At 44.1% G+C, this 569994-nt stretch overlaps 5 protein-coding genes and 1 long non-coding RNA gene across 17 annotated transcripts; 2 read left to right on the top strand and 4 right to left on the bottom strand.

Annotated features, from left to right (window-relative positions):
- Nucleotides 1-142543: 142543 nt before the first annotated feature.
- Nucleotides 142544-156285, bottom strand: FAM76B (family with sequence similarity 76 member B). 4 transcript variants are annotated; one of them, XR_014184195.1, is made up of 11 exons: nt 155968-156285; nt 155740-155804; nt 155388-155442; nt 153787-153942; nt 152656-152852; nt 149942-149989; nt 149672-149752; nt 148863-148998; nt 147669-147740; nt 145729-145830; nt 145046-145081 (listed from the first exon to the last, which is right to left on the bottom strand). XR_014184195.1 is itself a non-coding variant. In XM_082054047.1 (10 exons), exons 1-10 carry the CDS (start codon nt 156070-156072, stop codon nt 144992-144994), a joined length of 1035 nt encoding a protein of 344 aa, XP_081910173.1. In that variant the 5' UTR covers nt 156073-156285; the 3' UTR covers nt 142544-144991. The 4 variants fall into 4 exon arrangements, 3 of the variants coding, with proteins under 3 accessions (XP_081910173.1, XP_081910174.1, XP_081910175.1); XM_082054047.1 differs by lacking the exon at nt 147669-147740 and having other exon boundaries at nt 142544-145081; XM_082054048.1 differs by lacking the exon at nt 147669-147740 and having other exon boundaries at nt 142544-145081; nt 148863-148995.
- Nucleotides 156286-156841: 556 nt separating this feature from the next.
- Nucleotides 156842-179848, top strand: CEP57 (centrosomal protein 57). Of its 4 annotated transcripts, none has more exons than XM_082043634.1 (11): nt 156842-156971; nt 162219-162375; nt 165964-166143; nt 166461-166582; nt 167244-167360; nt 172493-172570; nt 173727-173831; nt 173991-174071; nt 174422-174666; nt 175356-175500; nt 177324-179848. In XM_082043634.1, exons 1-11 carry the CDS (start codon nt 156942-156944, stop codon nt 177558-177560), a joined length of 1497 nt encoding a protein of 498 aa, XP_081899760.1. In that variant the 5' UTR covers nt 156842-156941; the 3' UTR covers nt 177561-179848. The 4 variants fall into 4 exon arrangements, with proteins under 4 accessions (XP_081899760.1, XP_081899762.1, XP_081899761.1 ...); XM_082043636.1 differs by lacking the exon at nt 156842-156971 and adding an exon at nt 157364-157419; XM_082043635.1 differs by lacking the exon at nt 156842-156971 and adding an exon at nt 160195-160227.
- A 1116-nt stretch (nt 179849-180964) lies between these two features.
- On the bottom strand, nt 180965-243963 carry MTMR2 (myotubularin related protein 2). 5 transcript variants are annotated; one of them, XM_082043630.1, is made up of 16 exons: nt 243768-243840; nt 238543-238613; nt 222131-222236; nt 205530-205605; nt 201906-202000; nt 201618-201728; nt 199529-199630; nt 198809-198892; nt 190094-190243; nt 189108-189296; nt 188012-188197; nt 186930-187136; nt 185268-185360; nt 183595-183708; nt 182051-182227; nt 180965-181132 (listed from the first exon to the last, which is right to left on the bottom strand). In XM_082043630.1, exons 2-16 carry the CDS (start codon nt 238545-238547, stop codon nt 180971-180973), a joined length of 1857 nt encoding a protein of 618 aa, XP_081899756.1. In that variant the 5' UTR covers nt 238548-238613; nt 243768-243840; the 3' UTR covers nt 180965-180970. The 5 variants fall into 5 exon arrangements, with proteins under 5 accessions (XP_081899756.1, XP_081899757.1, XP_081899755.1 ...); XM_082043631.1 differs by lacking the exon at nt 243768-243840 and adding an exon at nt 239500-239568; XM_082043629.1 differs by lacking the exon at nt 238543-238613 and having other exon boundaries at nt 243768-243963.
- An 18229-nt stretch (nt 243964-262192) lies between these two features.
- MAML2 (mastermind like transcriptional coactivator 2) lies at nt 262193-484452 on the bottom strand. Its single transcript, XM_082054091.1, is given in 7 exon segments — nt 262193-266916; nt 271960-272104; nt 275726-275929; nt 333318-334000; nt 334003-334021; nt 334023-334772; nt 481713-484452. Coding segments are annotated over 7 exon segments (3183 nt in total). The 5' UTR covers nt 482112-484452; the 3' UTR covers nt 262193-265933.
- LOC309440438 lies at nt 481777-490400 on the top strand. Its single transcript, XR_014184200.1, has 3 exons — nt 481777-481911; nt 484892-485138; nt 485255-490400. It is a non-coding gene; the product is annotated as an uncharacterized lncRNA (long non-coding RNA).
- Nucleotides 490401-490547: 147 nt separating this feature from the next.
- CCDC82 (coiled-coil domain containing 82) lies at nt 490548-505042 on the bottom strand. Of its 2 annotated transcripts, none has more exons than XM_082054026.1 (8): nt 504935-505042; nt 503832-504381; nt 502966-503188; nt 501976-502068; nt 498947-499071; nt 497951-498121; nt 491377-491562; nt 490548-490813 (listed from the first exon to the last, which is right to left on the bottom strand). In XM_082054026.1, exons 2-8 carry the CDS (start codon nt 504372-504374, stop codon nt 490748-490750), a joined length of 1407 nt encoding a protein of 468 aa, XP_081910152.1. In that variant the 5' UTR covers nt 504375-504381; nt 504935-505042; the 3' UTR covers nt 490548-490747. The 2 variants fall into 2 exon arrangements, with proteins under 2 accessions (XP_081910152.1, XP_081910153.1); XM_082054027.1 differs by having other exon boundaries at nt 504941-505040.
- Nucleotides 505043-569994: the final 64952 nt, after the last annotated feature.

The raw sequence follows: 569994 nt of genomic DNA, 5'->3' as shown, positions 1-569994 counted from the left end.
AATGCTAAAATGTAAGCAAGCAACATGAATGATACAGATTTTTTTTGTTTGTTGCTGAACTCCATGATAATGTTATCTGAAATGAGAAGTTTTAAAGCAAACAGAAGAGGTTTAGAGTTATTATAGCCACAAGCGTTGGAGAGTTGACTCTTCAGCTCGGGTAAGATCGCTTTGAATCAGTTGCTGTCAAAGTGCCTGGTTCAAAACTGAAATCCATTGGCAAGGGTGGTAGCGGGCAAGTCTGAAACACGGGTAAGAAAATTATTTAGATTGAGATACTCTTAATATTTAAAATTGGACCATCGGCAAATATTCAGATTTCAATAATAGCATCCATTCATTTATTTCCACAGTGGCAAGTACACATGTTGGGACATCCTCAGAAATGTGGTTGTGTCCCATTTCTCTCCACTGAAATTATTCCCACCTTGAGTGACAACTTCCAACCTTTAGCAAATCTCACTGGAAACAGAGAAGTTTTCCATTAGCTGAGTGTGAAAGTTAGGCTGACTTGTATGGAAGTTTAAAATTTGGGAAACTTGGTATCTAGTCTCTTCTGCCACAAACTTCATGTGAAAGGGGGCTGGACATGTATGCCCAGTTGCTTGAAGTATTTGATTGACTAACCCTTACTCAAACCATAAGCACTTGAGTACCTTCGTGGTACAGTCTTGCCTTTCAGTACTTTGGTATCTGAGAAATGTCAGGAGAAGCATAAACTTTGAAAGTGTTTAATTGTTTTTGGAAACAATACAGCAAATGGAAGTTGCCTAAAATCCTTTCCTGCGCCCAACAAAAATGCTCTTGCATATCTTTTCTGAGGTTCTTTTTTTCCTCTGCATTTTCTTTTTACAAAGAGTTTTAATGCCTAACAGAGATCACAAGTGTACCTAGCAGGGCCAGATGCAGTGCTAATCCAGTATCATATAATTAGTGTGTAGACTAGAAACAATATCTAAGTTTTCAAAGCACCTGAGCTCTGTCTAGATGCAGTGTTTGGAAATAAATTGTTGGGATCCCCATGGCACCGATCCTGTGAAACGCCATGTGTGTGCTCAGCTTACGCCATCTGCAGAGTCCTGCCTGTGAAGACTTGTGCATGTCCGCCTAATTTTAAGCTCTTGGCTTGTTCCATTTTGAGTTAAACATGTGCATAAGTTCTGTAGAATAAAAGCGTCTCTTTGTACAAGCTGGCTTCTTGAAAGTTCTCCTTGTAAACTTATTTCTCAAAAGAAGTATTGCAAAAAATATTTAGGGTGCTCTTCACAATTGCCTGGCAGTTTTTATGATCCAACTGTACCACACCTGCCATGCTGCTGTGGATTTCCTTCAGTTTTTGCCTGGTTACTGAGTCGTAAAGGAAAGTAGAATAATGAAATTAAGAGGTAATTAAGTTACAAACAGCATCACATCTTGACCCGTCTGGAAGTTTTAAGGCAGCAGTCAATTCTATAAACACAACCAGTCCTCTCTGCTGAGGTCACTTAAAGAGGCTGCAAATTATTGCCATGTATGGGAAAGGTAGAGATTTTTTTTCTTGATAATATGAACCATAATGACTTGAGCCATCACATCTTTTCAGAGAGGTTACTGACCTGCTGAGATAGAGTTGCACAAGTGGTTACTGGCTTAAACAGATTTTTATCATCAATGATTGCAACTTTTGCCAAGTTTAGAAAACAAACACTATGATGAAACAACAAAGCAGGAACAAACTCCCAAAGGAAGCAGAGATTTCTCTGCCTCCTGAAATCATCAGGTGCGTTTTTGGCCGACATGTTGCAGCCAGGCATGGACTGCTGCCTTCACCATAGGATTGGGTGAGGTGTGACAGCTTATGCTAGAAGGTCAAAATTCTCCGAATGTCCTGTGCAGCCTTCAAGCTACCATGATTGAAATGGATCACCTGAGAGATGTAGCACATCCAAACATCAAGCTGCTTTTATCCCCTAGAATGAGCGCTCAACCACAGTTCAGCAGTGATACCAGCTTTGAGCTCCTGCTGGGGCTGCGATATTTATGCCTGGACTTTGCCGAAGAGAAGGTTAAAAACTGGACACAGTGCATCTCCCCTCCCTTCCAGAAAGCATCGCACCCAACAACCATCCACTGTACAACCAGCTTTTTAGAGAGCATGGAGCCGTAAGCATCTTCTCACTGCAAGAGCAATTAGAGGGTGCTCTGTCAATCGACTATAGGGTATTGACCATGCTGCACGTCCCTCGCTGCAGCGTGCTGTGCAGGTGCTACAGGAGTGCTCATTCAGTCCGCATGATGCTTCCCCAAGATGTGCACCTTCTATACAAGCATGCAGTGCTTCTGTTGTTCATACATTAATGCAACAGCTTGATGCTTCCTGAAAAGGTTGGATTGACAGGATCAGTGCTGTAAAATTGAACTTGTTATGTGGTGAATACGTTTGTGATTCACAGACCTCCAGCAGCTTGGAGAGAGAGGAAGGGAGGGGGCAGCTGCCACGCAACAGCTCTGACTGGATTGCTGCAAGACTAGAAATCCTGCATGAAATTAAAAGATCCTCAAGTTTTGCTTGGGAGCAGGAAAAGAGGGCATGCCTTAGCACTCAGCTCTGGAGTCTTACCTGCTCTCCCTGTCTGACTGCCACGATAAAGTGCCGTGTGCATGGCTAGGCGAGGTGATTGACATGTGTCATGTGCCTTATATTTCATGAGTCCATGAATCATTCAGTAAAGCCATACCAAACATGGGTGCGTGGGAAAATGGATGGGGTTGCTCAAGGCCAAAAATCCAGGCCATTGCCATTATGTTAAACGACTGATAGTCCTGCCTTCATTATGATTTTTGTTGCCCCATTTTAATATCACTTGCACAGAATTTATATTACGTTGTTAGGGGAAGGAAGAGCAGCAGATAAAGTTTGTGCCCTGAGTGATGTTACGCACACTTTGGAACTACAAAATGATTTCCCATCCTTAACTATTACAAATCCTAATTTGCAAAATGAGTGTTCAGATAATTACATGAGACAGCAAGATGTGATAGTTGGTGGAATTCTTCCTTGAGGGTGGGGGTACACACCTTTTCATTGGCAGCGTTTAAACCCTGACTAGATAAAGTATGTTTATCGTAACAAACAACTATGGCCTGGCCCAGGGGAGGTGAGCTCACTGACCTAATAGGCCTTTTTAATACCTAATGTCTTTGACAGTTATACAACTCTAAAAAGCACTAAATCACTACCCAACCTAGAATCCTCTTCTCTGTGTACTTCTGTGGTTTCCATGATGATTTGCTAAAGATATTTCAACATGTTGTTTACTTCAATTCAGCCTTCTGAGACCATACTGGCCAACACTGCAAGCCTGTAAATAGGGATCATATGGAAAAAAACAGGTTATGCTTTGAGTTAACTTTGAAACTATTTTGTTCTGTAGCATTTTGGAGAATGATATAGCGAGGAAATGCATTAATTGAAAAAAAATCTGAAAGTCAGGACAAAGGTAGCCTGGTCATTACAAGTAATCCCTTGCAGTGTAGTCATATTAATATTGAAGATAGCCATACCAAGCACATTTAATGACAGCAGCTGGACTGTCTTCAGTGACAGAAGCACCTCTCCCCTCCAGGATTGGAGGTGGGGTTCACAGGGTGGACATGGATGCCTGTGGTTGTACAGACGAAACCAGGACAAGTCTGAGTCTCAACACTAGTCACATCACTGGGAAGGATGCACCCAAATTTTTGTCCCTCTCCTAGTCATGGTTGCCTGCATCAAGCTGCAGTTATGACATCTCTGTGAGATGTAGATGCCCACCAGTGCCTTGGGCCTGGGTCCAGGTGGCTAGATTTCCTTGAGAAGACAGAGAAGTCTGCTGGCCATTGCCTGGGAAGTGGGGGTCCTGCCTTGGCTCCCAGCCACATTGCACGTCACTGGAGAGTGCAGCCCAGCCATGACACTGTAGGCCAGGCTCTGCCCTTGTTTTGCAGCCAGGCTCCCATGAAGCCAGGAGTTCAAAAGCCAAGGAACCAAAAGAGGGCAAGCAGGAGGTAGCTGGCTCAGAGGAGATGAACTGGAACCTCGGGTTTTGCTGCCTGTTTCCTTCCAATGCTCTGGCTCAGTTATGTGCCCGGCCACTGCGAGGCACACAGATGTCTTTGTCTGGATGAAAAAACCTACAATTTCTCAAGCAGCAGAACTTGTCTGTTCTTATTTTGCAAATGAAACACACGGTGTGGCATGATGCCACATTAAGGATGGGCCTGATCAGTGAAATTAGCTTCCTGTATTCACTGGCAGTGTTATGACTTTCATTATTTTCACAACAAATACAAAACTCAACAGCTTTTGGGATATGGCACATAATTTAGCTCCATTTGCCATTGAAGACCCCAAGATATGAACGTAAGTATGTTGGAAGATGAGGCTGAATTACAACAGAGGTTTGTTCTTTGTTTCTAGACAAAGAAGAGCTGAAGTGCTGAAAGATCTGAAAGATCTGCATCTGTTCTGGACTTGACTTATTTTCATTTAAAAATGTTTTTACCCTGTTTGATTATTCTTCTGATGGTTACACCCTGAAAAACCCAAGTGTCAGTGTAAGCGGGATTTTCTCAGAAGGTACCACACTTAGAAGCAATTAGGTGCCGTTAGCACATGGCATCTTACCCAGCAAAATCGGCTAGGCACTGAAGGCTTGTTTGTGCGGCGTGTTTCTCCTTTCACCGATTGCCATTCAGATGCTGGGGACATCCTTGGAACAGGAGAAGTCCCAAATGTTAAGATTCAGCCTTAAAGAAAGACACTTTCTGGTGATCCAGCTGCCTGTATCGGGAGCTCCGTGTGCCTGTATGGAGCCACGCGACCCGCTAACCTTGTCACTTGTGCCTCCCTCCCTCCCGTGCGGCCTGGCCATGCCCACTGTGATATTCAAAAATGCGGTGGGCAGGATGGGCCCAGCCATGTGGTGCTGTAGGGGAAAAGAGCAGCAGCTTCCCCAGACCAACATCGGCCAACTCCTTTCAGCTCCCGTCTCCTCCAGCCTGCTGGTTTGTCTGCCGCCCGATTGAAATGTGTGGCTCCCTTTGAAGACTCTCTGACCTATTTCAGCCTGGCTTTGCAGTAGGCATGAGCTCTGTTTATGATGCTGGGAGAAGGGGAAAGGGAGGGTCAGTCTGGAAGGGAAAAAAATAGAAGGTGTCAGCAATGCATCTTGCTCGGCTGGTGAAGCCCTGGCAGTCACAGCTCCAGCGCTGGAGGCCCTGACCTGGAAATGGCAGAACCCAGCTCCTATTTGGGCAAATAAATGGATAATAAGAGGGGCTGTTGCATCTTGCTCTGCTAACTGCCAGATCCATCTCATATAACTGAACCTCAGGCACACAGACCTGACTATTTGCTATCACCACTGAAGCATTTGTATTGAAAATTCAGGAGAATGCTGGACAGGAGAAGCAGATAAATGATTATTTTATAGGTAGAGCAATGCCTTTGTACAGCACAGGAGCATGAGCTGAGATGGAAAGCATAAAAGAATTGTAGTTCCACAGCAAAGTCATGTCTTAAGGATTTTATATGTCCTCATTTCTGTTAAAAAGTGCTTTTACAGGGAGAAATAGCTTCTTTTAGTCATGTTCTATTGCTCTTGAAACTTAACCTTTCTCTAGCTGAGCTCTATAAATCACTAGAAATCATGGATTTTCTTATAAACAGTCTACAGATCAGCTTACATTGTTGTATTATTTGGCTCCTTCATTTCAGAAACGGTATGGGCCAAATTCTTCCCTGGCATATCTCCAGTCCTAGTACTCCTATTTTGAGAATGCTGGGCCGAATTCCTGCTCCCTCTTTGTCAATATGTGTCCAGAGCTACTCTGCTGTAATCACTGGGGTCACATACCATTAACACTAATGAACTGCTGAGCAGAATGTAGCCCTCTCTATAAATATCACTTTGGTCAAGGGAAGTAAGGATATATAATGTTGAATGTTGCCTTAAGCATATTACTTATTCTGTTGAAAGGTCATTCGCTCTTGGCTTAACTTATTTCAAGCATGACAGTCTGGGAAAAAAGTGTATCTGTGAGTGAGATGAGACTCAGATTCAATGAGACCCGATGTATTGCGTTATTAATAAATGTATATTTGTGCTGAAGCACGCTAAACCTCAAAGGCTGGGTATAAATACCAATGTCTATTGAATTTCAGGAAGAGATGGCTGGCAGTAGCCATGCTCAGTGTTGTTCTGCAATATGTAATCCGTGTTTACACGAGGGCCATTCATAGGCATGTTCCTGATGGCAGGCAGAGAATTTGTTTCTTCCCAGTCAGCTTATGAAAAATTAATTTCTCCGCTTACTTCCTTGGCAGGGTCATTAGGTATCCTTTGAGTAGAGTAGCAGTGATGTGCTACCATGCAAGTAAAGTGTTAGCTGACAGCACTGGAGGAAGAGCGCCGAGAAGCCCACTGTGGGATGGGGGCAGTGCTTGTTGAGAGGGAAAGGGCATCCTGGTGCCTCGAGCAAGTTTCTGCAGCCAGTGGGCAAAGCATCCTCCATGCAGACTGGGGATCCTCTGAACCTCCGCAGCAACTTCTCCCCATGATAAAATAAGCATGCACACATTTATTCAGAAAATGTATCATAAGCAGTGGGGACAAGTCATACCGCAACAGGAGGATGTGGTTTATAAGCGGTGTCTGTAATATGACTAAGCTTGTGGGGGGCAAAAGAAAGTGACTGGTAACAGTCAGTGTGCTGAACAACTTGCGACCGTGCCAGGTAATTTTTGTCAGTTGTGTTCTGAGCTGCCACGTGCAGCTGTTGTTAAAACATCGCCAACTTGTTTGGCTATGGGTGGGAAAGAGGGGCTTAAGCGAATAAATCACATCTTTGTGTTTGCAGACCTGTAGCTATTTGCGCCAAAGCAGGGAACCTGACTTTTAATCAGAAAAGTGCTGGACAGACTAGTTGGTGTCTGGTAAAAATAATAATAAAATTGAGTCGTGTCCTTTCTGCAGCATGTTTTCCTTTTGCCCAATGGGATGATGGACATGAGACATAATTCAGAAACAAGGAGGGGTGCTGGTCTGCTGCTGTGGAGGTACCTGCCCTGGGCGGGCATCTTGGCAGCAATGAAACTCCTCAATACAAAAACCACCACCATCTTCCCAAGGTGCCTGGTATCTAAGCTTAAGTCTCCGCTGCCTCTGTGTGCTAAGGCTTACTCTTAAAACAAGGTGCTGGGAGCCAGGACAGCTGACTGCTGCCTTATGGGGCTGCCACAGATGTCTTGTGTCTTCTGTAACATGAGAGTTATTCTCTAGAGACATGGAAGTTCACCAACATCCAGGTTCATCATGAAAAGCAGCCAGAAACTGCAATTCTTTCAAAGTGGATTCTCCTTTCTCACACCTGCAATTGCTTTGGAGGTGTTAGAGCTTTATGTAGTTATTAAGGACAACATGAAATACTGGAGAATCAGACCCTGTCTGCTCCTGATACTCTTTTTCTGGATTTCCTAAAGTACATGGAGATCCACTCATGCAAGGTGCTGAATGCTTAAAATAAAAGTCCAGAAAGACCTGTTCTCTGTGGAGGTATCAGACGACATTGTCTGTACTTGATAAGCTGCAGAGAAAGTAAAACAGGAAAATGCTCAAACTGAAGACAAAGCCGATGTGGCTGCTGAGTACTTGATAGTGGCATCAATGGGAAGAGCTCAACGGATCATGCACAGTGTGGCTGAAGTTATCCAAGTGACAAATGGAAATAAATTTTATTCTTCTCACCAAGAAGGGGAGTGTGACGGTTTTAGCGTGATCTCATTTTCTTCTATCAACACTTCCCTGCAGTTCATGCTAAAGTGATGAGCCAAGGCAGGGTTTCCTAGGAGAGCTGCAGGGCCGGGCGGGACATCAGCCATCTAATTAGCTGCCGCTGGTTAGCGCAGGGGAGAAGTTGAGTGGCAGATTTTCCCTCCCCTCAGTACCCTGGGTGCATCCATCCGTGAAAGCTCTTGTGTCATCAGAAGAGAATACTTCTTGCCTTGTGTAAACTAAGGCATGGCCATAGCCGGCGCTGGAGCATGGTGCCCAGACCTCTGAGCTGGTGTTTCCTAGAGCTTGTGCTGACACACAGGACAGGCATGTGCTGGAGCTGGTCCATGAGCAGAGCCAGTTCGCTTCCCTGGCGCTGGGCTGAGTGGCCGTGCGGCTTGCAGCCCCCGAGCAGAGCTGGTGAGCAGCAGCATGGGCCTCCAGCCCATTGTGTGGAACTGCTGTGCCATCCGGCAGCCTTTTGCAGGAGGACAAAATGCTGTCTGAGAAGAGAAAGGCAGGCAAGCGGGTCCTGGGACTCTGAGTTATCCTAAATGTCTTGCCTTATTGCTGCAAAATTTCCAGGGGCCTTGGAGATAGGGTAATCTATTCTGATGGCAGGCTTCCCACAGGCACTGCACCTGGACATGCGCTTCTGAGTGCTTTACTGATCTGCAAAGTTCACTTCTGGACCTGAACTCACCCACGGTGCGGTGATGGTGTGATGGGGGTTTCCAGCCCAGACTCGTATGTGCTGCAGCTGAAATGTGATAGCTGAAATAAAAAATGCACACACTTGGTGCAACAGCATGTGGTGGGCTCACCGTTGTTCCACTCAGTCTGTTGCGGATGTATTAAAATGCTTTGCTCTTCATCTTCTAAGAGGATGGTAGAACTGCATGCTGTGGGCTCTTTATGCCGCTGAAGGCATTGGCAGATGTGTGAGGTTTGCTGAAGAGCTGTTAAAAGCTGCTGGCTGAAGTTACGTGGATGTTCACGGTATAATGAAAACCAAAGGTGGCCTGCATCTAGCAGAATATCCTGAGCAGCACTAAGAGACATAAATATGCATTGGATGAGGGAAATCCCTGAACAGTTGTGTTTAATGCTTTCCCTTGCACTTCTGTTATGCCTCTTGCCCATGAAGATCCACAGGAGGCTTGCTGTCTAGAGTGGCTGGTGACTTTTAGATTAAGAAGCAAAAAAGTAGAAAACAATTAGACCCTCCAGAGGTGAGGACAGGCTCTTTACCGTCACTGGCAGTATTCAAATGACACCGCAATCAAAATCGTACTTCACAGAAAGTGAGGTCACAGCAGTGAGTCTGAATGAAACTGCAGCAAGAGCCGGACATTTTAAACAATCTCTCCGCCATTTCTAGGTCTGCCGTGACTTATCTGTGTGGCCTCTGCTCCAAAGTTTCCCCATGGCCAGAGGCTGCAGTGCCATGGAGCAAGAGTCCTGCTGGTAATTGCAGAGGTCAGGCAAGTGCAAGGGTTTCAGCTTCTGGTTGGTGAAAATGGGGCTCTCAAGCCGCAGATGAGAAACAATGATACTGAAACTTCATCTGAGACAATCGCTACCAGGAAGATGAAACCAGCAGTTAAGGGTGTCCGTATGAAATGAAGCAGCCAAAGAGGCCCGTCGGCTTCGGGCACCTATGAACAAAAGGCCGTTTCATCAAGATGATGCCCTGGGAACAGTGCTGATGGGGGGTGGAGGCCAGCAACCAAAGAGCAGGCAAAAAATAAGGTGGCTGGATATCAGTGGACCGGGTGACTCTAAAGGCTGACAGTCCTCCCAGCTGAGATGAATGGTTTCTTTTTATTTACATAGATCCGTATGCAGAAAAACATTATGAGTATGATCTAAGCAGAGTCACAGACATTTTGGCGCCTGGGCTGGTTCCCTCCTCCCACTCCAACAGGCAGGGCTTGACCGGGGCAGTGAAACGCATCCCGCCAGCCCTGCACGTTGCACCCCGTGCCACGCCGAGCCCCGTGCGCAGCACGGACTGCCCTTCACCCGCCATTTCGCACCCGGACTCCTCCGGAGAGACTGCCTGCAATGGGGTGACCCCATCAGTCACAGGGAGCGTATGTGGGCAACGCATCCCCCCTGCTCTACCAGTGCTACAGACCTTGACTGTGTCCCGCACCTTTTACCACGCATCTGCACATTCATTTTGCTTTGAATTGAACAAAGCCAGCAGAGCCTCAGCTGCCGTCCCAAGTTGAGCATGTGCCGAATTGCTCTGCGAGCAGCCAGCTGAGTCATAAGCCGATCCAGCAATTCCTATTCAAAGGCTGCTGTCTCTGCCCTTGTGGAAAATGCATTTATTGTTTTGGTTTTTTTGCTTCTTTGTGCTAAGGTTCATGCAGCACTTTACTTGTTATTGCATGTAATGGTTTGTACGTGGCGCACCAGCACAGCGAGATCTGATGCCAAGATACAAGGCAGCGCTGGACCGCACAGGTACCCTCCCAGCTCAGCACAGCGGCTGCTGGCACAGGGAGATGCGCTCTGTGCCCCCCGTGCCAGATAAACTGCGAAACTCTTAAATTACCAAGATAGGATGGATCTGAGTGTAAAGCTACCAAAGTGAGGAATTTGACTGGCTTAACTCAAGGCTGAATTTATTGAATTATTTGAAAGGTAACAAGCAATTTTTCCCTGGTGCAGTCTTAAGTTGTCCCGTGCAGATGGGTGAGGTCAGTGGAGGGTCTCAGCTCCTCTCCCTTCACAAATCTGGCTGCAGGCTGGACTTTGCTGCAGGCTCTCGCAGTGACCTTGGGGCAGGTCATTTTACCTCCCACCGTGGGAGGGCTGATGTGATAAACCTGCTTTTGTATTTTATTCATGCAAGTGAATACAATGAGAGCGCCTGGCTGCCGCCTGGAGCCCTGCCCCTGGGCTTTCCACCTCTCTCCAGCACACGGCACTGTGCCCAGCTCCCTGGGGCGGTGATCCTCTCCACAGCATCTCCCAAAAAGGTCCATGGGTGAGGTGGCTGTTGGGTGCTGTCGCCTGGACAGTGTGGCATTTGTACGACCTCCCCAGGCACCCCGCGCTCACCCTGGCTGCTTGGCAGTCACTCCCTGTCACCCAACCTGGGCCATCTCCATCACCTGCTGGCACCCAGTGTGCCGGGAGGAGAACTAAATGAAGATATGTATTATTATTGGCAGAATAATGTCTCATTATTGCCCTTTTAGCAGCAGGCTACCAGGCCATCACACACCATAACGAGCCAGCCAACAAAAAAATGGAAAGTCCAGGTTTCCTCCTTGCCATCCCCTTTTCTTACTCCCTGGAGGGCTACCCCATGCAGCACATGGGGAGCAGGCAAATATTGGCTTGGCAGTGCTGTTTGGAGGAGGGCAGGAGTGTAGGGCCACCGGCGTCATGTGCAGCAGAGTGCAGAGGAGCGTGGGTCTGGCCTGATAAGTCGGGTAAAAAAACCCCACAGACAACCCAACAGCCTTTGAATGGCAGCATCTTCCTTTGTAAAGAAAATATGCAGACACATTATGCAACCCCTGGTAAATTAGCTGGGTTTCCGTACTCTGAAAACACAGTAATTAGATGTTTGCTCATCTAGTATCTTTGCAACAGGACCATTTTGACTCTCTGCTAATTTTACTATTGTGGGTATGCCATTTGTACACTTTGTGTGTTACTGCCACACTGCTAGGACCAAGTGTTTAAAATAATGATTAGCACACCCAAAATAACACAATCTCATCTCCGTGTTATTTCCATTCTCAGGTATGAACCTCTAGCACTTGCCTTTTCAAGCTGGCCTAAAAATGTACTTTCCTTTTAAATGAAAAATTAATTCAATGCGTCATCCCAGGAGAGGAGACTTCATGAGAGCCGCTGAACATGCAGACATGCAGTAAATCCCCAAGAACTGGTGATGCTGGCAGCTCCAAGAGGCACAAATCAGGCTGACAGCTCTGGTTTAGTATGTATTGTACAAACACAATGAAACTCATCTGCCCAGCTCACAAGCCGTGGAGATAAATGCGAAAATGTTGGAGCGGAAACAGAGGCACAAGGAGATGAAGTGACTTGGTGCAGGTCAGGGGCACAGCTGAGAACTGAACTTTTGAAGCTGCCTTTCCACAGCGGCACACTGCAGAAACCATTTGATTTGACTGTACTCTTACTCAGGTTGTACTGCGAGCTCTCCCCCATCAGCAGAAAAATCAGCTGGCACCAGAAATGCTCTTTAGCAAAGGGCATTGCACGGGACATCCCGGTGATATTGCAAAATCATGGTTTAAAGGAATAGTATGCAACAAGTGAGATGGAGATTTTGACTAATAGCACTTTTATAACAGGCACTGTTACGAGAAATCCTTCTTATTCATATTTCTACTTTGTTGTTGCAAATAAAGCAGATCCTTGGATGTAAACATTATTTGAAAAAATCCACAAATTATTTTTTGTTGAATATGTGCAACAGGCAGCACTTTGCTATGAGCTTCTCTAGAAGGCATCTGGTCCCTTCTGCTGTAGTTGCTGAAGCATAGAACGTGGTGAGGGACACAAATGGGTTCAAGAAGTATTTAGAGGGTCCTGCAGTTCCCCTGTGTATACTCTACATTTGTCCATTGTGTAGGAGTGAGGTAGGAAAAAAGAAAAGGTGCTCGGGCAACTTCAAAACTCAATTTATATTAGAAAGAAGGGCTCAGGCTTTCTTTCAAAAGCTTCTTTCTTTTTGGTTGATACCCTTTTGCAATCTGTTTCAAAATGCCACTACATCAAGAGCCCCTGTTTGGCACACGAAGCTAATCTCTGTTCCTAGTCCATCACTATTCTTCAGCCAGATTCCTTGGTCTGTTTTAGCATTTGCAGTGGACCAGATAAGGGATCAAGGAATGAACAAACATTTTCCTCCCAGGAGTTCAGTGCATGTTTGAACAGTTTCATGAACAACTGTGGGGCATTATTCAGCTCACCTAAGTTATGTGCAGAGCAGAGGTGTTTAAGTTACGACCACAGGTAGGCCTGACTCGCTTTGCAGTGAGGTGGAAGGGATGGACCTTTCCAAAGGGTAAATCAGCCTGTTGGACACCTGAAGCATCACTGGAAATTCCTTTAAGTGTGAGTGATACAGGATGAGTCTAAGCCTTACGGTATATTGGTATTTCAGGGTTTACTTGCGTCTGACCGTGACCTTTGTGTTCCCTTCTTAGCCTAGGTGCGAGTATCCCTGCTAATACTGTAGATGTGTCCTGTGCATATAGCCATGCCCTCCTAGTACTGCAGTCAGCATGGCCTGGGGACACCCCATGGTTCCTGGGTTGTTCCATGGCCATGTCCTGATGCCCAGCTCTGTACACCATGAGAGAGATGGCTGAGTCTTCCCAGGGCTCTGGGCAGATCAGCCCCTAAGGCTTTAGCTCACTTGAGGCCAGCTTTGGTAGCCACTCTCCAGCCATGGGTCCAGGGCAGGAAGAAAACCCAAGTCTTGGTGTTGGTGAGTCTTGTCTTGGTATAGGCAGGAGAAATCAGGAGCCACAGTGCAGTGGAGACTGTTTTGGCAGACATTTAGTGTTCCGAGCCTTGGTGATGCTGCTGCAGTAAGGAGGTTATGCTGACTGGTAAAGTGGAGGTGATTGGTATGGGTTTTAATAGACATAAATAGGATAGTAGCACAGGATGAGTAGCAATGAGTCCCAAACCCGTGTGTATCAAAAGGGCAGCTGAAATCCTCCATCCATGTACCGAGTGGAAGATGATCAGCACCTGGCCTGGCTGCCAGCGTTGCAGGAGGTGATGAGGATTCAGGGTGCTGCAGAGGCTTAAAGGATGCCCCAGACAGCTTGCCTGGGAAAAACACTGCTGTGTCAAGTCTGTCCTCCCGTTTCCAGCTCTGAGTACTGGAACTTGCTCAAAAATTAATTCCAGTTCCCATCCCTTTCGTGATCCTGGAATGGCCCTTTGTCAACTGCAGCAGTTATTTATACAGACAAATGAAGTTAGGAAAGAGCTTGATATCTTTTAAATTGCATCTGATGAAATCTGCCCGCAAGGGACACATTGGCGAGAAAGCCCCAGGGAACCCTTTGGCTCTCAGCGCTGGGCTCATCCATTACAGCTGCTCCACCAGCCCCAGCTCAGGGCCCTCAGAACTTTGTGTGGAAAAGTCCCTGCCCTCTCAGTACTCATGAACCTGGCTTGTCCCATGTTCGCCACGAAGCTGGTGCTTTGACCACCGCAACATGCAGTGACTAACTGATGATTCAGGGCCAATGCTCATAATTTGCCTTTTTTTTTTTTTTCTTACATGCACAAAGTATCTAGCATTCTTCTGAAGTCACTAAAAGACTTTCAGGTGACCTTCACTTGCCTTGGTTCAGACTCTAGACATGGAATTAATTTTTGAGCAAGTTCCAGTAGCATCCAGTGAATGACATGCTTCCTACAAGCTGATCATCCTCAGCACAAATAAGCATATGCAAACCTGAGGGGAGGAAAAAGGAGCAGAGTGAATATAACAGAAGCAAGAGCAATATGGAAAAATAAAGATTTGGTCTTAACTTCAGACATCACTAGAAATGGCCTAACATGGAGAGGTGAAACTATTTTCCTTGCAGGCAGCCTGCAGGCAACCTAAGATGACCAGTTTGTGCTCTTCCTGTTAAACTCTTTCGTATTCTATTAATACCAAAGCAGCTCAAATGAAAATGAAGCCCGATTTCCTTATGTGCTTTTCAAACTCCGAGCTTTCCCTGCACTGTCTCCTTGCAGCGTGTTTCCACGGTGGTGTGCTGTAACCCAAGGTGCCCATGCCACTAGGTGGATGTTCCTGCCCTCCTTTGGTGCCAGTTTGGGCACGTGTCTGCACCCACGATGACCTGAGCCGGCAGGAGACAAACCTCTCTCCTGGATCTCTGCCTTGCTGCATCTTGGCTAATTTGAGTGAAATTCTTGTGTATTATTGTACCTAATCCCCTAGTTGCTCCAACCTGCAAAAATTCCTGCAAAGCTTGAGGCATGGCTGAGACCTGACTTTCTGAAGTGACAGGTACCAGCAAGTTTCATCACTGCTTGGTGGATTTGGGAATGCAGGATGTCTGGGAAATTATGAGTGCAGATGCTATGTATAGGTAGGGGGTAGGATTCATGGCACCTAGCTTTGGTCATGTGAAAGTGAAGTGAGATGTTTTGGTGGCTCATCTTCTCCGGTCACCTGCAGAGGCAGGAGCCCTCAGCAGATGGTTTGTCTCTCCTGTTTAGGATGCTCAGGACCACACAAGTCACCATTTCGCTCTGTTGACTTGGGGGGCTCATGGCAGATTACTCCTCCTGCAGCACTGTCACTGTCCCCTCTCACAGAGGGACATTATGTGACTCTCAGGACGGCTGGTTATCTTTCGGCCAGGCCACACCAGGAGGGACAGCAACGATGTGGAGCTGTGCTGACCACAGCTCCCAGTGACCTTGCAGACCTGGGAAGCTGGGCTGATTTTGTGCTGACGTGAAGGGAAAATCTGCTCTGTTGTCCTGTCCAGGGCTGGGAGCGATGGCACAGGCTGTGTGCTGCCTGCCCCTGCCGAGCAGATGCAAGGTCTCCATGTTCTGATCACCTTACAGCAGTGCTAAAGATAAACATCTGCAGTTTTCTGGGCTGAGAGTGCTAAAAGTGAATGCCACCACTGCTTAGCTTTTCAGATGGTTGACGAAGCACTTTAAAGGTCCAAGTTATATTTGGACATGAAAAGGTCTTTGTACGAAACAGAATATAGCCTGTGCACTGTTGAGACCAACAGTCACTAAAAGTAAGCACATCTGCTGATGCAACCTAATTGCTGTTTTGATTGCCCAGCCATGACGGGGCATAAAAATATTGTCTGCCTACAAAAAAAGAATGAAACCTCACTTGACCATTTTGTGCCCAAATACCTTGGCACCCAGCCCTGCCGAGCTATAGTTGGGCAATCAGAATTCAAAAATTCCCCAGTGGAACCAGCTCCTAACAATACAAAGCTGTGCCTGTCCGACCGGGTGGACTATTTTCATGACTTTGAATAAAAATCATCTCTAGAGCACTGCACGTTTCTGTGGGGGCTGTGCGAGCAGGCAGGCATGCTGGCCTGTGCCCAGGAGCTTTCTGAATGAAGGAGGCAGAGGATGGGCCGCTGCTGAAGGCCAGCCTCTTGAGACTCTTGGGCTTTCTGCTTGCCTGTGGACAGGTACAGGATCCTTGCAAAATGCTAATAGGAACATTTCTGAAGCAACATGGCAGGGCTGAAGCTAATCTCCCATTAGGAGAGACCACATCTGTTTACTGAAGAGGTTCTGGACCCATCTGGTGAAGTTTCCAGCATTGCTCTCTGTGGGGAACAGGAGAGTGACCTTCTCGGCTGCAGGTATAAATCACAAGGATGTCTCGCCTTCACTTGACTCTGATCAAACCCATGTGTTGTACCTGATTCTGTTGTTTGTCAGTATGAGTTGTTACCAGTATGACTGTCACTAACTTCCCACCTCCCTGCAGTGTGGCCATTGTGCAGCCCCAGGTCCTGTGTGAGGGGCAGGTGATTACCAACTGGCCAGACCAGGATGGAGTGGGGACCCCTGCCACAGCCAGCACAACCCAGCAGGGTCCTGCTCTGGTGCGAGCTTTCTGGGCCAAATCCAGCCTCCCACAGTCCAACTTGTCTGAATTTGCCTGGCTATAAGAAATGAATACAGGGAAACAGGGGTAGCAGTAAGCCATGCAAGGAAAGAGATAAGATTGATCTTTCCCTCCTATTAAAAGAGCTATTGATTTATCTGTCTATTTAATAGGCTTCAGCTGCTAAACCCCAGTTTGCAGCTTGTCTCTGTTCCTTCAGCCAGCTCCTCATACCAATGCTCTTGTGTTTTCCTTCCCCCATGGTGGAGCCTTTAAGTCTTTCTTTAAAGAGTGAACCAAGTGCTGCCAGCCCAGCCCTGTACTGCCGAGAGGCTCCCGGCTGCTCCCTGGCCATGCTTGGCACTGCAGCGTATGAAATCCTCAAGATCCACCCCTCCCTCAACACAATGACCCCAGACTGGCTTAGAAAACACCAGACTTTTTTAACATTTATTTTGGGTTGTCTTAAATTCCCCTTGGGAACCAGTGGGTTTCATGGTACTCAGTGAGATGTTGCTGTGCATGGCTCTGACTGCAGCATCCATCGAACGCACCGAGGCATTGCAGCCTCGGGGTGGAAAAGTTGGGCTTTCCCTTTTCACAGCCTGCTGGGCAGACCCAGGCTCTGCAAAGCTAGCTCTGTCACTGCACTCCTCAAACCACCAGGGAACAAGCTGGGAGTCTAAAATCTATTCTGAATTGCAGATTTTTCCTGAACTGTGGGAATGTGTAATAATGGAGTTAAAAGAGCTGGTGTGGCTTCCACCGTATCTCCAGGCTTCCATAATCACCCTCATCTCACCTGCATGGGGTTCCCTTTAGGTTGTCCTTGGTGCTGCTCCAGTCCCTTGCGGAGGCTGACCCGTGTCCTCCAGCCCAGAGGAAACAGAGACATGCCTTTGACCAATGTAGACCCCATAAAAAGAAGAGAGAGCTGCATCTTGTTGAATAGCCTTTCCTCATGGCCACAAGGAAAAAGAAGGGTTGACAGGATTAACACCGTCTGGTGCCCCACATTTGAGAGCCCTTTGGGGGGATGTGTGGGGAGTAGGACCATCTGTGGAGATCTCCCAGGGCGAAAGAATGAAGCTGCTGAGTAGAGGTCATGTCTACTCCCAGGAGTGTTTGCAGGCAGTGCAGCAACACCTCACTATTGACAGAGTCAGAGGTAATCGGTAGCTTGAGCAGCTGGATCTACATTTTATTCCATGTTCAGTACCACAGATGGGACCAAAAAAAAACAACCTCCAAAACCAAAAAAACCTTTGAAATGGCAAAGTTCCAAATGTCACGTGAGAAAACCTTAAGATGGTATTTTGTGTGTCAAGCATTTATCAGCATTCCCAAGACTTCCAGAGGGAAGACTCAAGGGCTGATTGCTTTCTTAGCACTGCAGCCCTGAGATGTCACCTTTGCTGGGTTTCTTCAGTGCAGCAGCGGGAAGCTCTGGGAACTTGCTGTACCCATGAGCCTTGTGCCTGGGATTCAGCGGGGCCGCCTGCCAGGGGTGCTGTGCCTGAGCCAACAAGAAACAAGGAGGGTTTGGAAACCCACCTGACAAGTGGGGCTGCACTGGAAACTTGCCTGGTTTCTGTCAGAGTATTGTCAAAGTCATCCCATTCCCAAAGTATGTTCTTTTTGTGTCAGATCAGCATTTTCAGGGAAGAAAAAAAAGCTCATTTGGAAAGTTTGCACCCAGCAGTCAGCCCAATGGCAGTATGTCCCTGGTGACCATTCTTATCCAAAAGGAGGTTTCTAAGCGAACTCTAAATTTTAGGCAAGGCCATCATGAGGAGGATGATGGAGAGCAAAGGCACTTGGCTCCTGTAAGAGCTGGCTTTCCACAATCTGATCCCAAAAGAAAATGCTGTAGCTGAGAGTAACCATGATTGCCAATATTCATCAATGACTTCTTGAGCAAAAAACACTTTATTGACTCCTTCAAAGCAAAATGAGCCCACCTTCTTCAAAAGCAGTGCTGACCATCTCTTAAGTCAAGGACCTGATAGCTCTCCACCAGCTTTCATGCACCAAAGAGGACACATATGCAGGATAAATTCTGTTCTTCCAACATCTGCAAGATCTTAGGAGTACATATAGTCCATGCTCCACAAGAGAAGACAAGGACTGTCTTGTGAGTTTGTTCTGCCCCCAGATCAAACTTATCCACAAAAAAGCAATTCCTTCCTGATTACAGGCACCTGGCTCTGCTGTGAGATCAAGACCATCCAGACTTACTGGTCTGTCTAAAACCAGAAGAAACTTTGGGCAGGATTTAGGATAGCAAAAAAGACACAGCTTTAGCATGAACGGAGAGCAGGTGGTTTCTGGAGGATGTGCCTCCACTCTGAAATGCTGAGGTAGTGGTTGATGCATGAGGTGAGATCTAGTTTCCTGTACTCCACTCCCACCTCAAAAATGAGATCCGAACACTCAGCTGCTGGTAATCGCTGAGACATAGCTGCTTTGATGACCAGAAAATTCCCAGCTGCCTCCTCAGTTCCATCATCTCCAGGCAGACTGACACGTTCAGGAGTGACCATGTCCAATGTCACTGCACTGAAGAATTCCTTTAAGTTGTAAAGTGATATGAACTGATCTGATGGTGCACCTGGGGAAATGACACACTAAACCCAGTGTCATTTCCTGCTGAAGCCAGACTTTTTCATCTCCAAAGAGAATCTCCTCTCAGTGATCAGTGCAGCCTCCTCTTCTCCCTAAGGGCCTTAAGTCATGGTGTTCTGCTGAATGACAGCTGTGTTCCATAGTATTCTCCTGCATAGGGAACACACTGAATTTATTTCTTGGATTGCAGGTGGCTGATTTCCCTACCAACAGAACATTTATTGTAGTTAACCAGGATCTTTGGGTGGCATTTATCTCACCCAACTTTAATGTCTACAGAGTAATATATCTGAGCTGTTTACTCTGGGCTCTTTATGTAGTTGTTGGAAGAATCAGGCACCCTCAGCATGCCCTCCACCTGATTTATTTTAGACCTCTTACTTAGGATGACAAGACTTGAAACATCCAAAGTGATCTGGGTCACTAGGTGAATCTCACCCTTGTGTCCCAAGAATCTGAGATCCTGAGAGGTTCAACTATGAAGGATCAAAACTAAACTCTTGTCCAGGATCTGTATTGTTTCTGTGGTTTACCATTACCTAATTTCAAGGTGGCACAGGGACTGAAGACACCAGACTCCACTGCTGATGTTCATTTTGGGTCCCTGTTATTGCATTGATGGTGGCAGCCACTGAGGAGATGCAGCCATCAAGCAGAGAAGTGGGTAATGAGTGACTTCTTAACGCCAGACCAGAAAAGCACTCATATTTCCTGCCCAGTTCCTGCTCCATGTCTCACACTGTAGGGTTTTCCCAGTATTATTCTACAGCCCCTCTTAAGTCCTTTTTAAATCTCCTTTTCGCACTATGGCCATGTTAACACAGTCACTCCCAAGCTGGTGTCCGCCCAACCCCTAAGTCCCACTGTGAGAGTCCCAGCACTGGGGAGAAACCCAAAACTGTTTCTTCTCACATGGCCAAGGGTTTAACCTGTTTGCAGTACAAAGCCCTTCATCTATCCTCTCCACATGATAAGATCACCTTTAAAGAGTCTTGTCACTGAAAGGCTCCCTATGGTTACCACTACAGGTTGCCACAATTTCTGATGTTGCTCTTTCTCTCCCAGAAGCCAGACTATATGGATCACATTAAGAGATTCAGCACTTAATGGCATCTTACACCTCCTTCTTGCTTGCACAGCAGAGCCATCACACTCTATCCGACAGCCAAATCTGTCAACATAACCAGTACGTGAGGAATGGGGGAAAGGAAGTTTCACAGCCAGAGGGGTATGCAGGTAAGTCCTCATCCTGGATCTGAGTTCTCACTGACTGAGAAACACCCTGTCCACAAGAATGGAGGTAGGTGGAGAGCAAACAACAGCAAGAGCAGGTTCTGAGTCCCCATCGTCTGGGAACGGTCCCTCTTGCAGGCCAGGTCCCGTTACTAGTAACCTCTGTTAACAACAGGGTGGATCTGCTGTGTAAGGTGAAATGAATTTAAAAATCCCAACTGGTATTGATGCAAATGAAAAGCAGGGCATTTTTCTTTTCTCCACAGCTGTCACCTATTTGAATTCTTGCAAAAGTCTTACTGAGTATCAGAGCTGAGTCATTCCTATGGTGTATGGCCAAACTAACATTTTGTAGGGATATGTTTGGGGAGGGTAGTGGGAGTAGAGGGGAGGGGGCTAATCATACTTCATAATTTCTGTTCTTCCAAAATAATCTGTTTTCTAAATGCATTGCTAAATCCTTGTGCTAGCAATCTACCATCTGCTCCTTCTTTCAACACACCCACTATGTAGTCTGCTGTCTTGTTATACTGCCAAAATTCTATATACTGCAAGTAGAAGAGAGTCTGTACTTTCAAATGCTTTTCTTAGGTCACAGGGAAAATAAGCCTTTGTGATTAGCACCAAGGATAAGTGAGTGCATTGCCATGCAGCTTGCTCTTATCCTGCAATCTGTGATGTAATCTCAGCAGCAAACAGGCAACTAAATTTTATCCCTCTAATTCCAGGCAGGGGCTCTGGTAACACCCTCCAGCATCGAGTGGAGCTGGAATGTTTTGGGTAATCTCCAGAATGCTTCAATAGAATTATAAATCCATAAATCAAAGCAGTCATTATGCATTTGAATAATATGTGGATCAAAGTCTCAGATTGAGGGTCCCTTTGTTCCCATGCTCTTTTTGTATCTTACTCAGTGAGCATCTATTCAATGAGAAACAATTACAGTGAATTTAGAGCAAAAACATACAGCGCTAATGGATCTCTGAAGACCTCATCTGGCAAAGTATTTAAGCATATCCTTAATTTTAAGCACATGAGTGGTAAGAGTGGAATTGCACACAAAAGAGCAGCATTTGGTTCAGCAATATGCTGAATCAATATCTAAATTTAGGTTATCGACCACTCCAAATAGAGCCTTTTTGAAAGTAAGTTGCCTTTACTCTCCACCCAAACACTTTCTTAGCAGTATTTTATACTGGAGGTTTGTGCAAATACAGCATTAAATCCTGTTTGTCCTACTCTGGAGATGGGTCTATCTTCAGTAGGAGCAATTACGGAAAGAAGGGCTGCTGTCTCATTAAACAGTGCAATTATCCTGGAATATGTGGCTACTGGGGATTTTTTACCAAAGGGTTACTGAGGCAGAACAACCAAGGGAGTTACGTGTGTGGTGAATCGGTCAATGCATGGCAGACCATTGGATCACCAAATGTCAGCCAAAAGCCTCCTGCCTCCAGCCTAGGATAATGTCTGCAAGTCCAGGGCTCCATTCTCATCTGGAAGGACATTTCTTGGGATGAAAGGTGGGGTTTACGACACTGTGCTGGTAAGCCTCTGAAAAGCGGTACGAACAAATACAGGTATGACTGCACCTCTGATAAAGGAAAGAGGAGCACTGATGGATCTGGAGGGTTCTTCACACCATTGTGCTAATGCTCACTGGGCAGTAACAAGGCCAGCGGGAGAGGAACTAGAGATACGTTTTGTTTATGCACTGGGAAGCAGGAAAACCCTTTGACTTTGATCTAACTGTGCCAAACTCCTGGCAAAAAAAAATCTGACATCTCTGCTGCACCACAGAGGGGCTCCGTGGGATGTCTTCTGATGGTGGGATGCAGCAGGGCCTTGGGCTGGCTTGCTCAGCTGGATAGGAAATATGCAGTGGGTTGTCCTCCAGCATGGCCCCTGCTCCAGAGCCCGAGCTGCTGCCTGGGGACACTTCCAGCTGCCCAGGGCCACCTCCCCAGCTGGTGTGGGTGGCCAGGCTGGGTCTCTAGCTGGAAGCCTACCCCTGTGACTCACCCTTTCACACCAGCGAAAGCAGGAATTGTGAAACACTTGTCAAGGTGATCAGGACCACAACCGAGGTCTGCTCACAAAGGTGAAAATAAAACATTATTTTAAAATATAAATATTGCGAGAGACTGCAAAAGATCGCCTGACTGTGTAAAGAGCAGTGAGAGAAGGTCACGTCACTGAGAAAATGAACCAGGTTTTTGCCCCATGATTTGATGGGTAAAGGGGGGAGGGCTGACTGGAGCAGAAACCTTTCCAAAGGCAGGGGGGAAGAGATGGAGAATGTTTTTCACTGAAGAGCAGGACGGTTTTGCTCCTGCTTCAGCACACACTGGCTCACATATATAACTTTAAGCATATTCTTAACCCTTACTGACTTGCAAAGCTGCCAAATCCTAGATTTTCTGATCCTATTTAAAAGAAATTAAAAAAAAAAAATCAAACCAATTGTCTATGTATCAGCATAAAATCTCTTACCACACTTGTTACAGAAAGGCCAGACCAAATACGAGCCTGAAACTGGGCAGCAAAGAAGAAAAGCTTTCTAGGTTTGTGGTTAATGAATATACTGGAGACTGCCATGTTAGTCTTAGAGAGAGACTCCATGCGCAGATGCTGCTATGCACCTTTCCTGGTGGACATAATTAAACTCTGATGAAAATAATGGCGAAGACTTATTCAGGTCAGCTACTGTAATTTGAGAAAATGTTTATGTCAAAGCTCTTTTTCCTTTGTACGCGTTTCCCCCTCTTTAAATGCTCTTCAGTTTGGCCCCAACTTGAGTCACAGATCAAAGCATTTCAGCTTTTGAGGCCAAATTGCAATTTATAATGTCTGTGGTTTTAGCTAATCTGTCTCTGTGTCATCTCATTTTAAATCAACAGAAAGCAGCACAAAATAACTCATTTCAGTATGCCCTGCTGAACTAGGGTTTTTAACTTTGGTATCCTGTTACCAGTTCTCCCCGCAGGTAAACGGGGTTTTCTTGCTCTATCTGAGGGCGCTTTGTTCCTATTGTAAACATCAATTTTGTAAACAACTTGTGCTCCACCAAGGTGAAACAACTACATCTCCAAACCCGAGCTAAGATTCTGGTTTGTCTCCCTTCTTACAGTTTTAACTGTATCAAAGGGTAGCTTAATGCACTAAAAAGCCTTTCATTTTTAATTAACTAAAGAAGGTAAAGAAGGTCCTAATTTCAAACCCACTTGAACGGCCTGGGTTTAAAAGTTCAATTCATGCCATAGCCTTATTTGTTCTTCACAGCAAAGACCCTGGCAAACAGAGGCTGATTCTAGTGGAAACACCACTCCCCAGCTCCCTAAATCACTGCTGCATGATTCCTTCTTTTGTGCTGATGCTGCTGCCCTGACAACAAAGGGGATCCACCAAAGTAGCATAAGGATGAGTCAGCCCCAGGGTGCATCTCACACATCAGCACACCACAGGAAGAGCTTAGCCCATCTCCAGTGGCTCCATGGGCTCTGTACTGGACTATCCCCTTCTGCTCTGCATCCCTGCAAGTCTTGCTGTGTACCACTGTATGCAAGGAGAAAATCCAATCTAACATATCCCATTTCCTATTTGGATTTCACTCATCCATCTCATCTTCCTCTCCTTTTTCTTGCAGCCTAGCACAGGCTTTCATGCCACGCACAGACTACCTGCCTCGCTACTCCTGCATCCCTCTTTGAGCCCATGGGGAGGTGGGTGCACGCTGGGTGGTGGCTGCAGTGGCCACCAGTGACTCCAGTGTCACCATGCCCTGGGAAAGCTGGAGCTGTGGACTCCTGGTGTTGAGGCTACCAGTTAGCGCTGTTGGACCAGATCTCCTTGAAGAATGAGTAGCACATGAAACTCCCACTTATGCCAACCTGGCTTTTGTTTGGGATTGCCTAACTCTGATGAATAATGCAAGAGTCCAGCCTGCACCTCTTTTTATTTAACCTCATCACTCTGCAAAACAAAACCAACCAAAAGCCAACCAAACAAATACCCTTCCAGAACATGAAATGTCTGACCTTATAGGGTGGCTCTACAGGATCAGGTGCACTGGAGAAAAAAAGCTCTATGTTCACAGCAGAAAGGCCACGCACGGAGAGAAGAACCAGAGCAAAAATCTACCCAGCCCACTCCTGGCTCAATCTGGTCAGAAACAGGAGCTCAAGGAAAGAGAGGAATCTTCTCACAGTTTGCAGTCTGAGATCTTTCCAGCCTGGAAGTTATGTCTTGAAAATTACTTTCAGCAGCGCTTGGTAGATCTGTCCTCTATGAACTTGTCTAAACTATTGGCCTCCACAACATTTCATGCCACCTAGTCCCACAATTTAATTATGTGTTGGGTGAAAAAGTACATCTACTTGTTTGTTTTAAAGGTCAGTCTGGGAGCTGGACTACTACAGATCAAACATAGCAAAAGCTAAAAAAATAAATGGAATTTTGAGAGCTATTATTTGCACACACATCTTATTCTCCTCAAAATATGACCCAATTTATTTTCACTTCACTTGAGTAAGTTAATACTGAGGCTGTGTGACCAAAAATTACTCTTGTATATTTGAGTGTCCAGAGACTGAATCCTGCGCAAGGCATCATAAATCCAGGTGCTGCAGTCCTGTTCTTGGGGAGGTTTGGATGCAGTGGACAAGGGCGAGGGCAAAGCAGGGTTCTCATCAGTTCCTGATGGGAAAAGAGACAGGTGCTGTGGAGCAGCTTGTCTTTGCTCCCTGTAATCTCCATATTTAAGTTTGAATCAGTTGGTTCTTACATGAATGGAGACCAACCATCTTCTCCCAATCAAAGGCACCAAACCCATATTGAAAGTATGTGGGCCACCCCTGCTGCTACAGTAATTTCCAGACCCCATCTTCCTCTGACGCGTCCTAAACCACTTGTGATTCTGATGGAAAATATGAGTATAAAAGATGAACATGATTGACAGACCAAATGGGCTTCCCACGGGGACCACACAAGCCCACAGCCAGGACAGCACTGCCTCCAGCTCTGCTGTGCGACGTCCGTCCTCCTGGCAGATGGTGAGAGTTTGTGTCATTGTACATGGAGGAGCTGAACGGAGACGTGAATTCGACCATGTCAGCAGTACGGCGCTTTGAAAGTTGGGGTGTATCTTGGGAAGATATCCAGTTCGTCCAGTTTGGCAGGGGTGAGGGGGAGCGTGGAGGAGGAAGGCTCGTATGCTGTCAGGACAGGATAGCTTACATCTGAGAGCCTTTTGCTCAAAAAAAAAAGGCAGCAAGTGGCACTCACCTTGTCAGACAGAAAACAAAATAAGCTCAGCAAGGTGGAGGGATTCCTGGCATTGCTGTGCTGTGCAGGAGCACGTACGCTGATCATCTCTCCAGATCCGTTGTCATAGGTTTACAGCCAGAATATAGGATTGACTGAAAAGTGACATTCCAAGAAAACATAGTTAAAACAGCACAAATTTGACATGCCTAGTCCTGCCCTATGGAAGGCAGTGGTAAAAATACTTCTTGCTTTTTTCTTTGTGGCTTTCATATTACAATGTCCTGTTTTGCCCTCCAATATTGTGTTTGTGTCCCCTGTAAGGAATGGGGAGCAGCGGCCAGTGCCTGTGCAAGGAAAGGCACAGGCACAGTGAGCCAGGGAGGTTTCCCAGTGTGCCCAGTACCCCACCGCTGGAGGGGCTGGTGCGAGCTGGGTTCAAGCACTGGGCTGGGTAGCAGGAGATGGTAACATCCAAGAGAGGCAGGATGGGGAGTGTGAGCTGAAGTGATGGTTAAGGCTGGGGGGGGGGGCAGTTGCAGGAACGTGTGGATGGGTAAGTGAGAAGGTGCCTGGAGAGGGTTGGAAGAGCCAGGGAGTGCAGCAGGGGCAGAGCTGGATGGTGGCAGCTTCTGATGAGGCTGGTATGGGACATTTTCATATGTGTATGTTTGGAGTTAGATATTCTGTTTCAAATGAGGTGTTGATTTGAATTATATTTTTTGGCTTTCAAGATCTTCAGCTGTTGGTTGACAAAGCATAGCTAACCACTGTGTGCTAGGAACAGGAACAGAAGAGATAGCCCACCTATCTTTAGGCACTCACAAAGGTGACATCTGTGTATGGGCAGTCAGCAGAGCCCATTTCACATCAGTGGGGAGAAAAAGACAGGTGAGGGTGCAGCTCATCCGGGTAGGTGGGATACATTGCCTTTTAGGGAGGCCTGGATGTATGAAGTTTAATGGGATCTAAACAGATAGATCTGATGTAAACAGATATTTGTTGCATTCAAATCAAGCTAAGGAGAGGAATTGCACTTCAAGCATCCTAAATATTTGGGTCTAAATTGAGTTTGGACATCCTTTTCCAAGTTGATTTGCCAAGGTGTATACTGAAGTTAATTTGTTTTTTGTAGCTGAGTCCAGTCCATGGAACATATTCTGTATTGTTTAGTACAGTCCCATCAAATCTTTTCACCATACAGAGGGAAGATGCCCTTATACTACTACACTTCAGCACATAAATATAATTATGATCAATATTAAATAAATCACTTTTCAGAGTGCTTTGACTCAATTTTTTCCATTAAGGTAGTATGAAAAAGTTCTTCAAATGTGTATATATATTTGAGATTTGGGTTTTTTGTCCTGATCTGGGATAAAATAATTTTATAATGTTTTAGACACTTCTGTCGGAAAAGAAATAATGTTATCCCCAAGTCTACCTGAGCTTGGCTGCAATATCCTGAAGTGGAGGCTGTTTGTGCTTGTTAGTAATTGCAGTTCTGCTAATGGCAGATGGTGCATTTATCAATAAAATGGCTTTGTGACTTTTAATTCTGCTAAGTTTGTTGACATAATGCTCTCTCTAATTTCCACAGGATGCTTAGCCACTGTACAAATAAATTCCTTTGAAAAATATCCGTTTCTGTATTTCGACAAACTTCCATTGCTGCTTGAGTTGTGAGAGTGGTATGTTATCTAACCGGCCCAGCAAAACCCAGCATGTTGCTCTGGTCCCACTGGAAGTACATAACCCATTTCAGAGCGATATCTGGTCTATCAGAACGCAGGAACCATTCACTTTGACAATATATGGGAAGGAACATTTGGGAATCTGTGCTCTAGACCACTCATTACAGACCAAACTACCTAGGATTCATCCTCTCCTGTTCTGAAAGACTCGCTTTACCTCCGAGCTTCCCCTCTTTATTTTCTTCCTGACATGTCCTTGTACAGGATACTTTAAAGGACACCAGACAAAACTGGATGGTACAATAACTGCAGCCTGACTCAGAGTTTCTAAACAACCCATCCTTGCATCTGTGTGTGTGACTGGCACCGTACCCTGATGGGTGGTTGCATTTTGGTAGGACTTTGAGCTTTTCCCTGGGTGGCTACAGGTAACCCTGATGCCCAAGGGAGCCTGGGCAGTTCATGCTGTTCCTGCCAGCAACTCTTTTATTTTATTGATGTGGACTCTGTAGCTAATGTCTTTAGAAAAGGAATATTTCCTTTCTGTGCAGGAAATTTTCTACAATGAGGTTGGTGCAACACTGGCCCAGGTTGCCCAGAGAGGTGGTAGATGCCCCATCCCTGGAGACATTCAAGGCCAGGCTGGATGGGGCTCTGAGCAACCTGATCTGCGTGAAGATGTCCCTGCTCATTGCAGGGGGTTGGACTAGGTGAGCTTTGAAGGTCTCTTCCAACACCAACTCTTCTACGATTCCTTTGTCTCTGTTCCTCCATGCAGTCACCAAGGTGTCCATACACCTCAGAAGCTGCTGATGGGATTTGAGATGCTTTGTGGTGCCACCCGGACCCTGCCACTGGTCCATACGTGGATGACTGCTCCAAACCAGACACCGAGGGAAGGCCGCGGTGCTGAGGCTGGGAGAATGCCTTTGAGCGACGATCGCTGCATGTGATGCCCTGCAAAGTGACATGTGCCCAGCTTGTCCCTGGCCTGCGCTGAGACAGCAGATTGGTCACACATCCAGGCCATGCCTGGCGTGTGTCACAGGGCAGGAGGGAAGCCTCCAGAAGCAGCAAGGGAACACAACAGAAGAAGTAGTCAGGTCTGTTGTTTGGATTTCCACTGCTGGGTCACCATCTAGACATTTGACAGGCTCAGCAGCAGGTCAAAGACCAAATGACTGTAGCAGGATGAGGTGGTTGTGCCTCCTTCCCAGGCAGAAATTAGAGCACAGCTGCTGATCTTGTGAGAAGAAACATGAGACAGATCCCAGATGCAAGATATGGGAATGAGAAGCAAGAGATTTAAGGTCTGATACCTTCTAAATCACCAAGGGCAGCTAGAACCAGTTGCTATGCCCAGGCACGGTGCAGGATTTTGAATGATGTTTAGCTTTGTGGTCCTCAATGATCCAGGAGCCATTACCACTTGGGCAAATACATAGACCACTTTGAGGGGCTCAGCTAGTCCTGGTACACCTGAGTGGTCCCTTCAGGCACAGCAATGTATCAAAATGAACTTAATTATAAAGTCAATGGCATCCTGGGGTGTATTAGAAGGGGGGTGGTTAGTAGGTCCAGAGAGGTTCTCCTTCCCCTCTACTCTGCCCTGGTGAGACCACACCTGGAATATTGTGTCCAGTTCTGGGCCCCTCAGTTCAAGAAGGACAGGGAACTGCTGGAGAGAGTCCAGCACAGGGCAACGAAGATGATGAAGGGAGTGGAGCATCTCCCTTATGAGGAAAGGCTGAGGGAGCTGGGTCTCTTCAGCCTGGAGGAGACTGAGGGGTGACCTCATTAATGTTTATAAATATATAAAGGGTGAGTGTCACGAGGATGAAGCCAGGCTCTTCTTAGTTCAATCAATGGTAAGAAAAGGGGTGATGGGTTCAAACTGGAACACAAGAGGTTCCACTTAAATTTGAGAAGAAACTTCTTCTCAGTGAGGGTGACAGACACTGGAACAGGCTGCCCAGGGAGGGTGTGGAGTCTCCTTCTCTGGAGACATTCAAAACCTGCCTAGACACATTCCTGTGTAACCTCATCTTTGTGTTCCTGCTCTGGCAGGGGGATTGGACTGGATGATCTTTGAGGTCTCTTCCAATCCCTAACATTCTGTGATTCTGTGATAAGAGCAGTCTTGCAGCCTTTGTTCCAACCGCAGCACTGCTGGTGCTCCTCAGTAGATGGAAGTCCCAGTCCAAAGGTCAGTGAAATCAGTAGAAGGATTTCCAAGGGTTCTGGGAGACTTCATACTCAAAAGGGGTGTTTCCTGGTCCCTTTTCTGTCCCCCTATGGCACGTCTTGTCCCTCAGTAACACTGATAGCATGGTTTTGGCAGCTGTTGACTGACCAGATTCCCAGTGTTACAAAGAAGCATCCAACGCCAGGTGCCTGGAGTCCCTCTAAGCTTACTTTGCATCTCTTCAGCCTCCTTTTTGTTCTACTTCTTCCTGCCTCTTCTCCCCGGTACCCAGTACTTTTTATATCTTGTGTAGGCACGTTGGCCCTAAGCACACGCAAAATGTAGCAGCAGGCACATTCAGCCCATACCTTCACACAGCAAGGCTGCAGGAGAGCGGAGAGAGCAGGAACCGAAAGAGAAAGGAGAAAAGCAATCCAGATATGTGGGCTGAGTTTTGTGCTTTGAAGGTGTTGTTTTTGTTTCTTTTCTTTTCCCCACTTTTTTGTTTTGTAGCTTTCCAGATCTTTTTCTGGCAGCTTGTCACACGAGGTGCAGTTTGCTCTTGGCAGCACAGTAGCAGGCTGTGTGGACTAATTTATGCTAAATGCCCAAGAAGCGCTCAAACTCAGTCCCTGTGCCCGCAAATGGACGTACAGACCATTTTATGCACAATGAAAGAAGCTGCATCAAGAACTACAATGCCTAACCTAGTTTTTATTCATCCCATTTCTATCAAGGCCTCTGGAAGGTCACCGGCTCTTTTAAAAGTAAGGAAAACGTGGATAGACGCCCAGCTGCTATCCTGCTGACAGTGCACTTCTCCGACACATGTACAGTGCACGGCTGAAACACTGATAGTGGTTTTTCACAGAGGTCTGCAATCTATTATACAGCACTTACTGGGACGTTTCAATGTAACAGCCGCTCCAAGGCTAAGCAGACCATAAAAAATTATGAAATATTTGGCTAGATGGCAATGATCCTTTCAACCAACAATGTGAATGTATTACATTACATATCCACGCAAATACGCACGTATACACACACAAAACCCGTGGCAGTGATCCTGATAAATTGATCGTGCACCTTTGATCACCTCCGCCGCGCTCAGCCGCACTAATCCATCTCCTAAGGGCGTTTCTCTCGGTCCAAAACCTCCCCAAGGCCGCCAGCAGCCGCCGGCCCTTGAAGTGAGATCAACCTGCCACAAAACTGCTTCCCTTCTTCCTCTCTGTTGGGAAATGCCTTTCCTACCCACCCCATATAATTACCCGTAGAAATGCAGGCTAGACAATACTGAGTCCTGGACCAAAAATGGGTTTGAAGTCCAATTATTGCATGACCATGCAGGATTGAAAAAAGGGAATTTTATGTGACTGGAAAAGATAAATTCTCAGCCTTCTTCAGGGACCACCAGCATTTTCTTTGACTGACAAGTTGAGACATAGCAGACCTTGAAGTCAAGATGTTTTTAGCTCCAGAAAACTTACTTTACATGATTTGTAGAGGTGTTGAAAAGTCATTATTTTTTTTTTTTTCTTGTGTTTAGTCCTGTGCACTTGAACTTATGGAAATGAAGATTTAGGTTAATGCAAAAGTGTCTATAAGAATTGTTTGATGTTATTATTACCCCCTCCAGCTGAGTAGCTGAAGAGATTTGTGGATGGAAGATGCACAAAATTCATGTTGGAGTTGAGGGGCATAGAGTGGTATTGGCCCCTTTTAGGGTGCTTTGCACAATTTAGTTATTGTCTTAACCAAGAATTTCCACAGACTTATAGAGACTTTGGAACCAAACATCACTCAGCCATTTATGGTACGTGGCATCAAGTATTTGTGTCAATAAAATCTTTATGCTGTGCTGCTAGTTGAGTGCATTGCAAGTAGAGTCTAGCATACATTTTTAGGGCTCCTCAGAGCTATGTTAGCACAATCACCCACTTTTAAACCCTTTAATTTAGAAAGCAGTTTGTCTAACCACCAAGAAGACTCCTGAGCAAAGAGCCATGAAGCTCAGCAGACCCTTCTGGCTTGTTTTTCCTTAGAAGTGTACTTGCAAGGATTAAGATGATGTCAGTCTGATAATGGCCTTTCCTATTTGTACCAGCACTCAGACAGGACTGCAGAATTGACATTAATATTGTGTCTGCTTCATTAGTTCACCTACTGGCAGTTGCCTTGCTGAGATCACTGTTTTTTCCCGTTCTGTATTTATAGCTTTGTATTCTGCTTTCAGCATGCAGATTATCAGAGTCCTGATCGCTGCATTTTGTAGTTTATCAAGACCTTGTTTTGCTGGTCATGAAAAACTAGTCTCAACCAACTGAGCAGGAGGGAAATCTATTTTCTCTCTTTCTCTTTCATAAATATGGGTATGTGTTTCAGGCACTTAGGCACGCACATAATAGTTCAGAAAACAACTGGTGCAAATGTTGCCATTTCTAATGGGAGGCTGCTAGCATGCAAGGTCTTTAGAAATGTCTGAAGTCAAACCAGGTTCAACACATCATTAGCTCAGGAGGTAAAAGAGGACGAGAGATTTGCAGTTCGCACACGAGCCCGTGTCTGGGTTTAGGACTGTGGGCCCACTTCCCTTCATCCCTCCTCCACATTGACACACCTGTGGGTTCCTGGCAGACACAGCTCAAGCGTTTGCTGGTTAATCTTGTATTATCTGCCATCTTAGAGCTCCAGCTTCTGGAGCCAAGTGATTTCGCTTTATTATCAAGGATTGTCTTTCAAGGGAACGTCTAATTTTTAAAGTTGAAGAGAAAGCTTCCAAACAAAGTGAGGAGCTCTAAAAGCTTGGACGCCAGCAAGCAAATGAAGAAAGACATACATTTCCTATTAAAAAGAACTGAATGATATAATTCTTGGCTGAGGGCCATGGAAGTGCTGTCAGCATTATTTCCATCTGCCAGGGCCAGGACTGAAGGCACAGGGCACGTCTGCGCTCTGAAGTTTGCTAGCCAAGGCTTCGGCAGTGAGTCCACCCTGCCCACACCTCACTGGGGGGCCCAGAGGAGGACTAGTTGGGCTAACGGGCTGGATGGCTTCTGGGCCAACACGGCATTGCTGTGGCTGTATCTTGCCCTCTCCCTTTTTCAAGCTGATGCTGGGCATGACTCAGCTGCAGCTGAAATGAAATGGATATTTCCCCAAATGCTTGCCTTTTGTTGAGTAGTTTCCTTTTTTCGTACCTCCTTTGTAAGATGCCTGGAGCCATTTGCCTTTTCTCAGCAATATATTCCCATCCCACTGAAAGGAAAAAAAAATAGTAAGTCACAAATATAAACTCATATTTGACTGATTTGGCCAATTGCTGGACCACAGGAAATAGTTCTGCCAATGTGAGGCAGGTTCTCAGATGAGAAGATGTGGAAAGAAAGTGAGCAAAATAGAGTTATACAAAAGGTTTCGCATGTAATGTCTAAGATTAGATTAAACCAATAGCACATTGTGATGCTGTTGTGCTGTAAGACAAGCGATCCTAAAAGAGCTGCCTAAAACAGATGGGATTGATCACTTTCTGAATGTACTTCTTGTTCTTCATCAGTGATCTAGACAACCTAGACAGCTACCTTATGGGGACTACTAAGTCGTGATTAGGTTGCCTGAGAACAGTATTTTGTGCCATTTGAGACTCTTTAGGGCATGTGAAACACCTGCATGAGGCTGGTGGACATGAGCGCCCTGATGAGTGATGGCTGGAAGGCAGGACAGTCAAGGACACATCATGTAGCGCAAGAAGTTTATGATGGGCAATCAAACCAAACCAAACTGAACCTCAAAGGTGCGGGGCAGCTGCAGACTCAGACATCTGCTTTTAGAAATTGACTACATATGAGTTGGGCATCCAAACTGTAATCAGGGGAGATCTAATCAGTGCAATCAATGGATCCTGGAGGGAGATTCAGGTGGGCACATACAGATACACTTTAAGGTGATGTGAATCAGTCTCTAGATTCCATTGGCTGCACTAAGATTTGGTTGCCACACATGACACAAAGTGCCATTTGTGATGATTTACAACAGCAATATATCCACACAGGCTGGGTAGATAGGAGGCTGAGCTGAGACCTTCTGGAAAAGCAGCTGCAGGACAGGCAGCATATCCTGGGATGTCTCAAATACTTGTTCATGTGAATAAAGACTCTACATCTCAATGGAGTGTGGAAGAACGTGGACAACCAGTTCACATGTGCATCTTACATGCAGACACCCTCATAAAGGGGTCTCAATCTGCAACTGAATCTTACTACTAACTTTTGGATGGTGAAAGAAGAAATGTATACCACTTTTAAAATAGATCTTTACCCTAAAAAGCCCAAGATAGTGCACAGAATCCAATGAATTTCTACCTTTCCGTGCTTTTTAGTGCTTTGAGAAGGAATGGAGTTATTACTTATTAGCCGCATCTTACCTTGAGAGTTAGCTGCAATTCAGGATACACCTACAAACCCCGGTGCTCACGTAACTGGAGAACAGTCATCTGCTGGGTTTCTCAGTTGAGAGACTGTAAAGCTTAGAAGTTACATCAAGTGTCTGATCTCCTGCATAACACAGGTTTATTACAACTTCTGGTCACTCACTGAAGGCAGAATCTATGCAGCTGTGACTCCTGTGAATCAACCACAAGTAGGACATGACTTTTACAAAAAAAAAAAAGGCAAACAACAAAACACATGAGTCCTGATTTTAAATTTTCTTTTGACAGAGAATTCTCCATAGCAATTAGTGAGTCGTTCCAGTTATTAACCCTTTCACTATTAAAATTAATCTTTCTATTCTGAATGTGTCAAATGTCAGCTTAAAGACATTGGATCGTGTTGCAGGTTTCTCCGTGAGAGTAGTGAACTCTTTTTTGTTCCAATTGCTGCATGGAAGAAACTTATAAGGTATCATCAAGGCACCATTTAATCTCTTTTTTCCTAGCCGAAGAGACTGATCTCTTTAAGTATTCCAACCATATTTCTAGTCCTCTGATTGTTCCCAGAGCTTTTATCTGAACTCTATCCATTTTTTTGAAATTCCTCTTAAAATGTTGCCACCAAAGCCGGACAGTCATGCCAGAGATGCTATAACCTCTGGACTCCTACTCAGCATTTCTATGCTCATTCAATCCTTTTGGCTTCATTTGCTTTTGGCTACAACTTTTTATTTATCCATGCATGGCCTTAGTAGTTGTTTTCCGTAGCATCCCCCAGCTTGCATATAAAACCAATTGTTGTTGTTAGATATTTACTTTGTCAGTGGTGTGCTGTCCTCATTAGTTGTTATTACACCTATATTTATTATATCAACATTATTAAATATCTTTTATTTCCATATCATATTTTAAAATGTTAAATCATAGAATACTGGGTTGGAAGGGACCACAAGGATCATCTGGCCCAACCTTTCTTGTCAAGAGCACAGTCTAGACAAGATGGCCCAGCAGCCTGTCCAGCTGAATCTTAAAAGTGTCCAATGTTGGGAAATCTACCACTTCTCTGGGGAGATTATTCCCATGGCTTATTGTTCTCATTGTGAAAAATTTCCCTCTTATGTCCAACTGGAATCTTCCCAGGAGTAACTTGTACCCATTGCCCCTCATCTTTTCTGTGTGATTCCTTGTGAAAAGGGAATCTCCGTCTTCTGCATGGCCACCCTTAAATACTGGAACAAATAACAGAAAGTAAGAAGTCTCATGGGATCCTGTTTGAGGATGCTTCCCTGGTTACCCTTACATTTGAACCTTGCCATTGGTCATGCTCAACCCTGTGCTCTGCTGTTTCTCCCATTGTTAGAGAAAGTTACATCTTGTCATAATATTTTATATACTAGTATCTTGACAGAATAAATCCCTTCTCTATCCAGTGGCTTTTCTTTTCAATAAGCACAGTCTCCTTCTTTGTCTTCTGGAGGGTGGGCACACAGAAGATACAAGTGGCCCAACACCATCATGCAGCAGTTGTGTTGGGTGGCAATGGAAACCTGCATCATCGCAGGGCTTTGCTTGGGCTGCTTGCCCTGTTTATTTCCCAGGAAGCGCTGCTGAAGCTCGGCTCAGGAACATGGTAGGACCAGATCTTGCACCTGGGATCCTGCTACAGCTCGCTGAGCCTCACTGATGAGCTTTCCCCTTCTGTTGGGCAGCCACAGCAAATACCGACCCACCTGCTTTACACCAACACCCATGCTGAGTTAATTATTGCTTAAACAGTCCTTTGGAAATGCAGAGCATTGTGAGAACATGAAGTGTTACCATGATTAAATCAGTGTTAGTCCAGAGCGCTGCTTAAATTTACAGTTCTGTGCTAAAACATGTGAAAAGGGCAATAACAAAAGAAGTTGGACTTTAGGAGTATGCTCAGTCTTTAGGAGGACAAGAGGCATCGTAGCACTTTGGTAATGTAGTTTGAATAATATGTAGGATTACGGAAGTTGGGTGACCAAAAGAGTACAAAATATTGACATTATTCTGCTACCTGTCTACATCAGCTCAGCTCACAGACATCAAATTGCTGAAGTCAAGGGAGTGATATCAAGCTTAATTTGACAAGAACATTAGTTAAAAAACCAGCATTTACTATATGTACAGTAAATTAATAAAAGGACATGCAAGCAGGAAGGCAAAAAAAAAAAGGCATTATTAGTGAAATTGAGTATAATATGTAGGGAAAACAACAAAAAAAATGTAAAAGTATTGTAGAAAAGTCATAGTTAGTTTTAAAATCCTGAAATTATATTTTTTTGAGTATTTTCAGTTCTGTGAGCCATCTGGGCAACTGGCTATTTTACAAATCGTAGCTCAAATGTGCGAAAATAGTATAGCGATGCGGTGCTGTTACAGTCATCTGCTTCTGCTCACATGGTTTGTCATAAGGCTCCTGCTATATTGCAAATCCTCGCTGGATCGGCAGTGAACATTTCTATCTTCAGACTGTTTACTGCAGCTTCTGAATATTGTAAACTCTGCCTGCTTACAGGAATGGTGCCAGAGGCTCTCGGAGTCTGGGCTTGGGTAAAATTTGTGGTGAAAGGAAGGGAGAAAGGGGGGGGAAAGAGAGATCTCCATCTGGGGTGAATTAGGATAGTGCTACACCAATCTGTGGCAGTTGGAGATCGCTTTAAGGAAAAAGATTATGCTGAGAGCTCATGGAGGTTGTTAGCTCAGGGTGCCTCTGCTGAATAGCCAGCCAGGTGATGTTTTCATCCTTTTGTTCTGTTTGGCAGAGAAACCTGAGTTAAGTTCATGGGTTTATTCTGGTTTTGTTTCTAGCTCCCCACGTGTACTGATAGAGCAGTGGCAAGGAAAAAAAAAAAAGTACTTGTAAACCAGTTACTTGCTTTATTCCAGATATAAGTTTAGACTGTCCCATTTGGGGTGGGGCAGGAAGAGAAAGGGTGAGTTTGAGGCTGGCGATTTATTTCCTGGCTCTAGAAGGAAAGAATGAATTGGCAAAGTTTTCAGGAATTTCAAATATTGCAAACTCTGGGATGTTCTTACCTAGATTTTGGGTTTCAGCCTCTGTGTCCTTTAAAAAAATCATGAAAATGTTGAAGTGGGTGGAACCCCATGTTCTGCCCCTCTTCTGGCTTCTTTTCAAGTACATTCACCATAACCTTCATGTTATGAAGGGCGGCTTCATAACTTTAAGACAGTTTTGGGGAATGTCTGAGTTCTGGTACTACAGGATGTCAGCCTTCAACTCCCACATGGGGGGAGGCAGTGCTTAGGTGATTACAGGTTGGGAAGAATTTGCTATTTAATTAATTTCATGCATTTTATGAACAGCTGGTCACCTCACCTCCTCTGCCACCATGAAGACACTTCCACAGAAGTGGTGCACCAGGTGGGATAGTTCTGCTGTCCAGAACTGGTCATTCAGGAGTCCGCTGGTTGTCTCTGAAAGTCTGCTGCAGTGGCCAACCATCACATCTGATGAGAGTGTACAGGTCAGGAGATCTCCATGCAGTATGATCTGAGAGTTTCTGTATTAAAGGGTTGCTAGAGGGCAACTGCTACATCTGATAGGTAAGGAATGGAAATTGATCATGCAGCACAGGACAGCAAACAAGTCCAGTCTGCTAAATCGACTGAGTGGGAAACATCTCTGAGGAAGAAAACCGAGTGTCACAAATTCACATGAAAGGATGTAGAGACCCTCCTGAGTTTCTATGCCCTGCAAATACTACAAAAGAAGTATTGCCCTGCTTAATACACGGTGGGGACATTTTGAGAAAGCAGATAAGCATTTACAGGTGTTTTCAATTATTTCCATTTTGTCTGGGGGAATCCGTGGCCATTCAAGACCTACAGAATCTAATCCCACTCATAGCAGTCAGTCTGGGTTGCACCAAGGGAATTGCAGAGATATTCCAGATTTACAGCAACACAACTGAGAACAAAGCATTGCTGCAATTTGCAGCCAATTTAGTCTTGTACCTACTGCCCCTTGGACTGGAGTGGTCTCTTTAGGTAGCTAAGCTCAATGGGTACGCAAAGTTGAGTTTACTGGACAGTGTTCACAAACCCTCCGCTTATTGAGAATGAGGCCAGGTTCGGTCCATCATCCCAAAAGGACACAGACTCGGCAAGACTGCCAAATACCTTAAGCCATTGCAGTAAGTATTTTATTGTGGTCAGAAATGGCTTCTCTGAAAAGGAGAAAGGAATTTTAAGATTACAAGTAGAATGCTTCAAATAGGATGGGCAGAAATGCATTCCTCAGTTTCCTGAGGTGTTATCCCAATTAATATGACAAACCTGGAGTGATTTGCTGAGCAGGTATCTCAAACTTCTCTGAGCTTCTAAGCACTGAACTGGGCATCTGTGTTTGAGACTATTTACTGTCAGAGTGGCTTTCCACTAGGTTGTTGTGTCTAAGACCTGATGCTGGTTTCAGCGGTCAGCAAAACCCACCTTTGTCAGAGTTCTGTTACTGGTGTCGCGTGCACTTATAGAACAGAGATTTAGTTTACTCCTTTATTTTTTTCTTTTTATTTTTTACTATTGAAATACCCTATTAGGCATTTCTAAATGTAGAGCTTTTATATATCATCATGGACACATTAACAAGTTTGCGCATCTGGCCTAAATTAGACCACCTATGAAGGTGGCCTACAAAATCTAGATATTACCAGAGGAAACATTGGAAAAGGCAGTTTACTACCAAGAAGAGAAACATTTTAAAGCCAGCCCACCAGCGAAGAGACCCTGGCAGCCCATAAAGAATTATTCAAGAGAGTGGAAAGTGCATATGAATGACAGATATTGATCCCAGTTCTACCAAAAGTAATTAACTGTGTTGACCTTAGAGTATTTACCATAGCATTACAGTAGTGGAGCTGAATGAGATATGGACAGAAGGTAAGATGCAGTTCAGAGACAGTGTGAAGACATTGCAAATATGTGCTGAAATTTTACCTGCAGGAAGAGAAAACCATTAGAAAACCAAAATACTTAAGAAACTTTTGGAGAGCATTGAAAGCCTGGGCCTCTGCTAGAAGTGGTAGGCTATAACAAATGTAAAAAATTGTGGCTACACATAATAACCCCCAAAATAAAGGAAATGAAAGTAAAAATACATACATTTAAAATATTTCTTATTTCCTCTCTACAGAGCTGAGAAGTCTTGATGCTTACCTCACATACCAGAGCAGAAGGACCACATGCTGTCCTATATAAACACTACTGGTCCAAGTCTGATTTTCTAGAGTTCAGGTATGGCTCAAGAAATTAAGACTGCCTGAAGCCCTATGCATTCTCGCTTGGCAGCATCACCAATGCGCAAAGCTAAATAGGAATAACAACTCCCACAAACACAGTTTATCTCTGTGCTACTGAAAAAAAAAAAAAAAAAAGGAGTATATGATATTGTGGCAACCTGAGAACATAAACTGAAGATCTTGGCATGTGCTGCCAATGTTTTTGCAGACTGCAAAACTTAGAGATCCCGTTACATGTCTGGTATTCCTTCAGCTAAATCATCACAAAGAATCTGGTGCTTGGTGCTTAGCTGTTGCTATTCCTTTTAAAACTATTTAAGTGGTGGAATGCTTGGAATACAGTTTGGGGTCAGTACATTCTTCCACCTTGCAGGATGAACACAGAGTGATCCAGGGGGAGTTGGGGAGAGCACAATAAACCTCAGATCTTTGGGGAATCCTTACTTTACTCTTCTTCCAAGGGTGCCTTGAGTGGGTGCCTCATCCTACAGACTCAGGTGACTGTGGTGCCCTTGGGTCCTCCACTCCCCCTCTGCTCTCTGCCAGTCCATCAGGACAGAGGTGAGGTGACAGTAGTCAACAGGCAGTAGTCACTGACGTGGCAGTTTGCTAAATGTAGCCCAGGCAGTCACTAAGGTGAGAAAGGGCTGTAGGTCATTAGCACCACCCATTTTGAATGGCCACTCTTATCATCTGCATGAATACCTTGACATTCCCACTTCGGGATTTTGGCACAGATGAGGGAACACCAGTGAGGACCAACTTAAGATACTTCAGAAGAAGGTGTAAGAAACGCTGTTAGGGAGAATCTACTGTGAGAAAAGTTTATTTCTAAACCTTCTCAGCCAGTAGTTTGTTTATACCAACTGCCTGATCAGTCAAAGGGATATCCCAAGCCTAGCAGGCTCATGAGTTAATGTGGTGGAGACATGCTGGCACCTGAAGAGTTGTTACCATCTTGTCCAGCCACTTCAGACTGTCCAGGCTCTGTGGTGCAACTGCTTGAGGTGACCTTCAGCATAGACCAAGGTGAAAAGGTGTGAAAGTGTATGGATTACACTGACTGACTCGTTGCCTTCTGCTGGTGCACTCCCCTGTACAAGAGGCACTTCACCTTGTGCTCCTCCAAACTCCTCTGGTGAAGAAGGCACCATGCAAGCAGGCTCCTACTTCATTCCTCACACAACCATCCTTGTCTCTGCTCCAGCCAGAGCACTGTGTCTGTTTGCCATAAATAGTGGATAATGCAGAGGCAGCTGGGCCAAAGACAGCACTAGAAAGGACATTCATTTTGCCAGTTCTGCTTTGGTGGATACTGGTGCTTAGTGGTGAATATGAAACAAGAAGTAGCCAAGTGCTTTCACTTCAGCGATCACCATGCTGTTGCCAGACTTGCCTCTAACACCCATCTGTAGCAAATTCTGTCTCTGGTTTTAGTTCGCTGAAGACACAAGGTGAAGGGTGTGAGATCACTGAGATCTGCACATCAATAAACTACACAGGTCAGCCTGTAGACAGCCCTAGCAAAAAGGAAATAGGTGAGTTCCCATACCCACAGGGTAACAGGACACCTCTTCACACTGAGTCACTTGGTGAGGAAGGGTCTGCAGAGTGGGACATTGGCTGGGCAAAGGTGCGAGAATACCACATGGTCTTCCATCTCCTGTTTCCCTCATAGCTCACCACAGCTCCCATCTTGCTTCTTAAGCCTAACAGATGGTGTCAAGGAACTAGAGGCAAGCAGGGAAGATACAAATAGGACCACATCACTGTTGTGATCTGTTAAGAAAGCTGAAATCTCCTAAGCCCACCCACTGAATCTGCCCCTGCTTCATGCTCTTGGAGGTTGTGACAGGATCTTGAGGAACAGACCAAGTAGATATCACCAGTGCCAACATCATCTAGTTTAAGTAAGGTCTCAGTGCAGATTGACCCCAGCTAAGCCTGGGCAAAAATCCAGGTTGAAGGAAAAAAAGTGAATCTGGGGCCCTGTTTTGTGGTCATTCAGCCATATGATCCCTTCCAGGGCTTAGCGAGCGAGAAGCCCACCTCTGTCTGCAGATGGCTCACAGAAAGAAAATACATATGAATCCTAGTCTGCAGTATTGCCTGTGGTTAATGTTGACTGTGCCCCCCACCTGAATTGGTTTCCTGTGAGTTACAGCAGCAAAATTTTTGCTGCCCCCTGAATACCAGCTGGCTCCAGGTTCATGGGGAAGGAGAAGGCCCAGCAGTGATCCTACTCTGTGGCAGACACAAGGAATTGAACTCTAACAGGAGAGGAAAAGGAAACCACATACTAAGGTAAATATGGTAAAAAATGCCTAGGAAAGGGGTAGCAGCCACAGGGGGGATCAGCATGTGCTGGAGGCAGGATCTTTAAGAAGCATGAAGGAAATGTCACTAATTTTACCAGCCAATTTAACTAGTGTAGACCCAGCTCTGCAGGACAGAGCTGTGGGAGGGAGGCAGAGGTGAGGACAGCTAGATTCTGTCCCATAGGACATACAGGGATTTTTGTAGGATGCAGGATGGCCATGTAACATTCTCATCAAAGCTGATTGCAGTAGTTCTGATGAATGTTAGTACTTCTTGACCTAACTGACATGCATGCATGATGATCTTTGAAGGAAACCATTGTTTTCTTGTGGGATGTAGGACTAACTTGTGTATCCTTCAAGCATTTGTCTCATTCCTATAGAGGTGCAGACTCAATGGCGTGGTGTTACCAGTGAAGCCTGGGCACCTGACCCTAATGTCTTCTTAGCTCCAAACCACCCAGCTTTTAAAGATGAAATTCAACCATCTGTGGTGGAGGGTCAGTTGCTGAGCTCTGACCAGCTCCTGAGACCCTCAGATGAAGCAGCATGGGGAAAAGACATCCCCAGCTGGAGCAAGAGCACCTGGTTATTCATGTGCTGGCAGCTTAGATCCAGAGCCCCAAAACTGCAGCGTATAAGAGAGAAGGGCAGTTGCTGTCCTCACCAACAGCTTGGGGAAAGTAGGGAGAATGTTATTTTCACTGCTCTGAGTTTGTGAACTTAGTCCTAGATTTTTCTTTAACTGTTGTCCTCCTAAACCTTCACAGCAAAACATACTCTGCCTATTGCCATCAGCTTCAGGCAAACAGGGGTTTACTTGGTTGATTGTACTGGCAGGAAAAATCACCATCAGCGTAGCTGTTTCAGGCATTTTACTGGCCTGCACTGGCAAACGAGGGAAGCAAGTCTTGTTGGAGAGCTTGGGCATTTTTCAGGTTGATTGTATGAAGTAATACACAGGAGCGCACAGCAAAATCTTGGCTTAAATGGCACAAAAGCTCCTCAAGCTGTTATCAGTGCTGCATTTGCCCTTGGGTTATAACCACCCATCAGGGATGCATGGCACCAGCTCAGTGTCACCTTAGGTACCTAGTTTTGCTTGAGTGAAGGGCCCCCTAAGCTCCTGTTTGTACCACTTAGGTCACACTGACAGACCCATCTATGCTTCAGAGGTTGGCTAATATGAGACAACGCTGGAAGTGATACAGAAGAGCAGCATGGGGCATACCAGATAAACTGGGGTCCTCTCCATCGTAGCCAGAAGAAACCCCCTCTTCTGCTCCCACTGCTGAGGACCCATTACACCACAGCATGAGAAACACAGCCCCTTGCCAGGTAAGTGACATCTTCAACTCATTGATATAAAATGTATTCATTACTATTTTGCAAGGACAAAAAAAAAAGAAAACAACCCACCAAACCAACATTGCTAGTTGCTTTGCCATTTGCGTTTGCAAGAGCAGGAAGACTGATGCTGTGGGGCTTCTCTTCTGTAAGCCCTGTCCAGACACTGCTCTGTGCCCTCTCCTCACTGCCCGCAGGCTGCAGCAGCACCTATCACTGCATGGAGCAATCCCCAACATTGAGTTTGGAGGTGAAGGTCAGATAATTAGGCTTAAAGGTTGTCTAGCATTTTTTGAAATAGTCTGGTCTGTCACGCATCCCAGGCCACTGAGGAATCACCTCACTACCTCCATTTCAAGGCCAGTGCATCAGGATAAAGCACACCTCATCTGTTTTTATTCCTTTTTCATTTATCCAAGCAGAGGTTTCCAGCTTTTCATGTATTTCCTGTCGAGCACAATAACCAGCCACGACCCTCCATTTCTGTTGGCAAGGGTCCTTACCCACCCAATCAGAGCTGCCTCTCAGTTTTCTTCCTGATAAACTGAACAGCCCAGGAATCACATAATTCTCATGGCAGGAATTTCTCCTTACCCTCACATCATTTGTGGGAGTATTTTCTGCCACCTCTACAATTTTTTCAAAAGCCCTTTAAAAATGCTGACATTTAACTTGAATACAATTTTATGGTACTGATCTCATCACGTCTCTATGAAGAGGTAAAATCACCTTCCTTGTTGTAATCATCATTCTCTTGTTTAAATATCCAAAGGTCATTTAACCCCTCTTACTATGTGCTTTGGAGAGATGCTCCTCAGCTCTGGCTGTAGATCATCTGAGCTTTGCTCCATGTACAGGCAGATACAAATCAGGCTTTATTAAAGTGCATTTCGTTCAAATGGATCCTGATTGCTTTGTATAATGGTCTCATTATTTACTATTCTGCCCATGTTGGGCCACCCACATACCTTATCAACCATGGCTTTGCGTTTCATTCCAGATGGCTGATGGCCCTAACAGCCCACCAGCAAAACATCCATCCCAATTTTTGAGTGGTGGCCATCAGCTGCTGGCAGACCCATACAAAGCAGACTGCTGCCATGTGCCGAGACACAGCGTGGCCATTGAGGCTACTGACAGAGCAGTCTCACTAACGAACCCCACCAAATTAATCCAGAGGCTGTTTCTCTTTGGGAAGGTCTGCAAAGCTTCCCACATCCACAAGACCTTTCCATCCTTACAGTGGACCCTCTTGCTTCATAAAAACAAAACTTCGCCCTGTGTTGAATTTCCACCCTAAAAACCTTGGAAACATCAGGTAGAAACATTGGAAATACTAACTGCGTTGATTGCTTTTATTGATTTCAAATGAAAGATGATTGGAAAAGACACACGTGGCCACGGCTTAAAGCCCTAAATACAAAGAGACCAAATCTAACCTACGTTTTGGGAAGAAAGGCACTTTTCACTGCTGATTGCAGTAGTGGAGCTTGTGCACCATGCATGGGAAACCCCCTGGCAGCCCCAAGTAGCACCAACACATGTGCAGGAACCTTGGTTGGTTGCTTGGCAGAGCTGTGGAGCACAGAAACTCGGCATGGAGAGACCTTATCTCAGCCCTCTCTTGCTGGTGGGCAGAGGAGGAGCCCAGCAGGCAGCTGGAAATGCTCTGTGCCTCAAGGAGCCTCCTGCGTTAAGCCGGCAACAAAGTGAAGGCATCAGGGATACAGGAGACCCCTCAAGGATAATGGGAGGCGATGTCTGAGCAACGTGGGTGCAATTATCAGCTGCCTCAGTATGGCTGATGTTCTGTGTGTTGGATCAGAGAAAAAAGAAGACTCTAAGGAACACCTGGGACAAGGAGGATTTTGCTAAGCAGCGATTATTTTTACAGTAAAAGAGTAGTTTCTGGAAGCTCCTCTTTGCAGAAAGCAGCTCTCCTTCCTCTCTCTCTCTTTGCTGATCGCTGCTCCTGTGTGCCGGGGAGTGGGCAGGTGAGAGTGGGCGGCTGGTGTGCAGAGCTGCGTGCATCTTTGCAAATTATCTGCAGGCTTCAGGTAAAATGTAGATCAGAGAATATTGCAGAGCAGGAGCTCTTTTTCATATTTAGATAAGCAGGGCTTGATGTGGGATTTTATGAGGTTTCCATACTGTTATTGGAAGACCTGGTTCCCACTAAGGAAACACTGTAAGAACCAAAAGTAAGACCTACCCAATGGGGTTTTAAAGTGTTTATATCAGGGTGGTACTGTTTTGTTCCTTCCAAAATCCCACAGCTTTCAGCAAACATTGTGTCAAGTCGTATTAGACCTAAAACTTACTCATGGGAAAAGTATGGCTTGCTTTCTCCTTCATCCAAAAGTTAGTTAGCTTTATTCTCTCTTCTGTTGCATGGGAAACTTAAGTCAACAATGTTAGCAGATAGTAATGTGTGCCATTCCGTACACTCTGGGTAAAGCACTATGTCTCAGAAATCCCAGAAATCTCCATAATACGGAGAGGCAACTTTTGGCCTTTGTGAATTTGTATGTCAGTCTATTTTAGACAGAGATCTCTGGTAACCGAGGACTTCAGGTTGTCCATAGGAAAGGACCATATCACCTTTATGGTATTTTCGGTTTGCAAGAGGGAAGACTTGCTGATTAAACGTTTTGAAGGATGACATTATTCCCAGATCTCGAATGCCTTGCTCTCAGCATCACAAGCAACTGTGCCCCAAAGCACAGCTCACTACAATAAAAGGAAATAAGCGTGATTTATGAAATTGAGAGAATACCTAGGATTTCAAAGCAAGGCCCAAGGAAGGAGAAGGAAAACAGAACACACGCAAAGCAAGGCATGAAGCCGTGGGTTCTCGGTGAGATGTGGCACTGTCTAGAGTGTGGGGGCTGGGTTGGGACCCAAAGGTCTCTGGATCTGCCGCAGATTGTCTGGATGACCTTGGGCAGGTCCCTGCCCCTCCGCTTCCCTTCCTTGTTCAAAGAACCAGAGCTATCTTTTACAAATATTTGCCTAGGTAGTGCCTACCACCTGGAATCAAACATCGAACTTGCCCCTTATTCTTCTCCCTGTTTAAAGTCTGTAGGTGCTATTTCCTCTTCCCAAGGGTGGTGCGCAGGGCTCGTTGTCTTACATGCAGCATCAGGGGACACTAAAAGGCATCATGCTTAATCAATGACCGAGCAGGCTACATTTCACAATTCTTTCTGACCTTGTCTCAGTGCTATCAGAGTGCCGCCTCAGTAAAAGTGGGAGGTCAGACAAGCCTTCTCCGGTGGCTGGGTCTGGGTGGGAGCTGCCTCTCACAGAATCACAAGCTCCTTTGGGGTATGTGGAGTTGTGCTTGCTCTGCCAGCCAGCCTGGGAAGTTACACCCGGCATTCACTCCTCAGCACTTGTCACCTTGTGCCAAAGCATTCCCTTTCCTCTTATGAGCCCCAGCGCTGTGGAGTATCCATCAGTGGCATTTTGCCTGAGCAAAGCTAGCGGGATCATGCCACATGACACCAACATGAAGGAACAGCTTTCCTGTGATCTAGGAAACTGATCTGGTGATGCCACTGACCAAAATGCTTCTCTGACTGGGAGAGAGTATCACATGTCCTCTTAGGAAGGATATAAACATTGTCCAGTTGTCAATCAGCTGAGATGGATAATTTATGAATTCTAGTGTAACTTACCCTGTGAAAGACAGAAACCAAATGGTGTGCAGAAGCACGGTGAAAAAGAGGGCTGAGACTCATTTGTGTGTAGTGTCCACAAGTAAAATCTTTTTGTGAGAGCTACTGCTGACCTTCAGGAATCCTACCCATCAGATGAGAACTCCAGAAAAGGTCCCACTAAAGAGGGTCTTGAATCTTATGATTTGAATGGTCTGATTTTCTCGTGGACCAAGTACCCAGTGACCTTCTGGTAGATAGTCAGCACTTCTGAGAAATCAGGCCGCTTAGCCAAGTGGGCTTCCATTTTAGGAATATATTAAAAATCACAGTCTACCTTGTTCAGAAATTAGCACAGCTCTCCAGTTTATTGACCTAATAACAGGTAAGGTCTTGAGTTAGCTGTGATCTGTGGAGGCCAGTGTCTGTGTCATCTGTGAGGGCAAACTGGAAATCTGTATCTTTACACCAGCTGGCGACAATGAAAGATCTGCCTTTTGCTTCTCATCTAGAGCTGATACGTCATTACACACCTTTCTTTAAAATTCAGCTTCCAAACTGCATCACATCATCCATCTCAAACTGTAACTTTGACATCTGATTTGAATAGCTGCAGATGGTTCGGGACACACTCCAGGCAGTGTTACAGCAGATGCTAGTTACCTCCTGTGTTTAAGCCATCCTTCCTACACGTACAGAGATAATTTACTTCTCCTAAGATGTGTTTCTAAGTTATAAGGCTGCTCAGTGGTGAGGAACAGTCTCTCTGATCCTTGTAGTGTCAGGCAATGCAGAAGGCACCCAGATGAACTTAGCACTTGAAGCCTGATCCTCCTCTTGTTTTATACCAGACTTGCCCCATTATAAATCCACATGGGGTTAATCTAGATTTATAGCTGAACAAATGGTATCAAAGTTAAGCTCCTGCTCTGTCTTGCTTGTGGTTATAAGATTTGGTTTTGTATCCCCTTGTGAACTTTAATCTCTGAAGATTTACTTATCCCTCATTTTTTTTTCTTGTGCATTTCCCCCCGCCACAAATTACTCCAATGGGTTGTCATTTTCTTCTAAATGCTGAAAATGACCTGGCTTGTTTTGATGAGCTCTGAACAATAGCACTCGCTGTCTTGCACTCATTCGCCATCCTGGGGCTGTGAGTCATTATGGTTACGAAAGACAGAACATTGAGTCACTGGTTGTCAGACATCTCTGCTGTGAGGGATGGAGCCTTTCAAGAACCTCTCTCCTGGTAATCATTACTCTTCTGTATTTACACAGCAGCAAGACCCTGATCCCAAGTCGGAGCTGAGACTCTAACCAGTAAATGCAGTGCAAACACACTTGTCTTACCATAGTCTTTGCCCAGACGAGTAAGTATGGGATCAATTTGGAATTATCTACATATAGAGAAACTTCCATCCAAGGGTCTTCAAAGATATTGATTAATTAAACCTTGGAACAGTTGTGTCTGTTAGCAGAGAGTCAGTGGTTTGGTTCATCATTACAACACTGACCTGGGGCTTGGCTGGTGCTGCTCCAAGTCCCCACCTGTGTCACACCACATGTTTCCTATGGGACCTTGCATGAGTCTTCCGCAAAACATGGGTCTTGGCTTAGGTGTGCATCACTGTCATCTCTGTTGGGGGTGTGAACAGTGCCCCTTTCACATTCACAAACAGCAGAACCTGACACGCTCAATGGTAGGGAAAGCCTGAAAGTGAAGGTGTGTCTGGCAAATGGAGACTTACCCACACACCAGGGTGCCGGGCACACAAATGGCTTTGGCTCCTGCCAGTCAGGCCCTGATGCCACTCATCCAAATGAGCTCTTTGGTGGAAACACAACCCGTGAGGTGACGTGATTTACCAGTCGGGCTTAGGTCTGCTCTCCCTGTGCGTGGGTTACCATCGCCATGCAACTTTCCTAAAGCAAGGCACCTCATTGCTCAGTCTGGGCTGCAGTGGCCTTAGGACCTTGCCCAAACTTCATGAAGAACCTTCTCTTCTCCTATCCCAGACCCCAGAACCCAGATGGTTTCTGGCTGGAGCATGGCTCCGCAAGGGTACAAGTGCCCCTCCTCCAAGCCCTTCTGCATGTTCCAGCAGTGACACCAGCTGCAGTTTCTTACAAAGACATGTCATATCGCTTACAGCACTTTCCAACCCAACCGCTCCATGGCCAAACTGAGGTTTACATTACTGCTTGCTGGATCCAGTTCTGTGCTTGATCCTTCCTATGCTGCTCCTTGTCCCAACAGGCCAAGCACAAGCTTTGGTGACACCCGCTTCGAGGTTTATCCAGGTGTCACTGGCAGTACAGACTCGAGGTCTGAAGCACTAAGCTGTATGAATTTCCCCATATGGGTTTTGCATTTCATTAAGTCAGTTTTGCATTCGTGCCCTGGGAGCTGCTGATGCAGAGAGGAACAAAGCCCCTTAGCAACTGCCTCACGGCACGGGTCTTTGGCAGCCAAGCAGCCAGAGGCCAATTTCTCATCTTTGCCATGACACTGCCGACACTGGTGTCAAACAGCAGAAGTTCCCCTTGTGCTGGTGGAAATTCGGTTTTCTGTATGGGGTATCATTGTTGAGAGTCCATCAGCTTCTTTAAGACACTGCATTCCAGCCCTATTGTTCCTTAACGACTTAAGCAAATACTAGTAATCTTTTTGGTAGAGTGAAATGCCATTTTAACAAATTATGTCAGATAAGTTTGAGTCAGATAAGTGATCTCTAATGATTCCTGGAGTGACCCAATAAGTGAACACAGCAGCCACATGTTAATTTGATCTATTTCTTTTTTAATATCCTCCTGATGGCTGTTTTCTTTCAGTTAACACAAATAGCTGTGCTGCAGCGACTAACGTTCACATCTCAGCGATGAAAGTGTCGCCCCATTACACCGAACTCAAGCCTTTGCTAACATCCACTTATGAAACGTTGCTCAGTCGAAGTCCATGGTGATTTGAAGATTATGATGCAAATACACATTGCTCTGTCACTGAAGGATGGCTTGAAATATCCCTGGCCAGTAGAGTTTGTCTGAACTATCTGCAATTAAAAATCAGAGGGGCTGGGAAGAGAAGTCCTGCTATGGTCATGGTGGGCATGGGGACTTCTTCCAGGAATGTGGGTTTCATTGATTAGCTCTTCCATGACTACCTTGGATTTACTCCCTGTTTTCAGATGATCGTGAATTGAGAGCAAAGTGCCCAGGTTGAAATGTCCAGAGCTCCTTGATCACAACCCAGCCTTGAGAAACAGATCCTCTGACAGGGTCTTGGGTTGCGCACCTGGAAGCAAAGTCAAGTGAGAAGTGCCAGTCACTTTTGGAAATACCAACTGCATTTAATGGAGATGACAGGCAACTGTTTAACCTTCTGTGCATTTCTCTCTGTTCAGAGTTCAGGATACAGAAAAGCTATTTCTTGTGCTTTTGATAAGGGTGCAGGATGAAGTGCCGTAAAATAAACCTGCTCACAGTGTCTCACAGTGCTAAAGAAATGCTCATTTTGGAAGTTTATAGTTAAGATGGTAGAAGTTGCAGGTGGTAGGCGTGTTACGGCAAGGATTTCTTCAGACTGTAACTGGGCAGAAAATTAAATTAAAAAACAGTGACTAGAGGTGCTAGGCCTGTAATTAAGTGAATGAATGAATGCATGGCTTATCTGCTCACATAAGAACATTAAAGAATCCCCTGAAACCACATTAAAAAGTTTATATGGTTGAACTTAATTGCTCTCCTTCTTGTCTTGTAGTTGGCAAAATTAAAGGAAATTTTGTCCTTACGAAAAACATAAAGAGGGTAATTCAGGAAGAGAACCATCTGGCAGTGCTCTGAAGTTTTATTGCAAAACATATAAGAAATATTCATCACTAGTTGAATAAATAGATTATTCTAATACAGGACAAAAAATATATGAATGTTAGGCAATAAGTATGGTCTAGTTCTGCATAATGTAATTCACATGAGTAATTGCAGTGAGACCACTGGCTCTGTCAGGGCTTCTGACACGAATATTATTTTGCATCAACTTGTGTCATTCTGAATAATTTTATCCAAGCTGGCCTATTTGTAATTATTCACCTGGCCTGCTGAACCTCAGCATTTGATTTACCAGACTGATATTCCCTGCTTGTTCTCTCCCGTCACACGCAGGGGCAGGGTGGGCCGTGGCTGTGCTGCAGCACAGGGTGTGATGTGCGGGTGATACGTGGGGCCGATGATGTGCCTGGAAGTTTTAGGCTGAGCCAAAAGCAGAAGGCAGCTGTTGACAAGCCCAGCGAGGAGCTGCTGGTTTATGAGCCTGGGGATTTGAAATTAAGCCCTAAGCTTCAGGAAGTGTCATGTGCTTACTTACAGCGCAGTGCACCGTAAAAATCACAAGAGCCACAAAGAAAATAGGAAAAAAATCAAGTGAGCCACAGGGTGGTTGTTCCTCACTTTCCCCATCCTGTCTGAATAAAAGACACTTCTCCTATTTGTTCTTTTTTTTTGGCTCAATTTCTTCTCCCATAGAAAAGACCTATTAACCCTTTCTTGAGTAGATTACTTTTAACATCTCATAGAGACTCACTACCGTCTGACTTTATTACCTTTTCCACATACTATCCCTCCATCTGCTGGAAATGTATAATTACGAACCATAAAAATGCATCAAAAATAATTGCACCTTTAGTGCTGTGTTTAAGCTAGCCTTTAGGAACCAGGAAGGAGCATCACACAGAAGGCTGCCCAAGATTTTTCTCCATGTTGTAACACAGGAAAACAACCTCCCATGCTGCAAGGGGCATTTGAAATGCATGCTTCCCTCTTCTACTTTTTATTGCTCACCGTTTAAGAGTCCTGAGCCTGCGTCAAATTCTCTGTGACCCAGCTCTAAGCATTCCACTTAGTTAGCCTAAACCTCTTTACATTCCTGAACTCCGATCTGCTAATCCCCCATAAATCACCACCGTTTCTCAACAAACTCAAGCCAGTGTTAAGATTTATGTGGAAAGGATTTGTCATTTCCCACCAGCCTCAACTTGAATCAAGACGAGTGGGTGCTGGGGAGGAGCTGCAACACAACGGGGACAGGTTTGATGCGAGAGAGAGCGAACTATTTGTTTCGCAGATGATCAAGGACTTGGGGCTGCAAATGGGAATGTTTCCAGTGCTGTGTCCATCAGGACAATCCCAGCAGGGAAGGGCCTGGAGGAGTTGAACTACATTTCATCAAGTTGTATGCTCTGCCTTTGCTGGACCCCTGTGCCAGAGCAGTGGCTGGTGCCACCAGCTTGTGGCTGTTGGTGGCCCAGACCCCCATGGGCACCCACAACCTGCAGGGTCTGCAGAGAGCATGAGGAGCTCAGTCCTTCTGTGCCTGGCCCCATGGTTGTGCAAAGGGGAGGAAGCACATTCGTGCTCCTTGGAGGAATTAAACAAGCAGCAACAAACCCTTCAGTCTTCTTCCATTGGGGCTGTCTTGTTTTTCTTGGTTTAGGTGGTCACACTTCAAGGTATTGCCTGTGCTGCCAACTTAGACACTGAGGTTTTGTTCTGGGCTGGTACAGGTTGTTTTCCCTGCCTCTTCCCCGGAGTTGCCATGTTATCTTTACACATCCCGTGGGCAGGTGTGCAGTCCCTAACCATGACCCTTGGGTGGGACTGAGACCTCATCCAATTCCCACCAGGTTTTTTTTTACTCTCCCCATGCTTCTGTCACAGGGCAGAGCATTTATAGCTGTATTCCCTCCCTTCAAATCCAAGTTTTTTCTTCGTTATGAAATATAATCTCTGCTCTCATTCTTCGCACCCAAACCATCACCCCTTCCTGGAGGCTGGGAGTCACCCTCCCCATGGCCACCAAGTCACTGTAGCTGGGGAGCTCAACCAGCCCTGACCCCAGCAGCATCTGCTCTGGGGACTAGTGCCCACACCCCTCCTGGGTCCCAAACCCTCCCTTGGTCTCTGACCTCCTCTCCTGAGTCTGCACTGGGACTCAGCTGGGCTTCCCCATGAGGTCTTCGGGACCTGGTCCAGCACAGCTCCACAGAGTTTCTGCTGCTCTTTGCACTCACCCCTCTCTTACCTGCAGTTCTCATGAAGATCAGCTTCATGGACAGAGCTGTAATCAGAGTGTTACGTGGGCATCAAGATTAGGCAAGGTGTCCTAAGCAGGGCCATCTCTGTCATACTACATTCACATGGATGTCAGCAGTTACACTCCTGCAAACTAGTGCTCCCAGTAACCACATGGTTTGGTGAGTGATAAATGTCATTTTTTGGATGAACATTTATCATTTGTGGAAACTCAATGGGGCTATTCTGGGCCTACCTGCACAGGCATATGGAGCTTCCCTGGGGAAAGGACTTGGATGCTGACTTAAGTTGCATTTACATGGTGGGAGTCAAGCTGGCTGGGTTGGAGTTGAAAAGATGTGGTAGTGGAGATGCAGCATTAAGCAATGCATCAGTAACCACCAGCTGCTCCCAAGGTGTGCATCTTCATCTTATCCCACAAAGGGTATAAATAATTATAATCATAATACCACTTTCACATTAACCACTTGGGTTGAATCTGTGGTTCCTTTTGGCAGCATGTGTTGTGCTGTGTCCTTGGCCTGACCTGGGGTCTCATTCAGGCTCACCTTTACATCTGGAGGAAACTAAATGGTGGATTTTACTCAAGGTTTTTGTTGGTGTGACTGACTGGTTTGAAGGAATACCCAGGCATGTTCCTCTACAAGTTTTGTGACTTTATAATTTTGAACTTGACCCACAACAGGTGTCAAAAGACTCATGCAGGTGAAAGGGAAGAAAGGGCACCTGTAAGGCAGGTTTTCCCTGTCTCTTTGTTAGTTTTCAGGATCATGTTTCCCTTGTTTCTTTGTGTGTCAGCTCTTCTCCACTCTTCCTCCATTCTTCTCTTTTTTTATTTCTCTCTTTCCTTGTGTTTGATATTTTCCTTCCTCCCTTATACTCCTTGTTTGTCCTCTCCCTTTCTGCTTTTGGAGAGCACCGGTCCAGCATCAGTGTGTTTGTACCTGCTGGACTTGCATGTGCCCAGGTGGCCAGTGAGAAGCCAGGACACTACGCTGCTGCCTGGTATGGCCCTGGCACCTCACGAACAGCCCCAGTGAGGTCTGACCCTCCCGAGGGTGCCACCGAGGGAGACCAGTGACCCTGACCTCCATGGAGCCACACTGTAGCACCCCATCTCCCATCTTGTAGCACGTCCTTAAATGGTTTCTGCTTTGGCTCAAATTCTTGAGAGAGGAGCCTAGTTTTGTAACTCCAGCCTCTCTGCTACTGCTCACCCTTCCCCAGCTGTCAGAGGCCATGCAGCTTTCTCCACACTTGGGGTCTTGGAGGAAGAGCTGAATTGAGAAAGACAAGGTCCTGGCTTTTTCCCAGCATGGAACTCCAGGTTGCTCTCATTCACCCCTCAACTATGAATGGGGTCACTCTCTGCAGTTAAAAAGTGGCAATAGTTGTCCAAAGCAGGCTATGGACAGCACAGCAGTGGGGGTTGAGCCAGGGTGCGTGGCAAGGCTGCTGGGGTCCAGTGCTAATGTAGTTTATTTTAGCAATGTAGCAGTTATGGCTTTTCTACTCCTTGTATAGCAAACCAGCTCTAGTTCTGCCAGAGTTCTTACCTGAAAACTGAATTTCACATCCAGGTCTAGAATTTTAGTTGCTTCTAACGAAATACCCAGAACTGTTCTGTCTTTGAGCTGTAAGCTGATGACAGAACATTTCAGAAATGCATGAGCATTCAGCATTTGTTCTGCTTGGCAAGCTGCTTTCCTGGCTCTTTGCTAGATCAGCTTAGAAAAATACAGCTTAGCTACCCTTTCCATACCACTCTTGCCCTGTTCTTGCTGCTTTGGTGGGTCGACCTTTCAGCTGAAGTCCTGTTCTAGTTCTGCCAAATCACTTTATTCTCATTCTAATTCCCATGAATGAAATCTCATTTTTTTTTTGTTTCTAGTGCTTGTTAACAAGGACAATATTGACAGGGTTTAAGTGAAAATGCTTTGTTGGATCAGGCTGGATGCAGGGCAGTGAGAAGGAGCAGAAACACCAGTGAGAAGGCCATCAAGGCAGCGAGGAGGAGCTGGAGAAGCACTCCTAAGGAAGTGTTTTTGGGCTCATGGCTGGCCAGACCAAGGCTGGGAACCCTGAGCACAGAAACTTATTCTGTTCACTCTGTGTGTTGGGAAATAGGAGCCTTTTGTGTTCCTGGTAAATAAGCAGTGTGTGTCACATATTGTGTAACTCCATCATGTATTTGTTCTAAAAGGAAAAAAAAAAAAAAAAAACACACACCAAAAAAAACAAAAAACCAAACAAAAAGACAATAGCCAGAAAAATCACAAGTTGCATTGTTTGTAGGGTAAAATAAATTTATGGTACACCAGGCTAACAAGCCTCTTAAAATATCACAGGTTTCAAACCTGTTTTGCAGTGGGCAAGGACCTCTGTATATGAAAGAAGCATCCGGATTTTGGTCCAGGTTAATTCATTCTGCATCCAGGGTGATGCCCTGCACTGTGCTGTGCACTGCAGCCTGGACATGGTGCACACTGAGGTGCAGTGGGACTTATGGGAGGCAGCGTTATTGTTCACACCATGTCCATCCTGTTTTCACCCACTTGGCTGTTCAAAGGCCGTGGTGGGGACAGCATGTCACCCATGAGTTACACAGTACCTGCAGGAATATCAGATGAATCCAGAAACTTGTTGTTTGGGAGCAATCAGAGTATGAACTTTTCTGGAAACCATGTCCCTAAGGATTTCTAAAGGAGGACCAAGCCACCTTACTCTTTTCGAGGCTAAATGACGCCAGAGTGGAGCCAGCTGAGCACCTTTTCCCCACCTCTTTAATAGTAAAGATGTCAAAGTTCTATTATATGTATTACTGTAGCTTCTTTAGATTTAATTTAAGCTGCGTGACCTTGCATTTAGAGAGCCTGCCTTTGTATATAATCTAATCAGCTCAGTCAAGAGGAATAGTTGGACAAGGATGAATGTGGGCCCAGGAGCCAGAAATTAGATTGTATGTGATTGTGTCTGTGGATTTATAGTAGAAATTTACAGAAGAAAGAGGGGATTTTTATCTTTTCAGGTGCCCAACAAGAGGCAAAGTTAACGGCTGCTGCATTTATTGCGTGAAATCTGCGAAGACCCATGGAGTTTTGTCATTAGATGGATGGAACAGGCATCTGTGAGTCAATCAATTCGTTAATGCACAAGTGGAAGAAACATCTTGCTAAAGCCATTCTATCTTGGTCGGTGGGACACTGTTGAGATGAAAGTCATAAACAAGAATGTAGGAAAATGTGAGGGATGTTTTTGTACCCTCTGGGGCACTGAAATGAAGTTTTCCAAAACGCAGTTTGCACTCTGCTGCTGACGTTGCTCAAAACAATTTCAGTTCCTTCAGCCCGGCTGGGGATGTCAGGCTGCTCAGATCCCACCTTGGGCCCTGCTCCTCCCTCTGCATTATTGGTGGTATGCAGGGTTCTGTTTTCTGTGTGGCAGAAATTATGCATCAGCCCTGGCATGGGCCATGGGGAACACACACGTGCCTGTCATGGTCTCAAATGGCGACTTCATGGTGGTTTACTTTCCTTTCCCATTGTGCTAGGTACTGTACAAATCACCCAAAAAAGACATTTAGGTCTGTGTATGAGCTGCATGAGAAGTTTGTTTGTGCTGGCATAGGAACACCAAACCATTACATTAACATTTCCAGTGCTGGGTAGTAAGATTTTGAATATAAAATTAAGCAAATGTTTTACTTCAAATTACAAAACCCAAGTCTATTCACACTGGGTTTTGGGAAACATTTATAAAAACAACATAACACAAGATTGCATCTAAACTGTTTGGCAGCCTGCTTCTAATGGCAACCAGGTTTATTGCTGTGAATTAGTTATTTAGTAGAAGCTGAAAGTGTGACAAAATAACCACAAAAGGTATTTTTATTTGTAGAAAGTCAAAGCTGATAGTGCTCAGCAGAAACACACTGTACAATGTTAGAGCAGAAACTGCACCAAGAAAGATGCAAACATAGGAACCTGACTGATGAGAAGTGAGAACAAGGAGGAAGAACATGTAACCAGAGGTTTGTGGTGATAAGGGATTTCTTTATGCTGTTCCACAAAAATCTTTCCTCCTACCTTGAAATTGCATGATGAAGAAAACATAGACAACTGAAGAAATGGATGAAGAAAAAGACCTCCTCTGTTCCGGGTACACTGAAACATGGTTTTGCTTGCAGACCCTGAGGGCATTGTTAGTTCTGGGGACGGAAACAAAGCTCAAGAAATAATGAGCTAGAATGAAGGGGCTGTTGGCACAATATTATGCTTATTTGAGGAAATAATGTGATATGAAGATTAGCACATAGGATAATAGCCATTGCATATAGCAGTGTTTTATGGTCCATTCTGTGTTGCTTAACATTGTTACTCGTTCTGTGTCAGGCACTATTAAACTGAATTTTAAAAGCAGGCCCTTTGCGTTGCTCTAGTGCTGGCAGCTTTGGTGTATTGTTAAGCTTTACAGTCTATGTGTCTCTGTGCATAATGTAACACTTACTGATTTGAACTGTAATTCAGTTTTATAATCTTTCACTACTGTGAGACATTGTCCCTGACAGAATTCCCATAACCTCAAACTTTATTTTCTCATAAAAACAAACCAAAACCATTGTTCCCTGTGCTTTATAATTTAGGATATAGCCTATTGCCTATCTGCAGAGGGCATGGACATCTCAGCATCATTTTCTTTCTGCAAATTAAGAAGTTACGTTTTCCTTTGGTGTCTGGGATAGGAGGGAAACCACCTGTGAGCCACCAGCAGCAGTACTGGGCAACATTGGTCCTTGCCCAGGTCTATGGGATCCTGCACAGCTGACATGACTGACTCTTGTTGCCCACTCTCCTCTGCAAGGACTCAAATGGGACCTGGTGCTGAGATCTGCCTCATGAGATGGCTCTACTCTATCACAGAGCTCGTCCCCTTGTACTCAGTGCTGGTGAGGCCGCACCTCGAATCCTCTCAGTTTTGGGCCCCTCACTATAAGAAAGACATTGAGGTACTGGAGAGAGTGCAGAGGAGGTGATTGAGCTGGTGAGGGGTCTGGAGCACAAGTCTGATGAGGAGCAGCTGAGGGAACTGGGGCTGTTCAGCCTGGAGAAAAGGAGGCTGAGGGGAGACCTTATTGCTGTCTGCAACTACCTGAAAGGAGGTTGTAGCATGGAGGGGGTTGGTCTCTTCTCCTGAGTAGCAAGTGATAGGATGAGAGGAAATGGCCTCAAGTTGCACCAGGGGAGGTTCAGATTGGATGCTAGGACACATTTCTTCACAGAAGTGGTTGTGAGGCATTGGAACAGGCTGCCCAGGGAAGTGTCAGAGTCACCATCCCTGGAGGTGTTTAAAAGATGTTTAGATGAGGCTCTTAGGGACATGGTTTAAAGCTAGATTTAGGTTATGGTTGAACTCGATGATCTTAAGGGTCTCCTCCAACCAAAATGATTCTGTGATTCTACATGATGTGGCCAGACAGGATTTTAACCCTGTGCAATGGCAGGACAGATACTTGGAAGGTATAAAATTTGGTTAGAAATTCGTATTAATCTTTGCCACATAGGTAGGAAGATCTTTCCAATATAGAGATACCCCCCATTTAAAAATGAAGACTTCTATGAAAAAAAAAAAACAAACCAAAACAAATACCACACACACAAAACCAAACAAACAACAAACTAAAATAGCAGGTTGAGTCCTTTTCAGCTGCAGATGAGGACCTCTGGGAAATGTTTCATCTTAAAATAGCACAAGGTTGAGTTAAACACGTTAAACTAATACTTGTTCCTGCCTTTCTAACATCCTTGGTGTGGGGTGCTCTCTGGGAAGTGTGGTGTCTCTGGTCCCACTCCAGAACTGCTGTGGGCCACATCCTGAAGTTGTCATGTCTCCTGTGAGGAGAGGTATCTGTGCTCTCTGAGCCAGCCCTGGTGGCACTTGTAGGTCTCTCTTCTCACGAGGAGTTCTGGACCACCATTTTGTCAGAGGTGGGTGTGATCTGGAGCTCTAGACCCTGATCTGGTCACCGGGGAGTCCTACTTTGCAGATTCAGGGTGGTTCCCGCAGTGCCTGAGCTCAGTCCTGGACCAAATGCTCCTGGGGCTGTAGGAAAACTGCAAAATGGGGCTGCCTTAACTGCAAAATGACAGATCAACCTCTATGCAACTATTCCTTTGTTCAAGTCCAGCTGCAATTGCATATGCTTGAATGTGACTGTGGTGGGGATTTAAATCTGCTGCCACAGACGGCCTGAAAACTACAGTTTAGGTTTCAGGTTGATTTTGTAAGCTAAGGGCCAAGGCACGAGCATTCAAGATGCACTCTTCCCTTAGGCTGTCAGGGTTCACATGAGCCCCAGTTCAAGCGGAACTGGCGTCTCCTGTGACTGCAAATCACTGGCATTATTTTGCTCCAGCATCCCGAGGGGATGGCGATGAAAATGTACATTTGTGGGAGGCTGTCCAGAGAGAATTTGTCCCTGTTTTCAGTACTCAGCAGGTAGCTGTTTCCTGCCACTTCCCAAAGGACAATGTGGCATAGTCCCGTTTGCTGCCACCCTCATTGTCGCCTGTAGTCCCATGCTTCTGGGAATATGTCCACACAGAACCAAGCTCAAAATGCACTGCTTTCTCCACCATTGCTCTGGGATGAGGTGCAAGGCATTCCTAATGTCCAGTGAGCCACGAGCTAAGTTTGGCTCCATTGCGCCTTGCAAAATCCGTGCCAACGAAAGAATTTTTTTAACACATCAAATTTTATTAGGCTTAAAAAAAATGTAAAGAGATGGGCTATTGATGTTTGTGAGTTCCACCAACAGGCACCATGTGAATTCCTTGTTTACCTTCTCTGCTGGGGCACCATATTCTCAGTCTCCATATCACAGCTGGCAAGAGTCTGGTGGGGGCAGGACATGCCTTATGGTGCACAAGTCTCAGCACCGTGAACACGGCTGTGGGTCCCAGCTCATCCCACAGCTCCCCACGCTACTGCAAGGCAGCCTGACACTCCAGCTGGGTCTGCAGAGGGAGCAGGGGCAGAGACAGTTTTATTTGTTTGGGAAGCACTCAAGCACCATGGAGATGAAGGCCACATAAGCACCTAGGTAAACAGAAAAGACTTTGCTAACAGCCAGCAGTAATGCCTGATGAGTCATGCTGCTGCCCTGCAGTGCTGTTATCGCTTTTGCATTGTGCAATCAAAAGCTATGAAGTTGGCAATAAAAGTAATGAGCGATGAGATGCATCAATCTCTGCCTGGTTATGCAGAGGGCAGTTTTCTTTATAGATACTCAAAGAAACGTAGAGGGTTGCTTTCAAAGTGAAATTCCAGATTATCAAATTTCTTTGAGCTTCGAGGAGGCTCAGATCTTGATTGGGATGCCTCAGTATGGACCTCTCTAATTAAAACTGTACCCAGTATCTAACTAAATAGTCTCTCCTGTTTCTTCATGACAATATACCTCTAAGGGTTAATAAGTCACAGGAAGAGACCACCTAATTCATTCATCACTACAGCATGAATAACCTGAAACTGCCGTAGGCCAGCAGCTCCTCTCTTCTGCATAATGAGCTGTAACTCAATACATGTAAGCAGCCATAGGGCATGTTCTTCCCTTATCTAACTGTGAAAATATATAATGTAAGGTAGGTATTAAATAATAAAACCTTTAGCTAAAATAGAAACCCTCTTCCTCTACTCTTCCACCATCTTTGGTACTAACTCTGAGATTAACTTCATTTAGAAGAGTCTCTGCCTATATCCATTTGTCTCTACATATTGGGATTTTTGGTGGCATTCATGATGAGAGAGCCCATTTCTGTCGAAGGAGCTGTGCTTCCTGCACATTTCTGGTTCTTACTAAGTTTTCTTTTCCTGTGGGATTTCTTGAGCTATTGTGGTGTGTTGACCCTGGCTGGACGCCAGGTGCTCACCAAAGCCTCTCTATCACTCTCCTCAGCTGGACAGGGGAGAGAAAATATATTGAAAGGCTCATGAATTGAAATAAGGACAGGGAGAGATCACTGAGCAATTACCATCATGGGCAAAACTGGCTTGACTTGGGTAAATTAACTTAATTCATTGCCAGTCAAATGAAAGTAGGGTAATAAGAAATAAAAATTAAATCTTAAAACACCCTTCCCCAACCCGTCCCTTCCTCTTGGGCTGAACTTCACTCCTGATTTTCTCTATCTGCCTCCCCCCTGTCCAGATGGACCATGGGGACAGGGAATGGGGGTTGTGGTCAGTTCATCACACATTGTCTCTGCCACTCCTTCCTCCTCATGGGACAACTCCTCACACTCTGCCCCTGCTCTAGTGTGGGGTCCCTCCCGTGGGAGACAGTTCTCCATGAACTCTCCAATGTGAGTCCTTCTCACAGACTGCAGTTCTTCATGAACTGCTCCAGTGTGGGTCCCTTCCACAGGGTGCAGTCCTTCAGGAACAGACTGCTCCAGCGTGGGCTTCTCTCTCCACAGGGCCACAGGTCCTGCCAGGAATCTCCACCAGCATGGGCTTCCCATGGGGTCACAGACCCTGTGGGCATCCACCTGCTCCGGCATGGACCTCCATGTGCTGCAGGGGACAGCCGGCCTCACCATGGGCTGCACCATGGGCTGCAGGGGAATGTCTGCTCCAGTGCCTGGAGCACCTCCTGCCCTCCTTCTGCACTGACCTTGGTGTCTGTAGAGTTGTTTCTCTCACATGTTCTCACTTCTCTCTCTGGCCACAATTGCTGTTGTGCAGCAGTTTTTTTCCCTTCTTAAATATATTATCCCAGAGGCACTAACACTGTCGCTGATAGGCTCAGCATTGGTCAGCAGCGAATCCATCTTGGAGCCAGCTGGAATTGGCTCTGTCAGACATGGGGGAAGCTTCTAGCAGCTTCTCACATCAGCCACCCCTGTAGCCCCCTTGCTACCAAAACCTTGCCGTGCAAACGCAAAACAGTTGTGCTCCAAATTCAGGTATTCAGCTTTGTTCAAGGTAAACATACCAGCAAGTGGGAACAGACTTCAGCTTCAAGCTTTTGGAGATTCAGCCATCATTTATTTTAATAAAGGTAATTTTCAGTAAACAGAAGCCAAACCCAAATCTCTGGGTTGAAACTTTGGAAGATCTCGTCTGTTCAGTCCTGCTCTTGTATGCCCTGGCTCTTGTTGCCACTGCACTTAGAGAGATCCAGTTCTGAATCCAGGCCTAAAGTTTGTGGTTTGGACCCATCTCATGTTATTAGTCATATCCCCATCATATCACTACTTCTGGTCAGTCACCCCCATTTGGAGAATGGATTTCTCATATCAGACTCCATCTCATCCCAGTTTGTAATGACTCTGCCCTGGCAATGGCTCCAACTTAAATTATTTCTAAATGTACATATCTATTCACATCCCTTTGAGCTGGTCTTTTTTAAAGATCCTATCCTCTTCTCTATGATCCATCTTCAGTTGTCTTTAGCAGGGTAAGTCTGGATGTGTCTAAGAACATGGTGAGTCTCAGCTCCTTTTCTCTAGCTCAAGTCACTCTGTCATTATGGACGGAGATATTCTTATGTCTCTATCCAGCCAGGGTCCCACTCTTTCATTCCTTTTTACGCATGCTTTTTATGCTACCTCTATGAGGTATGTCCATTTGCTGCTCCACATCTCCACACTGCACAGGAGCTTGCTTCTTTCCTCCTCCATACCCACCATTCCCCTAACTGGTGGTGGTTAGCTGAGGAGCAGATCATTTCTTGATCTGTCTTTTGGAATTGAAAAATATATGAGAAATAGTTAGTCAGCCACAGAAGATCTCTCTGCAGACTGGTGGAATTACATATTGGATGTGAAATGAGTCTCAGTTCATGAAGGAAAGGTTTTATGTGTCCATTAAAAAAAACAGACGTTCCTCCAGCAAAGCTTGGCATCACTGGGCTCTTTATCAGCAGATAGAAAACACATGTGCCTTTCTATTGGCAGGAAGTCACAAGATCCTTTTTCTAATTCTTTTTTTTTTTTTTTTGTCTCTAGTAGCTGAAAGAGCAGCAGTTCTTTGTGTTTACAGCCCCCTAACACAACCTATAACTGGCTCCAGGACCCTAACCCAGCAAGAGGGTGAGGGGAGCTCATTACTTATCACAGAGCACTCAGTGAATCCTTTCAACAGCACAGAAGGATCAGAAGATACTTTAGTAAACTCTACCTTGACTTCATGTAAGTTGGGTGGAACAACCATAATGTCCTTCCTTTTTTATTTTGGTCCTTGCTATCCATTTACGTTTTCCTTTGGCTTAAATTAAAATCAACAATAAAACATAAAAAGGCTCCCAGAAATAGACCTTCTAAGATAATGGGAGATGATTGCAACAAGAAAGCCAATTGCAAAGAAGTTGTCTTTAACCTCAGACAGACAAAATTAACTGCACAAGAGAGACTATATAGTTCAGGGAGTGGATAGCTGAACTTTCCACCTTTCATTGGGCTCTACCAGACGCTACTGGAAGTCAATGGAATTCATTTTGTCTACCTTTGCCTATTTAAAAATTAGCAGTCTGGCCTAAGATTTCTAAGACACTTAGGTTTCCGCTCTAGGCAATAGAGAAAGGCACCTTCAAAGGACAATTCAGCCTAGATGTCTCAGAGCCTACCTAAGCTGCTCTCTGAAGTTAACCACAAATTGTCTATAGAGGAACATAAAATTACTAGTCTAGCCTTGATCTCTAGCTTGTAGATGGCTTAAATTTAGAGTAATAAATCCTATTCATATTGCCCAGACCTGTGGTGACCAAAGGTTTCTGCTGCCTGTCCTGGTTTCAGCTGGGATACAGATAATTTTCTTCCTAGCTGCTAGTTTAGAGCTGTGTTTTGGATTTAGTATGAGAATAATGCTGATAACACACTGATGTTTTAGTTGTTGCTAAGCAGTCAAGGACTTTTCAGCTGCTTGTACTGGCCTGACAATGAGGAGTACACAACAGGCTGGGAGGGGACACAGCTGTGGCAGCTGACCCCAGCTGACCAAAGGGATGTCCCATACCATATGGCATCATGCTCAGCATATAAAGCTAAGGGAAAAAGAAGGACGTGGGGTACATTTGGAGTGAGGGTGTTTGTCTTCCCAAGTCACCATTACATGTGATGGAGCCCAGCTTTCCTGGAGGCAGCTGAACGCTTGCCAGCTGATGGGAAGTAGTGAATGAATCCCTTGTTTTGCTTTGCTTGTGTGCATGGCTTTTGCTTTACTTATTAAACCATCATTATGTCAATCCACAAGTTTTCTCACTTTCACTCTTCTGATACTCTCCCCCATCCTACTGTGAGGGAAGTGAGCGAGCGGCTGTGTGGTGCTTAGTTGATGGCTGGAGTTAAACCACGACACTGTCTTACAGATGTGTTGGCAACTTTGAATTGGCAAGTGTTGCAGTGGATCACACGGTAACAGTCCTTCCTTGCTGCTGGTCCCAGCCGAGCTGCACGGACAGTGAACTAGGTCTTTCTCTACAAACAGGAGAGTTTGGTCCAGGGAGTATAGATGCAAACTGGGGCACACAGCTGGTCAGTGGTCGGGGTTAGTTACATGGTGTGGACCTTCAGGATTGAGCAGATATGACCACAGTGTCTGCACAGTTCAGTGGTGTTCAGATTCTGGAACATGATGGGTTAATTTACATCAGTTGCCAGATCTGTGTACCTTGTATCACCCCTGAAGAAAGGGAGGTGCTATAGTCTAGTGGCTTTTGTAAGGATTATATGCAGGCTGGATGCCATGAACAGTCTGCTATATCCTCTATAACCACAATCACAAGGTGCTTGTGGCAGATCTATGAACTGTGCAGTGGTCCCCCAAGTCTGAATTTTGAAGCCTAAATGACTGCCATGATCTCTTGTATGCCATTGCATGGTCTGCCTTGGTGAGGTACCACGGGCAATATGTGAGACCTATGGGGAAGTGACAACTATAGATGTGTACAAACAAAAGAAGTAAAAATAACTCCTCCCAAAGATGTAGAGAAACTTTTTCCCTAGACACTTCAGCACTTTGAGGAATATCCGCCCTCAGTTTTGCTCTCACATCTCACAGGAGGCTAAACGGGATGCCCCCAGTGTCATCGTCCCTCCTGCAGCCAGCTGTGCCTCAGCCATGGCACAGAGTCCTGCAGCCAGGCAGCCAGCGCAGGTGTCCTGCAGCTGCCTGGGTCTGGCAGAGCAGGGGCAGGTTATGGGTCTGCTCTGCAGCCAAAGGAAATGTTGCTTGCAGGGATCCAAGGTGCTGCAAGCACGCTGCTCAGTTGCAGACTTATTCCCACCCCTACAGTATCCTCCAATACTCCTGCCTATACCCCATATGCTGAGGACACAAATACATCTCCCTTTGCATGGCCTTGCACCATGCTGTTTCTCTTCCTGTAGAAGAAGCTATTTCAGAAACCTTCTGAGTAAGCATCATAGCTGGCATGGTCACCCCAGACACCAGAGCAAGGGGTAGAAAACTGTTAATGGGAAGATACCACCAGCTCTTCCCATATTACAGATTCTCAGTGGCATGTTCACCGTGCAGGGTGGGCTGAAGGAGAACCCTTTCATTGGCCAATAGGTCCTTGGCAGTCAATATGCACAGGCTTTGGCATCTGTGAGGCTGTTCATCGCTGGATTTTGCAGCTGCCCTTCTCTGGCATGAAGCCTACACCCTCCTCAAATAAACAGCTTTTTAAAGAAAGCTGGAACAAAAATACCAGAGAGAAGCATCAAGAGAAGCAGCAAGTAGCAACAGAAGCTGTAGAGAGACAAACCCGCTAACCACTATAAGGAGATAAAAGGAGATGCTTTCTTCATAGTGTCAACTGAGTAAATAGCTCCATTGTCACTTTGGTATTATTTGTGTAATCCCTTGGAGTGAATACTGTTTCAAATCTGCTTGTTTTCACATGCAACCACACTTCCTGCTGCTGCTCTCAGCCCTGCAGTGCACAGGCCTGCCAGCAGCCCCATTTCAAAAGTGATAAGTTCTCCCAAATTCTGCTTTTTCCCCTTGAGTTCAGGCTCAGACAGGCAGGAGAGGGTTATCTATGAAGATCTGGCCAGTTTGGCCACCCTCTTGCAGCACCATGTGTCCAAGATGGGCCAGCAGAAGCCACTGGGGATGTGGCACACGGGAGGTCCTTGTCGCCCGGCAGCAGAGAGCACATCCTGGAAACTGTCACATTTGTCCCCGTCGCCCAGTGCTGCTTGGCACTGCCCTGTAGCAGGCAGAGGTTCAGAGGAAAACCCAGCGCTGCCAAAGGGTTCTGGTCCAGCTTGAGGTGTCCCCCATTGCTCTTTCAAGTAATGTCGCCTCTTCCTGCATCCCTCCCACAGAAAAGGGGATCCCATCTGTGATGAATCTGGCCCATTCGTGTAACACACCTACTCCATACCATGGGGCTCGGTGCTGGAGGACAGAGAAGATCTTTAATGCTGAGCTGTGATGTTGCAGTGAAGATTGCTGTCTTAGTTGCAGATGCACAAATCTGAATGGAAGCCTCTGACTTGAGCATCAGATTGCACCTTTTTGCAGTCAATCTGATGTCAATAAAAGAGACACAAGAAAATTTGCACAAATTTGATAAAGGATCTTTCTAATTATATGGTGTTAAGCCAGAGTAGACACCCTGTGCAAGTAAGACTTAGTTTATATTGACTGACCAGAACTTACTGAGGATACAAACACCTGCATACTGTTGCTTGATAGAAACCAATTTCAGAAAAACACGAAGTTTAGGCAGTGTAAAGAAACATTAAAAACAAACAAATCAAACCAAAACAAATGAACAAACCAAAACAAAACAACCCCCCATAAAACAAACCAGCAAACCATTGCACATATTTGTGTGGAGGTGAAGTGAATAGGTACGAAGGTGACATATCAGTACTCACCCCATTAAATTTGCACAGGGATAATGGGATTTGTCCATCTATCTTCAGACTGAGGGACAGCAGCAGATGTCACCTCCTATGAGGAGAGATGGGATTTACAGGTTGCATGAAAGGGAATTAAGGACATTGTGGGAAAGACTTGGGATATCTGTGTCTTTCCAGCTCCCTGGCAGGACACAGCCCTGGCTCCAGGTTGGCATGGGGGCTCTGGCAGCAGCACACTCCCCAGGTCTGGGGACCCAGAATGGGGACTTCACCCTCGCGGGGCAGCGGCTGCTCCCTGTGTGTCCTGCCCAGGACAGACACCTCCTCCCACGGCTGGGAACGACCCAAGGCAATCGCCACAGTGGGTAGCTAACGTGGTGCTCGTTAAGACAGAAGTTCTGGTGCTGTCTTCGGGAAAGCGTGTGTGCTCTGCAATACCCCACATCACACTGTGGGTAATAGTTGGCATCCTGCTCCCAAAGGAGGCATCTTTCCTGCCATGTCTGAGTGACCTTGGAACGGGTTCCTAATTGAATCCATGCATGTGCTCCCCCAAGGCACTCTGACACTCCTCAAACCCATTCACTCGCCTCGTGGATCATTAAAATCCTTTGCTACTGACAGTGCTACTCCCAGAAGGTTTCTTTGATGTCTATTTGGATATAAGTCCTAAATTATTTTATAAATAAACATCTGGATGGAATTAAAAATAAATCTCATAAAAATGAATCCTGTTTGCAGACACAAAACTGCTTTTGAGCAAAATTTTACAGTTTTCTTCCCCACAAAACCAGAGGTGGAAAAAAAGAACCCTTCACCCGTCTCTGTTTTCCATTTAATGCTCAGCTACAAACTCAGAAGAGTCAGGTTCATCCACCACACAGACATGTTGAGAAGGCTTATTGCTCTGTGCCATTGCTCTGTGTCAAGCTTGGAGCTTGACTGCTCCAAGCAACAAATCTGAGTCCTTTTCACCATCTGATCCACATTAAGCAACCCAGGATGCTTGTGTGGGTTGGAGATGGGCTCCCGAGCCTCTCCCCATCTGCAGTGGAAGTAGTCAGCTCCAGGTCTGGAGCAAATGTCCGCCATCCTACCCTTCAATGACTAGACCCATGCAGTCTCATGAACTGAGTGTGAGATGCGTGCTGTCTCCCTCCACACTGTCGTCTCTTGCGTTTGCAGCACAGGGCTGGTGTTTCTGTCTTGCTCTGCAGCTCCATATGCTCCACAGCTGGTTGGCAGATGACAAGGGGCATCTGGTATGTGGGCTTTCAGAGCAAAAGAAAGTGGTTGGTAAGGACAAGCTACATTAAAGGTCGTTAGGCTTAAAAGGAGCCCTGAGAGGGGGCCTTTCTTTGGCCAAGTGCTGTGGCTACATATAGCCCACCAGGCTGAATATATCCCTCTGGATATATCTACTCTGGAAAATAATTTGCTTCAGAGGTTTGTACATTCTCTGTGGAGTCCTTGTGATGACATGCCCAAGACAGAAATCTCTCCTGAAGGCACAAACACCTTGAGATCCACAGAGTTGCCTGGCAAAGGAAAGGGAAGGGAAAATGGAGACTGATGAAAACATAACTTTCTACATGTCTGATTGTCTCTGCCTCACTTCTAAAAGTGTCAAACCCAGGCTTGCAGGTAAAACAAGGAAGGATGCTTCATTGCCAATGGCTGACTGCCTGTCTCCCAGCTCCACACAGCTCCTCTTCAACGCCCGCTCCCTTGGGAGAGCAGCGACCACCAGTGCTGCCTCTCCACTGGCGTGATATCAGTCTGCTGACCTGCTCCAAAGACGGCTGTCATGTTTGCTTGCACTCTGCATCTCACACGTCCGGGCACATCATCTTCTTGACAGCGTTTGTTGTCCCGCCTCTGTTATTTTAATCTGGAAAGAAGGAGATCAAGCTGTATCCATTTACCAGCTTTTCTACAGAGCGTAAGCATTCCTTGGGTTTTCCTTGGGGACGCATTATTCCAGAACACTGTAGCGGTTTCCGTCTATTCCCTCAAATCCTCTTGAAAGAGTGTCTGAGTTAACAGTGTTGCCAATATCAAGCTTTCAGGAATAATAAGCCAGGCCTCCAAAGTCATGAGATTAGCTTTAAAATAGAGAGTGGTTTAGGGTTTTTTTATAAAAACAAGCATTAAAATTTGGCATTCATTTTATTTACTTTTTGTTTCTAAGTCTTTGGCACATGCTCAAGTCACACTTTCAAGCTTTTCCCCCATAACTGTTAAAAACAGAAGCTGACACTCTCAGGAGCTGATTACCAAGACTCAGGGAGCTGGGACATGTGAAGCTGGAATTTGGGGATAATCATGATAAAATTGGAGAGCTGGGAGCACTGAGTTAATCATGGTAAAACCTGATTGCTAGGAATATCATGTTTTTTACATTGGTTTGCATTTAAGCCTCTTTAATCAATCTGTGGGTTCAGTCCACCTCTGAATATTACCAGACCTATTTTAATAGGCATAACCCTCTTTAGTAAGAGTCTTCTTCTGGCCATATGCACTTTTACAAGCTTTATTTCTCTCTCCAAAGTTGTCGTGGTTTAACCCCAGCCAGCAACTAACCCCCTTAAAGCTACCCGCTCACTCCCCTCACAGTGGGATGGGGGCGAGAATCAGAGGAGTAAAGTGAGAAAACTTGTAGGTTGAGATAAAGACAGTTTAATAGGTAAAGCAAAAGCCATGCACTCAAGCAATGCAGAATAGAGTTAATTCACCACTTCCCATGGGCAGGCAGGTGTTCAGCCATCTCCAGGACAGCAGGGCTCCATCACATGTGTCATATGGTGTGGATTATCCCTTTGGTCAGTTGGGATCAGTTGTCCCAACTGTGTCCCATCCCAACTTCTTGTGCACCCCAGCCTGCTCACTGGTGTGGTGGTGTGAGGAACAGAAAAGTCCTTGACTCTGTGTAAGCACTGCTCAGCTATAATGAAAACATCCCTGTGGTATCAACACCATTTCCAGCACAAATCAAAACATAGCCCCATACTCGCTATTATGAAGAAAATTAACTCTATCCCAGCCAAAACCAGCACAAAAGCCCATGGACACATACCTGTCTTTGTCTGCTCTGCATAGCAATATTTTGGGTAGGTGTCAGATTCAGATTGTTGGACAAACAAATTTAAGTGAAGACAGTTAGACCCCTTCTAACTGAAGGTGCCTATATACAAGGTGGATCTTTAAGCTCCCGGTGCCCAATTAAATCAGTACCAGTAATGCCTGTGATCCTTTCTTATGTCTAATTACACTTCTTTTGCCTCACCTTTGCAATGACATTTCTGGTGACACGAATTTTGGGGAAAAACCACTCAGCCAGCTCTTGACAATGCCTTTTGCAACACTTTTTGGCAGTTATTTGGAACAAATTTTTGCGAGAAGCTTTTTTGCAAGAAACCTGAAGTTGAAATCCCCCTGCTGCTTAGGATCAGAGATGACAGACAAACACAGAGGAGCACATTTACTCTGTCAACACACACACTCAGTAAAGCTCTTTACCTGTGCACCCCATTGCTATGGGGCACAGCTACGCCTTGCTGGAACAGAGCTGGTTTTGCTGTAACTGTTGTGTTGCCAACAAGTTCTGCTGTAGCAGCGCAGGGTTGCTGGCTAACCAAATCTAACCCCCGCCCCCTCTGCCCCTGCCCTCAGGACCAGCCATGTCATGTAACCCCTTTCAGAGACTGGACTAACTCCATCTTGAAAGCAGTTGAGTTTTTGAACTCAGTCCTCCTCCTGGAAGGCTGTTTCAAAATTTCGTGCCTCTGAAGAGAAACCTCATTTCCAGCTCTGTGGTCAGTTTATTCCCATTTGTTCTTATGCCAAACTTCTCCTTTAAATTTAGTAGATCTTTTTGTCCCCATCCTACATTCACCTCAAGTGAATCTATAGGGAGTTTTTGTAACGCTAGTCAGGCTGAATAAGGTTACCTTTTTGATTTCACCTCATTAAAAAGGGTCTCCCCTCCCTCTGGCTTCCCAGAAGCCTTCCTCTACACCTCCACATATTTGATTTCATTTTCTTAAACACGACTTGCCAGAAGCCTACACCTTTTCCCAGTTTATAGTAATCCTTCTCCCTTTCTACTGGAAGTGTCCTAGCAGTAGCATTCTGTTCTTATTTCTCCTGTTCATAACCTTGTAATGGTTATGATCTTTTCTAGTTGATCAGTACACCCATGTTTTTCTCCTAGTACATGATTTTCAGTTGATTCAGAGACATTTGTAGAAGTCTGCAGAGATCCTTCCTTTCTCTGAGTGTAGGACCTTGAATTCTGTACAATCACATTTCTGTCTCTTCTTGAACCTGTTCTCATGGTGATTTTAATCTTCCTGAATGATACTCATCACCTTCTATTGATCAACACACTCCTCTGACATTGTGACATCAGGGTATTTCATCAACACTGTCCTTGACTTTTTTTGAGATTATTAATGAAATATTCAGTAAGAGCAGTTCAAAGGCTCCTCTGTGAGGAACCCTCTTAAGGACCTTCCTCCCTGCAGATGTTGCATCTTACAGGACTGCCCTCTGCAAACTCCTCTTCTATCAGCACTCCCCCCACTTTACTGTTCTTTACCTAATCCCCATTTTCCCCAGTTCAAATAATGAATTATCTTGCGGCATCATACCAAAAAGTAGACCCACTGCAGATCCTTGTGTAGAAAGTCATTGCATGAGAGAAAGATATCAAGTTCATCTGGCACGACTTTTACGAATTTGAATGCTTTTTAATCCATTTTCCATTTATGTCCCTTTTCTTGATTTTTTTTTTTTTTTTTTTTTTTTAATGATTCTTTCCATGCAGTTTATTCTCCTGCCTAATATACTATCACTGGGAGGCAAAAAGATTGCGGTTGCCTTTATTACTTTGCTTTTCCCTCTTGAGTGTAGGTACCACATTTTGCTTTTACTCCCAGCTTGACTAACTTACAAGGCTCTTTTGCTCTGCCCCTGCAGTTTCAAATGCTAGCTCTTCCCACCTAGAGATACAGAGAATGTACCATGGATTTTGAGTACCTGCTAGGTTTTTAAAGCTTTTTCTAGATCAGATACGATCACTCGTGTTCTCACATCTCCTGTGTTACCTTTTTTCCTTCCTGTATTCAACATTATGATTTTTTAAACTACAGCAAAGTATTAATTTCATTATGTACCTTCAATATTTGTTGCACACAGATCCATTTCTTTCAATTGTCTATTCATTTTAAGAACTTGACTGTTAGTTTTAATGACCTCTGCAAGGTCTATATAAACTTTTTTCTTGTAATTTCCCCTTTAGCCTTTCTGTCTGTAATGCCTGTTCTCTATGCTCCAGTGAATTGTCTTGTACCTTTTAGGTAAAGAAATTTCAGGCTTTGTTGATGTTCAAGTCCTTGAGCTAACTTCATTTGTTCCCTTTGAAATTAATTTGCCCTTTTGAAATTGCAATTTTTTATATCCTTTATTGTTATTTACTTTCACATGTAATTCAAACAAGGCCTATTTGTTTTTACTCTTTTCGAGGGTGTGTTTATGGACTGTGATTTTTGTGATTATTTAGCAAGAAAAAGGTTAAAGTAGCACTGTCTTTGGTTGATTCGATCATTATGTCATCAAAACCCCCCTACCAGCTCAAACTGCCAGGAATACCCAGATGCCACTATTAATGGTAGCATTTGTTCTTCCATCTACATGTAAAAAATTAAAATTTCACATAACACTATCTATTCTGGTAGTTTTTATCTCTCCAATGATTTCAAAAAATCTTTGTCTGTAACTATACTGTTACCAGACAATTGGAAACTGATTAATATTACCAGTGGGAAATATTTTGTTGTGTTCTTGTAAAACTGCAGATAGATGTTTAGACCATTTGATGGATTTCTAGGTCATTTGAAACGAATAACGGGCAAAAAGCAGTATTACTTATGTCTGTATTGTCAAGGTAGAGGCTGGAGGGGAGAAAGTCAGAAAATCTGTGCTTGAGAGTGAGTGGGTGGTAAATTAAAAGGACTCTCTGCAGGATAGGTTAGACTAGTAAGCACCTACAGATGATGTCCCTTAGTGTTTTGATGATATAAAACCACTGCTGCTTCTGCTCTTCAGCATTCCAGGTGCTCTGGACTGCTCTGATGAGGTTTACCTGAGGCAGCCCTGCAGCACTGAGCCATGCTGCATCTAAACGTGTCATCGTTCAACTTGTTTAAGATATGAGAGGTCTGAAACAGGCTGGGGCATATGGAACCAAGGCACGGATTTACATCAGCTCACTCTGCTGAGTGTGAACCTACCTTCACTTTGAGTGTGTCACCTCGCTGAAATAATGTAATAGAAAAATGACATATTCAGGAAATTAATCCCCCAAACTGAAAAACTCTCTCAAAAAACTGCCACAGAGGTCTCCTGGTGCCTGAAGGATCAGTTTATTTCCAATGGGAGTGAGACAGCCCCACGAACGTCGTGCCTTGGGACATTTCTGTCCGGTTCTGGGCTCCCCAGTTTAAGAAGGACAAGGAATTACTGGAGGGAGTCCAGCGGAGGGCTGTGAAGATGATTAGGGGTCTGGAGCATCTTTCTTATGAGGAGAGACTGAGAGAGCTGGGTCTGTTCAGCCTGGAGAAGAGAAGCTGAGAGGGAATCTCATAATTGTTTATAAATATCTCAAGGGTGGGTGTCAAGAGAATGGGACCAGACTGCTTTCAGTGCTACCCAGCGATAGGGGCAACAGGCACAGACTGAAGCACAGGAGGTTCCATCTAAACATGAGGAGAAACTTCTTTACTTTGAGGTGCCAGAGCCCTGGAACAGGCTGCCCAGAGAGGTTGTGGAGTCTCCTTCTCTGGAGACATTCAAAATCTGTCTGGACACATTCCTGTGTGATCTGCTCTAGGTGAACCTACCTTAGTAGGTGTTTTGGATTGGATGATCTCCAGAGGTCCCTTCCAACCCCAACCATTCTGTGATTCTGTGACTTCCCCCTTCAGGCTTTCCTGCCTGAAGCAGCAGTGGACCATGTGTTGTGTCACCACATCAGCAGAGATGTCCCAAGGGCTGTTTTCCCAGCTGCCTGTGCCTGGGCAGCAGCTGCTGGGCTCAGCGTGGTGTCCCTCACCCTGTCCCCGAGGTCCCGCTGCCTCCCTGCTCGTCCCGTGGGCTGCCCAGGACCTCCTGGGTGGAGACAGAGAGACGATGCAAAGTAAGTAGGTCTCGTGTGTGATGGCACCTGCATCAGCTGCAGTGACCACCAGTGCTTGGGCTCGGACACGCCGTGTCCCCTGTCTCAGGTGGGGCTTTGCTTCAGCCTCTCTCATTGCCACCATTCCTGCCTGTGCCTGCTGAGGTCTGGCTGCTCCCTCTCCCCAGTTTTCAGCCCATGGCCAGGGATTAGACATTTTTAAAAGCCTATGGACTAATAAACCTCCTGCTACTTCCATTTCATCAGTGTGATGGAGTAAATTGTTTTCCACTGAAAAACGCTTCCTACACAGTACAGGAGCAGGACTGCACAAACCAGAGCCCTCAGCCACAAATAGTGTCAGATCTTTCACTCCAAAATGGGCTCTTCTGTGACATTGAAATATGCACATGTATAAAAAAGAATAAATGAATCCTGGTGTAATGAGTGACTGAAGCACAAAATCAGCAAAAAGACAATACAGGCTTTTGATTTGCATCAATAGGAAACACAGAGAAAGTTGTACGCAGTGGGCAGATCATAACTCACGCTGAAGTAAATAACACAGATATTGTTCTGACCTTGTGTGGAGTTTTGCTGCTTCAGTAAAAAATCTTATTGTTGCTGACCATTTGTTTCAAAGGGGAATATGATGTGTAGAAGGACGCTTTTAGGAGTAGAGGATAAATTCATGAAATAGTTTCTGCATTCTTAATGTTGTGGGCAGCATTATATTTAAAGACCTGAAATAAAATCCTTGTTACCTCCACTCTACAGCAGATGAAGGACAGAAACACACAGAGAAGCACTGAAAAAGTGACTATTCTGCTCAGCCATATATCAGTGGCCATCAAAACCTTCAATACATTGGAGAAAACCATCTCCCTTTTTGAAGTTCTCTCCCAAATGAATTTAATGTTTTAGGACAGAATGGTCTAATGACAATCCTGGGCCCGACAGAGAGATTTGAGATCGCCCAGAGATCTCACAAGTGCACTCATGTCCTGGGACTTCTTCATCACTTTGTCATTGAGGACATTAACAACCCAGCCCAGCACCCATCCTGCCTTGGGAAGCGGGGATGTCAGCAGTTATCTGACAGTAGTCTGGGATCTGGGATCTGCTGATCTGTGGGAGAAGGAATGATGCCACTGAAAACTGTCATCAGCTGCTGTCCATGGCTGAGGACACAGCCACAGTGATGTTCGCAACAAGATCACAGCATCATTTGCTGGGATTGAGCTCTCCATGGGACATGAACCAACGTACCACACTGAGAGGTGGAAAACAAGGACATAGCAATGACACTGCCAGGGCAGGGGCAGATCCAATCCTCCTCCTGTCCTGGAGGCACCAACAGAATTATGGAATAGTTTTGGTTGGAAAAGACCTTTTGGATCATCAAGTCCAACAGTTAACCCCGCACTGCCAAATCCACCACTAAACCACGTCCCTAAGAACCTCATCTGCACATCTTTTAAAGGCTTCCAGGGATGGTGACTCCATCACTTCTCTGGGCAGCCTGTTCCAATGCCTGACAACTCTTTCCATGAAGAATATTTTCTGATATCCAATCTAAACCTCTCCTGGTGCAACTTGAGGCCATTTCCTCTCATAGTATAGCTTGTTACTTATGACAGCCCGAGACAGAAAATCATAAGGGGACAAGCAAGTCAGATTCATCTTCAAAATACTGATGGAAGAAGAGACAACATCCATTAGCCAGAATAAGCCAGAGCTATTTGTTGTTGTTCAAAAAAGATGGATTCTGCTGTGAAGCCCCAGAAAACGACTAAAGGTAGACCAATTAAGCCACCAGTCTGAACTTGCAGAGTTATTCCTGTGTTACCTATTGATGGTGCAAGAAAATAAGACCAACATCTCATTCTACTTGGACTTCTGAACAACTGAAGAGTTATATATCCTTGCCATTATTGACTTAGGCTCATTTCCACTAAATGTTTTAGGTCTCTGAAAATCTTGGGGAGGAGTCAAAAATGAGGAGAAAATTCAAAAATCATTTGGTAGGTAGAATTTGTGGATGAAAACTCAAAGTTTTTAGGTCAGTGGGAAATCAGATTACTCAAGCTCCTACTCTCTTCTCAGTTGCCTCCCTCAACCTACATTACCATGGAGGCAACAAAGTTTTTCCTATCACTGTACCACAACATACACTCAAAGTACTTCTTGAGAGCTCAGGTTATAGAGAAAACCAATGGCAATTCGGCTGTCAAATTGAAACGATCCTAATGCGTCAAGTCATCATTTCCAAATTAAAATCATTAGCCTTTTTATTGGAATATTTTGTTTTTCAGGCACTGTGTTTTTAAGGAAAAAAACCACATTTTTTAAGCAGATGCTATCTGTAAAAGCTTCTGCTTAGCCAAAAACTTGAATTTTCTTTGGAAAATACATTTCATTAAAACAAGAAGTGACATCTCATCCTAAACCCTTAGTCCACAGCGTATGTTCTGAGCAAGCCAATTTTACTGACTTGGTCCATCCATGAAAAATTCTACCTCTTCTTCATTATTTCTGAAGGCATGGTCTTTATTAGGTCAGCTGGAAATTAGCCCTTTCCCAGTTCAGTTGTATTGGCTTTCTACGGTGGAATACAATTTAGGATGGATTTCTGGTTTGAGGAGGTACCTGTAACAACAGATACACCGTTCACAAAGAAACAGACTGTCCCCCATAGCCGTGCTAAGGGGTTTATGAAACATCCAGCATCATAAAGTGCCCAAGCACCATAAGTTGGGTGATTCCCCCAGTTTCATCCTGTTGCTTAGAGAAACACCCAAGGGGAGGTGCTGCATGTGGCACAAGCAAGTTTGCTGTTCTGGCAGGTAGGGCTGCCTGGAGAAGGTGACATGAGCCAGCAGAAGGTGACAGGAGGGGCTGACATGTGGACAAAGACAGTTGTGTCGCTTATGCAAGAAGTTAAACCCCCCCCAGCCATCAGCTGTTGGGGTCCAGGGAGCTGTGATGGGGTCTCTGCCTATATTTATACTATTCTTAGCTCTTTTTGCAGCACAGAATGCAGTACCTCAGGAAGTCCCAGGCACCAGAGGTAAAAGGACAGGGGGGAGCAAGGGAGCAGAAGTCAGAGGGATGCAGTGAGTGTTAAAAAATGAGGGTACAAGGGATGGTATGAGACAGGGAAATAACAGTCCCCAAGTGGAAAGTCACAACAAAATCACCCCACCAAAGACCTGAAAGTCTCTGTGCCCCACACACTGCCTGCTTTTTAACCTAAACCCCTGCTCCTGGTGCAGCATGGCACGGTGATGTAAGCTCCTTAGACATAAGCTCTTTGGTGACTCCTAAGGAGCCTGGTCCCAGGCACTGTGGTGGGATGGGGTGCCAGAGGCACAAATCTGCCAGACCTGTGTGTGTCCACCAGCAGTTTTAGGGTTTGTTTTGTAAAAGCACTGTTTTTTTGGTGTTAGCATGTTTTGCTCCATGAGGACAGGAAGGCAGATGGAGGTGCAGGAGGTGCTGCCCACCGAGGAAAAGCATCTGCCTTGTTCCAGCAGAGACCCGTGCTCAAAGCCCAGCGCTGAGGCTCCATCAGTCCTGGGCAAGTCTGCACCCTTTGCTGCTTCAAACAAGCAAATTCAATGTCCTTCATGCAAATTTGATATTTATACTCAGTGAATCCCATCAAGGCAAGCAGAGATAACTGTGTCTCAAAAAAAGAGTGCAACAACAAAAAGTATATTACAACGCCTAATCTCTTTTTTCTTTTCTGGGATATTTCCCCGTCACCTCCAGTTGAACTCACCCTCCGTTTGCAAGCAGGGAGATCTGGCTAATCAGCAATGTTTGGAAAGCTTTCCCAGCTCTCACCAACACTGTTTCTTTGCTGTGTTTGTCAGAGTGGCGGAGCGATTACTGCCGAGATCTGAGACGTGATTGCCCGTTTTGTGGAGGAGGGGTAGAGAGCCGGCGAGATAATGTAATAATGAAAGCCATTGTCATGAATAAATCCGTGGGAGCATTTAGATGTTTCCCCCCTTTTCTGACCCACTTGGTCCTCACGTGTCCAACTGTGCTGAGAGGACTATTGACCCTGCGGGAGGGTAACATGCAGATGGTGAGCAGACCACTCTTTAGGTTAAGCAAGTGGGATGAATCTTGCCTATTCCCAGTAAAATGACATAAAAATAAAAATGTATTCTGTTTAGTGCCAGTGTGCAAGAAATGCTTTCAGTGGAAAAAACAAACCCTGCCTGCCGGCCTCCCACAGGGTGACCTGCGCACCTCCGCACTGGCAGCAACAGAATTTTTATGGAGCAGCTTCTGCTTTCAGAGACCAGCCACAGGGTGAGAGGAGGAAAGTATTTGGCCCTTGATCCTCATACAGAGCCCCAGACGATCTGAGGCAGCCTGGGCACGCAGTCCTGGTGCGCTGTGTCCGCAATGCCTGCTTTGCAGCAGCAAACACTTCCCAACGCAGCGCCAGATTTCCACCTGCTTAAAGAAAATGGACTTCTTTCTGTGCTGAATCATGTCACTTCTGCCCTTATTTTTTCCAGATTGCTTTTATTTTAGGTACTTCTCCTATCCCATGCTTGCTTCCCCAGTGTGTCACACTTCTTACTTCATGTTTACTCTGCTTTGTATTTTTAGGCTGGTTTTCTAAGGAAATGACGCACAAGCCTTCATGCTGCCTGTGGCTCCATCTATGTCCTATTTCTCCCCCAGCACCAAAAAACCCCAGAATATTGGTCCACCCTAACTGCATCTGATGAAGAAGGAAAGATTTCCAAGAAATTTCATCAGACAGGATCCCTGAGCCACTGAAGGAGAGCACAGGGACCTTCATCATCTCTCTCTACTTTCCCATCAAAGTGCTGCTCAGCTGCGGCTGCAGGAGGAGAAAGGGGGGAGACTACCTTGCTCCTGGACCTGGATCTACCACTTTCTCCAGCCAGCATCAACCACATGAGATCCACAGCAAGGACCAGCTTTAGGTGCCCCCTGGTTGCTCAAGAGCAACTCAAGTTAGCTGGGGCTATGGCATCTCAGCATCCTCATCCCACTGGTCTCAGGGATCCATCCAAAAACCAAAGGGCTTATGTTTTTGTAGGCAAGCCCTGAGCATGTAGAAAGGAAAGAGAACATTTAGGAAAGAGCATTCATGGTACCGGAGCGGCAGCAGCCGCTGTTTTCCTGGGGGCGGCTGGTGGGTGGAGGAGCAGAAAGGAACAAACAAGGCTTCCAGATGAGTTCATCTCCTCTCAAATCATGCTCATTGAAACACATCTGTGTTTCCAGGGCTGCGAGCAGCTAAAACTGCCTTAGTCAGCTCTTGTTTTCGGTTTTGTGCGTTGGCTATTTGTATGGTTCCTTTTTTTCCCCCCTTCAAATCAGATCCTCTGGTGTATAAGAGCTCAGTTCAGCCAGAGCTTTATCCAGAAAGCTGCTCCCAACTCCTCCTAATCCCATAAACAAGAAAGAAATTACTTAATACTCCAAAACAGAAACTGTTTTGTCCGAGTGCAGCAGTGGCACTATCAAAGAGACACCTTGCGCTGTGGGTGCCTATCAAGGGGCTGCAGACAGCTGACAGCAGAATGGTGTTTTCTAATCCAGGTGAATTATATTTTATTGCAAAATGGTGCACAGAAGTAATTACTGTATTTGTGTAGTACCACAGGACGCCCAGCCAGCATTTGTCAGGGAGCTGATTAAATCACCGAGGTGTAATTGAAGGGTTTGATTGCATTCTACCTCCAGCCATCAGCATCCGCTGTGTTTGTCTTGTCGGGTGGTTTAAAGGCTGGCACACCCCTGTGGTCCAGCAGCTGCTGGTGCTGCTCACAGGTCATTGCAGGTCAGGCTGTAGCAATCTGCATCTTGTCAGCCTGGAGATGCCCAGGCTGAAGAACATCTCATTGCCTACACAACACAGCTGCAAGTTTCATGGCAAGACTCATGATAGCACATGCTGATCTTAAGGGGATGGCTATATGCATGTATGAGGATCTCAGGCTTTGCTTTCCAGACCCTCTAGTTACCGACTTGTCAAGGAAAGCTGCAAAATGTCTTGCACCTTAAAAGCTCAAAGTCCCAAGAACAAACACAGGAATGACATTTTCCACATTAAGTTCATGTATTTTTTATCTCCAGAGCTTTCAGCTGATCATATACATTTTTGAAATATTTCACTTGCAACAAGAACGCTAATGCTTTCCCAAGGATTGCCGATGGAATGCTTCAAAATTAACAGCACCAGTGCTGCCTTCACTAAACTGAAACCATTGGCTTTGATCAGGATGGTTGCCAAAGCTATTTAGGTACCAAATTGCTACAGCAGTCAGTTTTCTCTGATTTCTCTGTGCCATCAGGGTAGTCCTGTGCCCCTACTGGTGGCCATCAGGCCAAGATGGTATCCTGGAGATGTTGCTCATGATAGTAACCAGGGAAAGTAGAACTCTTTTGGCAGAGCAGGAGCTGCAGAGCACAAAGCAGGAGCATTTCCCTGCAGACTTTCATTAACATTCAAAAAACAAATGTTGACTCAGTCATGTTTGTGAGCTTTTCTTTTTACCCTCTCCAAACATCCCAGCTGTACAGCAGAGTGTGTGTGAATACTTGAGGAAAATTATCTCTAACCACAACTAGCCCCCTAGATAAGATGTATTCTGGTATTACTCAATATTGGAAAGCTTGCATGGCCATCCAGCAAAGAAACTGACCGGGGCAGAAATAGCTGCCCAGAGTGAGCACTGGCATGTTGACTCTCCAGCCTCCCACCAGACTGTCCACAGACTGTGCTTGCAGCTGAAGCCACCTGTGATGAGAGACAGCCCTGGCCCGCACATGCTTAGCACCACGTTGGCTGCATCCACAGGACAGCACATATGGTGACCATGAGCGAGCTGTAGAACATCACTTCAGCTACATGGAAAAAAACCAAACCAAACCAAAACAAAGTGAAGAAATACTTCACTTCTCCAGTAGTGCCTGCATTTGAGAGTTTCACACCATGTCCAGCCACTGGGAGTGAATCCTACCCATGTGAAGCAGTTATAAATGATTTATCCCAGTCACCGGTGTTTTTGAAGTGCCAGGCAATTTTCTGTTGTGCTACCAGTCTATTATCTAAGTCTAGAAATAACAGTTTACTTGTTAGAGATTTCAGATTTTAAAAATCATACCCTGGGAGTCTGACCTGCATACTCGCTTATTTAAAAATACATATTTAAAAATCCGTATTAAAAAATACACCACTCAGCACACTGCTGGAGAGAGCTGCCCCAGAAGAGAAAGCCTTTCAGCACCCACAGACCTTCCAGCATGCCCTGAGAGCAACCCAGTCAGGCTGTACAATAAAATCCTAAAAAATAGGGTTGGAACAGATCTTGGGACTTTGGCTGCTACATTGCCTTGCCCACAGGCAGGATTGTCTCCCAGGCCATCCCTGACAGGGGTTTGCCCAATCCGTCTGCACAGCCTCTAGCGATGGAAAATCCTCAGCCTCACCAGGCAATCCGTTACCAGGCTTATCTGCACCAGTAGAAATGCCTAAACTAAAACTTCTCTGCAATTTCATCCAATCACTGTGTGTCTGTCTTCTGTGGACACAGTAAAGACTTTGGTACATCCCCCACTGCAGTGTGAGGCTGCAATCCCTTCAGATTTCTCTTCTCCAAATGAAATAAACTCAGCAGTAGCATTTTTGGGGTGAGCTTGAGGGAAGCTTTCATGCACAGACATCGTTCAATATGGAGACAAGGAAGCCCAGGGTAACATTTCCAGCAAGTTCCCGCAGAAGAAAAAAGAATATTCTCTTATAGAAGCAGAGGAACCCCATTTTTTGGCTACTCAGAAGAAATGTTGCATCCAGGAGCTTTTAATAACTCTTCTTATTAGCTGCTCATGCATGTCCTGCATAAACAGGAATAAATGCAATGGGAACTTAAAAAAACTAGTCGTCGCTTATTACCTTTTCTAGGGTAACTGTGAAGCTAAGGGGCAATCAAATCCAACAGGAATATTCTACCAGCAGACTGAAAAATTCCATGAGAATAATACCAAAATCATGCAATCACAGAACCATAAAAAAAATTGGGTTGGAAGAGACCTTTAGGGATCATCTAGTCCAAGCCCCTGCCATGGGCAGGGACATCTTTCACTAGATTAGGTTGCTCAAAGCCTTGTTTAACATGACATTGAACACTTACAGTGATGGTGCATTCACAAATGACATACCGGATATTATCAGAAATGGAGTGTCCTGACAGTCAACCTGGGCAAATACTTGACATGGCAAGAACTAGAAGAAAAACAGTAAACATGGTGTTGTTGAGGGAAAAGGGGAGATCTCTACAAGATGGATTTTAGTATTAACATCAACAAGAGTTGCCTGGTGGAATGCTTTTGAGATAGGATTGAGGACCTCCTATAAGAAGAAAATAAAGAAATACTAGTTGAAAGAAAGTGAAGAAGACAAAATATTTTTTCATACACTACAAGGGATTATACAGCTCCCAGCCACACAGGTTATTGGCCTGGTTCTTAACAAGAGGGGCTTCCCTGGGAAGAGATGGAGGGAAACTTCACTGATCCTCTGTCTAAAAATGAAATGGACATCGTATAAAGAAGAAAATTGCAATAACTTGACTATGGGTGCGCAGTTGTGGGTCTGGGCTACAAGATCAACCTGGCAGCAGCTCCACACACAGAGTCAGTGAACTTCCTTTGACACTGGCGGGTGTTTTCCATGACTAAGGACAGTTGGCATCGACACAGGCTGTTCATCTCCTGGGAGTGGGCCCTGCCAGCCCTATCCCAAGTGCACCTTATGTCTCACACACTTCTGTTCCCAGCGCCGATGCCCTGACCCCAGGAGGGAAAGGACCCTTTGCACATTCTGCATGATAGGGAGCCCTCCCAGCTCTGCTTCTCTGGCAGCCCCGGGGCTCCAGGCTGGGTCTGCCAAACACCCTGGCTTGGGATGCTGTGTGGGACTTGGGATGCAGGACTTGGGATGCAGTGCTGGTCTGCGCATTTGGAAAGGGGTGGGAGTCCCCAGCAGGATCAGAGGATGGGTTGGCCTCTGTCCCACATGCGCTGGGAACAAAACAATGGCAGAGTCTGCCACAGCAGCGTCTGCAGAGACACAGTTTGGGCCAGAAGTCCCCGGCAAAGCCTGCAAACCCTGCCTGGAGCAGCTGAAACCGCGAACAGACTGTTTGTGGATCAGCACCCTCCTTCCCACACAGACATATGCTGGAGGAGAAAAACAAGCTGCCTCTTTCCAAGTCCTCATACAGCCTCCAGCTCTCTTGCCATTGAACTGTCATATGGAAGCTGAGATCTTAAAGGTGTTCTCTGCTGTCCCCTCCACAGGTTGGCTTTACTCCTAGTGCAGAAGAGACTGTATTTTGCAAAGGGCTGTTGGGTGGGTGCTACCAAGCTGAGGAACAGGGTGAGTGGAAAAAGCAAGAGCTGTGGAGGGTGTTATACAGACAGAAGGAGTTTCTAGGAGAGAAAACACGCAGAAAAGAGGGAAAAGGCTCAAAGAGAACTCACAGCAGCTAACAGAGCTCTGCAGGGGGGGTGAGGGCACCTCCTCCACAGGGTCATCATGTCCTCACCCACTTCTTCAGGGATTCACACTCCTGCGCCTTGGCAGAACAAAAATACTTTCATTGATTGAATTTTTTTCTGTCTTGTGTATCAGCTGGATATGCTACATTTTGGGTAACAGGATTTTCACTGTCCTATAGTTCCTTCCAGGCAAGACTTCTGTCTCCCCAAAAAAATAACAACAAAATCTGGATAACAAGTTGTGTTTGACACCCATTTAATCCCTACCACCCTAAAACTGGAGTGGAGTGTGAACACGAGGCAGGGGGAGGCTGGAAAGAAGTACAGAGATAGAAATAAATGAGCCCATTGCTGCCCTTTCCCTGGGTGAGCAGGAATCTTGCAACTGGAGTCAGCAGGAGACCTGAGTTTGACATACTTGTCCAACATGCAGCAGATCATGGCTTTGTCCAGCACTAGACGGTCTTTGGGGACTTACACAGCTCCTGTGCCAAGCTGAGCACCATCTTTAATTCCTAGGAGTAGCATTGCCCCTGGAGAAGACCAAAAAATGAAACACAGAGGGCCTAAATGGCACTGGAACAGTGTGATTTTAGCTCTCCAAATCCAAAGTTAGAACTTTCCCCGTCAAACTATCCTTTCTCTCTTGGGTTTCTTGCAGAGGTGCTTTAAATTCTCGCCAAGTTCTCACCCAGTCCCACAACTGGAGAAAACCCTGGAGGAATGGTAACCAAGCAGCTCCTTCCAGCCAGCCTGACCTCAGTCCTTCCCCAGGCCAGCTCATCTGCTTCTGCAGGGGCTGCCAGCTGGCGAGCGCTGGGCTCCCTCACACGAGCTGGCACAACTCGAGGGGTGAATCAGCCCGCTGAGGAGCTCACAGCGAGGATAAACAGCTCTGGGGCTGGAGAAAATGAAATAGTTGGGAAATTAATGGGAAAGGAATTGCAGGAGAAAAGCCTTACAGCTCTACTGTACATCTGCTAAGCCTCAGACATGTAATGCAGTGATCACTGCAAGCACTGTGTCTGATAATAATGTTATTGTGGATGATAAAGGCCAGATAAAATAGAAGAGGATAGAGCAGAAAACATCCAGCTTGTTTGAAAAGGGTATTTTAACAGAGCTAAGGGACTGTCAGAGGAGGATGGGCCAAAGACCAAGACCTTCTCCATCACTGGTTTCTGTCTGAGTAGCTCTCTGGGCAAGATAAAATAGCATAAGACCACTGAAACATACACAAGCAACAAAGCAGTTCCTTGTTCTCAGGCAATTGGAGATCAGGGGTTTGAATCAAATAAATTTTTAGCTTTTAGTATTTTTTATTGTCTTTCCTTTTGGGAATGTAAGGTCAAGGAAGGTGTCCTGGAGTTGTATGGGACATACATTTATTTGTACATAACAAAAAAAAAAAAAAAGAAAATGGAAAATGGAAAAAAAGAACACAAAACAAATTAATGAAAAAAAAAAGAAAAAGAAAGGATGGTGGTGTGAAGGATGCCAGTTAGCTGCCACTAGGTCCTGCCTTCTGGTCTAATTTCTGAATTGTTGCACGATTATTAGGATAGTTATGTTAGGTATTAGGAAAGTCTTCACCAAAGGAGTTGTCAGGCATTGGAACAGGCTGCCCAGGGAAGTGGTTGGGTCACCATCCCTGGAGGTGTTTGTTTAAAAGATTCCTAGGTTCCTAGGGACACGGTTTAGTGCCAGTCCTAGATTAATGGTTGGACTTGCCGATCCTGAGGGTCTCTTCCAACTGAAGTGATTCTAGGTCTGCCAGAGCCACCAGCATCAGCAAGCATCAGGCAACCTGACCCGCGCATTTTCTCCAGCCACACATGAGCAGCTAAAAGAGCAAGGACAGTGTCAACTGCTCCAGCTCAGCCTGGGCACCATTCTCCAGCATGTGCTGCTGCTGCTTTTATTGATAAACTGCTTCCCTTCCACAGCTCATCATCTGCATGGCGGAGGACACCACTGAAGGCCGTTTTTCATACAAACCACCAAGCCTAGCCTCAGCCGGGCTTGTACTGGGTGCTGTGCACCGGATACCCAACATGGAGACAACTCAGCACAGCCACAGCAGTCCCTGAAAAAGCCCTTGCTACTGAGATTATGCTCCTCAGAAAGCACATGCAAAGGAAATGCAAGAAACACAAGCCCCGTTTCCCTCACTACTGAATCACATCAGCAGCTGTCCTTCCTCTCTGCTTCACAATTTTATATAGCTTCCCCAAGAAGAGCAAAACAAAATACCAGCAGCCCATAACTAAAGGGAAGCTCAAGAGGAGACACAAACAGCTGAGGGTTGGCTGTCTCCCCTTGGGGACACTTGTTACTCAGTCGTAGCAGGGACGGTTCCCGTGACACCTCCCAAGTGGTTTTGCCGAGAGCACCAGGATGGACAGAGCTACCTCCGGCACCCTTCATGTCTGTGGGAAACAGACATCTGGACAAGGACCACTTGCAGGCAGAAGCACGGGACACATGAGCGGGGACAGAGCAGGGTCAGTGGCCTGTCACCTGACACCAGCAAGCTGTTTGTGCAACTCTTCACTGTCTCCTGGGTGGCTTTGCCTGACACCTGTTAGGCTGCAGACTTGGCTAGTGTTAAGGTCTTTTCTAACCTGAGAAGCTTCAAGAAATCAGTGGGAGCTTTTTTCTTACTCTTATGTGCAGCAAAATCAACACTTCACTCTGTGACTGTGAGAATGGGTTGGGGGGCAAGGAGATAGGACTTTAACCAGGAGCATTGCGGCACTGAATCACCTTTGCTTTCCAAACATCTAAGTGCATCTACTCCGATGTCCGGTATGCCCAGTGGAGAATCAGATATAAGCCAGGGAAGAGGAGAAAAGGGGCTGACTTTACAGTCTCAAAACCAGATTTGCCTGGGCCATGCAGTGGCATCCTAACATAACATGTTTCTACATCCTCCCCTTTGCTATAATTAATTTTTAATCGTTCAAGCAAGTTCCCACATATCCTGTAAGTCTCTTTTCACAAATTTTGCTTTTAATGAAACCCTCTCTTGCTTTCAAAAGAAAGTTGGCTTAGGGTGTGTCAGAGTTTGTTCATAATGCATTTTGTTCACAGTAAACAGGCATTTCCTTTAATTCCCATCCAGGAATGGTATTCAGACATCTGCACTCACAGACAACAGCAACTCCGATGAGTTGCAGTGAAGTCACTAAGTTTGCTTTTCTCCCACTGGTGCAGGTTTTAGCCCTTTAAATGCATTAACTCCTTCTTGTTGTGAATTTCATCCTTCCTCCAGTCTCCATCTGAATTCGGTAAGTGATTTTATTTAAATTGCAGAAGTACTTTGTCAGCATCAGCACCTTTGTAGCTCTCTTGGGATGGCATCTGCTGGAAGGTAATGAGGGCAACACTCCCTCCCCAGTCCTACATCATGGCTGTGCCCTGCACTGGCCCTGCACCCTGGAGACTCATCACCTGCCTCAAACAAATTCATCTATCCTCATCTCAGCTTTGTGGCAGAAACCCACAGAAAATATTTTTCTTTTTGTTACTTCTTGGCATGGGGTTTTGTATTTATTTCAGGCCAGGATAGTGAAGTGAAGCACTGCAAAATCCAAGTCTCAAATTCTCCTTTCCAGAAATTAACCACATCAAAGGTTCTGGAGGCAGAGACAGTCTTTTAGCCAATACTTTTTCTTATTCAACAGCAAAAGATTTAATTTGAATTAAAGGCAAACTTGAACTTTGCTGCAAAACTAAAACAGAACCTCCCTGGTTCCATATTTTTCTGGAGCTCTGGGCTTGTTTTTATTTTAATTTAGAAAAAAATATAAACCCACATTGCCCAGCCATGATCACATTTCATGGCTGTAGATCGTGCCTGTGAAATATTAACTTCTCCCTGTCCTGCCTTCTCTGCTCTGTTCATACCCACTTCTGCCGGTAGCTTGGACTTTTCTTTGAAAACTTTGCTGGGGGGCTTGAATCACCTGAATAAGGATTTTTAATGGCACCTTCACAGCTCTGAGAGACTGCAACGGCCGTGACTCTTCCCTGTGCAGGTAGTTAAAATGGTGCAAAGTTGACTCTCAACAACCTGAGCCTGATGGGGTTCCGCAAAGGGATGATGAGGATGATGCCGACATTAGTCATGTACCCAGTGCTTCTCTTCTGCAAATCTCAACGTGTTCGGCAAAGGCAGATAAGCATGGTTATCTCCAGCATGCAGAAAGGAGAAATTAAGAGATAAAGGCCAAAGGTCATATTTTCCCAAGGGCTTCAGACACCCAGGTGGTTTTACCTCTCGTGAGGTCTGATGAAGTAAGGCTGTGAATGTGTGATGAAGTCCCTACAATCAGTATGAGCCTGTTCCAGGAGTCTCTCTCCATAGCTGGTGGTCGCACCTCCTTCAGAATCACCTATGTAACATGTCTGGTCCCCAAGCCAGCAGATGAACTACCCCAGCTTTTGAGAATGAAGGGTAGAGGGTGTCTGGGATGAGGTCTCACTGCAACAAAAGACATTTCTTGGCAGGAAGATGTGCCAGAGGAGGTTTAGTTTGGACATTAGGGAAAGGTTCTTCACCCCGAGGGTGCTGGACACTGGAACAGGCTCCCCAGGGAGGTGTCAGGGCCCCAAGCCTGACAGTGTTCAAGAAGAGACTGGACAACACCCTCAGACACACGGTGTGAACTGTGGGGTTGTCCTGTGCAGGGACAGGAGCTGGACTTGATGATCCTTGTGGGTCCCTTTCAACTCAAGATATTCTATGATTCTAGGATTCTTCTCGAGGAGGATACAAAATCCTGCTTCTCTGTAGTGATTTCCAAAAGGTCACCCTGTAATGATTTGCCGTGGGCTTCCTGCCCATGTAACCCACCCCAATGAGGCTTCAGTGGATGGGAGAGGTCTTCTCAGATGGACAACGGTCATCTGGCTACAAACAAACAGCACAGCAAAGAAAAAAACCTGTCATCCCCCTCACCCCTGCTCTGAACCGTGCAATCCCCCAGTTACAGGTCAAATTGCTCACATGCTAGTCTTCCCCAGGAGTTTGTGATATCCCTTTTTGCTCCTGCAGTTTTTCCTGTTTTCTCTTCAATGCCATGTTTCTATCCATTTTTTGTTCTCTGCTCTCTGTTCTGTGTATGCCAGTGTTTATTTTGTTACCCTCTGCTGCCATACGACTTCCAGCAGGGTCTTTCCCCCTGCTAGCAGGGGTTTGCAGGAAGAAGGAGGGTGGCCAGGGGCAATGTGAGCTGCACAGCAGGGTTTAGAGGCAGATCCAAAGCTACCCTGAGCTGTCATCCCTCCCCATGGAGCTGCTCACGTTCTGACTGGTAGCTCATACCCTGTGCTCCAATGTGATATTTTCTGCCTCTTTCTCTAAAAGAGGGTCTGGAGTGGGATCCGCATGGCCCCATCCCTGCTGGAGGCACAGCCTCAGGATTCACCTGCAAATGAGCTACACAGATCCACTTGCTCTGGGGAAAGTGTCTGTCCCAAGGCTGTTATCCACAGCATGATGAAGTGAAGTGAAAATAAGTTATCTCATCTCACACGTGTGAGCTGCAGATGCGAGGTAACCTTCTGAACCCATCCTGCTGGCACACCAGAGGTGCTGAGCTCCCTGCTCAAGGGGTAAACTCCTTGACCCATCCTTTCTCTTTTCTCTCAGCACTGTTCTGGAAATGCTCCAACACTTTGGCCCTCTATAATCTGTCCTCACTATCACTTTTCCACCTCACGCCCCAGATTCCGAGCTCAGAACAGGGCATATCTGTTTCCCCCAGACCTTCTCTATTCCAAGACCTCCCACATCCTTTTGTTCTAACAGCCCATAGCAAGAATTGCAATATGGTCACAGCTCTGTGCTCCTTGCCAGAGTTTTTTGCCAAAAATGAAAAAAATAACCCAACCAAACCACTATGTATGATAAGTCTAATTTATTTAAAACCCTGAGAAGCCTGACTGAAATATTTCCACCATCTTTTCCAGCCTCCTCCTGGAAGCCTCCTCCTGTTCTCTCTGTTGGACTGTGTCACTTGCCCTAAGTAAGGAAAAGAGATGCTACTGCTGCCCCATGGTGCCGGCAGCCCAGCACAGCTACCCAGATCCATGCTCTTCTCATTCGTAAGCTGGGAGGACACCATGATCCTGACCCTTATGTTTCTTCCACCAGGGCTCCCCTGGGGATTTTAAAATCACCAAACAATTACTTGAGAGCTCTGATCTGATCTCCAAGAAGCTGGAAGGGAACTGGGAAGAGATCCTCAGAGGTGACCACTGACACAGCTCAGGTCCAGCGTGGTGGTCAAGTCACTGCTGCTGGAGCACAGACAGGGCTTTGCATCTGAGACAGCAGCAGGTCATACTTGCAATCAGTTTCAAATACAGCTCCATAGCTTTAGTCTGTCTTGTTTGGGAGATGATTCAGCTCCCTGTCAGCTCCCGAGGGCTGGTGTCGGTGTGTGTCCCCTGTCTCTCAACAGGTTCTGCAGATAAGTGGGTTTTATAGTCCTGGGAGGGGACAGGGCTTGGGTGCTCCTCTCCTCCTTGGACTTGTATAGTCTGCAGGACCTGTACCACACTGATGCTGACTTTCAGACCTTTAAAGAGTGATCGTCCCTAAGGAAGCTCTGGCTAAACCTGTAAACATTCGGAGGTCTTTTGAGACACCTGTAACTGGTCCATGTGGCTGCAGGCTCACTAGTGAATTGAAACAGTCCCAGAGCATGTCCCAGTGATTGCACAGTGTGGGCAGAGACTACCAGATGATTGGTTTGGTTGGTCACATTTACTGGTTTTTAAACACTGAGAACTGTGTATGAATCCTGCTGGAATGTCCCATCCAGCTGCTCCACCACCATCCCCTGCAGCAGCTCATCACTGCAGTGATGCCCAGCTCTCTGGCCACAGCAGCAAATGTGTGGAGACATTCCTCTAGACCCCTACAAGCAATTGGCATCAAGTCACCACTACAGAAGTGGGGGCTTTCTCCTGAGGTGTGGGGGGACCTGTGTCCAAGCAGCAGAAGGTCCCACCAAGGTGTGGATCAGGAGCACTGGCTTTAGCAGACTGCTCTGTTGGTGTGGGTCTCTAAAGCCTGGTCTCCTGTGCTCAGTGTGAATCAAATTTCCAGCAGCTTCATTAATACCTCACTGATGGGAAGCCTTTAGAGTAAGCGTATCGCAGTCTCCTGACATTTTCATTCTTCTATCTTGACATTTCTGAAGGACATAACAGGCCTAAAAAAAGCAACAGACACTCCCAGGGCACCATATGTTTTCAACTCCATCCTGCAGTGGTGTAATAGATTGTCTTATTATACCTAGATTTCAGCAGATTTCCAGATGAGCCTCCCCCTCCCCTTTAAAATGACTGGCACAACTGCACAGAGTGGAGGTGTCTGGGAGAGGGAAGGAGAAGGAATACAGGTGGGAAGAGCCTTGGGAGCTTTTAGAGACCTGCTTAGAAGGTGCTGATGTACTACTGTTAATATTCAAGTTACCAACTCGGGCCCTGATGCTGCAAATATTTAAAGAAAAACCACTTGACTCAGACAAGCAGTTGCACAGCAATGCTTGGCAGACATTTCCAGCCCCCGTACACCGTTCCCCCCACTCCTCCGTCCCTCCTGCTGCTTTTTCTGAGGTGCTCTCCTGACTTCTTAAAATCTTTCTGTGGATGATCACTTCTGTACAAGGCAGCACGTGGGTTGAGCAATTGCTCTCAGCAACTGTTATTTATCAGGAGTTTTTCATATGGCTCCCTCTGCAAGGGACCGAGGCTCTTGTGAGAGACTTTGTTCTTCTTCTAAACAGCCAAACAATTCCTAATATGATTAATATAATATAATAAAATAAAATATAATGTAATATAGTAAAATGCCCTCATTGGTTAGAATAACTGCGGTCTATAAACCAGTGCAGCTGTAGCAAGCTGCAGAGTTGTTCTGCTGTTTCAGAGGTTGCTGGGTTCTTGTCTATCATCTGGCTGTTTTGAGGATCGTTATTACAACAATTGCCTTACATATCCCTCTTTGAGGTTATTTATACAACGATCCAAGTTTAACTGTTTGGATTTTCTGTTCTGCGTGTCTATTCTGGCCTGATTTCTACACCTGTGCAGGGGTTAATTTCAGCCAGAATGGCTGAGAGAAGAAAAATACATTTCTTGTGGCTGTTTTATTAGAAAAAAAACACCCACATGTACTCATGTGTTGGAGTGGGGACTTAAAATCTGTCAATGAGAATGGTCTGTACATCAGGATGTGCCCTTGGCCTCATGCATGGAAATCCACCCTCATGGGGTTGTCCAAATTGTGTATTTTGAATTGCAGCTGTACAAGTGAAGGAGAGACGTGGTGGAGCACAGCTGAGATCCCCGCAGGGTTTCTCCACGTTGGCCAAGCTGCAGCCTCCCGCAGCAGTTACAGCAACCAGCTGGGTCAGCCCTGGACTCCAAACCTGGAGGAGGCAGGACCAGTTTCACTCCAACGCAGAGGGCGAGGAGTGAGATGAAGCAATGGAGAGGTTGAGAAAACAGAAAAGCAGCCTTTAATTTGATGGACCTTTGCCCTGAGTACACTTACAAAAATCACAGCAGGTTTTCTTTTTCCAGGAGAAGTTTTTTGGAGGGTGTTTGGTTAGTTACATCACCATGTGCAATTCCTTGAGCGTGGCAATCTGCACCTGGGCATGTATGGCGTGGAGCCGGAAACCTCATCCACACACAAAAAAACCCCAGAGCTTCACCAGCTCTGGGCCCTGACTTGTGCAGCAGGGTTCACAAGCAAACTGATGAGTGGAATAAGAGATGGAAAAAGAGAAATCTCCTTAAGGGGGCCATGGAGCTGTAACCAGCTTCAGCAAAGCAGCAGTCCCTAACGAGCAAGGAGATCTGTGGATAGATTTGGTTCCATAATAGTGTGTTTTGCACTTACAGAGCAACTTGCATACCAAAGGCTGAAGATGCCTGTTGATATTTGATGAAATGAAGCACAGAGAGACTGTAAGTCTCTCACGGGGCCCTGAGCTTGTCAATGACAGCAGCAGGGAAAGGCCCAAAAACTCGTCCCATCCCACCCTTCAGACAAGCATTTTAGGTTGCCTTACACACGAGGAAACCAGCAACACCAATGAGCATCCAGAGGGTACAGTACCTGCCTGAGCATGATGCTCTGCAGATGTATATGTGGGTACATTGGTGGAACTGGTCGGGGTTCCCTCCAGGAGCCTCTGTGACTCAGTGCTGATAAGTGGTCACTTCTGGTGTGTAAGTCAGCTCACCCTTGTGTCTGACATAGGGCAGATGAGTCTTACTCTGAAAGTGTGGGTTTCTCTTAAAAAATTCTGTCAGCAACACATTTTTTCTCTCTTAGCAATTCCTGCACCAATTACCTGTTAATGTGTTTATCTTTGCTATGGCCAAAGTCTAAATTGTTTGGATTATATCTGTCAAAAGCTTATTGAGTTTGACCAAAATTTAGGATGGAGAAGAGGAAAAAGCAAGGGCAAGGAAAATTTCTGCAAGTGAAATATCTGATATGAAATGGTTCAGGGGAAGGAGGTGGAGGAGCAGGATGCAGATGAGCCACGTACACCAGTGCAGTGATGAGTGCATCTGGAGTACAGAACTTCAACATGAAATGGTCATTACATTTTGAGATCAGAAGAGACTACTTCCATGGCTTAGATTGACTGCTTAGCACTTGCTTCTCAGTTAACATCTGTTCCAGGTCCAGAATCTATGCTTAACCTAGCACATATCCCATTTTGAAATATTAGTGCTGGTTTTAAAGAGACTAGTAGCTAAGCAATTTCCTATCAGAAACCTCAATAAGTGAATTCAGTGTCTAATATATCTCAGCATTGACATGTCATGACTTACTTCAAATATGGATTTCTCCAGCTGCAACTTGCAGACATTGGATCTGGTTATGCCTGTGTCTATGAAGGTATAAAATCTCTTTGTTGTCAAATTATTGTTCCTTATGAAAACTCTTATGGAGAGTGACAAAAGTCTCTCCTTGAACTCAAGGTAAATAGATGAACATCTCTGAATTCCACTGAAAGGGATGCTCTCCAGACCTCTGATCATGCTTGTAGTTCTTTGAGTTCTCTCAAACTTTTAATGTTACAAGATAAAAGAAGGACCCAAGGTCTGACATGCACTACCAGGAGTAATCAGATGCCTACAGATACAGAAGGAATGTAACCTCCCTAATCTTAGCTGAGACCACTTAGTTTCTTCAGCCAAACACTCATGAGGGCTGGCTGGCCATCTCATGGAAGTAGGACATCAGCTGGTCACCCTTGCCATGGCTTCCCCCGGTTTTGTGCATGTCTTGGTTTCTCAGAAAGGAAACTACACATTCTAAGTGTGACTGAACTATTGGCCACCTACAGACAGAAGCCCTTACCTTCAGCTATCTTGGATGTACCATTTATTTACACCTAGCTTACATACAGTTTGGGTCACTAGGGATCATCTTTATCCAGATTGTCATGCCCTCTCCATTTCTCACCTCTCCCACTTTCTGTGTCACCCGGGAATGTTATCAGCAATCATCTGATTTCTTCTAGACCAGTGTCAAAAATGTCCATCAGGACTGGGCAAATGGAAGATTTTTGCAAGACTTCTTTAGGAAAGTACCTATTCAACAGTGAGTCTCTATTTACCTTGTGTTTTGTTTTGAGACTTAACACTTCGCTGTTTTTTACCTTTTCAATGTGTCTCTTAAGGGTTTTCTATCACTGTAGCTTCTTTGTCAGGAAGCGTATGGTAAACCAAGTATTTTGTGGGAGTATATACTATATTTATGCAGTTATCCTTATCAGTCACCTCTGTAAATTCCTAAAAATATGACACTGGATACCCCAGGCCTATTATTCATAAATAATTGATTGACATATTTTGTATTAAACTTCATTAATTCCTCACAATAAAGTCCTATAGCAGTAGTCTTCTATTTCCATTTAGTCAAAGTCGTGGCAACAGACTCAGTCTTCACCAGCTAGTTCCACTTACTCCTTTCAGAGTGAAATAAATATAAATTGAATATTTCAGCAACTTTGTTGTCCAAAGACCTCGAAGGAATTAAAATTGCATATGCTGTAATAGAAAATAAAGCAGCATAATATTATTTGTCTAGCATAATTCTGGGTGAGTTAATTTTCTGCATAAGTTATTATCTAAACAAACACAATCCAAGAAGAGTGCTAAAAGATTGTGTATTGGCTTTTCAGCTTAGCAACAGTGTTTCCAGTTTTGTCAGTGTGTTATCTTTCCACCTATTTAAATATATTTTACGACAGTTTATGTGTGTAGTCATTTAGTCCAGGTGAAAACTAAGTATCCTTAAATAAATTTAAGAAATAGCAGCATGGATCATTCAAAGGACAAAGAGTGAATACCTGTGATGGACAGACAGGACTGGTGCAACCACATAGCCATCCATCGAAGCAAATAAGGGGAACATCTTTCAAAAAGGGGAGCATGCCTGTTAAACCTCCACCAAGGTCTATCTCACAAAAACAGAACTTCTGCAGCCAGTAACTCCAGCTTTCCTTTGTTTTGGCACTGGAAGAAGGAAATATCTTCACAAGGATGAACTTTTCCTGCACAAAGAATCCAATGTTGTTGGACTGTTGTATGCTTGCTTTCCAAGCTTACTGGTCTCCCTGACTTGTGCTTGCTCCTTTTGAAGACTTGTTTGCAACTCTCTGCATGGTTTCTTCTGCTTTTTTGGTGCTCATCTTCCAATGTAACTCAAAACTGTAAGAATATTTTGTCAAATGAGTCCAACCCAGAAAACCTTTGACTTGTCTAGCCCATGTGTAAGACAACTCTGTGAATACAAAGCAGACAATATCTTATCTCATTGTGTAGATAATCTGCAGATTTAGTTGATGTTTGCTCCAGCATCACAGACAAGCAAACTTTTTGCTGATGTAGCCTGTGACGTCTTCACAAAAATGGATCTTGCAATATCAGTGTCAACTTCCCTCTAGGCAAGGGACTTCTCCCTTGGCACGGAACTCTAGGCTTCACTTATTTCTCTCACAGACGTTCACAGATGCATCCTGTGCTAGATGTAGACTCCAAACAGCTTATATTTTGTACAGGAAAAAAGGGGGAAAGGGAAAAAAACACACACCTAGGTGAAGCAGATTCCTCCAGGACACTCAGTAATTCATGGATAGAGCTGTCAAAAATGTGTATCATTGATCCTTGCTTTTGAGCTAAGCTGGCATCCTTTCAGGACCCAACCCTCTTGGCTGCAGAACAGGGCCCATTGACCTGTTCTACTGAATTTAGCTGGTCCTGACCTGTGTGTTAGCTATTACGTGTCTTTGTCTCAGGAACAATGCATACCTCTCGACTGGGAGGGAGTTCCCAAGCATGTCCCATGGGTCAAGTGGCAAGAACTGTGACTTGTGTCATTTCTTACTTTCTCCAGTAGTGAAGAGCAGTTGGTTGTGCTGCAGTGACCACTAATAAATTACACTGCATTTCTCTTGTCACCAGACATGCTGACAAACACACACATTTCTAATTTCTAAGCCTGGGTGGCATTTATTAGCAAGTGCTGATGTGTCAAATACCACACCTCCTCCTTGGGTCTATGTGTAATTTTTTCTTGCTTTTATCCTGTGAAGAACCAGGACATAACCAATCTTGACTCCGTTTTCTCTGTTAATGCCTTCAGGCAGAAGCTTTTACGCCTGCAGAACTAGAAGCATCAGCACAAAACTGCCTGGGATTAGACCCTTTGCCTTTTATGGCAAAACAAACAGGTCTTCTTGAGGTCATATTCAAAATAACTGTGAAAAATGTGATGGGGGAAAGTTCTGGCTGCTTGCCAGTAGCTGTTCACATGTCTTTGATCCTGTTGATGAAAACCATACTGATTGTGAGGCTGACATCCCTGTGGACTAGCCGCATATTCACACAGAAACCGTGCAGATGCGAGCTGTCTGGGGCAGCAGAGCTGAGCAGATTTTGCACATTTTCTCACCAGCGCTCTCCTGGGGGAGGGAAGGTGGCACTGGTGGCTCAGTCCTTTGCTCAGATTGTTTTGACACCATATTTGAGACACATACTGAGCCCCCTTGCACAGCTGCTTTGTTTTTCCCTCACCCAGTTTATCACAGGTCCCCAAAATTTGAAGGCGCAGCTCTGATTTCTAATGCATTAACAAGACCTGCTGATGCAATGTTAGTTCAGTGGGATGTAATTAACAGATGTGTGGGGCTTAGAAATTCGTTATTAAGGCACTCTGCTGGCTTGCAATTCATTCCTCTGGACTGCAAGGGCCTGCCCCTCTGCTTTGTGTAGCTCTTTTTGATCTTTTCTCTGTGACTGATAATGGTCCCTCCTCCCCTTAGGAAGAAAAATCCTTTTATCCCCTTTTCTCCCTCTAGGTGTTTGGCTCTGTTCTCCAGCCTCAGAGGGGTGAAGGGGGATGAAGCTAAAAGATCTCTCCAAAAATAGTTCTGATGATTAGGACTCTTCCTGCCCTTGGAAGGTCTGGGTGTATTATCTTCTGCCTAGCTCTGGCTTCACTCCTGCTTCACAGAAGGATGGGCACAGCTCAGGGAGGCTGGTATTGAGGTCCATCTTAACCACAGCGAAAGACCCCTCTTCCCTGTGCCAGGGATGGATGCTCCTGAGAAATCAACAGGAAATCATACCAGCAGCACGGATAGAGCCACGTTCAAAGGTGCCTCTTACACAGACAGTGTTCAAATGTGGCCTGTTCCCTCTCTTTGCTGCCAGATGCAGAGGGATTGGGGGTGCCTGGGTGGGCTGGCAGTCTTTGCCCTCCCTCAGAACCTTCTCATTCTCCTCCAGCATTGCTCTCCTCACAGGGAGCAGAGATCGAAGGAGCTGCTTGCCTGCCTCCTTCCCTAAGCACGGGAGTGTGGGTGGATGCCAGATGCCCTCTCTTTGGGGTGGTGTCTGGATCTCACCTGCTCAGAGCTGACCCCTGCATCCTTGTTTGTTGTTTTACCCCCTAAAGGCAGCTCCCCAAACTGCGTCAAAGGAGAGTGGTTTTCAGAACAATTTCAGCCTGACGGAGACACGAGGACAAGCCATGTCCTGCCATCGAGCTCCTCCACAAAGCCACAGGCAGGGTGAGGACAGCCCTTACCTTGCACCTTTGGAGTTCTCCAGATGTTGTACACTCTGTGAAGCTGCAAGGCCAATGAGCACTGCAGGTCGCTCAGCAGGGAATCAGGGTTGGGAGGAAACCCCCCAAAAGAGAAACCTGACCTGTTTGTGGGCGTTACACAGAGCTGAATTATTCATTGGAAATGTGTAAGCAAATCTTTGGTGTTTTTTCTCAGCAGAAGCTCAGTAGCTTGGAGGTCCACGGGAAAGTGCTTTCTACTGTGCAAGCACTTTTAAGCAAGCCTGAAGTGATGTTGGTGTAGAAGCTTAGAGCTGCCATGGGGCAGGACCTGGGTCTGCAGGCAAAGAAATGAGCGCTTGGGTATTTTTTTTTTCAGTTTCAGCTTATAGCTGAGGAACATGGGGAGCAGAGCTCACACCTGTGAGCATCATGGGAAATAAAGGTCTGTGCAGCAGTGTGCCAGCTAGAGTAAAAAATAGTAGTGCACTGAAAGTTTGATGTGATCAAATTGAAACAGATCACTGTGCCACTCAGACTATGAGTGAAGTAAAATAATTAAAAGTTTGAACAAAGCACTTTCCAGCTCCCTTCTGCTCTTTTCCCTTAGGCATTCAAGACATTGCTTCATCTTAACAAGGGAAGCCATACTTAATTTGAGCCTGGACTCAAATCACCTGAGCCCTGATCGAAAAGTAAATGCAAAGTCAAATCAATTTCATGTAAAGCTGAGTACAGAGAGCTACTGGGAATAGCAGCCACTGCCAGCAATTATCACAGTTGTGATGGTTGTTTCCAGAGACATTTTATGTTTTGTTTTTTGCAGGCTGCACTTCATAACACATAAACTCACAAATTACCTTTTATGCTTCACCACAGAAATGTTTTTATTACACTCAAAAAAATTAAAGATCAATAAATACCTTGGAAGCTTAGAACTTGTCCAATATCCTTCATTTACATTAAACATATTTCTATGTGAAAGGTGCCTCCAATTTAATTGAGTTTCAGAAGCGTCTTATAGGCTTCTTCTCATTGTCTGCAGGTCACACAAGTCAATAGTCCTCTCTTTCATTTCTGTAGCCACTGTCTCTGTTTTGGGAGACAAGGTCTGGGGCAGAAACTCCTCCTGCACTGATGAGATGACTTTGCTGACTGGGTCATGGCTAACTGGGAAGGTTTTGCATAAACTGCCAGTGAAATGGACCTTACTTTGTAAAGGAAAGCTGGAATATCTGTGAAGAGGCATCTTTCCTACTTAGTTCAGTGCTTGAACTATCTAAGTCCAAAATCAGGCCAAATTTCAGGGGACCAGGAAATCTGAAAATAAGTTCCTATTTATAATAGTCTCTACCATTACCTGTAGATTTTCTGGTTTTGAACATCTAAGTTAGACAGTCCGGCTTGCTTTCTCAGGTTCAGAGCTGCATCAAATTTAGATCCAGATGAGCTACGTCTGGTAATCCCAAGAGTGTGCAGGTGAGAAATAGTATCAGCTTTATCTTTTTAAGAATCTATTTATTATAAGTACGTATTGCTTTCTTGTAATGTGATATATATGCTGACCTTGTCTATATTAAACTGAAGACAGTAAAAGTTTTGATGAAAGATCTATTCTGCTTCTAAAGCATGGTCCTTCTGAGCCTGTCTGATTGCAACTGTGCCCAGAAGACAAAGTCCACCCAGCCTCTTCTTTAACTTTCTGTGTTCCAGAAAACACCTGCCCTTCAGAGAAGTATTTATAGCTGAAGAGACTCATCAGAGAGTCCACAGCACGATACTGGTGGGGAAAAGGCAAATCTTGCATTGATTATGCTCACTGTCTCTCGCTTGCCTGCAGAAGGGATGTCCAGTCCAGCCACGCTGATGTCTCTTGGATGGAGCTGCCTCTCCATCCTGTTGGAAGGCTGGTTCCTCCTCTGCAGGCTGATCCTGTGCAAGACTATGAGGCTGTGAGAAGGGTTCGGGTTTGATCCCTCCTGAGCAAATTAGGAAGGAGACACTCATTTTGCTCATTCCTGGTCCATAGAATTGGAACCTCAGATGACAGGCAGGGAAGGAATTAGGGACCAGCAGCTTTGGAGGGCTCTGGGCAGCTCCAAGGAGAAGCTGGCTGCCTGCCTTGCATCAAATTTTTATTTGTGTATTAATGAAGATACTTTGTACAGAAGTTAGAATATTTAACATATTTCAGACTTATGAAAAGTGTAAGGCTGAGAATCAGAGAAGCAATAACTAGTGACTAGGGTGACCTGTCGTATGCTGGGAGAAGCAAATACCATCCAATGCTGAATATGAGGGTTTTGCAATAATCAAGATCAGATTAAAGAATCTGTGGTCCAAGAAACAGCTTGATGTACTAGATCATATATTCATGCTGAATATTTCAACCAGCTCTTACTGCAATTATACATTTACCATTCTAAATATTCTTTTCCTAGTGAGTGGCAATGAAAGACATGTCAATAGCTTGCTTGGAAGGGTGCTGTGCTTTGGTTTATAGTGGAGATGCAGCTACAGACAACTGTTTACATCTAGCTATGTTATTCAGGTACATTTCTTAGATAGGCATCTTTGTAATAAATGGCACCCCAAGTTTTCTTAACTGGGGATATTGTCTTGAAAATAACAGCTTGTGATTTCATTCAAATTACTTACTGCAGCAACACAAAATTTGGCCCAAGCTGTTTATGAATTGGGGCAGATCCAGGACTACAGAGGTCAGAAAGAGTTCAAATTCATACATAATGTATGGTGTGTTTTAATAAGGCCCTTTTTCATACTTCAGTTTGTGTGCCCGCCTTTGCATGAAGCTGTAAAGCCACAGGCAGCACTGCTTAAAATTTAAAAGGCACAACTAGAACCCCTCACCCCCTGCACTTTTAAAGTTAGGTCTATTTTCCAGGTTGCTCCATCGAGCCCCATTGCAGCTGCACAGGGCAGATACCCTGTGCAGTGCGGGAACGCCTCCCCTCCGAGCTAATTATCTGGCACTTCGTTTCAGCTCCTCTGTTTGCTCAGGGCATGTCAGCCGTGGGAAATTCCTGCCTTTGATGGGAAGTTGCTGATGGTGGAGCGAAAACATTTTTTACACAGATTAGGCCTGTAAAAGTGGTTATTAATACCCAGTAATATGGATGGACACTTTCTGCTATACATTGTTTTGCTCTCTTTCCCAGCTATTAAGGAATGCAGCATCATGAGAGCCAGTTCTGCAAGATGCTGAACCTTTGGCTGTCAGCCAGCAAAAACTTAAATATAGGGATAGTCCCATTGACTTCAGCTGGTTGGAATGAGCCCTTAGGCCCAGACCCTCAAAGGCATCTGGGCAACTGGCTCCTGAGGTCTGGACTTAGGGTCTGTTTGCACGTGTGATATATTTGGTGCTTGCGACAGGGGCTGTTTAATCAAACAGCTCTTCCCTTTGGCTGTACTCTTTTTGCTAGACAGAGATTCACAGTTCTCACAGTCAGGATCGGGGGACTATAGAACTGGATGTGCCGATTTGAGTTTCTCACTCATAGAATTGTGTCCTAAAATACTCTTTACGAATGTATCAAGCAACATATTGTGCATGAGTCTGTGTTTCAGCAGAAGTTTCAGCTTTACAACCCTCTCCCCATGTACAAGGTAGGTATTATCATCTATTTTTTGAAGTGAGAGAATAAGTGCTGAAGCACCTATATAGCTCACCAAAGGTCATACAGGGGGTCAGGAGTTCTGCCAGAAAGGGAAAAATCAGATTTCCAGAGCCACGAGACAGCACAGCTCCTCCTGCGGGTGACAAGAGGGGGCTGAGTACCAGCCTGTTTTGCAGCCAGGCAGCACCCATACCCAGCAGACGGGAATACGGTCACCCCATGGATGCAGCCACAGTGCAGGTGCCAGCCTCAAAATGTTTGTGCAGGTGCACTTTTCTGGACTAATTGAAATTTAATTTGAAGATGGGAACACTTTTAAACTCCTGGATCTGAATTCTTTCCCTAGTTTTGTTCTGAAATCGTATCAAGATGATAATTCCCCTTCTCTCTCCACTTATTTTCACCAAGGACACCCACATTTTTGGGCTACAGCGCTGTGGTCAGGCTCAGACCCTGCAGACCAGGACTCCAGCACGTGTCACAGCTCACATCACAGAGCAGCTTTAACACGGCCTTCCTCTGCCATCCGCTCGGAGAGGAAATATTGCAGAAGAGTGTCTGGCTGTGCTGGGTAAACACAGGCTGCAGTAGACGAGCAAGTATTTGTTTCACTTCCTCAAGATGCAACTGAATGCCAAATATATGTATTTACATCAATATACCAGAAGTGTGCCAAATTCAAACACTTTGAGTTTATTTTACACCAATTACACAATTTCTTTTATATCAGAGAATACTCCAGTCTTGCTTGGCAGAAGGTGCTTCCAGCATGCAGCAGTGAGTGCCTGTACAAATATCAGAGGCAGATTATGGATAAGGTCCTAAACGTGTTTATGCCATTTACGGTGGGATTTAGCTTTACCTTCAGGTACTTCAAGCCTCTACCATATGACTGTTTGTTTGTAATCTGGATATCGAGTCCCTGATTCTAGTTGCTGGAGGTCAGGGACTCCTTTGCCTACAGGTAGGCTTCTAAACTCACTTGAGATGCCCCAGGGCATCCCCTCCTCACCTCTAGCTGTCTCTCCAGAAGTGCACAGCTGTCCCTTAGCTCCTGTGCTGCATCTGCCAGCCTTTTGAGGGTGTCCCAGACAGTCCTGCTTGCCTGTGTGTGGCTGATTTTGTATTTCATACATGCTCATTTTGTCTTTGCTCTCCTTACAGATCCTGTCATTGCACATTCCCTGTGAAACTGCTGTTTTCACACCACACACCTTCTTCCATGCATCCTTGGCCAGCAAATGTACTCTAGGGACAGATTCAACATAACTGGGGATTATACATAAAGATATGAGGGGGATAAAAAACAGAAATGATACTTCATCTTTGCAGTTTTGACAGCAAAACCAGGAAGCAAAAATGTTAAGTCTTTACAAGGGAGATCCATTGGCAATTCATTGCGTACCCAGAGCCTTTCGAAACACTGTTCCATCTGGAGGGTCTTACCAATGCTGGACTGCTCGCTCCTTTCCTTGGGAGGCTACAGATGAAGAGCAAAAAGCCAGAAACAAACTGCTCACCCCAGCAGGTGGCTGCAGGGAGTCTCAGGACATGCTGCAGCCGGGAGGGCAGGAGCAGGGACACAGCCCGATGGCTTCCACTGCCTCCGGGGTCAGATGCCTCCCCACACCACCCCACGGAATGAGCTTTTCAGCGATGCTCTCAGGGGCAGCTGCAAGGCCCCAGTGAAACCCAGGATACCAGTGGCCTGGCCAACAACCTCTTGGAGAGGAGCAAAGGGGGTGTAATGCTTTGCCTCCCTCCATGTGCATAGAGTGGGGAGCTGTGCTTACAGGTCCCCTGTGCAAGCCCATGGGGACATTTTCAGCCCAGCCCCAGGGAAATCCAATAAGCCCTTGGCAAGAGTTGCTTGTGCCGAGGTGCCTCTGAGACATGAAAAGAGCTGGAGATGTTTGAGGCAGTAAATGAAGCCTGATGGACAGGATTACTCTCTAAAAGATCACCAGGATGAAACCTGGAAAGGAGAAAAACTGTTTAAGCTGGAGACAATATTATCCCAACAACAAGTAGATATAAACCAGCAGTGAGTTTAGTCTGTTCACTGGTACAGGAGGGGTGTTTCAGCAGGAGCAGGACACTGTAGTTGCTTAAAACCAGATGCTCACCAGGGTATGGCAGGCAGTGTTTGACATTTCGGCTGTAGAAAGGAACCAGGCTCACTGATCCCACAGGTCTCTTTCAGCCAGTGCTTCTGGAGCTTGAATGTCAAGGAGGCAACTCAAGACACACCACATGCATCTTTAAAGTAAACTCCTCAGATTGCATTAGATAGCAGCTCCCTGTCCAACACAAGGATGTGTGACCAGAGTGAGACCTCACTCCGCCAGTCCTCAGAGACATTGAACACTAAACCGCCCAGAGCACAAAGCTCAGTCAACTCTCCTCTACCAGATCATGTGATTTAATGACACTTTTCCATTTCTGATTTATAATGTCGAAAGATCAGCACAGCACAGACATTGGCTTGCTTAATGTACCATAGAGAAGGCGTCTTAGTTCCTGCTGATGATTCAACAAATACTGACACCAAACCTTCCTTGCTTAAAACAGCTGAGCCCTTCCAGCTGAGCATCATGCTTGTTAAAAGCTGTGGATGTTGAAACTACTTCCATAAGCAAAAAACAGTTTCATTTAGGCTTTCAGTTAAAGAGAAAATAAAAAAGATTAAATGCTGCACAACATTTCCATACCTTTATTTAGTTACTGCTTCCCCGCTGCCCATCCCCCTGTTGGCTTGTTCCTGACAGCCTGGAGAAGAGGGTGTGGGGCCAGAAAAGGGCCAGAGACAAGTTAATGGAGACCTTCTGAAATCTGTGCTGATGTGGGAGAGATTGACTACAATCTTAGATGGCTGTTAAGTGTCAGTGTGACAAGAAGTTGCAGACACCTCAGTCAACATTGGACTGATGCTTCATGGCTTCATTTACTGAACCAGCCCCAAATGAACATGATCAGCAGCCAGGGAGGAGCAGAACAGTGTAAGGAAGATTGCCTTTTGTAGCTTCTGAGTGCTTAAAAGTTCTCAGACTCTGAATCCTGTTTAATTCATCCTGTTCAATTTCCTTGCACTTGTCTTCAAAATCTCCTCTGCAGGTTGTTGGACGCATGGCAAGTTGTGCTAATCCCAAATCCAATATTTGCAGCAGGTGCTTGATTTTGGCTCTAGGCTTCCCCTTTAGTCCTGAAGTGAAAACCTGACTGTTTCCCTTATGTAACCCTCCCTGCAGCAAAGAGGCACCAGCACAGATGAAAGAAGTACTGAAATTTTGAGGAAATTATGTTATGAGCTTCCTTCTGTGCTGATGCTTGAATTGCTGGGCACCCTCTGAAATACCCTCTCACAAACTTGTGCTTCTTGAAAGGGGTCAGTGATTGGTGCTGAAAAACAGCCTGTTTGTTCCTGTCACTCTGAAGAAATTCTGCAAGACAGCTTGAGGACAGAGGGTTCATCTGAGTGAGGTGGCACTTCCTTTCAAACTGTAAGCATCAGCAAGTGAAAAACATCAGTTTCGGTTCTGGTCATACACATTGTAGTTCATTGGGTTCCATGTCTATGTTAATGAATTTCCTTTCTTGGTAAAGAAGGCTTGTCCCTGTGCAGAGCTGGTTCTGATCATCCCCATATGCAGACACTCTTATTCCAGGAGAAGTACCTTAACGGGCTTACAAATGGGCAAGGTTCTCCTCTCTGGGGCCAAACTGTATCTCCTTATACCACTACATTCATTAAGCAGGCCAGGAAAGGGTCTGGACACTTGAGCTAGGTGGCAGGGTACAGTCTGTATCTGTGCTACCAGGGAGGGCTATCAGCCTCCAAAACAAGACAACAGCTTATTGGGAATTATGAGAAGAAAGGTGAATGATAAAATGGTCTGTGCATTAGCACAGGGCTCAGGATACACACCAGGACCACTCTGTTGGAACAGTCTCACTCCTGTCTCCGCGGCCCTTGTTGCTGTTGGAGGATGCAGGGTGTTTACCCTCATCCATCCCAGCAGGTCCCAGCTGCTTTCCTGACTTACTGTCTTTCCAGTCTGGGCACATGACACCTTCCCAACATGCCTGTCACCCGACTGAGGGGTGGGTGACAAAACATGTGGACACACTGTGCTTTTGCTGTAGCCCATTTAATGGGCTCGGTAGTGCCTGGGGTTAATCTCAGGTGAGGGGAAGGTAGAGACCACAGTGAAGAAGACCTGCTCTCACATCAAACCTGACGAGATGCCACCAGTGATGTGACACAGCTCCCTAGCAAGGCCTAATTGCAGAGTTACATCTCTTCTGTGCTGTTTTTTCCAGTGCAATCCTCTTCATAAAACATTCCTATGGAAAGGACTTCTACTAGGGCTTCTTCAACATTTTTAAACACAAGGCACTGCTTTGATACGGCTACCTTGGTGTGAGCCCCTAGACGGCCTGAAGACTTGTGACAATTTTGTAGCTTGACTTATTCTTTTTCTGATGTTCTGCAAAACAGGCTTTTGGTGACCCTCACAGAGGCTGTGACTAACACTGCATGGGCAGGACTTTTATAGAGTATAATGGATAACGCTCTGAATGGGAACGGGCAGAGCTGGGGAAGGATAAACCCAACCCCTCATGTAACTTACGTATCTGTCTGCAGAAATCCCTTAGAAGAGGATTCTCAAAAAACACGGGTGTGACCCAAGGGCACAAGTCCCACTGAAACAAGGGAAGCTCTGCTCTATAACTTTCAAGTGCAAATCCCACTCTAAATTTCCTTGAATGTCTGCCTTGTAGAATATAAACTATGAGATGACTTTTGCTCAACATCTAGATGAGGCCCCTAGAACCACTGGATATGCTGCGTTATAAATTATGTTTAAAAAAAAGGATCACAGCCTTGTCTCTGTTATGTTGTTTTGTTTGGAATTTTCCTCTGATTCTTCTGAAAAGAGCATGTTTCACAGATGCTTCTACCCACAGTGTCATATTGATCAATTCCTGCAATTAGATAGTTTGCCCAGTGATCTTCCTGATTCTCTCTTCCCAGAACCCTCATCCAGGTGGATGGAAGGCTCTCAAGAAATATCTGGTTGCACTGAAGTCAGGTAGTAGGAGGTAATCTCCTTTCTGAGTCAGCTTTCATCTCATGTCCCACTGTGGTGCCAGTAAACATCACACGTTCATTGACACTGCAGCCTGAGAGGGTTGGATGAGATTTTCAAGGTCACTTTGTGACAGTTGAGCATTCGCATTGCTTCAAAGCTTGGTGGGAATTGGGAAGCAGACAGCCATGGGCACCTTCAAATACCCAACCCATAATCGACATGTAGGATAAGAGTAAAATGTAAGTAAGATTTGACACTGCTGTTACCCACGGAGCAAAGGCAAGCAGCTCTGTCCCTCTCCAGATACCTATGTCCGCTTTCCCCCTGGTGTTCTGAAACTCTAATTCAGGCTTGAGTCTTGACTTGGTTGACTCTTCCTTTTCTTGTGTTTCAAACAGTCGTGTCACATTCAGATCCTGCTTTTCTCCAGAGGACATCTAAACATGTGCGTTGCCTTCAGCCAGCACAGCCAAATCCTGGCCAGGCTCTCTTCAGCTCAAGCTTTCATGACCACTGGCTCTTCCTAGTTGGCTTGCCCGATGACCCCTTTGGTCTTTAACAGATGTCTTTCAAAATTTAACTGTTATAGTAATTTTCCAGTGCCTACTCTTTCTGAGCAAAATAACTCCTACACTCCATTTGTGAAAACATCTTCAAAGTAAACAGAGGAACATGTTCAATCATTTATTTTTTTCCCTTCCCACATTGCCGAGGATTTGAGTGCTAAAACTTGAACAGCAGCATTGTAACATTATACCTGGAACTGTCACATTGTCAACTGAGGATTTTGAGTGATGATGCCCTAAGCAAAGCCAGTCTGGTTCTACAGAGCTTTGAAAGACAAGCTGTTTGGTATGGGAGCAGAGGGAGCAGCAGGAGGATGTCTTCTTCTGAAAGAAGCAAAGAAAAATATGGAAACACTCAGGATATGTACAGAAACAGTGTGAACATCCATCCTCCAGCTACCTGGTGCTGTTTGAGGCTGCTCTTTTTTTTCTCTCTGCTTTGCCAAGGGACTTGGAGAAACATTCACAGAATGGCTCATGGCAGAGGGTGTCACTTATGATTTGAGGAGTAGCATCACATCAGGCAAAGTTCAGGCTGCAGGGAGGAACAGCCTGACAGAGGAATGTGTCCATGCAGTGCCCATGACTTCCAGGAGTGGAGGGGAAGCCCCTGCATTTAAAACCAGTGCAGATAAATGGAGAAAAATCTCCTGGAGGCAGGAGGAGGCCTGGTGTTGGGACCTAGCACTGCCCTGTGCCCCAGGTGGGCGCCATGTCCCAAAGCACCATCACTGGTGTCCCCTCACCTGTTTGGTGAGTCCCAAAGCCTCTCAGGCACAGCTTCCCGAAGATACTGGAGCATCCCCTGGCTTCCCAGCGGGCAGCTTGGGCACACCAGGGTGCGGGTGGAAATCTGCAGCCCCAAACATGTGCCTCGCACCTGCGGGGTCAATGTTTTGATCCTGGTTCAGCAGCAGAGAGATGTAGTCCAACCCCAGGCCAATCAACACAAAGGTGGGGTCCAGCCCCAGGCCAACTACAGTGATGGGGTCCAGCCTCTCCACCCCGACTCTTCTGGAAGGAATGGCACAGGAGACGAGCTGCAAGGACTAACGTGAAAGGATGTGTGTACCTGGAGCACATCTAGAGGTTCAGGTTTCACAGAGGACTCAGGTAAGGGAATGTTTCACTTGACAGTCTTAATGAAGTAACAAATTCCTTGATCTCCAACTGAGGAGTATCCTACATGTGAACAAAAGCCCTGTGCAGGTGCATGAATTATATTTTCTCTTTCAATCTGGCCTTTAATCCTAGAACATTTAAGGATACAGACTACACACCAAGTTGGACATTATATTCTGGAGAAGGATTAGAAATCCGAAACAGGACTCAGGGTCCATCTAGCCCCTATTTTTCCAAAAACAAAGGTTAGCTGTAAGCAGCTGCTGTCAGTTGGCCCAATTCTGCTTACTTCATGTTGTATCATAGAATCATAAAATGTCCTGAGTTGGAAGAGACCCACAAGGATCATCGAGTCCAACTCCTGTCCCTGCACAGGAAAACCCCACAGTTCACACCGTGTGTCTGAGGGTGTTGTCCAGTCTCTTCTTGAACACTGTCAGGCTTGGGGCCGTGACACCTCCCTGGGGAGCCTGTTCCAGTGTCCAGCACCCTCTGGGTGAAGAACCTTTTCCTAATGTCCAACCTAAACCTCCCCTGGCACATCTTCCTGCCATTCCCTCGGGTTCTGTCACTGGCCACCAGAGAGAAGAGCTCAGCCCTGCCCCTCCTCCTCCCCTTGTGAGGAAGCTGTAGCCGCCATGAGCTCTCCCCTCAGTCTCCTCCAGGCTGAACAAACCAAGTGACTTCAGCTGCTCCTCATACGGCTTCCTCTCTAGACCTTCCAACAGCTTTGTAGCCCTGTTCTATCAGCAGGAGATGACAGTCTTTACCTCATGAGGACATGAACTCTGCACATAAGAGCATGAGGCGATTCTCCTGCTCCTTGCAGGGGACAGCCAAACTCACTACAAAGTGGTTACTCTCTCCAGCACACTTGTAGAAATATGAGGATGAGGAAAACCAAAACATACCCTATAAAGGCACAGCACTATCAGCCCTAAGACATAATCCAGGTACCACTTTCCTGCACTTACAAGGCTTAGTACCCAAAGACTTACACTTACATGGGGTGGGAGCTGAACCAGCTTCTCCTTCCCATTGCTGATGCCAAGGTAGCTCTCCTGGGCCTTTAGTATACCTGCCTGCCTGCCTGATGAGAAGAGGATCATCATGATGGAGGCAGGGTGAGGCAATGGGCAGACACGTCTTCACAGCCCGATCAGAGCACTCTGGAATTCAATAAACACTTAATTTTAAGTGTTCTGCTTTGCATTCTGCTTTTGGTTCAGCTATTGTGTTGGTAAAGTAATTACTGTGTTACCTCACCCTTGGCTCCCAGCCCTGTGTTATCATGCTAAGCAAGTCTTCGGGAACGTCTTTAGCAGGCTGTTTATGGCTTCACTAGAATCACCAGCTGGAGCAGTCTATGAAAGCTCATTTCTCTACTCTGAGACCATCCCTTACTTCTATGCTTCTTGCTGTAGAGCCAGAAAGCTCTTATGGAGACTTCTTTGGAGGGAGAGGGAAGAAGGTGCACAGTGGCTAGAAGCTGAAGAGAAAGAAACATAAGAAGAACAGATGCCAAAGACAAACTGGTGCCCAGTTGCTTGTAGGAACACAGGAACCATACAGTTACAGTCCAGCCAGAAGGAAGGTAGCATGTACATACATAAAAAACATTAAAACATTTTCATGCTGTTTTTTTGCTTTTTAGCACACACTGTAATGGTTTGCAAAACTTGGCTTTCCTGTTTGTTCAAAAACATCTCTTTCCTGTTTGTTCAAAAACATCTCTTTGTTCAAAAACAACTCTACAACTTGCCTCCTTGTGCTCCTCCAAGGAACGTTGCCAGGTGACCTGTTTGCTCTGCCCGCTGCTGCCATAGGGACCACAATCCTGGCTCTTGCTCAGCGCAGCATTGGAATTGCACCTCCAGTAGATGGTAGCATCCCATGAGCCTGCCAGAGAGGATTTTGCAATGGGGAAGAACTCCAGGCTCTTGACTGTTTCATATTCTACCATAGTTTTCCTGCTTACCAGTGGTATAACATAACAGTCATCTTTCACTTACACAGCTATGAGGTCATGCTGTCAAAAACAGACAGGCATCTGTAATCGGTACAAAACAGCACTTGCTCGTAAATCAGAGCTGCATGGTGACCACACATGAAAGCATGCCCCAGGCTCTTGGCTGCCTGTCCAGCTCACAAGAGGATGGTGTTTCAAGGCATGGTTGTTAATCTATAAATCTTGAAATGGCTGAAGGGGTGGCATCTCCCCATGCCATCCTGCTGCACTTTGACAAATAAGGATATGCGAGCAAGTGCTGCTCGACAGACACGTGTGACTCTGGCAGGTGTTTCCCAGGGAGCAGCAGGGCAAGCTAAGTTTGGTGCTCTCTTTCTTCTTTCAAAGGGTCCACATCAGCAATTTTGCAAAAAAAAAGTTTATTTTCCAATCTTTTGTGTGTGCCACAGATTCTCTAACTGCAGTGATTTTTTTGTTTTGTTTTTCTGCAGGTTTTGATTACAAATGGCTAAAAAATAAAAGAAAATTTTGGGTTTTTTTTTCGTTGTATGACAGATAACCCAGCCGAGTCATTATAAATATACTGACATATGCAGAATAAGTCCATGGAAATCAATACTTGAGTGGAAGTTGAGCATTTCCTTATCAGTTGTGCCTTTGTAACTTTTTAATCAGTGATAATACCGATCTCCTCCTATATAGCAGCACTTGTCTGACAGGGCTCTCAGGGGGGTTTGTAACAATAAGGTATTACATGAGACTTAAAATGAGAAGTTGGATCCTCATCTCAGAAGCACAGACAAAATCTGGGCTTGGCTTCGACATTACAATACACCTCACAGTCTGGCCCCAGCATCATTTCTGCACCTAAATCAGCCTACAGGCTTCATAGATTAGAGGGAAAAAAGTAGGTTGGAAGGGACCCCAGGAGATCTTCTGGCCGCACCTCCTGCCTGAAGCAGCGCTGGCTTCAGAGTTTGGACTGTACTGTGCTCACATGGCAACCACGGAGATGGTTTAGGTGGACTCCAGGGAAGAGATCACCACTGTTTAGGAGGAACCTAGGGGCAGACAAAATATTTTATTTTCTCTGGCGGTGAGGAGACAGGCTGATGAGGAGGGAGCTGGGACTGGGGACAGGTCTCTGTTTGTACTTCATGTATAAATCATTCAAGAGTTGCCCATGGTACTAAAGCTTTAAGCATCCAAGTGATGTCCAGGGCTGATATAGGCACTCCAGTATATGGATGTATATTCATGTCTCTTCTCTGTGCATGGGAGGGAAATGTTAAAACTGAGCATCTCCAAACAAGATTGAGCAGGGATTCAGACAAGCAGCTATTGCTGAGAAGTGGGTGTCTCCAAAATATCACCTTTCTCTTGGGTTTAAGTTTGTTGGTGAGACTGAGGCTCTTCATTTCCTACAGCCTCTGTGTAGGCATGGAGACAGGCACCTTCCATAGCACGGGGTACAAAACATGCCCAGGAAGCAGGAGACACAAACTCTAGGCTGCCTGGAGACTTTGAACCCACAGCTCCCACATCACATCTGACTGCTGGGCAGAGGCAACCCGCGGTGCTGGGGCCAGACCGGGATTTAACAAGAGGGAACCCGAGACTGCAGACCAGCCACAAAATGGAGAGAGGTGGGATTTCTCAGGAGGGGAGAGTCCAGGAACTGCTTCTTGGCTCTAGAACATGGTAGCCCATATGTAGATAGTGGGGGTATTTCCAGGACATTGCAGGAAATAAAGCCAAGTGAAACTTATCCTACCTGTCAAAACCAGGTAGGTAAGTGGAAAAGATTTATGTGAGAGCTAATAGGAGAACTGTTGAGCAAGTGATGAAACATGCTGACAGATATAGCGAATTTATCTGTAACATCTGTGATGAGAGCATCTCCATCCTAGGGCGAGCTGGGTCACCCTTCACGTTATGTTCACTTTTAATGAGCTGTTACTGTTTTTTGATGTTTTTTTTTTTTTTTTCCACAAAGACTAACAGATCAATAGGTTACCTGCAGTAATGACTTGCATCTATCTATAACACTATCTCTAATATGTGTAACACATTTAACACACCCATACATGTTTATAACAGACATTAATCATCAGATAAGGCTCTATAGACTATCCGTGCACAGAGCCTTAATATAAAGCATGATGGCAAACTGTTTGAGTACAGCCTAACTTGGAATGCCATCATCAAATTAAGTCATGTTCACACTTCTCATGTGTTTCATCCATATTAGAGATCAGGTCTTCAGGGCTTCAGTCCTCAGAAGGCAAAAGAAATGTCTAATTTTTTTGAGGTTTTTAAAGATAATATAAAGAGTCACCTTGGCTTCTCTGCAGAGACCTGTATCCCATTATTCCTGAGTCTGTTCTGAATTACTTTTCTTGTACTGTAGGGAGGATCTCACACAAAGAAAAATAGGATTTTATAAAATATCTATGCAGTGAAATATGGGAGCATTTATTGATAATGTTGTTGCAGCCTTGATAGTTTAAGGACCTAGACAAGACATGCTTTATAGGTAAAAGTAATATTTTTTTTTATTAGATCAACTTCCCAGTCTTTACAGCTAGTTCCGCAGTTGGAAAAGTGGATAAGTTTGCAGGCATGGGAGCCTTTCTTCAGGCTGTGTTTGCACTGCTCCTCTGGGGCAGGATCCCATGCTGGGGTGTGCTGCCGAGTGCCCGGTGCACGCTGCAGCCATGTCTGAGCGTGGTGCGGCACAGCGTCGCTTTTCACCCATTCCTGCTCAGCAACCTCACAGGGAACAATCCTTGTGTTTTAAAAAAAGGATCTGGGAGAGTGTGCCCACCAAACTGCACCTTGACAGCGAGGGCAGGTGAGCTAGGGGCTGAGTGTGACAGCAAGGGACAGGGAAGTGTCCCCCCTGAAACAGCACCGTCCCACACTGCTCAGCCAGAAGAGCAGAGCAGAGACAAGGATGGTGACCAAGTCTGCCACAGCCCAGTAACGTGTGTCCCCAGCTGTGTGCTGCTGTTGGGAATACAACCGTGACTCCTGTTCCTGGTGCTCCAGCAGCCCTGAGAGCGTTGATGTCTCCTGGACTGGACCTGCACCAGTTCTGCAGGCTCAGTACACACCGGCAGGACCCAGCATTGCCCATGCCCAAGAGAAGGGCTTTGCGCTAGTTTTATTCTGCAATGTGGCAGCAGTAAGTGGCCCATCTACAAATGTGAGTTACAGCACAACTCTAGCATTTTACTTATGTTTATGAAAAGACATGGTCTGCGACAGACCTTGCAAATGCTGTTCCATCCCTGAGCTTGCCATTTTTTGGCAGCAGAAAGAGGTGACCATTTACCACCCTGGAGAGAATGGGCTAGTCAAAAATAAATGTCAAGTGTTGTTTGCAGCACCACCACCATGCACATGGTGCAGCTCGAGTGGCCTCAGCCCAGACCGGGTGTTATTGCGGTGGGAAACTGAGCACCCTGCCCTACACCCCATGCAGCAGCCCCAACCAGCATCTCCTGGCCGGGATGGAGGGCCTGCGCTGGGCACATCCTGTCCCTCGTAGGCCACAGCTTGCACATAACCCAGGTCATGGCTGTCATTGTGGAGATCAAAGCCAAAAAGGCTCCAGAAGCACTTCCGATGGTTTACAGATAAGCCATTCTCAAAGAGGACTCAGTGAGACAATTGTCACTTGTATTATCCAAGCCAGGAGCTGACTTGGTTTGGAAACATTTATCAGTGGGTAACTTCCCACCACGAGCTGCTGTCAGCTCATGTAAAATTGACTCTGATCATGCAGAGGTGCCTTGACAGGTCTGTGCAATGTTATTTTTCAACTCATTACTCAATGCTGCAGCTAAATCCATCAAACCAAAGGTGATTTTACTGCCTTTTGGATAAGCGAGGATATTCGAAAGGCAGGCTTTTCAGTGTGGCTGCTATCAGCTTTTTCACTGAGTCAGACTCAAAAATAAAACATTTCTTCTCAGCAAAATGAAAAGACCAGAATCTGTATTTCCCCTGAGGACCCAGAGCTCAGCTCCAGGCAGCTGCAAGCAACTTCCAAGGCATGTGTGTCCATGTGTGCATGCCTGTGTGCCCACACACACAGAGCAAATTTTGCTTTCACCCTTCCAATGCACTTGATAAACAAAATGAGTATTTAGGAAACAATTCTTCAATACTTTCTGAAAATTTTATCCGAGGTATACAAAGCAACCAGCAAGTCAAAATACCTACCTGTTCTCACCTCTCCATTATATTAAGTGTTAAGTGCTCTCTTTGCCAGGCTGTCAGAAGTAGCGCTAATAATAATCTGCTGCCTCATGGTCTAAGTTGAGTGTAGGCTTTTGTTATACTAGTTTGTAAGAAAATGGCTTGAACAGTTGATGATTTGAAAAGAGGAAATAGGAATGAAAGGTATCCTATATTCCAGATGATCAGCTGTGGTTTAGATATAATACATAGAAAACAAAATCCTATCCGTGCAGAAGTCAATGATGAAGCCTTAGTAGGACTTCAGGTTTTATTCCAGTTGCTTAAATAAAGCATTAAATTATCTTGAGAAATTTTAAACTACCTCCTGCAAAAAGTTTGAAGGAAATATGCACAGAGGCAGACACTCAACATGTTTCTCAGGTCCCACGTTTCTATCTTAAATCCCCGAGTACCTTTTAGTTGTTAACTCCCAATGCTAAAAAATATAAGGAGAAAAAAAAGACTCGCCGTGATATTGGGCTGAGCAGTGAAATGAAAAAAAGCTTGGTCGTTGGGTCTTTGATAAACTGCTCTAAGCAGGGAACAAATGCCTGGTCTTTATGAAGCTCTGCTGTGATGAAGTGTTTGCAAGCCCTGTGCTGTTCCATGGCTTTCAATACCCTTTTCCATGAATCCACCACTTTCAGAGTGCTGAGGCTGGTGTCCTCTCTCTCCTGTCTCCAGATGGCTGCGGGAGAGATGTTTGCACAGGAGTCAGTTGTTTCAGCTTCCTTGAGAGGTGACGCAGAATGACGGGCACTTCAGAGACACAGCGCATCTCATCCTAACGTTGACAGCTAAAGTGATGTGATAATATGACAGCAAGCGGTCAGAAGAACATAGGGCTGACAGTTTGAAATTAAATAGAAGGAAGGGAGGGACAGGATGCGGATGTTGGGGAAGGACTTGACTAAGCCTTGACAAGATTTTGGCCCTTCAGGGGCTTATAAGAAAGACAGGGACAGACTTTTTAGCAAGGACTATTGTGACAGTACAAGGGGTAATGATTTTAAGCTAAAAGAGGGGAGATTCAGGCTAGACGAGAGGAAGAAATTTTTTACAATGAGGGTGGTGAAACCCTGGCCCAGGTTGCCCAGAGAGGTGGTAGATTCCCCATCCCTGGAGACATTCCAGGCCAGGCTGGACGGGGCTCTGAGCAACCTGATCTGGGTGAAGATGTCCCTGCTCATGGCAGTGGGCTGGACTAGATGAGCTTTGAAGGTGTTTTCTAAGCCAAACTTCTCTAAGATTTTAAGACGCACAAGGCACAAACTGGACCCCTTCCAGCTCCTGTTCTCTACTCATGAAGAGAGCTGTATAAACCATCTTGCACACACTTAATGAATGCTCCTTCATATAAACCAGCTGCAAATTTCTTGCCCGCGTTTGGACTGTATTTTGAGGGCTGTTTTAAAAGAAGGCTGTTTGTGAAAGAGGATGATTGGAAATGGTTTGACATTTCAGCAGAGCCCAGCCCCAGCGCAGTTGGAAAGGACTGCCGTTTGATGGCTGTCTAATTGTTTTCAGGAGATGTAATGAGAAAAAATATGTCCGCAGTAAAAAAAAAAAAGAGAGAGAGAAAAGCAGAGGTGAAGGTGCTTGCCAGCTGGACTAGACAGAGGCAGCTGTTGGTTGCAAAATGGCTGCTTTGGGTCTGCAACCGTTTCATCTTGCCAAACTTGGAGACAAATTGAAGAGCGTGCAGGGAAAACAGTCTCATACTTCTCACAACGAAGTAGAAAGTACTCTTGGGTTATGATCCATAAAGTGTGCTTTCTGAAAATTTACAACCCAGATACGCTACTTACACATAGAAAGGTAAAGTTAAAACTTTCTCCAAAATGATCCACAGTTGCTGATTTTTGGTTGCATTAGCTTCAACACTGAAGCTAAGTGGTGAGTTGATACAGATAAATCCATCACAGTCCATCAACAAGATTAATCTCAACCCAGATAGGTCTGTTCTCAATCAGTCTCTTCAGTTTCCTGAGTGCAAGTCTGGACTCCCAGTTTTAAGATCTATTACGAACTGATATCCTGCCTCCTGCAGGTTTCTAGTTTAATGAAGCTCCAGGTGATTCCAGCAGTTTCAGCAATATTCTCAATTCTAACTTCAAGATAAATCCAAAAGCCTCACTAAAAACCCAAACTGCAATTTAATCTAAAAAAAAAATCTTAAAAGTCCAGTTCAGGTCCTAGTGTAGAATGTGTCAAAGCCCCAAATAATATCCTGTTTCCAAAATTAAAATAACCAAACCAAACCAAAACAAAACAAAATCAAACAGGATCATTTCATTTTTTCATATGATATTCACTGCTGGAGAAAATTTTTGTTAGCAAATCTGTGGTATCCTGAATTTATTTTCACCACTCAAGTCCATAGCTTTTTATTACATATGACATGCTGAGTCAAGACATCTCACTGTGCAACATAAAGCTTGCTCTGTCTTACTCGTTACCCAGCCCATAGGAAAAGCATTCAGTGTGATGGACACCATGTGGGCCAGAAATGTCTCAAATGAACAGAAACATCAGGAGGTGCATTCTTCTGCTCAGAATGAGTCTTAACAACAGCTGTTCACAGTTTCATGATAAACTTCTTCCAGTTTTGGGTGATTATAACACTCCTCCCCACGCACACACACTGTTGTTGTGTTATCTGTTGCTGTCTACTCAGAAGCTGAGAGTAGTGATCTTAAAACAGCTTGTCTTTAAAATATATATTTGGGGGGAGCATGTATCAAATTTGCATAATGTGACCTAGTTATTGATTTTTTTAAAGGTACTCTGCTTGCATACATCTTCTTATCAGCAGATCAACCATGGGCAACCAAATCAAAATTTGACAGAAGTCAGAATGCCTTCACATCAGGGTTATGAAAAGAAAACAATACCAAAAATGTGGATATTATCTTTTGATCTTGGAGAGAAAAAAAAAATAAAATGTGATATCTGCATTAGGGGTCTTGGATACTGTGTATTCCAGTAAGAAAGAATTATTTGCAATGAAGTCTTAGTGAAAGACAGCTCAGCCTCCACCATTATCAGCCCTTGGACTCGATTAACATGCTGAGATAAGGCACTTTTGCTCCAGGGGCTGCTACCTCATTATACGCAAGCCAAAGAACACTTGTTGACTCTGTCAGTGTAGACTTTAGCAAGAAAGGTGCTATTAGTTTTTGTGGCTCTCTACAATATTGTTAATTCTTCTGTCCTTGCATCAGTTCACTAATATACATATGGATTTGAGATATGTGCACTGAATGTGAAAGCAACATTATTTTCACTTGAAGTACAGTAGTGGAGATACTTAAACAATAACAGGCTGCCATAAATAGAATACATACTGGAAGAATCAGATCTAAAACTAATATAAGGCAGAAAAGTGTATCTTCATATAAAGAGACATTGTTTGCAATTTGTGTGGCTAAAAGGAGAATGCAGAGCACCATCTGTGTCCTCTTTGCTAATTTTGTTTTACAAATGCACTCCAGCAGCTCACACCACAAAAGTGCCTTATGGAATATGAACTGGTACAGATTTAATAAAAATAAACAAACACCTCTGTATGACTGCAAGGTATAAGGAAGGTAAACGGGCAAGTTCTTCCCTATAATTATCCCCAAAGCTTTGTGTCATTTCAACAACATTATTTGTTGTTGATGGACAATATTGTGTTATTTACACAGTCAAAAAATCATCTTATGATATCAGATATGTTTTACAAGTGACAGTAAAGGCTGATTTGGATCTTACTGACATTGCTTCGGAGCAGCAGCACCTCCATTTAAACGTGTGGAGCTGCGTGGCAGGGTTCAGGACTTATCCCCAGGATGCTGGCATGGGACCACCCTGCTCGGAAAGATCAGGGAATGTGGTGGTAGGGACCCAAGCTGCTCCATACTAGTTGGTATCAGACTGTGCTTAATATACTAATAAAGACATACTCCTACAAAGTCCTAGTGGCATACATGGGGGGTTTATCTAGTCAAGCTTCCTGACCTTGAGAGAGCTGAGCAGCAAACAGTCACTGTCTCAGTCACAGCCTCCCCATGCCTGGCACTCAAACCAGGCATGGCCTTGGCAAGAAGTGCTTGGGATCATCCTACATCCCCAGATGGGCAAGGATCACAAAACAAGCAAGGAGAGAGCTTCAGGTGAGGATGCATTGCTGGAAACTAGACAACCTCTCGTGGCCTGTTTTTGGTGCTGAGTAGCTCCCACAGAGCCACCCACATGGGCAGCCAGTGGCAGATCCAGCAGGGACTCCGGTTCCCTCTTGGGGTTGCCTGGCTTGATCCCACTGCTTCATGCTGATGGTTTGGCACATGAGCACGGGATAGGCAGAAAGAGAAAATTCAGATTAAATGGGATGATGGCAGAGTTAAGATGCCCAGCCCTGTTATCTAACCACCTAAGCCTAATCAGACACACCTACTCCACAATTAAACAAAAGGTGATTCCCATGTCTGACAACGGCCTTCAACTCAGTGCTGTGATGTTGCATGGTTCAACAAGAACTTAAACATGGAGCCTCACATTGTTCTTGATCTTGTCCTTTTCTTCTTGTATCAAATCCAATCTCCATTACAGTCAGTCTTAATTATCTTCCAAACCTGGAACAGCTACCTGCTGGCCTCTGCTTCTTCTTTATGGATCTCATAAGAGCAGGTAGCAAACTTTTACTTTTTTTGCCTCTTTGTCTCAAACCTTCGCCCTAACCCAGTACAGAGCACCAGATCTCCACCACAACTGCCAGAAGCAGTTTTTGTTTACCAACACAAGCTCTATTTTAGCCCTTTGAATTACAGAATCATAGAATGATTTGGTTGGAAGAGACCCTCAAGATCATTGAGGCCAATCATTGACCTAACACTGGCACCAAACCATGTCCCTAAGAACCTCTTCTACATGGCTTTTAAACAAACACCTCCAGGGATAGTGATTCAACCACTTCCCTGGGCAGCCTGTTCCAGTGCCCTTTCTGTGATTCAATTTTTCCTAATGAAACTCAGGAAACTGAGACTTGGGGAACCCCTCTATAATAGTGGATTTCCACCCTTCCTCTCCCAAACCCCAGCCCTTCTCTCTGCCTCAGCCACAACACCACCACACCTCATCAGGACCCTGCAACCAACACAGACCCCAAGAAACCCACCCCTTCAGCTCTACCAGTGCCATGCCTTCACCCTTCACTGTGACATGCTCCAGAAACAAACATCTCCAGACATCCTAGTCCAGCAACTCATCGGCCCTTCCAGCTGCAGCCACCAGCCACAGACCCAGCCCAGCACGAAGCCCGAGCCAGTGGCTCTGCCGTGGCTCTGTGTGGTGACCTGGGCTGTGTGACGGATGGGTATCACCATCTGCACAGAGACATCTCCTGCTCCCTGCAGTGCAGGGAAGCTGAGCGCCGTGTCTGCCCGAGTGTGCAAGCTCTGCGAGCACAGAAGGGAGATTTGAACACCGTGATCCCCTCTATTGACTTCTCTTTATGCTTAAGACACTTTAGTAATGTGCTTAAGTAAAAGCCAAAGAACTTCTCACTCCCTACTCCCTACTATCAACAAATAGCTCATGGCATTGAAGTTAAACAAAAGCTTTGCATTTGCTTTCTCTGTTATTGCAGTAAATCATGCTGTCACGTTTCCATGGAAACAGCAGCTATCACAAACATCACTACATCACGGCATCGGACCAGATTCAACAGCCAGGTCTTCTGTTTTCATTCTGGGTCCAGTCCTCCTTTCCCTCACCCTGCCTCATGTTTCCAACTCCTCTGCAACACACTTCAATTTTTTGATTAAAAAATTAAAATTAAAGTTTTATTCTTGTGAGCGGTAGATTTATCAAAGAGAATTAATTATAAAAAACACACTTTTGTCAGCTCTGAAATACCTAGGCACAGCTGTACAGCTTACTGTGGAAAGTCAAAACTTCGGTGATATAAATTGTTAAGTTTAGTCACATGTGAAAAAGACATTAAAGAGCAAACAAATTAATCATGGGTTGGTTTAAAATAATCCGTAAACAGTTTTGGCAGGGAGAATATTTTTTTATTGCTCAAATATTCATGAACCTAAAGATACAGATGGGTAGTGGGTGAGATATTTAAGAGCCATGCTATGCTAATTTATATTCACCAAGGATGTTGTTCAGTTTTCTATAGCAGAATTGGAAAGCATGAGAATCTTCCTCTCCAATACTCCAGTCCTCCCTTAGACAACTGTTCCATTAATTTCACTGAAAACCTGACGTAACATCAGTAATGTCCAAACAAAGGGCATGGGGACAGCGGTTTAACTAAAATGAGCAGGCTGCTCTTCTCTAGTGTAATGATGAATATCTGATGAGATGAGCTTTGTAGCCACATCAGAATGTGTTTCACGCCATAAGTAGAAAAGATAATTTTAACTGGTTTAAATTTATTTTTTTTTCCCCACGGTGCAGTAACATGAGTTTTCAAAGACACTGCTTTTTTTTTTTTTATTAAAATGCCTGTCTTTTATTTCATTTATTCTGCTTTTGCTAGTCACATGGCTAAAGTTAGGAAAACAAACAGCAGATACTTTCCAGTGAGGAGTGTTTACTTTAGGTCTGGCTTATCTGTGCAAAGAATAATCTACGAACTCTCTCTGGCCTTTTGGATAAGCAAACATAAACCTCATTTCCCTTTATTGTCCACTCCATGTAATAACTAGCCTTTGCAAAGGTCTTCACAGAGGTTATTCAGTCCAGGATGGCTCCTAGGGATTTCCTTTAATTACCAAAGGGATCACTGCATGAATTATTGAGTAGTAATATTGGAGCTGTGATTGTCTAAGGATAAAGCAGGAAAGTTTGCGGGGAGAGGTATCAGCTTGTATCAGACTAATCGATATAGCTGGAAATAGAGAAGCCTTCAAGAACGAGTCCTTTCTCACATCTCTGAAGGCAAACTGATATGCTCCGCAAGTTCATGTGTGCAACCACACGGCCCCACCTCTTTCTTGTGAGCATTTGTACAAACCCTCTGTGAGCTAATTCACCTCAGTGAACTAGTAAAGGACTAATCCAGCAAACACCAGTGGATGTTTTAGTGTGGGTCAACAAGCTGATTCAGCCCCTTGCAGGGTCACACTCAGTGCCACAGATGCCAGGAGCAAGGGAGAAGACGAAAAGGAGAGGCAAGCTGCCCTTTTTGGCTACCATAAGATGTATTATTGTTGCAGTTGTCCTATCTCATGGTGGACAGGCTCTGGTTTGGAGATTTTAAAAGGTTTCTTTAATTCTGCTCACATGAAATGCTCCAAAAACCAGCCATCAGCCTAATCATCATAAGGGTACACTTAAACTTTCAATAGCAATCAAGAGGTGGACAATGCTGTAAACGAGGGCTTTCATTAGAGGGCTTTGCAGGACTTCCCCTGACCCCTTGCTCTTTTTGACAGGTAGGTGCTGAGACTGCAACTTTCTCAAGGTCCTCAAGTAGCTGGTCCCATCATTAGGTTAAGATTCCTTGTCTTCACCAAGTATTGAACAATTTATTAATCAGGTGTGTGTGTGTTAATGAAGGCTAAGGTATAGTTCTTAATTTGCTTAAGTGCAGTGCCATTGAGGGAGGTGATTTTGCCCCTCTGCTCCACTCTGGTGAGACCCCACCTGGAGTCCTGTGTCCAGCTCTGGAGGCCTCAGTGCAGGAAAGACATGGACCTGTTGGAGAGGGGCCAGAGGAGCCACAGAAACGATCAGAGGCTGGAACAGCTCTGCTGGGAGGACAGGCTGAGAGAGCTGGGGTTGTTCAGCCTGGAGAAGAGAAGGCTCTGGGGAGACCTTATTGCGGCCTTTCAGTGCTTAAAAAGGGGCTTATGAAAAAGATGGGGACAGACTTTTTAGCAGAACCTGTTACAATAGGACAAGGGGTAATAGTTTTAAACTAAAGGAGGGGAAATTCAGGCCAGACATAAGGAAGAAATTTTTTACACTCAGGGTGGTGAAATGCTGGCCCAGGTTGCCCAGAGAGGTGGTGGATGCCCCAACCCTGGAGACATTCCAGGCCAGGCTGAACGGGGCTCTGAGCAACCTGATCTGGTTGAAGATGTCCCTGCTCATGGCAGGGGGTTGGACTAGATGAGCTTTGAAGGTCCCTTCCAACCCCAACTGTTCTGTGATTCTATGCCCTTAGAAAGAGAATATGAAATAGCCTGAAAAACATACATTTTAAGGACCTCTTTCCTAGCACTCTGAGATTTGATCTAGTCTCACACAGCTTAATTCAAAGCCTGCTGAGGAATATTGTCCTGCTGTAGAGAATGCAGGATTTAAAAGATGAGGCAAAGCTACAAAGTCGGAGCTGCAGGCTAACACATGGCAAAGGGCTTTATCTGTAGAGATTGTCATATAAATTTTCATTGGAGTAATTAGATAATTCCTTTTAAGGAGATATCCAATTCTGATGCAAAGATACAAGGATGAAGACTCTGCCACACTTCTTCATGTTGTTAGTGACCCCAACTGCAAAAAATGCAGTATATTGTTTGCTTACATTTGTGTAGACTAGTAATGTATGTTTTGACAAAGCCACTTAATAACCATATGCTTTTAAGAAGAAATATATTTGAAGGGAAGATAAAAGGGTGAGCTGAGAGACTTAGAGTCCATGTGTAGTTCTAAAGGCTCCTGGATTTTTCATTCCATAAAATCCCACCATATTTTACGATCTCCCAAATGAACACAATATGTGCACGAGCTGACTGGACTGAAGTTGCTGACTGGGTTATGAACAAGAAATGCCTCACCCTTATCTCATTTTTTGGCTGCTTTCACCTGCAGCAAACTGCATGGCGGTTCCTTTGAAATCTATTCTTTTCTACTGACTCACTTGGAAATTATGGGTTTTCATGCCTAAGTCCTTTGTTATGAAATAGAGAAAAATAAAGATGCGTCACTATTCCCTCACTCAAATAGATTTACACAGTCACTATCAGCAGTCAAGATTGTTTTCCAGTAAAGTCATGACTCCAGGGCTTTGCTTTAATCTTTCTCCTTCAGAAATCTTCCAGAGAAATCTCTTACCTAGGAAATCTTTTAGTTGTTGTTGTTCACTCAGGTTTTCCATATGAGCCCTGTACTGCAGAAATTGTGCAAGACATGCAAGGCTGCTGTACTCCTGGGCAAGCAGAAGCTACCAAGGAGTTCAGGAATAAATGGCAGCAGCCTGAGTTTCTCTCATAGCCTGTGAAAGGATAAGCCACAGAGCCGAATACTGAGCTCAGCCCTGTGTGACGGCTCTTGCATCACCATAACCACACTCAGACCCGACAGACCCATCCATCACGTATGCTGCGTGCTGCCACACTGCCAGCCGTAGGACCTCTAACAAACCTCAGTCCCAGCGGAAGATCAAAAGCTGCCACTGTAACAACCATAGGGAGGCAGCACAAGAAATGAACAGCATGATCAACATGCTCTGTCCCTCCAAAAGCAGGGGTTTGTTACACAAAAATCAGGCTAACCCTACAAAGTGAACCATGCCCCATACTAGAGAGGAAGGCAACTCTTCACCTCCCATTCATTGCCAAGCTGAGGCAAGAGGAAATACCCGATCCCAAATCATAGTAATGGGGAATTAGCTAAATAAGCAAAACCAGGTATCTGAGCTAACAGCAAAATACCTGCACTGAAACACTGCGCCGAAGTGTCACCAACCCCCAGGGGAGGAAAACTCTCCTCCCTACCATTCCTGCAGTCAAGTTTTGTAATAGCAGAGTGAAAATACTCTCCTTGATCCTGCAAATGATAAAGCAGAGGATGTATATTATTTTTTTGGATTTGAGAACACACTGCTGATCAAATCAAAGGATCAACAAAGAGCAGACATGTCTGTGAAGACAAGACTTTAAGTACGTTCTTCACTTTGTGTTAATTGGCACTTAAAGTCAATAAAGTTTTTCTCAGGGACTGAGCGATTGGGCCAGGAAAGTCAGATCTCTATCATCTTCAGTAGGCTTCTTTCACCTCTTGGCATTATCCTTCCTGCCACCACATAGCTATGCTCATGAGCAAAGATGTTTTTTTCTCCCAAGACACTTTTTCTTTGGAAGAAATCTGATGTCTTTCTCCTAATGGTTCCACCTTGGGGAACCACAGCAGAATCATAGAATGGTTTGGGTCACAATTCTTCTGATGCAGCCCAATCTTGTTTCTGCCAGCATCCATTCTGCCACTCAGATTTCTATCTCATTTATTGAATGAACTGCTGAGGAACCTACTTTAGCTTCTGGGGTTCACATCTTGGTTTCAAGACTTGTAGGCCACCCATAAGAAACCCAGTGCCCCAAAGAGTCTGGCTTATGCCAGGTCCTTGCAGTGCAGCAAAGTGCCTCAAGTCTTGAACAACTCACTTAGAAGAGGGTTTTCGTGCTTTCCACTCTTCAATGGGAAACATCTTCTTGCATTCTCTGGGTCTTCTACTATTACCCTCCTCATTAGCACATGCCTTCAACAGGCCCTTCAGAAAGAGCTCAGAGCCATACTTATTGCTAGGAAGAGAAAAGATGTTCTCTGGAAGTCTTACTCTACATGAGCACAAACCTTTGCCATAAACAGCAACAATTGGGATGGAGCCTTACAGATGCAGAGTCAAAACAGCTTAATCAGCGATGCAGAATCAAAACAGCTTAATCAGCAATGCAAACTGCTTAGCCTGCCTTGGCCCAAACGCATTATCATACTCAGCTTTTCAGACCTCTCAGATTTCTTCTGAACCAGCCTGGGAGACTGAACAATGTCATATCTGGGGGAAGGTCTGTGTTGGGTCAGTGTTTTGGAGAGGGATCATAGCACTAGGGTGCTCCGTGCCTCCTAATGAAAAGTATGTGCTTTTCCATCTTCAGTGAATCTCTGATATACGCTTCTCCAGCACTCCTAAATCTGAACATGTAGGAGATTTAATGTCACTTCACAGGACCTCAAAGAATTAGCACTCATCCTAGAAAATTTTAAAAATGTAATGTTCCTAGTTTAATGCTAAATACTGTACCTCTGCTGAATTTTACCATTTAACCTTCCTTTGCATATCTTTTTCACCATTCCTGAGACTGTAAGCTGCTTAGTTACCTCTGTTGCAAGACCTTTTGCACCTAATTTCCTCATATTTTCTATCAAAATGTAATTTAAAGAACTCCAGGGGAAAGCGATGCTTTCTACGTAATAGAATATAGAAATCCAGTGGTTTATTTTTTTGCTCAGAGATTCCATTTAGAGTCTGCAGGTGCTCATAATACCAAGAGACTCGTTGTATTGCCTTTCATAAAGTGGTCACCCAGCACCGCCACCACTCCTACCACACCACTACATATTGCCCTAGGTAGCCACCACCATGGAAAACTCTCCCTAGAAGAGTAGCTGCTGGGATTTGGAGACTGTGTCATGATGACACAGTTTCTTCTTTTTTTCCTCCTGCATTTAATGTTTGTGTTTGCTTGCCTTAGTTTGTGTGCTCAAGGGATTCCCATTTCAATCCACTATTCTGGGGGAAATTAAATATTCTCAGTGACACTGAGCTACGTTCCTTCTGTTGACTTCTTGCCCACGTACTGGGGAGAACATAATATCAGGACGAGCATTTTGCATATGGCATTCATTTAGACCATTGATTGTTGGAGTGAGGATCAATGATGCACAAAAATAACCATGTTCCTCCACAGGGCACTGAAACATGTAGCCTGAGCTGTACCAACTCAGGAATGGAACCGGGAACAGCTGTGGCACGAGACTCTCCATGTGGCCACAATTAATTCTTGCTTCTCCCATCCTATGACAATAGCAAGTAGCAGCCAGTCTGGACTGAAAGCAATTAGAGACCCGCTCATTATCGCAGCTTTGCTCTGTGGACTGATTCACAGGAGCAAGGGAAGAAGCATCACTAGGACGATGCAGAATTGAATTTAGCAGGAGCAGGGCCCAAGTCGGGATGCAGCTTCCTATTCATGTGATACTTGCATTAGCTTAGTCCCATAGGTAACCCATGCAAAGGAAAGAAGGAAAAATTTATCTTGCTTTCTTCCGCTCTGTGAGTAGATAAATTTCATTTCTCTCTTTCCCTGCAGCCTTACAATCTCTCTTCTGATTGAAATACTAGCATTCTAACAATCTTTGCTGGAACAAAACTTGTGCCTTAACTCATCTTGGACTGCAAACTTCTAAATAACGTTAGTCAGATTCTCCCTGTTTACATTAGTTTGGCACTGGCTGTACTGGAGCGATGTCCATAAAAAAGGAAAAGTCATCTCACTTGCTATATTATTGCTCTATACTTGATTCTTTTTCTCTCCGGTTTATCCTTTTGCAATAATAAAGAGATTTTTCGCATGATTACTAGCTAGCATAACTAAACTGCATAGCTATTCATCACTTAAATAACTCATTCTCGGCTATGAAATTCCATATACAAAAAGAAGGCATAGTGAAAGGCTATTTGGCCTATTTGGCAAAGCAAATATTCCATGTCGGCATGTTCATTAATGATGGTCTCATAATAATTTCAAATTCTTGGCATATTATCCTTACATTTCTTCCCAGGAAGACACAGAAATTGCTTGGCAAAGCATTCATCAAATCACATAAGCATATGTCTTAAATAGATGCTTCAAGTTAGTCATATGGTCAAGTACTTTGCTAAACTGGGACTTGTATGTTACACAGTGGCTGCTGCTAGAGACCTGGCCCACTAAAAAAGAGTAGACAGGCAAGGAAGTGTAGGGTTGACAAAAGGAAAAGCAAACTTAAGTTATATGATGACTACCTCTGCTCCAGATAACACAGTTTTAGGAACATGATGAAGTGTGAATATAAATTTAAAAAAAAAAATACCAGTCATGACTTACCTACGGTCTTGTCATTGTCAGCCTGTAAGCGTGGAAGGACATAAGTGAAAAATAGGCAGAGGCCACATGCATAGAAAGACTGTAGGGAAAGACAAAGGTGATTTGGGGAAGATGAGGACAAATGACATGTCAAAGCTCATGCCACTGGCAAACCATAAGTGACAGCTGCAGTGAGAAGATGAGAGGCATGGATGAAGCACAAATACAATACTGGAAAAAAGGGAAGGTTTAAGTGGCACTGAATGAAATAGTAAAGCAAATAAGAACAGGTAACCACATGCAACACTTCTAATTTGACTTCCTGTAAGTATGGCTCAATGTACATATGCTGTCAAACTAGCAGTGAATGAGAGAAATCTGTCTCCAGCCTATTCCACAGCTCATCACCTCGACATAATCATCTCCATATCTCTTGTGAATATCAATAGATACGAATTTCACTCCATTTCCATACATGCATTTATTTTAAAATTGTGTTATTCTATCAATTTTTCAAAAGTGATTATTTGGCCTACCAGCCTGGCCTGACGTGCTATTATCACAACAGTTTTTGAAGTGTTTTCCAAATAAAAGATAGGCACAGACATGTATTATAAAACCACTTTAAGGACTGTAGTTCAATTAAACCAGAAGTGTCATAATAACCCCTGTACCTTTTGATAAGGAATATTAAGAAAAAAATAAATTAGCTGCAAACTAGCTTTAAATTTCAAAGTACTTTTCCAAGGGAAGGGACATATTGTCCTCTACACAAAGTTCAGTGTGTACAGGTTTGTACTGGAAGTCAACTGTTTATTAACAAGCAAAGTCCTCAGTAAATATCAGCATCTAATCATGCTATTATAGAGTAACAAAGTCCCTGCTTCTATGGCTTTCCTAATAGAGATGTGCTACGAGAAATAAATGAATTTAAGACAAATTATCACCTCTACAAAATGTAGTAGCAAGAGCTAGGATTGCTTTTACTCATATCTGTTTTCTGCTTTGAGATGCATGAGTTATTAATCATCACTGTACAGGGAAGTGACTTCTTCTACTCCAAGAAATGAAGAATAAAGTTAAAAGAAGCTGGGCCCAAATTCTTATTCAAAACATATTATTTTAACAGGAGGCTGTCTCCTCTGCCTTGAGCATAGTCTTCCTGGATTTAAACAGATATAAATGAGATCAGCATATGATAACCTTTCAGATACCTACAAGGAAAATACTCAAATAGCAAAACATCATTTCCAGGCAGTTCCAGTAAGTGCATTATGCTTGTAATTTAATGACTAATTACAAAATCTATTATCTTGGAGATGAAAAGATTTTGGAATATTTAAGATCAGATTTCAAGTTCAAGAGAAGCAGGAAACAAAAAAGAACAATAAACTGTATACTGGAAAACGCATGCATGACTCAAAGTCCTGCAATAGAAACTGCTGTAAGCTCTCATACACATTAATATGATTAAAAACAATTACCAGATACGTGGGAAAAGTTGAGCTCTGTATCAGATGTGAATTAGAAACCACTGAGAATGAAAAGGAAAGGACAAAGAAGCATGAACTTGCTTTGCCAAAACTGAACAGCAAATGACCGAAAGGCCAAAGTGGTATCGTTTACCAGGCAAGACAGTAACATCTGGAGAAGGCTTTGGAGGCCACCATGTCCAAAGGCCAACCATAGTAATTGCCAGTTGTACAAAGCAACTAAGACACTGAAACATCTAAGGCAACTTGTTCAGCCGCATACAGCTAACAGAGCAGGGGGAAAACTACCCAGGAGAACCTGGAGAACAAACTGTCATGTTAGATGTGAAAGGGCTTTTAAATACTGTTCCAGGGACCTGGCTGTGTGTGAAACCGGTGGTTACACAGGGAGGCAAAGCACTAGCTCTCAGTGGGTAAAACTAGTTTCTGTAGCAAAGGCTAGCTTTGAAGATTCAGGTGGGACAAAAACAATGCAGAAGCCTCATGATGGGTCCTCTCAATTGACTGAATTTAGCCTACCGTGCTTACCATAATGACTAGAAGGAGAAAGATAATATTACGGGCAAGAAAAATAGGGCTGAGATAATCAAGAGTTGTTATGTTTTTTCAAATAAGCTCCTGGGCCAGAGGTTTCATGAACATTTTGGTAGGTTTCGGATTATTTTCCCTGTGTTCTATCTCAGTCTCTGAAATGAAAATAATCTTTAATTTTCCAGACTGTACATAAGAACTTCAAGTGCCCAGGAGGCACACAAACACACAAATCCTTGGCTTATCTGGGAAAAAAAAAGAGAGTCCTGAGACTACTCACTGAAATGCTGGAAGCTATGAGCCACTAGTGGTGTTGGAGTAGATACAGATGAAGTAAATTGATAGCACAGACTCAAAACATTACTACCCAAGAAAAATGAACTCTGCACACTTGTTTGTGCAAGGAAATGTCGAGTGACTGCTTTGCAAAGAATAGTAAAAAGTGGTGCAGAGGAGAAAAGCAAGTAATAAACCCTTTAAAGGAAAGAAAAGTTATGAGATGAACCTGTTGATGTCTCCGTTTTCTTCTGACTTTGCTGACAGGCTTCTAGAGACGTAGCATTGCAAGACACAAAAGCACAGCTTATCCCTTGCAATATATAGGTGCGTTAACTTAAATAACATCAGTGCTTTGGCATCAGGAAATCAAGGAAGACAGCAAATCAGTTATGGAATAATGATAGGCAAATGAAGGTTACACACCAGGTAATTCAAGAAGATCACAGAGGACTGGCACAAAGAAAGTACATCTGATTTGAAGTGAAGTTAGCAAACCCTTCTCCACCAGGAGATGAAGATTCCTGAACTACTCTTACTTACATCACCACCAGAGGGTGACAAACTTCAACTAATACCATAATCTACACATACACACACACACAAACATACAGACATAATAAGAACAGGAAGGTTCTTCTGCAAAAACAAATCTTAGTCTCTATTATAGACTCCATGGTATGATGTTAGCCATCCCTGCAGTGAACTCTAATCACTCAGGGCACTAATTAGAGGAGCAGACAAAGGTGGGCCAACTATGCCTTTTAAGAAAATGAAACTGGGAAAGAAAACCATGGACCAAATTTCTCAGCCATTCAGGTCAGCCAGAGCCAGGGTGAGATACAGTGGGGAGGGCAGGAGTGAGGCTGAAGGACAGAGGTACACTGAGAAATCTGTGTGTAGAAAAAGAGAATCATAGAATAGTTTGTGTTGGAAGGGACCTTAGAGATCATCTAGTTTTGACAACCCTACCATGGGTAGGGCCATCTTCCACTAGACCAGGTTGCTCAAAGCCCCATCCAACCTGGCCTTGAACGCTTCCAGGGATGGGGCATGGATGACTTTTCTGGAAAGCCTGTTCCAGTGTGTTACCACCCTCATAGTGAATAATTTCTTCTTTATATCTTATCTAAATCTACCCTCTTTCAGTTCGAAGCCATTACCTCTTGTCCTATCATTAAATGCACTTGTAAAGAAGTCCCTCTCCCGCTCTCTTGTAGAGGGCATTTTGGCCTTTATCAGCAGCAATTAAGGCTAATCAGCACACTCAACTGATTTAATTTGAGCTTTGAAAATTCTTTTTTCCTCCAAATATAATGCTGGTGTTAAATGTCAAAGTTATTTGTTTTCCTCCGTCCTTGTTGAATGTTTTTTCACCATTGTAATGAAAAGAGAGCAAAGTCAGATATTTACTGAGATCTATTTCTTTTGCTTCCTGTGCTTCACAGTCCATATATCAATCTGGTCTAAGGACCCGTACTTTACTAAAATAGCTGTAGTTACCACTCTTTTTCCGATATCTTCTGTTCTCTTTATCTTATCCATGTGCTTTTCTAGTCTCCCCGTGTGAAAGCAAAAACAAAATTAGTGTCTGCCGACAAAATTCACAGTGGTGCAATTCATTAATACAAACCTAGAGCAGGATAACCAGGAACTCCCTGTGGTGTTGTCCTGCATGGCATTCATTCCTCCCTTAATGCGTCTCATTCCCTTAGGACTGCTTTGTCCACTAAGTATTTCTCAAAACAGCTCATTACTTGAGCCAGCTAATTATATTTTTGCTTTATAAAAAGCATTTACTCTTCATCATCTTAATAATTATTTCTACAGCCTCAGTGTAGAGATGTTTTGCTCTTGTTCTTTTTGAAAGGTTTGTATTTCAATCAAGTCACAACATAATTACAGTGTTTTACATTAAAATCAACATAAAATTTGGATCTTAACTACAACATCCTCTATTTAGCCATTTAGGTACTTCTGTGTTCCCCATTACTTTGGTGTTTGACCATCTCATGTTACTTAATGTATTTTCACAGGGCAGAGCTATTTGCCTGGATAGAGAACTGAAGCAAGGATGGAGAGTTTGTGAGCATGGCTTCACCAAAAGAATAAACAGATCCAGGTTTGCAAGACTGATGGAGAGGATGAGCTCCTCTCCCCCCATTCCCTGTGCAGATACCAGCTCGGACATGGCGGTGCCATCAGCCCAGCTCACCAGCTCCAGAATTACACGGTTGCGCTGCCTCTGGGCATCAGGACCACATACTTCCATCTGATAAAATCTTTTGTTGCATAAAACAGTTTCCAAAATACTCTCTTATGAAGTGGTTGTAATTTGATAGAGAGCTATTTTTCCATAGAATTTAATCCAACCTGCAGGATGTAGCACGTGGTAATATTCCTCCTCTAGAAGTCTGCAGGGTGCTCCTGAGGAAGCCTGCCAACTCTTTTTGGATACTGGCGACAAGCTGAACCTTCCTCACAAAGCCAGGATGTGGATCCAACAGGAGCAGCAAGCAACAATGGGCTTCCTCTTTGTCATGAGCAGGTCCTGCAAATCCTTAACCAAGCTACTAAACCTTTTTTGCACTATTTGACATAACCTATTGTGGACTTTACTGTTTCTTTTTCTTTTGCCAGAAGGGGGAAAGAAGGGCAAGGTTACCCAGCAGTGATTTCATGGAGTTCCCTCAGGAGACCCCAGGAGAGTGGTTCTGCCTGTGTAGCTGGCACACCAACCCTCTGCAAGCTCAGCCCTCCAGGAACGGGGCTGGGGGAGTTTATGCAGCAGCATGGACTGAAATGCCAATAGTGGTTTGACTACATGTACTCCCAAAGGCTTTTCTCAGACCACTATAACATCGCACAGATTGGAAGAAAACAGAAGTGATAAAGAACTAATTTAGGGGGAAAGGAAATTCTCTTAAAAAGCTCTGTGCTAGCAAACTGTGAGGGAGAAAAGAGCCTTAAATCCTTAAGATGGTCTGCAGCCTGATATTCTTCACTACTCTGAGATTTCCAAATGGCTGTCAACATGGAAAGAACACCTTGGCTATCAGCATCTGGTTCCTCTTCCAGGATCCTGTCTTGGCTAGAAGTGAGCCCAGTTTCCAAGACATGTTCTCCCTCCCCAAATACAACTGATTTTTGTTAGAAGGCTAACAGCATCCCCATTTCATCCCTGTTTGAGGATGAAACTGCTTCCCAAAGTATACCAACCTGGCATTTAGCTCCATCCCACCATGTCCTGAAGGTGGATCTTCGGAGGAGACCAGGGAGAGGTGGTTCCTCAGCTTCAAGGCCCTGGAGACCACTGACCCAAACAACACCTCCCTAAGTTACAGTGACTGCCACAAAGAGCTGTGTTCTAGCTAAATGATCAAATTTTGGTAGGAGGAGGCAGACTTCTTTGGAGAGTAGACTTGCCAATAAACTTGAAATGTCATAATCAGAAGAAATCCAGGTAGTTGTGACTCTCATGCCTTCAGAGGCAGGCAAACCGTCCCCCCAAACATTGAGTTTGGAAAAAACAGACTCATAGACAAGATAACAACAGGCAACGAATTTGGGTTCCAGCTGGTGACTGGAGGGGAGAGGTAAGTACACCTTTGAGTATTCCATGATTTTGATAAGTATTAACCTAGCGATACTATGGGGGATCATATAAGACCTATATTAAAAAAACAGGGGAAGTAAAAGAGTTACTAAATTGTGTTATTTTAGAGTATTCCTGTGATTTTGGCTCTACTGCTGTTAAAGTCATTGCTTTTTTTTCAAACTAGCATGTTTTCATTTACTTGGCAAAACTGATGACAACAACAAAACTATCAAAATGTCAGCGGATCACATGAGAAAGTAAGTACTTTCAATAATGGTTTGGTTAAATTATCTCCTCTGGCCTCCTTGGAGGTAAGTCTGGATTACTGGGCTCTAATGTTGTCAAAAGAGGCTTTGCAGAATACCATACAGCTGAAGACATAATGAGCTTTACTAGAGGGGAGCATAATTCTAAAGTTCAGCAGAAGGTGTATGTTTGTATGCAGTGACTAAGCATATGCAAGTAGGAGGCAATTACAGATGGCTGGAAATATGCTACTACTGCAAAACACAGATGATGTTTTGCATCCCAGAGCAGAAAGCAGAAATGCTCTCAAGTACACAACTCGGCTACTACCTGATACAGTGACGCTGAATCTGTGTTATTTAGGGCCGCAGCATCGCACTCAGCAGCTACAGTTCAGCACCTTTTTTGTTGTTGTTTTATTAATTGAAAGAAGTTAATATGATCATGGAGAATTTGCAGAGATAAGCGGAATGTACCAAGTGGAGAACAGTTCAGTAAGTTACATCCAGTAAAAGTTCCATTTGAAAAAAGGTATGAGGCAGTATGCTTGGGGCATATAGGAAATGAAATCTCTTAACTACATTTGACAGGGTTGCTAACCTGCTCCATTTGGGGTTGCCTTATCTATTTTTTTGCTATACTACAGTTCTGAGATTGGTTTGGGCCTAATAAATACTGCTGATGATGGTAAAATATTAATTTAAGGTGTATTAACTCTCTCAGATATACTTTACATGTGTATTTTTCACTTTTTTCTAAGCAGTTGCCTGTGCATTGAGAGATGAGCCCTCACAGAAGTCACCAATTTGCATCTTCACTGGGAGGTGTCCTGGAGGAGGCTTATCAAGGGATTGTGCTGGAAGTGTTGAGTGGGAGCTGTCATTAACGTGAGGTTTGTTGGAGAGAATAGGGAAATAAACAGGTCCCAGTCCCTCCCTGCCTATAAGGAGGAACAGAGACTTCACACTGGATGACAGGTTCGTATTTGGAAAAGAGATGTTTAAAAACAACCAACCAACCAAAGCCAAAAACAAACAAAACCAAAAACACACAAACAAACCACCCCCCACCAAACCGAAAACAAACCCCCACAGCTTTGAAACCAAGTCTCTTTCTACTCCTTATTCCACCCATTGTAGGTTTCAAACCAAAGAACAACCCTACTGATGTCTATCAACCGATCAGAGGTGAGCTGAATAGAAGGAGCCACTCTGATATTAAAAGAAAACAAGTCTATGAAGGATAGAATGCATGATCATGCTGTTCATCCCAGCAGCTTTGCATTGAGTGAGAGAAATGACAGGTAACCAGACATTTTATATAGATACAAAAATTATATAGATTTTGTGATATATAACAATAGTATATTATTATATATTATATATAATCTCATTTTTATATAGTTGATACATAAATTAGAGCCACTAATTTATTCTTTTTTTTTTTCTTTTTCTCTAAGATCTGTTCGGCAGCCTTATTATAGGGTCAGCAGGGCACAGAATTCTGCCTTTTTAGCCTGGAAATAGCATCAGTGAGTGCAGTTGCATCTTGAAATGCTGGAAAGATGAGAAGAGACAAAGATCTCCTGCACAAATACAGGAAGTAATATAGATTAGCATACTCCAACCAAAATTAAATGTGCAGCAAAGCTCTAAGAAATAAGTCAAACTGAGTCCTCTTTTGGATAAGTTACTCTAAGAGCATTCACTCTTCCTCTGTTACAAAATTAAGACCCATAAACAATGATGCAAAATAGACTCATCCAGAGGGCAATGTGAAAACTCATTTTTTCATTCAAAATCGCGTACTAGAGGAATTGGGTGACTTGGTAGGAAGCCCAGACTGACCGTCCTCCTAATCTGGGCAGCATGAAAGACCTTGAGAATGTGCTAGAGATGTTTGGTCTATTTTGGTAAACTGGTCAATGAAAACATCTCAGCTTGATCTTAAACTAGCTAACGAAGGCATAATTTGAACGAAGTCTGCTCTCCCCGTCAGGGGTCAGCCATCTCTTTTGCCTTTTCCTTCTCCCACCAGCCTCAAGTAGTTGCTCCCTCACAGCTTCCACCTTCTGACTGCCCATCAGTAAGTGGCTTTTGTCAGGTTGACAGCAACAGCTTTCAACACCCTTTCAAGGTACAAAGGGACCGAGAGAGAAAATCCTCAAAAGGAAGAGTGCCCAGCAACTCTACTCTCTATCCCATACTTCAAAAAAATGAGCTCTTCCTGAAGCAGCACTTCTGATTTTTCTGGATTTTGCAATACTGTCAATCATCAAGACTTCGCGCACTCCGTTACATACACTCACTAACAAATGCATAACCAGAAACGTGGCAAAGGCACTACGCTTTTGCAGATTAGCTCCAAACTACGGAATTATGACCAGGAACCACCACTGCAGAGCATCTTCTCATCACCAAGCAAGCATGGGGACATGGATCTGTTCACCCGTCCTTCATTACAGCAGGTTCCCTCTTCACCCTCTCTCTCTCATGCTCCACCATGAAGTAACACGTGGTGGCTTGACATGTACAACCTCTCCCAGCCTCTTGGAGAACGACTGTAGGTGGCCATGGGCTGGATCCCAGCCAGCCCAGTGGGTGGGATGAGCTGGAGAGCAGAGTCACCCCAGGGAGGGCCAGAACGGCTCTTTCACAAGCTCCAGCACGCAAAACTGGGCATTTTTATTGTTGCTGAAACATAGCACTAGAACAAGAGTCAAGAAGATGGAAGCGTATCTTACATTAAGGTGCTGATGGCCCTTTCCTTTTTTTTTCCATACACATGGTGACTAACCTATTGACTCCTGGAAGAACAAATCTTACAGCAAAGAGGAAAAGTCAGTGGTGCTAATTAGCCACAAAGTAGTTTAATCGAACAAAAATACTGGGAGAATCGCTAAACATGCTGATCCTGGACAGCAGAGTTACGGGCTTTAAATTTTAAGCCAATAAATATATTAACTAAGAAAGAACCATCACAGAAATAGTGATTAAATTGGTTAATTTATGGAACTTTTTGCCACCAAATGCAACAGAGATTACAATGGTAGTAAGATTTAAGCAACAGAAATTAGGCTACAGAAAAACTTCCAATGGTGTTAAAAAGAAGACTTACCTGTCAAGAGGTTGTTTTGTATCACCTACTACTTTCTACTGAAGTAGCAGATATTTTTAGACTAGATAAATTACTGTTTTTATAAGCTCTCTATGATTCTGGTAAATAATGTATCAATATCTCTGTTCTTAACTACAGTCCAAGAATGAAAAAACATGTTGTTCTGCCTTTTTGTAAAACACACTCATTTTTTGTTTTTATGAGATAAAATGTGTTTATCAGCCTGATAGCAATCTTGACAGTAGAACCAAGTTTATGAGTGCACTCTGAATCACCATTTCTATTTACTGCTTTTCAAAATGATCTGGATTAATTATCTTTTTTTTTTTTTTTTTTCCCACTATCACCTAGTTTACTCAAAATGTTAAGTATGACAGCATTATAAAGGGATTAAGATGCTATCTGATTTTTGTTATGATTTCTTTTTGCCTGTATTTTCACTCAGGAATAATGTTCCATGAGTTGTTGCAAAGATACTTTTCAGAAAAAAATGAACGCATTTGTTCATGCCACAGCAACAAAATATAGGGAAAAATTACATTCCTCATTCAACAGCAGGACTTTATTCTCCCAACACAAGGAAAGAAGTGAGGAACTACTCCATACTTTGAGTTTTCTTTTTTAACTGAATCCATAGAATAAAAATACATGGTTGTATGAATATTGTGTATAAATACATAATAAACCCCAAGAGTTCCAAAATACTGCTTTTCTCACTCACATGACTTATGATTTGGATGCACATGCAAAATAAGTTTAAATAATAAGTCCAAAATCTCTTTTAAGAAAACTGAAGTTGTTTTAAAAGCACAGCACTTGGGGCTTTACTGAAAACAGGGGATACATACGGAATGTGATACAGAACTCTACTTCAACCACACACATTTTAAGACATATGGCTGGGGATAAAGGGAAAGCACCACAAAACTGTACACATACATCCTACATGCTTCATACTAAACTTATTTAGAATGCTTTTACTAAACATAAAGAAAATAATGCAAAAAGGCTTTAAAGGTTTGGACAGCCAGATAAGTACTCTTGGGACATTTACTATTTTCAAACATACTTCTTCAGACTGTGCATAGTCTAAGAATTATATCATGCTGGCAACAGACTAATGGGAAAGAAATAGATGGGAAGTAGCTGCTCCCTGCTCTGTTTACTTAAAAAATGCTACCAAAAATAGCCTATAGACATGCTTCTTCATGCAAGAAGTGTTTATTTTACAAGCTCAGCAAACTATCTTGATGATTATGTAACAATCATCCACATAATTTAATAAATTTCACTAATGCAGCACTCTGTGTAACAGGTGATCTGCCAGGAGAGAAACTGATGGGCTTTTTTCTGTTCTATTGAAATGAACTGAAAACACCAAATCATTGTTTACCTATTTTTTCACAACAAAATACTGTATTTTAACAGATGAAGGAGAAGACTTTTGCCCTGTTTAGGTGTCAGAGTCACAGGTCCGTTGAGGTCATCTGGTCCAATGCCCCTGCTCAAGCAGGGCTACCTGGAGCTGGTCACCCAGGACCAGATGGCTTTTGAGTATCTCCAAGGATGGAAACTCCTCTGCATGGGCAACCTGTGTCAGTGCTTGGTCACCCTCACAGTAAAAAAAGTGTTTCCTGATGTTCAGGGGGAACCTCCCGTGTTTCAGTTTGTGCCCATTGCCTCTGGTCCTGGCGTTGGACACCACTGAGATGAGCTTGGATCTGTTGTCTTTGCACCCTCCCCTCAGGTGTTTATGGACATTTATGGGATCCCCCAGAGCCTTCCCTTCTCCAGGCTGATGAGACCCAGCTCTCTCAGCCTTTCCTCACAGGAGAGATGCTCCAGTCCCTTCATCATCCTTGTGGCCCTTTGCTGGACTGTGTCCAGTATGTCCATGTCTCTCTTGCACTGAGGAGCTGATTGGCCTGTGGTTCCCTGGGTCTTCCTCCTGAAGATGGCTCATAGAATATATAAATGCAATACACAAAATGCCTATGGAGTATATGAAGGAAAACACTTTTCCCCTCTACGACAATTACACCTTGGTTAACCCAAGACTTGTTAAAAACAGCCTGAATTTTTAAATGGTGATGAGAACTCTCCCTTTCACTAGAAAGTCACAAGACTTCAAATTCATCTACTAACAGAATCAGACTGGCAAAAATCTGTATCAGAAGTGCATCAGACTCCAAGAAAGAGGAAAACAGTAAGTCTAAAACCTTATTGTTCCAAGTCAACAGTATATTCTTCTTACCTTTGTATTGCTATCTATTCTATGAATAAGTCAGTTGCATTTAATAATGGTTTCTAAGGTTCAGATGCTAAGTCAGCTAACTAATGCTACAGATTTATTACATATCTATGGTGACTAAGACTTCAGCTTATCTGTAGCAGCTCCTCAAAGAAAAATGACACTCAGTCTTGTGTGACAGCAGCCAAGCTGCATTATTCCATGGATCAGCCTCCTGGCCTACAAAATAGGGATTTTGCTTTCTTAAGGTAAAGTGATCAGAGAAAACACAATATAGTTCCAGATATATTTTTTAATATTTAACTATACTAAACATGCTTAATATCGCTCTGCTTAATTTTCCAAATATATTTCCAATTTTCTAAGATATATTCTAAAGTAAAACTATTTCAGTATTTAGGATATTCTCATTCTCAGTGCTGTATTTGAACAGGAACAGCTATCCACTGTGGATGCCAGATGGTGGGCAGAAAGCATTTGCAACCATATATTTGTGAGAAATGGTGAAGTTTAAGCAGCATCTAGTGGCTAAACATATGTAGGCAGCCATTCCTATTCAGCTCTATGTTCTCTTACTGAATGTTGCACTCAGAAAGAGAAGAGGTTCATTCCATCACTTTTGATAAACAAGATCCAAAGGTGCATTTGCTTTTTTAAAAAATCTTCACGTATCATTACCTCTAATGCAAAACAAGAGGAAAAAATGGACTAATAATCACACTATAAAAACTGTAATGGATTTATTACAGGAGAAAGTATCTTCAACCCAGGAATGCAGGAATTAAGCTTCAACTGCATCTTGCAAGGCAATTTGTTTTTCTACACAAGATAATCTCATGCCCTTCCAGTAAGAGGAAGATTCAAGCTCTCGCTCCGCTTTTGTTGATATTATTGTTATAAGAGATAAAAGATATTCTGGATAACATTAATGAATGCTGCACCCCCAGTCAGGTAAGTGACCAGCAAGCATTGCTTGAAGGCATAATTGAAATTACTGCTCCCGGCTGCATTTGGTAACATGCTGTGCAACTACAGCACTACAACAGGTTGTATGAGTGCTACTAGACTGCTTCAGGGCAGTCAGCTGGATTAACGTATTAGTCTCTCCGCAGTGATTTAAGCTATTCCAGCAAATACAGCCTTACAACTCTTCCCCTTTTGGGAAGGTTTTGTATATTCTACTACATCATACCTGTAAACACGCTAATTTAAATAGCACTGCTCTCATCCTTAAATGAAGGAAAATGCTCGCTTTACATTCATATCCAACAAAAGGAATAATCTCTAACTGAAAAAGGCACTTTTCTGTTAGTAAATTGGTTCAACACGTTTTTATCAATTAATAATAATTTTTTATAAGTTGAATCCTAACCAATATAGTCACTAAATATTTTCAACAGCAGACCACAGCTGGACAAAAACATTCCAGCACATCATTCTGTCATTTATGCTGCAGGGGAATCTTGAGCACACAAATGTAAGGGAAAATTAACACAAGTGATTCTGCAAAAGGTAAACTGCTATGCAAAAAGTTATCTAAGAAAGTTTAAAAAGTGTCCCAAGGAATATCTGTAAATACAACTGACCTTCAAGATTTCCATAAAATGAAAAGACTTGAAGCAAAACACATTTTGATTCAAATAAGGGAAAGCAGCTTCAGGTTTTCAACATTCAGTTCAAAATAAATTGCTGTAAGTAACTAAAAAGGCAGGGGCAGTACAACCAGAGGTAAAAATCAACTTAGGCTGCAAATTCTAATACCTGCAGGAGCCATAGCAGGAATACATCACATTCCTGTGACCTGATCTGTAATATTTAATCACCATGGTCCAAAGCAGCTCTGACCTACTTGCTGGTCCAATTTATTTTTGTTTGTCCACAAGTGTTCCGCAGTCAAAGCACGTCACTAAAAGAGCTGTCTTCTGCTTAGGCCTCTAAGACTGATCTTTTGTGTGCAAAGATGATGCAGGTTTATCTTCAGCCCCTTGTATTCTTCAGAAGCTGGAATGCCTATTTTCCAATTGACAATTAAAAATAAATGAACTTGTGCAGATACTGCGAGAGTCAGGAAGCCCTAGCAGAAGGAAAATCTACACTCTACAAACAAATCTCTACCTTCACCTGGCTTGTTTAGCCCATCAGCATCCTCCACCGTACCTAATCCCCCTTCAATGAAAATGCAAAATTGCCTTTAACCACCAGGAGAGATACTGAAGAGAAATTGCCAGGAGCAAGAAGGTCAGTTAGAACAGTGCTAGCTTACTATAATGAACATTTTAAAAGGTAAACGGGCAAATCCAGACTTGTTTTCTTTGGGTCAGAGCAAGGGAAAACAGCAACGATTCATATGCTGGTGAGTAACATATATTCAAGGATAATTTCTGTCTAATGTGTAAGGACAGACGGAAGGTTCAGGTCATATGTTGAAACTTGCACCATTACCCAGCCACGGCAATGGTACCCAGCCCTCTGTTACCGTTTTACCGACTTTTGCTAGGCCTAGACACCATGACTGCTGTTTGTAAGATGGATTTTACATTGTAGATTGTAACATTTCAATTTAATCAAGCTGTTTATCCTGTTCATTTCTCAAATCTGGACTCCAGTACCATTAAAAGAAAAACATCTCCCTTAATGCTGCATTTTACCTTAAAGCGTTGCCATTTTTGAACACAGATAACGTGCCTTGGAAGAAATCCAGCCGTGTGATTCAATACATCACTTAAGTGAATAACGTGGTATCCCATTAGCCCTTACACCTCCCTTACCCCCTCCTTTCCCCAGGAGCACCTCAAACATCTCCCTTTTCCCCCTCAACAATCCCCTTGCTTGATTCCCCCTATTTCTTCTGTGGCATTCAACAGATTTTATACATATCTGTTTTCTGTGAAGAAGCTAAAGGAATTGCGCATAATACAGGAGAAAATATCTTTTCTGTTGCAGTATTTTCAACAGAACCTATGTTTTAGTAACTCATTTGAAGGAAAGAAAAAGACGTGAACAGCTTTTACTCCACTTAAAGTTATTTACGATTATAGTTCGCAATCATAAACTTCAGTGTTTTCAAAAAATCAGTGTGGATTCAGAGCTTCTGAAGCTACTGAAGACCATGAAGAACTGCCCAAGTGTCTGTACACAGGTTATATGCATTTAAATTTTCTTTAAGGAAATTTGATTCAAGTGATGCAAATCTCTTTTAGGGACTCAGTCTATTACGTGGCCAGTTAAACAAGTTTTGCATATGTCACATGGAAGCCGTATCTAAATGAGGTTACCACACACGGTTTTGACTTGCTGTCAGCTTTAAAAATAAATGGCTTCAACAAAGCCATTGCAAATTTGCATTAAAATGAGGCCAAGAACAATTCTATATCAGAATAGAACTTTATTCATTGCTATACCTAATATAAAATATACACTGTTTGAAGAGTGGGGCTCTGAAACTCAAAGATCGCCTCTTTCTAGATAATTGTTGCGACCAGAAATTATTGTGACTACAAATTGCAGCCCAGGTGCTCTAAGCACAAGGAATAGGTTGGGCATTAGGAAAAGGTTCTTCACCCAGAGGGTGCTGGACACTGGAACAGGCTCCCCAGGGAGGTGTCACGGCCCCAAGCCTGACAGTGTTCAACAAGAGACTGGACAACACCCTCAGACACACGGTGTGAACTGTGGGGTGTCCTGTGCAGGGACAGGAGTTGGACTCGATAACCCTTGTGGGTCCCTTCCAACTCAGGACATTCCATGAATCCCCGTGACCAGGAGCTGGCAGCAGGTTGGTGTGGGAGCCCAACTCCTCCTGAGACAAAAAAGGGAACGGATACAGAAGTTCTTGATCTTGGAATCACCTATAACTTGTACACAATGTGTGTAAAGGAAGAACAACCTTACGGTTAACAAAACAAGACCGAAATTCAGTTACTTTTAAACACGAGTGCTGATGTTAATGAAAATATAAAAAGCCTGTTGAAGGCTTTATTAAGCTAGAATTGTGAAACCTTAAGTTTTTTTTCTTCTTTTCTAGAAGAAAATATTTCTATGTATTATAATCCTACTGTAGAAAACCATAATACTTAGAGATAAATGAATCTGAAGCTCCAATTTGTTACAATTTGTAGACAGCCCAAGGCGTCTAATCCGCCCAGAAATCTAAATACTAAATATAAATATTAAATTCTGCCTTTTTTTTGGCCACAGACTTCCAGCGAGTGACATAGCGTGAAGCTTTAACATGAACTATGAATTTATGAATGATTTTAAAAGGACAGATTCGTGTTTTGACAAGATTTTATTGTGAAACATTGGATTTAGAAAAGGTACAAAATGTCAACGGTCGGATGTGTGCCAGTACAGTATTTCAACAGTCTATACATGTGGACAGCTGAACAGCTTTGCTGCGGAATGCGTATTTAGACACACTATCTAAAAGGGGGGTGCAAAATTTACAGGCTTAAAATACATAAATAACTTGAGCCAAAATGGCCATTACTGGTCAATGCTAATCAATCAACATCTGAAACAGCCTAAAAAGCACAATACAGTACAACAATCTCCTTGCAGATCCACGTTTAAAGAACATCAGTTTATTACGTCAGTAACCTACAGCTCCAGGACACTCCTTTCAGGATGGGGATTCAGTTGGCTAGTTTACAACTTCAAAAAATTCATTACAAAAATGAGATGATGGAAGAAAACCCACAGGTATTTAATTAGAACTAAATGCTGGAAAGCCCCTAAAAATTGATTGCGATTTATAAAGTCAATCATTTCTAATCTAGAACTTCATTTTTTCCTTTAAAATGTCCTTACTGCATCTTGATCAGATATCGCTAAGTGAGCTTTATTCAAACATTTCAGTTTGCTATGCATTTCTGTGTTTTAAAATCAATTTCAACACACATGGGTTGCCATTCAAATGGAAAAAAAATACAAAAATACTGACCTTGAATTAATTAAAGTCATAAATTTGTATATTAAAAAAAAATAACAACATCTCCAAAGGATAGCAGCATTCTCTACCCCATTTTAACAAGTTTAAAGAAGATAATTTATAAACATACAAAGTTGATTTTAGGGTATGAAAATACATGAAATACGACAGCTTTTTTCTTTCCAATTATTCAGTTGTCTGTCACTGCTGGAACTGAAACTGTTCATAGTTCAGTACATGGGTGGACAACCAAGAAGCTTTAGATTTTTGTTCTTTAATTGAAAGGTGTGTAGCTCATGCTACACAACTAACATTACTGAAATATAAGCAGTTACCCTGTTACCAATTAGTAGCCAGAGCTGAACTAATGTTTATTTATGTAAATGCACTTTGCTTTATGCCGGTCCGTAACTCACCTTCCTGAACAGAGACCTCGGGCTAGAGTGAATAGAAATTTCTGAATATGATTGAAGTCCATTAGGAGCAGAGCTAAAAAACTGATGTAATTTAGAATCAAAATCTACCCAAAACATTAAAACAACCCACCAACACAACCAAAACAACCCACCCTTTGACATCCACTCCCTTAATTAATATCAAGACCATTAGTTTTGGCAACTCTCTTCTCATTGTGTATCTTTACTGGGGGATGAGAATCTCGCAATTAATTCAGAAGAATCACCATAAGTTACAACTAAGTACATTAAATCAGACCATGGGGATTTGTTTTTTTTCAACTTTGAGTGTATAACACTAATTAAGGATGTAACATTGGGAATACAATATCTGCTATGGAATTAAAATCAGCGCTGTGCCAAATGGGAAAAATATATAAACGAACCACTGAACTCCAGTGGGGCAAAACACATTCAGTTTTTTGTTCGGGAAGTGTTTGGCACGAGCAGCACTAACAAAATTCTACACCTCACAGACACAAGCTACAAGGTTATCTAAAGCCAATACTCACTGTCCATCAATTAGCTCTTAATGCTGCTTCAAGCACCGCACCAGCCACTTTGATCTTTGTTTCAGATTCCTCTGTACACACATTTATATTTACATAAAACATTTATTAAACATGATTTTAAAACATAAAAACCTTATGTACAAAATACCAACATTCCTATAAATAAACAGTTGGAGAAAGGCACTTGCAAGAAAAATCTACAGTAAATCTTACAAAAACCACACTGCCTCTGTTACTGTACAATAGATAATCTTTCAGTAAATCCCTATCACAAGAATGTAAAACACTAATTACTTGTTATAACTAAGAATATAACCGTTACAGTTGTATTTACACATACATATATGCCTTTTTTTTTTTTAGTTTCACTTGAGAGCACCATGATTTCCATTCTAAATTCATATTTTGATACAAAGTAAAAGAACAGTTGCCAGAAACCAGTGTTCGGTGTCACTGCAGTCATAAACTTTTGGCTGACATCAGTGTAGTTTAAAAGACTTGGTTGATGTAAAAAGTACGCCTAGTTTGTTATTGCATGTTGTCCTTTTAGAGAGAGCACTGCTATGTTCTCTATGCAATTGTTTCATACTATTGCTGGCAAAAAGTTTCCAATATCAAAAAAATAAAAACACTCTTCAAGCCAGTTGAAGGATTTCATCTGAACAGTAACTAAAAAAAGCTGCATATTAATTATAAAAACGTGTAGGAAACATGCCAACTAATCTGGTGTGCAAAAATATTTTTTCCCCTACATAGGATTTTAAGGGCTTCACAGAATTACTCAAATTTACATTGAGTAGCAAACCCCATGAATAACCAGTTCCTCAAGGAGACGTTAGTATACTCCCACTTTTATCGAACTTTTTACCCTTTGACAACGCTGCAACCTGTTTGAGCAGTTCTCTGTTTTTAGCCTGCAAAACAAGATAAAAAAAGCTTTATGAATTAACGTCTTAGATAGCACTAATTTCCCACCACATTTAAGAAACAAGTCTCAAAATGTACATGCTGAGAACATCCAAAGAACTTAATGATCGCTTTTCAAAGATTTGTATGTGCTTTTTGATATGCATATTCCACCTTCAACAGAAAAGGTAACCACATTTCCTGTATTGCAAAAGTTAGTATCTGAGGTATCACACTGAGTATCTGTTCCGTCTGTGATTCAGATGGCAACTAATTCAGGTTTTCTTCTTGATAATGCAGATATGTGCTTTAATAAGAAACATTTAACTGTCCAATGTATTGCGCTGATCCATTAAATCAGATCAATAGCACACTGACAACTGATTAAATATCAGAGAACAGACACAAAAAATAACAAAACCTTTGAGAAAGTGTGTGAGGTAAGCCTCTATTTATCAAAGTTAGAAAGCAATTCTTACAGTAAGTTTAATTTATATGGAGGTTGTCTGACTGCAGAACTGCTGTACAATGCATCCAAATTTAAATGTGGTAATGATCATTCAATAACTTGGCCTATGTCATTGCTGGGACTGAACAGACTGAATACATAATTCCAGCTGGAGGATTTCTCAAGTATTCATGAGCAACTACTCACCTGCAACTGTTCTACAGTTTCCTTGTGAGCTTTCTCCATACTGTTCATCTTTGTCCTCAAGTTAGACTCCTGGTACTGGAAGTCTGCCTTCAGTTCTGTCAACTGAAAACCCAAATTGTGTGAACATTCCTCGGACTGCTACAGAAACCTCTTCTAATCAATCTGTGAAATCTTCGCGGAAGCCTCGGGAAACACTGTATTTATTTCCTATTGCAGTATTGACAGCTCAGCACTTAAGAAGTAGCTTGAAAATTAAGTATATCTATTTTATACAAAGAAAACAAGTATACTTATATAACCATACTGCTTGCTCAGGATTTGATATAAAGAAGGTTAATCCTCAAAAAAAAAAAAATCAAATACAAGACTAATGTTTTATAATCTTAGCTGCTCTTTCAGCTGTGTGATACTCATCACAATCTTCGGTTATGTCTCTTCGGTTACAAGGTACCATAACACATAAAAAATCATCCCTACAAAGACAACAGAAATTATTTGTTTGTGTCCTTTTATGCTATGACTTGTCCTAAACAGAAGCCTACATTCCAAAGTTTCACAGCTTCTCAATCCACAATAGTGAATTGAAATGTGTTGTAAGAAATGTATAATTAAAAACTAGTTCTGAGCGTATGGTGCAGTCTGGCTGTCACTGGCTTCCTCCTGAGGCCGGCAGAGATACAGATGACATACACTAAACCAGCTGTTTCTAAATTGTGATATATGCTCCTATGTAAGCAGCTGAATGCCTCTTCTGGAAGCACGTGCAACTGGGTGAACTACTATCAGTTTGTTGTATTGGGAACCACTTCTTTAAAAAGTTTAGTTCCACCAAGCATCCCAGATTCACCTGACTATTTTGAACCTCTCTGGCCAATTTGGATTTATCAGGAAGCGAAGGCTCTTTGCTGGCAGAGAAGCCCGCTATAGCAAACCAGAGCACATGGTCCTGAAGTGACTACCTGGACTGTTATTGCCAACCTTAGTACGCGCCAAGTCACAAGTTGTGACACGAGGTATTCAAAAGAACTGTCAAACGGTCCTAAATAAAGCACAGGTATCTTGATACAAGGATATATACCTCCTTGTACACAGACTGCTCAAGGTATTTACTTATGGGTGTTGTAAATTCCAGGGGATCTGGTACAAAACCACATACCACAAACTAAATATCAAAGAATCTAGTGACAGTGTTGTGTCATAGTGAAGTATAGAGCTAGATGAGCAAACACACTGTGCAAACATCCAGCAAATTGTGGTTCCTTCCTAACGATCAAGTGTCAGGGCCTCACAGCAACGTCTCAGTGTCTCACTAACATTTTTTCCAGGAAGTGGAACAAAGCCAGTACTGCGCACAGCAAGCACTGGTGACATGGCTGAGATCCTGACTCATAACAAAAAATGATGAATGAGGATTGTCTGTAAACTGGTGTACTGAGCTGCTTTTGTTGCTGTACATTATACATTTCAGAGGTTTTTCCTTTGGAGTGCTTCAAACTGCTCCAATGCTCTCCCTACGCCAATCCTGGGACAAGATCTTAACAGGGATCTCCCACAGGTCTGGCTCACACTTTTATCCCGGGACAGGTCTTTACATTTACTATCTCACCAAAAAAATCTGCAGTGCATTCATTTGTAAATTTTCCAGCTATGCAAACATTGTACAATGTGTTCAGCTTTTCTCCACCCCGCAGCAGCTGAAGAAGGTGACATTCTGAAAGTAATTCATGCCTGAAGGAGTCTTTAGGTTCAAAGAACTTTGAGGTCAAATAAACAGCTTTAGCAGTGGGGATATTAAAATTATTAGATGATTTTCCTAAAGAAACGGCACAAAACAAGTTACTGCAGTGGTCACACAGAAGTAGGTGACATTTCCTTACCTAACCCTTTTGTTAGCTTTGCCCAGTCAATCAAATATAAAAAGAGATAAATGACTTTCTTACTGACTCATGATCTTCTACTGGCTTTATATGGCAGAGATCTGGGCCTTAATGTCTGTCCTTGGAAGAAAATACCTACAGAGAATCCATGACAGACTGTTCAGCTCTTTCACATTGAACACTCGAAGGCTTCAAATAGCAAGTATTCCAACACTAGGTATACTATAACACTGACATAAAAAAAGGTTTAAATATCCTTTACACAAAACATTTAAGTAGAAATGAAGATATTGAACTATGATTTAAAAGTGGAAGCATTTTCCTGTCACAATCAATGAGCCTTTCTTAATAATCAATATTTTGACAGGCCACCACGCATCTATAGTCAAAATTTTACTTGAAAATGCATTAAATTTGTTTTTAATACAATTCCATAACCTACTCAATCCTAGACACTCTAGAGCCATCGTTACACACACTGTCTTAAAAGCATCTAGCTAATCAGATGGCAGAGAAATAAGCTCTAATAAAGGCAAAGTATATATCTGTAGTTATTCCTCTTTCCTTGTCAGTCATTACGTTGGTTGAAGGGTGAATCTCTTATATGAGTTTCACTGCAGCCATTTGGGCCTATTTCGCTTCACTTTGGTTGGCTGCCAGGCATCTAATCCAACTTTTCTTCTAGTCTCCGATAACTGGATAACCTACAGCACACATATGCCACCAATCTTTTAAAATCAAAACACTTAATTTCCATACACTGTACATGTAAATTTGGACACCGACTCCTTAATTACAGCTACAGTTGCTTTAGTTTAAACAAAAACTATGCTAAACTGGGAACGGTTAACTACTCTTAATCCTCCTCTTATCTTCTATGCCCATCAGCCTTCATAGGTCCCCAGTACAGTTGCCATGACTCAGTTTAGAATATGTAGAACATACAAATCACTGCCTGGCATTTTATACATCACCTGTGGCACACGGCCTGAGTAACAGCAAAGTGGATGGCTAGTTTCTAGATGGCTGAAGCAAGGGAAGATTAATTCCTCTTTGAGTTAGAGCCGAAATACATTAATGATACAAAAGTTGCAAACTTTTCCTTTAAATGGTAACATTTGATTAGTTGCTATATAAAAAAAAAAAAACAAAAAAACTATCTGATTTCTGGTTTATCTCACCATTTTGACATTGTTAGGAGTCTACAAAATAGAAAACAAAATGATAAAGTTCTTATTAAGCAGGTGCAACTTTTACCTTTTTATCTTTTTCTAAAATAGTCTGATCTCTTTGCTGCAGAAGACGTTTAAGTGACATTACTTCTTCTTTCAGCTGACTTATGAGGACAAAGTTGTCAGTTCCTCCACTGTCTGCTGACTGATTTATAGAGCTACTAAAAATGAAAAACCAATAGTTAGTTACAGCATCAACAGAAAAAAAACAGTATGCTTTTTTAAATTTCAAATTGGATAATTAATAATTCCACAAACATCCTTAAGGACTAATGCAAAAAAAGTATGTACCTGACAGAAATGGATGCAACTGGCAAATTACCTTACTAATGGCACACATTACATACACCTGCAGAAATATAATTAAGTATTAGCTTGGAGGGGGACAAACACCTTTTGACTGAAGCAGCCACTTTTACTTTTATTCCAACTGTTTGGCCAGAGGCAGAATAAAGATTAAGTCTCACACATGAAGGTCCAAAAGACCTCTTTAGATACAAGGTCAACTTAAAGCAGCAGGTTCAACCCTGCATCTAATCAACGAAACACCAATGATAGGGAACACTGTTTCATTGATAACTGTTGCCTCGTACATAAGTTTTATTTAATTTTGCCCCAAACAGCTTACAAGCAGGAAAACAGTGCCAGTTTTCTGCTAATAAAGTCATTTAGTTGACTGACAGCACTCAGATGCCACCCAATAACCTGTCTGGCTGGACAACAGTTTCACTTCCCTCATTCTTCAGACCTCCCCCGATAAAAAGAAAAGCAACGGCCCACAAATCAGTGCTCTATTTGGTTGAAACGGCTCAGCTTTAAAAAATATGACTTTACCTATCTCCATTTGATGGCTTGGATTCCAGTTTGGGTTTTTTCTTTGGAATTTCATTCTGAATAGCTGCAGAGGATTTATGGCTGAAATCAAACAAAATGTAAACCTAAAGCCTCATACTATATAACTCTCTAATATACCATTTGGTACACGTAAAATAACTAACTCATGCTCTAGCTCCTAGAGACTAGCCAGAAATGCAAGAAAAAAGTCCTTTAAATGAAAAGTGCAAGATAAATGAGAAAGAAATGGATAAATAACATCACATTTACCTCTGTTTCCATAGTCCCTGATCTTGTTCTGGACTCAGACTGCAGATTCTGAAATACATGAGATGTATTTGGTAACTGACCAAATGCCATTATTTCTAAGTTTATGTAAATTATAGCTGTACTTTAGAAAAATCCACCCTTTTTTTAATAAAAATATGACCAATTACGAACTTTCAGTTGGACAATCATATTACCTGTCATATTCATGATCACTTTTTATTATGTCAAGATGCTATAAAATATTTATTAGCTCAATCTTTACACTATTGTAAAACAAGGGGTAAACTTCCAGACTGACAATTACAACTTCTTTCGGTATCTCCCAATGTTTGTGCACGTTATATTGCTAATCTTGCACTCAGCAAGCTGGTCTAAAAGAGCATTCCCGGGATTCCCACGCGGCAATACGAACATTGCCTAAAGTGGTGCTTTTGTGATGGAATAAGCACAAAGCCAAGTTTTGGATCCCTGAAAATAACCGCTTTTCAGGTCTAAAGATTTGTTTTCAATTTCTTCAAAACCAATTTTAATAAACACCATTGATATAGGAATAGTAAAATGTAGAAGATTGTGCCAAATGAAATAGTTCAATAAACCTGGATTTCTAGCTCACTGTCTCTACTGTGTCATCTTAATACCCCCTGACATGGACAGGGAAAAATAGTCGTATTTACTGGACCAGAAGCAATGGACCCATGGCAGCCTGTGGGAAAAAGGCACCAAACTGTGAACACTACGATCTATATAGAAATACGCTTACTTTTATAACTCTTGAGTATATCAGAAGCTCTAATTGTGGTAAAGAGCTAACTTTTTTTTCATTTAATCCCTACTATATCTCTGCCACATGCCTTAAGTAAGATTTAGCTTGTTTTAACTTGATTTCAGCAGAGATTTGAGAGAGCAGGAACAGTAAAATGACTCCAAGCATGACAAGAATAATTTTCTTCTTCAAATTCCTAAAAAAATACCCCAACTTTTTTTTTTTAAAGTGAAAGTATGTATGGAGTATTCTCCTCATTCTCAATATCATTCCAGCTTATTTTATTTCTGTGTTTAAGTCACACTTAGGCAAGTTTCAGTCAAAATTGAAAATCACAAGCACTGGAACAGGGAAGCTTAGAATGAAAGTGTTTGTGTGTCTGGGGTCAGGGTCATTACCATTGCAGAACTACATAATTCAGAAATAAAAATAATGTAAGTAGTTCTAAAGTTACACTGCCATAAGCTTACCAATGCAGATAACTATAATGACTACTATTATACTAGCATAAAAAAAATGAGTCCCAGGATTTATAACTAACTAAACTAGTATATACATGAAAGTTGCTATACTGCTTACCCCATGGCCAGAGATGGCACGCTGAGAAAAGCTGCAGAAGATGGGACAAAACTGTAAAATGTTATCAGACTGCCACTATCTGAACCGACAGTGTGACCTTCCTGAGTCTGTATGACAGCCACTCACAAACTGCCTACCAAAGCAGGATTTGGGTATAAAAACTAGCAGAGATACAAACTGGTCCTAGACTAAGGTGGTCCCACACTGTTGGTTCTGCTTCTCCATTTAGAGAAAAATGTAGGGGAAAGGGACCTGGGGGTCCTGGTGGACAGCAGGATGACCATGAGGCAGCATTGTGCCCTTGTGGCCAGGAAGGCCAATGGCATCCTGGGGTGTATTAGAAGGGGGGTGGTTAGTAGGTCCAGAGAGGTTCTCCTGCCCCTCTACTCTGCCCTGGTGAGACCACACCTGGAATATTGTGTCCAGTTCTGGGCCCCTCAGTTCAAGAAGGACAGAGAACTGCTGGAGAGAGTCCAGCGCAGGGCAACAAAGATGACTAAGGGAGTGGAGCATCTCCCTTATGAGGAAAGGCTGAGGGAGCTGGGGCTCTTTAGTTTGGAGGAGACTGATTGGTGACCTCATTCATGTTTATAAATATGTAAAGGGTGAGTGTCACGAGGATGAAGCCAGGCTCTTCTCGGTGACAACCAATGACAGGACAAGGGGCAATGGATACAAACTGGAACACAAGAGGTTCCGCTTAAATTTCAGAGGAAACTTCTTCTCAGTGAGGGTGACAGACACTGGAACAGGCTGCCCAGGGAGGTTGTGGAGTCTCCTACTCCGGAGACATTCAAAACCCAGCTGGACACCTTCCTGTGTAACCTCATCTGGGTGTTCCTGCTCCGGCAGGGGGATTGGACTGGATGAGCTTTTGAGGTCCCTTCCAATCCCTGACATTCTGTGATTCTGTGATTTAGCTGCAAGTCTGTGCAGACAAACACGTCAGGATGAAGTTGGGGTGAGGATTCTGAATGAAGTAGCTGTTCTGTGCTCACTACTAATACACACCTTTTAGCCCATGGTAAATGCATGTAAAATAGCAGTTATTGCTTAGAAAGCCAAAGTCGAGTTTATCCCTAAGTAATTTGCTCTGTAGCCATTCTGTGGGCTTCTCCTTTAGACTTGCTACTGATTTTAACATTGACTTCTTTGATGATCATCAAGAATTGCTACTTTTTGCTGACCTCCCTTCATCCAAACTGTGAGCATACAAGGACTTTGACACACCATGGAAGAACAACAATCTGCTGCTGGTTTTGATGCCGTATTTTAAATGGCATTTCTTATTTCCTTTGATTTGATCTCAGTACCAACAGAACACAGAAGAGGAAGAGGTACCAACGGCTACTTTGATTTTTGACATACTTACTTATGATGACTGCTGCTGTGACGATGATGATGGTGGTGATGGTGGTGGTGTTTTGAATGATGCTGGTCTTTCTCAGTGAGAGATGAAGATGAGGAGTTAGAGTGTGAAGATCCTAGGCTCTTCCGCTGTTCTTTTGTCTTCTGTAGCACTCTCTTGTAGGACAGTGTGCAGAGCCAACACAACAACTTTCCGTCAACCTTTTGGGAAACAATTCATAGCAGGTTTTTTTTTTCCAAGTATACTTGCACTAGAAAGATGTACTTCAATGTTTGAAAGAAAAATCTGTTTCACTTCTTCTGTTATCTTTAGGAAAAATCCAGACATCTCTTCAGTATGAAACAGCACTACCATATCTCCAATGCGTGCACGTTATCAGTAGTGAGTCTTATTTTATTCTTTTTGTCATTTAAAGTGAAGCTAGAATTCAGTCTTAACAAACATTGGACTCGCTCTATATCACAGAAGTGACAATCGCTTTTTAAAGGGACAAACCATTTTTAGTTTAGACACCATGTACCCTCTCTCAACCCATCGTATTCCAGGCAGAATCAAGATGTCCAGCCAATGTGTTACTTGTACCAAGTAAATTCTTCTGTAAAAACAGCTTTATTCTTGTGTTCAGGCAAGAGGCTTTTGAGGTCATTTCCTCAGCACCTTCTGGAATGAGAAAGTGGCACTCACCAAAGCTATTTAAGAGAACAGAACACAAAGGGCTGCTCAGAGCAGCCTGCCTCTCCGGTGCAGTGCTTTAAGGCAAGGCAGGCAAATCAGAAGAGCTAAAGTGACGGATTGGAGTTATGGACATGCAAAAGATTCAATAGATGGGAAAATAAAATTAAATAAATTAAAAAAAAAAAATCAAAGCACCAGGAACTGTTCAGCTGCTTAACCTTTGTTCCCCAGCTACAACTGTCAGCTTACACTTAAGCTTATTCTTAGAGTGATTTAAAGTAAGTTAGGTCAGTAGCAAACATAACAACTGTAAGTTGCAAAACTTAATTCAAATATTGTAAAGCACAGCAACTTTAATCTCAGTGAACATAAGATACATTCCAGTTAATCCTTCTCTTATGAGGGAGGAACGCTGTCTGTGGTCAGCCTAAGCCACCACAGCTGTGGAACAAAGCCTACCTTCCTTCTTCCCTCCTCTTTTCGATCAAAAGCGCACTGCTGTTTGCACTGCTCACATGTCTGAGGCGGGCCGTACTTCTTCTCCGAGTTGGTGCAACGCTGACATTTGGTGCCAATAAATGCTGCAATAATGTTACAGTACTGACAAGGCTTGGGCTGGAAAACAGAGAAGTTGAACTGAAGTTAATACATGACAGTTTCTGTAATGAAGGAAGGTATTTCAAATCACATAATGATGCTTCTAAACTATAAGGGCTTTGGACAATATAAAGAACCTTTTTCCTACCATTTCTCTCTTCAGTACTAAACTTTTCCCCTAAAATGATGCTCCTTCAATGGTCAAAACCAGCCTGGATTTTCCAGGAAAACCCTGGTAGATATTCAACGAAAGAAACACACACAGTGTGACACAAACGCCATAAGTGTCTGAAACACACCCTGATTTTTTTTTTTAAGATCACATTTTCCCTCTGTTTTATTACATTACTAAAGAAATTACTTAAAACCTTTAAAATAATAATGAAATAACTTTTTAGACTGAAAGGTTCTGAGAACATCCCTCTCCCTTGCACTGCTCAGGGATTTCATGAACCTACAACTCCAAGATTAGTATCCAGATCCCTGCAGTTCTGCAGGAAACTTAAAAAAAACCCAACCACCTTCAGATACCATCAGGTCAGGTTAGTAACTTTTATATCATAAACTCAACTAGAATAATCCCCTGCTGGAAATAAAACTGCTGTCTGTTTTCATAGCCTAGAAATGGCTAATTATCTCCAATGCAGTTCCTTTTTTTTTTATGAACTATTGGTTAAAAAACATTCTCGGATCTGTTTTTCACTACACTTTGGTACCTTTCAGGCTTTTGAAACAATGTTTTTTGTTCAGTTTACATTTACACTCATAAAATGCCTGACTACACACACATACCTCCAATAAGCTGAATTTAATCTAATATGGTTTATGTCAAGATATGCACTGTTGTTTCACAACCAGATTATCTTGATACCTTCCATAAACTAGTACCTGCAGGGCACTCAGACACAGTGTGTCTGTTAATATATTAAGAAATTAATTTTTCTAACAGAACTGAAGCTGAATTCAAGATGAGAAAATGGAAAGTAACATGCATACAAGTTAATACTCATAACATTTTTCTGCTTAATAGCTTACCATGATTAACAGGCATTTACATTTTTTAAGACTTACATAATGTAAAGTATGTGGTATTATTAGATTTTCACATTTATCACTCATTAAAAACACAGACAGCTAATGGTTTGTTGTCAAGCGTGTGTTTGAGAATATGCAAAGAACTAGTTTACATGCATAAAGTGAAATAAAGTTGTTTTTACTATGAATAGATATAGCGCAGTTATTCGTAGCTCTTCAGCTACTTATAATCACAATGGATTTCGATTTGAAAAAAGAAACTGTCACCTATGAAGGGAATGAAGAGTTGTCCATAATTTTCATCACCTTTCTGAAGGGTAATCTTCGTTTGTTTTCCCCAAAATGCAACAAGAAGTTTAGCTGCACGAGAACTTTTTAAATTTAAAACGTGACCGAACTTCAATATTCAGAACCAAGAGCCTACTCACCGTTCCAAACTGCTTCACGTTTTGGGCACATTTCTTGCATATTGTATTGGTTTTGCTAAAGAAAAAAAAAAGGCACAATGTTGAATTCGGCGACAAACACACCCCTTGAGACGCTTCCCCGTGCGGTTACCGAACACACACACACACACACGCCGGGGGAGCAGGTGCGGGAACAAACGCTGCGGTGAGCAGGTGAGGGGACCAATCTAAGGCTGTGCCGCGTCAGGCGACGCGCCGGGGTTGCCGGGCGGGTTATTTTACTGCGGTTCTGTTCGCTTAGCGTCTCCGCGGGTGTGAATTTCGGCGCTACCGGCGCCGTGGCCCGCGGAGCGGCTGCCGGATCCCCCCGTACCTCTCCTGCTGGAACTCGGAGCGGCAGTAGGTGCACTTCACGATGGGGTGGGCGATCCGGCACTCCTGCGGGGACAAGAGCCGCGTTACCGGACGCTCCACCCGCCTCAGCCGCTCCCCCGCCGGGCGCTGCCCGAGGGCTGTCCCGCCGGGCCGGGCCGGCTCCGCCCGCTCCTCCCCGGGCTGCCCGAGCCCCAGCGGCCCGTCCCGGTGCGCGCCGCCCCCGCACCTTGCAGAGCTGCTGGCCCTGGGAGAGCTCCTCGAAGGGGTAGCGCTGGTTGCACTTGGTGCAGGCATAAAGAGCCGGGGCCGCCGCCGTGGCCGCCGCCGCCATCCGCGCCGCAGCCGGCGGGGCGGACACGGGCGGGCCGAGGGAGGGGAAGAGGGAGGTGCCGGGGCGCGGGCCGGAGCGGCCGCCTGGGAGCCGCCCCGCTCCCGCTCCCGCTCCGCCGCCGCGCCTGGGGAGCGCGCCCGCCGCCGCCCTAGGCCCCGCGCGCAGCCCGCGCCGCGTCCCCTTGTGTCGGTGTCGGCAGCGGCGTCACCCCGCGCCCCCCGCCCTTCCCTCCGCCCCGGGCTCGGGCTCCGGCGGCAGCCAATCACCGCCTCGCGCCAAACCTGCCTTCAAAACTCGCCGCCCAATCGCCGCCCCCGCGGGCCCCGCCGCCGCCAATCCTGCCGGGGGCGCCCTGCTCTGCGCTGGGCGCTGATTGGGTGGCCTCACGGCAGCGGTGCTGATTGGTCCGATCCGCGCGATTTCTGCTTTACGATTGGTAGAAGTGCGGGGGCTCACTTTGACAAAGACCATCCTCTTCCGCCGTCCGCTCTCCGCGCGTGCGCGGCAGGCGCTGTGCACCGCACACGGATCCCGCGGCCGCTCGCTCCTCCCGCACGTCTCCGCCCCGCCCAAGCGATTGGCCACGGGAGGCTGCGCCTCCTCTGTCGGCCTGTCCTCTTCGATTGGCTGAGAAGCGCCGTTTTTCTTGTTTTATTGGGTGTCTCACCTGTCACTCAAACCTGACGCTATGACGAGGGCTCCTGCTCCTTCGAGGTGGGGCTTACCTCTTGCTCTTTCCTTTCCATTGGTCAGCTGAGGTGTCAGTTAACCGGGCCTCGCTCGGCTCGAACGGTACTGCGGCCGCACGGCTGTCGGGCCTTAAAGGAACACGCACCAGCGCGGGGCACCAGCGCGGGGCCCCGGCGGACATGGCGGCGGCGCGCGGGCAGCAGCGCACGGTGAGCGCCGGGGCGAGGAAGGCGGGCCGGGCCTGCGCCTCGCTGCACCGGGGCTGTGCGAGGGGACGGGCGGGCAGCGCGGGAGGGGGGCAGCGGCCGGGCGGCGCGGGGCTGGGGCCTGCCCGTGCCGGGAGCCGCGGGGGCGGTGGGAGCCGTCCTTAAGCGCCGTCTGTATACATCTGTGTGAGAACCCTTCGTATACACACGTGTATTTTCTAAAAGAGACCGGAAAAGAGAAAGGTACTCTGCCATTTATACCTCTTACCGAGCCTCGGGACGGGGCTGGTGCGTGTCCCTGTCCTGGGGGGCGTGAGCGGGGCTGCGGGACACGCGTGTTAAAAACAGTTCAACACGCAGAATTGCTTGACTGGTTGCTTATGGTGCCTCTGCAGAGCTAATCTAGCCAAGGCAGAAGATTATTCATTTCATCCGAGCAGATAAGCATAAGGTAATAAAACCAGAAAGCTCTGCTAGCAGGCTACTTAACATTTCTCCCCTGAAGCACTGAAACCACTATTAAATTTCTGTACTAAGAGACTTAAGATGCTTAGATTTAAAGAGAGGGTTTTTTTTCTTATGATTAGCTGGTGATCGCTAGAGAAGGCACTGCAAAATCATCACCTGCACAGCACAGGGAGGTTTTAACAAACAAGTAAAAGAAACCTACAGCAAGAGTGACCACATTTAGTCAAGATCTCTACTCACAGGCAAAGGTCAAACACTGTTTCCTGCTATACCCTTCACACAATAACAATGGTTTTTTAGGATGCCGTTGCTCTCTTGTAAAGCACAATAACCTTGACCGAAGGCCTCATTTGTTTAACGTGTGCAATTCTTGTAGGAAAGGCTGTCTCCCTCAGTGAGCCATCTTGTGCAGCATTATTTCACTATTACTGTTTAAGGTGCTGCTCACAGACAAGAGGAGTTGGTGGAGGGTGTAAACTAGCAGGGCACTGGAATTCTCTCCTCCACCTAAGAATTTCCTCCCATGCACCTAAGAAGTGATGAGGCTTGTGTCTCTGCTGGTGAGCGATGGACCGAAGAACCAGTGGCTTGTTGGGCACAGGCACCACAGCCTCTGCAGAGCTGGGCAGACAGAGGCTCCTGTCTGTGCTGTCTCATCGCCTGGAACAGAGATTTCCAGCTGGGTTTCTTATTTGACAGTTTGACATTTGCAGCTATCCAAAGACAAATGGGGTTTTTCTTGGTTGCTTTGTTTTTCTTTGTAAGTGACCATGACTTATGTAATACTGATAAATGTGCAACGTATGTCTTGTGAGGATTTGTGGTTTGGGGTCCCAATAGCTGCTTGGTGAGCACCCAGCTCTGTGTCTCCTCCCCTGCAGCATGGTCCTGTGTTTACACCTGCACCAGCAAGAGGGGTGACAGATTTGAGGACTCCTAAACCCTTCCTGACTGGTATTTCTTCTAGTATGCATAGAAAAAGATGTCAAGAAACTAGTTTTAGTCTCAAGTAGATGCACGTAGGCTGTTTAATTAATTGAGTTAGTAGAACAAAACTTGAAGGAAAAAAGCAAACTTTACGCTTTCTGAACTTTGAAAATAGTTGCTTTTAATGCATCTGGCATGCTACAGCAGAAACTTTACCAAAAAATACTGTATTGTGCCAACAATTTTTTTTTTTTTTCCCTGATTTGATTTAATAGCTTGGCTAAGTTAAGTTTTTAATGTCTGCTTTTAGCTAGAGGTGTTATTTAAATTTGGAGCACTCCTGACTCAGGTCTGTATCAGGCAGACACAGCGCTTGTGTTGGTCCCTGGGTGATAGGGGCTGTTCTTCCCCCCCTCCCAGTAATGCGGTACTTGAGGGCCGAGGGCAGGCTGGTAATTGAGATTGTCCCTCCAAAATGGGTGTTTTGAAAGTTTCAGTAACTGGCTACTTGGATATTTTATGCTGAGTGAACTCAGTACCTGATTATTCTGTTTTTGTTTGTTTGTTTTTTTCCCAGTCTCTAGATAATTTTATCTTATTTCAGCTTTTTTTTTTTTTTCCTCTTAATGGAGAATAAGGGCAACTGAGTGTCATTGAAAGCATTACCAAGCTTCAAATTTTTTCCTGTTCTTATTTTTTTCTGTTCTGAGCACCCATATAAAAACTTGCAACATATCCACTCTAATTTAGTCCCTTTTCCCAGTGCCAAAGTGCTGGTACCAAAGGTATTGACTTGGTGCCTTCATTGCTTTTTTTTCTGCAGTTATTGCCTGAGAGCTTTTCTGCACTTTTCTGCCTCTTTAGTTCTACAGTTTGTTTATAAATTATCATTATTTTTACTACCCAGGAATCTAGCTGAATTCTGTATGCTAATGAGAAAAACAAAGCTTTTTTTCCTTTTCCTTACTGAAAACATTTGGTACACCACCGAGTTCAATAACCTTGGGGAGGGCTTTCCATGGTGTGCAACACAGAAGTAACAATGTTATGGTGGGTTGTTTCTACTACCTACACAAGTTGCTTGGTTTGAAAAGTGAACCTCTGCCCCAAGCTGCTGATTCTTGTTTGAAAACTTTCCATATGAGGTTGTGTATTTTTTCCCCTGCTGTGTTCAGTCTTCAGGAGCTTCAGGAGGTCACTGGGTGCTGCCGGTGTGTCAGGCTGTCGCTGCTGTGTGGTTTTCATCTTCCCATTTGCATGCTTGAGTAGGCAGGTGATGAGCAATGGTAGCAGCAGTGAGTTTTGGAAGGTAACATCCTCAGAAGGCTGAATGTGCTCCGCTTGCTCCCATTGCACAATGCAGGTGTGCTCAGCTTCTTGTGGGACCGCTAAGCTGCTTTGTTTACAATAATGAGGCTTTAGTGTGGCTTAAGGAAGGAAAGGCTACAGGGAATACCCAGAAAGAGGAGATTTAGTTAGCAAATGTGGCCTAGCTGAGATTCAGAATGAATGTATAGATTTCCCTGATTTTTCATATGTATTTTTTTACGTTTCAAGATTTTCCTGAGCATCACAGTGTGATGCTCCCCGTGAGACCTTCTGTGAGCAGAAACAGACTTCAATGACTTGTAATGACTTGAGAGAAAGTGAAGAGCCAAGAATTGGTGTGGTATTTGAGTTGGAGATTTGTGATGGGAAATTCCTTGAAGCTGCTTCATACGCTTTCTCAATTTTTCACTCAGGTGCATTTGGAAGTCACTGTTTGTGAAACACAATTAAAACCAGTATTTTTCTTAAATAGGAAAATATACCTGGTAGCCAGTGATTGTTTAGACTGAAGCAAAGAATGATCGCCTGTACAGAGGTAATATTTCAGCACAAATTTTTCAGTATTTATTTCAAACAGATATCTATACTAACTGTTACACTCTTCAAATCTGTGCCTGTACCCTACATCCCGGTGAAATTCAGAAGACATGTGATTAGGTGAAAGCCTGGGTTTGTTTTGCTGTATGTAACTTGGTGTTGAAGCATTGGAGCATGCTGTCATAGCTTTTTTGTTCGCTTCGTCTGCAGTTGCTTAGATAAGTGTTACTTACACCTGATGTGGGGTTGGAGTAGCCTGACTTTGATTTCATACTCGTTCCCCTTTTCTTTTGGCTGATTCATTGGGTACCTTTGATTTGAATCCATATCAGATAAAAATAGGAGGTTGATATTTGAATCAATAGTTTCTGCTGTTTGGGCTGCTGAGGTTTGTGTTGCTCTGTTGCCTAAAGTACTTTTGTTTGATCATTTCATTTTTACTCTGTTATTTGGTCTTCTCAATTATTCTGTGTTCAGCAATTCAGTATCCCATAGCGCTGATGGTATTTTTTTCAAGACTAAGGTTTAGGTCTTAACGTTAGCACCTAGCAGGCTTTCATCAGGTTTTAACGTTACATATTCTACTAAGCTATACCAGTATGGTTGCTGAGCATAAAATGGTATGTATACGCATGCAGACAAAAATCTGTTCAAAATATTTTTATTAATATATTCTTAATTAGGGATTAGTGTTGTAATTGACTTTCTGTGGTGGCAAAAGTTCTTGTGCAACTGCAGCTTTTCCAAGAAAAGCACTTATGTTGTGTAGGAAAATGTTGTAAACACAAACTGCAAAGCATTCATAACACTGTGCATAGAAACACTGATCAATACATTCAGGGTACTTCGGGTCCTAATTTTCTTGTCTTTAGTGAATCACTTTGTTTATAAGAGGAAATTAGCTGTATATAGACTTTAAATAACTTACACACTTTTTTTTCCCCTGTATTATTTTTGTTCCTCATAACGCATTTTGGGCTATTACCTAATTTGCTATGAGATACACAAGTACTTTCTGTATTTTAATCTAGGTCACGGTATGCTCCCAATAATTGGTATTTGCAAAGCTTAAAAAACCACTGCCGTTGCTTAGTTGTCAAATTGGTGAAGTAAATACTCTGTGGGAAGCTGTAGGAGCATTGGATCTGCTGTCAGCTCTTGGGTTACTTTCAGATTCTGTTACTGCATTGTTTAGTGATGGGTACAGTTGAGAGAAATGACTCTAGCATGTTAAAAATAAGCATTCATTTTTTTCTTAATACATATACACCAATTGGAAAGTTTTTGAAACAAAACCATAAATGCAATATATGGGTGCTCTGGCCCTTTTTGCTTAGGAGAATCCTGTTAAAAAGCGCATGGTTTCATGGTATCCAGGCTGCCCAGCTCAGCTAGATGGTCCCCTCTGGTCACTGCAGCACCCAGGACACAGCAAGCATCTGGGAGGGTGACACAGGCTGCGGGGAGAAATGTGGTGTGGGTGACCCTGCTTCTGAGAGCTGTCTGGAGCTGTGGGTGATGGGAAGGGAAGGGTGGGAAATACGACTTGAAGCCAGTGGAAAAGAGGGGTTGGGACTGCGCAGTTGGGAGGGGAGGAGAGAGTGTGTCCCCTGCCCCATCTACAGCCAGCGAGCTGATAATGTGGGATGAGTGGATATGGAACTGTGGTCCTGGATGTGCTTTATCAGGCTGGGCCACCTTAATGTGGTGTCTTATGTGCAGTAAGTATAATCAGGAGTTAAGAATGCAGCTGTTTTCCAACTGACTGCTGTGTTACCTTCTCACAATAAGAGACACTATAAATACAAAACAAGAGTGGTAATTGTTAAACTAGTATGGAAAAAATATGTAAAAATAAATACAGCTTTTGAGGTATTAGAGTCTCCTATAACAATACTTCTGCACATCATATAATTGGATTCTACTTTCTTATATTGTAACAGAGAAACAAATGTGCTGAAAAACAGCTTTGTTTTGTTTTCTTTTCAGGATGATCTGCATAAAACTCTCAATTCTACAGCAGCCACAGATGGACTCTCTGCAACTTCATTTATAGAATATCCGAAGTACAAGCCATTTATTAATTCAGACTTGATGCGCTCTCCAGGGAAACCGGTAGTTCCATATCCTGAAAGCAACAGCAGAGGTAATAGTCCAGCAAAGTTGTTTTCTTGCCTGTTTCCAAATCTTGTTTTGAATACTGTATGTCCCCATCTACAAAGGTTGCAGTATTTTATCCTTTTATCACTTCCCAGTAATGTGCAGGTCACTCGTTTTGTAGGTCCTTTGCACTTACCTTTCTGAAGAATACCTAATGAAAAAGGTCATGTTGCAGCTGGAGAAAGATGCTCCCCTTCAGAAGTAGAGAGCTATAAAATTGGCTGAGTACTTTGTGAAATTGTCCTGACAGGTTTTCTTTGTCCCTTCTTCAGTCCTCTTCTCCCTCAAACTTTCCTCTCCTGACTGAGTTTGAAATAAGGAGACTTTAGTCCCCAGAATGGTTTGGAGCAAAGGAAGAGGTTTGGCCATGTTGAAATGGGAAAGTTTGCAGTGGACAAAGGGTGTGGCAAGAATATTTATGGTGTCAGTGGAGACTTACAGGATGCAGAAAAGAATTCAGTGCAGTGCTGAACTCAGAGCTTACAACATCATGGTGGGGGAGGGTTTACTCGCATTTGTTCTTCCTTGTTTCTGGGTCATTCCTTCTCCCATCTTTCCCACTCTGATTCTGCTGTTCTTCTCCAGATAAACAGATTTGTCTTGCCTGTCGTGACACGAACAAAACCAGTCTTGGTTAGTTACTGTACTTGGAACTGTTGAGGCCCCACCTTCAGTACTGTGTTCAGTTTTGGGCCCCTCATCATAAGAAGAACATTGAGGTACTAGAGAGAGTTCAGAGAAGGCGGTGAAGCTGGTGAGGGGCCTGGAGCACAAGTCTGATGAGGAGCAGTTAAGGGGACTGGGGCTGTTCAGCCTGGAGAAAAGGAGGCTGAGGGGAGACCTTGTCACTGTCTACCACTACCTGAAAGGAGGTTGTAGCATGGAGGGTGTTGGTCTCTTCTCCCAAGTAACAAGTGATAGGACAAGAGGAAATGGCCTCATGTTGCACCAGGGAAGGTTCAGATTGGATATTAGGAAAAAATTATTCCTGGAAAGGGTTGTCAGGCATTGGAACAGGCTGCCCAGGGAAGTGGTGGAGTCACCATCCTTGGAGGTGTTTAAAAGGCGTTTAGATGGGGTTCTTGGGGACAGGTTTAGTGCTAGAGTTAGGTTAGGTTGTGGTTGGACTCGATGATCCTGAGGGTCTCTTCCAACTGAAATGATTCTGTTATGTTAGTGAATAGTCTGGTCATGTCTGCTCCGGAGCTGCCTTGGGGTATGTAGAGGAGGCAGCACAGGGAGCTGGGAGGTGAGAGCAGGGCTGATCCTCTGGTGTGAGCGGTTTGCTCAGGGTCACTGCAGAAATACTCCCTTTAAGACTGGGGTTGCTTGGACGCTTAAGAGTGTGAAAAACTCTATTTTCTCCTTCTAGGGAGAAACATGAGAAAGATATAGGATGAATCCTAGTATTACTCAAACTAAATAAAATAATCAGTATGATAGGCTGAAGTCCCTGTTCCAATAACATAATTTATGTCTGAAGTATTAGAAACTTCTATGTTAATGACATGGTAGATGAAATCTGAATTATTCAAGCGCCATTTAAAATGGAGGTATATGTTCTCATATGCTCAATGCCATCAGTTTTGAGAGTGCCATTGACAGAAAACTAAAGGAGCCTTGTGACAAACAAAAAAATTGGATGTGCAGAAAAGGACATCCTTATGAATTGTTGATGCAGGTGTATTTGTGTAGTTGTGTTGCTTGTTGTATTACTGACAAATTTTTGACTTCTGAGTTTTCACTCGACAGCTTTTTTTCAAGCAGAGAGTCTGCCAACTCTGAAATAGGTACAGGTGGAGGAGACAATCTGGTAACTTATATTCCTTTTTAAAAATGATGGAATGTCTTTATTTAAAAAAAATGTTTAAATATGAACACATACTGAAAATTAAATTCAACTGGCAGATGATCCAATTTCTTAATCTTCTTGCATAGGTTTTTAAAATGCAAAAGTGTTCTGGAGTGTATATTTTGGTAAGGTTAAGGATATGGGAATTAACTTCAGATGGGAAAGTAGATTTGATTGTTCCTGGGGGTCCTTACTGCGCCTCCTTTCCCCTAATTTTATTTATATATATATATATATATATATATATATATATATAAAAATCCTGAAATGGAGTATAGAAAGTTCTGCTTATTTTGGTTTGAAATTCTTTGTGTTATGTGTGGGTGTGTCTCAGCATACATAGTCGGGTTTAATATTCTAATAAGGCTGACTGACTGGTACTTGTCATTATGTTTGGTTTCACCTTTATCTGTTCATCGTTTGAATTGATTCATTGCTCTATTTTGTTAGTCATCATTATAAATATACAGAGACTTCAATTTATCTCTCAGGATAACAGTACAAAGCTGTTTATAGTCTCAGATATGCCCATTTCAGCTGCATCCTGATAACAGCAACTAAGTAAAGAGAAGAGGATGCAGTTGGTGACTGATCCTGCAAACAGGGCCAAGATCTATAACTTCTTAACTGTGACTGCTGTCACCCTCTTCTCATTTACTTAACAGTTACCTTAAAGCAGGTAGTTTTATTGATGTGATACCCTAATGTGCTATTGTGCATTTCAAGATTTGATGAGTTTTTACTCTGGGAAACTCATTCTGAGAATTATGCTCAAACAAACACACAGTCCCAGCTTCTCTGTGCTCATGTGTTCGGTAACGAAAGTGGTGCGTTCCTTCTCTAGAGTGTGCTTAAGCACAAAGGAGTGGGGCCTTGCAGATTAGATTAGTCGGCTACATGAGCTGTCTGTACAGATGTTCCTGTGGTTTACTTTAGCAGGACTGTACGGAGGGAAGGGTGGTTCCCTTCGCAGAATTAAACAATACAGCTAAGAGATGTAATACATCAGATTACCAGCAGATGGTCTAATTGCAAGGTGATGCAAGTTCTATTACAACTGCTTTTCTTTTTGTGGTGAGGAATATATAAAGGCTTTGTTGAGTAATTATTAAAGCAGAGAATGGAACAGAAAGAGGGAAAGTTGTTCAGCACAAAGGAGATGCATGTCTTGCGGGGGGAGGAGGGGAACACAAGTGCAAACCAGAAGAATCAAAAAAGAGCTGCCACTTGGAGAAATAAACACTTTATAGCCCTTCTGAGAGGTAACCTTTCTTCTGCTCTGTGACCATGCACATGGGAACGTTGTGTTTGTGTGTTTGTTGTGCTAGCATGCACTTGTAGAGGAATAATAATATAGAGAACTGCCACTGCTTTATCTAGATGTTACCTTTCATTTCCTTTTGATAAAGAGTCAGAAGATGCATCGTTTGCATTTAATCTACAGAATACTTATGTGCCGTGTTCTGGGAAATGGATGCATCTTTCCCAGATGTGTCATATGAAGTTGTGCACCAAGGGCATCTACTGATTTGAGAGTAGTGTTAGAATCAGTTATGGTTTAAAGGGAAGCAGGTCTTAATTCCTGGAAGGAGTTTTGGCTGCTGGTAAGGAACACTCTGACTTTCTCATATCACAAGCTTTTATAAGAAACATTTCAAATTCAGTGTTATCTTGAAGTGGTGATTTAATGGTATCTAACAAAAGGTACTTGTTCAATTACAGCAATATTTTCTGCTCTGAAGAATCTCCAGGAAAAAATTCGTCGGCTGGAGTTGGAACGGCTTCAGGCGGAGGAGAATGTAAAACACCTCAGCAGGGAAACAGCAGACTATAAAAAAGTACTAAGTGAACAAATGCGACACAAAGAACACGACAAGACTGAAGTGTCAAAGAAAAATCAAGGTTGTTTGCAAACTTTTATAAATACTACAGAACACTGATATGGATGAAACTTGATTTTTATTAATGCATAAAACTGTTTTAATTTACTTTGTTCAGCATTTTCTACTTTGCAGTGACACACGAAGTTATGAAGAAATAATTTTAAAAGCCTACTTTGTTTCAGGGATTTGCATGCATACAGAAGTTCATTAGGCTTAATCTGCGAGTTTCTTTAGATGGTCCTATTCTTGTTTGTTTCGGGATGGTCCCGAAAACAGGAAAAAAAAAATCCCAGGGACAAAGCAGTGCGTGATTTCACTTTTCTGCCCTCTGTTCAGAACTGGCTGCTCAGCTGGCAGCTGCTGAGTCTCGCTGCAGCCTTTTGGAGAAGCAGCTGGACTACATGAGAAAAATGATCCAGCACACAGAAAATGAGAAGTCACAGCTCTTGGAGAAACAGGTGTGTTCTCAAGGTTTATCGCAGGGTTGAATTATAAAAATCATGAACTGTGTCATGATTTTTCCCACTTACTGTAATTTTAATATCTTTAAGTGTGGATTTGTATTTCAGCTGGCCTTTATATACTTTGGGGTGGATAATTCCCCTGCTTAAAATTCCCAGTCTTATCAGGGCCCTGGTATTTTCTGTTGTGCGTCTGTCTATAAGACAATATCAGGCTCTGATGTTAATAAATTGTTTTTCTGCATGGTTGACTTACTACAGTAGCTTATCCTTGTGCTTCAGTGTTATACCCCTGTGCCACTGGAAAAGAAAACAACCTCCCTTTTGTGTTTATGCTCTTCTTCTGAATAAAAAAAAAAAAATAAGAAAGCTCTCTCTAATAGTGGAGTAATGAGGTTTTTTACTGCATCCGGTTTGGAGGGAGGAAAGACTCTGCAGAATTCCCTCTTATCTGAATCTGGTAGTGTGTGAGGTTCCCAACAGCGATGGGTGGTGCACTTGCTCCCTAATTGTAGCACCATCGAAAATTGCACAGAAGCAGCAGTAGTTCCTTTGGAGTGTTTATGGGGCTCCTTTGTGCTGCAGACACAAGGCTTACTACAGATGGTCTTGGTTTATTGTGCTTATAATTGTTTTGCTTTTTACTTTTTCCTTCAAGGGTTCGTTGGAGAGAGATCGTCTTCTTGATCAATCACATGTTCAGTCCAAATTGGAAAAGCTGGATATGCTGGAAAAAGAGTACAGCAGACTTACTACAATGCAGTCCGTAGCAGAGGTCTGTCTTTTGTACCAGATACGATATCAGATTTATCTTTTTTCTTGTAATCAGCACTTTATAGCTCTACATCAATGACAGAGCTGAGCTAAGTCTTATTCTGTAGAGAAAGACAGCAACTAAACACCTTTTTGAAGCTGAGGTCTTGTAAAAACTTGCAGTTATTGTTGAAAGTCTGCATGGCCAGGTAGGCTTTTGGTCACTACACTTTGTGTAGCCTTAATGGTATCAGTTATTGTTCCTCTTTTGTGGTTAGTTGATGCATAGGCATAGAATAATAGAATGGTTTAGGTTGGAAAAGACCCTTAAGATCAGAGTCCAAATGTAAACCTGGCACTGCCAAATCCACCATTAAACTGTGTCCCTAAGAACCTCGTCTAAACGCCTTTTAAACACCTCCAGGGATGCTGACTCCACCACTGCCCTGGGCAGCCTGTTCCAATACCTGACAACCCTTTCCAGGAAGAATTTTTTCCTAATATCCAATCTGAACCTCCCCCGGTGTTACTTGAGGCCATTTCCTCTTGTCCTATCACTTGTTACTTGGGAGAAGAGACCAACCCCCTCCATGCTACAACCTCCTTTCAGGTAGTTGTAGACAGTGATAAGGTCTCCCCTCAGCCTCCTTCAGGCATGTAGGATTGTGTGTGTTCCTAAGCTCCCAACCTCTGAGTTTCCTTGCATGCTACTGAATGCAGTTATATTCTGTTATGACCCAGATTTGACTTGTGTGGGTTTGATATGTTTGTTTTTTCTTGTAGCCACATGCCCTCCTCCTTAAGAAACACAATTGTTACAAGTTACATTGTGTGCAGAATTTTGGAGCCCAGCATTGCTGGGCCTCTAGCACTGCCCGGCTGCCAGTGGGTTTGAACCAGTCTGCATATTTAGGATTCCTCTTGATTCAGTAGCTTTTACAAGTCCAACATGACTGTCTTTGGTCATTCTTTCTGTGTACTATCTGTGGTGTTGGCTTCTGAAGTCTGGTCCACATTCTACCTCTTTCTGCTGTTGTAGAGAGACTCCCAAGCATGGAAGTACAGAACACTCACCAGGGAGAGGCTTCCACCTGCAAATTGCCTCTGTCTCAAAGGGGCGGACAGTACATTATCAGATGGTGGTATTGAGGGCACCTCTGGGCCCTATCAAAACTGTAGGGTGGGCACCCTGCACACCAGCCCTTGCCAGGTACTGAAGTAGGTGGTATTTTCCCAGGAGTACATAAGGAGGTGTTTGATGGTAAATCTTTAGCTAGTTGGTGTGCTGGCAGACCTTTAGACACTACAGCTGTTCTTGGGTGTCCCTGACCCAAGGCAGCTGGGACAAGCTGTTTCAGATCTTGACACCTCATTTGGGAAGTGGCATTTGTGGAATAAAAGTGCCTGAGTTGTTTACCTGGGCTGAGCTTTCAAAGCGAGACAAGTGTCTCCTGGGCCTTGTTCACTGAAAGTAGCAGCAGGTTCCTCCGTGGTTCCCCTCCAGGGTTGAAATAACTGGCTCAGTAACATGAGTTCCTTTCTCAAGGGCTTTTACCAAGTTTTTCACTGCTAACAGCTGGAGTTTGGTGGGGCTGGGTTGTTTGTCTTTTTGTGCCTGGCTGTAATTTCAGCATAACATTTCTTTTTTGTTGTGGTTGGTTTTTTTGGTTTTGTTCTATTTTTTTTCCTGAGTCCAACTAGATTTCTATTATTCTTTGATATCCTTAGGAATTAGTAGCTGTCACAGCTACATCTGTTTTGGGGGAACTGGGTGTTAAACTCACACAATTTTGAATCAATTCTAGGAACTGGGGGAAATCTGGATTTAACTCTCAACAAAAGGTCTTCTTCCTTGTGATCATTTTGCTGTCATGAGACATTTTTTGATCAACAGGGCCATCTGCCTCTGCTTGCAGGCTGTGTTTCTACATGAACATCCATGGGCAACTTGCCAATGTTAATATTGCCTGTGAAAAGGAAATGCCGATACTCTTATTCATGTGAGGGACTCATAACTAGAGTACTTGCCTCAAAAGTGTTTTCTGGTGTATGTTTGTGACAACTGTACTCCCGCAGTTCAGTCTCTGGACAGCTGACTGAGAGTCTGAACGAGTCTGTGTCTGAGGATGGAGTAAAAGGATGGGGTTATTCCCTAAAAGCACAGTTGGGTGAGTTGGGCCTAGAATTTGAATGTGTGTGTAGATGATATGTTTGAATAACTGTAGTTGGTAGTAATTGATCTTAATGTTAAGAATAAGAATTACTAAAACCCCATCATTCCATGAACAGCAAAAGTAACAAATCCTTGCATTCAGTTGTGGCTGTACATGACCTACCTCTCTGGTTTTTCCTCCATCCTCTAATTGCCAGGTGGTGAGAAGCAACACTTGCCCTGCTCCAGCTGGGGATATCCTGACTGCCCAGCTGCTCAGCAGGTGGTAATTTGCAAGGTAGTGAAGCACAGAGATAAGAGCTGTCTTCACACTGCAGACATTTCCTCTCTGGTGGAACTAATTTGGATGCTTAACTCAGCAGCCAGTTTTTATGAAATGTCGGTGCTCTGTATCTTTGAGGTGTCATACCTTTCTGTCTGCTTTGGTTAAAGTTGTTTGAGGGGCAGGATGCCATCCAGAGGGACCTGGACAAGCTGGAGAAATGTGGCCATATGAATCTCATGACATTCAACAAGGCCAAGTGCAAGGTCCTGCACCTGGGTCAGGGCAACCCCTGGTATCAATACAGGCTGGGGCATGAAGGGATTGAGAGCAGCCCTGCTGAGAAGGACTTGGTGGTACTGGTGGATGAAAGATTGGACATGAGCTGGCAATGTGCACTTGCAGCCCAGAAGACAAATTGTATCTTGGGCTGCATCAGAAGGAGCGTGGCCAGCAGGTGGAGGGAGGTGATTCTGCCCCTCTGCTCCGCTCTGGTGAGACCCCACCTGGAGTCCTGTGTCCAGCTCTGGAGCCCTCAGTGCAGGAAAGACATGGACCTGTTGGAGAGGGGCCAGAGGAGCCACAGAAATGATCAGAGGCTGGAACAGCTCTGCTGGGAGGACAGGCTGAGAGAGCTGGGGTTGTTCAGCCTGGAGAAGAGAAGGCTGCAGGGAGACCTCATTGTGACCTTTTAGTACTTAAAAGGGGCCTGTAAGAAATATGGGGACAGACTTTTAGCAGGGCATGTTGTGATAAGACAAGACAATAATTTTAAACTAAAGGAGGAGAGATTCAGGTTAGACATCAGGAAGAAATTTTTTACAGTGAGGGTGGTGAAACCCTGGTCTGGGTTGCCCAGGGAGGTGGTAGATGCCCTATTCCTGGAGACATTCAAGGCCAGGCTGGATGGGACGCTGAGCAGCCTGATCTGGGTGAATGTGTCCCTGCTCATGGCAGGGGGTTGGACTAGATGAGCTTTGAATGTCCCTTCCAGCCCAAACTGTTCTATGATTCTGTGAGTGAGGTGATTGCACGAAACTTAATTTCCTTTAGAAAACAGGCAAAAATAGACAATAAAATATTTCTGTTTTTTCAGTTACATTTTTTTGCAGTGGCTACTGGCGACTGAGCAGAGTGTTTTAAGCAGCTCGGTGCTGACCTGCAGTGCCCTTTCCGTGCCGTGTTGTACTTGGTGACGGGCAGCGTGGCTGCAGAGTGTTTGCCTTTGCTGTTAGGTGGCCCTCTGGGCTCTTGCTCCCAGTAATGGACCAGTAATCTGAGTAATACTTTATTCTGTAAGCAAGGAAACAATTTATTTTGGGAATGTAACTTGTGTAGATAATTTCTAGCAGGGTCTGTCACTGATGATGCAGTAAGAGAGTGTTGCTGTGCAGTTTGAGCTGCGCACTGCAGCTGAACAGCTGGCCGAGGGAATACTCATTCAGTTCAGTGTGAAAGCGTTGGCCCAGCTTCATGTTGTCTTCAGTTCAAGCAGAAGATTTGTTGCAGTATTTTCATATTAAAATTTTTGTCATACTTAAAAAGGTCAAACAGAGATCTTTGTGAGACTTACCACATGGAAATCAAGAGTTGTGTCACATGCTGTAAAGTGCAGATGCTGATTTTAAGTTACCTGGAATGTGTTTGATTTGAATGAATAAGGTGAAAAACGAAAGGGTTCCTTTATTCAATAGCAAAAGTTGGCTCCTATTATATAGTGCCTTTGTACTCAGTGTTTATCCAGGGTTTTGCCTTTTAACACCTTTGTATAACAGCTGGTTACATTAAGCAGTTAATGCTGAAGTGAAGCAGAATGGAAATGTTTAGTACTTCAGAGTAGTGGGTTCATAAACAAACAGAAGTGCACAAATATAGTTGTTACTTCGAGTTTTGTGCTTTTCTGCCTTAAGTTTGATTAGTGGGTTTGTGAATTCTCAGTCTATGGGGGAAGAGGAGGGAAGTTGGTTTGTGTCCTGGAGCTCTGAATTGTTTTTTTCACTCTCCTGTCTAAAATCAGAAAGTTATTTGAAAACTTTCACATTGGGAGTTTAAGTAAGTGTTATCCTGCTTAAACAAGGTTTTCATCTTGTTGGAGAGTTTACAAAGAACTATGTGCCTTTCCCTTGACTCTTCCCTTTAAAAGGACTTTTGAAAGAGTTCTTATGTGGTTTTAACCGTAAAAATATGGAATTGCTTAAAGATATTTCAGAGGCATCCTATAAACTTTTCTCCCTCTTCTTTATTAAGAAGGTGGTTAGATGTTCAAAAATTCCTCATTTCCAAGCATTTAAGTTACAGATACTAGCAAAAATACATTTAGTGCTCTAAATAAATCTTCTCTCAGCTTACAACGATATATGATATACCTTTGTTGGCCCTTTTGTAGCACAAAATCTTTAATGACAATGTACACGAAACTACATTCTGGGTTTATTTTTAAACCGAATACAGGCTTATGGATCGCTCTGCCTGTAGGCTGCGACTTAACCAATTGCAGAAGTAAAAATAAAAAGTCAATTAAGTTTTAAATATAAGCACTTGACTGCTGTATTTATGCCTACGCAGACAAACCATCAGCAATCATTCTAATGCTGAAGTCTTCTCTTAGCTTGAGGTCGTAAGTTGAACTGATAGACTTATGCTCAAGCTCTTAGTATTGCTACATGGAAAAAAAATTGTTTCACTAATAATGCTATTATGTTTTTTCAACTTTGACTAGAAAAAGATGAAAGAGCTGGAACAGAAGCTTCAGGAGGAAGAACACGCGAGGAAGCTTGTTCAGGAAAAAGCAGCTGAGGTAACCAACAGGAAATTTCTTTTGTACTGGTGTGTGCTGTAATTAACTCTTCCTTTCCATCAGCTTTTCAGCCTAACTTGCTGAAAGTGCATCCCATATACAGAATAATGAAGACCTTGTTTTAGTGGTGTGGTTCTTTGCTTTTTTTTTTTTTTTTTTAACCTCTCCTGTCTGAGTTGCCAAATTTTCTGGAGTTCTCAGAGCTTTTTGGGAACCTTTTCCTACCAGCACCTATGCACTAAAGCTTGATTTCTTCAATAAAAGAAGCTAGTTGGGAAAGAGTAGAAATTCAAACTAATTCATAGTTGAGGATGTATGAGGATCTTTGCTTTAAATAGATAAAGGTCAGCAAGGGTGCTCCCTAATTGCAACTAGAAATATTGTAGATGGAGGTAAACAAAGAGGTGATATACTACTGGTTATAAGCCCATGAAAACACCGGTCTCCTCCTAACCTTGGAGTGTTGCGTGCATGACACATGCACTGTATGCTGAATAAGTTATTTAGTAACGTATTAGGCTCTAGTATTAATCTTTACCTGAGTTTGGAGGGGCAGAGTGTCTTGAATTAATCATTAATAACTGTTCTGTGAGTGCTTCTAGTTGAGATTGGTTAAGAGGTGATTTCTAAAGCCAAGCCTTAGCTTCCTCTTAGAAGGAAGCGGATTGAGCTCGCTGTTGATAGTGAGAATGCTAACCTTAACTCTTCCAAGAAGTGGGGGTTTGTTGTTGTGTTTGGGGTTTTTTTGTTGTTTTGGTTTGGTTTTTACTGTCAAATTTAATCGATCAGAAGGAATAGTTGTCTGTTAACTCTGTGCTACAGGATCAATTAAACAGGGTTGGGTGGCTTGACTTCCCTAATATTTTGTCAAGCATAAAGCCCAGCTGATGTTTTGGCACTTGTCTGTGTCGCAGTAATGCAGTAAGACTAATTCTCTGACTTAATAGGATTAGTGATGAGTAGTGCTATCACAAGAGTATTCTTATTTAACGTTTAAATTGACCTTGAACTGCAGAAACATCCTAAAAACTTGCAGCCCTTGCTTACAGAGAGCCTGTATTTTAAAAACTGTTGTTTTGCAATTGTCAGCTTATTCTGTCTCTGATTAGTCCTGTAAATATAATTCCAATAATTCCCTTTGTTCCCTCAACTAAAGCTTCAGACAGGCCTGGAAACCAACAGACTGCTGATTCAAGCAGCGTCACCACTGCTTTCTCCAAAGGCAAGAAAACCCAGGAAGAAAACTAAACAGCCAGAGAAGGTAACATGGGGGGAAGAGAAGGACAATTACTGAGCAGTTAAATAAGGGTGTGTGCATGCAGTCATGGAGATAGGTTGCCTGTTTTATTACAAAGCAATGGGAAAATGGGTTTGCTGTAGTGTCATCTTTGAGAAACATTTCTCTCTGTTTTCCTTCCAGAAATGCGGCCTCACAAGCCATCCTGCCGCGCAGCCCCATTACAGACTGTGTCTGGGCGATGTTCCCTTTGTAGCGGGGAAGGTGAGCTGCTGCCTCCAAAGACTCATTATTGCTCGATAGCTGCAGCTCCTGAAGTGGCTTTGGCTTTGTGCGCTCCTGACGCCCAGCGGTCGGAGCTTTTCTTTGTCTTTGACTCTTCCCGTTTGTCTTCAAAAGGCTTGTTGAATATTGATAACTTGCTGAAGTGGTGCTTCCATAAATGGTCTTCTCTGTGCCGCTAGTGAGCTGTTCTTCTTAGTGTATATTCAGGCAAACAGAATATACATTCTTGGCCTCAAATCAAAAATGTTATTTTTTTTAAATGTTCCCCATTGTTATCAAGTAGGTCACTGACAATGCCACTCAGAAGTCTCTTTCTGTTTTCTTTCCAGTCTACCAGTCCCAGTCATTCAGTAGGCGCCAACGTGCAGCACGTCCTACACCTGATGAAACAACACACGAAAGCTTTGTGTAACAGTCGTGTGGTCAATGATACTCCACTAGCAAAATCCGTCAGTACTGGTCATCCTGCCAGCAAAAGCAGAAGGTCCTCTCTGCCGAAGGAATACTCCTCATCCCAGGAAGAGCTCTCGGAAGTGCTGCTGACTTTACAAGATGAATTTGGGCAGATGAGTTTGTGAGTTGGGCATATTCTCTATTGCAGATTATCAATGTAGATGCTATATATTTTTTAGCCTTTGCTTTAAAGTTGGAAGGTTTTTCCTGAGAAAAGACTTAGTTTTGGGAAGTCTCTGGTGTATAATCTCTCTGTTCTGCTGGCTGCGAAGGTTGTCATTTATTTTTGCAGTTAAAAATAAATTCTGATAAACAGTTTAAACTGCATACCAGTTTTTATATGCAGCAGTATCAAATTTGTGAGGTTGGGGAGAAGTGTAGTGGCAGCCCCTGGTGCAATGGACAAATATTCTGTTGAAGGATGGCTTTCCGAGTCATTTTGCTTGTCCTGCTTAATAGAACATGAATTGTTATCCCGCTGCACAACTGCGGTAGATAGAGATACACAAAACAGTAACGGGATGAGTGCTGGGATTGTGCCCTCAGGGGGGGGTTATTTGGTCATTTTGAATGTGTGAAGCTCCTTACGTTATCAAGACTTAATGCTGCAGCAGTCTGCCACCAGGATGTGCTGCTCTAATAGTGCTGCTAACCAGCAAAACAGTTCTTGCTGGTTCATGATGGCGTGTTGAACATGTCTGGCTGCTGATGCTATGGTTTCCCAGAAGTGTTGTTTATGAACTGGGGGTACAAGCACTAGAAGCCAAGGGAGCCTGATGTGTGCTTTGTTCTGTCTGAATTCCGTGCCAGTGATCACCAGCAGCTCTCAAAGCTGGTCCAGGAAGCCCCGACTGTGGCAGTGAGGGAAGATCTGGAGAGGGAGCTTGAGGCACTGGTGGAAAAGATGGAAGCCAAGGCAGACCAGATCAGCAAAGTCCAGAGGCATCGCGTGCAGGTGAGGTACTTTTGATTATGTTCATGCTTCTGTAGAATTGCTGTCTTAAGTGGGGGTTGTTTGTTTGTTTTTGCACTGTATCCTTATCTAGCAGCAATGGAATAAAGCAGAAATGACTCCTGCAGAGCAGCAGTGCTTAGCTTTAGCTTGCATGTCCCCAGGTTAGTCTGTGTGCCTCCATCTTTCTCTGCCAGTATTTCTGCAGGAATATCCTTTCTGTCTTACCATGTCGCCCTTGTGCCCACTGTTCATTCTGTCCTGGGCAGAGCTTGCACATCTGTGTTTGCTTTGCCTCTTGAACTCATCCCCAAAACAGGGAAAGGATCGTCCACTGTACAATAGCAAATCCCACGGCTGTTAATTCTGTAGACACAGCATGAGCTGCTTGGGCAAGGCACAGGATGAGAAAGAGCCTGTGGGGCTGAAAGGCAGAGCTGCCTGGGCCCCCAGGGCTCTGCCCGGGAGAGGTTCCTGGTGGGATGTCCGATGTGCTCAGAGATACCCGTGTCCTGATCAGTCACGCTCCCTCCTGGCCTGTGTCAGACAGCTGTGCTGAACCAAAGCATCCGCTTTGCGGGAGGTCCCTGGTGACAACCGGCTGCCCAGGTCAAGTGGGAAAGCCCTTGTGCAATGCTGTTCCTCACACTGAGCTTACAGTATCCTGACCTGTGTTCAGAGAGAGACCTCGATTCTCAGGGCTTCCATGGTTGAGCTGAATCTTGTAGCAGTTCTCCTTTGCTTCGAGTAGATGGCCTGTTTGTTTCGATTTGCATTTTACGCAACCTGGTATGTTTCAGTTTAAAACAACTTTCAAAGTGTTTTGCATTAGTGTAGCCTGTTCATTCAAAGCTATAAAACCTATTTATTCGCTGTTTTCGCTAATCATCATTCATTTTAACTAAAATTCTTCTAAAGAGTTTAACCCCACGTGTTTAATCTGGTTCGGTTCATATGAACTGAGATTCACCCTCATCTGACGTGACTTACACACAAAATACGTACTGAGAGCACTGCTGCTGACATCCAGAATGGGCACGTTACATGTTCTCAGACAGAAGCATTACTCACCTTTGATCTCTTACGAACGTCAGAGGAACTGTTGCAGAGAAACAGATGTGCAGGAGCTCCCCGTAGTAAGGGTTCTGCAGATACTGCAGGCCGCTGGCTGTCGACAGCAGTTCTAGGGAAATTGCTGCATGCTGTAACAGGGAGGAGGGAGTGCCAGCCCTGGAGAGAGGGAAACTGTAAAAGCCCCTGTTTTGGAGTTTGAGAGCACAAATGTGTCTGCACCCAAAGACTCTGTCCCACTCCCCACTCCAGCTCAGTCTTTGTTGCCAAGTTCCGAGTTGTACAGCTGTGATTTGTAGTGCTGTGTGTGGGTACCAGCTCTGCACCTCCTCGGAGTTTCGCTGTTCTTTGTAAAGCTACATCTCTGAGAGTGACCACCTATTAAAATCACTAGTATGTGTGTAGAAAAAATTTGTTTTTATTTTAATCAGTGGATTGTAACAGTGACAAAACAACTTCATATCATATATAACTTTTTCTATTATGTTTGTGATGGAGACATTCCCCATAATCAACTTGTCAGTTTTTAAAGAAATAACCTAGTTCAGCCTATAAGCTGAACGCAGTTCTGAAAATGCAAATATAAATGCTCTGTAAGAAGAACAAAGTATTTATTTTTCAGGGTGACTTGGGGGCATCCATTTGCTTAGCTGGGTGAGGCGAGTGGGGGGATAATTCAGCTGTCTGGAAGCATTGTCCAACATAAGCAGTGACCTTGTTTCAGTTTAATGTTTTTCTTTGGCTTTCTCTTTCAGCTAGAGAGGCTAAAGAGAGAATGCAAGTCCAGAAAGACTTCTGCTAAACAAATAAAAGACAGCAGGTTCCCTGTTAATGAAGTTAGAGTAACAACTACAGTAACCACAAAGGGAAAGAACGCTGGTCCCATCAAAGTGAGACCTGGAGAGAAGAGTCGGAAGAACCTTCAGTTGTTGCGAGACATGCAGACCATACAGACTTCACTGCAGAAAGACGATATCAGCTGGGACTACTGACTGTGCTGCAGGAGATGTGCTTGACACTGTCCCGCTCAGACTTCTCACATCTGGATATAAAGCAGCTGCTGGTCTTGCTGTGTGAGACTACTGTATGCCAAGTGCACTTTTTGAAATATGGGCCCTGAATTCTCCATCATTGCGTTTGATTGTATGTATATTATGGTCTGGCTTAAAACACATTCCATTTCTAAGGTATCCAGACACCAAATCTAACCATAGGTCTCCACCAGTTCATGTTATGGCTCCAGCAGTCCCTCTTTTCTTTCAGCAGCCCAAGCACCGTGTTTCTGTGGGTTGGTGTGCGGATGTGCCAGCGCCGTTCCGCACTGGTTAACTGTGTGGAGGCTTCTCAAGATGCGCCTCGTTGAAAATGATGCTGCGACCCTGAGTCTGAAGGGCTTTTGTCAGCTCTGCTCTGTGTGCAGTTGCAGTTACTCGGTGTTGAAGGGAGAAGAGGTAAACCCTCCTATGGAGCTCAAAAAGCTTTTCCTATCTGCTACATTGCATTAGTCAGCATTACTGGCAACAGTCGAGTACTCAAAAAAGGAGCAAAATAACTTTTCCAAGTTACTTTGCTTAGTTATTGATTGAATTATTTACAAGTTGGAAGAGTGACATTTTTCTACAGGAATCCTACTTTATGAAAAAGCTATAGGATAAGGGATAATATGTGTCCTAGTCCACAGCTTTGGGTGGTGAAGGAGTGAGAGAAACCAGAGGTGTTTTAAACTGCAAGTGCCTCAATCATGCCTTTCAGTCCTGGCATCTTGCTTTTAACTTGAAATACGTGCTTTGATGAGCTATCTACTTTGGTAGTGGTGCAGTTCATTTTGCACTCTTGACTTGCACAGCTGAGTAAATGTTATTTATTATGTTAATAATGTAAAGAATTTCCTATTAACAGAATGTATAGAAGGACCCACATTATCTGTTTATAGTTGAAAAATAATAAAGCCAGCTTGCCTGTTGAATGAATTGTAGGGAAGCTGCACTTGCTCTAAACTAAGGTGGTGTTTGCAGCAGCGCTGTGCCCCATGCAGGGCGCTTTTTGTGGTGACAGCTCCCTGGTCTGGGTGATGATGAGGGGCCAGCAGGTGAGGTGGGGGGCAGAGCTGCCCCCGACTGCAGGGTCAGCACAGGCAGAAGGGATGTGAGGTTTCAGCCTAGAAATTTGGGCTTAACATGAGTTACATTCAAAAATGTGAATCCTCCTTTTACACAGACGTTACTGTGCTAATGCACTGTAAAGTGCAGAAATTGATTATTTTTTTAATTGTATTTTTGTAATATTGAGCAGCCAAGCACTGTATCTGTATTGCCACTGGTCTGTATAGGATAACAGAAACTTGTGCAAAGATTAAGTTAGTTTTTCTGTCATTCTAAATTTCGGAGTTTGAACATTAGCACCTTATAAGACCATCTGCAGAAGAATGAGATTTGGATTTGACATACTAAATCTTCAGTACTATTTTTATATCCTGCACATCCTTTGGAGAACCATATAGTAGAAAAGAAGAGCACAGAACTTTAACCATTTGTCCATTTTTATTAGTGTTAAGGAAACCAAACAGCCTTCATCAAGAAACAAAATATACACACATACTCAATTTGCTAATAGAGAAAAATGCTATGAACCATCTTATATAGTGATTGTACGTAAGAGCAGCTCTGCCCTTCAACCTTAAAGCAAATCCAAGTCCTTCAGCAGGTGTTTTGTGTGGATTCTTTGCTCTATTGGACCATAACATCTCAGGCCACCCTATAACAAGTAGTGATGCTGTAGAGCCTGTTGCTTATCCTGTCAGAAGGTGGCTGTGGGTTTCTCTGTACAGACAGAGACGCTGTTTGCAGCAGAGCAGGTGGAAAGGGAGACTGCAGGGGAAATTACTCTTCCTGCCTCGGAAGGAATGTGGCTTTAGAAAGGCAGCTGCTTATGTGTAAATTGGTCCACTCTTGTACCCACTCAGAACATACTTCTCTGTGGTGGAAGAGCGGCTGAGTGAAGCAGCAAGCCGAGGGGTGCACCAACAGGCGACCAGAGGATGGGATCCTACCACAAAAGAGCAACGCGGGTCCCCAGAGCAGGCAGGGCCCTCAGCCTGAGCACGGAGATGAGCAGCAGCCCCAACCAAAGAGCCCTGCACGTATGTCGCTTCCTTCGCTGGAAGCCTGACTTCTACAATTTGTACTTGCCTGTTTGGAAGTCATGGTTTCACTAAGTGTGTTTCTTATCTCTGGTTCTAGAGTAAAATTTTGTATTCAAATTCAATTTGGACCCAAGTTCAGTAAGATGACACTAATTCTTGAAGTGTGCTATGAGGAATAAGACCTAAATGTGGGGCTCAGAACCTGGTGAAGCTGTTTAGTGTACCAAAAGTAGTTGCAACGCGGCAGAAAGGCTTCTTTGGCTGATATACAGTTGCTTCCATTAGTTAACAGAAAACTGCAATACCTTAAATATGCCACTATCATCCTGCACAGACGCTTCAAACTCACTAATTATTCTTACCCAAGCAGGATGAAATGACCGATCCCAGCAGTTCACACGTGCCCCTTGGTGTTCCGCTCCCTTTCCCCTGATGAGTAGAGGCACTGGCGGACAGAAGAGCTGCAGAATGCCTGGGGGGGGCCATGCTCTGCTTCCCTCCCCAGAAATAAAGGTGCTTTAAGTTGCATCCTGGCACACCCCATGTAAACCATAAGCGAGACTCTAAAGCCACAGAGATGGGAGTAAACTTTGTCCTACAACGTCAAGTCCTGTAGGTTTGTTCCTCTATCACCGTGTGTGATGGGTAGAGGGTGCCCTTTCTGTAGATAAGGCATCGTTTACATGGCTTCCTATGATCTAGATCAAAGTGGAAACAGGAGAAACAAGAGCAACAGTGATATGTTCCAGACTCTATCGCTGTTTGTCTCTGAGGATGTTGGCAAATGCTCTCATTAACACTGCTATGTAGACATAAATAGCGGAGGGTTCCATGACTTTACAGCTGTATTCTGGGCTCTGCTGTAAAGTCACTATTATTTCCTTTTAGGAAAGGGGACATTTTTCAGACATCGGAGTAGATGTTTTTCCTCCACAGTACTTCTTCATTCTAGCGCATGGTCTTTAAAGCCAAATGATTTCCAGCACATAGGTGAACAAAGAGCGAGCTCTAGGTTTCTTTTAGGTGGCAAGTGCAATTAGCTTGTGTGATAATCTAGCCACTGAGAAGGTTAATTGCATAGGGGGCCTTGTTTGTTTGTTTTTGCCTAAGCTTCCTCTAGTGCTACAGTACTAATAAATTACCCTGGAGAGAAATAAATAAATAGGTTGGCATCTCCCAGACACCGCACTGGAAATCCAGAGGGTTTCAGAAAAGCTACCCTGATGGTCCTGGGAAGGTACTCAGCAAAAAAAGTCCGTATTATACAACTGTCTGTACAGGAGCGACGCACTGTGCGGGAGAGCCAGCTCTCTCCGAGGACGACGTGGAGCGGTTGGTGATTTCTCTCTGCAGCTCCTCCACTTTCTTCTGCAGCTCAGCCCGCTTGGCAAGGAGCTCCTTGTAGCGGTTGTGCACAGGTTCCTGCAAGAGAAGGGGAAGCTGAGCGCTGTGAGGGGAAACCGAACCACAAAGCGTTGCCTTGGCCTAGGGATGCTCATTTTTATCCATCATGCACAGTGCAATGGTGGCTACACAAAACTTTGTGCATATTTTGAAAGATGATCATTACAGAACTCTAATCTCTGACATTTCTGGTCGACACTGGCATTTCAGCCTGGCCATAATTTCAGGGCTTTGGGGGGAAAAAAAATACAACACAGATTTATCTAAATATTTTCACCTACTTCTGACTGTTAAACAGTTAGTACTGGAAAGCATTTGTTTGGTTCCTGTACCTAATGCCCCGGATTTACACAACTCTGTTAACTGCAGTTGGACACGGAAGCAATCCAGGAATTTTTGTCCCTTTCTATTAAAAAGTGATTTCAGCATTTAGAGCCATGTTCAAAGCGCTTGCCCTGGGCAAGTCAGCGTGTCCCTGCTGCCAGCGGGCAAGAGCGGAACGAGGGCTGCGGGCAGAGCCCTGCGGGCAGAGCGCTGCGCCGCAGGCAGCCACAGCCATTGCTGGGCATCTAAATACAAAACTCACATGTAAAATCCCACATCTGAAGAAGTCTTAGGTTTTTAGGCTCTTTTATAAAGAAGAGAGTATTCAGATTATTCTTCCCATATTCTTCCCAATATCTTCCCATATTCTGAGTGAAAAATTGTCCTAACTGCTGAGTATCTTCAGCTCCTGCAGATGTCACAAGGTGGCGACCTCCGGCTGAGCACCCACAGCAGCCAGCTGTCGATGCTGCTCTTCCATTGCTTCTATTGGAGTTTAGGCTTTCGGTTTTAGATTTAAGCAGCGGCAGTTTAAGTTTGCACATGACTTCTTGTGTTTCAAAAGGCTTGAGCTCCAAAATGACAGTGCTAGCAGGGCAGGAAGAGACGTACCTGCGGTTTCATCCGGGGGTTCCAGCGGATGTAGTAGCCGACCCACAGCTCGAGGTGCCGCATGCTGGCCACAGGGTACAGGACGTGGTTGGAGTAGCTCACGTACAAGGGGTTGGTGAAGTCTTCCAGTTGGCTGTTGATGTAAGACCAAAGCGACACGGTCTTTTTTGGAAGGCTCTGTAAAGGAAGGGGGTGGAGGAGGCTTTATTTCCCATGTGAATCCCAGCAGTTATCTACAAAGTCTAACAACATCTACATACGTTTGTCATTAATGCAGACCTGGCTGCCTTTTTGTAGCTTAAAAAAACCCCAACCACATTCTTTTGGTGTAGGGGAAGCAGCTGGGCGCTGGCAGGGACACGGGCAGCCTGGCACAGACACGGCTCCTCCTGCCCACCCAGCTGCCAACGCAGACCGGGAATCGCCATCGGCGCAGTGAGGGGGCACCGGCCTGTGAACTCTGTGCTTCAGTCAAACTTCGCCTCTTTGAAGTGCTCCTGGAGGACTTGCTGGAGTATTTAATTGCAAAAAATCATTTGACTTAGGCCCTGATCTAGTGGAATAATTAGGCCTGTGAATAGTCCCAGTGAAACCAGCGTTGAAGTGCTTTCTAGATTAAGTGCTTCACCAGGCCTTTAAAAAAACCCTCCAAACCCACGTGCAAACAGCAGGCAGGTTTTCTTCTTTGGAAATAACAATTATTCAATCACTGTGGACTCTAGGAGAACAGGGACCCTGATTTCACTACAGTACAATGCTATCAGTTCTGTATTAAATTTCTTTTATTATTATTTTTCACTGATGTGCTGTCAAATGTGATCACATCAAGTCCACACAGCACTGTCCTCAATGTACCTCTGTGATGTTAAGCTGCAACCTTTTGGTGCCAAAACGCTTCATCTTCAGGTAGGTGAGACAGAGGGAGTGTCACCGCTTTTCCTTCTGATTCCAGACCAGGTCTGAACAGGGCAGTGTCTGAATGGTCTGAATGTACACATCTATATGTTCCTCCCTCAGCAAACCAACCCCGACCTGACTGTGGGGTAGAGCTGGCTGCTGGCAGGACCCAGAGGCACGTCCTTCCCCATACCAGCAGCTCTGTCCTCTCCCGGAAAAATGCAAGCACAGCAACAACACACATTGACACCAGTTGCTGTCACCTACGTGTGCAGAATGACAGTACACGCTTGGTAGTTAAAATCAACCTAAAAGCACCACTGTGAGGAAAAGGGAGGGCAAAAAGGTAGCAGTTTCCACAGAACAGGTTGCATTAAACTGGAGTTCAAAGAAAAAATGCACTTCAACTACTCGGGAGACACCAGGAGCTATTGAGCCACCAGTGAGTAGCTGAAAGCCATGCTGACAGCAGGGGGTCTGTCCATTTCATTGCTCTGAAATGTGAAGTCTCCAACAGGCAGCAGTTTAAGCTGTCAAGAAAAGGGGCTTAGCATTACCCAGACCCGCATCTACCGCTGAGCGCTGACAAGACACCTCCCGCAGTCCCTGGCCAGCTGAAGCAGTGCCGGCCCCGTGCCTCCCCTTACCTCCTTCACCCTCTGCTGCTCACTGCTGCACAGGAACGTCCCGAACAAACAACTGTACAGGTGATCCAGGATGGTTATCAGGAAGTACTCGTTGAACTCAAATGCTGTAGGAAACTTCAGACAGAACCAGAAAATTAGGTTGGGATTTTAAGACAGGAACTGCAAGTAAACTTCCTCCAGCTTTGTGGTCTTGGTGAGGAGCTGGCCTCACTTCTTTGTTTCAAAAGCAGGATCTGTCTCTGTTCCTTCCCTGGCAGAATACTCAGGATCATATATTTTCATTCCAGGAGAAAGAGTTTCTCTCTTGGAAAGCTGCTTCACATGTGCAGAGAGGAATTTTGAGCAAAAGCCAGAAGTCGGAAGGGTTTGAGCGCTGTGTTTATACACACTGGGTGCTGCTCCAAGTGGAAGCTTGCTCTGCTCTGCCTGCCCCTCACACCGGACCACGCAAGGAGAAGGCAAACAAAAGGCTGAAGCACATGTGAAACAATGCATAAAACAAAATGGGAAATTTCCTGGGGCCAAAAGTAAAGGTTCTGTGTGTGTGACACAGCAGGGAGGCACCACAAAACACAGCTCAGCGGGAGGAGCAGGTGTGTGGGCAGGGGCTGTGTTTGCTGTTGATATTCCAGCCAGAAACAACCAGACCCAAGACAGGGAGAACTGAAGCTCCACCAAGGGACACTAAGAACATGTGCAGTGAACTGCCAAGACATGCTGGGGCTCTGGAGAGGAGAGCAGGAACTGCAAACTGCCCTTCTCTTCCCAGGCTGCCCCAGCTGGGACATCCCAGCCTCACCAGCTGTGGGTCAGTGTGCCTGGACAGCACCATGAAAGTGACTTTACTGATGGTAAAGCCTCCCTCTTTCTCTGCTTGGACACAGCGCAGCTTCATGTATAGTGACAGCTTTTCCATTTCACCTGTTTTAATCCACGATGAGCCCCACTTTTTCAGTAAACTGCCCGACCACAGCTGACATTTGCCATGTGACACTTTCTGTGTCACAGCACACACACAAAAAACCTTCCAGGTGCTGCATACCTGGGGAGAAGCCTCCCAACCATAGGGGATTTCTCCCAAACTGTGCCTCTGCCATGCCTGGTCTGAAGTGAGGCACTCGGCTCTGTACGCCATGTACGAATCAGGAGCAGATTGGTTGCCTTCAGAAGTTACAACGGATCAAATGTACACCTTGCTGTGGGTTGGTTATAGGATCAGCTGGAGCGCAGGAAACAGGGATCTGCCTGCATGCACCGTGCTACAGACTGACGTGAGCAGCTCACGTCACTCGTGCTTCTGAAGGCAGAGTGGGCTGCTGAGGGTGGCTGGGGTGCCTGTTCCTGGCTGTGACAAATGCAAGGCAGCTGTCCCCTGCGTCACGGTGGGGCAAGCAGCTTCTCACAAGCTCACATTTATCACAGCAGCACACAGGTAAGCAGCACCCGCTAACCAGCTGATCTGACTCAAGCTGACGTTGTGGCCTTCCTGTACACGTGCATGTTGAGGGTCTTTGCTAAACAGACTCCCAAGAAACTTGTTGCCAGACTGAAAATGAGCAGAAGCCCAGGATGGTGAGCCCATGCAGGTCAGCTTGGAAATTACTCCTGTGGCCGGACACCATGCCATGTCATGGTACAGTGGCTTTGTGGACACGTGTCACGCGGCAATTTACCTGTCTTGTCATTTGCCAGACACAGTCGATGAACTGGAGGAAGACAGGAGAGCGATCCGCATCTGCATGATTCTTATCTCCATGGCCAACCCTCTGAAACAGAGCAGGACAAAGAACAAGTCACATGGGGCTTCGTGGGGAAACTGCCGGGGTCACCGCTCAGTCACTCCTCAGTCACCCCAGCCATTACCAAGAGCTTTAAGAAGGCTGAAATGAGTCCTGGTTTTGCTTTGTTCACATCAGCGAGTAAAAGAGCAAAGGACAGCTACTCCCTTTGTCTTTGAAGTGAAATTTCTTTATGGGGATATTTTCATGCTAAATTAAAAGAAAAGTTGTTGGAGTAGAAGCTCCAGATGCTATGCTGGCATGGATTTCAGCTAATAGCTAAAGTTCAGAAGAAAAAAAAATGAGAATGCTTTTTGCTTTGGTTGCAGCTGTCGTCCTGGCTACTTCAGTAGTACAGCGTGTTAGCTCCGAGCAGTACCTACAGGCACAGCACGCGGCGATAACCGTCACACAACACCTCGCAGCCTCCAAGCGCTGAACAAACACTGTCCCAGCCCATCTCCCGCCACCTCCGGAGAGGCAGCGATGGAAGTGTCCCCAGAAACGGCCTCCAACCCCGACCGTGCTGTGTGGCCAAGATACGTGAGGCTTGATTCCTTATAACTATATAGTACATTAGTGGCTATATATCACGCAGGAGCTCTAAATACTGTACACAGACAGAACAAGAACATATAAGTCACAAAGATCCCTACCTCTTCCATAATACTGTTCTCCCCTCACCAAAGGAAACCAGTATCATTATCTTCTTTGTATAGACAGGGAACCTAAAATACTCATAATTCACACACCAGATAACAGTTTTGCTGCAGCAGAAGGTCAGTTGCTTAGTGCCTCTGTTTCCCACCTTCCTCAGTGCATTTGACGACACAGCCCACCAGTGCACGTGCTGTAAACAGACCTTGTTCTAGCCCTTGCCAAAATCAAACAGCCACAAAAGAAGAGCTACAAGCAAACCAAAACTGGAGCAGAGACTGAAAGAATACTACTGAAGGACCAAACCATAACAAACTGCTGTGTCACGAGTCCCCAGAGCTGCCTCTCTGCCACCTCTAGGGACATAATCACGAGCTACTCTTGGTCCAGTCTCAAAGTGTTGATCTTTTGCCTGAACAATTAAAAGGCTCCCCAAAAATAAAATGGGCCTGAAGAAAATGTGAGGTCAAGGCCATAACCAAATTCCCCAGCCTCTTCAGCACTAAGGCATTTGTTAGATTATGGTATCCAAGCAGTCTCAGAAAATGGACTGAACTGGAAAGACCAAAAATACCCTATTGGTCTCTGCCAGCTCACAGCAGAAATGCCTGTCCTGAACCCAAAGCACACTGCTAGCTCAAGCCTGAGCAGGGGAACACGACATATCAGTCAGGCACCTGAGAGATTTAATACCACCTGTTCCTCATATGTAACCAATACCACTTCCAGGGAAGTTAAGAGATTACTAAAATTATAGGCAGAAAACAGTAGCAGCAGCATTCACCTTTCTTTTGTGAGTTCAACTGGGAGACTTCTCACAGCAAAAGCTAAACGCCTTTGAAATCCTTCAAGGTGGACAACAACTTTCTGCTCAGTGCCTTCCAAGGGCTAGTGACTCACCAGCTGGAATCTGTGGCCAAAGCTCAGCCACTCCTTCTCCACCAGCACCTCAAAGCCCCTGATGGTTCGGTAGTAGCCATCCAACATGAGCAGTGACAGGGAGGTGAGCTGGGCTGTTCGGTCCCAGCCGTCACTGCAGTGCACAACCACAGACGTCTTCCCCGATTCCACCTTGTCGGCGATGCGAAGGGCTCCAGCCAGAATGAGCTGGGGCAAGAAAACAAAACAAAACACCAACAAGTTACAAAATCTCTCTGGAACACAAACTACAAATGAAAAATGGCTTGTGACAACACAGGACAAACCAAGGGCTCCATCTGCCTCGAGGAGAATGGTAAATCAGTTCCAACTACTTTATAACTAGGACAGCAAATTGGTGAACACATTTTTTTGTTCCAGCAAGATGACAACACATCTAAACTGTAGCATAGGCACAACTCTAGAAGAGCCCCTGCATTAAGCTCAGTCCTTGGACAGACCAGGATTTAAATGCAGGAGTGTTCCATGTCTGAATACGAACACAAAATGGCCATCAGCTTGCAATGGGCCCTTTCTGTATTAGCAGGAAGGCAATGTAAGCTGGATGTTTTTAGGAAAGAAAAAGCTTAATTTGAAAACCAATAGTTGTAGAAGCTGAAGCATTTTGCCCTGCTCATTCTAGTTCTGCTTGGATTCCTGACAGGCTGATGGGGCACAAACTCCCAACATCTGCTGGTCTGGACCAGGCAGTGATGACAGGACATCGAGGATCCCTGAGCCGAGAGCTTGGCAACTCTGGGACTCCTGTGCTCTGACCAAAGCTTTCACACTTATACATTCCCCAGGAACATGCTTCACTTCCAAAACACCATCTTTCAGTATTTCGACGCCCTCTCTTGTCCTTCTTCCCAGCTCCTCAAAATTGCCCATTCCAAGAAATTGTGGTTTAGTTGTTTTCAAATTAAAAACAAATATTAAGCCTTTAAATTTCTCACTAATTGAAAATCCAGCACTGGAGTCAGCTCTTGATACATCTCCCAGTGAACAGACTGGTAGGGACTTGTGGTTACTCAGCCACATGCAGTGGGTGCAGACATACCCACCTTGATATGCTCCAGCCAGTGAGTGGACTCTAAGTTAGACAGCCAGTGAGTCTCCTCGATGTTGGGATACACAATTTCTTTCAGTTTTCTCAGTGATTCTCTCATAACATGAATATTGTGAATGTCCAGGAACACTAATTCTGCATTCTGATAGGCATCCTCACTCTCATAGCCACCTCCTTTAGCCTGAAGAACAAAATCCACATAAAGATCATTAAGCAAGAACCTATTTTATATGTTATCACAATCGTTTGTCCTGAGTAAATATCAGGTGACAAAATACCAGTCATTGTGCTATCTAAAGCAGGCAGAAAACATTAGATTTATCTTACAATTGGGAACAAACATGTACATCCACACACTTTGTGTCTCTTTCCTGCAACAGTAATGAATGCTATAATTTTTACCAAAGAATATCACATTACAAGCCTTCTTTTTCTCTGTAATTATCATTTATCCCCATTCAAGCTGCTGGCTCATTAGATTCACTATTCTGTCATTTACAAATTTACCATACTATTATAGAGGAGTATATCCCACACAATAATTGCCTCTCCTAAGTAGCACAGAAGACAGATTAGAAAAAAAAAAAAAAAAGAAAAAAGAAATCAGCTTTAGTGCAACAAAGCAGTTCTGCCATTAAAATGGAGTGATGGAAGAGGACATAACAGCAGGAAGAACACAGCAACACTCCTAGACATTAAAGATGCCCAGCATTTTGAAATAAAAGATCATGATGCCTGATTTTTGAAGTGCTGAGCAACTGCTGTCCCATCGGGGTTAACTGGGACAGTTCTTTCAGCCATGTGAAGTGAAAAACGGTGATGCACAGGACCCAGAGTGCTAGAGTCTGACCTCAGTACTACTCTGATTTTTCCCTTCCGATCTCATTTCACGTCATGGATTGATCCAAATGGACCTTCCATAGTCACGCTGATATCTACTGATAACAGTGCAGGTGTAAAAGTCTTCTAGAGAATCAGATCATTGCATATGAATCTCGTCATAGCAGAAAAGGAATACTTTGAAATGGGGGTGGGAAATCTGCTCTAAATGATTACGTTCCTGACTCTTGACAGAGGGAAAAGCACCTGACCTTATTGGCTACAGCATTCACACTGGGCCTTGCATCAAAGATGAAGATTTTATGGGACTGGGCATTAGAATCCATGATGGCTTGAAGGTACTTTTCATCTTCCTTGCTCCGTTTGCCGCTCACTCCCACCATTGGCTGGCTACAGCGAGTTATCGTCGCTTGACTTTCTGGGTGAATCCATGACAAAACCTTCAGAAACAGATGAAACAGAAGAGAAGGAAAAGTGAGATTCATTAAACCAGTGAAGTGTTTTACCTGTAATTGCTTGTGCTGGAATCCTGACATGTATTAGCTGGTTCCAGAAAGCTGGATTCTATTACATCATGATTAAATGAAAAAAACTCTTCTGTCCTTACTCATTCACTCTGGTGGCATTCCCAAAGTTTGAACAAACACGAGGTGACCGACTAGGTTTAAATCTGACTTCTAAATATGATGCAGACTGTTTACTCACTGTTGTGTGAGTCACAAACACACCTTCTCGCTCTGCAGTCATTTGGCTCTGCCTCACTCTACATTACACCATGTAAAAATGAAGCACTACAGGAAAAGACTGAATTTTCTATAGGCTTATTTTTCAGTTAGCACTGAACTAATCATAACAATGTGTTTTGTCTTAATTTAATAACAATTTCCACCAAGAATATCACTAAGTACTCCTCTGTCCTGAAAGTCAGAGTAGGCCAGACGATTGTAAACAATCTAATAGGGTTTGTTTGTGTTTCCTGAAAACCAAACTAAGATTCGGCCTGGGTAGCGCTAAGTTATCTTATCTTCTCATTTTGGTTTAGTCTACATCTCTTTCACAACAGTAGTTTCAGCAGATAATGCTGCTTTCTAACTCCTCAGACATGTTGCTGTCACTTTTATTATCCATTGACCATTTATTTGCTCCCTGGAATCCACTCAGCCTGATCTCGGCATTATTTATGGCCCAAAGGTATGTAACAACTCCACATCAAAGTGGCTTCTTTTGTCACACTCACTGGTATGCGTCCTCTTGATCTGAAAGATGCTACTCTCTTTAATTCTTCATCGGGAATGTTTACGGGCACAGCTAGAATGGCAGGGTATGTATCACACAGCTCATAGCGCTCATTCATCTTGGTCAGCCTCCAGCTTTCATTGGGAATCCCCTGAAGAGGAAACCACAGCAGGTTAGCAAATGACTTACTCTGAGACCTCAGCACAGTTAAACCTCCAGACCTGAAATTCAAGACAACTTCTGTTAATGAAGGACATTTAGGGCTGGAACTGCATTATCTTGGTAACTTGCATTTCACACCTCTACCCAGAGAGGCAGATGTTTTGCTCAGGTCACTGAAGAACAGGAAAACTAGAAGTCTGCAGGCAGGCTCACCTACGGCAAAGGAACTGCGGAGGCTACAGATGTCGCAAACACGTTAGAGATGCTCTCATGGGAATCACCTGTACGTCCTGGCCCCATCACAGTGCTTACAGGAGAGCCGGGAGCAGGACAGAACAGGTGACCCACAGCCCTCACTCCTCTCTCAGCACTTGGCTCAGAAGTGGTGGGTGGAAACTGACTATGGAAAGCAAAGTTACCAGATGGGATGGAGGGGAAGACAGAAGGGAGAACTGGCAGTAAAACACCCCCAAAAAAATAAATCTGTTTCGAGCCTTGTTTAGTGTTTGTGGCACAGCTGTGCAATCTTCTAAAAACACCAGAAACCTAGTAAGTGTTATGTCTCTAGCTGTGTGACTGATTGTGATATGGACAGTGATGTGTAACTCCCATGTTCCTCTCAGACCAAGCTCTATGGCTGTACTGGTCTGACTTGGGCTGGAAGAGCAGGGAAGGAACCTCCACATGCACATCACCACGCTCAGCGTGCCCTGATTGGGAAGCAACTCAACAGCTTCCCAGAGAAAAACCTCCAGGTAACACCAGAAGCACAATGGAGGTGGTCCTGCCAACCTGCAGACTTAATCTGGCTGACGCTGGGAGTCAACAGATGAGAACAGTGCTGCCACATGCCTGCAAGGAGAAGTTTGAACACTTGGTGCAGCCGGGGGCAGACACCAACACAAAGCATCTCTGAGGGGAAGGCAGATCTACTACAGCTCCTGTGAGCAGTGAACATGGCCAGACTGTTAAGCACAGAGTCTGATTTAGAGGAACATCAATCAGTTCTTAAAGCAATACATGATTTTGTTCTTGCCCTTCTTTTTAAGGAGGGTGGTGGGACACTGATTACTGCTGTCGCAGCTCCCTCGGGAAACAAATAATGACTCTAAACGCAAGTCAGACGAGCTACGGCAATGAGGGTTGACCCACACAGACTGCAGCCAGCTCCCGGTCACAGCAGTGAGTCACGCTGCCAGAACAGGCCATGGTTAGAAATAAGAGGGGAGGACACACCTGTCTAACACCAGTCACACCCTGCTTGTGAACCACCCCAGGGCCCTCCCTGGGATGGAAATGTTACAACAAGGAATCAGCAGAGCTGCCAGGATCACGAGTACCCAAAGGAGAACTATTTTCAGCACTGCTTGGAGCCAAAGAAGTGGCAGAAACAGGCGTCAAAGAGTGTGTATCCACAGTCCAAGCTTACTGACGGGTAAAACATGCTCAGAGGCCTACCTGCTGTACACAGCAAGGATGGAATCTCCTGCATCCACCAGCTCTGCTGTCAACCAGGGAACAGCAAGACTCATGCTCTTAGGTGTCCACCAGCTGTGATCAAACTGGTTACTACCTGGAAGTGAACTAAATTGACTAAATGACTAAATTGTTCTCAGTGCTGTCTTAGTAAGTACTGCAGTGTATTCAGCAGCAATGCTTGGAGACCTCACCTCTCCCAAATCTGAATTAGAGCTCTGCTGTTGGCACACTCATGGCAAGGAAAGTGGGAGCTCAGAAGCAGCTACATGGAAGAAGAGCTCCTTTTGTTCGACCCTACAGCTCTGCTAGCACTCACTAAGAAGATTAAGCAGTCACTGTCACTGGAAATCATCCTCGTCACTGCATGGGGCAGAACAGGTTAAGAACATGCTGCTCGGTCCAGAACCAGTATCTCCGAAGTTCCAAGTCTGATACCCTGACAAATTCAAATGAAATCTTTCCTCCACAACAGCCCAGACCAGGAAAATCCATGACGATTCCTCAAAGAAAGAAAAGATGCTGCTTATCAGCATTCAAATTTCCTTTGAATCACAGGGAATGTCTGCTTTCCCCAGCACAGGAGCCCTGAATCACAGCACCATCCAGAGGGCCTTGGATTCAGTTCCTAAGGACTCACAGCAGGCAGAAATAAGCGAAGCAGGCTAGAAAAGGAGCTGAATTTGCATCTTCCCAGGACATTTGCCATGATGAAGTGTATCTTGTGCATTTATTCATGCTCCTTCGGATTTGCGCTCTCTGCAGCTGGAATCAATAGGAAAAGCTAAACATGATATAAAGCACATTGGTATTTCCTCATGTAAGATACATTTCACTGCTTCCTGGAAAACTGTAAGCACCCAACAGCCCACTATCAGACCAACGCAGGTGTTACAGATGTAACCCAAGAAGCCTCTGCAGGCTCAGGAGCAGCTCGGGGAGCCCCTGCCCACGCACCTGCAGCACGAACGCTGGCTTGTCTCGCTACCAACAGGGGTGATGGTCCTGAACCTGCCAGGGAACGTGACTGCTGGTGTCCAAGTTAGTGACCAGAGCATGCAGCCCCAACCAGTGCACAAGGTCTGTCTTCTCCAGATACACTAACACCATCAGTAGACCCCGATTTCAGGGGAACTCACATGTTTGATTGCTGGCAGAGGGCAAAGTCATAGACTCACAGAATCATTGTGGTTGGAAGAGACCCTGAGGACATCATGTCCAACCATAACCCAACTCTAGCACTAAACCATGTGCCTAGGAGCCTCATCTATACATCTTTTAAACACCTCCAGGGATGGTGACTCCACCACTGTCCTGGGCAGCCTGTTCCAATGCCTGACAACCCTTTCCAGGAAGAAATGCTTCCTGATATCCAATCTAAAACTCCCCAATGCAACTTGAAGCCATTTCCTCTTGTCCTATCACTTGCTACCTGAGAAGAGACCAAAACCCTCCATGCTACAACCTCCTTTCAGGCAGTTGCAGACAGTGATAAGGTCTCCCCTCAGCCTTCTTTTCTCCAGGCTGAACAGCCCCAGTTCCCTCAGCTGCTCCTCATCAGACTTGTGCTCCAGGCCCCTCACCAGCCTCATCATGCTCCTCTGAACACTCTCCAGTGAGGAAGGCAACATGGCCACATCTACAGTTGTAAATCAAATGTGGCCATGACCGCTCTCACCGAGACCAGCTGGCACAGGCCACCTCACATCCATACTATTAAATTCCTTTATCCTCAAAATGGCAGTTTGTCCAGACTGCCCACTGGTGATCAGATTCTGAAATGTGCCCAACTTTGCGATGTTTGGCCAGCTGTCCTTGCAGCCCTCTCTCCTCTCTGCTCCAGAAGGGCCCGACTCTCTCTTCCAGGTCCCGCCTCTGATGTGGCCCAGGTGCACAACCATGGCTCAGACCGCCAAGGATGCTGCAGAGCCATGAGAAACAGCTGTGTGAAAATACATGGAGAGACAAGAAATGTAAAATTGCAGATAGAAGAAGAGGATCGTTGAGATGGGGATCACTGGTAGCTCAAGATTTCAAGGGAAAACAACATCATGAAATAGAATGAAGTCCAAAAGGAAAAAACTGTGAGTCTAGTAGGCAGTCACTGGTGAGGGCCAACAGCCGGGTCACCTGTGTGTTGGTGTTGACATGACCGGTGGGGAACAGCAACAACAACCCAATGGAGGGAGATGCAGATGCTGATCCTTCTCAGACCAGTGCCTGCCTGGCCAGAAAAGTCTCTTCAGATGCCTTCTCAGAGATGGTGAGTACCAATGCTCAGCCTAGTAGCTAGTTAAGTCCCTGTCATCTTTTTTGTCTGTTAGCCAGTAAATAACTGCTTTATACTTCACCCTGCATGCAGCCTGCTGGCAGAGTGTGTTTGTGCACAGCCGAAGATGCCCAGACACACTCAGGAGAGGGGCAGTAACCGCCTGCACTGAAGCTATGCCCGGAACTTGCAATAAAGGTGCCTCAGTGCTTGAGAACATTCCTTACGACTGGATTATCTAACCATGGAGACGCAGCCTTCGTGTTGCCTCCACACACAAACCAGACTTGGTTTCCCTCTGGACAGTCATTCATGCCTTATTTCAATGACCTGTGCTCAGTTATCACTTGACCTACGCACATTGTAGGTACATACAAAATGTGGGTAAATTTAGCAACTGTGCATTAAACTGATATTGGCAAGAGAGTGGCAGAGGAGTGATGCTGTCCCACTCTCCCTTCACAGCTTTGCCAACACACCAAGTGCTGCCTTGTGGCTCCTGCCATTTGCAAACTGGGCATCATGCAGCATCTTTCTTTTGAGGAGAGACTGAGAGCTGGGTCTGTTCAGCCCACGGAAGAGAAGGATGAGAGGGGACCTTATTTATGGTTACAAATACCTCAAGGGTGGGTGTCAAGAGGATGGGACCAGACTCTTTTCGGTGGTGTCTGTTCATGGGCAACGGGCACAGACTGAAGCATATGAGGTTCCATGTAAACATGAGGAGAAAGTTCTTTACCTTGAGGGTTCCAGAGCCCTGGAACAGGCTGCCCAGAGAGGTTGTGGAATCTCCTCCTCTGGAGACATTCAAACCCACCTGGACACATCCCTGTGTGATCTGCTCTGGTGAACCTGCTTTAGCATGTGAATTGGACTACATGATCTCCAGAGGTCCCTTCCAACCCCAAACATTCTGCGATAGACAAAGGAGTTTCTTTGTTTGCAGGGAAAAGCTGTTGAAGACACAGCAGTGTGGCACTGAAGCCACCACCTTACAAAGCACATGTTTAAGCTAAAGCACATGAGGATCTTTCACTGACAGGAAAAAAATAATTTCCTTGCTGGAATTACACAGAGTCAGATCTCTCTCAGGGATCCAGTGGACCAATTCTGAGCTCAGCCATGCGGGTGCACCCTCAGCTGCCATGGACATGGCAGGAGGGTCCAGAGGTACCACCAGCTGTGCCTCTCAAACTCGGTTTGAGCCATGAGATACCAAGAGGCTGAGCACATGAGCTCTGGCGCATCCCTGCACCAACACCGGACACAGCTGCCAGAGCCGAGCTGGTCCCTCTGCCATTTGCTCAGCCCAGGCTGTGTCCCCTCAGCACAAGAGAGCTGGGATCCGCGTTGCAGTAGAGAGGTACCTACTATAAGCAGGACCTCAATTAAACCATGGAGCATCTAGCAGTTCAGTTCTCATTTTAATCCCCTCAGTTACACCCAACAATCCACTGCAGGATGCTGTTCTCACGCTCTGTCTTTCCCACTCTGCTTGTATGCTAATGCTGGGCACTTCTTTTATCCTCAAAACAGGTCAGCCCCTCTTCTGAATTATTAATTTCGGTATGTTTTCTCTGAGCCTATACTGTGGCTCCCTTGTACATATGACCAGAGCACAGGATTAGACAAGAATGACATCTGCAGGGAAACATCACACATTTCCAGCTTCACAACGCCTTGTAATATTTCCCAAATGTTCCCCACCTTGTCAAGGAAAATGAAAACTTCAAGTTACTCCAAAGGCATCTCAAGGCCCTTTGGTTTCAACTGAGTCTTATTCACTTTGCAACTCCGTTTCATACTCTGCCAGTCTGTGTGTAATAAAAATCAGAGAGTAATTTCAGTTTTAAATTTCATTTGCCACATGTGATTCCATTTACTGACTAAATCCCAAATCTCTCTGCGTTCCTTTTGTTCTCTACAGGTTGTTTATTACTCCCCATAGCTTTACAGAAACACAGATTTTTAATAAGTTACATATTTCCATATTTCCCAAGCACACTAACACAGAAGTCAGAGGTTTACTGGATATCTTTCCTAACTGCTACAATCTCTATCATATCAACACACTTATATTAATCTGAAAAAATATTATAATAAATAAATCACACCACAGGCAAACTTCCCATATATACCAGCGTAGACATAGATCTTCCCATGGATCTTACTCTAAAGGTCTTTTCTGGATGCCTGGTAGTTGGCTTCTACTTCTGCTTCGCTCCCCTCTCTCCATGTTCCTGCTCCCTCAGGGCAATGACTGACCTGGCCTAAGATGCACCAAGTTAGTGTCTGGCCATATGGAGCTGCTTATGCCCTAGGCCAGATCTTCTCTAACAGTTTTTAAACCGATTCCAAGAGGTCTTGCAGATAGTGCATATGTCCTGCTTTTCTGTTTCTGATCACAAATCACACCGTCAATGACAGGTAATCTCATTATCTGATTCAATGATGCCAGTTTTGTTTCACTGTTAACGAATCCCTGTTGCCATTTCAGGACATAATCCTGATTTACTGTAGTATTTGTTACTGCTTTAACAGAACCTGGTTGGATTAAGAAAAAAGGCTACGACATTCACACAGATAAACCGAACATCTATAGTTATAAATGCTGAAATTAAATAAACAGACTGAAATACCTATAAGTTTTGGAGGGGACATAAAGCTTCATCCTGCAGGACCTAAATCAACTCTAATGAAAGGGATGAAGTTCTCTTCCTGGCCAGATCACAAAATAAACATCTACTGTAGTATGGTTTGCCTCTTCTTCAGCAGCTGGCATTGGTCACTTCTGCAGATAAGCTACTGGAACAGATGGATTGTGTGATCTGGAATGGGAATGACTGTGTCCCATCATGGGTAAAATTCAGATAGGCCATGGCTGCAAAAAGTCCTGGTTTTGATTGATTTTTGCAGTTACCAATGTAAGCAAATGACTGGGGGCTTCCACATATGGACATGAGTGTGGTTTCTTGACATAAAAGCAGTCGGGCTAAGTTTTTCCTGAGTGCTCAAAAATGATACAAAAGCAGGTAATGACAAAAGAAGTACACGCTGCAGCAATGTCTCAATCATGATATGCTTTACACACAACGGTGCTACCTCATGTGACCGCAAGCAAACACATCATGGCCCAGAGTCCCATTTTCTTTACAGAAAGGCCAAGGAGAGCTGCAAATCACATGCATGTAAATATATGTAAGCTTTCACTGTGTAACCAAGCTCCTACCAACTTTAAGGTACAACCAATTACAATATAAAAAGTAATATGGATAGAAAAGCTTGTATTCTAAAAACAGACATGCCAGCATTAAGAAATTGCAATAATTTACCTTGAAATTCTCAAGGGTCACCCTTCCTTCTTTCCAGGTATTGTAAAAAAGCCTTGTGTACTTAGCCTTTTTTAAGTGAGGATTGGCTAAGTGAATGCTGTGCTTTTCAATGGAGTTTATTTTGACAGCACAGGTATTCTTTAGTCTTTACTCCGAAGTTCTCAGTCCTGTAAAGAAACATCTTTCCTACACATCTTGGGTTGCAGATTCTTCTTTATAAACAGATGATTCCTTTAATTTAACTACCAAGAGAGAGGTAAATTCTAAACAAAGCAATGAGCGCTGCATTATCTGGTCTTATTAGCCAAAGTTGTCCTTAGATACAATGTGTGTCGTTGATTACAAATGACTGGAGTTTGTCACTAATAGGAGACATACACGTTTTTGCAATGAAGACAGCGGAGGGAAGATACATCTCACTTTCAATTAGCAGCCTGGAAGCCTGCAATATATCTCAGGCAGCTATTTTTGGAGGGAGCAAATCACCCCCAACGGTGAAGCAGTCTCTCCCCATCTGTTAATGACAGGCCTAGAAAACCAATTTAGAAGGCATGCCCAGCTTTTAGAAGACTAAAGCTAGGAAAATTAATCCCTTCCTTAGGTTTTGGATGTCAGGAATTAGATGAACAACTAGGCTAGGACAGATGTCTTGTTTTGGTCTGTTTTATGGGTAAGACCCAAATAAATCTTTAAATTACATGCCTGTAAATTTCTTGATTTTACAAAGGAAAATTTGTTTTATCCAGGCAGACCTGAATGAGACAAAAGTTTATTGTGTCCAGAGCAAAACTGTCACCAAATTGTGCTGTTTCCTCAACTTGAGAATATTATGACAAGAATGATTTAATTATAAAAACCAAAATTCCTCCATCTTCTCCACTAGGGAGGACCACTCAAGATTTTATTGCAGTATTCCTAATTGTCAGCCTCCCACTTAACATCTTTGACTGGCTTATTCCAGACATGCTACAACTGTCTGTTCCAAGCTATGGTTAATCACAACACCCTCTAGGTTGACCCCTATGCTGATTCCCCGAGAAAATGAAAGCATTCTACATGTATTTTTTTTTCCTTCCAAGTTCCTGTTTGAGATATCTCACAGAAAACTGTGAAGCATTAAAACTGATACAAACAAAAGCTGAGGTGTGAAGCTCAACAATGGGATGTCTGTACCCACAAATGCATCCTCTGTTCCTCACTGCCAGCAGCGGCTGATGAAGCCAGAGCACTAATTTTTTCCACCAAAGCCTAAAATCAGCTCTCTGCAGCCTGAGTGATCTCCATCAGTGGATGTTACTGTCTCTGAAACTGTACTGTCATCAATCACTGCAATGTGAGAACGATGTCCTAACCCAATCTGCACAACATTTGTAAGCGGGATCATTCTCTGTTCCATACAACCTGTAATTATATCGCTGCACAAAGCCTCACTTCTGAAGAGCAGAATGGACGAGGAAGGACATGGCACAGTACCTACCTGTCTCTTGTACTCCCAAGTGGGGTCATACACCTTCCATCCATTTTCTGGGAAAACCTCTTTGTACTCAAATGCAAAAAGTGGCTGAAAGAAAGAAAATTTACCATTAAGAGCCCACTTAGAGCCCATTTCCAGGATGTTTGAGATCTCAAATAGTACGTCATGACTCGTTCTTCTTTTTTTCCCACTATACTGCTTTTCTTCTAGGGCTTTGTGAAAAAAATTAACATGCTTGCATACCCCTGATCTTGTCTATTACCTGGTACTTCATGGACAAAAGAGTCTCTTATTAAAGAGAGAAATAAAAGACTATTTGGGCAAGAATGCTTTTACATATTAAGCACTGAATCCTTTCAAGCAGTATTTGAAGCAACAACTGGAGTGTCATAACACCACAGAGACGATGAACTGCAATCCAGATTTGGGGCAGTGCTGTCACCATTAGCTGTAAACCTCCGATGGATGTCACTGTGTTTTGAATACCTTCCCTCTGTTACATGGATGTAGCGGTAAGTCATTCTCCACGCATCTCTCACAAAGCAGACCTTTCCTGCTTTCTATACAATCTAAAATCCCACAGAATTAATTCTAAAACCGATTTTAGAAAAACAGCATTTCTCCCCCTTCAACTAAATGCACCCCATGTGAATACTGTACCAGGTAGATGAGACTAAACAAAACTTTGTGTCTTTTGGTGAAAACTGAAAAGAAAATACTTACCAGATTATTTGAAACTGGGAAAGCATATTTCATTAGGTTCTCAAATATGGACCGTCTAGTTCTCCCTTCAGGTTTATGAGCAAACCGCAAGTTTCGAATATCCTAAGAAAAAAAGAGGGAGATCAAACTTCAGATTTCCGAACCAATTCAAAATCCAAAGACAATCCAAAAGTCAGCATTCAAAACAGGGTCACATCTCAATGCTCTTTCTAGTACTGACTTAATATTGTACTTTGAACACTGTTGTAGCACAACTCAAGGTTTCAGTGGTTGTCTGCAGCCCCCAACAAAGCCTGTCACAACTGCAGAGGATGTGCACAAGCGCACCTGACGCAGCATCTTCCCTTCACGTGAAGCCTTCTACCTGCTGAAAGTCTAAGGGAGAGCATCACTCAGGGACAAACCACCGCTGATCAGCAGCTGGAAGGGACCTGTCTCACCAAGTAGAGCTCCATAGGGCTACTGCACACAGGGAGCCCAAGTCCCGCCAGTTTGGTGCAAAGCAACTACTGCCATCTCTGTATAAAACTTTCATCTCTCAGAGCACTCAAAAGGATGTCTTGAAACTGAGAACTCCGCCACTTTGCACAGCAGCACAGTTTCCACAAAGAGTGGTAACCCATGACCTCCTTTCCATACTCATCTACAAAATCAAATTCAGAAACTAAATAAAGCACCTCTAAGGTGCCAAGATTTTCCAGCCAAGCCTACAACTCAAACACTTCTAGTAAACAGTTTAAAAGGCACCAGCAGGAAATAAACTATCAAGTTCAAGCATATGAAGATGGTACAGCAAGTGACAGAATGAAACAAACAGCTACAGACTTCACCGTCTCGCAAGACTGAGAGAAGGTAACTGGTCTCAGAGAACATTTCAGGATGCATAAGCTGTATCTGTACCGCTCTGTTACCACACTAAACTGTTGTGCATATCCTAGGCCAAGCAGGCTGGCATATATATATATATATGCTGTATAAGGGCAAGATACCTATTGTATAGTTTGTCCCTGGGTTTCCCGCCCAGGGAAACAATGTAGTTCACTCCAAACCTGACCGCGTATGCAAATTTGTATATAGGCAAAATGGCTGAGGACTAGGAATCCAGATCAAAACATGCAACAAATCCGCCTGCCAGCAGAAGCACCCCTGCATTAGCCAGGGAGATCACAACTGCAGCAGGAGGAGGGAGCAGCTGGATGATTTGGTACAGATTTTACCAACAGCTCTTGACTCAGCACGCCCACAGCTTGAGAGTCTGAGTAGCTTCCCAGTGCCTCAAGATCACAGCGGCAACCAGAGTAGTTTGGGACTCATTTTCATTCCAACTGCCCTTATCCAGAAAACAGCATCCTCTCAGCCCCGAGAGGCTCTGACGAGAGCTGTGAGCAGTCCAAGACCTACAAGGTTCAGAATCCAGCTCTCCCCACACAGCCACCACGAGAAGAAGAAGGGCTGTGCCCTGGTCAACAGCATAGGTGTGCATTTAGGACTGGAGACGGTGGCGTTATCTACCCTGTGGGTCTACAGTAAGCAGACATGAGGAGGTGAGTGGTTAATTTTTACTGAAGTTTGCACTTCCGATGTTCCCAAGGGCTCTCAAGAGGCACATGTGAAATATGAACTGCCTTGAAAGAACACCCTCTAGGGGGACTGAAGGCTACTTGCTAGTCCCTTACCACCAAGCACAGCAGCACATGAACACCAGCTAACGATTTAGGGGGAAACGTGCCCCTTTCTTGCTCTTGAAACATGAGTGAAAGGCATCCTGTGAAATGGATGTGTGAAAGGCACAATGACTGGAGTCTTCCTGTGACAGCCCAGTGTGCAGCCCCGAGAACTGCAGGCCTAGGCTTCCACTGTAAGGAAAAGACATTACATAGCAGAAAGCCTGAATAAAGGTTTGGATCTTGCCTTGAACCAGTGGAGCTGGAGAATCCTGAAAATTACTTCTAAAATCAGACGTTTTTTGAAGCGTGTGAAGCCAGACTGACTGGAATGTTTTGCAGAATTTCCTACAGTACTACAGAGAAAACCTTTTAAAATCTATGTTCCCTTTCCCCTATTGTAAAAAACACAGATAAAAGTTTACCTTGCATACAATCTCCAGCCCGTACGAATTCTCACCACGACTGGAAGCACCTCCAATTTTCTCCACTCTGTTGATCACACCTAAAGATGCATCTAGGACAAAAGGAGGGTCCTGTAGACAGTTGAAATTTGTGAGTTTAAAAAGGGGAGGGGGAAAAGTCCCCAGCTCCTGCTCCCTTATGCTTATATTCCCAAATATATAACTGTGATTCACACAGAATTACTCTCAAACACCATCCAGGTCTAAAGATTGAATAGCCAACGAAAGCAGATGATTTCAAAAGCTTACCCGTTCCATGCTTTTAAAATACAGTCTATAATTGGTAACAGTAAGGGTTCCTCTGATTGCTCCAGTGAAGGGGCAGATGTAAGTAACATCCTTAGCTTAAAAAAAAAAAAAGAAAAGAAAGGTTGTTAATTTATGGGAGTAAAATTATGACAACGACAACATTTGGGGCTTCTACTTTTAAGGTTATGAAATGAAAACAAGTTTAATCCGAGTTTCTAGCCTAGAGCTAACATCAAAGTTTCAGTTCTGTGGAAAAGGTAAGAGCTTGGGTATAAACTAAACTCCAGGCAAGTACCATCACCTAGAATCCTGTATTTGTGCAGAACTGTTACCCCTGCAAAAATGCCAGGATTTGGCTGCAAACTCTTTACTCTTGCTGAGTAATGCATTGCCAGTAGCTGAAAACACCATGCAAAAAAAGGAGGAGATGACTCCTGCCTGGATGCACAGACTTGAAGCTGATAACAATCTGCATAAAAACTAAGGATCTTCATTAAGCTGGTTTGCATCACCAAGGACAGGAGAAGGCTGTTCTACATGTGGCTTTTAGGATACCCAGGTCCCTGTGCACACCCTTGCACACAGAGTCAGCCCCAGGATGCAGGTCCTCATGCTAAAAGCCAGCGGAGCTACAGCAATTTCATAGAATCATAGAACACTTTGGGTTGGGAGGACCTTCAAAGGTCATCTAGTCCAAGCCTCTGCAATAAGCAGGGACATCTTCATCCACATCAGGTTGCTTAGAGCCCCATCCAGCCTGGCCTGGGATGTCTCCAGGGATGGGGCATCTACCACCCCTCTGGGCAACCTGGGCCAGGGTTTCACCATTCAGTGTAAAAAATTTCTTCCTCATGTCTGGCCTGAATCTCCCCTCCTTTAGTTTAAAACCATTGCCCCTTGTTCTATGACAACAGGCCCTGCTTCCAGCAGCCAGGAATCTGCGTAGCACCCAGCTGCCACTGATTTTAAGTCTGAAGTCAGCGATCAAGTTACTCTGCAACGGTGCAATTATTTTCGAGCCTGAGTGATGGTGACTCAAAACAGTCCCCTTCTTAAAAGTCCTCAGACATTTCTCACTTGTTCCAGCAAAAGGCAAGAGGTGCTGCTGGTTTTCCACACCAAACACCTCCTCTAACTGCCCTTCTGTTTTACCTCAATTAAAAATGCCAACATCTAAGTAATTCCCCTGCCCTCTGTCGCCAGGCAGTGACCCATCACGTCTTCTGCCACTGAAGCAGTCGGCTGGCTGTGCAGGGCAATGGTTTACGCTACCACCGTCAAGTAACAAGACCCCTCAGACACACAGAGGTGCTTTCAGGAGGACATCCTCTGACCAGAGCTGCCAGACCCATGAAAGAATCTTCTGGAGCATCTTAACCTCAAGCCTCCAAACCCAACGGGATCCATTTTGTGAGGGCTGTGTGAAGCTAGGAGGACAGGTGGCCTCCGAGCCAGGTGACAGTCACCACACACAAGAGGCATGAGGCTACGGGGATGTCAGGATGAAGACCTGGACTTTTTCTACCTTTATTGCATGAGATTTAGCCCGAAGCGAGGGAAGAAGAGAGGCTGCCTTACTGCAGGGCACTGGCAGCTCATATAATGAAATCATCCTCACGTTAGCTCTGCTTCTGCATAGTCTGCACTGATTCTTGAGATTCAGATATGGAGAGGGATCCTTAAAATATCAGGACTGACTAATTCAGAGCAAAATATGAAGCACAGAATTTTTAGTTAAAAATAGCTAAATAAAAATATATAGCTACTCACTAGCAATTTCATTATTTATTTATTTTAATTTACATGTGTTCATTGGAAGAATAATTAAACACAGAATGCTTCTAGCCAGTTCTAATTAAAACAAGTGTTTCATTACTGGCTGGTCATTAACCACTTCTTTTCAAAGACCGGTTTGACAGAGGTTTGAAAGCAGACTAATGAAGCACAACAAGGTAAGGGCAGCCTGCCTGGTTCTTCCATGAGAGTTCCCATTATTCAAAATGTAATTTCAAAATGTTTAAAAAAACCCTCAGAATCTACTAATAAGAGAAGTGTGCATTTACATCTGCAAAGGAACAGGATTTCTAGGTAAAGAAGAAAGGTGCTAGAAAAATGTTTTCCAGGTAAGGAATCCCAGGCATGATCTCAAACACTGGCCTTGCCAGCTTGTAAGGCACATCACCTTTACATTTGCATTTTATTAGCTTGGTTTCCTAAGGAAACAATTCTACTTAATTACACTGCACATGTACCCACATGCATGACTTACGTGACCTTAACCCTACCACGGCAGTATGATTACAGCAGTCTCTATCCAATAAATAGGGATTGTCAAGGCATTACAATGCTTCATTGTTTGTGAGAACTGACGCCAGGTATAACAGAGAGGTGCTACTAGTGCTGCTACTACGGGAAAGTCTAATAAGCTCAGTCTTTGGTAGATATAAGAGAATCCATATGGGAAAAGCTTACTGGAAACCAAGATTTACTAATTCCCCTGCTTATGGAATTCCTGTTTTTTATAGGGCCAATCTTACCCTAGATTATTGGGTTGGCTGAAATAATTTTTCTTCCTTTACTTGTAAAATACAAAGAGAATTACATTTGCCTTTCTTGACACTTTTAACAGGAAATAATTATTGCTGATGAATGATAAAGATTTCCTTTTTGCTACCTTTAACTTCTTGTTGGACCAGAGACCTGCTGCCTGGCCTAATCCAAAAGCCACCCAGTCTTACTGACTTATGTGGCTCAGCACGTCACTGCCAGCAGACAAAATACTGATAACTCTGATCTTTAAACCATTCCCAGGAAGCCTTTAAAATACAGTATTGCTGTCAGAGCTAACTGTGTTAGATGCCTGTCTGCAGTGCATGGCTGGAGTACAAGTTCGGAGTCCTTAGGAAAGGCGCAGAAAAAAGGACTGAGTACCAAGATGGGATTTTTTTTCTAGGGTGTTTTTTTTTTGTTGTTGTTGTTGGGTTTTTTTGGTGAGGTATTTTCAGGGTTTGATTGATTGATTGACTTTATTTTTAGGACAGAAATTGCACTCTTTCATACCATTTTAAGAGGAAGGCAACATGTTAAACTAGTGAATGCAAAATCTTCCATAGAAAATTAATCAAGGTTACTCAGACTTTCAGACTGGAGGGCATTGGCAAACCTGATACATGTCAGTGTGTCTGAATAGAAAAAAAGAAAAAAGCCCCATCCCCATATCCCAGCATGTTCTCTGCAACAGCACTGTACCCTCTCCTGCAGCCTGTGACAGAGATGCAACACACAATGGTGCTGTGTCAGCCTAATAAACTACCCTGTGGCAAGCACAACTGGAAAGTCCATCCCTGTCCTCCCAGGAGGCAGCAAATGCAAAGCTGTAAAACCGATCTCAACAGTCATGCTAAGATATGTTGAATTGCCTTGTATTTGCTACATGCTAAGAGGAGATGTATAGTTACCATGGCTCATGTGGTATGTAATAACTTGATTAATGAAACAGCCTGATCATGGTTCTCAAAACATCAGTAATTTGCTGGTAATTGTTGGTTAATGACCGCCAAGATGTTTTGCTCTACGGATATTTTATTTGGTCAGCAAACAATAAAGAATTTCCTTTTCACATACCCATGTCTTTAATGGTTTCTCCTGGCAGCAAAGGTGGCTCTTCCATTTCAGCCAATTTATTAGTCTCCCTCAGGACCTAGGCAAAAGACAGAGGGAGAAAAAAAAATCTTTAAATTTTCACAAACCAAGAAGTTGACACTCACCTGCAATGGGTCAGCAATATCAGGGACAACAAATATTCAAAGCTCCTCAGGTACTGCCTAGTGCCTCAGCTCCTGAAAGCTCAACACAAAGTGCAGCCCTCCCGCACACCTCTGGGCCAGGCAGGAGAGTTCAATCAAACTCCCCCAGTTACATACGGAACTCAAGGGACTTGTTCCTTTCCCAGCTGACGTGATCAACTATTACCATGATGCTACCAGCTGTCAAGTAGAACAATCTCTAGTTTACACAGAGGAAAAAGGACACCATGTCACATCACTGTCTTCAATGAGCGTCCAACAACCGCAAAGCTCCTGGTTCAGCTCAGTATAAGCGACTCGTTACAAGGCTGCGTTTTGATAGGTATGTATAGGAGGTACAGTTTCTTTTTTTTTGGCTACCAAATGACCCCTCCTCCACTTTCCCTTGGGTTAAAGTTATACCACAGGGCATTACTTTTCACAGATACAATTCCATTTACTCAAAGGTTTTCACAAGAACGGCTGCTACCACGAGCAGATGGACATTTTAGGAAAGCACAGCTCTAACTATGGAAGCCTATCCTGAGGTCTAAACCTATAGTACAAATTAGAAGAGAAGAGCACATGTGGCCAAGATTAAGACCAAGTCTACATGGCCAAAGACAGATGGATTTAATCATATTGCCCATGCTTCGAACCTGCCAAATGGCCACAACCACAGCAACACACTGGTTGCTCAACCAAACAACACAGAGAGCAGGTAAGTTAGTCTGAACTACGTCTCATGCTATGGTAACCACAAGACTTTGGGTTTAAAGCTGGCGTGCATCCCACCTGGTGGACACAGAGAGAGCTCATGTCTGCCCACTACTGAACATGCAGAGTCGCCCAAAATGCTTCCTTTATCTTAACGTGAGGAAAGAGAAATAGTTGTTTTAATTTGATATCAGGAAATCCCTGCAAAGAAAATTCAAGACATGGCCTAAAGTGGTACCTGACATGTCTGTAGTTGACTTTCATGTAGGATCAAGCCAGAGGGAGAGCCTCGGGGAAGAAAAATTCTCTAAACTACGCAGAAAAAATGAAGACAAAAAACAAAGAAACCCCATGCCACAATAAAAGCACGTTCCAGCATTTCCACACAACAGATTGATGTATAGATGAAAAGATTAACAAGATCAAAGCCTGCTTGAGAACAAGACATAGATTTTAAAAAATGCACTCAAAAGACTCTAGAAAAAAAAAAAATAAAAGCAAGCACAGTCCTGGCTTCTTAACAGGAGCCTCACAACTGCACCACTTAGGCCAGCTCTTAGCAGGGAGGCTGCCAGAGCAGCTGACTGGGGTCTGCAGGAGGGTAAAGGGGCATCCCCACTGACAGGGCTCACGCTGAACTTGCAGGAAAGCTTCTCCTCCCCCACCTCAGCCATGCTAGTAAAAACAAAGTTTTGCTGGTATAACTAGCAGAAGTCTGTGCTGAGGACTTCTTGTCAGCACAGCTGTGTTGGCCACAGATCACACATCCCATCAAAGCCCTGACTGACAGCCTCCCCAACAAAAGCCTGTGACGTATACCCGCTCTCAACTCCAGTGTATCAAGTTTTGCGCTTGAGTAACAGCCTTGAAATTAGCAGGATAACATCTGGATTATGATAAATGAGACGGAGGCTTCTGGCTCTTTAGTTCTTAAGTGGTGGTCGTCTCTGCAGCCTTTTATCTTGGAAGGGCATTAGTAAAAATACAGTCTGTGTTCAGGACGTGATCACAACTTCTTTGAGAAGGTCCGTACCCCAAAGGGGCAGCAGCTGCTGTAAGGATCACTTTGGTCAGCAGCTGGACTCGGGGCTCTCCTGCAGATGTCTGCAGGAGCAGGTCCAGCAGTAAACATTTGGGGGACTGGGCTGAGTTCTAAGCCAAAACAAATATGAGGTAAGATACACAGAAAGCACTTGGTATGACAAAGAGCTGCCCTGATCACTAGTGCTCAGGTGGGTTTTAAACACCATACTGCAGATGGGGGAAAGAAGGAGGGAAGAGGCGCACAGTGCGAAAGACAAAGATCTCCATGTCAACACCATTCTGCTAAAGACAAGGTTGAAAGCCTTTTCGGTTTAAATACTGGCTCTTCTAAGCTTAATAAAATCCATCTGCTCACTCATATTCCCTGAAATGTGGAGTCCACAAGGTCAAAGGAAAGGATCCAAACCTGTGCTCACTTCAACACAGGGCAGCAGACAGATGGCCTGCTGGAAACCAAGCACTTGCAGGTAAAAAGCTTCTGCCACATCCCCCCCCCTTTTTTTTTTGTACAGAGTTAAGGACCAAACTGTCATTTTCTCCATTCCCCAACTGACCTCAGCCACACAACCTACCTCAGGTAAGGCAGCACCGACTGCTTTCACAGTGATTTTGAAGTCAGCACAAGCACATCCCCTGTATACAGCCGCCCTTCCCAAGAGGCTGAGACGGACACGGCCAGAAAGCCCAGGGCAAACACTGCTCTGGTGTGCCGGTCTTTGCAGCATCTGCCCAGCTCTAGACCTCGAACAAGCATCCTAGTTGGAATGCGAACACTCGAAAACTGTCCTGCCAGGAACCAAGAAATGAACAGCAGCCATTTTCCTGAAATCCACCTCTATCAGCGGCTCCTTAAAATTGCTTGAGGGAAATACAATCAGTGTGCAGCTGACAGTGCCGCAGAAGACATCTGGGGCAGCACTAAAGCACGGGGTGGCAGGAGGGAGGAAAAGTGGGTGGATAAGGAAATGGGAGTTTTGGAAACAGATCAAGGGAGAATGGGACAGACAACACACATGGAACTCTGGGAGGACACTGACACCACAGAGACACCATGTGCCTCTTACAGGACTAAGGAGATGCCATGAAAAGCCTCTCCATCTTACTGTCATCCTTCCCTCCCCGCTCAAAATCCAAAAATGGTTCACTAAACCGTGAGAAAAATCTTTTCCTGTACATCAGCCTATTTTCAAGACTCTAAAAATAACACTGCTGCGCCCAGATTTATCCCTCTGCAAGTCTTGCAAAATGAAACTGAGAGCTCCAGTGAGGCAAGGAAGCAGGTAAGGGAGCTGGGGACACGACTGCGGCAGCCCGGCTGAGCAGTGACGGCTGCCTGCTCTGCCGCTCAGACTAACAAGGTCTTCCGTACCTTTTCCCCACAAAACTGTTACGCTTGTAACTGAATCTCCAGGGGAATTAAGAGTTTAGTGACACACCAGAATAACCTTTATTTCTGTTGTCTTTTACTGAGTAATATGATCTACCCATTCCACCCATCAGCAGCTCTCCCCCTGGATAAAACAGCTCTCTGGGATGCTGAGCATGGGGGCACCTCAGCACCTGAACACAGTGCTGCCTCGGCTCTGGGAGGGTGTGAGGACTTCATGCCACCACCTACCTTTGTTCTCTGCTCAAGCAGCGACTTGGCAGAACAAACCCACACTTGCTACATTTAACAGCTGCTTCTCTTACTCCAAGTTTCTACCTTGTGTTATCTCCAGCCCACTTACCCATGGCTGAAGGTGCAGAGCTGTCTCAAGCCCTCCCGCCTATAGCACCCAAGGCAGCAAAACCCCAACGCTGTATTGAAGACACAACCTCCAGATCTCAGCAACAAAGCAATCAGCTCCTTTGTTTGCGTCTGTGGGGCCAGGGAAAGAGGTTTAGGCCCTGCTAAAAAGGTAAGACTGCTCCTTGCCTCATCCCTTACCTCGTCATGCTGCGATTACCAGCTGGATCGTTGGGCTGAGGCCAATTGTATGAGGTTTAACAAGGTCAAGTGCCGGGTCCTGCACTTGGGTCACAACAACACCAGGCAGCGCTACAGGCTCGGGAAAGAGTGGCTGGAAAGTGTCTGGCAGAGAGGAACCTGGGGGTGTTGATTGACAGCGGCTGAACATGAGGCAGCAATGTGCCCAGGTGGCCAAAAAGGCCAACAGTATCCTGGCTTGTATCAGGAATAGTGTGGCCAGCAGGACTAGAGGAGTGATTGTGCCAGTGTACTGTGCCAGTGTACTGTGCCATTGGTGAGGACCCACCTTGAATCCTGTGTTCAGTTTTGGGCCCCTCACCATAAGAAGGACATTGAAGTACTGAAGGGATTGCAGAGGAGGATGATGAAGCTGGTGAGGGGTCTGGAGCACAAGTCTGATGAGGAGCAGCTGAGGGAACTGGAGCTGTTTAACCTGGAGAAAAGGAGGCTGAGGGGAGACCTTATCACTGTCTACAACTACCTGAAAGGAGGTTGTAGCATGGAGGGGGTTGGTCTCTTCTCCCAAGTAGCAAGTGGTAGGACAAGAGGAAATGGCCTCAAGTTGCACCAGGGGAGGTTTAGATTGAATATCAGGAAAAAATTATTCACAGAAAGGGTTGTCAGATGTTGGAACAGGCTGCCCGGGGAAGTGGTGGAGTCACCATCCCTGGAGGCATTTAAAAGGTGTTTAGATGAGGTTCTTAGGGACATGGTTTAGTGCTAGAGTTAGGTTAGGTTATGGTGGAACTTGATGATCCTGAGGGCTTCTTCCAACTGAAGTGATTCTGTGATTCAGGGCACTGTGTACTGCTGAGCCTCTCCAGCCACGTGTTCACGTGCCTCCTGACACAGCGGCCAGCGTGCTGCTCCAAAAATCCCTCTCCTGGCTGACGTCCCTGCAGGACTCATGCACACACACAGCTCACCCCTACACCGCTACAGCGTCTACAGAGACACGTTGTGCTGTAACTCTCACTACAGGGTCTGAGAGGCCTGTGCATCACTGAACACTGCTCCAGAAGGACCAAGAGGGTGCATGACGCTCAACAGTCAAGGGAGACATTCAAGACCCGCCTGGACATGTTCCTGTGCGACCTCACCTAGGCGTTCCTGCTCCAGCAGGGGGATTGGACTAGATGATCTTTTGAGGTCCCTTCCAATCCCAAACACACTGTGATACTGTGATACTGTGTTTGCTTTTGTCTGTGAACAAAACAACTGATATGTTTGGCTCTTGCACTGCCTGAGGCATTTGCCGACCAGTGGAGCAGCACAGCCAGGACGACAACACGTCTCTGGTGCCAGCGCGGCCTGCTCCTGCCCGCTCTGCCATCTCTCCCCCATCTTGTTCAGTCAAGATGCCTGAGTTCACTTAATGGCTTTTTTAACGGATGCTTTCCCATAACATGGATCACTTTGCCAGGGCTGGCTTGGGGCATGACCATACGAGCAACTCTAGTGTAAACCCAGAGCAAGAGAGAGAGAACAGCCAGATGGGCAAGGGTCAGTAACCTTATCGCTGGACACCAACACCTGCAGCAAAAGCCTACAGATAACAAAGGTGCATGAAGAGAGCACCTGAGGTCTCTCTATGACACTTTCCAGTTATTCTCTTCTGCTCTTTCTCCTGAATACTTGAGTCCTGAAACACATGAAGTTCAGGTATTTTTGGCTTCGTGCAACTTAAGGGGAGTCTACAGGTCTGCATTACCAAATTGCTGTGTAACAGTTTTCCCAAGTCTGCATAGATTCTTCTCTCCTGAATCACAATCAGAATGAATAAAAAAAAAAAAGAATCTTTTTTTGTTTAGACAAAATTAAAATGTAGCCTTTTTGTGATTTCCCCCCCTCTGAGTTAATTTACCCTTGGTAACCTCCTACACACTTCAAATCATTTGCACATGTTGAACAGATTTGTTACACATAAAGCCACAGCGCTGGTGTGACATGTCTGACCTGACAGCGTGACCACCTTGCTCCTGCATTATTCCTTACCCCAAAACCACGGCTGCCCCATCTATTCAAAAGATAAGCTTCCCAGGTCGGAGCTGCTTTTGTTGCAGCTACACATGGTCCTATTCTCTGATTCCTACAGCAGGACCCAGTCTCTTAACTGGACCCTTGACATAAACACATATAACCTGTCTGTACAGACAAACATTATATAGAGACACACAAAATCCCTTTGCACCTGCAGCCGCCAAACTCACAGGTTTGCAAGTCTACCTCTACATCTACCCTGGTCAGCAGCGACAGGCAGGATATACACTGCATGGCCAAGAATGAGCTCTTATACACGTGTGTGCAAGAATTATACACATAGAACTAGAAGATTTTAAAAATATGTAACTTTTCAAATCATGGGTGAAATATGGATTTGAAACTCAACAGCCAAGTGAAAGGTTCTACCTCCTACAGGAAAATATTTGTAGGTAACACACCTAAACTTTCCTCTCCCTCCCACCTTTTTTTTTTTTTTTAAATGTCTTTCTCTCAAGGGCTGGCACAGGATTAAATGCCCTCCTGAATCAGCACTCTTGCCGCTCCGCAGGCAAGGTAGTCAGTAAACTGCAGGAATATCCATTTCATCTAAAACTGGAGATCTACATCTGACCTAATCACCCCAGGAGCTCTGTGGAGTCGGTGGAAAGCCGGACACCTCAGGGATTCACCTTTAGAATGAGCGTCTGTCTTCCTACCAAAGGCTGAGAACTAGGGTGAGTAACTTCAGCGCAGATCTCGTAGGGCGAATCCCATCTCTGGTGCTTCACTGTGGCCAGCATAGCAACGCCCAATCTCCTGCACATCCCCGTACAACTGAGTAGTCATAACCTGTACTTTGCAGAGAGGTCCTAAGCAGGAGACAAGCCAGGCCAGATCCAAAAAATGATGCACCCATTAAAACAGACAGTTACTGGGTCAGAGCCAGCTCCTTTCTGCTCTCTCAGAGAACCACATGAGGGAAGTCACCCCTCCTGCAAAGGCTTAGCCGCAAGGTTATTTTTATATACTTTATTTTTATTTATTTTCTTTGTAAATTAAGAGCAAAAATATGCACTTAAATAACCAATGCTTTTCTCCTTTCAAATGCCTTTTGGTGGTCTCAGACCATGTTCACCTATTCCTTCCCCCCAATCCCTCTCCTCTTTCATGGCTGTTGCTACGACAGTCAGTCAACAAAGGCGAGTGCCACTTCGGCAGGTGTTTCAAGATTTATCATCACCCCAATGATGATTGTAAAAACCTCTGAAACAAAACAGATACAGAAGCTCTTTCTATTCACCTCAGAAAAAACACAGAGGTATAATTCTGTCCAGCTGACGTTGACAGAAGCTGCAGAACTGACACGAATATACACAGAATCAAGACCCATATGCCTATTTACGATAATTTTTCATAGGTTCATTGGTTTTTTCTCTAAATCAAGCATTTCTTAAAACAAAAAGTGCACATTTTTTTCTAGCATTTTGATGCTTGGATACTTCTGTCTTCTCAGTGCTTAATTAGGACTGCAGAACAGTAGCCGTGCTTACTTGAGAAATCCTCCTGTAGCGTGCAAACACTGCACTACTTTGGAGAGATTTTCAGCTGCCATTTATGGCTATTTCAAGTGTACTTGGAGAAGATTCATGTGCTATGTATCCTACTGGAAATGTAATAAAACATTAATCTGTTGATTATTTTTGAATCATTAAGAATACCACAGCAGAATGACTATGGGAAAGAACAGCAGCATCTCTGCATGACTGAGGCACATGGACTTTTCTGAGGATTATGACCGGATGGTTTGAAAAACTACGGTAGGGACATTCAGACCAGCCAGATATTAATTGCAGGGAAATGCTTTGTGTCTTATTCTTTTGGGATATTAGAAGTTGAAAAGGGAAAAGGACAAAACACCTGGATCATTTCAGCATAGTACACAGGGAACCAAATATACTGTCCAAAGACCACATCCAGCCCATTGAGCTCCTAAGAGAGCACTTGGCCAAAAAAAGGTTTCCTAGCTTGGTTAAAAAATAACACGAGAGGCATTTAAATTATTGATAAAATGTTCTGACAACAGATCATCTATTACACTACTCTAAAGACAATAATCACACACAATGTACACTGCAACTGCCTTTTAACTATGCTTCCCTGACACAAATGAAAATAAAACAAATCTCAAACTGTGATCTCTACCTACCATGTATATTTTGAGAAAGTATACAAAGTCTTAAGAAAACACTTGCTTACTTACCACTGTCTTGAAAATCTTTAAAAAGAAATTGAAGATCAGTCTACTTGAAAAAAGAAAAGTAATACACAGTCACCAGAGTAATTTAAAAGGGCTCCTCTGAGAAGGAAGCGGCCACCACGCAGTGTTTGCTTCCTTGGGGTTTTCTGCTTTGTTTTTTCCACAATGCACTTCACCCAGACCTGAGTGTCTGGGGATGAAAACAGTCTCTCCAGGCTGGTGAATGTCCTGGGCCCCCGCTGCACAAGGCGAGACTGAGAAACTCAAAGGAACACATCGTTGAGGGCCACTCGTTCCAATAGGGTTGGCTTGTCTCTTCCCGTTTGCATGGCCTGGTGCCTCCAGACAATTCCCTCGTTGGGCTCTGACAGAAAGTCATCACTGATTCAACCCGGCAACACTCCCTGGCACAGAAGCTTGCAGATATTATCTATACAGACAAGTCCAACATTTTTTAATACAGAACCTTCTTTGGTGCCAAGGGTTCCACCTACATCTCAAATGACAAAAGCTCTGTTCTTCGCTGGCCACTCAAAAACTTGGGACAGCGCTGACTCTATCCTTTATTTTTACTGTATTTCATTTAGCAAGCAACTTTATATAGGAAAAACAGATGAAAATTTTCAAGGAAAGCATTAAACTAGTTCAGTGAGGTTCATATCATCAATCTTCAGAAAAACACTGACCAAAGAGAGTAGTAAATTCTACCAACTAGTCACAGAAAACTGTCTCTGTTACCAAGAATTTCACTTTGTAATTTAGCGATATAAGGATTCAAGATACAAGTAATTATGTATTTGAGTAAACAATCACACAGAGAGGAACGAAGATGTTTCGGTGCAAAAAGATCTACAGAAAATTAAATTTTGGCAGGTACTGCATGCAGTCACAAATCCGCCTGCTCCTTTTAAATACCATGCTTGTTCATTCCTGCCTGATTTGTGCTTCAGTCTACAAAATTATAAACATAAGGGAGAAAAAAATGGGGGGGGAAAGCCACTTCTTACCCAGTTTACTCAGCAAAAGGAGAATTCTTGCACTTCGTAGCTAGGAGAAATACTGCAGTCCATTAGAAAGAGCTGAAAATATTTTTGAGGAACACATGAGGGCCATTTTCTCATTCTCCTTAGTTTTCCAGTCCTAATAGGCAGCAATCATAAATGCTTCCAGAGATTTTTTTCACTGAGCATTACTTCATATTCAAACATTCAGATACCTCTATATAAGAAAAATTAGCAGCACTTGCTGTCTTTGCTCTCTCCTAACTAGATGAGCACTTAGGGAGTATTATTTCCATGTAAAGGAGACAGAAAACTGACTGCATCTGGCTCTTCCCCCATCCAATTTGCATGCAATCAATATTTTGCAACCCAGAGGTTGGCTACTCTGCGGTTTTGTTTCCTTGAAAGGGAGAGGTGCAGAAAAGGACTTACTGGTGAGCAATGTAGGGAGGGGACCAAGATTTTCCATCTCTTAGGACAGTTTAAAAAGAAAAATATTTTAATTCTTGTGAAATATATAGCATTTACAGTCATGGAAACTGGAGTCCTAAAAAAACATGGCAATGGCAGGGGCTAAATTCTAGTCACTCATGGGGCTGTCCTGGAATGACCACACTTATGGACAAGAGCGTCATTCATTCTCCAGAAACAGTCCTTTGTGTGCATGTTCATCAACAGCTTAGTGCTCCAAAGAAGAAAGGAAAAGCCCGTTTCCCACGGACACACACACACACGCAACTCGTACAGCCAAAATCAGAAATTTGGGACAGTCAAAATATTTTTTTCCCCATAAGATTTTCCTACTTTCTCCTCTACTGCTCTGTAAGTCCCTCTACTTGATACCTCTGGTAGTGCAAAGCATCGCTTGTTCTTGGATTTGGCCTTGATTTCATCCTTGTGTGCGAAGGGACCTGTGGAAATACTACATGCAGGTCAGGTAGGGAAGAGTTCTGCCTGCACAGATTCTCCTCCTGGACACCCACAAAACCTCGAGGTACACTTCTGTGTGAGAATATGACTGAGCCCAATGTGATGACAGAGAGAAACACCTATGGTCTTCACACAGTGACAGTAAAAAGATGAACTGTTTACTTCATTTCACTGCTCTAACACCAGTTCACATCCAGCTAAGTCTTTTGTGGCCACAGGTCAATTACCTTCACCATCTGGTGGCTTTTGCAATATGGTCTGGAATTTAATAGCAGTCACAATCTGGTGCGCTGGGAACGAGAGCTCATATCACTGAAGACATCTTCGCATTTGCTATGAAGTAGGCTCCTTATGAGCAGTCCCATGCAAAGAGCCAAGGGCCAGTCCAAACCAGGAACACTTATCCCCATACATCGCAAAACAAAGATGGAGCTGACTGGCAGGGCAGAGTCTTCAACTACCCTGGAGGTCCTTAGGCAGTGTTTTTTTCATGATTTAGTGCTTCCAAACTAGCATCAGTCACTAACTGAAAAGTCCCTTAAAAGCAAAAATAAAAAACATTGCTTAAATGAGTGCTTAAAGTTTAAAAAGTTGTGCCGGTCTCTAAACCCAGCTCTTGTTGAACATGTGTTACACATAACCCAGGCCTGACACGCTTCCTGCGTTGGCAAGGAGATAGAGATGGAAAAGCTCAGCGAGGCGAGTTATAGTGATTTATAGCAAAGGATTGGGGAGGGGGGAAATCACATCTTTCTTCAATATGTTTTTCTACGAACAATATACATATTCTACATAAAACTAGCCTAAGCCACTTTGCACTGAAGCTAGAATAAACTAACGCAAAGGCGGGAAAGTCAGTGAGTGGCATTTCGGTTAATCCTGCCCAACATCACCTGAGGGACAGGATTTACCTCGCCTTTAGAGGTCCACATCTGGAGTAATGACCATGAACTCTCTTCATAGTCAGGCAAGGAACACAGTAGGTTTTCAAATGAGACAAAACTGCACCTCTGCTGGAGCACAGCTAAAGGAGAGATCTACCCTGAACCATCAGTTGCTGCCCCTCAAATGACATCCACAACATCCTGCAGCAGGGACTCCTGGAGCTCAGGTACATGACATTCTCACCTAGTGTGGGCATTTCTGTAAAGCCCAGATAAACCAGATCATAAATTATCTATTTCTTTCTGTTGACTACAAAGGAACTGTGGTTGCCTAGCTTGAGCGCAGACTTGCTCAAACTGATTTCACCCAAGAAACCTAAGGAGATAGCGATGGTACGGAGACTCCTTCATATACCTTTTGTCAATCATCAATTATGTATCTTACAAAAAAAAAAAATCACACTGGCTTCTCCATCCATACACACAATGGATAACAAATTAAGGTTACACAAGCAACTCTGTGTCTTCCCTTTTCTAACCTTGGAGTCCTGGGCATGCTACGATAATGCTCTTGCATCTCATATGTAAACCCATTGCTAATCCACTGATTTCTCATATATTAAAGGAGAAAACTATTATGGAGGGAGCAAACAATCAGGGAGGATGGGACACACACCTGTACAGTATTTTACTGGACCTCACAGGAATATAAGGAATTGTGGATCTTACTGTTGCCCTCAAAGGGGAGAATGGTTTAGTGGCCACAAGCAGCAACAGCAAGAACAAATATTTGAACTCACTCTCTGAAGCTCGCAGAATTAAGCAGGTCTGATGTACTGCCTTCCTCTGTCCACAGAAGGGATTAGAAGCAAGAAGCAACATAAGAAAGCCAACATATGAGCTTCCATCCTCTGGTTCAGGCTTTCACTACATACAATCCAAAACCAAACACAATGGACTGCAAATTTTCAGGCAAAGGTGCTGTTCTTAAGGGAAGTGGCAGCAGGAGTCACTGGCCATACCCAACACTTCCCAACTCCAGATGGAAAGGACCCAACCCTTTTATGCGAGCTATTCCAAAGCTTTGAATATGGTAAACTTTGGGCATTATTCTATAAATCAACAGCTAACTCAAAATGGAAGTCCCCACTGATAACAGCTAGAGCCTTAGCAAGAACACTTAAGAGATGTACTATAAACTGCACAGACATATCTGCCCATAGGCATAGGAGAAAATACAACCTTTAGGACTTAGGAGCAATAACCTCACTGTACTTTAATAACCACAAAGTTCCCAGAACCATAAGAGATATTTATGCACTTTAATATCTTTGGCAATGTTGGCTCTCAGGTGTTTTTAAAATCTCATCCCAAATTACAAATTATCTATGAATTTCCAGCTCATTTTCACTTCCAACTACTTCTATTCAACTCTGTTCTTGCCTGATCTATAACTTATGCTAAAACATATGGCAGTGTATTTGCTAAAAATTCCTTCAAAAAGTGCATTCCCTAAATCAATTCTAAACAGCTTCAGATTTGAGATCAGGAAGCGGGTGGAGGGAACAACCTAATAGTGCTTGGTTGTTTTTATGCTGGGGTTCGGGTTTTATTTTCATCTTTTTTCTCCCTCTATGAAGCTAACTGAAGTTTTTTAGAGTTAGTTTATGAAGTGAAAATTCTATAAATCGTAGCGGAAAGGCAATTTAATTTTAGTTCCAGATACTGAAATGCTCAATATACAGTAAAAAGCTCCCACCCTTCATAAAGGTTGTTATTATTATTATTATTATTATTATTATTATTATTATTATTATTAAATGCTTTGGAGTAAGATTTAGGAAAAGTACTGTACATGCATTCAGTAGGAATCCCCAGTGGTTGTCTCATTTACTTCATTACACACGTGCACACACACACACACAGAGTGTTAATTGCACTCCAAAAGAAAACTGCAGGCACAGACTGCAAGAAATGATGTAGGTCCTTCCCCTGGTTCCCTCCTCCCGATGGACGCCTACTATTCTTCTAAAAATTCCCCACAGAAAAAGAGTGCTAATTGTAGCTATCACAAAGTGGTTTTCCATCATCACAGAAATTTAATTTCTAGATTTGAGTCAATGTGCACGCAGAGGCAGAGATCAAATAGAGGTAGGAGTGATGATGGATCCAAGAAGTAATTCATTCTAGCAAGGAAAATTTAAATACACATCAAGAGCATAATCTCATAATTGGAAAATCCACTTCAAAATCTTGAGAAACTTATTTTCAACCTCTTAAAGCTAACTGATACAACACCTCCCTGTGAGAACACCATGTAGCCCAGGCACTTGTCTCCCATTCCACCGAGTTACCACAAAAGGTATTAGTTCCCACTTCTGGACTTACTATCTTATTTTCCAGGAACAACGTGGAACTTCTTTTTGTCCTCAGAGGAAATAAGGTGCTAAGCTTAAATCTCAGTACCTGTTAAGACTTGGGAGTTCGTGCTGTTTTGTGCCAATCAAAGCTGCACAAGAAGCTCAGGCATGTAAGGAAAGGGCTGGAACGAAGAACACTCTCATGCCACTGTATCAGTTCATGGTGCGACCTCATCTGCAGCATCAAAGGCAAGGCCACATCTCAGAAAGATCAAAGAAGATACTAAGAACAATCAGGGCCTTGAAAAATCTCTCACAGAACTGACTTTAAAAAAAAAAAAAACAAACAACTTGCAGAACTGTCACATGACAGAGATGTTAATTAGAAGGAAACCGGACAAAGAATGATAAGCCCAGAGAGAGGATGGCTATTCTCCTCAACTGAAGTCCTGAAAGAAATAGGCGTTAGCTCATCACCACTTATAATAAATCTTTCATTTAGGAGCTAGCACAAGGCTCCAAGAGCAAGCCCTGGGAGCGAACAGTAACACATCAGCACTGACAGCAGCTATGTCCCTGCAGTTGAACAGGCAATACCCACACAAGAGGCTGTCCACAGGTAGAGGACAGATCTCAACCCCACTTCCAAGGCTTGTTCTCCAGCATCAAACAATTCCAGGAACAAACAGAAAAGTGGTTAATGCATTAACTCCTCTAGGAAAGCTAAAGCCAACCTGTACCAGTGGAAACTGCCCCTTTCTCCCTATACGCCAACACAAGGACCATGGGGATGCATTTTCTCCAGGCCTGCTTACCAGGGACAAGCAGTCACTCAAGCGTAAAGGCAAGAACCTGCTTTATGCCTACACATAACTGCATCATAGAATCACAGAATGTCCTGAGTTGGAAGGGACCCACAAGGATCATTGAGTCAAACTCCTGTCCCTGCACAGGACAACCCCACAGTTCACACCGTGTGTCTGAGGGTGTTGTCCAGTCTCTTCTTGAACACTGTCAGGCTTGGGGCCGTGACACCTCCCTGGGGAGCCTGTTCCAGTGCTACAGCACCCTCTGGGTGAAGAACCTTTTCCTAATGTCCAACCTAAACCTCCCGTGGCACATCCTCCTGCTATTCCCTTGGTTTCTCTCACTGGTCGCTAGAAAGATCAGTGTCTGCCCCTCCTCCTCCCCTTGTGAGGAAGCTGTAGCTGCCATGAGGTCTCCCCTCAGTCTCCTCCAGGTTGAACAAACCAAGTGACTTCAGCTGCTCCTCATATGGCTTCCCCTCCAAGCCCTCCACCCGCCTTGTAGCCCTCTTTGCAGCCACTCACACCACCTCCTGCAAGAGGCAAAGCACAGAGGGCTTATGCTGAATTCAGGCCCTAAAGATGATGCAGGTTACAAGCAAGAAGCATTTTGCCAGCAGAGGTACATGCTCACACTTGGCCGGCAATGTCTTTAAATAAGTAATTCTCTGCTTTACCATTTCTCCTTAAACGCTCCTCTGAAATGAAAGGGGAGCAGCACTTTTTCAAACCACAGCACAACTTCAGTTTGCTTGTAAATAAGGGAAAGGAAGAAGAGGGCAGGCTGTGAAGAACTCGCTCTGCACATCACACAACTATGGCACAGCCAGGGAGGGTGGCTGCTAAAGGCCTCCAAGCATCAGGACGTACGCATCTTCTGCCTGAAAAATGTATCATGCAGCTAAGTGAAGGTTCCTCTGATGTTATTTTTGACTGAGGTACAGTGGCTCTGTTGGATGAGGAACCAGACAAACCCAGGAGAGTGGGAAACCACATCCAGTCAGATTAGAACTCACACGGAAGAAGGTGACAAAAGGAAGAGTCACACGACTGCATCAGGGTTACAAGGAAAACATGTTGAGCCAACTTAATCACCAAGAAGGAAAGACAACATCGATTCCAGAAAAGAAATGTTGCTTCATTCTCTAGTTGTAAAGGTAATTCTTAAGTGTTGAAAAACTGTGAAAATGCAGTTGAGTTGTACATCGGAAAAAGATATGCCTGGAAAAAGAAACCCACTTATAAAAACTTCAGGAAAAAAATAAATAAGGTAATAAAATAAGCTGGTGTAAAATTTCAGGTTTTATAATATTATACAGTTACAGTTGTAGTAATATTCGCAATCTTACCTATATTTGTACACTTAATGACTTAGCCTCAACCTAAAAACTGTGTTTTCTACATGGTGGAGTAACTTAAAACCCCAGCTTCACAGGGGAAATAACTTCAGACCTATTACATACTTCTTTACCCAGACATGTTCTAAAGATTACTTTTTGTAAGCGTAGCTAAACATGTAAACTATCAATAGGTCACACATAAACTATTGATTCATCTTCAATTCTTAGCTTAATACTGGCTAATAAGCTGCCTTTAGAAAGAAGCATTCATGTTCTTGCCATTTATGGACAGACTTTCTGTTATTAATTACACACTACTGAGACAACATTCATGGGACAAAAAATTATTAAGGTTGTTGAAGGAATTAGTGTTGCACTTAGAGGTTTTAATGCAACCTATCTGTGTTATATTTTACAAAGATGCTCAAACATGGCTGAGAAAGGCTAAAAGTCATTACTAGAATGACTAGAATGCACCAACAATTTTATACCTATAGATTTTTTTTTTTTAAAAGCAAGGATATATCGGCAAAACCCTTGGTTTCGCTTCCGAAAATCCTGTGACACAGAACTAGGACTTTGGATTTATAACTAACAAATCTAATAACAGACTTAAAAGAGCCTTGTTTGGACTTTTTTTCATGTCAGAGCAATTTATTGTGACAGAAGATTATTTTATCAGCTTGGAGATAGCAATCTTTCTCTGAAAGAAGATACTTCCAAGGACTCAGTGTTTACAAACAAGCACAAGTTCTCAAGAGAGAACATCTCATATATACACACAACAGAGGGGAAAAAAAAGGATATACAACTGGCAGGTTGAAGATTTCACTCAGAGTACTTAAAAAAAAATGGAGCTCCTTTGAAAATTCATCTCCAAGAGTGGGTTGCAGAGTCAGCTTTTTGAAGATTAAACAACTTTATAAAAAAGGAAATAACACGGTAGAGATTAAACTTCAATTTCTATTTCACCTGTTTGACTTTGGGTCCTCTCATGCTTTGGCTACATAAAATTTGGAATAAAGCTGACAACATTTTACCATATCCAAACTCACAGGAGAAAGAAATGTCCTCTGAAGGAGGCCGCAACACATATACATATATACATGTATCTTTTTTAAGACAGAATGTACAAAATGTACATACCCTTAAGTCTGGAGAGAAGTTGTCTGCTGAGGTGGAGACTGAGTCGGACGATACAGCAGAAGCAGATTTGGTGTGAGCCGAATGGTCTGAGTGAGACGTGGAAGCGCTATAAAGAAAAATACCACAGTGTATCAAAACCCAGCCCATGAACGCTCGAAAACAGAAGCACTGCCACTGCTTACAGTCATATCAGGCGTTTTTCACTATTTCCACCCTTTCTATTCTCATTCAGCCCTCAGCAGTGGTTTAAGAGAACCTGGTTTACTCACTGTTGCCATGGATTACCAAAGTCAATTCAAAGTCAATACAATTCATTACCAAATCTCAGCTCAGACTGAACCAACATTATCATGACCACAAGCTTGATCGAATCCTAAATCACAGAAACTAAGGGCCCCCGGTTCAGCCTTTCAGATGGGAGACATTAGTGCGCTGCAAGGGGATGAAAACAGGCTCGTGAACGCACGCCAGCACAACTCCGACCACAGCTACACAGCGGTGGAAGGAATTCAGAGTTGAAACTCTTTCCATCACACAAAACTTTCCTCCTTCAGGTGTAAGTACAGCCCTCAGGAGAATCAGAGAGACTTTCCAAGCATACCTCTCTGGCGATACAAAGTGTGATCTGCTAAATAACAAAGCAAAACAGCAATCTTCTTTTCCTAGACGATTTTCCTAGTATAGCTGTAAGCAATTAAAATAAGCTTATTTTATAAGATTTTTATACTGCAACCTTTCCTAGAACCATAATTGCTTAAAATTAGCATTCAATAGTAATGCTCATAAGCCCAGATGACTGTAAAGAAAGATCCTCCATGGTGCATCGTTACTCCCTGAAGCCACAGTGCAGCAGTGAATGCCACCTGAATCAACTAATTCCCACACTCCTACCAACCCCAGAAAGGTTTTATCTGGGCGTAAAGACACTCTTAGGGATCAGCTTTAGGGCTTGCAAGCCTCGCCTTGGCTGAAGCAGAAAGCCAGCAGGAGTACTGCAGTTACTAGACTTGGGGTAACCTAAAAGAGCGGTACCTGAGCTTCTAAAGGGCCTGGAAATCTGTTAATTGTCTGAAAATTGTTTTGCTGCTGGTAAACAGCCACCAAAAGGCCAAAGTGTTCCATTTTCATTTCTACTCTTCATGGTTTGCCAAAGTAGTACGCAGGCAGTGTTAAAAGCATGAAGGACTACAGCAAAATTGGGCTCTTGCTGGGAGATAGCCCTTTCTCTCCAAGGATTAAAGAGTATTGGCAACTCTTTCATCCTATGAAATAGAAAGTTAGAACTGGAACCTTTGGGAACAGTAAAAAAATACTTAAATGATAGTGACTTTCCAATCGAGTAGCACAATTCCACTGAATGCATTTGTTGTACATGGTTCGAGAGCTAATCACTCAGCTTTCCAGCTCGCTCAGCTCCTGCGGTGTTGCTGGGTGAACTCATGTCATTTCGGACGGACAGTGGCACTTGTGCACCCAGTGCAACAGCCCCAGCGTCTCCATCCCATGCAGAAAATAATCTTACACTAAAATAACAAGAACTGAATCTGCAAAGCCTCCTGTTCTTACGGCTCAAAGGGCCTCACACATACATTGAATTTGCATACAGTTTCACATTACAACAGAATTGATATAAAGCATCCGCTGCTGCTGAATGGGCCACTGACGTTCCCCTCTGTTCCTCCTCCTCTTGGCCTGGGCTGCACAGCGCTGCCAGCTCTGCTGCGCTGGGCGAGCATCACAAGATGCACAGCTCAATTTGCTGATCTGCTGGGGCAGTAAAGTATTAACAAACATGAAGACAGTCTTCGGTTGGATAATAAGGCTGATTGGATTCATTACATGGCCATATAAACCATCAGATGCAGCACACGGAGAGGGAGGGAATCCATATCTGGAGATGATGAGGAGGCTTGAGAGCACTTCTGCACACAGCAGCTTGCAGGCATGCTAAATTAGGCTTAGCACTGAACCTAATTTTTACATTGCTTTACTTAAACCAGCTCAGACCCCTGGATGTGTTCCCTTGAAGCTCCTTTCAGTCTGGTTTCTGCACGGTCAGCCTTCATCTGCCGAGTGTTACCCCTTGTATTTGCAACTGTTTAATTAATTTGACTTTTAAAAGTATGTTAGAAAAAAAAAAATCACAATTTAATCCACAAAGCAGCATCAGTTTACTGTTCAGCAACGCGTAAGGAGATGGTACTTAAAGTTACGAACAAAGAGCAAGCGGATGCTGCCGATGCCTTTTTCACTGGGTGACAACTGTTTGCTGTCCCTGGGTCTCTCTTGTGCTTTCTGCTGTGGTGGCTCCAGCCGAGGGAGCCCAAGGCTCAGCGCAAGCCTCCGGAGCCGGGCCTTCCAGCTCCCTCCCCTTCCAGGGCCCAGAATTTTGTGTATTTAAATGAATTTTACAGCTCAGCAAGTCTGCTCAGAGTTTACAAGTCATTTAGCACAGATGTAAATAACTAAGCAAGGGGCACAGCAGCAGCTAACGTGGCCTGTGTGCACCACGCAGGACAGCTTACTCACTGGGCAAACATCGCTAAACCACCGAGCACAGTCACCTATTGAGAGGCACTGGCATCCAGAATTTCACATCCTTCAGTCACAGAAAGGGGAGCTGGAAAGGTGTAATGGAGTGTGCTAGTCTCTCTGTCACCAAACTAGGACAAGCTACACTCAAACAACTCTCAAGACCTGTCTGTGTAACCTTCTCCTAACAGATCCCAGGGAGGGAGAGCACTAACAAAAGAATCAAAATTTCACCAGTTTCTTTGCTTACACAACTTGTCTGCCCTCATACATTCCCAGTGTCTACCTAGTACACAAGCAGTGACTACCTAATCATTGTAGACCAAAGATTTTTATGAAATTGTTAATTAATTTCACTTCAACAAGCTAAGCAGCAAACTGCTCTATGCAGAAAAAAAAAAAAAAAAGAAAAAAATAAGAGAACCATAATCCACAGCATGTCTGAGCTGTGAAAGTGTTCTGTGTTCATAGATCACGCCTGGCTTTAAGTGGGTTGTAATGAAGGAAAGCATTTGCATTTTAGAAGTGGATTTTCAAGAGCTCCCCGCACCAGCGTCCCTCTGCTCCCACAGAAACTGCCGGTGAAGCCTCCCTCCAGCTACAGCAGCGCCAGCTTTTGGAACCACCGCCTGCACACACAGCGAACAATACTGCTTGGATTATGCAGCTCTGCACAGTATGCATAGGTTGCATATGTTTGGCTCACTGCCTCTGTTCTCCTCATCCATCATTTATAGGGAGCGGAGATGGAACGAAGGAGCAGACAACCGAAATGCCGCTGGCTTGCGGCTCCCTCATCTTATCATCGTCAGGCAGTTGCACGGCTCCAGCTCCACCGCTTTGCAAACTAATTAAATGGATGTCCCTGCATACACATGAGAAGTTTATTAGCTTCAGCGGGTTAGTCAATCTCGAGCTCTCCTCTGCTGCCAATGCAAAAGGCAAGATCCTCAAACCAGGCAGTTGGGTGGGGAGAGAGGGAGAGCGTCCCGGGGCTGACACGCAAACTCAGGGTGAGGAGACCAGAGCTCCGTCCATGCTTTGCCACCAGCCCTTCTGCATCACCTTGGGCAAATTATTTACTCCTGCTTCTGCCATGGCTTCTGCACATTATTCCAGCTTTTCCCAACGTAAAGTTAAAGCTGTCTCATACAATTCTTTCAGCAGCGTGACCGATACTTCTGGTATCGGTCTAAAATCCTGAGGACCCCACCAAGGATGCTCTGTTCTCATGGGGACACAGCCCCAACACCTCTATTCCACCAGAGACAACACAGAGCAAACCTGAGTGACAGCAAGGGGACAACGGTCAGACGTAACTGCTGGGTTCAGGGGCACCCGACAAACATCTGAGAACACAGGCAGGTTTGGCCAGATTTCAGCGAGGGTTAAAAACTACTGGCACTGGAGTTGTGCCAATCACTGCTAGGTCTGGTTTAATACAACTTAACAAAACACACAAAATAATATTAACTCTGAACTTCATTAAGGCTTTAGGAAACAACATATACTCAGGTTCACAAAATACTTTGAGCTCTTCCTACAGGAAAGTAAGTGAGTGCAGACATTCCTGTGAGAAACCTGTGAAGACCAAGGACCCCCTGGAGCAATTCCCTTCCAAGGCCCCAGGTGCAGGCAGCCCGTAGTGTCCCTGCTGACGGATTTCTGTGTTAGTGCCAAATGAGACCCCGACACCAGTTCCAAAGCACCTTCAGGGAGAGAATCTTCTGCTGTCACTGTCATCTCCGTTTCCTCCTCTCATTCCTCCCTTCCCATGCAGAAGTGGAAAACAGGTTTAGGATGCAATTAGCACCAATGTATGTCTTTCATCTTAGTAATTGTTTTTATTATTTAAATGTATTTCTTATAGCCAGATTTTGAATGATAAATGAGTGCCAATGAGGACTGTTGGCACAATGGTCTTGCACAGTACCTGCACGTAGTATTAACCCCTTGGCTATACAAAATACATATATGCAACTAAGAAGAGAATTACAATGGAAACCAAGCACGACAACTCAACTCCTGATGAAGTGCTCATTGTTATTATTAGGACTATCTCACAACATGCCAGATGGTTTTCAAACACAATTCAGACTCAGACAGATGCCCTCCGGTAATTCCTGTTCAGGCAATTGAAAGCTATTACTGTACCCGTAGCAGAACTGAAGGTATGCCGGAGTGTTTAGCTTCACCTGTCAACAAAGATGTAAAGAAGCTGCAAACAGAAGCGCCTGAGACATGCAAACTTATCCTGTTAGACTATGACAGTGCAGATGAAATATTTGGGGGGAAAGCAGTGATGAGTCTTCAGCCATTTCAAAAAGTTCCATTAAATGGCATCTGCCAAAGTCATCAGAGGCAACCTTGACCCTTATACCCCTGCAATCTAAAAAACACACTGTTTAAGAAAGTCAGTGAAAAGAAATAAAAGCTGGTAGCTGCAATTTTTTTGTCAACTGCTACAGAAAGAGTTTGAATATGAGGCTATTTCTTTCCCAAAGCAGCTAAGCCACACTTTTCCCTGGAAGCAGAAAGCAGCAGTACCTGAAGATGGCAGTTTGAGGGTTCAAGCACCACACAGTGAGCTCAGGTCAGGTAGCAGATGAGCATGGAAATGCAAAGAAAGCGCCCAAATCAAACTGGAGCCCCATGGCTTTCACCTGATGAGGACAAACGCACCATTTATGCAGGACTGAGTTCTCCTCCCTGTATCCTTACACCTATTGTGGGAGATTTAATACAATGTTCTTTGTACTCCAAAAAGAGGGTATTTTCCTTCCCCGTCCCCACCCTCCACAGGAAGGAAAACTGCTAGGAGATCTCTACAAAGAGCTTTCTGTGAATGTCAGCCTAAGGACAAGCACACTACACAACCTCTTCTCCTAGGCCATGTGACCCAAGAAGAAAGTCACAACAACCAATTTCATGTCTCACATAAAACTTCACAACAATTTCTGGCAAAACTTGAGACAATGGTCATGACATCACTTTAAGGGATGGTCCTGCTAAACCATCCCGGCTGGTAATTGCTGAAATCGGTCCAAGCAAGCACCTTAAGGTATGTCTCTTTCTGGTCAGCATGAACATAAAAATATAGAAAATATACACCTTCCTAAAGACAAGAAACAATCCCTTGCAGAAGGGGACTGGCTACAGCGAGGGTGGTGAGCCGCTGGAACAGGCTGCCCTGAGAAGCTGTGGATGCCCCATCCCTGGAAGTGTTCAAGGCCAGGCTGGATTTGGTTCTGAGCTACCTGGTCTAGAGAAAGATGTCCCTGCCCATGGCAGGGGGTGGAATAGATCTTTAAAAGCCCCTTCCAACGCAAAACATTTTATGATTCTATGGGCAGCAGCTCCCTGAGAAACTACTGTTAATTTCTAAAGATACTTCTTCAGACTTTGAAAAGTGACGAAGATACCTCTGTCTTGCTCATTAAAAAAAAAAAAAAAAAAAAAAAGAAAACAAAAGGTATTGAAAAAAAAAAAATCCAAGACTGTGAACCTGTGTCAGAGTTTAACCCCCAGACTTCCGTGAAAAACTGTCGGGACAGGAGGAAAACCCATCTCTGTAAAATGTGCCATTTTTATTTACAACATATGCATAGGGCTCAAGGACACCTACTTTTTTTTGTAGCAACATCTTAAAATACTGACCTTGCTCACTCCTATATGTAACACAACCAAAATGCAGTCGGTGATGAAAAAGTCAGCTCTCCAGCACCTTCTTTATGAATATTCCGTCCCTGACAACACAAGTAGCTGCTTCATTGCTTGCAGAGGTGTGCCAATTACTCAGATGCTAATTGGCATGAGATGCTCACACCATTTCTTCTGTATCAAACTGAACGTTTTGTTTCAATAGTCACTGAACCGACATGGAAAACAGGTGATAAAATGCACCACTGGGCAATACAGTTTCAGCTGCAGAGGTCATAAATGAGAAAAACACCGCGGAGGGCAAATTTCCATTTCCTCTCTTCCTGTTTTTGTAAAAGTTTCTCATTATGTCAATTCCTAAAAATTAATCAAGGTGAAAACTGAAAATTAATGATGACTAGTGGCAAATACAATTTAATTTGGAAGCTTTGGATGCCAAGAGAGAAGGATCCGATTGGTTCAAATTTATAGCAAGGCCATGAATAGGAGCACGTGCAGCACTTGGGCACTTCTCCGAAAAGCGTAATGACACAGAGGTACTGAGCACTCCCCACTCACCGCTCAAACCCAAGCTGACAACTCTCCCTCCTCAATGCTTTCAAAGCTCCTGTTTCTTTCAGAGAAGGAAAAAGAAATACTGAAAAACCTTTTGGGTCACATCAGAGCAGAAGGAGACAAACTGGTGCTTGTTCCCCATGAATGTGACTTTGTCCTGGCTGGTACTGGCTGAACTGGTCTGGGAAATCCAGCTGCTGCCCACATCAGGCTCTCCCATTTACAGCAGCTCTCTGTGGAGCTGTGCTAAGTGGTCCCCATAGTCTTTATCTGTATACATATATATCTATATATATACATACACACCTAAGGGTACTCAGAAGTGCCTCGTATGCCCCTCTTTGGGGGCTGGCATCCGACCAAACCAGGGCCCTGTAGAAGGACTCGGACGCTCTGCACTGGCTTCCACTCCACCACGGGGATGTAACAGGCTCTACCGCTGTAAATTCAATTTTAGCATCTTAACACCATCTCTGCCAGGACAGGAATCCAGCAGCGCTCAGCACCGCGCACGCCCACAATAACAGACAACCCTCTCCCAAAGAGCTTGCACGGACAGACAAAGGAACAGTATCTACAGAGAGCAGCGACTCGAACTTAATTCTTCACAGCAAAACAGAAATTCAAAACAGGCTTATTCTACTTAGACAATAAGTACCAAAGGAAACTACCTGTTGCATACATAAGACACCCCTCCGAATACCCAGTACCCTCTTTTTAGGGACACACACAGAATATACAGTTGCTACATTTCAGAACTACAAGGAACTCACAATTTTTATAAACATTTAAAGATCCCACTTTAACCTCTGCTTGATCTGTAACAAACTCAGAGGGGGAAAAAAGCCACAAACAAATACACATTTGAAGGAAAGAAAAGCACCAACTGCCAGGCTTCCTCTGGCATTCAGAGGAAGCAGACAGTTCTATAATATAATAACACACCCTCTCCATTCAAAAGGGCTGGCAATGTCAGAGCTCAACAACATCTTAAAAAGAAGCCATTTCAGCAAACAAATCATTGTGCATGTGTGTGACAGACCTAAAATAGCCCCTCACGCCACTTGCCTGAATGAAGAAGATTCACTTCTGTTGCCAAGCAAAGCTGGGTCTCAGTCTGACTTCAATGTTCCAAGGGAGGAAAATGTCATTTTTTAAAAGTTGAGCCTTCTAAGTAGCATCCTGAGCTGAATATATAGTACATGTTTTCCCATGAGCCATAAAGACAATGTCCTATATTTTGACCGTGAACAAGCTTTTCTAGGAATGCAAATTCTGCTCTCAGTAGTCACACAATGGACTACAGTGTCACAAGCACTGTTCGTGCTCCATTAGTCATTCTTTCATTATTTTTTTAAACACAAATTCACAAAAGGCCTACAGTGTGTGTAGAGCACTTGCTAAACAATAGGCTGATTGTTTAAAATATTTGCAAGATTCCGAGAATAGAAAGCCAACACCCAAAGACAAACCAATATGCAGCACGTAATTAATAACAAGCAAGAAGCCCACAGGATCATGCTTTCATGAGTCAAACAATCCAGAAGGTAAAAAACAGGAAGAACAGCAGCTATCAGAAGCCTGAACTGATATCCTCCGATCTGCACATGGAAGACAACTACAAAATTGTATGTCTTCACGAGAGGAACAAGAGGGGAGTTAAGTTTCTAACAAGCTCCAGGCTGGTATGGGATGATGCTCAGCTACAAGGAAGAAAAACAAAACTTTTTCCAAGAAATTGTTAGACTTCTGCTGGGAACTGACATTTTACCTCTGTTCACCAACTATATTGCAGCCCATATCTACAAAGCCCATTAGTTACTACCTCTCGAAAGCAGGCTGATAATTCAGTATTTTGGTCTGATCCCAGTTCCTAATGGAAATTACCTTGCGATAACCACCACGAGCACACATGCCTTTGTGTCCAGAATTAGCGATCAGGTGGACAAGGTGAGTGACACACCTGCTCCAGGTGACACCTGGTGGAAATACAACCCAGTCGTTGTGGCTGTGCTTGGGGGGGATGTCTGACAGACCTCCCGGAGATGGTGCACACCTGTGGTCTGTGCTGCAAAGCTTTGGGATTGCCAGTCACCAGGACAGACCCTTAGCATTGAAAATAAAAATAATACAAATGAAGACTGGTTCAAAACACAAGCCTGCTTACTGTCCATGCAAACAACATTGCCTGCTTGAATAATTACCTCATTTCTGCGCCATGCTACACATCAGGTTATTGCTATGCTTTTGGGAATTGTTTGGGATTGTTCAGAAGGAGCTAGAGCCTTTGTTTTCAAATATAAGATATTACAGAGGGTGGGGCTGAACCAGAAGCAAAGAAGATCCCTGCTCCGAAGAAAATAGTATTTCAGGGTCCAAAACACACAGTTGAAGGAGGAAGTTCCAGTACTTCAGGCTTCAGATGGTTGAAAGTGACAGCAAGAAAGCCATCAGGGTGATCACTGATTGACAGGATGTCTGGCAAGTGATCTCTCCAGCTGTGATGAATCAGCACAAGTCCTGACTTGCAGCTTTCTCCCCCAAACAGCCGCCCAGGGGCCCTCTGTGCAGCATGACGGCCTCTAGCAAAACAGCAACTCAGGAATCCAAATCCAAGTGTCTCCTGGTGCTACAAGACCAGCCATGTTTCTTAGCCCTACCTGTGGAAGAAGCTGGTTCCAGGGCTCAGGACATTTTGTGGCAGAGAAGAGACCTGGGTGGTGCTGCTGTCTCCTACATCAGAGCAACCTCAGATTTACCACTGCACCCCACAGGAAAAAGAGGGCTGGCAATATCTGTCTCCACAGGAACTTTGAATGCAGACAAAAGTCACTACAGAAATCCTACACACAGTCCAAAACCACTCTTACCGTTTACTAATATTTATATATAGCATGTAAACTTCCCCTCCCTTCCTTTAAAATATATTAAGCCAGAGAAAAAGTTACAAGTAAAAAAATATCAGGATTTTGATATAAATTCAGCAAGTCAAATGACAAGGCGCAATAATAACTCCAGAGTCTGAGAGCAAGGAGAAAAACACTGAAACCAATACGGGATATTTAATATTTTCTTTGCTTGATAATTTCATCTTTTTTTTTCTTTTTAGAAGAAACCTCTTAATTTGACAAAGGAAAGAAACAGAAATAATACCCACATTGGTAAGTACTCACCTTAGGACAGAAAGGAGAACTGGATAAAAAGACAGATATAACTTCTCTTTTACTACTTGTGTTCTGGCAGTGCCTTAATTTCTAGTTACATACTAGCAACCAGTTACATACATTTTAACCATATATGTATACTTCTGACAGTTCATTTGCTGGCTCAGTTTTTCTTTAGATTCCCACCTATTTCCCTATTTAAAAAACACCTTAGTTAGAACGTAACATGTATTGTTAAATGCTCTGATTTTCTTCCAAACACACACCACACAACCCCCACACCCCAATAAAGCAAACACCCACAGGAATTAAAAATACCTGCAATTTACTCATCAATGACACTACTTGTTCCATACTGGGAATAATAAAAAGGAGGAGGAAATAACATTTAAACACAGCCAATCTGGAGAGTCTTGTATCACCTAGCAAAACTGACAGGGTATCACCTTGATAAGCTTTCACAGACACTATGCAGCTGTGTGCTCTGCCAGGCTCAGCTCAAAAAAGACTGGGAACAACTATATTCTGTTGGCAGCCCAGCGTTCAATAATCTGGGGGCTTTATTTCCAGAAGCTGAAGCTAAGACAACACATGATGTTTTCAGAAACACTGAGCACCTGTATCTTGTCACAAGTCCCAGAGAGCCCAGCAGCTCTGAAGATTGTGGTCCGTCAGCCCAAGTCCCCATTTTCGACACTCATACCTGGGACCAGGTACCCCCACTAGCTCAGTCCAAATAATAAGTCCAATTTCCAATGTGCTCAGCAGCCACCGATTTCTATAAGGGCCAGAAGGGCTCTGCACACTTACTCACCCCACTGGCCAGTTTCAGGGTGCATGTTGAAACAAAGGTCTTTCGAATTCTTCCACCTTACAATGAAGTGAGGCAAGGCAGACAAAGTTGCGAGCTCATCTGCAGATTTTCTGTACATCAGCTCTCATACATCGAAAATAAGGGTTTATCTTCCCAGTTCACCCACAGCCACTTCCACCCGCCACTTCTGGTTCCTCAAGCAGAAATCAGTGTATGCGAAAAACAAAGTAACTCAAAGAGAAGATGGTTCAGCTCCGGCTGGCAGATCCCACAGGCGTCTCTGCTCCCACTCAGTCAATGGAAACCCAGGTGATGGAGTCCAGACAACAATGCAGGTCTCCCAGAGCAGACACCTATCTTTGTTCAGCTGAATTACTTGTGCAGTGTATGGACTCTGCAGAGGGTAGGGAAGTTTTAGATACCTACTTCACATGGAGATATGAGCTAGATCCTGCCCTGGTTTCCAGAAGATGAGTGCCTTGTGGCAGAGAAGTTTGTATTTGCTTTTTGTTTTCAACTGAACACAGCCTTTTGCAGACATCAGAGGAAGCACAGGGAATGAAGGAAATGCAAAAATGAGATAATATAATGTGTTTCTCCAACTTGAGAGAAGCCTTGTCCTAGAGAATCTGCACATATTTGTGACAGCTTTCTCATCTAGGCATTCCCTATGCTGAAAAAGGAACAAGCTTTTTCTGTAATGGAAAAACTGACATGGCCTCCCTTCCCACCTCCATCTTTGTTTAAATGCAAAACTTGTCCGAAGTTATTACTTTCACTCCTCTGTCAAGCAAGGTTAAAGATGTCTAAATGTTACAAAAACTACCAGTGGAAAAACCTGACAGACATACACAAGTACACGAAGAAACAGGTTTAAGAAACTGGACTACAAAACTCTGCTTCCTCCTCGGTTGACAAGAGATTTAGTTAATATGTAAAAAAAGAGCAATAATATGACTTAGGAAATAGCTCCTTCCTTTTTTTTTTTTTTTGGCGTGCAGAACAACCCAGACTCAATGTAATTTTTGGCCCTACCACAATGATTGGGAGGGAGTTCTGTGCAGGTGGTCACATCTTAATCACTCACTGTAGGCTCTCCTTACAGTCACTGGTGAGACAGATGACTCCTCCTTCCCCGCTGTCCGCAAACACAAACCCAGACACCAGCAGAAATTTGTATCAGTCCAGTGAGATGAGACAAATCTCACCCAGGGTGCCTGTATTTTTCCTCATGCAAGGTGGAAGCAGAAGGTAGAATCTAGAATCAGAGTATGTTTTAGAAAAAAAAGATGACAAATGTCCCTCCATGGCACTGGAAGCAGCAGCGATCAGCAGAAACTGCACCCCAGCAGATGGCAACAAGCAAAGGGCCAAGACTGCTCGGCTGGTGAAGTCCGGAGCACATCCACAAACAGTCCCACCACATTCTTCTTCTCACATCCCAGTATTTAATAACCATTCTGGTAGGATGCTTCTTCACCTTTGAGGAAAAAGTCTTGGGAAGCACTCTCTCGTGAGGTGTGGAGGTTCATTTTCCAGGTGGAAGTTGGATGTCAGTTCTTAGACTGGAGGACACAGCCTGAATTTTCAAGAACAGCCTATTCCAAAAGTCAGCTTGGGTAAAACGTGAGCAGAAGATCCTACATTTTTCATTTCTTAACCAGAGGTGTCCTACTTGCAAATGAGATGCTGATGAGTTTTGATTAGTTAAGGGTGTCCTATCTGCTGGTTAAACCAACCTCTGCTCTGATGACTGATTTTGACAACCACAGGTTCCAGTGACCTGTCCCTGCCTTCAGCATCTGCACAGCAGCCAGGCAGCCTCTGTAATTTTCCACTTGTAACCAACTCGTTCACAGGCTCCAGCTCATCCATGGGCAGATTTAGCTGAAACAGCTGAGGAGAATAGTCCTGCTAACTGTCTGTGCAGTAATTCAGATATTAGTGCTTTTTGTGCCAGGAAAAACAAACAAACAAACAAACAAAAACAATCAAACAAAAAACAACACCAAACACTTTTCTCACAAACCACCAAGCAATGATCAGATGCATACTCAACCCGCCAGTGAAATTTTGTTCAGATAAATATAGATGGGTTAACTTTTAGCCCTGTCATTCAGTACTGTCATTGCTCCTCATAGGCCATAAGCTTTGTAGTGAATTTTCAAGGCCTCAGGACCGAGGTTTGTTACTCTTGCTTTGCCTGAACTTTTCTTCGCCAACCTGCAGCTTTGTTTTACGTGGTTGAGTTGTGACTGCAATTTCTGTAATTGGCCAGGTGTCTGTATCTACTCTGTTTTATTTTTGTTTGTGTTTGGTACAACCACAGTTTTGCACAGAGAGCAGTAACCAGCAGTTATTCTGTATAGAATGAGATATTTACCACTAATATAATGACTTTGTGTAGAGGAAATATAACAGTCTGGGATGACAGCAGGGACCTGGAGAAGTGGAGACAAAGGATGTGGCACAGAGGAGTACAGGGGATGAGATGGGGGACAGGCTTGGCAATGGGGACCATGGCTATAAACAGCTCACCAAGGGTCAGTTAAAGAAATGCCAACCAGGAGCTGGACAAAACCAGTTTTAGAGGTAACAAAGATAACAAATAAATAGTATCTAATACCATAAAAGCAACTATGTATTGCAAAAATCAGATGTAGTGTGGAATTGCAGAACAATGAAGAAAGAGATAGGTCTAATGTTTTACCAAACATACTAATATGATCCCAGGTGGTTCCTGCAGTGAGGAAAGAAGAAACCATCAACATGAACCTCATACTTCACCAGCAAAGGAGTCCAGATGCTGACAACTCACTGTAACACCCACCGCCACCAGAATAAAACCAGCAACACTGGGACCCAGAGGACCTGTGGAGGGGCGAGTGAAACACCAGGAAGAGGGACAGAAACAAAAAAATATCATGACTGTTTTAACTGCATTATTATTCTTTTTCTGTAATAATTTCATCTGGACTAACAATAATCAGACTCTCAAAATTTCAGTTACACCAAGAATAAGTTCCTTGCTATCTAAAGATGTGCTGCCTTTTTGCCCATGAACAACATTTTGAGCATAGCACTTTGTATGGACAGGTAAGCTCTTTACATCACAGTACATAAATCCAGATTAAAATGCTGTTTTATTCTAAACAGGTGTTGTAAATCTTCTCAGAACAAAGGAAAAAAAACCCATAAACTCATGTTTTTGTAACTAGTTCAGCAGAAGTATGATCACATACCCACACCTGACCCAGATCAAATTTGAACCATTGGGTGACTTAACATTAACGACTCTGGAGCCACGGCCAGAAGACTAGAGAAAGGCCCGATATGTAAAGTGGGAGCATTTGTGAAGGGCTAAAAAAAACCTACTAGAACATCACCTTGAAGGGGTTATGGACTAGAAAACTGCTAACACGTTCTCTTCATCAAATATATCAGGGTTTAGAAAGCAATGGAAAAGAATTCATGGAGCAGAAAGGCAAGAGAGAAGCAAGAAAAAGAGCTACCTTGAAATCACTGGAAAATTACTGAGTGAGAATATTGTCTGGCAAAAGAAACTACAGATGGTAGGAAAAGGAAAAACAAATACTTGAAAAGTTCCACTGATTTTTGTTGTTGCCTTTCACTGAATTTTCCTTCAATTAAGCTCCCAGTTACTGGGGCTATAAAACACCCAAATATTTTTTAGTTAAATATGAAGATGAGGATAATTTGTGACAGTGTCTCCTCTGTATTCTCTCTCTGCTGAGTTATCCCCAACAGCTCTGCAAACCAAGCACTTCATTACCTTCCTGTCACCCTCCTCTTCGTGGTGCTGTGAGCTTCCCATGGACAAGTGACAAGACCACGTTTTTCATGTCCCATTTTACATCTACACCTTGTATATAACACCTTATGAGAGTGACCTCTGGAAGGCGGCCGATGCATTTCTAATGTATGCTTGCTGGTTTTTCCCTCAACTAAGCTTTCTGGTAACATAAGCCCTTTGGTGTACAGATCAGGTCTCTTTTTACACTACCCGATAGCCCCAGCGCTGAAAAAACAGTAACAGTAAAGCAGGTCACCAGGGTAAGACTCATGAAAAAGAAGCTGTGGACTATTGATTCTGCTGAGCCATTCACAAGGTGCTATGACCTTTCCAAATGCAGTTCTTGCCTAATAAAAGAATTAGCAAAGGAAGGGGACAATAAAAAATCAGAAATAAATTAAAAGCCATGTTTGAGAAATAGCTGAAGTCATAGCAGGAATACAATCATGTAACAGATAAGAACTGTGTAATTTGACATCATCGGGTCATCCTCAGTCTTAAAATTTAGCTTCTGTAATTGCACCTCTGTTGTAAATAGCCTGTCGTAAAGGTGTACGAGTCAAAACTGTTTAGCAAATAGACTGTTGGTCAACGTAACATTACCGTGTCTCTTCAGAAAAGGCAGGGCTTGATGTGACCCAATGCAGTCAAGTTCTGAGCCCAGTTTTACTCCTCACCAACCATCAGATCTTGCCTCATCTCTCCACAGCAGTTTTTCATCTCATCCTTAGACTTTCTTGCTCTTCACCCAATCTCTCAGCAAGGAGTCTCAGCACTTAACTACAAGTCCAAGAGCTTAATAAAATTACTCGCCAGGCAAATATAATCCTGCCTTAAGCACATTTAAATAGTTGGTCCCTGGCTCTTCAACACATAAATCGTCGCTATCTGTATAGCGGGTAGAATCATGGCACCGCAAATTCCTGTGAGGTCTTTAAACAACAATATAATATTAATTAAAAGAGACAGGTGAGTGTCAATTGTATCTTATATTCTCAAACTGAATGGTCAGAACCTGGCAAAGAAATCTGTGTGTGCCTGACAGAGAAAAACTTATAACACTGAAGGTCTTACACTCCAAGAGAAGTAGGAGCGGCTTCTGCTGAATGCAGCAGTCGAAATGTGCATGCCAAAGTTTGCTACTAAAAACAATTCCCAAGTTCTTCAAAGGTAAGTTTCTCTTCCCAAGTGTACCGCATAACTTAAAAGCTCTAAAGTCTATTTGACTGTTATTTTCACTATTTTCTGCCCCAAATTCTCAGAATCTAATAAAAGACTCTCCTCGCTTTGCAAATGTATATGCAGGCAAAACTGCTCTTTATCTTCACAATATAGAGTACACAAAAAAAACTTTCAGAATGCACTTCAGTTGCAAATAAGCGTTATAAATTATCACTCACATGTTAAAATTAATGATAATGAATCCATCTGGAGTTGCTAATTGTTTCTAGGCACAGTGTTAAGTTTCTCAGATGTGAAAACCAGTTCATTATGAACACTCAACCAACAACATACTTGTCTTTAATGGCAATAACTCTTGAGAAATCCTGCTTCATGCATATAAGAAATCAAATGCAAGAAGTGCTTGCAAAACCCATGAAGAAAATGACAGCTACTCACATTTCACTGAACACCAGAACTGGCAAAAATCTTCACTTTCAAACTCTAACTTGAATGACTCATCACAAAACAACTCAATTGGTAAATCTCACACATCTGGTAGCAATGTGGTCCTAGAGAGCTCTCCTCAGCCAACAGACCCAACCCCTTCCAGCATCACTCTAACCCGTGGGGAAAGAATTCCTTCAACGTAGCCTTAAATCAGACCAGGTATTGACAGGACCTTATTTCAGACAAAGCAGCAAGTTCATACCTCATGGAACTATTGCTTCACCAGACCGTGCTGCACTGATTTACACAGAGTTTATGTTTTCAGAGTTATCCCTGCAAACATAAAGACAAGGAGCATGATTATTCTCATATGCTTCAGTAAAAGTGCAATGCGCAGGATCTCCGTTGTCTGCAGATCTCTGCGGATGATAAGCACCAGCAGAGAAGTGGTAACAAGCAACCAGAAAGTGGTAACATCAAACATCGCTACAGCCATGCTGGCAGGAAACATCTGCCCACTGCCTTATCTCTTTCTCTCATTTTATACTGATGTTGAAATATCCCTGACGTCTCCTACAGCAGTTTCTTTACAGTACAATCAGCGCCACACTTGTGCACACGCAATACAAATTTACCTTCAGCAGATCTAACAGGCAGCCTCTTAGCTATCTGACTGGACTGTTGTTCAGACTGGACTGTAATATGCTTTTTCAGATATTTCAGAGGAATACAGAGATACATATTAATTCAGAAACTATAGCACATCATCGCAGACACTGCACAAACAAAATGTCTAATTGCTTTTAATGAAAAGCAAATATCTGAAGTTTAACATCCCCTTTTCCTCAAGTCATGTGTTCCGCTAAAGTCATACATGGCTCTATCTGGTTTTCCTTTCACAAAAGGAAAGATTGTGGTAGAATTTTGCTGTTATTTTGAATTCCAAAGGTCAGAGGGTCCGTATGCAACCCCAAATTAAAAAAAAAAAAAAAAAATCCCAACACAAACACCACCCACCCACAGCTCTACCTACAAATTAATTTTAAAAGTTGTCTTTGTAGAAGTCTGATTAATTGGCACAGCTGAAATGTGTTTATCTCTCACCCAGGATCCCCAGGCCATTCTACAGATATAAAAGCAGTCCATAACACTGAGGAAAGCTTGCTCTTCTGGATATAACCATGCTGTAGCTCATCAAATGTTTAAATCAGTGTTTTACCTCACTCCTTTTTCTGTCTCACGGGCTGCTCCTCGCGTGACACTGCAGACACACAAGCGCTCCTTGCCAGCTGCTGGTTAAATACCACAGCAGCTCTTTATGAGTAGTTGTCTCAGTCGTCTGTCCTCCACGACAACAGGATGCAAGGGGAAAGTCCATCCCAAATACTGACCTTTGGAAACCCCAGGAAGCTGCAGAACCCAGGGCTGTGCCACCCAAAACTAGCACTGGGTGAGGCAGCTTAGACATGACAAGCAGAACAGCTGTTTCAGCACAACTATGAGGGCAGCTGCGTTAATTTGCTGTGATCTGCTAATTTGAAACTAACTTGGTATTTCCACACAGAGCTGGGGATTTTTTACTATGTACAAACAGCTATACTGTGAGTCTCACAGAGTTTTTCAAACATGTTTTCTAGTTGGGAAAATACATAACATTTGTTATTATCATACAGGTACTGCATATTACTAGGGTCTATTAAAATACCATAGCAACTTTCACTGTCAAGTGCCATTACTGACATATCTCATGTGCATTATTAAAGGCCAAATAAACATATATATGTTCTTTAAGGCAATTATTCACGTGAGCAACCTTACATATGAGTAAACTCTAGCAAGCATGTCTTCTTGAAGAGTTAGATTTTAAGTATCTCTAGAAATATGAAACTCAGCTTCTGAGCTCGAGCTCAGCTGATTGTGTCCCTGTACTCAGCGCTGGTGAGGCCCCACCTTGAATACCGTGCTCAGTTTTGGGCCCCTCATCATAAGAAGGACATTGAAATACTAGAGAGAGTGCAGAGGAGGGTGATGAAGCTGGTGAGGGGTCTGGAGCACAAGTCTGATGAGGAGCAGTTGAGGGAACTGGGGCTGTTTAACCTGGAGAAAAGGAGGCTGAGGGGAGACCTTATCACTGTCTACAACTACCTGAAAGGAGGTTGTAGCATGGAGGGGGCTGGTCTCTTCTCCTAAGTAACAAGTGATAGGACAAGAAGAAATGGCCTCAAGTTGAGCCAGGGAAGGTTTCGATTGGATATTAGGAAAAAATTATTCCTGGAAAGGGTTGTCAGGCATTGGAACAGGCTGCCCAGGGAAGCGGTGGAGTCACCATCCCTGGAGGTCTTTAAAAGACATTTAGACAAGGTTCTTAGGGACACGGTTTAATGCTAGAGTTAGGGTTAACCTTGATGATCCTGAGGGTCTCTTCCAACCGAAATGATTCTACGATTATATGACATTTGATACTAGTGCCTTTCTAAGTCTTCTAAATCTTGCATAAAACAATTCCACCAACTACAAATCAATAAGGCTTCCCATTGCTAGGTAACCGTGAATCTGGGATGAGTGGCTTTCTACGCTTTTTTGTTGTTGTTGTTCCTTTCAAACAAAACAGATTAGAAAAACTGATGACAGCACCCTCGTGATTCATTGTGCTCCTCACATCATCCCCAAAGCTTTTTCTTTTTAGACAAAACCACTTAGTGAAAATGAGTCACATCTCTATAGTCATAGGTTAACAATTCAAAGTTGGTCTAGCTATTAGACCACAATCACAGAGATGAAAGTATGTTTCAGTGCATACAAATGGCCCCATTAGCTTCAGAAGGTTTGTTCTGATGCATAAAATCAAACTGCAGTACAGTTTTAATGAAAAAAATGATTAATACCCCCTGAAAATGGATCAACAGTCCAATTCATACAAAAAATTATTTATTTGTGCACAAGTATCACTGGATTTGCAGGGGAAGCAGGTAATAAACATTCTGAAGGTCACCACGCATTTCTCATTACATGGTATTTTACTTCCTTATAGTTTTGTCTTAATCTTATCCATTTCAACTAAAAGTTTTCAGAGTATACACCAAATCAAGATGAGGGTTTTTTAACTAATAAGTGCAGGTGAAAAATATTTTTCTTTCCAATACGTGGCTAAAGAAAAATCTATTTTCTTTGAAATACATCATAAATATTAGATAGCTCTCTTCTACAAATTCTAGATGTTGGAGCAGAGACTTGAAATTCCGAAAGCTTTTGGACAAGCTTTTTATATCCCAAGAAATCTGCTAAAGTCTGGGCCTTTCCAGGGCTTGGAGAACATAGCCTTGTGCATGCTCAACAGAAACAGATTTATCATCTCAATTTCCCAATCGTTCCATCTGTACAGGGGATACTGCTGAGAGGCTGAACAGGAGTTTCCTTGTAGCCACTGGCTCTTCCGAGTTAAGTCCTCTTTTGTGTCCATAGGTGTGTGTCTTCTACAGTGACTGACCTTCAGATGGGTCCAAAGTGATGCAGAGGGAAAAAGAAGAGTACATTCGGTGAGTGAGATAAGGGGTGTCTAGGCACCTGACATGGCGCAGGCAAACTGCACAAGGAAAATTATAAAGACAGCAGAGAACAGAACAATTTCATGAAGGAGGGAAAAATGAGGATGACAAGTCATGAAGGATTCAAGAGGGAAGAAGCCTAAGTGCAAATGGGGCACTGCCTGCTGGGGGGACCCTGAGATCCTACTACCTGCTGGGGGGAAATGCCAGGCACAGGAGTACAGAGACACTGGCAGCAAAAAGGCCACCAGCACCCTGGGCTGTAAGAACAGAGGCACAGCCAAGACATTCAGGGAAGGATCCCCCTCTATTTGGCACACATTAGAGCACTTCTGGAATGGTGCATCCAGGTTTTAACCCCCCAGTGCAGGAAAGGCATTGATGAGCTGGAGGAGTTCAGGGCAGCGAGGCTGGAGCAGCTGCTGGTGAGGAGAGGCTCGGGAAGCCTGGAGCAGAGACTGCGTCAGGGAACCAAAACCGGCCTCAGTGCCTTTGTGGAAAGTATCCAGGAGACGGAGATGGGCTGCCCAGAGAGGCTGTGCAGTCTCTATCTCTGCAGGTTTTCAAGACCAGACATGGCAAAAGCCACATCCTGCTCTGATCTCAGAGCTGTCACTGTGGTGAGCAAGAGGTTGGACTGAGGGATGCTGAGATCCCTTCAGTCTGAGTGACCCTGAGATCCTACTACCTGAGCATGGCAAGGGCAGCCAGAACAGGACAGAACAACCTTCAGCCATCAGGTCATCCTGCTCCCAGGCCCTACCACGAAACCAAGGGCCTCCTGCACCAGCACCCTTCCCCGTCAGTCAACGTCCTCCCTTGTTACCCTGCCACACTCTCCTGCACCACATATGGCCCCAGCAAGACACTCTTGTGAGTCACAAATTCAAACTCCACCAGTAGACTGTGGAGGGTGGGAGGAACAGAAACTCCTCCTTTCAGCTTGTGTGGCTTAAAGACTTTGGAGATAGCCGTGTGGCATTGAAAGTCATTGAGACCGCAAAGTCAAGCGCTCAGGTAAAGCTGTGAGGACAAAATCACAAATGCTTAACACATCCCAGGAGAGTTATTGCTGAAAAAGCACAGGACAAGGTCCATCTGGGAACAGCAGCGTGCAGCATGGCAGCCAACACACCTGGTGTCCTCCCCGTGCTTCCAGCAAGAGCTCATGGGTACTGTTGATTCCTACACCCATTCACTGGACATACCAGACAGGCAGCGCAGCTTTGGTTATTTAGAGCTTTTACCAAACGGCTGGTGGGGGTGGCACCTCCTTCTCTGACTGAACGCCCGCAAAGGGAACCGGCTTGGCCGCAGTCGAGCAGTGCCCACGCATGCACGGCCACCCAACACCACCCCGAGCAGCGGGACATCCCACCGGGACACCCCGCAGGGAAAGGTCACCGGGACATCCCACCAGGACACCCCGCAGGGAGAGGTCACCGGGACATCCCACCGGGACACCCCCGGGACATCCCACCGGGACACCCCGCAGGGACAGGTCACCGGGACACCCCGCAGGGACAGGTCACCGGGAGAGGTCACCGGGACACCCCACAGGGACACCCCACAGGGAGAGGTCACCGGGACATCCCACCGGGACACCCCGCAGGGACAGGTCACTGGGAGAGGTCACCGGGACACCCCACCGGGACACCCCGCAGGGAGAGGTCACCGGGACACCCCGCAGGGAGAGGTCACCGGGACATCCCACCGGGACACCCGCAGGGCAAGACCCGGCGGCGGGGAGACGCCAGAACCTGCTGCCTACGGGGGCAGAAAACGGCACCAGCTCCATGCTCTCGGTTTCCCTCTCCCTGCCGGCCCCTCCTTCTGTGTCCCCCCACGCCCCGCGATGGCTCTTGACTGACGAGGGCCCCCCAGCCCGCCGAGCGGCCCGGCCCCGGCGGGGGTGGGTGGGCGATGGCGCCGCGGCCGTTACCTGGAGAGGGAGTCGCCGCTGGGCGGCCGCGCCGCCGCCGCCCGCCCGGCGCCCAGGCTCTCGCAGCTGGAGCTCTCCTCCATGCCGGGCAGCGGGGCGGCCCGGGGCGGGCGGCTGGCTGGCTGGCTGGCTGGCGGGCTGTCAGCCGAGCGGCGGGCGCCCGGCGGGGCGGGACGCGGCCATGTTGGCCCGGCGTGCCGCGCGGGGAGGGCGGGCTGAGGCGGGGCGGCGGGAGGGGCTGCGAGAAGGGAGCGGTGACCCCACCCGGGTCCCCTTCCCCTCAGCCCTTATTCCCGGCAGCCAGGCACCGGGCCGCCTGAGGGAGGGCAAGGGAAGGGGGTTGTTGTCGCAGCCCCTCAGCGCTGTGGGCCTGGCCGGGGACCCCGTAGCCCCCCAGCCCAGGGAGTGAGCGGCAGGGGGCAGCCGGCCGGGGGAAGTGTTCGTGCGGTTGCAGAACTGGGCAGCATCTCCCTGCTCGGCCTCTTCCAAACCACGGGAAGGCGGCAGCTCCCGGGTTCCCTCCCCAGCGCACAGTGGTGCTTCCCAAGAGCAAGGAGATGGACTCTCCCCAAGATCTCCCCGAAATCATCTTGTTTCTGTTAGCCTGGGTTGCTAGAGGTTCTGCTGAGACCCTGCGTTGTGCTGGGTTATGTACCCGTAATAAAAACCATTTGTGCTCCCCACGTTTCTAATTGCCAGTATCAGCTGAAGAATGCCGCCTGAATTTCCCCCCGAAGCGGGTGGGGAGTGTGTCAGGTGAAATGGGGCGAGTCGCAGGGTGCAGATGTGGGTGCTGCGTGTGCTGGGGGGACAGGAGGTCCCTGACCGGGCCCTGGTGTGTGTACCCGGGCATTTGTGCCTGGGAAGCTCTGTGGTCACAGCTCGATATTAAATGTTCTGCACGATGAGCCATGGTACGTTCAGTTCCTTGGAGCAATTCAGTTAGCGAGAGGAAAACTCTTGGTGTTGCTTACAAAGACTAAGGAATAGCATCTTAAGCTTCCCATACCCAGCACAAAGGTGTCTTCCAAACGCAGAGCTGTTCTGGCAAAAATCCCATGGGGCAAAGAAACTGAAATGTTTGGGACACGTTAGTAGGCAGGTGGGCTTCCAGTGAGGCCTGTTTGTTGCTGAAGAGAGCACCTGATGCAAATAGACCGGTGCAAATGGACCTGCCCCTTTGAAACACTGCCTCAAAACAACACAAACTCTCTATCTTCTAAACATCTGAATCCTCTGTGGCTGTAAAATTGTTACTGAAACATCACCCCTCATTCGTGCTCCAAGGAGTAAACTAGGTGACATATCTCTTTCTGTTGTTTTGTATTGTTCCTGTGATCAGAGTGTAACTGCAGAGCAGGTTAAATGGTGCAGACGACCATGAACACGAGGAGGATGAACAGGAGCAAGATGCTGAAACAGAACTGCAACAGCCCCCGCCTGAGACTGCACCAAGAGGCGTGGAATTTGCCTCCATCGCTCTTTCCTTTAATGTCCATCAGCTGCCATTGAGCAAGCTTTATGTGGGGTGGTTTTGAAGCTGGTTTAAACTCAAAAACAGAGCTTGGTTGATGCAGGATTTGTTCTTTTTCGTGTGGGTTTTTTTTTCTTTTTCCTGTATTTTTAACTTAATATTCTGAACAGAAAATTTATAAATTGGCAAATGAGTTTGTCTGGTGGTGGGGAGTCTTTTCAGCCTGGAAAACTGAGCTTGGGGAAGCTTTTCTAAAATGAAAACTCTGTGTTCTGGTTAGAAGTGAGATTTTTATTTTTAAAAATAAGCTAGTTGCTAGTGTTTTATTGCAGTGTTAAATTCCGAACAAAAAGCTTTGACATTATTAAAATTAGAAGGTTTATAGACATGTGCTGATTTTATTCTAGATGTAAATATATTGAAAACGTTCTTTTTTTTTTAATAACTTTTTTTCTCTTTCTGTAGTTAGGGGCAAGAAACATTTCAGAAGGACCATTTATTAATGGAAAATGAGATACTAATGAGATGACCTTCCCCATCTTCACTTTTCTTTAGCTTTCCATCGCCACCGATGTCTGGGCGAGCAGACGTGTCCCCTTTGGAGCCGGGCGGGCAGGGGGTGCTGCAGCAGCAGCGGTTTCTCAGCTTTGGGAGGCAGTCACACAGCTCCCAGGAGCCTTTTCCCAGCCTTTCTGAGGACCGAGCTCCTCAAGGTAGTAACCCTTGGGACAGGTCAGCGTTGAACTAGGACAGGGCAGTGTGTGGCTGCTTTTCAAATCTTATCAAACAGCCTTGTGGTGAGTTGGTATTGCCTCTGCTGCCCCTGCTAAGCTTAGTTTGATAGAGGTGCAGTTGTTTAAAAAAAGTCAAGTAGGAATAAAAACAATCTATAAACCTCCTTTGCTGTGTGAAAGTATTAGAATGTCTCCCTTTCTTCCTAATTTGCTATTGATGTGGCATCTCTAAGTAGTTTATTGATGAAGTGCTCTATTTGCTTTTCACTGCCCTGTTTTGTTCTTGGCCTTCTCCCCAGGGCTTGTGAAACCCTTTAGAAATTCCCACTGGTGCTTTGTAAATGAGAACAAAGCTAATCACCTCCTGGATCTCTCCTGCTGCTGAAAGAAACTAGCAGGCTGCTCAGGGAGTCTTTTTGCTCCACAATACCACATTTGCACAGTCAGTCAGAATTTTCTGTCTGTGAAGTGAGTTACCTCAGGGCTCTTACAAGTGATGGAGAATTAAATAAAGGCCCTGACATAACCAAAACCAATTAAGGACAATTCACAAAACTGTTTTATAACTGATGTAAAATAAGCGTAGTTCAGTCTGTTAACCTACTTTGCTCGCCACATCCTTACCATTATCATAATTTGGGTTTTTTATGAGGGAATGCTCTGCTGTTTTGTGATTTGAACACAGGAAACAGTAAAAGAAAACTAACATCACGTATAAGTAATAAAATTATCTGTGTTCATCTTTAATGCCACATGGCTGACATGGTTGAGGTAAATGATATCCTGAAGGAGAGAATGGACAAGGAGGTCTCTTTAATCAAAAGTGTAAAAGATTATTTCCAAGTAAAGGACAAGCAGACATCCTCTAATACTTTCTTAATTTGTAATGTGTTTATAACTTTTGCTTACAGCAAGTAAGAAATGTAAAATACATAGCCTGGCTTTCTTAGGGGTTTAGAGGCTGTCAAAGCTGTGGCAAATACAGCAGAAAGAGGATAATTTTATGTACCATGTAAAACATGATTAAGTGAGGGAAAGTAAAACTTGCCTCAGTCCTTCAGTGTGGAAGGGAGATAGTATGTGTGTCCATTGTATTTAATCTACATGTCTGTTGAGTAAGGGGCTTTCTAGCTCTGTGTGTATGTGTAGTCCATACATCTGGTATATGATAGATGAATGTGCCAGATGTTCCAAATTCAGATGTTCCCATTCCTAGAACTCCCCAGCTTTGCTGCTGCACAGCCCAGGACAGGCCAGTTGTGTCTCACATTGTGAGCACAGTGCTGCCCAAAGCTGGGGACACTCACATGTCCCCAGCATCCTGCCACTACCTGCTCATAGGGGTTTTGTGGGGACGTTTGGTCGCTGTCTGGGACTCTTTGGCTAAATGCACCTGGAGCACTGGGTGCCAGAGCAGAGGAGGGATTGTGCTTCTACAGTGGTCGAAGGGTGGCCAGTGAAGCAGGACCATGTGCTCAAATGATTCTGTAGAAGACAACATGCTCCCCTGATACAGTCTTTGCCATAACCTGCCCTTCCATGGTGCAGCTCGTCAGACATCCTGCTCCCTCCCCTCTTCCCTATCACACAATCCAACACCGTTATTTGAAAGGCCTATAAATAACAGGGGATAGAGAGCACTAATCCCTTCTGAAAATGGTCGCCTTGTCCTCTTCACTCCAACCCAACATTAAAATCATATCCATCCTAAAACTAGGTCTCCTTGCTGGAGCTCTGTGGATCTCCCATGTTTTCCCTGCTACACTCACATGTTCCTGTGCCCTGTTAGCTGGCACATTAAATAATTCATGGCAGTGGCAGCTTCACACGCTGCGCCTTCCTCTCTAGCAGTCCACATCACTGAGTCCAACAAATTTGCAGCATGACTCAGTCGCATAATTGTTCTGAAAACCACACAACCAGAGACACCCTCGTCTCTCCCTTTGATTCACTAAAATGGTTCTCAGATTTATTACGTTTTCTTGTCTCCTTGATGTACAGCTTAAGGCCAGTGGGCAACCGATAAAAGATTCTCAGCGCCATGGGAAGGGCAGATTGTCACCGGCGAGATCCCACTGTGATGTATGATCATCGAATCACACTGAAGGTGGCATGTGTTCCTTTTGTCAGGCTCCATCAGCTGATAAAGTGTGAGGTCAGAAACAGCAAGAGCTTTGGCACACACAGAGAGGCTGATGAAGAACAACATGCTGTGGCTGTGATTTGGAGCTGGAGCTGCTTGTGGTTGCAAGAACATCTGTTACAAGATGGTCATGGGGCACATGCACGGATTCGGACCTGCTGATGCATGATGCCCGTGCCGTTGAAGCTGGGAACTGGTCAAAACCAAGAGAGGGACTTAGAGCTACATTTAAATTGTCACTGTGGCTCCAAGATTACTGTACTTGAGGTTAACCTGATCTGAATGGTCACCCACATCACCCATGATGTGGTTCTTTCCTGGCTATGGTGGCACCCTGACAATATTTTTGCCTGTACCCACTATGTGTCTGATAGAAGCAGAGGCTAATGATCAATGGGCCTCTGGTACTTTTTTTTTTTTCACTTGATTGCTTTCTTTTTGTGCAGTCATGCACTTATTGGTGCCAGGTGTTACAGATGTGGAGCTCTGGACTGAACCTGGGCCTAATCCTGCATGCTGTAGCCTGCGGCCTGTGTGTGGAGCACTTCTGATGGGCAGAATATTTATTCTTATTGCTCTGCCTGTGTAGTGCTTTCTTGTCCTCACTCCCACCACCAGCTAGTGGTTGTTCGTGAGCTGTGTGGCGTTAAATATCAGATGGGCTGATGAGTACATCAGGATCCACCGCAGTGTGTGCTCGATGTTACAGACCACTGCCTGCAGCCAGACGTTTCACCCGGCTTTTTAATTGCCTTATGCTTTAATTTTTAATGGCCTCTGCAGATACTGATTTATGGCAATGTACCATGGCATGTGTTTCTTATTGCTCAGCCCAAGGCTGACGAGGTGAGGATGTTAGCACGAGGCTGTCTCACCGGCTGCGTGCTCCGTTCCTCAGACTTAAGGGACAGGACTTCCATTACATGCTGCGAAACATATTGTAGTTCTAGAAGATCAATTTTCAGTGTCACCTTAAATGAAGTAGTGTAGTATCTTTTGTTCTGAAGGACTAAATACATCGCAGCAGCTGTCTGACTGTCTACAGGTTTGGGCTGCAAGACTTCAGCAGCTCCTTGCCATCTGTGGAATGGTCTCCAATCTGGCAAACACAAAGTAAGAATTACTCACGGGAGTTAAATTGCAAAGTTCTGGTAGTTATTAAACCACCTCTGCTGGAAATACATGTATTTCCAGAACCTGTAGGGTGATCAGGCTGGAAGGACACTGGGGTATGAATTGGTTTTGATATTGCTAGCCATTAGGAGGAGGATTTTCTAAGATTCCAGCGCTTGTGCTGAGTAGCCTCATTAAGATGAACAGGGATAGGTCTTCATATGCAGTACAAGAGACTCTGTATCCCTTGGATCTCAAATCTTTATTTTACAATCCTGACCTATACACCAATTTTCGAGCAGACAGTCATTTTAAATACAGGTGATTTTATGTCTATATTGCCTGGAATAGTATTGTCTTTATCTGTCTTTATGTTGTGTATGTGTGCACAGACTTCTCAAAGTTAATCTACAGCTGGTGTATTTAATAGCTACAATGTTTAATAATATTTTATCGAATCTATGCTTCTTTTCCTATTAAGGAAGATGTGCATTTGTGGTACTGTTTTAATAAAATACAATAGTGTTTTAATAAAACACAATTAAATTATGATGCTAAGATCTGGAGATAACACATTTCAAATATAAAATGCAGTAGGAATTAATTCCTTTTGGTTTCCCTTTTATTTACTTCGATGGCTCAAATTTCCATGTGGAAAGCTCATACAATTGTCTGACTTTCTTTTTTGAAAACAATAGGGTGTTTTAGCTCTAGGGACGAAAGGGCTGGGGAGTTTCAGGCTTAACAGTGACTGCAATAAAAATGGAGTATTTGAGGAGTGTTTGGTTATCTGCTCTGTGTAAGTAACCTGTCTGCAGTGGGTGAGCTGTGGAAAACATGCAGGAAGCTACCGAAAACACATTAAGCCCGTGAATACAATGAGGGGAGAAGCTTACTGCCATTTCCAATGGTACTGTAATGTGAAGATGGCAAATCACAGGGTTGTCAATAATGCCAAGTAGGAGGCACAAGGAGCAAATTTAAGTGCTGAAGGCTTGATTAACCACATTATTCAATTGTTAGCTTACCATCTGGGGTAGGGAGACTGCTTCTATCTGCTGTCTTCAAGACACTCACATTGACTTTTCGGATTTAGCACTAGGTAAACTATCTTTGCAATGGAGTTTGCCCAAGTGATGGCTCTCAAAAGGGGGTATGGGATGGGACTGCGCCAGGTTGAGCACCCTGCAGAGCTTCTGGCACAGTGAGAAGTTGTGCCTGGTCCAGCAGCCCAGTGCTCTGCTGCTGCACCTCCAGATGTGCAAAGCATACCCGTCCTTTCCTGCCATGAACATACCTACCTGGTGGGCCTCCCTTTGTAGCTGATGTGCTGATTTGAAGTAGCTGACAAAATAAAAATGACATGTTAGTGCTGCACCGTGGGCAGAGGAGAACCAGGGTCGATATTGCATGGGTGTGGCCAGACTGATTCAGAAGGAACTGTTCCCCCTATGAGGTCCTCATGGCCAGGATTTTCCCCTGACTGTTTTTTATTTAGCAGTGGGGACCTACCCAGGGAGTTGTTTCTCATTTCGTCATTACACACCCAGTATGGGGACACTGCTCTGTGCTTCCAGGAGCATCAAACAGCTGGAAAGGGGGGTGCGTGCTTCTCCCCAAAAGGTGGTAGTGGGTGACCGATCAGCAAAGTGCAGAACTGCAGGAGAGTGCAATCTCAGCGATCTCAGATTCTCAAATTTTGGCATAAGCTGAAAGGACCACTTACTGTTACTGTTCTCATAGACATAAACACCCCTTCTCTTCTCTTGAAGCTCGTTTTAGATCATGAAAGAAGCAGCCAGCTCGTGCCTATCTTGCCACTTGTTTTGTAGTCGAATCTGTGTTGCATTCAAGAAATCAATGCATGAAACAAATATTTAGGTTGCAATGCCACGTGTACCAAAACTTAGGAAACGCCTGGTTTAAATTTCCACATGTAATGAGAACAGATCCCATTCAGATATCCCATCGTGTGCTGGATGCAGTGAAGGTTCAGGACAAAAAGCATGATGGGACTGTGTGATTAAAAATCAGTTTAATGCCTCCACGTAAGTGTGGCTGAATTCAGGTTTCACAAGCAACTCCAATTATGCCATTTCTGGCCATATTCCAGCATTTGGATGTCAACTGCTTCGACCCTGCATAGCATGACTGTGATGCAGTGCTGATATATAAACTCCTGCAATTTGTGAAGGCCAAAAGTAAGCATTAATTATCTTATGTCAGCGTAATGAATCACCTTACTATCATCTGCAGTCAGTGTCCCCTGAGCCTTCAGTACTGTTATTCAGAGACTGTGGTAGTCCTGACACCCTCATTCCCCTGTGCATGTCTGTGTGTTTTGGGTCTGGGGTGTTTGAAAAGGATCACTGTCTCATGTGCTTGGCTCAAAAGATAAGGGGGAGTAGTACAATCCAGTATCCTCTTTCCTGCCCTTGAAAGGCAACGGCCTCATGTCCCTGCAATTTGTCTGCGAGACTGAGAGGGACACAGGCTGCTGTTGGGGAGTTTATGAAGGAAGATGATAACTGAGAGATGGGGAATTCCTGCCCTTGGGGAGGAAGGATGGGAAGTAAGTTTTAGTGGTGGATCTGATGGCACTACTGTGGAGAGAGAAGAAAGGAGCCTAAGACAACCTTTATTTTGCTTTTCCTGCCTGGGGGTGGCACCTCTCCATCCATCATGGGGGCCCTGGCGTGGTGTGATGGGATGGTGACATGAAGCACAGTCCCCCACAGTCTCCCAGCTGCAGCTGCTCTGGCAGCTCAGTGGTGTCTGCAGGCAATATCTGCTGCTCTGCCAACAGGTTCAGCCCATCCTCCGCATGCTGATAGATGAACTCGGGTGGTTCGTGAGCAGAGACAGGTTGGAGGCTGATGCTTTGGCTGGGACGTGTTTGCTTTGGCCAACTCTGCTACAAAAGCAACTGCAGAGAGCAGAGGTGCCTGTGGGGTTGGCAGTGCCTGAAGCCAGCAGGAATTCAGAATGAGCCCTGGCTTGAACCATCGGTGGGTGCCTCACAGCCCCCTCGGATGCTTCAGCCGTGCTGGAGAATTGCCAACATGCTTTCCAGGCTAAGGAAATTGGGAAAACTGAAAGAACAGAGGTTTAACATTAAATGTCTCAGCCAAAGCAGAGTGGAATTTCCCAGGGCAAAGATACTTCTTTACCCCGATGGCATTCCCTGTGCTGAGTACAAATACTCTGAAAAGTGGAGGAGTGATCCCTTCCCAGAGAATGGTCAGCAGAATCCTTTGTAAAGGTAAAGGTTAAACAACATTAATGTAGAATAGACTGGCGTCCTGAGTAAGCGATATTAATTCACTTCTAGAAAGGAAAAGAAGGAGAGGAGAGAAATGTCCTTGTTCTGCTCAAACATTTATTAATGGACAAGATTTAAAGCCTTTGGCTGTATGAGTATGTCGCTCAATAACCTGAATATCTGTTAGCTCAGTGCCCATTATAAAAATGCTTGGATAATATTCTATAGAGCACATACCCACAATGATTAAACCTAACACAAAACTGAACGCATTTCAAATATATACTATGGTGACAGTGAAGATGAACAAAGCTATTTTCTTAACTGTTGGGCCTGTAAAGTCAAAGTGATACAGCTGTGTTAGGTGATGGGCAGCTTAGGAAATTGGGACTGCACTTGCTCAGAACGAGTATTTGCTGTTGCAAAGATTTTCCCTTTATTCTCTAAGGATAATATCAATTGCTACTGGTACAGATTAACTGTTTCAGTGAAAACATCTTTCAAAGAGATAGGCTGGAGTGGGAGAGGGGGAAGATAGAATGAACGAGGTTTTCACCTTCGCTCTGCTGCTCCTATGATGAATAAAAGAATAAGAGCAGTGAAAAAGAATCCATAAAAGCCTCAAATGCAGCTAGAAGAGATATTGCCTCATGCAGAAAACAGCCAATGATCTGCCTTCTCAGATGCTTTCGGAAGCACCGGCCCTGGCGTTTTGAGAAGATGCTGCTGGGGACAGCAAGGCCCGGAGCCGGAGCGCAGCCCCAGGCAAAGCTGTGCTGTCCAGAGGGCGGTTACTGTGGCACGTGTGCCGCGATTTAGCCCATGTCCCCAAAGTCATCTAAGCTATGCAGAGTAGTCTGGGATCAGGAACATGCCAAGGTATCTTAAGACCACTTTAGCCCTGTTCCTGGAGCTGCAAGTTTCTCAGTTCAGTAAAAAACTGATTTGGTGTCATAACCTCTCTGAGAAAGATGTCTCTTTTGAGATTCTCCATCCCCCCCTTGCGAGCTAAAGCACTGAATTTACTTGAATCCTTAACTAAGCCTTCCCCCCACAGAAAACACCTGCTGATCTGAGCATCTCACCAACAGTGTTTCTGTCTCAGATCTGCTTTTTTCCTAAGAGGTTATGGAGAAAGTTCTCTGTTTGGGAACTGAAGAGCTGTGATCCCGGGCACCTGGCAGGTTTAACAGCAGCAGCCAAACTGGTGCCCACCCCTGGCGCCCACCCCGTCCTCCCTGATAGAACCACTCCTGGGACAGGCCATGGCAAGTTTTGCTTTGTTACTGGCCAATTAACCACAGCCCAGTGTCGCAGCATCAAGTGAAGCCACCAGCCAGGATACTTGTCTTCTGTATTCCAGAGGGGAATTTTGAGCTGTTTTTTTAATCCATGCTGAATGATATTCACTGATATCGAAGGGCTCGAAGGGGGATGGGGTTGTAGCTGGGCTTGTCCCAGTGGGGCTGCAATCTAAAACTGATGAGGACCGGGTGGCCTCCTATGCCCCTAGGGAGAAACTGGTGTGCTCTGCTCGCTCCCTGAAATGCCTGTATACCAATGCGCGCAGCATGGGGAATAAGCAGGAGGAGCTAGAATCCTATGTTCGGTCGGGAGATTATGATCTGGTGGCAATTACAGAAACATGGTGGGACAGTTCACATGACTGGAATGTGGTCATGGATGGCTATGCCCTTTTCAGGAAAGACAGGCCAGCCAGGCGTGGTGGTGGAGTTGCTCTCTATGTGAGACAGCAACTACAATGTACTAAATTCTGCCCAGGAGCGGATGACGAGCGAGTTGAGAGTGTATGGATCAGGATCAAGGGGCAGGCTGGCAGGGCTGACACTGTTGTGGGCGTCTGCTACAGGCCACCAGATCAGGCTGAGGAAGTTGATGAGGCCTTCTATGGGCAGCTGAGAGTGGCCTCACAGTCACAGGCCATGGTTGTTGTGGGTGATTTTAACTTCCCTGATGTTTGCTGGAAGGACCATTCAGCCAGCCAGCCACAGTCCAGGAGGTTCCTCCAGTGCATTGATGATAACTTCCTCATGCAGATGGTGGAGGAGCCGACTAGGAGAGGTGCACTGCTGGATCTCATCCTCACTAACAAGGAGGGTCTGGTCGAAGCAGTAAAGGTTGAGGGCTGCCTGGGTTGCAGTGACCATGAGATGGTGGAGTTCAGCATCTCATGTGGCAGGAACAGAATAGCAAGTAGAATTGCAACCCTGGACTTCAGCAGGGCTAACTTTGGCCTTTTCAAGCAATTGCTGGGGGAAATCCCATGGGCAAGACTGCTTGAAGGAAAAGGGGCCCAAGATAGCTGGGTGGCATTCAGTGATTGCTTCTTCCACGCTCAGGATCAGAGCATCCCCACACGTAGGAAGTCAAGGAAGGGAGCCAGGAGGCCTGCGTGGTTGAATAGGGATCTGTTGGGTATGCTCAAGCAGAAGAGGAGAGTTTACAGGTCATGGAAGCAGGGGCTGGCCACTTGGGAGGAATATAAGGCTGCTGTTAGAGGATGTAGGAAGGCAGCTAGGATAGCCAAGGCCTCCTTAGAATTACAGCTGGCGAGAGGGGTCAAGGACAGCAAAAAGAACTTTTTCAAATACATAGCAGATAAAACTAATACCAGAGGCAATGTAGGCCCACTGATGAATGGGGTGGGTGCCCTGGTGGCAGAAGATACAGAGAAGGCAGAATTACTGAATGCCTTCTTTGTCTCTGTCTACTCTGCCGGAGGCTGTCCTGGGGAGCCCTGTACCCCTGAGACCCCGGATGAAGCCAGGTCAATGGAGGAGTTTGCTTTAGTCGATGAGGACTGGGTTAGGGAGCAATTAAATAGTCTGGACATTCATAAATCCATGGGTCCAGATGGGATGCATCCGCGGGTGCTGAGGGAGCTGGCTGAAGTCATTGCTGGACCGCTCTCCATCATCTTTGCCAAGTCTTGGGAAACGGGAGAGGTGCCCGAGGATTGGAGGAAAGCAAATGTCACTCCAGTCTTCAAAAAGGGCAAGAAGGAGGACCCGGGTAATTATAGACCGGTCAGCCTCACCTCTGTCCCTGGGAAAGTAATGGAACAGCTTGTCCTTGGTGCCATCTCAAGGCATATCAAGGATAAGAGGGTTATTAGGGGCAGTCAGCATGGCTTTACCAAGGGTAGGTCATGCTTGACCAACCTCATAGCCTTTTATGAGAATGTAACAAGGTGGATGGATGGTGGCAGAGCGGTGGATGTTGTCTACCTTGACTTCAGTAAAGCCTTTGACACAGTCTCCCACAGCATCCTCACAGCTAAGTTGAGGAGGTGTGGTCTAGACAATAGAGTAGTGAGGTGGGTTGCAAACTGGCTTAGGGAGAGAAGCCAGAGAGTGGTAGTCAATGGTGCGGAGTCTAGTTGGAGGCCAGTATCTAGTGGAGTGCCCCAAGGGTCAGTGCTGGGGCCAATATTATTCAATATATTCATTAACGACTTGGACGAGGGAATTGAGTGTACTATCAGCAAGTTTGCTGATGACACCAAGCTAGGAGGAGTGGCTGACACGCCGGAGGGCTGTGCTGCCATCCAGCGGGACCTGGACAGGCTGGAGAGCTGGGCAGGGAATAACCTGATGAAATTTAACAAGGACAAGTGTAGAGTCCTGCATCTGGGCAGGAACAACCCCAGGTTCCAGTATAGGTTGGGAGATTACATATTAGAGAGCAGTGTAGGGGAAAGGGACCTGGGGGTCCTGGTGGACAACAGGATGACCATGAGCCAGCACTGTGCCCTTGTGGCCAGGAAGGCCAATGGCATCCTGGGGTGTATTAGAAGGGGGGTGGTTAGTAGATCGAGAGAGGTCCTCCTTCCCCTCTACTCTGCCCTGGTGAGACCACATCTGGAATATTGTGTCCAGTTCTGGGCCCCTCAGTTCAAGAAGGACAGGGAACTGCTGGAGAGGGTCCAGCGTAGGGCAACGAAGATGATTAAGGGAGTGGAGCACCTCCCTTATGAAGAAAGGCTGAGGGAGCTGGGTCTCTTTAGTTTGGAGAAGAGGAGACTAAGGGGGGACCTTATTAATGTTTATAAATATATAAAGGGTGAGTGCCATGAGGATGGAGCCAGACTCTTCTCAGTGGCAAACAATGATAGGACAAGGGGTAATGGGATCAAGCTGGAACACAAGAGGTTCCACTTAAATTTGAGAAGAAACTTCTTCTCAGTGAGGGTGACAGAGCACTGGAACAGGCTGCCCAGGGAAGTTGTGGAGTCTCCTTCTCTGGAGACATTCAAAACCCGCCTGGACATGTTCCTGTGCGACCTCACCTAGGTGTTCCTGCTCCAGCAGGGGGATTGGACTAGATGATCTTTTGAGGTCCCTTCCAATCCCAAACATACTGTGATACTGTGATACTGTGATACTGTGATATTTTAAATTGTGAACTTTATATCACTGTTCTATATTGCAGAATAGAATGTTCTTCACCCAACATGATAAGAATCATCCAGCATGTTTGTGTATAAATCTGTTAGATCATGCCTCCATTTTCCAGCTATTGTTTATGGAGTCCCCTTCCGGTATTTAAAAAGGGGAAATATCTTCTTTAATGTCGTCTTCCAGCTTTGAAGCTGTGCTGAGCAACAAAGACAGACAAACATTTAATTCTCCCCTAATCCTTTAAGTGTCCTTACAAGCACATGGCGTTCACACACTGTTAAGCCCGTCTCCTGTAGCAGCTGTACGTCTTCTTTTAACTCTGCTTTTAAAGCCTGCAGTTTCTACTGGGGCGGAACAGGAGCCCACGATGCTTCATCCCATGGTGGCTCTTTCTGGGTGGTATGGAGAGGGATGCTTTTCCATAATAAAGCCGTCATCTGGATTGAATTGCAGATATCTAATCCTCACACAAGCTACTCCTCTTTGGTTTTGTAAAGCGAACAAAGAAGTTAACTTAGACATGCTCCAGGCTGGATTTGGGAATCTGTGGGACCTTCTGATCATTCCAGCAATTAGCTGGCTTGCCTTGGTAACTTTAGCACAGAAGGACAAGCAGAGAATCAGAACCTTTTTCTTCAGGAAAGGGGGCTCAAATGGAAGATTTCCTTAACTTCACCCCTGCCAGGAAAAAAACTGAAGGGACAGACAAGACAGCTGAGACCAACCAAACTTGGGCCTCCTGCTGTGTCTTTATGGCATGGGAGCTGAGTGGGGTTCAAGTAGCTGTGTTACAGGATGGCGGGGTGTTCATGTTCGTATGAATTGATGAGTGTTCATTGATTTAAGCCCTGCGAAACTCTTTAGTGATTTTTTTTCCTTTTCTTCCTCAACATGAGAACTTTCTGCTTGTCTTTCACAGTTTTTCTGTGAGAACCCATGAAGACATTTAGTCCATTCCACTGGCTGAAAACAGATAAACTGTGCCAGTATCATTTCTGACAGGTGCCTAATCAGGTCCCGAGGACTTTCAGACCACAAGCCCTCCTCACACAGTCCACCCTCATATTATCCTTCCTGTTAAAAACTTCCACCTGGCATCTATCCCGAACCCTTTATTTCTTGACCTGTATGAGTCAATATGGAGATACGTAACCTTTTCTCTCAGTAGCAACGATCTATCCAATTAAAGACTCTTTATCTTGTCCCCACTCAAACCTCTCTTCTTTAGGCTAAACCTCTATTATTTTCTGTATATTTTCTAGACTTCTGGTAATCTGCATTGCTTATTTCTGCCCGGAGTACATCATGTTACTGAAGTGCCTCTATTCTGCAAGCGACCGTGGGGCTAAAATCTGCAAGCCACACATCACCATTTTGATCAGCATGGGCATGGACACCAGACTTTGGGCTTCTTTTCGAAAATCTTGCCTTTTATCAAAGGCCATAAAAGCCTGGTGTAAGCATTCTCTGATGAAAGCTTACATAGTTTAATATAAAGTAGCATTTCTGGAGCTGATCTGCCATCCAAATGCACAGCTACACTGTGTCGCGGTGTTGGTGGCCATTGGGAGATTTTTCTTTGTTGCACACTCTTGCATAGTGAAAGCTAAAACTGATCTAATAGCAGGAGGCTTTGGAGGCACAGCAAAGTGTATAAAAAACAAAATAGGCCAGTACTCAGGCTTAAAAATTCTGACGTAACGGAAGTTTCTGAGGGTTTGTGCTGTTTTGTGCACTTGAGTCACTTGCAGAAGGACTATGTTCAATGTCGAGAAGGTAATGAAATGTTCTCCAGGATGGGGTTTTTTCCCTATTTTTTAATGATTTGCTTCTTTAAAAGGCATTACATTGTTGGCATTTGAAAGCTTCTCTTTGTAACCCTCAAAGCACTCCAGACTTTTCCTGCAGGAAGGTTTTTAACTCCCCAGTATAAACAGATGGTCTGTTGGTATTTGTATATAAGAGGCTAGCAGATTTTATTGTGAAACAGGCAGGACTACACCTTTAGGGTTGGAGGGAAAGTTAATGAATAAGGTTGATATGCAATGGCTGTACTATACTGAGATCCACACAATTAATCAAGACCATCGTGGCACATTATAATATAAAGATGCAAAGTAAATATGGGGAAACTCCTTTGATTAGTGGATTTGTTTCTCAAATGAAGGGAAAGGTTTGCTTTGAGGGGGTGTTATGCATGAAAACCTGATTTTAGCTGTCCTAATGCAGTTAACTTGCTGCTCACATGTGAACAGGGATACCACATAGTCCTGCAGCTTTGATCAGCCTTTTGGGAACACCCATGGAGTTCCTGACTCTGCTGTAGACATCACGCGAACCTGATTTTCCAACAGACCAAGGATAACATGTCCACACTGTGGAAACCATAGTAAAGAGTGCAACTGGTTTCTTTTCATCAGTTCTAATTTGCTGGAGAGTTCAGTTACTCATGGAGTTACTATGAAGAGTGACATGACACCTTGAAGTCCTGCTGGAATATGAGTAACGTGGAAAAAAAGCACAATCTTGAAGAGAAAAAGGAACTTGGAAAAGGACTAAATCGTCATTGGCACAGCTGACATGCAGATTGACATAGGGATATTTTGGGCAATGCATATATTCTTAGACATTCTTCAGTATTTACCTTAAAGACACCGGTAAGTTTAATGAATCAAATAATATGCCATGTGCATTCTGATACATTTCCCTTTTTTAAAACTACACTTTTGGAAATTTTCTCAAATTCCTTCTAAAATAAATTTGAAGAGATGCAGCCAACTTGCTGAGTCCCCAGATATGTCTTTCCTAGAGAAAGTTAGATGTCTTCCATTGATGGAAATTACATTCACATGAGTTACACACATATACTAACCCTACTGGCATGTATGCCCAGTCATTTGTCATGAGCTCAGTTTATGGAACCAACCCTATGGGCTACTTCTGCAAGAAGGAGCTTTCCAAATCAGATCCTCAAATTATAATGATTTCTAATAGGGATTTCTCAGTCACATGGTACCCTGCAGCTAGTGCTCTTCAGGCACTGATTTAGTTTTAAAAAAATTTTAGGCCTCTAGAATTGAGACCAGATCAGCACAAAATGCAATCTGAATACCTTCCCTGGTTTTATTTTCACCATGTCACACCAACATAACGGTTCCAAGGGCAAATTGTGAACTTACGTGGTGTTCATTGACCTTCACAGTGACCAGGGACATCTGATTTCACTTCAAATCGGTATGCAGGGTTAGATTTTGCCATCAGATCTGTTGAATTGAACGTGAGCTGCATGGATGCACCTACACTAAGCATTTCACCCAAAAGCTGAACAGCACCAGAGGATTATCCCAATTCCTGGACATGAAGGGTAAAACAGAGAAACCGTGTCCTGTAGAACAAGGCAGACCAGTCAGACAGAGTGAAAAGATTGCAGGCAGCCCTCCAAAAAACGTACATAGAGCTTGTTTGTTGTCTCAGGCTGTACATAGGAATGCACGACATGTCTGGGAAGAGAGGGCTGCACGCCAGGCACAGGCCAGCGCAGTCGTGGGGCTTTAACCGTGCAGCTCCAGGAGACACTGGCTGGCTCTCCTGGTGCAAGTCCTGAGGGACAGGACACCATCCAGAGGGACCTGGACAAGCTCGAGAAGTGGGCTCATGCGAATCTCATGAGGTTCAACAAGGCCAAGTGCAAGGTCCTGCACCTGGGTCAGGGCAACCCCAGTATCAATACAGGCTGGGGGATGAAGGGATTAAGAGCAGCCCTGCTGAGAAGGACTTGGGGGTACTGGTGGATGGAAGATTGGACGTAAGCTGGCAATGTGCACTTGCAGCCCAGAAGGCCAATTGTATCTTGGGCTGTATCAGAAGGAGCGTGGCCAGCAGGTGGAGGGAGGTGATTCTGCCCCTCTGCTCCGCTCTGGTGAGATCCCACCTGGAGTCCTGTGTCCAGCTCTGGAGCCCTCAGTGCAGGAAAGACATGGACCTGTTGGAGAGGGGCCAGAGGAGCCACAGAAATGATCAGAGGCTGGAACAGCTCTGCTGGGAGGACAGGCTGAGAGAGCTGGGGTTGTTCAGCCTGGAGAAGAGAAGGCTCCGGGGAGACCTTATTGTGGCCTTTCAGTGCTTAAAAGGGGCCTATGAGAAAGATGGGGACAGACTTTTTAGCAGGGCCTGTTGTGATAGGACAAGGGGTGATGGTTTTAAACTAAAGGAGGGGAGATTTAGATTAAATATTAGGAAAAAATTTTCTACAACACGGGTGGTGAAACCCTGGCCCAGGTTGCCCCGAGAGGTGGTAGATGCTCCATCCCTGGAGACATCCCAGGCCAGGCTGGACGGGGCTCTGAGCAACCTGATCTGGGTGAAGATGTCCCTGCTCATGGCAGGGGGTTGGACGAGATGAGCTTTGAAGGGCCCTTCTAACCCAAGCTATTCTATGATTTTGTGATACTAAGAAAGCCATCTACCTTTATACTCATGCAGCAGCAAACCAGACATCAACAGACCCCTTTTTCCTTTGCTACCTCTGAAAATAGCACAGCCCAGCTTTGAGCACAGGTAGCGCTGTGCTGACATTTGTCCTTTGGAAGCATCCCCTCCACCACCCCTTGCTGCTCAGTTCATGGGGTGGCAAGAGCCACCCACTTGGAAATGGAGCCCAGCTAACAAGGAGAGCCTCTTGAGGAACGGGACGTCACTTCCTTGGGGCTGACCTGCTAGAAATAGTCTGGTGGGATGGACACTTGTGTGAAACAATCCACAGCCCAACGTGATCTGGGACACGCTGGAATTTCTTCAGGCTAAAATGAGGTGTAATGTGAGGTCAGCAGGGAGGGAAGGAGGAGAAGCCTGTCGCCTTATTTCTGGCATCTCATTAGGGGTCTCTGCTGGTGCAGACAGAGGGGCAGATATCTCCAAGGCAGGGCATGGGCTTGGGGACCTGGCCAGCCCTCTTGGGGTACAAAGCTCTTGGGGTACCTATCTCTCTGCTTTAACTTCAGCTAATTACTGTGCTGCAAGACTACACCAACCCGTTCACCAGGAGCTAAAATACCACACGTTATTTGTTAACCGCTGCTGGTAATGGAACCATGGCTTCAGTCAGTAGGAGAGCATCACAGCTCTCTTGCAAAGAGGCAGATTGAGCTCCCAGAAGCTGCCAGATGCACATTTTTCTCACCTCCTCCTAAAATATCCCTGTAATTTTCTCAGATGAATGAGCAGTTAAATTAACAGACATTAATTATAAAGTTCATATTAAGAAAAGAGACACTTGGGATAATTTTGATTGATTTACTAGGCAGAGTTTTGATAGCTACTGAAAAACATACTATTCATGTTTAGGTGAAAAATAAATGGAGTCAAATAAGTGTCACTGCATAGTACTAGGAGGTATATACAGCCACATGTAAAAATGCATAAACACAAACATTTCTGTACAGCAACTTTTCTTTTCAGTCTGTATAGAGAAACACTGGTTTATAATATGGGGAAAATATAAAGCAGACATACATGCAACAAGGACATGACAGTTACATAGGTCCCACCTGCCTCCCAAGAGTTACAATAATAATAACAATAATAATAATAAAAGCCTTTTTCAGGGAAAAAATTTGAAACCTGGAATGTTTTCATGTTGAGGTTTCCAGAGAACTTCAGATGCCAAACATATCTGAAGGTGATTTAAAGGCTTGATTCAAAGCCCTGTGAAGGCAATGGAAAGACTCCATTGGTTTCAGTGAGCTTGGGGTCAGGCCCAGCTATTTAAGCACGATCCCATTCTGCCCTCCCCAAAATCCAAAGTTGAAGTCTGCAGATAAAAATAAACAATAGTATCATACAAAACTTTGTATATAGAATACAAAAGGTAACCGCTGACTTTTTTGTATAAAATACAACTTTTTGATAGTATATTTATTTCACATATGTATAAATATAACCCAAATAATATGATTTTTATTATTCCTACCAAAATATTATTACTTTTGTGGGGTTTTTTACAAAAGTTTACAAAACAAATAATTCTTTATATTTACAACCCAATACTGTGAAGAGTGCCCAGTCAATGATGAAAAATAGACTATAAGGGTAGTGCACTTAGCCATTGCAAAGAAAGAGAAAAAAGACACTAGCTCCGTTCAGACACAGATGTTCTGAAGAAATGATACCAGATTCAAGTTTTGGTTGCAAGACTCTTTCAGAAGCTCACATTTCAAATGCATCAGGCATATCTTTACAGGACTGCAAATGGTCTCTGCCTCTGTTGAATTTGCTTAAGACGGGATGAAACGTTGATCCTGGTGATGGCACTCACAGCCCAGGGTCTTCTCCGCCTCAGGCTGAGGCTGACAGGACAAAGCTCAGCATTGAATCCACCACCAGATGATCTCCTGAAGTCTTGGGACCAGCTCCTCAGCTGAACATTTGTTTTTATATCATTTGAGGATCTGGAAAACAGTCTGGTCTGAGCACAGAAACCAGTGGTGGTTTCTTCAATGGCATGTGAGGGTAGCTGAAGTTAACGGACTTCAGTGCCCACTGCTCAGGATGAGAATAACTCAGCCTCGGCCTTAGTGGCATCGCAGTCGTGTGTTCCTTCCAGAGCTTCAGCAGTCGCTGCTGACCTGCCCGTGGACGGGCTGTGCGCCTGCGTGTGAGACACGGGAGCCCATCTTTCCTCTGCTTCAAACTCACTTAGCTACTATTTCAGTCCAGTTTTGCAGAATTTATAGGGGACTCATTTGTTAGACTCTGTATCTCTCCAAACTTAGTTGACCCACACTGAAAAGCTGCTTTAAGACTTGGAAAAGTTTGTGCTGGCATATCGAAGGGACCACATGCACCCCAGCCAAAACTGGGGAGAAGAGGGAGCTTTCTAGGCAGCCGAGCCACGACATGACACAATGCAGCGGTGTGCAGTGATCACTAGCTGGGGCAGCACAAGGGACTCTGCAGCAGGCTTTCTCATCCCTCTTATGAAAAACATGTTTGGGAATGAACAGCATCCTGGCCCAGCCTGCCTCAACTGGCATATCTGGCTAAATGCCCATGTTATACCTTTCCTGGAGGTGCTGGTGATTGTGTGTGTGACAATGCTTCCTGGAACATCAGGAAAAAATGTGCCCACATGAAATGACAGGGTGAAATGACTGGAAAACCCTCATTAAAACCTCTCTTGAGAAGTAGGTCAGATAAGTGCAGAGGCTATTGTCAAGTAGTCTACTCATCCCACTGCCACTAACAAGGATGAATAAAGCACTTGTAAGGGGTAGAGCGATGCCTCTTGGCACCGAGGCATGCAAAAGTAGGCATTGTATTCCTTTGCCACATCTAGTTTTAGCTAATTCAGAGGAGGCTGTGAAACACGCTTCATCACATCACTTTAAAGAACAGCATTTTCATTTGAATTGCAAGATCTGTTCCCACCTATGACTCCTCCTGTCTGACTCACTGTGGGGCTGCTTTATAGTCACATAGCACCTCCTTCTGATGCCCTTACTGACCAAGTCTATAGGAGAAAATTTAATACAGTTGAGACTATTCCCTGGCACTGAGGTCAGCGGTGTGGAACAATCTGTGTCCTTACTGCTTTTCTCTGTTAGCCTCCATGGCAAGGTGGCTGCAAACTGTCTATGGGAACGGTCCTGGCCCCCGGTTAACGCCCTAATGACGCACAGAAATTGCTCAGGGCAGTGTTAACTGGGCCATCCCCAAACCCAGAACAGATGATTGAGTCCAGTGCCCAGAAATATTCCCCCATACTGTTTCATTTACAAGCACAGCTGTGGCTGAGTGGAGCGTCCTGCTGCGAGCAAACCAGGTGGCTACAACTGGCCTGCACGCTAGTTTCAGGGGCAGCACTCTTGTATTCTGCTCAGCGGAGGCTGTGGGGACCTGGGCCACCATCGGACCCCTTTCAGCTCCCCCCATATGGCAAACGGAAGGAGGGATAGAGCTAAAGTGTTGTGCAATCAAAAAGGTAGCCTCTCCACAGAGATGCTGGCATCCCTGCTGGGCTAAACCTGTTCAGTAGAAGAGGACTGAGCTGAATTACCTGACACTCACTGAGGGTTAAGATGAAAACTGGCATAGTGTATTAGTTGGGCCACTTCATGTATTTGTCATCCTGTAAGCAGGATTGGGAAAGCAGTTGGTGAGGGTCAGATGGTGAGTACCTTTCTCACTCAAGTTGTCCATTAAGTCACGGGAGTCCTTGGGGTAAGGGCAAGGTGGCAAAGTGAGGATCCTGAGCTTTGGTGTAGTTCATCTCATGTTTCCCTCAGTGCCCCAAATGACTGTGCTGCTGGCAGGACAGTAGCCTCCTCTCTACTCACTGCAAGCACTGACGAAAGGGAGCAGGCGAATGCCAGAGCAGGCTGAGTTATGCACTGGATGGTCTGCTTCCTTCTTCCTGTGGATGGGACGACTTACCCCTTTGTGTGCTACAAAATATAGAGGGTTTAAAACCAAATCATCAGGAAAGCAAATGTGAGTTTGTTCTATGTAGAAGTAAACAGTTTTTGTAACGCAACGAGATTTACACAGGGCCTTATGTTGTCAGGGCTGAGTAGTCCTGAGGAAGTTAAGGGCTGTGAACATGACGACTGAAGAGTTTTGGACCACTTGGGCTCTTATTTGCACTCAGAGAAATGATTTTTCACAACCCATCCCACTGTCTCATGCTTGCGTGTGTGGGAAGCTAAACACATTTTTCCACACAGTCCCTGTGAGAAGAACCGATGTGTTTGCAACGCGCTGGGCACCGACGTGGGGAACAGACCCTTCATGCATTCTCACTCCTTTGTGGCGGGCATGAATATCGCTTTTATTATTGTGTCACCGGAGGAGACTTCAATTTTGTTCCTAGAGCAACTCTTCAAATGGGGCAGTCACTCTACTTGGTATTTTAAAGGACAGCCCAGTTACTGGAGTGTAAATTAATAAAGCAGGTTGTTGACATCTAAAGAGAAAGCTAATGTCCTTACTGCCTCTCCATCTGGTTCACTCTTGGTACTGTCACTTATGAGTGGTTCCCCAAAATTTCATCAAGGTTGATGTCTTTCATCCAGTCATCATTACCAGGTTCCGTTTTCAGTAAAGAATCTATAAAGTCTGAGTCACTGTTGAGCGCAGGTCCTATACTGTCACCTTGCTGGTTCAGAAAGTCAAACGCTAGGTCATTACCATGGTCACTTCCTTGGTAAGCCCGAGAGTTTTGGTTGGTAGATGTGAAACTGGTTGATGGCAGAGATGACGGAGGCGTCATACTTGTTCCTGGCTGATTCAAGGTAGGCACAGTCTGTCCTCGCAGCTGGTTCGGTCTTATGCTGAGACCTCGCAGTGAGCCAGCAGATTGTCCATTTAGAGTCTGGTGCACTTGGTTTGGAGGAGGCCTCATTTGGACTCCTGCTGTTAACTGATTAGGAGGTGCCAATGCACGCTGAGGAAAATGCTGGTTGCCTACGTTGCGTTGCAAAGACTGGTTGGGGTACGGAGTGCCGGTGGGGAAACGGACCCCTGCGGGTTTCAGTGCATCCTGCTGCTTCACGGCAGCTTCTTGCGGGGCCCAGTTCTGGGCAGTGGCAGTAGCCGTGATCATCACGTTGGCCGGCCTTTGTGCGGGGATACCTGTGGCTCCATGGTTCAAGCCTGGCCTTACTTGCTGCGAGCTGACCATCGACCCTGTCCCAAAAGCCGCTACGTTGTTCCCCTGTGTCATGGTTTGCTGTCGAGACATCACAGGGTTATTCTGACCAGGCAGGACTTGATTTTGGTTTCTGTGTGGCTGCATTTGGTTCATTCCTGAAGTCACATTGTATGCACTTGGTTGGTTGCAAGGAAGATTCCCGTAGCAGCCCATACTCCGAGCAGCAGGAACAGAAGGCATTCGGGTCCCAGCAGAGGTGGACATGAGGCTGGAGCTCTGAGGCATGATGCTATGAGTTGAAATTGGGTTGGATAAGGACATGTTGTTGGAGCTCATACTCACAGCTGGTGAACCACCTAGAAAGGAGAAAACAAAAGTGTTAAAACAAACATGAGTCCATCAGTGCATGGTGTCATTCAAATACAAACAGGTTAAAAAAACAGTTTTCTAGCAGCAGAATTTCTTGAAGAAGATACTTTACTCTTAAGAGGACTTGCATCAATTTATTCAAGGCCTTAAGGATGCCTTTCATCCAGAAGGTGGTTTGATCTATATAATGCCACTGGTAGTCTTCCCATCCCTTCAGAGGACATCAGATAAGACAAAACTGGTGCTTATTGTAAGAGAAATATTGGACCAGAGAAGGACGGGCAGAACCACTGGGCAGGAGAGAAGATTCTTCTGCCTTTTTTTGCGGACACACTAGAAACCTTAGACAGGACAAAGCCTGTCTAAGTGAGCAGAGGGAGAGGAGATCCAGCATTTTTCTTCCTTACAGGGCATGGCTCATCTTGGCTCCCTGTGGAGACAATGGGGAGTGATAGGTACAATCATCATGCCACTTTTCCATCTTTTTTAGACACCTACAGCAGTGGTATCTACTCCTCCTGGACGTGCCTGTCCAGATGACAGCAGGAGCCAAGACTGCATATCACACGTTTGCAGCACACAGAACTTCCTTCCCAAACACGTGCTGGGAGAGCAGGTCAGCCCAGCCTGTGACCTGCTTGTCCTCCCACGTGGTGGCCACACAGGCATGAGGACATGGCTTGGTGCTGTGCTTGCTGAGTGCCACCCACATGCCTCCTCTAAGCTCTGCTCCACAGCTGGACTGTGGACATTTGCCCCCACAGAAGGTGACTTGCTCACACGGGAGTCACACATGATGTGATACCTGATGTGCAGGCATTTGCTGCACATAAACTTCAGAAAACTAGAAATTATGAACTGGCAGCATCACTTATCTACCATATATAGCTAATTCTGCCCAGTGAAGAATTTTCCTGTACCTGACATCTACAAATGAATCACAAGGAGAGAGGCTTCCCTTCTCTTCAGCCTCCAACCCTCAACACAAGTGTACTTCTGTGGCAGATTTTGAGTATTTTGAGGCCACAATATGTCATTTATGTGATGTACTCTGATTGCTTATGCAGTGCAAGGCTCTGGATTAATCCCCAAGAGACTGGTTGAAGAAGACCAAGTGCTTTCTAAACACGCACAGTGTAGATGGCACCATGGAGAACGAGAAACCCCCTCTGCACATGATCAGCTCCTCCCTAGCTTAATTTGCTTTGCTACTGTTGCTTCCAGTACAAGCCCTACAAGAAGTGCAGCTAGAAGTCAGGTTCAAGGCAAACAAAAGGAGATGTTTCTCCACACAACATGTGGGTCAGCCAAGGAAATCTTTGCCAAATAGTGTCGTATGAGCTAAATACACAGACTGAAGCACAGGAGGTTCCATCTGAGTATGAGGAAAAACTTATTTACCTTGAGAGTGCCAGAGCCCTGGAACAGGCTGCCCAGAGAGGCTGTGGAGTCTCCTTCTCTGGAGACATTCAAACCCACTTGGACACATTCCTGTGTGATCTGCTCTGGTGAACCTGCTTTAGCAGGTGGGTTGGACTAGATGATCTCCAGAGGTCCCTTCCAACCCCGACAATTCCGTGATTCTGTAAATGCTTGTACCACTTCAGGTGGCTCCCAAAATGTGGGAAAAACTGTCAAATGGGCTTGCTACTGAGGTACCACCACGTTTGGGAATTCCCTGAGCCTCTCCCAGAGGAGGAACAGAGGAACATAAAGCCCTGAAGCTTTGCTGTTGCAAAGCTTAGTAACAATGTTGGACATGAGACACTGCCTTAGTTTGATCCTTCATAGGTACAACAAAACCAGGCTCAATTTGACTCACTTTGACTTTGCCATCAAATCTTATTAAATATTAATCTGTGTGATTCATTTTATTAGTTGGTCCACCACCAACTCCTTCTTACTGTGCAGCTGCTTCAAGACTGTGATCATGCCTGCAGCGTTCTCCAAGTCCATCAGTCTCAGTGTGTGGCATTCATTTCAGTCCTTCATCTTGGTGTTTCAATACTAAATAAAAAGTGATGTTAAGAATTTAGAGAACCTCTCAGCCAGCTCTTTTAAAATTCTTGAAGACAAATTGTGTGCATACATATTTTAAAAGTCTATGTTTAGTACCAGCTGTTTAATATACTGTTCCTGTTGAAATTTCACCATAATGATGTTCAGTTCCTTCAGACTGGAACCGAAGAAAAAATTATCATATATTTCTGCCTTTTCTGCCTTTTTTTTTCTTTTTGCATATGCTATTTCCATTTAGTAATGGATGCAAAGGATTATTTTTTTTCCTTAAGTACTTAAAAATAATCTCCTCCTAAATCATTATTAACACTAAGCATGACTCCACAACCAGAGTCACTTGTTCCTAATCAATATAAACATAGATACCTAAATTAAGAAGCTCACCTTATCCTGGAGGGCAGTCTCTTCCACAAACTGGCTCCAAGCAGGAGATGTTTGACTATAAAGCATCTAACTGTCCAAACAATTACACTGTCCTAACTTAGCATCTTAATTCAGTACCTAAGCAGGGCACTCCCTGGGACAAGAGATGCTATGAGGAGTCCACCCAGCTTTACCCCTACGGGGACAATCAGATTCTCCTCCATGTCCTCCCAGGGAGCCCTCTAACTGAATTTAGCTCTGGAAATGAAGAGTTGAAAATCAGTGCTCAGCAGGGAGCCTCATGATTAGCCCCATCTTTGGCTTTGCTAGTGCGTTGTGCAGTGCTCACTGCTTTTTGGAGATACAGTAACATCTTTTTACAGGAGTGACAGAGATGGGGACCTGCATTCTCTGCTCTCTGATGCTGGTACTGAAGAGGAGGAATGGCACAGGAATGGGTGGTGTTTCAAAAGACCTGGAAGAGCCATCTGGGTAGAGCTGATGCTCTCTGTCCAGCTGAACTACAAGGTTGTGGAGTCACTGGGGTGACCCAGCGAGCTGCTGAGCAGCCCCAGGGCCACCATCGCACCTCTCCTGCCAACACCATGCTCTTGAACGAGCACAAGAGGTTGGGACATGGGCTGTACTTGTGCTAAGGACAAAGCTCTCTCTTTCTCTGTATTGCTATTTTTATCCTTTTATTTTTAATTCAAATATTTTCCATTCTGATTTCTTCCAGATGGGAAGAAACGTCTTCCCCGGCAGCGCTGTGCATGGCAGCTGGGCACCCCAGGCTGTGGCGCTTTGCAGAAGCGCCTTCATTGCCCAATTCACCTGCTCTGGCCTTGGCTGTTTCCTACAGGAATAAAATGCTTAACCAAGTGTCTCCAAGCCCCTATGTTATTTTGTTTAACTTTTTGTCTCCTCTTCTGCAACCTGGGCAAAGCTATTCCCAGAAAAACGGAGCAGATTCCCTGCTGCTAATGCCTTATGCAAGAGTTTCCTAATGGCTCCATCTGGTAGCTTTGCTGAGCTCCAGCACAGCCCTTTCTCCCAGGCTTGCCTGAAAAGCTGCTCTTCTCCCTGGGCTCACTCAGCGGGGACTTAAGATTTGAATGGACAAGTGCTGCCAGTCCCACATGTTTCAAACCCAGGAGATGGGGCTCCAAATACCACAAGGTTGGCAAAAAGTCCATCAGATTAAGAAGAAGAGCTACATAACAATTGTGATCTACTTATTTTGGAGCCTTTCACAGATGTGGCTACAGTCATTTCCATTTTCTCTCTCGGGCTAGAAATGGATTGTTTTTAAGTAAAAGCCAAGAATCTCAGTTAATCATTTGATTCCAGGAATGAGCCTTTAAACAACACACCAAATCACAGGATTCCCCAGCAAACTGCTGGGGTTGCCAGCGCATTTGTTTTACGAGCGCAGGAGGTACGAAGGCAGCAAGCAGGGCTCTCTCTGCCCTGGGGCGCTGCCCTCACCATGGGTCCTTACGCTGCCATCAGTGATGCTTCTGCAAATTTACAGAGGATGATAAATACTCAGATCAGGTAAAAGCAGCAGTTTCCAAACTGCAGCAAGCTTATCACTGCTAGAACTTGTAAGCAAAGCAAAGGAGTGCATGGACATTGCCTGAGCAGCCCAGCCTGGGCCTTCCATGTGTACCTGGGCTGTTGGTGCTGGGCAGAAGGATGGCATGTGAGGGAGCTCATTAAAATCACAGTAGAAGCTGGAAAAGTTTTTCCAAAAAGGACAGGTAGGAAGGAAAGACTCAGATCTCTGGCTGAACCTGAACCAAACATCTTTTTTTTTCCTCAGAATGTTGTAGATATACTAGATATACGAGAATGCAAAGGATCCTTTTTATACTTAAATGCGGAGATGCTTTGGAGTATAAAGAACATTCTTTGATCCAATCTGCTGCATTTCCCCCCACCTCCTCTCTCTCCTCAGCATCTTTTCCTTACTCTGCCTTTGCTTTCAGAGCAGCCTCCAGCTCACCAGCAAGGTGAAAAGCATGAAAAGCCAAGCGGGCAGTCCTGTGCTTCCAAAACTAGACTATCAACTATCCATGGAGGTGAGGGCACAAGAGCTGCAACAAAGGACTAGTCCTGAAGTGCTGGGCATTTTTTGCTCTGGGCAGTTGTGGCAGAAATCAGGTGATTTCACCCTACTGTTTGACTGATCCGTTGAAATGCCACTGGTAGAGCAGCACTGAGGCCACACCTGTGGTGTGTTAAACAGACCAAAAGTTCAGTTGGTAGCTCTGGTTGCCCATGATGGTGTCATGCAAGGTACTTAAAAATCAGTATGAGGGTCCTGATGCTGTACATGAGCTGCCATTCAAAGGGAGGGATGGTTCTTGTCTCAGGCTCTAAAGCAAGATGTACCACATACATGAGAGAAACATCTGGATGGAGTGGGGTTGCATAGCCAAGTGGACACCTCGGTATCAAGCACATGGGTGCACATCTGCCCCAGGCAGTGCTAATGGGAGGGGTACCAGCCCTTCCCTCCCCATGTCTGGGGGATGTAGCATCAGCCTGGATGAAACATCAGCTGGTTCTCCAGATCACACATCAGCACTTCTCAGAGGTGGGGGACAGTAAGGAAAGTAGCACAGGAGAGCAGCAGGCACCACCCACTGCCTCTGCGGCCACGGATGTGCACACCCAGAAAATTAGGCCCTGGTCATCAGTGCATACCACGTTCCTTCTTTGGTCTTTATAATCCGGTGGTGGTCGCGTCAAGTGTCTGTTCAGCTGATCCTGTGGAGTTATTTTCTCCTAGAGGATTAGAGTAGAAATATATTAATTTGCTTCTCTTTATGTTTTCCTGACTCTGTTTCTTTTCTCAGTGTGCACAAAGCTGAAGTGTTCCTTACAGTGAGGGTGGTAAAATACTAGCACAGGTTGTCCAGAGAGGTGGTAGATGCCCCATCCCTGGAGACATCCCAGGCCAGGCTGAACAGGGCTCTGAGCAACCTGATCTGGTTGAAGATGTCCCTGCTCATGGCTGGGGGTTGGACTAGATGAGCTTCGAAGGTCCCTTCAACCCAAACTGTTCTATGATTCTGTGATTCCTTTCACCCTGTCTGGTCCATGGGAGAGGCATCTGTTAACCTGTGCCATCTGCCAATGAAGTCTGTACGGAAGCCTTTCTGCTGATTCTATTGCATTTGAGTCTGGTCTAACTTTCCTTAAAACAACTGAGAGTTTCTCAGCCTCTGAGAACATTGGCCATGTCTGCAATGCAGTACTGAATGTCTTCTGATGTCTGAACTGTCTAGCTCACCATGCTTATTGGGCAGAGGGGCCTGATGGTTCCTCATGGCCCCCTCCCTGCCTGTGCAGCTGGGATTGCTTTCAGAGAAAGCACAGACACAGAGCAAACACCCAGGTTATCCTCCCCCTCTACTCTGCCCTGCTGAGGCCGTTTCTGGAGTACTGCATCCAGTTCTGGGCTCCCCAGTTTAAGAAGGACAAGGAGGGAGTCCAAGCAGGGGGCTACAAAGATGATTAGGGACCTGGAGCACCTTTCTTATGAGACTGAGAGAGCTGGGTCTGTTCAGCCCGGAGAAGAGAAGCTGAGTCGGGACCTCATCAGTGTTTATAAATATCTCATGGGTGGATGTCAAGAGGATGGACCAGACTCCTTTCAGTGGTGCCCAACGATAGGATGAGGGGCAACCCGCACAGACTGAATCACAGGAGGTTCCATCTGAATATGAGGAGAAACAACTTTACCTTGAGGGTGCCAGAGCCCTGGAACAGGCTGCCCAGAGAGGTTGTAGAGCCTCCTTCTCTGGAGACATTCAAAACCTGTCTGGACACATTCCTGTGTGATGTGCTCTGGTGACCCTGCTTTAGCAGGTGGGTTGGACTGGATGATCTCCAGAGATCCCTTCCAGCCCAAACCATTCTATGATTGTGTCTAACCGACACAGCCAGACTGCAGCTGGGGAGCAATGAGGGTCCAGCCAGGATCGACACCTGGCCCTTGGCCATGTCAATGGTCATTTCACCCACGCAGCTTTCTGAGTGTGCACAGCTGGCACGGGGGATTTCAGCTTGGCAGCCCCATCCACAGCCATGCCCACTCCTTGCTCTTTCCTTCCTCCTACAGTGGAGGAACTCCTACAAAAATCAGCAAAACCTTTGCTCTGTCCTCCCTTGTGTCTCATCCTCACCAGAGATGTCAGCAGGACACATGGCCAGCATTTAGCACGGATGGTGCACGTCTGGTTGTTTTTCATGCCGCTCACCATTGCCCTGTGCTTCCCTGTACATGTACGTAGTGCTGTCTTTCCTCTTACACTGAGAGTGCAAGCACTGGGGGTAGGGCAGCGGGGAAAGATTGCAGAAAAAGCCAATTAATAGGGGACATTTTTTAATTTTGGGCCTGCAGGGATGCATCTCTCGTAAAGGGAAGATAGAAATCCAAGTTCTTGAACGGAAATCTAACTGCCCTGTGTTCATAAAGCGCAGGCAGTGAGCAGTCGTGCTCACGGGGTGGCTGCTGGGCTGGCGTCACCCTGCTCTGCAACACACCTGAGCTTTGTGTTCGGCTGCCAGAATGGCAAACCGGCTCGTCAGCCCCAAAGGGTCAGGCGCTGGCTGGTGATGGACATCCAGCAGAATAATTTGGGGATCTTCTGTCTGAAAAGAGCACACAAATGGACCTTCTCGAGAAAAATCTGTCTTTTCTTCTGCCAGGAGCACTTTAAAACACAGGGAGAAGAGCCTTTCTTGTGGTATTTAGGCATTTCCGTAATGCACTCTGGGAGTGAGGGCTCTGATTAAGATTTATAAGGCTCATTTTAACATACCACTCAACCTGAACCCTTGTGAAGAAGAAAAACAAGTTATCTTCCAGGAAATCCCTGCAATGCATGTAAAAACTGTAGGCAGGCTATGTGTGTATTTCTATGTACACAGTACAAAAACAAATGCAAGCCTATAAAAACAACATTCTGTAGAATGATTTTATTTTCTGTTTTATTTATATTTAAGAGCTATATGAACAATTAACTTTTTGTACTGCTAAAAATTCTGACAGAAAACTGCAGCATGTAGAGCTGACTTGAAACTTCAGTTTTTTTCTGCATAAATTAAAAAGTCAACAAATGTTTCCCTTATAGGACAAATGAAATCCCTAATTTCAAACTCAAGCTTTCTAATTGTAGTTTTGGAATGGAAATACATTTGTAAACAAAAATATATTCTCTATAAAAAACTGAATAATTTTTTGTTTGAAAACATCTCCACAACACCATAAATGATTTTCCAATTCTGTGTCGCTCTTTAATTACTGAATGGCATTCACTATATGTGTCAGTATTTCTGAGTCTAAATCTTTGTAGAGAAAAGAAAGTTTTGGATTCATGGTGTCAGGCTGGCACAAATGGGTCTGCTCTGTAGGCTGAGAGATGCAGGTTGAGGTAAATCAGCCACAGGCTTGGGTGCTGCTGTCAGTGCCGCCTGGGGGACGCAAAGCAGGTGGTGGTGTCACCTCCATCCTCCCCCAGCATCGTCCTTGCAGCCATCCCTGCTTCCCCTAGGTCACCCATGTTGCTTTCTCCAAGGACATGCCAAGCTCAGCTCCTCTTCTGGGACTTCTCCGTGCTTTGGCAAGCAGCACTACCAAGGAATGGTGAATACGGGGATGCAGAGGGCTCGTGTTACGGCTCTGGGCAGCTGGGACTCCCCGTCATTGTGCTGGCCATGGGTGATGGGCACCTTCATCTGACTCAGCTGATGCAGTATCAATGCAATGCCACTTTAGTGGAACTAAACTAGTGGTTTCTAGCACTTATCACTAAGGCTACAAATACCCCTCATGCCTCATAAAATGACCAGAAACTCCCAACTCATCTCTCAGATACCAAGAGGAAGAAGAACTGGCTACAAATATCTGGAAATGGAAAAAGAAAAACAGAGAAAGGAGGAGTCATGTATGATCCCAGCCAAGCACACAAACTTGTGTTGAACACTGCAATTGATGTACCTGATCCTTGCTTATACACAGGCACTTTATACCATGCTGCCTTGCTTGCAGAGCCTGGAAGTCAACTTTCCTCTGTGGCTGAAGAAGCATAGCAGTGCGCCTTAGCTTTTCTTGCAAAGAAAACCACTGTCAATATTCATATGCCTCAAATTAAGCATGTGCTTAGACTGTTCTCATAAAGAAACCACAGTAGCTCGGATACTTGAGCTGTTTCATATAAACTGAAGAAGGCTTCAAAAGGGCTTAGTGAAGTGCTGAAAAATGTAAGGCACACTCTAGTAGGTCTAGGCATTGCCAAAATGACCTCAAAGTTTTGGGGGCTTTCTTCCTCCGTCTTAGCTTTCTTTTCTATTGTTTCTATAATAATCTTTTTCATGTAAATAAGAAATTAGAAAACTTACGGCTTCTGCCAACATCTGCTGCTGTAGAAGGAGTTGTTTTTGCTCCATCATTTGCCGCTGCAGAGCCTGTTTCTTTTCCATCAGTTGCTGATTCAACATTGATTGCGGGGATGAGTTCATGTAACCACTTCCAGTGTTTGGATTTGAGCAAGAACTGGAGCTTGGAGTGGGGCCAGCTCCCTGGCCTACCACAGAATGTTGATCCTGAAACAGAAGAAATGGCTTGTGAAGGATGAAAATAATAACAAGCATCAAGAAAAGGAAATAATCCTTTTTATGCAATTAGCTCAAGTACAGGACACAGCTCACAGACTCTCAGGACAAGTGACCGATACAAAGGCTTTGACAAAATGAGAAGGGGATTGAGTAACTTCATCGCTCATGGAAGACCCTGGAAATGTGCTGGGTGGTTCCAGTGGAAAACCTCAGTGTTGTACCAGTACCTTGGGAAATGCTAACAAGAGCAACAGAGCCGTCCTGGGAATCTTTCAGGGAACTTGCATTGGGCTGTGTGGCAGTTTGACCACAAGGGAAAGATCTTGGTGTCTCCTGGTTCCTACCATCTGGCGAGCAGCCGCGAGAAGTTACAGACTCATTGCTAGAAGTGGCATCTATTCTTAGAAAATACAGAAGTGGTAAGTTGTTGCTTCGCAGTGGTGTGAGTGGCGCCACTTTCATTTGTCCTGTCACCTCCCTGACAAAAGTAATCTCTGAGAAGTTGCTAATTGACTACCATTAGCATCAGGATTAAATAGTCTTTTCCTTGGTAAAATGAATGTGTAACTGGACAGGACTTTGAAGAGCACTTTAGGGTCTCCCTGGGCTTTGTAATGGATCTAGATCTGCTTCCTCTTCCCCGTGTGCAGCTTCGTGAGGAAAGTATGTCAAAAAGTCATCTCAGAAGGCAATGGGAAACTACTTGGGGACTCAAACCATGAGAACGAACATGGGATGACAATCAGACATTCTTCAGCCTGGAGAAGAGAAGGCTGAGAGGGGATCTCATCAAAATTTATAAATGTCTCAAGGGTGGGTGTCAAGAGGATGGGACCAGACTCCTTTCAGTGGTGCCAAATGATGGGATGAAGGGCAACGGGCACAGACTGAAACATTGGAGGTTTCATGTTAATATGAGGAGAAACTTCTTTACTTTGAAGGTGCCAGAGCCCTGGAACAGGCTGCCCAGAGAGGTTGTGGAGTCTCCTCTGGAGACATTCAAACCCACCTGGACACATTCCTGTGTGATCTGCTCTGGTGAACCTGCTTTAGCAGGTGGGTTGGATTGGATGATTTCCAGAGGTCCCTTCCAGCTCCACCCACTCTGTGATTCTGTGAATATGCTGCTTGTTTCCTTTCAGCCATGGCTTCCCTGGGCAGCAATGTGTTTCTGTCTCCTTGCTCCACCATTGTTTGGCACTTGGGCCTTTACCAAGCATAGGAAATAGCTTTCTCAGTACACACACAAAAATACTCAGCCTATGTTGGATTACTTGATAGTCAGACATTCCTTAGCCACCCAGCTACAAAGAAAATAAGGTACACTGGAGAGGTCACAACAGTCATGAGAAACATCAGTTCTCCGATTCCACTGTGTTGCAGTTCACCATAGGAACCTAACCACATAATTCTTGATAACCTAATACACAGCAGCCCTTTTGCCCCACAGCACAGGAATCCACGTCTGGAGCCTGATGCTCCCTGTTATGCAGCGGTTGTCTCAGTACCGAGGTGCAGTGTCGGGGTCTGGTCTACCACCGAGATAAAGCTCTGCTCCATGGCCAGTGCCTCCCATGGCATCCATGGAAATACAGACTGACCCACAGTGAAACAAGGACAGGCCAGACGTCACCTACCCATGCCCTGAACACCATGGAGCACTGATGCTCATCGCTTGGCAAACTCCAGGAAAGCTCATTTCTGCACCTTAGCTTTTGCACCCACTCCCCCCTCCCATAAGACACACACACACACACACACACACTCACACACACACACTACAAACTAATCCAACCTATCTTTCTACCATCTGGCATGGAAGAAACACATGATTGTTAGGAATATTTCTGTTTTAAAATAATTCTCTGGCTTTTAGATGGGGCCACATGAGCGTGTAGCTAGCTAGATAAAGTATTTGATGACTGTTACTGAAATAAAAACCATGACTTTCTTCTGAAGCCACCTGCAGCCCCCAAGGCAGTGTTACAAACCCACCCTTCAAAATTTATTGGCCTCTTACACAATTATATCCCGCACACTTTCTTTCAGTTCCAGAAGGAATCCAGGATTGCTCGGCACTGCTACATTTTTCAGCCCTTATGTTAGCTGCAAGATAGAAAATACCTCCTCTCAACAGGCCTGCTTGCCAAGTTGTTGCACAAACTTTTTTTGCCTTTCTTAAAATATTTTGAAAAGAAAAATATGTTACAATGAATTGGCTTTGACTTCTATATTCAAATGACAACTCTAGCTTGAACCCAGCCGCATGTTACATCCATTAATAGAATTCATCTGTTTTGGTTTTGCACAGATAATGCAGTATCCCCCGAACGTGTTTTCATAGTCCTGCATTAAACAAACAAACAAACAAACAATAAAACCTAACTTTTTCTCTCTCTCGTCCCCTGCCAGTTCATGTAAGCTGTGGGAAAGGATTTTATTTGAAGATAAACTATGTAGTGTCCATTCACGATAACTATCAAAGAAAGCTCTTCTGTAATAGCAACTGGCACAAAACACCAGCTGCTTGGCAAACAGGCCCTGAGAAAACAGTATAAATAATCAACTTGGAGCCAGTTTGGGGGTTTTTTTGTATTTGGTCCTTTCTCTGCTGTTCATGAAATGTAAGTATGAGCCTATGAATCTACGATGTGCTACCCCTCCTGCCTGCTGATCTTCCAGTGGCAGCAATGTGATGGGAGATGGAAGAACAGTTTCCTAATAAATCAGGGGATTAGCGGCGCAGTGGTTCTACCCTTCGTGAACCGATGCTCTCAAGCTTTACTCTCACCCCGTGCTTCATCCCTGTGGACCAGAAACAGAAGGGCTGTGCTGCTGCGGGGACGTGGGGCTCTGCCCCTGCCCACAGACAAAGTATGCTCTGCCACATCCCTGCCCAGGAGGGGCAGATTTGGGCTGGAGATACCCTGCTTTCACTCAACTGTTTCATCCTGCTCTAAGTCTGACACAGAATCAAACACAGAATGTTAGTGACTGGAAGGGACCTCAAAAGATCATCTAGTCCAGTCCCCCCACCAGAGCAGGAACACTCAGATGAGGCTACACAGGAATGGTTCCAACCAGGAGCACGTCCGTGCAGCCAGCTGGGTGTCAGGGACAGGCTGGAAGCATCATACCTCCAACAGGTCCAAGTGTGTGTCTGAGTTTGCCCCCAACTCCTGCTCTACTTGCTGGCACCGCTCATGCATACTGCGTCTCGCCAGTCCTGCAGACGAGCTGCAGCCCTTGCAGAGCTGTACCTGGTGCCTGCTGGGGCAGAGGCAGCAGCCGAGGGGCTGCTCGAGCTCACCGAGCACCACGAACCCCCACCTGTGCTGCTGGTGCCAAAACTCCAGCACAGCTATGCTCAGATGCAAAGCAGGCGCATTGCACCCTGTTCTCTGATGTACATTGAGATATAAAACCTACAAGAAGCAGAAAGACAGGTAGAGGCAGCGAAAGCTCCTCAGAGCTGGTAGCACAACTGGGCTTCTGTTCATAAGCATCACAAAGAACATTATCCCCAAATGTTTAAATTAGCAGCAAATCAAAGCATTTAAGACTGAGTTTGCCTTTCACTGTCCCTGCTGCAGCTGACTTGTGTTCATACAAATGAAGGGAGGTTTTGACTTCTAATGCACATATGGACTTTTCCCTTCCCTTCCCTTCCCTTCCCTTCCCTTCCCTTCCCTTCCCTTCCCTTCCCTTCCCTTCCCTTCCCTTCCCTTCCCTTCCCTTCCCTTCCCTTCCCTTCCCTTCCCTTCCCTTCCCTTCCCTTCCCTTCCCTTCCCTTCCCTTCCCTTCCCTTCCCTTCCCTTTCCCATAGACATGAGGAAGAAATTTTTTACAATGAGGGTGGTGAAACCCTGGCCCAGGTTCCCAGAGAGGTGGTAGATGTCCCGTCTCTGAAGACATCCCAGGCCAGGCTGGACAGGGATCTGAGCAACCTGATCTGGGTGAAGATGTCCCTGCTCATGGCAGGGGGTTGGACTAGATAAGCTTTGAAGGTCTCTTCCAACACAAACTGTTCTATGACCCCACAACACTGCAGGCTCCTTCCACATTGCTCTGAAGAGGCTCCTTCATGGAGCTCAAAGAGGTGGTTGAAAGGCTCCACAGAAATGCAAGACATTACCACATTTACCAGGGAAAGAAGGGGATTTTCCTGATTGCTTCTTTTATATTAAGCAGTAACAGCAATGTGTGGCTGGAGAGAGGGATTTCTGCAAAGCAGAGAGCTGGCAGGGCCCTGTGCCGCCGGCACAAAGTGCACCTTTTCCCCTTCTCTCCTCTCCCTTTCTCTCCAAAGCTCGCCAGGAGCACATGAAAGCCTTTTGCAAGCTTACATTTCTGTGTTGCTAGTTCAGAAGTGGTTTAGGGACACTTGGTTGGAAAAGGATGTGCAAATTGTTTGCCTCTTTCTCCTCGAAATGCCTTGAATTGATGAATAATTTTGGTGGGACAGAAGGGAAACAATGGTCAATTTGTCACTAAACCACAGCTCCTGCAGAGGCTGTTCACTTCCCAGCCAGGAGCACTGGCATCGGTGTCACAGGACGGGCTTCTGCTTGTTGCAGATTTTCCCTCGAAAGGAGTGGGTGAATTTTTCCACTCTTCTATTCCTGTGTGGGGCAGCTCATCCTGTGCCCGGTGCCAGGTTGGAAATGACAGCACTGACTTTTGTTTTTCTTTTGCATTAGAGTTCTGGCTTAAAGAAACAAATAATTAAAAGAAAAAAGGAAAACATTTCAGATCCATTCAGAGAAGCCTGCTCAGCAGTGGATGCCTTCCTTACCAAAAGCTGCTTCCAGGGGAAGAGTTGTGCAAAGTTCTCTTCATCTGCTGACCCAACCTATGCATGATGTTGCCACTCATAAGCAGTTTGATTCAGTTGCATTAATTGGCATCACTGGCTACTTAGAGTGAGGATGGTGGAGATCAAGGCACCTCTGTGGATTTCTTCAGGGATCAGAGGCTGTCCTGACCCTATGAGCTTCTCAAGAACATTTGGCTGTGAATCACCCTGGACACAGCACTTGGAGGAGGAGGAGAAAAAGGAGGAGGAGGAAGAGGAGGGGGAGGAAGAGAAGGACTCCAAGGAATGGCTCTATTAAGTCCTACAGCAGCGTTTCAGGGTGGTGCAAGGCTGGTGGCAAAGCCCAGACACCCCATGAAGCCCCTGGTATGAACCTCCATTACCTCAGCCGACATGTTATTTTCTTTATAACAGCCAGAAATCGAGGTTCTCCAGCAGCCCCCAGGGCCAAGCATGGGGCACCACCAGTCTTAGAAGAGCTCATCTTGCTCATGCAACTTTAGGAAGCCAAGCACAGGGTGCTCTGTTAAACAGATGGTCTCGGCACCCACCAGCCCCCTTCTGGGCCACCTCTACTACATCTAATGCGAGCAGAAACAACCCCTTTTCTGCAAAACACCGGGGTTTCCATGGACATCTGAACTGCCAGCACTGCCTGCTTGTGTCCTTGCCTCAGACAAGAAAACAAAACTACAGCAGGACCATGGCAGAGTGCCTGTTGAGTAAGAACTCTTTCAGCTATAGTGAAAAAGCTGAAGAGTTTTCTTATTTTTAGGAATAACTCCCACTCCTGAATGAAGTGCAGAACACTGCTTTCTGTGCCAGTGTACGCTGCCAGAGCCCCAAGTACTTCCTGAGGTTACACTCATCTGCAACAGTCGAGGATCTGATCTGATATCAGGGCTGGAAATAACCCGGACTGGGCATAAACACAGCCAGCCTGATTCTCCCTTGCCTTATTGCTTGTTTAGCCCAATGAGGGTGGAAAACAGCATCCTCCTGAGCACTGCAAACTCACTGAATGTTTTTTCTTATCTGGAACATACAGCATAGAAGTGAGTCTCCTCTAAGTTGAGGTGTCTAAACAAAAACTTAGATCAGATTCTCTCTGAACTACCTGCTGGAGCTCTCCCTTCACTATACGGAGGGACAGGGCTGTGTAATCAGGCTCTAGATGCCTAATTTAGACAACTGAGTTAGGAGCCCAGATTAGATGATGGGAACATTCCTCCTCCTTTTAGATGCTTCTAGTCACACTTGAGTAAGACGCCTGTAAGCGTGTGTGTGAACACCTTGATCTACTGAGCACTAGTGGATCACTTCCTAAGGGTATTATATAGACTGACCTAGAAACCTCTCAAGTTAATCATGCAGAAGATACTGTTATAGGTTGAATTTCTTCTAATACCCTGCCAGAGAGTAGCTTTATGCATTCCAGCAAGACCGCTTTAATATGTATAAACAGCATTTGAAAAACCTGAATATTGCAAGATCCCAAGACCTGGTTTTGCTGTGTCTGATATCCAGAGATACAGCTGCTGAAGACTGCAAAAACATTTCCCTTCAGTCATTGTGGGGAGTGCTTATAGGAAGCTGGCTCAGCCACGTGGGACCATCTTCTGTGTTGTTCTCCTGTGAACGTCCGAGCTCTCAGGACACAAAATTTCAGAGCCAACCATGTTTTCAAGGCACATACACAAGGAATCACAGACACTAGCATTTGCAATTTCACAAGCCCAGGCTGTCTGCCAGAAATACTTGTGCCTTCATCCAACCAGGGAAAAGAAGCAAATGCTGGGTCACTCCTCCAACAAACTGAGCAATGGAGCTCAGAGAGGAAATGTACGTGAATCCCTTCAGATACTACAAAGCTGGAAACAATCATGACAGTAGGGAGCACACACTTGATTTCTGCAGCTTCACGGGTGGGTCGCCCATTGGAGTGATAGGTTTGGATATCAAGCAATGCAGCAGATACTTAACGTGGAGGGATAAGTATTTCAGCATACCCAACAGCTGCAGCCCTCACTAGGAGAGCCAAGGAGGCCAGGCTTTTGAAAAGGCCAGTTTTTTGGACACACTGAAATTTAGGCGGACCCCAGAACTATTTTCGGAAACAGATAATTCTGCTACTACTCAGTGTTGCAGAAGTTTATACATAAAAATAGTAAAAAGGCATACTGTGCGCTATCTCCTAGGTAAAAATGGGTGATCAAATACCTCAAAGGAGCCAATCTCCAGTATTGGTGAGAAACCACAAGCAAGAGACTTTGACAGACAGTCAGTTATTTGTGCAGTTCTTAATAGAAACCTTTTATAGCACTTTGCCTTTACAGCCCCAACAAGGAAGCTCCTCACTCCTGAGTTCCTTGTGAACCGATTTTCAGCCACTAGTGATTTATTTACTGTAGCCTTGCCATAATCCCTTGCTGGAAAGCTGCACAGCTCTATAGCCACTAGCAGGCACTCGTTCAACGCCGTTCCCACCCCACCTCCTCAAACTTGGGCAAAGTGGGAGCTGCATCTCGCAGAGTGCGAGGCTCGGCTTCAGCGCTTGCACCATCGCATAGCAACAGACCCAGGAAAAGTGCCTCATTATGAGCCTTGTCCGACAATCAAGTCTTTAACGGGAACAAAGGTTGACAGTGATTAATCATGAAGACATTTCTTGTTGCTGGCTGCACGTGTTGGAGGCAGCCTCCTGCCGCGCAGTCTGGCACATTTCCTGCCCGCGCCACACCAGGGCCCGTGTCCGACACACAGAGACGTCTTTTCCCAAAGCCCAGCGCACAGATGAGCGTCTTGTCTCCATTTCTGAGCACGGCAAATTTGGAATGCGTGTGCATTCTGCAAAAATAATAAACCTTCAGCTGTACATCTGATTGCTGTATATTCAGGCTAGACGACCTAAAGGGGATTGTTCACGTCAGAAATTTTCCCAGAGACTTCAAGGATGGATTATTAGTATTTTACCACATGCATCGTGATGAACTTTTAATGTGATACTCTGGCATAATGTATATATGAAGGTCTTCATTTTAGAAAGATTTTGTTTGTTTGTAATGAAAATAACATGCACGTGTTGAAAGTTCAACAGAGGAGGTTATTGTGAAATGTCTCCATCAGAACAGGAATGTTGGCTCCATCAAAGTCGATGGCAAAACTCCAGTTGACTTCAACAGGGCTAGAATTTCCTCACAGGTCTCCATCCAGCCACGGGGACAGTGCCATTCTTGGCTTGGAGTGACCTCACCTTCCACCTTCAGGACAAGATACTTACCTGGTTCAGAAAGACTCCAGCAAAGAGCATCCACTACTGTACCTGGGCAAAGACTATCCTGAGGTCTGTACAGAGCACTGGTGTTACATGTCTTATGCACTCTAACTTATTATATATTGAAATAAGTATGCCAATGAGCATGAATAATGAAGATTCCTATCAGGATTTTGACAAGAACAGACACATAATGATTTGTTCCACTTTAGCATTATAATTTGCCATTGCTGTAATACGCAATATCCACATTGCAACAAGCCAAGCCCTTTAGTTTATCATCACACAATTGCAGGAAACCACATTAGAGAGGTTTAAGAACCTGCCACTCCTCTAGCTAGAACAAGAGCCGGTGTGAGTGGACCTGTTTTGCCTCGTTCTTCAGGACAAGGTACGTGCATGCTCGCAGGCTCTGTGCCTCTGCTAAGGAGTGGTAATTTCCAGCTGAGGCAGTGAAAACTTCCTAAACTGGTTGAATTAAACACTTGTGATTATCTGTCTGTATCGTTAGTATGGGCATATATTATCTGTGTATTTGTATACCTTATTCATCTAAATGTTCTTGTCTCGTTGCCATTTGATTATTATCTTTCCCAAAAATTATCTAGCCTGAGGTTGATACAGAGCATGGAAGATTTTGGCTCACTTAGAAAAACTATAAGCAATCTAAACCAGGGTCTTGTAAGAGGAAATGTTGGGTGAATTCGGTAACGGATGGCACATACATGCTTATATATAAATGTCCAGTTTACAGAGCAGTGCTAAAAATGACACTGAAGTCTCACAGATAACAGGCATAAATGTAGCATGTGTCTTTTTTGGCATGTCATCCTCATGCTCCATCCTCATGTTTCTCTGCTTGCAGTGACTCTGACAATCCCACTAGCCCAAGGGCACATGGGTACCCTACAGCGGAGTGCTGTCCAGAGGTCCCCAAGCTTGTGGACACCTGGGCTGGTAAGACTGCATGAAGCAGTGCCAAGTGAACTACCTATGTGTGGAATATTTATTCTCAAAGGCCACTATTTGTTAAAAGATAAAGCATGCTGAGGGATACTGAGCTGAGGGACACTTCACTCAGGAGGATGCTGCATGAATGCAGCCATCTTCCAGACCTGAACCCACCCAGTGTTGTCACCGTAAGATCAGATCAACACTCATACTGCATTTGCAAAGCTACTACTTTCTAATAGATCTAATGGAAACAGAAAAGAACAGCCTGTGCCTTTTTGTCTTGATCATAAACACTAATGCAAAATGCCATAGGAAATTACTGTAACTTTTTTATTCTCTTTATTTCCAGGCTATTCTCTAGTTTTCTCAGCTTTTCCCACTGGCATTTTTCTAGGTTTTCTTTGCACCTTCCATAATCTCTCCTCATATAGGATTCATCCTCCTTATTAATTTTCTGTAGTTTAAACACATTTGTGTCACTTCTAAGTAACAACCACAAAATAAAGGGATGATGACATAATGTGAAAATTTTCCTCAAACAATAAAACAAAGCAAAGCAAACACCATAAAATGTCAGTTTTTCTGAGGGAGCATGCAACCTGAATTAAATATTTAATGAAGAAAGAAAAAATAATTAAAAACAAAGAACGACAACAACAACAGAAAAACCACATCACTGGGACCAAACACTTGAATACAAATGGGCACAACATGGGTGACATGACTGTCAGAGACACATATTAGGATGAAAGCCCTCCTGCTGAGAATACACAGCAAGAACATGAGCATCCTTAAACTGGAGCCTCCTGGGACCCGCTTTCTAAACCAACAGCTCTGAATTCTGATGGAAAACAATGCTGAATACTGAAAAGCAACATATGAAGAATGGCTCTGACCTGCGTCTCCATGCCCTGATTAAAGCCTCGGGTGACATGCAGTGGGACTGGATCTCTTTGTTCCAAGTTACCCGTCCTGGGACAATGACTGATGCCGACCGAAATCAGCATCTGGGGCTGAGGCCCAAGTGTCATTTGGCACAGAAGGGGTGATGGGGATAAAAAATCATTTCCCCACTGTACCAGCCCATGACACTGGTGTGAGTGCACAAGGCAGAGTTCAACGGACCCGATATGACTGCCCATCTACGTGGTTTTCAATGAGTCCCTAGCACACAACCCCAACTGCTGTCTTCCCTCTTCTTGTAAAAGGGCCTTCTCCTTCCTTTGTAACAATTGCTGTCTTCGTTATAAAACAACATAATTTGATGGGTGTTAATTTGCGGGAATTGACATAAACCTCAGGCTCCTGCCATCCCCTCTCGTTCTCTTGGTAAGCATGATAAAGTGACGCCAGCGGTTGCAGCAGCCTGAGGGTTTGACAAATGTACCTATCCTTCATCTGTGCCAACAGCAGCTTCATTAAAATGTGAAAACACCAGGCACTACGGAGATTTGCCTCATTTTTCACTATGAACTCAAGATGCAGGAAGCAATGTGGTTTTATCAGGGATCCCGGCAGCTCTGAATACTTCTTCTCTGGGTCAGGTGAAGAGTAAATTTAGGAAAGCCAACTTCCAGCTCTTCAAGGAGTTAGTCAACAGGACCTCCTGGGAAACTGCCCTCAGGGTCGGGGAGCAGAACAGAGCTGGCAGATCTTTAAGGACACTTTCAGTCAAGCACAAGAGCTCACAATCCCCACATATAAGAAATTAGGTAAGAAGGGCAAGAGGCCAGCATGGCTGACTTGAGACCTGATGGTCAAACTAAAGGGCAAGAAGGAAATGCACAGGTGGTGGAAGCAGGGACAGATAACCTGCGAAGAGTATAGGGACACTGCCTGGTGGTGCAGAGATGGGGTCAGGAAGGCCAAGGTACATCTGGAGCTGAACTTGGCAAGGAACACAAAGAATAAAAAGAAGGGCTTCTACAGGTATGTCAGCCAGAAAAGGAAGGTCAAAGGAATGTCATCTATCTGGACTTCTGTAAAGCCTTTGACATGGTTTCCCACGCCATCTTTCTCTCTAAATTGGAGAGATATGGATTTGATGGGTGGACTGTTTGGTGGATGAGAAATTGGCTGGATGGTCACATCCAGAGAGTGGTGGTCAACAGCACAATGTCTGGATGGACATCAGTAACAAGTGGTGTCCCTCAGGGGTCTGTACTAGGACCAGTACTGTTCAATATCTTCATCAATGACATTGACACTGGGATCGAGTGCATCCTCAACAAGTTTGTGGATGACACCAAGCTGAGTGGTGCAGTTGATGTGCCTGAGAGACAGGATGCCATTCAGAGGGACCTGGACAAGTTTGAGAAATGGGACCATGTGAACCTCATGAGGTTCAACAAGGCCAAGTGCAAGGTCCTGCACATGGGTCAGGGCAACCCCTGGTATCATTACAATCTGGGGGACGAAGGGATTGAGAGCAGCCCTGCCAAGAAGGACTTGGGGGTACTGGTGGATGAAAGATTGGACATAAGCCGGCAATGTGCACTTGCAGCCCAGAAGGCCAATTGTGTCTTGGGCTGCATCAGGAGCATGGCCAGCAGGTGGAGGGAGGTGATTCTGCCCCTCTGCTCCGCTCTGGTGAGACCCCACCTGGAGTCCTGTGTCCAGCTCTGGAGCCCTCAGTGCAGGAAAGACATGGACCTGTTGGAGAGGGGCCAGAGGAGCCACAGAAATGATCAGAGGCTGGAACAGCTCTGCTGAGAGGACAGGCTGAGAGAGTTCAGGTTGTTAAACCTGGAGAAGAGAAGCTCCAGGGAGACCTTATTGTGGCATTTCAGTACTTAAAAGGGGCCTACAAGAAAGATGGGGACAGACTTTTTAGCAGGGCCTGTTATGATAAGACAAGACATAATCATTTTAAACTAAAGGAGGAGAGATTCAGGCTGGGTACAAGGAAGAAATTTTTTTGTGATGAAGGTGGCAAAACCCTCGGCCCAGGTTGCTCAGAGAGGTGGTAGATGCCCCATCCCTGGAGACATTCCAGGCCAGGCTGGATGGGGCTCTGAGCACCCTGATCTGGGTGAAGATGTCCCTGCTCATGGCAGGGGGTTGGACCAGATGAGTTTTGAATGTCCCTTCTAACCCAAGCTACTCTATGATTCTGTGATTCTATGATTCTTCACTGAGGGGTAACAGGGTTAGACAGAGCTCACCCACTTCTGCTTTCAGTCCTGCAGAGTTTAGCTTTTTGCCTGGCCAGGATCCCCATCATGGGAGTTAATCTGCTGCCTCACTGACTCTCTGGTAGCGTTACTCGACATGGCAAAACTGCGTGGTGGTTACTTTCTTTACCTGGCTTCAGAAAAAAACAAAAGGTTAATCAAAGGTGACAAAGTGACAGAAAGCCACTAGGACTGTATAATGGCACAGGGCCTTCAAGGAGGGCCTGGCATCTCACCGAGCTCAAAGCAAGGTGAAACAGTGCAACAGCACTTGGATGAAGTGAGTGATTTCTTCTGTTCTTTATCTACAACCTTTAGAAAGTTGAAATGGAGCCAGCTACAGAGGTCAGAGTAGCTCGATCCACCAGGGACTTGGTCCTGCCTTGGACAGCATGCCTGGGAGGAATTATCTGAGGAAAGGCTTTCTTAAATCAGATGAAGTGAAAAAAGAGTTGTACTTCTGGCATTTTTAAAGCTATTTACTGCCCAAATCTTGCAGCGTGGGAAAGAATAACAGATTATCCAGGGCCTGCCGTATTCTAGCTACCAGATAACCTGTGACTCCGGAGAGTGGGAAGGTTGGTGCCAATTAAAACTCCTTGGACTTCTGCTCATTTTGCATTATTCTTATGCAAGAGCAGTGAAAACCTGTTTTGTATCCCTGTTTTTAAACAGACCTACTCACATATGAAAAAGAACAGGTGGACAGGGTATCTCTGTCCTGTTTTATTTCTCTGAGCAGAGGAAAGCACAAATGCAATTGCCTGTGTCTACAAATCATCCTCAAATTATGCTGTGGCATTTCCCACATTTGGGAAATAGCAAAGGTCAGTGTCCCACAGGGCAAGGAGTGGGGGTCTCTGGTCAGCCTGTTACACTCCCGCTGTCCCCGCTGCCAGACAAGCCCTGGGCTTTGCTGTGGGGGACAGTGTTGCCTTTTGGCAAGGCCTTTGAAGAGGCATTGGGGAGATTCAAGTTCTGCCTCCATTTTTACATGGAGGTGGAACTTGGTCCAGGTTTGAAGAGTGAGCTCATGTCTCTCTTTTCTCTCACCCTTTTGTCTAACGTGACTTGTTAACGCAGTTACCATGAGCGCTAGCGAGCACATCCTGGCAGCAACAGGCTTTATTTTCTACTGCTTAATGTGGCCGTAGCTCAATATCTTGTTTCAGTTTTCCATGTTCCTGCTGTTCTGTTCAGAGAGGTCCTTGGGTCCTTGTTTCATGTGTCAGCAAAAATGAAGATGAAGGAAACTTAGGAAACTTCCCTGTGAACTTTGCTTTCTTGAATGTGTAGGTTGGCTTCGACTGGCATGGAGCCTCTAACACCCCAGGGAAGAATTCTTTCAGTGCCTGCTCCACTGCTGTATTCCCTACATCAGCCCGTTCCTTCTCAGCCTCACAGCACATAGTAAAATATATATAAGTAGTATTATGTTTAGAAGCAACTAATACAGAAATCCTTTGTCAACATTACATTGCTCAGCTTTTTTCCGACGAGGTGCAGAGCTCGAATACAGTCCATGAATAAGCCAGCAAGCAGACTTGAGAATGTAGTTGTACAGCACCCTGATGGCCACAGCCACACAATTTAAAAACAGATAAACTAAGAAAGGGCTCCATTTATGGGTACCAGGCTTTTCAGGGGACAGAGTATATCTTTCTCACTGTCTGGTGGCAGAGCTGAGGAGATAAAAGTACAGTAAGGAGCCTTTCATAGGTATCTGCAATGCCTGTTGAGATACGTTGGACCAGACAGCTCAGACAAAACACTGAAGTAGAAACACCCAGCTGACCACTTAACTATGTTTAGGAGGAGAGATAGCAAAAGAAGAAACCAGCTGAATTAAATTAACTATGTGGAACTGTATTGCATTCTGTAAATATTTGGTTAGACAGCAGAGAGGCAGAAAAAAGGAGTTGGCCTGGTTTGATTTAGCTCGGCCTGTAGAGGTCATCCCTTTGCAGTCCTGACAGCTGGACAACAATGTAGGACAAGAGAGAAGTGCTCATTTATTGCCAGTTTGGATTATTTTGGATTTTAGATATTCTAAATCTGCGTACTTGCTCTGCTGAAAAAGTATCTTGATCTGTGGCATCCTTTTCCCTGTCCTAAAAAGCAAAAGTTGGATTCACTCTTGGGCAATAGACAGCATATGCCTCCTTTAACTTAAAAATAAGGTTTAAATGGGATTGAGTTGGTTCACTGGTCTGTAATATCTTTCACAGAAATAAAATTTACCCAAAGGCAGATCCTGCAACTAGCCTTTCCCCTGAGACACATACAAGTTTCTGGTAAGCTTTTTGGATGTTACAGGCAGGAGAAGCCTCCCAGGCTGGAGACCGCACGGATTCAAACAACAGGAGGAGACTCTGACGCATAGAATTCACCTGCATTTGTTAATTAGGGGAAGTATATTGTGATGTGTTGAACTGTGGGTTCAGAATAATCAGAACATCATGATAAAGGTTTGTCACTGGGTAGCAAGGAGTTCTGATGTGACCTTTGTGGCATTTGATGCCAAACCTCTTGATAAATTCTACTGAAGTTACTAGGAGTCTTCATAAAACATCTCTAAAATAGTGTCCCTCTTGTTATTAGAAATATAGAAGTGATATGATGGAAAATAATATGAGTTTTAACTCATGGCATAAAGCACCTCAAATGTGTGTTGAGATATGTACTATTATGTAAATTAGATCGCTTGAGCTTTGTAGGGCTAGAAAGGGAAGGTTTACGAAGTAGTTGACTGGTGTGGTAAAGAGCTCCTTCCAAGTTCATCTTGTTCTCCAGAGCAAAGAGGTGTCAAATTCAGGGAATAACACCTTGCTAGCAAGGTCTTGCTCTGTAAAAATGCTTCCCCGATTTTCATAATAAGAATGTTAGCTGTGCCTCTTGATTTCTGCCATGCTCCTCCGTAATAATTTTTGTGTCACTAATCAGGGTTGAATCTAACAAAAATAAAATGTTAATTAAGCTTTGTCTAATCTCAATCTAATCTGACAGCAGCAACCCACATCTGCTGCTCTGCTGTGCACTCCTATTTGGACCACCTACTAGACATGGGTAATTAGGTGTTGCAACTACTATGGCATCTAAATTCAAGAGAGTGCTGGGTGATTCCGACAGCCATCTTAACAGCCAGACCCACCAGCCCCTGCATTCCCAGACATGCAATGGGCAGGAGTTACTGCATTGTCCCATCTAGGAGCCAGAAACAGATTCACTTCATGTCACTGGTGAGGCCCCACCTTGAATCCTGTGTTCAGTTTTGGGTCTCTCATCATAGGAAGGACATTGAGGTACTGGAGAGAGTGCAGAGGAGGTGATGAAGCTGGTGAGGGGTCTGGAGCACAAGTGTGATGAGGAGCAGCTGAGGGAACTGGGGCTGTTCAGCCTGGAGAAAAGGAGGCTGAGGGGAGACCTTATCACTGTCTGCAACTACCTGAAAGGAGGTTGTAGCATGGAGGGGGTTGGTGTCTTCTCCCAAGTAACAAGTGATAGAACAAGAGGAAATGGCCTCAAGTTGCACCATGGGAGGTTTCGATTGGATATTAGGAAAAAATTCTTCCCGTAAAGGGCTGTCAGGCATTGGAACAGGCTGCCCAGGGAAGTGGTGGAGTCACCATCCCTGGAGGTGTTTAAAGAGCATTTAGACGGCGTTCTTGGGGACAGGTTTAGTGCTAGAGTTAAGTTAGGTTATGGTTGGACTTGATGATCCTGAGGGTCTCTTCCAACTGGTATGATCCTATGATCAGAAAGTCACCCAGGCTCTCCCTGTCATTCACAGAGTGAAGGCCACTCATTGCATCCATATGGTTACTGGTCAAATCTGGCCTCTGAAATGGATGGGGTGAGTCTGGAGGTGTCTCTGTTCTTCTGCTGAGTGAGGATGGGAGGTTAACTTGGAGATAAGACTGCATGTTAAAATTAGATGATTCCCACCTGATGGTAAGAAATCTGAATAAGAAATTACAGGGGCACCAATTCTGTAGTAACAGATTTAGGAGCCAAATGCAAATGCATTGGGAGGATCTCACTGGGCTTTGGAGTAGGCTCCGTCATAACGACAAATTCTTACCTGCTGTGATACGCTCGAGGGGAAGCAGGCCAGAGGATGCACAAAAATGCCGCACACCTCATCCCATAAAGAAGGAAAGCAAATGAAATTTAGCAAAGAGGCACTTTGTGGCACTACCCTCACATGCATTATCCTTACTTCCAAGGCTTCTTTGTCACACTATTCCTTCGTTCTAGCCTTGGTAGAAAAAGATATATAATATAATATAATATAATATAATATAATATAATATAATATAATATAATGCCACTGATTAGAAAAAGGATGGGTTTGCTTTTAAAAAAAGTAAAATGACACTTCATTATCCTGCTTCCACATGTGTCAAAGCTAGCAATCAAGACCATGACCCAACAAGATGTATAAGTTTCTAAATTTCCTCAGCCTGATATCAATGGGATATCACTGCAATCAAAAGACGTCTTCACAATTACACTTAAAATACTGTTTTTCAGAGTTCTTGGTATTTTTAGTGTGTTCACATTTCCCATATTTGTTGTCAAGTCGTTTTTCCCAGCTATGAGGATAAACTGAAGTTTATTCTCTTTGGATGGTGTGGTTGAAAACCGGTTAGACTTTGGAAGTGAGGAAGACTAGTGTCTTGGTGAATCTGGGCCAAAATACTGACTTCTTCTGCCTTTGCTTCCTACAAGGCCTGTACAGCCTGCACAACCAGACAGGAGGCCTGAGTCGTATTATTATTTTGAGTCATCAGCATACAATTTTCCTTTCCTTCTGTTTTTGAAAACATTAAGATGTTAATGGGACAGCAAACCTGTCATTAATAACTTTGTTCAGCCTGCAGAAACTCTGGTTTCTGGCAACAAATTTTGGGAATGTGGGAACCCTGCAATAAAATATTGTTCAGGTGTGGATCTTAGGAGTAATTTACATGCCTTTAGACATTACACTGAATGTGTTCTTTGTTCATTACCCCTGTCTTTAATGAGCTTTTGTTTTGTGGCCTGTCTGCTCATGGCTGGCGCTGTTGGGAAGTGACGGATGTGGAAACGATGTTCAGAGGACTCTAAACACCCTCACAGAGAGATGTGTTTGCTTCTGGACTGCTCCTCTCAAGCTCTTCTGTGGGAATTACTCCAACTAATGCCCATCTTGTACATATAGTCATTTTGCAAGGATAAGGGACTATCTAATGTATTTTCCCCCCTTGCTCAAATCAGACTTATCTAGTCTTTGTCCGCACACGCTGCATGACCTGATTTTATTCTCTGAGATAAGTCTTCCTAAGCTGCTAAAAGCTGGTCTGAAAATCCAGCTCAGAGGTCAAGTGAGCAGGATTTCATGATTTCACTGGGTATCTTTAAGGAGAAAATGAAAGCTTTGGGTTACACTGCTAGTCTGCCAGCATTAGATGTAAGCTGGGTCCAATGAAATCTTGCAGTCCTCAGTCCACCAGTGGAAAGCGCATCCATCTTGAGATACCAGTGGACCCTTAGCCAGGGCAGTTATAAGTTTAGATGAAAAAAAAAACTAAAGTGAAAAAAAACTTCAACAATTCCTAAGGGCTAGGCTGACACCTTACAACAGGGATGTCCAACTCGTTTTGACCAGGGGCCACATCAGCCTCATGGTTGCCTTCAAAGGGCTGAATGTAAATTTAGGACTGTATAAATGTAACTACTCCTATATTTATACAGTCCTATACTCCCGGTCAAAATAAGTTTGACACCCCTGCCTTACAAACAATCTGGTGTGAATAAAGGTCTCCAGAGAGTCACCACAAGGACTGTGCCTTTTGTCCCCTCCATGAGCTCTGGCAGAGAAAAATTCTCTGCTGAAATTAGAGGCAAAACTCCCACCGACTCAAGCAGGTCTGTAGGTTCCCTGCGAGTCTGCCCAGCTCTGCACACAGACGGATCACTGGCCTCTGCAAGGAACACACATTAAAAGGCCTGGCACACTGAAAATATGTGGCATAAATGGCACAATAGTTATACAGATAAGCAGACGGCAGCTGATATATTCCTTCCTAACTAAGAAGGACAGCCCTGTTTACAGCTGAGAGACCTATCAGCGTCTTTGATATCATTGTTCTTGGGGGAACTGCTGAATAAAGGGTCTCTGTCTTTTTGAGCATAATTACAACTGATTTTTTTTTTCCTGATAAAGAATGTAGTCATTGAGCCATAATGACATTATTTGATGACTTAAATTCATCCTCTAATCCCTCCAAAATGGTATAAATTATTGAATAAGTCACTCAACCCTATAAAAGCACTTTAAAAACATTTTGTTCAGCACGATAATGATCAGACAGAATGTAGCAAGAGTTACAGTAAATTAGACTCATGCTCCAAAGCTGGCTGCCACTCAATACACTCATAGCTAAATTCTCACCTACTGAGTAAGACACTTTGCCGTGGATAAATTAAGACACAGTCAGTTCTAAAGTCTCTTGGCAAGGACCTTCAGTTCCTTCCCATTTTTAACAGAGAACATCCATGTGATTTCAGGAGGTACTATCAGAGCTGCACAGTGTTGTGCCTTGGAGAGGATGCTGTGCTAGCTCTGAGCAAACTCAGAAACACAGACAATCAGTTTGGGTAGACCTAATGTTTCCAGCACCCCATCTCCAGCATGGTGATTAGCTTCTCAGACACCCCCAGCTTCTCTGCTACCAGCCTCAAGCAGTGCCACAAGTTAACCCTAAGGTGCCTACACGTCACGCAGAGGTGAACATCCCTCCTTAGGAAACCATGCCTGCCAGTGCCAGAGCCACTCCTGTAGTGTTCCTGTGCTGTGAGGAAACAGATCAACCCCAAATCCAAGACCACTACCAATGAAAGCCTTGCTGTGCACACCCTGTCTCATCCTACCACTTCCCATCTCTTATGTGGTGATGGTGATGTCCCAGTAAGGCGAGTCCTCACAATGTTGTGCTACTGGGGCAGCACAAAAACTCACAAAAACTTAACCTCAGTTATTTTTGTTGATAAGATAACACCAGCTATAGGTAAGATACCTGGAATATTCACCTGCGAACAGAGTTTGACAGCACTAGCAATCATACAAAATTTGTTAGATTCTGTTAGTAGCACCAGTGTGACAAAACAACTATTCATGACGCTCCTTAACAAAGGGCGTGTTAAATGCTTGAGTGTTACCAGTGATGAAGATAGACAATGCCCACCGATAATTACAGAAACACTGCTCTAATTTCTGCATTTCTTTGAATGGCTGATAGGTGGCTGACAACTTCATAAAGCTGAAATACCCTAAGTGCCACCACATGATTGCCTTTACTACTGCCTAGTAGATTTGCTACAATCCTTGGACTCGGGGCATAGTCATGGACTAGCAGCCATTCTGAGGAACTGAGCCTGTCTTACAAAGCCCTGCCTAGGTTTGTTCCTGCGCTGGAACAGAGAGCCAGTGTGCTTGGGAGCCAAGCCAAAGCACTAATTCTGCCCAGTTGTCAATGTATTCTGGGAAACTTTTGCCCACAAGCTAAACTTTGGCTTGTTTCTCTCCATTGTAACTGATGCCTCAGCAGAAACTCTGGCTTGACCTCTTCTGCAGCCCTTAATACTGTGCAAAATCTGTGATACATCCACAGCACAGCAAAATGCAATACAAATTGCCCATATGAGTTATAGTTGGTTGTAACAACTTTTATCCTACCCCAAATAAAAGAGCATACGAACTAGCAAACAGCTTCAGTCACTCAAGTATCCTGTTTCCAGCAGCAACTGGTAATAAATGCTTGGAATACAGGGAACATAGCACAGGGAAAGTGCTTCTCCCCCTGTATACCTTTTCCATGTCACTCATACCTGCATGCCTTGGTCAGGCCCTCCCAGATTTCTCTTTTTCAAGCTGAAAAGTGCTGGACTGTTCATTGGTTTCCACCTGGAGGCCATTCACACCTCTTGATCATCTTTGCTGCCTTTCTCTAATTAGGTTAAAGGTTGGACTCAGAGATCTTAAAGGTCTTTTCCAGCCAAAATGATTCTATGATTCTGTGATCCTCTTGGAGGCAGAACAGAACTGCACGCAACAGTCAAAATATGGGTGAATCATGGGCTAAAACATTGGGATGATGATGTTTTCTATTCTACTTTCTGTTCCATTTCTCATATTTGTACCCGCTATTTGCCTTTCCAATAACTGTTGATCCTGATATTTTCAGAGAACTACTCATAATAACTCAATATATCTCTCCTGAGCAGTGGCAGCTAAGTCAGAGCTCATGTTTTTGTACACATACACAGGATTGTTTCTTTTAGCTATGTCTGTAACTCTTTGTTTACAGCTATTCGCCATTTCACACACTCATTCAGTTTTCAGAAACCTTTACTCCAGTTTTTGCAGCTGACTTCTGGTTTTGTACTGAATAATTTGTGTTATGTGCAAACTTTATCACTTTGTTTCTCAGCCCTTTTCCTAGATCTGTGTGTCTGTTGCACCAAAGGTCCTGGCCTTGATGCCAATGATAAAACTCCTTTATTAAGAGTAGATGTCAAGAGGATGGGACCAGACTCCTTTCAGTGGTGGCCAACAATAGGATGAGGGGCAACTGGCACAGACTGAAGCACAGGAGGTTCCATCTGAATATGAGGAGAAACTTCTTTACCTTGAGGGTGCCAGAGCCCTGGAACAGGCTGCCCAGAGAGGTTGTGGAGTCTCCTTCTCTGGAGACATTCAAACCCACCTGGACACATTCCTGTGTGATCTGCTCTGGTGACCCTGCTTTAGCAGGTGGGTTGGACTGGATGATCTCCAGAGGTCCCTTCCAACCCAAACTGTTCTGTCATTCTGTGATTAAGAACCTGACCGTTTATCCCCACAGCTTCTTTTCTAACTTGATCTGACTTTTTTCCTGTTCTAACCTATGCCAGCTAGACTGGTCCTGCAGGGACGACTGTCTGTGGCCAAGACCCTCCTTGTGTGACTCTGGCCATGAAATGGTCCTTGTGCCTACAAAACACTGGTATAAACCTGGTTATGCTGTTTTTCTGGCTGCTTGGTGATGCCCGTACCTGAAAAATCTCAGTTGCCACTTGAGAACAAATGTCCATAGCTTTCACAGGACTGGAGTAACGCATTTAATAATCTCCAGCCCTGTCTTCTAAGTTGGAAGCCAACATGTCAGGTGCTGATGCAATGGACACAATCCCACTGTGCATACCTTAGGGAGAAATAAAGCTACCACATTTAGGTTATTACCTTAAAGTTCCTTACTATCACGTCTATGATTTGACAACTGAGAAAAATATAGGGATCATTGAGAAATTCCTGTCATCATGACCTCTCCTGCAATCTTCTGGGGAACAAACCAAGCCTACAGCTGGTATCTCTGCAGGGAAGATACAGACTGAAAACTGAATCAGAGTCATTTCCATAAGCTCTGAAAATGTAAAGACTGATATGGGCTCTTTTTCTCCGTGTCAGGCTGAAGCATCATTACGTCAAAAGGAAGAGGTGAAAAAAAGAGAGTAAAGATTTGTAGGTGATACGCGAAGATTTGGAAGACAAGATTCTGCCTCCTGTAGAAATAATCTTTCAAAGAAAGCACACAGGGACTGTAATACATAGGGAAACCTCCTGATTTGCTTTCTAAGGCCTCCCTGAACTTTTCCTTAGAAGACAGAGGTCCATATTTCAATACTGTCACAAGACCAAGCAGTATTGTTTTATCCAAAGCCAAGGTCAACCTGACAGATGCTTGTGTCAGAGATGCCCAGCACAGAATTCTCCGTGACCAATGGGCCTTTCCGCACATTGGAGACAGCTTATTCAGAAGGATTTGCTAAATGGCTCTGGCAAATTCTGTAACCAGCAATATGAGCCATCAGAACTATACTTCTCCTCTTCTGTGGCTTTTTCTGGAATTGTGTCATCCTTGGTTGATGTTTTGACCTGTCAAAAAACAAACTTTCTTTTCTTTCCTTCCCTGATCTTTTGAGATTCCCATCAGTAATGCTGAGAGAGAGAATTGTAAATCATATGAAGCCGGGATGGAAAACTGGCTGAACGTCCTCTGGAGAGGGTAGAAACCAGCTGACCCGTTATCATAGAATAGTTTGGGTTGGAAGCGACCTTTAAAGGTCATGTAATCCAACGCCCTTGCAATGAGTACGGACATCTTAAACTAGATCAGGTTGTACTCATCACTGTTTTCCACCTCCCGCCTGACACCCTCTCCCTGATTCTCTCTTGCTCTACTCTATTGAGTTTTGAACTTTTTTTCACATTTAGATGCGAGAGGAATTGTCCAGTGGGATATTCCCTGAAAACTGGCCTTTGCTAAAGTCCTCTGTGCAATAGCAGCACTCCCTCCCTTTCGGAATGACTCAGATGAGTAGGCCTAATGACTCAGTGGTTTGGAGAGCTTAAACATCAAGGGACTATTGACAATAGCCCTCCCTAGCTTGAGTAAGGCTTACAAATCTCAGTGCTTTGGGATCGAAAGATTCCCCCAGCACCCTCCCAGCCCCTTAAATTGTTTGCACCCTCCCTCCCCTGCATTGCAAAGGCACGACCAGGTGGTGCTCTGGTGAGAAACTGAAATAAAACTTCCTTCTTTCCTGTGGCTGCTGAGGCATCATGCTGGGATCTTCAGGGAACAGCACCAGCATGAAGAGACCAGCGCTACCCCACAGTTTCTGACCTCACAAGACCCAGAAGTGTTTTAGTGTTTTCGCAATCTGCACCTCCTCTCTTTTCTCTGAGAAAAAGGAACACAAGCACCTGAGATTGTTGCCATATTTCTACTAAAAATGCAAAGGACTCAGTTGCCAGGAAGGCTGTGGAGTACCTGGCAGTGGAAGTTTGGAGGTTGCGGATGAGAGCCGCAAGCCCTTGTCTCGGCGCCAGGTCCTCCCGCCTGCCGCAACCAAGGCACCCGGCAGCACCAAGTTGCACAGTGCGAGCAAAGAGGAGGCAGCAGAAAAACAGATATTTCCAGGAGCTGGAACAGCCTCAAAAGAACATAATGGGAGATGAGAGACTGAACGAAAATGAAAGAGAGAGGTTGCTAAATGGATGAGAGCAAAAAGAAATTGTAAAGGGTTATTATTGATTTGCCTGAATGGCCCTTTCCATACACCCATATGAAGCACCCACAACCACGTTGACCAAAATAAAGATGCTATCCAGATAAATATGTGTTTACATGTTTGCTTTGATGTAGGTTAACAATAAGGAGTAGAGAGGATGAAAACATTCAAATAATCATACTCTTAAAGGATTACATTAAGCTTTTATACACTGCTGATACATCCAGGCAAGAAGAAAAGATCACTTAAACTGAATGTGATTTTTACATATGTAAGTAATTTTATTTGTGCACATTTTTGTTCTGCTTTCTAGGGGAAGGAAAATTTGATGTACTGTGAGTGCCTAAAAACTTCATCTTGACATTTATCTCATTTGTTGAAAACAGATCCCTCTGAACTGATTTAATAAATGCTTCAAGTGCCAAGTTTCCTGCTTGGAGCAATTGTTTTAGACAGTGAATGAAGGTATTTCAGTACCCTTCCCCCTTTTTTTTGTTCCAACTCCAGAGAACTACCATTTTTTTTTCTTCTAAATGTTCACTCTTTATTTCTTAAAAATTTTCAAGTTTGACAATGAGATTGTGGCTACTTTTTGTTTTGTCCTAAACCCTGTAAATTCCTTATCCTGCCAAACCAATAAGCAACCAAGTGAAGATGGGAGAGAATTAACAGCAAACTCTTTTCGAGGTACTTAGCTTTTTGGCAGTGTGCATGTTCAAACACATTAAAAGTAAACAAAATATTTGCTTGTACATACTGGCAAAAAGCTATGAAGTTTTATGACAGTAAGAAGGCAGCTGCTTACTTACTCCCCTGGTGTTCTAGACAGGATTTCAGAGTGCTAGGACTGACTCACATGTCATTTGGCACATTTGGTGGAGGGACACTGTACCTTATTTTCCCCTAGGAGGGAGAAGTGGCATTGCAGTACTTAGAACAGCCATGTTGCTCATGGGCTCTGAGTACATGTAGAATTCTTCGAACAGCAGGATTTACAACCTTCCTTCTTCCTCTGACTAGTATTATTATTGGAGCTGTTATTAGTATTGTACTGGTTTAATTTCATTACATTGGGTGTGTTATTGCACTCTGACAAAGAAGTCCTCTGGTGTTATTGTCTTCTATGGTGTTGAAGTCTTGGGACAAACACAAAGAAAACTTTTCGAATATAAGAACTAAAGACAGGAAGCTTGGAGAGCTTTAAACTTCAGTAACCTCTAAACCATGTCCCTAAAAACCTCATCTATGTGTCTTTTAAACACCTCCAGGGATGGTGACTCAATCACTTCCCTGGGCAGCCTGTTCCAATGCCTGACAACCCTCTCCATGGAGAATTTTTTCCTAATATCCAATCTAAACCTCCCCTGGTACAACTTGAGGCCATTTCCTCTTACCCTATCACTTACTACTTGGGAGAATGGTCTTATTAAATGGCATCAGTGCTCTTATTGTCCCATCTTCCTGTTGTTGGGAAAAATCATGCAAAAGATGTCTCCTTGATTTTGAGAGGAGCTGGCAATGATGCTTCCAATAGCACGGAGTCCCTCTGGAGGAGCAGGTCCATCTCTTGATCCTGACCAGAGGAGCAGGTGAACCCATGCCCAAGGGTGAGATGCTTCATGAAGTGACACCTCATGGAGATGAGCCAAAGAGCCCCAGCAAACTGGTCATCCTTGAGGTGTCAGTTTCAGGATCCAGGTAAGGGAGAAAACATTTGAACTTTCAAGCAAATGAAACATAGATCATCCAAAGTTCGCTTTCTTAAATCCCTGGCCAGTGGGTTGTCTAGTTAGCCATGTGTACACCCAGCTGCCCAGCTACCTATGTGACAGCCTATTATTTTTCATCATCATTATATCTTAACTCCTCCAGATATCTGAGATACAATCTTTGAAGCGCTTTGAAGATTAAATCTTACAAGTCTCTAACAATGCACAGTTTTGCAAGTCATTCCTATGAGCACTTGCCAGTGCAAGGAAGACGCAGAGCTTCCAAGCTGAATTAAGCTGACAACACAAGGTATATGATGCACCTACATTTCTGCTCTCTCCTTTCTCTGTTCGCGTTCTCTCTCCCGCTTTTTTCTTCTTTATCCTTGACATCTTCTTTCTACTTCCCAGCTCCAAGATCTACTGAAGGATATTGCCAGGGCCTCCTGCTGCTAAAGCAAGACCCATAGTTCATGGTTCCCAAGGGCTTAACACTGACCTTAAAGCCAGTGGGAGCATCTAATGGTGCACACTCATCCCCATCCACTCCAAGACGAGCAGATTCATGCTGAACCGATCCATTTTTAAATGCCTCCCTGTAAGGCTCTGAGCTGAATCTCAGGTAGCATTTGAAAGTGGACCCCCACAGCAAAATACATTTGTATGTGTTCGAACTCTGATCCTAAAGAAGGGTGCTTGACTCTTAATTTTAATTCCTATCAATATGTGCCGTAAGGTATCATTTCTCCTTTTCCATCAGTAATTGATGTAGGTATCTTTGTTACTGTCAGTTCATCCAACTCCACTTTACAGAGAACTTCTCCCATGACTGCTGCCCAGTGAATCTTATTCAGATGGGCTCCCATGTGTGTTGTACTTGCTTTCTTTTTCTTTTTTAATCAGCTGGCATAGCACCAGATATTTCCTGATAAATCATATCTAATGTCTGCCTTGTGGTTTTCTGATGTGAGCAACAACAACAACAAAATAAAAAATCAAAGTGGTAAAAAGCAATATTAAAAACACATTTAGTGCAATCACACACTAGGGGGACATGAGGAAAGCACTAAGCTCTACCTACTCCTCTACAACCACCTTGAAAGTTTGAAAGTTACAGTGGAAACACAGTGGGTTGCAGAGAGAGGCAATAAGGAGAATCAGAGGATTAAATCAAAAAACAATTAACAGTTTTGTTCTTGACATGCTGTTTCCTGCATTTGGTTTCATTTTATCTTTATCATTCAAGCATTTGCATAAGTGCTTAACTAAGGTGTTAGCAGCGCTACTCGGTGAAGTTCAACATTTTACTGGATTAGAGACACACATTTATCAGTCCCCACTGATGACAATTATTGTTATTGTGGTTCTCACTATTAAATGCTTTCCCTTCCAAGGCTTCTGTAGGCTTATTTTTTTTTCCTGCTTGCATTTCTGGATTTTTAACTTCTTATTATCCTTTATACCCACTCCTACTGATTGTCCTACATATTTCTATTGGACTTCTTTCTCTCCTCCCCTCCACACTCTCCTTCCCAGCCTCATGAAACTGCAAACAAACAGCGGTGGCGGCTGTGATTCAGCAGCTGCTTGGCCAACAAGGGTCGGACAAACATCCCAGCAGGAGGAGAGCAGCAGCTTCGGGGCTCCGAGCTGCTGAGAAAGCGGAAGGTGGGATTCACCCCTAGCTAGTAGCTACTCATGGACTTTGAGCATTAATTTAATCTTCCATATAATTTGCTCACAGCTGCTTTCAACTCTGCTTGTCCTTCTGACAATGTCCAAACTTCCCAGCAGATGGCATCTCCCCCTAACTTCTACCTCTGCTCACCATGTGCCCAAAGGCAGAGCCTGCAACCACTTTCTCTAAAGCGACCAATATTACAATCTATCTGTGCAAGAAACATACTGAAAGAAAGTGCAAACAGGAATGAATCTACACCACTACACGTTCATTTTGCAGCTTGAGCTTTAATATGTTTCTCTCAATGCTCAGTCAATCACAGGTTTTTCACCGTTGGAGAAGAACCAACGTTCATTCACAGGACAGCTCAAAAAAAGCAACCAAAGAGTGCAGATAATTTGCATCTATTATGACAGGAACTCTAAAATGGAGTATAATCTATTATTTAGTCAAGCCAAATAGAAGCAACAATAACAAGGTCAATGAGGCTGATGTACAAGACCTTCCCTTCTCAAGCCACAGCCACAGAGCTGGAGCAGTTGCAGCCCTCATCCCTCATCCATGTGTCCATGGACACATGGAGTAGGAGAACGCTCCCTCGGCCCCCCCTCTGTAGCTGCTCAGTTTGTTTTCAGTTCACCTCCGAGGACAGTCTGACCATGCCTGACACTCAAGAACTTTGTCCCAATGGTTTGATAAGTTTAGACAGGCAGGATTTAGATCAAGCTTTGGCTGGCACAGCCACAGCAGCACTGCCAGCTCTGCACATCTGCAGATCCACCTCCAGATGCTCCTCAGAGCCAAATTCCTTTGTAAGTCGTGAAAGAAACAGGGAGGGAGAGGGGACAGAAAGTTGGGAAGGGGAGGTTTGGAGAAGAATGGTGGGAGCAGCATTTAGGAAAAATGTGGAGGATATATTGATGGGATGCACTGAAGGAAAAATTTAGGACACTACCTCTTCCTGGGACACAATGCCGGCTAAGTCCTGCTCTATTCTATCTCCAGCTGGCATCACTTCACTGAGCAGTGAAAACCGGTATACTGGAGGAATACAGATATTTTCTTTTCAAACTTAGCTGTTATGCCTATCAAATGAATAAATAGAAATGATGCTCTCGGGCTGGTGTGACCACTTATAATTAACTATCACAACTCAACCATGAAATGTTTACAGAGAATGCTTCATGAACAGTCCAAAGTTTAAAAACGTGCCTCCAGATAAAATCAAGCAATGCAATTAGCTGAATATTGTGAATTTGCATTGATTCCCTACAAACAGGAAACGAGAGGAAATATGCAGAGTAAATGAACCACTATCTCAGGTCTAACTTCTGGCAAGACGATCTCCCTGAACGCAGTTTGCTGAGAATACCAGACTCACATTCATAAGTAGATTTAAGAGGTACCTAAAACAACAATCACAGAAATTATAGTGAAAAAGAGGAGCTGCAAAGATACATTTTTTCTGCATTAAGACCAAAAAAGCCTACTGATGTGAAATGTGATTAGCACCGGCACACTCCTCATATTTGTTACATTTATTATAATTATTAAATTGCACCACTTGTGTGTATAATGATGCAAAGACAATGATCTTAGAGTGCTTTCAGCCACAGGTTGACCTAACGCTTTTATAATCTGAAGCCTCCCTCTTGGAAAAAAACTACAGAAGAAACTGAAGATGAAAAGTATATATACATCATTTAGTTCATAATCCTGTATAAGTAAAAACTGGATCTCTATAACATGCTTGCTGGTACTCTGTTCAGTCACGTTTCTAGATAATGAGTGAGATGTAATAAAAGCTTTCAGGCAGACTCTGTTCCTGTTGCAATCACTGGTCATTTTTTTAGTTGAAGAGGGGCAGATAAACTAAAGTTGTGTGTTTTTGAAATTAACACCCTGTCGTTTAACTAAAGTGGTCGTTTCCTTTAACACTGTGAACATAATTCCATTCCTAAAGGGAGAGCAGCTCAACAGCAAGAGCTGCTAATGCAGCAGGTGCCAGTTCCACGTCCACCTACAGTTTGTTTAAAGCAGCCGTCTAAAATCCCCCAAATTTCTGGGGAAATTGTCTTGGTGGGGACTTTTAAAACATAACCTAAATTATTATTTCAGTTAGAACATGGCTTTTTCTCTTCCTTAAATGCCTTGCTTGAATTTTAATTGCTCTCAAATTTCTGATTTCAAGGACATAATAAATGAGCAGGAGGACACATAATTGCTGGGCAATTCTCCCTGCACCGCCCATGCCCTGGCCCCCAAAAGGCAATCTGATGCCTTAGGAAAAAGTCAGAGAGGAAAATTAGTGCACCACAGGTCCCTTTTTGTTGTCCCAGCAGCACAGCAGGAGGTGGTGACCTGGCACCTTGGTCCCCAAGGGGAAGGCAGGCTGCAGCACGGACTATGGGAGCAGAGACATCGGGAGGTTTAACACAGAAGGCTCCAGTCCCTGAGACCAGGGGAAACAAGCACAAATTTTAAACAGCTCTTGGTTTGGGCTGTTACAGGACACCGAGAAGACTCTTGCCCTGGACTGGCACCAGGGTGAGCAGCTCATGCAGGAGACTTGGTAGCGAGAGTCTCCATTTCCAAGAGATGCCAAACACGAGCCAGGGGCTCAAGTGAGACAGTAGCCACTGAGCGAGGGATGACAGACATGGTTGAACCCAAGTCCTATCAGCTATTTATGCAAATATGTGGGGCCACAGGACTCTCTTGGTTCCTTATTGAGGAAACAGCTGAAAGCAGGTGATGCAGAGCCATGTGGGCAGGTGTGCATGCTGCAGCCATCAGCATCTTCCCCTCCCTGAGACAGGCTTGGCAAGGTCTGGCGGTCTCAGGGAAGATCCACCCCCTGCTCCCCCAGCCCCAATCCCGAATGGTAATCTCTTTTTTTTCCCCAAGCACCAGCTAAAATCCGAAGACACAGGCTCTCCTTCACTTGCAGATGCAGTGGAGACCATAGGGAATTTCAGTCTTGGAAAACTAAGATCCCCTTCTGCCTATTCACTAAGAGTACAGGCTGCTCTGAGAAATGCCTTTGTGCTGAGCTTGTAAGGGGCAGCCTTAATTATGCCCGTTCCTCTTAAATCGTCTCTTTGTGCTACGGGCTCAGTCGTGATGATTTTTCATTTGAGAGGATTGCATCACATCAGACACGGGGCCATAAATCCCCCAGTATGAGCAGACTAGTGACAGCACTGGCCTGTTTTACAGCAGGGAAGTGTAAAGTTTATTGTCATTTTTAGACGCAAAATTATATTCAAATGGCATAATCTTAAAGAAAAAAAACAAACCAAACCAAAACATACACACATTAAAAGCAACACAGCAGAAAGTTAATGTCTTCCCCAAATAAAGTGACCAGGTTATGGGAAGGGGTGGGAGTGGGTGTGTTGGTGGAAGTGGCCAGAGATGAATGAAAACAGGAAAGGAGAGTAGATCTGATGTGGCTGCCACAGCCCAAACACCTTAACCCCTTCCTGTCCCTTTACAACACTCACTTGGCTTTGAGTTGCCTGGCCTGAAAAGATGTTCTGGCCCACGAGTGTTCTCCATCTGTGGAAGGGATAGAGGGGCTCAGTCATCCCCCAGGGAGCTGCATACTGGGGCACGTCCCTCCCAGACTGTCCCTTCCTTGGGGACAGCCAGCCATGGGCACAGGAGAGAGCCCAGAGGCCCTGGGATCATGCTTAATTTTGATGAAAGAACACACCGAGGCTTGGAAGGAGGCATAGCACAGTGCAGCCCAAAGACCTGGCTCAGTGATGTGCCAGTGTGGCATTTCAGGTGTGGATGTGGATCTTTCCCACAAGCTCTGCACTGGCCTCCTGCTGCTCCTCTGAAGCCAACAGCGCCCAGCCCACACTGAGGACTTAAAAATCTCCAGTCTGGGGTTTTTGGTTCTGTTGGCACCCAGCTGTGCTGGATGGGAGCACCTCTGCTGTCACATGGGACTTGCTGAGATACCAAAGTGTGCAAAGAAATGATCCAAGGAAAGGCAGGGGGACAGAAAGGGAGAAGAATGGAGCCCTGCTCGGCATGCTCCTGTGTCACTTTCAGTGGGGCCCTTCCATCCTTGGCTGGAAAAGGATGCAAAGGCTCCCTTCTGCTCCTATAAAAGTTGTCTCTAACATTCAAAACCCCTTTGTGATCATGACACCAGAGAAAAACAGGACTGCACACTTCCTAGAAGTGCATTGGCAGCCAGAAGATGCAGCCCTGGAGCACATGGGTCAGTCTGAATCAACAGATCAAGGCTGGGAAGTCTGCAGGAAGCCCTGCAGCCCATAGTTTCCCAAGCAGTATTTGAAGGGGATGATGGTTATCACAAAGCAGTCTGTACTGTGCATGTCCAGAGAGATGGAGCTCCAGCACCGAAATATTTCCCAACCTTAGTCTTGGGGACAACCCATGCCAGTTGATCACATAACTGCATTGTGCTCCTGTGCATCAAACTCCTCACTTGGTGCCATTACATCATTTAGTAACGTCCCCAAAGCCAGTTTTTTTATACATCCAGCCTCCACTCCGCAAGTGTTGGGTTGCGTTTTCAATTGAGAAGGGCTTACGAGCTCAGGTCGCTTCTCCGCACCGTGCCAGCCCCAGTGTCTCCAGGGGCTACGGCGTCTCACAAGCCTAACAAAGGGCAGTGTATGTCTTCCCCAAAATGCCTGACTTCCACACTCAGAGCAAGCGTTTCAGCGAGTTACAAGGGACATTTCTGTTCAGACAAATGCGTTTCTGCAGCCAGCTGCAAATCCATCTAACAGTAATGTTTCTATTTCAGCAGGCAAGTCTATTATGTCAGAAACCGTCTAGCCACAATCGTTCAGAACACAAAAGCAATCGCATAATCCCCTTACTCTGTGCGAGATAAGCAAGGCTCCAATAAATGGAGCACTTCTTCTCTTGAGGATTTAATCCCCATTTGAGTTTTTTTTTATTGTTATTATTATCCTTTCTAATCACTCAGGAGTAAGCAATGAGTTCAAATGAAAACTGCCCCTAAAGATTTCCATCTTTATGTACATATACATGTATATAACAAATATACATGCATGTATACACACATATACATATAATTATCTGTATATATATCACTGCATTCACTCCTAAGATTAAAACAAGTTCTTGTATTCTGATTCCACAAGCGGGATGCCTTCCCCGCAGAAATACGAAGTGCTGCAGCTCTGTGCCAGTGGTTTCAAGTTGCAGGCTTTAAGCTTTCTCCGACCTTTGTACAGAATTCTAATTCTTCCTTTTCTTCCTTGCATTTCTAGCTTGAGGGTGATGATGGAGATCTACTGACTCAACGGGGTCCCATCACCCCAAAAAGCAACTGAGAAGAATAAAAGTTGTGAGCTTCATAAGCATCCATCGTCCAGCAGGCAAGTAATAAAATGAACTTTATGGAAAATAATTCACCAGATTTATTTTCTGTTTTGACAGTAAAAGGGAAGACCAGCTCTTTCTCTTAAGTAACAAGATATTTGCAACCAGGAAAAGACATGATGTCCCCAGTTCTGAACTAGGTCGTGGGTTCGAACAGCATCTGTCCCTGTTGGGACTCTGTGTCGGACACTCGGTAGTGACTTTCTGGACTCTGTTGTCCTGGCCGCCGGCCTGGGAGAAGGAAAAAGCAGTTTTGTAGCATTTCCTTTGGCCCGGAAAGAACTGTTTTCAGGATAAGCAGCAGATTGCTACCTCAAATGAGGAGGGAGATAGAAGAATAAAAAGTCTAGAGACGAGAGGGTGAATCAAGTTTACAAGAATCCTCTTGGTCATGAATGATTAAGTGAAAAGATATTCCTCCCTGTACTAATGCCTCACAATTAATGCAGCATTTAAAAGATACTTAAGAGATGATACATATGAAACAGATCTTACTGGGAATGCTTTGTCTCGGGCTCGGCCTTCAAAGCCCAACATAGTTTTGCTTGTACATACATGGCTGGCAGGAAGACCCCGCTCCCTCATGACAGCAAAAGTGTGAAAGAAGAAAAGTTTACAACAAAAAATGCAAAACACTGAGACTCGCAGGGTGCCTGGGATCACTCCTAGTACTACAAGCAGAAATCCAAAATGAGGGTAAGCAAAACCCAGTCATTCAAGCTTTTTCCTGCATCTTGGGGTGCACAGAGATGCAGCGAGGAGAGGCCACAGCAGGGAAGTGCCCACCAGAGCACCTGGCCAGGCCGCAGGCAGACAGGAGCAAGGGAGCAGCTTGGTGCTATTTAACACATTATTGTCCTCTCAACTTGATGCCACCTCGAAGTTTTTTTAGTGAAGTGATTATTTTCCATTGCAGACTCCCAGCAGAAATCCTGGACTCGTGCGGTAACTAAATACCAGCTGAGAGATCAGGCAGAGGATGCAAAAAGTGCTATTTCAAATCTAAAAGATATCAACTCTGAAATTTGGCTGAAGAGCAAATAATTTAAAGCTGGCGAAGAGTAATCTTTGAAACTGTTCTGACTCGTAGCTATGTATAGGGGAAAAGTAATAGCAGCTCTTCTGAGATAGGTAACAAAAAGGCTTTTGCAGCACTTTCCACTAAAGCAATATATGCATGAGTGGTTCTGGTTATTATATATATATAAAATATCACAACTACATATCACAGTTTACAAATGAGTCAAAGAACATGTACAAGTTTCATTGTACAGACTGTCATTTATTTTATCGTTGAGTGTGCTGCGGACAACACATCTGATCTGCCTCGCCTGTATCTGCTTTTACAATCGAAGTGTGAAATACCCTCCGATAATTACTCATAGTAATATTGTGAACCAAAAAATTCTGATAGCAGTTGGATTATTCTTAAAAGTAAAACTAGGCAAGTGTATAAATATTGGCATGAAGGTACAAGCTTCCAGCCTATGTGTGCTGATCCATGATTCAGTGATGTCAATGCAAGAGATGAGTGTCTTGCCAGATTTTGGGCTGCTACAAAAATAAAAGTGCTACTGACGTAGGAGTGAGGATGCACATTTTGAAAGGGTCAAGCATATTGTTTTCAAATCATCAGTGTTTTGTGAAGACACTGGCATTTCAAATTGGTTTTTTGTCGAAAGTTTTGTTTTAGTAGTTTGGGGGGCAGGTTTCTAGTCTAAATTAAATACTCAACATTGAAATAAGAAAAAGTACAGAGGGAAATTTTAAATCTGGTTCTGACAGAGAGGAATTTTTCCTTTTTTTCTGGTACATATTAAAGTTGCCTTCACATTTGACAAACATTAGGAGAGATCAGACTTCATGGATGTTTCATTTGTTTTCATGATAGAATTAAGTCCTTCATTCAAACATGACTTTTAAAAGGTACAGCTAGAATTAGGTTTAAATTCAGAAAGCAAGATATGTTTTCTTCCTATGCCAGAAATCTTTAATACAACTAAATAAATTAAATAAGTACAATTAGAAAAAATATTTTTTAGAACCAAAGTCATCTAAGTCACTGGAAGGGTTCCCATTGACTCCAATGGGTCCCTAGGATAATACTGCAGATTTCAGTGCATTTAGTTGAACAAATTAAAACCTTTCAGTAAACTAAACTAAATAACTCAAAAGGCAAATCCCACCCTTCAAAGGCACCTACCTAAAGAGTAGGAGATTTGCCTGAGGTTCACTTCTAACTGATTCTTCAAGGAGCTACTGGAAGCCTCTTCCCTCAAACTGTTAATTCAATGGATGCACAGCGTGAGTCCTCCCATCCCTCCTCACCCTGCTGCCAGAGGTCTGGCATTAGCTGAGGAGGAACCAGGAGACAATAATAGCGACAGGAAATGATAAATGCTTTTTGTGTCCATCCCTCTTTTGCCTCAAGGGCAAAACTTTTTATTGCAGCCTGGTGGTTTCACCTCTGCTATGTGCTGCCTGCATGCTTGAGAGCAACCCCCATTGGGAGTGCTTCCTGGCGAGTGTAAATAAGTGTACACAGCATGTGTGTGAACAGCTCTGTAGAAACCAGAGGGGAAAAGACTGCTGGAATCAGTCTCCATCCACATATACCAAACTTAGGGAAAACTGAACTGGTAGAGGTAGGAAAATGAGTATAGGCATAAGGTTCATACAAAATCGGCACTTACTAGCCCCGCTTATTTCCCTGGTTAAATGGAATCTGGTTTGGTTTGCAAAAAACGTAAGAGACAGATTCAAAAGTGTGAAATACATTGCCATAATCCCAGTTTAGCCAGCCTGTTTTCCAACACTGGAAATGAGACTGGAGGATGTGGCCCTCAGGCTGTTAATGCAGAGTCACGGCACATGTAGGACTTTCTTGGCACAAACATCCTCAGCTGACAAATCAACCATCCAGTTACTTTATAGTTTACAAACTCATTTGCTGGCCCAAGTCCAGTTATGGAGATTTTCTTAGAGAGGGAGAAGAGGGCGTCCTCCCACACCATGGCCCAGCTACTGACACCTGGTGTGGTGAACGGACACCTGGTCTTGGGACACTAAAACCCCCTGGTTTCTTTATGGTCTCCTCCTGTGCCCCACTGCATTCCCTTACAGCTCTGTGGCTGCCCACCCAAGACCACATCTGTCCTCAAAAAAGGCACAGACTAGCTTAGGGTTTACTAAGCGTAGGACTTGTCTCACAGTTTTCTTTTCTCAAGTAGTCTGTTGATCTGTCTGTGGGATTTTATGCAGCCATGTGTTTGCATAGTATCTGCTGTGAACACGGACACTCAGAGAGGCTGGGGTCACATTTTCCTTCCATTGCAAAATCCCTCATTTGTGTCTCCTAGCTGCCAGGACTGTGAAAGCCACCTGAAGGCCTGAAAGGCTGTGCTCTTCTAGCCTGTGCATCAGCACAGCAACAAAAATGTAGTTAACTCTTCTGTTAGTGGTCTGAAAGCCAGAGTCTGACCTAGTCAGTCCTCCCTGAGCTGTCAGTGCTATGTGTTGCTAATAGGAAGGGAAAAAAAGAGTAAAAACTTGTTTCTGTTAGTGAAATAAGCAGATATGACTCATAATGCCCACCAGGGACCGATCAGTTGAGTAAGAAGGTATCTTTTTCATTCCTTTCTGTCCATAACCAGTGACTCTTTGGCCTCCAAATGAGTATTGCAATAGTGCAACATATAGTCAAAAGCTTATTTTATATGTTTTTTCTCCAAAAACCTTAGAACTTGGAAGGCAAATGGAAATTTAGACAAGACGGATACTCATTTTATTTTCCTGCTCTTTTATTTTCCCTACTTTCTTCTTCCCATGCTTTTGACAAATTTAACTAGAAAGGATACAGTCATTCCTCCTTGCAGGGTTGATTGCGTTGGGTTTTGATAGAGACCTGCTGCCAAGGGTTGGAATCAAATTGTGTTTCAACTCCAAGATTCCCGTCAGCTGGGCTCACTGAACTTTTTAGCTGAAGGAATCAGCCAGTAGCCCAAACCCCTCTCTGAAGGACCGTCAGTGAGGTCTAAACTGAGTGCTTAGGCAGCAGCAAGTAGTCTGCAGCTAACGCCTCTGTAGCAGTTCTCAGTTACGTGAACCAATCATTCATCCACCCTTTCAAAATGTAGCTACTCAGCATCAAACCTGGGATGACAGCCACCAGCAGCTCTGGATCAGCTTTTCCAAATCCCCCACTTTTGGCTTTTGGCACCAATGTCTTTGGAAGAGATGGATATGGCAGGTGCATGCTGACTGCTAAAATCAAGTTAAATCCATCTGAGAGACAGCTGTCAAGCTGAGAGCTCTAGAAAGCCTGACCTCCAGCTTGCCTGAGCATCTTCATCAAAAAAATGTACTGGCTGAGTTATCATTCTTGCAACCTTTTAACACGCAATAGCTCTCATGTTGTGCTCCTTCTGTCATTAGACAGCTCTGTAGAGCTGACTCACACAGGACTCATCAGGGGTATTGGTCATGCACCTGAGTCACATGGAGGGAGATGGCTCATGGCACCAACCTAGGCCAGAGATGGCTCATAGTGCCAACCCAGGCCACAAAGATGGCTCATGGGACCACCCTAGGCCATGGTGTGGTCTCTGACTGGGGTGCTGGAGAAGGTGAGCACATAGCAAACACACATCGTGTTGCGTCCCCAGCAGCAGAGCTTCCCCATGGCTTGGTTTCTGGCCCAGCCCCTCTGGCCCACAGCACGTACAGTTCTTGATGGATCACAAATCCATCCAGAAGCTTTGCCAGGCATGGGCTCTCGTAAGACAGGGCAGAGGCCACCATACTCCCTGAAATGGAGGCCTGAGGAGGCATGACACAGAAGCTCATGAGACGCATGAGGGCTGAATGTGGGCATCTGTATGATGCTGATGAGATGCTGAAGTGCCGTGACCCAGCTCCCTGTATCTTTCCAGTGAGGAGTCCCATAGTCCTGAGCTGGACTTGGTCCTAGGCAGGTGTTTGGCCGCTCCATTGCATGGCCTCAGAAGCTGCTAAGCTTCTAAGTTTCTGGAGATCTGGCTGACCTGGACGTATCCTAAGACACCTTCAAATCCCTCTGTTATTTAAAAGAGACTTTACATAGGTGATAAAACCAGGTAATGCTCCACAGCTCCTTTAAGGATAGCAGGAGACCCCGGCTTGTCCACACCAAGATGTATCTGTCACAGCAGGCCCGCTGGCATAGAGTGGAGATGCACCGTATGCTGACAGGAGTCCTTCTGCTGGCAGCTTTACTGCTACTGAGTGACAGAAACTAAGCTGATAACAATGCTTGTCTGTCAGCATAGATGTATCCACCACAGTGCTTCAGCCAGCGCTGTGACCAGCAAGAAGAAGGGATGGTGATAAAGTCTGGGGACAGTCTTTTTTAGAAGGGCCTGTTACGACAGGACAAGGGGTAATGATTTTAAACTAAAAGAGGGGAGATTCAGGCTAGACGTGAGGAAGAAATTTTTTACAATGAGGGTGGTGAAACCCTGGCCCAGGTTGCTCAGAGAGGTGGTAGATGCCCCATCCCTGGAGACATGCAAGGCCAGGCTGGATGGGGCTCTGAGCAACCTGAACTGGGTGAAGATGTCCCTGCTTATTGCAGGGGGTTGGACGAGATGAGCTTTGAAGGTCCCTTCCAACCCAAACTGTTCTATAATTCTATGATAAATATCCACTCCAGCAGGCATTGCCGCGCTGGCCCCCATGGAACTGAGGATCAGGCCACTGTGCGTCTGAATTTCATGGGGCTGGGCTTTATTTACTCCGTAGCACATCTACTTCAGTCTGGGAGCATTACGAGCTTTAAGATGAGGGGTGACTGTGATTTCTACAACCAATTTAATGTCCTTGTACACAGCCACTGTGGCAGCATTGGTGAGGGTCCAGCTGAGCACATTCCTGAGTCACGGGCTCTATGTCATGACATTAGCAAGTCAGATCACCTATGCAAAGTTCTTGGGTTACAGCCAGTAATGAGATGAACAAGGACAAATTCTCATTTTTCCTTTCTGCTTATGATAAGAGAAATATGTCTTTTCTCCAGTAAAAAGTGGATTTTCCCACTAGGAGGAGAGGTTTTGTGTATGTGAATATCTCACACAGCTTTACTAGCTGTCAACTGTACAAGCTAATCAAACTCACCTTCACAACGAAAATTATTTTTTAATTGCCTGAAAATGATAAATTTGCATGATGAATGAGGAATCATATTGCAAAAGAGACAGAACCTTCAAAACATGCTTTTGGATCTCATCCTGCTCCACACCTTTGTTTCTTGTATCTTCAATGAACCTAAGCTCCTCAATTTTCCCCCAAACATAAGGTCACTGTGCTGCAAATGGGACCTGGTACAACTCCAGCTGGCCGCCTGTCATCTAAATCTACGGGAGTAGGAACAGCCCAACCTTGTTCATGACCACATTTGAACGCAAGAGATACAGTATGGTATAATTAGAAAAGATTAACACATCACTCGATCCTAAAGAGTCATATAATCATTTAGGACATGGGGACAGTGTCAGTACCTGATTTAGAGGCTTCATTTACAGATATGACATGCTAGCTGTAAAGCAGCAGAAGAAAATTCACAGTGCAATCTATCTTGCTTTCTGAACCAGAACTGCCAGCAGGTACACAACGAAATGTCCACCGCAACATGTAAAATTAATGTTCATCAGATCACGCCAGGGTCCAGCGCTTTGACTGCGCTGCGGTTTCGTTTCAGCTATTTGTAACAATACAGCCCAAAGGCCACACCAACTGCCGCTACAGCAGTCCTGAACTAAGGGCAAAAAAGGATTTTTCCCATACCCTGCAAGGGAAGTAAGGATTTTTTTCTTCTTCCTCTCTAAAGACAATGTGGTCAGAGGAATGTTTAGACGAGCTACACTTTTCTGGCAGATGTGCCCTTTCTCTTTCAGAACTCTTATAATCCATAGTTTTCAGCATAAGATCAGATGCCTGGAAGTCCACAGATTACCTTGAAGGGTCAAAAGGTAACTAAGAAAAGCAAGGTTTTGATTTGCTGTACCAAGTCTGCAGATTGCCTTGAAATAATGCGGGTTCACCAGCTGGAAGAGGTTGAAGAGCAGCCTGCTGAGCAGCCTGTCTGAAAGCTGGAAGCTGAAGAAAAGGCATGGAAAAGAATTTCAGATTTTTAAAATGTCTCACCAAGCAGTATCTGCATCTCCAGGCTAAATGTTAGCAAATGCATCTCTCCAGGACGCTATTTTGCTGTGAAACAGGCAAACAGAAATTTCCTAAATTCCTTACATTCAGTCCATAGAAACTGATGGTGAATCATAAACAAAGTGGGTGGTAAAGGAAAGAAGACAGAAAGAGAAAAGAAGAAATGTAACAATCTGCATTGGATCTGTTACCCATGAGTAATAAGGGCAGTTATGGAGAAAAAAATGCTTATCCCTTGCAATTACTAAGTGTACCTTTCATCTTGATCACAAAACTTTGGTAATGAGATTATGCCATTTGGCTGTGAAAAACATCATTTTAGCTCTACAGTATCCTCTCCCCAAGGTTTTGTGCAAACATTACCTCAAACATCAAACATGCATATTTTAATGAACTGTATTAGTCTGCTTTCTATTAAACTACAGTTCAAAACACCAGTGTTAATGAGTTCTCCCCGTTTCCAATAAAATAAAAATAGCTAGGAAAAAAAAAATACTTTTTGCTGACAGGGGGTTTGAAATGATTTGTGTTTATCAAGTCCAACAAAGCTAGTCTCATTTTTACATTCATTTTTACGGTACAGCTTGGGGGATGAAGCTCAGTGCTGCCATCAATGACTTTCCCCTGTAGGGACCGGCTGGTCTACTGTGCTGTCTCGTGTGGGCAGGTCCAACTCTGCCCTGCCACAGCACCCTGCAAAATCAGTGCAATTAATCTGGATTTGTACCCTGGTGTAAACAAGAGCAACACCTAAGCACTGGAAAGAGCAAGCAGCGGTTCGGGGCATGTTTTCAGGGGTGCAAGGGCAGGGACACCAGGCAGATCTGCCGGCCTCACCCTGCGCAACACTCGCTGCATCGGTCAGCAAGTGCCGAGCTTCTCCGTCCTCACAAACAGGCTGCCACAAACGCACCATCTTCCCTGCTATCTGCTCCGACTGCTCACAGCGGCTTCCTCCGGTCCTTCCAAACTAGGATGCAGTCCCAGGGGGGAGCTGAGGCATCTCATTTTTGGCAAAGGATCTCATTCCCATGAAAGTAAGCACAGCTTTTACACCACCACTTAATAACATGGCAACGTTCTCATGCATTAGACTCATTTCCTCACTGTCCTGACTAGAGAAATAAATACTGCCATAAAGCAAGCTTCTAGAAAACAAAGAACTTTCTCAAGCTTGCCTTCTCCTCTGAGACGATGTTTTAAAAAATACTCAGACATACTTTTGTCCACACCGTTCAGTGTCACTGCAGACTGTGTAGGCTTCTGCAGTACACACCAGACAACAGCAACCAGCTTGTCTACAGAGAAAAGATTTCCAAAAAGTAACTTCAGTTTATGTGAGCACGGACATTTGCTTAGCCCTGGCTGCGACAGAATCATAGAATCATACAATAGTTTGGGTTGGAAGGGACCTTCAAAGGTCATCTAGTCCGACCTCCTGCAATAACCAGGGACATCATCACCCAGATCAGGTTACTCAGAGCCCCGTCCAGCCAGGTCTTGAATGTCTCCAGGGATGGGGCATCTACCACCTCTCTGGGCAACCTGGGCCAGTGCTTCACCACCCTCATTGTAAAAAATTTCTTCCTCATATCTAACCTGAAAGTGGGTGTGAAAACGTGAACAGGGTTATACACCAGCGCAGCTGCAGGACAGAAGGCAGGGAGTGTGTGTATAAAGTGTTGTCCTGGTCAAAGCTCATAGCCAGAAGTGGAAAGAGCTCACATGGATAAACAAGAATCAAATTGCAAAAGTTTAACCAGGGCATAAAAATTGCCAGGCTGAGCTGGTTGTGTAGTCTATGCCAGCTGCCCAGGTCTGAATCTCTTCACTTGTGCCAGAACAGGATGATTTGAGACCAAACTCTCGATGCTCACTGCTGGTTGCTCACAAGCCAGGGCTGTAGCCACAGCCGAGCTCCTGCTTCCCACACATCGCCCTCGGGGGCACCCACCAGAGCTGAGGCAGCTGTGGCATCACCCCCAGCCTCCACCACCACCACACCATGTCTCCTGAGCGCCTCCTTCATTCCCTGGGGGTCCATGTCTCTCTCCATTGACTGCTGAAGTAATGGGGACTATGAGCATAAGCAAGAAGCATCATTTTTAGGTAAGTATAGTCCAGTGAGACAGCTGTGAACCTGAATGATTAGTAGGTAAAATTCTTCCTCCAGGCCTTTTATATCATATTCCCTGAAATGCAGGAAATGCCAAAAGAGACCTTCACTTGTGGAGATGAAAAAGCACTGCATTCAGGTTCCTACAGCACCAGACCTTTCTGTCACCACTACAGTGTATTAACAATTTTTAGTGATTTTTATATGTATGGCATATAAAATTAACAAACATAATTTATTACCTTCTCACACTGTAGCTGAATGTTTTACACAGAGGACCTATTCATCACTCTCTAACTAGTGCAAACAAACAAGGTTCCGCAGTGTTGATTGATGGATATATCGGGTTTCTTTACTGCTGCTGCTGCTCATACTGCTCTTGAATTAATAAATCGGAGTTTACTTTGCACATTGTTGTCTCTTTTTTTAAAGAGCTTTAGGAACACCTAAAGCCTGATTCTTTTAACACTAAGCCCCTGTTACACAAAAGAGGCCCAAATATGTAATTAAATTTTTCTTCCATTAAAGTCTTCTCTCTATGGTCATAACGATATCAAGTGGATCTCAGCCTGAACAAGAATCAGACCTAAAATCTTTGCTTAGGAACTTGCAATGGCAAGGAGGAGTAAACAAGGTTCTTTGTAACTATTTACAGAAATCATCCTAGTAATCTGCAGAAGTCTTTTGAACATAATGTGAAAAGCAGGCATTAGTAGTCTGGGGGCTTTGCATACTCTCCTTGAAAGAGATCCTACAATAGTTACTTTAGAAATCTGATTTTCTTCATTTTTTGCAAAAACTTTTGGAAGTAAGCAAGACTAGTACCTTGACACTATTGTTTTTGGCTTCTCCATGAAATGCCATTCCAGTTTGGATCAGTGATAAGTGGCTGATAATCACAATTTTCCTTCCATTGCTTGTGTTCTGCACGACATTTCTGCCACCCTGTGAAAGTGGTCACTAAACTTGCCTTGAAGGCAGCAACAGGAGGAGCAGATATGCCAGCAGAAACTGCTGGGGTTGTTAAGCTCTCCTGGAGCTGCAGTCTCAGAAAAATGCTTTCCAAGACACACATATCATGATCACATCGCTGTGCCTGCTCTCACAGCTGAGAAGCAAACAGCAGATCCACTTTCACAAGCCCTGGGGCTGCTGGGCTAAAACAGAGCAGGTCAACTGGAGCCCAGTCAACTATCAAAAATACAGCTGCAATGAGGGGCTGGTAGGTTGGGTGATCCTAAACTTCATTGAGGAAGATAAAACTAAGCTGATCTCCTCCCAAACCACGTGCCATTTCTGATTTCTTTGCATTAATAATGTTTTCTGCTATGAACAAGCAGCATCGTTTCTGTGTCTCCAAACAGAACTGTGTGTTACAGTGGTCACCGTCCAAGTGGCCAAGAGATATTCACAGATGGACTATAGGAACAGAGCCACTATATGCTGGGACTGCCTTAAATAAATCTTCCGGCTTCTGTCATTTAGCGATTTTGTGAGTGCAACTTTCCATCTACACCATAGTGTTTGACTGCCCTCGGCAAATATTCCTTCTGGATTTGCCCAGCCCCTGTTCTGAATCCATGCATACTTTCGGTACCCACAGTGTTGTGCCACAAAGATGCCCACAAAAAGCGCTCCCTGGTGTCAGGTATAAGACACCTTCCTCTTGTGTGTTTTGCTGCCTGACGATTTCATTAGGTGCCTGCAACTCTCCTCTTAGGAGAAACAGTGATTAATTCTTCTCTGTTCATTTTCCCCATGTCATTCATGATCTCTATATCTCCTCTCTCGTACCTTTACACTGTCTGAAAAGTCTCAGATTAATTGTAAAGAAGCTGCTTCTTCTCTTCTATACATTGCCCAAGACGGATGTGCAGACTGCAGGTGGTGTTCGGGTTGCAAACACCTAATGGTAAAGTGGCATAATCCCGTATGTGTGTATATATATATGTATATATATGTGTGTTTGTGCTCCCCACTTCTACCCCAAGGGCTCCTACCATTCCCTTTGCCGTTTTAAGCAAACTGGTGAGGGGGTTCAGGTGAATGCAGACTTCATGTCCTTCTCACTCAGCACAGGACTTGCCCCGTGTTTTTCCCAGGACCTCAGTAACACTCAAAACTGATGGATAAGAGGAAAACTTGAGTCTGAACAGGGAATAAAACCCCACTTCTCCCAATCTTTGAGAGCATTGCTCTGAAACTTAATATATTTGAGTATACCTTTTTTTTTAACTTGTTGTTTATGTAACAATATTTTGATTACCATTTAAATAAGGACAAGAGGTTCCCTCTGCATTGTCATACATGAAAATATATTTGCCTTTTGGGTAAACAGACATACATAAAATAGTTGAGATGCAAATTCAGAAGCCTTGGTGTGAAATCAATTTCTCCTGTGATCTACATTCGAAAGTGTAGATCCTACCTTTGCATCTATTTGCTATTTCGTGAAGTGTAAAGACGCTACTCTAGCCTACGTGAGCTCATTTTGACCACACAAGTATCGACACATACAGCCTCTCTCAGCATGAAATATAAACCTCTGAATTTTTAAACTGCTTTAAGCTATATATATTTAAATATTAATGAAATGAAATCCTGACTGCTTTGGTTGTCAAACCCTCTAAATCTTTAAAAGGAAGTTTCCTGAAAATACATTGACACTTGTAGGAATCTTTGCCTATCTGAATTTTCAACAGGGGAATGCTTGGTGAAAAAAAATTAATTTGAAAAATTTATAAAAACTGCAAAGTTTATGCTAATTCTGAATCAAACCCTATTTTGGAGACTAAAATTAAAGCCACACTTATGCATCTCAATAGATGGCCTGTTTTCACAAGTACTGATCTACTTCATCTCGCCTTGTCTCAGCCACTTTGTACTGTCACCTATCTAGACGCACCACATGTATTTCTAATGCTTTAGCTTCATCAGCTGTTACAAAAAAATGTTGATCTCACTGTTAATAGTTACTTACTTTACAGAAGCTTTATGGATGAATTAGTGTGTAGAAAACAATTATCATATATAATTTCATTACTTCTGCTAGCACTACTATCTCAGTGCTGCTACTGATATTTGTGTGTGAACTGAATTTGATTTAGTTTTTACCAGTAGCATTTCTGTGGCTAAAATAACACACAATCTGGGCATTCTACATTTTTTTTTTCACTATCATTTATAGCGTAATTCCAGATCCTGCGTTGTTTTGTTGCTACAAGAAGATCAGGGATTTAAAAAGAAATTGGAAAAAACACAGCAAAGACTACCCCTGGTATTTATCCTGAGGGATGCAAAAGATCAGGAGGCACCTTGAAACTGTTGTTTGAGGGGATGTGGGGCAGCAGCCATTTGTTTGCTTCTTGCCCTGAGAGTAATGTACTGTGTTTTCCAGATCCATAGGCTCAAATGCAAATATCAAGACAAAGTTATCTAATTAGTAGCCTCACAATTGCCTCTGGGTTTTGTATGTTGTTTTTGTCAAGCTTGGTTTTGCATAGTTGTTGAAAGACAAGGTGATTAAAATGATTCATTAACATTGTGCCCGTTTGAGCAAACAGTCCAAATACTTCTGTATTCCTTGGTATAAAGCACAGTGAACTTCACACAAATGTCCAAAGGTCTTTTAGCTCTTTTTTTTTTTTTTTTTTCCACAGGTTGACTTTAATTAATGATTCATATGCAAATTTACATACAATTACAACTGATGAGCTTTTGGTTTGCTTTGGATTCCTTGGGAGGAAAATATCCTTGGAGCTCATAACAACAGTAGACCATATATTAAAACAAATGCAACAATTAAATGCCTGCAAGTCTGTCTGGTGTCCCTAACCATGCCAAGTCTGTCTGGTGTCCCTAACCATGCCAAGTCTGTCTGGTGTCCCTAACAATGCCATCTACTCCAGTTTACTGAGCAGTGGCTGACACAGTTCCCCACTTGGATCCTTCAAAGAAAGAGCGAGATCAGGTGACAGCCAGAGGACTATATTGTGTCTTTGCTATGAAAACAGAGGAGTAGAAAGGGATCTAATTTTAAAGCTGAGTGCCTTAGTATTACATATCATTTAACATTTATTCTAAATCTTATCTTACAAGCAGTTAGGCTTTTGGCCACCAGCACCCTCCTTGGGAAAGGAGAATTTCTCCGATTGCTGGGGATATGCTGCTAATTTCCAGCCTAAATTTACTTATGGCCAATTTCAAAGGTGGTTACTAGGTGCACCAGTTGGAAAACTTGTCAGAAGAAAAACAGGGGTGGACATGTTAAAGCTATACAGTTTTTGGACTGACATTCTCTATATCTGCACAAATAATTTGGCTATGGACACATAACTCCTACTCTGCAACTTTAAAAAGCTCAGGCTTAGTAGGGAGATGAATGTATCTCCACAAACTAAATTTCATTAGTATTTTCAGGTGGTGAGCTCAACGCTCCAGAAAGCATTTCAGGAGGATTAAAAATCTGAAGATTTTTTTTTGAATGCAGTATATGTATGTGGTTATGGAAACTCTTGTGAAGAACTGCTCCAGTGCTTCCCGGGGCCCTGGAGAAGGTGCTGCCCACAGGGGCTGCTTCTGAAACAGGCCGCCCTTGCTAGTACTTTGAATAGGAAACAAGATTTTGACAACACAGCTGTATTCAGCCCGTGAAGCAGATTTCATGTTTACCAGAGAGGTCTGTAATTTGTGGATGGAGAGTTATTTACTTCTTTTAAAAATAAAACTCGGCAGTGAAACCCTACACAAAGAAGAGAAGATGCCAAAATCAAGGGCTGTGGCACATTTGGGTCTCCTGCATCGCTGTGATGGATACTGGTGCTTTCTTGCTGTGTTCAGCAGCCCACGTAGCTGTGAGATGTTTCTCCAAGGTGTTTCAGCTCCTCAGAGCTGGGTGCTGAAGAGGAACCAGGACTGAGAAGGGACACTTGTTGGAATGGAAGTATGAAAGGAAGGCCACAGGATTAAAAGTAATGGTACGGCTGAGAGGAAGACACCAAAGAAGACTTCATACCTTCCTTGTGCCATAAAGCTGGCTTTGAACAACAGGCAAAGATGCAAGAGGAATGTGAGTTTCACGTACCTTTGGCTTTTTTTAGGAGACCCTAGCCAAAGAGAAAAAAGCCAGTCTGTACGCTATTAGCAGGAGTGTGTTAGTGAAACAAGTGAGCAGGTCCTACAACCTGTTTGACAGAAAGTGGAGGTAAAGTACAACAGCTATGACTGAAAATGAGACACCTAGATTGTTTTGTATTTGCTCTGGTTCAGTGGATGCAGCAGATGAACAGTTAACGCAGCCATTAAAGAGCAAACGCAACAACTAAGAACAAATAAAAAACACCAAACAAACAAACAAAAAACCTCCAAAAAAACAAAACCAGGAAAAGGCCATCGCTTGCCATAATGTGAGCAAAACTAACGCAATAAATGTCCTCCCTGCTGGGAAGTGGCAACACCAGATAAAAGCAAGAGGAAAAAGGAAATATTTTGGAAAAAAGTCCTCCCTGCCCCAAACCTATTTCTTCCTGCTAGAATGTTTAAAGATCAGTTGTTACTGTTTAGCCAGTTTTGTTCACAGGAGAAACAGAGGATGATGGAGCTGAAGAAAGGCTGGATTCTCAGCCTGTGAAATGCTCATAAGACCTACCTTAGTGCTTGTGGATCCCATGCGTAACAAGGCCCACGGACTCTACCACAGGGTGAAAACACTGGAGAGAGAGTGACAGGCAGGGTCATACTTGCCGTGCTACAGAAAGGGTTAAAAGTGGTCAGTTCATCACTCTTCTGTGTGGTGCCTTGAAGTTTTCACAGTACCAGATGTGCGAAAAAAAAACGCAAAGGAAGAAAGAAGGCAAAGCGAACACTAGTAGACATCCTGGTGCCCTGGAAGCAGTTAAATTAACACCCAGCAGGGACAAATTTGCAGTTTTGGGAACAAGCTTAAAGTGAGTCTGTTTTCATTCCTGGAGCGAATTTGCAAGTGTATGACAGTGAAGTATGGCCCGGGAAGGAGCAGGCGGCTTTGGATTAAGGATGGACAGCCAGAACTCACTCCCACTCACCCTTCTCCCACTCTGTTTTGCACTTAGGATGTGAAGCTCCCAATACTTCTGCTAATCCCTACGTCTTCCCATGTCTTTTACCAGTTCCAGCAGGAAAAAAAAAGCCATTCTTTTCTTGTTTTTCCATTCTAGCTGAAACCAGACAAGACTGGAGTCACCCCAGCAAAGCCTGCTTCAGCTGGGATTGCAGCTTACAGTCATTTGGAGAAATCTAGTTCTGCAATGGATAAAGTTGGATGCTCTTCTAACCAGAACCAAAGCACTAAATCCTTTAGTCATTCATCATGCACTTGGAGCCAGGCTGTGGCCCGGCTTGCAACCACTGTAAATTATAGAAAAGACTGGAAAAAGAAAAGACTGCAAGAGCTCATCTAACCCATCTTCACAGAATCATGGAAAGCCCTCAGAACCTCTCCCTCTTACAGGTTACAGAACAAACTGGCATCACAGAAATACCATCTTCATTTGGTCATTGCAAGGATTTTGGTATCAGTCAATCAGGGAGAACTTTTCAAACAAGGTGAACTTAACAGCTTCTTATGAAGACCTAAGAGGACCATTCAGTCTCCATCTTTCTTCCTGATATACATGTTTTGCCAGGCAGGAATAAACTACATGTTGGTTGCTCAATGGCTACACTTGCAGCTGGGGGTGGTAGAAGAGCTGTGGGGGGCTCCTGAAGGAAGCAAACCCAAGAACGGGATGTATTTATTTTTTTCCAGTTGGACACATATGCTGCTTATTCTGTCTCCCTGGCTGGTGGAGACTGGCAGGTTGACTAGCACGAACTGAAATATGTAGCGTGTCCTTTCAGCTGGCAATGTAAGTGCTCTGAGGCAAGCCTGGAAAGCTGCCTTTCCTGCCCTGTCCTGAAGACATCCTGCAGATACATCAGGAACTACTGGACAACAAGCTCCTTGTGCCTCTTCTGTTGTTCCTGGCACATGATACAGAGATCGTTTTTAAGTGTTATCAGTCTTCCCTTCTCCCCTTTGCAAGGACCATAGGTGCTTGTCCCCCGTGCATCAGTGCCTCCTATTCTGCTCCCTGTCCTCCCACACCATTTCCCACCCTCGGATCCCTCCACCTGCATGCAAACTCACTCTTATCTTGCTCCTCCTGAGATCCCAATCCTTCTCTCTCATTCCTCCCCATCCAAACCAAATTTTCACTCTCTATTACCTTCTTCCAAGCTTTTTCCTGCACTTTACTCCTTCACCACCTCCTCTCCCAGTCTCTCTCTGCCCCATCACATTTGTCCTACTCTGGATCTGGTCCCACCTGACTGTTTCTTTCCCTTGCACTGAACTTTCTGCTCCCAGAACCTCTCCTGCCCTCAGTTCCTGCCCTTCCACACCCTGACTCCCTCCTGCAGTCAGCTGTCCACTTTCCACTCCCTCTCTGGCCACCCCTGCAGCTGAGGTTCCCCAGCACCAGCCACTTCAGTACAGTTTAACAACTGGCTGCTGCCAGCAGGGTCAATCCCACCTCCACTTCTTGCCTCCAGCTATGTGCTCCTGCCACTTCCCTTGTGCCAGTGTTGGCTTTGTCTGACCCCATGAGCTGAAGAAAGTCACTAAAAGAGCAGAAAACCAACACAGAGAGTAAAAGGATAGTTTTCTGCCAGTGTTGTGAGAACTCAGACAAATGCCAGAGATGATGCCAGAGGAAGGAGTGAACAGAGGAATGGGGTGGGGAAGGACTCTTTGCCCCTTTCTGAAGCTCCTAACCTTTAGATCAGCTCTGCCCTCCTGTGAAACCTCACCTGAGACTGTCCAAAGTACCTTGTCCTCCCCTTCCTTTGACCAACTGGCACACAATTCAGTGTGCTGTAGTTTCAGTCTGTGTGTCCTGCAGCCAGAGCCGCACAGCTGGGCTCACAGACGCTCACACTCTTGCAATGAGGTTATGCCCCATGGCTTAGGTACTCTGAGCTGCGCCTTCCTCGCTGCTTACATAGGAATCTTAAGGGGTTAACATTAAATACAGATAACTGGTATGACAAAGACAGATAAATATCCCTGCTTTTACCTGATTTCTGTGTTTTCTACTGATTCAAAATATGATGCGAACCTTGCAGAAATCCTCACCTCTGCCTAAGAAACTGGACAAACATTTGACTCTCATGTTTCCACAGCTATGTCAGGGCTAAGTATCACTATTAAAAGACTCCATGAAAGGCACTTTGGTTTTCAGACAGACCGACTGCTTCAGGCACTCAGCCCCCTCCAAATTCCAGCTGAGGCTTGACAGAACAGAGCCTCATCAGGTGTGACAGAGAAGTGAGGACCACTTTTGAAGGGATGACACTCAACACAGCTGGTCTGTTCAATGCAGTGTGAGGCTGCTCTCAGAACCCCTCTCCTTCCTCACACGCAAGGCGGCAAGCAGAATCTCAGGCATAGCCAGGGCACGGCCACCCATGCACCAAGTGCATGATGAATGACTAAAGGATTTAGTGCTTTGGTTCTGGTTAGAAGAGCATCCATTGCAGAACTAGATTTCTCCAAATGACTGTAAGCTGCAATCCCAGCTGAAGCATGCTTTGCTGGGGTGACTCCAGTCTTGTCTAGTTTCAGCTAGAATGGAAAAACAAGAAAAGAACGGTGTCTCAAAGGCCCCTTCGAGAGCTGGCAAGCTGCTGGGTGTACCCCCATGGGCTGTTTACCATCAATCTATAGGTACAAAGGGAAAAAAAGGCTGTTGTAAGTACTCCAGAGGTCTCCTCTGGTGGACTGCACAGGCTGTGAAGGCTGAGTGGATGCTGGCTCTATAGAGAAGACACTCAGACCAAGGGGCTGTCAGATCAAGGTCAGCAGATGCAGGTTGATAGGTTCAGGCACTATCCTGGGACACAAGGACAGTGGCTCTGAGACTGACACTGGGTCTACTTCAACTCTAAACTCTGTCACAGGATTCCTCTGCGACGGTAAATGAGTCCTTATCCAACAGCTGCAGTAGATTGATTGCAATGGCTTTCAATGAGATCTTCCTTCTCTCTTTCCCAAAATATAGCATAATATATAAAATATACAGTAATATTTCCTTCCTCTCAAGCTTTGGCTGGCTTGCTTATTTAGATTATAAATTCTTCAGGGCAAAAGCTGTCTCTTACACTGTGTGTACATTACCAGAAACAGGCATGCAGCAAATGAAACAGGCAGATGGTTCTGGAATAGTTCTGTTGGAGCATCTGGCTGATTTTCTGGATCAGCATCATGTACAAATGGCAAATTCACCTGTGAAAACTCACATTAAAGCAACATTACTAGGTCTGCTGCTGCCTTAATGACAGTCATCTGTGGCCTAGGGCAGGTCTCCACCATAAAAACACCAGCAGTAAAAGTAATATTTGCCATTGAAGTATTCCTTCATTTGAACCTCTAGAGAGACAAATTACTGGGACTTGCTCTCGAGGACTTTGGGGAATTAAAAAATAGGAGGGATACTCTAGAGGGAGAAACGGGAGCTGGGGATTGTTATTTTCTTTTTGTTCCTTGACTTCTTGAGGTATTCAGAAATTGCCTACAAACAAGCAAAAACTTACAGGAAAGGGTTTTTCACCATGCCAGCTCTAAACGGCTGTGGAATTACATTGTTTTTCCAGGCAGCCTTTCCAAAATCCCTGCAGGAAGTTGACTCAGGGCTTGACTCTGGCCTCAGATGCACACACAGCAATAGCAGAAACCCTCACTTCAGCCAGGTGAGAAGCTCTCACAGATATCCCAGGTTTATCAGTAAGATCACAGGCCAAGACAGACTAACTCGCTTAGTAGCAGAGAACCAGACCTGAAACATCCCCAGCCCCTTGCCTCTCAGCTGGCATTGTATCCTCACAGGTCCTTATCCCAGACTTGTCCTGTTACACCTCCTTTCCAGTTAATCTAATAAGCACAAACTCATGTCCTGCCTTTGGTGATGGTTTCCTACTTTACTCCACCAACCCAGGCCACCAGCACTGTCGGTCTTCTTACCTGCCTTTTCCTCCTTACAGCCACCATCACCTTCTCTTACGTACACACCAGATACCTCTGCTGTCCCTCTGCTTCCCTGCCCAGATCCTCCAGATAGCAGTGGAGTAAAATCAGAAGCCTGAAGCAGGCAGCACCCTTACTGTGACTCCTGTCTCCAGCTGCACTATTTTTCCCTATGGCCAAGACAACTGACTGGCTCATGAAGTGCCGCTTGGATCACTGCAGCCCTCAAATCAACACCTCTAGACACACAGGTGCGTAGAAGCTGATATCCTTCAAATTTCCTTGATAAAATTCATCTTTTCTCTGATTCTTACAGAAGACAGATCAACACTGTCCCTTTGAGATGGGCTATTTTTAATAAGAGTTTATGCAGTTCTTCACAGAATGACATTTTGCCCTCTCAGTGGACCTCCCAGGCACTTTCACAATACTAATAAATAATAAATAAGACTTGAAGTGTGCTGACATTAGCAAAGAACTGATCCAGGCAAGTGCAATTATGGTTTTTATCGGTATCTTCATGGAAGTACCTTCAAAAAGCAGTCCAAATGAGACAACCGGGATTATCTCAGCTATATCCCAAATTCCCAAACCCAGAGCATTTGGCCTAAGTGGCTAATATTCTACTATTCCACCAGCATAAATACTTCATGCAAATAGTTCAAGAAACTTTATGGAAGGGGTAATGTTTCTGAGCCTTTGAATTACAACATCCTCAGGGACTGACAGTCACGGTGTGGCTATCTATACATTTCATTCAGCAAACTGAGCATGAATGACACAAGGAACTACCAAGACAACTGTCTACCATGATAACACAGCAACTTATGACATTTTCTCTCTGGTTTTGTGTTCATAAATCAGCTCTCACCCTGCAATCGATGGTGGTTATTGGGACATACCCCACTTTTTATCCAGAATATGTGATTCAGAAGCCCTTGCATGAAGGAATGTGACCAAAATGGAGCTATCAAGAAAAGCTGTCATCCAAATATTATTTTTATAGCAAGCATTGAAAGAAAGGTCACATTGTTATTTTCTTACACTATGGAACAGTTTCTATTATTGCAGATTCCAAAAGCCTGGAATGGTTGTTATTTATGATCTAAGTCAAATTTAAGTCCTGGTTTGTACCAATTACCACAAGGTTTTCTCTCTTCATTTCACAAATATTTGCAAAATAGTTCCTTCACACTCAAAAAAAGAGAGGTTGCCTCACCAAAATGTGCTCTTCTTTATTGGTAACACAAAGGTCTAGGAAAAGATTGTTTTTATGTGAATCATCCAAAGAAGCCACATTTTCTCTGAAAAATTTCAGAGGCTAAATTAGAGGTGTAAGTTATCGCTCAGCAGTGAACGATAACAAGAATTCTTCTACCTGAATCTTCAAAAAAAGGCATTAGATCTATTGCTCCTGGTGCTTCTTTCTCTCATAGCGCTCTAACAATCTGACAGTTTAACATACACTTCTTATTAAATCCGTATGGTGCCCATGCTTTAAAAAAAAAAAAAAGAAGAAGGTAGAAGGCCATATCTTATTGCTTACTATGCTGCTGGAAGTCCAATTATGCTCTCCTGAAAATAAATGAAATTACCCTGGGTTTACACTGGAGAAAATGAGAGGAGAATCTGTCTCAGCATCTCTGCAGAGCTGCCAGGTGAATTGAAATACCATCTCTATCCCTCGGAGATAGTTAAGAGTGATGCATTTGTATCAGTTAAACACTGATTTTCTGGGCATGTGAAGAGCTGGTGTAATGGAAGGAACCTGCTAGAGAGGTCACCTCAGCACCTGGAGCTCCTCACTGGTGGCACATGGCTTGGGGCAGTGCTGCACCATGGCCTCTCCGGCCAAGCGCAGCCATGCCGAGTCCCTGGGTCATGGGGCACCTGAGAGGCCATTGTATCGTGAAATACAAAGTTTTGCTGTGGGAAAGCATGAGCCAAGAGTTACGGATGGAACACTCGTGCTTGGAGCAGGTACTGGAGAAAGGATTGCTCAGTATTCAGCAGGAAGGGAGACTGGTTGGGTTTAAAATGAGCCTGTTAAGACCTGGTGAAGAAAATGATCTAAGGCACAGCCCAGGTAGGGCAAGTAAGGGCAAAAAGGAGCAAGGCCCTGAGCTCTGCAGAAGGAAATACTGCTGGGTTGTTCCTACAAAGAAAACACTGACACTTTCAGAGCCTTAAAAAGAAGGACTACTGGTTGTTCATGTAAAGTGGGGGCTGAAGCTCGCATGATGTCTTGCACTATCCTTGCCCCCAAAGCTGAGACTAAATAGGCACATGCCCACTTAGAGCAGACAGTGGCCTTGCTCCATCAGGGCTCTTGTTCTCATGAGCTCAGCCTTCTTTTCTCCCCTCCTTTGAGTGAATGAATTTGAATTAAAAACTTGGAGAAGTAGTCAGCTTGAAACTTTTGAGTTTAATTTGGCTTTAGGTCAAAAACAGAAGGGGATGAATAATATTTTATTTAGTAGATACAGACTTCTTTTTTTTTAATTGTTTTATTTTTTTGACTTTGTCACAGAAAACTAATGGATCTTATTAAACAAAAACTTTGGAAATATGTGTGAGACTTCTTGGACTAGTCAAAAATATAAAGTTTTTTGTCAAAATACTTAGGTCTTACTTTAGAAGCATCTTTGACTGGTCTACATTTCTCCACAAGGGGAAAGTTAGACTTCAAACTTCTACCCAAGCCCTGTTACAGATTTTCCCCACATCAGTCCAGGTTCTCTGTAAGTATTGCAAACCTGATTAAACCTGTGCAGAATTTGGAGCTTCTAATTATTCACTAAACAAAGGGAGTGTCGAATTTCTAAGAGTTTTTTCATTACTCTGCATATGTTGTATCCTGATAGAAAATGGAAAGGTGAATCTTTCCCACAACAATGGAGAATAAAACAGAGAAGCAAACAAAACCTTCATTCAGATCAGCCTTCCAGGAAACCAAGAAGATTTCCATCATTTTTATGACTTTTCCCTGCAGGCAAAAGACATCTAATTAGCAAATCCCACTACAAGTTCGCTTCCATTTGACACAAAGTGAATGTGACAAGCAGAGGAATTATAAGCCTTACATTTCCAGTTAGCAAGCTTGGGCTGATAAAGTCAAGTTCAAATGCTTTTTTGGGATCTTAAAACTCAGCGAGTAAAATTGCAGAGGGTGAGCTGGTTCAGCTGAAAATGTGAATTTATAGTGTCCCAGTCAGTGTGATCTGATGGCAATGTCACAACAGCTCTTTATGAATGTGCACGCATGTTTGCAGCTACAAAGCACTCCAGCCAGTACCGAGATGGTCCCTATAGTCCATAATTTTAATCATCTGAGGAGGAGCTGAATGATACAAAGCAGAATTAAACCTTGATTCCTCGTGAAGAAGTAGTGCACGAGTGAAATAATTATTAATCATTAAGTTAATTAGTAAATGCTGGTCATTAATCATGCTTACTGCTAATGATGTGTAGAAATCCTCAGAGGTGGGAGACGATCCTCCAGGAAAGAAGACCATGCAGCCTAAACGAGGTGATGCCCCCGTTACTAAAATCAGCAGGAGCTGACCCACAAGGTTGCTTTGAGCTTTGTTGTCTTTATTGGAATATAACATCAGGGCTGTCTCCTCCCACTCCGATTTAATATTAAGAGTGGACCTACAGGGACAAGCAGGCCTGACCAAGGGGCTGGTGGGCTCCTGCTGCTGTTCAGGCAGGCCCTAAAGGAGTACACAGAATTCATAAAGATTGCCAGGTGAAGAGTTATGTTCAAACCAATACAAAATCCTCCTATTTATGGACCGTCTGTATTTCTAAGTATCATTCCACCAGCTACAGAGTACTGAGAGAGACCTATCAGGTTCTCTGAGTTTCAGCAAAACTTTGGAACAACTGGTAAGGATCTCTTTAAAAAGTCCACTTATGTCTCTAGAGCATAGAAACAATATCATTCTTTCTGCAGAAGCCCTGTAATCTCTGTTTACAAAGCTTCTAAGCTTCTCAGCTGTGCTGTGGGTCAGGTAGGCACATCCTTCAGACAAAACTATGGAAAGTAGTCAGACGACCAAAAACTTTGGAAGGGTACTTGCAGAAGTCTGTGTTGACAGGCAAAACTCCTTCCTTGCTGTAGTATCTAAAGTTTGACACTCAGCAAAGTTCATTTGGGGAAAGTTTCCTAAGCCAAAAGTCCTTATGTCAGTACAGGTGAGAGATCCCCCAGCACTCACGGTAAATCCCTCTAGTGCTGCCATGGCCATGTTGCCAAGTACCATCTCGCTGGCTTGCTGCCCCGAGCAGCAGCCCAGGAGGACACAGAGCAGGGAGCGAGTATTGCCTCAAGCAGAGTTGCTCTCAGTGTTTTTATTCCTTTCCAGAATGTGACCTTGCATATTTTTTTTTTCAGAAAAAAATAGTAGTCTTTGCAGAAGTCCTGCCTGTCTCCCCTGTGCTGACAGATTGCTGGAAGCTTCATCATGGCTGAATAAAAGAACTGTTAAAATTCATCTCCCTGCCAGTCTATTAAGAGAATGGGGAAATGTGCCTAAGAGAGCAGTAGCACAAGACGGAGAGGAACAGCCATCAGAGACCTCCTGTAAAGCAGTAAAGCTGTAGCTGTGCTCGCCTCCTGCCAACGTTCCTTCTCCAGCATCTCCCAGCAAAGCAACGTCTCCCCACCCACTCTGAATATTTCGCCTCATAGCTCTTGCTAAGGGACTTACTGTTTGAGAAAGTTGTGGTTGGTTCATCAGGGAGTTTAAGAGTTAAAAGGAGATGGGTTTCCGTGCATACAACTATATTAAAAACAAACAAACAAGCCAAAACCAAAACAACAACAACAAACCACAAAAAAACCCACAAACCATCAGACTGTTCACCCAAACAGTTTGGCCAAGAAACTCCAGTTCTGAACAATTCATTCAGAATGCTGCTTCTCTGGGACTTTATGGAAGGCTTAGGCTTTCACTTTTCAGTAGTTTCTTGTAGCTGATTTTCACATATAAGAAATCCACAATGATCTCCACACCCATATTGCCACTCCATACCCTCACAAGGCTTAAATGTCCCAAGATCAAACACACCTTTTACTTGTTTTGTACCTGTTTTTCAGTTTCTGGGGTACAGTGAGGTTATATATCCAAACTTTGGTTGGCAGGTCTGAAACTTGGGATCCTGGTGCACAGTGACTTGACACAGCAGAGCTGAGCTACAGTAATCAGTGGTGTCAGAGCACTGGCTCATGACAACACCGTGGGAGCTGGCCGTGTGGTATATAATTGTAGATGTATCTGTGGCAACCTTGACCTTCATATCTAAGCATGTATAATATTTTATCCATAGAATATTCCCAGAAGTGTGATGGGTGTTTATAAAGCTCACAGATAAGTCTTAGTTTTCCTTTGGCAAACAGATAACAAATGTGCTAACAGTATTTTTGTCATGTCTGTCAAAAGATATCTAAACCCAGAATTTCCTAACCTTGCCTCCCTGAGGAAAATGATGGCATAAAAACTAACATTGTATAATACATTATCTATGATAACACAGGAATTCATTAAAATTTTGCCATTCAAAAGAGCTTAAATTTTTGTAAACTAGAAAACTTGGGTAGGGGTCCAAAACAAGCTTGCATCTGCCCTACTATCTCACCTTTCTGACAAGTATCTACATAATACAGACATATTCACTCCATTGCATTAAGAAAAAAGTGTTATGAACATGTCTTTCTTGAAATACTTGCTGATGTCCATCCATGATATACCTGAATAGGTGCTAAATGTGCCATCACCAGCTCAATTAAGTATGTGCTGAGATGGAGATTATCTGCCACCAGTACATATCTCCTGGAGGAATAAGGCCAGGCTGGAAAAGCCTTTTTACTACTCAGACCAGAAAGATCCTGTAAGAAATAAGGAGGCATTTGCCTTACCTGTCTGTGCTGCTGGGAGACGGGATACTGCAAACCTGAGATTTGCTGGCTTTGCTGCATTTTCTGAAGCATCATTTTTTGCTGCATTGCTAGGGGTACATTAGGCGGCCTTTGCAGAGACTGGTTGGGGAGAGGCTGAGCAGGTTGCGGCTGCTGCTGTTGCTGCTGCTGTTGCTGTGGCTGTTGCATGGGGGCTGAACCCTGTGCCTGCTGCGTGTAGTGCAGAAGGGTGGGCTTGTTTTGGGAACCCAAAACTGAAGGCATCTGCTGGTTTGTTTGCTCTGAGTTAAAGTGAAACAAAGGCTTTGTGTTGCCATGATGCTGCTCTAGTGGTGGCTGAGCGCTGTTGATAAAGTTTCTATTCAGGTCCTGAGGCTTCTGTTGCATGATTATGTCCATGGGATTGCTCTGGGCAGTGGTTGGTTTATAAACGTAGTTGTTCAGCCCTTTCGGCTGGTTCCCATTGACCGGTACCCCAAGCATCGCTGAGCTTTGTGGGCTGAACTGCTGCTGGCGAAAAGAAGGACTGGGGATTTTCTCTTGCACGAAGGGTCCAGGCGAAGGTCCTGATGGAGACAAGGTGGACCAGTTGGCCGTCTGGTTCTGCTGCTGCTGTTGCTGCTGAATCAAGGCATGCTGCTGCCGGTTGGCTGCGATCTGTTTGAGCTGCTGTGCATGAGACACCTCCTGCCAGTTAGGCAATGGCCGACTGGACGCAGAAGAAACCTGCGACACCTGTGTTTGACTCTGAGGCACCGAAGGGATGGGTGAAGAGGTGGACATGGCAGCGGTGGCCATAGTGAAGGCTGGACCTGTAGAAGAAGGCCTCATCTGCGGGGAGCCCACAGGAGCCTGATTCATGCCTGGTGGGTATTCACTCTTTATCACCATCTTATCCATCTGCAGAGATCTCACAGGACCCCTCTGGCTTTGCTGCCCAAGGTCAATGTTGAATGGCTCATCTTGTTTTATTGTAGCATTTATCATATTCTCTAGTTCAAGATCACTCATTGGCGGGACTGATATGTTAGTCAGTTCATTAAAGAGCTCCTGAAGATCCAGATCCATTTGTTCCCATGCCTCTTCCCCATATCTGTTAGGGAATGTGTTCTCGTGGGATGTCTGGCCATCTAAGTGTTTGCTGCAGGACATTGTTTCTCCTGGTTCTTTCTTTACCTCTTTCAAAGTCATGTTAAACATGCCATTCCCACTAGCATGTGTATTGTTTGCTAGGTTGCTGGCCTTTCTTTGTGACCCTTGCCCCACAGACATAGTTCCTGACATTGACTGGCTTTGGCAATTGTTAACATGTTGTCCACCTTGTCCCAGTGAGATATTATCACCCACTCTTATCCTCTTAATGTCCAGGAAAGAGCTCTCTGAAACACCATTGGGCCTCTTGTTGTTGACAGGTGACAGATTGACCACCAGTTTTCTCTTCAAGGAGCCTTGGAGCTGGAAGAAGCAGAGATTAAAAAAAAAGTCATTAGATGACACCAAAGAAACAATCTGTAATCTATTTGCTAGAATTATCTTTCAAGTCAACAGGCAAGTAAGCAGCACTTACTACAGAAAGCTACTCTGGACTTTGTCAGTCAATGAAACTATGCGGAACTGCAGGAAAATATGCTGCGAGACATCTCCCTGCCACCACCACCCCGTCCTTCTGGCCACCAGCATTTTTCAAGCATTGCTGCCTCCAATTGATCACAGAACCCCCTTTCCCCTCTGGGTGTGAGGCTGCCAGAGCTGTAGCTGGCAAAGCCCAGGACATTATCTGCCCCAGAGTTCTCCCTTCTAATTGTGGCAGCCAGATCTGAAGTATTTTTCAGTAGCAGAGACTAGCACAGTCACAAATTCTGCCCTATCCAGTGCTGCAGGACTGCACTCTCATGATTTTGGTATACGATCCCAAAGGCAATTTTTGACTGCTGTAGAGTCCAAAAGTCCTAGGAGATATTTTAAAGGCACACATGAGATCCATGCATCCTGATGTCACACAGGTTTATACTGGCCAGGGATGTATATAATTAAAGATGTTAGAAGTTAATTTGTTCAAAACTGAAAATGAAACCACTGGAGCCATGTCAGGTTATGTCAGCAAAGGGTCTGGTTCATAATGTACTGCCGGATTATTTTACAGAGATGTCTATTAATACATTAAGATCTAATTGTTTATGTGCTGAAACACATAAAACACATAAAACACACAGACCACGCAACACTGCTCTGAGAACTGTAACTCTATTTCCTTTCCTTGAATATTTACAGCGATACTTTCACGTGCTCACATGAAAGCCTTGTGGGCCTACCGAAGGAGAAGAGGTTCATGGCCCTGTCCACCTGATGCACGCTCCTCTGCCACACCAACCCCTACCCTGCACACAAAACAAAACTGTAGTCCCATGAACTGAAAAGTTTGGGCTGGTGCAAGTGCCTTCAAGAAGAACTGCTTTGATTTCAGAACCAGGGTTTGTACAGCACAGATAGCTTTTGAACAAGCAGAGCTGTCATGTCTTTAGCTCCGTACATGAACGGCGCACACCAAGCACGGGACGCGGTGAACACGCAGCCCTTGCCCTGTCGGCACACACGCTGTCACCGTCAGCTGTGAGCAAGGAACTCTGCAGGGAAACACGGCTCATCTTCTGCTGTCTGCACCTGGGCAGAAGTGCACCGGCCTTGGAGGCAACAGGACAATGTCATCTGGCAAATACCTGTGTGTGCCAGTGAGAAAATGGTGCCTGTACAAACTGTGATACCTTGGGAGCCTGTGATGGGCGCAGGGAACACTGAGAACTCTAATTTTCCAGTTAAGTGAGGAAGGATGATTCATGAGATCTTCAAATCACATCCTTTGTATCATGCTGTTTCAAGTACAGAAGTCCACGGACACCTAATACTGTTGTGGCCCCCATTACCCTCAACTTCAGGCATATCTATAGGTAAGAGCTCTTCCCAGATAACTCCAGGCACGAACACTTTTATTCTGGTGTGAATACCAGTGAGCTGCTTGGGAAGAGCTCAGCTGACAGATACTTCCTCAGTACTCACCTGTCCTTCCATTGCATCAGGTCACTGAGTTTACCCTTTAAAATAACACTTGTAATTTCTCCCTCTGACATCGAAAATCTCATCTCCTGTCTCAAGTTATGCTTCCAGCATAGCCTTTGAATCACAGATTCACGTTTTCATTTCATAAGGACAGACATGCTGGTGCCTAGTTGTACAAGTCCTCAGACCCGGTGCCTTCAAGAGTAACCAATTGTCATTAGCTGTTCCCTATGGGGAACATTTTGGGTGGTCACTTGTGAAGTGCACAGCCAGTCTTTGGTTAGCGTGTTCCTTCTGACACATGAGTCACTGTACTTTCCTTTGCAAAAAGAGACGGTAAGCTGCACTTCCGTTTCCCATCATCTTTGCTGTCAGTGCATTTATTAGAAATCATTGTCTTGCCCCCAAAATTGTCTTCCTGGGAAATGGGGAAGTCCCCAGCTCATCAGCATGTTTTGCTTTCAGATGTGCTGCTCACAGAAAGGCTGAACAGATAATGAGTAAATATACCCTCTGCATATGTTTGTGCTTTATGTGGCTAATATGCCTTTCTGAGATAATTTTGCTTTTACTTGACATTTTGAATCAGAGGGAGCTGTTTAAAATGCCTTCACGTTTTCAGAGCACCTGCACCAGACCTTCTGATACAATTAAGAATGCAGGTGTTGCGCTGTGCATAGTAGCTGCTTCTCTTCTGCACTGGAGCTCGCTGCTAGCAGATGGGTGAGCTGTAGTTCGCTTGGTGACATGCACAACTCAGCAGCAGAGCCAGGGAGAGCACCGTGATCTCCAGACACATCCCTTAACAAGCGTTCCCTCCCCTGACATGGGCTGGAGGACTCCTGGGTTCACGACATCTGCGCTGCTATCGTGCCTACCAAAAAAGGCACTATGCAATTCTTGTTCAGGCTTATGACATTTTCCCCAAACCATGCAAACACTCCCCTCTGAATGCTGACACCACCTTGGTCCATAGATGCCCCCACCTTAAAGCAGTAATGAGACTGAGGGAGGCTGCAAAGGTGCAGGGGACTGTTGGGAGACTTCACTGAAGCTGCTGAAAAGGTCCCACTTTCACAAGCCCCGTGAGCCAGGGGTGTGGAGGGCAAGGGCATGGGAAGGACGTGGCAGCCCACGGGGATAAAGACCCTGCCCCTCCTTGCATCGAGCTGTTACCAGTTTTGTGTCAGGGCGATTCTCAGGGGACCGGTCTGTGTTTGTTCAGTGAGACAAGCAGTGTCCATCACAGTCTTGCTATTTCATCCAAGCGCTGTTGTCTGTGGGGCGCTGCCGCCCCAACATTACGCCTGTTTCGTTTTCAGAAAGGAGCGGACCAGGATTTGATCACTCAAATCTTTGCAGTTTTCTAGCAATCACATTTTTCAACTACTGATTGAAAGTCAGTACTAAAGCCCTGTTCCACAAGACAAGCAGACGCTTCAGAAGGTAAAACAACAACAACAAAAAAGAGTTTGCCAGATTTTGGGCTCCATCTCTTCCAATTTGCAAGCTGGGATTGATTTGGGTCGGTAAAAGTAAAGCAAAAGTTCCTGTAATGCACAGGCATGTTCCTCAGATCAAACAGGCTCGCGATGACACATCTCAAACTACTCGAACTGCGCAACACTGAAAGGCTCTGTGATGGGAAATGAGTGACATGTCAGTAAGTGGGAGAGGAGGAAACCCTCCTTGCACAGCTCCATCCTACAGGCAGGTGGGCAGCACTCTATAAACCATCAAAGAGAACATCCATTTCCTCCCAGCCCCTGTTATTTAAGACCTTTTGCTGAGCAGTCTCTGGTGATTCAGCATGTGTTTGCGCACTTAGAGCGAGGGACTGCTGGATGCACTGGTGTTCTGAAGTTAAAACCTCACAGGCTAAGCCTCTGGAGATCACGTTTGCGAGACGCTGCAGTGCTGTTACTGGCCAAACAGCCCAGGGACGTTAAATTTAACAAGGGCAAGTGTAGAGTCCTGCATCTGGGCAGGAACAACCCCAGGTTCCAGTATAGGTTGGGAGATTACATATTAGAGAGCAGTGTAGGGGAAAGGGACCTGGGGGTCCTGGCGGACAACAGGATGACCATGAGCCAGCACTGTGCCCTTGTGGCCAGGAAGGCCAATGGCATCCTGGGGTGTATTAGAAGGGGGGTGGTTAGTAGATCGAGAGAGGTCCTCCTTCCCCTCTACTCCGCCCTGGTGAGACCACATCTGGAATATTGTGTCCAGTTCTGGGCCCCTCAGTTCAAGAAGGACAGGGAACTGCTGGAGAGGGTCCAGCGTAGGGCAACGAAGATGATTAAGGGAGTGGAGCACCTCCCTTATGAAGAAAGGCTGAGGGAGCTGGGTCTCTTTAGTTTGGAGAAGAGGAGACTAAGGGGGGACCTTATTAATGTTTATAAATATATAAAGGGTGAGTGCCATGAGGATGGAGCCAGGCTCTTCTCGGTGGCAAACAATGATAGGACAAGGGGTAATGGGATCAAGCTGGAACACAAGAGGTTCCACTTAAATTTGAGAAGAAACTTCTTCTCAGTGAGGGTGACAGACACTGGAACAGGCTGCCCAGGGAGGTTGTGGAGTCTCCTTCTCTGGAGACATTCAAAACCCGCCTGGACATGTTCCTGTGCGACCTCACCCAGGCGTTCCTGCTCCAGCAGGGGGATTGGATTAGATGATCTTTTGAGGTCCCTTCCAATCCCAAACATACTGTGATACTGTGACTGTGAACTCCAGAGCAAACCCTAGAGGTGACCTGGTCTAAATGACCCAGTGAGACACCATAATCCTGTGCAGAGGGACAATTAATTTCTATTTACAACTTATTCTGAGTGTTAACAGGGATCTGAGGTGGCTTCTTCTCTAATGCTCCCTCACACTAGGAGAAATCAGCAGGAGTTCCACTGAGCTAATAATTAGGGCTCATCAAAATCTGCTATCAGATTATTTATCTTTTTGGGGAAAAAAAAAAATGCACTTTTGCTTGACCTTTCTTTTGGATTATTTTTTTTTACTAAATGTAAACCTAGAGGATTTTGCTGAAAATTGATTATTTTTTTCCTGGCTCAAAAGTTTTTTGAGAAAATAGAAACAAAAACCTCTTTGGTGCAAAAGCACAATTTGTCAGCGAGAAATTTTAGACATTGTTTTCTCCAAAATATCCATATTTAACAATATATTAATCATATCTTCGATCCATTTCTGACATTACCCACATCCATTCACCTTGTATTCCTTTCCACAGGGACCAATACGGCCAAGAAGAGAATTCATATGTGGCAGCAGGAAACGATAAGAGTATCTGGTTTCACTTTCATTTAAAGTCTTACTTTTTGTGCACTTCACGCAGCTTCTTCAGTCAGAGCGCCTTTGCAATTTGCTTTTTGCTTCATTTAGCAATGTGTAGGAGCTCAGAGCTTGACAAAAGTCCTCGGTTAACCAGCCTTTAGTTTTACAGCTCTCAGGACAAGTAAAACACAGCCTGTCCCTCTGACTTGCCCAACTATCTCCATAGTGCCTGCAGACTTCAAAAAAGATTCATTTCCTAGTGCAACCCATCCTTGGCCTTGTGCAGAGATGTTAGTAACACATCTGACGGTCATGCCAAAATGTTTATAGGCAGACACTTAAGACTGGCCCAAAACACCAAAATGTTCCAAGCAAACTACAGAGAAAATATCAGCGTGATAATTGTAAGTCTGCAGGAAGGGAAGGCAGAGAGGAGGAGGAGCAGGTGCCTTCAGCCTCACACGGCTGGTGAGCGCGGCAGCCCGACTTACAAGCTGGAGATGTAAAAGGAAGATCTCCTGCCACCTTTGTTTTCTCATCTCTAGTGAGGTGTGCAGCTTTCTTAGCTTGTGTAGTGGAACAACAGGGACGACATTCGTAACATGCTGCTAGCTTAAACCCCAAGCGATTATCACACTTGGTTTGTAAAGCAGGCAGCGTGGCAGCATTAGCAGTTCATGTGGAGTAATACTTCTGATATTGAAAAAGGAGCTTTGGATTTTATGCTTTTAATATAGAAGCAGCAGACAAATCTACTTTAACGGGTCTCTTGAATCTCCTAGACTTTCTCACAATATGTGCTGACCGTATCTATGGATGCACCGTAAACAAAATCCTTCATGTTTCTGTGGACGGGAAGGGTAAAGGAATTACATGAAAAATACAGAAAATATTTGAACAATGAAAGTGGCCAAAAAAAAAAAGCCAAACCCAAAACATTCCAGAGGAGGAAAACATACTGAATGCTACTTCTTATTTATGTTGTGAAAGTACCTTCGCATCCCAGGGCTGGACCCAGAGACCCACCCCCGGGACTCAGGGCCTGATCCTGAATGACAGCAGCTCTCATTTTCGAACTAGTGGTCCCAGCGTTTGCTGCCAGCACTGTGCAGTGCCACCTCCTGCGGTGCCCGGGGCTGAGCGAGCTGGGAGCACCTCTCCAGGCTGGCACTGAGCCTCTCGGCTCTGCTGAGCCGCCCTGTTGCAGGCGTCTCCCCAGCGTGCAGGAGGGCCAGGTGGCCCTCTCCTTGTCTTCTTACCCCTTTGGCCAGACGTGGTGGCCGTGGTGACACACACCGTGGCCAGCTGCAGAGCCACTGAGGCAGCCGGGGCTGACACGTGGATGAGGAGGGGCCACTGCCCTGAGCTGCCACCTCTGGGGCCACCACAGGTCCTAATGCCATGATCACAGGCGCACCCTCATGGCCTGGCTCTGACTACAGACACACTTTTTAGGAACAGGCAAAAGGGGTCCTGTTACTGCTTTTTCTACATATCTTCTGAAATCTGGTGTCTCTGGCTGTTCCTGCTCCTCCCCACACCCACGTCAGGTTCACCCTGACATCTCTCCTGAAGATCTCAACAGCATGGTCCTCTGCTGAGCACCTCTCCCCAGCCTCTCCGTGCTGCACTTTCACTGCACAGCAAGAGGGTATTTATTTTTAATCTTTTGTCTTCATTTGCAGCTTCCACCTGACATGGCTGAGAATGCAAGCGTGACAGATGTCTTCAGAGAGATTTTAGCACTGCAAGTTCAGAAAGTCCAACCTGCTGGATGACGCTGATCTGGGAAACAACATTCATTTTTCATGGAGGACTGCATGACAGAGCGGAGGCCCTGGGCACAATAGGCAGCAGCGCCGAGAGCTGGTGTGTCCACACGGCACCGTGGTTGGCTCAAGGTGGTCCTACCATGGTCACAAAGACCTGTGCGTAAGGAGAAGATGCTGTGTCCCACTCCAGCCTGGTTTGCACAGGTTCAGCTCCAGGTGCCTTCTCTTCTTCACCCACCCCAAGAGGGTCTGCAGGAAGGGAAGGCAGAGAGGAGGAGGAGCAGGTGCCTTCAGCCTCACACGGCTGGTGAGCGCGGCAGCCCGAGCCAGCACACCTCCACCCTGCCCCACTCCTCTCCCATTTAATGAATCGCTCCCCAGGCCGCTCCGCTCACAAGGAGCAACGTTTGCTGCCGTGAGGGGTTTGCTCTGCACATCCCAAACCGTCCCACCACCCATCCCTGTCTTTGTGATCACAAGACATTTGAGGAGAGACTCAGTGTCCATAAAGGATCTCTAGCACTGGCGGCCTCATTCTGGCCGATCCTGAGGCATAAGCACCACTGTCAATCATAATGTTGATTGAGAGGTAACACAAGCTTTTCTCCCTGTTTACTGTAGTAAAAGTGCTGCTAAAATGGAATTTATGGTAACAAATAAGGATGTTCCTTGGCTGACAAGTATCCACTTAATTCTCATTAGCTGGAAATAAGGCTGGAATAGTAATCAGTATGTTAGAAATCCCACCATTTACCTTCGCTTATGGAACAATTACATATCTTGCCAACTGAACATACCAACCTAAAAATGCATCTATATTATTCACAGTATACTGCCTAGAAATAAAATGTCAGGGCTTTGGTCCAAGTTGCTGAAGCACAACAATTATATATTTTATGCAGATTTTACATCTGATGGATTATAAAATATCATGTCTAGCCACAGTCTTTTAGAAGAATAGGAACACAGAGAAACAATAGCACTTTAACTAGGTCAAGATTGCTAATCAGAATGTAGCAGTCATTACTGTGTGCAAAACAAACAGGCATGAAAGATCTGTATTTCTTATCCTGCAAGCTGTGTATTTGTCTTCTGGATAAGTCTTTTCTGTTTTGTTCCTTTTTTTTTAAGATCCTTTTCAACCATGAATAAATTAACAATCACTTTATGTGAAATCTACAGAAATTTATGTCAATGTTTATTACCATGAAATGTGGAACAAAGTGTAATGCAACCTGAGCTTTGGGAAATGCGACTGCTTAACTGATCCTATCCTGATGAGAAGGAAATACAAATGCATTATAAATGTTGACAGGATGATCAGGCATGTAAAAGAGGTCATCCAACACCACCCTCCACATTGTTTACCAGTTTCATAAGTCAGCTTAAAGTATTAAAAACACATACTGTCTTGCACAGGAAGCTCCTAATCCTTCAAAATGTGACTGCTGTTATTTGATTTGCCTTTTAGAGATCAATAGCATAGCAGATTTCACCTAAAGAGAGACCGCTGAGAGCAGTCTGGTCCTGGTTTTCGGCCCAGCATCACTTCCAAACTGGTTGTGTGGAGGCTTTGTAACTTCATTAGAGCACATATTCATGCCCACACATGGGCTTTTATTACCTGTCTAAGCACCTATCTCCTCTGCAACACTCTGTATCAAAAGTTCAATAAATGGAGGAAGACAGCAGCTATCCATCCAGCCTTGGAAAATAAGGAAATATTTAGACTGTTTCTTCCTGCAAGTCAGTGCGTCACACAGGACACTCATACCAGCTGTTTGGCCTTGAGGTCTTCTGCAGAGTAAGTTACAGTTCACAGGACATACAGTCATCACTTCTTGATTGGAAAAAAGAGAACCTTTCGGCATATCACCCAGTCGTGCTTCCAGCATTGCCTCTATCAGCCAGGACAAGGAGGGCCAGCTTGAGAACCGCCTCCCACCGCTGCATCAACCGAGACTCTTAATGAGCAACTACCAAAATGGCTTCTTGTTAGGAGTCCTGATCCCCCACCAAAAACTGCAGTGAAGTAATATTTAGGACTAAATCAGGCCTGTGGGAAGAGAAGGCTGCTACACCTGACTGATGGCTGGGTTTGACCTGTATTATAATAGCATCTTCTCCCTGCCTCTCCCCATCATGCATGTTCACCCCATTAAAAAGGACATAAAGTAAAAGCAGTATTTAATAGCCATTTTCAAAACCTTCAGCTTAAACATGCCAAGTGCACCCCACCAAAAGTTTGACATACATGAGCAGAACAGGCAAAAATTTAGAGGGTTTTGAAGGCAAGTAACGACAGTGATTTAAGAGCTTTGAGGATACTTCTATGAAAAGAACAGACAATAGAAGGGACAAATAAAAGAGAAAATTATGAAAGTTTATATAATAAGACTGTGACAGATTAACTGCAGAACAAGTGAGTATTTAGCAATACAAATGAAATTATAAACATTATAACCAATGTGGTTAGAGTCTGAGGAATTACATGGCAGGTCCAGAGCTCAGCAAGATCTAAAGAGGGACTGAGCATTTGTTCGGAAATGGGAAGATACTGACTTATGAAAGGTGATGATAAAATATTTAGAAGGGGATGTGACATATTAAACATCACGGTTCAAACCAGTCTATGGTCCATGGCAACTGGCTAAAATTGTCAGCGGGCAGGGGAGAAAGAGTTAAGAGGGAAGAGTAGTGGTTTTTGCAGGCCTGTCAAGGTGATTGTGTATCTTCCCCAATATATTTGTCACTGCTATCAATGAGATGCCACAAGGGTTTAGAAAGGGCACATATCTGGCCATGTTTCAGAAGTCCTGTATTTCCAACCCTTTAGAAGTCTGGAAGAAAACTGTAAATATGGAAGTAATTTGACCAGTAACTAAATGTTTACTACTAATTATACTCCTGAGTTTCAATACTAGCCCAAAAGACACAGACAGAATGACAGAACAGGAATGAATAGTAAAAATCAGTCTGAGAAAATGGAAGATCATTAGCAGGTTACAGGATCTCGAATGCCTTATTGCCTCAGACTAGCACATATTGCCATTCAGGTGATTTTTCATTATCTGGTCTGTCTTTGAGTACCATCTTGATTATTTTTAAGAGAAGGTTGAAAGAATCTGAACCCAAGAAAATGGCCAAAGAGGGTGAATGGAAATTTCTGGAAACAAGCATCCACCCAGGAATCCACTCGAGGAGCTGGAAAAGGTCAGTGTAGATAGAAGAGACCAGGAGCAGTATGGGATAAGGAAAAGGCACCTACAAGCTAAAAACAACTTCAACCACTCAGGTCCTAAAAAGCTTACAAGATCATGCTAAAAAGGGATGTGAGAAATGACAAGCGGAATGGAGAGGATGAGTGAAATATGTTTGCACAAGTAGATAAGTCAAATGCACGGCGATGTCTCTGAAGAAAGTGAAAATAAGTTTTCTGGCATTCTTTTTCTCTCTGATTAGCAAAGAGAATATTTGATAGTACGGAGCATCCAGCAAAAGCTTTACTTTTTCAAAATGATTTGCTTTGGCAAAAGGAGACAACATCGCAATAGGATTTGTGTCTCAGGCTGTTTATTCTGAACCAGACACCATCATCACATGGTTTGAAATGTAACATCAAACAGTGTTACACTGGTCACGGAATGGGTAGGAATCACAGAATGACAGAACGTTTGGGGTTGGAAGGGACCTCTGGAGATCATCCAGTCCAACCCACCTGCTAAAGCAGGGTCACCAGAGCAGATCACACAGGAATGTGTCCAGGTGGGTTTGAATGTCTCCAGAGAAGGAGACTCCACAACCTCTCTGGGCAGCCTGTTCCAGGGCTCTGGCACCTCAAAGTAAAAAAGTTTTTCCTCATATTCAGATGGAACCTCTTGTGCTTCAATCTGAGGTATATGATGACACAATGTGGTGCAAAGAAGAGATAAAAGAGGGAAAGAAAAGGTGAGAGCCATGCCTTGGCCTGTCTGTGGGACATGGGCTCAATGACAGCGCCCTCAGCAACCCTCAGATGGACTGAGAGGCTCGTGGACACTTGCAAACCTCCACAGTGAGGAGACAACATGGTTTGCACACCACAGCCTTTCATCCCCTTTGTCCTGCCCCTCTGCAGCAAAGCCCCGCTGCCGAGTATACACCGGGGGCTGTGGTCAGTGCTGCTGACTGAGGCTGTCAGTGCGACCCTCAGCTGCGGGCACCCATGTCTCCGCAGCCATCCAGTCCCCTGGTCTCCAGAGCCTTTGTACTGAATGCCTTTATCCTGACTGCAGCTTTCTTCAAGGAGATTGTTGGTCCTGAACTCCGCGCCGAGTCCCACGAGACACAGTGGGATGCTCAGTAGCTGATGAAGATCCTTCCAGTAGTTCTGTGCGGGAGCCCATCCCCGCCAACTACGCATTACATCAGCTGTGGTGGTAAAACAAGAAGGGTTGCCACAAAACTGGCAGGTCTTTTTGGCCACTACGATAGTTTTCAGTGAATGGGACACAAGTGGATTCACTACAATTGATGCTTCCTATATGCTGTATTTCCGAGGTGCACCAATCACCGGTTGAGTGAATTCATGCAAACAGAAACAGCACTGAAAAAGGAGCAGCTCTAGGCCTCTCAAAGCTAACAGCCATTCTCAAAGTCCTATTTACCTCTGCAGTAGCCTTGAGTCAATTGTGATCACTGACTTCGAAAATTCAAATTGAGAAAAATTCCCTGTTTGGAAACACCTGAGTGGAATAGCATCTCCGTCCTCACACAACACACTGTGACAAGGGGACACACTCCTGCAAGACCCAACACAGGTACCACAACCATCACAAGAAACAGCATTCCTTTGGCTGCACAGTGAAAATGGCTCAGCTAAGGACTCTATTGATCCCTCAACTACGACTGAGCTTTGTTGCATCAGTGCTGCATCACTTTCGTAGTCTACATGTTGATGATGCATCAGGTACGGCCAACAGCAGAACAGTTCAGCTGCTCTTCTGACTTGGATAAGGAATCCAGGCACCTACAGTAAGCACCCACCAAGAGTCATACAGAGGAAGCCCTCTGCAGTCACATAGCTCCATAGCTGGGTCTCTCAAATTCCATCTCTGCAGACCACTAACACAGTAGAGAGTTCATTTGCTACTTGTCCATTTACCATGTTATTCACAGAAAAAAAATAAAAGTATTGTGGCAGGGGTCTCAGTGGAGAGTTCCTGAGAAGAGCTTCAGGATCATAAAATGACGCAGCTGTAAGGGCATATCTGGACATCATGTGGTCCAGGCTCTGCTAAAAGCAGAGCTACCTTCAAAGTTACCTCAGATTGCTCAGAACATTGTCCAGGCAAGTGCTGAACACATCCAAGGATGAAGACTCCACAACTTCTGCTGGCCCCATTCCAGCTCCACCATTTTTCCTTATATCTAGTTAACAACTTGTGTTCCTTCTCTCTCATCCTTTTGTTGTTCGCTTCTAAGATCTAGCATGTAACGGGAAAACTTTGAATGCAGAGTGAATGGGGGAAATTTATAAATTTGACTTGTCTCCAAGTCAACTATATACATGATGAGGGAGGAGGAAGAGATGAAAGCCATAAATGACAATGTACTTGAGAAATATCAGTCTCTGTTTCTACATAGACTCCTTCAGGGAAAGCATCAGATCAGTAGCTTTTAAATGACATAAACAACCAAAGGTTTGACCAAGCAAACTGATTCTGCATCAGATGAATCAGAGTTGCTAAATGATACTTTTCCTTAAGTCCATTAAATTGACTTTGCTGGACTTTGTTTCTCTCTCCTTGATTATAAGGTTCCATGACAAGGGCTTTATCTCAATATATTTTTCTGAAAAATACTCTTCATGCATTTAGACATTGTCAAACACATTAGCAACAAGCCTTGTTTCCCAGCTAAATTCCAAAAGACATCGATGCACATTCAGCGCCTTTGAAAAGCAGACATCTATTTAGGTGCCAAAATATGGATCCCAATGTACTTTAGAAAACACTAGACTGGATAAAAAAATAATTTTCCATTTTGAAAACTAATGTGAAACCTTTCGCCTTTACAGCACCAGTTAATGGTGACTAGAAATCATTACAGTCAGAAGGCTGCAGAGCAAACTGCTATACATGAAACCCTGGAGGCAGCAGACCGGTTCCTTGTGGACAAATGACCACATCATTCTTGGTGCTAATTAGTTCCTTTCGCTCTTCCTATGCTCCCCTTTCTTTCATAAGCCTTAGCTGGGAAGCTCTGGGTCAAATGCACTCAGAGGGCATTCACCAACTTTCCACTCTCAGAAGGAGCGGCTGAAAACTCAGGGTTATCAAAGCACTTCAGTGAAACTTGGCTTGCATATTACTTAGACTAGGCTTGCTTTACTAGAGACATATTTATTCTCATTTATATGAGAATATACACGTTTTATAGCCTATTAAAATGTCTGCAAAAATTCAAAGAGATCTCTGTCTAGAAAAAAAATGTCTGTCTTTGTTTGCAGCAGACTTCTGTCTATGGTGGTCTGTACTTAGGAGAAGCCTTTGGAAAGGCAGGACCTGAAGTCTTGTCTGGGACATGGACCAAATCTGAGCAGTCCCAGGACAGTTGTTGCTCTGGTGGGCACGGATGAGTTAAGTCTTTAGGTCACTAATCAGGCACCTTTCACACGCACTTTAAAAAACAGAGGTGGGAAAGCGTTTTGTCACATTCCCCAAGCCAAATTCAAATTGCAGGGATCCCATATATGCTGGTATTTGTGAATCTATACTGAAGACCAATGCCACAGTGAGCCATATTTTCTACTGCTGTAAACAGATGCAGCTACAGTGACCTGTATCAGTGTTTTATTAAGAACCAGCCCTGGAGCCTGAATTCTGGATTATGAACCAGCATTTACTGGAAGTGCAGATTGCAGCAGGAACTTTTGTTGGATGTCTATTGCAACAGACTCCTCGCTTCTTTTTAAAGTGCCTCTGGTGTTGCAGGCTTCTAATAGGGGAACACAATGGAGCTGGCAGGAAAGCAACAGCTCTTCACCAGCTCAGAAGAGAAAAAAACCTCAGCAGTCCTTAAGGATACAGCACTGCTAGGTAACTGGGACAATGAATTAACAAGGGCTGACTTTTCCCTCCTTCTGTTCTCAAGGACAGTAAGTAACAAAATCTGGCAGGCTGAAAAGTCCCCGCTCGGAGAAGAGAGACAAAGAGGCCGGGCTGAAATTCATCGTGTCAGTTTAAAAAGGCAGAGTTTTGCATTTACACAATATGCCCATTCTTGTTCTCCTTGACTCATGGAAAAATATTGAACATCGGACAAGAATGTAGGAATGTGTCTGGTGTCTGATCTCCACAAAAATCTAAACGCCGTTTGCATTCATGTAAGAAATAAAGAGCGGCTGTCCAGGCTCCCTTCATATGTTAAGAAAATAACAGCAGTGATAGCAATATCATTATAATAACAGCAGTAATATAATTTTTAAAACTGTCTATGTAAGTAGTACAAATAAAGCACGAACCCAGGCTCTCCGAGCCCTTAATCCCAAACACAGCTCCGCAGAGCTTTCGCGACCATTTGCCCGTCACGAGCATCACAAAGGCGTCTCTCCACCGACTGCATCTGAAGCCACTGTTTGTTTTCCTGGATAGCAGAGGTTAAAGCATTTTATTACGTCTTTTTTTTTTTTTTTTTTTTTTTACTTTAGATGCCATAATAGTTGCAGTGCCTATATTACCATCTATGGCAGACAGTCTGCGTGTCTGCCAGCTGTCAGGCAGCCTATTCATCTCCAGTTGCCTTTTGCCTACTTTCTGCAGCAGAAGAATTTCCCTCCATTTGGTTTCATGGGCTGGAGCCCTGTTCCCGCCGACATTTCTGCTGCTTGTTTTTAAACACAGCCTGGCTTCAAGCCTGGGGGCCATGGGAGCCCACAGCCCTGAGGAACCTGTGGCTCCTGTGTCTCATGGAGCTTGCCAGACGGTCAGCTATGGCCTCAGGTCTGGGCAACATCATATAACTGGCAATATGTGACTGGGGGTTGCTGGATAAACTCAGTTGTTGACTGGATGAAGAGGGAGCAATGGTGGCTACTCTAGGATTCCCTAAAACACCCTCCTCCTGCTTGCCCCATGGCAGAGCTGTGGAACCTCTGCCTAAAACCCCTTCTTCTTTCCTCCCTTCTTCTCATCCACCCAAGGCATGTGGTCTGCATGGTGGGGATATTGGTACACATCCTGTTATGCCACTCCTGACCCAAGTGTTCCCGGAAATCCCCTCAAGTACCCTCCAGCATCTTTAGGCAATAATAAATCGCTAAAACATCCAATATTGTGGTATTTTACCAAAGCCTGGTTAGCAAGTAGGAGTGTCCAGGAAGAGAGAATGGGCAGGTCCCCAGGCATAAAGACCAGACCCTGCAATTGGGATTGCCCTGTGCTATATCATCCTTTACGTAAACAAATCATGCTCCCTCTTAAGAGAGCCCCTGAAATCAAGAGAGGCAATGCTGGTATCTGCTGGCTGCCTCTTTCTGCTCCCCAGTACACTGGTGATCTGAAAACCTGCAGACCTGCCTATTTCCTGACCCACGGCATGAGCGAGTGACTCACAGGACGTGGAGGGAGGATGAACAGCTCTGCCAGACCTTGTGACAAGGGTAAAACAGATCACTCAGTCGCATGAGGCTTGTCAAATCGGTGTGTTTACTTTAACTTGTCCTTGTTTATTTTAATTTTTCCTAGGTGTGACCCAGCTCATGGCATCCTTGCCCAGGCTATGAGAAGCCTCTTGAAATTTCAGTTAGAATCCCAACCCAAATGGATTGGTCTCATAGTCCACAATTACCAAGCTCCAACTCATGGGCTGTTCTCCCTGCCATTTCTGCTTTATGAAATCACCTACAGAAAAGAAACGGCACCTTAGAAAACCCCCCCCCACACACCCCAGCCAGGAAACCCACAACCAGAGGCATTTGCCTACCTCCCTGCTCCCCGAGGAGCCCAGGTCTAGAGCTCCTGAAGTCAACAGAAAGGCTGTTGTAGACATCAGTGTGTCTTGGACCAGGCCCCAGCTACCCATGAGAAGAGATGGGCTTTGCATCCAGATGGTTAACAGCTTTAACATACAACCGCTGCCTTATTAAATCTACAATAAATTAAATGAACACTTAAGACATTCTACTGAAAGTGCTATTGACTGTGGTAATTAAATCAAAATACCCAATTAACCACACCAGAATAGGAAATGAATATATCATGGGGCACCACTTTGTAGCGTCTGAGCCAATCAGATGTTGTCTATACCTTAATTTGGGCTGAAATAATTTTTAAAGGGAGTTTATGATTATTTGGAGATGTGTTTATATAGCATATGCACATACATATATATATACATGTGTGTATATATATATAAACAGACACATATTATACTATTATATTTAAGTCTTCTGTCTGTGCTCTCAGTCTTACATTGGCAGAGTCATACTTTTAATTCCAGGTCAGCGACCATCTTCCAAGATAAACTTGCACTTTATTAAAACATCTAAATCAGAAGGATTACAAATGTCCCACAGTGGACTTTTTTTTTTCTTTATTAAGAACATTTACATGAAGGTGTCTGTAGTTTCAAAGCCATTTCAGACTGAGGCCAAAGTGAATGCTTGGCAAAAATATAAAAAAATAGAAAGAAAAAAAAGACCCTTTTTTCTCTTTGTTTAGCCTGTGCTGTCAGGTCTCTGCCTGCTGCTCTAACCACAGTCACCCCAAAGCAAAAGTTTACCTTTAATTAAGACATCTGAGTGTTGGGATTTTTCGGCTCTGAACCTCCCTCCCTTTCCTCCCCCTCCTTTTTTCAATCAGGAGTGGAAAATTTATCTCACCTACAAAGGTATACGTTGCCCAAATGTTGATAGATTGCAGTGATAAACCTTCAGTTCTTCACTCCTGGTGAGTCTCCCGGTGGAAGTTGCTCATCCATCCCCAGTGACATGGTGGTTTCAGGGCTGCCTTAGCTTAGAGGGGACCTGGGCACGGCCACCGCACCCCGCTCACCCAGAGATGTGCACGAGGCCCTGACTCTGGTGTGGCCTTTGTTTGGAGGGGCATTTGCTCTCCACAACTCACAAAACTGCAGCCTTGTAATAGCAGCACTGGGGATGACAGAAGGCCAAATCGGGTTACCATCACTCAGTCCTACTGAGTTATTTGGGTAGTGGCAAGAGGAGTTATTTTTAATGACTTCACATCCCAGCTTCATAGGCAATAACCAGATAATGTCTATGAGTCCACAAGTCTTAATCTTCAGCTCAGGATCCAGCAGATCCTGAGAAAACAGAGATGTGACAAGGTGGAAGAAGTCTTCCAAATTTGGGGGTTTGAGTAGGGAACACACTTCTTTCCATCTCCTCAGCCATCCCACTCTTCCTGGCATTGCCCCCAGCATTGCCTCTGCCTTGCCTGGGTGGTGACCAGGTCCCATTCCTGCCTGGTGCTCCTAATGGTTTCAGTGTCTTGATGCTCAAGGGACAAAGCTGGGGCAGGTGGCTCTCCTTGATGAAGCTGGACCCTATGTCCCTGTGGGACTGCGTTGAGAGGCTGGATCCAGCAGTTTGGATACTGCTGTCCTCCACTCAGGCTGTGGAGATGACAAAGGCAGAGGTGGTTCTGTAGAGTTTCAGAGGGCCCATACAGATACTGTTCCTGTAGGTCCCCTCTTTGCTTTGGTCACATCTCCATTTTGGCCACTTCCATATGTACTCTGGACCAAACTGATCTCTTATTGTTACTCTCCTCATAAGTGGAATTGCAGCCCCTGTGGCCCTTTGCCACTGTTTATGCTGGCAGAGACCAGTGGATATTGGCAGGCAAACTTGGATGGGATTCACATAATGAGAGGGCAGGGGGGGAAGAAAGGGCACACTGTGGCCCTCAGTGCCTTCGCTTGCCTTGCATAGAGCGTGTCCGTGGACAAAGGGAAAGGAGGTCACAGGTGGGGTGAGAGCTCTTCTTGCTGGTCAGGAGACTGGGCCAAGGCAGGTTTTGAAATGCTTAGATCTGAAAGATACCTTAGATCCTGGTAGGTAAGACCTGTTCTGTCTTGATGCAAGATGCCCAGCTGGTCCCAGAAGCTTTCTTCTGTTCATCTGACAACACTTCTCGATATATTGTGATGTCCACCAGACCTTGTGAAGGAGAGGTCATACAGCCATGTCCAAAACATGCTGGAAAAGATGCCTCAGGCTTCAAAACACGTGGCCAAGCTTGAGCAGCAGGAGAGGCAGGAGAAACAAGGCTGCTGTTGACCAAGGTGGCCCACCTTTATGTCTGTGTGATGCCCAGTTAAACCAGCTCCAACTGAAGTCATCAGAAAACTCATATCAGGCCCCAAGGCCAGTCCTTGCTGCATCAGAGCCTAAAAGAAGAACGTGGCCCAGACTGTCTGGCTACTATTCAAAATGGCTCTTAGTTATAAAGAACAAATTGTAAGTTCTCATGTAATGTCCCTGGCAGAATCCAAACTTGTAAAAGAAAAGCCTGTAAACATCATTCCCACTCAGGAACTGTTCAGCGTTATTTTCTGACCCCGATGCACTTTGACATATCGCAGAACTACGCAGGTTGAATCTCACCCTGTCCATCCTGAATGACAAATTTCTAAAGGTTTCTCTCCTTTTCTTTTCATCATTGCCTAATACGAAGAAACGACTCATTTTGCTCATGTAGATCTAAAATGGTGACGTACAGCTTAGAAAAAGTCAAGTACAAACAGGGAGATTATGAGTAAAAGCAGTTTGTCAGCTCCCATCCTGCATTTACCTGCAACGAGGAGGGGTCCCCAAGCCCGTACCCTGCACTGAGCCCCGGGGCTGGGCCTGAGGGATGTGTTTATATGCCAGAGGAACAAAGTAATGTTACGGAAATTCTGCAAATGGCTTTGCTGAATTTTATTTTTGCATTTTCCAGCTCTAAGTTGAAAGGAAGCACAGCTTCTCCGAACCTGAATTCTCCTCTGCTGGCAGATTATTTATTAAACAGTGATGGTAGGCTGAAGCTGTTTTCACTTAAGAACAGTTCGTTCAAAGCCTAACAGAGCAGCAGAGTTGCCATAGTTACCTGAGCAAGCCCTCAGCACAGCACAGTTCCTTCCTACAACCCAAGAGTTTAGGTCAACTTGCAAGTATGTCAGACAAAGCTTAATGATTTGCTATTTCATGCAAGCGAATTGCATACACCACGTGAGAAGGTGATGTGCAAATGCTGGACAGTGTTGCCCCACATGCATTTTTTTGCCGATCCAAGAAGGTGGAGGGGTTCACACCAGCTGGAAATTCCGCAGGGTATCTGGACAGCTGGGGAGGAGCTTGGAGTAAAAACACTTTTAGATCTTGGCACTAGTTTCATCCGTCCAATCCAGCCCATCATTAACAGCTTCTGTACAGCACTGCTCTTCCTCTAGGGGCTGTAAAAATGAACAAAACCTTTGTTCAACCTAAACTTCCTTTCCTTGTCTGCCGTTCCTGCAGACTTTCCATTCTAGTGGTCCTATTGTTTCACTTGGAAATGTCAGAGAGCCGCACAGCATGCCCATTTTATAAGGAATATGTTCCATTTTAGGAGGCCAAAATCGTACACAGTGTTGTTCCACAATTAATTTACTTGAAACTTGCTTGGGCTCATTATGGCTTGTCTGAAATGGCCTTCTTTCTTTCTTTCTTTCTGTCTTTTCTTTTTTTAGGCCCCCACATCTGTATTTAGATTGGTAGCTACCACAGGCACGAGCTTTGCACCTGAACAAATAGGATTGCTGAGGACAAGATTAGTTCCTTTGTGCTGGCCGATTTGGACACTGGGCATCTCAATGAATGGGCATTTTGCTTTTGAGCATCCCTTACTGGAAGAAGGAAAAAAAGAGTAAATACCCTGATTGTATCGTCTGTTAAGTGGGTCATTCCTACAAAGGCGACGGGAAAATCTGCCTTCCTACTCATAGTTTCCTTCAGTTCTCCTTGCTGTAGCACTAGAGAGAGCAAAAGGGAGAAGAATGTGAGAAGAGACTCAATTCTCCTGAGAATCTGGTGAAGTTGGGCAATCCTCAAACAGGCAGCCATACATCACCATACTGCCCAGGTTTCCATATTGCTCTGTCCTTTTCACCTCTTGGCCTCTTCCTCCAGTAGCTTTTTATCACGGTTTCAGGCCTAAATACATCCCTGCCAATCAACACAACTGCAATTTAATTTGAAAGTGGGTGATGTGAGCACAGCGAAAAGTAGTCACATACTCTGGCCACTTCTGTCATTAACAGCGTAAGTTTTGTGAGACCGCATTGGCGTGTCTTGCTAAGGGGCTGTGGCATGGGACGGATAGTGTTGCTGACCTGGGACCAAAGACTCAGAAGGATTTAGGCCCCTAAATCCTACTCATAATCAATGGGGATTAAGCGTCAAAGCTGAGCAGCTGTCTAAACTCCTCTGGAAGATCTGAGGCTGAGTTAGAAGGTGCCCACTCAAGCAGTCCTGCTCACCTCCACTTCCCTTTCTGACCATATGGCTGACATGCATTTTAGAAGGTTTGGGTTTAGGTAGGCATGGTGCCATTCAAGTTGAAGATAGGAAAGAGGAAGGGGGGACAGAGAATAAAAGAGTAAATAATGAAGCAGGGAGGTAAGGATGAGAAGGAAACATGACAGGGATAGAAAAGCAGAAAGAAAAGTGAAGATGATGGGAAGTTTGGATGGGGAAGGAAAGGAGCAATCTAAGGGACATGGAAAAAGAAGGAAATTATTCACCTGGGAGAAGGAGGAAGAGGAGAGTGACAAATCTGACAGTGTATGATTTAGTCTGAGGAATATTAGTGAAAAGAAAACATTGAAGGAAGAGATCTGCACTGGCATCCCAGGGAACTAGAGAAGAAAGGGAAGATGAATGAAGGCAAAGGAATAAAGCATTGCAGGCCTGAGACGTCGTTTCTCTGTTTTGTGGCAGCAGGTCCCCATGCCCTCAAGCCATCTCATACATGAAGTTGTTTCTCACTATGAACCTTTTTGCAGGATGCACCCACGATATGATCTAATTTTAAGTATGATGGTTTTATAGTTCCTGGGTGGATGATTGGCACAGGGGACATTTGATCGCCAGACACAATAGGCATGGAAGAGCACCATGCCATTCAAGTTCTGGTTGCTTGGAGTCTTTGCATCTCCCTCCTCACCCCACCGACACTAGGGCAGTTCCAGTCGGATCTGACAGACTGGCAGGAGTCTCAGAAGCAAAGCTCTTACACACTGCATGAAAACTAGCAGCTGGGAAGAGGAGAACATCCAACCTGGGGTGCAGACATGGGAAGGGTTGGTTGAACTCAGCCGTATTTGTTCAGCAGAGGTTGGCACAGTTACAAATTGACCCAGCTGGCTTCTGACATCTGCCCAGCGAGGATGTTATACGACACAGGAGAAGGAGCTGGACGCATTATGGTTGGTAAGAAAAAGCAATATAAAGGGACAATGACTCAAATCTGTAAGAAACCCAGCTGCTTTTTCTGTTCTTTTATCATCTCAATTTTTAGAGGTAAATTACCCTGGATGATTTGGGCCATAAAAGCTTTTGAGTCATCTTCACTATTTAGCTGTGAAAGATGAGACGGTTCAGTTCAAATCACTCATCTGAAGGCATGTTAAATAATTAACAGTATATGGTCTGCAATGCTATTTACCATCCCACAGGGCTCCTAGTCCTCTGACCTTGTAACAGCCTTATTTCATAAACAATGCTCCGCAGGACTGCACCCTGACAAAACTTCTTAAAATAAGGAACTGTAATTCAATATCAGCCTAATCAATATGTGTGGGGGAGAAGGTAGTTTGTGCTGGTTCTTTTGGGCCTCAGATAAATAGAGTGTGTTAAACAATAGGCAAAAAATGCAGGGGAAAGAAAGGGAATGCAGTATACGCCAGTGCCAAAGCTTGAATACATTCATACAATGTAGTAAACTAAGGTCACTGCCTTTGTTAAGAAAATCTTGGCAAATTGTATCTGCTGTACAGGTCAGGCAATTATGTTCACAAGGAAACACAAACTTGCACGTTATTTAATGTTTCCAGCTCTGTAGCGCAGTCCTACGTCAGATTAAATATACAACATCCCGGATGAGTAATAGATACTGCTGAACACAGTTTTAATGGTGGTAGAAACATTTACGGCAAAGTTATGTTTTCACTGAGAAGAGCGACCTCTTTGAAATGGAAAAAAGTTGAGAATGACTCAAAATAAAATGGAGTGCTTTATTTTGCCTCTTTCCAAGTTTTCTGTTTCATGCTCATTGTTCTTTAACTTTGTTTCAGGTTTACTGTTTCTGTGTTTGTCATTTCATTTCAGGTTTCCCAGGGCTCTCAGCCCACGTCAGCCTCTCTGCTCTCTGACTGGCCAAGTGTCCTTTATCACAATATTTGTCAAATAGTTAAAAGATAAACTAAAAGATAATCACTAAATGCTATGAGTTGACATTAGCAGGAAACGAAAATGCCAGGTCATTCAGAATCTTGCAAAACTAAAACCTTTTCCAGGAAACAAACAAACAAACAAATCTATATTTTTTCTACTTTTATCTTGATTGAGCTGAACTGCTAACTGTAGTGTGCAGCTTTTGGCTGAATATGATCTTGGCATCAGAAAACTAGAAGGTGGCAAATACGGCACCCATTTTTTAAAACGTTGTAGGGAAAATGCTTACACCAGGCAAACTATAGATATAAAAAATTGTAAGGAATATCTTTAGGTGACAGCTGGATGAACAGGATCTACTGGAGAAGTCCAACTCAGCTTTGGCAAAGGAAAATTGTGCTTCACGACTCTAGTTAAGGTTCTTTGAAGGATATAACAAGCATATGAACAAGAGGAATTCGGTTGACACAGCTTCACTGGAAAGCTTGTGCCCAAAGATGCTCAGCAAGGTCACTTCTTAGAGATGCTTAAAGAAACTAAGCTGCTGTGGGGTAAGAGGGAAGATCTTCACATTGATGCATCATTGGTTAAAAGACAGAATGGAAGGGTAAGAGCAAATTATCAGTTCTTACAGTGAAGGGAGATTACCAGCATCCAGGTGATAGAAGAGCAGATGAAATCTAATATAGACAAATATCAAATCCAGAACATGGGAAACAGTTCTTACTCTACAGTGATGGGCCCTAAACTCAGTCTTACTCCTCAGGAATGAGGTCTCAAGGTCAGGACAGGCAGCACTGTGAACATCATCTCGGTGCTCAGAAGTGCAGGTGCTCAGACAGCGAGCTGAATGCCAGCAAAGGAACAGAGCGCAAAGCAAAGACACATCTTGCTGGCACTGTTTAAATCCACCCCCTGTCTCAAAAAGAACATAATAGAAAGAAAAATATATGGAGAAGGGTGAAAAGGACAGTCAAAGGGAAAAAACAGCTTACACAGAAGAAATAGTTAAGTAGACTAAGATTTTTCAGCTCAGGGAAGAAAAAAAAATGACGGAGGAATTTGATGCAAATGTATAAAACATGTTGCATGGACTAGGTGAACACAGATCGATGAATCTTCCAATGCAAGAGTTGGAAGCCATCATGTAAAATGAGCACATGGCAAGGCAAGAGCAAACAAGGAGGTCCTTATGTAAGCCACAGCTATGCAGCTATTTTTAGCAAGATGTAAGTTTAAATGGGTTCGGAAAGCAACTGGATACATTAATTGAAGAAAAATCTATTCAAGCTATTAAATGCAAATAGACCATTTATTCATGCTTAGCCAAAGATGGCTGAAGGCTGAGAGAGCACACTGGGGAAGGTTAATGTATGCCTGTCTGGTTATTATGCTCTTCTACTAAGATCACTAAGAGTGATCTACTGTGATCACTAAGAGTGACCACATACAGAACCAGACAAACCTTTGGTCTTAGCTGGTCCAAACTTCTTATTTTCTTAATTTGTGACTGCGCTGAGATTTAAATCACAACATTTTAATGTGACTGTGAAATGAAAAATTGCCTTTTTTTTTTTGCTATCTCCATTTCAAACTGCTCTCAGTTTGGGGATGAACATACAGAAGGAGTTGGGAAGGAATGCAAGAAATTTTTAGGGTCTCACCTCTTCTGGCCTGCAAATGTAGTTTGTTTTACATATATTCACAGACAGGAAAACAGAGCTTTCATGTGGCAGAGATCATTGAGTGTAATATAACAAACACTAATGAATGCTAATTAAGGGATCTATTTCTGCAGACACGGTTGGTTCTTTTCTGTACTGCATAAAGCAAGCTTCCAAACTCTTCTGTCATCACTATGCCTGAATTAACCCACTGCAGCACAGAAACAAACTGCTAGAAAATGTAATGGTCTGTCCGAAGCATCTCCCTATGCAGCTCTGAGGCCGAGTCCATGGTGCTGCAGCCTTCACCTTCCAGAGATCAACTCAGCCATGACTTCCAGAATAAGTGGGAATGTTATTTCCCTTGGGTGAAATCCCTTGAAACTGATGGATATGTTGTTAGTGGAAATCCCAACGGGGCTAAGATTTTACTTCCAGTGCTTTCAGTTTTGAGAACACCAAATGATTTAGTTGTAGTTGTGTATTCTTGAGCTGAAAGCAGTTCAAATCTAAGAAAAAGTTTGTCATCTCCAGCCACTAAATACTGGCAGGTTAAAACTTCCATTTAAACACAAAGCATGGATGAAAACATGTTGTTCTGCACTAAAAATGAGCAAGTAGATCGCCTTGGGAGGGGACGGGTGGTCCAGCCTGATCCAGTCCTTGGACCTGACATAGTTTTTCTAGTCCTGGTTCCTCCACTTGCCTTGTGTTTTCATCCTTCTCGCTCCTGTTTCTCCTGATAAAGCTAACAATGCCGCAGTTGTTTTGCTCCCTGCCGCTGCTGAGGGCTCTATTTTTAATCGTAATTAACGTGGAGGCCAAAACAAAGCAAAACTTATTTCTCGCCCACATTGTTTGAAGGGGGCTATTTAGTCTGAGGTCACGGGGCCTGTCTCTGGCCAGGCAGCTTCGCAGCCTCCTCCGAAGTCAAGCAATGCTCAGGGCCTGCGTGACTCCTGGCAGTGAAAACTGCCCTGCAGGTTTCTTCATACACTATGCTTTTTTATCATTTGAGGCCTTCCAAATGTTCCTTTCAGCCTCCTGCTCTCCGTGCGGGTCTGTGGCACTGCATGGATGGATGCTGGGGAGACAGCATTGTTTCCTGGGCTGCTTGTCCCTTCCATGACCATCTTGGACCTTTTGGGAAAGAGTCCACTTGTGAGTAAATATGCCTTACCTTGGCAGCTCCTCTCCTGACCAGGGGTTATTTTGGCCTGAATCAGGCCACATTGACCACTGTGGACTTGAGGTACCTGACCAAGAGGACTGTAGATGGCCTATCTCAAGCAACAGCTAACTCAGGATGATGCCCAAAAATAACAGCTGATGCTCCTGAGAGCCCATTTCCTTGGGTACCAAAAGCTGCTGAATATGCCCCAAAGAATCCTAGCGTACACAGAGAAAGCAGGGCTCTCCATGCTCTTAGAGGGACTTCAACTTTCTGTACTTAAGTACAGAACTTCTTTCAGTTATCATGTTTGAGCCTTCCTCATCTACCTGAACAGTTCTGAATGTAATACAAGAAATTGTCTACTTATGACAAATGGCCTTCAGAATCCTTCTGAGTTCACCACGCAAGCAGGCAGCTTTGGTACCCCTACGGCAACCACAGGACAATAATGTTATTTTCTTTGGACCTTTTTTTTTAGGATTAATTCATAAACTGCTTTTTTATCTAATTTACAGGAACGGGTCACATTCCAGATTTGCACACAAAGAAATAATAAAACCATCTTCATTTAAAAAGACCTTGCTTATCAAATGCATTTTTCATAGACAAGATATTTGTTGAGCATTAGTGTATCAAGGCAGTTTTCTGTGCCTGTGCCAACAGCCACTTTCCCCTGAAGAACCGAATGTATTTGAAATATTTTGAGCCCCCACTTTCTGCTTCACTTGCTAAATAATTTCACATTTCTTCCAAAAGCTGATCTTCTTTCATCAGATAGCAATCCATATTATTGCAACCTCTTGGAACAGAGAATGCTACTGACAGAATGAATATTTAGGTACAGAAGTCATTTTATTTTTTGCTTAATTTACCGCAGGAAAATGCTAAATTTGCACATTTCTAGCTAGCATAAGTGTAGATGCACTTTTTGCTTAAGCTGTCCAAATCAGGTTATGTTGTACAAGAGTACTTACTAGTCCTCAGGGTTATTTTTTCCTGCTTGCTTTTAACATACCAATGGCCAACGAGCCGGCTGAAGGTCAGCTTTAGCAAACTTCCATACATGCGACTTTCATGCATTCAGGCAACCTTATGTCCATCACTAGCAGATTCTAAAGGCATGCAGAAATGCACAAGGGAAATTTTGTTAAAGGATGCCCATATTATTAACTACTTGCAGCTGCTCTATTAAGAAACAACATTATCAGCCTTAGAAATACTGAAGCTGGTTAGTAAAATGGTTAGGGACTAAGATGTCTACTTAGTTTGAGTACATACTTTATCTAAGCAAATGAAGTGAATAAGCATGTGTGGAAATGATCAGACATGCTGATTTGTGTGTGATTACTCAAGTCAAATGTTTAATTTGCATAACTGAATGCAAATTAGGTACAGAACTGCAGGCTGATGTGAAGCATGCCATTTGGCGCCTGACAGTTTTAAAAATCAGACTCAAAACCTCCATGCCTAGTGGAACTAAATCAGAGCAGTGGAATTCAGCACAGCAGATATCTATCATTTGATTCTGCTTATAATTATTTGCCAATAAGGCAGGATGACATGTAAACAAGCAGCAGAACTACAAGTCTGCTTCATTTTCCATCTCTTCAAGAGAAATCGCTATTCTGAGCTTCTAGCATTTTCTTTCTTGCTGTATTTTTTAAACAAAAATCTTTGACAAAGAAAACCTACAACTGTACAAGGATATGCAAGGGCTCCCTTAGAATAGCTGTTTGGTAGTTTTTTTGGAAGTGGAAGTTTTCCACTGTACACGGTCCTCAAATTATTTTTAGCTTTGTTTGTTTACAGTCTGGAATTACATATTCAATGTGATTTGATGTTTCCTACTATTCTTGATCCACTCTTTTCCAAGGGAAGAAGTGGAAAGTCTACAACGTAGTAAAGTGAATGCAAGACCTCGTACGAGGAAAATATTTGTAGAGAACAATCTGACACAGATCAGGAGCTGAACTGAATGATCTAATGGGCATTTCATTGCTGGAGTCTAATGATTCATAGTGGCAAAATGGCAATTCTAATGCTATTTAAGAACACAGCAAGTAGGGTTTTCTGATGGACCTGAAATTCTGGCTGACTGTAAGATACAAGAAAGTAGATAAACTCCGCTAAGGACATGATTTTAACATGTCTATAGGTTACTCATAAACTCAATCATTTAATAAGCCAGGCCTGGGACCAGAAAAATAGCCACGAGATCAAAATGTGGCTGAAGAAATCCCACACCCTAGCCTACATATATATATATATTGCAACTTTCTGTCTTCCATTTGAAGATACAGTCCAGCTAAGACTGCTGCTGAACGTAGAACTACTGCCTGTTTAAACTGGGAATTACGAAAGAAAGGCACCTAAATCTCCTACAACATAGGAAGGAAATAATACAGAGTTAAAAGCACAACAGCTCTAAGAGCCCCAAATGACATGATTTTGCATGTCCAGTTGATGATTTATGAGTGACTGAGGTTGGCAACACTGAGGAACTGACTCATGAATGCTCTGCTTTCTCCATCAAGGGAAAAAGCAGCAGAGGGAAACGTCAGAGCTGCCCTTTGGTTGTCTTCCCCGTGGTGGGCAGAGCCCCTTGGTGCAGAAGGGGCCAGGACTGGCCAGCGCCATGGAGGACACCAGTCCCAGAAGACACACTTGGCCTTAAGGAACCGCCAGTTCACCATCCACGTGGAAACTAAAAGTCTGTGTCTGTGCCTTGTCCAGGTGATGGCTCTGGCCCTGCAACCAAAGAGGAGCAAACATGAAGGCACTTTGGACAAAGTCATTCTCACCTCTCCTGCTGGGCTATCTCAAGTCCTGTGTACAAATCTTCTGAGATAAAACACAAACCCCGAAAACAGAAATAAGCTGTATCTATTAAAACATACCAAAAATATCTTTTACTGCCACCCTGCATAATGTAAAAACCTAAATGAGAGGCAAGTATTGATCACGTATGATGGACTGGCAAAAGAAAAGTTTTCTAGTGAGCTGTGTGAGCCTTACGCACACATATTCACCACGTGTATGCATTTCTGGGAACACACTGTATGTGAGCCTGGAAATCCCACTGCTTCACTCTGGGTGAAACAGAGCTAACATCAAGAACAAGGATTGTTTTCCAAAGGCAGTGGAGTAAGCAAGTCTGTTCTGGAAGAACCAAGATATGAAGAGCTGTGACAGAGATGTAGATATGTCAGGGAGCAGCTGAAACTAATGGAATTGCACTTCATTACAATTCAACTAAGAATCTGACCCTCTGTCAATACAAGTTTGCTGATAGATTCATAAAGATCAATATATATGTACATATACATCGCATTTGACCTGTAGACTGATTTGCCTGAATTCAGCTTCTAGCCATTGAAGCCCATCCTCGCCCTGCCCGTGTTGCTGCAGAGCTTTCTACCCACCTGGGGTACCTCATGCAGCAACACACATGACTAACAAATTGAGCCCTCACCCTTCTCTTTCATAAAAGAAACAGACCGAGATACCAAAATTCAATTTGGGAGCAGTTCCTTCAATTCTGTTAGACCCAGTACAGATATGCTGGTTATTCTCCAGGAGAATATATCCATATGAGTTCAGACTCATAATTCAGCTCCCACAGCTCGACATGTTGGCGTGTGTCAGCTCAGTCGTGGCAGCTCCACGTGTGTGTGTTTGTGTGTGCACACGTCTTCACAGTCCCCAGCAAATGGCATATAATTAAAGTAATTGTAAACTGAATTACACTTCAATGACAGCGCTTTATGCTAAGTCACATTTCCATGTATCTGAGAGTGTGCTACCACTGGTGATCAGAACCAATTAGTGAGGTTGGGGTAACCTAATCAAGTTTGAGCACTATGTACAGACAGGCTGTGGAAGAGGTGTTGGTTGATGTAGGTCAGATTTCCCTGCCTTTTCTTGATGACTACTTTATTCCTTTTTCAGTGATACTACACAGGTCTTCAGCAGTTGCCAAATTTCAAGTGCTGATTGTAACCTCACTTACAGAAGAAAAAAAGAAAATTATTTTGGCCAAGAACTGCTAACTGAAAGAGCTCGATGATTTCAGTGTACTTTGTTAGCATTTATAATCTCTGGGGAAAAACACAATCAGTTTTTGCAGTGCAATGTAAGCATACAAAAAAAGCAAAACCAAACAAGTAGAAATAGGAATATTCCCCCAGCCAAGAATTCTTGTGGACTGGATCTGCTGATGTGCCGGCGGTGCAGGGGCTTGCAGGCGAGGGCCCTGCAGAACAGCATGAGGATGTCTAAGCTGTTTGGGTGGGAACAGACAGACAGCCGAGGATGCTCAGTAAGAGCAGGGTACCCATCCTGGCATTTTCAAGTCTTTGGTTGTGGCTCTGTAGGGAAATGATTCTGATGTAAATGATAGCCACCACCGAAACCGGACCAGCTCCTCTCCTCCCACTCTGCCTTCTGCACTGGCATTTTTCTGGCCCCAGATGAGCTGGGTTGGAGATCCAAGCCAGCTGACTGCTCTCTGCTCATTCCTGTAGGGTTAGTTTTCTGCTGATTTAGCTTTCTGAACAGGTTTGCTGGTGGGGTCAGAAAATTGTTGGTGCCAGCAGAAGGGGAGCAGCGGGGGGCACAGGCAGGGGAAGGGAGAGAAGCAGAGGCCTCCTTGGCTGCAGCAGCTGAACATTAGATCCATTTAGTGGCATCAAAGTGCGACACCATTAGCATTCCTGCCCAGAAAGGAAGATCAATTCCACTTTAATTCTTGGAGCTTTCAGATCTGCTTTTTCTAGCAAATAGTTTGTTTGATGACAAACTACTTTTCTTTGCTTACTGCAAGCAGTGCTGGCAGATGATGCTGAAATGGGACAGCATTTGGAACCTTTCTTTTACCTGAGTCCTCACAAATGCGACCTGTCCCTGGTCACGTTTGTGTAAGCCCTGTGGGATCAGGGTATGTGAGACACCAGCAGCCAGTCCCATGTGTGGATGTGTTTGGGTGCCTTGGCTTTGGGCAAGTGGGCCCAGGGCTTTCCTGAACCTCTGAGACACGCTGAGAACAGCCCAGACCATGGCAGAGAAGGACGAGGAGGGGAAGGAGGACACGGGCAAGGGGAAGGATGGGGCCACAGGACTGCAAGTGGAGCTCTGGCAGCAACACGCTGTGGCCAACATGTCCTACAGCTTCAGTGCATTCCCTCAAACGCAAAGCAGCTGCGCTGTAGACCCTTCATTTCATGGCAACAGTGATCCCACAAGGCTGTTTGTCTGGAGTCTGACCCCCTCAGTCTAAACACTGCTTTACACAGGTCCAAACAGCACAGAAAGCAGGCCAAGAGTAACCAAAATCAACCAGGCGGTAACCGTCATTCACCCCTTCCTCAGGGTAACCCAATGTAAATGCTTTCTAATTGAATTTCCAGATGCCAAATACAAAATAAATACCAAAAACCAGCTTCAGAAACATAGAGGCTGCAAGTGCCACAAGGCACAAGGAGTTCGGGTTTACACTGCTCTCTTCCCCGAGCTGCCATGCTGTCCTGGTCTCACCCCAACATGCACGTGGTCACTTTGGGGGTGCCAAGACTAATCTATGAGTGCTGCACAATGTATGTGGAGCAGTTTCAACAGGATGAACTAAGAGGACATAAATCATCCCTGACACAGCAGCTCATTAGGCAAGAGAGAGCCAAACAGCCTCAGCGATGAACCACAAGAACAACTGAGTCTTATTCTGACGCTCCAGGCTCATGAGGTCTCCTCAGTGCCTGGAAGCCTCTTTAGCTCCACAGATGTTACACAGAGCAAACGGCACATCAGTGCCCACAAATCCAACAGATATAAAAACGGAGAACTGAAAGGTCACAAATCTCCAGTCTGCACTTCTGTTCTCCCTCCATGCTCCCTCTCTTAGACTTTAATACTATTTTTTGTTATTATCTGGTAATTTGCTGACCTCTCACTTCTTCCCAACAGCTGCAGCTTACAGACTTTGTCTAACATTATTCCAATGAAAATTTAATGGGATCTTTGCTTTAAATACCCTAATGAAATAAGGGTACCAATTAATCCCTTTGGGCCAAAGTCAGTTCCTCTTTAGTTTTGCTCTCTAAAAGAGGCTGTAAAAGTCCCTCCTGCAGAGGCTGGTCCTGTGGAACTTCATGCCAATTAACCCGTGAAGTTTCACTGAAACTGTCATATGGGGAGTTGGAAATTTTCAGTCAAAAAGGTGTTCCCATTGCAGAAATGCCCATTTGTGACAAGTATTTCCAAGGAAAAAAAGTATTACAGAATTTCAGCGCTACAAGAAACCAAAAATGTCTTCTGAAGTAAAATTAAGCTAAATGTTAAAATATCAAAATTCACCATGACATGGAAATTCTGAGTTTCAGCTGGTTTAGCAGAAAATTTCAACTATGCCAATAGCTTGACCTCTCTGAGTAATTCTCAACAGGTCCTCAACAGCATCCACTTTACGCAGCTGCGCAGAATTCCTAAAGCCAGAAGGGGACCTTAATGTCAAATCTGTCCACATCTGTGTGCAAAGCGAGACACAGCACGTCACTCACTGATTCCACCATTCCTCGGTGAGATGTGGCACCGTCAGCCGTGCCCGCTCTTGAGGGCACTGGCAGGGGCTGTGCCGCCGCTGCCCATCGCGGGTCGAGCTCTGGGATGTCTGGTGAGGTTAACCGCTCGCTGGGTGGCTGGGATGGCCGGGCTGAAGCAGCACACGCCTCTGGGCAAGCTCTACTGAGCTACATCAGTGTGGGATCTCCTTGCTGCTGCTGTTGGGTGGCTTTTGCTCTCTGAATTAGCTCATTTAACGTTCATGTATCTCAACACTGTGCTGCAATCTGCAGTGTAGACAGAGCATTATTTCTAATCTAAATTTATCCAGCTTCAGTTTTCAGCCACTGGATCCTGTTATGTCTCTGTCTATCCATCCTAAAAACCTTCTATTATTAGGAATAAGCTACAGAGTTGAAGAGATCACATCCATCATGGCTTTATGATCCTCCCACTGTTTTCCTCACTTCTAAGCCGCAGTCTCCCTTCTCTGTGTTCGGGTCTCCTTTTCTGTTTTCCAGCGGGGAATCAAGCGCAAGGCTGCGAGCGTGGCACTGGCTGGGGGACGCGGCTGTCACTGCAAGAGGGCGACCAGAGGGCACAAAGTACTGGCAAGTGCATCTGCCGTGTGGCTGGGTGCAGCATCACTGCAGGCACGCTTGCGTTATGTCAGCGTTTCACATGGTTGATGGTGCCTGAAAGATTATTCTGGCTTTGGCTTGATTTCTCACCTGGTAGGTATTTAGCTTCTGTCATGCTCTGCTTTGTTCTAACAGTTACACGCCAATGAAACCACCTTCTCTTCTCCCCCAAACTGTCCTTCAAACCTTTAAGTGAAGCACGCTACATAAAACAGGCTCAGTCATTCGCCTGGCTGTCACATCACGACTGGTTTTGGAGAGAGCTCAGATACGGATCTCATCGTGCGAGATCAGGTTCATCCGCGGGGACGGGGAGAATCCTTTGTCTGCAAAAAGCAGTTTGCAAAGTTCAGTGCAAGTTCCCTGCGCGGTCCTGACGTCTGTGCTCTGCCCACACAGCCCAGCTGCACAATGAACTGTGGGAAACATTCCTCCTCTGCCGCTCTTGCCGAGCTGCCAGAGCGGGATGCAACGCTAGGATTTATAGAGTTAAGAATTACACGAGGTTATACGGCTATATAAAATGCAATTAAGATGCAAAGAATATTTTATAGCCTGGCTGCATCAGTGTCATAGAATTTCATAGCTGACTGTGTGTTTTTCCATTTCCTAGAGCACTCTTTAAAAGCTGAAGGAAATGTATTGAAAGCCAATGAGATTAAATTATACATAGTTCCTATTACTTTGCTCCTATAAAAGGACCTCACATGGACACCTCAACCTGAAACACTGGAATGATGAGGTTAGTTTTGCCATAAGCCAAACATATGTCCTTTAGGTTATGTAAGAAATATTTGTGGTCCCTGCTGGCGTTGTCAGAATGTACATCATATATTAGATTCCCAAATACACAAAAATACCCTGCTATTAAAGCTAAACAAAAAGGATTTAACGGGTTGGACTAATGAATTTCAGGAACTGATTATCCATGGAGGTATGATACTGGCTTACATGTTAAAAACAGTGAAATAATGTAGGACCTTGCCTAAATAAGATTTATACACAGTGCCAGCTAGCTGGTAAAAAATAGCAATAACCTTTTAAAACATTAATTTAGGCTTTTATTAGAATACAAAGAACCTCCAGATTTTGAAAGAAGGCATTGTCTCTCTTTTTAATTTCAACAGCACCATGGCTTGAATACAACACAGCAGGGTGTGTGTTTTCTAAAGTTGGGTTATTATCAGAGTGCTCAAAGCAGTTTGCCAATAAGCCTTTATTTGGCAAAGCTTAAAACTGCTGACAAATGAGATTCTTCCTACAGCAGTAAAACAAGGCACAGTTAAATATGCCTAATTACAAAAGCACACTGAGAACCAACGTGAAGTATGTACATCGCTGAGAAATCAAATGATCCCCGCATCACAACCAAGGGGCTGGCACCCCAATGCCCTCTAACCACCTAGATTAAAAACAGATAAACCCAAAAGATGTGGGGATGCGCTCCTGCCTGGTTTATGCCTGCTGCAATCCCATGGCGGGCGGCAGAGCCCGTCCTGCCCTCCCTCGGGCTGCAGTGCCGCTGCCATCAGCCGCGCTGCTCCTGCTCCTCCAGCCGTGCTGGAGCCGTCCAACCGCGGTGACACCAGCGCCCTGTGCGAGGTTAAGCCACGCGGAGGGACAAATCTGAAAATAAACTTCGCATCTTGAACCACAAGTTCAATGACCTGATTGTTGGCCTCCAAAAGCAAGGCAGCGCTGCTGCTTCTGGATCTCTGCTACTTTCTCTCCATAGGTGTGAACTGATATAGAGATGAGAGTCTAATTAAAACCTTGAAACCAAATGTCTAATGTGATGTAGTTCTTTGTATCTTTACCAGGTAAGGCTGGTTCACTAACAGACTCGTTTCTTTTCTCTAATAGCGCAGGAAAACGTGCACTTTGAGTTTAGATGTGAATCTCACTCCGTAACAATGATACACAACACTGATGAACTCTCTTCTAATGCCAAGGGAATTGTTAGTGTTTTGTGGGAGACAAATTTGCCCACTTGGGCTAAAGGTTGTTTCTAATGTACCTTTTGCATGTTTCATCCAGCAGCATTTCAGCAGCTATTTGTGAGCCACATTCTCTGGTGAGAGAATATAAGCAATGCAGAACCACAGTGAACATGACTGAGAAACAGCAAATGATTAACAGCTGCATTTTGATTGAGGAACAGAGTCCATTTAGTTGACACAGTATAAAACTTGATCTCAGATTCAGGACAGTTAGTAACATTCCCAGGAAAAACTCAAGGCAAAGAGGAGTCAATCAGTACAGGTAGATGCAACATTGTGGTTTCATGTCTATGGTGTAATTTTTTTGTGTGTGCGTATTATAAAGATTTCCTATTTCCTAGAAATATTTATGAAAACACATTAGGAACCACAAAGAGGAGTAGCCCATTACAGCAAAGGCAAGTACCCAGTAAAAATGCCAGAGCCTCAAATAAATGTCCTATAACACAACAGAGTGTCTTAGGTGTTACCGTGTCCCATCGTTTCCTTCAGCTACACTGAGTGTCCCTGAATGGGGATTTACAGCAGCCACCACAGTGTGTCTCAGTCACTTAGAGTGAGACTATATTTAAGACAGAACTTTAGGGTTTCGTGTTTATTCTCACTGCTTTCAGGATCAAACTGGTTTAGTTTCCAGCATAAGTTTTCTGAGCATTACGCCTCTAAACTCAAATTTTAGTTTAAAAATTGAACTTCATACTTTCCACTTTCTTCTGTGCTAGCTGAGGACTGATACATTTGTGCCTAAATAACATTTAGCAATCTTGTCAGAAATGCCTGGAATACCTAAGGAACCCCAACTTCCCTTTTCAAAAACATTTAAGTCATAATGGAGCAACAGATTAATAGAGAATCAATTTTCTTAGGCTCCCGAGTGCATGAAGTCACTTTTGAAAAAAAACCCCAGCCTCTAAGGTCATATAAGCGCTTTCAAAAACTTTACATGTCAGCTCAAATTCACCTTAATTGTATTGATAATAGATCTCAGGCTGAAACAGGATTCCTGGGAATGATGTCTAACCAAAAAAAAGATCCCGGTTTCATTGTAAGATCCCAGGTTAGGCTCGCAGAGCTGGCAGGGCGGAGAGAAGCTTTGCATTGATCATCTCTGATCTGCAGATAATTGAGACAGAACAGCCGAACTCTAGATGTGCATCTTTCTGAAAAGAGCAGTTGTTAAAATGATAGGGGGAAACTCTAGGAGGACAATGCACAATATATTAGTATGGAAATGAATAGTTGCCCTTAGAGGAATCGGTATTAGACGTCTGGGAAGTGCATTGCGCGGGTCACTCAGAGCTACGCTCGCACCTGAAGCTGAACTCCTGCTGATCTGCTGGCCAAGGGCTGCGCTGTGAGCACCACAGGACCGGGGAAACCGCAGGGAATTCAGAAGGCAGCAGCAAAAGAGATGAGGCAGATGGAAGGACCAACATGTGAGCAAGGATTATCTATGTATAGCCTGTCTGAGCACTGCATTAAAGTGCCCAGCTAATATAAATGCCTTGGGAGAAGACTTATTGTCTACAGGGTGTTTTAAACCAGGGAACATCAGGGACTGATTTAAAAACTTGTACGCATATAAAGCGTGCATCACTTGGCAAGTTACCGTGTGTCAGCAGAGCCACAGAAACTCTTTACCTATGCACTTTTAGGCCAAAAGCTCATTTGCCCTAAATTGCCCTGAAATAGGTTAGAGCTAAGCTGCATTTGCTGTGTGCTAGGAGGGGGCGCACAGATCTGACCAGAGCTGAGCTCAGCTGGGGTAACTTGTTCATGGGGCCAAGTGCTAAGGGAAAAAGAACAAAAAAAAAGTTCTGGATATCAGAAAAAAAAATCCTGACTCTCAGATCTACTGTTTTTTATTGTTGTGTCTCTGGGAAGCTTATTGCTTGAGTTGTTTAAAAGCAGACTGACACAATACAAGACAGTGTACTACAAGAAATAACTGAACCAGAAAGGGGGTTAGTTAGATGCCTTAATGGTCTGGACAGCTTTCTTCATCTCTTTATTTCTGTAACTTTCAGATGACTTTCTGTAGAGTATTGGGTGAAAGAGTCTAAACAGAACAAAAGCCCATCAATTCCCTTTTTGTTCCCAGATTCAGTTTACTGGACCATTTTTTTAACCTCTCTGATTTAGAATAAGTGGTTTCCCACTTGCTATCTGAAACTGGGAGTGACAATATACCGCGAGAAAAGATGTTCTCATAGCATTTCCAGCTGAGACAAGACCCAAAGGTTGCCAAAAATCTCGTGAGAAAGTTTATTATCAAGAGATTTCCTACCCCATCGTTCTAAGTTCTGCTCAGCACTACAGTGTTGCCAAAACTGACTGCAAGCTCTGCGTCTCCTGAAAGCTGTCCCTCACTCCCTGCTGCAGTTTGAGGCACAACCGCAACATCTGCAACAAGCGAGGCTGCTGGGCAGTGTCACTGTGGGTGCTGGAGGGGGCTCTTCCCTGGAAGGCAGCGGGGGCTTGGTAGGGGACCAGGCAGGTCAGGAGACCCCTCAGCCCTCCTCTGCCTTCCCAGCACGGCTGCAGCAAATCTCCTGACCTTCTATATCTGTGGGAGTGTCTGTAAAAGCGTTTTATGTCCAATCCAGTGAGCCTGGCCCTGAATGTCTTCAGGGATGGGGCATCCACCACCTCTCTGGGCAACCTGGGCCAGCATTTCACCACCCTCAGTGTAAAAAATTTCTTCCTCATGTCTGGCCTGAATCTCCCCTCCTTCAGTTTAAAACCATCACCTCTTGTCCTGTCACAACAGTCCCTGCTAAAAAGTCTGTCCCCATCTTTCTTACAGGCCCCTTTGAAGTACTGAAAGGCCACAATAAGGTCTCCCCGGAGCCTTCTCTTCTCCAGGCTGAACACCCCAGCTCTCTCAGCCTGTCCTCCCAGCAGAGCTGTTCCAGCCTCTGATCATTTCTGTGGCTCCTCTGGCCCCTCTCCAACAGGTCCATGTCTTTCCTGCACTGAGGGCTCCAGAGCTGGACACAGGACTCCAGGTGGGGTCTCACCAGAGCGGAGCAGAGGGGCAGAATCACCTCCCTCCACCTGCTGGCCACGCTCCTCCTGATGCAGCCCAAGATACGACTGGCCCTCTGGGCTGCACTGTGGCTGTTTAGCCCATGCGACTGCACAAAACTTAGTCCAAAGCAAACACCCCATAACATACATAGTTTAGGCAGAGGGTCCTCGACACCCACAGAGCCCTCCTGTCCCACCACATCGCTTGCTAATCCTTGCCAGTGGCTTGACCACTTGCATTTCTACTCATACGAGCACCTCAGTGATGCCACCGCTCTCTGGTTTACTTCATGTGCTGTATTGAGTGCAGTGCTTCTCCACCAGATACAGTCCTAAAGAGCTCCTTCATGGCAAGTGCCTTGAATTCTTCAAACAAAAAACATCCTGCACAATATCATGGAAAGAGTGCAATTAGTACTGAAGTGCCTGGGGATGTCTCAGCTCCAAGATACTCCTTACAAATATATATATATAGACATCCATATATAACTAAATATAATTCTCAAAGGAAGCTATTATCTCCCAAATGTTCTCATGTTCAGTAGAATAACAAAGCTGTTTTTTTTTTCCAACATGAGATGGAAAGACTTTTGGTCTTCACAGGTTTCTTCTCAGATCCTTTTCATAGAGATAACATGGGGGGAAAAAAAGAACAAAGAGAAAAAAAACTAAAGGAAAAAATAAAGAAGGATGAAGAAATTTCATTTATCAGCTTCAGATTTTTCACTTTTTATCTTTCCATCAAAATCAGAAAATGTAAACATCAAACTTTCTGATAAGATTTTCACTTCTGCAGAAGACCTTTTTCCTAAAAGATTAGCATATACATAAAAAAAATTAGCTACCTGCAACACAGAGCCAAAGTCTTGGCCTCGAGGCTGCACAGGTTTTAGTTTACAAGCATGAGAAGTTTAAATACAAGACTGTAAATGTTCTTTGATACTGGACTGATTGGAATAATCCCAAAAGCCTTGAAGTGGAGTGGAATGATATATATTTAGAATTAGCAAGGAAAATAGTAATTAAATAAAGTAAACAATAATTAAAATATTGCAATATAAAGACTAGGATGTTGAAAACTTGCATAAAGTAAAGAGCATTTGAAAAGAGTGCTTTTTTTGGCTCAAACCACAGTGCCCAAGATATCATTAAAGTTAGACAGGACAATGTGGAAGAAAACTATTTTATACTCATGTTACGCTAACTTCATGACAGTGTGTAACTGATTTCAGTGGAAATGTACTAGCTTAAAGCTAGTGGATTGGTAAATCGGGACCTTTTAGGTTTAATTTCTGGATAAGGAAGTATCTGACTTTTAAAAAGTGTCATGGGTCTGATCCGTGGCTCTATGGGTTTATTCTGACTTACACCACCCACAAATCCTGCCCAATAGACTTTTTATTGCTTGAATTGGAGGCTGAAAATGTCATGATCCATGGGACTGAGACAAACAGAAAAGATATCCATAGAAAAATCTGAGAAAAACCAACCCCCCACCCAATTCTATTTGAACTTACAAGTTTGGCAACAACAAAAAAAAATAGACAGTCTCAGCTCTGGGCCCCACAGCCTTGGTTGCCAGATTGTGCAGGTGTTAAATCAGCTGTGGCTGGGCTGCCCACGGCTCCCTTTGGGCAAACCCTGGCTCTTTGATCCCCCCCTGGATCTCAAGGGGAGTTCCCTCCTCTATGGGTCCGGGTGGACCAGGGGAACTGGAAACGTTCTCTCAGATGATGAAACCCGCCTTGAAGATCCTGTATCTCATGAGTGAATTGGAGAGCGGAGAACAAGGGTTTCACCTGTTTTTCCAGGGGTGAAACATGGCATCCATCCAAATGCTTGGTGGGTGATGGGCCCTGGACGGGCAGTGGGAAGGAGATGTCTAGATCACCTGTGCAGTACAGACCAGGGATGGGTGGTGACATGAATTGGCACGTGCCCGCTGTGGGCTTTGTTGTAGATCATACATACCTGTTGTCATTGGTCTTCCCTGAGATGATACCTGCATTTCAAAGGTTTGGACATAGATTTTGATTTGATGGATTCTCCTAATGTATACTTATACACAGCCACGCTCACTGAACAGCAGCCTTTCTTAGGAAAGCATCTTACAATGTTCTATGGCAACTTTATTGTAGTCTTTGAAAGAGCCCAGATCCACCTCCCCTGCAGGTTTGTGCAGATTGTTACGGAGATTAGACTCATGTTTCCGTCGTAGCCATTTACGCTACACTGGCAGTCAAATTAAGAATGCCTTTACAGTATGTCTATCTGAAGACATTTAGAGGAGTGAGTACATTTGGTCCTGCAATAAGTTTTCAGAGAAGCCATGTGGGAAGAGCATGTCCAAATGGGAGCCAGGAATGAGAAAGAAAAACACAAGACACCAGTATGTCACCACCACAGGCTCAGCCCCGGAGATCAAGGTCCTCAATGGACACAGATCAGAAACCCAGAATGGTCATTGAGCTGTGGTCAGTGATCAGTATGGACAACGCAGGTTTCCATGGTAAAGGTAAGGCCTGTCTATGCCAGATACAGGACTTGGTGTGGGATTGACCAAGTCTATGAGATGGGTTCTCTGGAATCTCTGAAGAACAACACTTTGTCCCTTTGCTTTTTCACACGATAAGGACGCAGCACCACCTGCAAACTTATCTTAAAAGATGTAAAAAATCTGAAATAACTGATTGCTCAAGAAGGAAGAGAGTCACCTACGGTATGGGCTATTGCCATTGCTTAGTGTGCTCAGAGTATCACAAAGTATAGCATGAAGATCTGAGATTGAGAGGAAACAAAGAAGGAGAAAGAGGAATTAAAAACCAAAACCTGCTAATTTTATGTACTTGTCAACTTCTGTGCTGATCATTTGGAGACAAATGCGGCTGTATAACTCCAGCCACTGGCTCCCTTCCACATGGCCAGCCCACAAGAGGAAAAATAAGTTGGGAATATGAGCATCAGTTTTGATCTGTGGTCTTCAGCCAAGTTTGATCCTTGTCACTTAGAACAACAATACCAAATGCTGCCCTGATTCTCCCCTCAGACCAGTTTCTATTTCTTATCTTTTAATTGTCAGTGCTCTAAATTGTAAAGAAGAATAGAATCAGAGCCTTGTGTTTCTGTATGTGGCATCTTCTATAGCAGTTGATTCAGCGGCTTAATTCTGCTGTGACACTACAACATGGATAAATGTGGGTACATGTTAAAGCATTCAGCACAAAGTACCTTTTGGCAAGCTCACTCATAGCTGTCTAACCCTAAAGGTTATTCGGTTTGTTTGTTTGTTTGCACCTTTTCCTGTAATACCTCTAATAATCGCTGTCATGGAGAGGATGTTTCTGATGAGTGCTCAGTCGTCACCCCAGCACTACAAAACAACAGCAGGGAAAAAAAAAAGAAAAGCCAGATAAACTATGCAGCTAAAGACCCTGGAGTATTTTAGAAGGGCGTTGAAAACCTAGCGGTGGGCCTGATCCTCCTCTCTCATTGACATTCACACTGCAAACCACATCCTGCCATTGAGAACTTGGTGAAAGAAAAACCTGGTCGAGCAGAAGAGCCGCGCGATCACCAACAGCTCCAATCAGGGACATGTCGCGTCTCCTGCCCGAGCCGGAGGAGGGAGAAATCAAGTGCACTTAGCAGCACGAGACAGGTTACAAGTTGCTACCTCGAGGTAGGTTAGCTTGAATGAGGGAGAAGATGAGAAACGCCTTATTTATACTTTGAACCCATCCCCAGCAGGAAATAATGTGAAAATATCAATGCAAACCACAGGCAAAGGGATCGATCTTCAAATGGTGTAAACTGATAGGGTTGTGAGAACCTGATTGATGCTTTGGAGCCACATGAGCCTTTCATTTCATTTTACTGAGAAATTTATGGCTAACTATCTCATAGTTTAGCAAATAAATTTTTTTTGCCATCTTCTTCCTCCTCCAGCAAATCAGACCTGGACTACACACAAAGGGTTTGAATACACAGGAAACTAAGCCAAATTACAGATGTGAATTTAAAGTAGATTAGTTAAAGCACATTAAATCCTTATGTAGAAGGCTTCATTCAGAAATAAAGTAACTGTAATTTACTTTAGGAATGAATCAAGCAAACTAAAGGCTCCTTTATGTCTGAATAAAAGCATCCACCCAGGGGTTTAATAGGTTTTACCTCAAACACTTTAAATTCACATTTTAGTTATTTCGCTCTGTCTTCCATGCAGATAAGCCCAAGCAGTACCACTTTAACTGAGGTTTTGTTTCAGGTGCTAGCTAAACCTCTGCAGCCACCCTTAAACCGAAATATGGGTGTCTATACAGGGCTTTGCACTAGTTTTCCTAAATTGGTTTACAAAATAAACCTAATTCAGCTTCTGTGTGGAGATAAGGCCTAAATAGCTGAAAGAATGGGATTTATAGATAAATGAGGAGGGATGCCATAAAAGCTCCATTGATTCCTGGCTGTGCTTCTGTTCTAAATCCCATTCTCTCCTGGCCTGCTGCCTCTGCTGAAGACTGTTGGATCTTTCTTTTTTTTTCCTTTAAAACTTCAGCTGAGTTTCAACTTGCTTCACCAGACTGACAATGAAGACTTAATCCCTCTTGGAATTTGCAAGATGTAAAAGGCTGTGAGTTAGCCCAGCTTGACAGCGCTCTGATTGGGAAACTGCAAAGCGCTGTTTGCTGGTACACGCTGTCCCCATTCATCACAGCCATCCCCACCTTCAGCTGGAACTCTGCAGAGCCAAGGCCATTAAAAAACAGGGTGGCAGCCTGTGGGCTAACAAAATCCTCCCCCTTGCATAAAATCTGATCTCATTTCAGCTTCTGGCTACATGCGGACTTCTATACGTCCGGGATTTCACCCATGGTTTGCACGCTCTGTGTTGTTCAGGAAAATACTCCTGATTGACACCACAGGCTTCTGGATTGTTTTTAATCAGTGGAATACAAACGCTAGGAAAACCCAATCTGAGCCTATTCAAATGCTTTGGTCATGCTTGCTAGAGATGGAATCCTCATTGTGAATGACACCACGGCTGGTAAAGCACTTAGAAGATGCTAACGACAATGACAAACATCTTTTAAGAGGACATAATTTGCAATCAACTAAGGCAAATATTTATACATGCCATTATCACTTCCTGGTGGGATTATTGTAATCCATTATTTGCAGGCCTCCATGCTACTGTACTTCCTTCAGGGATTTGAATTTTTGCAGAACTGTGGCTCCGAAATGCCAAGATTCATTACTCACATCACAGGGAAAGCTCCACTGACTTCCTCTGCAGCACAGAACCGACTTGAAAGACTTTTTGCTTATATGCAGAATCAAATGGTGATTATGACCTATAGTGCAAAACTGGCGTCTGAATTCCAAAGGTATGCCACAAATTGCTTTCATTTTACAGAGCATCCGAGAGTTTACTCACAATCAAAACATATTGAGGACCAAAATCAATGTTGGTAACACAAAAGTGAGCCCTCACTGCTAATGGCTGCAAAACGTGGCCAGAGCCTTTTCAGGGGACTTGATTAACTGAGACTTAATTGCATTCTGAAAATCGGTGAGTAATTTCACACTTGTGGCACTTGGAGACCAATCTCTGTTCTCTTTTGCTTTAGTGCAGATAAATGCTAACTCCGCGAGTTTCCGCGGATGTCGGGGTTGCAGCTCCGCGCTCTGCCAGATCACGCTGCTCCCTGAGCTGCAGTCCTGTGCATTTTTGGAGCCAAGAGGCTTTGAGTCACAGCCGCTCAGCACACGGTAGCAGGAGTTTCAAGACATTGCCACCAGCTTTTCAGCCACAAACTACCGTCTCCGCCACAAAGCTGGCAGACAGGAGCCCAGGAGGGGTGTTCAGCCTGAGGGACAGATGAAAGCTGGTCTTACCCAGATGCTGAACAGTGCATGGCAGAGGCTGAGCTGGAGGCTCCATCCTGCCAGTGCCAAGTCAGGGCTGGTAATCCCAGGGTAGGAGTCAGCAGAGAGCTGCAAGTGGGAGATGCTTTAATTTTTGCAGCAAACTTCATCAGGGTTTTGTCTGTCAGCACCTTGATTTTTGCAAGCCTCAGCCTACAGGAATAGCTGATGTTGGGCAAGACAGCCCTGAACTTTAAGCCTCCTCGGCACAGGCTCACCAAGCCATGCTGTCCCACCTCACCACCTCCCAGAAGGGGCTTTGACAAGGCACACCACGAGCTAAACGCTGAGGGGTAAACCTCCAGGCAACCTCCCGAGACAAATACGGAGCTGTCATCAGCTCAGTGCTAAGCAGATGACTCTGAACACCTTAAAAACAAGACACTATTTCTGCAACAGTGGCAGGGGGATAATAGCATAAAGAGATCATCCTTTACTGTAAAACATACGTGACAAACACAACAATTTTTGGAACATTCTCACTGGCATTAGCTAAACTGGGATGAAAACAACATCACTCATCATGACAAATTTTGACTGACAGTCCCAAACCTCATCACTCCTGAAGAACACATAATTTTGAGGCTGCGGAATCATTAGAGCACAACAACATGACAAACAAAGCTCTTCAGTGCAGTCGCGGCTGCCAGCCCTGCACCACGGAGCGGCTTTGCACGAAGCGCGGGGCTCAGGGTGAAACTGAGTCCTTCTGACAACTTTATTCCTCTGCAAGACGCAGCTCCTTACACAAGCACACCTGAGCAGGAGACAGCGAGTCCTCCAGGTCCAGTCCACGGGGTGATACAAACCTTCCCAGCAATTACTGAGCATCACAGACCTCACCACCACCTGCTGCATGGGCAGGATGTCATTCTTCAACCTAATCTTGGAAGGATGTTTAACGTACGTGTTGGCACGCACAAACATGTAATTATACTCTTTTCCAAGCTCTCAAGCACTGACAGTTCTCCAGGAAGAGGCTGGCAGAACAAGTGGTGTGTCCTTTGGTGTGACCAAGGGACAGTCCCCTTTGCACAGCTCAGTGCTCAAAGGTGGTCAGAGGTGACAGCAATGAGCACGCAACTGGTAAGCAGTGAGCAGAGGCAAAGTTGGAGCCTAACTAATTTGCGAGCAGTAGTGATGTTTTGAAGCTTTTCAAAGTCTAACTCAGGCCCGTGTCTTTCTTCAAAAGAAAAAAAGGAGACAGGCCAAGACACCCAAGGGCTAATTTTACTTGGAAAGAAAGATGGAGCTGTAATCAAGCTGACTCTAGCAGCATGGAAGTCTGCATAACCGCCTCAGTTTTCTACATAGACAGAAAAGGTCAGATTTCTAGCTACTAATCAGTAGTTAGAAAGCAGCCTCAGGATTTGGTCTTGGCATCATTTCTGGAAAAGGTTAAGAAGTCGAAGTTTATTATTGTGACATTTTCAAGTAATTAACTTATGAACAAGGCATTATTTTTTATCAAGTGTAAACTTAAAAGGCATCTTCTCGTACACTCAGCAATCCAGAAGTCATAGAAAAGTCTGGGAAATATTTTCCACTGCCTTGGTGTATCAATCTGAGACCATGAGAAAATGAGGGAGGGGAAAGAGGCAAGGTCTCTCCTGATACCTGAAGAAATAACAAAGTGATGGAAGCCATAAAAGAGAAATCTCTTTCCAGAAGGTGGAGACAGATTTCAGATGTCCTTTTCCCTGAAGAAGGCAATGGGGCAGGCGCTAAGGAGAAATGATCCCTCTTCAAAATCCAAAATGGGTGAATAAGACTTCAAATGTCTCACCCCAAGGGAGTGCAACTTTGGTTCATATTTAGATGAGTTAAGCAGCCTGTAATGGAGAAAGGACACCAGACATGGTGGCAGGTCTCAGCTCAGACAGTGGCTGTAAGAGGGATTTGGTATGAGCGACAGGCTGCAGTGCTTGTATGTTATTGCTTTGCATCCTTTTTGCAACCCGAGAAGCTTCCTCTGCATTTCTAGGACCAATTTGGATGTGGGACTCTGTCCATATTGATATGTAGTGTTTCACCAAAGCAAGTATTTCCTCCTTTTTCAATAGCAGAACGTGAGGGGCTATTTTAGCAATTTCTGCATGCAGCCCTGCTGTGCATTGCATGCATCTTGTCTAAGGCAGAATGCAGCCGCTGGGCTTGGGGTAAATAAGATTTGTATGTGTCTCCATAAGCCTGTTTCACCCACACTGGCACAACAACGACAAGGAGGTCTGTAATCATTACTTCTGGTTGCTGTCATTGCTGTAGTCAGTGACTCAAATTTTCTCCTAGGTGAAACCTGACAGCAAAGCAAGTTGGAGAATGATTTTTGTGTGGAAAACAGTAGGGGGGCATAGAGTAAGGTTGCGTATCACATAGCATTAAATCATCTCCTGGTGGCAGACAGTGACTCTGTCTCATACAATAACAGCCCGTTTGGTCTTAAATCTCGATGAAGCAGTCAGCTGTGCTGACAGAAAAGCAAAAAACCAAGAGGGCAGGTGAGGCAAAGCAAAAGTTCCTCTAACTGCCTGAAAATGAAGCCCATGTTTCATGAAGGCAACACGAACAGTTAACACACCAGCATCGCTTCCTTCTCCCTGTTGCTCTTGACCTGGTAGCCAAAAAACACAGCGCACATGTGGCGAACTTGATCTCCAGATAACTGCACTCAGTAGAATTGTAACAGTGCATTAGCATGAAAAATAACACACTGCACAGCTGCGTGAAAGTGGATCTGGTGCTTGTCACATATATTTTAATAGAAGATGCCTAGAAGGTGATCTCAGAACAAACATGTCACAAGGCAAAAGACAGAAAGGAGAAAAAACATCCCCAGATCTCTATGTGTTCTTAAAGGGGTTTTGACATACAAAGTGTAGGTTTACAAGAGTTGTAATAAAATTGTTTCAAGCTAGAAATCTCTGCAATCCTTTTTATACAGCTAACCTCAGGCACCGAGGGCTTTGGCAGATGGGCTCTGGCGAATCTTGCTGGGGTGGTGCAAGCAAAGAGTCTCGCTGGGACCCCATCCCTTCCCCCTACCAGCCCATGGACGGGAATGTGGGCTGGTGCCTTGGTCACCCACCCCACAGGCTGGTATCGGGGGTGAGCTCACCCTCATCAGCGCTCTGGGGGCAGGAGGTGGGAGAAGATGCTCCCTTCTGCAGACCCGTCTCCCCGCAGGACAACCTCCTGAGCGTGATGGGATGGATGGCCGAGACGGCAACGACTTACCATCCCAGCAAGATTCACCAGAGACTACTGACACCCTTAGAGAAACAAAGCCACTGGTCTGCCTTGGTTTAGACCAGATTTAGGCAGTAACCTTAAACGTGCAGCATTTTCTGTGAGTCCCTAATCAGAATTATCTATATTTGGGCTTTTATTTCAAATTATTGCAAAGCTATTCCTTCCTTGTAAAGAAAGAGGAATGGTAACTGCCTGTAAATAATAAATATTGCTGTGGCTGCTTATCTTTGGAAGGTTTCAAACCCAACCTCCTCCACGGTCTTCCCAGCAAATATTTTAGAGCTGTATCTTCCCCGCAGAACCTTGCATTCCTGAACTGTTTATTGTCCATGCGCTGATAACCTTGACAGTCCATTTTTACAAGGTCTCAGCTAAAACTTGGGGGGAGGTTGGCCATCTGTGTGAGCTTTCCAAAACTGTTGTCTTCCACATTCGTCCATTTTCTAGCATAACAAATAACTGACTGTTTAAAAATCCCTTGTCATTAGTATTTTGGCATGTTTCACTTCAAGAAGAAGACAAGCCAAGAAAACTCAAGTGATGATGTTATTAAGCTAGACAGGGAGAACCTGAGGATTTCAGCTCCTCTGCAGTATTAGTAGGGGTTTTATTTTATTGAATGCCGTGAGTATGTTAGGACGAATACCTTTGTTTGCATCCTAGAAAGCTCCCTTAACTACCAGACTATTGGGTAAAACAAAGGCTTTATCTGGCAACTTTAACTCAAGCCCCAGTAAATATTTTTCACGGATAGAAAACTAAGCGTAAATGACAGATTTAGCTCAGGGGAGTTATGGTCAGGCCTGAACTGCACTGACAGAGCTCTGCTGGGAAGCCTGAATGCTGCCTGCGTACAGCCAATGTAATCAGCCCTGTGACCTTCTCGCTTCCTAGCATTTGACAAAGGGAAGAAAGCACTGCATGAAAAGCAGATCTCTAAAAACAAACCCAGTACGTTCTTCCCAGGGTACGTGTCACCAGGTACCTCTGTTTGGTGGGATAACAGCTGCCCCACATGCTTTCTCCTAGGGATGCACACTCAGACATTGGGTGACGGTTGACCTCTATGGAAAAACAAACAAACAAACAACCCCAAACCAGCCCAAACCAAAAACAATAACTCCCAGGTCTGAGGTCATTTAGCCCATTTTTTACTGTTGCCTGATCATCTCCCCTTGCTCAGGGAGGTGGAGGTGAGAGGAACTTCTCCCCAGGGACAAGGCTCCCTTGCAGAGAACAGGAGGGGGAAATGCCTCCCAGACCGCAAACTTTTCCTTTTTTTTCCAACAGGGAGAGGCTGCAGCCGCTGATGTTTCCATGAGAAGAGCAAAAAGACCTCTGGAGCGGTGTTTGAGAGGGGAAATGAGAAAACAGCAAGAGATGACGTGGGGGAAGGAAAGAGGCAGCATCCCTTTTCTGTATCTGCCGTTGTCCCCCTTTGGGGATGTCCAGCCCCAGCGTCAGACTGTCAACACGATTAGGGCTGTCACAACAGCTGCGTGAGAGCCGGCGGCACTGAGCAGCGTGTGAGCCCTGCCAAACCTGCGCCCCTCCGGGGCACGAAGCCTCTGAAAGCTGGGCCGAGCCCACACGTCAGAGTGGAAAAGCCCCATCCTGCGTGGCGTGGAGGGGAGCTGGGCAGCCTTGGATTTCACTCTTTGGAAACTGGACTTTCAGGAGGGATTTGGAAGGAAAACCTAGACTTTTCAAAATGCTCCAGGAGAAGGACTAGAGCTGGGCTGTGGTGCTGGCTGGGATTCATGGCCTCGGATAGCCTGGGAGAGCTGGCTCTGCCCAGGACATCGCCGAAGCAGAGGAATGAAAGGGGAGAAGGCAGGGAGTCCACCACACTCCGGCAGGACCACGCCGAAATCAAAGCCTCTCTGCAAGGCTGCTCAGATTCTCTAGGTCAGCGAATTCCAGCTGAAAAGCACCATTTCCTGCGTTTTCTTCTGACCCAGCCCGGTGCTGAGCTCCCTCACCCAAGATGAAAGTCCCGCTCGGCCCCTGGAGCAAGGAATATGGTGCAGAAAAAACAACGAGGAGGGAGTGTGGCAAGAGGGTTTGGGCATTGTGCAAAGAGTTGGCACGAGGGTAAAGCCAAAGAGAAGTATTGCTGGCAAACCAGACTCCTGAAGACCTCACTCCTGGTTCACATGCTCATCCCCTCCTTACACAAGGAACGCGGCTGATGCCAATGACCACCACAAGTTGTACAAGTGAGCAAAATCTATCATCACCAAGTGAACAGCAATGTCTTATTCCATGCACAATCATATGCAGAGTGCTGCTTGACGACTGAAGCGTGGGAGCCTCTGTGAGAGCTGAGGGACCCATTCCCCCGGCCCTTGAGGAAACTCACAGCCGTGCAACACGGGAGCACAAATCTGTGGGGCAGATCCTCCTGGCAACGCGGACTCTCACTGCAATCATAAACAAAATATCTCAGCGTCCAAAAATGAACATCAACTACTGCAAAGCAACAGTTTTACAAGTTAAAGCCTTCATATCATTGCGGTGTCCCCTCCTTCATTGAAAAGTCTTGATTTCTTTTTAGAAGGCAGCAGGGAATCCTTGCTAGGTGTGTATGTGATGGGCAGTATGCTGGGACTGAGCTCATTTGGAAGACAGGGGTGATTTCAAAATCAGGCTTCACATGAAGCAATAGCATTGATGAAGGACAAGGTGTGGGAGCAGGGGTCGGATCTGTGTTTGCTGAGCATGCCAACTAACGCTATGTTTGCTGAGGAGCTCCAGGGCTCAAGGCCTGAACTCAGCTCTGCTAAAGTTCATTCCTGTTCCATTTCAACAGGGGAAGGGGCCAGGAGCCCAGCAAGGGCAGATTGAGCTGTCTGCACAAAGTGGGACACACCCCTACCTTGTATGTGCAGTTTCGGAAACGTGCCCCCCCCCAGAACCCCCAGCCCTGCAGAGCTTCCTCGGGCAGGGATTTCCTCGCAGCTCAGCAGGACACTGACTCTTGGGCTAAATTTTGCAGAAGCAGCTCCTGCAGTATTTAAATGGCATCTGCAGTTATTAAGCAGCTATCACATAGCTGAGTAACAAATAATTTAGTTTCAGAATGAATGCCAAAACTGTTTGTTTCTGGAAAACCCAGACTCATATCCTGGTGTAGAACATTGCATTGACTTCCAAAGGAGAGGGAATGTGCACTTCTAAGCACTTATCCCCATCACAACTTGTAGGAGCAGGCAATGCCAGCCCCAAGGAGATGCTGTTTTTTGCAGTTCTTCCTCCCATCCCCACTGCCCCATCTCTGCATCGCAGGGGCCGCCTGCCTGCAGGCAGCACAGGCAGCACAGGCAGCACCAGCCCTCGTTGCTGTAGGGTGTCTCTGTGCCCGATGTAGGGCTCACCAAAGTCATCTCACAAAACCTCATTAAGCTCGGCTCAGTTTATTTTACAAACAAGGAACTGACTGCGGAGACCTTCAGATCCCTCAGATAGCATAAATCAGCCCCTGACTCAAACAAGCTGGAGGTCTGGCTCCCAGATTTGGATGAAACTAAGCACAAAAGGCAGCAGAGCCAGGGTAGAAACCGGGCAAAGGATGCCGTGGTAGCATCGACTCACAAACATAGGGACTGGAAAGCTGCTGCCGACTCCCAGGTGACGGCAGCGCGACTCTGCAGAACATCGCGCTGCTGGGACCACTGGCAGGTCTGCAAGCCCATGCAGGTCGGCATGGATGTTGGTCTTCAGTGGCCTGACCACCCCACAGATTATCAAGCCGCTCCCTCAGCCCCGGCACGGTCCCTGCTTGTGTGGTACCCAGCTAGCGCTTGCCTGCCACGGACAGAAGTATTTATACTTAAACAAAATTATACTGCAATGATTTCTGAGGGGAAAAAAAGAATAAGTGCAAGACAGGACCCAACTCCAAAGTACATTAAGTCATTCCAGCTGCTTCTTGCTCACAGTAGTTTAAATTGGGGCCGCATTTTAAAGTTATTCTGTAATTAGCAATAAATTTGAAAGTGACCCAGAAAAATGGAGAAGTTAATCTCTTCTCTTAAAGTGTGGGAGGAGGGTATCAAGTTCTGGGATTTTCACATTTTCTTTTTCTTCTCGTCACCTTATTTCATTCAAAAGTGATAGCTTTAAAACACAGCGATGAAAAAGTTATGTTGTTCTGGTGTCTTCTAAAATAAATTTCACATGAAATACAGTATGTGTTAAAGGCATTTGGATTCCCAGGGAATGTGGGTATACATTTCACTTGTCCTGTTACAACTTCCTATGAATTTACTCAGCTGGCTTCAATAAAAAAAAAAAAAAAAAAGAAAGGAAAAATCTGTGGGAATCTTTCTGTGTGTACATTACGAAGCTACTAGGCCTTTACACTGATAATTTAACACCAGCTAAGCACATGTGCACAGATGGGAAAATGTGAGTAATTTAGTTTCATGTGCTTTCCAGCTTCTCACTGTAGGGATGGACGCTGAGCCTGCCGGAGCGCTGAGCTCCCCGGTACCTCCGTGGGGCTTTCCAGGGACTTTGCATGGTGCTTGCAGATGATAAATCCAGGCCACGGGAGCGGGCAGCACTTTACACCCTCATGGCAGGACCTTTCTGGTTAAGGAACTCCTTGGTTGAAAGCTGCTGCTAAGGTTTATTTCCTTTAAAGGGACCGGCCAAAAGCCTGGTGGAGGGGCACAACCCAGCCAGCCCCATTTTGCTCTTGCTGTCAGATGGGTTTTCCAGCGAGGCAGCCGTGGCTGCTGGCTGTGACAGGAGCATCCCTGCTCGCACGTGTGCGAGGGGAGAAAGGCCCCTTTTGTCAGACCCAGCCAAGCAGCCCGAGTTCAACATTACAAAAGCTGCTGAGTGCTGTAGAAGCTGAAGTCTCACTTGCAAAAGGATCTTCCAGCTTTGACTCATAAGCTCGGATAATTCGTGTGGGGCTAATTTAGCACAGCCAGCCATTTGCACAGCCCCTGAGTCAATGGCTGTGGCTCCGGAGCAGCTCTGGTGTGTGTTCACACAGCCAGCCCTGCCCAGGGTGCTCAGCCACCCTGAGGCTCACTTTACACTAATATATGGGCAGGGAGCTGGTGGTGCTGGTGCACGGTCTAGGTTGGGTTTAGCCAGAATGGCTGAAGGGGTGATAGTCCCCAGCTTTGTTAGTCAGTGCTACTCTCCAACCACTTTTGCTAAGGCAGATAGGAATCGTGAATGATATTCCTCCGGCACATAGGGTCAGGCTTCAAGAGGATGAGGGAATCTGCAATGTAAACAGGTGACTGCACCCAAAGAGGTTCGTTACTCTTCTAGTTTGGTGTCCATGTCCCATTGGGTTCAACAGACTTGGTCATTACAAAAGCTCTGCGCCAGCTGGCATCTAGATCCCCTTGGTGCACCAAGATCCCTTTGTTATCAACAAAATTTGGCTAAAGACCTCTTAATCCAGGGTGGCCCTACTCATTGCAGGGGGGTTGGACTAGATGACCTTTGAAGGTCCCTTCCAACCCAGACTATTTTATGATTCTGTGATCTTTAGGAAATGAAGCCCCATTTCAGATCTAGGCTGGAGGAGGTTAAATCCCGTTGAAGGGAAGCCCAATTGGCGGCGGAGCCCATGTGGCTAGGACACACCACGTTCTCTGGCTGGTGGCAGGCGGGAGGGCTGTGGTTAGCATCACGTCGCATGGCAGACGACTCTCCGCTCCTAATAAGGAGGTGCAGCTGGGTTAATTGGAGGCAGCTTGCAGCACCAAACAATGCTTGAACGTGCTCCACGGTGGCTGCAGCGAGACAGCACAACCGCTCTGCCCCACTCCATACTCGGCGTGGGGGAGAGGGGTTATTAATATTAATATTAGGAAAAGCAGTCAGGCTCTTACAGGAGCAAGTGACAGGCATTTCTGTGGCAGCTGCCACCTTGCCAGCACACTGAGGACCACAGACCTCCAGAGATGAGACAGGGAGGCAGTTACGCTGTGAGCCAACAGACTGAGCATCTTCTTGTGGTGCCAACAGCCTCGTATGGAAACCTCCAGCACAATCCATCCTGGCAGTACGCTGGGACCTTCTGCAAAGCCCTCTACTAATGTGTCCGCAAAGGGTGAAAGCACATCTGTAAAAGGTACTGCCTCTGGTTCTGTGCTGTGGTCCAAAACAAGCCGTTAAGCAGCTGCAACTACCGAAGGATCACATAACCAGGTACTAAGCTCTCTCTTAATAATTCTTCAGGCCTTAAAAAAAACTATTTATAGACTTCCCATTTACCAAATGTATGATTTCACTACATAGCATGGCATTCATTTTGTTGTATTACTTTTCTCGGCCAACCCTTTTGACATCCACAGGTTTTTTCAGTCCTACACCCTCATGGAGAGATTCATCTAAACTGGGGCAGTGGAGAAGGTCTTTCCACCAACTCTGATGTTACTGCAACATTAATGAGATCTTTCCTCTTTTTGGCACTTGCCCTCCCTCTTGGGACTGTAGGAATCTTGAGATCCTCTAAGCTGTGCTTTTGGAGATGGCACCTTTGCTTCTTGAAAAAAAAAATCAACATGTGAGCCTCTGTTACATTTTTCTAACATCTTAGTGAATTACATGCAAGACGTATGCTGGCTTTTTAATTAAGTAATGTGTACATTAGGAAGAAGACCTCGCATGCCCCAAAGCAAACAACTCCCAAATCTTCAGATCTGCTAATTTCTACAAGGCAGCTTCTTTTCTGTTTTTAATTGTGGAACTAATCAACAGAATAGTAATAGCCTTTTTCTCAAAAAATAACATAAATAAATCACAATTAGTATTTACTGTCCACAAAGCACCTTTCTGGAAAAAAAAATGCATTTTTCAGCCCTTTTTAACACCTTATGGAAAAAAAAAAAAAGGGAACTGGTCTTTCTGGTCTTTCATACATCTTTGTCTTTCTCAAGAGCCCTTACAGTGTTTTAGCTGTTATTTGCTGAATTGAAAACATAGGCTTTGACCAGAGGCTGGCTGGTGTCATTTGCCTGCCTGCAGACGTCACAGCAGGGGCCAGATTTTCACTACATTACCACAACACAGTTCAAACTGCATCTGATTAGTGGGTACCAAATACTGCTGCCCGTCTCCTCTTATAATCCCAGGAAATAGCCACGGGTAAACATTTCACCAGTGCAGCACACAGTGAAGTTGAGTGTTCATCAGCTACTTCAGCTGGTCCCTCTCAGCCTCTTCATCAACATCTGGGCCACCTGCACCTCCTTCCCTGGTGTGAGAGCCGTGGTGGCCTGGCTGGATGTGATGGGTATGAGCCAATTGGGTCACTCAACAATTTTGTCTTTCCCAGCTCTCTGTGAGGCAGCTCCTCCTCCCCCATGGCGTCAGAGAACCAAGAAGCTACGGTGGCAACCTCCGTGTGTCCTTCCACAAACACTGTGTGCTGCCTTGCAGCTCCCCCGTATCTCCAGCCTCCCCTGGAAATGTGTTCATGTCAAATTGTGAATACTTCTGGGGATTGCGAAATGGTGGCAATGATTATGGTAACTTGAAACTCTGCAGAACCGTGAGCAACGTTAAGCTGTGTTATTCTAAGCACGTTAATGAGCTAAGCCATTTTAAATTGGCCTCTTCCCTCAACGGCAAGAAGTGGTGCTGTGTGAAACCTCCAGCAGAACAACGGAAACAGGGTCACAAATTACTTTTGAAAGGTAACATCTCTCCAATCCACGCCCCACATGTGGAGGGAGCTGTGGGAGGCAGAGGGCAAGTGAACAGACAGGCAGATATAAAGGAAAGGCAACAAGACAAAAAGATGGAAAGGAAGGAAACCGATGTTCCTCAGTTTGGGAAGACAGCACCAGCAAATGGGGTCAGGGAAGGCAGGACAGGTATAATTTCTAGCATTTTAGGGTTTGATAACATAGATAATGTGTGGGGCACTGTGGTGGGTCCATGGACTTCCTGATGGAGGGCATGGGAACAGAGATTAGCCTTGAAGATATTAAGGTGAGAAAGAAGGGAGTAAAGGAGTATGCAGAGATATTAAGGTGTACCCGTGAGAAAAAAGGGAGTAAAAGAGTAACATTGACGATAACAAAATTAGCCAATGCTATGTTACTATTGCAGCCTGTACCCAATAGCAAAAAGACACTTGGGCTGGTAAAGACTATAAAAAAGTGTTTGTGGCTATAAATGGAGACTGCTGTTTGTACTTAAGAACTTGGTCTATGTTGTTTGTCCATCTCAACCGCAACAATAATGCTATAACTGAAAGGCTGTTACTACCCAAGATACATTTTCATTTAAGTAAAAAACCTGAAGCCATTGTGGGAGTTCCCTCTCGGGCTTAACAATTTCTTAAGCTTCATCTGCGTTGTCTTGCTACTGACTAAAACTTCTGGAGCCTTTCCTGCAGGCCCCTGTGAGCACCTCCTTCTGCAGCAGCTTCCCTGGGACCCTCCTCTTCTGGAGGTGCAGCCTTTCTCATCCGCCTCTGGCCATGTCCTTGCACCTCCTCGCCACACTGCCCGCTCTCACAAAGTCCTGTTCCCAAAAGACAAGCTCTCCTCTCAAGAGACTTCTTCCCAATGACAGACTTACACTTTGCACCAATAAAAGCTTGCCCTGTGCTAAGGAGGAGTCCTCACACTAATCATTGGCAGCTGTAGAGCTGACACAACCCAAAAGTTGCTTTCATGGGATCCTATGGAAGCGCAGCCATTGGAGGCTGTGTCCTCAATTTCCTGAGCACACAGCTGATGGTTTCCTGAGGAGCTCAGTCCCAGGCTTACTGACATGGGGAGGCTGGGGGTGAGTCTGGGAGCCATAAGAAAAACAACGTCAGACACGGGCAGAGGCTGACAAAGGGGTTTTTTTTGGGTAAACCTGAAATTTCATGGTAACCACAAGGGGACTGAATCCTCCTCTGGATGCCTCCTCATCAAAAGCCAAAGAGATTTCAAACAGCTCCATGAAGGCAAAACAAGTAACTTCATATATCCCTAATCGGAGCCTGCTCTCCTGTTAGTGCTAAGCAAACCAAATGGCAACACCACCGTAGTAATTTAAGATAACTGTTACGTACAGCCCCACAGTAACGTTCAAAGTGCTACAGCAAACACAGCTCATGGTATAATATCAGTGTATCTTTCATTAAAATAGATGATTTGAAAATCTGCATCCCAGCACTGTTGCAAGCCTTAATTTAACCCTTGAAAAGCCTCAGAGGAAGGAGGCTTTGCAGTGTTTTCATAAGATAAGAATAGGAAAAACAAAACCAAACCAAAACAACCAAACGAATAAAAAAACCAAACCAAAACAAACCAAGAAACCACCAACTGTGCTAATCAACCAAATAGTACTCAAGTCATCACCTAACATTTTCATTTGGAGGTGAACCAATTTGGATTCTTATCTGTCATGCATATGCAAGACAAATAACACTATGCATGTATAGTGTCTCTTCAGGGAATTAATAAATCCTCAAAACATCTTACAATGTTCATGAACAGTCCTGTGGACATGATATTACAAATTATCACAGCAACTTGACATATCAGCCATCGCCATGAGAAATAAAACTAAGTAACAGTGCACAATGAGGGTTTGGTTATTGTCTGCCATTGACCCATTTTCTGCCCCTGAATAAGAAACTTATAACTATTTTTAGGTCAAACATTAACAATTGGGGCTACCTTATATCATGGGTGGGAAGACAAGAGATGGGTTTTTAAACAGAGAAAATAAGAAACTCATGTTTCAGTAACATTGTGACTCAAAGCCAAGAGAAGCCAAGAAATTCAAAGAGATTGGCTAACTCCCACAGAACTGCTTGAAAAGCCAACTTTTAGCCCCAAGTGCATTTCTTCAGTGAGTTATAAGTCCCTAAACTTGGCTTTTAAATGTTACTTGCTGACACAACCTTAATCACAATGCTGCAAAAGCTGTATGTACATGATAATAAAGTTAAAATAAATGTTTCCAGTGTTCAGAACATTTCAGGACTCCCGCAGATATCCACATCTGAAACAAAATATTTAGGGAAGAGCAATTTAACTTGGATATGGTCACTAAAGCACTGATTCTGTTGAATATCGAATAAAAAATTCAAAGGTCAAAATGCACAGAGTGAGAACTCAGTTCTGATGAGCTGAGAATAAATATTTGTCCGTCCGCAATGTTCTGTCGGTTAAACGTTTGCGCTCAGAGCAAGGACCGAGTGCCATGACTCCTGGGGTCTCAGTTTCACGCAGGTCTGTTCCTAGTGCTGGAAATTATTATAAAATGCTCTGAAGTCAGGCTTGAAGAGTCCTAGGTGAAAAGCATTACCTGGGATAGACTGACATTTTAAAAAAAGCTTAAGAGATTTCCCTCAAACAAGGCGATTGTCAGGCCAGGATTTTCTCCGTGTCTGAATAGGACTGAAAAACCTGCCCTTGCTCAAGCGATACTCAACCACTGACAGAGCTGGGATTTGCTTGGTCATACAACCAGGAGTGAATTTACACCCCGGCACCGGTGATTTTCTGAGCACTCTCAGACCCCTGAGACTTTAATGGGGTCCTGCTTCCCAAATACTTCTGAAAATGAGGCTTCTTTTTAATTGTACTGCAGCATTTCTCATGCCAAAAACATCTGGGAAAGGCGAGAGCTGACAAAAAACACCAACTTTCTTTTTTTTCCCCCTCTCTTGCACATTGTTTGAAAGGTTTAAAGCTAAAATAAACTACTCTGAAGCAACGCACAGCTCACAGACAATGGCAGCAGCTGCAGATAGCAGAAGTTCATTCCTGTTTATTATATTCATTAAAACTGAAGGGAGAACTGCAGCAGACCAACTTAATGGTCATCTGAACATAATTATTAAGAAAGCATTGTTCTTTGGAAAGATGCAAAGTGTCAGACGGAACTTCACACCCTTGTCATAAAAACCCCACTTATTTCCTACCATTAATTGGATAAAATGGGCATTGTAAGATCGGAGGTGGAGGGAAACGGGTTAATGAGCGTGCGTAGGAGGCGAATGACACTGGAAACTCAGTTGTCTACAGAGAGTGGGCAGAGGAAACAAAATCAGATGTGAGCAAACTTCTGGAAGGGAATCGGGCCGACAAAACTCATGAGACAGCACTTTGTGTTCTGATCATCCTTGAACAGTACGAAAAGCAAAACTCTGGCCAGTTTGCACATGTGTTTCAAACAACAAGTCGAGAGAGAAACAAAACCCAGCCATGAATCAAGGGACTGTATCGACAGCCACAAAGCAAACTCCTTTTGGAACCCAGCCACATCCTCACGTCCTACAGCGTGTGCCGTGCAGGCGTTTGCATTGCGCCTTTTGCTGCCACAAACCCCCTCCACCTGGCTAAAAGCTGGGGCAGTTAGTAAGTCCCTGTGAGCCCCCCCTCAGGGCTCACTGTCAATCTGTCTTTTCTTCAGATGTCCTTCTCCTTTGCAAATCGACACTGACTGCCTTGCAATGGTTGTCTGATTATTAAAGGTGGACCTAGTTGTTGCTGCTCCCCGTAAGCAGGCTCGGTGCCAAAAGCAGCACACGGGTTGGACTCCATCCCCTTCACGTGCAGGCCGTGGGCAGAGCTGCTCATCAGGCTCTTTGGGGTTGGTGTGTGAGCTCCTTTGGCTCTGCCTGAAATCTGGGTGTCCTTGCACGGGTAGGCATGGATAGTAAATAATTTCTGAGTCTATAGGCCACCCCTCAGCTCTTCCATCAGCCAGCTCTCTCCAGTGGGTGTAGTGGGCATATCTGTGGGTAGCAGTGTGGGAATGCACATCCAGATCAAGCACAACACCGTTAGTCCGTACAGACTGGCGCATCCCAACCCCGTGGTTCAGGATCTCTACGTGAACCATGAAGCTCCTTCCATGCCCTTGCCTGCCCAAGCACAGGTCTGCAGCACGTTCCACACCAGCGCATTGAATGGGGCTTCAGGCTCAACCAGGAATCCAGCTCCCTTCTCAGCCAGGACCCCCACTGAATCCTGTGAATGTTTTATGCTTCAGGGAAGGAACTGCTGAGATGTTCCTGGGCTGTAAAACTTATTTTCCTTAGCTGCTAAAAAAAAATGGTCTTCAGACTGGGGCTGGCCAACACCAACTCTCATCCCACAGCTATCATCTCCCATGTTCACTGGTGTATAACTGCAAAGGCAAATTATTGGACCTTTTGGAAAAAATACACTCTACCTTTCGGCAGAAAGAACAGTGATTCTTTAACAAAATGCATTCCCTTTTCCTGAGACTGACTTTTCTTTGTTCAAAGTTGTGAGTCTTTTCCTGTAAGTATCAGGAATTTTTGGTACAAGGATAATTGGTCTCACCTTTCACTCTCATATTAGCTGGTAATCATTTGTTATTGTTGTTTAAATTTACTCCTGCTGGTCTTCATACACAACCAGTTTGTGCATCTAAGTTCAAGACATCCAAAACCCACCTGTTCAGGCTGTTCTTGCACTGGGATGATATATATATGACTGTCTGTCTAATAGCCTTCTTGTTTCTTCCAGGAGTTTCAGAGCAGTTAGATAATTTCAATTTAATGGGAGGAGGTGAGAGTCTCAGAGGTCACAACTGAAGCTCTAGGAGGGCCTCCAAGCCCCTCTGAATGAGCACCATGGCCCCTCCTGGCATCACAGTGAGATAAAACCCAGACATGCATCATTCTGCCCTTTGCTGTTGATTCTGAGGCTCCACTTCCAGAGCAATAGGCTGTCCCCAAACAGGAGCCCCACCAGGTGGCCAGAAAGCCAGGACTGCAGGTTGGCTCCCTAGGAGTTTTGAAAAATCTGACCAAATATAACTTTTGAGTTTACATTTGATGTGTTTTTATCTCATCCAGCGGTTCAGATTGCACAGACAAGACGCTGCTCCAGCAAACCGAGGGAGGAGGACGCATTCCTCCGCTCAGCTGGCCTTACAGGAAAGCTCGCTGTAGTCTCTACTTTTGGCCTTCTCACTAGATCTCAGGAAGTCATTATACATCATACAAGTCATTAACTGTGCTTACAAATGCTGGGTGACACTTCATTTCTTGCTGCCTTTTGCTTATTGGGTTGGGTGTTGACAGTACTTGGAGCAAGAAACCCACACATAGAGTGTAAAACTAAACCAAAAGTTCTGGTTAAGGTTCAGATTTGAGGAAATTTTAGAGTGAGGTCCAAAATTTTGTGCTTTGAGCCACTCTGTAGTCGACGTGTTTTACAGCACAGGGGAATAAGAGTTTCTTTGCCATAATTCTTTCGTTCATGAGGAAGTGGGAAATTCACTCCTCAGTCCCTTTGAAAGCACAGTCTGTGCTCAGCACCCCCGTTAGCACTCCTGAAGGCAGCGATAATGCTGGAAGATTGCCAGTCAGACTCGGAGAAGGGCATCAGCTATAAAACAGTTTCAAGGTGACCAAAGCTTGCTGGAGTGGGTATGTACCCGTCCTCTCAGCCAGGTGCCACTCTCAAATTGCATCTTACGGTCTCTGTCAAAATCAATGCAAGTCCTTTGGTGACATCCAGAAATCTCTCAATGACACTGTGAATAGCAAAAATTCATCTTGTGCGTTTTACACCATTTAAACCATCTTGCTCACAAGTGAACTCAACTGCGTGCAGAGTTTAATGGGACTTACTGCCAAAAGAAGAAGTGGGTTCAAAAATGAATGAACAAGTTGACAGAGGACTGGTTCAATGGCGTCCACATCTGACCTCTCTACATTGGTGACTACTGCACACTGGCAATGTTTACCAGCTGAACGATCGTCTAATTTCCTGCACTCTGGTCTAAAAATCCACTCCTGGTCATTACTAGACACGTACGCAAGGTCAGATTAACCTGTTGCTTGCTACTTGTAGGACATCACTGTGTGGAGTGAGGTGAGCCCTGCTGGATGTCGCCTTGGTCAGAGGAGTTCATGGCTTCTTACCAGAAAAAAAATTCAAAGAAAAATCTGAATTTAGGGTTCACTTTCAGCACAGGTAACATGGGGAACATTCTTCAAACTGTCATCTGAATTCCCTTCAGCAAAAATAGTAACATTTCAAAAAACTATTTTTTTCTTCTTTCTAGATGTTATAGCCAAGAGGCCTGCAGGTACTTCAAAAACTGAATTAAGATTTTAATAACATATTAATAAACTGAGTAAAAGAGATACAAAATCCTTCAGTAACTCACACATTCCTTCTATTGACTTCAGTAAAAAAGGACTACATTTTAAAGAATAATTTCAATATTCTTTGATTCTCTTCTCTAAAGGGGATGTGTGGGTTGCTGAGGATTTTTGTACCTTCCTCATTCATTTTATCCAGATAGTATTGCTATTTTAATCCAATTTAAATACAGTGTGTTTTTCTTTAAGAATAAACTTGTTTACGTTACATTTAAAATCTTGACATCTTTTACGTGAGACTTAAGCAACCAATTTCTAGAATTTAAATTAAACACGAATAGTATTCAGGGAGCGCACGCTGTTAGTGAGGGTTTAAGAAAGTAAACCAAGAGGCTTCGGGGAAGTCACTTGCTGAGCACCTGGAACAAGAATTTGCTGAAGTGATAAACCAGCTCTCGGCAGCTGCAGCTTGTTCTGCAGGTGCAGAAAGCACTTCTTGGTCCTCTCGGTTCCCCCAGCTTACTGCAGTTCTGTAATTACTTCACTCAATGCTAAGACACCACTTGAGAATGAAAAAAAAGAGGCAAACAAAGTTTCCCTCTCTAGTTGAGGAATAAAAACCATGTACAAAATATTTCCACCCACTAGTTCGAAACCGAAGGACAAGATGGGCTGAAATAATCTCTCCAATCCCGTTCCTAAAGATGGTTTTCCTATCACTGAACGCATCAAGTGGTTTTTAAAATTAGTTTTGACACACTTATTCTTGAATTCTCTATCATATTCAGTTAATAACAGGCAAATTAATATCATGGTGTTCTAAATTTATTTTTGTATTCTGACTTCAGGCACATGCCATTTGATACAAATTGCCAGAAAAATTTCAATAACAAATATTGATTTATTTTATAATGTTATCTATTATAGATAACACTAAATTTCTAATATATTTGTGGTAAAGTATGCTATGGCTTTAATGTCTATGTATTATATATCCTCTAAATTGTTAAAACCACCCCAATTTTAGTGTAAAATCCATTTTTAGCTGCTAATCAATGTATTTTAGTTGTTATGAAACAATAACCTCAACTTTTCCTTTGGAAAATATCTAATTATACAAAGCAAACTAAGATTTTAAGGAATTATTTAAATTAAAGTTATTTACTTGCTGATTTAAATCACAATTGTGACTGGTAATTTAACTCATTCTGTCTTACATGTATTCATTACTAATGGCGTATCTTCAGCTCATAAATAAGGCCCAATTGCCAGTGCAGCCAACAAATACATAAGATGAAATTGATTAAAAAAACACAAGTAAACAAACAACAAACTGAGCTCAAAATTATCGCGTCTTACTTTCTGCCACTGGCTATGAAAGGAATCTTCAAAGGAATTAGTTTCTGTAAATACTGGAAAATAGAGGAAGAATAAAAAATATATGGTTGATTCTATATTAAAGTTTCAAAAATGACATAGCAGAGGAGAGGAAAATAACGTTTTCAAATGTATTTGGGGGAGGAGGAGATGCTGGGGTGGGGAAAAATACCTCTCCATAGACTTTGCTTCTGCTGCACAGTGTTTAGAGTCAACTCACAGAGGAAGGAGAAAAGGTGAGGATTTTAAAGATCATTTCCCCACCAAAAAGCCTTATAATCCAGAGCTCCATGCATGAGTATTTAAAGCTGCTACATCTTTTCCTTCCACTGTTTCATAAATCATTTGGCTCTGATCTCACAAATACTTCTTGCTTCCTTACAACTTTCAGACCCCCCTTTTTTTTTCCACTGCAGCTGCAAAATCCGTAACTCCAAAGCCATGGAGCACTGTGCTTTGAGGGGAGGAGGGAGGGGGATCCGTTGTCTTTGAAGCCCTGTGCTCCCAGGGATGTCATCCCGGTTCCTCGCTGGCCTGTCTCTTAAGCCTGTTAAAAGGCACTAAAAGAGCTGTCAAAGCTCCCAGTGTAGCGCGGCAGCGCTTACTCCAAATCCTATGAAAGTAACTGGTCTGGTGCGATAAAACAAGCTAGAAACTAAAATGCTCTTAGTTAAATTGAGCCGAGGTTGGTGACGCTTCACGTTGGCCCCTTTCCAGGCCACAAACATACCACCCTTTCCTGCAAGCGCTAGTGGTTATAAAGGCAACTCTTGAACCGCCTAGTTTGATCTTCTGGTTTATCATTGCCCAGATCTTCCTAAACTGACCCCAAAGATTTCAGTTCATTGGTGTCCTCAGGAGAGAACAGCGTGTGCCCCAGGTGGAGGACAGAAGAATGTCAGATGGTGCTGGCTGTGACTCCTGAAATGACACATTTCCTTGTGACTGCTTGATTCAAAAAGCCACTTGTACCTTCTCGGGCTTCAGCATCAAGTCTGAATGTCACAGCACTTTTTTCACCCATCTCCTCATCTCTGCTACAATGTCACATGTACATTATGGTGGTCACCAGTTTGCAAGGTGGTCCCCATAGCACTCTGAGGTACAGCCACCTAGCAGGCACATATAGCTCAGGCTCAGAAATGAAACATGACATCAAGAACAAGCAGCATCTAGGAGCAAGATGGGGAAATCCATCACAAAGGAAGAGATACCCACTGCATGGGTTAAAAGAGGGAAAATATTTCCTCTTCCAAACACCTACTCAGAATTGCCCAGCAGAAATTCAGAGGAGAAAACGCATGGGTGACTGCAAGCACTTACAAGGCAGAGGATAAAGCTCCAGAAGTCACAAAAATATGTAGAAAACCCAACATAGCTGCAGCACAACAGATCTGGGATTTTTTTTACTGGCCTCCCGGGATATATTTGCACAAAGATCAAGTTTAGGTCATATTTTGCCTCATTTTTCTGCTCGAAACTTACAGTTACAACGACAGGCAGAAATCAAATGCTTCATGGCGTAAATACAAGTTTCAACTCTGGTTTACAGAGCTGGAATTTAAGAGGTTTCCTTTGCTCCTCAGGCCTCCCCATGGCACCTCCAGCTTAGGCTATGCTAACGAGAGCCTGACTTAAAGGTAAGATGAAGACGCAACATTGCTACAACACCCAGCACGGCATGACGAGTCCTGTGCATTTGGGAACTCAAAGGCTCAGTTTCTCATGGAATCGCCCTAGGGGTTGCAGCAAAATGCTATAGGTTTTAGGATTAAATCCCAAGCACTGACAACACCAGCATCCAACCTCACTCAGGGGTGTTGGGCAGAGGAGCACGCAGGACCTCAGAAAGCCACGGAATCACCACTGCTCTCCTTTAGCAGCATGCGGACCTCTTTTAGCCCGCATTAAAAAACTAAATGCAATTAAACACGCTCCATAGCATAGTACTGCGTTGTTCCTCCTCCCGTTAGACGACACGTTAGGCAATAACCATTCGGCGCTGCCTGGCCGCTGGGTTGAAGCCAGCGACTTCCAGCCCCCAGCAGGCAGCGAGGCACGGCTGGGGATGCGGCAGGTCACACCTCAGCGCCATGGGGCTTCAGGTCGTAAAGTGAGACTAAATGAGCTAATTAAGGAGGCGCTTTGTTTCGTTTCATGGAAATTTAGTAGGTGTCTCAGCTCTATGCAAAGCTGGAAGTATGTTCATGAAAGGGACAGTGCCGGTATCCCGATATTAAATAGTGCATTGGCCGCAAAAAAAAGAAATCAATGCATCTTCCACCTTTTTATAGGGGAAGCAGAAGTCTCTTAAAAGTGTAGTTTGAGTTGTTGTGGGGAGGGAAGGAGGGCGGTTTTACCACTGATGTCATCGCCAGCATAAGCCTTTTATGGTCATGACTTAATAGTTGTCTCTCTGCTTCAAAATCAACAAAGAACAGAGAAAAAAGGCTCGTTTCCTCCTTGGGAAATGGTGCATGCTCAGGGAGGAAGCTCTTTTCCTGTTTTCTCCATAATTGCAGCTTTGCATGGTTTTAGCAAGTTCCACAACTTGAAGCCTCTTCCATATGGAAAGTGTTCCTCTAAACATCTGGCTCCTTTTTTATTGCAGTGATAAAACAGATTTATTTTCTACAAACTGCATAAAATATTACTTTCTCAGTGTATGATCTACTGTGCCTTTAAAAGTAAAAAAACTATACAAGGAGATCAACAGACTTGCATGTTTTTGTTTCACTAGTGACAAAAACCTTTTTCCAAAGACAACTCCTGGATTAATTTTGAAACTGGGGAGGAAGAAAGTCTGGACAGCTACATTTATTATCTCCATGTTTCTTGATGCAAACCAATGATACAAACTCAGATCCGAAATGAACTATAAATCCAGCCAAAGTATGTTTCTTAGATACAGGTCAGATTCAAACATGTGTCTCACACTGGTTCTTAACCTATACGCATTATCTTGCAACTATCACTGGAAGAGAACAAGATGCTTTGGTTAATTTAGAAGTCACCTTTCTAATTTGCCTGGATGATATTAGAAAAGAATGGCTCCTGCCAAGAAATTCAAAAGGCAATAACGAAGAGAAGAGCATTTGTTGATTATCTAATGGCAGTCTGGCTGCAATGTCAAATTTCAGTGGGCAGGGCACTCAAGCAACAAACCAGGAAAAAGAACTATTATAAATCAACAGATCATCTTGGCTCCCCATTCCATTAGCTGTTATTTTTAGATGTACTGCATGCATGGCTAAGCAACAATGCTGCAGAGTGCGTGTGGTGGTTGTGGCCCCCCCCGGGCCACTTGAATATCAGGGCAAGTCAGGCATGTTGGGAAGAACAATTCCCATTATGCAAGTGTAGTGAGTTGGAGCACTGAGGCTCCCCCTCCGTGCTCGTGGGGCTCCTGCCGTGTGGGAAAAGATCCCCCTTCTGCCTGGGAAAGGTGGCCACCATCAGTCACTGCTGGCAGCCTGCTACACCTGCCACCTGGGTCGCAGCCCTGGTGGGACAGTACCAGAACCATACGATCTGAAAAGTTCTGGGCATAGACAAACGGTGGGAAACACCCAAATATGACCTCATCCTATGTGTGGCCAGAGTGGAAAAACATTGACTAAAAGTCAATGATTTGGTGACCTGATAAATAGCGATCCTGAATGAGGCCTGTGCCACCTGGAGTGTCCCCCTGAGGTGCAACATCTCTCACGGTCATCTCGCAATAAACAGACTCCATGAAGCTGTGGTAAAGATACATCTCTTGAGACTCGATGAGCGCCCGTTGAGAATGACAATGCATTAAAGAGAGTAATTCACTTAACATGAGAGGGATATTTTGGCCATAGGTATAACTCCACATATATTCAAATACGCACAGATCAGTGTGCATGCATGCCTGTATGTGGCTTATAAATTCCTATGTATGTGTTTTTACCATACACCGGTGCGCATGTCTATGTGTATGTGACCTGATTTATCCTTTTGTAAGTATAGTGTGACCCTTGCCATTCTCAAATTTGTAATCAAGTTGCTGGTTTGGTTATGACACATCCCATTGAATAGTTTTAAACCACTTTATTAATCAGTTGTCCATTATATGTTATTAGAAAACATACATCAAACTTGTGATCTGCCTCAATAAATTTCAAATTGCTGCTAAATCAAAATAATGTAAAAAAATGGTTCCATTGGCAACAGTGCTCCTCTGGAAGCTTTAATCTTTTTCTCTCTTGGTATTTCACCTGCTGCTGCCTGAAGTGACACACAAGTGTCCACTGCATGCAACAAGCCCAAAAATGAGCTATAAACAACATTATAAAAGATCTGGCTAACACTTGCTACAGGGATGTAGCCCAACAGTGGCTTGTTTGGAGATGTGGAAAAAAAAAATAAATGAGTAATTTTCTAGATGCTTTGACGAATCCTGAATTGAGCAGAGTCTGGCTTTGTGCATCAAAAAATTGTGATGTTTTATCCCTCTGCTTGCAGCTTCATATCAGCACTATTTCCAGACTTTCTCTGCCTGTGAAGCGCATCTGCCCCTGTGGGCAGGGACCAAAGTGACTAGGGGTGGGTCTTTTATTTGGGAGAAAAGTTGGGGTGAGAAACAGTGATGAAAAGGGAAAATGGGAAAAGGCTTCATAAGGCATGTGAGCTGTGTGAGCGGTGCAGTCTGGAGGTCCCTTGTGGTACATCCCTGTACCAGACCACCAGAGCCTAAATCGGGACAATCAACCCCGTCGGCTGTCCTCGCTATGCTACACATGCCAGACCTGCTCCTGCGGTCAGGAGGACCAGGGCTGGGGTGCATCTCACCAGCAGGACAACACCTGGCTGGGGTGGATCGAGCATCCTGGTACCGCCCTGTCAGTGCCCTTTCCAGGCCCATCTCCACTAGCATCCACCACCTCCTAACAGAAAGTTTGCCACACCGTGTTAAGGGGAGAAATCACAGCTCTTCATCTAAATGTAGACTGTGTCCTTGAACATGCAAGGGTTAAATTTGCATCTTGTGAGTCTACGGTCAAAGCCAAATCTGGGCCACCCAGATTGGAGGGCGACTGGAAGCTGAAGTGAAATCAACTGCTCTGTGCCATTGCTCAACCCAAGAGAGGAGTAGCTGTGACCCTAAATCAGCTCAGGGAGGGCTAAATTCCATGTAAGCGACCCAGGTCCTGTCACTGCAGTGAACCAAGGACCTGCCTTCACATCAGGTGAGAGTTTGTGCATTTTTAGGGCCTGATGGTGGCACAACCACAAGTCACGGGTGCTCCTCAGGCCTGCCTGCTCTCACTGCCCTACAGAAGGGAGCAGACAGGGCAGAGACTTGGCTTTGCTGCTCCACCATCACATGTCAAGGAGGACCCCTGATGACAGATATGGACCTGCGGCTTATGTCCTGCATGCATGGTTCACAGTCTGCCCTCCTGTATTTCTGTATTTTGCAGAAGTGCAAAACAGATAAAATATTTCCCATGTCTTCAGGATATACACTTTGTTTTTCTAACATTCAAACTCTTCCACACCAGTAAGGAGGCACAAGCTCAAACAACAATGGCTTCTGGGAGAGCAGCTTCCTTGCACTTGCTACCCCTTCCTGGAGAGACAATGGGCAGAAGGAGATTTCCATCTGTTGTATAGAGCACACAGCTTTATTACAATCTGTATTGGAAACCTTCACTGTGATCAGAGAGGAATCACTCAGGTTAATGTGTGCTTCAGTTTAGACTGTACAATTTTAACCATCAGCTGCACTGGAGAAGCAGCATCCATGTTCCTGGCCCACTCTCCAAGGCAGATGTGCACGTTCCATTTAATTAACAAGAAGTACAGATTTAACTCCTGAACCTCCCGTGCTCAAATTGGGGAATTTCCTGAAGTCACACAAATAATTTCCTACCTGACATGAAGTTTAGATCACAAGAGAAATCCCAAGTCCTTTTTTCCCCCCTCTCCTTTGTCCTCAAAGCCCAGAACTGCCTTGAGTCCCAGGGTGTTTTATGCATTTCAGAAACAGAACTACATCCTGAGAAGAAGCCTGAGAAAAAATGACTCACCTTTGTGTTCCAGTGCATCAAGTCCTTGCTAGCTACAATGGCAAAAGACCTGACCTAGCAGACAAAAAGTGATCCTCCTAAACATTAGTAGCACTACCATAACAACAAACAAACACAAATCAACCAAAAGAAGCCAAATGGAGAGCTATGTTTTTGTGTAAAGTTCTGTTACTTTAGGTTGGGCTGTTCCTAACGACTGGGGACAAGGTAGGTGGCATTTCCAGTTCAATCCCAGTTTGCACAGGGTGAATGTGGGTGGGTCTTTCAGGTTCTCCACGCCTCATTTTACGTTTGGGCAAACTTGCTCAGAAGGGGTGTCATGCTGATTAACTCACTAACATGAGGAGAGAGCTTTGTATTCCCTGGATAAAATGTCAGGGGAAGTGGGAGCAGGCCATTATCATGTTTGGGTAATGAAGTAAACAGTCCTCAGCTGGTGTCAATGGCAGGGATTAGCTGGTGTATGTTGAGCATCTGCTATACAAACTTGATCCCAGAAGCCTGTAGAGTCAGATGCTATAAATCACTTCACTGTATTTGAGATGTCTGTTTTAATCCATCTTCAGTGAAATTCAGTTAAGAAACTCAGTTTAAAAGGCTGGATCCTGAGCCTTTGCTGCAAATGCAAAAGGAAAGCCAAGTGTCTGTGAAATGAAGCCCTCCACTTTGCCAGTGCTTCGTGTCTCCGTAGCACCAGCTACAGTGAGCTGTGTTTTAAAGCCAAGTGAAGCGGCTGCACAAGACCTTGATTTCTGAACACGTTTGGATGGACCAGGTGAGCAGAAATCCAGCTGGTGAAACATCAAGCTGACCAAGTAACCAAGAGGTTAATGCATGGAAGAGGTCCACGAGACCCGTCACAGACTCTCGCTACCCTAGGACCAGCATTGCCCAAGCTCTTTCTGTGAAGCAGGTCACAGAGGAAGAGAAAGGCCAATGTCCCTTAGCAGAGGTGGACAATATGGGCCACACTGTGACACAGGGAGGAGGAGGAGTCAGCTTTGATGACTCATGCACCTTGAGAGGGCTACAGAAAGGGTGGCAATGGTGAGGCTTGTGTTAAGCTTTGCCATCTTGTTATCCTGCCTTTGCTGCTTCCCGGTTCCTTCTCCCACAACTAAGCAGCCATGCACGTTGTGCCAACATCTAACATGGGATTCAGCCTTGCCTCAGAACTACAGTCAGTGTGGGGACAAGCACCACCTGAGGACAATTCAACCCACCCAAAGGTCGGGACAGTCTCTTTCTGAACATGCTTATCTCTCTCCACTGACCGCAGAGATAGTCTAGATCAGCAGCTGACACAGTGCAAGTTTCTAATTACTAAAACGAAGGAAATCCCTCTTCCCAGGGATGCTGAGGGAAATCTGCCTTCACTGAAGTCCATGGGGTTGCAATGGACAGGGATTGCTTTCATGCCTGTCTGGTGCTCCACACTTCATTACTGTTCAAGTCTGTACTTGACTTAAATCAACCAAGAGAGATTCTGCACTGTTGCAGGCAACAATGGACTGTAGTTTTACCAACTTCTTTCCCTAGCAGACCAAAGGTTTTTATTCAAAGTGCTAAATCCCTTCTCAAATTAGCTGCTTTGGTGAGAAAAAAAAAGGCTTTTTTTTTTAGACACTCCAGGATTTTATGAATGTAGGCAAATTAAAGCACCTTAAAAACAAAGCCTGCAGAGTCTAAGGGAAGTCTGGAGGGCAGTCTAAGTGCAACATGCTGAAAAGTTGTGGTTGTTTTGTTTTGTTTTTTTTCCCTCTCAATTATTTTACTAGTTAATCTTCCTGGGAACAGACTGATATTTACTCATCCCATGAGAGAGTGGAGTTGTCAGGAATCCAAATGATACCAAGGGATAAGGTTTAAGAAACTCTACAATTAGTCATCAAATGGAAGGAAGTGGCACAGTTCTCTGGTGACGATGGACCGTGCTTTTTTCCTCTTGTAGTTTTTATCTGAATTTCTACAAATTAAATAGGGAAATGTTATGAATCGTCTAGTGTGGGAGGAAATAAATGACCAGCTCAGAGAACTATCCCCCATCGCTAAGGCTTATGGGAAAGTCTGAGGCCAGCAGTGTTGTATGGCATCAAACAAAACAGAAAATGTTCTATTAGAAAAATAAGAGGTCAAACACCACATTTTCCACACTAGCTTCCCCTGGCTTTCTCATGGCTCCCAGCATGGCTCCGTGCTGTGCCATGCATATTCACCCACACAGATCTCCAGATCTCCAGCGGCCTGGGCACCACTGTCCTGCATGCTTCCCCAAGGGGCTTTTCCATCTCCTTACATGCCATGCTTTGCTGTCTTTTAACCTGGTTGCCAGTCATATTAAGCTGCTGTTAAGGCAAGGGTTTAGAAGGCTCCGCCTTAACTCTTTGTGTGATTTTGTGGACAAGACATAGAGCTGTGTCTCTTCTAGGAAATTAAATACCCCTAGGGTTGTTCTCTGGTGTTCACCACCACCACCACACCACAGACCACATCCAAATCATTACCCTCTTCTAGCTTCCAAAGTAGGGTCTGAATACACCTTTCAAATTGTCTGTTGGGAATGGTGAGCTGTGCCAGTGAAATTTCTGGGAGAGTCTGAGTTATCTTCAGGCAGAAATCAACCATGGGCTGTTCCAACAGGTAATAACGTTTGTACCACCTTGGAACACGATTGTGTCACCACTCTTTGAGGTGCTGTGTCTCTGGCTCTCTGCACTCCATCTATCAATGAAGGATCATAGCAGTTCTTTTGCTATGCCATGGAGTTAAGATGTCATTCTATGTCACCTCTGCAGCAGAAATAATCACAGATAGGAAAGATCAATATGAATATAATCTTGTGAAATACTGCATTATTCCAACATGCCTCTGATTTATTCTATCCAATGAGTCAATAAAGGTTGCTATGCATCTCACAGTCTTGGTCTCAGGGGTGCAAAGCACTGTCTGTATGCAGCCCTCAGAAAAAGCTCCAATAAAAGTAAGAGTGTGCCTGACACAGTACTTTGCATCTCAATATCTCACAGTAGTTGATACCATTATTCAGGATGTATAGAGCCTTGTTCCATACATGGTCCAAATGGAAGTCAAATGACATGCTAAACACCACAGACAACTCAGAGTTTGGGCAGGGTCTGACATCCACAACATGCTGAGACAGATGAACACAACCCTATTCACATATAGCAAAAGGCAACATTTGGTCAGCTGAGTTGCTCCCAGGACTCTACTATTGCCTAGGTCTCCGTTGAGTAAAGAAGGAGTTTAGATACTATAACAATGTAGTTACAGTCTGGATCTGGATCCTACCACATGGGTCAGGTGAGCCATGGTAACTCACCTTGCACATACTGGAAGACTGCAGCAAGGTAATTTGTCCTAATTTGGCCTGCAATTAACTGAGGTTGAAATAAGCCTTTTACATTGGCTCCAGGCTAAAAGCATGTATGCACATGGAGAACTCCACACCTCAGCTAAGGCGTTGTGGCTTCAGTCATGGTAATTTGGGCCTAAATCAAACCATGGCCTCTTTTGAACTAGATCCAAGGGTTTTGCCTACATGCTGTGGAAAATAAATGTGACTTGCACTCATATGTTTCTTACTCAACAAGATTTATCCTGCTTACTACCATGTCACTGCCTTCCACAGAATTATTATTAATTCACCATAGCATATGTCAGAGAAAAATAAGGAGTGCTGTCTTCCCCTGATAGTTCTCAGCTATTAAATTATTGGTTTTAAACTCTGAAAGGTAAGAGGCAGAGAAAATATCCCCTCTGTGAAGAATAATCTACTTGAGGATTTCTGTATTTCATAATCCTATTGTATTTGTAAACGAACCTCCAGTAAATCAAGATAAAGCATCCATTTAAGTCACGAATGCAGTCCAGTCTGAGAGACAGAGGTCTGTACAAGGCCTGTGACAATTCAGGCAGCTCCATCAGTCTAATCGCTGCTCTTGTTGCACGCATATAAGCTGCTCTTCCATAGGTCTTTGCTAAAGTTGAAGAATATTTTTGGACATGCATATATGACTGTGTGAAGTGAGGCCACTCCAAACAGAGTAGATGGGAGCCAGCTCTAGTCCAGAATTATGCTTCAGCTAATGTGTCCTGCTGATCTGCTGACAGCAGAGAGGAAATAAACAGGAGGTGAAAAAGAGAAGACCCACAGAGCAAGGAGACATTGGAGAAGGAATCCAACCTCTGAGACTGGTTACACTTGCAAGGTGTCCCGAGTCATACAAACCACCTGGACAGAGCATGTCAGCTCCCACACACCTGCATTTGTTTGGTGCCCTCGGAGAGGCTGATAATGAACTGGGAGTGGAGCAGCCACACGTCAAGAGTACGTGCAGGGAATGCAACAGGCTGCTTTTCCATAGCACAGCTGTGCGGATCCAGCTGCCAGAGGCACTGAGCTCACCACCAGCCCTCCCGTCTGGTCCCACCTGAAGGCAACTGGGATGTGCAGTTTCAAGAAGCCCCATGCCCTATCATCACACCTGAGAGGTCACTTCTACAGTTCCCAACCAAGAGGGCTGACCTGCAGACCGAAGTCACGCTGCTTCAGCTTGAAGGGAACACAGATAACCATTCCAAATACATGTTGTAGAAAGGGTTACACCATGACAAGTTGCTTAAGCCAGGACATACATGCAAGCTGACACATATGGTGAACAAGTAATCAAACAATGAAGACAGCCCACTCAGAGCCAAAGGAGTTTAATGGGCCCTGGGAAATGTCTCACTGCCACTGAAACTGGGCTAAGCTCTGCATACAAAATCAGGCCAAGCTTCCCTTGGGAAACAGAGGGGAGAAACTCCCAGCACACTGACAAGCACAAGCTCCACAATGCAAGAAACATGCATACTCGCACACCCAGATCCTAGGATAGGGCAATGGAGAGGAAGTCCACAACAAGCTCTGCAGTACCTTGGGAAGTCCAACATGGGGGCATGGTGGGTTATCACCTTGTTAACCTCACACAGGAAAGTAAAATACGTAAGTGTGGCTGCCAAAACTGTACAGAGGCATCCTTGGTTCATGAGACCATACCGCAGCGTGACCATCTTCCTCTTGGCACCGTCGACATCATTGCAGACCATGCTGACCAAAACCACTCCACAGCTGTCTTCAGAAAAGACCCCAGAGATTCATTTCACACCATCATGGCACGGTAGAAAACCAACAGCTACTAACACTAAGCACATTGTGGTGGTGCTTGGCATTGTCTTTCCCAAACTCCTAATCTTTCCTCTACTTAAGACAAGGCAACCAGCTCAACCTCATGGTGATGACAATATCACACTGATGCATGGAGTTATCATTACAGTCTTCTGTCATGGTCACCACTTGTCCCATCACACAAAGTGGAGTCTGCATGAACATCATCAAGTGCTTGAAACAGGTTTTGTCTGCACAGCTTGGCTTCCACACAGCTGTGGAGAATGAATTTCTGTGGTCCCTTGCAGGGAAGCAGTATTCCTCCAAAATAAACAAAAAGCCCAAAGCAAATGTAACCAACAACATTTTTCGTTGTGTGTGTTTGTTTGTTTTGTTTGGTTTTGTTTTTGTTTTTTTCCCCGCTAAGTAAACCCCAAACTGGAAACTTGCATTGTCGTAAAAGGAGTGCTTACTAGTTCCCAAGCAGGTAACAAAAATCTTTACCTTCTGGTAAACTGGATCACTTTGATTGTAGAGTAATACAGCACAGTATGAATTTGTTCTCAAGGCCAAGTCCTTCCCTTCAGTCCTTTTCTTCTCAAGGCAGGCGTAGCATTGCCTTGCACTCCTCCAGACCTTCCTGACAGGCCCTAAAATTTCAGAGCTATCCAAATGCAATGCAAAGGCAAACATTTCCCCGCCCTGGTGTCTGGTTGGTGAGCAGCATGTTAAGTAAGGCAGAGCCACTGAGCTGAGAGGTGCAGTCCTGCAGAGCACAGCTCCACTAGCTAGAGCACAGCCACCATCGGATCCTGGAATCATAGAATAGTTTCGTTTGGAATGGACCTTCAAAGCTCACCTAGTCCAACCCCCCTGCCATGAGCAGGGACATCTTTACCCAGATAAGGTTGCTCAGAGCCCCGTCCAGCCTGGCCTTGAATGTCTCCAGGGATGGGGCATCTACCACCTCTCTGGGCAACCTGAGCCAGTGTCTCACCACCCTCAGTGTAAAAAATTTCCTCCTCATGTCTGGCTTGAATCTCCCCTCCTTTGGTTTAAAACCATTACTCCTTGTCCTGTCACAACAGGCCCTGCTAAAAAGTCTGTCCTCGTCTTTCCTATAGGCCCTTTTTAAGCACTGAAAAGCTGCAATAAGGTCTCCCCGGAGCCTTCTCTTCTCCAAGCTGAACAACCCCAGCTATCCCAGCCTGTCCTCCCAGCAGAGCTGTTCCAGCCTCTGATCATTTCTGTGGCTCCTCTGGCCCCTCTCCAACAGGTCCATGTCTTTCCTGTACTGAGGGCTCCAGAGCTGGATGTGGCACCAGCAGCTCCCCACACCAGGGACACACCAGCTTCCCCAGCGGCTTGGGAAGACTGAATTCAGCTTCCCAGCTTGCATGTGGCAACCCTTGGAGCCAGCTGTTGGTGGCTCACCGTCTCTCAGCTCCATGCTCGCTCTCGCTGTGTACGGCCCCGATGCTGCTCTGCATCAGCCCGGGCGCTGCTGCAGCCGGTCACTGCAGCGGTCGGAGGCAGTGTGCATTGTAAGGGCTGTCAGCACTGCAACCAGTTCCAGTGACTGTTTTTGATTTACATTTTCTGCATCCTTTCTGAGAAACCTCAATTGTCTATTTAATCCTTTAGCACTGGAGCAAAAGCATTCAGCTGTGCGACTCAGTATAGCAGGCGCAAATTTGATACCCATTAAGGCTGAGGAGTTACTAGGCATAAAAACCCATATGGGGACAGTATAATCCCTAGTGTAATTCCATTCATTTTCATGTACCAGTGATGAATCTGACACAGCAATTGGGTTTTCCATCTCACGCCAGCTTCCTGCATCCCTCTAGCATGTTCAGTAGAAGCAATTCCAGCTTGCATTTATATATGTGTGAGCAGAATTAGATTTATTCTGCTGGTGTTCACTGATGTTCCCCTGCATGCTCTCCTCACGGGCAGGGACCACAGCTTCATCTATACAAAGTTTTCCATGCCAAAGAGATCTCTTTACAACCACACCATTTTTAACTCCACTTACTTCCAGATTGTGATGAGAGCTGAGTTTGGGGGAAGGCACACAGGGCAATGCCATGAAATGCTACACTGTGGCAAGATTCAAGTAGGGCACAACTCAACCTTGGTGCATGAGCAAAGAGCAGAGATTTGCTTCAAATGACCGTCACACAGAAGGTCCAAAGATGACAACAGGGGCCTGATGGTTTGTAATATACTCACCACTGGGTGTAGCTGAGCGTGTGTGTCTCTTGTGAAGTTTTATTGTCCGGATAGCAAATTACACATCAGGATGTATGAAAGTCACAAGCATTATAACCTCACTTTATAGCCCTGGCACTAATGTATGCATTTGGGCTTAAAGCACTTTCTTGCAAGTTAAAACCCAGCCCTGCTAAGAATTGTTGTAATTCAATACTTCCTTTGAAAAACCTCTCATAGGAAGATTAGAACAATCTTAGTGATTACAGTCTATCTGGGGTCCACAGATGCCAGTAATCTATGGAAATTGTGAACTCAAAGGATTTATGTCTAAATGTGATTAAAAATCCACTACCAAATCTCCATCGTGGTGGGGTTTTTTTAATTTATTTCTTTCTTCTCCCTCTCTCTTCCTCCCCGCCCCAAGACCAAATTTCTGCAAGTGGCTGTAATGCCTGTCTTGAAGACAAACGGGCACGAGTCAAACCGCAGCCTGTCTCCCTCCTTCGCCGCAGCCGCTGCCCGCGCCGTGCGTGCCCCCTCCTCCCCGGTAGCTGCAGCAGTTGCCCCAGCCGATGCCCCGCTCTGGAGCCTGTCTGCAGCCCCTCCCTGATGAAAGGCAGCTGTGCACGTTTTGGGTTTATTCTGTTTAAAGACCTATCAGGGACTCCCACGTGAACGGGAATGTAAAGAAAAGTCACAAATCAAACCTGAACCGCACAGTCCATTTAGGCGAACGCTATTTGCGCCATATGTTTTGCAGTTCATTTCATTGGAATAGTAAATTGGCCTGAAATTAGGGCCAGATTTTAGAAGGCAACACCAAAGATGTGTCCTCTGAGCATGCGTGCATGTGAACTCAGCCAAACGGACAGGTCACTCCCAGCCTGCAAAAGCCTGGGTAAATGGACACCTACACGCAGGGATGGGGATATCCTGTGAACTTTGTGTGTTGGGTGCTTGTGTACAGCTTTTCCAGATGACTCCTCAATGCCTGTCTTTGGGACTCAGACCTTGGCCCCCATATGGACACAGTTTTTACTTCCCAATGTTGGGTGCTCCACAGGCAGATCCTTACATATTCAGGTGGTCACACATCCACAAATCTTTAGTATAAGTTTTTCAATCACACAACTTCAAACAACAACAACAACCTTGTCTTCCCAGACTGTTCAAATAAACTGTTGCGGATTAAGGGCTTGAGTTTTTGTCAAGTTTAAACAAATGGGGAGAGCACAAGAGCTCTGCAGTATCGCATTGCGGTGACAGCCGGCTCCCAGCAACTCTCCAAGGCAGAGCGATGTACTGATGGGGTTACTTGCCCATCAGCTCCCCTCTCACCATCTCAGAAGAAGCAGATCCAGCAGGTCCTTAATCCAAACCAGGGTTTTGGTTTTACAGCTCTGTAACAAGGAGGTTTTGCTTTCCCCAAACCTGGCTTCAATTTTATCTCATTTCCATAAATAGCACTAGGAACCTTTGGCAATGTTTTGCCACATTTTCCAGCGGAGGACAGGCAAAGACTCAAGGCCAGTGCTATATAAGGGCATCTGAACAGCATTTCTCCTGCCTCTTTGCACCTAAGAGCCTCTCAAGTCTCCTGCCCAGGTGTTTTATCCCCTCCTGCTTTTCAGTCCATATTTTCAAGCTGTCATTCCCTTGTGTTTCACCTAATTTCCTCCCAGTTTCCAGCTCCATTTTGTCACTTAATCATGTGGGCCTCTGTAGCCTCTCATTTGCTTGTGGTAAATCTGGCATCTTTATTAAATCCAGACTGTTTCACTCTGGGGGCACATTTACAGGTAAATCTCCTTAAAGGCAGCCACCTCTGACTCAATAGTACATTTAATCCTGCAGCTGTCAAACAAAAGGTGATAAATCATCTACCTCTGATCAAATAAATCCTGCCTCTTTTCGTTCAACCATGGTACCTCTCCCGCATGACTGAGGACGGAGTGTTGGTTCAGGCTATAACAGCTACGGACTGAACTTTTCAACGCTTAAAGATCAGCTCCCTTGTCAGCAACATCTAAACTCCTGTTTGTTTAATTTGTGCTGAATCGAGCCCCAAAGAAGGTGATTTTTTTGTTTGTTTTCAGGGCGGGGGTTGGGGGAAGGGAGTGTTGTCTGTTTGTTTTGCGTTGTTTTCTTTCCCAAGGGTGGGAGAAGGAAAACAAGCCCCAAAAGCAAGCTGGGATCAAAATCCTGCTGTAGAGCTAGGAAAGGGTTAAAGGGAGTGAATCTGCAGGCTGCTGTGCCTGGGCAGCCCCTGGATCCACACAAAGCCCCATTGAGCGGGCAGGATGGGGCAGGAGGGGTTTGCAAGCGGTTGTAGCTCCACCAGCCTGCTGTTCTCTGCTAAGAGCCAGCAAGGCCCGTTGGCAGCTCCCGCCGAGCTCGCAGGCCCTGCCAGCCAACTGCTCCCTGTTTGTTCCTTTTTCTTAAAACAACAAGGCACACAGCGAAAATAAATACAAAAAAGCCCCCAGTATGTGTGTAGCATTAAGCTGCAAGAGCTGCTGCTCCAGTCCAAGGATGTAAAAAACTTACGGTTTCTTCCACCGCGCTAATTTGGCCACGTTGCACCTGCAAAGTATTTTTTATTCCAGCATCCTTCTTAAACGCAGATGTACATGCTGAGCCGGGAGCTTTCTGAAGTGCTCTGTGTTGACTTAACTCTTTCCCTCTGGACTCCAGCGACTTCAATAAGATCATTTATGCCAAGGCTGAACGCTTTGAAAACCCCCGCTCTCAGGTGCACAGCCCATGTGCTCCAATTTGTGCACCTAAATTTCAGCTACCTCTATCTATCTATTTCAGCTACCTATTATCTACTTGCACATATAGTCTGATCCACACAGCCTGAAAGCCCCTTGACTTCAGTAAGGCTGTTCAGTAACTATAAAAATCAGGCCACTTGTTTTGAAGTGCTCAGACATGGATTTAGGCCCCAGATGCTCAAAAACTACAGCTTAAATTTAGACATCTGCATCTGCACCACTGGCAAAGTGTTTTTATTTTTGGAAGCAACGAGCCCCAGCAGCTCCCATTAATTTCGGTAAGAGCTGCTGGGAGCAGAGAGTACTGGAAATCTCTTCTGGGGAAGTTGTGCTAACATTAGATTCTTGTATTGCAGAAACATTGGCTTGAAAAGAAAGGACACAAAATCAGGAGGAAGGAAAATGTTTACCCTTCATAGTTAATAAAGTAATTCCATGAGCAATGGATCTAATAAACTCCAGTCTCCTGAGAGCTGGTGTCCCATGTCCTCAAAATCCCACCGCCATCCAGCAGGTTGCTCGACTCCCTCCCATGTTCCCAGCCTGTTTGGTGGGACAAACCACTGTGGCCAGATCCTGCTGGCTGCTGCCACTGAAAACTGAGTGACAGCTGCCCTTCCTCCAGTGCCAGCTTAATTTCTTCCTCGTTCTTCTAACCAGACTAATTTTCATGGAAACTGCAGGAACTTGCACGTTGCAAACCTTTAACCTTCTATCAAATTTGGTTGAAAAGTTGCCCAGAAGTTATTATGGACAAGAAGCACAACTGGATGAAATTTGTTTCACTATAGGAACCTAGGCTACAAGGAAAAATTATCCAGGTACTTGTGGATATCTGAAAAATTCAGGCTAGAGCATTGAGTTATAACCAATTGGAAAACAAACAAACAAACAAACAAAACCACAAATGCAAAGCCAAAAAAGATTAAAAGGCTGCGAAACCTAAAGGCAATTAGAAGTTTAAATGCATGCACAAAGCTGAAAAAATGCATATAATACGCAATGCATGGCATTCTCTTCCATTTTAACCGATCCCTGTGTGAGTTGGGCAGTGGTGGTGTGTGTGATTCCTCTATACGGAAAGCACATGGCTCACATGAAGTGTATGATTCAAGCAAGAGTCACATTCAGGTAAACCCTTGAACAACATGTAGAAGGGTCTATAGCTACAAAAGCAATAATTCACACCAAGCCGAGGGTCCCTGCCTCGTGTGCCGCAGCAGTTGCGAAGCGCGTGGTGCCTGTGGAGGAACAGCCTAACAGGAGTTTTTGCAGATGACATTTGCCATGCTTTTAAAACAGTTATAAATACAACCCCAAAAGCTACAAATTCCATCTGTGTTCACAGCTGAAGGAGATACCAATAGCTTGGTCTCCTCTTCTACGAGGCAGGAGAAAATGTCAGGGGAGAATACTCATTTTCTAGAAAGCAAGAAAGGAAGAGCAATCCATGGCAAAAGCCATTCGAGTACTTTTAAAAAAGGATGCTTGGGAAATGAAGCCTGTCAGGGCAGTGGAAAAAACTGGAAAATGTAGGGAATGCCCCATTCCAAGATGAGAAGAAGAGCTGCCAGGCTGAACTGGTGGCCTTGTATTGTTTTTTGAACCACGGTCACTCTGGCTGTGGTCTCCAGGACCTGGTTTTGGAATAGGCACCCCAAGCTGCAAGATGAGAGAAGGTTTATTCTCCTTCTCCTTTATCTTTTACATAAGAAGAAACTGTTGATATGAAATTTTGCTACTACATCTTCCAAACAAGATATAAAGGGAAGTTGCATAGAATTGAGAGGAAAATCCGCATTTTTACAAAGCAGCAATCTTGCAGTATTTTGTTTTGAAAGTTATCAACTGCAATGCTTCCAAAACACACTGCCATGGCTGCCAGGGGCAGGTGACCCGGTCGCTGGGTGTCCCCGGTGCCCTGGCTGATGGGTGACATGCCAGCTGACAAGGGGCAGCAGAGATGCTGCCAGGGCTTCCCTCATCTCCGCCCATCTGCTCACCGGGCTGCACTGGAGGGAGAGGCTGGGAAAGCCTGTGGACACCCTCCCAGACTGTAAGGCTCCCTAAAACCTTTCATTCTGCCTAATGAGCTGGTAGGATGCAGCAAAGGGGAGCCCTGGGGCACTGGCTCCCAGTGGCCAATGCTCCCTAGTTAAACAAGAGGTTCCCCCCATCTGCAGGAAGACAGTGAATCCTCCACCACTGCAACACCGAAGCCTTTCCTACTCTTTTCCTGCATTGGTGATCAAGGAATCCAGTGCTAAAACTGGCAATAAACCATCATCAGATCTATACCCTCCAGTTTCAGTAGCTGGCCATGTTTTAAGCCTTCTCTAGGTTTTAGGTTAGTAAATGTCACTTGAAACGTGGCAAAAACACACTTTTCCCTCCATCTTCTCTCAAGGCAGTGGTGGTGGGAAACATGACTCTGAGGGAGTCCTGCCCCACTGAATTTTCCTACCTGCTTGTGTTTGTTCAGTTCGATGGCACCAAACTTTGGCCAGTCTCAAGTGACTCACTAGATCGCTGACAGCTGTTCAAAGAAGACAACTGAAGGAGCAAGAAAATTTTCTAACTATGTTTATGGACTAAGCCAAATGGGTGCTGAAGTATTACCAAGGGAAAAATGAGCAAAATATATACAGCACTGAATTTAGAGTGCGTAGCCAAGATTTAGTCTCATTCAGGTTTTGCAGGCTGTCCTCAGACATGCTTAACGCAGGGTTAACAAAGAGCACTGTAATACAGACTGATCCTTTCTTTTGCTGGGAACCTGCACCCTGCCATCCTGATTCATTCCTTTTTCATGGGGTGAAAAACCCCATTGGTTTCAGAAGGAGATATTTCAGATCAAGGACTGAAGCATAGATTTTCAGTCCACGTATTTTACGCACTTGTGAACACCACTGACAATGCTGTGACTCTGTAGGGATACATGCATTTAAACCAGCATCAAAACTCCTTTATGGCCAAGATTTAAAATGTTGAATGCATTAGAGAAGAGAAACATTTGCACTGTGTTTCTTATTGTTGGTTGCCTTTCTTTAAGTGCTTTCAACACCACCAAATTAGTCCAGAAGTGGTTAAAAGCAGCTAAAGGGAGCTTTGGAGGACTCGGTGTCAGCTGGCATTCTAATGAGAATTAGACAATCGGAAATAGACAGCTCCGAGGCCAAACAATTAGCCAGACAATTAAAAGGCTCTACTGTACAGGGTTTTATGTGGGGTAGGATAATGCAGCCGCAATATTTGTGCTAATAAGGTAGACGGATAAGAATGAAGTTAATTTCCCTTCTCAGCAGCTAAATGAACAGATCACTCCATTTTAGTCAAGCCCGAAATAACGTAATTTTTCCCTGATCAAAAAAAGAGTTAAAAGAAAGAAACAGAAATGGTAGTCTCTGGCAATGGAAATAAAGCTGGATATTCAACTGGTGTGGTGCTCACAGAGGTCCAGCACCAATGCTGCTCTGCTCTGTCTTCTGCCTCCTGCAAATGCCACTTCTGCCTGTGTCATGGCTAAATGTCTCCCTGTTCTCATTCTGGATCTTTCTGTATGTACAGAATAAGACCATTATACCCATCTATTTTAATATTTTTGATAGTATGTTGCTCACTACAGAACAGAGGTATGACAACTTCATGTGAAAAATGAAAATAGGGAAGAGTGTGAACACAAGCTGCCACTACCCCAAAATATGCAGGGAAGGTTCCTGAATTTGGAGAAACCGTGGGGCACAGCCCACCATGGGGTGTGGAGAATGAGCCTCACCCTGGGAAAAGCCCCTTCCTGAGCATGGTGTCCCCTTGCGAACATGGCACACCAGCTATGGAAGAGACATGGGCTGGGTGACAGAGTGAACCCAGAAACATGCCCTGCTCCAGAAGACTTATCCTTCCCCTGTATTCTGAAATCCTATTCGTCTCTAACCCTTACAGCATAGTGATGAAATGCCAAGAGACAGCCAAAGATCCAGGTCCCATTAGCCATTCAGTTTTCTAAGGGGCTGGCTCGCTTACTGCAGCAGCATCTTACACTGGTGCTTGCAGTATTCCCTGAGGCAAAACACCCTTAACTTTAACATCCACCTGGACTGCACCCAAACCCTGTGGCACAAAGCAGGTGTTACCAGCTCGGTGCAATGGACACCATCCATTTGCCTGGACATGGTCCTACACAACCAGCTGCAGGTGGCTCTGCTTGAGCAGGGGGTTGGCCCAAATGAGCTCCAGAGGCCCCTTCCAGCCCCAACTGTTCTGTCACTGTGTGGCTCGGTGATGTGCCATGCACCAATGATGGCTTTGAACCCACTGAGGCTTTGAACATTTTCTCATGCACTGGAAGTGTCCCCTTTGGGAGGGGGCCTGGAGTTTGCAGAAATGTGTCTTGGAGCCCCATTCCACCCTCCGCCACTCCCTATAGAGCCATTTGAGGCTTCTGGTTCCCTGGGCCATCTCCCCTCTCCCTCAGCTGGCGCAGGCTGCTGCCAGAGCTCGCCGTCACGCTTTGCATTAGGTTACTGGCTTCTGTGGTGTACCAGCAGTCATGTGTTGCTACTTAGCAGAGAGCACCACCAAAAGAGTGAAAACGAGCTATTTTGGTTTGGTGTCTCCTTGCAGTTCCAAAAGACCAGAAGCAAGTTGTCACACATGGGATAATTGAATCGCCAGGAAAAACAAGCCATTTAGAAAATGAGCCATTGGTCCATTTTACAGTGGGGCACACTTGTTTTTCTGCTGTGATGGTTGGGTTTTTGTATCTTCGAGGTTTACCGCATACGCACAGGATAGGTCAGGCATGGTCAGATTTTCACCCTGCCGCTCTCTCTCCTCCCTGTCCCAAAAAAGCAATCTGAACAGACACGTGACACTATCACACAGTCAGAGGCAAATGTATTTACAATGCGTCGGCATGGCTCGGTTCAGTCTATAATTACATTATAGCTTAAGCCAAACCGTTTCTCCAATAATGCCCAGATGTACCAATTACTTCTCCTCTATAATGAAAACAGATGAGAAACAGGTGACAAGCCCCGCTTGCAGCAGAGGGAGGGGAAGAACATTTTGGCTAATCAGAAAGTGGCCCTGACGAGAACCCTGTATCGGAACCGCATGGCGAAAGTGCCTGACAGTCGCCGCTGTCTGGCAGGTCTGATGCAGAAGATCACAGAGCTAACTACCGCTCTAATATGTTTAATACAGGCATCTGTATTACTAACCACAATCTCTTCTTGGCCACTGGAAACTGGAAGCATGTGTTTGAGGCTGCATTCCCATCTCGCCAGCCCTGGCACTGTGAACTCCGGCCAAGTCCTGCTCTACCAAGCGCCTCATTCTCCAGACTGAACCCCGGCCATGTGCTGAGCAGGAGGCCCCTTTGGAGAATCAGGTACATTGGAGTCCTTATCTCTTCCCTGGCCTGCTTTTAACAGGATTTTTTTATACAAAAGCTCCGTGTCTCTTGCTGCTTTTCAAGCAGGAACACACGGAGACGAGGATCTCCATGGTGCAGAGATCCCTGTGCCTTTTCCCTGGGCACACTGACACTGAGACCAGCACAGGGATGTAAGATGCAAATAGCATCCCTCTGGATGAATTGCCCAAAAAGCCTTTCCCAGTGACTGGCTAGGCAAGCAGTTTCATCTGAAAAGTCCTGACCATATAAAAAACCCTGGAAAACATGCAGTGTCTCCCACCATTTGAAATAATTTTGCATTCACAAGCAGCAAAAGGGGAAATTCCACCAGGCTGACATACAGCATGCTCATATTGATGCCAGTACTGCTGCCTACAAACCACAGGACTGGAAAAACAGTAGTAACACACAGCTTTATCAAAGGGCTTCAAAGATGCATTTGCTCTGTCTGGCACATACAACTGAATGCTACTTGATTTTGTACTTCACATCCATAGCATCCTCACTAACGACGATGAGGTAGAGTGATGTAGTGCTGGAGGGAAGACTAAAAGACTTATACCAGTCCATAATGAATAAATTCTTTAAAATCATGTGCAACAGCCATTGCCTCTCAGCAAATACATTTAAGCATGAGGACTTTTTCTGCTATGACACCATTACTACTACAAATGATGCTGCAGCACTTTTACTAGTACGTGGAGAAGTGTCACTCACATATGACTAATAGACAGTTGTTAATCATTTACATGATTAATGTGTTAATGCCCTCTCCCCCAGTGATTCAGTCACGTTTGCCGACGTGCTTTTGCTTATTTTATTTTAAGCAGCTCTAGCAACAAGATGCGTGAAGCCTGGCTGTGGGTCAGCAGTGCCGTTATCCCGAGGACTGAGTCACAGGTCCTCCACCAGCATCGCAGAAGGATTTCTCTGGAGATGCCCGTGCAGAGCTCATGCGATCAGCAGCGGTTTCTGGCTGGGTTTTGACACACTGCCTGTAAGCAGGTGAGGCCCAGGTCCTCCTGAAGTCAATTAAAAATCCATCATTTCACCCAGTAAGATCCAAGAATGCCTGTTACCCTACGTTATTTGCTACAAGGAGGGCCAAGCTGCCCAGCTTTTGTTTTCTATTGAATTTAGCTATGATTTCCGAGGTTTCCCCATTGTGTGGCTTTGGCTTCTGAGCCCATCTGCTATGCTTCAGGGTATGTTTTCATTGTGGTGCGTGGGCTCTTGGCTCATTAATGTGGTGTTAATGGAATATGGCAGCTAGAGCCTTCCTCCACTCGCTGATAAGACGCTCCTTACGGAAGGAGGTTTGCCCACAGCAGATTCAGCAGCCGAAGCATTTATCTGCCATGGAGTGTTAACAACTGTCGGGTTATAATTACCAGATCTCAATATTTACAGAAAATCAGCCTCTCTATTGTGCAGCTAATAGCACAATCTTGAATATACGAAATGCCAATTTGCTATGAATGAAGAGCTGCTTGCTGAAATTCAAAGGCAATTATACTGTAAGCAGTAGCTGACATTTAATGATTTTATACTGTTTACCAAGGAGTTGCCACTTACTGGGTGTAATTCTGGCAGTGAAAACACTCTATGGGACAAAATGACTTAGTGAGCCTCCTCAGCTACACCATAGAGAGGCTTACTGCACACTGTGTCTCAGTTGGGAGACTGGAAAACTCAAACCATTTTCAAACTTCCAGATATAAGGAAGGAATTTTTTACACTGAGGGAGGTGAAACCCTGGCCCAGGTTGCCCAGAGAGGTGGTGGATGCCCCATCCCTGGAGACATTCCAGGCCAGGCTGGACGGGGCTCTGAGCAACCTGATCTGGGTGAAGATGTCCCTGCTCATGGCAGGGGGTTGGACGAGATGAGCTTTGAAGGTCCCTCCCAACCCAAATTGTTCTACAATTCTAGTATCTGAGTTGCCTCAAACAGTTGGCAGCAGATCCTACCGCCCCTCCTTGAGTTGCTCTGATGTGGGATCAGGTTGTGCACTGAACAGATGAGGCATGTCCCATTTTCTGCTACTAAAGGAAGGTACATTTAGCCCCTGTCTTTATTCCTTAGCTCAACTGGTCTAGTGTGTAAGTCCTCAAATGCGTTATATGTCTTCTCTGCATGAGTGAGGGATCTGGCCCTCCGCATCTGATATGTTTCCTGACATTAGTAATTATACCACACACCCAAACGAACAGGAAAGGCAAATATTTGTTATTATTAGTACTCCTCAGATAAACCTGTTTATTTGTTTGTTTTGATGGTCCAAAGGCCCTTTATTTCTCCTCAAATAAGTGAAAAGTTTTATTAAACTTGGGTCAAACAGAAAAATCATTGTACAACATAAATTGAAACATTTTGCTTCCCTGGAAAGGCTTTTCTTTCTTAACATTCTTAATTATTACAAAGCTGAGACAAATTTCAAAACAAAACTTTGTTTCCTAGTGAAAAAACGAACCGTTTCAGTTATTTCGAAAATGTCAAGATTTGCCTGCTCTGCCGTCACACGGCCAACACCACTTGCTAAATTTCACAAGTATTGGTTAAAAGTTTTGGTTGAGCCAAACCTGTACTTTGTTTTGCAGCAAGGAAAGTCTGTGCCCTAGAATTTCATCACACCCTCCAGAAAACTGCACTTTATCTGCCTTACCTCAGATCACCCTGCAAATCATGACTGCAAGGCTTCCCCAGTAAGTTTATATAATTAAAGGGTAACTTGTAGAAACTTTACAGTGGGTTAAATGCAGCAGAGAAAGCCTGTCTGGTTGTCAGGGCAGATCTATGGATATTGTGCTTAATCCAAGGACCAGGACCTGCAGAGGAGACGCTGGGTGCAGGATGAGACCCAGACCCACCCCTGCTGGCTGTGCCCTGCAGACCTGGGGACACCTGGCAGAGGGGACACCTGGCAGAGGGTGCCTTGGTGTCCTCATCCCTTCCCCAAACGCCTGTCAGGGGGCATGAAGAGCAGCCAGTGTCTGTGCACGGGACACATCCTGATTATTGTTCTTCAGCTTCAGCCAGGTCCTGCATTTGCTCTGGGAAATGCGACTCCAGAACCACGACTGTGTGCATTAAACAGCTTTTGCAACCTTTTTTTTTTTTGGTCCATTTTCCCTGCTCCCACACAGCCCGCAGCCCCGGTGCTGTGTCCCAGGAGTACAGCCCAGCATCCGACCCTTTCTGACAAGGACTGGTGTAAGGATAAGCTGTTCCAAACAGTTCCTGTGCCCACTCTTAAGGGTTCGGCTAAGAAGAAAAACCACTTTTGCTAATACTTGTTACGACTAGAGATAAAATTCTCTCTCTCTCGGCACATTTGGTAACTATTTACTTAACTAAATGGTGAAAAAGAGAAGCCCCAATTCTCCAGAGTTGCCTCCCTCAGCTTGTTTATCACTGTGTTGCAATGGGTCTGTGGTTGTGAAATCTCGAGCTGAAAACTCAAAAGGAAATGTCTAGTGACAAGCTTTCCTTGAGGCTGTAAACAAATAGAATTCATTAGGAGGAAGGAAGAGAAGCAGAAAACATCAAAATTAACACGTGCGCGCATGTACACAGACACAGATCTGTGCTGAGGCAAAAAAATCTTCATGCCTTTCTTTTTCCAAGCATAACCAGCTTGATCTAATGCTCCCTGCAGTTGGTAGGAAACTGAGCTTTCTCAGACCACAAGAGAAGTCAGATTGTACTTTTAGGCAGCCTATTTTATCTGCCATGCCTCGAAAGCGCTTTGCCCTTTCTACACCTGCTTGTGTAAACTCCATAACACGGATCTCTAGGAGTTCTCAGGTGTTTGCTGATAGACACCATATTTACTTAAAAGAAAAAGAATTAATAATGAATTAAAAAGAAGCCTCTGAGCCAACTATACCAATGGCTTTTTACCTGTAGCACCAAGACCTTGTATATTCTGGCTTCGTGTTAAAAAGCGTGCTGATTAAACCATAATATTATGTTTTGATCTAGCCTACAGCTGAATGAATTACTGGCAGGAAACACAGCTCATGAATTCAATCAAAAATCCTTTCATTTGTCACAGCCGCTTCCTGTCCGTCTTTTAAACATCTGCTTCTCTTGTTCGCAACAGAAAAAGTCTTTGTTAAAATAATAAGCATTCACCGATCCTTCCCTGGAATAAAGTGCACCATTTCTCAATGAAACACGCTTTCCTTCCCACTTCAAGTTTATTTTACATATCTTTAATAGCTTCCTCGTACCCCTCTCTTTCTTTCCGCTTTGAAATTCTGGAAAATCTCAAGCTGACAAAAGAAGGCATTTCCAAAGCACGAGCTCGAGCTGCCCCCGGCCTTCCTGCCAAGGGGACCCAGCGTTTGGGACGCTTTGCCTCAACCCCTGCCAAGAACCTCCCAGCTCCTCAAATGGAAGCCAGTTCCTCCCAGAGGAGGCCAAGCAGCCATCCAGGGTCTCAGGATGGATGTGTTTCTCCGAGGTCCTCGCTCTCCCGTGTGCGTGAAGCTGCAGCTGGGACAAGCAGAGGCTGCAGGAGCATCACTGGTCCTTTCTCCTCAGCCCCGGAGCACCACGGCTCCTCCTGGCCAGACGGCTGGGCTGAGAGAGACACCGAGAGCTCCCCTCTCCCAGCTTTCCATTTCCAGAGCCAGTCATTTAATTGCAATGACCACTCCGTGGTATCGCAGATCTAGGCTATTTAGTCAGCTATTTGTGCAAGTGATGGGTATCAGCTGTGCAGCCCCCTCCTGCTGTCCTTAAATATCTCACAAATCCAGAATCAACATGCTGGTGTTTATGTGCATGTTTGGTGCTATCAGCTACTCCACATTTCCCTACAAGCTGGTTCAGTGAAGAACAGCAGTCTTCCAGTGAAATTTTAAACCCCTGCTTTGAAGTGAACCTCTTTCTTTGATAATTACTTCTTAATAATTAATTACCTACTTTCTGTAGCTCTTCTGTACTGTGGGTGTTTGCTTCTAAACTTAATGATCCATTGCCCAGCGTCAAAACGCAGCTAACGCTGGGGGTGAAGCCTAAGAGTTGCCTAAAAGACCTTAATAATGCCCAGAAAACTCAGTGCAGGCATTAGGCTGGAAAGTCGAGGACTCGTGAAGAAGCAGAAGCTGCATTAGAAAGAACCAGCGGTATCTCCATGGGTCTGGCTGCAATATCACCCACACTGTGTGCAGCCCTGAGCCTCCTCCTAAAGCCACCTGAGGAAGGGTGATCCTGAGGGACCAAAGCGGGCACAGAATCACAGAATGTCAGGTATTGGAAGGGACCGTGAAAGGTCATCTAGTTCAATCCCCCTGCCGGAGCAGGAACACCCAGATGAGGTTACACAGGAAGGAGTCCAGGCAGGTTTTGAATGTCTCCAGAGTAGGCGACTCCACAACCTCCCTGAGCAGCCTGTTCCAGTGCTCTGGGGGCAGACGGCTGGCCTGTGAGAAGTGGAGCTGAAGTATTCTTCCCCATTCTGAGGAGGTGGAAAAAAATGAGCCATTCCAATTAGCACATTTTCTTGTTTTTTTGCATCATGTGAACTTTCAAAATGTGAGACTTTGCTCGCAAGTGTCTGAAAGCTAAGATCGCATGTTAAACAGGCTGATGACAGACAGGAGCAGAAAATGATTAGAGATACTTGCATGATGCTTTTCCAATGCTCAAATGATTATTTGTTTTAATTTCTAATTTTCCACTGTATGATTTTTAATTTTTTTATTTTAATGTAATAATTTCTGAAGTATAGATTACTCATCTTGCAGGAGAACCTCACTTTGGCTTTGATTCTTTCCTGTGTTACAGCTTCACCTCATGATCCCATGTATATAGCTGAATAAAAGTGATGTAAATTAGGGTTATCCCAAACTGAAGAATTCCTGCAGTGGGTCAGCCCAAAGGTCAGCCTGTCCCAGCACCCCGTCTCCAGCTTGGGCTGACAGCAGGTACACAGGGAAGACGATGGGAATGGAGTAAATGCACAGGAGGTCCCTTCCACTCTATAACATTCTGTGATTCTGTGTTTCTGTGAATAAATCCTTTGTGTTTTTCACCAATTGCCAGCTGTTTGTAGATTAGCGATCTCCTGAGACTAAGCTGGAGTGTTTGCATTTCATGGCTGTCAATGGATTTTTCTTCCTGAGATACATTTAATTGCTTTTTACCTTGTGAATCTTTACCACGTACAGCCTCATGCAGCAACAAGTTCCACGGTTTAAATGCAACCGCTCCCTCTGCCTGTCTAGAGCCCAGCATCACCTCAACATATGGGATATCCCATAGGTCTTGTATTGAAAGAAACAGCCCAAATTGTTTCCTGTTGGCTCGCTGGAGGGCACTCATGGTTGTCAGCACCTCTGTCATATCCTCTCACTTATTCCCTTTTCTGACAAGCGGGTCCCAGTGATCTAAAAATTCTCTTATACTTTGGGTTATCCTTGTAACTTTGGTACCTTTTTATTTCTAATATACCCTTTCTGAGAAGGAAAGGCAGAACTAGTGAATTCATATGGATCTGGTTTTCCTCTTTTTTCCTAATAACTCCTGATGTTTGATGTTTGCGCTGCTATCAAGGAACAAGCTGCTGTTTTCCAGGAGCTACTACAACTCTGGGATCTCATTCCTGAACAGACACAGCTAACTCACAGTCTATCAACTGACATCTACAGTTACGAGTTTTTCCCATGCACAACACTTCATTTTTATCTAAATTAATCAGGTCTGCTCTTTTATTGCCTCACTCCTAGCTGTTGTGTCTTCTGCAAGTCTCTGCAGTCAACCTTCATTGTTATTGCTGTTAATAGCTTACTATCAATAGCAAATATTGCCACCTCTCTATCCACCCTCCTTTCCAGACCGTGGGAGAGAAGAGCTCACTCCAGCCCTGCCCTGAGCCAGTTTCTGGTGTAGTCCCAGTTACAGTGACAAACCCATACTTCTGCTGGTAGAACTTGTTTTGCTTGTGGAAAGAGGTTTTCCAGCACCGCTACAGCTTTGCCACATGAGGCCACACTAGGAGTACTTCGCTAGGTTCATCTGATGGTATTTTTGTACTGATACAAAAAAACTTTCTTATGGTTTACAAGCATCCCTTGGACACACTAGGAAACCTGTGAGTCAAGTAGTGCATCCTTCCAAAAACGAGCAGAGTAGTTTAAGCAGGGAGACATCAAGGTACGACATAACTTTGGATATTTAACCTTGGGGTCTAAATCAGGAGAGCATTTTCAACTAGTCAGTAAGAAAATAAGTCCTTCAGGTGTATAAATTCACAAAGAAAACATGGAGCTGACAGAGAATGTAGGAGCATAAATTATTTTGTGTAAGTAAACAAGCAGCCAGTTGCTGTCAGCGCTTCTGCTGCACATCCCCACGTGGCCACATTAAGATTTCTGTGGTGGCCCATGCAACTGTGGTGGTGAATTTTAACAGGTGCTTGCGGGGGCTTCTGAAAACCAGTTACTTAAGATCTGCAGTATCTTTCCGTTCCAGTTGACTCAAGCTGAAGTACTTCTGAAGCACCTCGTTTTCATGCCCTCTGCATGATTTGGCCTCCAAGGGGTGCAGGGCAGCTGAGTGCAAATGCATGCATATGAAAAATCCCAGCCAATGTCAACTTTAGTTCAAGCTAGAAACAACAATAAGAGACAGGATGGACCAGGATGGGAGCTGAAGCTGCTGCCGCAACTGCAACAAGAAGTCTTGCACGGAGTTCTGCCTGCTGGATGCTGCTGGTGAGAAGATCCCAGTTCACCAGACAGTATCAGGGCAGGAGGGGACCCACGCAGTGAATGCACGAGGTGAGCACGGGCTGGTTGTGTTTGCCTCGTACCCAGGCAAAGCAATTAGCAGGCCCCAGGTTTCAAGCAAACCAAAGTAAGCACTTTTCCATCCAGTGAAAATTAAACAGTGAGGCTCATTGCCATCAGCTCTTGCAGAGGCCAGAAGTTAAAGCAGCAATTAGACAAACTTGTGGAGGGTAAGTCCATTGGAATTACTAAACACTAAGATACCGTCACTAGCTGAGGAACTCCCAGCTCTGTGATTGCATCAGGAAAAGGACGATACCATGTTTTCCTGTTTTCATACATTTTTCCTCCAGCATCCACTCCTGGCCAGAACTCATATGGGATCCTGGACTCAACATACCCCTTTCAAACCCAGTATAGTTGTTCTTTACCCACGTGTAAAAGTACTGCAGTTCATTTTAGAATTGTGTGTGTCCTACTCCAAGAAAACACACTTGCTTTTGATTTTGAAGACTCCACTAATAGACCCAGGCAAAGTAAGCTCCTCAGACTCTGATTTACCTAATGGACAAGGTCCTAGATATCTCAGTACCGCCAGCATTTCTCCTTCCCTACAGTTCCTGCACTGTGTATCACCTGATCGAAAAAGGCAAGAAAAACCACCAGATTGAGCATTGTACCATGGCAAACCTGGGAGATCTGGAACATGCAAGAGCCTGGCCTTTTGTACCAGATGTGTTCCTGACTAAAGAATCACCCCTCTGTTGAGTGTCTGTTTTGTCTCACTAATTGTTAAATGCCAGAAACTAATTTTGTTTAAAATAATCTTTAATATAATGCGTTTTTTAAAAAGGCTATGAGGCTCCTACGCTTTAGAATTGCAACTTGACACCCAATTCCCATCTGTCTCCTACTAACAAAAACAACTCAGATGATCTACAGTCCTGTGTGTAAAAAGATGTGAAAAACTGCTGAAGATGATACAGGGTGGACCACCAAGCAGTTAACAGCATCTTAACAGTATTTGTCTGGGCCGGCGTCTAGTTTAAGAAATGACCAAATGAGGAGGAGATAAAATGAATGCATAGGACCAACTATGTACATTGACAAAGTGAAACTCCATTTAGAAATGTGCAGAGGGAGACAAGGCCACTCTGAAACTCTAAATCATTACATAAGGCATCAATTACATGGGCGATCTTGGCCCCAGAAACTCATCCTAAATGAAAAGAGAGGTGACGTGCCAGGAAGAGTTTGGATGAGACAGGACACGTGCACACGATGAAGCGCAGACTGGCCCACCATCTGCACGGCTGCCCTGCAAGGGTGCACTGGGGCAGGGACTTCAGGAGAGCTTTGTGGATGGGGTCAATGTGAGCAGCTCCAGGGATTTCCCACAGACCTGAGCTGGTGTGGCCTGGGGAGAGCAGATGCAGATAGACTGGAGTGCAGTGGCTGGATTGCCCAGCAGTAATCCTGCAGGGTGGAGACTTTGGGCTTGGACAACAGCCAGGGACATGGTAGAAACTGCTGGAATCTCAGTGACTTTCAAATCAGCCCATACTGCTCAAACACTCAGGTGGCCCAGTGCTGCCCTGTTGAATTCAGGCCACTAGAAAAACCCTTCTGCAGCCCCAGTAGAGTTCCCACCACCATGTGTCCCCACAACCCAACACAGCCCCTCACCTACAGCTCGCAGAGCTTTGCAATGCCCTTGCCTGGAGGCAGCACACCACACCAGCTCCTGAGAGGGAGGGAGAGAAGCCTGTACAGCGGAAGAAGAAAAGGCTGGATTCCTGATCCGCAGCTCCCACAAGAGATGGGACAGACTCAGAGAGGGAAACCATGAACAAAATCTGCCGCTGAAGCACAGTACCTTGCACTCTGCTACCCTCACTACAAGAAAGACATTGAGGTGCTAGAGCAAGTGAGGGGCCTGGAGCACAAGTCTGATGAGCAGCTGAGGGAACTGGGGCTGTTCAGCCTGGAGAAAAGGAGGCTGGGGGGAGACCTTATCACTGTCTGCAACTACCTGAAAGGAAGTTGTAGCATGGAGGGGGTTGGTCTCTTCTGAGTAGCAAGTGATAGAATGAGAGGAAATGGCCTCAAGTTGCATCAGGGAAGGTTTAGACTGGATATCAGGAAAAAATTTCTTCCTGAAAAGGGTTGTCAGGCATTGGAACAGGCTGCCCAGGGAAGCGGTTGAGTCACCATCCCTGGGGGTGTTTAAAAGATGCATAGATGAGGTTCTTAGGACATGGATTAGTGCCACTGTTAGGTTATAGTTGGACTCAATGATCTTGAGGGTCTTTTCCAACAAAAATGATTTTATGATTCTATTTCCCATCAGGAACTGTGGAGCTCCCTTTGCTGTTGCTAGGGCACAGGGTGCCTGTTGCTGCTGTTGCTTCTATAAATAAAGTTTCCATTCCAGGATAAACTAAGCAAGCAGTGGTCGCTTTTTAGGGAAATCTCCCCTTCATCCCCTGAACACACAGAGAAACAAAGGACCTTCACATCCCCCTGCTGCTCGGCCGGCCCGACAGCAGCACGCGAGCTGGCGGGAGGAAGGCAGCCGAGGAGGAGCTCGGTGGCGGCGGGCACGGACCGTCCCGGCTGCAACCTGAGGCTGCCTGTCTGCGGAGCAAATGGGAGCTTTCTGCAGACACACAGACGGTTCCTCACGCCGGGAGGATCACACGCAATTTTTGTGTTTGGAGAATTCCACTGCGTATAATTATTCCTTTGATCATGTTAAAAGAGCAGCCACCGTGTGCTTGAATTGTGGCTTTGCTGTGAATTACCAGTTTGAACAGGGCAAGGAGGCTGTGAGAACAGTCCCAGGAACAGGACTCTCCAACAAGCTTCTCTTTTATTCTTTTTTTTTTTTTTTTTAATTATTTTATTTGTACATATTTCAACAAAACTGTGCTGCTGTCAGGACAAGCAAATCATTCCAGGAACTGCTTTCATTATCGTTAGCAAAGTGGAAGTCCTGTGCAGTGTTTGCTTTGGGCCCAGGCAGCTGCCCAAAGGCTGCACTTCAAAGGTCTCTCCTGGGCTCACGTCGGGGCACCACCCCGCCTTCCCAGCCACCGTCTCCTCCAGCTCAGGACCTGCTTCTCCTTTCATTTCTCCACTCAGCTGAGGCTCACCAATCACCAGTGGGCTCAGTCATGCGCAAGTATCTCACAGCAGAACATGAAGCATCTAAGGTGGCTGATTTTCAGTACCCTGCTGAGTTGCGAAACCAAGAGGACATTTTGTAGCTGGCAAGTGGCAAGAATTGGGCTTTATAGAAAAAAAATCTAGATTTTCCTGGAGGATAAGGAAAGCTCCCTTCTGGGGTATTCACTTATGTCCGAAGGACTTGGTGCCAACTGAAGATCAAATGCTATCAAGACATTGTGTGCAGCCTAGACAGGAGTCCCGAAGTCCCATCACCATCTCTTTAGCTTGGAGAAGAGGAGACTGAGGGGTGACCTTATTAATGTTTACAAATACATAAAGGGTGAGTGTCACGAGGATGGAGCCAGGCTCTTCTCGGTGACAACCAATAATAGGACAAGGAGCAGTGGGTATAAACTGAAACACAGGAGGTTCCACTTAAATATGAGAAGAAACTTCTTCTCAGTGAGGGTGACAGACACTGGAACAGGCTGCCCAGGGGGGATGCGGAGTCTCCTTCTCCGGAGACATTCAAAACCAGCCTGGACACCTTCCTGTGTAACCTCATCTGGGTGTTCCTGCTCTGGCAGGGGGATTGGACTCGATGATCTTTGAGGTCCCTTCCAATCTCTAACATTCGGTGATTCTGTGATCTCACACCATGGTGTCTCCCAGGTGAACACTGAGACAGAAAAAGATGCTTCATCATCTCACACCTGAAAGAGAATATCCACTATTGCACACTTGAAAGAGAATATTGAGCTGTGTGGAAGAGAAGTGGCTCTGGTTCTCAGGGCTTGCCTAGTCACCTTGGGGCTGGTGATTGTGCCACCAAGGTTTGTCTCTGACACATCAGCACTTGCTGCACGCAGCCATTGGAGAAGAGCAAAGCAGAGACACACAAACATTCCAGCTGGTGTATGCCCAAAAGCAGAGCTAGGGTGGGTTTGACAAAGCAGCACTGACTTCACCAAGCTTTTTGAGGAGGCTGTCTTCAATTTTGCTGCCTACTGACCCCACAACCATGGGGCAACAATTGGATCCCCCTACACTGATGTGCACGTGAGCTCTGAAGTCACTATCTGGCCTCTGCTACAGTCAGATATTGCTACAGATGCTGCTCTGCCACTGTGCCAGCTCCCAGCTTATATTGACTCTGATAATTAATTGCTTTTTCTATTTTTAAATATGAAAGGGTCTCTGTTTGGCTGTCAAGTGCAGTTATCACAGCCATGAAAGAGCCAGTTTTCAGCTGAAATTTATCCAGAGGTTGTTCGGGATTTGTAGAGCAGATCTAGGGGCTGTGTTTTTCTCCCGAGTGCAGTTCCTCCACACTCTTGTGCAGATTTGCTAAATCTCACACAACTCCGACCTCCCTTTCCCTGCAGCTTTAGGGTTAGGATGGAGCCCTGGGTGCTGGAGCTCTGCCCCACCGCACCTGCCTTGGAGGTGGATCCTTCCTGCTCATCAGTCACATTCACTGGAAGAAACAAAGTAGGAGCATTTCCTCTCCTTGTGCCAGGCTCCACTTGGCCATGAAGGCATCACCCTCCTGATCTGAGAAATGTCCCAGTGGTGGGGAAGCAGCACAGGTCCCAGCTGATGTCACAGCAACACTTGCTTGTCTTGACTGACACAGGATCGCAGCCACCTCTACAGATAGAGGTTTAAACTGTATTTTTTCTAATGGGATGGAAATAAATATAAGCCAGCAACATTAAAGTAATAGTTGCAGTGAGGCCAGGCTGCCAGTGTGACCTGGGGTGGCTGGAGGCTGCGGTGGGGACGGTCAGGGCAGCGCAGGAACAAGGTAAAGCCTTCACAGCCATCTCCCTCCCTGTCACTGTTTATTGAAAGTGCTACTTGGGCAAGTAGTTAAGGGTATTTCTGTTCTGTAAGTTAAAACACTAGTGAGCTTTACCTATTTATTTATGTTGACTTGGAAAATGAGTTGACTGTAGACTACCAGCTGTCTTCCCAGGCTACACTGACAATGTTGAGTTTCTCTGCCTGGATGAGCGCTGACCTCACTGCACCGCAGCACCACTATGGCCACCGGGTACCACCTCCTCCCCCTGAGGTGTGGGTTTGGCATAGGCCATGGTGCTTGCTGGGTCAGAAACCATCAGCTGGTGGCTCAGGGCTCTGAACCTCTTTGAGTCACAGAACAGCCAGCCAAGATTTTCATCAGGCTGTTATGGCGTGCCCGGCTGCAGTGACCAGAACAGCTTCTGCTGGCCAGGTGTTGTAGTGCAGACCATGTCTCCATGGACATCCATCTGACATCACCTCCCAGCTGGTGACATTCTCACCCAGCTGCTTGTTGGCTAAAATGCCTTTCTGGAAGCAGCTGCAAGTGGCTGTACCCACACCAAGGAAAAGGCTGAGGTTAAATCAGGTTTGCTGGCTTGTGTTCGCCAAATCCGATGGAAGACTGACTCCCTTTTGGTAAACAGCTGTGGTTGTTTAAGGTATTACCACCCTGGGTGTTTGACTCTGTCAGAGTCAGAACCCTTGTAGCAGAACTGACTGGAGAAAACAAGCAAAGGTGCCCTGGGCTTCCCGGTTCACTGCCTGGCATCTTAGCAGGAAGCAGCCTCCATGTGTTCGTCAAGGTGCCTGTGGCTTGGGTATGTGTTGCTTTCTGGGAGGCTGGGGTGGAATAACCTAGCAGAAAAGGGGCATGGATGGCACTGCAGTGTGAATTCCTGGAGACAGACTTTCAGAGCAAGGGTGGTACTTGCGGGACAACTCAAGCCACCCAGATCCAACATTTCTCCCTCCACTCAGGCTACTGTTAAGGGGAAGATGGGCAACAGAGTCGAAGTCGAGATGTTGGGAAGCCACAGGGACATCTGTGTTCTGCACAGGTACCCCCTATTTGTGTGAGCACACCCGAGGGCTCACACGAACCAGAGCAGGCTCCAAGGCTCCCACAAGGCTTTTGCAATATAATGGGGGAGAATTCCTCCTTCCCCTTTGGGAAACATGGCAGCAGGGGTAGGAAACCAGACTTGCCACACAAGTAGCAATCAAATAGTTTTTTTAATCAGGGGTCACTTTGTAAGAGCTCCAGCAGGTTCCTGACTTTTGCTGATTCTTTTGGAGGGCTGGTATTGATACTGCTCTGAAATCTGGTAAAAAACACCCAGCAAACAAGATAGGTATGCAAATTGCTTAACTTACGTCCAGTACAAATGATGTCTCCAGCATGATGGTGTGTGGTACCCACTTTGCTGACATCTGCACAAACCAGGGTTCCTACACCATGCAGGTGAGAATGATGGTCTCTCATTTTCTCTTTGCCTCACCCTGACTATTGAGATGAAGCCAGCATTGAGACAGCAGTTATTACGTTTTTTCACTGAGCCGAATACTTCCTTTCCAAGACACTTATGCATCGACTCCTGCAGAAGCCAAAGCCAACTGTGCAATAATACCCATGCAGCACTGCAGAGCAAAAGGTCAAAACCAGACTCACTGTATCGCTCATGCTCCCTGTCTGAGGAACTGAAGGTAGGTTTAAAGATTATGTTAGGGCTTTTGGAGATTTATTATATAATTCCAGGCTGTCTATGGGCTTTCCTCCCACCTTGTCTAGCTGCCTACAAATTATAATACATTGGAAACACTGAATGCCTGAATATCCAATATCCAGGGTCCCTGACACAGTGATGGCTGACGTTTGGAGTTTCACTTCTCAAAGTGAGTAACATCAATGTGTGTGACCGCGGTCAATTTAACACCATGACAAAGACGCAGCTACAGTGATCGGGGACGAGAATATATCAAACCGAAAGGTTTAATCCTTGATACATTTCTCCAGTCTGATTTCATGATGTTAAGCTATCATAAAATGGGAGAGCTGATACTAGGGGCTGGAGACAGTGATTCTGTTATTGATCTGTTTCCCCTTGTCCCCTCGTTGGATTTTTTACTGAAAATACCACAAGAGTTTTCTGGGTTTTATGAGCTACGCATTTTATGAATCAATTTATGCACCATGCTCTGCTCTCAGCTGCACCACGGTAATTCTGGAGTGATTCCATTTCTAATTCAGTAACAGGGCAGAGGAATCACTGCAAGCGCCCAAATTTCATTCTACCTTTAGGGCTGCAGCACAGTGGTTTTCACAAGTAAAGAGAAGGGTTACAGGAAAATGCAAATGTCAACTCTGGGGGGAGAATTTAACCAACTAAACAAATTCCCAGCATTTGACCATGCTTGTAAGGTATCAGAGAGCAATAAAAGTTGTGCTCCCACACAAACAAGAACAGTATTTTCAAACATGATAGCTGCATCTGAAGTTAAAAAAAAAAAAAGAAACCAACAACCTCGGCAGCAGCACAAAACATCCTTTGTTGCCGGACGTGAGAAAAACACTACAGTTCTAAAAAAAGCCATAGGAAGGAAGTGGAAGAACCTCAGAGGCGAGTGGGAGTGCGAAAGGAATGTGGCTGCATTTTTCCCCCTCCCTGCATGTAAGCTCGCTGTTCGCAGGCACGGGGAGAGCTGGTGGGGGAGTTTCACTATTTGGGAAAACTGCTGTTCCGAAGTGTGGTGCATATTCAAGTGTTGACTCTTCCGGGTTCTCTTTCTGGATTTTGTAGTTGAAAAACAAAACAAAACACCAAAAACAACCCCCCAAATGACTAGCAGATTTAGCATCCAAGTTCTGCTCTTGGTTCTACTTCTGTAAGCTAAAAAGGATCTAATTTCTGATGATTACTTTCATTCTTGCATTGAGTTTTACCACCCTCATGCCCTCGCTCTTTACAGCCTCCTCGGTGCACCCACGACCAGTGAAACATGGGAGGGAGCAAGCGCTGCCGTCTTCAGCACTGGAACTTTCAGAGAAGCTCTGAGTTATATTCCTTATAGCTCCCAAGCCACTGAGATTGCCAAAAATCGAGCAGAAGAAAACAGAAGAGTCATTTGAAAACAATGTCGTGAAGAGGAAATCAATTTCGTATGCATTGCTGAGATGAATGGCCAGCATAAAAGAGCAAGGCGTGTGGACTGCAATCTCAGGAGGTCTTTATGTGACACTATGGCAGAGACTTAACGACCGAGTATCATGTACTCTCTACTTACATTTACCTGCATCTTTAAAACACCTAACTGGACTGACAGGCCAACCAGTAGCCCAGTGACCCAGAATAAAGAATTACTTGCAAAGCCACAGGCACTGCTGGCAGCGTGTCTCCAAGAGGCATTTGCTCAGCAGTGCTATATGGGCCACATGCGCTTAACCTGAGAAAACGCATTACCATTTCAGCAGGAATCTGAATTCTCTGGAGACCCAGCAGTGAGAAAGAAAATCAGATATTCTGAACTGAAATTGAACAACAACAACAACAACAACAACAACAGAGACTGAGATACTAAAACTCTCAATATGCAAAGGATTTCTTTGTGTGTTTGTCAGGGATGTTTGTTATACCACTGCCTGGCTAAATCTTGTGATAACTGTGAAATAACCTAAATCTCGTTTTATAGGGGTGTGATGTAAACTCTGACAGGCTTCACCTTTCACGTGCCCTCTTTGCAGTGGTGCAGTACATTCCCTCTCTTCCCAACAAGAAACATCACTTATATTTAGCATTTCTCTTCACTCACTCTCCATTATTAATAAGGTTTGCATGAGAACATGCTTTCTGGTTTGCTCTAGAGCACGTTTGCCCCTCTGCTGCCCGCAGCCATGCTGTGTATCTCATACACAGCTGCAGAGAGCAAAGGTGGTCAAGGAGGACAAGGGGTAGGAGCAATGACCCTGCTGACAAGCCAAGCTACCCAAGGGCCACCCAGCAAAGTGAGAGGGGAAGCAATTTTGCTTCTTCATTTGAAAATGTGACAGAGCCCCCACATACCCTGTGGCTACTGTGGCTGCCATGCTTCACGTTCCTAGTTGCTAGAGATTTGCTGTTATCTCAGTGTTAATGTGGAGGAGCTTATCTCAGTGTCCAGCGCTTCCTGTGGGAAAGCACGGACCCAATGCTGCCTTGTGTTTAGCTGAACTTCTTACGCTGGTGCAAACCAGGTGGGAAAACATGTTCTGCTAAAAGTCTTCTCAGCCACCTCTGTGCAGCAGTGGGGAATGGGAACCTCATGTTTTTTTTTGCCTTGGCCTTCCTCCTGAGTACTGAGCCCAAGCAGGGATCTCAAAGATGGTTTGCTCCAAGCTGAAGATTTTAAAGCAACCACGAGAGTCCCTGCAAACTGGAAATGCACCATCCTTTACAGCTCCCTGATGAGGCAGAGAAAGACACCTCCTCTATTTTACGCAGGGGACCAGCAGCCAAAGAGAGCTGAAGGATGTGCCTAAAGCACATGTGAGAGCCTGTGGCAGAGCAAAAGGTCTTATCCAAACCGTCAGGATAAGCCCTTTCTGACACAGGCCCTTCTTCTCACCCTTCATAACAAAGGTCTGACTCAGGCCCTTGGTTCTGGGTGCTCTGACCTGACTCGCTCTTCACCCAGACCTTTCTCCAGGCATGGTGAGAGCTCCTGAGTTTTTGTGTGGACTTCTCAGTGCTGGCAGCTGACGGCAGGTCAGGGCATACTAGATGCCAGGATGATGAGTGTCTTCCAAACACACTGATAGACAGTTCCTGCGGTTCTGCTTTTTTGTTTGTGCACACAAAACTAGCTTCGACTCTTCTTCAGCTCCTTCTGCACTGAGAGACATCTGGAGCCCTGATGGCTAGGATGGTCCCAGAGGAACACGTGGTTACAGCACTGAGTTGTGATCGAGGAGCTCGGTGCCCAGTCCTGTCTTCATCTTCCTGGGTGATCCTAAATAAACATCAATGGACTTGATCCACAGGTCCTCTGTTTTCTCTGGTTGCCTTCAAAGTCTACCAGGTCAGGATTCAGGTTTCTCTAAGGTTGTGGGCCACAGCCATCATCTTAGCACCAACCTCAAGAAGAGATTCAAACTGTATGCAGATAGAATATCGGTCACTGTACCACGAATGGAGAGGGCTTGACAACTAATGAGCATTCCCAGGGGGCAACATGAATGCTGCCTTCGGTGCCCAGCTTGCTTGTTCTATGGGGCAGCTCTTTCTCTAATCTTAGTTCTGGAGCTCATCAAGGTAGGACCTGTCTCCTACAGCCTGCAGTACTGCGAGAACTCCCCCTGGGGTGGGGGCCCACCAATAATGCTGTCATACCGAGAGTTGTAACAGGACGCTGGCTCCATGGTGGGAGGCAACACCCACACACGCAGGGAATGATGCTGGGAAAATTCCTCGGCGCTCCTCCCATGGCCCCTGTGCCCCAGCTCTGCCAGCAGATGTCTGCGGGGGTCCTGGGCCCCCTGTGCACCGCACTCCCCACAGCCCCTCTGCTCCACCTCCATTCCCCAGCGAGACCAGCACGACGCATTGATGAGGATGCAGCTACAGTGGGACGAGTCTGCTCCGCATCGCCGGCTCCTGTAGGTTCGACAACAACCAGTCTGGACAAGACTGTTCCCAGAAATCATTCTGCTCTCACATCAATGAGATCACTTTTTATGAAACAGTGTGAAAAGTTAGATCAGATGTGTTTTCCTCTGTGGGAAATGCCTTGCTATTTGTCATTCACAGCATCGTCAATAGGATGACAGTGCGAAGAGATGCATGCACTCTGCCCCTTCACTTTCCACCTCCACACTTGGGTGACTGGGGTGTTTTCCCTGTGCCTTCCAGCATCACATGAGGTTATTTTTAACTCATTGACTGTCACCGTGCCTGTTTGGTGACTTCCAGTACTAACAACAGCTTGAAACTGGCCGTTGCAAAGCTGAGACTGGAGCACCGAGGAGCAGTTAGTACCAACAAAGGCACCAACCAATTCAGTTTTTGGTTCCTGCTTGGTGGTGGCGAGCAAGAGGTGGAAGTGCTGTAACCCATTACCCAGCCCCTGAGTCAGCCCAGGCCAATTTTTTTGTTTGTTTTCTTTACAGCAATCTCTTGAGTGGTTGCAGAAATGCAAACAGAAAGCACTCCTGACAGATTGAAAACAATTAGGAACGTCTCAGAATCACTGGAGCAGAGATTTTGTTATGATAATAAAGAATGTTCTTTGCTGGTGTATTATTTTAAAAGGAGAAAATTAAAAAGAAATATATCTTGAAGGAGCTGACAGTGCTCAAAACCCACATCCTGTTGTTATCCACGGGCCTGGTACTATACACCGCTGGCAGCTGTGAGATGAACTTTCCCATTAGGCCCCTTCCAAGCCCTTAACCCTGACCCAAAGGGACCTTCTTTCCCTCTTTTAAAGGGAAAGAGAGAAATCAATCTCCCTGCTGATTCAGCTGCAGGCCTCTTATGTCCAAAGAATATTAGCACTGCAAAAAGACGAAGGAAAAAAAAGTGCAGATTGAGGTTTTTTAATGATGTGGATCGGTGATATTTATGGACTAAGGTTCCTATCCCTGGGACCCATTTGATGCAATCAAATTACTTTCATAAAGCATCAAAGGCTCAGATTCTAAACTGAAAACCCTTGTTTGGTTTTAATTCCTTCCAGCATGCTTAGAACTAATAATTTCCAAGCCCAGATTAAAGTCATGGATACTACTACTCCTAGCTCTTGTAAATGTCCTCCTGCAGGACTGCCTTGCTTGAGAACCATAGACACTTTCTCAGGCTTTTTTACAGCTATACATGTCTTTTTAACTTCCTAACACAAGGCTTGTTCCTTTCATGATGTTCCACTAGCTCACTGCTATTACTATCCAAACTTGCTTGCTCTCCCTTTACCAGTTCTTTCTCTGCTTACAGGCTTCTGGGAATATATTAAGCTGTATTTTTAAAACAGCAGCATTTCCTTCTATTTAGCTGCCTTTTTTTTTCTTAAAAAAAAAAAAAGAGGGGGGGGGAGAGAAAAAGTGAGAAAGAAAGAAAGAAAGAAAGAAAGAAAGAAGAAAGAAAGAAAGAAAGAAAGAAAGAAAGAAAGAAAGAAAGAAGAAAGAAAGAAAGAAAGAAAGAAAGAAAAAAGAAAGAAAGAAAAAAAAGAAAAGAAAGAAAGAGAAAGAAAAGAAGAAAAGAAAGAAAGAGAGAAAGAAAGAAAGAAAGAGAAAAGAGAAAGAAAGAGAAAGAGAGAGAGAGAAAGAAAAGAAGAGAAAGAAAGAAAGAGAGAAAGAGAGAAAGAAAGAGAGAAAGAAAGAGAGAGAGAGAGAGAGAAGAAGGAAAGAGAGAAAGAGGAAAGAGAGAAAGAGAGAAAGAGAGAAAGAGAGAAAGAGAAAGAGGAAGAAAGAGAGAAAGAGAGAGAGAGAGAAGAGAGAAGAAAGAGAGAGAGAAAGAGAGAGAGAGAGAGAAAAGAGAGAAAGAGAGAAAGAGAGAAAGAGAGAAGAGAGAGAAAGAAAGAGAGAAGAAGAAAGAAGAGAAGAAAGAAAGAGAGAAAGAGAGAAAGAGAAAGAGAGAAAGAGAGAAAGAGAGAAAGAAGAGAAAGAAAGAAAGAAAGAAAGAAAGAAAGAAAGAAAGAAAGAAAGAAAGAAAGAAAGAAGAAAGAAAGAAAGAAAAAAGAAAGAAAGAAAGAAAAAAGAAAGAAAGAAAGAAGAAAAGAAAGAAAGAAAGAAAGAAAGAAAGAAGAAAGAGAAAGGAAGGAAGGAAGGAAGGAAGGAAGGAAGGAAGGAAGGAAGGAAGGAAGGAAGGAAGGAAGAGAAAGAAAGAAAGAAAGAAAGAAAGAAAGAAAGAAAGAAAGAAAGAAAAGAAAAAGAAGAAAACAAAAGGTTCTACCACACTTAAACCCTAAAGCTCAAATCTTTCCAATCTTGTAAAAAGCTAACAGTGCCTCATTTAGAGGCAGAAGTAAAAAGTTCACAGAAATGCCCCATCTGGAAACATTTACTGGCTTAAGGTATCTCTGTCTTTTGCCATGTTTCTGTGAAGTCACATTACAAGCTAAGCCAGCCTTTCTGCTCAGATAGTCAGGATGCAGAGGCAAAATAGGCTTTAGCCCAGAGCCTTGAGGATACTCGCAGTGCCTTGTAATATGCCACTGTCACAAAAACCCTGTTAGCACAGCATTGCCTGCAAGTCACGGTCCAAGAGAACGCGGCCATTTCGGGAGGTCTCATACTCATCCAAAGTTTTGTGGCCAGTCCCTTATACCTGAGTGACTCCTCTGAAGCTACTGAGCACAGATGTTGATGATCTGTGAGGGGGTACCTTGGCTTTCCCTCGGACGCCCTGGGGCAGGTCCAGGCGGGAAGCTGGAGGTGGATAAATGTAGGCAGCTCTCTGCAGAGCACCAGCCAAGGCGGGCAGCTCCGTGAAGACCAGCAGGCCAGGACACCCCAGGTGTGCCGCACAGGCAGCTCAAGGAACCCCGCAGGCTTCTTGGAGTCCCCACTCACAGCTCTTGTCCCCTGCATGGTCCTAAGGCAACTCAACTTCAGCTGTTTTCACAAGGCCTAACTATGTCTAAGCCACCGTTTTGTTTTGCTGATTTATGGCTGCTCTCATATCCTCTGTGCGCAGATGGTGTCCACGGTTTGGGTCAGCTTCTTCAGTTTGAGAGCTCTGAGAAGCCAAAGGAGTGAAAGCCTGGCAGGAGATGTCTCTGGAGATGGCCATGCTGAAGGCTCCAGCATCTCTAATGCTTTTGCCATGGTCCTGGACACAGAAAACCAGACGGAGGGAAGAAGAGAGGGAAGAAGGGAGGATGCTACTTTATATGTTGAGAAGCCCTCCCTTCAGCAGAAAATACCAAAGCTGCCTCCTCTTCAGCCTTTCATAGGTAATTCTGGTGGGGGCAGAGGAGGTGTCTGGTGTTACCAGATCAGAAGTAGGCTACTGAATTCAGCAGTCTGGTTAAATCCAAAATTAACTCAGGTGATTGTTAGTGTGACAGTAGAAGGATGGATAAAAGCATGTTAAACCCACTACATTTTCTGTGTTAGTTCTGTCTTTGATATCTAACATGAAGTATTCAGGTTGGAAAAAACTGACCTAAAGGTTTTCTCCATTTCGTCTGTGAATGAACTCAACAAAGGTTTTCCTGGCCTGAGTAGGAAGTGGTGAAATTTAACTCATTCGTATGCCAAAACCATTTTAAGATCCTTGGTGATGAAGCATTATGGAAGAGCTGAGTGCTCAGAAATTGTGACTCAGCCTTTCCTCTCTCCTGTCCCACCCCCGAAAATTACAATCAGAAATTGGCTCAGAAAAGTGCTAATTATTATTATTTTTTAAACAAGTAGTAATGGAGAAGGTAACTATTTTATTGGACTCCTGGGTGTGAAGTGACTATGTTCATCTTTCCAAACTCTTCTCTGCTCCTGAAAGGGACAACTCTGATTTTTTCCTTCCTCTTGGTGCAGATCTAGATGTCAGATGTAGGGTGACCACTGTAGCTCCAGTGACTGGGGAAGGACTGTGCAGTCTGTGTCCCTCTCACGGCAACACAACTTCACAGGCTCTGTTCTTGTCTGTGATCCCCGACTGTGCCACGGAGCTGTGCCTGATGCAGGGACCCCAGAGAGGGAGGGAGCCCATGGGGCTCCAGCTGTGGGGCAGAATGGGCCATGGTGGAGGACCTACACCTTTGGAGTCATCACAGGACTCAGGGACCTGGAGACTGAAGTGAGAACGTCCTCCAAGGCGAGACTGCTGCCGCAGTCAGGCGAGCTGGCAAGCCCCCAAGGATAAGGCGTTATCATCATTCTAATTAGCTGCTGAATTACGATCCCTGATTTCATCATTTTGGGGAGTGCACAAAGAGGACTCCAGGGGGAAGGAGCCATAGCACAATGAGCACTTTCAAGACAAAAACTGGGCTGCCAGAATCACATCATCTTTTGGCTCATGGATTTACACAGTGGAGGATAGGAATGTGCTGAAAAAGGAAAGCCCTCTCTACTTCTGAGCAGCCCCAAAGGTTAGCGATGTGACAAAAGCTTCGAGGGGAATGAAAATTTAAAAAGATCTAGCTATTCGTTAAAAAAAAAAAAAAGGACCAAAAAAAATAATACAACCGTGTGTTATCATCTAATTGTATGAGCATTTTACTGTTGCCATCAGAGACAGAAGTTACGAAGAGGACACTACTGCATATCACAAGCCTGATAAAAATTATTATAGGAATAGCAGCTTTCTGTAGCCTTCATATTTGGAGGGAGGAGACCTAGAGGAGAGAGAGGAGCAGGTGATAGAAAGGACTGTCTGGGAGCTGGAAGTTATAGCCCTGTGACATTGTGACCTTTCAGGCCTTAGACTTCAAATGAACCTTGGCAAAACAAGACTCTGCCCAGAGGGCCAGGCATGATGACAACAGGGTCATGTCACACGAAATGTGAGAAAACTCTGTGTCGGACAAACAACAAGCAGAGAACTCTGCAGCTTCCCACCCAGGGCCAGCATAATCTGTGGCTGGAAAATAAAAGGTTAAGGTAATTCATTTCCCTAGTTCCTGGCAGTGAAAGAAAAATTAGCTTTCCTGAAGTATGAAGATATGGAGCCTTATCAGTCATTCTGCAGCCTTTTAAGCCTACACGTCTTCCCTCCAGACATCCCAGTGAACATGGGGCCTGGTGGCTCCATAAAGACACAGGTACAAAGAGTCCTCTCCTGGTCTACATCACACTTGCCACAGGCTGAAGAAGCTGTTTCTACGACGTATAATCAGCTATTGTAACCACCAACAGCAGCTGTTCACCAAAGGTACAGAAGATATAATAAAGTGCTTACAATTGCCTTGGGGATAACAACCCTGCCCATTATTATCAGTGGGGAAACTGAGGCACAGAGGGGCACAGCGTTGCTTGTGGCCACACAGAGAGCAAGTGGCCGGGCTCCAAGCTCCTCCACCGATGCTCTCAGCTGTGATCACTCCTCCAAGCCATGCTGCCGGCCACCAGGAAAAAACAAGAAGCAGGTCTGCAATTCCACAGCTTACAAGACTATAAATATAGTTCAAGGTTGTGGTGATACAATAATAATCCGCAGGAGTGAAACCTGAGCCATTTATGTGTCTGTGTATAACCAGGGCTGGGAGATGTGTTTATAGCGCTGCTCAGAGATTTCCTCTCCATTATACTTTGAGCGTCGTGTGGCAAACGCTGCTGAAGACAAAACACTCCCTTCATGTGGCTGTGCTTTCCTGGTCCTTTCTTATCTTCCAGACACAGTTTTTTTTCTTTCTCTTCCAGCCACTCGTTGTCCTCCGCACCATCAAAATCCTTCTTCCACTCCAGCCTTCCCGCTGGCCTGGGACAACAGGAGCAGCTGGCCCGCAGATTTGCCCAGCTGGGAATAGCGCAGAGTCCTCCTGTTGCAGAGCCAGTAGCAGGATACAAAGGGGCAGGAGGCACGTGTAAGAAAAGGGAGAAAGCTCACGGCAGTAGAAGGATAGTCTGGCTTCCAGAATGCTGCCTGGGAAGTCTCTGCATTGTACAGTTGATGTACAGGTGTACACCAAACTGTAACCAAAATGTGGAAGGAAGATGGCTACCCCTGCCTTCTGTCCAATGCAGTTTGGGAGTCAGCTGAGAAAAAAAGTCACTACCTCATGTACACCCCTCCAGAGATGTTCTTCTTCCAGCTTTCTTGTCCTCTCTCCCTGGCTGCCTTGCTTTGTTCAAACCACAAGACACAGACGGAATCAGGGCCAGGCTGCTGGACCACCACGCCTCCCCCTTTTTTGGTTGATTATAATCTCACCTTCTTGTGCTTTCAACATACTCATCAATTCTCTTTTCCGTAAACAAGCCAAGGCTTTGTTTCTATCCATTCACATCTTTTGCTTTGCGAGCTCCTCCTGTGAATTCACCCTCTGTGTTATAATGCTGGATCGTGTTTAATTTATGCCACTCGCTCTGTCCTTCAGATCAGGCTCCCCGGGCAGCAGCTCCTGCCTTTTTGTGCCACTGTCCCAGGACATGGGTTTGGAAACTGGACCTTTCCCTCTGGAGCTCTCGTGGCTTTTCCACTCCTGTTGGCTCAGCTTCTCTCCCTCCCAGCCTACCAGCTGTTCTGGGAACAGCAGCTACATCCAGATTTGCCATAAGATTCGTTACATACATATATTACTGTGGTATATTACTCTATGGACTGACTTCTCAGTGGTGCTGGGCAGCTCAGGTCAAATTCAATTTGTACCAAAGAGGCTCAGCATCCCCAGGCTTGTGGGAAACAGCAGCATCCCAACTGAGGGGACAAATTAGACCGTAGAGTCTCATTCAGTTCCCAGGGGAATCAGCTGAAATCTTTAGGTGAAGGTCATGACTAGTTCCAGTCATGTCCAATAAGTAACTCCCACAAGCACAGTTTGCACCAACTGGTTCAAATGCATCACATTCCTACTCTAATCACTGATTAAAGAGGAGGAAACTGCACATAAATTCTGTTATTGCATGGGCTGGACTTAAACCCCTATCAGTTCATATCTTCTTGAAACCATAAATCTTCTTCAGGGACAGTAAGTTTTTTAGCAAGAAGTAACCATATATTCCTTATACCTGGCAGCTGGCCTAAGATCCATAGTTTATAAAACTTGTTTTAAAATAAGTAGTAGAATTTGTTACATACATTACTGTAAAACCCCAGGGTTTAACATGCAAGAGTTGGAGCACGAAATCATGATGCTGGCTTTAAAAAAAAAATCAGGGAGATTTAAGAAAGAATGAATGAAAATAATCCAGCATTTACTCACTACTAGGTTTCTGAAGCTATAATACACATTGACTAAACGTTCACAGCATTTTTTCCCTACAGCCATGATGGGGTCAAATATTTTTGAACAAACTTGAGACTTCTACTTTATCACTTTCTTTCACGGCTGCTGGTTTACAAAAAAAAAATAGTATTACGAGAACTTGCCATCATAAATGTATTGATTCACTGCACAAACCAAATTAACATGGTCATAATGGAGGAAATTTTTTTTCCTAATCATGACACTGACTATGGAGTCATGCCAGAAGTCTGATGCCATACTGGTTAAGATTAGAACATTATATTGTCCCAGGGATACTAGCAGACATTCGAATAAGCTGTCATAGCTGGCAGTAAAGCCAGAGCTGCTCAATCCAATACATTCTTCAGCTGACAAAATGGACCAAAATGATACAATGGGATCTTCATGGGCATTAGAAGGAGTTGGAAAGGGTGAGGCGATTTGGCAGGTGTAGAAATGAGATTGGGAAAAACAAGATAAATATTTTCCCTGTGAATAAGTGTCCACAAAATCTGCAAGTGAGACAATAAAACCCGGCTTACTGGAATAACTCTGGTCTGTGAAAGAAAGGTCTTTGGGGAAGATGATGCAGAACGATAAGTGAGAGCAAAGGAGCATCCCGTCCCAGCGCGGCTGTGGGGCAGCACTGTGAGAGGGCAGGACGGCTTTTGCGAATACCAGTGTCTGGTGGGGACTGTGCCACCCAAACCCTGTTCAGTTCTGGAGGTGGAACAGCACAGCCAACAGCTGCCACTCGTTCCTCTGGGAAAGGCAAGAAGCTTCTGGTGTCTGTACATGGTGCTCCCATTACAAAGGCTACTCATTTTTTATAAATATTTTGGGCTGTAGTGAGACCACCTACTCTAGGTATCTAACATAGCACCCTACCACTTTGGTACCTAAGGTCAAAAAATGGGGCTCACGTTGTTTGCTGTTCACATTGCCTGGCTCTTGGCATGATCAATATAATCTGTTCACACAGCACCTTCTGGCATCATGTCTGAATTAAGGAAACTACCTGCAGAGTGGTAAGGATTTGGTCAGGTAGTGTTTGGATAGTCCAAGGATTTCAGTGGAGAAAGCTTAAAGCTGTCCAGAAGTAATCTGGACATTTAAATAAGGCACAAACCACAACTGGACTCATGCTATCCTACTCTTTCTCTCTGCAGACTGTACAGGGAGCTGGATGAAGCCAACCCTGCGTAGCAGGTGGTTTGGATCACAACTAAAATCATGCCTGTTGCAGACAGGCTGAAGATGGCCATTTTATTATCTACTTGTAATTGTTTCTGATTATTTTAATGTCAAAATTGATCTCCAAGCCCCTCCAGATCGCTGGCACAATTGGCATGCAAAGATGGACAAAGAGAGAAAAGGTTCCCTCTTTCCCTGGGCGTGCTGAAGCCCTGTAACCAGTGGAGGCTTTATAAGCCTTTCTGAAAAGGCTAAAGCCCAAGCAGAAGGTGAGTCTGGCACAGGTCTACCCGGAGTAGATGTGCTCAGCCCTGAGCAAGCAGGAGGTCTGGTCTTGAAGAAGGGGGCATTATCCTGCAGGGGCAGCTCTACAGAGTAATGTGCATCTTCCCCCTCCACTGTGTAAGAGCAGTGCCCAAAGTCATACAAGCAAAAGTAAGGATTTTGCCCCTACGGGAAGAAGCATATTGCAGGAAGCACATAAAGGGAGTATCACTACTTAGTCAACTACAAAGGATCTGGGACTCCCTTGATTTCATAAGCTATAGAAATATTTACTTCATCCATTGGATGGTGCCAGAGGTTTTGGATATTTGGCCATACTGAAGCTGCTTTACTTCTGTCAATACCTGACAGGACAAGAGAAAGAATGCTTACGAATGGCTCTGGTAGACACCAATGGTCCCTCCCGTACAGTCAAACAACATGAAGGTTGTGACACAAACTGACAAAGAAAGGAAATTTGTAGATACCTCTGCACTATCAAGCCAATCCAAATGTCCTCCACTACACACAGCTGAAGTAGGTCACTTCCATGTTTCTATTCTCAAAACACCATAAAACAACAAAACCACCCAAACTCCCTGCCCAGAGACACCCAATGGCTGCTGATGACCAAGCTGTGCAGTGCCTACAGCTACACAGATGAGGCAGGTTCCCCATCAGCATGTGGTCCAGCTGTGCCTTGTGGTAAGAGGTTCAGCCTGAGCATCCCCTCTTACTGTTCAGGGCTCGGGAGTGGGATGGGTAAGCGTTGACAGGGCTCTCATTGCATCATGGAGACTCTCCTGGGCTTAAGGCCAGGGTTCTCACAGGGAGCAGAAGGAGCAGGGTGCAGAACGCTACCCCTTGAAGCTGCTCTGAACAACATTCCAAGTGATGGCTAAAATTTTGTCCTAAATTACATCCTCTTGGCCACTGGCAAGGGCTCCTGGAAGTGCTGGGTTTAAGTCAGACGTTAATTATCAAGGTTTATCCCTTTCCCTTCTTGCAGGGAGGTTGCTGAAAAGAAATTGTAGGGGTGGAGGGTGGTAAGACAGCCTCTTTCCTCTCTCCTTGTCTGCCCTTCTCTCTGCCCCTCATCCAGAGCTTAGTTTTGTTGGATGTGCCTCATTCACAGAATCGCTTGCATTTCCTCTGGCCTTAAAAAAAAAAGAGGCCCATCCCTTCCAGGAGTATGTGCAGAGGGAGGGAAAAGCCTCTCTTCCCAAAGTACCCAGAGCCCATGCTCAACCACGACCTGCCTGGACACATTCTCTCTTCAGGCCAACCCAAACACACAAGAAACTCCACGCTTGTCAACAGTATAACTGGAAGAATTGAGGCATTTAACAGGCACTCTCTCAGACATGCAGGTTGTTATTCTGATGATCGTGTCAGCCTACAGCCCTCCTCATGTCTGGGGATTTTGCTGCATGTATTGAAATGCATTAGCATTTCTGTTACCTAAAGCTCTACTCACTAGGGCTTATGCATCCGCTGCAAACCCTTATTCTGAAATTAGCTGTGCAGTTTATTCCCCTGCATATGCTTTTAATAATTGAAAAGCAGTTACGATCTCCTCAGCCGAGTGGCATTTTGCAGCACATTTGTCCACATTGAGAACTATGTCTGCTTAATATTTGCAAACCAAGATGAACAGAAACAAAAGAAAGGAAAAACAATTTACAGCTTTCCAATGCACACACGTCCAGCAACATTTTTCTCTACCAGCAAATACATCACAAGCACATTAGGCCAAGAGTGGCAAATGTAAGGAGTGCCAGGTCTTTGAAATAGTTTATTTTACAACCAATTAGACCAATCGTCCGCAACCTAAAAATTCTCTAAGTTGGCAGTCACACCAGGGAAGCAGAGACCTCTGCTCAAATGGCCTGCTAAGATGTGCATGTAAACATAATTGCTAAATCTGTTTCTTTTACATAGAAAATAATATTTGGTTAATTTATGCAGAGAATTCCGCTACTTTGTTTGTGGGTTTGTTTTTTTTTTTTAAATTCTAAATGCACTCACCTATATTTTTATACAATGTAGCAAGCTGATCACTGTATCTGTGTATGTAGTGAAAGGTTTGGGGAAAAAACTACCAGCTATACAGTCTGCTTGCTCCCAAGACCAGAAACATTCCCAGGAATGCACATCTAGTGTACCTTAGTCACTATTGGTCTAAACAGCAAACACACTGTGTCTTTAATGAGTTATCCTCAATTTCAGGCCTATAAAGAGTCTACTTTTCCAATAGACCTTTTTTAATTTAGCCCCATTTGCTGAAGATTGCCCATTTAATGCAACACATCATTATGTTTTTATTGTTAGCTTTTTATGAACTGTACCAGATTAGCTGCAGAGAATTTACACTAGATGCCCTAATTAGACCTTTATAGGTAGCCATAATTTTCTTTTCATGTACCCATAAAGACTGATAAATTAATCTGCAGGAAGATGCACTCCGTCATCTTTTCTCCCTCTTCACCACTCACTCCTTGTTCTGATAAAGCCCTAATGAACCCACTTGCACAATTCCCTTCTGTTTTGTTTTCCTTTAAAGGCTAATTTCAACTAGACAATTCAACTAACTGCAATATTTTTCCATATATGATGCCAGAGAATAAGCAGCAAGCATGATCCTTTCTTATATGATTTAATCATTTCCATTCTGAGCAGAAAACAATCCATCAACAATGGCAAACAAAGAGGTGTGATCCATAAGGTTTAACTTCGGGTCATTTATTTAACAGAGGGGAAAAGCAGACAAAATAATAAACAATAAACTCCTCAACTGCTAATTGTCAGTTAATTACCACAAAATGTCAGAGTAGGAATAGAATCTCTCCCAAAACCAGTAGCAACAGAAGGAGTTTTCTCATGTACAGTTTTGAATATGCCTCTCACACAGAAGACAGTACTCTTAAAGGATACAGTCTCCGATTCAGCAAAAACCATTCTTAAGCAGCAAAGTCTTAAAAACATCCTTAAATATAGGCTTAAAAACTCTGCTAACTATAACTGAATTTGACGGTGGGGATTGAATAGGGATGTTTTGCTTTCTATGGCATGCTCATACTCTACCTACCTGATTATTGCAGGATCCCCATTCAATCTTTTTTGTCCTTCTCCAGACAGAAATCAATGAAGATAAATAATATAGTCTGGTCATGAGTGCTGGCACCCACTTGCAAACTGAAGACCATAACTTTTGCTGTGCTAAGTCCCTCTCAGTGGCTTGTCCTCTTAAATACTGGCTCAGATTCTGCAGTCATGGAAAGGATTATTGACTTCATTCACACCTGAAAAATGGCCAACTGCACCCCTACACACACGTACAATTTCCTTCTCGGGTATTGAAATGAAAGAGTGTTACACCAGCAACATCAACCATCAGCTGCAAATGTGGAAGCAGAGTGCTTGCTAATGAACTAATCAAAATACATCAGGTAAAAATGTGACTTTGGGTTATTAAATGAATGAAAAGGATATTAGTGGTCTCCAGTGATGGAATGCGGTGTTAAGCGGTCTTGGGTGTGTTTCAAAACAGACACTACAGCAAAGTGTCTGCTATAACCTGCTATACCAAATGCTAAGGAAGAAAAAAGTAATTTAAAAAAACCCAGGGGTGGGGAGGATTCACCACAGATGGTACCCACAGTGAGGGGTAAAGGAGCTGAGTCACGGCGGGTGCTCTGTGAGGTCACTGCATGCGGAGGAAGTCAGGATGAGGCCCCTGGAACCAGAAAGTCCCACCACAAAGCTCACAGTTTTCCTTGGCCTCCTCTTTTACTAGGGTGGGATTGTTTTCCCTTGGTTTTCTAAGGAAAAGAAGCACATACAGTCCTACTCCATGTGTACGTATATGTGAATGCTCGCATGTGTCTGGCTTTAGCTCCTATTTATTATATTTGCTGGCCAACTTTAAGCAAACATTGAGGTATAAATGAATCTGAAAACACTGCAGGTAACTACATGGCTAATGACAATAGGCAGGCAGATAGAGAAAGCAGACCTGTATTCCTGATCCCACTGAGGCAAAGGTGCAAGATGACCGATTCCTTAGCAGACATCGGTGGATCCACTCACAGCAGCCAGGACTCGCTTGTTCACAGCCCACGGAACAACTAGATATGTTTCCAGGGGTTGTTTCCCCCACACCAACTGTGTCAGTGTAAATCTGGCACTGCAAGGTGACATCAGGAACCAAGTCCAGCCCACGGTCAGATGCCTAAATAGGAGATACCCAGCTGACCTCTAGACCCATGAGCTTCCCACACTGACCGAGGGAAGGGGGTGCCCTCCCTGCCGCTGCCCCCCTCGCACCTCTCTGCTGACCCACATGCAAAGTAAGGGGTGACACACTATGCTGGACCCTCGCCCATCACACCGTGTCTTCAGACGCTCACTTCCAGCAGATCTGCTTTTGCCCTGTGCTAAGCGACCAGCACCTCAACTCTTAGCAACACTGCAAAATTTAAACATCCCAAATCTTGCCATTATAGATTAAGCAACCTTTCTCCTAGTTTGTGCCTCCTGCTTATTAACTTCTGTTAATTTTTACCCAAAATAAAAAAGGTAAAAAGGAATAATGAAAGAAGTACATAAAGAAGGGGGTGAGAGTGGAAAACACATAGTTCAAAATCCCCCTAGATATAATCGTTCCAAGAGCATAATGAATTTTATACCAAGCACCAGTCCCGCCAGCCTCATTTAATTATGGGGCCATATACATAACCCCATCAAATTAAGTAATCAGGGACACAGTTTGGCTCCTCAACTCAGCCAGTGTCTTTCAGTTTCATTGGGGGAGAATATTAGGCCTTTGGAACAGCTATAGCCTGCGTGTGATTTTTCACATTATTGCTGGCAAGCACCCAGGATGTCTTTTGCAAACGCATGGCTCACCAAATAAATCTGAAAGGCCTGTGGAACTCTCACCGAGAAAAATGCTCCATACCCCTGCCTTATGGCTATATCTGAAGGAGGTTTGCTCAAGTGAGGATATGTTCCCAGTAAATAAAAGGCAGAAGATGTTTCAGTAGCGCTTGCCTGCATAGCAGCAATGCCAGACCTACCATGTGTTCTGGACAAACACTGGCATCACGGTGAATAGCATCATCTACCAGGTGCAGGCACTGTGTGTGTCACAGGACTCCCGGAGGGAGCAGGTTCATTAGCCATGTCCTCTACTGCTATCATCTGCCTGTGTTTAAACCCAGAAACTGAAAAATGCTGCCTTCACAAAGAATATCTGCTGCTGCCCTCAAAGGCTGGCACTGCGTTCTGTCACTTGAGGCATCACAACGTGTTCAACCCTGTCCGTGTCCTGCCCAAACTGTATACTCGCAGAGCCTCTTTTGGGGTCCAAGGGGACACGTTTGGCTCACAGCCTCAGTTAGAACTGAGCCACATACACGTGAGTCACTGCATCCTATAGCAGCAACTCACACCATACCTCTTGCCCCAGGCAGCACTGCTGCCTAACCCTGACAATGAGTTCTGCTGCCCAAAAGGAGCAGTTACACAGCCTTTATAAAATGCCATAATTCTGAAAGGTGCAGAGGGTACTTCTTAGGAAATACAAAAGCCCCAGGAGCTCAGCACCAACTCTAAAGGGACTGGGATTGGACCTTTTGGTCAAGCCTATGTTGTGGTCAACTCAGGTATTCTCTGTGCTTGCGACAATTCATCTTTAGGGATTGCCTGGGATCTGCTCAATGCCTTTGCTGCTCAGCAGGAACAAAATAAAAGCATGATCCATATATGTTTAAAACAGGATCTGTCATATGCTTTTTAGAAATTTAAAACATTTCTTTGCTTTAAAGAGCTAAAGCTTTTTGTGTCAGAAATCATTCAACAGAGTTGGAAATATCGGCAGTATCTCCAATGTAATAGCACCACTCCCCAAGCATTCAAAAATCATGAGTCAGATGCCCCCCTCCAAAAGAAATATCACACAATTGGCTTCAAAACATGCACATAAAAATGTAATCAATTCCAAATATGGTTTTGGATTTCTTAGGATGTAATCGGGGTCATGTTTCAACCATTTTTTGAGACCAAAAGCACTAGAAATTTTCTTTGTTTTTCAAATCAGAGCTGAGAGATTCTCACATAATCCATTGTTTCTAGGAGCCTGGGTTTTAAGCAAAATAGCAAACATTGGCATGTGATAAAATCACAGAGCTGGCAATACTGCCAGTGTGATACTTTTCTCCTACCATTAAAAGACTGGCAAAGAAGGGAAAAACACCAAGATGTTCAAAAGGCTCTAAACAAACTCTCCTTTTGCATAAAAATCACCTTTTCTTCAATCTCTGTTCTGTGCATTAAATTTCATAGGGGTCAAACTCTTTCTGTTAAGTCATCACCGCTGACCAGCACAGTTATCTACAGCAAGAGCTGCACTGGAGACCTCTTGTTGTGAAGCCTTCAACACCCTTCTAGGGGTACCACAGGGATGTGAGGACATTCAAGTCCCAAGCTGTTAAGAGACTGCGATAAATCCTAAGTACAAGACATGCCATGTAGCCAAATAAAAAGGAGGATATGTATCCTTCCACCAAGCAAATTGGTCCCTGTGGTGGCCTCCTCTCCCTATGGAACGGGGAGCAGGAGCTCCAGGCCAGGCCTCTGTGCAGTCTCTGTGTAGCACAAAGAGCTCTGTGCCATGTCCCACGGCCACCTCCTGTCCCTTTGGTGGGCACACACCTTGTCTGAGCCACGGGGCAAGCTCGGGCAGGTGAGATCTCAGGAGCTTTCATGATATGTTCTGGCTGGGACCAAGACTCATATGTGACCTCACTGTTGGTACAGAGGGTAAACCACACAGGCTGCCTCAGGGCCTGTTTGACTTACATTATAGAAGTACCCCAAAAACTTTTACCTCTATCTTAAATGGCTTTATTTGTCTTTCTCCTCCTCTGGCAAACAACAGTGAGGGGCAGGGCATATTCCACATACATATACAGCTCTAGGCAGGAGCTAATCACCCTAAATGTATTTTCTTTTTCTTTTTTTTTTTTTTTTTTTTTTAAGAGTAATAATTTATAAGGTACAACTTTTCTGACCTATATTGGATGGTCATAGATCAAATCCCACCAAAGGCATCGTCATTTCTCCCCACAGAACATGAATGGATCCAAGGAGATCAGCTTTGATGTAGATGTTTAAGATGTCTTTTGGAGGAGAGGACTCAGTAGCTGCATGCACAGTAAGATCTCCTTATTTCACCCAAACTTCCTGCAATGTTTTATACTAGGACTGGCACCTGTCTCATTAAGGAACAAGGAGAAACTACCATTTCCCACATCACCATTCGAACACCAGTCACTCCCTAACCACAGGGAAAACCGAGCCTGTCACCACAACCAACAAAGGATGTTTTGCATCCAGCTCAAATCTAAACTGTTTCTGTGCTCAAGAAAACGGCACTATGCCTAAAATGTCATTTACAGAGTCATGTGTCTCTTCTTGGACTCTTCGGACAACATGAAAACCACTGCCCCCAGCCATTTTTTAACAAGATTTGACTAAAGACAGTGAGGACTTGGCCATAGCTGTGTGATTTATGGGCCCATAGTTTTTTCCTAATGGAAAGACAAAGACATTTTTGATCATGGCATCTGCTCCTTACTGTCCTGGGTATTTTCTTAAGGTTTGTAGGAGTTCTCTATAGATATAAGCAACCTGTGTCACATCTGGAAGGACTGAATGGCCACAGGAGAACATTTCCCACTACGCTTCCCAGTAGTAACTCCTGTCCACTATGGTCACATGTAACACCACTGAGTTCATAGAATCACAGAATCATTTTGGTTGGAAGAGACCCTCGAGACCATGGAGTCAAACCATTAACCTAACACTGGCACTAAACCATGTCTCCAAGCACCACATCTACATGTCTTTTAAACACCTCCAGTGATGATGACTCCACCACTTCCCTGGGCAGCCTGTTCCAATGCCTGACAACCTTTTCCAGGAATAAATTATTCCTAATATCTGATATCCAAACCTCCCCTGGATCAACTTGAGGCTATTTTCTCTTGTCCAATTGCTTGTTACTTGGGAGAACAGACCAACATCCTCTGTGCTACAACCTCCTTTCAGGTAGTTGTAGACAGTGAGAAGGTCTCCCCTCAGCTTCCTTTTCAGTTGAAAGGTTTCTGGTACTCACTAGGAAGAAAGTTTGTAAAGATGCACTTGGAACTTAGTGGACATGTTTAACTGAATAATATATTTATATGACATATATATATATTTTATATGTGTGTGTGTATATATATATATATTATATGTGTGTCTATATCTATATCTATATCTATATCTATATCTATATCTATATCTATATCTATATCTATATCTATATCTATATCTATATCTATATCTATATCTGTATCTGTATCTGTATCTGTATCTGTATCTGTATCTATATCTATATCTATATCTATATCTATATCTATATCATCTATATCTATATCTATATATGCCTTCCTTAGCACCTGAGTCCCCGTCAGGTCTAGGAACAAACTTAATGGTCAACACTGATGTGAAGAGTAAGCAGTTATTCTGACAGGGCAAAAAGTGGAATCTGTATCACGAGGAAGATCAAAATATGGGTACTCCTGTACTCCAGAGAGAGAGGTGACACAATACTGATGGGGAAGGCCAAGCCAGGCTTTGAATGGAAGGCAGTTGTTGTTCTGAATCCTCTAACACTGGGCTCAACCACTGTGCCAACTGCCCTGCTCAGCAGCTTCGTAAAGTGTTTGGGGAATTTGGTAATGGACTGACTAAACTGCTTGATTTTTTTAAGTCAATTTAAAATGGGAAGGAAGTGAAAGACCAAAGAAAAGCAACCATAATACTGCTTTTTGATCATGGAGTATTTGTAGTAATTGTAATCTTTTCTATCTACCCGCTCTTCACAGTAGAATAATGAAAACTATGTCAAGACATAATAATTTGCCAAACATCTAGAGGGAAAAGGAAACCCAAATAATAAGCAGCATGGATTTAAAATGAATGTTTCCTTTTTTGTTAAAACACACACAATTACCAGTGGATAAAATCTTAAAGGAGAAATAATTTGGTATGCCAGAATAGGGCCACTGTGATGTGGTTTGAAAACTGGCTGAAGGTTCATAACCAAAGGCTAATGCTCATGTAAATGTAATGAGTTCTGCCCTGTGAGGCAATGCATGAATCAGTGTATTAATGTGGATTTTCTTTCTAGTACCTATTAATGATCTAAAAGAAGAAATAAACAATTCAGGAATGAAATCTCCAACTGCTAACAGAAACCACAAGAAACAGCAAAAACAGAGGAATATTGCAAATAGAAAGAAGCCTGCAGTTAGAAAGCGTAAGAGGCTGAAATTTAGTTTGGGTTCAAAAATGGCAGCTTGTTGCCCGTGGAAAAAAATTACTTGGCTTACACACACTTAGCAAGGTGGAGTCCAAGTGCAGATTCTGAGAAGATACTGAGAATATGGAGGAAGAGGAGGTGAGTGCCAGAAAGATGCACGCCCAGAGCCTCAGGTGGACCCAAGCTCTCAGCTCACACTCCTTTTTACGGCAGGTAGATACCTCTGTTCTCCTGAGAAATCAGTCCCGTGACACAGCATCACCGACCAGAGGACATCAGTCTGCAGATGTGTTACCCCGACACACCGAGAACTGCCTTCCAAGGCTCAGAACTGCTCTGCTGGGAGGAGAGGGGCAGGAAGGCATTGAGCATGGACACACGGAATGGTCTCAAGTGGCTGAATTGCCCCATGCTGGGTGCCTGGGAGGGCATCCTCGGCTGGGGGCGAGCCGACGGGGCTGCCCGGGGCTGGCGTGCAGCCCATTTGCTGCTGCTCAGCACGTGCGGCTGCGGCCCCTGAGGGCTTCAGGTGGCCCAGGAGGTGATGGTACCCTGGAGAGAAGAGAAAGGGTGAGAGGGATGGGGAGTGTTCATCCCCTGGCAAGCTCAGGATGAAGAGAGAGGATTGTGCCCAGGCAGCAAGACAACACGATTTATGAGAAAAACTGGGGAGCTGTCTGGAGAGTCTGGTGAGAAATAAGTGGAAGAAGAGACCATGGATGACAATAATCTGCAAGTGTCATTTGGGTATAAAAAACAATCAGAAAGGCAAATAATTTAAGGCCCACTTTCCACTAAGTGTTCAGCCTCCTTTAGCTATTTACATCTGCCTGTGCCTGGCACACTCAGGGAAATGAGAGCTGAGCCCTTCTGAAAATCAGTTACATAAATGTAATGAGAAATTGAAACAAGAATGAAATCAATGCTGAATCTCAAACATCCTGATGCTGTAATGCTGTGGGATAGCATACCATGGCAAATTTCATCACTTGGGCCTTTTTAACTGGACTGAAGAAAGCATTAGCACTAGTCCTACAGGGCATCTGTGCTTCTGCAGGGGAAGATGTAAGCTGTTTGCACCAGCAGGTGTTTTCCTCGTCAGCCTCAAACTTTTAATTACACGGTGCAGGTTCACTCTTGGGCATGCTACAGGAAAAGAGCATTTTGAGCCCAAACCCACAGTTTACCAGCCTCCCCGAGCTTTCACCCATTTGCAAACAATTGCGAAGGTGGAAGAATTCAGCGAACAGATGTAGCCTGCCCCCCTAGTCCCATCTGTTCACATCAGAAAACCACCACGCAATCTGGCAGGGAGAGCTCTCTCTGCTCAAGATAGGCGCTGGCCTGGGCTTGGGGGGAGAGCGAAGAGGGGCCAGGAGGGGCGGTGGTCGCGGGTGAGATGGGAGAAGCCCTGCCAGCGCTGCGTGGGAAGCTTGCACAGCATCTGCCAGTACCATGGCTGGCTCAAGGAGGAGCAAAATCCTCCAGCGAAGTCTGTCAAAACACAAAGAACCTGCATGAAGCTTGTTGCACCCCCCTGCGCGCACGTCTTCCCACGAACGCCGCCGCAGCAAGGAAAAGTCTCTCGCTCCCCAGCCAGTGAGGGGGGGTTGTGAATTTGGGGATGTAGGCAGGAGAGGATTTGCCAAATACACAGGGTTGAAGGGAAGGATGAAGTAAACGGAATTTCAAAGGTGCAGGTGTGAAAGGCAGGGGAATATGGACTGCAAAGTGTATGGATATTTTCTTTCCTGCACTGCAAATCACTAACAGTGATGCTTTACACCCCTGAATGGGATAAAATCCCAGCAGTTTGGGAGCCTCAGTGATGTGGGCTCATATCCCGTGGATCCAGCAGTCCTTGCTTCTCCCCTAGAAGCCTGACTTGGGGCATGGCCCGCTCACCCTTCCCTTCTTCATCAGCAGCTCCTCCTGTGGCCTTTCTACTTGGCCTGAGCTGAAAGCTGGAGCAGAAGCACAGGAGGCAGTGGTGAGGTGCTGGAGCAGAAGCACAGGAGGCAGTGGTGAGGTGCTGGAGCAGAAGCACAGGAGGCAGCGGTGAAGTGCTGGAGCAGAAGCACAGGAGGCAGTGGTGAGGTCCTGGAGCTGCGGGGTCATAGCCACGGACACGGAGCAGACATGGCTGCCACGCCACGCTTCTCCCAAGCCTCCTCCTTCTCCATCTGTGGAAATCAACCAGCAGCCCTTTGCTCCCTCTCAAGGCATTGAAAAGATCTAGATCAATAAAGCACTCAGGTAGCCCATGGTTAGTGGACAGCTAAGCACCTTTAGGCAAGCATCTGGGCCGTAAGGTGGCCACAGCGCTGCCCTAACAAAGCCATCTTCAGGTTCTCCCTATGACAAAAGTAGCAAAAGAACAGCACGTGGCCAAGGTGGAGCGTTAATGATGAGAAATGTACACAGCCTGCTTCTGAGCAAATAGAGACAGAACATCAACGAAAAAAGCAAAGCTGTTCCTCCCCCACTCCTGCTGTAATTCTGCACTTGACATGTGAGATCACAAAATATTAATGGGAAAAGGCAAAGCCGTAATGCTCTTCTCTTCCTGATAGCTGAGGTACAATTTTTTGTTAATAAATTTTCTTGCCTTGGTGTTTGGGGGTGCTTAATATCCTCTGGGAAAGATAAACATCGGTGATTATTTTAGGCCTGTATGACCTTGCTGAGCAGTAACATGACTCCGTGCAGGGCTGAGAGCAGACTTGGCAGAGCCTTGTTGTAAGGAAGTCTTCTATTGTGCAGACTTGCTTTGCCTGTGAAGCAATATGTTTTTTTGTCTTGCAGCGCAGAGCTCAGAGAAAAGGCTCGGTCTGCACCAAACTCTTCAGAAAATTACTGACTCATTTTCAGAAAATCAAACCGGATCACAGAAGGAAGTAATAACTGGCCTTCAGAGCTGATCGCTTCAAAACCTTGCTCTTGATTCACCCTCACAATGGCAAAGGAAGAAGACAGCAAATGACGGTGGAAAACAAGGCACATTCTGTTCAGTTTCAGTCAGTCTTTGACTTATGACAGTTTTCACTAAATCTTTATAAAAACGCCCACCCTAACATCTCTGGCGAGGTTTTCTTTTAAACTAACAAAGCAGCATTTCACATTCCTGAGGACGTCTTGGTTGGCCAACAGCAGAGCCTCTTCCCTGAACAAAATGATTTGTTGTAGCAGAGAGTGGAGTAAGCCACAACAGCTGTAAATCTGTATTTGCTTCTCCGCACAACCCCGCTGCACCTGCAGATGAACTTTCAGTTCTGAAGCTGAAACAAACAGCCCTCCCAATAAATGAATTTATTAGTTGTCACATGTCCAAACTACTGCAGTAGTCATGGATGGAGGTAGGAACAAGGGACAGGTGATAACCAAAGCAGCATAATGCAATTATTTTTAATGTGGCTTCCACCTTGTCTATTGCTTCTTTTAAGTCCTCTGCAATCTTTACAGGTAAGCGCAGGGCTCTGTAGTGGTCTGATCTCTTCTTCCCCCCTCCCACTCACATATAGATATATGTGCCCTGTACGCCTGCACCTATGTAGCATCCCATGCCCCTGCCCATCTAACCAGCTACTGTGCTCAACCCTTAGCCAAAAGTCACCCATTTGAGGTAAATGAGCGTGGTTGTGAGCTATCCTAACTGTGCTTAGCCCTAAGACTGTGCTTTTGGGCTGAGAGCCTGTTTCAAGACAGCATAAAGAAATGCAGGCTTGGTATAGCTCTCCCTGAATTCAGCAGAGTCTCTGCAGTACTCCAAGTAAAGAATGTGGCAGGATCTAAAGAACTTCAGTTTACATGCCGATCAACCTCTAAGAAAAAGCTGTACCAAATAGCACAAAGAGGAAGTTCACAGGCACCCAGGAGCTTCCAGGATATTCACTTCCCAAACTTATCTCTGATTTCTCTTCCCTGTTAGACAGATTTAGGTGATCTCAAGGAGGCAGAAAGTCTGTCTTGTTCAGCTGCAGGAGATGGCCAGGAGAAGGAAGGTGCACTTGTGCTGCTGTGTTGACATATAGCATGAGTTATTCTGCAGACCTTCTACCTGGCTGGGGCAGGGGTAAAGAAATACCGTAGGAATTTACCGCCCTTGCAGAAGTTTGGAGTGGGTATTTGGAGCAGCAAGGTTCTGTGGAGAGGAGTCTGAGGAATATGGATATCTCCTCATGCCTCATCTCCACAACCTGTCTGCACTATTGCCAGCACGCTTGGTTAGCCCCTGTAATTAGTCTCTGCCTAACCATGGCCTTTCCTTCTCACTTAGCCAGCCTGAAATGCCACTAGCTGGTAACAGGCAAGACTTCAGTGAGAAGACATCACCAAGACTAACAGAGAAGACTTCAGTTGTGTACAGGGGAAGCTTTGTACACCACTGCCTAATGAAAAAAAAAAGGCGCCAGGACGAGGACGGATTTAGGTTTGAAGAGAGTTTACAGCTTCAGCCCAGCTTCCTCTCTGCCTGCTGCAAGCCCAGTGCAAACAGAGCAAATCCCCTGGGGCCAGAGGAAGGAGCACACAGAGGTTTCCTTCCCTTTTCTGCCCACCTCAGCCCAGCTTTGCCAGCTTTCCTCTCCTGATGCTTGCTGAAGAACATAAGCACCATTGATACCCATATCTGGGGGCCTAGAAATGGTATAAGCTAACATAGCTAGACCTGCTGTTGGACATTTCCTTTGCTGGGCCTGGCTCAATAGCTATCAAGAGCATTTTTACCTTGGGAAGGAAAATAAAACAGAAGCTCCAGAAGCTGACTTCCCAAATTTCTCCAACACCACAGCATGCATGACCCCATAAAGTTGCTGCTGTAGTGTATACCACCCAGCTCCAATCTGACAAGCTGAGAAGTGTTAATGTCCTTAGAGAAGGAAGCACTAGTAGTTCCTCGGATGGAGCAGAATACAAAAGAACATGCATTTTCAAGGCATGGTTCAGTTTGAGGATGACTCCCTGAAAGACTAACAACTTTGTGGATACTTTCACTGTGCACTCAGTAGAAGCTTTTTCTTTGGAAGACAGCGGTGGAACTGGGTCCAAGCGTCGGTAAGAAGCCCAGCCTTCATGCTCCTCAACTATTAAAAACAATCCCTTCATTTCATAAGACCTCACCACTTTTAGATTCATCTACATCTGTTGTCCCCTTGTTTTGGTTGCTGAAAAGACTTGGAACAAATTATCTCCTGGAGTAAACCGGTGCGTCTCAGCTGATGTCAGTAGGGCTGCACCAGTTTGCACCAGTGGCAGCTCTGGCCCCAGCCACACAAGAATCAGGAAGCTGAGGTTACAGACGGGGTTATTTGCACTACAGGAATGAATGACAGCACAGTTTCAGTTTCCTGTGTGAATACATTTCCCGTGTCCCTCACTTTTGGTCTTTCTCACACACCGCATCCCAAGCACAGCATGCTGTGAGGAAAGATGAAAGATGTTGCAGATCTCACTGATCTGGAGTGTACCTGAACACATAGCTACTACAGCTCTGTGAGGAGGACACGAATTTCTGTACTGAACCAGCGATGTCACAAAACAACTAACAGCAATGAAGAAGAAAAAAAGGCAGGATAAAAGTAACCCTTTCTTAGCTCTAAAGCAACACCACTTCGACTCCCTGGTTAAGTCCTCTGCTGGTGTAAACTGTCATGGCTCCATCAAGCACTATTTTTTAGACCAATTGATTTGTCCTGTTGTATTTGGATCACAAGGTTGCTCCACTTCTTGTTGCAGCAGTGGTAAATCCCTTGAGACACCATAACCACCAAGTAACTGGAAAATCAGCTCCCAAGGTAAATCCTGTTAAATGCAACGGCAATGTGATACAGCAAGAGGGCAATGGGTTCACTGACAAACCGTGACTGGATCATATGGTGGTATCTATTCTTATCTAGATCCTGGTCAAATCAACAGGAGTTTCTGTCACCTCCCATGTTGGCAAGATCTGTTCCCAGTTGCTCAGCTAGAGCTCCCAGCTCAACCACAGAATACCACAAGCCAGCCCGACATCAGGCTGCGATGGTGCCCAGACAGGCTTTTACCTTTGGAAGTAAACAGGCGGTGCTGTTGGCTGCAGTTCATAGGAGGAGTCTCATGTTGTCAGAGGTTCTGCAGGATTCACGTCCTGAGTGTGATCACAGAAGGACTGCAAGCACCAGAAGTTTGTCACCGGCTGCTGCTGAGCCAGGATTTCCCTGTGTGTTCCCTGACCAAATTCCACAGAAAGTAATTTTGCTTTCTCCTGTTTTTAAAGAAACGAGAGCTTTGAGAGATGTCAATTTATGATGAACATTTATAACACCTTTCCCTGAGAAGTGTATGCTAAATTAGTTTTCCTAGATGCATCTGCTATAATACTGAACAGTCAGGTAGGAAATTCTGATTTCAAAAAGCAAATCAGAAAATTACCCCCACGACAGTACATTCCTATAAAAAAATGGATTTTTTTAAACATCCAGAAGCAAGTAGAGTCCAAAACAAAACTCTGTCATTTCCACATGCTCAAACACATTTTACAAAGAGGGATGTGCCTCTTTATCAATTGAATACAACACGAGAACAGGGCATGGCAACCAGGGTTGCAGGGAAAAGTTGCACTTCCAGCCAATAAAACTGTGCAGCTACGTCGCAATGCTTCAGACTAACCCTGACAACCTATACCTGGTTTCTGTGCACTCAGAGGGACTGTGGTGAGAGCTGCAGCCAACCAGGGATTCGGGCAGGGTCCAGGCTCCTGGGTGAGCCCTGTGGCCCCAGTTATCCGTTCTCTAATGTGAGAATAACGAGGCTGGCAGCTTTATTAAATTTCTGTGTGATCTGCCCATAGAAAGTGATTTGTAGAAAGCATGCATTGCTATTAATTCCACCTCCAGGGAATAATGGCACTACTCAGAGGATGGAAAGATCAGTAAGCAGATAGTTTTTTGCTGGACCTGGGCCTTGATTCATTTTTTCACCTGTTTACTCTACGTATTTACTTTTTGCACTTCATTCAGGATAGATAATGAAAACAGTGTAGGCTGCTTCCACTTTTGTTTCTGGAACAGATCAAAGACTTTAATGGACTCGGTTTCAACAGAACTCTAAATGCTCCTTTTTGTACAGATACAACCAATTAAATGGCCCTGCTGGCTTCCAGGAGGATTACTTGAGATCTCATTATTTGCACTGCTCTGAATTCAATCCTTAGAAGAGAGTGGATGCATTCTGCTAAAAAAAAACCAAAAACCAAAGTGGTAAAGGATTTTTTTTGTATCTCCTGTATTTAATGCAATCAGCCTTAGCAAAGTGCACTGCACTCCTCCTTGTTAAAGCAGTCCTGTCCTTTTTTTTTAACTGCCTAGCTTGGAATTGCTACCAAGGATAAAGTTCTGTGTGGCTCACTCACTCACTCACACAGTTGTAGTAAGTCAGAGCAGGTTGGCTCCCTGCCCAACAAAACACAAACTCCCCTGAAGTCTCCAGCTTTTCCATGGCAACACCATAGTCATCAACACAGCAAACAATCGCTCCAACCCCTTCTACATCTCCCCTTAGCGCGGGGAAGGATAGCATTGCACCCAGCCCATGGACCTGCGCTCATTGTTGGGCATGAAAGGAGACAGTGACGGAGATCGCGTTACCGTCTGCATGGAGCTTTTGGTGAGATCAAATTAAAGAAGAGGCACCGAAACACTCAACACTTCCCAGTGTACTTTTGCTTAAACAGAAAGATTGTTCCTGTGTGTACAAGACACAAAACGCCGAAAAGTGTAATTGTACTGAGCCTGACCGGGGGGTGCAAACAGCACAACAAAGCATGAGTCTAATGCTGAGGAAGTCCCTCAGCCCTAGAGAACCCAAGCTGTCCAGTGGCCTGGTCCTTGCCGTGGTTATCCACGTGCGTTTCTGCCAGGCTGGCACCTGGCTTTCCAGGTGTAACAGCTGATGGATGGTTCTGCAAACAGGCTTGTTCCCCAGCCCTGTGCTGTGAGTAGCACAGCTCGTGATCCACGAGCTTGTCGTGAGCAACGACAGCCTGATCTACCACTGCTTTGCGTCGGTGTCCTTCACACCTGTCCAAATAAGGGCCAACACCAGGACTGAGCCCTGCCATCCGCATCTGGTAGCATTTTACTCTCACTTTGCATAGGTATAAAGACCTCACAAGCTGTGAGGCAATAGAAAATGAGGCCCAGAAGGCCCAAAAATATCTTATTTAAACTAAGAGCTAGTGGTTTTCAAGTTGTGGTCTGCAGACCCATGAGGGTCCAAGGACTACTGCTGGAGGCTCTGTGAAAGCTAAGCAAGAAAAGCAAATCAACTGCCACGAGGCTTAAATTAGTTGTAAACGAACCTTTATATGCACTGGAGAAGTTTTAGAGGATCTGCAATTTATAAAAGATTGACAGGTATGTCCACAGGCTTTATATTCCCCTGTAGACATATCAAGAACCTGCTCTGTGCAAGGAAAGCTACCCTGGTTTTGGATAATTTGAGGGTATATGTGACAGCATGGATAAGAGTATGGGCAGTTCTCTGCCATTAAACCTCACCAGTGTAAACTCAGGAGTGGATATAGTTTTCCTGGTATAAGCAATATTATAATTTGTTTGGACTGTGATTTTGCTGGTTCAGTTTTAAGGCCCTTGTTAAAGTAAAAAAGCTTTGTAGGCTGGAAATGCCATAGGCCGACAAGCTCCTTGTGGACAAAGAAGAATTTTGAAGGTAAATTGGCCCCCCAAACAGCCATTTCCAATTCAAATCCTGGTGCAAAAGAAATGTCCTTCAGGCTTTACAAAATTATTTAGCTATTTTTATAACATTTGAAAAAAACTTATTCCTCTGGAAAAGGTTCAAAATGGAAATAAGATACCAAGTAATCAGGCTTAAATGGAGGCTTAGGTAACACTGCTTTCAGCATGTCTGGCCTCAGAGTAAGCCTGCCCAAAGGTATGAACCTTTGCCGCCGGACCAGTGATTTGAGGGTGTCAGTGTCCATGGCAAAAATCTTGCCACTGCTAATCTTCACCGACAGACATGTGACTGGGCACCACGAGTCACAGTCCCTCATGCAGGGGGTCTGCAGGCTGCCTTGGCCCAGGACAGCCTGTGGGAGAACTTATCCATCCTTTGGGGTGAATGGTGCAAACGAGAACCATGGGAAGGGTTTTGGTGCACTGAGAGCACTTTGGTTATATGGGTTTCAGTCCAAGTTAGTGCAGAACTGCTCTAAACCATGCCCTCAGCCAGATGAACCTGTTCAAACCTAACTCAGAGACATTTTGGTATGGACAGTGAATACCTTAAGCAAGAGGGTGAGCTTTCTACACAACAAACATACATACAGCTCAGGCGGGATTTGCAGCAACTAATGCAAAGCTGGATCCCCTCACTAACCTTGAACTTAACCCTCATTGACATCAACAGTACTCTGCATGATGCCCACAGTGTGATGAGGACCTACTGATGATATGTCCTATGCCATTCTACGATTGCATCACCCTGGCCGCTGGGTTACTTCTGCATGTGTTCCATGCCATTTTAAGATTGCTTCACCCCAGCTGCTGGGTTACATCTGCACAGTACAGGTGCCAAAATATAACCCGTTGGTCAATGTGTGTTATGCATTCGTTTCTGTGGCTCATCCACAGAGGAAATGAGTCTCTCAGCACTACCCTAAAAATGCTGCTTCTTCAGGCCACACTATGATAGCTCATAAATTTAATTCTAGAGGTCCCTGACCTCTAGAATTTGGTGGTGGTGAAAACAGTGGTTAGCACACAAGTCTCTGTGTGTTAACATGAACAAGGACACACAAAAAAAAGACTAGCCTATCATTATGTACTGATGACCTGAACAAAGCCAGTCAATCCAAGCTGAGTTCTACTATGAAAATTATTTTTGATTTTTCCTTATCTTAAGAATACAACATTTCACGTTAGACTTGGGCCTGGTCTTTTTTTCTTCAGTGGCAATATAACCACTGTCTTCTTGATGAACAGGGTCACTAGCACAACCCTGGTGCCTGGTACCGAGACACAACACAACAACTCCCCCCTGGGACGGCAGGGATGGTGTGATGCAGTGCCACAGCAGTCTCAAAACCTACAAAACGAACAGACCCCAAAAATCAATCTGGAGCTCTGCATTAGTCTGTCTGAGCTGCAGGTGCTCCTTTGGTAGGCTGGGGAGCCTGAGGATGGACGTGATGTTTGCTCCATCACTCCCTCATGTGCCACTGGCAATGGCTGCAGATGTGCACTGGGATGATGGCTTAGCCCAAGGAGATCAGATTGAATTCCAGCGAGACCACAAGAGCAAAGATTAAATGGCTTGTCAACCAAAGACGAAATTTCAGCCTTGTTGCTATCGGTACAGATTCTCTTCTTTCTCTCACTGGTATTGATCAGAAGAAAATAATGAGATTTGGTATAACCCTGAAGGGTCCTGCCCTAGCCAAAGGTGTACTTGTTCACCTTTCCGCATACAAAGCCATTCCCTGTCAGTACATCACACCTGGTTACCATCAGGTGCTCATTCTCTTCACAGACTGATGGGGCAAAAGCTCTCAACTGTCCTCCTAGTGTTCCTGTGCAATACATGGAGTCACTCAGCCCACACTGGGAAAACAAATATGAAGTCCTTCATACCACCATCCTGCTTTATGTTTCAGCCCTGCCCACTTCATAGAATCATTTCAGTTGGAAGAGACCCTCAGGATCATCGAGTCCAACCATAACTTCATGTGAAAGGTGTCCCTTGCCCTTAGCCACAGCAGGCCCAGGTACCACTTGCTCTCTTTTGCATGTCTACACCCATGACAAGTGTGTGATGTACTGCTGGCCCACAGCCTGACACACACCAGCGAGCAGCATGGCCAGCGCAAGCTGCAACTGTTTAAATAAGAACCAAATACTCTTAACACTCTTGCTTAATTTTGTGTTCTCTTTTTCATGACATTTTTCATGAATAAGCAGAGCTGCTTCTGCCTGCTGTGACACTGACTGTGTCTCCTGCTATGCAGCCCATCCTGGCTGCTTCAGGAAAACTTTGCACCACTGTGTCCCCAACCTGGCTGCGAGGCAGGAGCTTGGAGCGCTGGTTCATGCAGGGCCACTCTTTATTTCTGATGCTGTGTCCTAGGAGTAGTCTATTTGAAAGAGCCCAAGGGCCTTAACAGGTCCCCATAAGCACCCCTGGGTGCTGACCTGTCCTGCTTGGTTTTGGAATCACTTGCAGTGCAAAATGTGCATCTTTCTCAGCATTTACTCACTCAAGTTTCTGCTGCAGTGTAACTCGACAGTCAGGCCTTTACCTCAGTAACTGTGGCAACAGTAAGAGGAATTGCTGGAAGTGTTTCTGCGATGCAAAAGCAGACAAATAAACAAAAGGGGGAAGCAGTGGGGAGTGGGGTTGATTAACGTGAGCACCCCAACCATGGGCTACTGAGGAGTGCCACAAGTGAAGCTAGCTGGAAATAAACACTGTCAGTAGCTGTAGGTCATTCCCATCAGGTAAACCAAATGAAATCCTAGGGTGCAGAAGCTGCAGCACCTATTCAGAAAAATGATCTCATTAATAATGTTCCTGAGTGAATGATCAGAAGTCTTATTGGCATCTATGGTCTTGCATTTGAATTTTGCCAGAGAAATTCTTCAAGACAAGGGAAACCTTTAAACAACCCATTTCTGGGCTATAGGGTCTCACAGTCTCCTGCATCAGTCAGTGCAACCAGGTCCTTGCCAGTGCAAAGTCAGTGGGATTTGGGAAGGACAAGAAGCTCTGCTGTTTGCAATGCTCAGTGCCGTGCTTGTACAGCTCTTCTAACCTTTGCTCAACAGTACATCTCATTTCTGTCTCTCAGCCTGGTGCTTTTACCAAGGTCCCAGTCTCCTTCCTGTCATTCCTCGATAACAAGGTAATAAATGCAGTAAAGATACTGATTTGCTAGATTAGATAAGAGCGGTTTATGAGAGACTCTGACCAGCACAGTTGTTCATGCAGGACTTAAAGCGTCCTGCTATAGGCAGCTTTGTTTTGCTTCCAAGTCCATTGCTCCTGTGGTCTTGTACCCTTACAGACTATTCCAGAAGAAGCTACTGACTCCTGTGAGAAGCAGTGGCCCTGGACTCCGCTTCAAAGCACTCGCACTATGTTGGTGCCAACAGGAGCTTCAGAGCGAGCACAGGGAGAGGCTTATGAGGCAGGAAAAGGGGATGGCTGAAGGGGGATTAAGTGTTGAGGGAGACAGGCTGATCTGAGGAGACAAAGCGTATTGAGTAAAGGAAGAGCACAAGTTTTAGACATGTGAATGTTCTGTAATAGGGCTCATAAACCAGGAGATCTGGCCACTTGGTTCCCATTGCGTTGCTGCTGTGGAGTTGGTCAAATTGGAGTAGGGTTTTTTCCTTGAAAAATGAAAAAAGCACTTGGCAGAGGCCAATTTCTTTTCTTGTCCTTGAAAGGATGATTATCCTGCTCTGTACCAATTAGCTTTCCTATTCCCAGGCTAATTTTCAAGCTTCCTTTGCTTACATGTCACAGGATTTTACAGAGAGAGACACTCAGGCACTGACAGCAAAATTTCCCTCTCTTTCTTTGCCCTTCAGCTCTGCTTCAGCCCTCAGCTCCTGCGCTGGCCTTTAACACCACCCTGAGATGAATGGTTACCACATGTGCTGGGAAGCCCAGCCATCCCAGCGCCCAGCAAGGAACAAGCACCCGGGAGAAACAGTGAGCCCCAGAGATGGAGTTTCAGCATTGACACTGGGTTTCCTGGCTGGGACCTGCCTGTGTGTGATACGCCTGGAGTCCTTTACAGGTAAATCCTTCTTTAAAGAAAGCAGAAACAATGACAGATCAGAAGAAGGCAATGATAAAACAATAATTCAGCCTTCTCTGAAGGAGCAACACTTACATCATCAGCAAGAAGAGACTGGACAGTCTCTTACTAGCACAACTTGGGATTTTTCCTGGACCACACGTACCAGCAAGGAAGGAAATGGGCCTTTTACATTTGTTCTCTAGTATTTCTAACCTTAAAAAAAACAACAAGGCCTGTCTTTATACAAGGCATTTAAAAATAGTGGGTTTGCTGTACAGCAAACCAAAATGTCATGTTAGTACTACAAGCGTCATTTCAGAAAGTAAATAGGTAACTACTTTCTAGGTAAATACAAAGAATACTTTGACCTCTGGCACTGATGGATGACTCATTGACTGATGCACTGATGCCACATGTTGGGTCTTTTTTGTAAGCAATGTCCCCAGTCTATATTCTTGACTCGAGCAAAATCTCCTGGGAATAAATTTTCCAAAGCACTCCAGAGATTTTAGGCTGAGATCCAAAAATCCAATTAGGTGGCTGGCTCCCATTGGTTTCAGTTCAATATAGGGAAGAATAGATGCCTAGATGTTATTAAGTTGAAAAAATCTGGACTCCTGGCTCTTGCCAGATTCATCATTGGGGTGCAGGAGAGGAATCCATGGTCCAAGGGTCCAACCCACCATCAAGCACAGTCATAGAAATACCACTAACTTTGCAAGAACATTTCTTTTCTAAGACTTAATTGCTCTTCATTTCATTGTAATTGCTTTAAATAATCTGCAAATGAGCACGCAACACAATTACATCACATTACAGTGGCATGTAGGCAGCAGCACTCCCGAAATGTATTTAGATTCTTCTCAGATTCCAGAGCATGAGTGAAAACGTTAAGAGATGGCCAGGAGAGTCTCCACGTTTTCTGCCTTGCCCACACCACCCTACTCTATTTAAGGGTGATTAAAAATACAAGATAGTGGACGTACTTCTGTTCTTAAAAGTTCGGTATACTCTGAAGTATTTGCTGAACTGGGCCAATAAGTTTGCCTTCTCCAACGTGAGGTCCCCCTTCAAGGAAGGAGCACTCAGACTGAAAACCATTTAATCATATGCTTTTCTTCATGCATATTCTCTACGTATTTTTCTGAACCGGAGCCTGAGCATTGACAATTGCATGTCCAGTTTGTGAGAACCCATTCCCTGTGACGAGAGGCCAGAGAACCTACATGTGCGTTGTCAGCTCACAGAAGTTTTTGCACTAAGTTTCTTGTGACAGTGACACAGGACCTTTGAGCTCATCTTTTCTAAATCTAACAAGAGGAGGAGAGAAGACACTCGTGGTCATTAGACTTCTAGTTGAAATAAAGATGGAAAGACAGCTAGAGAAGCAGTACAAGAGAAGATGAGGAGAACATGTGGAAACCATGTGTTCATCACCTCTCCATTAGCCTGGCCCTCTGGCCCTTCCTTCCCAGCTAGAAAAACAACATTATGAAGCAGTGTCGGGAGCATGGAGGGGGAGGAGGGATGGCAATGGCCCAGGTGACAGAGGGGTGAATGTGGAGGAGGAGGAACAGCTAATAGCTTTGGGAAGTGGAGGAGGGGGATGGTGGAGAGGGACTTTACCAGGGGAAGGGGATAAGTGTGATTTTGTGAGCAAAAGAGCAGTGCAAAGCTGTGGTGAGTCCTTCTGACCTGTGTCACAGAGGCTGCTCTTTGCTGACCCACGCACAGACAGTATGTCCTGAGAGAGGGCTCCAAGAACCACATAATGGACCGTTTCAGTAAATCGCCCTTTCGACACACCGGTCATCCAAATGCAGTTACCCTTCACGGGCTTGACAGAATGAACACACATCCACTATGCCAGTGAGGGGGTTATCAGCCTCATTGGCCATCCTGGCTCGGTTAGGGCCCCTCAGATGTATTGTGTATGGTGCAAATGTATGTCAAAGGCCTTACATATGGCTGGTATACACAGAATGTTTTAAAAGTATGTACTGTTTACTCAAGGGCCTGGTTTAACTTCTGCAGGGCTATTCTAGTCCACCTGTAAATACGTGGACTGAAAGACCTTAAGAAAAGTTGTTACTGTGTACTGGCAACTGGCACTTTTTAAAACCTGCACATCTCATATTCTGAGTGCCGGGGGTTTGTTTTGTTTTTTAAGTACCAAAAATGACAGGATCATGTTAGACAACTACTGGATACCTTTTTTTCCCCCCCAATTCAGAGCTGTTTTCTTACCCCCAGCCACCCAGGGCTAACAAAGCGTGTGTTAAACTTGCAGTATAAACTGCTGCTGGGAATTAGGCCGGTCCTGACACCTTTGCTTAAATGAATAGTGAGGTCTGTGTGGCGACTGACCAAGGTGATGAGAGGGAATGGACTGTGGTGCTCCCAGCCCTGCTCACACAGGAGCCTCACCGGCTTCAGCCCAGACATGTCTGCAGCTCCCTTAGCTGCTGCCTGTGACACCAATGGCATCCTACAAGCTCTGTGTGCTGGTTTGACTGAAAATGAGTTAATTTTCTTCATACAGTTAGAAACCTTTCTTTTTCATTGTTAGCATGGTCATTATTTGGACTTGGTTTGAGAACAAGAGATAACATCCCAGGACAGAGTTAATGTTTTTAATTGCTCTGGTCTGAGAGCCAAGGACACTCTGAGTGATCTGCCCACAGGTGTGAGGCATCGAGGAAGGGGGCATGGATGGGGCAGAGCTTGACTGACATTCAGGCTGATCAATGAGAGTATTCCATCCCATTAGCACCATGCTTCATATTTATCAAGAACGGGGATCTTCCGTTTTCTCTCTCTCTCTGGGTCTTCGCTCTTGGAGTCTTGTCTGGGGGAACTCTGTTTGGGACGTTTAGTTCAGCCTTTTTTGCCATCCTACTGTGTTGCAGGGGCCTCAGGGCTTTTCTGCCTTATACCTCTTTTCTCTCTCTGGGCTCAGCTGTTCAGGACCAGGTGCTGCTTCCTGGGACTGACTTCTCGGTGCAGACGGAGTTTGAGAGGAATTCCATTGAGTATCTTTTATTTTATATTCTATTTCTATTTTATATATATATATATATATTTACTAGTAGTGTATTAGTATTTTGTTATTTTATTAAACTGTGTTTATCTCAATCCAAGTTCCTCCCTTCCCTTTTGATTCTCTCCCCTATTCGGGGGGGTGGGGAGGGGGGTGAGTGAGCAGCTATTGTGGTTGCATTGCTAGCTTGGGTAAATCGCGACATTCTGACACGGAGGTTGGTCATGTCTAGTCTGAGAACAGCCTTCACACTGTCCCTGGGGCTGTGCTCTCAGGTTCACCATCGTGGGCACAGCCAGCAGATTGTGCCTTCAGGTTGCCTCAGGGCACCCCTCCAAGGACAGTCCAGACATACCCCAAAGGGCAGCTCAGAATAACTTAGCCAGGAATCAGCCATTATCTCTGGTCTGTAAACTCACAACTTTGATGGAAAGCAAGAGAATTTTGTGGTAAAAGGAAAAAAAAAAAAGGCAAGGAGGCAGGGGGATGGGGCCAGAATGTGTTTGCAGCTGCTGGCCATCAAATTTCAATTCAATCAACATGACTGAGTTCCAGCTCCTGAGAAAGAAGGCTTTTGACGACATATTGACATAGCCTGAGCTACAGTGGCCCAACTGGCAGTGCTATAATTATAAGGATTATATTTAATACAGCCCTTGGAAATGAAAGTCTGAAACACTGTGACTCTCTCTCTCCCTAAAAGCTGGCCAAAATACATCCTAGGAACCATTACGGTAATACACAAAGTTGGTAGGAAAAAAGAAATGTCGGATCTCAAATCATTATGAAAGGGGATCGTGTGGCTGGCAGATCAGGTCTGCTGGGAGTTGAGCAGTGAGGAGGAAAAATGAGTGTGAAAGGAAGGGCAATTGGATTTGCAGGGAAAATGGAAAGTAGTTTTTAAAAGTACAGAATTAACTGGTTTGAGGAAATAAGTCAACTGATAATTAATATGCTACTTACTTTTGAATTTCGTTTCTTTTTGTAGAATGTCATGGGCTTCGGCCAGGCTGAGGCCTGTTTATTGAACAAAGACCAAACCCTGCAAATTCTTCTAGACTTGCTTAATTCTACACATCTTGATTTCAGTGCGATTACCCATGTGTGCACAATTAAGCACATGCATAACTGTTTCCGGGAACTGGGCCATAGAGGTAAGTAGCCCCAAGTAGAATACCAAGTATCTAGCTTGGAAGGATCTTGAACTAAAAGCTTTTAGAGAAGCAGAGAGAATGCATTTCTTTGGAAAACAAAATAATTTACTATAAACTAGCATAATGACCAGAAATCAAAAGCTTGATCCTGCATTAGGCTGGTGTTCCACAGTGCCACGTCCATAGTATTTCCCATAGTCTGTTGCAGGAGGAGCCAATCAGATCAGAATTGAGGCTGAAAAGCCCAGATGTTGAGACACCATAGCAGTGAGGAAAAGGGAAAAAAGGGGGAAAGGAGAGGAAAAGGGGGAAAAAGGGAGAAAAAAGGGAAGGGGAAAGGGAGAGGGAGAGGGAAGGGGAGAGGGAAGGGGAGAGGGAAGGGGAGAGGGAAGGGGAGAGGGAAGGGGAGAGGGAGAGGGAAGGGGAGAGGGAGAGGGAAGGGGAGAGGGAGAGGGAAGGGGAGAGGGAGAGGGAAGGGGAAAGGGAGAGGGAAGGGGAAAGGGAGAGGGAAGGGGAAAGGGAGAGGAAAGGGAGAGGAAAGGGAAAGGGAGAGGAAAGGGAGAGGGAGAGGAAAGGGAGAGGGAGAGGAAAGGGAGAGGAAAGGGAAAGGAAAGGGAAAGGAAAGGGAAAGAAAAGGAAACTGGAGTGTCTCAGATGGTTTCTAAAGCAACAGAACCCTAAATAAATGGTCTGATTTTCCAAAGTGAAAAACATAAACTGAACAGCCCATGCAGCATTTTTGCCAACTGTCACTGGGGTGGCATTTCTGAAATCTGGTGGAATGACTCATCCCAAAACAACAACTGTTGCCAACAAGGTCTTTCCTCCAGCTCTAGTTATTTGAATGAGAGAGCTGTATAAACAAAATAAACAGAAAAATGAGATGCAACCCCTTGTCTTAGGGTTCAACTCTGACAAGACATCCACCCTTCAAGGTGCCTCCTCAACCCACTGAGAAGAAATCCAGGTGATGCTCTGAGACAAGGAAGGGATTGGCCCTGCTGGAGTGAACCCCTTGTTGATTAAAACAAATTCCTCCTTCTGCACCTCGACACCACCTCTCACACCATGCATATGTGCAGGATGCATCCTCCAGAGCCATTTTGTGCTCCACATTAGGGATTTCACACAGTGGCAAACGTTACCAGGAGAAGCATGACCCTGCCGACAAGGAGATCTCAAATGTCTCAAATGGTTGAGACAGACACCCTGACATTCAGTGAGAGCAGAACTGGCCCAAAGAGTACGCTGTTGTGCAGCAATTAAACACAGCCCCATCAGTACAGATAAACATCCTTCTTTGGCTAGTACAAAATACAACAATTTTAAAGACGCTTTCTGAAGCAGTGTTGTTTTGCTGAATAATTTATGACCCTGAGTCCTCTGAAAATGAGCAGCATACACTTCAGCGCTGCAATAGCTATTCAGTGGAGACAGTGCACATTGTGTTCAGTAAGCTCATTGCTTAAACACTGTTGCCATGACTATAAGAAAGTGATTATACTATTGTTTACAAGAGACTCTCGATAAGTCATTACCACGGTAGCCAGAGTTTTGCCTCAAGTCAAAACTTTTCGGAAGAAAAAAGAATCTCACAGATATAATTAAGTTTGTGATCAAGATAATTCAATTGAAAGACACTGAAAACTGAATACATCGCACAGTGAGGAATAAAAGTAAGTAAGAATTGCAAGTGTCTCAGGACTGTTGACTCTATGGTTTTCTATGCATTTCATTGGTAATTCCATGGAGAAGAAAAGCCCTGCTAACTAAGTAAGTGTTGTAACTTGTTTTCAAGCAAGAAATAATTTATAGGGCAAGCACCAATGTAGGAGTTCAACTGTGATGAGTAACTCTGTAAAAACAAACTACTTTGTGCACAACATAAGGGAAAATAGTCTTAAAAAATCTGACTGATTTAGAAGAAATGTTTGGGATTATGAAATACAGCTTTTCAGCATCTTGGAATGGATTTGATACCTAGAGCACTTAGTTCTGAATCCTCTAGTGCAAATGTCCAGTACACGACCTCTTTATCTCAATAGTCTGCTGATGATCAATAGTTTCCAAACCTAAGTAGTAATTCTGAAGCTGTCGGAAAGTCGTCCTCACATTTCCTATGGACAGTAACAGGCCACAGAACACAAAGCAAAGAGATGATTAATAGAGTGCTGGACCAGGAGTCAGGAAATCTGGGCTCTGTTCCCAGCTCTGCCACTGACCTGCTGTTTGACCTTGGGCAAGACACTTGACCTTTCTGTGCTTCTGTTCCTTCATCCATTCTTTGTCTATCTTGTCTCTCGAGGCCCTAAGGTATGCAGGGAAGGGCAGGGTTCTCACTGGGTGTTTGTGTAACACCTACTCCAGGGAGGTGCCTGCAGAGCTCTGTAATAGAGCCAGGGTACCACAGGGATGACTCCTGCACAACAGAGTGTTTTGTTTCAAAACAGAATAGCCACAATGAACCTTCCTGGGGTTTCATCTGCTAGCCCCGGATCTTACTGGGCCTTTCAGGTGGCTTCAGGCTCAGGCAGTAGGTAAATGGGTTTGCAAGATCCGCTTCCTCACTGTGTCTGCATCTTGATTCAGCTGGGTTTGTAAGCACATTCGAACGATAACTGAGTGACACATAAAAGTAGCTACAGGAGCCATTTCTGAACAAAACTAATTTTTTCAGGGAAACGCCAACACCTGTATGTGAAGTCACGGGCGTGAGGTATTTTCAAACTCAAACCAAAATAAATTATAATTTTTCATTAAGTGTATTGGAATTTTGCGTAAATTATTCACTTAAGAAAGTCTTCCTCCCACCCCAAGCCATTGGCATGAACCTTCTTCCACTACTACAATATAGTCATCTTACCAGATGGGAGGCAACACATGCAGGACAAGGTGGCTCCCACCTGCTAGTGCTGGGGTGCAGCTGCAGCCTCGGCAGAGAGCAGATGACTTGCATATATGCTCTCAGTTCCCGTCCCACTTTTCTCCCAGTTTGCATCAAGTACATTAACTACTTGGACACAGATGACTTACTTGGGAGACTAATTTGAGTACAAACTGATGCAGAATCAAGAGCAAGTAAAGCAAGAATACACAAAGCATACATTTATGGTTATGAATGAAAAGCTGGGAAATGTTTTTTGTTTTTTTTTCTCCTAAAAAGAAGGGGCACTGCCACATCCTGCACTTTTAGTGTCAATCTTGGCAACGTAGTGCCATAAAAACCCAGCTCTGGGAGTGATGTGATTACGTAAAAGACTCATTTGGGTCTATATTTCCAGTAGTCATACCTGTGGGTCAAAGGCTGGAAAGGTGATTTGAGTGCACCTCAAAAGCTCAAAACACAGAAGTCAAATAAGAAGAATCCATCAACTCATATACACTGCCTGCAGCTTTGCCAAAGCAAATATTCAAATATCCAGTCTTAGGCTCCATCAAAATGGCCTCTAAGCCATAAAACTCACCATCAGATGTCAATGCACTTTACAAAGGTAATAAACAGTATTTTTCATAGAGGAAACTGAGTTTTATTGAAGTGAAATAACAGGAGTGATCTGTTGTATAGATCCCAGAGTCAGAATAGAAACACTGAGATTTAGTTTACAGCACACTCACCTAAGAACTGCTGCTTGAGAGTTGCAGGTATTTTGTGTTAGGTATCAGGGTTGGCACTTCAGTACAATTATGGATTGACTAGCTGCATCTAATAATACTTTGGAAGAACTTGACAAGGTATGGCAAATTCACAAGTTGGCTCTCAAGTGGCTCTAGGAAGCTTTTCATGGGAAATCTGGGGCATAGTTTATGCTTTCATAAAAAAATGCAAACAAACAAAAATAAATGAACAAAAAATCTGTCTCTTAATACTGTTAAGTTGAAAAAATTATCCAAATCTCACTTGGCACCAAGTCCTTATTTTCTGCAACCAAGACCACTGCCTCTTTCACTTTTCAAAGATGTTCCAAACTGTAGCAGCATAATATGGGTAAGATCCTTTTCAAGTTTACAGCCACTGATTCAGATTTGTGGAAAACACAGCCTGGTCATGAATCCAATCAGATTCATGCTACTGCTGCTGGAAGCACCATCACTGGGAAGTCATACAGGGAAACACTGACATGCAGACATCAGAAAGAGGCCAAGGAGCAAAGACCTTCTTCCTCTTCTTCTCTTCAGAGCAGCCAGGTATCTAAAGCTCTTCTACGTACCACGTAGATGACTGTGTGTCCATTAAAGTGTTGCATAGTGGTTTCTTTAATCACCCTCCTGAACTCCATAGAAGTGATGGTGTCAGGTCATTATCATGTAGAGCTGGGCCATCAGCAGAGACCAAGCTCCCATGTGCTAGGCAGTGAGATGGTGCCACCTGAAAAGCTCAAGCATACAGAGGACATGAGCAAGGTCACAGAGATGCTTGCTGGCAGAGCTGGCACCCCTATGCTAGTGCTTTATCAGCTTGAGCAGCTTGCCAACTTCCAGCTCCTATTACACCACATGGAATGTGCAATATAAATGGAACAGTGGAGATACTACCCTTCCCAAAGTTGTCAAAAACACCAGGATGGAGCCCTTTCCAGTAATGAGACATGGGTGAAGTGTCAGTTTCATAAGCCAATAGGCTCGATAAGAAAAGCAGACTACAACTGCCCTCCAAAGATGTTATCTTGGTAGAAAGGATCGTTGATAGCTGTTAGGAAGAGAGACAAGTTATAGCCTTTCTTTAACCTGCTGTATAACCTGGTTGCTGAGTTTTTGGTCACTGCAAGCTAACCGAACCCCACATACAGCTGCAAGCCGTGTTCTTTGTAAGTGAAGAAGTAATAATAGTGAGATAAGTCAAAGTTTCAGCAAAGCAGCTTCTCTGACTCAGACGTCCTTTTCTAAGGTTCAGATTTCCCCACAGAGCAGCTAACGTTTTTGCTGGAGTCACACTTCTCAGTGCAGAAGAAACAGAAGCTGCATGTCACTCTCCTTTGTTGTGGTGCTACACACAAGAGACTCAATTTGAGCATCACAAAGGATGCGAGAGCTCTATGAGAGGACTTGCCGTAACAGTCAGGGAAGAAGCCCATGGGTTGGCTTCAGAGAGCGTGTCAAGTCCAGGCAAACAAACCGTTCCTCTGCTTGCTACCTACAGAAACTTTGGTGGTGGAAACAGTCTGTTAAACAGTTTCAGAATGGAGGAGACTTTCATTAAATGTATTCAAAGCTTGAAAAGCTTCAAAGGATGCAAGTGATTAGATTGGAGAGCTAGGACTGAAAAGGCTCCTACACTAGCATGCATTTAACAAATTCACCAGCTGAACTTTTCATTAAATATAGCTTTTATGCAGCTTCCAGGGGGTCTTCTTGATTTTGGCTCAGAAAATGTTCTCACAGCCAAGGGGAGCAAAGATTTTAAATGACGCCCATGTCCATCTTAACCAAATGGCTCCCAGCAGGCCACGGGGCCCATGACAGCAGATCAAAGTTCTCTACTCACAAAGGCGATGTGACTTACTCATTTTACCTGATTCGGCTGCATAAATGGTCTTTATCAGAACCCAGCTTCACTCCTGCAGAAGCACAAGGAGCAGGCAGCAGTCCTTCACCTCACAAACAGAACATTCCATAGCTTTGGCACCAAACTTCGTTGGTCAAAAGATCCCACCCCAGCTTTGCACAACGGTTTGTGCTTTAATCCACCTCTGCTCACTGTACTGAAATGTCACTTCACCCCATAGCTGGTCACCTCATCCTGCTTGGTTCAGAGCGCTTCCGAAAGTTACGTACGTCCAGAACCAGCAACAGCAGTTATTTCTGCACGGTACCCTGGCAGCCAACTAGCAAACAAAGCAAAGAGCTTGGGTGATGGGGGAAGCGTAAACTTGGGCCACAGACACCAGAGCACAATCCTTCCTTTTCAAATGCTTGATGATCTTTAATGCTAGCACAAGGAAGGCCAAACCTCAGCAAGCACAGTGTGGATCATAAAAAAAAAGTTCTTAGGAAACAAAGTCAGGACTTCCAGGATCATTTAAAGCAGGGGTGTCGAACTCATTTTCACTGGGGGCCACATCAGCCTCGCAGTTGCCTTCAAAGGGCCAAATGTAATTTTAGGACTGTATAAATGTAGGAGATTGACACCCTGATTTAAAGGATCTCTGTATAAAATAACTAAATAACTGCCTGAATTGAGATTTTATATGTCAAATTTGGCTCTTGGCACCAGTCAGGCAACCCTGTCTCGCGTCAGGGTCCTCAGGGAACTGGGATAAACTCATTGACTCTTCTAGATTTGTACTGACATTGATGAGAATTGAGGGGAGTAGGAGGAATTAACCCATTCTCCTCTTCCTTGGCTACATCATTTTTATGAGACTGTTTTCCTTGTCTTTTTCACCTGCTTGCAGACTACATCTGGGGAGTAGGCCTCTTTCACAGTCACTCTTCCGAGAACAGAAAATAATAATCCTTATAACGATAAATTCAGTGCAACTTTGAGATGAGCGAAAGTAGAACAAGTCACTTGTGACCAGTGGCAAATGTCACTTAACACACTCGGAGGAAGATGTTGCCACTGGTGTGGTGGCTGCAATGAAAGAACCTGACCAGAATAACACAATAATGTTCAGGAAACAGAGTTCCTGGCTTGCACAGAGCAAAACGAACGATGCTCAGCCTATGTCAGAACGAAGGAATGAATTGGCTGCTGGAGATTTGAAACAGCAGCGCAAGAACTTGGTATTACCAGTTCAATGCTTAAGCCACTGAGGAATGCCCTCCAGAGCTAACTGTTTATATAAAACATAAATAATATAAACAGCTAAGTGCTGGAGGGCATATACATACATATAGATGTATGTATGAAAGAAAGACAGAATATTTTATTTGATCCACTCTGCACCATGAAAAGTAACACCACCATATAAATAAACAAATGTCAGCTCTTGGGAAATGCAGGGAGGCAGAAAGTACGAAAGCTTTCCTAGCCACGTCCCAAAGAATAAATTTCTCCTTGACATTCACCCACGTCCACTGGTCCAGCTAAAAAATCTACTCTCCAATTAGAAAATGCTGCTGCTGAAGATCTTTTTCAAAAATCAAAGTAACACTGCCAAATTAAGCCCAAACCAACCCCCACTAAACCCCCTCTCTTCTGTTGGATTTAAACTGTCCACTGGGAGAAGATAATTATCAAATAATTGTATCAACAATGTCACATAATCACTTCAAGCTCTTTGATATGTTCAAGTGAATGGTGTTTCAAATGTTATCGAGTGTCAAATATTTACTCTTGAGTCCAACTGTGTAAACAACCCATCCAATGCCACTAAACACGGCAGGTACACTTGTAACAAGAGCAGTGAGACCTGCAAAGCAAAGAAAACAACCCAGCTATTTTCAGAAGAGGAAGCGTGGGGACAATCTTGGTTTTGCAGAACAGTGCCCCAATAGCCAGAACTCCCCAAAGAGAGCTATTGCTGCCTTCATGCTTATCTGTGTATTTTGGGGTTTTTTTTAAGTGGTGGAGCTACAGCAAGGCAGGTGGAGTTTTACAACCCCCCCAAGGAGTCAGAGGCGTGTCCAATCTCACATGCTCAGTGTGAGACTCACACACACGTCACTGTCTCGTGCTTCCTTCTGCCAGAGCTGTACCTGCCACAGCTGAAGCTCAGAGCTGTGCCTTGTTCCAGGACCATGTGCACTTCAGATCTGCTGTTTGCTATAAGCAAAATGTCTGGAATCAGAGGAATAGCCACCACTGCAAATAAAGTTTCCACTGCATTTCCTCTTGGGAAACAGCCCATAGAGGATGAATTCTGCTGGCTTAGAGATGGTTCTATTCCCCATCCATTGGTAATGCACATGACAACAGGCTTAGTCTACCTTGTGACTTCCTCTCTCAAGTACCCTTGGAATAACTGGTAGAGCAGATTTCTCCTCCAGCTATGGCCTGAGTGAAAGCACGACCCCATTATTTCCTGGCCCATCCCTGCCCTCCTTTTCAAGAACAAGAGCACAATGCTGTGCTACCTGGCGTATGACCCTCAGCCACTTGAATTCATCCCACTCAGACACTCTGTGGTTTGCTTTTTCCTTTATAGTATTTGCAACAATATGTTCTAAGGAGCCCTTGGTAAGGGGAACATGTGCCTGTGTGACAGAGATGTGACTTTGAACTGATGCCTTTCTCTGTTCCTTAATTAGGCAGTCCTACCAGAGCAGCAAATGCCTGTGTCGAGCACAGAGTGGGAGGATCAGCGATGTGCAGTGATACCATTACAACAATACTGCTTCATGAGCCAGCATTTCTTCAGTGTCAAAACGTGGTTTGGGGCCCCAAATGTCATGCTCAGTGAAGTCACGTACCTTGTCAGCAGGATTACCGAATACTGGCGTGCAAAAACGAGGGGGGCTGTCAGACCTTCCCCTTGTCAAAGACACGTCTGTGCAGATTTATCTGGGAGGTAACGCAACATACACCATGGAGCATGGGCTGTGCACAGCATTGTCCAGCAAAGAGCAAGTTAACAATCGTTAGCGGTATTTCAGAAACAAGGACAACCACTCTGCATTTAAAAGATTAAAATCTTTCAATATTTTCTTTGGAGTTGTTACATTTAGTGCTGTCAAACATCTGCCTCCAGCTATTTCATAATAATAGTAACAACTAGTAAAAAACACTGAAAACAAAAAAAACGTACACAGGCCTGTTCCCTGATTTCAGAAAGTGGATTTTTCTTGGACGTACATTATTAGGCAAAAGCCTTTTTTTTTTTCCTGTAAGACAAGTGCAAAGCATTTCATGAATACATACTGGAAAAATAAGATAATGGCTTTTTTGATTGTGACAAGGAACGTGGGGAGATTTAATCTGAACACTGAATCAGGTCGAAGTGCCTAAATTCCCCTTGGACACAATGTTATCGCATTAATGCTTACATCATCGCCCTCATGAATGATGCTGAGTAACGCAGCCCCAAACGTCAATCCACACACCTTGGCAAACTCCCGAGTAAGAAGGGAGAAATAACCACGAAGGTCCTGTTTTAGCATACGTCAGGCTCTAAGAAAGATAGGTTTGATGTCTGGCGCGGAGGGAGCGATCTATTTTCAGCCATTCGAATAGCAGCCGCGGGCCTACCAGAACACAGTCACTCCTCATAATAGTTCGCATGTGTGTTGAGAATTAAGAGTTGGAAGGCAGCGCAGCACAGCATATGCTTCAAAAGCACGGTAAATGGACTGCTGGTAATAAAGTAACAGGAGACAGGGGTTTGCCTCCTTGACATGTTCAGAGCAATTTCCAGTTGAAAAAGGTCAACATATTATTTACAAAGCAGCACTGCCTGGAAAACTCCTGTAACTCCGCTCCGCAAAACACACTCGGTGATAATAACAAACCGACCCTTTCTGGTGAAGCTGGTGCTCGGAGCACCGGGTGTGAGACGCCGTGGATCCGCCGGGCGTTGCAGTTTGTGCCCACCAGTGCCCGTGGGCCGAGCTCGGCAGCTGAACCGCACGCACGGGCTCTGGCTCCTCAGCGCTGCCCGCCTGCCCCGGGCCTACGAACCGGCCGACTTCGAGGGACACGGCAGCAAACTGGAGTGAAAACAGCCGCCTAAAGCCCTGACGAACGGGGTGAAACGGGGCAAAGGGGGAAATCGTGAACACAAGCCGCACCTCAGTGGCACTTTCCCCCCTGCTTGGGGATGTGTTGTTTGCCACCCCTGCCCCTCTTCAGGGGCGACGGCACACACAATGTCCTTTTAGGACTACAGCCTGTTTTGAAAAAAATAAGGCAGCCCCCAAATCCCTTCGAGGAGTTGAAGTCTGTCCCCAAATCCCTTCGAGGAGGAGAAGCCCCTCAGCTCCCCCGGTCCGGGCCGGGCAGACCTGCCCACCGCCCCTCACACCCTCGGTGCCACGGCGGGCCCAGCACCCACTGTGGACCATCGCGGGGGGCCGGGGTGCAGGGCCCAAGCGCCCCGCCAGACACCCGCACCAACAGCTCCGGGGCGGAGCGCGCCCGGCCCCACCTTCGCGCCCCGCCTGAGGGGCGGCTGCGGGGGAGCCCTGAAGGCAGCGGGGGCTTCTCCTCACCGCCCCGCGTCGCGGCCCCTCCCCGCCGGCAGCGGGCGCTGTGACTCACCGCCAGGAGGGCCGAGGCGCGCTGCTCCCCCGCCGGCTGCTCCCCGTTGATGCCGCCGTTGCTGAGGAGGTGCTGGTGGTAGTCCGGGGGCGCGGCGGTGGCGGCGGGGGCGGCCGGGCCGCCGGCGGCCGCCGCCTTGGGGTGCTTGCCGGCCTTGCGGGCTCCCTGCCCCTGCTGCACCAGGTGGAGGAGCTGCAAGGTGCTCTCCCGTTCGCGGTCGGAGCTCTCGGCGCGGCCCCGCTCGTAGCGCCCCTCGCAGCTGAGGTGGTGCTGGCGGCAGACGGCGATGCGGGCCCGCAGCCGCTCCACGATGGCGCTGTGCACCCGGGGCGCCGCCGGGCCCCCCCCCAGCAGCCCGGCCCCCAGCCCCGCGGCCTGGGGGGGAGCCGTGTCGCCCATCGCTGGCTGCCGGTCCTGGCCCTCCGGCTGGGTCGGTCCTCACTGCCGCATGGAGCGGGAGGGGGGGAGGCGGGGGCAGCGGCGGGAGCCCGAGCCCGAGGGCTGGCGGAGGGCGGTCAGCCCCGCGCCCCCAGCCCACCCCCACCCGGCCCCCGGGCGGTGACGGCCCCGCGGGGGGTTGACAGATCGGGGGTGGGACGGGGGCGTCCGGCGGCCGCTAAGGTTGTGCCAGCATCGGGAGGGGCGGGGGTCGGGGCCGGGCAAACCCGCCGAGGGGCTCCGCGGGGCGGAAAGGGCGCCCGGGGAGAGGGGTCGGGGGGGCCTCCGCCGGGGGAGGAGGGCGGAAAAAAAAGCCAGCCGCTGCCTCCTAAATGAATCCCTGGACGGAGATCTTCCTCGGGAATGAGTGAGACTTGGCAGGTTTATTGATTTTATTTTATTTCGGGGGAGCGGGGGGGTTATTCCTTGAAGTGGAAATTTATGCAAGGAAAGGCATTGCCGTGCGCGGCGGCACGGAGAAACCCCCAGCGGACCAAAAATCTGGTAGATTTGGTGGAGTGGGGTTTGTTGGTTTGTTTTGGTTTGTTGGTTTTTTTTTTTGTTTTTTTTTTTTTAAGTCTTTAGTAAATGTGCAAATAAAGAGCCGGGGAAGGAGGAGGAGGCGGCTCAGGTTAGTTTAGGCTTTGTGCTTTCTCGTTTCTCTCGCCCGCTCTTTGCTGGCCACTCGTCGGTTTATTACTGTGTCCAACTGTCTGCCGCTAAATTGTAGTTCCTCTAAAAATAAGAGAGACGGATCCCCCGGTCCGGTACAATGTCAGTCAGTGGACTCCAGACCACGCTTCGCCTTCAGTTAATCCAGCCACTGGATAAAATCCGTATTGATTTCAGTGCTTCTTTCCCCCCCTTAGTAATAAAGCAGCAAGCTACGAACCCAGGCAATGAACTCTTCTCGCATACTTTCCCTTATACTCCCAGCTATTGAATAGTTTCAAGTACAGTTTCAAGAAAAGCACGGGAAAAAAAAAAAAGAAAAAAGAAAAAAAAAAAGCCAGCCCCTCTTCAGACAGTAATTACAAACGGAGAGTTGCACTTACAAACTTCCAGCATTTTGCACCCAGCACAGTCCAGCCACTTTTCCTTTGTGTTTTTGTATATTCCATCCCCGACCCGCTGGGGTGGGTGGTTGCCGGTGGGTTATCGGCGCTGCCTCCTCCGGGCGCTGCCGCCGCCGGGTGCCCGAGCTGCCCGTTCCCGTCCGTGCGGCGCGGCGCGGAGCGGTGCGGAGCGGAGCGGCTCGGCGGTGCGGGGCGCTGCGGGGGCGGGAGGCGGGTGTCGGCGATAGCGCGGCCGGGGACGCGGCGCCGGGGAGGCCGGGGCGAGGCGCGGAGCCTCCCAGCGGCCGCGGAGGGGAGTCGAGCTGCCGCTGCTGCCGCCGCCGCTCCCCGGGAGGTATTTGCATGGGAGGAAGCCAAGGAAATCCCCTTTCCCCTCCTCGCTCGGTACCTGGGTGCCGGGGCGCGGGCGGGCGCTGCGCCGCCCTGAGCAGCCGCCGAGGAGCGCAGCCTCCCGCTCTCCCTCTTCCCCTGGCGGCGAGACCTTCAGGCGAGTACGAGGGAGTTCTCAAATAAATCACGGCGCTGCGCTCCTCTACCAGCTGGATTTCTCTGGAACAGGCGGTAGAAAAACAAGCAGTGCCTTCTAGGGCGCTCTCATGCACGGGATGAGTGCGCGACACGAGGTCAGGCTCGGGATGTGGCAGCTGCGGGCTCTGACAGGAGCTTCACGCGTGTGTGGAGCAAGGCATGTCACGCCTGCACTTCGGTTGCTCCCCGGGAAAGCCGCAGCCTCGGTGCTTCTCTTGCCCGACTCCTCTGTCTGGAGCAGGGGTGGCCAACTGGGGGACCTGGCCCCTGGTACTGGCCTTGCTGCAACCGGCAGCTGTCAGGTTCTGCGTGTTGCTGTAGGTGAGCTGTGAAGGAGGATGCAGAAATAGCTGGGAGCTGGTCGGTTTTATTAAAGCAATATGCTGTTGTGCTACCGTGGCTGTATTATCCAAATTCCCAGATACCTCTTTGGGAATAAGAATTGCCCCCAAGCATGCAGGGACACATCCCTGATGGAAAACCTTTAAGGTTTTTTGGGACTGCACAGCCCTAATATGAGGGTGCATCATCTCATTTAGTTCTACAGTGGCTCCAGTTGGAAAAGTACACAAATTTTATCCCAACATAGCAGGAACATTAAGCTGAGGATGGAGAGGAACTAATCATAACGCTTTCAGATGGTTTTATCCCCTTCCAAGGTCATACATGCAAATGCTTTCAATGTCAATGATGAAATGACACATTCCTGGGAATCCCCCCCAAGCAGCACTGGACATAAGGGAAATATGAAAGCCCCCGCTTACATGACCCCCAACTCCTGCATGTTGCAAGAAACATCCATGTGGGTTTCCGGGGCCTGGCTGTGTGAGCACATTCAGCCCCACATTTGCCTCCTCAAAGACTTTGACTCTTCTCTGAAGGACAAGGTCTGGGCAAGCCAGGCTTGTGGATGTGCTGTCTTATTGCTAACAGGAAAAAGGGATTTTTTTTTTTAACCTTGAACATCTGAGGAAGAGTGGGTTATTACTTGATACATTACAGTAGCGTGCATCTCTTGAAAACAATGGGCTGGCACCATTGCAAAATAAAATGAAATTTTAATGTTTGTAAAATAATAGACAATGTTACCTTTGCTTCAGGCCTCACTAGGGCTTTTATTCTCTCTTTATATCTCAGGTGTCACTGCCTCATATAAGAGGGTCAGTCACAGAAGACGTGTAACAGTAACACATGAATCTCAGGGAGAATAAGCAAGGATGTTTTAAATGAAGTCTTGGCTGGAGTTTTCCAAGTCGCTGTGGGAATACAAAATCAGTGGTGCTGCTCAGGAAGATACCAGAGTAGCTGCAGGAGTTCTCTCTCTTACCAGATTTTGTAGAACTCGGAGAATGATCTTTCAAAACAAAGATTTCTGAATTTTAACGTAAGACGTTTAAGCTTCACTTTTTTGTTTTGGTTTGTTTTGGTTTGTTCGTTTGTTTGTGGGGTTTTTTTTCCAAGCAGCATCTCGTGTTCCGTGCTTTAATACATCCGTTTCAGGGCCAGAGACAGCGGGCTGCAGGGCTGCACTGCAAGTCCCCGGTCGCTCAACACGCAGCAAATGCTGCCCCTGGTGTTTCAGAGAAGGAAATACGCTAAATCCATCCCTCAGCTTCTCAAGTTTGGTCCAGAACACCCTGGCGAATGTTACCAGCCCCTGGACACCGCTGTCATTTTTGGATTGGCTACTTGGCAATTTTCTTAAAAGCAAACGGTTCTTAATATTATCGTAACATCACTTGTGATTTGTGTCATAGGCATTTAATAAACACACACAGTAAAAAAAATAACAGGTCTTGAATAATTAATTACTTTTTTTTTCCTCTGTTGACACTAATTTGTGACCTTTTTACATGATATTGTGATCTCACATGAGCTGTCATGCTTGAGCATTTTTTCTGTGTGAATTCACCACTGCTGTTGAAGCTCTGAGTTCCTTAAGTCGGCAGCCCCTTCCAGATCAGCAAAACACTTATTTGTGCTGGGTTCACAATCAGGAATTCTCCCCATAGACATCCCATTGTGCTAACAACTTTCCAAAAATGGAACAAAAAGACTGTGCTGAACCTATGTCACTTAAAAACTTGAGTACATGCTTAAATCTAGGCACATACCTCATTCATCTCTGTTTGGAAATCATGTATCAGATTACTTCAAAGTCAAATTAACTCCACCGGAATGGCACATGCTTAATATCAATCCTGCAGAGGATTTTGCAAACTAGAGCTTTGAATTTGTGGCCATTTCCATTATTTGCTTTTCAGTGAGAGTTCTTACCCATTGTGAACGTTCACAGCTACACATACCTGTATTTCCTGGGGTATTCCCAGCAAGTCAGGCTCCTGTACCACGCTGCTCACCTGGGAAATTGTTTTAAGTTTGGGGCACAGTCTGACTGTACCTGCATCTGTGTTCCTGTCCTGAAATTTTTGGCACAAGGCACATGTAATTACTGCTCTGTTTGAACTGTAAAACAAGCCATCTTGAACAAACACATAACACACCCACCAGTTTTTTATTTAAGAATATAATCCCCAGAGAAATATAATGAAACTGTGTCTTCATCTTATTTAATAAACAACAGGGAAAGAAAAGAACCCCACATCATCACTCATTACCTAGAAAAACACTAAATTTCACATAAACTATTCAGGGAAGTGGAGCTAATGCAGAGGTTATTATCAGGTTTTTTCAATACCATTTCACGTATTTTTCATATTATTCCTTGGCTGGTAGATCGTATACATTCTTGTACATGCTTTTGTCTCACCTCTAAATTGAGAATAGAAATTCATATTTTTTATTTCTCAAAGCAGAATAAGAAAGTCAACTTTATGAAGTCTATTTTGTGTGTGCTGGGTATGTCTGTTGGAGTGGTATTGTATTTACATGTGTTTATCTAACACACCCACTCTGTTTATCCAGACAGACTTAAAGAAGGATAAAACTACAAGTCTTTATTTATCTAAATAAAAGTAAATGAGAAAAGTTAAGCATGGGAATTGCCTGTATTTGCCTGCCAAACTGCTAGAAATAGCTGCTTTTTGGAAACAGGAGAAGCCTGAACTGTCGAAAAAAAATTGACAGTAACAGCTATCCACTATTAGCAAAGTTCACCATCCCATTTAATCCACAAATGACTTTCTTTCCAAAAACTGAAGGACATAGGCAAAATAATCAACTCTTTTTGTACCTCACTCCAAAAACTGGACATACAGACCAAAAAGAGCCTTCTTTCCCCGAAATACATCACATTAGTAGGGCTGTTCCTGTGCATACAGTCTGTGTGAACTTCATCATTATCACGGTGTCCACTTACAGAACTTAAAGTAGGGCCGATTATCGAAACATTACAGGAACTAAAGTAATTTCCAAGTATGATCATTAATCACCTTCTCTGAGTCTAATCACATACTGAGCTCCCTTCATCGTTCCATGAAGACAGGTACTTTATCTTAATTAGAGCTACTGCTTCAAAAATTAAGTCTGAAGACAATTAAAAATTTCCTATAAGAATGAACATGATATTCTCTCACCCTATAACTCCACTCAAATTCTCTATTGTGGAAAAGGAACTATGAAAGACTGGTCAGATTTCTAACTTCTCCCATCATTAGATATTTGCACAAAATTTTTCTGCTAGAAATATTCTTACTGAGTATTTCTATACATAGAAAGTCTCAGGGGGTAAGAGTTCTCTTCGTGCTTCATGCTGTACAAGTACCAGCATTTACAGCCTGTCCTGGAAAATTTGATCTAAATTCTTACATTTACAGCTCTTCTAAACAATCTTTTTCCTTTCCTGTGGTGAAGACAAAGGTAAACATGATGCAATGATACTTCACATTCTCTGTCTTGCAGAAAGTCTTCAGCTAAAACAACAGCCACAAAAACATTATCACTTCCTCCAATCTCAGTGAGGGGAATATCAAAGAGAAACTATACACACACACAAACGTTCTGTCAGCCCCTGCCAAGCCAGATCAAATATCAGTTTCCGACTGAAACAGAAATCAGCGATGTCAATTCTAAGCATTTTCTCAGTCCAGCTGGTGACATCACAGACAAGATGAGTATAAACCTATGGACGCACTTTCTTCCAAGAAACTCTTAACAGGACACTTTTGTATCCGTGTTACAGACAGAAAAACCTAAGATCTGGAAAAAAATGCCTGCAGGAAGAAAAACAAAGTAGATAGCTCACAATTTTTCGGTGAATGAAGAGGAGGTGAGAAACATGATCTGGGATGTGGTAGATAAAATTAATCACTGGAATAATTAGCCAATTTCCATTTTCAATCAAGATGTATGTATTCTTGAAATATTACCAGTAATCAGCATGCCAAAATTTCCTAAACTTATTTGTTTAATTCCATAGCAAACGGTTTAAATATGGCAAAATGAGAAACTGACCCCTCATTCTGATAGCAAAATTTTAAAATAAGAGAGTTGCCAGCAAATTCAGAAGGAAGCAGAGATTAAGACCAGTCAGGAAGGCTCTGAGAGGGCATACTCCATTATGTAGTACAAAACCCCGTTTATTTCAGAACAGTTTTCCTTTGTAAGAATAATGTTACACCAAACATAAATGTTATTTTATTATTTTAGAGAAGCCAACAAAAGTGGATAGAGAATTTGTTAACAGAAAGACGTGGGCCATCAAGAGGCATTACTTTTCCTAAAAGGGATTTATTGGAGATGGATTCTTGAGTGCTTTTAAGTTGATGGGTGTGTTCTCATTAATACTCCCAGCAAAACAGTAATGAAAGAAAAAGAAGAGAAAACAGAGTTCCTTCAGCTTTGGTAACCAGCGAGATAAGTACAAGATATATCAGATCTCAGAATATTTACATATCTAACTCACACTTAAGGTATTGAAATGATATCTTCAACGTAAGTTTACTTGAGAGTAAGTCTCAATTTGTTTACTGGGGTTTTTCATCTTGGTTTGTAAATCTTGTATCTGTATGTGGCACAACAGAGAACTGATGATATTAGAGCTAATAGATATAAGAACATATAAACCATTGTTGAATTTCAACCCCTTAATATATGAAAGCGGTTCATTTCTTACACAGAACGCTGGAAAAAGGGTACTGAATGACAAATCTAAGGTACACTCCTACGGAAAAAAGTCAGTAGATGTTCACCATTGAGTGATACACTTGGCAGCAGTTAACTAGCCAATCAGCATATCTGTTACCAGTAGCATGGCATAACGAATATGGGGAGTTTTTATGGACAAATCCATGAGAAATTAGGTTTCATGAGTTTTGCTTCTGAGAGAGCGTGTTAAAAGAATCTACAGTGTTTACAGTATCTTCTAAGTTGCTCAGCCACAAAACACTAATAAAAGGGTATGTGCATACAGCAGGATGTAAGAACAGTTCCAAACTGATTTGAAACCTGCACCCTGCATCTTCTGTTAGGCTACATCTGATTAATTTTATATGCAGCACAAAGTACTGGCACAGAATCATAGAACAGTTTGGGCTGGAAGGGACCTTTAAAGACCATCATGACCAGGGACATCTTCCACTAGATCAGTGCTCAAAGCCCCATCCAGCCTGATCTTTAACACTTCCAGGAATAGGGCATCCCCAGCTTCTCTGGGCAGCCTGTTCCAGTGTCTCACCACCCCCACAATAAAAAAAATTCTTCCTTATGTCCATCTAAATCTACCCTCTTTCAGTTTAAAAATATTACCCCTTGTCCCATCACTACAGGCCTTGATAAAAATGTCCCTCTCCAGCTTTCTTGTAGGTCCCCTTTAAGTAGTGAAAGGCCACAACAAGGTCTCCCTGGAGCCTTCTGTTCTCCAGGCTGAACAAGCCCAACTCTCTCAGCCTGTCCTCACAGCAGAGCTGTTCCAGCCTCTGATCATCTTGGTCTGTCCTGTACTGAGGGCTCCAGAGCTGGATGCAGGACTCCAGGTGGAACAGAGGGACAGAATCAGCTCCCTTGACCTGCTGGCCCCGCTCCCTCTGATGCAGTCCAGGATACGGTTGGCTTCCTGGGCTGTGAGCACTTGTTGCCAGCTCACATCCAGTTTTTCAGAATGGACAATACAGTACTTAACCCTTCCTAACTCCTCAAAAATCTACTTCCCTGGCTCCAAAGAACTCTGATTTGGGTGTCATGCAGTTCAGGTAAGCCATGCATCATGATTCTAAGCAACTCTAAGCAACTAAGAATTCTTGCTTATTTTGCATGGCCACATTAATCCACTCTCTTAGGATTTTAGCTGCTGCAGGTTGTTGCCATTATGTTTGCACAATGTAATTTGATGTTTAAAATCTCAGTAAATTGCCCCGGCTGCTTATCAGAGACAGCACTGTGGGCCCAAGTGTTCGTTTTGATGGCTACACCAGACTCAAACTGCATGATGCTATAATGTGACTCATCCCGTACTCTCTGAAGAGAGGAATGACTTCTGTGCTGAATGTACCCAGGACTGCAGAATATTTCCTCTGTTGCTTTGCAACAGTCTATACTGTTTCCTCAGAAAGGAACTAGATCGTTGCATTTGGGTCCTGTTTATTGTAACTATCGTTCTAAATGGATGAACTTGCATATAACAAGGAAAGTAAGATTCAAGTCATATGATCTTCTATAAGACAGACTTACCTTTCCAAATATACCTACTTTCAAAGGTCTCAGCATCTCCTACCTTCCCTACAATGCAGCTCAATATAAATAGGTCAAAGTTTCATTTCGCAAGTAAACAGATATTGAGATATTATTTTTAACAACAGAAGGAAACTTACTCTGCAGTAAGACTGGAAGGACTTACTTGGTAAAACTTTGGGTTATTACTGACACCAATGAGGAAAAAAAGATACAGCACATTCTCAAACAGTTTAAAGGAATATGGATTTAAGTGTAACACAGCCTTAAAAAGAATCTTGAAGACCAGGCAGAGATGAAGTGCACGCAGATAAAGCAGGCCATTCCAATTTTTACAATATGTCTTTCAAAGATCTACATGACCACTTAATCCATTTTCTCTTCTTGGAAACTGTCTGCATCATTCATGCAGTCTTCAAGATCATTATATCTCTGCAAATAAAATAAAACCTGTATTATTTTATCAATGTTTAATAACTGAATTACATAAGGACTGCTTTTTCTTTTTTTTCAATACAATACAAGCATGCCAATAACAGTCCAGAAGCAACGGTGTCTGAAAGCTTGCTAAATGCAGTTGTACTACGTGTTGTCTTAGAACAGTTCACAAAATGTTTCTGACTAATTCAAAGTACTTCAGCGTAAACAGAGGAGTAAAATATTCTCGCTGTGCCTCATGTATGTGTTCCAAATCTTTCCAAGTTACAGCTTGAGTTTGTTGTGTTGCTGCTTTCAAATGAAATGGGAGCCTGCCCACCACAGCCCAGAGATCATGCAGCTGTCAAAAGGCTTAATGTCACAAGTTGACACAAACTCTATGTGAACGCAGCAGCATGCCACTGTTTGAGAGACTGGGTCAGCAGAAAAGGATGAATGGTTAAGCTGAGTGATATTACTGAAGCCCAGTAATTCAGAACTATCATTTAAATCAGACATTTTATCTTAGCTTACTTTTGTCTACTTGGAAAAGGATACATCAAATAACTCAGTCATACCTTCTGAATCCACCCACTGTCTTCCAGCTGGCTGAAGAGCCGTTCAACTGTGTCTTTGACTGGTTCATCCACAAAACCATCCGACTCTGTAATGGAGCTGCAATCCACATACAACTTGTATTTGAAGTGCTTCAAATTATGATAAACTCTTGTACGATCTGCACACACCACGCCAACCTTCAAAACCTAGGCCAAAGTGAACACATCATTCTCTCTGATAGAATTGTGACTATCTTGACAACACAAAGAATGGCTAAGTCAGTCTAGTAGGATTTTATCAGTCAGTCTAGGAAGATTTTTTGAATAATGAAATAAACAGAATGACAATACACGCACAAAATCAGCACAAAACCATGTAGTTTTCACAGCCACAGCAGAAAAATTTTTGAGCAAGCAGGCAGTTGGCAAGTCTATGCAGTGGCAGCTTATCAGTACTGATCTCTCTTGCAAAGACAACCAGGTTTATAATTGGTAGTATCTTTCCTGTCTCCTGGTGCAACTTTGTTACAAAGTTACTAACCCTTTAGACAACCATCATATTGTGAAAGCAGGGGAAAATAAATTATCTGATTACTTTTACTTAATTTGGCGTACTTCCTAGGGACATGAAATACCAGTTCTAGCATTTTGTAGACTGAATAATAGTCAATATTTCCTCAAGAAATACATACAAACACAAACAGACATACGCCTAGGAACATATATTTAATAAAGACGTAGATTGGATTTCATAAAAATAAAATCTGAAAACCAAGGTTTTATACAATGCAAATGTGAATCTGCAGCTGTCTGGGAGGTGTAGCTATAATGCTGTAAAAACAAAGCCTCTGCATCACCCAGTTATTACCAAGTTTACTTCTACAATTTCTAGTCAGAAAAGATAAAACTGTCTTATTTAATGGTTTTCTTTACAGCAGTGTTTACAGAGAAACAAATGGTAAATACACATATAAATACATAATCAGAGCATGGATTAGAGTAGATTCATTATCTTCTATCAGCACTAACATTAAATACAGGCAAGTATTGGCACATATCTGGAACACAGATTTTATATGAAGAAGCTAAGTGGTAAAGGTGTTTACCTGAAAATACTGAGTAAGACATTGGTTACAAGAATTTTTGGCAATCATAAATCTTCACTAAGAGTATGTGAAACTGCAGGTGTGGAGAGGAAGAGACAAAGCTCATCTTCCTTTAAGAACATCCTGCATTTCACCAGAGTAAGTTTTGTTCTCTTTGTACAAGAGAAGTAATTCAAGTACATACAATGGCAAATCAGAAGAGGAATCTATCCCCTGTAAATGACCACAGGTGCACAGACTACTATTCCACCACATAGTGACAAAGCCTATCAGGTAAATCTACATCCATCTGGTTTTCAGAGGTCAGGCTTTCTACACTCAAAAGCAACGTAATTAATACATGTGTAAAGAAATTCAACTCCTGATACAGAAGAAACGGATTTAGTCTTAGTAAAAACAAACAAAAACCCCCACAACCAACCATCAGCTTATCCTTCAAGAGCAACATTGTTTTGAGTGAGTAACCTTTGTAAGGTCAAAGTTCTTTGCATCAGTAATGCAAGCTGCAATTGTGTTGCTAATTTTGGATTCCGTGCACATATATAAAAAACCAACAATGTTATATATTGCAAAACGAACTCTTCTGAGTCAGAACAGTGATACCCTTTACTGCTGCCATTGGCAATCATCTGAATACTCTTTTAGAAAGTTAAGTTTGAATCAATACTTACAACTCACTTTCTCAGGAAGCTTTTCCGAATGCATTACCAAATGTTTGCACCTGTGAGTAGTTCCCCAAAACACAGGACCTACTTGCACAACCTAGCACTAGCAGTATCTACTGATGTTTATATAAACTAGATTTATATTAATATGTATTATTTATATATTTTCTTAAATATATGAATATACTTAATTTCTGAAATGTATTAACCAGCAGCTCAACTGATATAAGCAAGTGTAATATCACTGAAGTTAGACATGTATTCACTTTAAAAAACTGTTATTAACTTCAATTTTAGCCATCTTGAGATAAAAAATTCCTGTCACTACATTGTAATTCTCTACTGATCATGTACATGTACCTATCTGCAGCTCCATCTTCTACTCTTCCCAAGACTGAAAAGCTAAGTCTTGTGTTTGGTGCTATAGGTGCTTCTGAAGTGCAAGGCCTACCAACAAATGCATAACCTTCATTCATTCAGTTTTCCAGAGTACCATTTCAAATACTGAAACAATTGAGCTGCAGTGTTTCATAAAAGGATTTTATAACTTCTCAAGTATCCCAAGCAATGAGGTGCGGCACCTGGGCTACTATGCGATGTAAAGTAGGAGATATCATTCCGTATCAAACTGACAGCCCAATTCTCCCCCTGCCACAACAGCTAGCAGGAGATATTTAGGAAGTTGGTATAAGATGCAGGACCAACACCAGCATGATCATAACATTGCCATTCAGCTTCTCGTAGTCAGCTGTTACGACAGTCTGTATCATCCCAACTGTTATGTTCCACAGTGTGGAAAAAGCCTCCCCAAGAACCTGTCTAATCCCTTTTGGGACCCACTAACACTTTTCCAACGTATCTTGTGGCAATGAGTTTCATAGTCCATTTATATGCGAGGTGTAAAGTATTTCTACATTGGAGAAATGCCAGGGGCAATAGCTAAATATCATATAGTGTAATTACGTATTGTGTTTTTAAAGCAAGAAACATTGTCTAAAAATACAATGCTATTTCAGAATGCAGCTTTGGAAAGAATCTCAGTACTGTACTCATTCTAATTTTTTCCTCTCGTGGTTCTCAGTGTCTCTGTCCTAACACTTAACTTATCTACTCAAACTGGCCGTATCAGCCAAAGTTGTGTTAAATCACTTTGTATGGAATGCAGGAGCACAGCCTGACAATAGCACAACATGTAGTGACTGAATCCACGTCCTCTAAGAAGGATTATAAATGGAAGTAGAACACTAGGACTGATTGAAGAAAACAGTTTATAATCCAGGTGACAGAGAAGCAAAGAAGTGTGGGGGACACCTACACCTTTAAACCTTTTGGTCCTCCCTGGCTGTGGAGGAATGAGAATTGGCAACTACACACAGAACAATCACTGCAAGCCTAAGCAAAACTGCAACAGCTGTTCTTCTTCTCTTTCTACTGGCAAAGCAGAATGCTTCAGAGATGAGAGAAAAGGAAAGTTCTATGCAGAAGAGCGTGGGAGGTCTGTTTTTGTTCTCTCCATGTCCACTTTTCTCAAATATTTTCAAATAAAACTTTAGAAAACAGTCCAGCTATGTGTTTCCATTCAATCTGATCTGACGGTGCTAAACTGTCTTCTCTTTCAGTCAATTAAGTTCTTGAAGTGCCAGTTTTATGCATCTCTGTGTGCCTTTTCTTTTTCCTCCTTTTTTCCTCAATTGGCAAGACAAGCTGATCAGCACACTGGCAGCAGAACTTCAAAGACTACTTGAGAACAGTTCCTTTAGCAGTATAAATTACAAGTCACCATAAGAACATGAATGTTGTATTACAAAGGCACCATCAAAAATTCCTGGGAAGTGCTCAATAACTCTCTCTCCTAGGTCTGTTCTACAGCCCCTGAGCTATACTGAGCATGCACAAGCAGGCTGGAGTACACAGGGTAAAAAAAAAGCGCTCATTTTCTACTGAAAAGGACAAAAATGAAGTAGCAAGTTAATTAAATATTCAGTAGGATATTTCAAGTTTTTCCCAAAATGGAAAATAGCCATTGCTTTATGTAGGACAACGTTTGGACAGCAGTGAGGGAAATACTCCTGTTATTTCTACAGCTAAGGTAGAAGTCAAGTAAAGATTAAATTCTTGTGCTAGTTCACTTATTGTTTCTGGTTAGGTAAGGCACACACTTCCCATGAAAAACTGAAAAGTTTTAACTTGGTGATCTACATTCAGAGACCCATATGGAAGAGGGAATAATGACTGTGATGTACTGCATTAGCCGTGCTAGTATGATTGCCAAGGACTTACTGTTTTCCTTCAATAAACAAGGGGAAAAGGCTTGCTGGAAAAGCATAGCTCCCTTGTTTATCATGCACACACAGACTTATCAAACAACTGCTGCTCAGAAAGGTCTGTAATGTATTTAAGAAAAACTGTGGCACAGATTTTCCGAGATACTGCATTACATGCAGAGCCCAATATGATGACATAATGATAATCACACTGATGCTCCTCAAATCTCTGAGTTAGAATATTTGCAAAGATCTAAATGATGTAGTCTTGAGTTTCAGTAAGGTGTGCTTCCAGTTCAGTGAGGGCTTCACTTTATTTTATATAAGAAATCTTGTTATACCCCATTTCAAATTATATTGTAAATATAACTTGTCCTTACACTTCTTTCTTTTCAGAAAATACTGAAGAACTTCAGCTGTATTCAAAAATTCTTTCATACTCACAAAGAAAAGGAATCTACTTTCTAAACTTCATGAAAGGGAAGAAAGGCAGAACTTGGATATCAGCTTGGTACACAACTGTGGCAATCTTTTATTCTTGACAAATGTGCTTTGAGTTTATCATAAGAGGTCATGAATTACATTACTTAATAAGGTCAAATGCATATCTAATCGTAACAATCACTGGTAGCTGTAAATTTGAAGAGAAGATTCCTAAATATTAGAAACACCCAGGTTCTTAAAAGTCAAAGTCTTCAAAAGTCTCAGCTGTGAAATACAACAAAATTGACTGCTCAGGCCATCTAAAATGACTGCCCAGTGCAACGTTATGTAAAAAAATGAATGACGCGTTTCATTCAAAAAATCTGATTTAATGCAAAATACCCTAGTAGAGATGAGTGAGAGAAAGATGCAACACTTAATGTTTTCTAGTTTGGACAAGTAGTTCTGATAATGCAGTAATGAAAAAACCCTCTAATAAAAAGTACTGAAGTAGTTAGGAACAAGTCTTCTCAAAAGGTGATCAGCAATTTCAAGTGTCAGTGCCACCAAGATGTCAAGATACTTCGTCCTGGGTGAATAGCTACATGGGAAATAGCAGATGTGAAAAAATCTGAAGAATGAAGCAGTAAATTCTGACTAGATTGCACTTGGACTATTAGAATGACAGAGGCACTATTTCACTCAATGTTCTGACCTACAGCAAACAAGAACAGTTGGAGTGCACATGGATGCTCCAAATGCTGGAGGCATAGTAGGCACAGAATTAGCAAACCCAGTGACCCGGTGTAGAACAAACCTTATTTGCAACAACATAGAACACACAGTTATTCAATGGAGATGATTACCCATTATACAGAAAGTTACTTTCGTAATATTTCCGAAAGCTAATCAATGCAAGATTCCTGCTGGGAAGGTCTTAAGGGCATTATATTAGGGACACGGTTTAGTGCTAGAGTTACATTATGGTTGGACTCAGTGATCCTGAGGGTCTCTTCCAACCGAAATGATTCTATGATAAGCACACATAATGGTAAAGGGCTTTCAAGTGATCTCATTTCAGTGAAAAGGCATTCTGATATTTAGAATATATGTAAATCTGAGGCAAATGTCATTCTTCATTTAAAGCCTCAGACTCATGGCATATGGAGTTAGGATCTACTCAAGATTTAAAAAAAAAGTCATAATAGTTCTCAGGTACTTGGTGAAAACTAGGAATGCAAGGCATGTTCACAGCATCACTCAGTCATGTAATTTCTTTACCACTGTTTTTCCTTTCTTTAAGATATACATCCGCTTTAGGATTTTCAAGTTTCTATTATATGTTCTCTGACAAAACAAAAGACTATTTTAGAAATAACTGATTGAGTGCTTGTGTTAGAGCTCTGGTTATAGTATGTGAATCTTCTAGTGTGCTGTCAGCCTCTTGGACACACAGTTTCAGACTGTGTCCCCATGTGCCACAAAAGCCAAGCATGCTGAATAAGATGTGTAGGATACTATGTACCTAGAGTTTCCTTCTTGTCTGGGATGAGACTCAAACTGTAGAGCTTTGAATCAGAGGAAAAACTGAGGCGAATGTCAATTTTGACTTGAAGGCAAGAGTTATCAATAAACCCTATCGTATGTCTTAGAGTCCTTTACCACAGTGCAAGTACATGTGTTGCATCAGGTATTAATATTGAAGTGGCAAAAGTGGGGAGGAAACAGCACACTGATCATTGTGATGCAGGCAAAAACAAAGGTCACAGAAAGTCATCAGATTTATTTTCTTGATAAAAGTTAGGTTTATTTGAGGATCCTTTTCATTACCTCTTTCCCAAGATTTAAGAAAGGATGGCAGAGAGGCAGAGGGGAATTTCTCTATTCATCCTTTGAAGTTTCATAGGAACCTCCTTCATAATTCCTATCTAAATCCAAGACTACACTCCTCCAAACTGCAAAATAGTCCTCATGTTTTAAAAATTAATAGGGGTTAAACATGGAAATGCAGTAGGTTAGCTCTTGCCTTTAGCATTACAGACATTAGATGTGTCAATAAGATTTCTGTTCTATGATTTGCTGTAACACTAGACAAAGCTTAAAAACAATTGTATAGGGTGCTTGTTCGAAGTTTTACCTGCTTGTCATCTGACATGAAGTCATCTGCTTCCAAAGTGCTACTATTATAAAGCTTTCCAGAGAGCAGCACATCAAACTTACAATACCGAGTAAGTCCACAGGCATGACAAGACATATTTCTGGGATTTTTCATGATAATGCGAACATCTGGGTAACAATCCACACGCTCCTGAAAAACAGATTTCAAATAATATTAAAAAAAATCTCCCTAAACTGAAAGATGCCTCCAAGAGGCTGCTGAGTACTCTGTACTCCCACAAAATTAGTGCAAGAGAAACCACAAGAGATTCAAATCTGAATATTTCACTGTTCAGTTGCAAACATAAACCTTCTCAATAATTTTCCAACACTTCACTCCGTTCTAGTTCATTAATTCTTTCTTTCAGCTTCAGACCTAAAGAACAGCTCCTGCATCCTGGCACTTATTTTTCTCTTATTTTTGAGGGGGTGGGGGTTAAAGTACACCAGTTGGTCTGCTTCAAATAAATACACTGTATCTCTCCACTGGCCATACTCCATTATTACAGCATTTATTAGATCAGCACACCTAACACACTAATACTGTTCTAGCAATTCATAGACAGTGACTATGTCACCATATATTGACGTCATTTGTTTGAAGTAGTACAAGATTCATTATGAACATACCGGTTTATCTTCTTGTGGGAGGAGGAAGAAATTTTGTTATAACATTTAGCAAGTCACAAAAATTCCTCAAAAAGTCATCTGCTGAAGTTAGCAGGAGAAGCACTCAGGTAACTGAAAACAGATTCTGTTCTGTAACCTGAATGTTTTTCTGTTTATAAATGCATAAAATCAGTCTGATATTTTAAAGCATCAAAACAAATTATGTAAGGTAAAGAACAATGAGTTTCTATTAAAAAAGTATATATAATTATAGCAATGATTGTACCTTTACTGAGAATTACAGTATAAAAAATGTCATTAATATGATTTGAAGCCCACTTCACTATTTAAGGTAGAAGCTACCTACCTTGTATCGGTCTTTCCAGCGACTTGTAGAGATTAAGTTCTCAAGACGCGGCTGAATGAAGCGGTCATCCAAATAATGAAGTGAAAGCAACATATCTTGTGCGTACTGCTTTTGTCTTGTCCCATCTGTTCAGTGAGAGTCATTACTAATTTGCTGACCACCCTATGTTGTACAAGTTTCTTCAAATAAATTTTTCAAGGACATTATGCTACTGCATACTAAGAACTAGGAATGATTTTAATAAATTATTACTGAACACATTTGCTACTGTTATCCACAAAAGTGATCCATGTATCTTTGATAAATTGATATATTTATTTTAAAAGTCTGTATCACAAGAGGTACATGAATAAATTCTACAAACAAGGGTAAAGGGAAAAGCTGCCATCCCAAATGGAGACCCATTCACTCAAACCCATTTAACTATAGAAGAATGGAAAAGGAAAAAAGAAAAAAGTGCATTGCTTTTTGTCCAGTTTGTATGAGCTGTTCCTAATGTATGAGAAGGTTGCAATCTATGAAAACAAACTGCTCTGAGCAGCTTCAGAGCAGAAATTTTGACTAGTCTCTTTGCCACTTATAAAAACACATAGAAACTGACCTTCAAATTTCAGCAGCATTCAGATGCCTTCACTTAGGCGACATAAGTACATCCAAATACTTACTCAAGGAAAAGAAATAAACAAGTATCAGGATGAGTGAAACTACCAAGGGCCATCAAGCTAGTGAAGGGTTTAAAGCAGAAGCCGTATGAGGAGCTGCTAAAGTCACTTCGTTTGTTCAGCCTGGAGGAGACTGAGGGGAGAGCTCATGGCAGCTACAGCTTCCTCACAAGGGGAGGAGGAGGGGCAGGCACTGATCCCTTCTCTCTGGCAACCAAGAACCCAAGGGAATGGCAGGAAAATGTGCCAGGGAAGGTTTAGGTTGGACATCAGCAAAAGGTTCTTCACCCAGAGGGTGCTGGAGCACTGGAACAGGCTCCCCAGGGAGGTGTCACGGCCCCAAGCCTGACAGTGTTCAAGAAGAGACTGGACAACACCCTCAGACACACGGTGTGAACTGTGGGGTTGTCCTGTGCAGGGACAGGAGTTGGACTCAATGATGCTTGTGGGTCCCTTCCAACTCAGGACTTTCTACGATTCTGTGATTCTAACACTATTTCACAATTAATTAATTAATGAAAATTTGGGAGGTAATTTAATTTAATTAATTTCATAGATGCATGTCAATTCATACTGTCTCAAGTTTCAGCAGGTGCAGATATATAAATTAATTCAGCTACCTTCCCTAGTCTTTCAGCAACGCTGCTATCAATGAAACAGAACCAAGGACCATTGGCTATCTTTCTATGTGAAAAGTTGATTGTCATTATAGCCACCGTCATTAAAATTGTTTTTTCCATTTACACTTTACACACATTTTCAGTTAATTCAGCTATACTAGAAGCTTGAAGAGGCTGTGCTAGACCATAAAAAATCCCTCATAATAAAAAGCAAGTCTGAACTCTAAAGTAGCTGCTCGATGCAAACTAGTTAACAGATTCACTTCCATTAACTCAGAAAAATCCATTCTGTGTTATAAAAATGTATCTTTGTAATGCTAGACTATGTTCATACTATACAATGTTCTTCAGAAAGATACAATACAACCTCCAACTCATCCTCATAGCAGAACTACTATGAGCACCTTGGTAGCAAGTTGTTAGTTTTGTAGAGCAGGTACAATTCAAAATAGAAGGAAGCTATTGCAACATAAATATGGCAAAGTTATTACTTTTCTTAAACTTGTTTTTACCTGGTAAACAAAACTAACACCTGAAAGAACTAGCAGTGGTAGATGAAAGACTTTTTCAGCTCCAGGAATACACAGCCTTTATTCTGAAATCTGTGGTGTTCTTCAGTTTTTCCATTCCCTCTGAGTTTGTGATGACACCAAAAAGTCCTCTCTTTGGCACACTGCTGTCTCCTGTCACAGCCTGACACTGACTGCCCTCTCATCAATCCCATCTTCACAGCGCTTCTGAAACTACGGGTGAGGTTGCCATTCAGCCCCACTAGGCCAATGCCAAAAAGCACTTCCTTAGCAAGAACAAGACAAGAAGTACTGACTATGAAGCTGTAAGAGTCGGTCCAAAGAACAGTATTTGCCTCAAAATCACCATCAGGAACTTGGATAGACACCAAGAATGGCCCGAGAGAAAGAACTGCATGGTACAGGGACTCTCTGACCTGGGATTACAGGTAACAATAGCTGCTGTCCAGAAGACGGATTTCACCTGCTGCCTCAGCCAAACTTGCTCACCTCCTCCCTGTTACTAAGGCCAACGAAGAGGAGCATGCGGGTCTTGAGGTCACCCAGTGGACAAGTAAGAGACCCCTGAACATGAGGTGACGCAGGCGCAGACAAGTTTTGGCAAGAGAAGCAGGGACTTTTTGGGCTTGTGCAGTTAAGTCTGCATTGTGAAACAAAGGCAGAGATTGGCCTCAATTCATGGGAGAGTGGAGGGGTGAAGCGCTGTTGCTAAGCCTAAAAGATGGTTCCTAACTGAACATCGTGTGCTGCTTTATGGGCAAAATAATAAAGTTACACTGTTTGACTGAATTATAACCCCTTGTCATTTTGGTAAACTTAATTTTGCGCTTCGAGATCAAGGTAAACGAACCATCACGAGTCCATCACCAAATGGACCGTGACAGAAGCACACAACATTTTGACAATCAGCTGACCTTGCAATGTTTTCATTGAGGTATCTACTTTGAAACTGATTTTGTTTTCATGCTGGAACTGTTACTACTGATCAGTAACAGAGAAACACTTCTCTACATCTCAGAATGCCTTCTAACATTTTTCCAAGATTACTATGTCCTTTTCAGATAGATTTTTTTTCCCCTCAAAGTTACAAAGCAGCGAAGAACAGATCTCAGGACTCACAGTCCTATAATCTAAAGAAGAGACACATCTTTCTCTAGAATAAATGTATTTGTATAACTTTGAATGCATTGTTATATTATTTAATGTAATTTACTTACCATATAATGAGCTCAGAAAAGTGTCATCAATTGCATTTATGAGGAAAGCCTTTACTATTCGTTTGAAGTGAACATAATGATCACAGCGAGACACTGGGAAGAGAGCAATATAACCAGATTTTACCAAGAAAAAAAGATATAAGCAATGCTAAAAGTATTGTGAGAAGTTTACATTTAAATATGGATTTAAAAATAATTTCAAGGTACAACATCCACACCCTTAAGACCTTGTCTTTAAACAGTGTTTCTTATCCCAATGATCTTTATTAATTATAGCATCCTAAAGTCACACATGTCCCATCTCCTTTCAGCAAGAGCTACAAACACTACAAGATATTTCGTTCCATGAAAAGCAGGAAATAACAGAAACCCATAAGCCTGGCCTTCTCTGGTTTGCTTTTTTTCCCCTCTTTCTTTTTTCTAACTTCTTTTCAAATACACACGATTTGGCTCAGGTTCTCACTGAGGATGAAATAGCAGAAGTGTTGTGACCATCTACACTAGCACTGACTGTCCAGTCAGTACATACCTGCTTCTCAACAACAAAATACATAAGAGAACTAGCAGGAAGTTCTGTTTCAAATCTCTGTTCCATCCAGGCACCAGTTTTCATAAAAGATCAGCTTGAAAAGTTTTCTCACTCTCTGCAGTTTAGCTCTAACTGAAACCCCTACAAACCAGTGCCCCCAAGTCCCACCATCATGGAATAAAAATACATTAAACATACTTTACCCTAAACTTAAAAAATCTGTGCATAGGCTTTCCCTTCCTTCCCCCTAAATTATACTCTTCCTTTAATAAGATACAGAAAAACTATAGACGTTTACTGTGGAAATCAGAGTATTTCCACAAAAAATTGAAGACTTTTCAGAATCTGCTTTTAAACTATCATATCCTATTAAACAGTATTTGTATTTAGAATCCATTAATATTTGTCACAGCACTATAAGCAAGTTAGACATATAGAATTGACACTAATTTTGATCTTACAGTGTGGGACGTAGTATGCCAGCAACTCGCTATTTGATGTATTCAGTTCCTTCTGTTGTGGCTGGTTTTCACTTATTTCATGCTCTGTGTTGTCATCATCATCCTCTTCTTCTTCTACTATAAAATCTTTCATGCTGTTGCTGTCATCTTCACTGCTTTCTGTTGGTGTGAAGGGCAAGTGACAGAGTGGTTCCTCCTCTATTTCTTCTTCATCATTTGAATCCTAATTAAATTTTTAAAAGTATTTCAAATACAAGAATTTACAGTATTTGCACCGACAAAATACTACACATATCGGATAAGATTTTTGACCTTATCATAACCCTGTTTGTTCAATCAACAAGAAATAACATGTTTCAAAAAAATACATCATTCTGTACTAATGACAATTACTTTCAGCTTTAAATCAGCCATCTCCTCTACAGAGTCTATTTCTAGGAATTAAGCTAACATGAGATCTCTAAGCTAGTTCAACAGGTATTTTGCTTCTTGATAAAAATCATTTGATAATCCTCTCATGCATCTCTTCATGGAAAAAAAGGCACGATAAAGAAGTTTTTCCTTTCTGACTACATAGAGAAGATAGATACCTGCGTTCTAAGCTGCTTAGTCACCAGAATGCCTGAAAAAGCAAATGAAAGGAAATTCTTGAATTCTCAGTGACTGAAATGAAACTCAAGATAACAATATTGACTGCTGAAAACCTTTATCTAGCTAACATGACAACTGTTAAAATGTAACAGGATTACTGATTTGCCATGAATAAAAGCCAAAATAAATAAAATCCCACTGGTTTATATCTATTAGTCTTTGCCTTCTCCTATACATTATTTTCCCCAATTCAATTTCAAAGACAAAATCCAGACCTCACAGTTTTCGCTACTGCAGGATCTCCGAGTTGCTCTTTGTCTTGCAAGAACTTTCAACTTTGCAAATATTTTCTGTTTCCTATTAGTAGAAACGTTTTCTGTAGGGCAGGTTTTATCAGGTTGCTGTTCTTGGAAATTCTCATCTTCATCTATTATACAGTGGCGTTTAGCAAAAACTTTTCTAACAATTATATCACTGTCTTCACTTTCATCACTGTCATACAAGACAGAAGTGTTCAACCTTTTACGCTTCCCAGGCACGATGTGCTCGTCCTCGTCTTCTGTTACTTCTCCATCACGGCTTTTCTGTTCCTGATCTGAGAGGCTGTTCTTCACAGGAGTTTCATCTTTTTCATCTGCTTCATCTTCTGATGTGGTACGCTCTTCCTCCTCGGAGGTACACGAGGATTCGTCATTGCTGTCAAGCAGTATGAGCTTCCTTTTAGTGCGTCTCCAATCAACTCGGGATTTGGATGGCAGTTCTGTTGCTGCTGTTTTATTTCTGGTTTCATATCTTCTGACAACTGCTTTTATCTCCATTTGAAGGCTGTGACAACATACCAAAATGTAAACCGGTAAAACAAAGCACTTATTATATTATGCCATTCAAAAAGAAAAAAAGTACAAGGGCATGTATATTCTATCACATATGCTTATGACTTAATTAGGAAACACACGCAGAAATCAGCACCAAACTGAGCATGCACAATAGCTTCTGAAGAGGATACACCTTCCTCCAGAACAGTAGAAGAGCATAACTGCCCACACCTAGAACGAGTCAACCGGAAAAATCAGCAGTGCAATTACAGATCCCACCATTCCCTCCGAAGCTGCACGGAGGGGCAGAGCCCCTGAGGCGCAACGCACACCGCCCGGGCAGGACCAGCAGCGGGTCTGGCTGGGGAGCGGCCCTGGGCTGGGGAAGGGCCGAACTGCACCCGCCCGCCCGCAGCGAGACCCGACGCGGCCCAGACGCGGGCCCTGCCGGGCCCCACAGAGCTCACCCCGCCCGCGGCCGTGGCCGTGGCCGTGGCACACGCAACCCGCTGCCCCCCCGCCCTAACTCAGCATCCCCCAGCAACTCGCGCAGCAGCCGTTACTTTCACCGTTAATATTCCCGCGGTCCGGCGCTGGAGCCGCTGAGGAGAGGCCACTGCCCCCCGGCGCCCTGCGCGCCGCGATTGGCCCGTGCCCGCTGTCACTCAGCTGCCGCGGTGTTTACGGAAGTGCTGGCAGGCGGGAAGGGGAGTTGTGTCACGTGGTGTGCTTGGGCTCTGTGGGTTGGCGCGCAGTGCTGGAGAGCCGGAGGTCAGGGCGTTGATTCCTGCGTCTCGCAAGCGGAGGGACGCGTCAGTGTCCTACCTTGTGGAGTCTCATCCTGCAGCTCCCAAGCAACGTTAGAGTGCGGTGGTTTAGTTGTGATCACATTTTTGCTCGCCCTGAATGTACTCCTGAGCAAAATCTGTGTGGGCTTCAGAGGTACAGCACCTCCCCAAGGGGGCTGCCAGTGGCCACCCCCAGGGACTGGTCACTGAGGGGCTGCCTGGCCTGGGCCATATCCCCACAAAGCAGCATCTTTGCAGCTTCCAGCACTCTTCCTCTCTGCCGCCCTGGGAACAAACCTGCCAAGTTTATTGTGTTCAGTCCCCAAATGATAGGGGTATGAAAGCAGGTTGTGGCAGCTTAACTGTGGAGATGTTTTGGGGGTGCCAGTCTGGGGCCCGGCTGGAGCAGAAATCCCAGTGGTGCCTGTGCTTGGGAAACCTTTGCCAGCCCACCTAGAATCATAGAATGTCCTGAGTTGGAAGGGACCCACAAGGATCATCGAGTCCATCCTGTCCCTGCACAGGACAACCCCACAGTTCACACCGTGTGTCTGAGGGTGTTGTCCAGTCTCTTCTTGAACACTGTCAGGCTTGGGGCCGTGACACCTCCCTGGGGAGCCTGTTCCAGTGTCCAGCACCCTCTGGGGGAAGAACCTTTTCCTCATGTCCAACCTAAACCTCCCCTGGCACATCTTCCTGCCATTCTCTCAGGTTCTCGGTTGCCAGAAAGAAGAGTTCGGTGCCTGCCCCTCTTCCTCCCCTTGTGAGGAAGCTGAAGCCACCTCAGTCTCCTCCAGGGTGAACAAACCAAGTGACTTTAGCCACTCCTCATAGGGCTTCCCCTCCAAACCCTTCACCAACTTGGTAGCCTGTCCTCTGTGGGCCTCTCAGAAGAAAACAGTTCTTTCTTTGGTGTCCATGAATTGCATTTTGGGTACGGTGCCTGCAGCTCCTCATTGAGCCTCTCAGCCAGAAGCAGGGACACACTGAGGGCTCTGGTTCCCTGCGGTTCATGCTGTATCTGTATGGAAAATCATGGGCTGGCTGACATGGAGAGGTGTTACTAGTGCTGCTTCCTGAGGAGAGACCTGCCAGCTCAGCATGGGGCCATTTTTCTTGGTAACAACAACTTCACAGCATCCCTTGAATCACCGAGCATGTGGCTCTCAGCTGGGGCTGGTCCTCATGTGGGGGACCCCAGAAATTGAGGTTAGGGGATAGGGAAATGGCCTGAATGTTGTCTTAGTCACAGGGGAAAGTGGGAGTATTGCAGTGGAGGAGTTTGGGAGATGGAGGTACAATCAATTCATAAGGTTGCACTACTTTCTCTGCTCAAAAACCAAGATATTAGGAAAAATTTATTGACGGAAAGGGTTGTCAGGCATTGGAACAGGCCCAGGGAAGTGGTTGAATCATCATCCCTGGAGGTGTTTAAAAGATTCATAGATAAGTCTCTTAGGGACATGGTTTAGTGCCACTGTTTGGTTATGGCTGGACTTGATGATCTTGAAGGTCTCTTGCAACCAAAATCATTCTGGGTTTCTATGACATGTTCTGGATGAGTATATGCAGGAAACGATTAACATCTGAAATAATGAGCTTCTTTTGTTTTTCTGCTTAAAATATCTACTGAATAGGATGCTGGATTCTGTTCAGTGCTAGTATGCCTGGAGATGCATTTTTATTTCAAGATTTGTGTCTTAAATTTACTCTGCTTTACTTGGTTTGTGGTAGAAAACTACTGCTACCTTGGAACTCATTCTGCTGATATTTTTCATACTGTTTTAACAAGATCTTGTAAATGTCTCTGTATTTCTTTAAAAATAGGTGGTAAGGAAACCACAAGGAGAGGAAATGCCTGGAAATGAAAGGCAATTCTTTCTCATCTTATTTGCATAGCACTATTGTGGATTTCACATGGTGAAGAGGTGTGGACAGGTGTTTATCTAGATGGTGGGTTGAATTCTCACCATAATGTTTATATTGCAAAGATTAGAATGGTTATAATTCAAGGATTATATTGCATTAAGGGATTTATAGTCCTGGGCTGACATTTCTTTTAATTGCTTTAAATTTAAAGTCAGTATGTGAATTTTCAAATAAATAAAAGGGCCAGAGTTTGCCTGGGATTTAATGTTTCCTCCAAACTGTGGTGCAAGGAAACATTTCAGGGCGCTGGTCTGTCCCCGGTTCGTGTTTCTTGGTTCTAATGTCGCCACCTGGTGATAGAAGGCATGAAGAAAACCTTGTAGATGCGCTACTCTAGTGCAGGAGATAGGAATAAACTAAGTACAATGAACATACTGTGTGTAACTAAAGAAAAATATAATACATACCTTTTTTTTTTTTAACTTAAATGTCATGAAGAGTTTCAGTTATGAATACTGGCTTCTGAAGGACAGCTAAGAAGTTTTTGTTAAGCACAATGCTGAAAGACCTTGTCTTGATTTCTTTGATGGTTTTTCAGGTGAGTGCCAGTTCCGTGGGAGTCTGCGATGTGGGGTCATGTTGTGTCCTCAGATTTTAGAAGTGTACTTCCAGTCAAGAGACACAAGTTTTCCAAACAGGCAAATTTTCCTAAAAGCTCCTCTCTAAATTTCTTAAAATGTTCCTCACACATTAAGCAAACTCATCTATCGCATGAAAAATAAATGCAGTTGATTTTCATGTGTACCATAGCCTTTTTACTGGGTTTGTGGAATCACTATGCCATGTGATGGCTACAGCATCTCCCCAGTACTGAGTATTTTATTTTACTGGGGTATCCCAGTCCCCTATGATTTTAGATAACGTATCCCAGTCCCCTATGATTTTAGATAACAGACAAATCGATATGTTGGAAACTTGAATTTCTATTAAGTGGCAGCCCCTACCCAGCCACTTCTGTTACTAGCTGCTTTCATAGCTGAGGATTTGCTGTGCTGCTTTCCAACTCACTCATTGCTGTGTTCACATTGCAGTTTCTCTGAAGCTTGAGCTCTTCTGGGGTTCAGCGATGTACAGAATTATACACACATCCCTTCCATAAAACAGACCCTTCCTGCTTGGGGTATTCTCCTTTCCCTGAGGTGAGCAATGGGAAGCTCTGAGCCCGCATTTCCCAGGGACTGTTTCCTGCAGCAGTACAGCGTTTGTAAACCCTCTATGACTCCCAGGCACACTGAGCATTAGGTTGGCTCATGCCCAAATAATAATGCTGGTATTTACCCCAAATGAAAAAAAGCAAAAAAAAAAGCTCTTCTTCATTTTTTAAAGAGGAACACACCCAGACTTTTGAGGAGGTCAGGCCTGTCTGGAACGGGCACAGCCACCCAGGTCACTCTCTCTCTGTGGCGGATAGCAATAGCTTAACAGCTTGTTAGAGCAGGAATGAAAAGCCACTTCTGAGTTTGACAGCAAGGGGACTCACGACAATGAGCTGTAATGCTTTTGAAATAAATTTGCAGCCAGCTTGAAGACTTTCAGCATTGCAGTTCCTTAGAAGGGACTGTTCTTTTTGCTGTTCACCAGCTTACATCAGCAGGGACTCCCTGTCCCTTCAGCAAATGCACTGCTCAGTCCATTTATGTCGTGCATTAAATAGAGACGTAAATTAACCAGACAATAACTTTTATCACCAGAAAGAGCTGCTAGGACTCATAGGGAGGGCCCCAAGTTATGTCTGGAGTGTAGAAACTGAATACAGGGTCATCTTCCTTTCTTTCATTCCTTTGTTCTTTCTCTCATTCTTTCTCCCTGCCTTTGTTGAACTCAGCGTCCAGCAGGATACGTGAAGAGCATATTACAAGAGACTTGTTATTTTGCATTTCTCTGCCTCCTCTACCTCATAAATGAAAGACCATTTCCCTGATTTTAGGGAGAATCCCAGCAAATGATGAGCCTGCTCAGAAGCTTTGGTAGCTGCTGGATGGCTTTTATGTGATTCTTGTCATTTAATTTATCACTCTGTCGCCAGTCACAACAGAGAAATTGACCTTAGTAGTTATAATTTCTTAGGAGAAAATATTTTAAGATTCTATTTCAATGCATTTTTTTTTAAAGAAGGTACATCTCCGTTTAGAAGAAAAGTCTTCCTGAAAATTTAAGAACTTTTCTAAAGCATAGGGTTTTCAAACTAATTCTAATTTTTTCCCATACTTTTGTTAACAGTATAACTTTTCTCAGAGGCTGGAATTCATTTCTGCACAGAAGCCTTTTTAAGGAATTAACTGGGGTTTGTGAGATCCTTAATCCTTATTCTGGCTCTTTGTGCTGGGTTGAATTTCATAGAGTGAATTTCAGACAAAAGAGACCAATGGAGTTAACATCTAATCTCTTTTTGAAACACTGAGAGTTTTCTGGTCTCATGAGATTCTGAAATCATGTTCCATATACAAAAGTTTTCTTTGTGTGTCTTGTAGGATGGATCACAATTACTAGATGATGTTTATGTTGTTTGCAGTGCCTTTGGGAGTTCTTGTTGTTCCTGCTATTTCAAAGTCCTAATAATTGATAAAACGTGTAGCTTACTTTGCCATTTGTGTATGTAAGTTAAAATCTTTTATCTTCAGTACCCGAAGTATGTGCAGGTTCATTATCAGTATTTGAAGATCACCTGTATTTTGCTCCAATTTCACTCCAGAAAAACTCAGTTTATTTCATTTTCTCTGCCATAAGATTTAAGAAATATCCTGGTCTTTCACAGTCATGGAGTATGAATTGCATCCTTCTGTGCTGAAGTGGGAGACTGAGGAGTAAACAGGAGCTGATGTTTCTCTGGTGCTGGTATGAGATCCAGGGATTCCTGCCCAGCGCTGGAAAGGTTCTGTTGGGATGATGTCGAGGTTTAGATCGCATTGGCCATAACTTGACTAAAATTGGTGTACTGAGTTTTGAGCGAGACCAATTCAAGGCATAACTTGAGAGCATCCACAAGAACTGTGTAACGAAGGTCAGGATTTCTGTGCAATGAGAGGAGTGGTGTTTTATCCTGCTTTCAGAGTTTTTCACCTTCATGTTGGCATTTCTTTAGCAATTTGCTTTTAGCTTTTGGGTGGTTGCTTTTCTCTTTGTCACAAACCACATATAATGGCTTGGCAGCAGTTCTCTAGATGGAGTACAAACTTTTGCCAAGAAGAATGTGATGAGTCACGATGTGTGACCAGAATAGCTGTGCTATTAAAATTGCCAAGAGTAGATGGAGTTCCACCCATAGCTGCTCTGATGTGTTTAACCTGGGACAGCAGAAACAAGGAATACTTAGAAAAAACTATAGTAGCAAAAGCCTTTCTCTGCTTGTATGAACTGCATCTGCACTCACTTTTTACCATGATAATATACCAGAATCTCTATACCTGCAAAGCCTTTCAGCTGTAAACTTAGCCTCCATTTTTGGCCTGGCTTGATTAAAGGGTATTAAAAGCCTTTGTTTGTGCATTTCCTTGCATTATGTATCAGAAAAAAAGATAAAGTAAGTTTTTAAACGGTAATGAAGAGAGCACCTGACTGGTTAACCTAAGCTGCATGTACTACAAAGAGAATACCAAAGCATATGCAGATAACTGACATACCTACAACGCAGTTCTTGTTGTACCATTTTTTTCTTATTTGATTGAGGGAGTGAAAGTGAAGTCATGCTGTTTGTGAGGAGGTGGCAATTTACATATTATAGCTGTAAAGATTAGAAATCTATTAAATTAATTAGCATAATAGCAAAGTCAGAAAAAAGGACTGTTTCATCCAGGGCTAACGAGTCTTCTGGAAGATTTACTATGTGAAAGGTAGTAAAGCACCCTTCATCTGAAGTTATTGTTTGTGTTCAGGTCCTTGGCACCAGAAGAGTTACAGATATCAAGACAGATGCAGACAGGTTCTGAGCTTTGGATCTTGACCTGCTGCCAATGTATGCGGCAGCAAAAGTTCAACTGGCTTCAACTCCACAGAATCGTACCCTGAAAGATCAATTCAGGAAAAAGAGATACATAAGAGAAAAAGAGAAAGCAAGTTTTTCTGGGTATTCTTTGAAATCTATATATAATATATTTTCAAATATATTTTTAATTCTAGATTTGCACACCTGGACTATGTGAAAAAAAAAGTAGATCATATGGACAGTTGTTTCATTGTTAAAGTAATTAAAATAGAAGATGCATTTTCACCTTAGGTATTGAACTCTGAAATCCTTATTTTTTTTCTCATTACTGTGAAATTTGCACATCTGCTCTTGTTCAGTAATCTCCCAACCTCACCTTTTTTATCTGCTGACCTCTCATTCAAGAACTGGCTTGTTGTACAGCGATGCATAATTGAGGATATATGAACAAAAGAATAGTATTAATGAAATGTATCACATATCAAAAGTAGCTGAAAGCAAACTGTAGACAAGACAGACACAAATGCTAGTACTCAGTAAGTAATCAAAGATTATGTTCTTAAGCACAAGTTCTTTGTAAGTGCAATAACTTCTTGTTTTCTTAACAAAAAACATTCACTCTGTGTCCTTAGTATAGGTATGGTCTTTGCAGAGACCAGATGGAGCAGTGGGTTTTTTCCCTCTCCCTAAATCTGTATTTGAAGTTTCCTATCCCCTTTACTATGTGCTTATTCCTTCCCTCCCAAAATAGCCTTTGAGTTCATGCAAGCCCAGCTACATGATATTGAGGTTGGGACGTGGGCTCTGGTAAACCGAAGGGAAAACCTGGGTGAAAATGCTTTCCAAAAACCTCCCGTCTCGAAATTCTGCCATGAAATTATCGAAACCAGAGGACAGTAGGTTGAGGCCAGTGTAGGTAATCCTGAGGTAATCCACTTCCTTTGAGATAGTACAGATCAGAAATATCCTAATCTCTACCACTTTTCCCCACACTCCCAAACAGTACCTAGTGCAGAATACTGGCATTTTCAGCAAGGTGAAATAGGCCTCAAAAAAAAAGGAGGATGCTTACTAAGTAAGCAATCGTGGGCTGAATTGCCCCTGAACACTGTAAATGATGAAATAATTTGGTCATGTGAAAGGTCTCAAAGACCTGTGCCCCTAGAGGTCTGGGCTAGATTTTTATCTTAAATTTCTTAGGCTAATGTAGTTTCTAAGTTCCTTTCCCATGACTTTTCTATTTCTGATGTTATCTAAGCATATGTGGCATACTTTCCCATTCAGATCTAGGGGCACATAGTTCGTTAACTGGTGTCTTATATTTTAGCTACACAACATGCTTAAGAATTGTCATGGCTACTTTTTAAGTACATGAGGATATTGTGGGAGGGAAAGAACGTGGTGGGGAGTGTTGGGAAAGTTACTTTTATTAGATATGGATGTTTGCCAGTAACTTGACTTTAAAACTAGTGCTGATTGTAATTTTCATTTGTTGAAAGGCTTTTGCCTCTCCTCTCCCCTTCCTCCCCCCTCTTTTTTTTTTTGGTAATTCGGCTTACTAAAAAAACTGATTTAAAATCTGATTGTTTCTTTTTGTAATTTCCCACAAAAGATTTAAACAACTTTCTTCTGTCAGAAGAGAAATCTCCCTTTCTGTCCCATGAGTTGAAAAAATAGCTAAATAAACAACTGTGAGCAAAACTGGTCACAATGAAAAACTTCCTTAGGATTTCTATGATTGCTCATACTGAACAACTATGAATTTCTTTCATGTGAATACCATCATATCATGCAATGATGACAGATTTTTGCCTTCACATAAGGTGCCTACTTAAATATTATGGCATAACATACTCTGATATTATGGTTTTCTTACAGTATTAATTTGTGGCTCCATTAAACTTAAGCTTGTCACATTTGCAGTTGGTAAAATGGTGGTTAAATTATGTGTTAAATTCCAAGCGTCATATATGGAAAGTGCTTAATATTGTTTGTAAACAGAAGAGTGCAGAGAAGAACATTAGAAAGTAATGGTAGGGTTGCTGGGTCTGTTTCGCCCACTCGAACCACAAGGATTTGATGTGAAATAATCACAAAGGGGTGCGGGAGGGGTGGTGCAGTTTCAACTCCTTGTTTCTGCTCTGAGTATTCATTACGTGTATGAGAGAAGCTTCACACATAGTCCTGCACTGTTAGTTGATTATTGTGAAAAGATGGTCTCTGTTCCTTAGAACGTAGAATTTCAGGATGAAGGAAGAGACAGAGGGTGAATAAAGGAAAATAAAAGGAGCAGAGAGACACAAATGGTTATTTATGACTGCAGTGATAAGCAGAGGTCACGGAACCGCAGTTTTGTAAACATTGTGAATCAAATCTCAGAGAACTTTGGAATTCGATTGTTGTTTTGGCTGAAAACAACATTTCTGTAGACTTCAGTTATTAAATCACTCCCTTCTCCCTCTGAGAGTGCCAGACAAGTAGGAAACACAGGCAGTTATCTCGGCATTTTAGCTGGAGAGCTAAAGGAAGCAAAAGGAGTTGGGACAAGCTCCTAAAAAATTAATGCATACAGGAGACAACTACTGTGCTTATAAAGATTTCATGCAAAATAAGTTTGCTTCACATATGTATTCAGGCAAATGCAGGGTGACCACTTACTCCACTTGAACGTGATTAAATGATCAGTGTTGATAATATTTTCTGCAGCTGGAGAGATTTATGCTCTAAACTGGCTGTAGTTGCTGCCCTCCTTTAGACCCCTGGAGTATTTTTCTTAGCCAAAATTGACAGCACTATTTTAGTCAAGGCTATGCTGAAGCAAACAGCAAAATTCTGCATAGTACTTCCATGAGAACTGCAGTTGATCCTGTGCCTGAATATTGTTTTAATGTTCATTTAGGTGGTGTTTGTTGGTGGGACTAGCATCTGCTTTTGTTCCTGCTTCTTACAACATCTTCAACAAAGATGATCATGAGTCTGTTCAGGTACGCTGAGATGAGTATTTTCTCTCTGTTCTTTGTAACAGAATAACTCACATTGCAAAGACATCCACCTCAGAGAAAATCTGTGAACTGTTTATGTAGGAGGAATAACAATTTTTTTTTCTTTCTATGAAGGCAAAAGGAATTAAATGTATTGCAAATATTGTTCCATATGAACTCTCACATATTGTTTTTCTTAACATGCTATTAATTTCAGATATGTTAATCCCAGGAACCCAGTTTGAAAAACCCCAAGAGTGTTTCGAAAAACTCTACATGTACTGTTTTTAACTTCTGAAAAACTAGAGGTTAAGGTCATTAGGCATATCCTGGGCTGCATCAGAAGGAGCGTGGCCAGCAGGTGGAGGGAGGTGATTCTGCCCCTCTGCTCCGCTCTGGTGAGACCCCACCTGGAGTCCTGTGTCCAGCTCTGGAGCCCTCAGTGCAGGAAAGACATGGACCTGTTGGAGAGGGGCCAGAGGAGCCACAGAAATGATCAGAGGCTCGAACAGGCTGAGAGAGGTCGGGTTGTTCAGCCTGGAGAAGAGAAGGCTCTGGGGATACCTTATTGTGGCTTTTCAGTACTTAAAAGGGGCCTATGAGAAAGATGAGGACAGAATTTTTAGCAGGGCCTGTTGTGATGGGACAAGGGGTGATAGTTTTCAACTCAGGGAGGAGAGATTCAGGCTAGACAGAGAGGTGGTAGATGCCCCATCCCTGGAGACATTCAAGGCTGGGCTGGATGGGGTTCTGAGCAACTTGATCTGGTTGAAGATGTCCCTGCCCGTTGCAGGGGGGTTGGACTAAATGAGCTTTGAAAGTCCCTTCCAATCCAAGCTATTGTATGATTCTATATTTAAAGACACAATTTTAGGAACTTTGTTACCCAACTGAAATCCTTGTGTATCTGGACCTGAGTCCTATGCAGTTACTTAATGAGTAGTAGTCATTAATTTCAGTAACAGTGATGTGCTTGAATGCCTTTGCAATTCTGAGCTTTGCTTCCTATTTGAAAAAAACCCACTCTTTCTGTATGAGAGCACATGGAACTAAATTGCAGAAATTGTGGCATGGTAACCCACCCCAGACTAAGCAAGTGATAATTTGGAGAATCTTGCTATGGTAAGGAGATCAGGGGAGCAGAAGGACCATGGTGACCAATGGTGGTGATGTTAGCAGGAATGAGGGATATTTCATAGTGATACAGCGTAGTCAGGTTGTTGTGGTGTGCAGGTTTTCCAGTGTGCGCTGGGTATTGCACAGCAGAGGTTGCAAGCTCTGGGCCCTACACTAGGGTGCAAAAGGAACTGTGGAAGGGACAACAGAAGAAAAGTCCTGGAGAACGATAAGGAAGAAAATAAAGTTGGTTCCCTTGCACATATGTTTATGATCACAGAATCACAGAATGTAAGGTATTGGAAGGGACCTTGAAAGATCATCCAGTCCAATCCCCCTGCCAGAGCAGGAACACCTAGATGAGGTTACACAGGAATGTGTCCAGGTGGGTTTTGAATGTCTCCAGAGAAGGAGACTCCACAACCCCCCTGGGCAGCCTGTTGCAGGCTCTGTCACCCCCACTGAGAAGAAGTTTCTTCTCATGTTTAAGTGGAACCTCCTGTGTTTCAGTTTATACCCATTGCTTCTTGTCCTATCATTGATTGTCACCGAGAAGAGCCTGGCTCCATCTTTCTGACACTCACCCTTTATATATTTGTAAACATTAATGAGGTCACCCCTCAGTCTCCTTTTCTCCAAACTAAAGAGCCCCAGCTCCCTCAGCCTTTCCTCATAAGGGAGATGCTTCGTTCCCTTAATCATCTTTGTTGCCCTGTGCTGGACCCTCTCCAGCAGTTCTCTGTCCTTCTTGAACTGAGGGGCCCAGAACTGGACACAATATTCCAGATGTGGTCTCCCCAGGGCAGAGTAGAGGGGCAGGAGAACCTCTCTGACCTACTGACCACCCCCCTTCTCATACACCCCAGGATGCCATTAGCCTTCCTGGCCACAAGGGCGCAGTGCTGGCTCATGGTCATTCTGCTGTCCACCAGGATCCCCAAGTTCACTTCCCCTATGCTGCTTTCTAATAGGTCATTCCCCAAATGATCAGGGGTGCGTGATCAAGGGTGGTTGGGCAGTGCTGCTTGACTCAAAAGCAAAGTTACAAAATAGGTAGGTCCCATTGCCAATAAACACCCGACCCACTGACTGGGGCCAGATCTGCCGTGAACTTCAAAGTTTGTGACTCTGTCCTCCTCTCCCCGTGACCACGGTTCAGAGGCACCCGGCGGGTCTTTGCCTGGGCTGCTTCTGCTGTGTCAACAGACAGAGAACAACTGACCCAGAACAAGCCCTTTTCTTAACTGCTAACATGAATTATTTTAATGTTCAGGATGTATGCAGTTTTATTGCTTTCGTGGTAGAAAGTGGTTCTAGAGAAATAACTTGAAGAGAGTTTTTAGGATGGGAAGTTATCTTTTATAACAGCAGTCTTTTAAAATAGGCATTTAAAGCAGGTTTTTAAAAGTGATTTTTGAGGAAAGAAGAACTGTTCTACAGGATAATGTAATGATAACCCTTTCTCATTAGTTGACAGGTGCTGATTTATCTTTGTCTAGTGCACTTACTGCGGATTATGTAACGCTGATCATATTTTGGGACAGAGCTGGATTTCTGGATTTATCCAATATGATCTCAGGAAATTGCTGCCTTGCTGGGTTTGCTCTTATATTCTGATTTAATGAAAAAGTAGTTGCTGAAGTTAAGAAGTGAAGTTGTTTGGGTACTATTTAATAAACTGATTTACCAAAAAAAAAAAAAGTATTTTCTTGTACAAATACTTTTTGTAGAATAGGGTTGGCTGAAATTACCTCCTCAACTTAAAAAGTGCTCAGAGTATTTTTTCAGAGTTTCCAAGATATTAATACAATATTTTCAAAATTGAGAAAGCTCTGTCTTCTGCTTCAAAATAATTTTGTTTGAAACTATGTGCTATTGGCAACATATTATAATATTTATTAAAAATCACACTTTCAAAATTACCCAAATAAAGTGGTTTGAACTTTGTGTCAGCCCATGCCATTTTGATAAACCTTTTTGTTTGGATTTAAGGGGATTTGTAATATTGTTTTAGATTTTGCCTATTGCTCACAGTTTGGAATAAGACTTATTTACAAAAAGTTTCAAAGCTTCTTTCATTAAGTAGGCCAATTCCCACTGGTTCTATTAAAATGAAACAACATGGAAAAGAAACGAACAAAAAAGTCTGATTGTCTATAAATCTACAGCCTTGGGAGATGAGGTAGAGAGAGGGGAAGGAGAGAGAAAATGACCATATGTGTCCTCATAATCTGATGCAATATAAGATAAATTAATTCAAAGTGCATGGTAGCTTTGCTTTGTAGCAGATCAAAGAAACAGAGAAGTGGCCTGAAAACCAGAACTCACTAAAGAGTGCAGAATTTGCAGAATAATCTGGGGGATTACTAGCCCAACATCCCAAAAACCAGTTCTGCTCATGCTTTGTCCTGAAGGGACCTGCTTGCTGGAATTAGGGCTGCTTGCTGGGAGCTCCCCAGGTAGGGACTCTCACTTTATTTAATGGATTGATCCTTTCTGGTTCTGGTGCAGTGCTGAAACAGAGTAATTGGAAAACAGAGTCATCGAATGTGAAAGATATGTACTCAGAAAAGCCGTGTAGGGTCGTCAGTCTGACTCCAGTCCAGAGCCGGACCACATAGGAAGAGACTCCCGCTGAGGAAGGCCAATGGCATCCTGGGGTGTATGAGAAGGGGGGTGGTTAGTAGGTCGAGAGAGGTTCTCCTTCCCCTCTGCTCTGCCCTGGTGAGACCACATCTGGAATATTGTGTCCAGTTCTGGGCCCCTCAGTTCAAGAAGGACAGGGAGCTGCTGGAGGGCAACAGGGCAACAAAGATGATTAAGGGAGTGGAGCATCTCCCGTGTGAGGAAAGGCTGAGGGAGCTGGGGCTCTTTAGCTTGGAGGAGACTGATTGGTGACCTCATTAATGTTTACAAATATATAAAGGGTGAGTGTTATGAAGATGGAGCCAGGCTCTTCTCGGTGACAGCCAATGATAGGACAAGGAGCAATGGGTATAAACGGAAACACAGGAGGTTCCACTTAAATTTGAGAAGAAACTTCTTCTCAGTGAGGGTGACAGAGCCTGCAACAGGCTGCCCAGGGGGGTTGTGGAGTCTCCTTCTCTGGAGACATTCAAAACCCGCCTGGACACCTTCCTGTGTAACCTCATCTGGGCGTTCCTGCTCGGGCAGGGGGATTGGACTGGATGAGCTTTCGAGGTCCCTTCCAATCCCTAACGTTCTGCGATTCTGTGACTGCAGTGCCCTGGCGGTGCGCAGCATGTGCCATGAGCCAAAATCGTGATACATTAGTGTCTCCTTCAGTCTTCTTTCTGCCCCTTTTTTTTTTTTTTCTTAATACTCCTAAGTACCTTGACTTCTAGTAGTTATTTGGCCTTTCTGCACGATGTATCCTATTTCAAGATGACCTTTTTATTTATTTATATTTCTTTAAGGTGCTCAGGGGTGGTTTTCATGACATGAATCATGTCTGTGCTGTACTTAAATTGCAAAATGCCTTTCTCTCTTCAGTATTTATAGAGACCTTGGTGCAAGTATTTTTATATGAAACATTTAACGCAGCATCACGGGCAGCTGTGTCTCCCAGATCAGCAAAGAAAATCAGTTGATCAGCAAAGCACCTGAGTGCTGCCCAGATTTTGGCTTCTCAAGCCAAAGTGAAACGTGTTTAAAAGGTTCCCTGAGCTTGAACCACTGTAGGAAAATGCTGAGGGAGGAAGAGGAGGAGACTGCAAGGAAAGGTGCGTTTGTCGTTTTATAGCATGAGATTTGCCCAGTAGATGGCATCTGAAACCCACACACGGCAGGCTGCTCTCCGCTGAATTTTAATGTATCTCAATTTTCCTTGCTGAAGTGATTTTTAGTTAACACATACCCTATGTTTTCATTAATACTGGCCAAATGAGGTTACTTTGACCTTGATTAATAAAATGTATAATCATTTTGGAAATATTTGAAGTCGGAGACCTGCCAACTGCGCTTTTTTCTTTCCTTCTCCCGATTGCGCAGTAATCAATACACCAGAATCTAAATTGCAAATCATGCAAAGTGTATTGCATTGCACATTCCCCTCTCAGCCTCCCTTCCTGCCTCCCCCCGCATAATTTAATCCGTCCTGGAAATGTTTTGCACTTGTCAGTAGAGGGATGAGGAAACAACAAGCCAAACTTGCCCTTTCTTGTTACTTTTCAAGGAGAATAAGTAATGCAAATGTACAGAAAATCGCCGCTGCCACCACCACACGCGCGCATTAATCAAAGCCCCATCAAGAGCAGCGCCCCTGCTTTGGGGCAGCCGCAGCCCGACCCGGACACTTTTATTCCCCCTCTTTTAAAAACACGCGTGGACTGAGGGTCGGGTCGGGAGCGGGTGCGGCGCCGCGCTGTGCCTGCAGGGGGCGCTGCCGCCCCGCGGTCCCGGCTCAGCCCGGGCACCGAGGGTGTCCCCTCTGGCACACAAACCAACACCACACAAACCAACCAAACACCCCCCCAACAAACAAACCAACCAACCAAAGCAAACCAAAACCAAACCAACAAACAAAACACAAAACAAAAACAAACCAAAACGAAACAAAAAAAAAAGTAAGGAACGTTTAACGAAGGAATGTTGTTTTTACAAAGCTGAGGACCCGGCACCTGACCCTAGCGGTGGGGGGAAGGACTGAAAGACATCAGACTGAATCCTTAATGTAAAGCAAAGTCTCTTCAAACTAATCCCGGAATGCATACCGATACCTGTATTTACAAGTTAATGTAGGAGGAAGGGTAGCCAAAGAGCCAGAAACCCATATTTTGAATTGATTGATAAGGGGAATGGTATTGTTTGGATTAGAGGAGTGAAATATGTAAACTGAGGCAGGTGTTGGGTAGTCTGTAAACCCTGAAGTACTCAACTAATGGGGAACTGGGGAGGGAAATTGCGGCTGGGATTTGGGGGGATATAAGCAGGGGCTTTTTGCCCTATTCTGTGTGCCTAACTATGGGTAGAACCCTTGATCTTGCAAAATCATTATTAAAATATGCTTTGCTGAGAGATCCTGCCTGGGCCTATTATATTTGCAAGGTATTGTTTCCTACAAAAACAAAACAAAGCAAGCAAGCAAGCAAACAAAAAACAATGACAAAACAGCAGACTGGTTTATAAACCCACGGACCTTTTTTTTTGGGTAAAAAATGCGATTTTCTATCTTGTGTAAAGGGGCACCAATGACTGGCTCCTTCCCTTATGAAGTTTTCAATATTCTGTGATTTATGATTGGCATACGTTTAATACAGAATTTCAATTATTCTATTGGAAACAGACACATCTTGGAAGCTAGTTAACTGTATTCATGTTTTGCATGTTGAGTCTGTTGTGTTCTATAAAAATCAAATATCCTCTTGGCTTAGTGTTAAAATATGTACTAGAAAGGTGCACCTAAAACCAAGATTTGCTGTTACTGCTCCAGGGGATGTGTTATGTAGCACTTCTGTGCCGGTGTCATTTCTGTGTTTCTGTTTGTTGCATGTATTTAATGATAATTAACTGATCTGTGAAGCACTTGAGCACATTTTTAACTCTAAGTATACAAGTGGCTCTGCTGAAGTCAACAATTCTATTCAAACAATTTAGGTTAATCATGTACTTAAATGCTGGACTATGTCTTCAGTCAGTACATTACGACGCTTGCAATGGAACTGTGGAAAGTATTATGATTAAATATGAGTTAAGACAGTCCAGGCTGAGGTCAAGTCCTGTGGCTCTGGAACAAGGTAACGCTGTGAGGGGCCCTGCTGGGCGCGGGCTCCTGGATTAGGGGATCCAAACAGGAGATCAGTGCTGATCTCAGTCATCTATCTGGAGATTAATGGCACTGTCCTGCTGAAGGGGCTGTCACAGCACATTGTAAATCCGCTGTCATGTCATATGTGGATGCTAAAGAAGCTGCCAAATGCTTTAACAGAGCCTGGATGTACACTGATGGCCAACTTCCAGCACAGGATTCCCTGCTTACACACACTCCTTTCGCAGCTTCAAATGCCATCAGACTTTGTGTAAGCCGATCTAAGTCAGCTGACATTGATTTAAAAGGATAATCTCTACAAAAGTATTGACCTCTGCATACGAAGAGCTAAAAAGAACAGCAGGTAACTCGCTGTGTGAAACCAGCTCCCGAGGAATCCACAGGCCTTATGTTGCCTAAACCTGACCCCTGCCGTGTGCTGAGCCCACTCGGAATAAATGACCAGCACCTACATAAATGTCGTACCACCGGTTTGCAAAGCAGTGCCCTGAATTGTGGTGTTCACAGGCTTGAATGTTGATGAGATGTCAGTATTAGCCAAACTCAGAGGAATGTGGAAAGAAGTATTGAGAAGGCAACACAGTATACAGGGAATAACAATGTTTTACATATGGTTTTAAGCAGCATAGTAATGAATATAGAGTGGAGGCAGATGGCTGGGAAGGAGCAAGAAAAATCTGCTTCCCTCTGAAGCGGACAGAACATGAAGATTCTCAACTAGATAGTAGGAGCAGTGAGCCACAGAAAGATCAAGTCCCTCCTCAGTCATTTGAAGGTATTATTTGGACTTTAGCAGTTTCAGCAATAACAGTAAATGTTTTCATTATGTATTTAAGAAAACCATAGAATACCAGGTGGGAAGGGACCTCAAGGATCATCTGGTCCAGCCTTCCTTGGCAAGAGCACAGTCTAGCCAAGCTGAGCCAGCAGCCTGTCCAGCTGATTCTTTAAAGTGTCTGATGTTGGGGAATCCACCACTTTCCTGGGGAGATTATTCCCATGGCTCATTGTTCTCATCGTGAAAATCGGAATCTCCCCAGGAGTAACTTGTACCATCTCAAACTCAGTCCAGTCAAATGGCTGGTGTGTTTGTCTGTGAAGTGAAGGCTAAATCGGAGTTAACCTGTTATGTTGGATGCCATTGAATTTAGTCAAAGGCAGGCAGCTGGTAAGCATCAGTAGACTTGTTCTGTTACTGGAAAGCAATTTGCTGCACATTGTTTCCTACTGCATTAAAGTTAGCTCATAAGGTAAATTAGAAACAGGCTAGAAATATTTTGCTTTGTAGATAAACAATCAAAACAACAAAACTGTTAAATAGCTTTAATAAAGATATTTTTAGCGAAGCTATTGAGTGCCATCTTCTGATTCAAATGGATAGCTCAGAACTCACAAACCTCACCTACTTCTGCCTCTACTTTTATTTTTGACCTAATATTTTGTTTAGAAAGTGCAATCAGATTATTTTCTCTTTTAAACAGCTGAAAACCCAAACGAAACTCCTAAGGCAGTTCATTTCGGTGATGTGTGAAGTGACTATAGCCTTTTCTTTCTTAATTTCAGGGTTGTACAATATGTAAATTGGCCAGAATACTCTGGAGAGTTTCTTTTGGGGGTTCTTCTGAAACCTGTGATGTCTCACACTTTTGACTCCCTCTTGTCTGCAGCTGCCTGTGCAGCACGGTGCTGCAGCCTCTCCCACTGCCCGACTGGTATTTTTTTAACCTAAGTCCAAGCACCTACCCTGCAGTGATTCTTTTGTTCTGAACTGGTCTGCTCAGGCTCCCTTTCTAGTTGATGGAAACAAGAAAAAGGCATTTCTAGGGCATGAGTCACCTTCCTGTAATATACACAACTAAAATCAGGTAGATTGCTTTTGATTTAACAGGAAATGTGAAGTGTTCCAAGTTCAAGGCATTGAGAATAAGGGAAATTAGGGTTTCAGCATTCTAGTTTTCTTTCTTTCTGCAAAGGGCATGCATTTGCCTGCTGCATCCTGATAGCTGTGGTGAAAACATAATTCATTAATAACTCCGAGGTGTTTGGATAGTGGGGTCACACTGGCTAGGTGAGTACGGGTATATCTAGGCAGCAAAAGCATTCAGAATGAATCATGAGTCTGTGCATCAAAAATAAGGTTCATTAATCTTGGAACTGAAATTAAACTAATGTGCTCAGTGAATAGGCAGTCTGATTTTAACAATGTCCTTGCCACTCTTAGCTCTTTCCTTGAGGACAGTTAGAAATCTAAGACAGCCCATCGTTCTCAGCCATGGGTGGCTGATGAGAGAAAACGCTGCTGTGAGATCCCCAGATTCTCTGTCATACACGCTGTGCTGCCGGGGTGTTAGCAAGCCAGCATTCCCATGCTGTATTAGAAAAGAAATGTTTCCTTCACATCATTGGGGCATAAGATGAAACATAGTCTTCTGGGGAAGGTACATGATGAAGTGTCATGAGATCTGTGATCTCTTCCCACCTCTCCCCTATGTCTCCATAGCTTACGTTTTCAGATATGAGTGACTAGAGTTAAGTACCTAAAGCTGTAGGTACAGAACACAGATAAATGACTGTATTTTTTTTAAGGATTGCTGCGTCACTGAAGCTGAGTTTGAAAATTAAGCCTGTAACTCGTTAATGTTTGGAACTTGTTATGAAAGCTGAAGGTACTGTACAAGTACCAAGAATAATTATTCCAGAACTGTAGCTATGACAGTGTCAGAAAAAGAATATTCTAAAAGGTCTGCAGCCTATTTATTATTTTTTGGAAGTACAGAAAGGCATTAGTAATCACAAAATGCCTCTAAAATCTCCTTGAAGTGTTATAAAGCCACAAAAAGACAGCTCAGCTAAACCTGGAGTGGTTCAGCCAATAAGATATGCAAAGAATGACTTCCAGCAAATTCAGGTTTATTACAGCCACAGCTAACTCATCCACTGAGAATCTCACTTTTCTGGCCCACCTGGTAAAGCTGCTGTATGTGGCCCACAAAATGTCCCAGATCACATCTCAGTTGTTCTTAATGTGCATTTTGGCTGGCGCAGGGGACTGCGCTAATTGGTTAAGTATGTTCTAGTGTCTGGCCACCAGCTGCCAGACACAACATGGCACAGCGCTGCCTTAATGCTGTTTGTTGCGATCAGTTAATTTGTCTGGATTATGAACTCTTCTGCCATCAGGAAGAGAAAAGCACTTTAAGGCTATTTCAATCCGTTTGCTCTGCCTTCCGCTGTCAAAAGCCTAATTTGCAATTAGGAATTTAGGCAGCACTTTCATGTGCTCGGAAAGCAGCAGAGCAAAGCTTCCAGAGAGATTTATTTCCATAGAAATAGAGGTATCAGCAATTCCCAAGAAGCCGCTATTTACCAGAAGTTAGTAAATTGTTCGCATTGTTGTTGTTTATGGAGCTGTAAATGGGCACAAAGCCGAGGTGCCTCGTCCGGAGATCAGCGCAGTAAGCGGTGCCTCACTCGGCCGGTTCCTTTCCTGGGGCTCAGCCCAGCCAGGATGCAGGAGGGATCAGGAATGGGCTCTCTGCTGGGATGCCCCAAGCTTGGAGTAGTCTTATCATTTTTGATGCCCCAATAATGAGCTGGTTAGTGTAAAACAGGGATCAACATGTCAAATCCTCCTTGCTTCCCATGGGACTTGCTGCCAGAGCTGTCCCTTTGCTCTTGTAGCTGTGCCTTTGCTCTTTACGTTATGATACTTGTAGACAAGTTTCCTAATTTATAAGGCTCTAATTTGGGAAGATGCTGAATTACCTCCTGGAAAAGTGTTAATTTTCTATAGTTCCCATCTATTTCTTCTGAAACCAGGAATACCTTTGAAATTATGGCCTTCATTTATTAGCTCTGTTGTTGTTGTTATTATTATTATTGTTATTGTTATTGTTATTGTTATTGTTATTGTTACAATGCAAATTCCTTCCAAATGAGTGATCCGTACTTCTAACAGTGTTGGTTTATAATTAAATCCTGGGGCCATGCTTTCTAAGGGGTTTCAATCCAATGATTATTTGCTAATTGCAATAATCTGTAAATAAAGAAGACGGGCATACTGCATGGACACAATGTAAAAGTCCTTGTGACTGTCCCTCTCTTAATTAGTTACCTTGAGCCCTTTTGTAGTCGATGGAGGGAAATAAACTCTCCTAGGGTGCAATTCCTGTCAGCATAAAGCAGACATCTAAAGCAGATCAGATAATTCATGCCCTAAAAGTACCTGTTTCACTCCAGTGACTATAATGAGAGCCTAGGATGATAGACCAAATGTGGATGACTACACTACAGATATCTAAAATTAAGTGAAATAAATATCGCACTGAATATGTTTTGGGGCAAAAAGCCAGCATCTTTTGTCCCAGGTTATAGGGCAGCTACAAAGAAATCCAGTGCTAAGGCACAGATCCTATTAACTGCAAAATTAAAATATAGCCCCCTTTTCTGTGATGTTATGCCATCCTTCCAGTGTCCCTCTGGGTCCTGGGGCTGACAGCAGAGGGGCCACCAGTGTCCTCAGTTCTTCCCCAGGAAGAGTTTAATGCTGGAGATCCATTCCTTCTTTATTTTAGGGTCAGTTTGGTTTTATGTTCATTTATTTTCTTAATACAGCCTGCATGATATGGTATTTCTTTTCTTTAGTTCTCAGTTACTCAGTTTTGTGGTCTCCATTATATCTGAACTGGTTTAGACAGTTGCATGCCTGCAGTGACCACTGGCTGACCACTGGGGTTTGTGTTTTTATAGCCTGGGACCTCCAGCAACATCCTGTGTTTACATTCTTGCAAACCCTGGTTTTGTTCTAGGATCACAGGTAATCTAATCTACACAGAAAATTTACTTGTTATCACTATAAACTAAAGCTAACCCAAAGCAAACCTGACTGCTGCACATTTGCTACCCCAGTTAAATAAAGCTAGCTAATTATCAGCTTAGGCCAGGACAAGCCCGAACAAATTTTGTCACCCTTGACTGTCAGGTCAATAAAACCAGTGCAGCCTTTTACTAGGAATGGCAAAAAAAGAGTCATATTTACTGGGCTACACCAAATACCATCCAGAAACTGTTTGACTGTGTTTGCACAGTGCCTCATCTGTTCTGCTCCAGAAGTTGTGTAGCGGTGTTGACGCTGCTGTGCTAATACAGCTCTACAACTGCTGAGCAGCATTTCGCTTGCGTGTGTCCAGCTCAGCACACGGACAGAGAGAGCTTCCATCTGTCTCCATCCATCTTTAGAGGCAGGTCCACAGTCTTCGTGTCTCTTGTAAAAATGCGAGCAAGTAAAGCGACAAAGATTCTCTAAGTGTTTATTGTAGCAATGGCTTAGTGTTTAGGAAAGCCCTCTGAGTAGTTTTAAATGCTTGGATATTTGGAAACGGCTGAACAACCCAACATCTTGAACACTGGCTGTCTTGAAAGGGACTTCAGTCAGCCATTGGGTAACTGAGGAACCACAGATCACTAGGCCCTCCAAAGAAATCTCAAATATTTTTCGTGCTTTCAGTTATTCATTAGCAAAAACCAAGGAACCATTTAAAAAGTTAGGTGAACAGCATGTTCTTTAGTAATTATAATTCCCAATGTGCTGGCATGCTATTTTTTAAATGTAATTTTGGGATTGCTGTACTGACAAATTGGAATCTTTCTAATTGTTTAAATGACTCATCACCACCAATCAGAACAGAATACATACTCTATTAAAGTTGATAATTACCGTATATCTGAGTATTTCACAGTCCACTTAGTCTTCTGATAGAGTTCTTTGAATGATCTCCCCCTCACATTTCTTCCTGTCTAGCAGATTGTTTTAAGAAATGTTTTAACACTAGAGCAGGTGATAAAATGCTTCTGGTAATCCTTCAAGGTGAATTACAAGCTTCTGGGAAGAAGGGTTGACTTTCATTTAAAGGACAAAATATGGCCAAATTCAAGAACCAAAGAAAAGTAACAGCCACCTGACAATATACAGACAGACATCTACACTAAAGGGACTGGAAGTTTCACTCAAATTTGCATTCGTGGGATTTAGTTGGCTACATACATATCATATAGATGGTCACATCTGAGCAGGTCACCTAGGTTCTCTTTCTGGTCAATGTAAAGAAATGGTGGCTCCTACAGTATAGAGTCATCAGGTTGTGCAAAGAGCTTCTAAAACAATCCAGGCAAATCATACTCTACATGGTTTTTGTTTGTTTGTTGTTTTTTTTTTCTCCTCGATATCATGCGAGGCTCCAATGGCTAGCTTAAAAGCCGATGCCTACATGTTTGACATTTGAATTTAAATTAGATAAATCCTATATGCATCCTAAAGTCACTGCCTCATAGCTAATGTTTACAGTGATGAATATGGAGTCCCATAAAGTGCTGGACACATATGACACTGAAGCTGCAGTGCACAGCTTCACTTTAAAAGATTAAATCAGATAAAAAACATGACAGACACATGGTGAAAACACAGAATTGATGCAAACTCATCCTGCCAATTTGAGTGTAATGCTTTTTCCTTTTGAAGGAATGACTTTGTGCCAGTGGACTCTATTGCAGAACAGAAACGGTCTCATGTCATTCTCCTCTGATAGTGGACTGGGTATTGGCTATCCAAGTGGTAAGGAGCTGATGTAAGTACCATATCATTTTTTTTCTAATGTGACAGAAATACAGTCATGTGTCTGACCCAGATCAAATTTTACTGTTTGGTAATGCATGTATCAAGTATCAATGAAGGTGGAACCAAGGGTGTGCTGTAAGGGCTTTTATTCCTGAACGATGACGTGCTGCCATCTGGCTCATCTGTCCTGGCAGACCCCATCCTGAAAAGTGAAAAAACCTTATCAGGCACAGACATATTTATTTTAATTAATCATAGTTACCTACTTTACTCTCTCATTTGTGCTGTTTGACACATCTTTCACCACAAGGAGAATTCCTTTCAGATGATACGTGAGGAATGGGGCTAACATGTCATGGCATCTTCCCGTGCTGGTGCTGGTTCCATAACAAGCTTCATACTCTGAGATGGCTGCTAGTTTGAAAGTTTTATTGTCCTGATAAATGTTTCTAGCTCATGTTAAATGGGCTGTGTGCTTGATCCAGATGGCTCACTGGATACAGCTTGCAGGTCAAATGCTGCTGACACTGGAGCCAGTAATGTGCATGAGCTACAGCATCTAGGATCAAACCCATAATTCTCTTGTTAATCAAAACAGGCCTGTATTAATATGTGAAGGTTTTGCAGTGTGACACTTGATATACACCAACCAAAAGAGAGCTTCTTGTGTGCATTAACTTTAGATAATTGATGCAGAAAAGAAAAACCATAGAAAATATTCCCCCTTCCATCATCATTTTCTCTTGCACTCAAGAAGGTACTTGTGCCAACAGCGAAGCTGAAGGAGCCCCCTATAAATGAATGGTGCCATTTCTCATTAATGTTGGGACAGATTTCCCGGAGTTATACCCGTTTTTAAATCAACTGGGAGATTTGTATTCAGACAGGATAATAAGACAGCCCACTTAAAAATAAAATAAAGGAGAATATAAAATTGGGCCAGAAGACCCAATGTTGTTTGCTGTCAGACATAATTTGTGTTGTCAGAAGGAGCTTGGGTGAGGACAGCAGAAATATATTCAGTCAATATTCACAGTAGAAATTCTTACCAAGTTCACTTTGATCGCGGTCTTATCTTTCTTCCAGCACTCTAACAAAAGAATGCATAGATAGTAAGTGGTGTGAGACAAAACAATATTTAAAACAAATAGCAAGGAACTTTTGCTAAGTACAACCATCATTCATAATTTTGTGATTACACAACAGGAAGCAGTTTGGATGGTGCATCCTTCCTGTCCAGGAGAAGCAGCTTTCTGTGTGACTAGTGAGTTGACTCAGAACAGTTCACATTTTAAATACGAAAAACTTCCTAAACTGATTTAGTCATGTGGTGTGTCAGATTTCTTGGGAAGATTAGATAGTTGCCAAGACTGGACTTTTTTTGAAAGTGCTGCAAAATCTTGCCCTTTTTTTAAAAAGACCTTCAACCACAGCTAAATGTCACTTTTAACTCTGCATTGTCCACCTATATACCAGCATTTCCAGGGGTCATCAACCCTCCAAATACTAATCCTAAACCTTAAAAAAATCAGCAAAGTAATCAGTCAACCAAGATACGTGTGTCTCAAGCGAAAATAGGTAGAAGTTCCATAGAGATTGTGTCACTTTTGCTGTTACTAAGGCTACATGGTAGAAGTCTCAAATATCACAATATACAGTCATAAGATTAAAAAATTAATTCACTGAATGTTTTTAGTTGTATCTTTCCACTCTGTTTTAGAAATTCACTCTACTCTGGGATAAGAAGAATGGATGAGGCAGTTGAGCAATTAATTCATTGGGATTTTTTTCTTAGTTAAGAAAACTTACCTAAGCTGATCCTCGAGTATTTTTGGAACTTCTAGCATTACAGATGAGGTCTATGAATTGTGCTTGGATTTGGTTACCTGTTTGGTGATACTTTTAAGAAAAACTGCAAGTAACACACATTGCTCTGTATTTCTTCCCCGACATTAGTTAAGGTACATAAACTGGATTAATGCAATACAGATAACTGATATCAATGAATGATATGTATAAATAAGAGCTTTAATTACAAATATTAGGTATAGTGAAGGTCAGTTTTGGTGCCTTACCCTATTTTTTTGCACATGAATATAGGGTTGATTCTATAATATGGTTTTGAGTGCTTGCTTTCACAGAATCACAGAAGGATTGAGGTTGAAAGGGGCCTCTGGAGGTCATCTGATCCACCCACCCTGCTCAAGCAGGGCCACCTAGAGCCAGTTCCCTGGAAACACATCTAGATGACTTTTGAATATTTCCAAGGAGGGAGACTCTACAACCTCTCTGGGCAACCTGTGTCAGTGCTTGGTCACCCTCACAGTAAAAAAGTGTTTCCTGATGGTCATGGGGAGCCTCCTGTGCTCCAGTTTGTGCCCATTGCCCCTGGTCCTGTCACTGGGCACCACTGAAAAGAGCCTGGGCCTTTGCACTCTCCCTCTGGGTATTTATAGACATCAAACAGATCCATCTGGGCCTTCTTTTCTCCAGGCTGAACAGTCCCAACTCTCTCAACCTTGAAGAGATGCTCCAAGCCCTTCATCATCTTAGTGACACTTGGTTGGACTCTCTCCAACATGTCTATGTCTCTCTTGTACTGAACAGCCCAGAACTGGACACAGTACTCCAGGTGTAGCCTCACCATGGCTGAGTAGAGTGGAAGGATCAACTCTCTTGCCCTGCTGTCAATGCTTTGTGTAATGCAGCCCAGGATACCATTAGCCTTCTTTGTAGCAAGGGCCCATCGCTGTGTATGTTCAACTTGGTGTCCACCAACACCCCCAAGTCCTTTTCTGCCAAGCTGCTTCCCATCTGGGTGGCCCCTGGCATATGTTGGCACCTGGAGTTGTTCGTCCCCAGGTGCAGGACTTTGCACTTCCCTTTGTTGAACTATCCATGGCTTTTTCAAACTACTTAAGCAATAAGACTCCCGCTCTTTCCCTTGTGGAAACTAGTGCATAATTTAATAGATCTCACTGTTTAAAAGTATTTTCTCGCTATTTTGGCAAGACATTAATTCCACAGCTAACACTATTGGCAGCAGCTTCAGGATGAAATGGAAAGATGAGATAAAATGGGAACAGTGAGAAGAGAAAATTGTTTCTTAATTTTGCTCTAGGCAGCCTGTCTGCTTGCTTCTCCTTGAAGCAGAGAGGGATTAACCTATGCCCATTTCTTTTTCAGATACAGCAAAGGTAAATTGTGAAATGAACCTGTAATGATTCTCCATTTGCTTACCTCCAGAAATAGTCTCCAGCTTGCAGCACAGGGAACACAATTAAGTTTTTTTTGTACTTAAAATAATAACCTTTATCAGGGTAACCCAAAAAGAATCTTCCCTACCAGCAAAGGTAGTGTGGCAGAGTCTTGTATTATAATTGCAACTGCTAATAGTCACATCTTGCAACCTTGAAGCAGCAAGGGTACATGTTAAATAGCATGCATACACAGCAGATTGTGCTTTATACACCTTTTTCCACTCGCATGGATATTTTGTTCTAACTCTTGCATGTGAATAATCCCACTGAAATCAATAGCATTAGTTGCATATACTTTTTTCTAGGAGCTGAAAAGAAATCACATCATTTGTTGCAACCCAGCAAGCTTGCTGGATTGAGACAGCATGGAGAGAAGTGGAGAGAAGCAATTGCCCTGCAAAGAGGGTGCAAGAGGGAAGTCTGCCTCATATCCCTTTTTTATTTTATTTTCCTGTTGTCCAGTGGATCTGGGTTTCCTCCTCCATTGTAGTAATGGCAGTACTCTGGGGTGTGCTCTAACAGAGTCTGGTAGAGACATTTAAAAGCCCCATGGGTCTCCTCTCTTTATGGAAAAGGCACAGAAAGGTACCTCTTAAACCATCATGGCAGTGTAGCTTGTTGGTTCAAGCTAAATTAGATATGTGTACAGCATCAACACTTCAGCTGATGTAAACAGTCCTGTTTAGTCATTAGGATGATACCAGCCTGCGTCAAAAACTATAGGATAACTCGCTTCTGTAGCATGGGAAAGAGATTTAATACTCTTCATGTCCCAGTGTGCTGTCAGCAACAAAGGACGTCACTTCATTAACTCCTGCCGTGTTTAAGTACATCGTGTGTCCTAATATTCAGCTTTGCTAAGGGCAGGAGCTCGTGCCTGGAGGAGCGGATGGCTAGCGGGAGGAACCATTAATCTGGTAAAAAGCAAGAATTCTCTGAAAACCAAAACTTTCTGAACTGAAAGGAAATTCAACAGCTGTGAAATGTCCTCTCATTTCCAACTTAGAAAGAAAACTGGTGAAAATGGAAATTTTTGTGTGAACGAGGCAGTGGCATTGTGGTTTTTTTTGTTTGTTTGTTTCAGTTTTAATGTATATGCTATATTTTATATGATGTAAAAACTTTTTTCAAGCAATAATGTCACATAATTCATTGAAGTATTATAAATAATTAATTTTACTTTTTTGTTTGTTTGTTTGTTTTCCAACCAGAATTAGACTTTGTCAGGGAATTGTCCCAAGATGTATTAACTTCAAACCCAACTTTTTCCAAGGGAGAAATGTTCCAATAGTTTTGTGAGTAAGTGTAATTGCTTATATATTTCTTTAATGTGATCTGCATTTCATTAATTTTGAACTGTTATGTTTCTTATTGAAAATAAATCTTCAGTGCTAGCTGTCTATTTTAGTGGGGATTTTTATCTAGGTGTCATAGGTGACATGTAAATATTAAAGGTAGTTCAGATGTAAAATAAACATTCATTTAATTCCTACTGACTCTTGGTAGGAACACATTTATATTTCATGGTACTGTAATATCGAGATCTGGATGGCTACTTTCAGGGGGAAATGATAAACAGCATCGTCCCTTGCAGTTAGAGCACAATTCTCGAGAACAGTCCATTCAGCAACAAATCAAAAGGTTTTTATTAAAGAGGAAAGCCATGTTGCTCTTGCCTAAGTTGCATCGATGTATGAAACTTGATATAGAAGGTAGAAACAGTAACCTGTGAAAGAGCATAATTACACTTCAACCCAGAGAAAGAATGATAACATGGTGATAGAAAAAGAACTGAAACTATTTTTTTCTTCAGCACTGAAAGAGAAAACTTGATCTCTACAATAACTGACGAGAAGGATGAGCTTATCTGATATTAAGCATATATACTGCTTCATGGAAGAGACAGAATACATGAGAAAAGATGCCTTGCAGTGTGTAAAAAGCCTTTGTCAGATATAGAGTGCTTTTGATCTTAGTGTTTTATCTTCCATGAATTTTTGTATAGTGTGACTTTCATGTGTTACATATAGCAGAGAATAGTGTTTTTTACTGATAGTGGAGGAAAAATGAATATCTAATGCAGTGTGATATATGACGTGCAGATAGTTTAATATATACAGCTATTTGTGGACTTTGTGCTTTTTTCAACATGTGCCTGAGTGCAGAGGAGCAAATAAAAATTGTAGCTGATAGCTAGATTTTCTTTATTTTAACTCACTGTTTCATAGCAAATACAGATAGAAATGTTACGATTGTTTTCCTTAGAGGCTCCCAAGTTCAGTTAACATAAAAAAAAAAAAAAATTGTGGACTGTGTCAACCAGGACTTATGAGATTTGGGTTAAACTTCCACTTCTGGCACAGCCAGCCAGTCGGCTTCATGGGCATGACGAAATATCTTGATTTTCCATCTATAAAACGGGTGAAACAACTCATAGCAGTAGCTGATCAGCCACGAGTCCACCACACATCCAAATATGGATTAGAAGATCTCTTGATGTCTTTTCACAGTCTTATTTTCTGATGCCCTTTTCCCTGCCTCTACCATTTAAAATGCAGTGCATCTGATCCATCAGATCAGTCAGTGTCTCTTACCCTGTATATAAACCATTTCAACACATTGACATCCAGTGCCAGCAAAGGGCTCACAGAACTACTGCAGTACAAATAATAATAAAAAAATACAGCTTTGATGTGAATTCTTTTTTACTACTTACAAACAATATGGCAGATTTGTACAAACTATTTTTTATCTCCCAGGAAGAAGTTTTAACTGAGACAAGGGGAGAGGATTATCATTTCAAGAGTAAACAACTGCAGAGAATTTGCAGATAAAAAAGCAGAGATTGCAAAAGGCTTTCCAGCAGTCAGATCATTTCTTTTGTTAAGTTGCTCTAAAGGACATTGTGTTCCTTGCCATTGCACCTAGAAAAATATATTTCTCCAGCTATGGAGAAATTTGTTTTTCAAGATGGTGAAGTATGGTGGTGTTTTTAGAGCTGTTATGAATCTTGTGTAGGAAACATGGGAACTATTCTGATATATGGCAGATGTAGTGCAACTACCGTGATGAAAACCACCCAAGGAGCTCATATTTTTTCTTTCTCCCCTGCTGTGTTTGGAAAACCCTTCAGTGTGTATCATCAGTCTGGAGTTACAGCACTTCAAAGCTGGATGTCAGAAGATTCAGAAAACATCACTGGTTACAGCTTATCCCTCATGTAACTCCATGGATTTGAGTGAGATTATACCAGGAGTAAGCTGAGCCCAGTGGTCTCCACTGAGCCTGCTTGACTCCATAAAATCCGGTGTGAGGATTTGTAATGCTAAACTGACAGTAGAGACCGAAGAGTTGTATAAGTGGTGTTGAAAAGATAGGAAATTGAGAAGGGGGAGGAGGAAGAGAAAGTGGGGGAGAAGAAAAAGCTGATTTCAGATGACTATCAGCTCTGCCTGTCTTTGCTTTTTATGTCTCTTCTGCTTTTATTTATATTTTTTTTTCTCATTCTTTTATTCATCTTCATTTTATTTTCAAGGTTTGGTTATTTTAGCTAGCTGTGGTGTTTCTGTTCTTCTCTTCCTCTGTGGTGTTTCTTCAGTTTTTCAGCACCGTTATTTCAACAGCTTTTAACAGCTACAAATATTAACCAAGGTGCAGGGATCCCCTGGGGCAGGCAATTCAGCCTTTTAGCAGCACTTGGTTAATCTCCTTTATTCTGATCCAGTGGTGGTCTGCATATGCTTACTAGCAAAAAGTAGGTGTGAGAAAGTGAAGAAGTGGAGTGCTGTAGGCCTAGTGCAGAGCAGGGGGAAATCTGGGGCTGTGGATTCACTTAAAAAGAATAAATTCTCTCCATGAAATGAGAAAATCTGGACTGGATGCAGGGTTTACTGTTTTCTAATATTGTGCTGTTACGGTTGTTATTTTGCTCTTAAGCACATTACTGCGGTTTCCAGGAATCACTCTTGTGCTCCCTACACACACTGGCCATAGGGAAGAACTCCTATTTTGGAGACCGGTCTCCTGGATGAAGATTAACTTTTCGAGACGAGCAGAAGGAAAAAGATAGTAGGTTTGCAGTTCTCTTTCTTTTATCAGTAGGTCTTGGTGACATTTTCAGAAGCAGATAGGAAAAGTCAAATTAGAAAGCAATTTGAGCTTTCCAGTCCACCCAGATACTGGATTTAAGACCTTGTCTGACTTACAGTTATGATTTTGGAAGCATTTTAGGAGAAACACCTTTTTTAAAGATCACTGTTGACCGCTTGAAATCATAATTTCCAGGAGAAATCTGTTACAATATTGATTGAGAACTTTTTACTGCTTCAGTGAGGATCTTTCAAGAACAGAGGACAGAAGGTGAAGGCTTTTTTGTGTTCTCTTTTTCTTTTTTTAACTTGACAAAGATGGTGACTGTAGGAATATGAGGCAAGCAGAGTGATTTGTGAAAGACTATTTCTGCTGTGAAGTCCAGAGGTTAAACATATTTGAGGAAATAACATTTAATGCTATGCAAGGAGATTTGATGTACAGTTCCCACTGCAGAGAAGTCTCTGCGTAGTGTTTGAGGGCTTATCTTGTTTCTTCTAGGAGGAGGCAGTTTCTTATTATACTCCTAACAAAACAAATGAAATAGCTTGGTAATGTTTGAGACTGTAGATGGTAAATGAGTATGTCATCTCTGCCAGTTCAGATTTGACCTTAATGTTTTCTGCATGAAGGTTAAGGGATACTAAAAATAAATTAAAAAGAATCTTACCAGGATTACTGTATTCATTGAAGACACAAATTATTCTGTTTCAGCTGATGCTTGGATTCATCATGTGTTCAGTCTTTATTTTCTCTGGCTATATATATATATATATATATATATGTGTATATATATGCATAAATGCATTTTTGTTAAAATTAAACCCAAGTTATCTGTCAAACTGCTTCTGTGAAAATAATTCTCTGTCATGAGCAACATGTAGCCCAAAGTAGCCAATTTACCAAAGACAGATAATTCAGAGGCAAAGTTGTCATGACAACTTTAGCTCTATCTCTGCCTTTTCCTCCATGGGTGCATTATGAATGAAGGGGTGGAGAGGTTGTTAAGGGAACTTAAGCTGAACATCCTGATTTCTGTGGATTCAGAGTTTAGTGTAACCACTGTTTTTATTTATTTTTAATTACTGCTTCTTATTCAGAGTTGTAGTTAGTCTTGTATTTAGACTTTAGATTTTAGGCTCTTATGGATAAATGACACATGTAATATGTAAGAAGAAAAAGAGGAAAAAGTACTCTGGGACTTTTGTTGAAAATTGCATAGAACTCCAGTTAAAGCATTGTGTTAAACCCGTCTTTCAGCAATGCTTCCTATGAAAAGAAGGATCTTTAATACCATTATTCTAAATACAATGTCCTTGGTTTGGATTTCATGGCAGTTTTTTAGTGCTAAATCATATTATTTCTGATTCACAGCCACATAAGTAAAAACAAACGCAGGTAAAACTGTTCGTTAAGAAACACTGAGGCATGGAAATGACACAAGAATCTTTGATCAGTCACTAAAGGACTAATGGCTATCCCAAATCCAGTCAGGAACCATCTTCACTTAGTGCTCAGTGTTTGGCACAGCTAATGCAGGAGGCAGCAGAGGTGTTGGATGTCCGACTTGCTTTGTCAGAGCAGAAACTGCTCCAGAGTAATTTAAAATAATGTCTTAAGTGAGAAAATAATGAATGGCTGGCTCTGTTTCTTTGCGGGTGTGAGCAGCAGTTAAGCATGTTCCCTAACACTGTTCTGGAGAAAGCTGATGTTGCCTGTCACCCACGGGGACCTGCAAACCCACCTACTCTTCACACATCCAGCTGACTTGTGAGGGTCCTTTGCAGTCCATCCCTGACCATGCACTTCCCAAAGAGCCTGCCTGGCAGGCAGCACCACTGCTAGGACATGGGAAATTTGGCATAACATCCAAACGCATGATGTTATGGGTTAGAATTAAATTGATGAACTGTTTCATTTGAGTACAATGTTCAGGACTCTCCTGTGTAGGAGAGAAATCGCCACACTCTGTCCTGATTCAGCTGGACTTGAGCTTTAAACTTTGGGCCAGATGTTGGTACCAGCTGATGTAAGCAGTGTGGAGCAAAAGCTGCTGGAATGCAGGAGCCTGAGCATGATTTGCAGACTGAAGACGTACCGATGAATGACTTTAGCAATAACTTTTGGCTACAGATAGCTGGGGTCCATCTGTGCTCGGAAAATGGTCAGCTGCTGACAACTGTCGTTAGCAGGAGTGCAACAACGGCAGAAAACTCTCCAGGGCAGGATTAAAGTGCAAGCATTAGGAGGAAGCTTTCCCTGCTGTTGCCCTGAATGTACCTTTTCTGCGGATAAGGGGCTTCAGTCTGCGGTGGTGCCTTGCCAAGGGTGCATTTACCATATTGTGAAAAAGAACTGTGCTAAAGGGTAAAGCCAACAGAAGCTTGCACAAAATTATTTAACAACTTAGGAGAAAGTATCACCAAGCAGAAGCAGGTCTGCATTTTGAAATGACCACTTGGGAAAGACTAGTCGAAGCTAGGCTCTTGGACAGATTTGAAAAGCTGCTGCCTGCGTATGCAGGAACAAATGGTTGTGACAATCTGCAGAGCAAACAGCTGTTTTCGGGAAGAGTGGGAGAAGCGCAATCTGGAGAATGCAAGCACAGGCAGCAGCTGTCAGCCAGGTGGATGGGGCTGATGGATTATAAACTGAAGCTTATAAACACTTTGGGCAAACTTCTGTGCCTGCTTCTAGTCTGTGGATGTTCCCATCTCTAGGTCAAATCTCTGCTGTACAACCTGGGCAATTCTTGTTGACACTGCGGAAGATCAGTTTGAAATAATTTAAGTCAGATTTCAAAAAGTAACTGATCCATAGGGTGGGTAACACACCTTATTACTTGGATCAAGAAAGGTCTGTGAAATGTTGCTGGCTGTGTGTTCTTTTTGGGAGATGTATAAATTAGCTTTACATGGTCACAAATTTATTCATAGGCTAATAACTAAAGGAGACGAGAAAGACCTATTATGAAAAATGTTACTATCTTAGGCACAGAAGGTTCCCCAGCACCTTGAGAAAAATATTTGAATTCTATTTAGAATGATTATACAACTTGCCCAAATATGAGGAGGATTGGGAGCAAAGCCAAGGAAGCTTCACTGGCTCATTTCCAAGCATATGGAACAATTAAAAATGTTCTGAAACTGCAAAACTAGAGCTGAATATTGGGAGTTTTGGACAGTGTGCATTGGTTCAAGATGAACAGCACTTGAACACCACAGTGATGGGTACATACAAGGATCTAATAATGCATACAATCCAGAGATATGAAAGTGTAAAATTCTGCTGATGCATAGGGGAAATAAGTGAAATCCAGCTATTACTTTTATTGGCTGTGAACACTTCACTTGAGAGACTTCATTACCTAGAAAGAGCTGGCATGGAAGCCCCTATGTTCTTACTGGCTGTGAACATTTTCCATACAATTGGGACTTGTAATGTCAAAGCAACAGAACTGTTTTGGATTCTAGACTCGGAACTGTGGCCTCCAGGTCATAAATTTTATAATTTTATAGCTCGCTTGGAGAACTCCATTCCTCTCTCCCCCCAGCAAAATTTGCTAGGAGTTCACATGGGCCATTTACCCTCTTCAGAAAAAGGGATTTTGAATGACTAGGGTTTTTTTGCCATTCATGGGTTGTGTTGTTCATATTGGGATTGTGGGCAGAGCTCCATGGCACATGTGGAAGATTTCTATTCTCCTGGTCTTTATGGACATGTCCTTTCCAGGCCAGCATTTTTGCCGTATGCACACTGATTTTCGATGTCACATAGCTCACTGGTCTAACATCTCTTCTAGCCTTATTCTGAAGACTGTTACCTGTGACTGCCCTTGCTAGCTTCAGGGGAAGCAGTTTCATCAGTAAGACTATGTGTGCTTCGATAAAAATTTTGGGGAGCAGAGCCTTCCTTTGTTCTCCTTTACAAATACCAACTGTAAAGGTTAAAGATCTTTCTTTAACTAAATAATAAAGTATAAGTTAATATATGATATTAAATCTAAAGATCACAGAATTGGGTGGGTGTGTGTGAACCGGGGAAAATGCCCTGTTGGAGTTTGATATGCATTATGCACAAATTGTCCCTCCCTTGTAATGTCTTGTATGCTTTATGGCCAAAGCAAGCACGGCAATTGCAGCTAATCTGGTCCCACTCCAAAAGGTTCATAAACTTGCACGAGGGATCTGTGAAGTTGAATCAGAGAGACAAGAACTGACTGTTCTGTATAATCTGGCTATTTTGCCTTGATAACATCTTATGCAGCTAAGCCACTACCGGCTTCATGAGCCATTTTTATTTTACGTGTGATCAGACAGGCATTTACACAGTAGAAGCTTGGATATGCAGCTTTTTAAAAGCAGTTTGATGTTTTTATTTGCTAGACCTGCTACTTCTCTGGTTTACCATAGTGACTCAGGCACAGGCTACAGAACTTGCTCTAAGATGGGCATATAGAAATGCATTTATCTGTTTTATTTTTATAGAAGAAACAGAAATCTGCGAATATATATATTTTTTTCAGATTCTAGCTAGCTATAAAGGTCATCTCAAGGTCCCTCCCAGAGATTCATCCTTGTTATGATGGGGGAAAGAACATTCCTCTCACATTAGACATGACTGAAGTGGAGAAGTGGAAGTGGAGTAGAAAGGAATAAGCAAAGGCCTTTCTCAAGCCCACAGTGAAATGCTTTCCGCTTTCAGTGAGACAAAATAGGAACCTGTGAATTTCTCCTGAGGCTCCTTCCTAATGTGGCATAGCTCGATGTTACCCTCTGTTGAGAGCTGTGTCTGAGTGCCACTCTCAAGCCTGAAGGAAACAAATCCAGAAACAACCAAGAAGTATTGGCCTTTGTGCTTCCAGATTGTAATGTTAATTGCTTGATTTAATGCAACACATGTTAAGAAGTTCATCTGGAGACAGTTCTGCTGTTCTCAGTCTGTGTCAGATTTCTATTCCTTTTATGAAATAAAATATCATCTGTAATTTTGATTTTTTTTTTTATTTGTCAGTTTGTCATAGATCAAACAAAATCAGTTTTAAATGCAAGATTTTTAATATATGTGTCTTCTTATGGTTTATTAATACAATCAACCAGCTTAGGAAAAATATGTCAGAGATAAACTCACAGAGAGTATTCTTTCTTCCTCTCCTCCTTCAGAAAATATAGGTTATGCTTGTGAAGATTAACTGCTTGTTTTGGAAACTGGAGTGATCTATTTTTATTCAGGTGAGGTGAAATATGGACAGCAACTGTTTATGCCTTTTATGTCCTCCAGGGCCTGATTCTGTCAGGTTCAGAGCAATATTGCCCCACAAAGCCTGAGCCTGGTGCAGGTGGAGCCCAGGACATCAGGGAGTGAAGCCAGGTGAGAGTGTGGGGCCAGGAAGGAGCTTTGGCTGGTCTGTAGGTTCATGGCATGCTGTACAGTGGTTACACAGCCTTCCCAAACCTGTTCTTGCCCTCCACACAAGCAGGAAGGTTGTGAGAACAGCCAACAAACCCTACAAGCAACACAAAAGTCATTCACGCTTCCGGGTGATACCCGGCAGGGAGAAGAGGGAACACACCTTGGACTCTGTCTTTCTTTTCTCCAGCTACCATTTCATAACGTGAACCAGAGCAACCTTATGGTAAATAATAAGTAGCCAACTGATTTCCTTTTATGCTATTGGATATTTTTAAACTTTGCCCAGAAGGTATTGACACTTGGCTATGCATCTTCATAAGCAAGTGTGCCGACAACTTTCAGGACGGAGCCCACGCTGAAATGTTTCCTCTCTCTGGTTGCACTGCTGCACGACGTAGTTCCACACCAGAACAGAGTTTGAAGATATGGCTGATAGACTGACAGGTAAGAGGAAGAAATGCAAATGCTGCTTCAGTTTGTCTGGTTACTTCTACAATTAGTAGTATTTTCAATGTGTGCTAACCCAAACTTATAAGTGCAGAAGAAATTAGAACCTGATGTACCGCTTTTGTCTGGCAGTAGCTTAAAACACACATACCTTAAAACTATTTATTAATTGGATTTTACATGCTGAATACCTAAGCCTTGTTTGCAGCAGGAGGTATGAGGATTTGCAATTTGCAAAACTGGTAGGTGGTGATTAGTGTGTTAAATCCTATTCAAAACTGGCCCGGCTTATTTCTCAGCTGTTAGAGAGATCTTTAGGCAAATGTCCTAATACATTCACCGTGTGAACAGTTTGTAGGTCAGTGACTGTACATTCAAAAGTGTTTTACTCAGTGATAAAATCTTCATCACACTTTCATTACCATAAACATGTGGTGACAAAAGTACTTCAGAGCTTTGCACCACACGTTGGCTTTACATTAATTCTCAATTACAATTCTCCTGGGGTTACCCACAATGACTCAAGGTCTTGCACTAATTGAATAGGAGGAAAAAATAAAATTAATGGACTGCAAAGGTCAGTATGTGGCTTCTGACTCATATAATAACTTATTGTAAATACGTGAGAGTGGCTGTACAAGGCTACTACCTGTGTAGTCAGATGGCAGCCTATAAAGATTTGGCACCTGGGGTTTACTGCCTGTTTTCATTTAAAAAACCCCTCAACCTTATTGGTGCTTGGGGTGTCCACGATGTCTTTAATTTATCCTGTTTTGCTCCTATGATATATTGCACTTTTTGTCATTTTTCGTCTTTGTATTTCTGATCTTGCTTAAGAAAATATATATTGTGTTTGACCAAAGGTCCTTCTAACCTAGTGCTGTGTTCCCAGCAGTGAATGCTTAAATGAGAAGAAACTGAGCAGTAGTAGTGTATTTTTTTTTCTCAGTAATCTGTCCTGACTTCTAATTCAAGTTTGCTAGAGGCTGTTGGAAGTATTATATGTCTGGCAATGCTTGTGATATGGATGTTGTTGGACTAGTCTGGGTTGCAAGGCTCTGACCTCTGTGGCACACAAGAGTCCCTCCAGCCCTTGGGTCCCATCAGCACAGGCTTGCTGCGGGATGGATGAGGCTGGCTGTAAGTACCTTGTGGAGAGGTTCTGCATGTTAACAGGGACCACTGTGATTTCCACATGTTGATGAAGCAGAGAAATCCTCACAGGAGAGAGAGAGACATTATAAAATGTCCCAGCTGTGGGAAATGCATTTCTTGTTCTTTTCAGCTTTTTTTTTTTTCCAGACCACAGAGACTGAGTTACAAGACAGAAGTCTCTAGAAAACTAGATTTAGACATTAAAAAGTGCTTTTTTTTTTTCCTGACCTGTGTTTCATCAAGAATGTTCCAAGAGCTGCTCTTGAAAACATTGAGAAAAAACAAAAAAAAAACCCCAAAAAACAAAGCTTAATAGGGAGACTGTCTGGGTTGTCACAGTGGCAGAAGCAAAATCTGGACCTGGTACATTTCCTACATCTCTACTGAAATAATTTACTAATGCCAGCTGTGGTGGTGACTATTTGTCCACTGGAATGAAACCAGTCATTAGATACTAATCCTTTCTAGTCACTAATGACCTGCTCAAGATTTGAACCAATGATTTGCAGGTTAATGATCTCAAATCCTACTACCGATGTGCATGAGACTATCTGAGAATTGCGGAGCAAGGGGGACTGAGCTACTTAGTAACACTTGTTAAAACAGTAAGAAGCTAAGAAACATTTTTCTTACGTATGAATTGCCTTTGAAATGTTCAAAAGTGGTTGTATGAATTTAGGATCCAAATTCCACCCTTGGTCTCCTGAATACCAGGAAAACTATTTTTTTCCGAGCACTCAAAAGTATCGTCTGGGGTCAATAAATTAACATAATCATGATCAACTAAGCCACACTTGCTCTAAGTCCCTAACCATAAACTTTGAAATTTGCTTTTAAATACCCAAGGTGTCTGTGCAACCAATAATTCCAGTGTGACTTGTGTCCCTATGAAATTCCATCTGTTGGTAGAAAATTTGGGCTCATGTCCCTGATTTAACCCCTATTCAGAAGTGTGAGCCGTGGCTTGAATGAAAATTGCATCTTTGAGGTGATGGATAGAGCAATATATATCAAACTCATTCCACTCTACCTATATGGCTTTGCTTGTTCTTACAGTGAATGGTTTCCATGTCCTGGGTCTCCAGTTCCTGTACCTGAAAGCCATGAAAGATGACATTTGGGTGAAAATGGGCTCTTGATGAACCTTACTGCCATTAGGACGTTTTTAGGTGTAGGAATTTGTAAATCATATCTATCAGTACACAGAGTGTGAACGTGACTGTGCATGTGTAAAGGCATCAGAATTAACGGCAAAGTAACGTTTAAAAGAATGGTGTACGCATTGTAAGTCAAAAGAATGAGAAAAGCAAGATGAAATAGAAGCAAGGGCAAGTGTTGGAAGCAGTGATGATTGCTCCAAGGCCACAGACCTCATCACAGATATGGAGCTACTGGTGCAAAACAGATCATGCTGGACATGAGCCTACTTTGGCAAGAGAGACTGTGAAGGCTCTAAACCTCATGCATCTCTTCACCACTCTGGATAAACCCAGAAGACTGGATGAGGACTCGTTAGCTGTTGTCCCTCACCTTCTATGCCACCATAAGTCATTCTGGACAACGTACTTCAACACACATATCTAAGTACTTATAAGCATAGAGGAAGGAGGGAAGTTTGAGAGAATGGATGTGAGGGAGGGAAATCTGCTTCTTTGAAAAGTCTGCTTCCCTGTCTGGCTTTGCCTTGAGTTCTGCTGCTTTGTCTGCTCTACAGGAACCCTACTGAGGTACCTGAGCCTGTTACGGTCCTTGCTGTAGCTGCCATTACAAACCCAATGTTGTTATTCCAGTCCTGGAGGCACTATGTGATTTGATCAAGGTTATGAAAGGAATCTGCAGCATAGCAGGAAGCTCTGGCACAGCCCCAGGTAGTGGGTTGTCCTCTAAAATGCTGTGAAATAGTTTGGGGTTGGAAGTAAGTGGAATGATAAATGGCAAGGAGATCACTGATCTACTATTAGGAAAGTTATGCTATAAAGTTAACTAATTTCAAACCCAAGGTAATCCTGTATCGCTGCCAGTTGTGGAATGGCCTTGACAAGGTGTTATATTAGCTTAATTCTTGTCTTGTAACACACCACTTTGACCAAACTTTTGACACTTTGTATAGATGAGAACTAAATTAAAGCTTTAGAGATAAAGCATATATATGGCTTTTTTTACTTTGTACAAATGCAGAATTAACATTATGAAAGGGACTGGTAAATTATGGTACTGAGGTTTTATGAAATGTAATTATAGGTCCAAAGATATTTTGTGTGGAAGGAAAAAGCTTACTGTACACTATTAAAATGTTTTATGTCCAGAGATGACTGACACAATGCATTATGGGGCTAGAATAAGCATAATTGTCCAGGAAGAAATAATTGAAAATAATCCTTTAGATGTCAAAATAAAGCTATACATCATGTGAGACTGTCAGCGGTTATTACACATCTTTGGTTGTATAGACAAGCTTCTTTGGGGCTCATAATTTATACTTCTAGGTAAACAAAAACACTCTAAGTTATTTAGGACATCTGTTTCAGCACATCCACGGGGGCACCAGTGGACCACTTGAGTTTCAACAGGCCACACCTTTTGCCATTATCCTGCTGGGTTTATGGGACTCTGTGAACCATGAGGAACCAGGAGACCTCCTGAGTCCTCTGCTCTGCTGTGTCCAAGTGCTCCCAGTGTCCCTGCAGCACTGGGGCTGGGTGGGAGCAGCTGCTGTTGCTCCCCAGTCCCTCGGGAAAGCCGCATCAGTGCCTATGGCAGCGTGAGCGCGTGTGTTGGCTGCCAACCTGGTGGAGCTGGTGTGCACAGCCTCCCTTCCCTGCAAGGACCACGTGCATCTGCTCTGTGGGGTGGGAAAAATACTCTTCAAACATGAGAAATTAGAGCTCTAGCTTTGAGACCACTCATACCTTGGGATGGAGGGGCAGGGTTTGCATCTTCAGCAAGCATTTCTAATTAGTGTTGTCTCTTAACTGAAAATAAATCCATAAATGTGTGACTATCTTGATCTTTTCGAAAGCTGAGAGTCTTTGAATGAGAATAGTCATGTGTTTTGCATATAGGTTATGTTAATTACTTTAGTCAGCTTGACGGTAAATTATGGAAGTTTGTTTTGTTTGTGAATAACAATAGCAATGTACCACATAGGAACACCCTGAGAGCTAATTAACATTGGGTAACCAATTTGATATTCCTTGGATAAAAGCTCTGTACAAGTTGATTATTCTTGCTGTTCAAGAGGGGCTGTGGTACCTTTGCTTTCATGCAGCAGTGACTGACTTCATAAAAAAGCCCAGTAGAGCTCATTGAACTTCCTCTAGCAGCACTGACAAACAGTAATCATGAGCTAGCCCTCCCTCCTCCTATGCTACCAGTGATTAGTACGTATTTAGCACCATGGCAGTGAAGAAAAATCATGCTCATTTTATTTGTATGTGGCTGTATAGTTAAAAATGTGAAATCATATAACATTAATTGAAACCATAATCCATATCTGTATATGAATGCTGCTGTAAAAACGTGTTCAACTTTAAACTGCGAACCACATATAGACTATATAAGATGAACATTGCTGATCTCTATGGTAGATAGAGAGCTTTGCAGCTAGAATTGTAATTATTCTGTCGGAGGAGGAAAAGGAGAAGAAGAAGAATGAGAAGGAGAAGGGGAAGGGGAAGGTAAAGGGGAGTAAAAGAGAAGGAGAAGGAGAAGGAGAAGGAGAAGGAGAAGGAGAAGGAGAAGGAGAAGGAGAAGGAGAAGGAGAAGGAGAAGGAGAAAGAAGGAGAAGGTGGCCAGCAGTGGAAGAGGGCATAGCTTGCTGGAAATGCTTTATAAGAACGGGTTCAGTATCTGCTGGTGATTTTGATAGCTGGTTCTGCCAAGCGAGAGAGAATTCCACGCCTTTCTGTATATGTGTGTTTACTTATATAAATACATACATGAGATGCAGTCTGTAAAACTATGTTTTACATCATAGTTATACCAGCAAGAGAAAAAGGAGACATGTCTGTGCTTTCTTGAATGTCCAGGAAGTGGTGATAGGATTTTTGAGATGAACTGGATGAAGGCAATAATAATAAAAGTGTAAGGGTGACTTGGGAAAAGCTTTACAAGAAATGATTGGCTCAGGTGGGGAAGTACGCGAAGTACATTTAACAGCATGAGAAGCATTCAAAGAGTAAGAGTGGTAATGGTGAGAGCCCGAGAATAAAAGTCCCCTGGAAAAAGCAGCCTGGCTGGATGCACGCTACCCAATTATGTGCTTGGAAATCTGCTGGGAACAATTTTTCATATACTTGTTTTGTTTAAAGCGGACAGAATTATTATTAGAGCAGGAATCAAATCAGAAGGCATCTGAAGGAAAACTATCCCCAAAAGTTATGATTCATAATCTCAAAGAATGAAGAGAAAGAAGCAGCTTACCAATCAACTTTGCAGATGCGGGGAAAAGAGGATGTGTAACAAGAAACATGTGACTTGTGACATTAGAACTTCCTGGAGATACAAGGGTCAAAGAACAATGAAAAAATGTGCAACAAATACTTCTGATGATAAATATTGCAAGGCTTATGGTGAAAAGAACAGCATGAGATACAGTACAGATAGCAAGACATTCAAGAAGAAAACCTATATATCTATTAAACCAACAATCTGATAGGGGCTTCAAGCATTTTGGACTATGGGCTTAAAACCGAAAGTAATTTTGTTGAAATCATATATAGATGGTTTAAGATCATAAAAGTGGAATCTAATAAAGACCAATCTGAAGATTATATTTTAGAAAAGAAAAATCCAGTGCAGAGTGGAGGAAAGTGGTTAATTTGCAGTGTTGTGCGAAAAGATCTGGTGGTGGTGTTAGATCATAGACTGAAGATGGACCAACAACGTAATGTTGGCATAAAAAGTACTGATGTCTCTCCTGAATGCATTGACATATTTTAGGTGACACATGATTTTAAGTAATTTATTTTACTTCACACTTGCAAAACCTGTGTTGGAGTACAGTTTGGTATGTCACATTTTAAGAAAAATGCAGACCAACTTGAAAGGGGCTCAACAAAGAGAAAAGTGACCTATGGGAAAAAAGATGGAGGAATTGTCTCATCTAGAAAAGAGAAGGAAAAGTGGGGAACAGGACTGGAGTCTTCAACCATATTGAAGTTTAAGGAGGCTGGTGATCAATGGTTCTGTGTCCATGGAGGTTAGGATGAGAAGTAATCAGCTTAATTTGTAGCAAGGGAGATTTAGGTTAGATGTTAGGAGAAACTTTCTAACTACAAAGATAGTTAAGCACTGGAACAGATTGCCTTGGAATCTGTGTGGTCCCAGGCACTGTCAGTTTTTAAGAAAGATCTAGTCTGTCAGAGATGGTCTAAGGCTGGCTGAGCTTTTCTGAAAGCTGGAGGAGCTGATGGCTCCTTAAAAATCCTCCCCTTCCTACAGTACTTTCATATGTATTATGTAGATAATGTAATACATAATGAATAAACCCTCTGACAAATGTTGATGGGTTTGCATCTTATTAGCCATCAAGTTCAGAAGAGCTTTTTAGAATCTTACAGTCAGGGCCTTCACAGGATGAGACATGCAGTGAGTTTCAGGGGTTTCAGAGGTACCTGGGAAGTCTGAATCTGAACAGCTCACTGTGTGGTTTTGTTTCACCATATTGAGTCTCTTCACATCACCTTTGCAAAAATTAAAATGTATTGAAGCACTGATGCTTCTCTAACGTGACTTTCTACCTACTAATGGGTGCTTTACTGCAGTGCTGTGCTTTGCAGAAGCAGCAACTAGGAAGTGTAACGCACCATTGCTGGGTAATATCTTTTATTTTCCTTCAAGTAACTGCCTACTGCCTGTGGGAAGAAGGGCAACAGAGCCAAAATGAATTAAAAAGTCATGCCTTCTTAATGGAGAGCTTGATTCTGCAATCTACTCTTCAAAAGTCAGTTGTAAAGTGAAGATTTTTTCAGGTGCACAGAAAGGAAAATACTATGTAATTTAGATAATTTCTTCCTGGATGAGATGGCGTAAGGAATCTGAAAGAATGACAAAGTCTGGTGTCATCTGAATCATTCCAGCCATGGTCTTTGCCTGGTCTAGATAGAAGTTGTTGCTTTTGTTGCCCTTCATCTGCTGGAGCTTAGAGGCTGACAAAAGGAGAAACAAGAATGTGTTTTGTCCTTGCTCCATGCTGCATAAAGAAGTCAACATCTTTCTGTACGGGGCTGGTGGATAGCTGGACAGCTGGGGCTACAGTATCACAGACATGTTGGTCCCTATGGGCAGGTGCTGGATACAGTGATCCTGGCTGCGCTTAGTGTGGTAGGTGTAACGGAGCATCTTTGGGGTTCTTGGTTGTTTCTATTTCATCCATGTTAACCTCAGTGACTGGAAAGGAAATATAGACATTCTTGTCTGTGTTCTATTCTCCTGCTGAGGTATCCACATGAAAGAGTCAGGATGTGTGATGTCAGGTGTATGATTTTGCCTTAGATGCACAACTGCAAGTAAAGTTATTTATTTTTAGAATTATTAGGGACAGATGTTACGCAATATGGATGTTTAATAATTACTGAGAGAGGAACAGAAATAACTAATCCTGTGGCTCCTTTTCTGGCTTTCATCCAGCCAGCAGTGTGAGCCTTGTAAGGTACAAGCAATAGGGACCTGTTGTGGCCACCATCACAGTCCTTCAGGAGTAAATAGCTGTTTCCATACAGTCCTACAGTGCCCCAGTGACATCTAGAAGGCTTTTTTTTTTTTTTTCTGACCATTTCTAACCATTGGGAATGGCAGGAGGGACCTGCAGCTAGAACAGCATGGTCCCTTGTCCATCCAGATACTGGAGTTCCCTCCAGTGTGTATCCTTGGACAACCCGGTTAGCCTCACTCTTGGAGCACACTTCCACTCTGCCCTTCTTGTTTTGGTGGATAGTAGTATATATCAAACAGTACTGCTTTTGTAGGGTTATCTAACAGGGCAACAGGGAGCTTAAAGTACTGAACCTGGCCAGCATAACCCTAAAAACAATGGAGAATGGGTGTGGGCTGGATGGTGTAGACAGCTTTGCTTCTACAGGGATTGTGGAGAAATGGTGGACAAGTTGAACAAGAGGCAGCAACGTGCCCTTTTAGTGAAGAAGGGTGCGGAACCACATCCTGGGGTGCATTAGTGAAAACGTAGTCAGCAGGTTGAGGACCATCATCCTTTCCCTCTATTGGGGATTTATGAGTGGCACCTGCAGCACTGTGTCTGGTTTTGGGGTACCCAGTAAACTGGAATATACCCATTCACCCCCTGCAGCTCCATTCCTAAGGTGACTCCCATTTTGCCTTCTACACATGGCCTATCTCAACTGAGAGAGCCAGTCACAGCTGAGGCTGGGCCAGTGCTCACAGAACAGAAGGTTAAAAAAGGCTTGTGGATTTTAAGAGTACAGATTCCTCTGATTTTTAATGGAAACATCGTGCTGCAATTTCCTGTGAGCCTATTTGATCACATCTGCACTAACAAATGTTGAAGGCAGTCCTTGAGCAGAGACAAAGGTCTACATGTGTAGGCTCTGTGGGTGGAGGAGATAAAGGCAGAGAGACTATGCCTCATCTTCACAATTATTATCTCCATTAACAATTTTGTTCAGCTCTTGATTCACCCTGGGATTGCTGGAAGAACTTCCCTGGTGCGCTTTGAGCCCTAAATTCACCGACACTTTCTGCACTACCAGGCCTCAAATGTAAGTTATGACAGAATAAAGCATATAACAAACTCCTACACAAGCCATAGGTTTTGGGCTATTTAAATTACAGCTGGGAGAGGGGAAATCATACTAAATCTTTGGGGGGTACTTGCTCAAAGAGCTGGAAAGATTCAGCACAGTTTCTCTCTCTTGGTTTTATGGCTTCCTCACTCTGGTGCAACAATAAAAATGTTCCACTGGATTAGCTGCGTGGCTGAACTGTGATTTCTCTGCAGCAATTTTTCACACTCTGAAAGCCTAATGACAAGCAATCATGAAAATGTTAATTGGGACGATTGCCCCCAGGGGACCCCAGGGTCCTGGGAAGTTTAAGGTTTTCATTAACTCTGTAGGGCTGGCTGCAAAAAATATCATTTCTTATCCCCAGGAAATGTCTTAGAAATGTGGTAAAATATGAATTTCCAAGCAAAGGTAAAGTCTCCAGACCTTTTTACTTCACCTCCTGGAGGGTCTTTTTTAACATATGTCTGTCTCTAAGATTTCCTTGCCTCTAGTGTTTCCTTGCCTCTAGTGTTTCCTTGCCTCTAGTGTTTCCCACAGACTTGTTCTGAGTGAGGACTGGTTTTAGGAGGATAATTACCCTCCTCCCTAGTGCCTACCCACCAGTTCAAGCACGCTGAAGAGGAACTGGTGACCAGGTCCCTTCTTCGTAGACCTGCAGCCACAGCACGGTCTGTGACCCAGGGACCACAGCTAGCTCCTCCTTTTACCACCTGGACATCCCAGCCATCCTGACCAGCTAGAAGGCACACCATGGCATGATTCCCCAATGATTCCCCATGTTTTGCATCAGCCCTGGTCTCACAAAAAGAACAATAAATGCACAGGCTGGATTTCTTCTTTATTTATTTATTTATTTTTCCCCAGTCTTAATTGAAAATAATTGAGGAGCCTGTCATTTAAATTGCCATCAGTAAGCTTATTTCAACAGCTCGTTTAATCAACAGCCTGCTTCACACATCTTGGAGTTAGTTCCTTGGCTTGTTAGCCGGCCAGACTCCGAGGCTTTGTCTAGTTGAGCACCTACAGCTACACAAACTGGGTGGCTGTCTGCTCTGGGGGCATTTTGTGGCAAAATCTGCAGGAACTGCAAAGGTCTGGAGAAGCAGGGCCGTGGCATGTGTCTGAGTCAGCAGTATCTGCCTCTTTTTCTTCTGTCCTGAAGGTTTGTAAGATTAATATGGGTTTCCTTAGAGATGGGGCAGCTATTTGCTATCAGTAAAAGTTAATGTACCAGGGGAATTTATAGGAAAAATGCATTTAGTTAAGAGTTCATGGCTGTTGAATCCACCCACCCATCACTCGAGGTAAGTGAATTCTGGCAACAGAGGTTTTATTATTGCCATGGCTTTGACAGATGATGATGTTTGTCTAAGTAAATGCTTTCCTTCTGAGTGCCTCATTACCATTAGGAGAGGACTCAGCTGCAGAAAGGGAAGGGAATTCTTACCCTCCCAGTGGCAGCAGGGGCTGTGGAGCTGGTGAGCCTGGAGTGAGCTCTGCGGTGGGGAATCACTGAAAAGGGGAGCAGAGTAGCCCTCCTGCACCAAGCCTTGGACATCCACTCTCAGAGGCATCTCTCTGGTCTGCAACAAGCCACGTTCCCTTTCAACTACACACCAAGGACCCCTAATAACCTTTTGCTACATTAAACATTATTATTTTCTGTATCTGGCTGGTGGTTTTTATGAGTCTTCCAGGAAGCTCAGATACTGCAGTAGCTTCCCTGCAACACAAAGTCTGAGCCCGCTGTGTTATCGTAGCAGTTTGTGCTCTTCCAGCCGACATGCTTTGTGAAAGTGTGGCTCATTTGGCTAAAGATCTTGGCTAATAGGATGAGCATCCCTCAGGCTGTGCTGTGTTGCTGAGTGTTGCTCCATGTTCCACTTCCCCTCTGGTGATCTGATCTCTGAAAATTAGTGCAAAGCTGAAGAATGAAGCCCTGTGAACCCTGAAGGGTTTGATTTGGCACTTATTGCTATGTTGTGCTCTTCAGCTGTAGCTTGCCTGCAGGTTTTTAACAGTAAATACTGAGTAGACTCACCTAGCTGAAGATTAACAAACTGACACTTTGCTGGGGTCACCCAAGAGCGGCAGAGCAGGGATGAGAGCTCTTGTCTAGATTCTAAAAGCTCTTCTCTGATCCCTGGGCCACTGTGTCTCTGAGCTGCACAGGAATCAGACCTTTTATCTTTTAACACAATTCTTCATGAGGACTGCATGTCTAATTCCTTATTTCCCTCCTGTAACAACCCTTGTTATCCTGATGAGATACTCCTGCTAGGTCCCCAGCAGCTGCCACCACTGACCGCTCCTGCACCATCCTGTGCAGCTTTGCACTGCTCTTCTGGCCTGTGAATGAAAAGCATAACAGAAACATATAAATATGAAGTTATGTGTTATTCATTCTTTAAATAAGTTACATTAAAATGAACATGAATCAGGAAATGGATTTATATTTCTGTAGCCTGCTTGGCAAAGGCAAACCAACCAACTATAAGGACAAAATGCTGAAAGGGAATATGGATATTTTGGATCCTGTGTAAAATCCCTCAAATAGCCAACTTTCTACTCTATGTTAGAGAGCATTGACCAAGAACTGGGATTTATTTTTGCATTTTTATGTACTTACTACAGAATCACAGCCAGTAAGGTGATTAATTTCTCCACTTGTTATGTGTGCTGATGGTCAGGCAGGGTGGCTTCTGCTGTTACCAAAGTGCCTATCCGTCATTCGCATCTTGTGTTACTGGGAGTGCACCTCAGGAAAGTCAGACAAGGGGGGTAAATGTGTCTCTGGGCTCCTTGCATAGACACTGATGAAATTTCTGAGTTATCTCACACCTGAATACCTTCATAGATAACTGTGCAGCACACTGCAAATCCAAGAGATATAATGTGGATGAAGGCTTTGGACTGGAATCTCTGCACTGCTGAGAAAAGGCTTTCACAAATGTTTTGCACTTGTGTTTTATCTTTGAGGATCTCGAACAAACATTTTCGAGGGTGAGTTTAGAAAAAGGCAGGGTTAAAAACAACAGCAAAGCTGTGCTTTGTATTAGAGAAGTTTGTTCTCCTCCCTGTTGGTTTTGTCCTCCCAGTGTCTCTCCGTCTCCCCACCTTGATTTTTTCAGACCTGTTGCAGTGTCCGTTGGCTTCTGGCGCTGCCGGTTTGCGCTGCTTGAGGAGCAGACCTGGGCTGTGTGGTTCAGGGTAACCCGCCAGCTGGACTTGTGTCTTGGTTTGATCAGGGACGTGCAATTTTCTTGAGGCTCAGTAACCCCATACTGTGCTGGTGCAGTCCCTGGGAGGGAGACACACGAGCTCACTTGCTGATCTCTGAGGAATTTAGGGATGCTAGGCCTTATTCTCTCTACTTGCATTTCAAAAAAGTCATTAACATCCTCTGTGGCTCAGAAACAGTGTGTAGATAAGTCTGCAGCCAAGAAACTGTGCAAGCTCAGCACCCTCCTGCATGCACCTGAGCTGTGCATGTGTGTTAGGGCACCACGTCGGTGCAGGGCTGTGTGTGCAGCACAGCCAGAGTCAGGAAGGATCTTCAAAGTTTTGTCTCTTCTAAACTACAGTTTTCATTGCTCTGCTTAAACTTCACTGCCATTTTTTTTTACAATACTGTGACACATATATTAGTGGGGATGTGCTGTATCAGAGCTGCAAAACAGCCTGCAATTCCCCAGGTTCCTCTGTAGTTTTTTATGCCAGTGCATCCGTAAAAGAACTCCAGTCCTTCCAAGTTTTCCCCATGAGAACAGAGCAACACTTTTCCTCTGGAAATACTGTAATAAAACAAAGGGAATACAACACTCCCATTATGAAGATCCCATGGATGGCCTTTATCATTTATCAAAAGGAAAAGGTGTTCTTGTAATATCTGCTAGAACTGTACACAGGGGAGGCTGCTTGGTGGAGCACATTAATAAAAAGTCAGAAACCTGAAAGATATGTCTTTTTGCAGATTCACAATTGTGCATTAATTTATTTTTGTAGCTTTTTCTCAATAGTCCAGTACCTTCTGTCAGGAAGCAATTTCATTAAAGCTTTGATCATAGTGGTAATATAAAGCCAAGCTTTCTGTGAAGGCTTCATTGCCCTAAAGAGTGTGTAATTGGCCAAATGTCTTAGAAAGTTTTGCTTGGTTTCTCCAGAGCACAAGTAAAAATTAATTACCCCAGCAGTAGCTAGAGTGCCATCATATAAGGGTGTCAAATCTAGTATTTCCAAGTGGCATATTCTAACAGAGCAATAGATGTGAGCCATAAATGTGATTTGTGAACATCATTAATGAAGTACTAGACCTAATTGACTTCTCCTGTCTTTATGACAGCATAAAAAAAGTTCTGCACTACCAATGCTATTTCTCTTAAACTTCTCCAGCTGAATCCCTAATGCTGCAGAGCTCTCTTAAAAGCAAGCTTCCACCAGTATTTATTTGGGAAAAAGGAAACTGACTGTTTGACCACATTTCCAGTTCTTTAGAAATAATAAGGATTTTAAAGCAGTTCTTCCATTGCAGAATGAAATGAAATGAAGATGCTTCGCAATGATCCCTGAAATCCCAAGCACATTAGAGAAGATCAGCTGAGGGCGATTGCTAGCCTGATCATTTGAGAACTCAGTCACGAATGAACAGATTCAGGCTCAAATCTGTGTTGTGATTTGTTTCAGAGATTTGCACTTCTGGCTTTTGCATTTCAGAAAGAAGCATTAACTTTTCTGATGTGATTATGTATTCCTGATCTGAGACATTAGCCAGTTTTTCAATAATGATCGTTCTAGCACAATATTTGTTTCCCAACAATCTTTTGTTCAGACATACTGAGGTCTGTGACAATGCATGTCACTATTCAGACTGATACATGCAGTAACATACTACAGCAGTTTATATTGCTGCTATAAGTACAAACCAGCCCAGATCCAGCTATGGCTAGTATTTTTCCAGGATATTTTGCTATTCTATTTTATATGAGGCTTGTGGTCATAGACCTATAGCAGATATTATGAAAGAAAAAGAAATTCACTGCAGCCTGCTGAAATAGATTATTTTCTGCATTTACCTTCTGGGAAAAAAAAAAAAAAAGAAAAAGAAAAAAAAGAAAAGAAAAATAAAAGAAAAAAGAAAAGGAAAAGAAAAAAAAAGATTAAAAAAGGACGTTTATTTGCTAAATCATATGTTATTTCAGTGAACAAAGATCTGAATGGTAAAATCCAAATGGAATGGAACAGTTGACCTCTATGTATTCACTTGAAACAACTGAAAATTAACATTTAGTAAATTAAACCTTCAGTTACGAAGGAGGCTGCTGAAATGTCAGATGTACTAAACATCCCCAGCTACCGCTGACTTGATAAACACGGAAGGACGACCCTTGAGTTGATCCTAAATGTTAAATTCATTTTACTTAAATAGTTTGTCTAATCCTCTGCTGATTAGTCTTGCTTCATTTTTGTTGGCAGCCTTGGGTGGAACTGAAAGAGACTTTTTCTGGGTCTCCTGGATCAGCTGGCCTGGGCTCAGCTTTGGGCTTCTCCAGATTAATCCAGGGTGACTCCCCCCCACCACATCTGAAAAATCCCTGAAATGTGTGAAGGGGTTTGACTTTCCTGTCCTACTTCCTCCCTCCCTGCTTTCCTCCTTCAGCCCCACAGTGGTGTCAGAGTTTACAAGATCTGTTGTACTTTATTTTGTGGAGTGCAAGAAATACATAGCCAGCTGAAGAAGTAATTGAAGATTCAAAGGTGGGGAATTTCCCAAACATTCAGCACCTGCAATTTACTGATTTGACTGAAATTCACAGTGATTGTATGAATATTAATCATAACTCTTCTCTCTTACTTCAGTCTTTCAAATAGCTCATTTAGTTATTGTATGAGGAAGTCAACAAAGGGCAATTATAGGGTGACTTCAGGGATGTTCTCTGAATCATGAGCACCCTCCTTGTGAAGAGGAGGTGGCTGCAGGATACTTTCAGATGGCTTCTGCTTGTGGGGACTGGTGTCACTGGTCACCACGTAGAGTTTGTAGCAGGGTGAGGAACATGTACATCAATGGAGTAACTCTCAAACTACTGGTAAGCAGTAAGCATCCTGAAAGTATTATCCAAACCCCCCAAATTTTTGAGGTTTGGCTATTTACTCCACAGGGATGAATCCCTGAGTCTAATGTTGGGGACCTCTTTCCTTACTATCTTTGCTTTTAGGTGTTCAACACGTCTGGTTATCTTTATATCAGCAATAGAAGTGGATCTGTGGAAGTGTTCTCCACAGCTCCACCTCCTGCAGAGTTCTGGTGTCCACGCTGTACACATTTTGGAGATTTTGTGCTGGACCATCCTGCGAGCCCAATGCTCACCTGTGGTTGGTGTGCAGGAGGTGCAGCTCCCTGCTTGCTTTCATCGGTGATAAATCCAGCTGCTCTGAGGCTGCTCTGCCATGCAAGCTGAAGCCTAGAGGTGAAGGTGATTGCTTAATACGTGCACTTCTGATCCAGACTAAAACACTAAATAGCTCTTTGAAATTGTTAAATTAGAATACTCTTAAACTTTTTTGATGATAGTTTTAGTTCTTCTACTCCTGACCAGGAGATGAATTTAGTTGCAGCTGTAAACTTACATTTAACATTTTGAAATCCTTCTGGTTTACTTGGCATGATGAAGCAGTTTGTCTTTCAGTTACCTCCCTGCCACACAGTATGGTTTGTGATGTGAACTTTCTTCTGTCTTTCTTATACTCTGCAGCCTGAGTATTCCAAAAGCATTATTTATGCAACATTCTTGACACTGAACTATACAGTGTTGATGCCATGGAAACCTCTGGCAAGATACCAGATTTACCTTTAACTGAATGAAGTCTCTTTCTCTGGTCTCTTCAGGGCCTTCAGGACTTCCAAAGGTCACTTATGCTGCATGGATAGGAGTCCATCCGGTATATTCTTCTCTCTTTATCAAATTGGTGTGCGTTTCAATATTAGAATTAGAATGTTTTCCCCCCTTTCTGATTTTGGACATGAATTATTGTACTTGTACCTGCCTAGGCTAGAAGGATTTTCTGAGGAGAGTAATGCACACATTTGGTTTTACTTTCTTGGCTTCAGCAAAGATCAAAGATAACATTCACATCTTTCCTAGTTGTCTTATTTATGGGTGGCAGAAAGCTTCTTTATGGAATCTTTAATTAAGCTTGTTTTGACACCGTTTCTTGGCATTCCTTTCATTAATTTCTCAGTGTTCAAATTTGAGTTGATATTTTCTTTCTACTCTCACAGAAAAAGGGCTCTGAAACTCTTTGTTTAATTAATTCAGAGTCAGGAGATATTAGCTATAATAGTATTTAATAATATTGTCGGAATATGCAGCATCATTGGAGTACAATCATCACAATAAGAGACTTTCATTTCAAACATGATTACATACAGCTGGATCACTCCCAGATCATGAAAGAATTTACTATATAGCTTTTCTTTGCAATAAACAGAATAGTTGATGAGTACAGTTGAACATGGTTTTGTTTTGATCTTTGAAGAATGTGGAATGTTAAATAACAGCAGTAGAAATCTTTTCTTATTCATTTGTTTTCTAGTTTTATGCTACTTGCTTTTTATCTGTTATAGAGAAGATATATTAGCAAAGGCTGTGTGTGGAAATTTTGCTTATATAGTTTAGCTATCTTCTCAAGTGACTCTTTGAATCATATCGAGATAACTGCTTTTTCTTCCCCTGTTTAGCTGGTCTGTGAGAAAGATGTGATCGTTCTTGGCTTTGTCTTTAATGCTTTTCAACAATTTAACTCTATCAGAAAAAACTTGGTGAAATTAATACATTTTTACTGATTGCCATCCTCTTTGTTCAAGCTGTGGACATCTTCTGGCACGCGTTAACTCTTGAAAAGTGTTGCAACCACTGTACTACATCCCCCTTTTCCAGGGCTGGCCTTTGGCTGCTTTACAGCAGGGCGAGCTCTGAGTTTAGCTCCATGTCTTTCTAACTCAGATGTCTTTTTGAGTTGCATTTTGAATTACTTATAAAGTCTGTAGTGTCACGATACTCTTGTCCTTTCATGTGACCCTGTATGTATTGGCACTTTTCAGATTCTTACTGCATCACATGGTAATTCTTGCAGCTGCCTAGAAATGTTTTGTCTGAGTTTGTATTCACAGTCTCTTCCTAATGACTGTTTTCCACCTGAATTCCTTCTCTGTATACACCTTTATTTTATGCTTTCTATTTTAGGAATAATTTTTTTGTTTATGTCATTTTATATGGAGTGCATTTCTTTAATACAATTTCAATTAGCCACATCTGCTGTTACTGGAAAGCTCTTGAAAGCATTAAGTGCTTCACAAACATCTATTGCCAGAAATAAAACTATTCTTCCCCTCCCCTCCTCCCTGCAGATGCAGAAGAAAGTGGCCTTTAAACCTTCTCCAAGTCTTTTTATGTCTGATAGGGATTTTGATAGCACCCTTTTCCCAATGATATTTCCCATCCTCCTTCTAGAACCGCATATTGTTTAATGTCTCAAGGTCAAAAAGACTGATAGAGGTGACTTTATTTCATAGATCTGGGTCTGACATTTCTAGTAAAGAACCTATAACTTCCCTTCAGGCAGGGGATGTTCTTATCTTTCGCCCTGCCCTTGTCTGTGATCTAGCAGATAACCTCTTCAGAGGGAGTATTCGCTTTTGTGGCTTTGGATTATTTTATCAAGGACGATGTTTTTCTCTGGGTGGAGGCCTGAACTAACCATGCAGCACATCACAGTGGTCTGACAGCAGACTGTCTACCTCTTCTTGAGACCATTATGCCATCAGAGAGGCCTTTAGGGATTCCTGAGGAGCTGCAGAAGAAGGGAGACTTGAGAGGAGGGAGGGAAGGCAGAAAGGAGAGTCAGAGAAGGCTTCCAGATAAGCTATTGGAGAACATCCTGATTTTCAACAGCAGCTGGAGGGCAGAAGTTAGGTTAGCTGTGATTTATAGTACATGTCCACACAGGGAAGATGATGTTCCCTAGGCCAACACTAGGTGACACCTCCTGTTCCAGAGAAAGGAAGCTTCTAGCAGGGATGTGACTTTACACAGCTCAGGTCAGGCAGCCCAGCAGGTTTGCCACCAATCCATCACCCCACTCAAGGCATGGGCTCCAGCAGAACTGAGGGAGCTCTGCCTGGCGGGAGTTGGTGGTACCTCAAAGAAGATGCTCTGTGCTGAGCAATAGCATGTTGCCAGGGAATTAAAATCCTTCTTGCTCTCTGAAAGAGAACACAACCTTTCTGACTGGCAGGCTTTCCGTTCAGAGTCGCAACGTGTGTAACTGACCAAATGTGCAGCCAAATGTCCCCAGAATTTGTTAAACTAATAGATATTTTCTCTATAGACTCCTCACAACTTCAAGTGATATTTAAAATATTTCAACAACATAGCTCATTTGTCCTAGGGTAAATACATGCATATGATAATTCTTAAGGTTGCTGCTCTTCCCTTATATTTCATTGTCTGGAAAAAGAACGTCTGTCTAATGCCTCATTTAAGATTCAGTGGAATCTTCTCTGCTTCAGTAATTTTCCTATTAAATTACAACTATTAACACTCATTCCTCACCCTAAAGGAAACCAATAAAATCACCCAAACTAATGAAGTTGTTTTCAGCAGCAAGCACCTCGTTACGGGGGTACTTCTAATTACTGTTAAAATGAACTGGAACACAATGCCTCCAGAATGGGATGTCCCAGAGCTATCAACCCAAACCATAAACATCTGTGCAACTCATAATCTCTTCATTTAACCTTTGTAATGGCAACACAACCTCAACTAATTTTTAAATGCTGGTAGGCATTAAAATAAATAGATATGAAAATGTCACTGACACATTATAAATAGAATTCTAATTTATGAGTGCTGCCTCCCAGTGAGGGATTTGTTTTTTGACTTTAAAAAAATAACGGTGCCACCTGGAGTTTATCTTTCTCTTATATTGTCTAGTCTGAACTAATTTTTTTCCCCTTTTGCACTAATTGTTATATTTAGATATCATTGTGCAGGAAACTATGTTGAGGAGTGATTAGGGTATAACTCACATATCAGAATGCATGAGCTAACTGGAAAAGCAAAGCTTCAGATCAGATTTAATTAAGATAGCTTACACTCTCAGTTCAGTATTCTGCCTAAAGCAAGGAAAAAAAAATGAAGACTAACGGCTTCTTCCAGAAACATGATACTCCTGGGACAGGAATTTGAAACTCCATAAGCAGAGTAGCTTTTACTCCTGTGAGTAGTCCTCCTGAAATCAGCATGACTAGTTATGTGAATAAATGGTACTCTGCATAAATTAATAATGCACAATCTGGCCACACAGAAATCCTTGTTCTGGTACAGTTTACTAATTGCCTGTGAATCATTCGAAAAATGAATCAAGACAAGTAAGTGATATTCATACAAGCAATGGCTTACAGAGCTTTCCTTTTTATTTTTCGTATATGTAAAACAAAATCTGTAATACCAAAGTCAATCAAAAGGGGAATCTTCGGTCAGAGCTTGCTAAAGGGCAGTGTCTGCAACTCATATTGCATCTACCTCCTTACAAGAAGAAAGGTGAATTGTCAATGCCAGCAACTTAGGTCTATAAACACCATGTCGAAACTTCATGCATAATTGTAATCACCATCAATTTACTGCTTATATTACAGGGCAGTTAGAAGGTTGGGAGCAACAGAGATCCACTGCCATAAACGGCAGACAATTAAATAATGTAAGTAACTGCACTGGTCTGTTTTAACTTTCATTTACAGATCATCCCTAGGCTTTAATGTTTTTCATACATATGCATATATATATATATATATATACACACACATATATATGTATATATAGGAAAGTATAAGTCACAATATATATCATCTTTCTCCTGTTGCTGGGTGCTGAGTGCTGGGCTCTGCAAGGCTAACTAAAGTAGAAGGCAGAAGGGTATTTTTATAAGGACTGGAATTATTGAAGCCTAATGTCCTTCATATTTGTATCTTTTGACTGATCGAGGGAAGGGAGATGTGAGAAGCGAGAAAAAGACTTCATCTGAACCTTTTTTCTCTGGGCTTCATTCAAGGTATCTGCCCTCAGGCCTATAAGCTCCTGGACTTCCCTTTGGCTGGGCACAAATGGGATCCTTTCTCTGCCATTGGCCATCTGTTTAGTTTAATGAAATTTGTAGAAACCTAATTATCTTTCAGTCTGATGTCAAATTGCATTAAAATCAACTTGTCTATTTAAAAAATGTTGAGAAAGACGTGTAGACAAACACATAGACTAAACATCTAGCTTCATTTCCACATGGAAATGGACTAAAATACAGTAAATTAGGTGGATAGTATAAAGTGGGAATATTTTGAGTTTAGGATTGATATAGATGTCTTCAGTGGAAAAATGTGCTACAAAGCCACAGAAGCCACAGCCAGAGGTGATGAGTCACTATACTAGGTGATATTCAGGTAGACAGGGACAGCTTCATTTCCATGGCATTGCTTATGACCTATATAGACAGAATAAAAAACAGACAAAAGGTTGAAATACAAAAACCAAAACCATACTGTTAATTCAAATTATAAATCTCTGTTCTTTCTCTTTTTTATTCCCTACACTTCTCTGAGCCTTACCATAAAGCTTGACAAAAGAATATCTGTGTCCTGATAAATTGGTACATAGGGAATAAAAAAGTGCCTTGGTTCCTAAAGTATTGTCCCCAAACTGCAGAAAATTATGCAAAAAAAATGTTCAGAAAGTTGTTTAGGAACGTCTTTGCATGGCCTGAAAGGAGATACAGAAGCTGTTGTGAAAGAGACAGACAAGTGACTGGCATAATTTGTTGCATGGAGAGAACAGGGAGACAGGATAAGTGACAAGAACAAATAGTACCAACTGGCAGAAATGTGCCTTTGTTATGAGCAATTCAAAACCTACACGGGGTATTATCCTGTTGCACATCAACAGAGACTCTGAGATGAAATGAAGATGCTGGGAGATTTCATAGACACTTTATCTTTTTTCTCCCTTTTTAGGTGTTATTGCTGACAGAGTTTTTGTTTTGTTTTGGTTTTATTTTAAATTATGGCCATCATTAAAAAATAGTTTGTAGTGATTTACTTTGCAGTTCATGCAGGTTCTTTGAAAGCCTCAGGAGCCAAAGGAAGCAGGATGGCTTCAACAGCAGCCCAGGGCTGGAGGGGACCACTGAGGTGGATGGAGATGTTCATGTCACTCTTCCCTGGAATGGCTGCAAGGGAGAGAAGGGGTTGCAGCTTTCTATCAAGCAGACACATTCTGATTTGTGCCATTTTATCTTTCAGTTTGAGACATAGAGATGACAGTGTACCAGATCAGAGGTGAATCTGGCTGTTCATTCCCTCATCCCGTCTTTGACAATGGTCAATAGCAATGACAGAAAAGGATAAGAAGCCTGTAGCCAGACAGCTACCTGTTGTTCAGAAACCTGAGTGTCTTCAATAGTTTTTGGTGAATTTTTCTTCCATTATCTTGTCTACTGTCTTTTGGAACCCTTGTATGTCCGTAGGATCCAGGAGGTCTTGTGTTTTATTCCCCACAACAAAAATTGCTCTGTTGCCAGCTGTTTTGTACCTTGTTTTGAGCTCTGTGATCTGCATTGCCTGGAGCTGGACGTAAACCTGGCAATTCACAGGTCTGCATTTGCCCTTACTGATCTGATGTTGAGATAAGGAACACTGAAATGATGAGAGTCTGAGGTTGTTGATGTCATTGTCGATAAAGATGGTAGGTGTGTCCTGCAGAACTGGGATATGTGAGTTGTCATCAGTTTTAATACAGTCATCCACTTTGGCTATGATGGACCAAGGGGTCATTATGCTCAAAATCTTGGTTAGGGAAAGGACAGAGTTTCTTAGATTTTAAAGTTAAAGAAATCAAGGTTTGTGGGGAGATCAACAGATAAAGTCAGGAAAATTGCACAAGTCCTTTTTCAGTCCAAAATGTAAGGTGCAGTCTTCAATACTAAACACAGGTCCAGAAGCACAAAACAACTGACCTGAGCCGATCCTGAAAGCTTTCTCTGTTGTTTTCACTCTCTTTGGTCTATTAGGGGATACAACCTCTTCCTACAAATCTTGACTCACTTATATCCTTAGATCATTACAGATGCAATGTTATCAGTCATCTGAATAAATTATTTGTAGACATTGATGCAACCTAGCCGGAGGACATTGCAACACAAGCCTCTTTCTTTGTCTCTCTGAACTATGAATGAATCCTTTCCAGCAAAGTTTTGGAGAAGAATCTCATTTTTCAGTCTTGCTGAAGTTAGCTACAGTCAACGTCAGTTTTCTGAAGACCTGATCTCTTGGTGGCTTTCTGACCTGTTACCTGTGGAGCTGACTGTCTCCGTTGAAAATGAGAAATAGTTGATAGTTGTTGATATGTTGTGGGTATTTTAGCTCACTGAAAATAAAACAAAAACATTTTTTTTTTTACAGTTTGATCACCTAGAGATATTGTTTAGAATAGTGAAATTGAATAGTTTGAGATCTTCTTCCTTGGAAATGATCTCGTAATTAACTTGTGGTTTTAATGGTTTCTATCATTTTGTGATCCAGAAAAATTCTAGCTCTTTTAGCTTTGCTGTCAAAACTTACGTTTTGTTTTCTGTATCTTTTTCTTGGTTCTGGGAGTACTAAAGGTGTCTTGATAAAGTTATTTTGATATAGTGCTATTGATATTTATCAATAGCATTAACATTCCTACTAATTTATTGCCTTTATGCACAATGGACTGTTCCTATGGAAGGGTGACTTTCTATTTCTAAATACACCCATTTCTCCTAGACAAAAACATAGGGAAAATCAAAACATCTTTTCTGTGGAATCATGGATTGCTTTTTGTCTCCAGTATTCAAAGTGAACTCATACAAATGGAAGTGTGACAGAAAGCTGCTAATTTTGTTGACAGCATTGCTTTACTGCAAAGATTAATCTTCATATATGACTGATTTTTTATACCCTTTTATTTGTCTCTGAATGATGTCCAGATGAGCTACTCTGAAATAACAGCATGCTGAAATTTCAGAACATCTCAACATCTTTACGAGATGGTGCAACATGGCAAAAAAACCTCATTTCCCCTAAAATTACTTTGAAGTACAATTAAAGTGATATGGCATGGTATTTATAGGGAAATATGAAAGCATACAACAGATTACTAGGAAGAAGTCACAAAAGGCCAAGAGTATTGGGCAGTTTGCTACCATGGCACACACATAATTGTCATTAGGAATCTTTATTTACTAAGTGTGCTGTTTTCTTACCAGCTCATTATATTAGTTCCTCATTGTGGAAAGATTTATCTGAGATTAAAAATTATAACCAGCAATGTTATGAACTAATAAGCACATCTAATTTGGATGCTGTTAGAGGATTAAATGGAATTAGTGACAGCACCATTTCATTTCATTTTGGTAAGGTTATTATCACCTACATATTCCGTCCATGAAATGGAACCATAACTACTTCAGTGGCTATAATGAAAGCACACACAATATTTCTTTGTTTCTCTTTTCAGGTCAGCTATTGCTATTAGATAATGTTCATCATTAGGAAGGCAAAGTGGTTTATTAGAGGGGGACTTTTTCCTCTGGTGATACAGGAAACCTCAGATGATCTTTTGTGCCTTCATGTGAAATCCCAGGGAGCATACACTGGGATCCACATGATTCAGATTCGTGACGGATGTGTCCCCCCATCTCCCATTTTTTGAACGACTTCTAATCAGGGCCGGAGAGAGCTGCAGCATTTATCAGATGGCTTCCCTCCTTCAGGTCTTCATTCACAAATTCACTTCTGTGCAACGATGCCCATGACAGCACTAATGAGTTCGCTGAAGTGCTGGAAGCAGGATAGCCATGTTTTTGTGGCTCTCTGCCCAGGTTAATGAGCCCTGCTTCTCAGCAGTGCTAATTAGGCAAAGCAGAGATCTCCGTGGCAGTGAGTATATTTGTTCTGATACGCAGTTATTTCAGGCAGCTCCACGTGGTATTGCATTGCGCTGGTAGACATACCCTCAGCATCAAGGACATTAGGAGGGAACCCTGTCCAACAGCTCTGGAGGCTTACAGCTCTCTCTCCCTTCAGTAAATACAGCACAAGTTTTTGTCATAAATTATCAAAGTGATACTCCTAAAAGACAGATCTACTGCCTGACTGAAACGCCACACTCTGATATGAGTAGAAATACTCCCATTGACTTAAAGGGGGTGATTCCTGACTCCACATGAGCAGTAGGAATTAGACAAACTTGTCTAAAAAGCTGTAAATTAAACAACCACCTAAAAAATTGTTGGACACTAGCCTGTCGTATGTTATTGGCTTTTGTTTCTAGCCACCAGAGGCAAGGTAGCTTTGCTGGCAGGAGTAAGGAGCTCTATTTACCACTGCTGTGCAATTAGTACCCTGCTGTGCCTTGCACACTCAGAGCGTGCAGAATTGCCATCACCAGTGTGGGGGCTGCTGAACTGTGTCTGTCACTTTGCACCCCGGGGACAGCCTGGTCAGGCTCATGGGCATGGGTAGAGAAAGGTGGGGGACCCACCGGGGGAACCATTGGGGAAGCCAAAGAGCTGATTTGCACATGCAAAAATTAGGAGCAAAGAAATAAAATCTTCTCAGTGTGCACTTCCAGCTGAACAGCATTTCTTTGGTGCTTTAGACTGGGTCCTAATTCTTTTTCTGTAATAGTCAACAACATAATTATTCTTTAAAGACAACCTTCTTCATAAAGCACGTGCATAATAAGCACCCTGTGGCATATCAGGTGGCACCCCCCAGAGAGTGCTGGATACCCTGGGCTCGGGAGCTGCAGTTGCAGGAGATCCCTCATCATTGTCTCTTCACTGGGTGCAACAGACAGCTCAATATCTTCTCTGCTTGTCTTGACAAAGGTTTCTTCTTCTTTCCTTCCCAGATGATCCAGAGGCTGTGGGGACGTGCCCTGGTGACCTTGTGGATCTGTCTGCTGTGAGGTGAGCCCAGGTGGTCAGAAGTGAGGGCTCTGCAGGTACCAGCCTCTCCCAGCTGGCACAGGAGGGTCTGCTCCTGTCCTGCATCCAAAACTAAATCTCTGGCTCTGAGGGGTTAAGCCTGAAGCAGTGCAGGGCAGGGTGAGTTTATTCCGCTTTCCATAGCCCTGGTGCTCACTGACTGAAGTTCAGCCAAGGGAGAGGACAATGCTGAACCTTACAACCAGTTGTTGGATTTCCCCAAGGTGCAATTCCTCGCCCTGCAATTCAAATTTGAAAGCTGCTGCCTAGACGTAGTTTGCAGCTCATGTTTTGCCATGAACAGTGTGGAAATGAAATAACTGGAGTGACAACCTGCTTCCTTTTACAAAGGAAACTGATTATGCCCGATGTGATCAAACCACTGCCCACTCTCTGCTTGTTCTAGACACAGAGCCTTCCATGGGTGCCGATTGCAAAATTAACATGGTGTACGAGGCAGAGGAACCTGCAAGGGGGCGCAGGAGGAGGCACGTTCTCAGTTGAGAGAGCATCAGGGCATTAGTTTGGTTTAATAGAAGTTAAACTTTGCAATGCCCTACTTACAAAAGCTCACAACAATCCAAATGTCACCCTTGCAAAATCAGAACTGAATAGCACTTCACTCAGAGAGTGCTACTTCCAGGCAGGATTCTCTCGCTGCTGCTGCTGCTTTTCTCTTGCTCTTTTTTTTTTTTTTTTTTTTTTTATAACATTATGCAGGCCTTCTTGAATCAGAATATACTAATTGGATTATTTATGCTGCATTTGATCAAGTAATTGAAATAAATTGAAGGGCTAGTGATGACTCACTGTTTTGGTGAACCCCCATGGAATAAACAGCCATAACAGGGAATTAGCTTGTTTCATGAAAACATTTTCTGAAGTTAGGGTCTTTGATCATCTCTCATATGGCAAATTGACACTGCACGGACGATCATATAATCAACGTGCACGAACAGATATTGGGCTGCTGTCTTAGTGAACAAGACCATGCTCTGTGGGTGCTATGCACGTATTTTCTCTCTCCCATGACCTTTTTTAAACCTCTTGGCAGGGCTAAAAAAAAATTGTATTTGACCCCCATGTTTCCCTCAAGATGGGATTGTAATGTAGCCCCTTCCCATAGCTGTGGCTCGTCTCTGAGGAAGCCCTTGACCTCCAGCGTCCCACTTGAGCAAGTTCATTCTTTTGCTTGCTTTATGCCCCAAAGTTATCTGCTGCGGCTCTGAGGAGCGCTGGGTGAATCTCCGCTCACAAACCTGAATGCCATGCACTCCCCAGCCACCTCTATTTCAGGAGCTGAAGGCTGAATCTTTCTTGCCTGCAGGGGTAGCCACAGAACAGCGAAAGCAAAGGCCAAAGCTGTCACTCATCGGCACCATTTGCTGCTCACCGGAGCTGCGGTGTGTGACCAACAGCAATGGGCTGATGCTCAGCAACACACATCAGGACAGGGCTGAACTCTCCCCTACCCTGTCTATGTGATCTAAACACTGCATAAGATATTTATCAGTCTGTCTTGCAAGCCACAGTGAGCGTAACAATGCAGGGAAATACACTAAATACACACTGCAACTGTCGGCTTTAAGGATAACTGGATTCATAAAGGTAGGGAAAAGGTACCAAAACAAACCCTTGTCTCTCAGATGATATGATGTATACAGTTGCAAGTAGAAGTACTGATAATCAGGGAACTATTCTACCACATAAATATACTTGACAAGCTAAAAAATAGCTACAAAATTTCATGAATATTTCTGTGTAAATTGCATTTAAATTACTGTCAGAGCTTTTCCTTGTAGATTCCAAATTAGCAGCTATTCTTCTAATACTGTAAATTTAAGTTGTTGTTGTTTACTTTTGTACCAGCGCTATTCTAGCAGAAACTGAAGAACAAACTTCAGAAGGATGCTTCTCAAAGCTTCCAGATGGCAACAATAATTATTTATTATCTTTAGCTACCATGATTATGTTGCCCAATCTGGGATATTGTAAATCAGTTTTCAGATGGTCATAGAAGTTGTAGCAAGTTTTGTGAAAAAAATTGCTTATTATATGTTTGTTCAGAAGGGCTGAACAATCAGAGAACTGCAGCTCTTTCAACATAACTAAATCGATATGGAAGTCTAGATCTAAAAGGGACCCATGTTTGGAGGGGTCAGCATGGTGGGATGTTTACAATGAGGAGTACATCATTCACACAGCACAGAGTCTGTTTCTCTGAAATCCACACTCCCAAGGTGGGTACAGTCAAGGATTGTGCTATTTGCTTTTTATTGGAGCCAAATTCTAGTGTAAAATGGGAGAAATCTCTTCTTTGGGTAATGCAAAAGCATGGCATTCAGTTGCAACAGCATTTAAATTCTGAAGTGAGGGTCCAGCCCCAGTGCAGCCTTTGAGATTTGCGTGTTTTTATTACAAGCTTTGCCCTCCAGAGTTTATTTTTCCCCTTAACCTAATTCTATCCAATCTGTCATATTTTCTTAGTAATGTTCTGAGGCCACAATTTTTTTTTCTTACTGGAAAAATTAACTCTGTTTTATGTTTGCAGGGTAATGGTGACAGTGGAATGAAGGGAATGACACTGATTTTCAGCAAGGCTTTCATTAATTGTCTACTTAGATTTATGACATGCCACTTGATTTACAGCACTCCTTTTTTTGTGGATGCCGTTAACATTTCTACAATAACTGTCTTCCATTTTTTTAGCTTCTCGAAACCTAAAGTAAACATCTTTACAATTGTATTTTTAAATTTGGCTAACTTTGTAGTCACAATTGGTGACTCTTAGTAAGAACAGAGCTGCTTCTCCAAGATACTCTTTCTTCTTGAGTCCCTGATGCCTTTGTTTTTCATCTAACAACTACCATTGAAAAAAAGGCAGTTTAAATTTTAAAGGTTCTAAAACTTACTTTGATAAGTAAATCTGTCTCCTGGTATGCTCAAAATTGCTCCTAAGCTTAATATATTTTAGATTCTTCAGGGTCCTTTTCCAGAAGATGGTCAATGGTCAAAAGTTCCAAGTTTCTGTTTTCTCAAGGCATGAAGACTAAGTTTTTTTGTTTCTATAATGAACTCACTATAGTATCTTGGTTGGAGGCAGTTCAAGGAATTTTCATTCATATCCCTTCAGGCTTTGCACTTATGGCAATTAAGAGTCTATTTATGGTCCAGAGCACAATTTCCCACGCAGTAGTATATAAATGCTGTCCAAGTGAATGCCTCTTGCTGCCTGTGTGCATTACCAGGGCTGGTCTTGCCACCATCAAGGGTAGTATATTATCAGATCACATTCTCCCTTCAGCTGAAGGGAAGAAAAATGGTGATTCAGAGAAAAGTTACAAACTCACAGGAGGCCCTCCAGGTTTCACAAACCTCCTGTTTTCCTTTTTGCCATCATTGGCTAATGCTTGTCACTGGAAAACATCTCATTCTGATTGATGCCTGGTGTTACCTACCCTGGTTCATGCTGCTCAGTGAGAAGTTCCTTTCCCTTGTGGCAGTCGGGAAACTTACGTATAAAGTTTTAGTGAATGGCACAAGACTGTTTTCAAAGAGTGTTTTCAACTGCTAGGAGGAGGTATGTAATGCTTTGTTGTTTGCCAGTTAATTGCTTTCAACAACAGAAATATGGAAGTACAAGAAGGCAGGAATGTATTACAACAGTATTAACAATGGGGTTGTGAGGTTTAGAAACAGATACACGGAGCTAGCTGAAAACCATGGTGATAGCTATTTCTGTACTGGATTAACTCCAAGTCCAGGTCTCTGTTTCAGCTGACAAGCTGCCAGACTGCTCACATGGGCTAGGTGTGCAGCATCAGTCTTTTGGCAAAATCTTCAGGTCAGCTGTCCGTGACCAACCATCATGGTGGCCTTGCTTGGTCCTTTGTGGATGAACCAGCTCCAAGGTTGTTGTTAATCCCTGTCACAACCATCTTCAAGAGGTAGTTAGGTTGGTCCAATACCAGGAGTGTCATGAGATAATCAACAGCTTTGGAAATATCCCCAAGCACATCCAGTATTGTTTTTGGCTGTCAAAGCCAAGGTTCTTGATTGTCTGCTGGACTTCTTGTTGTTTCTCTCTCTTTGAGCACACTGCAATGTAATGTGGGTAATTTGGAAGGTACTGAGCTATAAGGTGAACATTTCATCTGACTTCATCTGTATTTTTTTTTCCTCCTTCCCTTACTACAGTATGTCTCCTAGTAATTTAAGAATTTTTTTCTGAAATTGGAAATTGTCATGATAGGCTTTTACCTTCTAATTCCTTAGGTAGCCATGGTTAGGCTTCCTATGGC

Source organism: Streptopelia decaocto (assembly GCF_964273445.1).
Source record: "Streptopelia decaocto genome assembly, chromosome: 1".
NCBI classification, from domain to species: domain Eukaryota; kingdom Metazoa; phylum Chordata; class Aves; order Columbiformes; family Columbidae; genus Streptopelia; species Streptopelia decaocto.
Note: the sequence above shows the minus strand (reverse complement) of the source record. Positions and strands in the feature narration are given on the sequence as shown.

Bases quoted from the DNA above. Each gene is read 5' to 3' on its own strand.
- FAM76B (XM_082054047.1), bottom strand. From the start codon at position 156,072: ATGGCGGCGGCGGCCACGGCGGCGGCCCCGGCTCTTTATGCCTGCACC. The intron at 148,999-149,671 runs GTAAAGTCATAT...TTTCATTTTTAG, and splicing joins AAGCCATCAAATGGAGATAG to TAGCTCTATAAATCAGTCAG. The intron at 145,831-148,862 runs GTAAAAGTTGCA...TTGGGTTTTCAG, and splicing joins TTTTAGAAAAAGATAAAAAG to TTGACAGAACTGAAGGCAGA.
- CEP57 (XM_082043634.1), top strand. From the start codon at position 156,942: ATGGCGGCGGCGCGCGGGCAGCAGCGCACG. The intron at 156,972-162,218 runs GTGAGCGCCGGG...TTTTCTTTTCAG, and splicing joins CGCGCGGGCAGCAGCGCACG to GATGATCTGCATAAAACTCT. The intron at 172,571-173,726 runs GTAACCAACAGG...CCTCAACTAAAG, and splicing joins TTCAGGAAAAAGCAGCTGAG to CTTCAGACAGGCCTGGAAAC.
- MTMR2 (XM_082043629.1), bottom strand. From the start codon at position 243,850: ATGGAGGAGAGCTCCAGCTGCGAGAGCCTGGGCGCCGGGCGGGCGGCG. The intron at 222,237-243,767 runs GTAACGGCCGCG...TTTTCTTTATAG, and splicing joins AGCGGCGACTCCCTCTCCAG to CGCTTCCACGTCTCACTCAG. The intron at 183,709-185,267 runs GTAAATTGCCGC...TTCTGTCTGAAG, and splicing joins TCTGGCAAATGACAAGACAG to TTTCCTACAGCATTTGAGTT.
- CCDC82 (XM_082054026.1), bottom strand. From the start codon at position 504,374: ATGGAGATAAAAGCAGTTGTCAGAAGATATGAAACCAGAAATAAAACA. The intron at 503,189-503,831 runs GTCTGGATTTTG...AAATTTAATTAG, and splicing joins GCAGTAGCGAAAACTGTGAG to GATTCAAATGATGAAGAAGA. The intron at 499,072-501,975 runs GTAAGTAAATTA...CTCACTGAACAG, and splicing joins TTTTCTGAGCTCATTATATG to ATGGGACAAGACAAAAGCAG.